Genomic DNA, 464,670 nt, shown 5'->3' with positions numbered 1-464,670 from the left:
GTTTGGGAAAGAATGCAGATAAGTTGGTAGGCTCATTAATGTGGAAAGTGGATGCCATTTTTGCCAAAAAATTGGGGTGTGGGCATAATGTGATTGTATCTTTTGTGAAGGTAACGTAAAGCATGTCTACCATAAGGGCTGCTATTTCTTCCACTCTCCAGCCAATGTGATTGCCATCCATGCTACCTTCATGGACAGGTGGAGGCGGGAGTATGAAACCCAGGATTCAAAAGGAGATCTTGTAAGGCTCTTAAGGACATGGTTAAGGTCCCATGATGTAGGGTTCTGAACTTCAGAATGTATGTTTTGGATCCCTGTGAGAAAACACTTGGTGATAAGGTGAGAAAAGATGGATGAACCATCTACCAAATTGTGGAAGATTGTGATAGCCACTAGGTCAGGGGCTATTTAAGGACTTCTTTATGGCTCCCAAAGTAATAATTGCAAAGTAAACAACAACAACAAAAAGACCCTCCTGATTATTTTCAATAAATGGTGAACGTCTAAAAGCCCCAAAATGAACAACTCATAACTAAATAGCAAATGATATATGATTTCAAAATGTTGGATAACTCCCCCTAGTGTCTTTGAGAGAGAGAAAGTGAAAGAGAAAGAGAGAAGGTGCTGGAGTGAAAGTCAGGAAGACAGTGGTGCAAACACACATAATGTGTGACGAAATAGAATATGGAAAAAGTTTGTGAATGCCCTCCAGTAATCTTGTATCACATTATAAATTATTGTGTGTGCACTGTTCTTAAAATAAGGGTTACAAAAAGTATGGTTTGATGTTATTTATTAAGGACCGTCTCGTATTCACATGCATTGCGGCTCTTGAATTATTGATTTTTTTAACCATATTGGAATAAATGGCTCCTCTTGCTATTTTGGTTGCTGCCTCCTACACAAAGTGAACTTTAAGGTAGATCAGGGACAGGGAAGATTCCTTGACATTCAGCTTGTAACTGAGTATCATACAGAAGGACACTGTGATAGGACACACTTGGTGTTAGTATGATGCAATCTTTTCCACTCATGCAGGCATGTATATCTTGTTGTAGGATGACAGCTATTTAGCTATATTTGTTTTACTCTGACACAACAGGTTTCTTCTCCATGTTGGAACAATGCAGTGGCCATGCTTTGAATCAGCATGGGTTCAGCATGTGGCCCTGATTTTGCAATAGGAGATCTGGTTGTTGGGGTAGCTTGCGTGGATCGCACAACACAAGTCCTCTTAGGTAAGGAAATCAGATCCGTCTGGGCCATGTTGGTGTGTTGAGGATAATGTATGCCTGGCCCATGCGTATCCTTGGTAACATATGTGGGATCAGAGATATGGGTGGGAAGGCACAGAAGAGTGATTGTTCTACATAATGAGAAAAGCATCCCCCAGTGACCCTGGTTTGGATCCCACTCTGGAGCAGCATTAGAAAATATTTGCAGTTCATAGTGAGCCAACTCTGCAGGCGACACGTGTGAAGTCTGTCATATTTTACCACATAGGTCACAACTGCCATGTGTCCTAAGAGGTGGAGGCAAGTTCTTGATGTAACATCATGGCTGTGTGAAACTATTTATGAGTGTTGTCAGTGTACTGAATCTGTGTAGGGTGAGTAGTGCTCTGGTTTGGGTGGCATCTGTTAGTGTTCCTATGAAATCCAGGGTTTGTGTGGACTGCAAGGTCAATTTCTCGCATGGAAGAGGCATTGGAAGAGGTCCACAGTGGTGTACTTCATATTTAGTTTCTCATGCTGTGTGGTGTCCTTGATTATGCATTAGTCAAGATAGGAAAATATTATTACACATTGTCATCCAAGGTATGCTCCCACTACTGTGTTATTGAGAAGACTCATGGGGCAGTCTTATAGGCAGAATAAATGGTTACTCACCTTGTACAGTAACTGAGGTTCTTCAAGATGATTGTCCCAGTGGGTGCTACACCTTAGTATTATGGTATCACTGTGCCACTGGTCATATAATTACAGCAGCGGTTCTCTTGGTGGGCTGTGGATGTGGAGCAGCTGGCACACGCCGAACGCAGTGGCTATGGTGCATGCACAGTTCGCCAACCCTTCGGTTCCTTTTCTGCCAGAGAGAGAAAGAGAATACAGTAGTCCCTCGAGTTATGCAAGGGTTGCATTACCATGCATCCTTGCATAACTCAAATTTCGCATAAGTTGGGGGGGGGGCAGCTTTTTTCCCCAGTGGAATGCACGTTCTGCAACCGGGGAAGCAGCAAGAGCACCTGAAGCTCCTTTTGAAAGGTAAGTCCTGGGGTTGGGGAGCAGACTGGGAGGCCCACATGGCAGCTCTACAGATGTCCAGAATAGGCACATTACAAAGAAATGCTGTTGATGTTGCCATCTCCCTAGTGGAGTGGATACATATAGGAGGTGGTGGCTCTTTGTCGAGAATTTCATAGGACAGGCAGATACAGCTGGATATCCAGTTGGAAAGTCTCTCTCTTGAAATCTCTTACCCCTTGGAGCATTCCGTAGATGATACGAAGGGTCTATTTGTATATCTGAAAGGTTTTGGCCTTTGCAATTAGAATGCTCCGTCCATGTCAGTTGCATGGGGCTTTGGGAAGAAGACTGGTGATTATAAAGGGTTCATTACAGTGGAACTAAGAAGAAATTTAGAGTGTGGTCAAAGCACCACCTTGGCCTTGTGGAATGATATATAGGGAGGCTCTGTTATCAGAGCTCCCAATTCCCAGATTCTACAAATGAAGGTGATTGCAACTGAAAATGCAGTCTTTGTTGAGAGACGTAGGAGAGAACACATTGCCATTGGTTTGAATTGCTTTCTTGTGAAGGCCATCAGAATCAGGTTTAAATCCCAGGCTGGTATAGGGTCTTTAATGGCAGGAGACATGTTCTGTAGACACTTCATGAACTTTTTGATAATTGGATGGGTAAATAATGAGGAGCCATCCACAGGTGAGTGCAGAGCTGACATAGCTGCTTTTTGTTCTCTGACTGAGCTGAGTGAGACACCCAACTTTTTAGATGAAGCAAGTACTGAAGAATGTGAGGGATGGAAGACAAAATAGGAGATACTTGTAAAGATGTGCACGAGCTGGTAAAAAAGTGACATTGCTGAAAAGTTTTCCTTGTAGATTGTCTATGGGAATTAAGAAGTGTCTGTTGCACCTGTGGCGAATATGCTCGCTCTACTAGTGTGAGCCATCTACAAGCTATGCTCTGAGGAGTTAGTTGTCAGATCGGGCATGCATGGGTTTGGGGCTGTGCTGAGTAGGAGGGCGGATACTGGAGGGGATCTCCATGGAGGAGCCCTCTTTATTTGTAGGAGGCAGGAGTACAAAAGTTGTTTCAGCCAGTTGAGAGTTATCAGTATTACTCTCGCTCTGCTTTGCCTTATTTTGATGAAAGTGTGGAGTATGACAGGAAGTGGTGGAAATGCATACATAAGTGGAGCACTCCATGGGACTGAGACTGCACCTTCCAATAAGTGAGGTCCCAAGCCTACTCTTGAGAAGTAAAATGGGCATTTGGCATTGTTACTTGAAGCAAACAAGTCTATGCTAGGATATTTCCATCTTTTGAATACTGGTTTCAAGAAGCTGGGAATGATTTCCCTTTCATAGGTGTTGATGAAGTGTCTGCTGAGATCCTCTGCCAGGGTGTTGACTTTGCTTGGCAAGTAAGTGGCAGTGAGCGTTATATATTGTGTGGGTTGCAACATTCCCACACCCAAACTGCCTCCATGCATAGTGGATATGATTGGGCTCCTTCCAGTCTGTTTAGATATAACATCGTGGTGATATTGTCCCTTAATATATGTGCTGCTCTGCTCACTTTTAGGTGTAAGCATTGTTGGCACACCGTGCAGACTGCTCTGAGTACCAGGTGATTGATATGGAACTTGGATTCCTTGAGAGGCCATAGCCTTTGGTGGTATATCTTGCCAAGTGAGCACCCCATCCAGTGAGTGATGCGTCTATTGTGATAGTTACTGTTGGGAGTGGTTTTGGAATGGTACTCCTCTGAGTACATTGTCTGGTGGTGTCCACCAAGTATTTGGTAGTGTCTGGTGGTGTCCAAACGAGTATTTGATCTAGAGTGGAACATAGAGCGTCTTGTCTATGTTGTGAAGATGAGGTTTGTATATAGCGCATAATCACATTTGAAGTGGTCTCATATGTAAACATGCATGAGGGACTATGAATATTGCCACCACCAAGCATCCAAGCAGTTGCGCTATCTTGAGCCCCCACTAGTCCATGGTGATGTTGCTCCACGCCAGGGAAAAGTGCTGGAGTCTGCTTATGAATGGATGTTGAGACTGCCCTGGAGACTTCAGGGCTGAGCTTCCCTCAGATCAGGTTTCAAAGTGTCTTCCTAAAAGTAGAAAGCTGAGACATGGTGGAATGGTCTCTTTGCTGACACCATCTATTTTGTTTCTGCCTCCGTCTCTGTTCATATTGCCTTTGTAGTTGTGTGAAGGGAGTACACTTGTATACTTCATTAAAGTAACGAACCTGTTTTCTTTTTGTTTTAGTATGTTAAAGATAGACCTGGAGTCTTTTAATGTGTGATGTATGGCATCAGTGGATTGGGTGCAGAGTTTTGACCCTCAAACAGGAGATCTTCCACTGTCACGCACATTTGCTTGGGGAAGCCTGAGAATTGCAGCCATGAGATCCTCCACAGGACAACTGCTGTTGATACGGAACAAACAGCCATGTCTGCTGAATCTAGGGAGGCCTGCAGAGCTGTCTGAGATATTAAAGCTCCCTCCATGAGGAAGTGTTTAAATTGGTCCGTCTTTGTATCTGGCAGCTGATCAATAGAGTCTGTCATTTGAACAAAAATGTTATGAGTATACTTTTCATGTGATATAGTTAACTATGCCTACCTGTAACAAAGCTGATGAACAGGCCTTCCTTCCATAAATGTCCAGCTTGTTCTACACTCTATCATAACGTGTAGTTCAGGAAAAGTGCTGGCGACCCTTCTGGTTTACCACATCCACTATGAGGGAATTTGGAGCAGGGTGGGTGAAAGGAAGTTTGTACCCTGGAGCGACACACAGTACTTCCCATCAGATCTTTTACAAGTGGGTGGTAGGGTGGCGGGGGTCTGCCATATACTGTTGTCAGGATCCATTATCGCTGGATTCCTGGGTACTGCCAGTGTAGCTGTGGGGGAGGCATGACGGGTATCTGTCAGAGTGATGTGTTTCAGGCAGATTTTGCAGTGAGATTCTGTCACCTCCTAAAAAGCTCTTGAAATGACCCACAGTCACCTGTTATTGGTGGAATTGTCATAATGGTATCATCTGGAGAGGATAATGATATATGAGAAGGAGGTGGAGATTCAGGTGCTGATTCCTCTGCTGGTTTGTCAGAGTCTTCCTCTACATCCAAACGTGGTGACATAGCTGTAAATATATTGGATCTAGGCAACAGTGGCATAGTATGCATGTTTGTGGCTGTTTTACCCTGTAAGGTAACCAGGGTTCCCAGTAAGGCCAGGTGGTAGGAAGTGGACGTGGTATCCATTGTTACGCTGGTTGTCAGTGGGGTGATTGTTGTAGCATTTTAGGAGAGAAGTGATGAGGAATGTCAGATGCTACTACACTAGCACCATCATCTTCATCACCCTTCTGACCCTGGAGGAGACGCCATGAAGTTCAGGGTGGGAGTCGGGGTAGACCATCAGTGATGAATAGAGAATGGGCATAGACATTGGCCAAATAGGTACTTAGGAGAGGCTGTTATTGCTAGTGCTGGGAAAAGGTTGTTCAGACTCAACCAAATTTTCAAAACTGTGGTTTTGAAATAGATGGCTGAGTTGTTCTGGCTTACACATGTGGTGTCTGATGCCTTTGAGAATTATGTTTGGACCTTTGGTCAAGTGGTCATTGGTGCTGCAATGTCTCTAGGAAGGTAGGTAGTGGCATCTCTTGTTTGATGTGTGTAAGTGCCCATGGTACAGAATGTGGCTTGAGAGTCCTTCATGGGATGAAAGACATCATCTGTTTTTGAAACAAACAGATATATGCTGTTGAAGGAAAGATCTTTGATGTTCATCTGTAGTTCATTAGGGATTCCAGAGCTTTGCAATCAGGACACTATGCACAAGACAACTGCTATGGCAGTGGTCCAAGCTGCTGCGTCCATGACGTCCCAGGCTGCACGGAGGGCTGTTCTTGCTATTGTTTGGCCATCTTGTATAACAGCTTGCAGCTGTGGCCATTTCTGTTCCAGCAAGTGGTTGAGAAGCTTCCTGGAATAACTGCAGTGGTCATAATTAGGCAGAAGTGCTGAGTAGTTTGCAACCCAGAACTGGAGGGTGGCTGATGAGTGTATTTTTTTGTCCGAATAGACTGAGACTTCTTGATCTTGGGGGATTTTGCCTGCATGGTGGACAGCATCAACCACAGTGTGACAAGGGGAAGTCTGTATCCTTACTTGGAAAAAAATCTTGCCCATCCACCAGTTTGTTAGTGGTGAGTGCAGAAGTGTATATTTACCAGACTGCTTCTGCAGGTTCCACGATCACCTCATCCATTGGGAGGGCAAACTTGGTGGTTCCAGGATCTGCAGGAGGTTGTTGTTTTTCCTGTAACTCTTGTTGGCAAGATCCTGCATCATGGCCGCCTTCTTGAGCAGTTCATGGAACTGTTTGAGACTGTCCAACAATGTTGGCATAGGTGAGAGGACTGCTTCATCAGGTGAAGAAGAGTTCTTGTCTGGAGAAACCTCATTGATGGTTGGCCCCAGCTTCTTTTCCTCAAGGAATTCCTCATCCCCCCATCAGAGACCATCCTGTGGGTCTGAGCTGGGGGGACCTGATTATCCATTGGTCTGGTGTGGATGGAGCCATGTAGTAGTGTCTGTAGTTTGCCATGGGATCCCATGGTGGCCAATGCATGAGATTAGGTGGTGGTGGGTATTTCCATGATTGTCCATGCCAAGGTTGCATTGGGTATCCAATAAGACTGTGAAACAGAAAAAAAAAGAGTAAGAATCAATGCCTTTCTCTCAGAGCAAGGTCAGCAGGATGATTTGGGGCAAAAGCCTGGAAAGGAGTGCAGGGGGATATTAATGCCCTAGGAGAGTTCCCAGGGGAACCAAATAGACAGAATCTAATGCCATGCATTACGCATGTCTCCTAAAGAAAAAAAGTAGCCACTTTATCACTGCCTCTGGGACTCCTAGAATCTAGGAAAGAAGAGGGTGTAGGACCACACCCCCTTACCAATAGATCAATCACTTTGCCCTGTTGGTCTCTGCTGATGGGTCCTGGTCAAATGGGGGCTGTAAGAACAGAAGCAGGAGAGAGCTGAAGCCACATAAGGAGGATGATTCGTGAGGAGGATAAGCTGCCAGAGCACCTGACACCCTTACCATTGGTTGAGACTCTTCCAGGAGATGGTCTTCTGCAGCCATCTCACCAACCTCCATATGGACTCTTCCTGCATGCCAGCTGGGAATGTGAATTTCTTCCTCTTGGTTCATTTGAATCCTTTGAATTCACTTTGCAATCTTTGGAAATAAAGGTCCAATGCCTTCAGAAGGACAGGAAATGTGTGTTCAAAATCTTGGGGTTTGGGGGCAATAGTATTGCTGGTTCCATGCCTTTAGTTCCTGTTCTGTTCTTAGTAAAGGACTCTTTCCTGTAGCCTGCTCAGTTGTCTGCAGCTGGACAATGTCCGCACAGTGGATGAGAGTTTAAACTGTTACCCTGGCAATCTAGTTCATGGGAAAAGGAAACATTTATTGCTATTTTGATTCCCTGACTGACTCTGTAGAGCATTTCAGAGATGGAAAAGGGAGGGTGCTGTACTTCAAACTTACCTCAGAAACCAAATGAAAATAGTTCTTTCAGTTTAATGGTTTTGATGGAAAAATCTGCAAAGCCTGTTCTGTCAAAAATGGAGATTGTGTACAACCATTCCTGAAGGCCTATCATAAAACCTGGCTCAGAGCCAAAGATCTAGTTTGTCTGTAGTTGCTATGGAGATAAGGAACACCCCACTGTGATTAGTGTCTGACAAATTGGGGACAGAAAAAAGAGTAGCACAATTACTGAGAGATTTTGGACAGAGCAATAAGAGACATAAAATATAAAAAAGACAGCGGAAAACAGGACAGGGAAAGAAAGCTATAACCACATGGGTAAGGAAATAGAGAGAGACAGAGGAATAAGCACTGGAAACCATGCAATAAAAATATCAAGGGGGAAAGAGCTAAATATACAAGGGGAAAGAGCATAATAAAAACAAGCAACATCTTACAACTAAAGATGGTACACAAAAATATGCTATTCAAAATTATCATGGGTATGACTTTAATAACATGACCTGTGGTGATGCAATTAGTTTGCACTTAGTCTAGCAGAGAATGGATGAACATTTCAAACAGAGTTAAAAATATAATGAGGAGCATGTCACTTCCCGTGATATAATTTGATTAAATATCTGCAATAAATTACCATGCCATAGGTGGGGAAACAGATCTTCTTTGTAAATCAGAGCATGCTTGTTATTCGTTAAATCTTGGTACCAAAAATAGTACGAAAAGGTATTTAATTTTAATATCTGGCAGTATTGCAAAATACTAATAAGGCCTTAAGATGATTACTGAACTGCTTAAGTTTTAATCAATCTATGCTAATGAAGAATGACATTTTAAACATTAGACTACCATCAGTGGATTTTCACAAAGGATTTTTCTATGTATCAAAATCCAGAGATGAAAATCTTTGAAATTAAGCATTGTCATAACTGAGAGAAACATCCTACTTGTAGTAGTAGGCATCCTTCAGTCTGCATAGACTATGGATCGCGCCCTTTAAAGTTTCAATTGAGGACGCCAAAATATTCCATACATTCTGCTCCTGATATTTGTTCGTAGTTAACAGATATCTAGTCAGTGAAAAACAGTGTATAGTACTGGTACACAATATGTTATGTGCTAATAATTTAGTAAACCGCATGCTACTATGTCTGATAAAGTTGTTTTACATAAACAAAAAACCTCCCTGACATAAACCGCTGAGTTATAAATGCTGCATATTTATTTTAAAACTACATGTTAATATGATTTTAACCGTTTAGCTTCTAAATTGTTTTAGAACTGCTGCTCTACTTTAAAAGTTTAAAAAACACAAACATGACTTCTTGGGTTTTTCCAACTATCTTTCTAAATCTGTTTTTGTTTGGAACTTCTTTTAAGTAGGCAGTGTGCATCTGTTTTCACTCACAAAACTAACTAAACTTTGACCATCTTGTGGATTTGGATTCATGGCTAATAGCAGCCTGAAAGCAACTTTGATAAACACTGCAAAAATAATTTTGTCAAACAACAAAGCTTCTTTTGTACTATTGCTTGCACACATTCCTACTGCAGTTGATATAATAGGAGAATTTCATATCTGGTGTAAGACTACTAATGTGTACATCATGCTGTATTGGAAGAATACCAGAAATAAGTCTGGTCCACTGATTAATTTCCTCTAGATTTAAGATAGAGGTTTCAGTATAATCAAGATCTAGCTAAATTTAGATGATCAAGGTATTTGGCAGTATATATGAAATTTCCCACTTCAAATTCTATTATTATAGTTCACAGAAAGATTCTACCCACCCTCTCCCAATTTAATTTGAGTTAAATGACAGTTGGCATCCTTAAAAACTTATTTCCTTGTGATTAATTCATAGTCAACATACAAATGTAATATTCCATAAAGTACCTGTGTTCCATTATAACATTTTTTCCCAAAGTGTGCTACATGTAGCACTGGTTATACTTGAAAGGATTTCAAGGGATACGTGGCAGAAAATAAATTATTAAAAATCAGGAGATAAAGACTGGGACGACACAGAGAAGGGGTACGCCCATAAGGCCAAAGTCCCGAAAAGGGGATGTGACTGTTTTAAGTTTGGGAAACATGGCATTATATTATTTCAAAACTGCAGCAAGTATACTTTCCTTGATGTAGAACAGTCACTGTTTGACTAGTTTGGTCAAGACAGTTATTTTCAAGGTTAATTTCAGAATTACTGAACTGTAACCCATATATGAAAGCTTTCTTTGAGTTAATCATCTCAAATTTATCAGTCAAAAGTTTCAAACTGTATTTTTTTTAAATTCAGCTGTTGTTACTGCTCACAGCAGCCCTATTTGTACAAGAAAAGTTATTTAAGAACTCATGCTCTTAACAGAATTCTGCTGAGACCCTGACACATGCAATTATACTATTATTTTTATACTTTTGCCAGATTTGCAGTATTATATCTTCACAAATCACAGGCTATTTGCAATGCTGCCAGATTCCTGTCATATATATATCTCTGATCAGATTACACAATTTTTGTCAAAGAATTTATTGACTGTGCAGCCTCAGTCTTTATGTGCAAGAAGCTTCAAGATCCTGCTCACAATCAGGAATTACTCTGCAGGGTTGGAGGTGTCTGAGAAACTACTTACTGGTTTAATTTCTCATAAGATTTTATTGCGGGACACTGTTTTCTCCTTGCTTCATGACTTTTACAGCAACTATAATTGCAACACAAATCTATTTATAACACATTAATATACCTATTGTAAGTACATTTGAAAAGGTAGCAAGTCTAATTCTGCTCTCAGTGCAACTATGTGCCACTGATTTCAATTGAGTTATTTCCTGCTTATCTGGTGTAACTGACAACAGCATATGGTTGTTTTCTTTTTAAAAGTTCCTAACCATAAAAGTCACAGTTAATAAAATAAATGGTGTTACTGTTCAAAAACACTTAACACTATAAATTTATGTGAGACAAACATCTAGCACGATAAATTCCCTGCCCTGTAATTCTGTTGAATGTGATAAAAAAACAGAACTAAATATTGGATTTGAAAAAAAGTTTTGCTATATAGTTGTTTAGAATTCATATATATTAACAATGCTACACATATCTGTTGGAGACCTATATGAAACATGTTATTTAATTCTAAATTTAGCTCACACGAGCAGCTTCATTTTTTTTAAATGAGGAAACACTTCTGTTCCCTTTTTATTAAGCAACTTTATTCACGGTTAATTTAACCTTTGGGTTCTTCCCTTAACTACAACAAAGTCATTATTTTTAAAGCTCATTTCACTGTTGCAGAACTATAACCACCATGTTCCTGCACTGAATCCAAGATACAATTTTAAGAAACTGTGAAGGCTTGCCATAAAACCAAACCCTCCATATTAGTAAGAGAGACAACATCTCCATTAAAGGAAGATACAATAATGACATTCCACATTTAAAATAGAGTTGGGTCACTGAAGCAGACATTGGTACACTAGGTTACACTTAAACACCACACAGATTTTATAAGTTAATACCTGCTGTCTGGGCATATTCAATGGAATAACAATTTACTCCTATGAGCTTTACATAAGGTGCAAAATCCACAGAAGAAAACCCATTAATAAAATAAGCATAGGAAGGATGTACTCTGAGATGCACTAATGTATTTTGAACAATAGGGTTATTTTTCTGAGTTAATTTTTTGCATCCAATTTAGAATTCTGGATAAGATATGTCTGGGAGATCATTCCACCAAAAATAACAGCTTAACTCTTTGTCAGTCAGAAATTCCTGGTGTTCCTTTTAGCAAAAAAAGTACTTCATAACATTAGCGAATCTCAAGCAAATGATGAGGAAACAATTTATTATAAATAGTAAAGAACTGTAATTACCAAGTAGACTACATTCATGCAGGGTAATTTCTATTTTAAATATGTCTGTCTGAAACAGCCTCCAGACACTCATGTAAATGAGTTCTAAATTACAATAGAAATACCATCAAAATTACATTTGTCTTGGCTCACTATAACCCAAAAGCTCATTTGGAAGCACCTGCAAATAGAATTTTTTGCCAAAAAGGGAAGGCAAGATTAAGTTTCATTTGACATAATAAACTTTGTAAAGTACAGAATTTAAAACTTGTGCAGAACAAAGAAGTTTTTGTAAGTATGGCTGATTATAATTATGGATAGTTCCATACTGCCGAGGTGCCTTGGAATGTTCATTGTTTAACCTGGAAACAATTTAAATTGAGATACAGTGTTAGTTTTGCTGAAGAATATACAAGGAAAAAAAGAAGCTTCATGGCTTAATCACTGGAATTTCACCTTTGGAAACCAGAAGAAGATGACCTATGTGATCAGTTTAAAAATAGAAGGTTAGGGTTATACAACAAAAAAAAATTCAGTATTCACTGTTCTTTAAAAGCACATTAATTGCTTGTCTTCAATGTAAAGAAGATGGTAGGGGGAAAACAGTGTGAAAGGCACAAATTTAGTGCATACTTCCAATAATATATTTTATCTATGATTTAATGAACTTTAGAGAACCTGTTTTTAAAAGTAAGGAAAACTGTATTTTTAAAAAGGTACCAACCACTTCTCTGAATTTTTGCAATATGTACACTGTAAGTTACCAGCAATAATTTGTTAACAATGGCTTTATCTCAACTGTGCATTATATAAACTCATCAGTACATGTACCAGTACTGTTGGTAACTTAAGAATTTTTAACCTCATTTGAGCAGCACGTGGTAGTTTAACTACTTTTATTTTAATATAGAGTAGTGATTCCAATCTTTTCAGTATCATGGCACACTTCGGTGAGATAATTCCAAGGCACACCCACTTTTTTCAGCTGAATCCATTGATCATAAACATCACATTTGCTTCCATATACTATGCTTACAGTCTTACTAGAGAGATTTGCAATGTAGTAGTGCAAACAGCAAGCTCAACAAGGATCAAATGCAATAATGTTTCAAATCCACTACAGAATGAACCATCTTAGAGAGCACAGACACATTTTCAAAATCTGCTCAATGCCAAGCTAGAAATGTTGAATAAATGAGTAATCACTGAAAGCAGCCTTTTGGAGCCAGGATGTGGCATTTGAACTGCGTCCCAGCTCCAACAGGCTCTGGCCATCCCTCCCCATCACCACAGTAGGAAATGGAGGAAGGCTCCATGCCAGCTCATTCAGGCCAGGATGCAACACTTCAGCTGCCTCCTGGTGCAGATGGGGTCCTGGGGGGGAGGGGGTTTGACATTTCCTCTCATTGTGGCTCTGCAAAGAGACACTGCAAGGAGGAAACTGACACACCACGCAACAGCTGAAACTCAGGCAGCCTTGCTGCTTGAGCCCCAGCTGGCACAGGGTCATCAGTTAACCCCACCTCCTACACTTGGACAGTTGTCACGGAACACCCACTGTTCTGGGGCGGGCACGGCCCAACCACTGTCCCAAAGCTGTCTGTGAACACCTCCCAGCTGACTCTTCCTACAGACACGGGCAACAATGAAGATGGCATTATGATAGAAGAGGAGGAAGAGGAAGAGGAAGATGCTCAGCAGGCAAGCATGGAAGCAGATCTCAAAACCTGCCAGGACCTTTGCATAACTTTGGAGCCAATCCTCTCCAAGGACATATCGCTGCCATACCTAATAGCAAGAAGGATACTTCTGGTGAGTTCACATTTGTAATCACGCTACAGTGGGTAAATTCAATCATGTGGGTCTGTTTGATCTGGCCTGGGGAGTACACTGCCTACACAGCAGGTGCTCCATGGAAAAATGTGACCATGTTTCTGGAGATGGCACAGGAATCCTCCCTGTTTGTTTCCTTAAAGCTCTTGGCCAGGTACTTTTTAATCCTCACAAGGTTTCTGGGGAGGCATGGCTTATTCCAGCTGCCATGGCAAGATCCTTCCAGTGCCACTCCAGTAGTAAGTAATCTGGCATCATTGCAGCACAAAGCATAGTGGTATATAGCCCTGGTTTCTGCTGAGATTGTCAGCATCCACTCCCTGTCGTGTTCTCTGATTCTTAGGAGACTTATGTCCTGCATTGCCACCTAGATTGATTGGGGAAGCTGTGTGAAGAGATTATTCTGCAGAAAAATTAACCTTTCCTGTCCCCCTTGTAGCAGTGCTCCGCATGTTGAGCAGCCTCAGAACATGCCCAGGTAGCATACCACAGGGGGAGAGCCCAGCATGGAAGGAGGGAAGGTGGTGATCATTATGTGGCATGGTGTTGCCATGGATGGTCCATGGCAGTAGATGGGAAGGCTGTCCAGCCTGGCTGGACCAACCCCACACCACATAAAATGCATGCCATGCAACAGGGCTGCTCTAGTCAAGACCGGACAGCTGCCCCATCCCGCTGTGGAGAAGGGCTCCTCCAGTTAAGTGGTTAAACATTAACATCCCTAGTGGCCAGGCAACACAGCACACCATATGGGGAGAAATACCTCCCTTCATGGGCAGACAGCACATGTTGTGAATATTCCCCTCCACATACCCCTCCTACAGATGTCCTTACAGGTCCCCCACAAACTTGGCCCCCTTGCAAAGTCACAGCCATGAGAGCTGTATTTTGCAAGCATCACACATGTTCTTCTTCGAGTGTCCCCGTGGGTGCTCCACAATAGGTGTCGGGTTCGCCCAGCGCTGCAGATCGGATCTTCCAAGCAGTTTCTGCCGGACCGTGCATGCGCCGGCGCACGCCGCTCCCTTGTGTGCTCCTGGCCACGTGCACGATCCGGTCCCCGCCAGTTCGTCTTAACCGCCGTCGGCTGCAGACGGAATCCGAACTAGGCTAAGGCCAAGTTAGCGTATTCAATGGTTTTAACTGTTTTTTCTTTAAAGTTTTCAAGTTCTTAGGCTACTGCAAGTTAGCCAGTTGTTATTTTTCAAAAAAAAAAAAAAACAACAAGCGGGACGGCATTCAGTCCAGTCCCAGTAACAAGCGGAACACCGGAGGCCAGGAGCCTAGGGCCATCAGCCCTCCTGCTGCGGCAGGCTATCCGAGAAGGGGAAAAACAGCACAGAGAAGGTGCTAAGTACCCATTAACAACTGAAAGACTCACCAACAATGTCCTCTTCAGGATTTAAGAAATGTGAGTCCTGCCGAGAGGCAATGCCAGCATCTGATGGGCACAGTCTCTGCATAAGGTGCCTGGGGGAGTCCCATGTCACGCAGAAATGCTCCTCCTGTGTAAAACTAACAACCAGAGCAAGGAAGGACAGGGAGATGCGGCTTAAAATGCTGCTCTTCGACAAGGCCCTCCAGCCAGATGTGCCGGAACAGCCGCAGCAGGAGGGACCCTCCAGGGCCCATAAAAGGAAAGCCGCCTCCCTCACCCCATCAGCGCAAAAACAGAGGAAAGCCTCCCCAGCCCGATCCCTGCCGGCAGCAACAGCGAGCGGGACGGGAGGAGCGCGCAGCCCCCAGCCGCAGCAACAGCTGATCGGCGGCGGCACGGAGAACCACGTGGAAGCGGCTCAGCCTCCGATAATCAAACAGCCGCCCCGCACCACAGGCAGGGCGGCGGCTAAACAAGCGCCGGTACCAGCGGCACCGACCCCCGGGGAACCGGCGGTGCAGAGCGCGCAGGCACGCAGCCTGCAGGCATTGGAGGACACCGCCCGTGCGGCACTGCCCATGAGCGTGCTGAGCACGGCACGGACGGGGCCGAGATCCCCTACACGCCAGGGGGCGGAGTTACCTCCTCAAGGGAGGGGGAAGGCTGCACACAAAATGAGGCACCACAGCCCCTCTCCAGACAGGGCTGCGGAGTTGCTTTCTTTCAGCCCTCCGCTTATGCTGCAGACTCCAACCAGAAGGCAGGGGTCCCCTCTAGCCTACCCGGAGCCCCCGTCTCCATTTTTACAACCAGCCTCGCCCTGGCTGGGACCACCTTCACCCTTCCTGGGGTTTGAGCCGCTGGAATACTATCCAAAATCGCTCTCTCCAGTGTCCCAGATCTCTCGACGATCTCGCTCCCCCAGACGCAGAGGGTATGCACCAAGGGAGTGGTCTAGGTCACCTTCCCAAGAACAGTGCCTATACTGCCATGGTCGACCCTATCACGCGAGGCATAGACACCACTGGCAATCTACCAGGGAAAGATCCCCACAGACGATCTCGTATCCCCGAGGGCAATCGCGAACGGGGACAGAGACTCAAGTATCTCAGGGGGGACTCGTTATGGAACCCCGAGATTTTCCCTCGCAAGCCTCTAGCGAGAGGGTGTACCATCACCAACAGGAACCGGAAGGGTCCAGAGAGGCGTACCCCAGTGGTTCCTCGCTCTCCTCCCCGGACGAGGCTACGGCCCCGGGGGACGTCCATCCTCCGGACGATCTCAAACAGTTTCAAGAGCTGTTTAAGAGGGTGGCCTTCACGCAAGGCATCCAGACAGCAGAGGTGCAAGAGAAACACCATAAGCCCCTCAAAAATCTGAGACCTCCGGCCTCCTCCAAAATAGCAATACCGCTTGATGAAGCAATCTTGGAGTCCGCCACTACGATATGGCAGACCCCTGCGACTATTCCGCCTGTCCACAAGAGAGCGGATAAGAAATACTTCGTGCCAGCGAAGGGCATGGAGTTCCTGTTCAGCCACCCACAACCAAATTCCTTGTTGGTGGAGTCGTCGCAACAAAGATCAAAGACATCTCAATTCAGGACAGGGGGAACAGACAAAGATGGCAAGAAGCTAGAGCTGTTCGGCAGAAAGGTCTACTTATCCTCCACTCTACTGTTGCGAATGGCAAATTACGCAGCGCATTTAGCGAACCATAATTTCGACAACTACACTAGGTTAACCTCCCTCATGGACTCGCTTCCAGAGGACAAGAAACCGGTGCTCAAGGCCATTGTGCAAGAAGGCTACGCGGCCTCGAGGATGGGAGTTCAGATCGCCCTGGATGTTGCGGACACAGCAGCACGTTCCACAGCTACGGCAGTGGTGATGCGAAGGGAGTCCTGGCTCCAGACTTCGGGTATACCGAGGGATCTGCAGGCAAAGATAGTCGATCTTCCCTTCGACTCGCAGAAGCTGTTTGCTGAATCAACTGACTCGGTCCTTCATTCCAGTAAAGATTCAAGAGCCACACTTAGGACCCTGGGGATTTACACCCCTCCATACAGAAAGAAAAAGTACTGCCCTCAACAAAGACGATACCAGTACCAGCAACAGCGTCCCCAGTACCACAGGGGTTACGAGCAAGGGCGACATCAACAGCACCAGCAGTACAGAACTCCCAGGCGACGTTCACAACAGAGCCGTGCGTCCTCGGGGCAGGGCCAAAGGCCACAAGTTTGACACACAGATCCAGGGCTGCGCCATCACTACCATCGCACAAGGTCATCTGAAGCGGCTATTCCACCATCGCCTCCGACCATTCTACGACCAGTGGCAAAGGATCACCACAGACAAATGGGTGCTGGAGATCATAGCCACGGGGCACGCCATCCCCTTCCAGTCGCTCCCACCACCACGACCTCCACCCAGGCCCCACTTCCAGGAGGCCTCCCACATAGCGAGGCTCAAGCAGGAGGTAGACCATCTCATGCTCATAGGGGCAGTGGAAAGAGTGCCGGAGCAACTGCAAGGAAAAGGGTTCTACTTGAGGTACTTCCTCATGGAGAAAAAGACAGGAGGCTGGAGGCCCATCTTAGATCTTCGAGGCCTCAACCGGTACCTGCGCAAGCAACGCTTTCGGATGATCACAATCGCCTCCATCCTTACGGCACTGGACGATGGAGATTGGTTCGCAGCCCTCGGTTTACAAGACGCGTATTTTCACATAACTATCCATCCGGCTCACCGGCGATTCCTCCGGTTCATGGTAGGCAAAGAACATTTTCAATACAAGGTCCTACCGTTTGGCCTCTCCTCGGCCCCCAGAGTCTTCACCAAGACCTTGGCAGTGGTGTCAGCCTACCTGCACAGACAGGGGGTATTTATATTCCCGTATCTGGATGACTGCCTACTCAAAGGGGCCTCGAAGGAGGAGGTACTACGCATGATACGCGTCACAGCAGGCACGTTCTCTTCGCTCGGCCTGGTTATCAATCTGGCAAAATCAAAGATAGACCCCACACAGGACATAGAGTTCATAGGGGCATGCATAAATTCTATTACAGCGAGAGTATATCTACCAGAGACTCGCTTTCGGGCCATCGGCTCCCTCGTGCAGGTCATCACCTTCAGCCCTACAGTGCCGGTCCTGACGTGCTTACAGCTGCTGGGCCACATGGCAGCGGCGACATTCGTAGTACAGAACGCCAGGTTACACATGCGCAGCATGCAGCACTGGCTGGCGAGCGTATACAAACCGGCAGCACACACCGTTCACAGGGTGGTGTTGCCCACAGCAGAGGTGCGCAAATCCCTGCAATGGTGGGTAAACCCCAAGAACTTGCTAACAGGGGTACCCTTCCACCAACCACAAATATCGGTTTTTCTTACTACAGATGCCTCCCTCATAGGGTGGGGAGCACACATGGGCGAAGAGGTGACTCAAGGGCTGTGGTCCTCCACGGAGCAGTCACTGCACATAAATATACTGGAGCTCAGAGCGGTGTTCAACGCCTGCAGACACTTTCGAGACCATATACAAGGCAAAGTCGTCGGGATCAGTACAGACAATACCTCCACCATGTTTTATATAAATCGGCAAGGAGGAGCTTGGTCCCGTGCCTTATGTGCGGAAGCAGTCCAGTTATGGAACTGGTGCATCGCCAACAATATAATCTTGAAAGCCTCGTACTTACCAGGCGCTCACAATGTGAAGGCAGCCCAGCTGAGCAGGTGTTTTGCACTCACGCACGAGTGGCAGATCCGTCCCGATCTGCTACGACTGATTTTCCACGCATGGGGTTTTCCCCAGATAGACCTGTTTGCCACTCAACACAACAAGAAGTGCCCACGATTCTGCTCCAGGGCAGGACTGGGACGGAGGTCCCTGGGGGACGCGTTCACGATCTCGTGGAGGGGCCCCCTGCTTTACGCTTTTCCTCCCACAGTGCTGATCCACAAAGTCTTGCAGAAAGCCAGGAGGGAAGGAGCCCGAATGATCCTGATAGTCCCAACATGGGATCGACAGCAATGGTTCCCCCTACTCCTGCGCATGTCGGACCGTCCACCGATGCCTCTTCCGGTGGCGCCGGATCTGCTCACGCAAGCCCAGGGGTCCATAGTGCATCCGCACCCCCAAGGCCTGCGACTACAAGCGTGGTTAATCCATGGCTCAGCTCCCTAGAGAGCACATGCACAGAGGAAGTGCAGCAAGTCCTAGAAAGTAGCAGGAGGACTTCCACCAGGAAGACCTACAAGCAGAAATGGACTCGCTTCACGGCTTGGTGTTCTACCAAACAGCTGGCCCCCCTTTCGGTGCCTATACCTGTAATATTAGAGTATTTACTGGACCTCAAGAGAGGAGGACTCTCACTATCCTCATTAAAGGTCCACCTTGCCGCCATTTCGGCGTTCAGACACGAGGAGGAAGGGCACACGGTGTTCGCCCATCCCATGGTTACCAGGTTCCTCAAAGGGTTGGTAAACCTATACCCCCCTCGGAAACTGATTCCACCTTCGTGGAACTTGGACCTGGTGCTTAACGTGCTAACAGGACCACCGTTCAAGCCCTTGGCCACGGTTTCCCTCCGCCTCCTTACGATAAAGACGACCTTTCTTCTCGCAATTATGTCAGCTCGCACGGTGAGCGAGCTGGCGGCAGTTATGGCAATGCCACCCTGCACTGTTTTTTCCAAGGAGGCGGTAACCATACGGCTGCATCCAGCCTTTGTTCCCAAGGTTTCTTCTGAGTTTCACATTAACGAACCTATTGTTTTACCCAAAGCCTCATAGCTCTAACAAAGAGGCGCGCCTACACCTCCTGGATGTGAGGAGGGCGCTAGCCTTCTATGTAGACAGGACCAAGTCCTTCCGGAAAACGGATAGACTCCTAGTCTCTCTCGCTCCCAAATCGAAAGGAGAAGGTCTCTCTTCGCGGAGAATCTCGAAGCACATCATATCCTGCATAAAAATGTGCTACGAACTCAAAAAGACTCCTTTACTGGCCACTCCCAGGGCTCATTCCACTAGGGCGGTGGTGGCATCAACAGCCTTTTTTCAAGGGCGTTGTGCTAAAAGACATTTGCAGAGCGGCGACCTGGTCATCCTATGACACCTTCGCCAAACATTACGCCCTTCACAGGGTATTCCAAGAGGATACCCATCTCTCAACAGCGGTCCTCTCGGGGACAAGCTGCACATGATCCGATTACCCACCTCCTATCTTGGGCTACTGCTGGGTAGTCACCTATTGTTGAGCACCCACGGGGACACTCGAAGAAGAAAGACAGGTTACTCACCGTAGTAACGGTGGTTCTTCGAGATGTGTCCCCGTGGGTGCTCCACTACCCACCCATCCTCCCCGCTTCGGATCTCTGTTTAGTGTTTTGCAGGAGCATCCGAGGCGGTTGGTCAAGGAACTGGCGGGGACCGGATCGCACATGTGGCCAGGAGCGCGCAAGGGAGCGGCGCGCGCCGGTGCATGCGCGGTCCGGCAGAAACTGCTTGGAAGATCCGATCTGCGGCGCCGGGCGAACCCGACACCTATTGTGGAGCACCCACGGGGACACATCTCGAAGAACCACCGTTACTACGGTGAGTAACCTGTCTTTCTCTAAGTGGAGACGAGCACAACCTGTTGCTTACCATGTCTGCTCCCTGAAACTCAGTGCAGCCACCTTGTGCTAGGCCTTCTGTCTGCCTGCCTGCTCAGAACTTACATGGCACATTTGGCCTTGTATATAACACATCTCTTCTGTTCTGAACAGTAATCCAGTCATTGTCCATGAGTTAACCTTGGTTTTACAAGTCTTATTCTCTAAAGACTACCCTTGTTTTGCTGCTGCAGACACTGTTACCCACTCCCATGGACGCTCCATCACTTTGGCTATCTCAAATCAGGTGGTGAAAGAAAACATACCTGGGACAAAACGGTCAATGAGCAGATACAGTTAGCATGAAGAGAGAGCACTCACTGGAAAGCATGGAGGAGAGTGATTCTACAGATGATATGCACATAATGAGAAAACAGCATGTACACAAGGTGTTGAGGCTCGCTGCAGAGCAAACAAAGATGGCAAAGGCACAATGAAAGCACCAGAAGCATAGCCCCCTTCCCCCACACTTTATGATGAACTACCTGGCCTCCACTCTCAGGTGCTGAAGAATGCAAGGGCAACGGTCGCATGTAGCTTTTCACTCAACTCTCCTGGATCAGAATGCTGGCATTCCCCCAACTGTGACTGGCAAACAGTGCGGAGAAACCACTGTCCTTTACAGCCGAACTCCATCCCCCCCATCATAGCACACACTATGAATTTCTTCTCTATTGCCTCAGTACCCTAAATAAAAATGCATGATGTTGGAACAGTCTTTACTTGTGCCAAATGTGTCTGGAAAGTGGGACAAAATACATACCACTACATGTACCGCAGTGGCCATCTTGTTAAGAGCAACATACATAAATGTCACTTGTCAAATGTCTGCTCATTCATGAAACTGGTTTTCAAAGCCTCTCTAATTTGCAGTGTCCTTGGATGTGCCCTCCTTATTGCATGGGTGTCTGACTGCTCATAATTAGCAGCTAGACCAACGGTGTCCCAATAGGAAATCAAAGCTTGCCACACTTGTGGATGTCTTTCCATATTTGCCACATTATATAAAACTTTATTAAATAATATAAGAATACTGGTAGCAAAATAAATGCCCTCCTGCGTCTCCAGAGCCAGGCACCCCCAGCTCCCGCTATTCTAATTCAATGCTGGCAACTCACCAGAGCTGCTGCCGGAGCCACTGCAGCTGCTGCCACATGCTTCTCCCACCAAGAAGTGGGGTGCGTGTGCGGAGCAGACAGACGGCATTCCACATGTGCAGCTCGCAGGAGGAACCGCATTTAAAGGCTCCAAGAGACGCAGGTTGGGCACCTCCATGTTATGTTAGGTGTGCATGCATTCACCACAACGCAGTGTCTTATTCATCACGGCTATGTCTACACTAGCCAAAAACTTCAAAATGGCCATGCAACTTCCTATGAGCAGATGGGAATTAGGGGACTTCGAAGTAGGCAGGGTCCTTTTGAAAAGGAGCCCCATCTGGATGAGCCATGCGGCGGCAAGCCGTGTCAATTTTGAAGTGCCGCGGCCGCCCACATGCGAATGAAGCGCTGAATATGTATTTGAGCGCTTCATTAGTAAACTTCGAACTGGCCATTTGCATGGCCATTTCGAAGTTTTTGGCTAGTGTAGACATGGCCCACGTGTGGCAAGTGACAAACATTGGACACCACGGACCTAGACAGTGGGTGTGGAAGGGCCATTAGAAAGATAGGCCTTAGAAGCTTGTCTGCCACCAGCCAAGCCTTTCTGTGAATGCTTCAAACTGTGAGGAAAGATTGTGACTCTACAAGGATTTATAAATAAACCCCACCTTTGGACTCCTTTTGGCGATGTCAGTATTTTTCCTCAGACTGGTCTCAGAAACAAGCTTTGAAATAAAGAATTGCTTCTATATAGAAAGCTCTATCAGGTGTGAGTGACATAATCTCATGTTCTTTGATCCCCACATGAGAAGACTCCTAGAAACTCCTGAGGAAAAGACCAAACTGGAAGGAATACTAGATCCAGGTTAAAGGGAATTTTAGCCTATGAATGCAATGCCCCGGGATTCCAAGCTGTAAAGCAAGTGCAGCTTGTTCCTTAAGACTCTGAAGCCTACTTTTAACATCACGTAGCTCAGAATCTGCTATTCCTATCCCATCTATTTAGTATACCAAACTTAGTTTGTGATTTTTACGTATTTGCCACATAATCTGCTTTGGTCTGTTTGCCATCACCTATAACCATTTAAAAGCAATCTTCTGCAATTCATAAACTTTTGCTTTATCTAAACTGTGAAGTGCATGATCTTCGTTTGAGCAAAAGGTTGCTGCATATTCATTTCCCACACTGAGGTAGGCAATGAACTCTATGTTTATGCTGTATAGTTCCATGTGTGGTATATGGCAGCATAATTTTGTGTTTATACTCCAAAGGGGGTGCATGCTTGAGAAGCTAGGAGCCACCCTAGCTGGAGCTTTCCTATGCAATGACTGGTCCCAGCGTTTGCAGCTGGGTATGTGTGCTGCTGAAAGTGCAGGCTAGAGGACTTGGTAGCTTGTTACAGCAAGATGATGTGATAGGGAGGCCTAGGTTGGTGAGTCCAGCACTAGGTGGCACCAAGAAGGGAGTGAGAACCCACCATAGAGAATGTATATTTTTAGGATATGCTTTAAAAATGCCACCAACATGATTTTTATCTCCTTTTCAGTTCTGCTTAGCTAGTTTCACTTCCCAACGCTCTGGAAGATCCAAGCCTAAAATGTCTCCCCTGAGCATTCCTCCACAGCCTCCCAAGGGGATGCAGCCCAGTTTGGGAATCTCTGATCTAGTTTGTCCTGTTATATAACAGATGCAACCAACACCTACCAGCATCCACACTATATAAACCACCCAAAGTTGCATGATAGATGATCTCCAGCTCTTTGAGCACAAAAAGACCTATAGATCCCTAGAATGTTTATTTCTAACCCCACACTGTTTTATGACATTGGTCACAAGGCACCCTGAGTGCAACAAATTTACGTAAAGCTATTTCTCAATATTTTACTTTTTTAAATTCAGATGGCTGATCTGATCTTCAAACCTACAAAGGCTGCATCTATACCAGTGATTTTGGTGAGCTCGATTTTACCACATGACTGTCTTCACTGTAAAAACCATTAGCTCAGTTTTGGGTGCACTAATCTCGAGATTACAAAATTGCAGTTACCTGATGGATATAGCTTCAGGCTCGAATTCAGAAGTTCAATTAAGGCCAGTGTGGAAGTGCCAAATCTTAAAATTGAATTTATTAGCCTCCAGAGGTGCTCTCTATGTAACCCAAAATGCCACTCTCACTGCTACACTCCGGCCACTGCTCTCCAGTAACAGCAAAACCCTGATTTTCCAAGAGGGAGCAGCAAGCCTTTAGCTGTGGGCTCATGTTAGTTTATGACAGCCCGAGAAATGGCTTCTTTCTTACTATGCTGTTAGTGGGGTGCATGCATCTACCCATTCAAATAGCCCCTGCAAGGAGTTTGCAACTGTCTGTAGGCTTGCTATTTTTTTCTGCACTGCCTGGTGCCAGCCCCTGCCCCGCTGTACCAACTTTCAACAAGGCTGTGCTGGGGATCATGCTTGCATAACACACTGAGAAACTTCTCAGTGGTTTACATTTTTGTGTGAACCCCCTTACCTCCCCCACAGGTGCCACACAGTCTGTGTCTTTCCCACACTCAGGCACAGCACATGGGTAGCACCCAGCCCAACTCAACCCAACCCAACAAAAGGATGTGCCTACTGTTCAGTGCTGGCAATGCTGCTAGTTGTGCGGGAAAGAGAGGGATTTGCTGCTGCCATGGGGAGGTCTCCCCTGGCAGTTAAGATACTGAGGGCTTTGCTGCTGCTGTGGGGAATTCCCCAGTGGTTAAGATACTGGGGGCTTTGGGGAAGGAACAGCTCAACTGGTCATCCAGCAACACCTCCCTCCCACCCCATACATGGGCTTGTTGCTGCTGCTGGGGAAAGCCTCCCTTGGCGGCTAAGGGGTAATGATGGAAGGTGGGATAGATGTCCAGTTGAGAATACAGTCGCTGCACCCATGTTGGCAATGTAATGCGTGGGGAAGCCAAAAATTGTTTCTTGTAATTTTGAGTGTCTTCTGCATTGTTTCCAATGGATCAACATATTTTCAGGGATTCGGAGGGGAATGATGAAAATGCAATGGGGGAAGATGACATCAAGACCAGCGAGCATACCCAGAATGCTACGGGAATGAGGGAACTGTGGGATAACTTCCCACAATGCACTACTCCAACAAGCAATGTTAGCCAATGTGTGTGTGGCAGCAATGACTCGACTTTGTGGGGAGCATGTGAAAAGTGAGGATGGTCAAAGTCGAACTTATTTATTCCAAAATTAGAAAACTGATATAAACAAACTTGAATTTATCTTGTCGTGAAGACACAGCCAAATAGAACTGAGATAGTTAAAGCCTTGACATAGCCCAAAAGAGTAGCGTAAATGTTAGAAGTAACAGAATTGGAACAACACTGTGTCTGTACTACAGATGTCACAGCAGCACAGCTGTAATGCTGCTGCTTCACTACTATAAGTCTCCCACATAGCTTCTCTAGGCCAATGGAAGAGAGCTGTCTTGCCAGCATACTGAAATCACAGATAACAAGAGATGGCAGTTATGTTGGTGGGAGAGCGTCTTCTACTGACATAGGATTGTATACACCCTTGCTTGTTGTCAATGAAACTTTTTCAGTCATGAGTGTTTTTTTCACAACCCTGACAAAAATTTTTATCAACAAAAGCATTAGTGTATACAAAGCCTGTGTGAGCGTTACCTAAGAAAACAAATACAACACACAGACAGCATTTTTAAATGAATCACCCAAAACCAAATTTAATAATCTTGTCTGCATACAATCGTCCCTTAACTTGAATTTGAGTGTTATCTAAGCAGTCTTAACATTTTCCAGAATACGAGCACTACCTAATTTCACAGCACAGTAACACCTATTATAAAGTCAACAATTAATGGGATGAATGGGTATCATTATTTGAAGTTAAAAGGAAGATTTGTCTTTTCACAAACTTCATAAGTAACTGCACTTAAAACAGGTATGGTTATCAAAAATATTCTCTGTCCAAGCAGAAAAGATTAATACCCAAAGACTTATGATAAAATATCAGAAAGTATACACACACAAGTATGAGCATTGCTTCAACATATTTCTGTTTTTTAAACAGTCACAAAAATGTCTTCACTGATGAAAGGCTTCTAAGCGTATTCTGTTTGGGTCCTCTGGATGTCTCAGTGCAATTCCATATCGCAGCAGGAGTTCAACATAAGGTGGCCAGAATGAGTCATTGATTGTCAAATATGGTTCATGTGGTGTACTTATTAACTTGTTTATAAGACGCTGGAAGATCAAGAGAATGATACTTAAAACATGTATAAAATAGATTGATTTTTCTCTATTTTAATCAAGGAAAGGGGGATAATAAGAGAGAGCTAGCCCGTGTTAGTCTGTATTCTGAGTCTGGACTGGAAATGCTATCGATTTGAAGAAGTGGGTCTGTCCCACAAAAGCTTGTAACCTAATAAATTATTTTGTTAGTCTTTAAATTTGCTACATGCTTGCTATTTTGTTTTGTAAGGAAAGGTAGACACACTGATGTCATAAGAACTGCTTACCTAATAGAAACAAATCCTGTTCCAAATCAAATTTATTCATTAAAGAATACTTAATAGATTTTTAAAGTATCAAATTGTTGAATATAAAACTGAAGTTGATTCTTTTCCCTTATTCAACAAACATTCTGATTTTTCCTACAATAACTCAAAAGCACATATAAGCTCTCTCTCCTGGTTTATTTAACTTTTATACTTATTTTTGTATAATAAACATGTTAGTTCTTTTACTTATGTTACTTCTAAAAATAATTATTAGTTTAACATGAGCGGGAATCATCACTGAAGAGATCTGACGAAGGAAAAATATACTGTGCATAGAAACATACAATATCCTTAGAATAAGAAGCAGAACAAAACTTACTGAAACAATGCTGATAAAAAGTTATAAAGGGAATTTAAGGGAAGGGGAGTTGGAAGGGGAAGATTGTGTGTTCCCACCGGGGAAGTAATGGAACATATAAGCATGAGTATATTCACAGATGCTATACAAAAATAAAAGAGTTACATTCATAAATAAAATACAATGCAACACTTTTAGGAGTATCTAAGAATGGTTACCATAGTAGATTGTGGAGTAGAACTACATTGTACTTGTGAATTATACCTATTCTTTGCCACTGTACCTTATATGGTTCCAGTCAAGTAGTTACCACTATAGGTATTGTATCTGTACAGCAGAAAATATATGTGTTGTAAGTGTGGTTCTTCGGGATGCGATGCAGAGATGGATGCAGACTGTATTCCACTTAGGCATGTGAACGCCAGCATGTCACAGCTGCAGAAATTTCCAAAATATTACCTGTTGATAGGTGGCATCCATGCCTAGTACAAGTTGAACCTCTCTCATTTGGCACCCTCAGGACCTGACCTGTGCCAGACGAGAGAATTTGCTGAATGATGGGAGGTCAGTATTTTCTATCACATTACCAACACTTCCACTGCTTACTGGGCTCGTAGAAGACATTTAGGGGTGAATTACAGCTAAATAATTGCACAGAACACAGAGCCAGGACTGGTGGTTGTAAACAAACTCTATGGGACCATGGGAAATTTGGCCACACCCATGATAAGTGGTCATCTGGCTAACAAAATAATGCTGGATTACAGAGTTTGCCAGCCAAGAGAGTTCCGGATTAGAGAGGTTCAACCTCTAGCTGTAACCCTCTTCCCTGGCTACCTGAGGGGGTCATCATCCTAACCCGCCCTTGGTTCCTTCACACCGAATGCCTAGCTAAAATCAAGACTCCGATGAAAAGATGATAGAGGATGGGTCATAGAACACACATTTGCATCACATCTCAAAGAACCACATATACAATGAGAAACTATTTCTTCTTCTTTGAGTAAATGCTGCTGTGTATTCCACTTAGTAGATTCACAAGCAGTCCCTCCGTCTCTTCAGGAGCCAGGGCTCAGAATCTACTTAACCAAGGACTACATGACCACTCTACCAGAGCTTGCCTCAAACGTGGAAGATGTGGCCTAATGGTTCGTAAATGTATGCATCAACAACCATGCAAAGACGAGCAAATATCCAATACAGAAAGGACACGCAGCAATGCTAATAAAAATTGTTTGCACTCTCATACAATGAGCTCACATCCACTGAGGAATAACAGAGGTGCTCTCATATGCAGTCTTCGTGCATGAGGTTATCCATTTGGAGATCATTTGTGAAGAGTTCACTTAATCCTTCATGCAATCTTCACATTACAAGAACAAATTAGATTAAATACACATCAGTTTAGCCCTGTTCAAATACAAGGCTAGACCTTCCCTGACATCTAGGCAGGGAGATGCTGCTCTTCTAGAGTGAATGCGGCTTAGGAAGGAATGCAGGTAAGTATACCACCTGCTCAAATGAAAATGAAAGAAACACTTCAGAGAAATATTTTGGATGCAGTTGCAAAGCCATTTGTCTTTGGAGAACTGTATTACAAAGATGGGAGGAGGGAGGGCATTATTAAGGCAACCATATTAATGTACCACAGAGGAACCAGCTCTAGGACTGGGAAATGCGGAAAAATAAGCTCTTTTAAAAATCATGCTGTCATGGTATTGGAGAAGACTGATTGTCGCTAAAGGGGGAAATGAAATGCCAACACTGCTGCCAGCTGCACTTTCAATGAACTAAATGTAAGTCCTGATGACTAAAAGATATAGCAGGTACTCCAAAATGTCTTTAGCACAGGCCAGCATTGACTGGGTTCCACAAAACCACTGAAAACTGCTTCCATTTCATCTCATAAGCCATCCTGATAGAGGATTTTCTACTGTTAAAGATGACTTACAGGACAACCAGTGAACGCCCCATTTCTTTATTCAGCAGTGCAGCAGTCATGTCAGGCGATGAAGACATAGAGCTACCACAGCCTGATTGCCTCTGTGCAAGGTAACCTGTCATGTGCTCCCTTCCAATGACATAATACAATGCTTTTCAAACTAGGATCCGTAGGCCCCTGGTAACTCCAGGGGATGCGTAGGCCCCACTGATCAACCCCTTCCTCTCCCTTTCTCCCTCTACTCCTCCCTGTCCCGGGGCTGAGTCAGACTCTCTACCTCCCCTGGTTCCACATAGCTCCCAAAAGCAGACACCAGATCTACGTGGGCCTTAGGCAACTGGATTGCCAGGGAGGCTCTGTATGCTGCCACTACCTGACTGCTGCTCCACAGAGACCAGAGAACTGAGACAAATGGGAGCTGAAGGAGTGGTTCCTGCAAGCGCAAGGACAGTCTACAGAGCCTTCTTCCTTGTTTCTGAAGTGACCCCGTGGCCACTCACAGGACCCCAAGCTCCTGCCATAGCCCAACTCCCTCCCAGAGGCAACACCCTGAATCCCGAGGCCTTCATCTCTGTCCCCACCCTAGAAGTCACACCCTCACTCACCCCAGCACCCAATCCACTGCCCCAGCTCAGAGTCTCCTCCCACACGCAATCCCTCATCCAAGCTTCACACCTACCGCTGAACCCCATGCCCCCTACCACATGCCAACTCCCTGCTCCATTTTGGTGAAAGTGAGGGTGGAGATCAGTGAGTGACAGATGGAGGGGGGACAGCATGATGAGGGGGCAGAAATTCAGTGCAGGAGGTCCCCAACATTTTTAAATCAAAATTAAGGTCTTCAGATTGATAGTTTGAAAACTGCTGCCTTAAAATTCTCCGGTATGGAAGGGGAGAATGAGAGCAGTAGCACAGGATCATTCAGAGACAAAAAGGGGGCTCTTAACTGAATCAAAGCCAGATTCTGTACCATGGCAGATGGACTGCAGCAGGATGATTCTGAAGGTTCAACAGGGAGGAGTACTACAGGTACCTGGGCCTGTGACAGTTCAATGGTCACGACCAAAGACCTAGTTGGAGATCTTGGCTTCAAACAAGATGAAGTGTAGAACCTCTATAACCAGGACCATCCCACAGATTCCATGGAGGTCTTTAGCATGGATAGGGCATTGGAAGTCAGCCTCTCCCTTGACTATATGTACAAATTCTGGTATCCGTAATTGTTCTTGTAACTGGCCTCTGTTGCAGGGCAGGTAATGATGAGTGAGATGAGGACAATCCAAACTCAGATACTGAGGAACAATGTTCCCTTTACTTTTTTTCCCTTCTACGTGCAGAAAAAAATTTTTATGCATACCAAGGCATTTGTGGATGTACACTACCAGCAGAAACAAATCCTGCTGGCTGTGGGCACTCTGCTAACCAGCTGGGTGGCTTCTCAATCTATCTTGGGTGGCTGACCAAGTGCACAGCTTACAAGGAACACTCCTGAGGAGCCTCAGGATTTGAGGGACAAGAGCAGAGCAAGACCTGAATAACTGATCTGACTCATCTGTCACCCGGCAGGAGGCAGAAAGCCGTGCTGCCACTGGAAATGGTACTGTTGGTATCGAGAATGCCAGCACCAGAAGCAAAATGTACCTTTCTTTGCATTTGTTTCTATTAAGTTATTCCTAAGAAAACTATTTTGAAATTTAACAGGCACTGAAACTAGTACTAAATAGCTCAACAAAGATATCAAACAAACATCAGTGACACCTGAAGATTAGGCTAAGATAATTCAAATAAAAAATAAGTCTGAATTTCTAAAATTAGTTTAGTCTTTCAAACAGAAATCAGTCAACTGGGTGTTTTAGTACTTTGCACATGTTTAAAATCAGTTAAGGAAATATGAAGAGTAAATTTAAGATACAACTTGTTTGAAATTGTTTTTCTACATGGTTTAGTAACATGTGGCTACTTTAATTTCAGATTAGTTTTTAAGCCCTACCTAATTTGGTACTAAAAGGCATGCTGAGACACTTGAGGCATGTAACATGAAGTTGAAAGTTAATGACATAAGTACAAAACCTCACAGCCTGCACTTTCAAGGGAAGCACAACAATGTCATAGTGACCGGATTTTAGCATCTGAACACCAGAATGTTATAATTCCTCAAGCCTTTCTTCCCTGAGAGCAACTGCTGTTCTTCAGGGAGGTCTCTCACACAGAGATTGCTATAAAAAGACTGTATTCCCAAATACTAAGTTTAGGGTGAAAAGGGTGCTGTGATCTTAAACAACCTTTTTAGCTCTATCAGATTTATGCTGTGCAAATTCTTAATTTATTTGAATTTTTAAACATTATAAAAGTAATCCACTCAATCAGAGCATTCTTGGCAATTTTTTAAAATATATATACTAAAGATTAGACCTATTAATTTCTAAAGATCAAATTAAATAACCCAACAAAATGAATATATTAGAAACTGATTTGCTGCTGTGTTATATTTCAGAACTGCGTACATGCAAATAGTACAAAATATAAAAAGTTAAAAATTTTAATTCAAGTTTAACCGAACCATTTTTAATATCCTTTTCTCCTGTAAACAATGAAGAGTCATAAAGCCTGAAAAAAAAAAGATTATAAGAAGAATTTAAATTTGTCTTAAAATTTTAAGGGCATATAATTTTCTAACTCAGATTGCATGATTGGCTTCCTAAATTATGTTTAAATGTTAAATAAGTTGTATCAGAAAGTTAGACAGGATGCCCTCAGAATTAGAAGAGGAATCCCATTAGTTTTTTTTTTTTTAAACACTGTTTCTGTTATTTTAATAACATTTTCAGACACCATTATCCATTTTGCGTATAAACAATTGCCGGTTTTGACCACTGTTAAAAAAAAAAAAAAAAATCACATCACATACAAACCACTTTACCTCTAAAATTTCATGTAACGTTACCAGTTGTACAGCTCGTTCTTCAGCTGGACTCTACAAAAGTAGCAAAAAATTATGTTCAAATTCTAATAATAGAGTCAGAAAAGAATGTTAATTAACAAAGAAAAATCTCAATTCAAACAATTCGGAAGAATGAACAGACTTTTTTTTTAATTTTAAAAATGTCATAACATTACAAAATTTATATATTTTAATCCTATATTCGGCAATAAGTTCAATGCAAATGCTAAACAAATTAACGTTTCTCTTAAATTCAGCTGAAGACAAGATATTAAATATTACATCTGTCAAGAATGGAATTCACATTTTATTCTTCAAATATCTAACGTAATCTAAACAAAAATAGGATTATAAAATACTTACTTTGTGTCTAAGATTATAAAGAAAAACCATGAGATCAATGCCTTTAAGTAAATTTTCAAAGTTCTGGGCAACAAGATGTAAACCTGATTATTGCAAAAACACTGTACAATACAAGCTTTATTATCTGGCACTGCCTGAGGAACAGGTGTTGCCTGATAATCAAATGTGCCAGTTATTGGAGCTGGGCCCTTGGTCCCAGACAGGCCACCAGCCCCAGACAGGCAGCCCCAGCTGAGCAGCCAGGCCCCCTCCACTGACTTCAGCAGACGCTAGTTAACTGACTGTGCTGGTTATTCCAGTGCCAGAAAACACAGCTTTTACTGTATTTTGTTTTAAGACTGTGGTATCCAATATGCTAGCCACTAGCCACATGTGGCTATTTGGATGGTTAAGTGTGGCTATTTGGCTTCAACAATAAATATACTATCAGAATAATATGGCTACTTCACTATAGCGAACTAGAACTGGTGGGACACATTTTAAGAGTTTGGTCCATAATGCTTTAACGTTTGCTGTTAATTTAAACTGCAATTTCACATCTTTTGTCTTGAGCCTCTAGAGATTAACCAAATATGTTTACTATACTCAAGAAACAAAATTCAGTTTTGATATAGATTTTTTTCTTCTTTTTAATGTTACTATTTTTAATCAGTATTTTTGTGACCACTTAGGTCACTGTTTCATTTGTAATATAGACCCAATCTGTGAGTCTTCCAAGTTGAAAAATGGTCAGGATTTTATTATACACCCCAATTTTGGAGTGGAGAAAGAACTAGGTGATTTATAAAAGTTCACCTAGGGCCAAATCCTGCCTCCTTCATCCATGACTGTGAAGGGTTCCCTGACAACAACACTTCTGAGGCTCAGCTGCACCAGAGACCTTGTCTACAGACATCATGTTGCATTACAAGCACCCTCCTCCATGTGATCTCTTTGCAATATGGGAGCATATGATGTGGAGACTACATGGCTCTGGGTACACTACAGCCATCTGTTGACAGAAGTCACTGTCAGAAGAAATTTCCCAACAAAACTTCTGTCAACAGTGTGCAGCCCCACATAAAAGCCAATCGGAAGAGCACTCCATTGTGTCAACAGAGCGGTCGGCCTGCCCAGCTGCTCTCTTGACAAAACAGGCACCCGAAAGCACAGCAGACAAGGCTGCCCATTGTTCTGGATGCCCCTGTCTGTCAAGAAACCATCCCCGAGAGTGTCCACGCAGCTTTTTTGTTGACAAAACCTGTCAACAAAAGACACTGTTCCTCATCTGGGAGAGGCAGAACGTGGTCAGTGGAAGTGCTGACTTGTCGACACACACATTGTGTGTGGACATTCTACCAGTATGAGAGATATTTTATGAAATAACTGTATAAAGAGAAGTTTCTATTTTGCTACTTTTAAGTACTAAGGATGTTAGTTCAAACATTACTTTTAAAGAAGTGTTGAAACTTGCAAAATTAAAAAAATAATACTTTTCATAGACCAATGGTGTTAAACGTTTTTAGTTTCTTAACTTCAGCTCCCATTCTGTAGCATGACAAAGTTAACCGGCATTTTGAATTTACTCACTTTTAAGCAAGATGGCCAACTCCACATGTAAAAAGGCATAATTTTTCTTTACCACAAGTACAATTTACATACAAAATATTTTGGGTAATCTAAAGTGTCAGACTGCTTTGTTTGAAAAAAGGTGCAACTTTACTTTAAGACTAGAGAGTCATCCTACATTTCTGATTTAATTCTTATGCCTTGTATATATTATGACCTCAATCTTTCATCACATGCTTCAATGCTAGAAGAAATGCTAACCTTGCATGTAGACTATAATGGATATTAATTAAAAAAAGTTAAGGTTTCTTGTGGTGGTGTCTCAGGTAGCACCATGACAGCTTGCAATGCATGTCAGATGCATTTCTGTTCACGTTAGAGCAATAGCAGTGATACATGCTGAAGTAAGATTTAATAACATCAACAGCCATGAGGAGGTCTGACCACAATATTGGCCAGACCTCTTCAGTCCTTTGCAAGCATTTCTGGAATCATTCAGTGGTTTATTTTGCCACATTTGGCTCATTTTGTCAGTGGAGTTGGAGGTGCTAGATTCACCACCCAAGCCACAGGCTGTATATTGCACTCCAACTGCCCCCATAAACACTGTTGGACTATGTTACTGTGCTATAGAAACCTAGAGCATGCCAGCAAGTGCACTCAGGAAGGTTACAATATAACACAGATCAGCTATATACCATTGCAAGCAGTCTCATCATACCGTCTACTCCTTAACTTACCAAGCTCATTCCTGAAACCAGTTAGGCTTTCTTGCCCCACTGATCCCTTTCGAGCTTGAATTTGTTGATGGTGAATTTATATCCATCTGCTTGCACGTCAACAGTGGCACTTAAATAACTCTTCTCCCTCCCTGGCACTTATCCCTCTGATGTATTTATAGAGAGCAACCATCTCTTCTCTCAGCCTTTAGAGAGAAGAGCCATTTGTTTCAAACTCAGTTACAAAAATCAATCCTTCATGAGCCACAATGCATGTGAATACAAGAGAGTCAATAAATAATGGCAAACTGTACTTTTTGTCACTCCTGTTTTAAAGACAGCATGCACACAATGATTTGTGTAAGTCAGAAGGTTAAGTTACCCCCATCTCCAGGCTTTACCACTCTGTCTCCAAATCCTCCCCCTATCCCCATGCTTACCCCCTTTGAGCCCCAACCTCTGCCCCTGCTATCCCCAGGATTAACTCACCTCAGTGCACACAGCTCCTCCACGGCTGCCCTACTGCTTCTTGCTGCCTTCTCAGCGTGGCTTCGGCAGGGGCAGGCTTGGATGCCCCTCTGCCCAGATCTCCTGCCGGCTTAGAATTCCACCCACATGGGGTGGCTTCCTGGCTGGGTGGCTTTGACTTCGTTGGCTCCTTGCCCTGCCACAGGTGACTGCTCAGTGGCTCTAGAGGCTGCCACCACTTAAACAACAACCTGAATTCAGTTGGTCTAACAGTGGGCAATTGAATTTAGCTTTTTTATTAAAACGGCAGCAGCCTCCGGAGCTGCAAGAAAAGTCAATGGCAGCAGTTCTTGGAGCCGGATGTTGCCGACCCGGGGTTAGGCTATACAAGACAAGCTTTTGAGTCTCCTCCAATAAGGTAGATTTTCTATTTCTCTTATCATCCTAGTAGCATTTCTCTGCACATGTTTCAGTATGAATTAATCTCTTTTAAGCATGGGGCATCAGAATTGCACAGTATTCCAGGTGAGATCTAACCAGTGCCGTACATAATGGCACTAACACTATATGGCTACATCTACACTAGCCCCAAACTTCGAAATGGCCACGCAAATAGCCATTTCAAAGTTTACTAATGAAGTGCTGAAATGGATATTCAGCGCTTCATTAGCATGCGGGCGGCCACGGCGCTTCAAAATTGATGCGCCTCGCTGCCGCGCGGCTCGTCCCAACAGGGCTCCTTTTCGAAAGGACCCCGCCTACTTCGAAGTCCCCTTATTCCCATCTGCTTATGGGAATAAGGGGACTTCGAAGTAGGCGGGGTCCTTTCGAAATGGAGCTCCATTGGGATGAGCCGCGCGGCTGCGAGGCGCATCAAATTCGAAGCGCCGTGGCCACCCGCATGGTAATGAAGCGCTGAATATGCATTTCAGCGCTTCATTAGTAAACTTCGAAGTGGCCATTTCGAAGTTTGGGGCTAGTGTAGACACGGCCTATGTGTGACTTTAATGGGGTTTCTGTTTTTCCAGCCTTGCAACTTTAATATTATATATAAAACCAAGAATATTATAAACAGCTTTCAAATTTGATCATTTTAAATAAATCTTACTTTTTTCTTCTTTTTAGCACTTTCATCTTCCCCTGGGAGAGGAAAATGTTCTTCTAGGAACTCTCCCAAAGCACTCAGGAGCTCTTCCTTAAATGCCCTTATTTTCAGCATTTTACTTTTCAATTCTTGGAATGCTCTATAAACCCAATGTAAAAAATAAAGTTTAAACTGACGTGACATGTAATCAATAAAAAGGTACTATTGCTACAAAAAAAATGGCATCAGTAATCAAACTACCACATAGTACACGTGTACTTTATAATACTAATATTTGCAACATAGATTTCTGATGCATTTTATTACTTAGTTATTTGATCTATTACCTATTAACTATTTACCAAAGTTATCAAACAGCAATACTATATTTTTAAAATCTGTTTAATTGCCATACTAATATTCACTTTTTTAACTTTTTGGCTTGGAAAAAAAGCAACAAATACCTTTTCTCAGAAAATTGTACAACGTGATTTTTCATTTCTTCATGCGTTGCATCAAGAGAATCTACCAACTGCTGCTGCTCTTCCAGCCACTGCTGTTCTCTTTAAATGTGAAAGTAGAAAAAAGTGAGATGGAATAGTGGATAATTAGAAATGTTCAGACCTACCAAAACAATGAATATCACTTGATCTGCTACCAAAACTGTAGGAAATTCGTACACTCAATTCACTTTATACCTTTTCAAATCTTCCTTCAGTTTTCTATTCTTTGATTGAATTGTAGACAGCACCATTTCAAGATCATGGTCTACTTTCTGCAACTACAAAAAGGGAAACAAATGTACATTATGGAGAAATGCAATTCTATTAGTGATATGTAAAAGCACATCTGATAATGCTGTTGTTATATCACTCAGATACCACAGTGAAGGGAGCAAAAATTATCTTGACAAACAAATCAGTAACAACCCCTATCTCACATAGTAGTATACTGAGAAACTAGCAGTTGGGAAGAACAACACTTATGGAGCTCCAAAATGAGAGCATCTCAAAGAAAGGGCGATTTACTAACCAAACTGACAACAAATGAGATATTCGCACCTTGGATATGGAAATGGTACAAGTAATAAGACACTATAGTTAGGTTCACTTCAGGCTATTTCTCAGTAAAGAAATTTAGGACTTGATTTTTGTCAGAGGCTGAGCACCCTCCACTCCACATAGGAGTGAGCAGCACCTAACACATCATTGGCTTGGGTCCTTAATGGATGCTTGGCTTACTGAAGTCTAACACTGAGATGTTCTCTGTACATTTGAGACGGATGTGGCTCCTTAGTAAGTTTGGGGCTCTCCACTATGCATTATCTTTAGATGTCTTTGTGTCCTTTTACACAAGTTCCCCAAGGTTTTTGCCCCAGATGGTGGGAGAACATGATCATGCCTAGTTTCTTAAATGGACGGTTCTGGCAGTCCCTAGTTCGTTATTTCTTACACACACCCTTACTCTTTGCAGACTTTCACTCCTTGTTGGGTAAGGGTAAACATCTCCTAGATGGGAGTTCTTCCTGTGACCCTCCAGCCTTGATCCTAGAAGTCTCCTGTTTAGCAGTCCCACTCCTTTCCCTTAGCTCACAGCAGCTGCCTTCCTTTTAAAGGCATCTAGTCCTGTTCCCATGGCCTCATCACCTTCCCGATTATGGTTCCTTTATTATGCAGTCATCTAATACAATTTAAATTTATCTCAACAAGAAATACAAACGAAATAGAGAAAATATTTCCCAGGAGAAGAAGGGTTTCATAAGCACAAGATTTATGAAAAATGTTGTATCCCTCAGATAAACTAACCACAAAATTGAGTATCAATGGAGAGGATATTCACTCAAAGGAAAATACATAGCCAATCTTTTTGTTAAAAGAGCAGTTGCACACGCATTTTGGTTCCCTGACCTGACTGATACAAGGCAGAGAAGAGTTGCTGGGAGTTAGACAAACTAAAAAGGTAGGTACAGCACAAGTTATTTTTAAACAAAAACCATATAATCTAAATGTGTCTTTTTGTGTTAGCCAAAGCATAACTACTCATTTCAATGTTACAGCCACAAGAGTATTCCCAGCTAATGTTACATACCAATGTCCAACCAATGTATTCAAAAGCTACCACTAACACATTCTTCATTTATCCTTTCTCCCTGAGTCTGGAAGAGCTCAAATAGATATTTGCATATATTATTCCTGCAAAACTCTAGAACTAGAAGTACTGCCTCTTCAGCACACCACATTACTTTTTTAAAATAGTTAAAATTATCATGTTTACTTACAACTAAAAATATTCAGTACTTACAACAAATAATGAAAAAAACAAATTAAAAAGTTCATAATGCTCAAATACATAATACATACAGACACTTTATTATGGCTACCCAATTATTTGAAAAGAAACTCTTAAAAACTTATGTGTGAGAAGTTACTTACAAGTAATGACCTACGATACTCCTATTCAAGTGATAGGAATCTGGCACAGTATTGATACAAGTAATGACCTAAGACACCTACCTCTTCTTTTCCTAATGCTACCAGAACATCTGGATTGGTGGAGATTACTGAAAAACAAGACATATTGTTTTCTGTAATTTATAAACAATGTTTAATAAATATAGTAAAATGAGCATGTCTGACTTTGAGGAAGACACACCATTAACATTACCATATGGACAAAATTAAGTCTTAAAAGGCTGGTCCTATCAAATGTCTAATCCGCATTGAGGAAAATATTACTTTAATATTGATTTTCTCTGCAGTGCAAACTGTACCTATTATTTTATCAATATCACAGACTGAATTTCAATTTTAATAAAACTTGTCTGGTGAATAGGTATGGCATAACTTCCACCAGTTTACAAGCCAAAGTTTTTGTTTTTGATTCCCCCCTCCAACTCCCCCCCCCAAAAAAAACATTCCTAAATCCAAGTTATGGAAGAAAATTGTTTGACTCAAAGTACCTTTCTCAGAATCTTGACCTTCTTAAAATAAGAGAAACTGAGGCAATTAAGAGAACATTGAAAGACACTCCCCTTTGTTAAAAAAAGAGAAATCTTCTACAAGAGATCAATCAATGTATCTTGAAGTCATTTATAACGCTCATCTCAAAATCCATTTAAACCTAGTGCTTTAGTTTATGTTTACACTAACAAAGTCACCCTTCACCCTGAAAGAGGCTCAAAACCCTCAGTTTGTTCAACAGAAAGAAAAATAATTGCACACCATTTTAAAAAATAGATTAAATTATGGTGAGAGTGGATCGTTGTAACCAGAAGTGAAATTTGATTTTAAAAGGTGAAAATGCAAGAGATCAGCAGAGATTTCTTTATTTTGGGACTTCTAGGTTATTTGACTAATCTTGTTCTTTTTTCAGAAAATATGATGAAATCATTAGGTGGATCATCAGTTGTTCTGCTTATATGTGAATAAAAACATGGATTTTGAACTTAAGCATGCATTTGTAACTTTTTATGTAATGAGAGAAAATCAAGCTTCCACAGCAGTTTCAAATCATATCACCAGAAGAGTATTAGTATGCCAAAATTTGGATATCAAGATTCATAACAACTCATTCTATCATAAAGAGTTACTGTGACAAAGCTTTCTTTTTACCAACAGATAAAGAAATTATAGCTTTCCTATGGAAGCATCAGATGTCTTCCAAAATATAGACTGGGCTTGGTAAATCTGCAAAAATAAATCTAAATTTATCAACAAAATAATCTTCTTAAAAACGAATAATAAATCTCTGATTAAACCTCTGTGAGTACAGAAGAAACAAGGAAGATTTCTGGACCAAAGTGTGTTCAATTAGAGTGTGATTTAAAAAACCAAACCAAACCAAACCAAACCAAACCAAAACACTCAGATAAAGAATTACAAGTATGCAAGACAGAAGGAAAATCACATATACCCAAAAGAAGAGAAGAGCATCCCTGAATTAAGCAGATGTGTATGAGCTACTAGACGCCCTGTACAGTTACTTTAACCATCATGGCTTGAGAATTACAGTCATACCCCAATTATGCCCATTCGAGTGATGAGAATTCGACGAGGAGTTTCATTTAATACCCCTACTTCAGCTTACAAGGCATTTCTTTGTATTTACGAGGACCAATTTGGAGGCTAGCGGCTCTGGAAGGCAAGCACCAAGGGGATGGAGCTGGCTGCATTGGTCTTGATGAAGAGCTCGTGCAGGGGGGTGGCGGTGCCCTGCGAGAGGGCAGCAGTCTGGTGCAGGAAGGTAAACTTGTCCGAGCCCCAGCAGTAGATTACACTGCTCTGCGAGACGTGGATGCTGGGCACACAGCCCAGCCCAGCCCTGCTGCTGCTCACCCCTGGGCGGCTAGGGGGCCACAGCCACCCACCCTGCTCAGCTGTGCCTCAGGCACCGCTCGTTGTCTGTGGTGCTCCCTCCCATTTAGCACCTGGCTCGCCCGCCGCTGCTGCCTCAGCTGCCGCTGGCGGGGCCTCTGTGCTGCGCAGCCCCGCACAAGAGAGGCATCACCCCTTGCCAGCCAGGGGCCCCCTGTGCCTGCCTAGCTCCCCACGTGGCCAGCCCCTGGCAGCACCCCCTCCCCACTTAACCTAAGCTGCGCTCAGGCTGGGCTGCCTCCCCATGCCCTGCTCTGCCCTTCTCACCCCCTTGCACCGGAGTTAATGGGATTTGGTGGTGTTTTAGCAGAAATGGGTGTACATTTTGGGGCTCAGGAACGCATAAAATTTTTTCCCATTGAAATTAATGGTAATTACATTTTCGACTTAAGAGAATTCACCCTAAGAGGGGTTTTTCAGGAACGAATTACCCTTGCAAGGCGGGGAAAGACTGTACATGAAAATGTATCAAATGCAGAATCTATTTAGTGTTCTGCTCTTCCTTTCAACAGGCCAAGTTACAGCTACAACTGATATGAAGAATCCAAAAACCCTACTAGTTTCTACATACTGTGCAGATCAGAAATGCTTTTATCTTTAATTATCCACTTCAATCCATTCAATTCACTGGTTTTCTGCAGCTTTCTTAAACTTTAAGCATTTCTACCTTAGTATTTATGATACTCCATCAATTGTAATATCTGAGTGTCCACCAAGTATTAAAAAAATAAAAGAAGTTATCTCCTGTAGAAAAGAATTCAATAGTCCACATACAGTAAATTCTGTCTCCTGCACTACAACTCGAGCAGGCTGTGGTTGTAGGAGTGGGAAACTCTTCAGAAGCTAGGGCCATTCCTTTGGAGGACTCTAGATAACAGGACAGAGATTTTGAATTGGTTTGTATTCAGGGGTGAGTCAGTTCACAGCATGGAACACTGGGTTAACGTGTTTAAGGCAATTTTAGCCATTAAGCATTTATCCTGATGCATCTTCTACCAATTGGAATCTTTTTCTGGTGTGTGGTTTTATTCCTACACATAAAATGTGAAGAAAAAAAAAATATCAAGCCTGGAGGTAACAAATAGAATAGCATGCCAATGTGTAGCATGATTGCACTGCAAAATACTACCAGATGTTAGCAACACAAGGAATCATTACTCTGCAAGCCTTTGTACGGAAACTCCTATTCAAGTGATAGGAATCTGGCACAATATTGGTACTATGCGCAGAAAAAAGGTACTATACATAGACCACATATGTTTTATAAACCTAAAAATGTGGTTAATTCTTATTTTGCAAAGAGAAAAATTCAAATCTATTGTAAGTGCCAACTGCTTGTTAAAAAGTTATAATTTAGCTGATTAAGCATATCTAGAGCTATACATAGAGTATCAGAAACCCAGAAAGAACAAGAGACTAAAGAGATTCAAGCCTGTGCCAAATGAAATTTGGAACTGCCAGGTTGTAGCCCCCCAAAGCAAAGTTTATAATGGAAATGCTGACAGACTTTCAATTATAGTAACTGTACTGGTTATTACTAAAATATACAGAAGGGTACAAGACATCCTGACATTATGAGTTGTGGTAACTTGACTAATATTCCTATCCCATATTTAACATCATTCAGACATTGTTTCTATTAATGTAACATCTTCTTGCTCTCTTGCAAAGATGGATAGGCAAACTGAGAAAGTTCCAGATGGACATGGAAAATTTAAAGCATGGCAGTTCTTTATTCTCATATAATGGCCATAAACTTATGACAACTCTTAAAGTTAACCCCCACCTTCCATTCTCCAATAAAGCAGCTCATAAGAGACTGATAAGTAACATAGGAAAGCCGAGACTGTAAGACAGGGGCAGGGGGGTTCAGTTAGGGGCCACTGACCCACAGAAAAATCAGACAGGGCCACTTGCAGGTGAGAACCAAAAAGCAAAACAAAACAAAAAACCTCACTGACCTAACCTCCAAGTGAAGGGGGTGGGGGGAAAATAAACACCGCCTCCCCAATACACACAGATGTGGCCTCCAACTGAGACGCAGGGAGAAAAAAAAAAGACTTTTACAACACTACCCTCAAGCTCCACCGCAGAGCCTATGGGGACCAGGGTGAATAGATTTTGTGAGGCCCTCCTTATATCTGGGTCAGGGCCAAAAATTAGGGGTTCAATGCACAGGAAGGGGGTTGCTGGGGAGTATGGTGGGGAGTCCAGGCAGGAGGTAGGGCGCAGGAATCAAATAGGATGGGAGTGAAAGTGTGGGATGTAGAGTGCAGGTACAGGCTGGGGTGAGAGGTCCAGGCAGGAAGGAGGGCACAGGAGGATGCAGGTGGTGCAAGAGCAGGGTGGGGGCAGAGTCTGGGTGGGAGGAGGTGGGCACAAGAGCAGGCTGGGGGCCCTTGGCAGGATGGGGGCATGATATAGGGCCACATATATGACACAGCTTGGAGGCTCGGGGCGCAAAGTGAGGCTGAGAAGTGCCTTCTGCTGGCACCATCCCATGCCTGTCCCATGGGCCGTGATACAGCCAATAGAAACAGCAGGTGCAGTGCATGTAAGGAGTACTTCCTTCCCCTGTCAAGGAAAGCCTACAGGCTGCATCTGACCTGGCTTGCTTGGATTGAGCCTGTGAGGCTCAGGGCTCCCCATGGTCCAACATAGAACTGGTGCTGGGACTCAAGCCATGGCACCTCCTGAATGACTGGAGAGCCAGCGCTGGTTCGCACCACTTCAAGGGGAATGGGGGCAGGGCGTTGAGCCCCAAACCTTGCCAGCCAGATCCACCCCACGGACCGTAAGTTCCCTACCCCCACTTTAAAAAGATAAGCTATTTTTATGTGGCATGCAATATAGTTATAGCTGTGTTGTTCCTGGATACTAAAGAGACAAAGTGGGTGAAAATGTTATCTATTATCTCACCCACCTTGTCTAAGGTGTTTATATATTATATACACCAAAGATTATACTGTAATTATACTATAAAATCAATGCATGTAATAAGACACCTAACCATATGCAAATAAATTAGAACATTATGAGCCAAATGTAATGCTAAAATATTTAATACAACGGAAATCTATTTTTGTTAACACAAATAGTTTAAAGTTTTAAAAAGCATTGAATATTTACAGAAACAAAAACATCAGCAGCAGTTACCTTAGCTAGAACAAACACTGAAAGTGCTTGCAATCCATGTTACAAGATGTGCTGATCATAAACTGGGGTCAACAAGAAATATCGCCCCTGCTGCACAATATGGAGTTTTCTGCCAGAATGCTCATGCAGTTTCGGTAACTGAAGGCCATGATTCCTGATGAAGGCCATTCAAAAATTGCTAAAGAGGCCTATTGTTAACCTCGTGGAATATTACTCACATATTTGATGTCTGTTATTTTAGGAATGCTGAACACCTACAAATCCTAATCTAATGAAAGGGAGTGTTAGGCTATGTTTACAGTAGAGAGCTTACAATGGCAGAGCTGTACTAACGCAGCCACTGTACGAGCTCTCATTTAACTGCTCTGTGCTCATGGGAGAAAGTGATTTTGCCAGCATAGCACTATGAAACTTTACCACTTATACCAATGAAACTTTTATCACCCAGAGGTTTGTTTTTTTCACTTTGCTGACCTAAGTGGTAGTGTACATCTGGCCTTAGATAAACAGTTGCTCTAAGTTGTGTACTGCCTCCTTCATTTCAACAGATACTAACTCAGATATCAGTTCCACAAGGAAGAAAGCACAGAGACAAAAATAGAAGTATGCTATTGAAGGCAGTAGTTCATTGCAAGCTACCTAAGTGTGACAATGTACACAATATAAACATTGTATGTATGGACACTCAGATGCTTGGATGAATAGCATGTTGAAAATCCAAGATAACCATATAAATTGAGGTTTTGAACAAAATCTATAAATGTGTTAATACAAATCCTTACTCTCAGGACTTCGTTTCTGCCACTGATTATACTCTGCTGTTAGAGCCTTCAGTCGCAACATTAACAATGAAAGCTGTCAAACGAAAAGAAAAATAGTAGTTAAAAACTAATTCCTGAAACGTGCCAAATGGTACTTGAGTAAGATGAGACAGAACATTGTAACCTAGTGTTACATGAGGAAGAATCTGGAAGATCCAATGGAGTACATTTCACTAGTTTTTAGAATCACCATTGCTTACATTTTATTTGTTAATATACCAAACCTAATTAGAAGTTAAATATTCAGATTTGCACAGAATCAATATCATATCCAGTGCTCTGGGCGCCCTTGACAACATTTAAAGAACATTCTGAAACACAGATCTGTCAATTCCACAGATCAACTCAAACAGTGACAACATGAGAATAACTGAAATTGATCAACACCCCTCTCTCCGAAGTCCCACACCTACTTATAGATAACTTCCATTTCCTCAAGAACTGGGAAGAAAAGTAAGGTCTTCATGTCCTGAAAAGGGACGAATTTCGGCTGCTACGCTCTAGACAAGAAAAGCCCAGAATCTACCATCAACTGCCTATTCAGACTGATAGAGTTTAAGGTCAGAAGGCAGCACAGAATCCTCTAATCTGACCTCCTGTGCATCACAGACTGTAACAACTTGTGTTTGACTAAGCTTAACCTGTGGTTGACTAAAGCACGTTTCAGAAATATACCCAGTTTGGATTGGATTACAACAGTGGAGAGTTCACCACTTCCTTTGGTAGTTGGTTCCTAAGAATTATCACTCATTGTCAATATTTGAATTTGTCTGGCTTTAGTTTCCGGCCATTCTCTGCTAGATTTAAGTATTTATAACACCTGATATTTTCTTCCTATGATGATATTTGTGAACTATAATTAAGTCCCCTTCCAATCTTCTGTTTGATAAACTAAACTGATTGACTTCTTTATACCTGTCACTGTAAAGCACTTTCGATAACCATGAATGATTTCTATGGCTATGCTCTGTACCCTCTTCAATTAGTCAATATTCCTTTTAAAATTTGGACAACCAGAACTGTATACAGTACTCTAATCACCAGTTTCACCAAGGCCATATACAGCTGAGCTTTGCATTTGGCTGTATTAAGGTGCATTTTATCTGAATGTGCCTAGATTGTTCTATATGACCCCTTTGTTCTTATTATTTACCTCTCCAATCATGTCATATGCAAATTTTATCAGCAGGGATTTAATAAAGTAAAAGATTTAGTTCCAGATCACTGACAACAAGTCTTCAATTCATACCTTTGCTGAGCGCAAGTTTGACAGTAATGTCATAGGAAAGTGAAGTCTTTAGCAGATAGCCTTTTATAAGTGAAAACTAGCAACTTAAAAAAAATCATCTGGAAATGAATGGGCAGCCAATGCAGGTCACAGAACAAAGATTAGCAGCATCCATGACAACTTTTATAATATGTAAGTACACTCTCTCTTATGTTATAGCCATTCAAAATCGAACATTTTAAGTCTTCACTTTACATGCAAGGCCATGTATAATAGTACATATGTAAAAACACGATACTAAAGCTCTGCTAAATCAGATGGGTAGCGTTTGGCTTCTGCAAAAATGTCTATCAGCCCTTTTTTGTACTACTTCTGTTGAAATACACAGAAAAAAATGCAGTGGGAAAAACACAACATGTGATTTCAGTATAGCATATAAAAACAAAGTTAACCAATCTTCGCTTCTATTTATCAAAATATTTGCAGTTCCCTACAGCAGAAGAGATAAAACAGTAATACTTTTCTCTGTTTCCAGAGCATTTAAAGACACTAAAGTAGGTACAGACTCTTGCATTTTTAAAAACAATATAGTAAGAAATGAAATGTACATTTAAGTACAAAGCTATTGTCATGATCATGAATGCCATAAAAGGTAGTGCAGATTCAATTTGGCTTTTGCTCAGCTAAAATATTCAAGATCAAGACACTATGAATCAGCCAAGTTCACATAATAAAAGTATCAAGAATTGACAAATGAATGCCGGGTTTTCACTGCTTCAGATAACCCATTATAGTAATTTTAACCAAAGGAAAATAGTAGAAAAGGTAACTACCATACACATATCCCACCTAGAAAGTTACTTTTATAGGACAATGCCCATTCTTCTGCAATACTATGGTACTGTCTCAGCCCACAGAATTAGCCGGTTTCTTTATCAGGTTTTTGTTTATATTGGACATGAAAAATGCTCATGCACAAATCTGAGTGCTAATATACAAATAAACTCTGCCAATCAGTAATCTTAATCACAGAGATAATTTACTTCAGCAACAGACAATAAAAATTTCAGAAACCCCTTAAACCATATTGTACTAAGAAACACAACCTTTTATACTTCCCCTCAAGCCTCCTCAGACAATTGGCTCTCTCAGTGTGCCCATGTGGTCATCGAATTTATTGTGGATGGGGAGCAAATTCCATACTCCCAGGACCCTTACAGAGAATGCCCTGCTGACAACCTCTTTTCTTTTATAAATAGAGGCTTATAGGTGAATGCTCCAATGACTGAAGTTCAGTCAGCACATTGCAGGGTAAGTGGCAATCACTCAGGTAGGCAGGTTACAAGCAAAAAAGGTGTTAATACATTTGGGCAGAAAGTCTAGCAGATCCCAGGGCACTGCTGTCACAGTGCCTTACTTAAAGGGTTTGTCTACACTACCACCTTCCTTCGAAGGAAGGATGGTAATTAGGGTGTTGGGATTTTACTAATGAAGTGCTGCGGTGCATATGCAGCACTTCATTAAGCAAATTCCCCCCCACAGCAACTTCAAAGTTTTAAACTTAGAAGTACCAGCGTGTGGCTAGCTGCAGCTCATCCGCTGGTATTTCAAAGTGCTGGGGCAACTTCGGAGACCCCTTACTCCTCAAAAGCCAATGTAGACTGATTTAAATCACAGCAATTTAAAATCACACACACACACACACACACACACACACACACACTGATTTAAATCATGTTTCCCACTGATAATACTTCACATATTTCTTAAACAATGGTGCAAATCTGATCATTAAAGCATGTTAATTTAAAACGCAGTACAGCAATTTACATCTAAAAGGGTATTCTTCATGTAATTATTTTAGATAACTTGATTTATTAATTTAGGAACTAGTCCTTAATACTCACTACTTGTGTCAAGCTGCAGATGCAGCAGCAGTGCATTAGGAATGGTAAGATCTAAATCACGCACACACGCAAAATAGCTCCTATATTTTGTTATACTGAGTCTATGTCTATATTGCCACAGAAGAACAACCTGCTCAGGGTTGATCTTCTGGGGGGTCTTGTTTCACGCGTGAGTGAAACAGCGCTTTCCAGAATCAAAGTCTATCCTAGAACTCCTCGCGAGTGGCTGGGATTAAGGAAAGTCAATGGCAGAAATGCTCCCGTCAACCTTCTTCTTTATAGAAAGCCACTGAAGTCGACCACTGATAAGTCGATTTTAGCTATGCAATTGGCATACCTAAATTGTGTATCAGCAGTTGACTGCTATGTCTGGTGTAGACTTAGCCTAAATCTTAAGTGTTACCTAAATGTTTCACCTGTCTAAATGCAGCAGTCTCCTGAGTTGCTGTCAGACTGCTGAATTTGAAAATTCAAAAAAAAGTAAAGACTGTTAATTCTAACAGGCAAGTCATCAGAATACTAAATATACAGCATCCTTAAAGCTTCTATAATCACCTTTTATCTTACCCATTCCTGCTGTCATTTTGATTCACAGGCAAACAGAAATACAAGTTTTCCTGCTTTTTTAACTCTCAGTCCATTTTTTCGATTACTGTGAACACCAAATGATGACAATTCTTTCTGTGCCTGCAGAGGGACCTACTGCTGTGAAAAGTTGGCATAGCAACTTTTTGAGGAGTAAGGGGATTTCGAAGTTGCCCCTGCACTTTGAAGTAACGGTGGGTGCGCCACGGCTAGATGCATGCCAGTACTTCGAAGTTTAAAACTTTGAAGTTGCCGCAGTGGGGAATTTGCTTAATGATGTGCTGCCTATGCACTGCAGCACTTCATTAGTAAACCCCAACACCCTAATTACCACCCCTCTTTTGAAGGAAGGTGGTAGTGTAGACAGCCTTAGAGCACTCTTAATTTTGGAGTAAACCCCATTGAACTCACTGGTACTTCTGTTTTTTGAGACAACAAGCATACCACGGGGTTCTCTTCGAAAAGGAGAGTTACGCTTAAGGTAAAGTAGAGAATAGATTTATGGCATCATTATTGTTGTCTGTGGCCATGATGTTCCAAAATAAGGGGCATGTATTATGTCATACAAAATAAGAAAATGACACTCTGTTGCAACTGGCAACTCTAGATTTCTCCTACTGAAATTGTCTGTATTGAATACTTGGACGATAGATTCTAAACCTAGTTAACTAATTACACAAGCCATAAGGATTAGATAAGCAAAATCTTCTTTCTAACAATATCCAACACAGAAAAATAGCTTGAGAATTTACTTGTCAAATCATACTCATGCTAAAAAGCATTGGAAGAGTCTTGTAAAAATTATGCATTTCAAAGTGAATGACTGAACTCATTAACCAGTTGATCCACCCAAACATAACCACATCTTCAGCCATATCATTTTCTCCCAATAATGAATTTTCCTTATTAAGTTTCATTCTTGAAACAAGGCCCTCTACCTCCTTGCACTGCTTACACTTGTCGTGTTTTCCTTTTTTACCCTATTTTCGAAAGGGGGCTCTGTCAATAGATCTCAAGGAGCGTCTACACATCAAAAGTGTTCTTTCGAAAGTAAAATGAAAGAATGTGGTTCTCCTTTCAAAACTGCTCTTCCTTTCCAATTTCAGGAGAAGCGACCCCTTTTGAAAACGTCTTTCAAAAGAAAGCGTGTGTAGATGCTCTGCAGGCCCTTTTTTCTGAAAGAGCAGTCCTCATGGAGCCTGATTTTTCAATCCCTGGCTTGTTCTTTCGAAAAAGTGGGGCCTGCATAGATGCACGCTTTCCAAAGAAGTTCTTTGAGACGAGATCTTCTGGAAGGGCTTCTTTCAGAAGATCTCTGTAGCGTAGATGTAATCAGGAAGTGGGTGTGCTGAATAATGTCTTCCCTTTTTCTTTCCAGTGTATTTTGTTTCAGAAAAGATTCTTTCGAAAATGGGGTTTGTTTTTGAAGGAACACCATCTACAGGGCTGTTTTTGCTTCTGGAAAAGCCTCTTCCTGAAGTGCAATTGCACAAGAATATACAAATGAGATGTGAGATATGTAAATCCATGCTTCGTCTGCATTTTCGAGCTTGTTCCCTTGCTATACAAGGACCAGTACTGTTCAACATATTCATAAATTATCTGGAAAAGAGAATAAACTTTGAGGTGGCAAAATTTGCAGACAATACAAAATTACTCAAAGTTAAACCTAAAGCAAACTGCAACGAGCTACAAAGGAAGCTCACAAAGGTGATTAGGCAAGAAAATGGCAGATGAAATTCAATGCTGATAAATGCAAAGTATTGCACATTGAAAAAACAATCTCAACTATACACATAAAATTATGAGGTCTAACTTCACTGTTACCACTCAAGAGATCTTGGAATCATTGTGGCTAGTTCTCTGAAAACACCCATTCTATGTGCAGTAGAAGTCAAAAACAAAATAAAATGTTAGGAACCATTAGGAAAGAACAGATAATAAAACAGAAATGACTGTAATGCCACTTTATAAATCTATGCTACCCCCACATCTTGACTACTATTTGCAGTTCTGGTCACCCCAGCTCAAAAAGATATATTAGAATTGGAGAGGGCACAGACAGCACAACAAAAATTATTGAGAGTATGGAACAGCTTCAACAGGAGATTTGAAAGTTGTCTTTTTTCTAGTCTGAAAAGTGCTAGTCTGAGAGAGAATATGATTGAGGTCCATGAAGCAAGTAACACTTCCTTGATATAACACAAGAGACAGGGACCACTAAATCAAACCAATAGACAGTCGGTTCAAAAAAAAAAAAAAGAGAAGAAAAGCAGAGTTAACCTGTGGAACTCATTGTAAGGAGATGTTGTAAAACCCACAGTTAAAAAAAGAAATAGACAATTTCAGCAGCCCCCAGCCAGTAGCACTCTCAGGGAGGCTTCGGGGCCTGCCAGCAGTCCCAGCCCACTGGCTATTCAATGCGGCTCTCTGCTCGGGGGTGGGGAGAGGGTGGAGGGGGAAGAGGGCTTCACATGCTGCCACCATCCGCAGCAAAATATTTCAGATACTACTGTTTGGAAACCAGTCAATACGAGCTGAGAAACTGTGCTACCCCCACTCTGAGCAAAATCTCTCAGCTCCTATTGGGTAGTTTGCAGCACAAAGAGCCACAGGGATACGTGAACTGCTTTGAGTGGTGCTATTCCTTGCCACAGGGGCAGGCCATGGGTGGATTAAAAGGCCTGGCAGGCTGTATGTAACCCAGAAGCCATATCTTTCCTGCCCTTGTCGTAGGCTTCTTCAAGCTTCTAGAACTGAAGACTTCACTTTTGTTTTCAGTCCTACAATTAATTTTTATTTGTACTAGAGAGATTATTTCCCCCCAGATGTCTACAGTGGGACAGCATATTTTAAACATTTGTCTCAAGCAGCAAAATTTCCTGAAACTATTTTGTATAAATGTATGAACTTTGCACTGAACCATTATTTTATTTCTCTAAAGAGACTGATAGAAGAAAGTAAAAACAAATTTTAATTATCTATATTGAGCTTTATTTAACAGATACAGATGCTATTTGTCCCCAAATCATTTTTGTACCATGTTCAATTTTGATTGACAAATCAAATAGTCCAACTACATATTTTTATATCCACTTTATATTATTACATCCTTAAATAACATACACATGGGGAATTGCTAAAGAGAAATATTTCCATTTAGTCAAATACTTGTTCTCTTTATAAAACTGTTCCCTTCCAGAGCTCTGGATGTATGTATTCAGTTTATAAAAACATACAACATCCACCACTCAAGGCTTAACCTTCCCTCGCAAACACTGCAGAAATCCATTCTCACATGCTCCAATTTGATCTTTTTATCTCCAGTTTTCTTTTTTTTGGCAGCATTACCAAACTATTTCTGCTTCCTTAAAACAGCCATGAACAGGGAACAGATGATCAGCAGAGTTCCCAAGTAAAGATTTCCAGAGCAGACAGTAAAATATATGTACACAATCTCTCTTGTCCCACCCTTCCCAACCTCTCCCTAAAAAGTACAAACAAACTTCCCCCCCACAAACAGGCCCATTATAGCTTTCTTCTGTTCCCAACAACCAACAAGCCTAAATGGCTGTTATAAGACCTGTTTGTCCCTGTATTTTGCTAGGGGCAACATTAAACAGTCGGTGTGGTTGGAACTGCTTTGCCCACGATCACTTTGATAAATTTAAATGCAACTTACATGCAATTACTGGATATGAACATACTTCGAGAGTAAAACATTTACACATTACTAATAGACGCTAAAAAAGGATACACAACTCGGTATAGGGAAAGTGAAGAATGTTAGCCTGTTTCCTAAAAAGCAAGAGAACTGATATTTGTCTGATAGGAAACTAAAAGTTGTTCACTAAGTACATAAAATACAAACTTACCTGAGCATCTGATTCTGGAAGTGTTTCTGTTCCTTGCAGTGTTAGCTTGTTCTGACACTTAGAAGAAAGAAAAAAAAGTGACTATTAATCAGTCCTTTCCTTTTTATGCCAGACAAATAATGATTTAAAATTCCCCCAAAATAATAATGTTGTTTTATAGCTAGAAGATTTAATGTGGCTCCCACCACGTTGCTGAAGACCATACCTGACAGGATAGTGACAGAATGTTTCAAAAGCAGATCCTAACAAAAGGGGGGTCTTCACTAAGGCTATGTCTAGATTGCAGGGATTTGTCAACAAAACCTGGGGAGCAGCCAGATTACAAAGCACTTTCTGTCAAAAGTAACTTGACAGAATGGAGCACTTTTGTCGACAGCTGTACCAAGCTTGCCATGAGGAAGAACGCCATTGTTGAGAGCAATTGGTCTACAAATCGCCAGTCTGAATGTCCCAGGGGGCCTTTTCCCAACAGAAAAAGCTGCTGAGAAGCTGCACAGGTGTCACAGCAGACGCCCCATCCACAGCAATCCTCTGGCCTTTCTTAAAGCCACAGAGAGCCCAGGGAAACCCATGGCAGGAAGCTGAGAGCATGGGAGAAGAGAGGCATCATGCTACACATGCCCTCACCATCTGCTAGCTGAAAGACATGGCAGAACCACAGGCTCCACAACAACCAGCACACACAGGTACCCAAGGGAGCAGCCTCAGGGGTCCCAGAACCCTCTCCGGGGCTCCAAGAGCTGTGTGAGGGAGGGACAGTACAGTCCCCCAGGGATGGGCTTTCTCCTCAACCCTCACACCCCAACCCCACTTCCTGAGTGTCCCCGTTTGGCAGGACACCCCCGCCCCCCAGGCAGGGACTACAGTCCAAAGGTTACCTCCATGAGGAGAGCCTGAATGGTGGACTTCCCCATGCTGAACTGGTTGCCCACCAACTAGTAGCTGTCAGGGGTTGAAAGCTTCCAGAGGGCAATTGATACCCGCTTCTCCATGGTGATGGCGGGCTGCAGCTCGGTGTCATGTGTCTGGAGGGCAGTGGCAATCCAGGCACAGAGCTTCAAGAAGGTGCCCTTCTGCATGTGAAAGTTCTGGAGCCACTGCTGGTCATCCCACTGCTCCATGACCAGCCGGTCCTGCCAGTCTAAACTGGTGCAGAGTCTCCAGAGCTGCCTGTGCACCTGGGGGTGGAGGGTGTGCAGCTGTGACAGTCCTGCAGCCAGGATGACATTCCCGATGGTGCACTTGGGGTTGCCCTCAGGGAGGAACAGGAAGACGGCTGCCAGAAAGTTCAGCACCAGCTGTAGCGTGTCTGTGTGAGGCCATTGCAAGCCCGGGACAGTTCTGACAGCATGGCACCCAGGGACAGGCTGTCTCCCCTCCAAACGCAGGGCAAGCACAGTGGGTGTTTGGAGAGCTCTGCTTCCCTTGCAGAGCCAGGCAACCCTGCAGCAGGGTCAGGGAATGACTGTGTGGAAGAGTCCCTTTAAGCCCCCATTTCTGCAGGGTTCTGGCACCAGCTCCTGGAAGGAGCGGGTGACCTGTAACGCTGGCTGACAGTGTTCCAGGTGGAGGTTTTGTCGAGAGAGCGGCCGGGCTGTCTGGCCACCCTCTGTCAAGAGTGGATCGCTCTTTCAATGCACCTTGTTGTCTGGATGCACTCTGGACAGAAGTTTTGTTGCAAGGTATCTTCGGACACAAACTTCTGCTGACAAATCCCTGCAATCTAGTCATAACCTAAATGAATAAATGGAAGTAGAGGCACTAGAAAAAGAGGATTTGACCACCTGGAAAGAGATACAATAACTGGAAAATATCTGTGAGTAGGAGGAAGACAGCGTTCTGAATATATGAGGCAAAGATGCAAAAGGAGACTCAGGAACAGTATTAAAGGGGAAACTAAGAGGAAAAAGTTGGGAACAAGACTGATTTGGAAAGGAACAGAGAGGGAAGTTAGTTAATCAGTGATGGCTCTCACTTTAAACCAGCACTTCCCTAAGTTTTGAATACTGAGACCCTTTGGGAAGACAAAGCCATTCATGTCCTCTTTCAATCACAATATGGCCGTTGCTCTACATTCCATTTTCTCTGAAAATTTTCAGGAACAAGGGGCTTTCCTTCCGGGAGATCCCCCAGGGACTGTGCCTCTACATGCAGTTTTGGAGTCCAGAAGAGCTTCTTCCAGACTTCAAATCATGTGACCATATGCTAATGAGGCACCGGGAATTTACATTCACACCTCATTAGCATTTTTCAGGCCGTTTATTAGCATGCCACTTTCAGAGAAATTGGCATGTGTAGTAACAGCCTATGAGTTGTTCAAGCTCTATCCATATCTTAAATCTATACGCTATGACACATCCTATCCTTTCTCAACTGCTAAGTCATGAAATTAATGATGCTAGCATACAAAATATCATCAGTGGTATCTTGAGTTTGCAGCCACTGAAATAAAAAGGACAATTATTGCAGTTACTGTTTCTACTTCTTTGTAAACTTGGATAGATATTGCTGCTTCAGTTCCATTGGAGTCATATTTCAAAGTTGTACTGACTAGCATAATAGCTAAAGACTTTTTAGTTTTCATAAAAGCACTGGAGAACAACTGAAAACATCTGTCCACATCCTCTGTAGATTTCTACACTACCACCAGGGTAACATGTCTCATACACAAGGAAAAACATATGAACACAAATAGTCCAATTTCTAAGGTGCATATATAAGCAGGAAAGGGCTTACCAGCTACATTTTAAAGTTGACATCTAACAACTAGATTTGCCAATATATATAACAATCCAGTAGGCTGACTCCTTTTATTGAATTCAGGGAGATTTAGCTTACTAGTATTAACAGGGTTTGTTTTTTTTTTTTTTCAATCATATCAACTTTTAACTAGAACAGTATTTTTCAAATCAACACTTACTTATTGTTAACCAACCAACAATTCACCCAGGACTACACTAACGTATAATCAAGAGTCACATACAGACAATGCAAATTATCAATTTATTTGATCATAAATTCTCATCTCCTCACACATTTATTGTACTTCCAAAAATGTACTTGTCTTTAAGGACTATGCTTAGAATATTTAAAGCAAGTACTTAACAATTATTTTCAATATCTTTTAAGTAAATTTGCATAGACTTATAAAGAACTACAATCTATAATTATGGTTACTTGAGGTTTCACTACAGAGTGAATACTCAGCAAGATAAGCTACAGGCATTCATATTAAAGAACATTTGGGGAAATACAGTCTTCGAAATTAAATTACGGCATTTCTTTTTGTCCTCTTAACCATGGGATGGGGAAGGGTCCTTTCCAGCCAGCTGGTTCAGGTGTCAGTTGCACTTTGTATTCTGCAGCTACTTTTGTCAGGTTCAACATGGTAACTTCAGTTTTATAGATTCTAATTTTAGGGATGGTTAGATCAGCCCATTTTCAGATTCCTTTTGGACATACTTATAAATTCAGGCTCATCCCATTTTCCTGGCACAACAAAACCTTAATCTTGCTTTAAATTTTGATAAGAGGAAGCTGTACACCCAATATGGTGGTCCTAGCTCTTATCACTTAGGAGCAGTTCTTAACTAGACAGGCAAAAACTCTGTAAAAATATAAGATTATTTTCTCCCACAGTCTTCTCCTTGAGAGCATATACACTTTTGAAGATCAAATACAAGAAACAACATGGTCCATAACTAATGACATGAATACCTCTTCCATCTGCCTCCATATCTCCTCACATTCATCCAACAGTTCTTCTTTGGCGTCTGCAGAACACATTATATTACTGGTGATTGCTGGGGCCAGATCATGTTGGTATGAAGACATATGTTTTGCCAATTTTTCAGCCTATGGACAAGCAGGAAATTATAGTCATCGTATGGAAATGAAATTAGAAAATGATAATCATATCCACCAAAAAACAGGAAAAAAGTATGATTTTTCTTAACCGACTTAATCTCTTAACAGAAATTCTGAGCAGTGCACAAACTTTCATTAAAAGCTGCTAGATCTATTAGTGAACTAGTATTTTAGAAAAACAAAGCACCAATATGTTGATGGTCCCCCAGAGACCTTTTTCACTTGGCTTGGTCAGAACACTTTGTCAGTTGTGGGAGAATACTTCATCCAGTTCTGAGATACAATAAGCTCAGTTCAACTATAAATTTCACCATTTGGGTCCCTTTATTTGGCATTCTGCAAAACTACACAGAATTGATTAGATTTAACAGTATACTACACCTCCAAAGTTGCACAGAAATATCTCTTCCTTTTTACCCATTTAGACATTATATTGCATACTACATACTGCATCACATGTGCAGCATACTATATCTGTGCATTGTCCAAACTTGACCTCATTTCCATATTCCAAATTCATCTTGTCCATGAAATCATTTCCTAACAATGTGTGTTCTCCCTCTTGTCTGGCCCCAATATTATGTTTTTAGGATGATCTTAACTTATCAAATGCTCTGTTTTCAGTTTAATGATCTGCTTACCTCCTTAATTCTATCCTTCAAGGGATAATACTTCCCTTCATGTAAAATACAGTAAACCCTTGATTTTATGGACTTACGTGGGAAGGGGAGTCCATTAAACCAGAATGTCCATTAAATACAACGGTCTACTACTCACCCAACCCTCCAAGGCTCCCCCTGCCCCAGTTCCCTAATCTGCACCAGAAAAAAAACAAAAAAACCCAAAACAAATTGCCGGGGACTCACCAGACCATGGCTGCTGGCACTGCCAGAGACTGCCACGTGGTCAGAGCTGCACTCACCAGACTGCAACTGGAGGGGCCACCGGAGCCACCACACACTCGTCCCACCAGGGGTAGGGTGTGTATGTCAGCAGACAGCACTTGAGTACACAGCCCAACCCTGGTGAGAGGAGTGCATGACACCTCCAGCGGAGGAAATGGTGGCTCATCCAGGCCACGGCAGCGGTAAATCCCTTAATTTTTTGAGGGACGGGGAGGAGGGGATTTAGGATTTTACAGACCCCTGTGGACGTTGGGAAGAACGGGATTGTCAGTTGTTCCCAAAGTCTGCTAAATCAGAGTCCGTAAAATCGAGGGTTTACTGTATTCATGTTGAGCCAAACTTCTGATATATAATACAGCTATCATATTCTAACACAAAATTCCCATTTTTCAAAGTTGTTTTACATAATCTGTCCTCAAGTCTTCTACTGGGACATTTTATTAATGAAACAATGAGATGTATACAAAAAGGTGTACATCTACAAAATGACATTTTTTTCTTCCTCAGGACTGAAACAAACACACACCTCCAAGTGCCATAGTATTACAGAAAACAATGGTACTTGAACTCTGGATTCTCATAAAATCTGCATATTTCACCGTTTTGTAATATTAAGCATAGACACCACATAATCTTCACTGTCAATAACTACCACAAAAGTGCAAAGTCACCATATTAGCAAGTAATGTAATAGTCATGTATTCCCTAACACTCAAGAGACTGAAAACTACACTCTTCTGGTTCAGCAATACATGAAACCAGAACTGTTTCAGCCTGATAAATGTTAGAAGGATAAAACCAGACTAAGTCTTGGACTTCGGTTTGACATTCAATGTCAACATAAAAATACATGAGTTTACAACAAATTTTAAACTTGTGATTTATAAGAACATTTATATTATAATTTTCTATAATAAAGCCATCCCTTGTTTAACCTGAATTACCTGATAAATATTGCCTCTAATTTCTTCAAGAAACATTTCTTTAAAATGTAGAATAACGAGAATTTATTAAATTTAATAAATTACTCAAAGGTGTACATACCTCTTTTAAAAGTTCAGCTTGTTTATCCTGTAACCACAAAAAAAAAAAATACAAAATACTCAAGTTTTGTAACATCTATTTCTTTTACAATATATAGCTTGTAACAAAGCTAACAATTTCTATGCTGCTTCATAATTCAGTTCAAGTCTACAGCCACACTACTTTTATAATTTTTGAGGCCTAGGTCCTCTTTATATTCCATGAAGGAAGACTCCTGTACCCAAGAACCACCACATCAGCTTCAGTTAAGCTCCTTAAGCTACGTCTACACTACAGCATGAAGTTGATTTTAAGACACTTTGCTCAATTTTACAACGTGACTGTCTTCACTGCAAATACCAATTTTAAGGGGAGCTAAGGTCAACTTCCTCGCATTGACCCTCCGAGGCAGCGAAACACCAAGTTGGAATTTAAAAGGCCGAATGAATGCTAGTGTGGAAACAGCATTACTTTAAATCGATTTTACTGGCCTCTAAAAGTGGACCCACAGGTATCCCACAATGCCCCACAGTGTCCATTCTGTCCACTTTCGCCTCTGCTGCTCTCCAGGTGTGCAGGAAGTAGGTAACAGGAGGCCTGGGGAATTTGAATTCATTTTCTTTCTGATCAGACTGGATAGTACACTTCAGGAGCCATCCATCACATCTAGCCATCACCTCAAGTCATCTAACCCTCATGACTACTCAAGGTTTTTCTCAGGATTTGAGTTCTCTGGGTCGCAAAAGAGCTCCAGCGTGGAGCCACAACAGGATCCTGGATCTCATTTCTGTGTAGGGTGAAGAATGAGTCATGAGCAGTCTGCAAGTCAGCAAGCAAAATGCAGACATTTGTGAGAAGATTTTGCAGGACATGATCACAAAAGGGTATGCCTGGGATGCTCAGCAATGTCGGGTCAAAATAAAGGAGCTCAGGCAGAAGTATCACAAAGTGAGAGAAGTCAACCTCAGGTGATCTGGGTCATCTCCCAAGATGGGTCGGTGCTACGAGCAGTTGAATGCCATTCTTGGGAGGGACTCAACCATGATCCCTGAAGCTAACAAGGACACTTCAGGAGACAATGCTCAAGAGTCTGGTGGGAGCAGAAAATGGGAGCAGGAGGCCAATGAAGAGCAGGAAGCTGACCCTGGCAGCCTGGTGATCTTCACCCTCAACCTTGAGTGCAGAGTGCTCTTCTGTAGAGTATGTTTTTAGAATGCTACGGGCAGGTTGTAGCTGACTGAGGTATAGGTTTACTTCTGGGGATCACATTATTTAAACTGCTACAGATGGGTTGCAGCTCAGGTGCAGTGGATCTGTACCCCATAGAACAGCTTGTTAATATTTCTGGGGATGGTTCGCTTATCCTTTTTGAGATGTCCATAAAGGTCTCAGCCAGGTACTCATATTTGTCACACAAGGTTTTTGGGGAGGCCTGACTTCTTGCGACTTCCACAATGGACACTTCACCACAGCAAGCAACCAGTAAGTAATCTGGTTTCATGGTGCCACACAGCATTCTAGCAAATTTTCCAACTCTGTGTTCACACAGTATGAGTGTATTTTCTTTTGCACTGTTATTCTGAGGAGGCTGATGTCTCTTTCTGCAACCTAGCAGCAGCATGACAATTTCGGATAAAGTTTTTTGCTCCCTGGCCATTTAAATTTCTAAGGATCACACTGTCATACCATGTGGCTGGTGGGCTCCATCTCTCTGCTCAATGCGGCTGGCAGGCTCTCCTGGCCTTCTCCCCTCCCACCATGCTGCTGGCTTCTCTGCTGCAAAGGATTGATTAGGAGCTGCCAAAAAACTTTTTTTTCATGCTTTCCAGTTTACAGGGACGATCTCCCCCAGGCTGCCATGTGGCCAGGGGGATCAACCCTCCCTGCCAGCCAGGTGGCTGCCAGGCTCTATGGACCCTGCTTCCAGACACTTACGTCCAGCATGGGCTTTCCCTGCTTTAAATGGCTCTTTTCCTGCACAGGATTGATGAGAGCCACTGAGAAACATTTCTTCCACGCTTTACAGCTTACAGGGATAACCCCGCCAGCCTGCGCAGCTACTAGGCTGTGACGACCCTGCCCCCACAATCTGTAAGCCGACAAGACCTTACGCTTGCAATGAAATGGTTTGGATAACTAATTGCTTCTGTTTTCCACAGACTGATTCATTGTCATCTTAAGAAGCCAAAATTGGCCTTGAAGAACAGGTTGCAATGATTGTCAAACAGAGACCCATTCATTCAACTGGTAAGCACTCTGTGTCACATTTAAGAATTGTACCTAATTTTGACCTTCATTGTCTTCAACAGGCAGCATGTGTAGCGGAAGACATGGTTGCAATGAGGCAAAAAAAAAAGAGATCCAAAGAGGACACCTTTCTGCAGCAACTTGAACAAGCTGACAGAGAGCGAGCCAGAGCCATTGGTAACCAGAAGTGGACACAGCAGTGGCAACAAACCATGCTCCAGTGCAGGAACAAGGACTGGGCAGAGCTCCTGATGTCTGTGAGGGAGCAAACTGAGACCCTGAATTCCATACTGGAGCTGCAGAGGGATGTCTACCACAGGACTCAGCATGCAGCCTCAACATCCTGTTTCTCGGCCTCCCCTTCCTATGGTTTTGGGGTCCCTGAATGTGAGGGGGGGCGGGGCAAGGACAGTCTCTTGTGCCACGTCCAGGACCTCTCCACACTGCAAAAGGCTCACATTCCACCACACATGATGCCAGGATTCCCTTTTTTGTCCTATTTTATCCCTTCATCCCCCCACCTGTAAATAAAAAGAATGTTTTTGTGAAAACCACAGTGTCATTTATTGGTTCACATGGGGTGGGGTGCAGCTGGAGGTGGTTTCAAAAAGACCAAGCACAGATCATTGTGAGGGATGGGGGTGGTGTGACAATAGTTAAATGCAGCAGAATTGTGTGGCTGTCTGCTCATTCATAAAGCTATTTTTCAAAGCTTCCCTGATTGCTGTTGCTTCTGCATGTGCGTTGGTGAATGCCCTTGTGTCTGGCTGTGCATAAGCCCTGCTCATGTCATCTGCCTCCGCAACCCAGCCCAGCATGAAATTTTCCCCCTTTACTTTGCAAACATAATGGAGAATACAACATGCTGCAACCATGGTGGGGATATTGGTTTGACAAAGGCCCCAAATGGGTCAAAAGGCACCTGAACCTGGCTTTTAAATGGCCAAAGGCACATTCCACCGTCATTCTGTACTGGCTTAGTCTGTAGCTGAAGAGCTCTCGGCTACAGTCTAGAGTGCCTACATATAGTTTCATGAGCCAAGGGAGCAGAGAGTAAGCAGGGTCACCCAGTATCAACTATGGGCATCTCCACACTGCCAATCTTGATTTTCTGGTCTGGAAAGAGAGTCCCATCCTGAAGTTTTCTGTGCAGACAGGAATTTCTACAGATGTGCATCTTGTGCACCTTCTCAACCATCCCACATAGATGTTGGAGAAACAACATTTGTGATCCACCAATGCCTTCAACACCATGGAGAAGTACCCCTTGCAGTTTATGTACTCTAAGGCCAAGCCATGATGATGTGCGTTTCATCTATCATCTGCCCCCCCACCTCCTGCAACCCCCCTGGAGCTGACATGGTCAAACCTAGCTAAGGCAATGGAGACAAACCATGTTGACTTTCTGGATATTTGTGGTCACTCATCGTCGACTTTATAAAATCTAGCAGTAAAAAGTCAACTTCAATACATTGCACTTAATTTTGTAGAGTAGATGTAGCCTTAGAGACATAGGGAGATCCCATGGCAGCAAAGCCGTCCACTATGTGCTACACATTTCCCAGAGTCAAGGTCTTTGGCATCAGACAGTCACAGATTGCACTGGCTACCTGGATCACCGCAGCTCCCACTTTAGAGCTGACCACACTGAATTGACTTCCCACTGACTGGTAGCTGTCTGATGTTGCAAACTTCCACAGAACAATTGCCACTCGCTTGTGAACTGTCAAAGCTGATGTCATTCTGGTATTGCTGTGCTGCAGGGTGGGAGACAGCAAATCACAAAGTTCTATGAGAGTAGCCTTGCGCATGCGGAAGTTAGGAAGAACGGTGCTTTCGAAAGAGGGGTTTCCTTTCAAAGGGGCCCTGTCCACATGACTGCTTTGGCTTCCAGAAATGGCTCTTCCGCAAGCCAGATCACATGGGAATATGCAAATGAGGCATGAGATATTTATATCCACATAATTTGCATTTCCGATCAGCCACACTTGCACGCCCCTACCGAAAGGGAAGGGCCATGTAAACGCAGCTTCAACGTATTACGCTAAACTGGCATGTTTTGTTTATTTTAGCTCAGTAACTTACTTTGATTCAGCTGTCATTACTTACAACCACTTTAAGCCCACTTTTTATACTTAATAAAATTACTTTTATTTATCACCAAACCCAGTGTAAATAACTGTTACACATAGGAGTGAACAATTGCTGTGCATAACTCTCTTTCATTGAGAACATGGGCAAACTTTATAAGCTTTCTTGGTGCCACTCTTTATGCGTTCACTTTGTTACCTTTTCTGACTTAAGTGAGCAGATTCTCATCCAACTACCAGAGCCCTCTAGTTCCTTTTTAAGGTTGATAGTTTATTGATGTGGTGAAGCCTTCACTGATAAGGTGAAATAGTTAAAATTTTCTCTCCTATGTGCAATACTTTTCAAAGTTCACATTAAATTTCATTTCCCATCAAGTTGCTGTTTTACTTAGTTTGTTTAGATCTCTAAAATTCCTCACAGTCCTTTCTGGTCCTGACCAAACAGGAGTTTTGTGTCTTCTGCAAATTTTGCTGCCTCAGTACAGTCTTCCCCTGCCTTACAAGGGTAATTCGTTCCTGCAAAACTCCTCTTAGGGCGAATTCTTGTAAGTCGAAAATGTAATTACCATTAATTTCACCGGGAAAAAATTTTATGCATTTCTGAGCCCCCAAATTTACACCCACTTACACTAAAACACCAAATCCCATTAAAATGAACACAATTACTTCAATAATTAACATTAGTTATCATAACAGAACCTAACAAGGCATTTTCCCTCCATTAATTACTCTACAATATGTCTGTTTAACTGCAGAGACAGGAACAGAAATTGAAGAGCGCCTGGGAGAGGGGCGCAAAGTTGGGTAGCTGCCCGCGGCTGCAGAAGCAGGGCCAGTGCAAGGGGGCGGGCAGGGCAGAGCAGGGCACGGGGAGGCAGCCCAGCCTGAGCACAGCTTAGGTTAAGTGGGGAGGGAGCAGTGTCAGGGGCTGGCCACGCAGGGAGCTAGGCAGGACAGGAGGCCCCCAGTTGGCAAGGGGTGATGCCTTGCTCATGTGGGGCTGCGCGGCAGAGAGGCCCCACCAGCAGCGGCGGAGGCGCTAAATGCAAAGAAACGCCACAGGCAGCAAGTGGTGTCTGAGGCACAGCTGCGCAGGGCGGGCAGCAGCGGCCCCCTAGCCACCCGGGGGGCGAGCAGCAGGGGCAGGGTCGGGATGGGCTGCACACCCAGCAGCCACGTCTCGCGGGAGCACCTGGGAGCCCATGGCTGCCGGCTGGGCCAGGGCACGCTGCTGCTGCAGAGCCGAGGCAGAGACCCAGACCAGCCACAGGTAAAGGCTGGGCCGGGGGCTCCGGGAAACCACCGCCAGGCGCTGTGGAGAGACGCGCTGGGCAGAATGCAGCTGCAGGCAGCCGTTGCCTGGAGCTGCAGCCTTTCTCCCGCTGCAGGGCGTTCGCGTCCCGCTGAGGCGCAAAAAATTGAAATTGGTTCTCATAAATTCGAGGAAATGCCTCATAAGACGAGGTAGGGGTTTTAAATCAAACTCCTCGTATACCTGAATTCTCATAACCCGAATGGGTGTATCTTGGGGTATGACTGTATTCATCCCCCTTTCAAGATCATCAGGAAATATATTAAATTTATACATAATCTTGGGGCACCCTGATGTTAACCCTTTGCCATGTTGCAAATTGACCATTTAGTCCCATCTTTGTTTTATGCTTCCTAATTGATTTTTGATTCTAGCAGTATCAGTTTAAGCCAATGGAGAATTTGAGAACATTTTATCATTGTGGCCAGCTTTACTATTTTGTCTAAATGAGGGAAATGTGACAAATATCGAATTCTTACTCAATACAAACAAAGACATGGGGTCCTCAAAAGAGGTTGCGAGAAAATTTTATGGTTGGCGATCAAAAAGGCACATGACTTGGAAGCTGCAGAAAGCTCCTGGCATTAAAACGCAAACTGAAAAGTCACCAAGCACTCACGCTGGAGTTTGGATAAGGATAAGGAAGCAGGAGTCCTCCACATAGCTCAATATCCACTCGGCATTACTGCATAAAGGGGGCCTGCAATTCTTGTTTTGAACGCTAGGAACCCAACGCTTTGTCCGTCCAAAACAGGCTAGCTCAATGCGCAAGTAATTTACTCTGAAAAAGGCAGAACTGAGCTATAAAACCCAAGGCCTCCTTGGCTATTCATGGCCACTGGAGCCAGCGCGTGCCTTTTCCCCGGGGCGTTTAACCACCCCAGGAGCGGGCGAGGGACGGGGCGGAAGCGGCTACAGAGACGGAAAGGAACCCGAGGCGCCGCGGAACGGTGAGTAGAGACCTCCCCATAACGACGGACACAGGCAGGCGGCGAGCAGCGGGATCGGCCCTCGCAGCAGGGCTAGTGAGCGGTTGCCGGCTGTCCCGGAGAGCGGCTCTCTGAGGCATAGTCCCCGCCTGCGGGCTCTGGGGGAAGCTCACGGGAACGCCTCGCGGCCTGCTCCACCGCCGGCAGCTGAGGCGCTAACCCTAAGGGTGGGGGGAACGGCCCGTTACCATGATGAGCTCCCCGCGACCCGGGCTGGTTCCAACGCGTCTCAATCCTGCGCGCGCTCTGCTCTTACTGGCTGTGTCCGGCAGCCGCCGAAAAGCTCTATCGCGTCACTGTCGGGCGCCCGGCGGGCAGCCCGTGTCTCAGGGGAGTGACGCACGCTAACATGGCTTCCGCAGACTCGGAGCGCAAGAGGAGGAAGCTGGAGGAAGGATCGGTGACTGCCGTTGCCGGGGACGAAGATGAGGGAGCGGAGGAAGAGGAGCGCTGGGTCGGGCCCCTCCCGGGCGAGGCTGCTCAGCCGAAAAAGAGGAGAGGTAACGCGGGGAGCCGCACTGTGGTCCGGGAATCGGAGGAGGGAGGCGGTCTGGGTAGGCGCAGGGACACGGTTGTGCCTGGAGGCTCGGATCGTGCAGGGTGCTGCGGGTAATCGCCGTCGAGACCTTTGCCTCGATGGCATTTCTGAGGGAACTGCACCCCCCAAACGCGTCTGTGATCCAGTTCCGCGTGACCAGCTCCTTCTCCCCGTGAAAAATAACAAAAATACCTTTGTTCTCTCGTTGTAAGAGGCAATCGGGAAAACTTTGTGCCCCAGCTGAGGACTTTTCATGTTCGTGGTGCTGTCTGAAGTGTGGAATTAACTGCTAGCAGTACGTGAATGAGTTTTGTCCAAAAGTAGTTCCTCCTTCATTAATGCAACAAGGACATATGCATGAGATACTGTTTTTTCTGTCTAGTTTTGAAGGTCGTATAGCATGAGAACTTTAGAACTTTTCCTTGTTCCAAATCTCCCATGCATCTCTTGCCCTTAAGTAGGGTTAGGAACAGACATTACAAGATGTCACTTGTTATGGCTGTGATTGGTGAAAATGGGTACAGTCTTAACTTTACTACTCAGAGTAACTGTTATTCATGGTATAGAAGTAAGACGTGCATTGAAACCTACAGTCTGAAATGACAACAAGAAGTCCTGTGGCCCCTTATAGACAGATATTTTGGAGCATAAGTTTTCCTGGGCAAAGACCTGCTTTGTCAAATGCATGAGTGGGGGTGGTTTCAGAGGAGAATTTAAAGGAGTCTCAGTGAATGGGAGGGCCAGAGCTGACAAGGTCTGTTCAGTCAGGGTGGATGTGGCCCATTGCTGGCAGTTAATGTGAAGTTGTGAACATCGAGGGTGCGTCTGCACTTGCATTCCTCTTTCAAAAGAGATATACAAATGAGGTAAATAAAAAATGCAAATGAGGTTTAAATTTGCATATTTGAAACTTCATTTGGATATTCTGATTTCAAAAGAGCTTCTTTCAAAAGAAGAAAGCCAGTGCAGACACTGCTCTTTCAAAAGTAAACCCCATCTTCAAAAGAATCCTTCTTCCCATTAAATAAAGGGAAGAAGGATTCTTTCAAAGGTGGGTTTACTTTCAAAAGAGCAGCGTCTACACTGGCTTTCTTTTAAAATAAACTCTTTCAAAATTAGAATATGCAAACGAGGTAGCAAATATGCAAATTTACACCTCATTTGCATTTTTATTTACCTCATTTGTGTCCCTCTTTCAAAAGAGGAATGCAAGCGTAGATGCACCCTGAGAAAGGAGATGTTTTCACTTATGAAGATTAATTATTACTCCACAAAAAAGGAAATACATAATCCATGCCACGAAAGATATACTTTAAGGAGAATACCTGGAAGAACACATTCTTGAAATCTTAGCAAAAGAACATGTATTGGCAATCAGCTGCTTGTAACTTTGTTGTTACAATTCAGTTACCTAATTGACATTCCCATTGGCTGTGTCTACACGAGCCCCTTACTTTCAAAAGGGGCATGTTAATGAGGAGGTTTGAAAGATGCTATTAGGCATTGCAATGAATATGCAGTGCCTCATTAGCATAATGTAGACACAGTGATTCGAAAGTGCAGCTTTTCAACTCGTGCGCCGCCCATGGTGCCAGGACCTTCCAAAAGGACCCTCCCAGTTTTCAAAAGCCTTTCTTCCTAATACTAGGTAGGTTACCAGATAGCCATTGCAGCGCCTCATTAGCATCTTTTGAACCTGCTCATTAACATTCCCCTTTCGAAAGGAAGGGGCTCATGTAGACACAACCATTGTGAATTTTGCTTAACACAAACATGGGTTTGACTCTTTGTGGAGAACAGCCCTACTAAATTAGACAGCAATGAGTGCAGTAGCCTTCAGCTAGATAAATAGCTATGCTTGTGATGTAAGGAACTAGACCAGAAAGAATCTGCTTCGTCTGACAGTCTATTAATGAAATAGGTAGCGATGCCAATTGTTACATTTGAAATGGGGACACGCAAATCATAAAAGAAAAAGGTGATACAATAAAAGAACTTTCAAAATATCTACTTGCCCTCAAAATTGTGCAATATCTTCACATTTTTCTCTTTAGTTTATTTATCAATCCCACATTTTTGTCATGTCAAACTTTGATTGCAAAGTCTTCAAGACAGTAACTATGTTTTCACAACTTTTCTGAGATACCAGATGTGTTTTTGAATGTTCAAAAATAGCAAAATTACATCTGTCTTATCAGTGAACACAACTCTTATTTGTCAGATTTTGTCATCCTGGAACTGAAGATTCAGGATTTGTTTGTTTGTTATATGAGTTCTTTCATGACTTTAGTTTATAGGTCACCTTTTCTAATATGAGTTATTTCTTCAGCAGGCTGTGCTGACCTTAGATCAGAAAACTTCATCTGTTTGCTACTGGGCATCGTTGTCCTTTGTTTGTTATATTAACTGTAAAAGGTCCACTTTTATAGGTATCTGAAGTTATGGCTTGCTATGGTGCTATGTATCAACTATCATATGTGAACAGCTATTTTGATACCGGGTCTGTCAGTTCCCAGTCCCAGGTGCTTCAGAGGGAACTACACATGAAATAAGTTGTTTTCTATATCCAGCCTTTAAATAATGGCATATGCCCTGAGGCTTGAAGGTTTATGCCCTTTCTAACCATTATTTTTCTTTTAATCCTTACCAATATGTGACTAAATGTTCTTATTATCCTTAATGCCCAAACTAGTTTGAATCTTGCAAAGTAGTGTGTGTTCCCAACACTAACACTTTTGTCAGTTTTCTTAAATTTACGGCTTTTTAACTTAATTGAAATACGCTTGCTTTTTTTCTGCCAAGAATGTATAAAAATGCCTGACTTACCTTCTATGCATCCTTTATGAATTTGTAAACCTTTACCATGTCTCATCTTCTTTGTCCTCTTTCTAAATTAGCCTTTTTAACTTCTCTTCATGTGCAAGTTTTTCATATGTCAGATAATTTTCTCTGCCGGTCTCAGAAACCCCGGTATTTCTGCTATATTTTTTCTTAGATGGGATAGTTAGAACTGAATATATTCATCCAAAAGAGGATGTACTGTCAATTTATAGAATGATGTTGTATTTATAGTATTTTTACATCCCATTACTGATGCATCCCAGATTTTTGTTTGCCTTTTTAATCTCTGCTGTACATTCAGACACCTTCATCATTTGCTCATCTCTATTGCTCTTTAACCCAGTCATAAGATTTATTAAGTAAGAGGGACTTGTAGCGAATTTTCTTCATAATGGTGTCTCTTGTTACCACTCCTACAGGAACAGTAATCAAAAATGATGAAGTTGTAGCACCTAGCCAAAGGAGCCTTATGCTTGCATTGCAGTCCAATGCACTTGTTCTATGTGCATTGCAGTGCACTGTCTGCCATCATTGTTTATATACTGCACAAAATTTTGCACAGGTTGAACCTTTTCAATCCAGCACTCTCTTGTCTGGCGACATGCATAATCTGGCATTTTAGTTAGTCAGACAAACACTTATCATGGGTGTGGACAAGTTTTCCCGAGTCCCATTAAATTTGTTTACAGCCATCGGTCCTGGCTCTCAGTGTTCTGTGCTGTTACTTGTCTGTAATTTACCTCTGAATCGCTTCAAAGAGCTCAGAAAGCAGTGTTGATAATGTTGCTATGCAATATTGACTTCCCATGGTCCTGCAATTCTCTCTTTCAACACTGGTCTGGCAAGGGTGCCAAACTATAGAGGTTCAACTTGCAGTTGCCTTATCTCCTCTCTATAAAAAGTAACATGAAATCTAAATATTATGCTTTCGACATTCATCTCTTGTCTTGCCAAGTTTGGCTACATCTACACGTGCACGCTACGTCGAAATAGTCTATTTCGATGAATAACATCTACGCGTCCTCCAGGGCTGGCAGTGTCGACGTTCAACTTCGACGTTGGGCAGCACCACATCGAAATAGGTGCTGCGAGGGAACGTCTACACGCCAAAGTAGCACACATCGAAATAAGGGTGCCAGGAACAGCTGTAGACAGGGTCACAGGGCAGACTCAACAGCAAGCCACTCCCTTAAAGGGCCCCTCCCAGACACAGTTGCACTAAACAACACAAGATCCACAGAGCCGACAACTGGTTGCAGACCCTGTGCATGCAGCATGGATCCCCAGCTGCGGCAGCAGCAGCCAGAAGCCCTGGGCTAAGGGCTGCTGCACACAATGACCATAGAGCCCCGCAGGGGCTGGAGAGAGAGCGTCTCTCAACCCCTCAGCTGATGGCCGCCATGGTGGACCCTGCTATTTCGATGGTGCAGGATGCAGATTGTCTACACGTGCCCTACTTCGACGTTCAACTTCGAAGTAGGGCGCTATTCCCATCCCCTCATGGGGTTAGCGACTTCGACGTCTCGCCACCTAACGTCGATTTCAACTTTGAAATAGCGCCCAACACGTGTAGCCGTGACGGGCGCTATTTCGAAGTTGGCGCCGCTACTTCGAAGTAGCGTGCACGTGTAGACACGGCCTTTGGGTCATCAGGGAAAGGTGCAACCATTTCTCTAATAGTATCAATCACTGGCTATGCTTTCCCCACCAATGGGGATGATTTACTAGGGTACAGTTGTTTGTGTGCAACTGGTTAGACCCACAAGTGGAAGTCTAACAAATCCTAGAGGGCTAGGATTGTAAAATTTATTAAACTGAATGCCACTGCTTTTATCATTAAGTTCTCCCTCTTAGACTTGAGGTCCCATGATTATACTCTTATGTCTAGCTAACATTATAAATATTTTTATGATGACTATCAAGAAGTGGGTCATGACTAACCATCTCTTTTCTTTGAATAAATTTGACACCTCAGCCTGAGATGCATCGACACATGTGTCCCCAAACTTCTGAAAATTATAGGTATTCTTTAACAAGACAATTTTTCTATAGCGACTCTGTTTTCAAAGTTTTGTGAAAGACATCCTTTAAATGAGAACCAGTGTACTTTAAAGACGTATTTGCATAAAGCCAAATTCTAAGTTTGGATGCTTAAGCTAACTTCATTAGTGCTGGGCAGTAGGAGGGAGACAGCATCTTTTTAGGGACAGACTTTGGGCCTTTGGCATTAATGTTTTATTACTTCAGAAAATAGATGTAATTGTTTAAAAGGGTGTACTTATTTATGTATTAATAGAAATAGATATTAGATGTTTATAGTTAGCAGTTGGGAGATCTGGGTTAAAAGATAGTAGTAGAAATTTCATTCATTATGTTAGCGTGATGCATTGATATCTCAGCTTTCTAACTAAAACTTAAGCAGGTAAGCTAAACCAAGTGTAAATAATAGAGAGCCAAAGATGGGATATAATATTTATTAAAAGGAAATAATTTCTACTTTTCTCTTATTTTGTTCAGTCCTTGAATTTGAACATGTCTACCTTGAAAATCTTCCGAGTGCTTCAATGTATGAACGCAGTTACATGCACAGAGATGTCATTACACATGTAGTGTGTACTAAGTGAGTCCTTTGTTTTACACAGTGTCTTGCAGTTCCAAAACTTTTATGTGTAAATGATAGTCTCCTTTTTTTTTCCACAAGTGCTTTTCTAAGAGAATATGATGATTCTGGAGAAGGGGTTTTAAATTTCTCAGAGCTAATTCAAATAAATTTGGTTTGGTTAAAGAGACACAAATTTGAAATTTAGTCCATTTTGTTGTTGTTGTTTTTTAAATAAAAGAAGTACTGTGTATCCCCAAACCAAGTTTTGTGGATTTAAAACCCCATTTTCCAATCTTAAACTACTTTTTCCCATCCTTATTTCTGTGTGAAATGACACTAATATGAGAAGCTATATATTAAATGCAGCCATATGGATTAGGTAAACAACAGCAGAGACAGAAGAAATATCTGAAACTCCATATGATTGCATGTTACTTCTAACAATAGTGGGATTAAAAAAATTAGGCTGAAATGTGATGTTTAAATTGTTGTAGTCTTTACAGAGGAAGTTGTACAGTTCAGGAAGGCAATATTTTTTTAAATGATTAATACTGAAATTGAACTGCTACTGTACACTTTGACAGACTGTCATGGTAGATTGCTTACAGTAAGAAATGAAGAAAATTTTACTGATATTCACAGTCTTGATACTATCTGTTCCCCACTAGCTGCAAATAAATTATATATTCATGTTGTACTTTTTCTGAGTGAAGAAAAAGGAGAAAATGCATATGTGTCTCCATAGTTATTCTGTAGTAGTAAATTGATCTTGTGCACCATTATTGTTTTCCTTCTAAGTTCTAACTTTGAGTTTCAGTTGATGTGTTTATCACTGCAGGACTGATTTTATCATAACTGCCAGCCATGATGGGCATGTAAAATTCTGGAAGAAAGTAGAAGAAGGGATTGAATTTGTTAAACATTTTCGTAGCCATTTAGGTAAGAAATTATGTTTTATTTGACCTGTATGTAATAGAACACATTCTTTCTTGAACTCTACCATCTATGTTATGTTTGTAATATGTAATAGTAATTAAATATTTGTATCATCAGGCGTTCTCCAAAGCTGAAGAATTTGGTTCTAGTCTATTATGCAATAAGGTTCTGAGGGCATAGGACTTACCGTGGAAATGAACTTTTAATGTTTGTTAGGTGTATCATTTACAGGATTATTAACAATTTATTTTATAATTTTCTGTGCTTTATGTATACAGTAGGGTCTCAACATTTGCAGCGGTTCCGTGTTGGGAACCCTCACGAATGTTGAATTTTGTGAATATGGCAGTCCCTGCATGCCAGTGCTGCTGCCCAGGGCCTGGAGGGAAGTGGCAGCTGCCGGCTCTCCTGCCTGGGGCCCCGGGGGAAGCTGCTGCTCCAGATGCTCGTGAATAATTAAATTTGCGAGCTGTAGGTTTGCAAATATTGAGACTTTACTGTACCTTCAGAACTTAAACAATACTGAATATTAATGGTAACAGTAAACCTTGTAAATTGCTATTTTTAATTAGATGTACTTCAGTCAATGTTTTAAAAAAATATCATTTATATTAATTCTAAAAGTTTAATTGCTACCATTGACTTCAAAAGGTATGTTTACACACAAAAGTTTGATCCTTTCTGAGCCAAAAAAAAACACACATTATTTTCTAAAGTGGGATTAGTGGACCAATTTAAAATATAACTGCTTTCATGTTGAGTCACTAATTCTCTGTACTATGACTGACTACTCCAAGGCAAGGCACACATGCCCTGTGTCTACATGTGCTCCTTCCTTTCGAGAGGGGCATGTTAATGAGCGGGTACAAAAGATGCTAATGAGGCTCTGCAATGAATATGCAGCGCCTTATTAGCATAATGGCAGCCGTGGCAATTCAAAAGTGTGGCTTTTTGAAACACGTGCCGCCCATGGAGTTGGGACCTTCCGAAAGGAACCCCCCCCCAGTTTTCGAAAGCCCTTCTTCCGATCACCAGATAAGAAGAAGGGGCTTTCGAAAACTGGAGGGGTCCTTTCGGAAGGTCCCGTCTCCATGAGCGGTGCGTGATTCGAAAAGCTGCACTTTCGAATCGCCGTGGCCGCCATTATGGTAATAAGGCGCTGCGTATTCATTGCAGAGCCTCATTAACATCTTTTGAACCCGCTCATTAACATACCCCTTTCGAAAGAAAGGGGCACGTGTAGACCCAGCCATGAAGAATGCAATGTAGAGCTTTTTTTTTAATTTGTGTATTACAGTTTTAAAATAGAGATGCTATATACAGCAATTACAGTTCTAAAACAGGGGTGGGGGAATTATTTTTAGTGGGGAGCTGCTCCCAAGTTTTTGGTAAGTGGTTAAGAACCATACTTTTCTATGGATGAGATATGGGGCCTGGGACAGAGATTAGGTGCAGAAGGGAGCTCAGAGTAAGAGACTGGGGTGCAGAAATGTGCATGAGGTCTGTGTGAGAGAGAGAGAGTTTGGTTGAAGGAAGGAGGTGTGACTTGGAGTGGGGGGATTGGGGTGGAGGGCCTGGGAGGGCATATGTGTGCAGGAAAGGATTCTGGCCTGCAGAAGGAATGTTGGAGGAGTATGTGTGCAGAGGGTTTGGGTGGGGACCTAGGGCAGGAAGGATTAGTGACCCGAGAAGGGAGTTGGACTGTGGGAAGTGGTGGAGTACCAGAGGCAGACTGTGGCTGGGAGGTGCTTGCCTAAGCAGCTCCTGACCATCAGCCTAGAGGGACACTCAGGCAGGATCCCTGCCAGGTCCTTCAAAGCGTGTGGCTGCTCCATGTACCCCTCTGGGGTTGTGAGGGGTGGAAGGAAGGCTTCGAATGCTGCCCCCACCTCCAGTACAATCTGTTAGCTCCCATTAGCTGCTTTTGGCAAATGGGAGCTAAGAGAATCATAGAATAACAAAACACTAGAACTGAAATGGGCCTCGAGGGCATCAGGTCCAGTTCTCTGCCCATGCATCAGGACTAAGCTCCATCTGTACCATCCCTGTTAGATATTTATTTAACCGACTCCTAAATATCTCCAGTGACAGAGATTCAGCCACCACTCTAGGCAATTTATTTCAGTAATAACCACCCTGATAATTAGGAAATTTTTCCTAATGTCCAGTCTAAACCTTCTTTGCTGGTATTGAAACCCATTGCTTCTTGTCCTATTTTCAGAAGCTAAGGAGATTAATTTTTCTCCCTCCTCCTTGTAACACAGTTTTAGGTGCTTGAATACTGCTATCATGTCCCCTCTCAGACTTCTCAGTTCCAAACTATACACACCCAGTTATTTTAATCTTCTCTCACAGGTCATATTTTTTAATCCAGACCTTTAATCATTTTAGATGCTCTTCTCTGGCCCCTTTCCAGTTTCCTCACAGATTATGCTGTAGGAGGGGGCAGCCAATGGAAACTGGCTAGGGTGCAGTGAGAAATTGTGCTGAAGGTGGAAGCAGCAGGTGAAGCCTCCCAACATGGGGTGCAGAGAGGCACATAGAGCAGCTAGCAGCTTGGAGTTTCTCCCTGTCTGAGGATCTTTGTGGGGTCGGCCAGATTCAAAGGCTTAGTGGGCCATATTTGCCCTTCCTTGCTCTAAAATGTTAATCAGATAGTTTGATCCTCTCTACTTTAAAGTGGTAAATAGAGTTTTCAAGCAACGCATGAAGAGTATCTGTCTTTTCCATGTTTTAATATTATATTGGGTTTATTGTAACAGGGGTCATTGAGAGTATTGCAGTTAGTTCAGAAGGGGCATTATTCTGTTCTGTTGGGGATGACAAAGCAATGAAGGTATTTGATGTAGTGAACTTTGATATGATCAACATGCTGAAACTTGGGTAAGTTCATTATTCTGTAAAATCATTTTTGGTGATTGTGTTTTGAGTACTTTGAATAAGAGTTAATACAACCAAATTCTGTTTGATCATTTTATGTTAAAATAAATTCACTCAGCTTTAACTTAACCGACTTATGGGAGTGTGTGCTATTAGAAATGTGCCCAGCAGTTGAGAGATTTTCTGATACATACTGAGTTGTAATATATGTCTCTCTTACCACCTGCCATAAAAGTGTGCAGGTAAAGTTTTCATACTTTTCGGTATGTCTTGCATCTGGTGGTTCGGAACTCTACTGTTTAGCACAAATTTAACTTGTAAACATGAAAAATGGCAGAGCATTGTGCTGTACAGTTGGTGGATTTCTTTTTAATTTCCTACCTCTAATAAAAATAAAATAGAAGTTTAAACACAGTGCATTAAGGATTTATTTTATGGTGTTACACAGGTACAGTACTCCACAGTGGTTTGTACATACAAAAGCTGTAGTAATAGACATTGTTTATCCTTCATTATGATGGCCTGGACAATTCCATAATCTACCATAGATAGCTTATTTCCCAAGGTTGCTGGATTAAAGAGGTACTGAAGTGTACTAAAATAAGGCTTATTGGTCTAATTCCCAGGATCTCTATGAGCACCCTTTTTAAAGATAGGCATATCGTTGGTTATTCTCCAATCTTCAGGTTCATTTTTAATTATAGAGTACCTATGTTTTCTAGCAATCAAACCATTTCATTTTAAATTCCTTAAGTATTCTTCATAGATAAAATCTGGTACTGGTGGTTTATTATAGGCTATTTGATCTCTGTGTTAGTCAGTTTGTAATATAATTTGCAATTATAGTCTATTTGATCTCTTTATTAGTGAGTTTGTAATATAGCCCTTGTGATTTATTGCAGGACGAGATCCTGCTCCTGTTGAATTTGATGGCAAAACTGTCTTTGTCTTCAGTTGCATTAGAATCTGATTTGCAATTATCAGTTTCAGGACAGAGGAAAAAATACCATTGAGTCATAAAAGTGCAGTGGTAATAGAGATGTTTTAGTACATCACAAACATTTCTGATTTTTCTCCACCTACCTTTCATACCCTCACTTCTTGTCACAACTGTTTTGTGAAGCAGTTTGGCTAACTGGCCTACCTAAATATTTAGGGTGTAGGCTCCTCAAAGGCACTTTCCTTTGGTAACATGACTGAATTTTCATAGACCTCATATCATCAAAGCTCGTAAATAACAATTCTTTCCCTCTACATTTTGGTTTCAAATTGAAAGTCCACTTGACTTCAAAAAGTTGAGGAGGTAACTTGGTACATATGCCCTCGACTGTCACATTACTTATCTCTCCATGTATGAAAAATAATACTGAACAGAAATGTAGGTCTTAGACTAATGTGTAGCAAAATGTTATTTGCAATATTGGTGTAGCCATGTTGCTCCCAGAATGCTAGCAAAACAAGATGGCTGAAGTAGTATCTATTATTTTTTAGATAAATCAAGACCTGCTTATTTGATTTTTTTTCCCCTCCACTTTGCATTTCAGCTACTACCCTGGCCAGTGTGAATGGATATACTGCCCTGGAGATGCCATATCTTCTGTTGCATCTTCGGAGAAGAGCACAGGAAAGATATTCATATATGATGGTCGAGGAAATAACCAGCCTCTTCATGTTTTTGATAAACTCCATACCTCCCCTCTTACTCAGATACGACTGAACCCCACATACAAAGTAGTAGTGTCTTCAGACAAGTCTGGAATGATTGAATACTGGACTGGGCCTCCTCATGAATATAAATTCCCCAAAAATGTGAACTGGGAGTATAAAACAGATACAGATTTATATGAATTTGCTAAATGTAAAGCCTATCTATCCAGTATATGTTTCTCACCTGATGGCAAGAAAATGGCTACTATTGGTTCCGATAGAAAAGTTAGAATTTTCCGGTTCTTGACTGGGAAGCTTATGAGAATTTTTGATGAGTCTCTGAGTGTGAGTTAAGTTTTACTTCTGTCTTCTGGCTTATTTTTTTGTGTATTAAATTACTTGCCAGTACCTTTTATTTAATTTGTCACTAATTTTTATAAAGATGGGTTTTATTACTTACCTTATCTCACAAAGACGTTTCTCCATCCGCCCACCCCCGCAAATTAACATCTTTAATCTTACACTTCAAGGGTCTCTAATTTCTACATGTTAATCTGTGCTAAACATACTTTGAAATTTAATTGCTATTTTTCATCTGGGAAATTTTATAATTTTTGGGCAACTTCACTGACCATTTGCTAGAAGCATTTGAAAAAAATGTTTGCTTTAATCAAAATCAGGGAAAAAATAATCTTTTTACACTTTGATTTGTTGAGTAAACATTTTTTTTTCTTCGCCCATGGTTTTGGATGCTAACTAGAAATCAGGTTTTGATAGTCAAAATAAAAATAATTCTAATTGTGTATATTTCAGTTCCTGCTTTAGCTAAAGGAAATACTTGAATGATTGACTCAAATATTTAAGCATATGAGTAATTGAGTAATCCTACTAAAGTTAAAGTTAAGCAAGTATTTCAGTGTTTTGCTAGATCACAGCATTATTTTACATCCATGATCGATTATTTTGTTTCTGTAGATGTTTACTGAGCTGCAGCAGATGAGACAACAGCTGCCAGACATGGAGTTTGGCCGACGTATGGCTGTTGAGCGTGAGTTAGAGAAGGTGGATGCAGTCAGGTTAATTAACATAATTTTTGATGAAACTGGACACTTCGTGCTGTATGGAACAATGCTGGGTATTAAAGTCATAAATGTAGAAACTAACCGGTAAGTATTATTCCAACTGTGTTTATGCACTTACCTATAAAGTCTGAGAGGTATAGCTATGTTAGTCTGTAACTTCAACAGCAATAAGCAGTCCTAAACAATGTATTGGGTCATAAGCTTTTATAGGTAAAACCCACTTCATGCAATGATTACTCTCAAAAAGTCTCATTTCAGCCAATTTTTTTTTCAGTATTGTTGTTCCATTTTAAATTTTGCATGTTAATCTATTTCTTAAGGCAGTCATAAATTTAATTAGTCTGAAAATAAAACATTCATGTGCCAAATATTAAATTTTGTGGCTCACAACATATAAAATGTAAGAAGGGTATGCATAAAAATCTTTGGAATAAGTATTTTGCACAGACAATTCGTTTGGTCTGATATTGAATACAATCATATACACATGGAAAGTTAGTGACCATCTTGTTTATAATTCTGCACTGCAGAATAAATGAGGATCAATGGGTTTGGGTTTTTTAGGGTACAGAAGGCTGAGTAGTAATTTCCTTAGCAGTTTTGAAAGGGAAATGCGTTGTTTTTAAAAAGAAAAAAAAAAGCTGTCATAGCATTCCAACCTAACCCCTTCCTTTCTCTACATAGATACACAAATGAGTAAATATTTGTTAAAATGAGGTGCAGTATTTCCTGAATCGTGCTAAGAGTCTAGTTATGGCTGGAGTGGTGTGTATGACATGGAAGTTTAACAGTTGTATTTTTTTTTTTTTTTAACATCATGTACCACAGGTGTGTTCGTATCTTAGGCAAACAGGAAAATATCAGGGTAATGCAACTGGCTTTGTTCCAAGGTGTAGCAAAGAAACATCGTGCTGCAACCACTATAGAGATGAAAGCATCTGAAAACCCTGTTCTGCAGAATGTCCAGGCAGATCCAACAATTGTCTGCACAGCTTTCAAAAAGAACAGGTTTTACATGGTATGTGTGGTTTCTGTTTGGAGGATTTAAATCTTGGATTCATCTATTTTGTGTGTTTATTTTGTTTCTTAAATCTTTTATTCCATACTTTCTAATGTGTGTTTGTCTTGAATTCTGTCAGAGAAACAACTTTCCCAGACAAGTTTCCTTAAATTACAACAATATTTCAGAATTTTTAGTCTGGAGATATTTATGAGTAACTTTATGGACCTTCTGTTTTTACTAAGTTGGTCAGGCATTTGTGAATCTTGGTCTCCTTTATATCTGAAAGTTTTTGTTCTGGTGTTTGGCAATTAAGATTTTGAAGCTATATTTATATTCAGCTTTGTAATTATTTTACAGAGTCTGGAAATTCCAATGAAAGATCAGGGTCGTTTGTGCTAAGCACTGTATAGACAAGTAACAAACTTTCATTGCAGAAGTCCAACTGTCAGTTGCTTAACTAGTACTTGTGCTTAACCTTGATTGTTACCATTCAGTTCCAAGTGTGTGTACTCCAAACTGTCAGAAGGCACCTATAGTAACTGAACCATGACTTTCAAAAGTACAGACCAGAAAGAAAAGTTTGACAGGATCTGGGACCTTTCTGTTTATCAGACTTACAGGAAATGCACAGTGTATTTCAGTGACTGTAATTGGCACCTGAAACTTTATTATATGCACAATTGTTGCTGTATTCAGACACACCTCTGCCTTTTGATCATTTTTCTGTCTTTTCTAACTAGTTTTGTCTTCTGCCTTTTATGGACTAGTCTACAGATCATATTGCTGTAGCTAGAAGCATTTCTTTGAATTAATGTATTTCTGTAGAGTGTTATATTAGTATGAAGAAAGAATAAGCATACTTACCATTCCTGTGTAGTTAAACCCAGAGAGGCTTGCAACTTCACCTGATCCTAGTGAAAAAGGGCATTGCATGAGCATGAATGCATTTCACCTTTGCACATTTTACATTCTCCCTCCGCCCCTCCCTAAAAAGAAGTGTGTGTTAAAGGTATGGAGGAGGTCTAGAGGAGAGATCTCACAAAGGACTACTTGGATTTTCAAATATCTATACAAGTTGAACCCTTTCAAGTCCAGCTCCCTTGGGGCCTGACTGGTGCTGAATGAGAGAATTTGCTGGAACGAGGGAGGTCAATATTGTTTAGCAGCATTATCAACAATTCCACTGCTTACTGGGCACTTAGAAGACAGTTAGGGGTAAACTAGAACTAAATAGCAGGAAAAAATTCTGAGAGCCAGGACAGGTGACTGTAAACAAATTTGGCTATATCCATAATAAGTGGTCTTCCAGCTAACTAAAATCAAGCCAGACTACAGATGATGTTGGGCGAGAGTGTGCCGGACTACAGAGGTTCAAGCTGTATTGCTGGTTGTGACCCTTTAATCTGCAGATGGAAGGAGTGCCAGCATTTGTATGGCCCTCCAAATTTAAAGTAAATAAATAAATAGCAATCTTTGTCTTTTGTTCTTCAGTTTACCAAACGTGAACCAGAAGATACAAAGAGTGCAGATTCTGACAGAGATGTATTTAATGAGAAACCATCTAAAGAAGAGGTCATGGCAGCTACTCAAGCTGAAGGTCCCAAAAGAGTTTCTGATAGTGCCATTATCCACACAAGCATGGGAGATATTCATGTCAAGCTTTTCCCTGTTGAGTATGTATTTGGTACCTTTTTTGAAATAGTTCTGCTTTCTAGTGTTCCTTTCTTTGAGTCTGTTTTTTGTCAGTTACCAAGTCAGGATAATTTGACTTCCGCTCCTCCATTCCCCTTACTACATAACATAATTGTTTGCCTAATTGATTAATTAATTATACACATCCAACCCCTGGGATGTTAAGAAACACGTCAGGGCAAATAAGAGCTGAAAGCAGCAGTAAGGGTAGTGGTTCTCTATATATGTATTGTTATCGGAGTCTTCTTTTGAACCTATAAATCTCCATGTCTGCTTGTGCAATGGCTGACTCAGTTGTTAAGTCTCACCTACTATTTTCCTTTCTTCTGTGTTCTTGGTTTACTTTTCATTTTCTGATTTATGGATTTTGCTTTACCTTGTGTTCTTTCTCTGACTCTCCTCTGTTCCTCCCCTTTGCCCCACTCCCAATGTTGCTGTGATACAGCACAGTTGTGTGAAAATTAAGTGTAACCAGAGAGATAGCAGAGATGTGTTATTTTATGCAATCTAGGGAAAAGGAGAAAAGCTTGTAGCTGGCAGCAGCAGATCTAGGAACAGCTTTCTAAACCAGAGGGATGGTTCATCCTGCAACTCCTGAGGGAATTGCTTTATGCATAAATTGTGTGCCATTGGAAACCTGAAGCCTCTTGAGAGCTACCCTTCTCTGTCAAAATTTTATCCTATTATGGAGAAAGATGGTTCCTGGGAGTTTTTTGTGCAACTGTGAATGAACTTTAAGCCTCCTTTAAGCTGGCATGCAACTGGGAAGAGTTCTGTATACAAATGTATGTCTCCTCTGTCCACATCGGTACTTGCATATTCCAACATCTGCTTCTTCTCAGCTTTCCAAGCCCACTTAAGGATAAAAAAATCCCTAGGAAATTAATACACAAAATCTTTTTGTTGTGAAGCACTTAGGGTTTCTTGCATGTGTAGCAGTTGTGACATAGTTTCACAAACACATGGACATGAATAGGAAAACCACTTAACTCTATGTACCCTATGCTCCTCCTCTGATCGGCACATATATGCCTTACCATTACCATAGCCACTGCCATGCACCACAACCTCCCAATCATGCTAGTTTTGCATCAGTCCCTTCAAACCAACCTATCCGTATATAATGAACTATCACACCACATTTCCACAACTAATAGTACTACAAGTGTGTAGTTTTGTAAAAGAGTTTGTTGAAGAGGACAGAGTTAAGATTCAGAATGCATGGTTTGTAGTATACAGCATTTGTGATAAATGGTTTGTTGCATGCTTCTGAGTGGATAAGCCAGATATGTATAGATAAGTGACATAACTTTTCCGATACGTGTATAGCAGCCCTACCTGCTTTACAACAATGTTTTTTTTGTGAAGATTAAGTGTAATGTTGTTACATTTTTCTGTACCTGTATTACTGTAACTCTCTGTCAGAGAACCTTTCACCATCATTTCTAAAGTTTATTTTATTAGCAGTAATAATAATTAGCAGTAATGGGGAATTTAGCCCCTCTGTGATCCAAACAATATTTTTATGTTGACGACCCTCATTTTCAGTGTTAAAGGAGGAGAACCTGTGTAGCTCTGTGCTGATCAAGAAGTTTCTTTTAGCACTAGCGATCTTAATCCTTAAATGTCTTACCTCCATTAGATGGCATTGAGCATGTCCCTTGCTGTATTCACTCACACTGCAGTGTGAGAAAATTACCTGGGTAAAGGGATACAAATCATTTTTCTACTTGGGAGTTGCATGCTACTGCTGTGGCGAACATTGGTTCCAGTTTGTTAATATATTGGTGTTTTATATACAGGGTCGTGAGTGGAACATTGGGAAGAAATACAGTAAACTCTTTCATATCCAGCAGCCCCACGACCAGGAGGTTGCCAGATAGTTAAATATTCTGGATAATAGACAGGTATACCTACCAATGCATAACACTAAAGAAAACCAAAATTAGATATTTAGAAACAAACAAAAATGTATGCTGAGTACTTTATTTACCACAACAGTAGTACTGTACACTGTAAATTTACTCTGTATTTGCTGTATTTACTTGCTGTATTCATTATACTGTACTTACAGAAAACATAACTAAAATTTACTTATGGTTAAAGTGCCAGGTATTTGAGAGTTCTGGATGATAGAATGCCGGGTATGAAAGAGTTTACTGTAATGTCTAGTGGTTGAAGCACTGGACTAGGATTTGGGAAAACTGCCTTTTTTTGACCTGACTGTGCTGTTGATCACATGTGTGACCTTAGGCGAGTTATTGCACCCATCTTTGCTTCCTGTTCCTCCCCCCCGCCCTCCCCCCCCCCCCGCCTTTTTTTTTTTTCGGTCTGGTACTTGTTAAGCTTATAAACTGTGTGGGACAGAGAGGCTGGGTCTACACTAGCCAGTTCTTTTGGAAAACCAGGCCCTTTTTCAAAAGAACATGCAGAGCGCGTCCACACAAAAAATGTGCTCTTTCAATCTGAAATCAAAAACATGGCTCTTCTTCCAGAAGCCCTCTTCTGCTCACGGATTAAGAAGAGCACCTTCTTTCAAAAGCTTCTTCTGAAAAACACGTCTGTGGAACGCTTTGCACGCTTTTTCCAAAGTTCAGTTCTCGTGGTGGATTTTTTGATCCTTAACCCATTCTGTTGAATGAGTGAGGGGTTCTGTGGATGCTCTCTATTGAAAAAGTGATTTAACCTTTGTTTTTTGTGTGTGGACACACCCTTTCAAAGTAAGTTTTTTTTTTTTTTGGAAGAGATCTTCCAGAAGAACTTCTTTCGAAAGATCACTGTATTGTAGATGTAGCCAGACTGTATAATTATGTGTTTTTGTGTAGTGCCTAGTACAATAGATCCCCATCTCAGGTGATGCATCTAAAGGCACTACCATAATACAAGTAGTAAGTATCATTTAGTCTTGCCTTAAACTTGTTTTGCACCTGCAGGTGCCCCAAAACAGTAGAGAATTTCTGTGTACACAGCAGGAATGGTTACTACAATGGCCACACATTTCACCGTATTATCAAGGTAATTTACAAAAGACTAATGCTTTTCTTGTTGGTTTGTCTGAGACAAAATACAGAGGATAAGACATTTGCGACAGTTCTGTCTAAACTTGTACGTTATATTGCTTTCTGTGTTATAATTAAGCATGCTGAATTATTGTCCTTAAATCAGTTAAACTGTCTTTTTTGGAATTGTTTCATAGAGACCATCAGGCTTTACAGGGAACTGTTAGATTTTGAAAATAGTTAACCTTAATAAATTGTATGGTTCAGTTTAAAAGTAATAGTCTTGCTGGTAAACTGCAGAGCAAACCTGAAAAGTGAGATTTTTAAGTGCAGATTGCAGTAGAACATCAAAGTTACTGGTACCCAGGGGACAGAGGTAACTAAGGGAAAGTATAAATGGAAAGGTGAAAGGTAAGCCAGCCCCTGTTTCAAAAGTTGTAGGAACCCCTCTCTTCCTGTATCCATCACCGGTATTGGATAATCCCAGGGTGTTCCGCTCCCAGTGTAGCATAAATAATGAGGGAAACTCATTAAGTAAATTCACAAAATATATTACAATGTTAAATTACAGTAACTGGAAAATGTGAATGAGAATAACCAACCAATCAAGCAATAACAAGCATCTGATCATAAACATCTAACTAAATAGAATTGCTGGGATTGTATACAAAAGGAATGAAGCCTAGGCCCAAATACCCATTTAATAGCATTAGGAAGAACTCTAGAAAGTTCCTCGAAAATAAAGAAAGGAAAATAAAGAAAGTTTAACTTTGGGGGTTGTGTAGCCAAAGCCTGGGACCTATAACCCTTAAGTTAATTTTAAGCTCTTGGGGAGGAACTCTAGGGAGATCCCAAAGAAGATGCTCTGTCTCCTCTTTTGGAGGTACAGCTATGATGGCCCAGTGCAGATAGAAGTGCAGATGGGAGCACTTGCATCTCTCTTAGATGGAACAGCTACACCCAAATGCTTCTCAGATGGAATAGAGAGCTCTGGCCCACACTTGAGAGCCAGGTAGTCTCTGGGCCATGTGCAACAGTATTTGTGCTGTGGGCACAAATTAGAGTCATGCAGAGTTATGCACCTTCCTGAGGTAATGGAATTCTCAGTCAGGTTTTGACAGGAAAATCCAGTCAAGACCAGCTTAGTCCCCAGCCCTGAGTTCCAGCATGGACTCCTTTTTAAAATGGAGTGTCTTCCTCATGATAGGCACAAATGTCCAGATACCTCATATTTATTGTTGTATTATTAATATTAGTATCTTTAACACAACTAGTAATTACATTACCCCTCAACAATTACAAACACCAGAGTTATGAGCTGATCAGTTAACTACATACCTCCATTTGGAATCGGAAACACACATACAGGCAGCAGGAGAAACCAAAAAAAAAGCAAAAACATTACAGCACTGTGTTAAATATGAACTACTTAAAAAAAGGGGAGGAAGCAGCATTCTTTTTCTGCATAATAATGTTTCAAAGCTGTATTAAATCAACATTCAGTTGTAAACTTTTGAAAGAATAACCATAACATATGGTTCAGAGTTACAAACAACATGCATTTCCAGGGCATTTGTAACTCTGAGGTTCTGACGTACTATACTTGAATATCCTTGCTCACTAGGACAAAAACAAAACAAAGACGGAAACAAACCCTCTGCAAAACTTTTATTGTGCTTGGTTCACTGAAGATATCATAGAACACATTATTATGTCATACCAGTAAAAGTAAGTTGCAATGAGGCTGATGTTTGCGATGCTACATTTTGAGATCTTTTGTGAACTAAGCTGTATCAGGAAGATTTTGCAAGAGAATTTTTTTTTTCTTGATCCTGATACTTACCCTAGTCGAAATCATTTGGACTACATCACTTTTTCTGCAAATCCATAAACTCTGACTTGGCATTGGAAGCTCCAATGTCACCCATCCAGTTCTCTTGTAAAAAAGGAAATATTTTCAGACATCATTCCCTGAATGTAAGAACCCTGACATTCTCTGGGATGTTCCCATTGTGTTTATTTTCTACCTATATTGGACAGTGAGAAGCAGGTGCTTGGTTCCTTGCTGCAGAAGAAGTGCCAGAAGACAACATGATCAAGGGAGAGGGGTAGAGCTCTAGTTGGGAACCAAAAAACCAACAACAAATAAACCCTGCTTCCAGAAGGTAGAAGAAAAGCAAAGAAAAAAAAATACGAAAGTGGCCAGACTGTGTAAGTGAAAAGCAAGGAGGCAATGTAGTGGCTCATTGTATTCTAGAAGCTTTGGCTTGCAGAGTCCTATAAGACATCATTTAGAACTCAAAGTGGACACATAGGGGTTAGATAAATCTCTGCTTCAGGAATGGACAGCTTTTAAACCTTAAACTCTGAGGCTACGTCTACCTAGCCCCTTGTTTTCGAGAGGGGCATGGTAATGAGCAAGGTTGGAAGATGCTAATGAGCCTTTTCCATGAAGATGCAGTGCCTCATTAGCATAATGGCGGCTGTGGCAATGCAAAAGTGCCTCCTGTTTTGACTAGGGCTTTTCGAAAGGACCCCCCAGTCTTTGATAGCCTCTTATTCCTATTTGGCTTTAGGAATAAGGGGCTTCAAAGACTGGGAGTTCCTTTCAAAAGGCCCCCCATCTACATGGGAAGTGTGTGATTCGAAAGTGGCACTTTCAAATTGCTGCAGCTGGCATTATGCTAATGAGTCTCTACGTATTCATAGCAGCACCTCATTAGCATCTGACGAAGTGTCTCATTAGCATTTAGCATCCCGCTATCGAAAGGTGGGGGCTAGTGTAGACATAGCCTTGTTGTATGGGATAACAAAATAAGCTGATACTTTTGCAGAAATTACTGAATTGCAGGTATATAACCCTTTCAGGCTTTATATGTTGCCAGCAAGACACACTAGAAGATCTCATATTGATGATGAACTGGACATCACTTAAAAAAAGTTGAGGCACTCTGGATTTTATTTTAACACTTGCATATCTTATGTAAATGTCAGTTTTAAAATCAAATCTTCTGTAGAGTTTCACAGCCTTGCAGATATGTATATTCTGCAGCAAGATGTGGTGATGTGTGGTATTCCTATGCAGGGTTTTATGATTCAAACTGGTGACCCAACTGGTACAGGAATGGGAGGTGAAAGCATCTGGGGAGGAGAATTTGAAGATGAGTTTCATTCAACGTTACGACATGATAGACCCTATACACTTAGTATGGCTAATGCAGGATCAAACACCAATGGCTCCCAGTTCTTCATAACAGTGGTACCAACTGTAAGTAATATTTAAAACTCTGTTTAGGGTCTAATTTGAAGACGCGCCATATTCATACTACATAAAGAAGCAGTTCTGTAGTGAAAAAGGAGGATGCCATTGTGTAACTAATTTTATGTAGTTATTGATGTGATAAAATGACTTTGCTGAAGTTTGACTGAAAAACGTTTGAGTAATTAAACTTATGACAATGAAAGGCTTTTGACTTGAGAAAAAGCCGCGTTGATTTTTTTGTACCTTATCGTAGATTATGGAATTATTCATTATCAGGTGTTACATCTGTTTTCATTTTTGTGTATTAAAAAAATACCCTTTTTTCTAAGGCTGGTCAGAACTTCTGTATGGAGATATAGCAGGCATGGAAACTACTGTTACTTGTGGCCTGCTATGGTCAGGCTTTGCACAGGTGGTTGAGATTTGGGCCCAAAATCTCTCCGTTAATACTTTCATTTCTGTGTGATATAGTTCACTATATAATAGGAGTAGGAAAGTTTCGTGTGTAAGTGCTTTGCTTCCTTAAAAAAATCTGTCTGTGAACTATCTTTTACTATTGTAGAGTTTTGTTATATTTTTAATGAGAGAGCTATTTTAAGGGGCATTTGTAAACAATAGCTGATGTTGAGAGAGCTATGGGCTACGTCTACACGTGCCGCAAACTTCGAAATGGCCACGCAAATGGCCATTTCGAAGTTTACTAATGAAGCGCTGAAATGCATATTCAGCGCTTCATTAGCATGCGGGCGGCAGCGGCGCTTCGAAATTGACGTGCCTCCTTTTCAAAAGGACCCTGCCTACTTCGAAGTCCCCTTATTCCCATCAGCTCATGGGAATAAGGGGACTTTGAAGTAGGTGGCGTCCTTTCGAAAAGGAGCCCCATCTGGACAAGGCATGTGGCGGCAAGCCACGTCAATTTCGAAGCGCCGCTGCCACCCACATGCTAATGAAGCGCTGAATATGCATTTCAGCGCTTCGTTAGTAAACTTCGAAATGGCCATTTCGAAGTTTGGGGCACGTGTAGACATGGCCATGGTGCCAATCTATAAGCAGGGAAATGGTATGAACTTAGGATCTACTGCCTAATTACTCATAAATTTTAACTTTAACCATTTTCTGGTGGTGGTAAAACAGTAGATAATATTATCACAATTGAGTGTCCAGTATGTGAAATCTTTACGCTTCATTTATAAATAGGGTGGAATGGAATTTATACAAATTGATATTCCAGTTAGAAAAGTTTTTTTCATTATTGAAATTCTGAATTAAAATGACTACATTTTTGCTTTGTGTGGTATTTTATTAATGCTTAGGTGTAAACAAATGATAAATGATTTAATGTATAAAAAGTACCTAGCTTCAGAGACTTACATGCTTCCACTGTATATTTTCAGAATAATTAACAGTGAATACATATTAAAGTGCAAAGCTTAAAATTTAATAATCTTGGTATACCAACACATTTGTGTTCACTTACTCTGGAACTAAATCTCTTCCTGTGTTACAATTTAACCTGCAGAATGCTTACTGTTTTAACAAACATTCTGTTTCCTCCCTTCATCTCACCCTCTGAACAGCCATGGCTGGATAACAAGCACAGTGTGTTTGGACGAGTAACTAAAGGAATGGAAGTTGTTCAGAGAATCTCAAATGTGAAAGTAAATCCCAAAACTGACAAACCATATGAAGATGTCAGCATCATTAATATCACTGTGAAGTAAAACAGAATATGAAAAATCCTACTTTAAAAAATAATGTTCTGGGACATAAAACCAACAAAACCATTTTTTTTTACTAGTTTTCTGTTCTGAAAAGCCACACGAATGAGCAAATACCATTTCCTTTCATTAATCATTGACGTGAAATGCCCTTAATTGTATTTTTAATAACTATATTTTTAAAATAAAAAGTAACCATGTTTACTAAACTTTGTGTTTCTTGCATCTTTTCTATGTTAAATTACATGAAAGTTTACGTTCAGAATGTTTGGAGGGTACTGCTTTTGGCATATTCATAAGTATAAATATTAATCTAACTTTGCATTATTCTTGATAATGTCTTCTTTACTGAGTTTTTCTATATGTTTGCATTTCTGTCTTGAATTTATAATTCATGCCAAAAATTGGTTCTTTCCCCGTCAAGATTGATATTTTTGGCAGCACAAATATGAGCATTTCATGTTGTCTGCCAATAAATACAGCCTTTCAACACAGCTGCTTCTGTCACATGCATGCACGTATATCCCAACATTAGAAAAAAAGTTGTGACCATAGTACAGGTTGTACCTCCCTCGTCTGGCATCCTCAGGACTTGAGTGGTGCCAGAAGAGCAGATGTGCCAGACAAGGGGAGGTCCCGCGGCTGCAGGGCTCCTGGCAGGGCTGGCTCCCTACCATGGGGCTCCTGGCAGGGCTTCTGACTGGGGCTCAGCTCCCTGACCTAGGGCTCCCCCAAGCAGACTGCTAGCAGGGCTGCTCTGGCCCCATACAGTTGTAGCTCTAAGGTCCAGCAAAATTCATAGTCCTGCTGGATGAGGGATGATACCAGACAAGAGAGTTTCAATCTGTACATGGGATTTGTCTCTGTTCTTTGGAGCTTGTGTATGTATCGCTAGCTAAGTACCATTAAGCTGGAAAACTAAGGGTCAGTTGCTGAAATACTAATGCATACAATTTTGTTTAGGTTGGTGTGTGTTGCTTGATTTTGGACTGCAGTTAAGCCCTCAGACTTTTCATTATTTTTTGACTTTTAAAGCTTGTTTCTTAATTGCTAACAGTAGACTCAATGGAATAATAAACTTCTAGTTCTCCCTATAATTTCCACACAAATATTTCTTCCCACTAAAATATGTGGTTGATTGAGGTGTCTTCACTGTTAATTTCAACTCGGCATGCTGCCATTCTAGATGTTCCAGTAATGTCTGTTTTACTTAAATGAAGAGCAGATAACTGAGATCACCTTTCTGGACTTCTAGTGAATTTGTGCCAAACATGATCATATCACTGATGCTCTTCTTACACAATAATTTTAACACTATCAAAAATTGTTAGTTGGGTTCATGTAATCATAGGCCATAGCATAAGACTTAAATGGGTTAGTGTTTAGGATACGTTGTTCATGAAACCTGCTATAGAATGCCAGACCTATATTTCTTCTCTTCAACTGAAATTTTCTCTTCATTCTAGACTGGCATAATTTTTTCTCAGAGAATTTCAGGGGATCTTTACAAGTAAGTGCTGCATGTAATCTGATCTTGCACTCCTTATCAAGATTTGTACTTTTCCGATTTATTTTGGGTTGCTGAATTTCTGTTGCTGGTCAGCCACTTTTCGATGGCTTCTGGCCGTTGGACTAATAATTGCTGCTAAAAGTTTATACTTAAGAATGGCATGTAAGGAGAGTCAGGCAGAATATGGAGTATTGGTGATTTGATTTAGCTTTTTACAAAACTTGCACGATGGATATGTGTTTTTTGCAAAGTTCTGATTTCTGTCAATTCAGATAAAGAGAATTCAGGTTGTAGGTTTAGGCAACATTGAATTATTGTGAGATGTGGCAAAACATGTGCATTCAATGTTTAAAACTGTTATTTTTAATATATAGAGAGTTAAATGTAAAATCTCTAGCATTTTACTACCTGACCACCTAAGTGAAGCACATTTTTGTACCACAGTGTAAAAGTTGGGGACTGATTTACATGACTTACACGTGGGGTATATGCACAAGTTTAAAAATCACCCTTTACAGTTTCACAATCCTTGCATGTGGGTCTCCTTTCTTAGGTTAGAGCAGCCTGAATCTGTCACCTTCCACCAACAGCAACTGACCCCAGGAATATGAAAAATTCCATGATGTAAGGTGTAGGTGGGCAACAGCCAGCCTGCCAAGTCACTGGATCTTGCCCATAAACCAGCCCACTGGGACCTTCAGGCATGCTGCAGGAAGCTGCTTAAAGCAGCGTGGGGATGGCTGAGATTTAAGCAGCTTTCTGGACCGCAGGGGGCAGGGTGTGGCTTCACATGTAGTCTCAGCAAAAATCCCTCAGCTGCTATTGGCCTGTTTCAGGTTGCAGGGAGGCAGGAGTAGTGCACAAAGCCTCCGCCTCCCCTTGCCATGGGAGCAGAGAGCCCCCTGAAGCAGCTTTGACCAGTCTGGTGCTGCAGCAGTCAGGGAGCCTACCCCCGAGGGCTGCTGGCCAGCAGCAGCGTAGATAAGTGCTTCCCAGCCAAAGCCTGCATTTGGCACTCCAGCTTCTCCCTCCCCAAACTGACCAACCCCAGGTCACCACTCAGACTCTCTGAACCCCACCTCCTACAGGTCATCACTCCCTCTTCAATCTTCCAGTCCCTCCTACAACTCTTCACCAGGCCAGAGTCCTTTCCTGCACCCATACCCCCTCTCAGATCCAGCCTCCACACCCCTGCCCCAGGTCACTGCCCCCTCCCGCCCACTCTCTTCTGCATTCTAATCCCCTACCCTGAGCTACCTTCACCCAACCTCTGTCCCAGACCTTGCATCCACTCTATAGCAAAGTACAGCCCTTGACTACTTACAAAATCTTGGAGTGGTTCCCCACCTCAAAAATTACTGCCCATCCCTGGTGTAAAGTCATCCTACTCACTTTTTTTTCCTTGCAGGGCTGCCACCTCATGCATACTTTTAGTAAGAGCCCTATGCTGCTTCATGCATACCGTTTCATCCTCTTTGGGACTCACAACATGGGCTAAAATAGTCATACCACAAGATTTTCTTTGTATTCTCCACAACATTAAATAGGTCTCATTTCCTCCACCTTCTACAAGAACACAAGGCTTATAGTGGCATTAGTATTCCCAGAGTTAGCTTAATTTAAGTACCACATTTTGGTTTAAATTTTCCTTAGTGTCTTGCTGGGTTCTGTGTCAAAGAAAATTTTATGGGATCTGTAGCGAACCAGTTCAGCTCCATGTGAGACTTTCATTCAGATACTGAACCGGTCTTAATAAAGTGTTTGAACTTGAAGTGTTACCAGGACAGATGAAGTATGTTTCTGCTGGATATGGTCAGAAAATGGTATATTAATTTCCAGAGGAATAACTTTTGTATGTTGCATTCATGAGACAATCAATGCATATTTGCCTATCTTTTCTTCGTCCTCTGCTGCACAAATGAGAGAATGCATATGTTCACAAAATGCCACTTCTGAGTAAAGTTTCACTTTAAACCTGCAAAGTGCATTTACCTCAGGGTCTTCTAAATATTGATATTTGTATCTGATACTCATAATAGCCTTAGATGTAATATATGGATAGTTCAATAGCACCTTAAAGACTGACAATTTTGGCATAAGCTTTCATGAGTTTCAACTCATTTCATCAGACATGAAGGGAAAGAAAAAAAATTGTAGGGATACAGAGATGGGAACATTACATCAAAGCTACTTCAGTCAAGGTAAGAAAGTGAGCTTACTTAAAGTAGAAAATTACTTAGGGTAATAAATGTGCCATTCCCAATTCCTGTGCAGACCCATCTGATGGAATTCATATGCAAATTTGACACTATCTCAGGGCTTTCTCATTGCAGCATGCTTTTGACGTTTCTTTGCTTGAGGACGACAGCTATCCAACCTGTTTGTTTTTTTTTCCTTCCAGCATCTGATGAAGTGAGTTGCAGCTGACAAAAACTTATGCCATAATATAACTGTCAGTCTTTAAGGTGCCACCGGCTTTGTTGTTGTTTTTGCTGGAAAAGACTAACATGGCTATCTCTGAAAACTGCCATCTGGGTTATTGTTTCTCTGCTAGTATTAAAAGTGAAGTCCCTCAAGCCTATATTCAATTAAATGCTCTTATTTTATACCAGTTATCTGAAGATAGCTATTGAAATAATCCAGTTCTTCAGAATTTTGGATACCAGTGCCAATATGACTAGCACTTTGCAATTACACTCTTCAGAGCATAACATTTTCACTGTGAACAAATTGTAGCAATAGATTCAACACAAACACCCATACTCCTAGTCTTAGCTTAATTTGCAAAAAGAGAGGTTTAAATAAAAGTGCTCAAAAGAAAGAATTCCCCAAACCACAAGGCTAAAGTATTTTCTTTATTGGGAAAATTCAAGGCAGTTCAGAAACTCCATTTGCTACATCATTCTTGCATTACATAAGAACTGTTCCTTTCTGAAGTACCATCATGTCTAACCCTGCTCCAGTAGCCCAGAACGAGACTTATGTTTATGAATATATTCTTGCAGATGAAACCTGTCATCATTCAGTCCACAAACAGAATTAGAAAAAGTTCAATAACATACAACAAGACAATATTTAAGATGTCAGGCATTACTGCATGAAGACCTTAGCTATTTACTATGTTGAATCAAGATTAGTTTAAAAATGCTTTTCTTCAGTCACTGCATGTTATGCTTATTCAGCTTCACAATTAAGCCAAAAATCTAGATCTGATAGCTAAATGCTATAGTTAACTTTTTAAACAATTCAGTCTGTAGTCTTAGCCAGACAGTTCTCTGCAATATGTAATATTTTATTCCCACTCAAAGCAAGAAATGCATTTCAATCACTGCATATGTTAGTAAACTAAAAGCTGAATTAAAGTTCAAGACATTTAAAGTTTACAGTTGAAGCAGTTTACATACAATATTAACTTACAAATAAATCTAAGTTTACCTGATAACACCAGAAAAGTTCACAGACAAATGCAACACCTACGTTCACATTTTTCAATCAGTCACAGATTAGTTTCAATTTGCAAATAATACTCGAATGCAAGTATACTACATTTGCAGCAGAATGTTCTTTTGTACTGAAAGTAAAAGATAAGTATTCTCCTCCCCCAAACATTGTTCCCTACAAGCCCTTACAAAGTGGTGACTGGTTTTGTTGAGTGCTTTAAAAATAATCATGGAAAACAAAAGTAAAAACAGCAGAGTGAGAGACCACATAATTGGATCCATGGAAAATACAGAATGTACAACCTAAAATGACAAATTTCACAGAAAATCTTCCCACCAATGCATATTAATTCATTAACAGACACTTCAGCTGGAAGATTTTATTTATTTTTGACACTTGGGACTTTTATACAACTATGAATAGAACAGTCATAAAATTAAGAAGATCTATGCCTGATCCACAATATATGCTGAGCAGGTAGGTAGGGCCAGAAAATATGTATAAGGCTGAAAGGGAAGAATAATTTTCTGTTTGAGGGCAGTAAAATCTCTTCAGTCCATGTAAACTAAGTACAATATTATCAGGTTATTCGGAAGCAGAACACAGCTTTCAAACAGGCTGAACATAGTGTCTGTAAAATCCTCCCAGCATTCTAGTAGGGATGCAAGGATTTCTGAGATCACTTATAAATGTAAAGACAAGCTTTATTTGTACCCACATTTTTTAAAAATAGTGATACTTATTGTTGCTTGGGCTACAGTGTAAATGGTTCAATTTCAGCCAGCTCAATATACATAAAAACATCATTAGTGTGAAATGTAACAAATAGAAGAGATTATAAACCAGTGTCATTAGGGGGGAGCAGTTACCACAAATCCTTCCGCCTGGATTGCAAATGTATTAACCATTTGTTGCTGAATTATTTGCTTTAACTACTGTATGTAGTGAGGGGAAAATGCTACAAATATCTACTACTGCCATAAGACATCCATTGGAGAGGCCTACAGCCTTATTTCCCAGGGATCACACACTTAAGCCATTTCTATACAGGCCTCTTCCGAAGGAGAAATGGCCTTAGAGAACAGAACAGAGGAGCCACAGTAGGCATGTTCACTGCACAGGCTTACCGTCTACGCAACAAAAAAAAGGAGAAATCAATGAGTAATTCCAATCTTCTCTAAAGACTGAGATATGACCCCCAGATTGTGAATTTGAGAATGAATCATCTTTGAAAACAGGCACTGGTAATAGTTCCAATTACGTAAAGAATCTGAACCAGACACAAAGTCTACATCAGATTTTACGATCTGCTGTTGTATTTGAGTTGTGTGTGCAGTGTTTTCACAGGAGGTTATTTAATATTTTAAGACAGCTACCTTTTTCTGGATGCATAACTCACAAAAATACAGTGGTCTGATATTTTCACTGTTTTCTTCAGGAAGTTCTCAGCTTCACTTGATTGCTTGCGGATGAGGTTTAATATCTAAAGACATGTCCTTAGGCATGCCCACGTAATTTATATCTGTAATCAATGTATTTTGTATTATTCATGAAAATGACATTTCGATATGCACAATTTTGCTTTGCTTTATCTGAATCTTTAAGTGTTACTAATAGCAGTCAATGCCAACAACCATTAAATCTGCAAAGTCCTGCAAGATTACTAGGTTCTCATCTCTGTCTAGCCCTCTAGAGACCTCATGGCATGCAATAAGGTTACTAAATGATTGGTGAATAACTTTGCTTCTTGTAGTGTATCTGAGGCATTTTCAATGCCAAGTTTAAGCTAATCCTTTTTTTTAAATGTACTACAAATACCAGGTCTTATCCAAGAGCAGCTAGACTATTGCCTTCTTTCTAAATACTCAAGAATTTCTTGTTTTAAGTTGTTTTTTGGATAAATATTTCTAAGTCATTAAGAACCTTATTCTAATAGCAAGTAATTTCTATGACCTTATGAGATCAATTCAGATGAACAGTGTTTTAGCAGAATGTTTGTTTAAATTGGAAATAACCCAGTTTCATGGAAAAAAGTCAAGGCACCTTAGCAGTGAGCCCACCTTAGTTTGTTTCATTACCAAATTTAAAAAAACTGAAGCAAATGCATGAAGTGTTTACTGCACCAATTTCACAATCTTTGATAAACAGACACCATGTATGTTTTCTTCTGTAACAAGAGTTCTAGATAAATCTCCATCTTCACAATGCAGACCTTATTACAGTATCTTCACTCATGCAAATAAATGCACTACAAATTTAATTTGCATCTGTTGTGAAATTATGCCACATCCAGTACACCTGCAGCCACCAGTTGCCTTGAAAGCCAGTCCAATCCTTCATATAATCCCATGCCACTTCGTGCATCACAGCCCTGAATATACCAGCTACGGCCACAGCAGAGTTTATGGAGACTCAGCATTTCTGTGATTTCTTCTACTGAAAGAGCCCCCGCTACATCCTGTGAGAAAACCAGGTATTATATTAAACACCCATGTATTCACCATAGTAAGATTTCTAGAGCTTTCACTTTTATTGTAAGACTACAGATTATTTAGAACTGTTAGAAAACCTCCCACATCTTTAAAACTACAAATCAAACGAATAATCTTAATGCCCATAAGGTTTTACTGTCCTTGTCACACAAATTTAAATAGCTGCTAGATTCATTAAATAAGTTCTTATAATGAGGAAAAACTTGTGAATTTAATTCCTTTCCCATACCCACTATTTAATTATGGTTGACACTTTACAAACTTTGTTTTAATTACAGTTTTAAAAAGAAAACGAGGGGAAAAAAATCAGTACCTGCTTATTGGCAAAGATCAGTAGCAAGGCATCTCGCAATTCTTTCTCTGTTAATAACTTTGCAAGTTCACTGTGTGCTTCACTAACCCTGTCTCTGTGACTGCTATCAACAACAAATACCACTGCTATAGAAAAGAAACAAAACATTACACACATTCATTCAAACATGCACTCTCAAAAGTAACTCAGATATAATACCCAAATGAACACTGAATTGTCTACTCCATAAACTCTCCTTTATTTCCAAAAAAGGAACCTAAAATGCACAGTGTTTCTCAAAATTGCAAATTAATCTAAGCCTCAGCATTAAGATACTGTACAGACATACTTACTTGAAAAAAATCTAGAAAAAATTCTTCAAAAGCCAGTAGCTTAGACCCTGCCTACAAAAGGAAATTGAAATGGTTTATCTTGAGTCTGTTTTAAAACCCATTTAGTTAAGCTGATTAAAAGCAGTGTATGGACACTTATTACAGTTTAGCTTAAAGCAATTCCTAATCAATCAATCAAAATAAGACTGTCCACAGGGCTTTGCAAATGGTTAAATCAGTCTAAAGTCACATATTTCGTTAATTCAGTGCAATTTTCTTATGTAGGCAAGCCTTATGATAAGGTTATGTACATTTGTGAGAGGATTTTACATGTCAAAAGAGCTTTAAGATTACAAGAATGGATGGGTGACACAGTCAACTGAACTCTTAGGAACTCATGAAGGTTGTAGACAAGAAGGAAGGAAAATTAATGGGAGACAGAACTGGAGAACATAAATTCTCTGTATAAATTCCAGTGCTTTTCAGCTATTACAGTAGAAATATACAACCATTACAGCAAAGAAGAAAAATGACTTTGTATTTTCAGTTCTCACCCTAGCCCTGAACCTCTTCTCTCATTGGAGAAAACATCCTATATGCTAGAGACTTCTACAGTCTTAAATTCTGAGATAATGTTAATCTTTGGAAAATATTGTTTAAAAAGGAGTGATTTAAAATGTCACAAAATTCCGCAAAAGGAAAGAAAGCACCCAATAAATTCAAGTTTGTTGTCCTTAAAAGAATCTGTGTTTAAGAATGATTTCATAAAATATTTAAATCAGGAATCTGAACCCCATTTTCAATGTAAAAATAAACAACTCTATAGTACTTAGGGCATCTCCATAATTCAATGCTCTAAAATATAGTAGGCACTTACACGCCATAACATGCAAAGAATGTTTTACCATGGCAACAGTAATGCTGTTCTGATAGATCTGGTTTTATCCTTATTACTGTAACTATGACTGGACATTATGTAGCAGTACTGAAACAGAAGCTGTGGCAATTTGTAGAACTACTTGCAAGAGGCTCCAAAAGGCTAAGTATTTTAATTTCAAATGTTATCTAATCTTTATACATCTCATGCTACTTATCACCCTGTGAATTTCTGGAATGCCCCATCTTTGTCTGCTGTCAGCTAAAACCAATTTAACATAGTTCATGGAGCCATAACAGAAATTAGAACATCTGATGAATTTAAGAAGAATGCAGCTTTTTCTAGCAGACATCAAGATGAACTGGGCCATAATATTTTCTTAGGCCATGAACATAAGCACCCCTGCTATAATTTTACACACAATTACTTATTTTACGTCAATTTCCTTGGTTAAATGATTCCTAATCATATTATTTTTGGCATTACCAAAACCACAAACTACAAAATCAATCAGTCTAAATGTTATAGCAATCCTACCTTGTGTATTGAGGTAATAATGCTTCCACAAAGGCCTCAACTTGTGCTTGCCTCCTACATCCCAAATAGTAAACTTCAGATTTTTATATTCTACAGTTTCAACATTAAAACCTAAAAAAGAAAAGTTCACTTTTATACACTTATTCACAGTGCCTCCCCCCCCAACAAAAGAGGGGCCGATACTCAGTACTAGCAAGTACTGGCGCAAAAAAACCACTGCTTATTCCTATTAATGAAGCAACCAACCTTTAAATCATTTTGTTACATACCTATTGTGGGAATAGGTTGCATGAATTCATCTTGCTTTAACTTAAACAAAATAGTTGTTTTGCCAGCTCCATCTAATCCTAGGGTTACAACTCGAATCTCCATTTTTGGTCCAATATGTACCCTATTGTCCTGGAGAAAAATATATACAAACACTGAAAACATGCAAGCTCCATCTCCAACATCTTTGTAGGAAACTCCAAGATCTCTGTGGCAGGCAACATGTCTCACTATTTATAAAGTCTCAGAGAGGTTGCCATGTTAGTCTGTAGCTTCACAAATAAAAAGCATTCCTGTCGGACTTTAGAAACTCACAAATGTATTAGGTTTCACCCAGGAAACATCATGACCTAATAAGTTTGTTAGTCTCTAAGGTGCTACAGGACTGCTTTTCATTTGTAAAGTGCCAAATCAGAATCGGTCACAGTCAGAAAATATTCTAAAAAGATCCATTTTTACAAAAGAAATACTTTTGCAGTATCTGTGAAAAGTCTGGTGATAATCATTCCAGTTTTCCTTCAATATACGCTTCACATTTCAGAAGAGAGTTCTATTTTCATTAGAATTTTGAAGACATAAAAAAGGGGTTTTTGAAGACTATACCTTTGTAAATGTGACAGGAATGCTAGCATCCAGCTGTATATGATCTGCAAGTTCTGTAAACTGATGCTGCTGTTTTTGTAATGTTTCTAGTAGCCTTGTAATCTCCTGTTTGGCCAACACTACTCTGCAGTCATCCTAAATAAGACAAAAAGAAAGAAGCACTCTTTTTACTAGTAAACCATTTAATGCAAAAAAGAAGATATTTATAACAATAAAACTTTTTTTCTGCTAATCTAATCAAAGCCAATTTATATTTACAAAAAATGTATTTAAACTATAATTTTTTATGCTGCAAATCTAATTCTAATACAGATCCAAAAGCTTTGCAAAAATGCAAATCTCACTCTTTCCTTCCCCTATTCCCCTCGTTCATGTGAAAGAAAAATATCGATACCATTCTCAGAAGTGTAGCTTCCTCAGGCTTAGAGTATAGCAGGAGTGTTCAACCTGTGGCCTGAGGGCCAGAATCCAGCCTGCTGAGACTTTTCATCCAGTCCCCAATGCCTGCAGTGACCATATCTCCCTGTCTCATATACGGAACAGGGAGATATGGGGAGAGGGGAGGCTCCTCCCAACTCTGGAAAGCCCTGGGGAGCTGGGAAGCAGGTGGCAGCTGCTGGCCCTCCCCCAGAGCCCAGGGAAGCAGCAGCTGCCCATGGTCCTCCCGATTCCCCAAGTCTCAGGGAAGTGATTGGAAAAGGTAAGGGCCCAAAATGTTAGAATTCATCCCTTTTAAAAAATAAATAGGGATGCCTTTTTGGCATCCCAAATACAGGACCGTCCCACCCAATACAGGACAGATGGTCACCCTGATGATGCCGGCAGTGGCGCCATTTTGAAAGCCGGCTGTGGGGCTTGGGGTCAGCAATCTGCAGCACTGAGCCACATGTGGCTCTTTAAGGAGCCATTTGTGGCTCAGGATACTGCCACTGGTGACTCCTCCTTCAGCTCCCTGCTCCAGTCAAGTGGCGCAGGGCAGAGGCAACCAGAGATGGTGAACTGCAGCTCCTGCAAAGGGCTCACACCCAGCACATGGGCTGTGGGTCACCAATGCCGCCCTGTGTCTGAATGACAAGGAGGGACTGGAAGCACTGCATGCAGCTGTCCAAGGCTGGCCCCACTCCAAGTGCCTAAAGCTGCCACCTGTTCTGCTCCACTGGACAGAAGCTGGCTTCCTCCAAAATGTAGGAGCGCCCAGGGCCTGGATCCCATCCTGGCTCACGGACCAGTGCCATTGCAGCATCCCCCTGCAGGGTGGGAACCACCCGGGGCAGCGCCCCTCACTCCCCATGGAGCTGCCTGGACCATCTCAAGCCACTCCCCAAGCTCGCTGCAGCCCTAGGCCACCAGTCACAGTCTCTCCAGTCCTGCAGCATGTGGCCAGGCAGTGCCAGGAGGCCATTCTCCCTCGTGTCAGCTCTGCTGTACTGCACAGACTGAGGAAGCCTTAGAGAAAGTGAGATATCTGGCAAGGGACTGGGGGAACTCTTCCTTTGGCTTGAAGCCAGCTTGGGGCTGCAGGGAGAGGCTTTAAGCCTGGGGGTGGCTTGGGGCTGCGAGGGATCTAAGGCTGGGGGCAGGGGGCAGTTTAGAGTTGTGAGGGGCTTAAGCTTGGGGGTAGGGTGGTGGGGGTGATTTGAGGTTATTTTGTATTTGGAACATGTAAAAAATTGCTGTGTGGCCCTCCGGTGAAAAAAGGTTGGACGCCCCCTGGATTAGAGCAACTGGTTAACAACATACAGCAATAATGTAGAAAAACTGTACCAGTTGTTATAACTCGGAAATTCAGTAGGTAGAATGTCAGCATTTAAGGTGAAATGTGACCAGAGTTATTTCCCAACAGCTTAAAGGACAAAGGCGATTTAAAATTGTATTTAAAAAATAAAAAGCTGTCTCACAGTAACAGCATATTACATTTATAAACTCAAAGATTTGTTTAAAAAAAGGTTAATTTTCACTAAATATATGTACTTTTTTCTCTCAAATATTCTTGGACAATTAAAATGGACTAGTCAGTTTTATGATTTGTATCATCACTTCCTTATTCTCATACTTAGCAAAAAGCTGTGATGGTTGGGTTTCAAATCCTTCAGAGAACCACTTAACGCCAAGCAAACATTTTTCTACCCTCACTTTATTTCTAAGAAAGCATTCATTTTAGTATCAGCAACTGTAAAACCTTTTCCCTTAAAAAAACCTGTATTTTCCATCCTCACATAACGAATAACTTATATTTTCAATCTGATGTTATAGCTGTGTGCTTCTAACATGAAAATTTAAAAGCACAGTATTGTGTAATTTAGTGGTCTATAACCTGGCTTCATTTACAGATCCAATTATGCACTTGTTCCATGTTAAAGCTCATTTAATCACCTACCTGCTGTAACGTCTTTTCACAGTGAAGGCAAGCAGTTGAAACCTGTGACAACAGGATAGTCATGTCTTCTTGCTGTTGTCGGAGCCAGATCAATTTCTCCCGCACATGTGCGTCAACCACACTAAGTGCCATTTCTTCTTGGCGACAAAGGGTTTCATGAAGATCAGAAAAATAGGCTCGAACACATGAACGGGCATTTTCTGCAGTACCTGGCACCTGCAGTGTAAAGGCACAAAATCAGAGACAAAACTGACAGTTTATCCAAATAGTATAATACTTAATGCTCTGTTATACCCCAACTCCTAATTTTAAAATGAGCTTGACTGGCAGAGTCAGATCCGACAGGCACAGTTCTGATGAGGGTTGTAGATCTGCTCCTTGCACCAAGGCCCTTGCATATAGGTTATACAATAAACATTTTCTTATTATGTGTATAGAGTGTATGAAAATAAATACTATCAGGGAGAAATAACCTGAAAACGATACAGCAGCATATGCAGGCACGTGGACAAACTGCTTATGATACTACTACCGTGCTGTAGTACGCTGGTGGGAAATCCGTATGACTGTGAACCTGCAGGCAACAGTGCCTCCACACTCCCCTAACCAGGAGAGAAACAAAGAGAAGCCGTGCGAAGGTTGGGAGTGGTGGGTGAGGTGAGGCATGGGGAGGCACGCAGGTCCTCATTTATTCAAAATCAGAGTTGCCCAGCTGATGGAGGGTATGTCAGCTCTGCTGACTCTGCAGCTGAATGCCACCTCCTGGGCCCTCACAACAGTCAGTCATTCTACCTGTGTGTGCAGGAACCTTCCTGTTTCTGTACAACAGGTGCCCACAGTAGGGCTGTGTAAGGAGTGGAATGAGAAAAGGGGGGCAGGGAGGAAGGAATAAGGGTGGAACATGGCAGGGGGAGGGAAATGTGGGAGTGAGGGGATGGGGTTGGGGTTGGGGCACGGTGTGTGGGGAATGAGATGGGGAAGAAAGGATGACAGAGGAATCATCATGGAAACCAAGACCCCAGCATTTGGCATCCGCTCAGCATCTTTTGGGACTCCTGTTAAGCAGGCCCATCAAACCCTCACCTGATACGTCCTACTGTCCGACACCTGGACCTCTACACTGAGCCCCCCATACTGCTGATCTCCATGTTGCTGTACCTGGACCTCCTCCATCAAGCCCCATTCACCCAACACCCAGACCACCCACAATATGTCCCACATACCCAGTATCCTTTGCTCAATGCCATGCTTCCATACCCAGACCCCACTGCTGAGCCCCAACCATCATCACCTGGATCCCATGCCAAGTCCCACTGCCTCTGCACCCAGAACACTGCAACGAGCCCCAGTGGATTCACATCTCCTACTGAGCTGCCCCTACCCAGACTGTCCCAAACAGAAACATCTCATCCCGAACCTAGATCTCTCCACACTGGATCCCACTGGGCTCAGCCTGCCCACCCACACCTGATGCATCTGGCAAGGGGCCTTTGTATTTCTAGGGCAGACATAGCCGTTGCACAATGCCAGGATCTCACAAAACTGAGTGACTTTGCAACAAAATAGCAGATTAAATTTAAATATTGATAAATGCAAAGTAATGCGTCCTGGGAGGAGTTGGGGGAGCAAGCAGCTAGGCTATGAGGTGGGCAGCCACACAGCCCCTGGCTTCTCCCAGCTGGCAGCTGCATTTCTGCTGGGCTCCCCAGCTGGGGAGCCTGGTGAATGCAGACAGAGGTTTACAGCATGGTTCTCTAAAAGCATCCCACTCAATGTACAGCAGCAGTCAAAAAAGCAAACAATGTTGGTAGTCATTAGGAACAGGATACATAGTAAGACAGAAAATACCTTATTTCTGCTTTATAAATCTGTGGTATACTCATGTCTTGAATAACTGCACAAATGATTGCCTCATTTCACAAAAGAGATATTGGGATTGGAAAAGGTTCAGAAAAGGGCAACAAAAATGACTGGGGTAAGCAACAGCTGTATCATCGCTAACTGAATAAGGGTGTGAGTGGAAAAATAATGAAACATAGCAAGGTGAACATGGAACTGGCTGGTGTGACTGACCAAGCCATAAAATGAACAACCAATAGCAGTAAAGAATGCCAAATAAGGAAGATAATGCCTATGTGGCTGGAGCAACAAGGTGCAGTTGGTGTTGCACTGGCTGGAGGAACAAGGTGCAGTTTGATGAGGCATTATAGCAAGGATGAGATAATTCGGAATGAGGAATTTGTGTAAGTACGTGACCAGACAGAGACAAAAGGCCCAACCACCAGGGATACTGTGGAGACAAACCAGTAAACATCACCTGAGGCAGCATGTGCACCACCAGAGCTCCAGATTCCAAGCTTCACTCACACATTGGGCTGGCTAGCCAAGGATGAGTATGAGGCATGAATGAGCATGTGAAAATTCTGCCAGTATTTTGGGAAGTAAACCAATTGTATTGAAAAATACTCACATGGTGTGACTCCCTCTCTGTAAGGCCCTGGTATGAGGGCTTGATCAGCCTTCATTGCCACTACGGCAGTTTAACACTGCCATATGAGGAGAGATGAATAAAACTGGGAATATTCAGCTTCAAAAAGAAATGAGTTGGGGGGTTATGATAGAGGTCTATAAAATTGTGACTTATATGGAAAAAATAAAGAAGCAAAAGTTATTTACTCCTTCCCATGACACAGTAACTAGGGGTCACCAAATCAAATTAAAAGGCAGCATTTTTAAACCAAACAAAAGGAAGTATTTCTTCATGCAATGCACAGTCACAACCGTAGAACTTCCTGCCAGAGGATGTTGTGAAGTCCAAGACTAAAATGGGGTTCAAAAAAGAACTAGATACATTCAGGGAGGTTAGGTCTATCAATGGCTACGAGCCAGGTGGGGCAGGGATGATGTCCTTAGCCTCTGTTTTGTCAGGGCTGGGAACGTGCACAAGGGAATGGATCACTTGGTAAGTACCTGTTCTTGTACCTGTTCTGTTCATTGCCCCGGAGCACCTGGAATTAGCCACTGTTGGAAGACAGGATACTAGGCTATGAAGACCTTTGTCTGACCCACTGTAGCCATTCTTATAATCAGATGCAGCCTCACTGTTGAATCTCTGCACCAGGGAAGGTGGAAGCATCCGGGTGATTTCTCACCTCAACGTAGCTAGTGGTGAGTGCTCCCTGCACTGCCATTCTGGAGCCACACTGATTTACTGCAAAATTCTGCAAATGGTATAATTTTAAAGTACTGTGTGCATAATTTTTAATTTTTTGCACAGAGTTCCCTCAAGAGTACGTATAAACATACAGCTCTCCCCATAGCTGCTCTTATTTTTAGCTTAATCAAGGAGATCATCAATGTGATTCAGGTTGAATCGCTCTAGTCCAACACCCTAGGGACCTGACTTGTGCTGAAGGAGAGAATGTGTCAGACCACGGGATATTAATCTTGTCTAGCAGCCTCACCAACACATCCACTTCTTGCTGGGCTCTTAGAAGACATTTAGGGGTAAATTACAGCTAAATAACAGCACAGAACACTAAGGGCTTGTCTACACTACCACCTTCCTTCAAAGCAAAGATGGTAATTAGGGTGTTGGGAGTTTACTAATGAAGTGCTGCAGTGCATACGCAGCACTTCATTAAGCAAATTTCCCCCCACCCCCGTGTCAACTTCGAAGTACCAGCACCCGTCTAGCTGCGGCTCACCTGCCAGTACTTCAAAGTTCCGGGGCAACTTCGAAGTCCCTTTACTCCTCAAAATTTTAAAAGTTTAAAACTTTGAAGTAGCCACAGGTCGGGGGGTGGAATTTGCTTAATGAAGCACTGCGCATGCACTGCAACATTTCGTTAGTAAACTCCCAACACTCTAATTACCATCCTTCCTTCGAAGGAAGGTGGAAGTGCAGACAAGCCCTAAGAGTCAGGACTGGTGGCTGTAAACAAACTTTATGGGATCACAGGAAACTTGGCCACACCCATGATAAGTGGTCATCCAGCTAACTAAAATAATGCTGGATTATGGAGAACATAAGAATGGCTATACAGAGTGAGACCAAAGATCCCATCTATACCAATATCCTGACTGCCAAATATGGCCAATACCAGATGCCCCAGAGGGAGTGAACTGAACAGGAAACAATCTCTCTCCTGCCATCCATCTCCACCTTCTGACAAACAGAGGCTAGGGACACCATTCATTACCCATCCTGGCTAACAGCCTTTAATGGACCAAACCTCCATGAATTTATCTAGCTCTTTTTAAAACCTGTTATAGTCCTACGCTTCACAGCCTCCTCTGGCAAGAAGTTCCCCATTTTGACTGTGTATTGTGTGAAAAAGAATTTCCTTTTATTTGTTTTAAACCTGCTGCCCATTAATTTCATTTGGTGTCCCCACGTTCTCATCTTATGGGAACAAGTAAATAATTTTTCCTTGTTCACCTTCTCCACACCACGCATAATTTTATGTCTCTCTATCATATCCCCTCCTTAGTCTCCTCTTTTCTAAGATGAAAAATCTTATTCTCTTTAATATCTCTTCATATGAGACCTGTTACAAACCCCTAATAATTTTAGTTGCCATTTTCTGAACCTTTCTAATGCTAATATATCTTTTCTGAGATGAGGTGACCACATCTATATGGAGTATTCAAGATGTGGGCATACCATGGTTTTATACAAGGACAATTAGATATTTTCTGTCTTAATCTCTGTCCCCTTTTTAATGATTCCTAACATCCTATTGGCTTTTTTGACTGCCGCTGCACACTGTCTGGAAGTTTTCAGAGAACTATCCATAATGACTCCAAGATCTCTTTCCTGATTAGTTGTAGTTAAATTAGCCCCCATCATATTGTATGTATAGCTGGGGCTATTTTTTCCAATGTACATTACTTTACATTTATCTACATTTAATTTCATTTGCTATTTTGTTGCCCAATCATCAGCAAACTTTGCCACCTCACAGTTTACCCCTTTCTCCAGATCTTTTATGAATAAGTTGAATAGGACTGATCCTAGGACTGACCCACTAGTTACTCCTCTCTATTCTGAAAATTTCCTACCCTTTGTTTCCTGTCTTTTAGCAAATTCTCAGTCCATGAAAGAATCTTCCCTCATATCCCATGACAACTTACATAAAAGGCTTTGGTGAAGGACCTTGTCAAAAGATTTCTGGAAATCTAAGTACATTATATATCTATGGGACCCCCTTTGTCCACATGTTTGTTGGCCCTTCAGAGGACTCTAATACATTAGCAAGACATGATTTCCCTTTGCAGAAACCATGTTGACTTTTGCCCAACAAATTATGTTCTTTTATGCGTCCGACAATTTTATTCTATACTATGGTTTCAGCTAGTTTGCCTGATACCGACAGACTTACTTGTCTGTAATTGCCAGGATTGCCTCTTGAGCCCTTTTTAAATATTGGTGTTATGTTAGCTATCTTCCAGTCATGAAGTACATAAGCTGATTTAAATGATAGGTTACAAACCATTGTTAATAGTTCTGCAATTTCACATCTGAGTTCTTTCAGAAGTCTTGGGTGATTGCCATCTGGTCCCGGGGACTTGTTACTGTTAAGTTTGTTCATTAGTTCCAAAACCTCCTCTAAGGACACCTCAGTCTTGGACAATTCCTCAGATTTGTCACCTACAAAGGACAGCTCAGGTTTTGGAATCTTCCTAAGATCCTCAGCCCTCAAGACTGAAGCAAAGAATTCATTTAGTTTTTCTGCAGTGACTTCATCATCTTTCAGCGCTCCTTTTTTTAACTCTATCATCTAGGGGGCTCACTGGCTGTTTATCAGGCTTCCTGCTTCTGATGAACTTAACATTTTGTTATTGTGTTTTGATTTTTTGCTAGCTGATCTTCAAACTCCTTTTTAACTTTTCTTATTACATTTTTATACTTAATTTGGCACTGTTTATGCTCCTTTCTATTTTCCTCACTAGGATAAGACTTCCACTTTTAAAAAGATGCCTTTTTATTGCTCACTGATTCTTTTACATGATTGTTAAGCCACGGTGGCTCTTTTTTGGGTCTCTTACTGTGTTTTTTAATTTGGGGTATACATTTAATCTGGGCCTCTATTATGGGGTCTTTGAAAAGTTTCCACGCAGCTTCCAGGGATTCTACTTTAGTCACTGTGGCCATGTCTACACTAGCCAAAAACTTCGAAATGGCCATGCAAATGGCCATTTCGAAGTTTACTAATGAAGCGCTGAAATGCATGTTCAGAGCTTCATTAGCATACAGGCGGCCGTGGCACTTCGAAATTGACGCAGCTCGTCGCCGTGTGGCTCGTCCAAACGGGGCTCCTTTTCGAAAAGGACCCCCCCTATTTCAAAGTCCCCTTATTCCCATCTGCTCATAGGAATAAGGGGACTTCAAAATTGACGCAGCTTGCCCACACGGGACTCCTTTTCGAAAGGACCCCGCCTACTTCAAAGTGCCACGGCCGCCCATATGCTAATGAAGCACTGAATATGTATTTCAGCGCTTCATTAGTAAACTTCGAAACATGGCCATTTCGAAGTTTTTGGCTAGTGTAGACATAGCCTGTACCTTTTAATTTCTGTTTAACTAACCTCCTAATTTTTGCATAGTTCCCCTTTCTGAAATTAAATGTCACAGTCTTGGACTGCTGAGACGTTCTTCCCACCACAGGAATGTTAAATGTTTTTATATTATGGTCACTATTTCCAAGTTGTCCTGTTAGTTACCTCTTGGACCAGATCCTGCACTTCACTCAGAACTAAATCAAGAATTGCCTCTCCCCTTGTGCGTTCCTATACCAGCTGCTCCAAAAAGTAGTTATTTAAGGTATTGAGAAATTTTATCTCCACATCTCATCCTGAGGTGACACGTACCATCAGTATGGGGATAACTGAAATCCTCTACTACTATTGAGTTTCTTTATTTTAATTGCTTCTCTAATCTCCCTTACCATTTCATAGTGACTATCACTGTCCTGGTCAGGTGGTCAATAATATATCCCTACCGTTATATTTTCATTTCAGCATGGAATTTCCATCCATAGAGATTATATGGAACATTACGATTTGTTTGAGATTTTTACTTCCTTTGATTCTACATTTTCTTTCACATAAAGTGCTATTCCCCAACCTGTACGACCTGTTCTGTCCTTCCAATATATTTTGTACTTGGTATGATTGTGTCCCACTGATTATCCTCATTCCACTAGATTTCTGCAATACCTATTATATCAATATCGTCTTCTAATACAAGGCACTCTAGTTCACTCTTCTTATTATTTAGACTTCTAGCATTTGCGTATAGCACTTTAAAAACTTGTCACTATTTATTTGTCTGCCCTTTCCTTATGCGTTGCTGGATGAAAGAGTGCCAGACTAGAGAGGTTCAAACAGTACAAGCTCTTCTGCCATCATTGTTCTCGTGAGTCAGTCTTTTCAAGCTTGAGCACTGTGTAATGTCTACTGACTCCGCAGAACTCAGGGTGTTCAGTAGCTTGCAAAACCCAATTCTGAGTAAACTCATAGATAATTCTCCTACAACACTCTTAAAAGATATGGTTACTAAAAAAAAGTATGCTGTATTTGAGAAAAATAATTTCTTACATGTTCTGTATGGGCCATTCCAACACCATCTTCCATTATTTGTTCTCCTCCTTCAATCTGTTGAACAATTCCAACTAGTTTTCGGGAATAATCTGATATTTCTTCTGTGAATGTTCTTATACAGTGTGCCATGTCCAAAATGGATGCACGGATCTGGTTTGCTTCTGGTTCCAAAACAGAATGCTACAATCAAAAGTAACATAACAAATGTCATCTCTAAGTTTCTCATTCATTACCCTCAGCCCACTTACACTAAGATTTTTTTACCCGTATTATGCAAAAGAGTTAGGGGCAGAAAAAAAACAAAAAATTCTGCTCAAGTTAACGTTTGATGCATAAAAATTATCAGATATTTTTAATTTTGTTATGAGACTGAAACAGGGATCTAGCAATCATACATTTAAGTACATGTGTACATTTGTTTTTTTCCCCCCTAGCTTTCGTAAAATGAAAAGAGAAAAAGGAAAAACCATTTGGAAAACCTTAAGTTGGCTGGGTGATGCTGCAACCTGTACATCATGAACAGCTGACAATTATCAAAGCAAGTGGCTTGCACAAATGATGAGCCATTCTGACTTAATAAACTGGTGAAGAACAGCTCTGTGGTTTTACAGATCACAATGTCTTTGACCAGATCTATAGTAGGAGGTAGAACGGATTCTAGACATGCAAATACAGCTACAAGACTTGCACAGCTGGAGTTGACCTATCTAAAATTGATTTTTGTCACCAACCACACAGCAGGAGGTTGACAAGAGGAACTCTTCTATTGATTTCCCTTACTCCTCACAACTGCCAGGAGTACCAGAGTCAACACTGGCAGCATTATAGTTTGATTTCGCATGTCCCCACGAGGCACAGTAAATGGAACTCCAGAAGATCAACTGCTAGCAAGCTGATCTTCCCATAGTGGAGACATACCCTTTTGTTGTTGTTGCACTGTCCCCAGAGTAGTTGCCAAAAGTGAAGGACAGGAACAAAAAGGCAGTCATGTTCTTGAAAAAAGGCTGACAGACAAGGCAAAGCCTCCCTCTCTCAAGTAGCTTTGTGTGTTTAACAAGAGGAAAAAATATTTTCTTAAACAACCCAATAGCATGAGTGTAACAAAACCCCCCCAGTACCTTATGACCTTGATGCTTTCCGTATTCTTTGCAGACACAACACATAAGAGGACTGGTCTGACAACCTTCTTCTAAACAAACAAATTCAATGGCATGCACCTGGTGCTGGCAACACATTGTCTTCTCATGAGGTTTTTCAGCAAGAGGTACACGCCTATGTTTTGCTAGTGTTTTTGTAGAGTGAGTAAGCTGTGAACACTCTGCACACAAATGAGTGGCACAAACAGTGCAGTATACAGATGCAACATGAGCTTCATCTTCATCACAACGAATGATGCTCTGTAACAAAAAAAATTTAACACATTAATATTTGATTCCAATACCTGAAAATAGATTAGATACTTTTAATGTGTTTGAAACTAAAAATTTTACTCCCCTTAAAATCAGTAACTGCTTATCAACATTCACCTTACCTTAAATTGGTGATTTTAAATTCTGCACTCTCTCAGCAAGCTATTCTTTAAATATAAATACGTTAAAAATTCACCATTTGAGTCAACCACACAATACTGATTTTCAGAGGTACTGAATATCCACAACTCAAATTGAATTCAATAGGTGCTGAAAACACTCAAAACCAATGAAACTCAGATCCCAGACCTTCTGTCAATGTCTCTTTATACTGTTTCTAGGACTAATTATATAATACTGCCTCAGTCATGCTCATAACACATCTGATGTACAAGCAGCCATCAGGAAATACTCAAAACAGCTAATCAATGCATTTACCAAATTAAAATAAAAGGATGAAATTTGGGGTGGCAGTGTTTACAGATTTTTAGAAGATATTGCAGCTTGTTTCCCCCTTTTTTGGGGTGGTGGTGGTGGGTGGGTAGTACTGCAGCTTAAACAATTCTAAAGAGGGACATCCTCCAAAAGGGTTTAATGACCCCTTCCAATGAACATAAATGTGGAGGTTAAGGGGTAATTTTGGTTTTGCCTCTCCTTGAGCCTGTACATATTGGAACATAATGAATGCATAAATATTCAAATTTTAATGCTTTTTTTGAGGGAAAATGAAAATTATTAACACAGCAATTTGTTTATTAGCTGGGTGAGATCTAGGATTTGGAAAGCTAAAATACATATACTTTGCAACCATAAAAACTTTTAATTTGGTAAATGTATGGTTTTAAAATTTCTTTAAGCTAAAAATTAACTCTCTCTTCAGAGTCCTAAACAAAGATAAACATTCTTGAATCAATACCTCTCCAGACAGGCCAATATTTTCTTCAGTTGTTCCACACTGACCAGCAGGACCATTCTGTAATCGTTCCAAAAGCTCCAGCAAAGCAAAGTTTTTTTTCAAGCCCCAGACACCCGAATCTCCTATTTTTGAAAGATTTGAAAGTTTTAAAAGACATCACCACAAACTGCACTTGAGTTTCTACCAGCTAGAGATTAAAATGGTTAAACACACCTGCACAATTCTTAGAACCAGAGAGTCAGTTATGAAAACACATCTGCGTAGTTTCTGCTGCATGGAAGCTGGCAAGATTACAGTAAGCATTTATGGTATTTTAGCAAAAACCAGCTGGTAAGGACCTGCAATATTTAAAGCAAAAAAGAACAGCCCCTCTTTACTTCTACTAAAATCTGTACAACACAAAGCTTTTTCTCTGATCACCCACTTCATATTACAGGTTGAACCGCTCTTGTCTGGGACTCTCTAGTCTGACGACATCCAGAGTTCAGCAGGACCACAAATGTTGCTGGAACAGAGCCCTGATGGCTGGAAGCTGCGGCTGGCTGGTAGAAGGGCCACGTTTGGAGGGATGGTGAATTAGGTGACCTACGGCAAAGGCATCTGGAAGCAGGGTCTGGGTTGGCAGTGGAGGGGAGCTGGGCCAGTGAGACCAGTGGCTGGGAGCAGAGGCTGATGGCTGGAACCAATAGCGGGGTTGAGGGCTGGGAGCCGGAGACCACACAGGAGAAGCCAGAGACCAGCAGCAGAGGGGTTGGCATTGGCTTCCCCTGGTCCAGCACACTCTGTCATTCACAACTCGTTGGGTCCCGAGGGTGCTGGAGCATGGAGATAAAACCTGTAGTAATGTGTTCAACTTTAATTAATTAAGGGAGATTTAGGTTAGACATTACAAAAAATTTCTGAACTGTAAGGGTAGTTAAGTACTGGAACAAATTAACCAGGGAAGTTTTGGAATCTCTGTCAAAGATTTTTAAAAACAGAATACAGCAAAACTTCAGCATTACGAACACCAAACAAAGTTTGTTGATAACACTGAAATGTTTGTAATTCTGAAAATGTTATGGTTGTTCTTTTAAAAGTTTACAACTGAACACTGACTCCATACAGCTTTGCAACTTTACTAGGCAAAAGGAAAAATGCTGCTTTTAACCATCTTAACTGAAATTAAACAAGTACAGAAATAGGTTCCTTCCCAGGTCAACTTTAAGTTTCCGGTTTTTCAATAAATAGTTTATGTTTACCAGTAATTGCACTGTATTTGTTTTTCCCCACTCTCTGATGTCCTCTGATTGCACACTTCTGGTTCCAAACGAGATATGTTATTGACTGATCAGTTTGTAATTCTGGCATTCGTAACTGTGAGGCTGTACTTTAATGCTTAGTTCTGTGTCAGTGCAAGGGATTGAACTAGATAATCTATTGAGGTCACTTCCAGTTCTACATTTCATGATGTGCACTGCCATATGGGTAGGTTAACTCAGGCCTGCTGCATTTAGAGCAATTTTCTCATCATACTGTGGGATATTTCTACAAGGGAATCATCAAGTGTCTGTAAGTACCTTGACTGTAAACTGGAACTCACACAGTATCATTCCTAAATTGATTTTCTGGAGTACTGTGATCCTGACCATTGTTAAGCCAAACGCAATTCTGAGAACCTATGAGTATGGCAGGAAGTGACAGGAGTTTTTGCACTCATTTGGGCAGAGCTACAGGGAAGCAAGAAAGAGACTTGCATTTGTCAGAGATCCAGTTTACATGATTTGATACTATCTTGAGTTTCCAAGAGTTTCTGTGAACCATTCCATGAACAACTGTGACAGAGGCCACCTTTGGGCCAAGCCAGCAAGCAACAGTGAAGACAGGACGGGTTTGGGGATCTAGGACAAGCCCCTGCCACAAAACTTCAGAATACAGCTGACAATTTCTTTAACTCTGTGCAGAACTCACCCCAGCCCTACAGCACCAAATGCCTAAAGGAGTGTTCCCCTGAGCATGAAGGAGAAAGTGGTGTTACTGTTTGTAAGCTCACCGCTCCCCAAGGGAAGTCAGTCAGGAATGAGTTCAGAGTTAATAAATGAGAGTTGATGCTATTTTTACTAATATCACATATGATTGGTGGGATATCTTTACTGATTATGAAGTGTTAGGGATCTCCAGCTTTTCAGAACCACCTATTAAGACCTATATGCCCATTCTACAACACCCCCCTCCCACCAATTCTCAGCCTATCAGCCAAAAAAGGTTAGATACTACTGCCCTCGGTTATACAGCCCTCTAGTTAGTATTCTGGCTCCAGGAACTACAGTAAACTCTTCCATATCTGGCAGCCTTGGGCCTGTGAAATTGCTGGATATTCAAATATTATGGATAATCAAGAGGATCCCTTTGCTGTTTGGGGTCTGCACTATAGCAGTGCTCCCCTCCCTGAAGCCCTCGGCAGCCTGGCCCCAGAGCACAGCCTCCACCAGCTCAGCCTGCTTTGTCCTCCCAGCAGCTCAGCTTCTGTCTTGCACTGCTGTGCAGCAGGGTGGGGGCTGGTTCCCCATGAACTGGCTGCCCCTCTTTGCCAGAGTTAAGCAGTCCCCAGCCTGTGCTGGGTGCGGGGGGGAGACGGACGACAGGGACTGGCTCCCTGTGCTCTGACCACCCATCTTGGTGCTCTCTGTCAGGAGTTCAGCAACCCGAGTGGCTCAGGCCCCAGGCTGTGTTGCCGCTCTCTCCTTCACTATCCCCACCCACCAGTGGCAGTTGCCGAGCAACCCTGGTGGCAGTGCCAGTTATCTGAGAGTACCAGTTAACTGAATACTGGTTAAAAGAGAGTTTACTGTACTTAACTGCACTCTGAGTACTGTACAGTATCAGTGAGATGCACATTTACTACTCCGAAGGACAAGAAAAATGTGCCATATATCTCCTCTTCCACTCATTTCTGCTTACTGTATTTTATGTATTGGTGAAAGCAAGGGGTAACTGTTTAAGGAACTTTAAACAGGGGCTCATTACCAGCTCTGAACAACCTGATAGAAGACTTACTCTGGGCAATGTTGCCAACAGAAGTAATGCTCTGGGCACATACAGGTTGAACCTCTCTGATCCAGAACTCCCTCTTCCAGCAAACTCTGTAATCTGGTATGATTTTGGTTAGCTGGATGACCATTTATCATGGGTGTGGCCAACTTACCTGTGGTCCAATAAACTTTGTTTTTAGCCACCAGTTCTGGCTCTCAGTGTTCTGTGCTGTTATTTAACTGTACTTCACCCGCAAAATGTCTAAGAGCCCAGTAAGTGGTGGAAGTGTTAGTAATGTGCTAGAAAATACTGATCTCCCATCATTGAGCAGATTCTCTCATGTGGCACTGGCCAGGTTCTGGCAGTGCTGGACAAGAAAGGTTCAAATGTATTTTGAGAAGGCTGCATTGTAGCACCTTACTAACATTTTAGCAGAATGTGTTCTATTGGAAAAAATTACTACCTACACTGATATCCTCTTCACTGCACTTTTCTGTCACAACCCCATAAAGGCAGGATGAGGTAGCTTGAGAGGCACAGCTACTTCCTGACAAGCAGTCTTCAGCTCTGAAGAAGTGCATTTGCCCCATGAAAGTTCATAAAAAATTGTTTTGTCAGTCTTTAAAGTGCTACATGACAGCTTTTTTGTTTTACAGAACACTTATTTTTAAATTTCTATCTGTAAACCACATTTAGTTGTATCTTTAATGCTTTTCAATAGAGCCATGCAAATCCATGGATATCCGTGGGAGTCCACATCCTCAGATGTAGATGCAGATATCCACAGCTAATCTTGCAGATGCAAATTTTGTATCTAGAACTTGCAAATTTGTGGCTATCCACAGGTATCCACATCTGTGGAATGAGGATATCTGCAGATCATATTTGCAGATGAAGATGTGGTTGTGGATATCTCTAAATCTATTTGCAAATGAGGATGTGGGTGTAGATGCCAACTATGTATCTGTGCAATCCTCTACTTTTCAGTAGATGTGTGAAACAAAACGTAACCTTACTTTACTCCACACAAGAAACTTTACTTCAAGCAGGCACTATGAAGCACTGAATATTTTAAAAACCAAGTCCTTGACATACAGTCACAGCAAAGGGTTGTGTCATCTTTGTATTCTGCAACACCAGATAAAAAGTGTTGTAAATACAGTGGAGTGTGGTTTCCTGGGGCACAAGTTCTCCCTAGTAGATAGGCACACCATAATACTGCTAACAGGCTCTCCAGACTGTCTTCGTTTTCTCTGTTCTGCTTCTCCTTCCAGGAACTGCTCTCTTCTGCCACCTCAGCTCTCTCCCTCTGGCCTGGCTGTTCTTCTGACATGTGTAAGCGGTCCTCATACCTCATTGGAACTCAGTGGTCAATTCAGTGAATATACCCAGGTCTTTCATTTTTTCATTTTGAAATCTTATGTTTTTCTGTCTCTAAGCAGGTTTCAGTGAGATCAGGAAGGCCAAAAGACTTGTCAGGCACGTGGCCAAGGCAGGAGGTGGGGGCTGAGAGGGAATGTTGGAGAAAGTGGTGGCTCCATGCTCCCTGAAGGGAGCCAGCCCCCAGCACCTCCAGGAACATAGAGCATTCCTCCCTTCGCTAGCCCTTTGTGCTGCCTAGAGCATGCCACATGGTGCTCCAGCAGAGATTTAAAGGGGCTGGAGCTCTGGACACTACTGTGCAAGCAGCAGCGAGGCACCCCAGATGCTTTTGAATCACTGGGCTCCAGAGCAGTTGTCCCCTTTGCCCTGCCATCAGTGAGCATGGTGGGACCTCTCAGTACAGGTGCTGTCCAAAAGAATATCAAGAGATCAGTCAACAGAGATAGCAGACAGTAGCTAAAGCACCATGTACTTTCCAAAATACAAAGGCTATGTCTACACTTGCCCACTACTTCTAAGGGGGCGCGGTAATCAGGCTGATTGGAGAACACTGATGAAGTGCTGTGATGAATATGGATCACTTCATTAGGCTAATTCTCCCTGTGGCACCTTTGAAGTGTCAAACTTCAATGTGCCCATGGCTACATGGCATTCCGACACTCTGAAACTGCCACGGGGAGAATTAGCCTAATGAAGTGCTGCATATGCACTGCACCACTTCATCAGTATTCTCCAGTCATTCTGATTACCATGCCCCCTTTGAAGTAGAGGGCAAGTGTAGATACAGCCAAAGTGTATCTTTGCTTAATTTTGTTCATATTTACACATTCTATTCCCACAGTTCCCCACAACTCTGGCAACCACAGCAACATATTCAGTTTTGTTTTTTTGGTTTTTTTTTCATAAAAGTGACATCCAGTTCCATGCCAAACATCCCACTTTATGGTTGTTAGGCTGGCAGTGTGAAGAGACACTGCACTTTATTAGAAAGGTCACATTTTGTCAGGCCATTTACAGACCGTTCTAACCCTGAAAGATAAATAAAGGTGAACACTCAAAATTCAGAAAAGAATACTGTTCAAGGGGACTGCAGATATGATGCAATTCTGTTTGTATGGAACAGACCATAAAAGCTACTGATGGATTGTCAAGGAAAGATTTCCTACCAAGGAGCTCAAGGAAATATACCTTCCCCTGTAATTTGTGTGTTAAATTAAAATACCACTTGCACCAGCTACAACAGAATGCCAGGAGACATGAGGAAAATCAGACAAAACTAATGGGCTTTCATTTCTGGACTGCATTATACTAATTCTTATTAAATGACTTAAGGTTGTGAACAACACACATGATGCCTCTCACTCACTGAATGCCCTCTCAAAAGAGGTAACCTATACTCTAATGTTATGCACGGTAAACCATTTATGCCACAGATGCCAATATAATGCTGTGAATGCTTTTGCTTGACATGCTGCACAATAATTTAAATTTAATTAATTTAATTTTGGTTTAAAGCAAAAATACGCCAAAGTACTTCGAAGCATTTGGTACTTGTTTTAGGGTTCAATGTGGTTAACAGACAAGTGATGTAGCTGTTATGATCACAAGCTTATGCTTTTTGTTCTAAAATTAAAGTATTTTCATACTTTAATACACTGCAGTCTATTTACACAGTTTTACAAAAAGTTGATGCTCATCTACCATTTTGAGTCTGGACACAAAAAACACAACAGAGAAGAGATGGTAGTGACTGTACTGGGAGAAAAGTATGGATTTTAACAGCAGGCACTGGACCGGAAATGGGATTCAGCTCAGACAACTGGAATATACTGCACTTGAAGGAGGAGGAGGAGGAGGAAGTATAGCTGAGACGTAAACATGAGAAATAGGGATGGATGCTTCTGGCCTTGGGCAGATACAGCTACATCCAACGGCAAACTGGACGATGGCAGCTGTGAAAGCCAGTTGCAAATTCTCTAACTCGTACAAAAAGGCTGCAATGACTGCAGTAAAAAAAAGTGCTTACCTGATGAGGTCCCTTCATTTTATCAAGTCCATTGCTTCTCCCAAAGCTAAGGAATGCCATTCAGTCTGGGACTGGGTCAGGTATGGGTTGGTAGCCTCCTATCATTCTAAGTATTAGGTGAGAATCGAATTCCTGAGGAGGATATACTTTATATTTTTATAATTCTGCCTCACCTACTTGCCCTTTTGTCCGAATATATTTTGGTCATAGAGTTTATCCAGTTATGCAGATAACATTCCCTGTTATATTTGGATGTGCTTCTCATTACACAGAACAATTAAGGGAAGAATTTCCCCTCATAGATCAGGCAAAAATGCAAGGCTTAAGATGCATTAACATCCAAAAAGAGCAAAAGCTGTTTGCTTTGAAAATGGCATGCCAATGAAACCAATCCACTTGCCATCACTATTAATGCTGATAAAGTCCCTTCTGGCTATGTTGAAACACATGTAGTGTTGTGGAGAAAGGTTACCAGCCAGTTCTCTCCTACAGCGACTAGAACAAAGTGGGGAAATAGCTTCAATTACTTCAGAAGGAAGAGACATTTGCACTGGCAATGCATCAATGTAACTCCTACCGATGGGACTTACTTCAGACTGGAATAAGAGTTACTTGTCTCAGTGGATATTTGGAGAGCCATTGAAGGAAAATGTGCGGATGCATAGCACTTAACACCACAGGAGGGCAGAGTGACTTGTGAAACCAAGTTTTAGGTGCATACTGAGAGTTCAAATACCCTTTAACTGAGGAGTGCAGGTGGTAAATCCTTAAAAGAACATTTTCCTCTGAAATGTTTTAATTAATCCACGTATAATGACTATTCCACTTAGTATGAATACAAATCCCTTCTGTCTCAGTTTAATTTTTTGGAGTTAGATGCCAGTCCTAATGGTTTACCAGTTGTCCGCTGTCTGCTAGAGAAGAGAAGACCAGGATTTCTTAAGTTAAAAGATTGTCAAAAAAGATTATAAAGCCCCATTTTCAGAATTTTGTTACGTATTGAAGTGGTGGTGGTGGTGGTGGGAAATCGCACAACTGTTTTGGTTTTTCCTTTGCAGTAAATTTAGGCTTTTCAATGGTTAAAAAAAGCGTGCTGGCTTTTCTACATCCCATTATTGTATGTGCTGAGATCTAGTACACACATTTGCAACATAACATATGTCAAAATTCTTCTGACACTTCAGTTTCATAAGCAACAGAACACAAGGGAATGATGTAGCCTGCATCATGTCCAGCCACTTTTGACTAAGCAAAGCTCATGGATACCCATTTTGCAACTGGGTGAACTAGAGGTAACCTTTCAACAATGAGACAGATTCAAACCTCATTACCTCTAAGAGTGTAGGCAAGCACTTTCACCACTCAATCACTGCACCTCAGAGGTGGAAGTAATTCTATTTGAGAGTTCACAGAATCAGACCCTAGTCACAATCTTGAGTCATATATCTAAAACACAAACTAGAATTAACAGGAAGTAAGCCTCTCATTGAATTTTTAGTCTGATAAAGTTTAAGTAGGTAGTTGGAGAAGTGTGACTTCGTGCAAGGAGAAAAGTTATGTAATTTCACAGTGTAACTTTGTCAAGTAAATCAAGATGTTTCAAGCCAGACAGTTATCTTCACACTGTAACTTCATTACAAAATTATTCTGTAATATATATAGACTTACAAGAACACAAATCAAGGGTCTCTTGTGTATTTAAAAATGTTGAAAGGATTACATCATTGGTCTATAGATTCTACTTTAAATTTTGGTAACACCTCACTTCAAATCGTGCTTGGATGACAAGCATAAAAGTTTACTGATCTCATCCTTGTGCCAGTGGGAATGTTTGTACATCACAAAAATCATTAAAGGATCTGGCAGTCTCCTCTCAGAGGAGGCAGAAGACACGAATACCAGAGAGTACACAGATCAGGAATGAGACACTGTAGCAGAGCAGTGTGAGGAAGTCTGGACTGATTCTAATCCAGTGACATCAATCTGTCACTTTCAAGAGCACAAACATTTTAAAAACTCTGGTTCATGCATATTTTTAGACATAAAACTACCTGAAGATGACAAATAATATGGCACACAAAACTTAGAATATATAAGTCAATATTTTTATAACACACAAAATTTTAGAACTATATGTGAGTGTTCAAATAGTATTAATGGAAACTTTAGGATGGGAATACCTTCCATGAAGGACCTTCTGCATGGTCCAGGGATCTGCGTGTGGAGATAGGTCAAGTCCTGGCAATGGCATCTAACTTTTTTGCCTGTAACTACCTCCATCATCTGGAACACAATTACTTTTGATGGTGAGGAGATACCCGGGAGCAGCCATTGACAGAAGCTGCCTTAACAAGGCTAAGGTAAAGCATTGACTAATGGGAGATGGCAAGGGCAGGTGAAAAGACAAGGACTCTAGACGTGGAACAAAGACTTTCAACAAATCCCTAGTGAGCTACCAGTTCTGTGTGATAGAACTCATGCTAACTACATGAGCGGGAGAAAATAACTTCTCTTTACCCTCAACCTTTTGGAGGGCAAGAATTCTGTTACAGAACCTTAAAAGTTCCCTTCCAATGGGCCAAATTTTTTCCAAAAGTAGGGGATAAGCATGAAATCACCTACAGCAATATTTAATAAGGAACTTCAAAATGTAATGCTTCTCTCTAATGGTGAGCCTCTGACATGCATTTAGTCATTAAGAAGCTGCCTCAAACTACTTCTCTGAAAGGGCAGAAAGCCCCAGTTGCCATATAAAACAAACACTGCCCTGGAACTAGGGACTCACTGAGCTGAGTTCCTCACTGGCTGACGGACATTCAGTGTACATTTCACAATGTAACTTTAGAACGAGCCACAGAACCCAGAGAAATGTCTCTTCACCATTCGTGGTTTATTTGCCCCTCTTTGCCTTCAAAAGTTTCACACCTAGCAGCCTCCTGGCCTTGCCTCCTCAAACCCAAAATAAGCTTCCTCCACTCTTTCACAGCTTAACATCCAAGGCAGAAATCTGTCAGTGTTACAAGGTAACTGCATCTGTACTGTGCCCTGCATAATCCCTTAAGAACACTCATTTAAGATTTCTGGATCCCAGACACCACTTCTCTTGAGTGCAGACCTGTCCCCCTTCACTGTGGGATTTAAGGCCTTGCACTACAATTTCCCCTGGCAATGGTATCTAAAAGCCAGTCTGCTGTCTCTTTGAGCATTACAAACAGCAAACTGCCAGCAATTACAAGTTACTATATTGCTCTTGATTAGCAAGCCCTTCTATTCTTAGGACAAAAACATTACAAAGACAAAAACAATAGAAGCCCTTACATGAACATTCAAACCACATTACCAGAGGGCATCCATCATTCTTATGTGGCCTTGGTAGACCAAATATTTTCACCGTCCTTTTGCAAAGGTTGGAGCCTTTGGACAGAAGATCTCGTCATCCAGTGGGTCAAAAAGTAGGCCCTGAGTCAGTGCAAGCGCAGCCTTCTTAAGCCAAAAGCCTTCTCTTTATCTTTCCAACGTTTGCAAATCTTCCCCCGAGATCTGGGGCCCCAAGCTATCATCTGTGCTCCAACACCTGCCTTAAGCCTTCTAAACACCCCTCAACAACATTAAATTCCCTCCCAGAATCCATCCTCCCTCACTGCACTCCAAACCCTTTATGGATATTTCTCCACTTAAAAGAAGCAGTGATAGATCACCACTTCCAGGGAGCTACATAGAGCCAGATAGGGAGACTGCTAGCTTTGCATCAAACAGACTACAAACTGGACTTCCTGTGAAGATTAAAAACATTGATTTATAGAAATGCATGGCTGCTACAGGGCCAGATAAAACATCTTGTACTGAACCTCTCTGGAGATATTTACATTATTTACCTTAACAACTCACACTATTTTGCAGATAAAAGTTTACAAAATATTCTAAAAATCTGTAACAAACATTGGTAGTAAAAGATGCAAATTGGAAACACTAGCTCCAAACAAAAAAGTGCCACCACAAAAATCAACTCCCCCCACCCACCCACACACTTAGTAATAGAACAAGGACTGCATTAAGATCAGACCTGATGAACAAGGGAAGTGTGAAACTGGGAATTAGTGTGTGTTGGAAACCAGACCTAACAGGTGGACAAAATAATGAGAACACAAGCTAGTTTGCCCATCATTCTCTTTCTTTAGCTCCTCAAAAAGAGACTCTAGGTGTAAAATTGACCATTGTGGATGGTGGCTGGCTGAAAGTGAACAGAACAGAATGGAGTGAACATTGCCATCATGACTCATGACATTGCCTAAGTCAGGGAGGGGGCAGGAGGGTTAACCCTGGGGTGGGTTAGGGCGGCTGGGTGATGGGAGGGTGCAGCTGAGCTGGGGCTTGCAGGGGGTTAGATCCAGGAGGCTGGGGTAGGGGCTGAGCCTGGCCAGGGGGTTGGAGCCATGGGGGTAGTGGGTGGAGGGGGTTGGAGCTGGAGCCCAGTGCACCAGTGGTTTGGAGCCCCAGGCGCAGGTTGAAGATGGAGCCCCACATGCTGGGGAGTGTGGGCTGGGGCCGTGGAGAACTGGGGGCGTTGAAAGGGGTGAACCAGGGCGGCGGGGGTTTGCTGGTGGAGTAGAGCCTCATGCACCTGCAGAGGCTGACAGCTGGAGCCCCACACGCGCTGGTGGCTGACAGCCCAGCACATGTTGCGGGGGCGGGTCAGCTGTGGATTGGGGGGTTGAGCTGGGTGGAGGAGGGATTGAACGGGGAGGGGGTGGGTTGAGCTGTCAGTGGGGATAGAGCCCCTGTTCACTGGTGGTGGCTGACAGCTGGAGCCCCAAGCACAGGGTGAGGGGTGAGAGCTGGAGCCACAGGAGGGATGGGGTTGAGCTGGGCAGGCGTGTTGAACAGGGGGTACACCAGGGTAGGGTGGTTGAGTGGAGGGGGGTTGGAGCACTGCCAGGGGCTAGGAGCTGGAACCCTAGGCACAGGTTGAAGTCGGAGTCCCATGCATGGGGGGGGGGGCTGGGGCCATGGGGGAGAGGGATTGAATGGGGGTGCAATGGGGTTGGGTGGGGTGCTTGAGCAGGGAGCAAGTTGGAGTCCCACACGTGCTGAGCCAGCCACGTGGGGAGGTGATCTGGGGCCACATGGTGGTTGGGCCTGGGTCAGCAGGGGCTGGGTCCGGATGGTGAGGGTTGAGGACTGGGTGTGCAGTGGGGTTGGGTTTGGGCCTGCGGGGGTTGAAGGGGAGCCCCAGATGCGCAGCTGGAGCCCGCCTCTGGGGGAAGTGAGCTGGGGCATGCGTCGGGGGCGGGGGTGTGAACCAGAGGTTGGTCAGAAGTACAAATGGTCATAAGTCGATGTGTTCGTAAGTCAGGGACTGCTTGTATTCAGCATGTCATACTCCAAACTTTGCCACCATTTAATGCTGGACAGTGACAGAGTCATGTTAACAACTTTGACTCTGCGTGTCCACATAATACATTTAACATAACACTCCTCAAGATGCATATTCTCAAGGCAAAAGTACGTTACCATGTTAACTAACATGTGTAAGTAATGCAAAGTAAAAACCAAAGTATGAAAATGAGGCAGTGTTCACATTAACTAGTCAAGATAAAGGTTGGAAGAGAGCCAACCTAATATAGGGTAGAAACAAGGCCTCACAATTACTATTTTATTGTATCATCTTCCATTGCCTTTGTTCCCAATCTTTGCCATCTATTAGTCTACCTCTCCTACCATTCCAGTATAGAATACCTACCCCACCTCCCACAAAAAAAGATTGTAAAAACACTCTTATTCTTCTTGAGTCATACTTCTGACATGATGCCCACACACAGCAATGCTGACCAATGATAGCTAGGTAAGCGCAAGCCCGTTGAGATAAATTTTGGGACCGGTACATTATTTGCCATGGCCCCATCCATTCCCATTTCACTTAATTTACATGCTTGTTTTGGCAGCCACCCTGCGCTCAGGCCCCCAGGACAACTGTTGCGACTTTTCCTCTCGTCAGACCTGTGTACGTGATCAACTACATCCTGCACACTAGTGTAAATTAAAATAAACGCAGTTACTTCTTCTTACTCCCTACTATTTCTACCAAATGGTTCTATCCATGAGTTGCACAGATTAAGAACAGGACTCTTTATTTACCAGCATGATTTGCAGAGTATCTAGTACAATGGGAAACCATATTTCTGTAAGGACATAAATATAAAGTAATTTACATTATGCAAGACTTTTTTTTTTTTGATAAACTAAAGTGTGAATTTGATTTTGTTTTTAAGTTTTGGTCGTGTATGTGCAGACACATGTGCAGCATGAGGGCCAAAGGGAGTACAATGAAATGGACTACCTTATAGCACTGTATGGATGAAAACTTTCATTAGCAAAAGAACCTAGATTTCGAGCTGTTGCAATTTGATTCAAAGACACTTTCAAAATTACCTGCTTTCCCCTTTTTGAAATGTAAATTACTATGAAAATAATATTTAAAAGGAGGGTCCCACAAAGCGATTTTGTCATACCCATCACAATATTAATGCTTTTCCTATGCTATCAGCATATACATCAGCATATTAAGTGTTTGGGAATTATTTAACTATGCAATCATCTAAATATCCTCTTTGTTTTTAACACCTCTCGTTACTTCTTCTAGGACTTTTAATCAGCTAGATTTATCCCGTCATTTACAAAAGAGGTCATGCATGCAATAGAGCCTACCAGCCTAACAGAAATAACAAAGTCTTTGGTAAGTTATTAGTCATATTCTTTGAGAACAACAATAAGCTTTCGTGGGCTTATGCTCCAACATATCAGTTAGTCTATAAGGTGCCACAAGACTTCTTGTTGTTCTCGAAGCTACAGACTAACACGGCTACCTCTCTGATACTAGTCATATTCTTGTCATTGTTAAGTGACACTAATCTAATTAAAGACATATACTATCATTTTTATATATGCACACATATACATGTAATTTTCACCCTTACCTAGTTCAGTAACTTGTCTATCAAAAGGACAGCGAACTGCTCTGCCGTGGAGAGGAAGCCGGGTAAGACAGTCATGGCAGACAGTATGACCACACAAAAGCAGCCTGGGAACTTTATCACCTTGTAAAGAAAATACATCTTCACAGACTCCACACTCAAGAACCTGTAAATCAAGACAACAATTTGAACTGATCAGAAGCAGTCACATATTAAAAGGTAAGGTAAGAGGCACGTTACATTAGCAAAACAAAAAGCGGTCAAGCAGCACTTTAAAGACTAGCAAAATGGTTTATTAGGTGAGCTTTCGTGGGACAGACCCACTTCTTGAGACCATAGCCAGACCAGAAAAGACTCAATATTTAAGACACAGAGAACCAAAAACAGTAAGCAAGGATCTCGCCTCCGAAGACAGGGAAGGCGGCTGCTGCTGCAGCACAGGGTCGGTTTCGTGCCGCTGGCCCCCAGCAGGTCACCAGCTCAGCTCAGCTCAGCTCAGCCCAGCCTCCTCCCCGGGGCAGAAACTCCCGTTAGCCGGCAAAGCAGCGCCACACTTCGGCGGGAGCTCTGCACGGACCAGGCGGGCCGGCGCTCGCACGAGTGCAGCGCCTCTCACCTTGACAGCAGCCCCAGCCGGCCCCCGGCTGCCGCTGTGCCGGGGGCCGGTATCCAGCCCCACTCCAGCGCCGGCCTTGTTTACACCCATGGCCGCCATCCTGGAAGAGGAAGGAGGAACATGCCACCTACACACCGACAAGCCAATGAGCCAGCAAGGAGAGGGCGGGCCACACGCGGACGCTGCCAGCTTTGCGCTGTGATGTCACCACACGTAGCGACCGCGCAGACATAAAAAATAACGGATCCTGTCCCACCAGCCGCCGTCATCACCACTGCGCATGCGTCTCATTCCAGGCCCGCAGCCCCTCCGTTCTCACGCCCTCCGCAACAAATAAGGGACGCACAAAGACTACAGTTCCCATCATTCCATGGGTCACATTAATTCGCTGTGGCTCGCGAGAAGTCCGGAGTGCAGCGTTAGCTTTTCAACTCGGTCACCCCGCGAAGACTTCAACTCTTCAGCTCTGCAACACGATTACTTCAGCCCTCCTTCCCACGGCGCAGAAAACATCTGCCGCCACACGGCGTTCCCAGCTTCATCTTTCTTCGTCTGTGACGCTCGGGGATCAGTGCATGCTGGGGCGTGTAGTTTCTTCCGGGTCCTGCTCTCTCCCAAATGGCGCGTTGCATGCCGGGAAGCGCACTGCCGGGTTCTCAGGGACCGGGTGAGCTCGGCTCAGGCTGTAGAGCTCTGTCGTGTTTCTGTTGCCATTAGTAGGCGCCCCGGCTGGCGGAATCCCGTAGGCGGTGAAGGCCCGGGCAGGGGCGGCTGAGACAATGGATGTGAATCAACCGAAACAGGAGCATCTGCTGGCTCTGAAAGGTACCGAGAGGGCATCTCCCTGACTCCGCCCTTGGCCCCTGCCCGCTCCCGGGCTGTGTAGGGAAGCACCAGGAGGCCTCAGGCTGAGCACCTCCGCCGGGGGAGGAAGTGAGGCGAGCCCCGGGCGCGTATGACGGGGGAACTATCGGCTAGCGGGTGGAGCACGGAGCCTGGGCGGGCTGGCGCGGTAAGGAAGGGGAGGCCCGGTTGCGGTCCGGGTGGTGGTTATTGAAGAGTCTCCTCCCCTCCTTCCATAAACACACACTCCTTGGCCCTGGCCGTGGCAGAGGTGCTCAAGTGCAGCTGCCCTTCCCAGCGCAGGGTGGGACGAGAAGCTGGCGGCGCGATTAGCGCTTTTGGAGGGGCAACTGGCTGGGGGAGGAAGTGGTTCACAGGTCACTTTCTCGGTAAGAACTGGGCAGTGCTTGGGGCACCAGTTAGCACTATCTAATCAGGAGACGTGGGTTCTGGTTTTTTAGCGTGACCATAGTTCCCTATGATGAAGAGATCAATGGGAACCATATAGCACAAACCTTCAGATTAACGTCAGGATGACTGGGTCCTTGTTAAGAAAGAAATACTATGTAGTTGGATTGTTTCAGTTTACCTTCCTATCTTTAAAGTTTTAGAGTTCAGCCAGGGAGAGGACTCATGCACACTCCCCTGCTCTTGTACACCTTACCACCCACCTGTGTACTGTGTGAGAAACTAACTGACTCTCCACTCCTTGCTTGGTAGTCTCTGCTTTCTATGTGTGGCTGGGCTCCCAAGATAAATCCTTCTCTACTGATAACTGTGGCTGCATCTTCCTGAGGTAGCAGGTGTGTATGTTGCGGGGGGGGGGGGGTCACATGGCCCTCCTCCCCAGTGTTCTGCCAGGGTTTACCCCAAAATGTGGGGCTAGCAACAGCTTTTCACCACTGTGTGGGAGAAAAAGGGATAGGAGCTGCTTCTAGCTGTTGGAATGGGAGGAGAGGAAGGGATGACCTGGCCCATGTCTTTGCAGAGCTCATCTCTTTTCTTTTCCCACTCCACCTTCTTCTCCTGGCTGGAAGCAGTTTGTCCCTGCTTGCCTGTACATTGTCAAAAAGTAGTCAGCACCTCCAGGCTGCTGCAGGCCTCTGACATAACCTGGGCACCTGCTGTCCCCTGGTTACAGCATGGGCGAGAGGGGGTTAAGCCCTATGGATGCTTTGTGCTCTAGGGCCCAGGAAACCTGACTGCAGGGGCTTCAGCAAACCCAGCCAGACGGATAACTCAGCTGAAGAGGGTGCCTAGAGGAGGAGCACTCCTGTGCTCTCTGGGGCAGCACCCTAGTGTGGGGAGAGACAGGATAAAGAGAGTACTATGCTCCTGTTTAGGGGACTGCTGCAGAGCCTGCAGGGTGGTGCAAGTGCAAGTGGACTGGACAGACACACACACACACAGTTTGGTGCATGCAGGGCTTGGCTTGTCCAGGCCAGTTCCCTGAGCTGGTGGATCTGGGATTTTCCTGAGGCACTTACCCAGACAGAGGCAGTAGGGGGAAGGAAGGAACACGCTGGCCGTTCTGTTCTTGACCTGAGAGGTCTGGTCAGGGTCTGTTTCTCTGCATAGCCCTGGGAGTAAGACATGCACTGCCAGGGGTGGGTGATGGTGGTGAAGGGCAAATCCGGGAGAGGGGAGGCAGTAGGTGGGCAGGAGAAGTGACAGGTAATGGACCACTGCCTGCCCATACTCAACAGCTAGAAACAGGATGGAGGGCAGGGCCCTACAGGCATGCTGCAGGGGGAATAGCCTGACCTTTGTACTGCAGTTTTGCCCTGCCACCAGGCTTGCTCAGCCAACCCCATCATTAGTCACTGGTTCTTCCTCTGACCTCCAACTCACTGCTGGTAGGCCGGTGGCTGGACAGCTGGGATCCAACCAGCAGAATGACCCACTGGTACTGATTGGGAGAGCAGAAAATACAGGACAATTTCTGTTGTTAAGAAAAAGCTGGGATACCTGCAGGAAGCCCTACATACAGGGCTGTCCCCTTAAAAACATGACATCTGGTTACCCTGGTTCTGTTCATGGCATTGTCAAAGAATCTCTCTGTAGTCTTAGGTAAGTCCCTTAGTCTTCTGAGCGTCTCTCCTTCAGGTGTAAAATAGGAATAATCTGTCTATAGTACTGGATGTTGCTGGGGGAATTTTTCATCCCTTCATGGTACAGAATTCATGTCCTCCGCAGATTTCCTTGCTTCCTGCAGAAAAAAGACTTGCATATGGGGAAGCAAAGCAAAGCTGCAAGAGTCGTCTCATGCACCTCAGCAGCAGCATGGATGCATTGACGGATGTTAGAACTAACACTGCAGAGAGTGCTAGCACACCCTATGGCTTGAAGGAATAATAATGACCCAAATACACGGTTTCTGTCTTAAGCACCACCATTTCAGGGACCTACAGCTTTTGTCAGAGAGGAGAATCAGAGTCGGGGAAATGCCCTACATAGTGGCTCCTACCCTGCTTAGGGCTCAGCTGCTATTTCTGTCTGGGTCGGTGCTGAGGGAGGATGGGACTTCCTGTTCTCCAGTAAAGAGTGACCAGGGCTGGGTCTGCCCACCCCCAGAAGCTTTCCTCACCTACCGGATGCTTTGCACTTTCTGACTGTACTGCTCCTCACCTTCGAGGGAGTGGTCAGTATATGTGAAGCTGTTCCTCCATCAGCCCAATATTTGTGTATCAAGACTCCCTGGACCCCCAGATAAGTTAGCCTGGAGAAGCCAAGCCCTGCATGCACTAAAGTGTGTGTGTGTGTCTGTCTGTCTGTCTATCCAGTCCATTTGCACCACCTGCTGGCTCTACAGCAGTACCTTGAACAGGGGCATAGTATTCTCTTTATCATGTCTCTCCCTACCCTATGGTGCTGCTATGAAGAGCACAGGACTGCTCCTCCTCTAGGCACCCTCTTCTGCTGAGTTATCGCTCTGGCTGGGTTTTTTGAATCCCCTGCAGCCACAGAGCTAAATTCCACACCCCCATCTTCCTAAGCCTCCCTAACCCTACTCCAAAGATTCCCATTCACTTGGACCATTCCAATGAGCCTGCTACCTCTATAAGTCCCAGACAGCTGCGTCAGCACACTTAATTGATTCTTGACCTCCATGCCCCAGAAATTTGAGTCCAGCTCCACACTGAAGGGCATTTTTGTCAGTCATGAACTGGGATTTGCAACAATGAGAAAGCAGGGTTCTAAATAATCTCTGCTTTTCTCAGTCAGTAAAGATGATATTGCTTCTGGCATTGTCTGTCTACCATTGTGCTTGTGTGTTCATATTCAATAACAGTAATGAGTAACTTAAGATGAGTCCACAATCCTGTAAACAGTTAAACTCAATGGGGCTGCATAAGTACATAAGTAGGGCCGCACCCACTTCATAGCCATGGAAACCATGTCATGTACCGGGAAATAAGCTTTTCCCTCTGAAATGTGATCTCCCAAAAATCATCTGTGCTGTCAAGGGACAGGACTTGGCCATCCCCTGCATGGCTATTGCCAGAGAGAGGAGATTCATTTCCACAGGTAGTGCAGAAGTGAGCCTGAACCACCTTCACTTCTGCATTGCAGCATCCCTAGAGTTAGGCTGTGGGCTTTTGCTTCATCCTACTCTTGCTGAGGCTCAGGACAACAAGGCTGGGGGCTGGTACCTCTAGCAGTGCCTACCAGTGCTTGGGATACCTGGATTAGAGCTGTCATGCCCTGTGGCTCATGCCCAGGCTTAGGGCATCTGTTATGGGGAATGTTGTCACTCAAGTCCTGCCATAGCTCCTGACCACTTCTGTCCCCTCCCGCTTCAGCTCCTGCTGTGTCTGGAGGTGCTGTGCAGGCTCCAGTGGGGGCTGGGAGCTTTCACTCCCAGCAGCTTCTGCCCATCTCAGGCCTAACCACCAACACCACCTTGTGGCTCTAGCTCCAAGCTCTGGGTGCTTGAGCTCTGGGACTTCTGCTCCCTTTTTTTTCCCCCTCCTGCCTCTTCCATGGCTTCAGCCTGAGCTGGGGGTGCCTGGTCTCCAGCTGGAGCATAGGATTCAGGCTCCAGCTTCTGCCCAGATTAAGGGACCTAGGATGGGTGTTGCCACCACTGTGGCTCCTATCTTGGCTCAGGGACCTGGCCATGAGACTGCCACCACCTGTAGTTCCTGCCAGACTGATGGCTGTGCCTCCCCCTCCCTCTTCTTTGCAGGTCCAGGTGGGACTTGGGGCTTTCACCTCCCACATCTCCTAGCTGAGCTCCAAGCTTTTGTCCTCTTCTTTCCATGGCTACAGATGGGGCTTGGGGTACCCAGGCTCACTGCTGCTGCCCCCGCATGGCTTTTCCCAGCTCTGGGACACCCAGGCTTGGGGCTTCTGCCCCTACCTCCAAGACTTCAGCCCTTGCAGCCATTCAAATTCAGTGCTGGCACATCTTCCTCTGGCTCTGGCCAGGCTTAGGGTCCTAGGCTGGAAGCAGCTAAGCCCTGATCTCCAACTAATACTCAGAGCTTTCATTCCCTGTAGCTCCTGTCTGGGACCCGTGCAAGGGGCTGTGACCCCCTGTAGCTGCAGTACCCACAGCTCCCATCACACTCAGGGCTGTGCCTTCTTCTCCCCCTTCTGTGGGAGTCCTGCCTGGCTCCCCTCTCCTTCCCTGCCCCAACCCCCTGCAATTCTAACAGGCCTTGGGGCTTTTGTCCCCCATTGCTCCTATCAGAGCTCCAGGCTTCTGTCCTACTTCCTCCATGACTATAGACAGGGCTTGCGATATCTGGACTCAATGCTGCTGTACCTGATAGCTCCTGCCCAGGCATCAGGCCACCCAGACCTGTGCTTTCTGCTCCTTCCCCTTCCTCTCCTGGCTTTAGCCCTTACAGTTTCAGCAAAAGTTCAGGACACTCAGCCTCAAGGCTTCAGGCCACAGCATCTGCTGTGGTTCAGGACTTCCACGCCATGATTTCCTGCCAGAGCTGGATCCCTTGCATTAATCCGCTGCTAGTCCTAACTAGCAGCTAGAAGCTCGCAGATGGGGTGCTCCCAGCAGCCATCAGGAGATCACACTGCATTCCAACTTGAGCTCTGAAGGCAGTACAGAAGTGAACATGGCAGTCCTGCTATAACGGTTTAGGGACCCCCCTCCCCCTGATCTCTTTGTTTTAGGACCCCTGTGATTACAACTCCATGAAATTTCAGTTATAAACAGTTTAAATTGTGAAACTGACCTGTTTTTAAACCTCTGCAGCTGTGAAATTGACCAGAGTGAACCATGAATTTGGTAGGATCATATACATAAGTTATTTATCTGCATAAGTGATTGCAGAATTGAGGATGTAGGACACGTCATTACATTAGCGAGCTTATAGTAAAACAGCTGTATTCATGCAACTGCTGATGACAGAGCTTTTCTGTGCTGATGAGAGAGCTCTTCTGTTAACATAATAAAACAAGCTCAGTAAGCAGTGATAGCTCTGTCAGCGACAGACTCTCCTGCCAACATAGCACTGTGCACGCTACTATTTATGCCAGCAAAATTTACATTGGTTAAGAGTGGTTTTTTTTCACATCCCTGAGTGGCCTCAAGTTTTGCTCAAATGCAAGACTGAAAGTGAAGGCTGGTAGTGAAGACATGGTCTTAGGTGAGTCCACCTCATGTTAATACTCACTTCTAAAGCACTCTAGAAGACAGTATATTGTTTTAATGATGTTCTTATTGCTGTCTAAAGCAATTAATGAGGTTTCAAATTATAACATCAAGTTGCTTTTCCATAAGAACAACAACAGTTCTGCTGTTATAACAAGTGATTCAGAGAAAAACCTTTTTCTTAAGACATCCTTGTTTGAGGCTTAGAGCACTGGTTAAAAGGTGTAAGTAGATCCCCTGGGCCTGCACCGAAATCAGTCGCAATTAAAAAGAACAGAGGAACTTTGTTTTTAATTCTTTCTGTATTAGGTGTTTATCACTTTCAACTTCCAGAATTTAGTTACTGTAACTAAATGATCAGAGTCTAGTGTTAGTAGTATTAGTCTTTTATCAGTTGGAACACACATGGGTGACAGAAAATTTTGAAGAAATTTGAAAATAAAGGATAGTATAAATTTATTCCATTATTGGTAGTGCTATTTATACCCATTACCTAATGTGTAATTTAACCTTCATCTGAAAGACAGAAATGTTGAATTTTGGAAATTATGGAGTATCAAATTTAAAGATTTCATAATAGCCTAGCTGTGATGTGTAGCTCTGAACCTTGGAGACAGTACTAGGTGATATATAGTTAGGCTATAGAATGGAAATATTTATTATATATTGTCTGGAATCTAGAATATCTTCCGAGTTAATCTTCACTTTAAATTATGTGTTTCCGTCAGCCCTATTTCAGAAAGTATTTTTTTCAATACCAGTAACTGTAATCTGCAGTAAATTATTGAGTTTCTTGCATGGGAGTGGTAGGAAGATACTGGATATGTTTTGGGTTGTTTGGCCTGACGAGGATATAATAGGGTGTAACATCAAGGTGTTGGCAATTTTGTGATAATATTTTAGATGAAATCCTGGAGCTTTTAGTGGATAGCATTCGTTGTGTTTATTAAAAACATAGTGCCATAGATGCATGGTAATTGGTGGTGGTTAAATACAGTGGCATACAAGCTGAGGGTTTCAAAGAAGAATGCTTAATTGAGCAAAATTTTTTCACATCAGCTTTATATGACAACAAAAATGAGTGGTTGATAATGCAAGTGGGTGGGGCAGTGCAGGTTTTTTCACAAAGACCCAGTCCCACGCTTGTGTGTTTTTGTTAGTTTAAAATGTACATATCTAGTGTTTTAAAAACAGTAGCAATGATAAAATACCAGCAAGTAATCACTGTGGTAAAGTATAGAGTATTCTGATACATACAAATATTGCTAGTTTATTTTTACAGCACTTTGTTTTTCTGCAAAATATTCTAGCAGTATATGGCTAAATATGGTAGTGTCTTATTCTTTAAAATACTTCTGCTTTAGGTGCTGTTTTCTTCTGATCTGTGCATCACATGCAAGAAAAGATTTCTGTAAATAAGATGTGTTACACTTTAGATGTGAGGATCCTAATCAAGAGACTGTTCCTTTTACTAAGAATAACTGGATTCCTACAGTATCAACATGGAAATAGTTTTGCACTATCGACCACTTCACAATGACCTCACAAAATTGCAGAAACTTGCAGAAGAAACACTGAAGGAGTTTCCTGTTCGGCAGCTACCAAGATTTGTTCCCTGGTTTCCTAATGATTCACGCAAACTCCCCCTCAAGCCTAAAAGACAGCCACCTGTTATTTCTGGTGAGAAAGCAGAAGTAGTAAAACAACTTGTTAGAGCTTCAGAGCCTCTTATCGGGTCTCGGTTTTATGACTGTACAGTAGGCCTTCTAGAGTTTCAGTCTAATTTGAAAACAGGTCAAAGTTTAATCCAGGCACAAATTAATTCAAGTGATCTGGAAATATGGTCAGCAAGAGCAAAACCAAAACTGAGACGGTCTTGGAGTATCTCAGTCCCTAGTCCTGCACTTAAAGAAAAAATTCTTCCTTTATCTAGAGAACTGCAAAATAACTTAGAAAGACTGAAACTAAATGCATTCTATAGAGCAAAGTGGACAATTGAGCAATCTATCTGTAATAATCAAACTTTAGAAGACATTTGGACAAAAGTGAACATAATGATCAAACACAATGAATTGCCATCTTGCAATGCTACAATCCAGAGATGTGTGGACCAGATATGGGTTTTCTGTGACATATTATACAGTGAATATGTTGGCAATCTTCTTAGAGAAAGATTAAATCTTACAGGGAGAATGAACTTGCTTGTACATAAATATGGAATTATATTTAGTTTGTAACTTTTAAAACCAAAGGAAACAATATCTGTCTGGGTTACTAGGAGATCTTTTCTAATGGATTGCAAATATGCAATATATTCAGAAGGGTTTGAAAACAACTGATGAATTCAGCACACTTGAACTGCCTTAGGCTGGGTGTCACTGATATGGCAACAGCTGGTGGAAGGAAGAAGTGACTCTGCGCACTGCTGGACCCCAGCTGGGGGGATGGCAGCATAGCAACACACTGTTTATGGAGGTTTTTTCCCCACTGGTCCCATAGCAGCAGGGGATGCAGAACCACGTATGTCTCTGGGAGCAGGACACCAGGTTAACTGTCTGTTTTCCTTTCCCTTCTCATGCACTCTCCCACCCTTCCATGGTCTGAAAAAACTGCCTGTTTCTCAGGGTTGCTGGATTAAAGCGTTTCAAGTGTATTAGGAAACTTTGTTAATACTACTTTGAGATTTGTTGATGTATAATTTTGTTTGACAGTGAATTATATCAATGTGTTTTGATAGTTATTGTGAACGTTAGAATAGCCTCTATGTAACATTTTCCCCTTCCTTCCTGTACTGACTGAAGTTAAATTAAGAAGGGAGAAAAAGAATAATGTATTTTTGGAAGTGACTCATTGTTACTGTGGCAGATTTTGGTTTGTTATAGATGCTGATTATCTTCAGAAAACAACACTCTCATAAGGATGAACAGTCTGTATTTAAAATGTAAATTGACCTACATTCCACACACGTCTCATCTCATGCTTATTATGAATTATTTGCTCTAAAATACCAAACAATAAACATTAGTAGGGAAAGCTGTTGGTCTTATCGTAATAAATCCTTTCATCTCCATTATTTAATACCTCCTCAATTTATATTTTTCTGGTGTTCCTCCTTTTGAATTTCAGTCTTACATTTGAGCCTCAGCAGCTTAAATTATAGTGGTGATTAACGGAGTGCAAGGCTAATAGTTATTGAACCATAAGCATCTTGGAGAATTACTCTCACTGGCTTGCGAAATTTGGCATATATTGATAATATAGTGGTCCCACAGGATGCATTGATAGACTAAACTGTTTGAATGTAGCATGACTTACATTAAAATGAGAAGAGACCCATATTCAGTATGCATGTTGATTATGCTCCTGCTGTCTTCAGAGGGTCTGTTATAAACTGTAGAGTAGGGATGTAGAATTCCATTTAATTGGTTACGTGGTTAAATGGTGGATTTAACTGGTTCAGCAATTAAAGGGGGGAAGTGTGGCCTCCAGCATGCTGGAACTGGGGCTCCTTTGCCCAGGCCAGAGCATCCCTGTCCCATTTATTGCTCAGGAGACCCAACTGATTGAAAAGTTAATAATTTTTAACTATTGGCAAATGTTTCCCAGTTGAGAGGTTCAAGTATTAATTTTACATTGCAAAACCCATTAGAAAACATATTTCCACAACTTAGTTTCTGACCTTATTTATTTTCAATAAATGAACAAGGGGCTATCTAAAGCAAAAATCTGAAAATCAATGTTGTTTTGATTTCATTTGTAAATTAACAGTCTGCATGGAAAATGCCTGCATTTGGCATACTACTTCCATTCTACCTCCACTTCTAATCTTTGTTGTGACTACTACTGATTTTAATCTCACTGCAGTTCTTTTGGTGCTTCTAACCTCTGTAAACAAGTCAGTTAGTTGTCAAATGTTACCATTTGCCATGATGCTGGCAGGACTGATGTCTAACTCAGCAGTATAACATCTTCCTTCTGATTCCCAGCACATACTAAATACTTTTGTCTGAATACTAAGTCTTTTCTATTGAGATTTGGAAGTTTTTTTAATATTTCAGTTTAGTATAGCTTCATTCAGAGTTTCATAGGATAATCTCAGGTCTTTATTAATTTAAAAACGGGCATAGTTTCAAATTAGTAATAGAGATGGAAGTAGCTCTTGTCAGAATTTAAAATACTGCATAGAAAAGAAACTTTGCAGTAAAAGGCAATATAGGAAAAGCTTAAGTACGCCAAACATCACACTTCTTTTATCTTGGGCTATACCAGGAAAATCCAGTTTGGGGCCCTGATCCTGCAGAGACTTCACATAACGTAGACAGTACAGGTTGGACCTAGTCCAGCACACTCGCCTCCAGAAACATTCAAAAAATGGCATGATTTCAGTTAGCCAGACAACCACTTACGGGTGTGGCCAAGTTACCCATGGTCCCATAAAGTTTGTTTACAGTCACCTGTCTAGGTTCTCACTGTTCTGTGCTCTTACTTCACTGTAATTTACCCCTAAATGTCTTCTAAGAGCCCAGTAAGAAGTGGAAGTGTTGGTAATGTTGCTAGACTATATTGATCTGTGGCTGGCAAATTCTCTCATTTGACACTGACACTGGTCACGTCCCAAGGGTGCTGAACTTGAGAGGTTCAGCCTGTAGCTTCATTTAAGTGAGGTGTTCCTCTGAAGTTGGATCCTGACTCCGCAAAGATTTATGTGTGTAACTTAACTCAGATGAGGAGACCCACTGAGTAAAGTTACACACATGCATAAATCTTTTCAAGATCAGGAGCATAATTTGTGCTTGGAATAGGATTTCACAATAATACAAGTTATATCGCTGTAATATGGATCTCTTTAATGTATGTAATTAAACTTGAACTTTTTTCTGTAGTTATACGTGATTGGTGTCTGTTTCCTGACTTTAAATTCTTGATAAGAACTAACTGTGAAGATCAAATAATTTTAGGTAATCATCAAATGATGCACATTTAATATATGGCCATTTTCTTGATTGCATATTGTTTTCTGGATAATTGCTATCAAATGGGTTGTGAACTCACAATACTGTTTTGAAGATTATTTCACTTAAGATGGATATATATATAGTCTTAATGGTTTACAATAAATAACACTATCTACTTTCTCTATATCACTCGTAATTTTATAGACCTCTATCACATCACCACCCCTTAGTTGTCTCTTCAGAACTGAGAAGTCCCAGTCTTATTAACTTCACCTCATAGAGAAGGTGTTTCACACCTGTAATCATCTGTGTTGCTTTCTTCTGAACCTTTTTGAATTCTAGTATATCTTCTTTTGAAATGGTGTATGACACCTGCAAGTTTTCAATAAGTGGGAATATCATGGATTTATATAGTGGTGACGTATTTGCTGTTTTACAAGCTATCCTTCCTTAATGATTCCCAACATTTGTTCACTTTTTTGACTGTTACTGCAATTAGTGAAATATCCACAATGACTCCAAGGTCTCTCTTGAGTGGTAACAGTTAATTTAGATCCCATAATTTTACCCATACAGTTGGGATTACTTTTTTAAAAATTTCATTACTTTGCATTTGTCAAACTTCATCTGCTACTTTGTTGCCCAGACATCCAGTTTTGAAAGATCCTTTTGTAGGTCTCACACTCTACTTAGGGCTTAAATATCTTGAGTAGCTTTATATTATCTGCAAATTTTACCACCTCATCATTTAGCCCGTTTTCTAGACTATTTATGAACATATTGAATAGGACTAGTCCTAGAACAGACCTCTCGAGGACACCACTATTTACCTTTCTACATTCTGAAAACTGATGATTTATACCTACACTTTGTTTCCTGTCTTTTAAGCAGTCGGAAGTCCATAAGAGGACCTTCTCTTTAGTCCCATGGCAGCTTACTTTGGTTAAGAGCCTTTGGTAAGAAACTTTTCAAAGGCTTTCTAGAAACAAATACGTTGATTCTTCCCCAACAAATTATTATGCTCATTTATGGGTGTGTCTACACTAGGAATTAACTTTGAAGTTAGGCCATCAGAGAGTCTACACACATTTTCTCCTTATGTCAAAGTTAACTTCAAAGTAGGGAGCCCAACTTTTGAAGTCCTTACTCCATTCCTGGGAATGGAGTAGTGCCCTGCTTTGAAGTAGGTTGTGTGTAGACACTCAACTTTGAAGTTATTTTTGTAGTGTAGAGACAGCCCAAATGTCTGAAAATATTGTTCTTTGCTAAAGTTTCATCCAGTTTGACCAGTACTGAAGTCAGGTTTACCAGCCTATAATTGCCAGGATCACCTCGGGAGCCCTTTTTGAAAACTGATGTTACATTAGCTTTCTTCCTGACATTTGATATGGAAGCTGATTTAATCATAAATTAGCAGTTCTGCCGTTTTACATGTGAGTTCCTTCAGAACTCTTGGGTGAATGCTATCTGGTCCTGGGGATTTAAATTAAACGGTAATATCAGTTTGTTCCTAAGCCGCTTCTAATGACACCTCCATCTGGGACAGTTCCTCAGATTTGTCACCTAAAAAGATTGGCTCAGGTTTGAGAATCGTTCTCGCATCCTCAGCCACAAAGAGCAATGCAAAGAATTAATTTAGTTTCTCTGCAATGACCTTATCCTCAAGTGTTCCTTTTTAAGCATCTTGATCCTCTAATGGTCCCATTGGTTGTTTATTAGGCTTCCTGCTTCTGGTGTACCTAACAAAACAAACAAACTTTTTTTTCCCAGTTTTTGGCTAGCTGTTCTTCACATTCTGTCTTGGCCTTCTAAATTATATTTTTACAGTTCATTTGACAGCATTTATTCTCCTGCCTATTTTCTTTACTAGGATTTAACTTCCACTTTCTAAACAATACCTTTTTTTGCTTCTCACTGCCTTTTACTTTGTCTCTTGCCTACATTGTCACTTTTTTTTTCTTTTTTTAAATTTGGGATATCTATTTAAGTTGATTTTTTTTTTTTTTTTTTTTTTATTTTGGTGTCTTTAAAGAGCTTCTATCCAGCTTGCTGGGATTTTACTTTCAGTACTGTGCCTTTTAATTTCTGTTTAACTAAAACTCCTAATTTTTGTGTGGTTCCCCTTTTTGAAATTGAATATTACAATATTGTGCTACTGTGATGTTTTTTCTGTCACAAGAATGTTAAATTTCATTATAGTCACTATTACCAAGTGGTACAGCCATATTCATCTCTTGGACCATACACGTCTTGTGTTTTACTTAGGGCTAAATCAGCAGCTACCTCTCCTTTTGTGGGTTCCAGAAGCAACTGCTTCAGTGGCAACAATCCATTATCTATAATGGATTCAGTAAAAATTCCCATATAATTTTTGGAAGAAACCTTAAAACAACCACATGTAACCTGTTCATCAGGAATGACATGATGTCCTATTCTAGTTTTTCAAAAGCACACTCTGTGAACAGGTCTATCTGTTGCAGAACAGATCTGCAAGTTTTTAGAAGCTTGATGGAAAAGTTGGGTTTTGTGGTATAACTAATAATACTTTTATGAGTATTGTGTGAAAAGTGTCTGTGATTTCACATTAGAGACTCATTGCAGCATTATGGTGTGAATAAATTACTCATCCGAGTTCAATTAAAAATGTTGGCATCAACAGAATGTAATTTCACTTCCATAGGAAGTTTAACAGTTTCGTAAGCAAATACAATGCTAATATAACTGCAGCAGTGGTTGTGGAAGGAGTGATTACTAAACTAGATGTTCCTCTTCTCAGATGGATGTATCTTCATTTGGATTCTGTATTTGTCGTAAAGTTTGAAATGGTTCATTTTCAGTACACTGCTCCAGGTGTCTGAGCAACTTTTTTTACATGTGACAGTAACTGCCAGCTACTAAATATTTCACCTTTAATACTTACTATGTTTTTGTATGTGGTGTTTGCCTAATATTGTACTGTTCTCAGTGGAATGTTGGTAGTTGTGAACAGAGCAATAAAAGAAGTGGAAGGTAAAATAATTGTTGTTTCTTCACTTGGATAAAGAGGCATCCAGTGCCTCTTTGAAGCTGATCTTGGGGAATTTGCCTTTAAATTCTTATTTATCTCTGATACTACTTGAGACAACAATCTTACTGAATAAAGTAAGAAGTTTTCACACTTCTCTTCATTTCATGCCATTATGCTTCAGCTAAAATCTCCAATTTACACTTTTTGATTAAAAAGCCTCATGCATGGCTGACTTTATATAATGAATCCCTTAGAAATCTGACACTGCCTTCACTAACCATCCGATGTAGCCATCTTGTATTGTAGCATGAACTACCACATGAACAGGTGCACTGTACCCAAATTCATACTCAAAATAAGCAGTTATTTTTTACCAAGCTCTCTCAAATGAATGCTAAGTAGACTAGTGATTACGAAATGAAACAAAATTACAGTAGAAATGAAAATTCAGTCTTCCAAGTAGCAATCTTTCAATGCAAACTTGTCCAGTTTTTTTTCTATAGCCTGAAGAGATCCTGAACTGAATGTTACCTTTGTCTGTTGCATAAAACTTGTTTCCTTTTCAGATTGTAAATAATACACTCTATATTTTAAAAAAAAAAAAAAAAAAAAGGGAATAATTGAATTTGGGGAACTCATGTATTAGATTACTTTGCCTGAAAAGCTGTGACCTACTGATAACAGTACTGGTGAATTTTACATTGTATTTGTTTAATCTTTTAAGTCAGATAGCATATAATATGAGAGAGAAAGCTTAACCAAAAAATTAGAAATGAGGGGAACACTGATTTACACAGGACATATGTTAGTCCTAGCAAATAATTCTATGCATATGCATTTAAAAAAATACTGAGCATTTGCCTAGAATTTTATATCTTCAGAGTAGTTTGTAGACAAGAGTACTAATCTTGCAAACAGGGCTAACAGGTCAGGCAGTGTGAGCACCATGGCTGTGGTGGGCTGAAGAGCATGCCTGGTGTTGAAATAGTTAAATTACCACTTCAACATATCTACAACAAGAAACCAATTGTATGAAAAGACATAGCTCACTATTAAACTTCAGCTCCCTGGTGTCAATATGACGTAGGGGTAATGTAATTCCTTATCTCCCCCTTTTAATTAGACTTTAAAACAAAAGACTGAAAAATGTGCTACTCACCCATAAAGCTGTTACATATTTTTGGATCTTTTAAATGTTTGCCTTAACTTTTCCTTTCCATTTTGAACGTTTCCTTTCAATTTTGAATTCACAGTGATGAGGTTGACCAAGCCTACATTATTCACCAATGTTCCAGTGACTTGTGAAGAGAGAGACTTGCCAGGTATATAATGATCTCTTGATAATTAATTATTGTGTGTATATATATCAATCACCAGGAGAGTTCAGTGTGCTCTACCCAACATATTTGTAAAAAGAAAAGTAGGTTCATTCCCTGAGGAGTTACAATCTAATGCATACATAACGCAAGAAGAAAAGAACTGGATGGTCCTTGAAAGGCAAGAATATGTGAGATTACTAATTTAGTCAGCAACACAATGCTGAGGGAGGCTCTCTAGCAGTACTGCAAATTTGACAGCAATGCTAGGCCTTCCTCGGGTGGCAAGAGGACACAACAAAGCAACCCCTTACCACCTTTTAGGTCCCAGGTCCCACCTTCGGAGTTACGACGGGGTGCACACTCGGTTGACCCGGACCCCACCGAACCCCCCCCTTGGGCAGGCAGGAGCTAGGAGGAGCAATGAGACAGACAACCGGATTTTTTTCCAAACACTTACAATAAATGTATTAATTCTTAAGGAGGGAATGGAATATTATTGCACGTTCTTATTTTAGCAACAGTACACACTTACTTGAGTTAAAAACAAGGTGTTCATGTTAACACTAAAGTGACGTGGTTTTGAATAAATTTGTATAGAGGTAGGTTGTTGTTGAGGTAGGTGTGAAGGAAGTTGTATAGAGAAGTTGTATAGCGGTAGGTTGTTGTATAGAGGTAAGTTTGAAGGAAAGTAATAAATATAATAAATATATAAATATTAATAACTATATAAATATATATGTGTCTTTTCTAAAATAAAGGAGGGGGAGGGCGCTACCCCTCTTACCCTTACCGGGATTGGGTTGCTACTCCGGTCCAAATATTAATTATGGCAAATGGAGGATTTCCCTCTCTGTTGAGCCAGAGAAGAAAATAGGAAAGAAGGGAGGCCACGCCTTCACCTTAGTATTTTCGTAATAAGTTGCTAGCAAGTGACTACCAATTCCTCTGTAAGTGAATATTAACTAACAACTAATATCTAGAATTAATATACTAAAATAATTTAACAAATTTATCTTATTTACTACTAACAATTCTAATAATTTAACTAAATAACATTAAAAAACCCTGTCTATAAATGTCTATAAATACCAATTAATTATAATAATAATAATAATAATAATTAATAATAACAGTTCTAGATTGAACAAGCTTGTTAAGTGTCTTTTTTAAATTAGAGTCCAGCCAGAGGCCAGCAAGGCCCAGGCTTGGGGTCAGGCCCCCGGGTACTGCCCCTACCCTGCCAGGCAGGGACACAGCAAGGGGATCAACCTTGCTCCCCCACTGGGGGTCCCATTGCTACTGACTGGAGTGGGGATGTGGTGTCTGTGGCTCCATGCAAAGCTCAGGCCTGTCAGTGAGGATACTTCTATCAATCGGTGTGTCACGTCCGGCAAATGAGTCAGGTCCGGTGAGTGTGATGGCAGGCCCTGGGTTTCACTGAGCCAGCCGCACAGTACTTGCACAAGTGCAGGCCAGTTCAACAGCTGGTAGCTTCCCCACAGGGACACTGCTTGCTGCTGATACCGCTGTTGCTGCTTGCCACAGGAGTGTGGGTGATGGGCAGTCTTGCGTTTCCGGGCGAGTGGTGTGCAATCTTGCGCCTCGGGTAGGTGGCAGTGTTCAGCTCTTCACTCTTCACCTTTTCAGGCTAGCCTAGGGACTGGCAGACATTCTGTGGAACCACATCTTCCCATCAAGGGCTGCAGAATGGGCTGCGAGCCCTGCTTTTATAGAATGTTCTCATGAATATGTATGAGAGTATTAGCATGCAGGCAAAGTCTTCAAACAGGTCCTCACTTTGGTGGAAGGTTCTGGAAGTTCTCCAGACCCACCCAATCAGAGCACTGCATGCAAATCTAGGGTACCCATGATTCATGAATATGGATGATCTGATAGAACCTTTTCAAGTTGCCGGGGGAGCTAACGGTCAAAAGTAACCGTTGGAGTGCTGCTAACTGGCAGGCTATGACAATTGGAAGCTTCATGTGTCTGAGGGGATTTTTCCTCACAGAGCCCTTTCCCACCAAAAGCATGCTGTCCCTGACTCACGGGGGCGATATGTCCACAGTGATGTTTAAACACGACACACAAGTTAGAATTTAGCCATGGTACACACAAGCAAAAAGGAGTAAAGCAACCCATGAATGTATGAGACTTCTACTCCACAAAATTTCCATGATGTTGTAGGCTCTGCAGCTACAGAGGCAACAATCTATTATGTGAAGTAAACATCCCTTCTCTAATGGCCATGCAAAGTTACCAAAATTCACCCCCAGGCTTTGGAAGCTTGATGGTTAACCTTTAAATGCAAGCCCTAAAAATCTGAGGAGTTAGAAAAATCATCATACCCAGTCAAAACTGTTGGTTGTTTTGGGATGGTTGTATGTGGGGGGGAAGGTTTCAGAGGACCAACTGCACACTGGAGAGAAAATAGAAGAATGGAATTGCTGTCCCTATCTAGAGACATGGCTTTCTATATTATTGCCTTATTACAGTACCACCATTAGTTTACCCTGCACCTTAATTCAATACGCAAGTGAAAATGATTTTGAGGAATTTGCTGCCTGAGGAATTCTCTTGTCTTTTGGCACCAGCACAGCCTTCAGAGTTCTTCCCTTGAAACTTCTGGGTTCTCCTGAGGTAATGATTACATTCCAGTGGACAGACAAAGTGAAGAAAGGGGTGCTGTGCAGCCTGAAGATTTTTCCTCCTTCCCACTTCAGGAACTGGCATTTCCTTTCCCTCTATCTCATTTCAGTGCATTGGCAACGTATCTTCAAAAAACACATTGCGATAACAAAGCAAAGCAAAGGATATAGGAGGCGAATAGCATAAATAAAAGGATTAAAGGGACAACTATTTGACAGGCTGTGCCGTGGGTCTTCTGCAGGCAGAACTGAAGTTGAGGTTAATGGTTATCATGTGCTATGTCTTCAGGATCGAGTCCTTCTGTGTGTCTATTGACTGAATTATTAAACACAACGTGGAATTTTCTGAAATCCTCACTGTTGCTCTGTAGCTATTCAACAAATCCAGTTTTGTTTGTTTTTCATTTTCTAAGAAAGCAAGATCTGTTACGTAAGATTGAAAGATTATCTTTTTGCTCAGTTACATATACTCCACCAGAAAAACTGTTGCTTATGTCTAATATGAATGACTAAGCACTATTCAGTTCACCATGTAATGAATATGATAGCTTTTGGAACAACAAAAGCTGTAGTTCAGTTTTCTTTGTATGGTGGTGCCCTTTTATTTGTAACTTTACAAAATCACAGAGTTCCTGATCTGCACACCATGTTCAAGAACTAAACAAAAGTCCACTAATGCTTAGAATTTAGTATGAATGTAATTCAGGAAACAGCATTGTGTGTAACATTTAAACTATTCAGTCTGGCTATGTCTACACTACCCCTCCCTTTCGGAAGGGGCACGTAAATGCAGCAGATTGAAAATGCTAGTCATAGCTAATGAGGTGCTGTATGAATATTCAGTGCCTCATTTGCATAATGGCAGCCACTCGCTGCATTGAAAGTACTGCTTTTGAAATGCAAGCTAGCTGTGTAGACGGGGTTCCTTCGAAAGGAAGTCCAGCTTTCAAAAGCACCCTTCTTCCTGAAATAAATTAGGAAGAAGCGTGCTTTCAAAAGTGGGGCTTTCTTTTGAAGGAACCCCGTCTACACAGCTAGTTTGCATTTCGAAAGCAGTACTTTTGACACTGAGTGACTCCTTAGGCAAATTAGATGTTGAATATTTATATACTTCATTAGCATTTTCAATCTGCTGCATTTACATGCCCCTTCCGAAAGGGAGGAGAAGTGTAAATGTAGCCTCTGTCCTCTATTTTTAAGTTATAGCAGAAAAAGTAATTATGATGTCAGTCACATCCAAAAAGCTGCACAGTACTCTTCACTCACAAGTACGTGAAAGGTAAATGTCATTTGTATGAATACAGGGATCTATTTATGCAAATGTTTTCAACCTACCCCATTGTTTATTATTACAGGAGAGCTGTTTAATCAACTCATGAAAGATGACCCTTCCACTGTAAAAGGAGCAGAAACTTTAATGCTAGGAGAAATGTTGACTTTGCCTCAGAACTTTGGGTAAGCATGAAATATGCAATTGTAAGTTATGAAGATTATTGCTACATGAATCCTAAAACTTTATTTGTGCTTATTACCTCCCTTTCCATGACCAGTTGCAATATTTCAGTAATGACTAAGGATAACTTGTTTGTTTCATTAACAAGAAGTTATTTATGATGTATAAACACACAGTAGTGATACTGCTGTGATGTAGCTTGAATGTGTTCAGTGCATGTCTCTACAATATTTACCTGCCTCTGTGCCTAATAAGATCTAGGGGTGAGAGCGGAGAGCACGACACTGCATAATGTCCTGCAATATGTACAGCCATTTTTACCTGGAAGTTCCAAGTTAAAATGTCTGCACATACTGCAGAGTCCCTAAGCAATGTGCCTGTACTTGAGAAACTTACACTCAAGTCGTCCCTGTCGTCATCAGTAACCATGGGCTTAGTGCCCATTGGTGTCTGATGCCCCTCTCACTATTCCTTTCCAACTTTCCCTGTCCAGTGCGGAGTGGCTTAGTTTCTGTAGCTTAGCTCTGTACCAATCTACATCATATACCCATTCTCTGTGGGGTCTGCTTCTCCTATTTGAACCATCCATTATGCTGAATACCAGGGTCTTGATTTTTCATTCATTCTGCAAATATGCCCAAATAGCTTTAGCTTCTGTTTTATAACCTTCTGCAGCAGGTTCACTTTTGGCTGTATCTTCCTGTATAATTCATCATTGGTGACCTTCTGCATCCATCCTATTCTCGGAATCTTTCTATAACAACTCCCTTTTGAATGCCAATATTCTTCTTTTCAAATCTTTTGTAATCACCCATGTCTCACATCCATACAACATGCTGCTGAATATACACGTTTCCAAGACACTCAGCTTCATTCCTTAGCGAATAGCTTTGCTTTTCCAGATCTTATCCAGTGCCTTCAAACTCGCTCTTGCTTTCGCTATTCTAGTTGCTATTTTCTTCTTACAGTCTAGATCATATGTTGTGTTGCTCCCCAGCTATGTGAACTTCTCTACATTTTCTAGTTCAATACCATCTGCACTGATCTTCCTTCCTATTTCCTTATCGCCAAATACCATTTTTTGTTTTATCAATGTGCATAATCAGTCGATACCACTTCCCTTCTTCATTTAGCACCTGCACGTTTTCGCTAGCTTCTTCTCATCTTCCTTAATGATAACTATACCATCCGCAAACCTCAAGTTTTTAATTGTTTTCCCATGCACAGATATCCCTCCTATCTCTTCCTTGATCTTGTCCATCACTCTCTCCAGATGCATGATGAAGATACTTGGCAATATGGATCTCCTTTGCACTCAAGTATAGAATGATAACGCAGATATGTTGCACTAATGAAAAATGGAATTTATGCCAACACAGTTTACTCCCATGATTTATTATGTGAAGTTGCACAGGTGTAAACCCGCTTTGCACTGGTGTAGCGCACATACATTTAGGGTTTTAAGGACCCACTGCTGTATATTTCATTGCAGGATTGGTAATTTAGTCAGTGAAATTGTCATTTTCCTTGTAGGTATCTAACTTGATCATGAAATTTAAAACAAAAATGTATAGAACAGGAAATTGCTAGGGTATATTTAGGGCCTAATTTTCTCTAGATACTTACACATCTGAGTAACTTTATTCATATGTACTATCCCATTGATCTTCACTGCAATAGGCACTGCAAAATTTCTTACTATTACTATGTTTGGTTCGGCTTTGCCAGTGATGACAACTTTGGGATTTCTAGGGTAGAGGGGAGTTGCTGCCAGTACCTAGAGCACTGTGTGAATTAGACATGCTCTGAACGTTACATGAAATAGTTTTTAAAATGTCAGTGAATCTATCTGTGATCACACTGTTTATATTGCTAGCACTGATGGAACTGAACTGGTCACAGCATAGATCATTGTTGAATATAAGAATTACTATAATTAAATGTGGACTCTAATAAATTAAGGTTGATTGCTTTGAGAATTACATTGTTAAAAAGTCCTATTTTCTTTGAACAGAAATATATTTCTGGGAGAGACCTTTTCCAGTTACATTAGCGTACATAATGACAGTAACCAAGTTGTCAAAGACATATTGGTAAAGGTATGTGAAAAGATACCTCTTTTTGGATTTATAATGTGTATCAAATCACTAGTACCAGGTGCTTTATTAACATAATACAACCACTAGGTTTTCCAGCACGGATGATAATGCTCAGGTGTTTGGAATGAAATCATGAAGAGAGAATTTAAGACAAAATCAATAGTTAGGATTGCATCCAGAAGCAAGAAAGGCGCTTCAGTGCTAGCGTAGCATGATTTTGACAACTGAGGTGAGCAGGAACTATATTCAGCACTAGCTTGAGCTTTCAGATGGTCTTCAAAGACTATACTAATTACAGCATACATATCTCTGAAATTATTTACATAGCAAGAGAGTAGTGTGCCACTGACTGAAATCTAAATTGTGTCTATTTGTAACTATAGCAATTATGTTAAAACTGAAATGGAAGTATTGCAAGTGCATTATTTTGTTAAGTACAAATGAAAACATGAAAATGGTTCAGAATTATTAAAATGCCTGTCTTTCATGTTGTCTTGTGTAATAATTAACTAAATGAAACTTTGATTGGGGTTGAATTAAAACCTCTATTCAGATTGACAGGTGTGAACTCCCCTTTCAGTTGACAAATCTATAAACATAAGCCCCCATCAGAGACACGAGGAGTACATGAATCCCACCCAGGAACTTTTGCTGTGCATTGTTTTCAGGAGTGGTCATCGGGGAGGCAGAACAGGGGGGGAAAAAAAAGGGAGGACAACTGGAAGGAGCAAATGAAAGCACAACCTCACGCCCTGGAAGCAAACCTGGGTTGAGATCTTTTGGGTCAGAGTTGTAAGCCGAAAAGAGTGCTTTTGGCGGTCTGAGCAAAGAAGCTGTTTCCTTCTGTGTGATCACTTCTGCATTCAGAAACCTATGACTTTGTATGCTCTTTGTTGATAAACAAAAGTGCATCGAAGAAATACTTGACTGTCACCAATTTCTCTTCAAAACAAAAAGCAGTCAAGTAGCACTTTAAAGACTAGCAAAATAGTTTATTAGGTGAGCTTTCGTGGGACAGACCCACTTCTGGTCTGAAGAAGTGGGTCTGTCCCGTGAAAGCTCACCTAATAAACTATTTTGCTAGTCTTTAAAGTGCTACTTGACTGCTTTTTGTTTTGGTAGTGTATAGATTAGCACGGCTTCCGCTCTGTTACAATTTCTCTTCCTAACTGAAACAGTGTACTAGATCCTAAAAATACTTGGCCAGCTGCTCTGGTCAATAGGGGCAACAACATATACTTGACACTTAGCAAGGGTTGTGGTGATTCTTTATTATTAGCAATTTTTAAACAAAATTGAATATTTATTTTTCTGAAAGACATGCTCTGGGAATTACTTTGTGAAACTTCTGTGGCCTGTACTATACCTGGAGGTCAGTTCAGATGATCACAGTGGTCCCTCCCAGGCCTTGGAATCTAAGAAAAAAATATATATATACACACTCAAATGAGTGTAACCTCAGCAACCAACAGCTGTTCTAGCATTGAACAAAAATGGGCTAAAATCTAGATCCTGGAACTCTTTATGGAGTCCGTGGTAGTGCTGTGAGCCAAGGCCATACAGGCGCAGAAGTTATGTGTATGTACTGAATATTATACTTGGCTCTGACCAGATATATGTGTGTCCTATTGCAGGTACAAATACATTTAGTTAATCTGTAGTGGGGCTGGGTGATAAGCAGCCATGGGCCACATGGCAGTTCACTAGAGTTAGCCCTTCGTGGGCCACCAGACACTTTATGTACCTGCTTGTGTGCAGGTACAGCAGCTTGCAATTCCTGTGGGTGACATTTTGCCATTCCAGACCAATGGGAGCTGTAGAAGGTGGCATGGGCCAGGTCACTACTTCCTACAGCTTTCCATTAGCCGGGAACAGTGAACCATAGCCAGTGGGACCTGGTAACGGCCATACATGTGGACACACAGGTAAATAAAGTGTCTGGTGGCACGCCAGGGGCCAACACTGGTGAACTGCATGTGGCCTGTGGGATGCTTATGCTCACCCTGATCTATAAACAAATAAAAGGTATTTTTTGATAATCACATGTTCCTAACCTTATTATTTATCAGCATTCAAGGGAAAAAAAAATTTTAAAAATCCGGTACTATAACACTACCCATACCATGGATCTAATTATGCTACAAAGCAAAAATTGTTGGGCCATAAATAAAAATGCTGATGAAGATCTCTCTCTCCTCTGCATCTATTATTACCGATATGTAACATGAGATTTATATGCTGGGGGTTGAATAAGTCACTCTTAACAATACTGCATGGGCTTGCTCTTCTAATTCAAATATTCATGAGCTATCTCTTACAGTACAGTTACATATTCAAAAATGTAATATATAGCCTATGTCTGTAGACAGGTTTTTTTAAGGTTTTAAAAATATTTGCATTTCTGATCATCTAGCTTTCATAGTCTCCTGTAAATTATTTGAATTAAATGTAGTGCCTCACAAGGTTGCTTCCCCACCTCCACCACCAGTGCTTTGCTCTTTAGACAGTGCTGACTGGAAAGCAATCTAGCGTGGATGGGTTGGTTGTGGGGTTTTGTTTCCCCCCAATTCACATTGTTGTTTGTTTGTTTTTTTTATTTTTTTTTTTTTTATTTTTATTCCCAGGCTGATCTTCAGACAAGCTCTCAGCGATTAAATCTTTCAGCTTCCAGTGCTGCAGTGGCAGAACTTAAGTCTGATTGTTGCATTGATGATGTAATTCACCATGAAGTAAAGGAAATAGGAACACACATGTAAGGTTTCAGATCTCCTGACTTACGCATTTTCTTACACATGTCCTTGAAATTATTTAAATAGTAAAAGGCCAGTATGCCACTGACATAAATCTAAATTGCCTCCATTTTTAACAAGAGCAACTATGTTAAAGTTGACATGGAAGCATTGCGAGCATGCATTGTTGTAGTTTTTCTTAAGTACAATCCAAAGATTGAAATTTGTTCAAAACTATTAAAATTCCTGTTTTCTTTCAGCTTAGTGTGTGCAGTAAGCTATACTACACAGACAGGAGAGAAGATGTACTTCAGAAAGTTCTTCAAATTCCAGGTATTATATATAGGAATATGAACTGTAGCTAATAGGTGATCTTTTTTTCTTTAGTTGCAACACTTAAACTTAAGAAGAATGCAATTTTTAAAATTGAAAATAGATTTATATTTTGTTATACTGACTATTCTGTGTCTTTAGGGCTGGTAAACAGTGTTGTAGGACTTGCTTTTTATAACACATGTAACAAATCCAGAAAATACTAAGTGCTATGAGATTTTTTTTTTAAAATGAGTGATGGAGTTCAGTTATTTCTCTCTCCTTTTGGGATTTGTTCAGTTCTGTGCAATGTAACTTCCTTTTTTTTAAAAAAAGAAAAAGATGGTGTCAAAAGACCCTTGATAAGGTTGCAAAGTCAAGCACTCAGTAGTTAAGAAATGCCAAAATGAAGGTTGCCTGTATAATTTTATGCTGTTTGTGCTGTGCTAATGTGCTGGGATGTCTTTTAACTACAACATACCATACATGATTTTTCACAAAGGACCCCTACCTAATTTAGTGTGCAGAATTAACAGTACTCTTTTTGTTGAGCACCTATTAAATATTTTGTTTTCTCATTGTTCAGTTTGTGGCCCTGTGTCCTACTTAGCGGCACACTATTCAGACCTTCTAAGAGAAGAAGTATATTGATTGCCACGTTTTCTCCCCCCCCCCCCCCCCGTGACACTCATCAGCATAATATCCGAGTGCTTCTCACACATTAATTTATTTCACATTATCCCTATCAGATGAATGGCTATTATCACCTTTTTACAGTTTGAGAGCTAAGCTACAAAGCTTTGTTTTTATTTAATACACAATTTTTTAAACTATGCTCAAAAGAATTAAAACTTTTCCTTGCTTTTTTTGGCCTCCAGTTGAAGAGCAAATATAAATTCTAGGCGTGAATATGTTGACTGATGTGAACTAGGATGAAATAAAACTTCACAAGCAAACTGCATGGCTTGACATGAAAGACAACGTTTGTATGTTTTTGGTGCAGTAGGGTCTCAACATTCACAAACTTAATGTTTGCAAATTCAGTTATTCACAAGCGGCCGCTTTCCCCTGAGGCTCTGGGTTACAGAGCACTGGTGGCTGCTGCTTTCCCGGGGCTCTGGGCAGCCGGGCTTCAGGCAGGAGCCATATTTGCAAAATTCAGCATTTGCAACGGTTTTCAATATGGAACCTTTGTGAAAGTTGAGACCCTACGGTACTAGTAACCTGTATCTTTTTTGTATTATTGAGGAGCGTGTCTTCTAATTTGTATGTAATAGCTAATCTTATGTGATTTTTAAAGTGCTCATTACATAGTCTCTAATAATCTCTACTGCAGATGTAACTAGTGTGTTTAAGAAGGCTGAGCCAGAAATTGTTTGATTAGTTAATGAAATATCAACTGTATGTAATTGTTTTGTTATTTAAGTCTTTAGGCAAGCTGCATTTGCTGTTAAAACTCTAGGGGAAATTTGATTAAAATCTTTCCTCCCTTACCTTCCTTTCTTGTTCCTTCTTAAAAGCAAAGAAGGAACTTTTTGATCACTGGAGGAATGTATTATTATTTTAATGAGGCTGATAAACTTTTATCTTGATTTTTCTCCCAGCGTAACAGGACTTTCTTGTATGAAATCATTTGCCAACACCTTGTTAAAATTTTCATGCATTTACTTCGCTGCTTTGCTATACAACTCAGAGGAAGCAATTGTACACAGTGGTGGTGGTGCACCTTTACTGAAAGAATCCTGGGAGCTAGCTATTATGTATTACATTAACATATGTTGCTTTACTGCTAAATCAGAAAGAAAAGCACTTGTATGATTTGACTACATTATCTCAATGTTGAAGAATCTAAGTCATAATAGTTGAAATCAATATCTTTTTTTTTTTTTTAAATACTGGCAGAGAAATCTCTATTTAATGTGTGCTTTTTTCAATCAGGTTCTCAAACCACTGGATGTGAAAACAAAGTTTTATAATGCTGAGGCAAGTGTGAATTTCTGTAACTTACTGCATAGTGTTGAAGTTTAAACATGAAAATTTTCTTTTAAATAAATGTAGTACTTTGTGGTGCTAGTTGTAGTAGCCTTGTTTATATCTTATATGAAAAAAGATTCATTTATTTTCATTTCCCCTTTTGTTCAAACAAACTAGATACGAAATGTCCATTTCATCATCCATCTTCAATGTTGGGGGTGAGCATGGGAGACATAAGGTCACATTTAAGGAATATGTTTTTGATCCAGTAAAAGTGTGCTTATGTACTGCTTTCTTCTTATGAAGTTTAGTAACTGCAATCACAGTTGCCCATACTTCCATTTTGTAATACATATTTTGAGGCTGACTGGAAGAATACAAGTAAACTGCCATGAAGAAGATTAATTGTGCTCAGTATCAAAGTACTATTTTGACTGGTTTCAGGAAAATATTGTATCGTTTGTGAACATGGTTCTTCTAGAAAGTAAATGTCTTATGTTATTTACATAAGTATGTACAAAAGCACTTTAAAAATACAAGACATTATATAAAGTACTACATATTTATATGTACTTATTTTATCCATCTTCTGGATTTTTATGCTTTAAAATAGACCTATAGACCATTTTACTTTTTTATTATTTATGGCTTTATGGGCCCTGGAAACTTTTTTTGAAAATGGAATTTGAGTATATTTTGTACATCTATGGGTTTCCCTTTGTATTTTTATGTTTTTCTTTATTTTCTCCAGATTTTAGTCTTTCACAGTTTCCTTCTGGAATATAATACAAGATATGTAGCCAGGAAATCTGAATTCTGTTCCCAGCTTTAGCATTTACTTGCTGTGTGGCATTGAGCATGTCACTTAATCACTTCTTAATATGCCCAACCTGCGATATGAATTTACTACTGTCCTAAAGCAGTGTTGTACAGATGCTTGTAAGGTGGTCCTTTGGCAAGATAGGCATTACTTTATTTTTTAATTAGTAAATAAGGTAATTCTTTCTTTGTTTCTAATGAAATGATCAGCATTCTAATGTGCTTTACTGGTGCAGTAGTTTTCAACCTTTCCAGACTACTGCACCTCTTTCAGGAGTTGAAGTGGTCTTGTGTGCCTCCAATTTACACTTAAAAACTATTTGCTCACAAAATCACATATAAAAATACAAGTGTCATAGCCCACTATTACTGAAAAATTGCTTACTTTCCCATTTTTACCATATTATTGTAAATTAAATGGATGATAAATATTGTGTTTGCATTCCAGTGTATAATAAGTAAAGCGTATATAGAAGGCATTGTCTGTATGAAATTTGAAATTCCACTGATTTCACTAGTGTTTTTATGTAGCCTGCTGTAAAACAAGTCCGATAGGTAGATGAGTTGATGTACCTCATGGAAGACCTCTGCTTATCCTGATGAGCATGTGTCCCTGGTTGAGAACCACTGCTCTAGTTTGAAGGAAGTTATTTGAAAGGTAATTCTACGTGACTAAAGTTGAAGATACTTCATTTGTTTTAGGACCTCAGCATAGGATGAAGAAAGAGGGTGAGAGTAACTGAAATACAGAGCTGGAAAGGATTTACACATGCCTTCTCTCCCCTTCCCACCAAAAAGAAAAATAATAAACCTCTCTGCATGAAACTTACTTTAAACTGTTTTGCTAACATAAAGTCTTGAATGTATTTGTTCATATGTGCTGTGGGAGGATTTGATTATAGAAAATTATAGATTTTCTAAAGGTTTAATCATGAAGGCTATGGCTATGCTCCCCCCTCCCCCTTTTGTAAGGGGCAAGTAAATGCAGCTGTTTGAAAATGCTAATGTTCCCCCAGGATCTTGCTTTTGAGAGGGGCTGCTTTTGAAATCAGGGTTTCCTTTCAAGGGAACCCTGGAAACATGACTGTTTGCATTTCAAAAGCAGCCCCTTTTGCAAGTGAGATCCCACAGGAGTATGCTAATGAGCTGTGAGATATTTAAATCCGTGCCTCATTAGCATTTTTGAATGGCTGCTTTTACATGTCCCTACATGTAGCCACAGCCAAACTTCCCTGAGCCTGGTAGCTAAAAGCTGCAAACAAGATCAGGACTTCATTGTGCTGGGCACTGTACATACAAATGGTAAGAGACAGTTCTTGTCCCTAAGAACTGACATTTGAAATAAACAGTGGCAGAGAAAGGGGAGAATAAGTACTCCTGTTTCCCAGATGGACACCTGAGATTGTCATCTTGCCAAGGTAACAGAGGAAGTGTGTGTGTTCCTGTGAGCTCCCAATAAATAGCACAGTAGTTACAAGATTTTGAATTCAGTTTCACTTGTTATACCTCCTTTTCTGAATTTTAATTTGAATAAAGTTTTAAAAGTCTTCCTAAAGTATATGGTTAAATTTAATCTAATCTTGCAAGACTGAGTTCTTCTCACTAAGCTCTGTAGGAGCGAGGTATTTAAACAATATCAGAATTTGAGTGGATAAAATGGATTGTTTCAGAAAACTGGAATTGTCATCTTTTAATTTTCTATGTTAGGAGCACGTTAATAGAGCATTCTTGCAAGGCAAATATTTGTGCAATTACTAAAGCTTAATTTCAAGATGATAGGCAGTTTTCAAGGGGCAAAAATGCTTCTGTGTTGTATCACGGATATATTGCTTCATTATGTCCTTTTTGTCTTGAGATAACCTCATGAAGAATGGAAAACAATCTTCTACAGTAAATTTTTAAAGAGTGGACATTTTTTCTGAACTACTCGAGAATATAAAAAAAAAACTTCTTAATCTGAACTCTATCAAGCGTTAGATGAGACCAGTTATTTTTAAGGCTTGCTAACAAATCACTGAAAATATGGGTCTGCAATAAAAATACTGATTACTGCATTCCAAAGTTGTTTGCTCACTTGCCTGGGGTAGTGGGAAATATTAACAGGTGAGTGCAATATCTTACTTTCCCTTCATTCCACTATTATCTATTTACAGAGCCTGATAATTCATGGCTGTCCACTTTATATCTGTAGGTATCCACATTTGCAGATATGGGTGCAGATTTCTGTGGGTCACTTTTGTGGATATGGATACAGATTTTGTATCTGTGCAAGTCTCTATCCATCTATCCATATAACCCTGTAAAAAGTGGCCAAGCAGATTTAATGCTTGAGCTGGTAAATTTTGTCAGGCTGATATAATGTGTTCTGTTCTTTCTCACAGTGAGCGCAAACTTTGGTTATCTGTACACCTTCAATCCATCTGATTAAACAATCATTTCAATCAGAAAACTTTTGTTAATAAATAGTCCACATTTAGTATGAATCTGTTTGCATTGTAAATACAATTAATGAATTTGTCTGTCTGGTTTGTAATGTAATTTATTAAAGTATGATTAGCACTGGTGGTTGTAATAATGGGAAAGTCAAAACAAAATTAAGAGATACCAAAGCCAGTTATTTGACTGGAAGTTCCACGTACTCTCACATTAATAGTAACATTATTGCAAGGTTAAAATCTGAAATCTTGTTATCATAAAGAAAGGAAAGTCATCTTTGAGTATAAGAGGAAGCTACAAATAGGGTATTTTACGTTTATAAATCTGTAGTATCTGTTATAAAGTTTTAGTAACCAAAAGGTTTTAAAGGGTGACTAACCTGCTAAATTATTGTGAGTACTGCAAAGGGGATATTATTTATTAATAAGGTCTTACACCAGAGAAAATGAATTGTCACTCTCCAATAAAAAGTTACACAAGTTGAACTTCTCTAGTCTGGCACACTCACGTGGCAACATCCATAATCTAGCATGATTTTAGTTAGATATGTATTTATCATGGGTGTGGCCAAGTTTACCATGGCCCTATAAAGTTCGTTTACAGACACCACTCTTGGCTGTCAGGCTATGGCTAGATTACAGGGATTTGTCAATAGAAATTTTTGTTGGAAATTATCTTCCAACAAAACTTCTGTCAACGGATAGCAGCCAAACTGCCAAGCAGATCTCAAGACCGATTTGCTCTGTCAACAGAGCATCTGGACTGCTCAGGCACTCTATCAGCAAAATGGCCAGCCAGAAGCACAACAGACAGGGCTGCCCAGTGTCTCGGAAGCCCTGTCTGTTGATAGACGGCCCCCCTGGAAAGTCCAGGCCAGTTTTCTGTCCACGGATCTCTGTCAACAGTCATTATATCTCATGGGGGCTGTGTCTACACTAGCCCCAAACTTCGAAATGGCCACGCAAATGGCCATTTCGAAGTTTACTAATGAAGAACTGCAATGCATATTCAGCGCTTCATTAGCATGCGGGTGGCCGCAGCACTTCGAAATTGATGCGGCTCGCCGCTGCGCAGCTCGTCCCGACGGGGCTCCTTTTTGAAAGGACCCCACCTACTTCGAAGTCCCCTTATTCCCATCTGCTCATGGGAATAAGGGGACTTCGAAGTAGGTGGGGTCCTTTCGAAAAGGAGCCCCATTGGGACGAGCCGTGAGACGTCAATTTCAAAGGGCTGCGGCCACCTGCATGCTAATGAAGTGCTGAATATGCATTTCAGCGCTTCATTAGTAAACTTCAAAATGGCATTTGCATGGCCATTTCAAAGTTTGTGGCTAGTGTAGACATAGCCGGGGAGTGGGGTACAGCTGTCCACAAAAGTGCTGCTTGACAGAATGCCTTGGGAATCTGGATGATCTGTAGGTTTTGTCACCAAAACACCTAATTTGCAAACAAATCTCTCTAGTGTAGACATACCCTCAGTGTTCTATGCTGTTGTTTAGCTCTGATTTACCCCTTAATGTCTTCTAAGAGCCTACTAAGCAGTGGAAGCGTTGGGTAATGCTGCTAGACAATACTGATGTCCTGTGGTCTGGCAAATTACCTCATTCAGCACTGGTCAGGTACTGAGGGTGCTGAACTAGAGATTCTCAATCTGTAACATTGCCTATTGGGAAAAGAGGAAAGTTCAAATGTGAGGTATTTGTTTATATAGCAGTAGCACCAAGAGTCCCAAATCAGGATCCAAAACAGTATTTTTTACATGCTGTGTAAATTAATTGAAAGACCATATCCCTTGGAATTTGAGAGGCTGACCCAGCACCCAGTGAAATCAGTGGAAAGGTTTTCTTTGGTTTTGAGTCAAGCCCAAAGAATTCTGGTCCTGCAAACACTGCAGTCCCATATGAGTAAAAGTATTCTCTTGTCTAAGGAATTGCTGCAGTAGACTTCTAATAGTGGGAATGAGTATATTGCTTGTATGTATCACTTTTTTTCTGGCTTTCTATATGAACAGTTCTTTTCTCCTGGAAAGATGACGGAGATAATCATCTAACTCAGAAGAAAAATTGTAATGTGGATTTACATTCGGGATAAATTTGGCCAATTCAGCCTTGCCCAAAGACAAGGCCTTCTGATTTTTGTTAGTTTGGCCCACCATATCATATCGGTAGCTTACTCCCCTTATACTCAGTATTCATCTCATATGGTTTTGTATTTCAGCATTTGGAAAAATCAAGAGCCATGACTATAAGCATTGCTAGTTAACTATTTAACAACCCTACTTGTTAAAAATATAGTTGTCATATGTTTGTATCCGTTTTTGTTTACATTTCTTTCTTACTAATGCTATCTTGTTTAGAAGGAACAAAAAATGCAAAAATGCATTTTGTTTGAAAGTTAGCATCCTTTTTCTTTAACATTTAACCCTATTTCTCTAATGCTGTCTTTTTTATTTTCCCATTAGAGTGACCTCAGTTCTGTGGTAATTTTTATTTATTTTTTATAAATATGAATGCTTTTTAAAATAGTCTTCTCACTGTCTCTGTGCCTGTTAAGGTTATTTGCTTTTCCATTACATTGTAAAAATAATCTGCATAAAATTAACTGATACTTTCACATTCATTCTTCTTTAATATATGCAGCTATGTATAATCTCTTTAAAACGTTAGCTCTTTCTTTAATACCCATTGTTGAAGCTAAAAGTTGAGACTTTTTGTGATAGTCATTCTACGTATTGTCATAATTTTAGCAGTCATATTTTTATCCCATTTTCTTTCATTTTATTTAACTAGACAAAGGGATTTATTATGGTTTCTTGCATGTTTGTGGAAACTGATTTTAATCCCTTTTTACATTTTCTCTTTGGGAGAATGTGGAACTGTAGTAATCAATGGTTTCCAATATGTAGAGTCATCTCTAAGATTATCTGCTTGTTTAAGCTGTAATATATCCTTTCCTATTTGCAGCACATGGAGACAGTGGGTTTGAGGAGAGAGCACCAAATGTGTCTTACATCTTCCTTCATGCTAGTTAGAACTATGCTTTCAAACTTTTGATTGCATGCAGTGATGATTTAGTATGGTGTTTCTGCTGTATTATTTGACTTCAGGGGGTTAACATGTGCACTGTGTTTAAAATGAACCGAATTCTTTATAAGCACTTGAATTTAACCCTATTATTAAAACTAATCAGCGTTGGCCTTATTAAACTAACTTGCTTTTTCATTATGCTGCTTTTTTCCCCTTCAATTTAGCTCTTTCTAAATTCTTGCCGGTGGTTGCTGCATTAAAAAATAACTGTGAAATTTGGGTAAATGGAGATTTTAAGCAATGGATTTCTGAGATTTTTAATAGTTGGAGCAATTCTGTAGAGAGACTTGGATAGCTTTAACTATTATATTGGAAACACATTATATCAATTAAGAAATGTTAGCTACTAGGACAGCATTTTACTTGAATCTCTCCTGACCTTCTCCTACACATTTAGGGCCTGTTGGTAATGTGGATTGGGTGGGCTTTCATTACTGTATGAGTGCTCTTATATGACTCAGTTGGCCTTTTCTTTTCTTCTTGTTTTTTTTTAAATATTTTTAGAACATAATGGAGGTCTTCAATACCCTTCCATGCTTCTGCTTTTAATGTAGAATTTTTGAGGGTAAATCATAGTAGAACATTATCCCATTTTCTCTGCTTTAATTTACATGTAAGACTCTATATGTGTAAAATAAAACGAGACTTATTTTCAGACAACAGAACATGAAAAAACCCCAAAATCTCTATAAACACATGAGAGAGAAAATAGCTATTTCCTCAAATATTACCAGATTAATTCCTATTTAAATCAACAAGTCTCAACTTCAGTTGGGGCAGGTTCAAAAGGAATTTCTTTTCAGTTCTCCAATGCTTTTTGCTTGTGACTTAACTGGACTTTACATCAGTTATTCTAGTCTTAAGATTTTAGAACTCCAGGGCTCTGTCACCTACATCTAAAGGACCCATAATATACACACACTCCCAGTTTCTTGCTTTCTATACTGATGGGTAAATCCAGCCTTCTGTGGTTACAGGCAACCTTGTTGTTACTGGTGAACTTGCACAGTTGAAACAGAGTGCAGCCTGATTACCATTTTAGAACACCTTACATGTACCATTCTTGGACACAAACCTTAAAGGAGACCTGATGTTTCTCACAGATATGTTGCAGCTACAGTGCCAATGAAATGATGTACTTACATAATGTTAATAACTGTTGAATGATGTAGCTCAACAAGGGAATAGATTGGATTGCTTTGGAGCTAGTACATTTCAATGTCCTTTTAAAATAATACTAGAAGCTCAGAGCATATAGCTAGTCTGTTGTGTTTCAGTTCAGTAAATAAACTGTTTTTTTAAATATTCTTACAATACTCATTTTTCTTGTACTTAGCTTGATTCATCAGTAATCTGGCATGGCATGTCTTTAACATGCAGTGCAATTCCCTAACTTTTGTTCTATTATTTCAAAAATTATCTTAAATCTAAGTTGTTGCTGACTTGAAGAAAGCCTTGAGACATTATAGTTCAAATTCTTTTGAAAGAACAGGTGATAGACTGTAGGACAGCTATCCCACATCCATTGTTTGGCAAGATAAATTAACTAATGCTTTGCTCCCATTAATTATATTGGGATGGAGGTTTTTTTTTCTTGCATTAATTACTGTAGCTTTGATTTGCAGGCATGAACTAATGGCATTTATGATTTTTTTTCAAACAATAAAATACTGCACTTGATTTTCTATCTTGTAAACGTCTTTATGAACTTGGTCCTCTGCTTTTTCAGACAGATGAAGTATTTCTGGAAGCTCAGATTCAGAATATAACAACCTCGCCAATGTTCATGGAAAAGGTTTCGTTAGAGCCTTCTATTATGTACAACGTAGCAGAACTAAATACTGCCAACAAAGCTGGGGAAAGGTAAGGAAAAATTCAGAAAACAGATCCTTTTTGACTCAAGTTACTATATTCATATAGTTTTCTTATGATAAAAGTATTAGCCCAATGTTAGTAGCTTATAGCTCATTTGGCAGCACTCCAACTTTCCTTTGGGGAACTAAAGAATTGTGCTTCTGCTCTGACATGTAGAGCATGGAGTGGAAAAGTGTGCAACATTTTTAATATCATATTGTATTCAGACATGGAAAACAGATAGTATTGCTAACCTGGTCATTACATGATAAATAGGTTGAAAAATCTATTTACTTCTTCCATTGGCTTCTTCTACAGTAGACTCTGACTTTCCTGTTGGAAGTGGCGTTGTAATGAGGCAATTAGAAGCAGGCTGAGGCACTAATGTGCACATTCAGTGTCTCATTAGCATAATGGCAGCTGTGCAAATTTCAAAGTGAGGATTCTGAATTGCAGATTGACAGTGAAGATGGGGGCAGCTTCGAAATAAGCACCCCACTTTGACATTTCCTTACTTCAACAGAGTTTTGTGGGAATAAGGGAATGTGGAAATGGGGAGCTTACTTTGAAGCTGCCCCCATCTTCACAGTTAATCTACATTTTGAAGTGTGCACTTTGAAATTTGTGCATCTGCCATTATGCTAATGAGGTTTTGAATATGCACGTTAGCACCTCATTACCATGCCTCCCTCTGATGGGGGAGAGAATGTAAAAGCAGCCTTTGAATTTTTACCTGCAGGACCCCTTTGACCTTGCCCCTGCTGCGTTGTCCTTTTGAGAAAGCTTTAACCCTTGCATTCTTCTCAGGTGGAATTAATAAGTACCACTAGAAGCACCTGCCAAATTAGGTCCTGCAAGATCCTAGAATGTGTAGTATTTATTTTGCGATACTTGATTGCAGGCATTCTCAACCTTTCTGATCCATGGACCACAAAATGACTGGAAAAAAAAAAATCAGCCTGTGACTCGTCATATCCCACAGTCCCTTGGGTGCAAAAGACACAGGGTTTGAGTAATAGATAACTTGTGTCACTATCAAAACAAAAAAGCAGTCCAGTAGCACTTTAAAGACTAACAAAATAATTTATTAGGTGGTGAGCTTTTGTGGGACAGACCCACTTCTTCAGACCATAGCCGTACCTGAACAGAATCAATATTCTGTTGATATTGATTGATATTATCATCATCAAAAATTATCATCAAGGTTGACAAATCAGAAAAATTTTAATCAAGGTGGGCAAATCAGAAGAGTAGAGGGGCACTAGGAGGTGGGGGGAGACAAGAGTCAGATAAAGCAAAGTATATAAAAGTCCTTATAATGGGCTCTGGGATTGCGTGGGAGGGGACAGTCTGTAGCAGAAGAAGAGAGAATGGTAAGGATTGAGCTGCTGTTGCATTTTAAATAGTTGTCAGGAAACATGATGTATCCCACCACGTGTACTCTTGCACTGCACTTCTTAATCAAAAACCTTTAGCTGAGCAGTGCCACATCTAAATGGTACAGCAGACCAGCTCAGGAAGGGCATTAGTGGGTAGGTAAAGCATGAAGAGCTGAATAATGGGTTATCAAGGCTGGTGATGTTGTCAGAGCAGAGGGCACTAAGGATCAATGCAAAAAAAAAATAATAATAATGATAATAGGAGATACACATCTCCTGGAACTGGAAGGGACCTCTGGAGGTCGTCTAGTCTAGTCCCCTTCGCTCTTGGCAGGACCAAGCACCATCCCTGATATGTATTTGTCCCAATCCCAAAAAGGCCTCCTCCAGGACTGAGCTCACAACCCCAGGTTTAGCAGGCCAGTGCTCAAACCACGGAGCTATCCCTCCCCGCAGGGGTCATCTGAGATTTTGTGGGGAGAGGAGAGTGAGGATGGTGTTCAGGTCTAAACTTGGTACAGTGGAGAAAGTGAGCGAGAGAGATGAGACGTGCACTGCTTTGAAAAATAATTTTGAAATGCGTCAAAAATATTTGCCTTTTCAAAGTAAATTTCATTCAGTGTTGTTTGTTCTCATAGTAAGGGAACAGCATCATTTTTCTTAATGAGCAGAATGAACTGGTGATAGTAAAAGGTGGGGAAGAATTGCCAGTGTTAGTTTTTTTTTTTTTAGAACGTAATCCTTAAGACCATCTGTTCTTGGACTGTGTGGAAAGCAATCAGCTTTTACCAGCCTGAATAACTAAAACACCTAATTGCTTCTGTTTGGAAGATAGTGGAGCAACAAGTTTCAGTAACATCTTGAGCACCGTTTGAGAAAGGGAGTGCCATTGTGCTGTTATCAGTTCAATTTTTAATGCTACTGGATGGTGGTTGCCTAATTTGCTCTTGGATTTATTAATATTATTACAGTAGATGATATTGCTGTAGGCTAAAGAATTGGACTGTTAAGTTCTTAGCTCTGTAAAGTTATCAGATGTGTGGATTATAACATTATCAGTACTGTGTTAAGTAGGTTGTAATTAGTGAATCCAGTTTTCTAAAGTAGATATTATCTTTTTCCCTTTCACTGTAAAACCTCTTTCAATAGACCTTAGAATTCATAGAATCATAAGCCTGGAAGGGACCTCAGGAGGTCTAGTCCAGCCCCTTGCTTCAAGCAGTGTTCACCTCCCTTCCAGAAGAGGAGTGAACAAAGCCTCATTAAACTTTCTTAGCATAAATGTTTTGCCTAGAACTACCACTGTTGTTTAGAATATTTATTCACATTCCACTTCTGTTGGTTTATGCTAACTTTTAAAAATATTTGAAGACTAAGGCGGCCACCCCACTGCTCTTTCTTCAAATAACACCATTCTCGTGAGCACATACTTAGTTAAGGTTTTGAGGTCTGCTCCATTACTGTATGCAGAATGCCTTTTTCAGATTATTAGGACAAATATTATTGGATGAGACACAGACGCTTATATTTTTGTACATCATGTTGCCGAGTTCTTACTTGCCTCTTTCCCACCCGCCCTGAACCCAGACTGAATGCAGCACAAATTATATCTCTTACTTGATATCTGTAATAAATGGAGCAGTGACAGGTAATGGATAATACAAGCTGTAATTTATCAAGACCAATTTCCCAAAACAGCTTTTTTCTTACATGTGTAAATACTCGTTGTTATACTTCCAGTATTTTAAATTAGTTCCTTGATCCTGATCTTCTCTGTATGCTTTGTGTTTCCTTGTTTGGCATGGTCACCATCTCTGCTTGGTTATTTTCCATGTTTTTGTAAGAACTGTTTTCTGTAGGCACCTTGCAATTTTGAATAAGAAACCACACACAAAGTAAAGAGGATTTTATTGGATTACTGCTAAGGCTAAAAATCAAGACTCCTAAACTGAGGAACAACAATGTTCTTTATTCTAGTGTCTCTACATTTGGTTCAAGGACATATTTGCAACCTATGGATACTCGTCAGTACTTATATTGCCTAAAACCCAAGCAGGAATTTGCAGAGAAAGCTGGAGTGATTAAGGGTGTAACAGTAATTGGAAAATTAGACATTGTATGGAAGACAAACTTAGGTGAACGGGGAAGATTGCAGACCAGCCAGCTCCAAAGAATGGTAAGTCTTTTACAATCCAAGTCCATTTTCAAAAGACTGGTTGCTAAATCAAACCCTTAAATTGTGTCAGGAAAGAGAAGGGTTCACAGAGCTTGCTTGCTAACTGAACTTATTTTGAATTCAACATGTCTTTATACTTCACACGCATTCTGGAAAACTAGTGTGAATTTTCAGGAAAGGTTTGCTCAGTGAAATGTGAAAAACCATGTTCCCTGAGGTAAAGTTGGCTGAAGAAAAATGGTTTTCCTGACTTTTGTTGGTGTATGAGGAGCAAAATTCTTTTCAACTTGCTTTGTTTTACATTGCGTAGCATAGAACATGCCCATTTTTGAGACATTGAACCACATAACTTAATAGATCAGAAATTTGCAAGAGTAAAACATTGAACTTACCAAAGTACTAGAGTGTGGAGAAAAAATTATTCCTTGATTGGAATTGACCAATGTATTGAAGAACGGTTCTTGTCTCATAAAGGAGTGACTTCAAATCCTGTTTTATCCCACATATCTGCTCACTGTGTACCTGGACTCTTCTGATTTCTTTAGCAGAAAATAATGACGAGTTTGAATGAAAATAGTTTTTATATTTTACTCCTCTTGGCCTTGCAAAACCAACACTGCAAAAAGGAATGAATTCTGTTCTTCTTCTGTCTTGTAGTTCATCATTTGCTTACAAGTTCTTTTCACAGGGCCAGCCAGCTGAGCAACCCCACTGTCTTTACGAGGCATCACAGAGTTGAATTTGGCTTACAGCAGCACCTTTATTGATGGTGATGGGGTCTTCCTTTCCCACATACCAACTTGACAGTTGCATCCCAGGCTGCACTTGCAAAACTAGCAATGAGGAAAAAGTTTCTTTGTAGTCCAAGGATGTCCAACCCTTTTTCATCAGGAGCCACATGGCAATTTTTTACATGTTCCGGGGACCAAACAAAAAATAGCCACAAACCGCCCCCTGCCAGGTTTAACACCCCTTGCAGCCACAAACTGCCCCCACCCGCCCCCAGGCTTAGTCCTTCTTGCAGCCACAGACTGCCCCCTGCCAACGCAGGATTAACTTACTCAGGAGCTGGGTGCGCTGCCAACCCCCACTGCTCCTTTGACAGACCATCTGTTCATAGCAGCTGTGCGGCTCCCTGCAGCCCTCCTACTCCTCCCATGAACATCACTGCAGGGACAGCTCCCAGTGCCTGACCGCACTGAACGAATAGGACTCAATTTAATTGGTTTAACAGCTGGATCCCTCCTGCTGGCCATCAAACCAAATAAATTGAGTTCTGCTCCAGTGTTTCTCAACCTTTTTTTTTTTCCCCCCACCCATAAAATACCCCTTTAAAAAAATTATAAGTACCCCCACTTTTCAGACACACACAGCCCCCAATCTCCCCATCCCGTCTCCAGAGCCAGGTGTCCACAGCTCCCCACTTTAACCCAATCCTCCCTTCCCCAGAGTCAGGCATCTCCAACCCCACCCCCACTTTAACCCAGTCCTTCACCCAGAGCCAAGCACCCCCAGCCCTCTGCTTTAACCTAACCCCATAAGAACAGCCATACTGGGTCAGACCCAAGGTCCATCTATCCCAGTGTCCTGTCTGCCAACTGTGGCCAATACCAGGTGCTCCAGAGAGAATGAACCAAACAGGTAATGATCTCTCTCCTGCCATCCATCTCCAGCGTTTGACAAACAATCAGAGGCTAGGGACACCATTCCTTACCCATGCTGGCTAATAGCCATTAATGGACCTAACCTCCATTAATTTATATAGTTCTTTTTAAAATCCTATTATAGCCCTAGCCTTCACAGCTTCTTCTGGCAAGAAATTCCACAGGTTGAATGTGTGCTGTGTGAAGAATGTCCTTGTATTTGTTTTAAACCTGCTGCCAATTAATTTCAGTTGGTGTGCCCTAGTTCTTATATTATGGGAACAAGTAAATGATTTTTCCTTGTTCACTTTCTCCACACCATGCATAATTTTGTATACCTCTATCAAATCCCCCCCCTTTAGTCTCCTCTTTTCTAAGCTGAAAAGTCCTAGTCTCTTCAGTCTCTCTTTATCAGGGGACCCATTCCAAGCCTCTAATCATTTTAGTTTCCCTTTTCTGAACCTTTTCTAATGCTAAATATATCTTTTTTTTTTGAATGAGGTGACCACATCTATACACAGTATTCAAGATGTGGGCATACCATTGTCTTATATAAGGGCAATAAGATATTCTCCATCTCATTCTCTATATCCCTTTTTAATGATTTCCTAACATCCTGTTCCCCTTTTTTACTGCCACTGCACACTGTGTGAATGTTTTCAGATAACTATCCGCAGTGACTCCAAAATCTCTCTTCTGATGAATTGTGGTTAAATTAGCCTCCATCATATTGACTGTGTCTACACTTGCCCCAACTTCGAAGGGGGCATGGTAAGCAGGGCCACGGGAGATTACTAATGAAGTGCTGCGGTGAATACGCAGCACTTCATTAGGCTAATTTTCCCCCACGGCAACTTTGAACTGCTGGCAGGTGTGGAAGTGCCCGCGCTACTTCGAAGTCGCTTTATTCCTCAAAATTTTGAGGACAGGCTGGAGAGAAAAGGAGGAGGAGTTGGGCTCTATGTGAGGGAGCATTTTGATTGCTCAGAGCTCCAGTATAAGGAGGCAGTAAAACCAGTTGAATGTCTTTGGGTTAAGCTTAGAGGTGGAAGCAATAGAGGTGATGTTTTATTTGGTGTCTGCTAGAGACTGCCAGATCAGGGAGATGAGGTAGATGAGGATTTCTTCATACAGCTAAGAGTAGCTTTCAAATCACAGGCCTTGGTTCTCATTGGAGACTTTAATTATCCAGACATTTGCTGGGAGACCAACACAGCAGCATGCAGACAATCCAGAAAGTTTTTAGAGAAAGTCAGGGATAACTTCCTGGTACAAGTGCTGATGGAACCAACCAGGGGCCATGCACAACTTGACTTGCTGCTTCCAAACAGGGAAGAGCTAGTAGAAGAAATAGAAGTGGGTGGCAACCTGGGCTGCAGCGATCATGAGATGGTAGATTTCAGGATCCTTACAAAAGGAAAGAAGGTGAGCAGTAATATACAGACCCTTGATTTCAAAAGAGCAGACTTTGACTACATGAAGCATCTCTTTTCTCCTCCATCCAACTGGAAATTGTCCCATCTGTAAGCAGGTTTCATCTAGCAACTGTGCACCAGGATTTCATAGATATTATTCTCATTGCTAGGCTGTCATAGGTATACTGATGAACTTCTAGCTTGCTAACTTACAACTTCCTATCCTTTGTAAACCAACTCTCCCTCTCTCAGGCTGTGTCTAGACTGTAGGCTTCTGTTGACAAAACTTCTCTCTTGACTGTTGGAAGAGATCAGGAGCATTCTGTTGACATCCCTGTACACCCAACTGTTCTTGGCAATCTAGACATAGCCTCGGACTACCCAGTCAGTTAATTCATATTTAAGATAGACTCTTTCACCTTTGAAGCAGACTTTTCCCACCTGAAATCAGAATTGTTTCATTGTGTCCTCTTCCTCATTGAACATTTACTTGGGTGATTTATCTACAACAGCTTAACTCTAGGTGCTAGTGCTCAAAAAGCCAGTGGTACTGCTCACTTTCCTCTTCATTGAGCATGTGGAAACTGAAGCTGACTATATAATCTCCAGATTTCAGAGACTGGCTCACTTCTAGTTCATCACTGTTACAAGTCAGTGGTTCATAGTATCGCTCTTGCTATCAAGAGCTGTGAGGTATTTTCTGCACTTATTTCAAAGATGCATGCTGCATGTCTCATTTTTCTCTATCTCCAATTAGAAACCTGACTCTCTCAGTTCTTTCCTCTGACTTTTCAGTCCTATCAAACTACTACTTTGTAGATTCCTCTTCAATCATTGGTGTTCTCCTGATAACTTATTTTTACTGTTTATCACTCCTGTCATCACTTAATGGGATTTTTGCTATTGATGCCAGTGGGTCCAAGATTTCAACTAATATCTAGTGGTTATCACATTAACTCTGATCCACTGTTTGTCATCCTGTCTGTAATTAGTTACTTGACCTTTTTTGCTTGCTGAATAGCCTTACTCAGTATGATGGAGTGGGGATTTTATTTGCCTTGTTGTGGTGCATGTAATTTCTATTATCCTATAGTAACCATGTACGTGGCTCAACTTCCCAGCGCACCATACTAATGGGAATTTCAGGTGTGACAGCTTCCCACGCATACTGATGCACTTCGTAACCTGATCCAGGGATGGGGTTGTGACCACGTGACACGTTTTTCCCTAGGAAGCAGGACAAGGACCAGAGGAGGGGCCTGACTGAGGCACTTACACCAGGCTGCTGGAAGTGGAGCAGTGTCAGCCTGCTTCGGTTGCAGGGGGAAAGGGCCAGGGACGTGGCTCTGGCCCCTTCTCCTGGAATAGATTGTACTGACTGATGACAAATCTGTTGTATGCTGTATCCATGACAACTAATAAACCTTCTGTTGCACATGCTGGCTGAGAGTCACCTCTGACTGAAAAAGGCATGCAGGGCCCAGTGACTTCCCCACACCTCAGTAACAGCCGGTCAAATGATTCTCCAAATAAGGATCTAGAAAACCTAGAGTTCTCACATCTCTGTGATGTCTTCTAGGACAGTCTGGCTTTTCTAATTTCTTTATATGGCTTTGCAGAATACATTCTTAAGTGCCACAAGCAGAAAATGTGCATCTGATGGAATTCACACATTTACTGGTACTTGTTCATTTCTGATGAACACTTCCTATGTTCCCTTCCATTATCTTGTATCCAAATACGTCACTTTTGGGCTCGTCTCATTCTGGAATGTCTCATTTTTAGCTTCAACTGCTAAATGTGTTCATGTCCACAGCTGCCCCAGATCTGCTTCTTATCTAACCCTTTCTCTACCCCTTTCCTGCTCCACTTCATCATTAGACTGTTTTGTCAACCCTTCATCCCTAACTTCTGGCTCTGACCACTGGCTTGTCTCCTGACCACAGTTCTAGCTTTGCCCTCTGATTTTGCTGTGGCCACTAGGTCACACTACGTACTGCTTGGTTTATCACAAATACTATGGCCCAGCTACCCTCTTATTTATGAAATAAGATCAGATCCTTTCGATTCTTCCTCACCTTCACTGGATTCCTATCTTCCACTTCAACTGAAAACATTTGGTGGCCCATTTCAGCCTGCTTCTCCTGTGTTTACCCCTTAGGTCTCTTCCCTCAAATCCAGCAAATCAGAGGTTGTCCTTTTTTGTAGGTGCTCCATTGATCTCGAATTTTCCCTTAAGCAACTGTTTCAGCTCTTCAAATGAGTTCAACACTTCTCTGCTTGCTTTAATATTCAAAACTGGTTTCCTTGCACATGTACTCTTCTTAAAATTAATCATACGTGTCTGTTTCAGCTTGCCAAAAAGTGTGCGTTCCCTACTTTCAGTCATCTTTTTGCATCACTTCTTTGTAAAATGTTCCGATACTTTATGAAAAATGTGATTTGGAAAGTTACATTTCATACAGGAAAACTTACAATACATATGCCGCTGCTGCCACCATACTATTTAAGTTCTTCATCTTGCTGAGATTGGGGAAAGGGAAGAAAGAAAAAAGGGAGGTATGAATGGACAGTTAAGGCATTTGGAAATTGAACACAGAGTTCTTCATCTTGAGTTTGCTGGATCAAATTCAGCCCAACCTGGTAGTACCAAAGCCTCTGCCATATAATGGCAGAGTGAGTGATGTAAAATGTCTTAGGTCTCCATCCAAATTGTAATGGACAGTTGTCCACATCAAATGCCACTCTCGCTGGTGGTTCCTGCCAATATTTTTATCAGCCTTGGTGGAGTGCCTACAGACTGAAAGGATATAGAGATGCATTTATCTTTTCACCCATAGAACTGATGCCCCTTTCAAAGATAAGGTGTATTAATGGGATTAATGTGAGTGTGTTTCTATTGTCCACACTTTCCCTTGCTTGCTTTTGATCACAACTAAGTCTTTTGGCCTCTTAAAGTGAAATTTGACTCCTTTCCAAAATCTTATGTTGACTTGCAAAACTTAAATGTAGAAAATGGATAAGTTAATCATAAGGCGTGTGCACTTAAGATCTTGTTGCATATGCTATTAATCTTTCCCCATGCTAACTTGTAATACATTTCTTAGGCTGTATCTGCACTCACACTTATGTTGCCAACACTTTTGTTGTTCAGAGGTGTGGGGGAAAACAACCGCCCCCCAGTGATGTTTTTTTGCCAGCATAGGCGTTTTTATGCTATATTGGTGGGAGACGCTCTTCCACTCACATAACTATTAGCACTCATAGAACTGGTCTTATGTTGACATAAAAGCTCTCACTGGTCAGCCTAACATGGCTACACAATAAGTTACAGCTGTGCAAACTTTGAGCAATTCATACAGCTGTAAATGTAGACATGGCGTTAGTCTAAATTTGTTACACCAAGTTTTCATTTAGTCTAATACTTCTGCTTTGTTGCCAATCACTTGAAATGCTAACTGTTCTTGTACCTCTACAGGCCCCCGGATATGGTGATGTAAGGCTTTCTTTGGAGACAATACCAGATACTGTAAATCTGGAAGAGCCTTTTGACATTACATGTAAAATAACAAATTGCAGGTAATATCAATTGGCTTTTGAGCTTTTCTTGATAGGTAAAGTTTGGTTTAGCTTGCTGCTAAAGTATATCTTAAACAGGGATCTTTGTAGACAGACATCTGTATAGATCTACAGTAATGCCACACATTGCTACCCTTAGTTATTTGAAACACATTTACAGTAGAGTAAATTAAAGTGTTCATAAAGCTGTAATTCCATCAAAGGGTGCTGGTGATTAGTACTGAAATGGCACCAGAAGTCTGTGCATCTGTAGCTTTTTAATATGGAGCCAAATGTTAAGTTGCAAAATATTTTACACAACTAGCATAAATATAAACACTAAGTTAAACTATTTTGCCTAATTTCCATAAGAATAAAGTATATCTTAAGTGCAGCTGAACTCTCACTTACACTGCAACCTCCCAGAAGCATGGTCCAAATGATTATTTTAATTAAATTTATCTAAGTGTTGACTATTGAGTTGTCACTTGCTGACTTGTAGCATAACTATTACAGTAGGATTGTAAAAGTACCATTTTAAAATTACATAATTTTGAGCAGTACCTCAGGCCAAGAAATAAAGGAAATCTGCCATTTTGCATTTTCTTTCTTGGGTGTCATCTTGTTCCATGTGTAAATGATATTAAGCTATCCCAGCATGGTTACAGATTCACTGTACAATTCTTATGGGTGGTTGAAAATGTTTGATTTTTTTTTTTTTTAAATAGCTCACCTTAACATTAGTAATACCATTCATATCAGGAGTTTTTAATGAGACAATCATCAAACTATTGTACTTATACAATCTTTACTGAATTCCAAAGAATTAGGTGTATTCCTTATTGGGTTTTTTTCATCTAGCAGTGAAAGAACTATGGATCTGGTTTTGGAAATGTGCAATACTAATTCAATCCACTGGTGTGGAGTTTCAGGACGGCAGCTTGGAAAGCTACACCCTAGTTCATCTCTCCACCTTGCACTTACACTATTGTCTTCAGTACAAGGACTACAAGTAAGAGACAGTTTAATCACATAACTAGGATATATAGCAGCTACAGTAAACTTTCATATCCAGCATTCTCAAATAACGGGCATTTTAACTAAGTAAATTTTAGTTACATTTTCTATAAGTACAGTATCATGAAAGTAAATAGAACAAATACAGTATAAATTTACCATATACACTACTACTGTTCGTAAATAAAGTACTCTGCATACATTTTTGTTTACTGTCTAATCTTGTTTTTCTTTCGTGTTATGCATTGCTAGGAATACCTCCCTATTATCCAGAATATTTGAATATCTGGCAACCGCCCAGTCCTGGGGCTGCTGGATATGGAAGAGTTTACTGTACTTGATAATCCCAAAGATTATCTACTTACTAAAATTTGTACCAATATTTTTCCTTTTAGAGTGTCTCTGGTTTAAGACTAACGGACACATTTTTGAAGAGAACGTATGAATACGATGATATTGCACAAGTCTGTGTAATTTCTTCAAAAATTAATGAAGAACATTGAAGGAAAATCCTTTTAACATTTTTTTTCCTGGGGTTTCCATGGACCAACTTCCTAAATTTTACATCTGAATGATGGCAAAATCATGTTTAAAACATCTGCAATCAAATAAGTATGTTTATTTATTTCAGTTTCTTTTGAGAGTGTATTTGGAATGTTTTTATGTGTTTTAAGAGAACTATACATATTTTATTGAAAATAAAATCTTCAAAGTTAAACTGCAATTGTCAATATTTCTTGCAGTATTGTATTGACTATGCAACCACCTTCAGAATTAAGTTACAATCCATTTCCTCATTAGCTTTAAATGGGTGTCCATTTTGATGCTGACTGCAGAACTTCCAGGCCATGGTAAATCACTGTGCTGCAGCCAAGGAACTTCAGTATGTCTTTATACCCGTAGGTGCAGGGGTGGGCAGACAGGAAGCTTCACGTGCTTCAGGATGTGGGAGGTGGCTCTAGGCTGGGGCAGGAGGTAGGGGTGCACACAGGGGTGAGGAGTGCAGGCTCTAGAGTGGGGGTGAAGGTTTCAAGATGCAGGATGGGGCTCTGGGCTGGGCCCAAGAAGTTTGGAGTGAGGGAGTGGGGATGCAGGGTGTGAGGAGTCAGTGTGTAGTACTGTCTTCACCATTTCCATTGGCTAGGAAACAAGCAGAGCTGCTGGTCCCTCCACCTTGATCTGACAGCCAGGGCAGTTATGGAGCTGTTGAGCAGGAATCACTTCAGGTAAGTGCCACTAGGCCAGAGTCTGAACTCCCAACCTCTTGCTCCATGCCAGCACTCTTTTACTACACACTCACTCCTCACACCCTGCATCTCAAAGCTTGGCATAGAGGGAGTGATGTGACTCTGCAGAGTGAGGGGCTAAAACATACCTCAACTTCACCAAAAAATCATCAATTTAATCAATGGAAAACCAAAAGGATTTCACCTTCTTACAAGATAATCAGCCAGATCAATACTGGTCCTGTGCTTCCCCTTTTAGCCCCATTTTAAGTATCTTCTCTGAATAAAGTACAGAGGGACCAGTCTGAGCCTTTAATCCTTAGAAATTACTCAGCTTTCTCACTCCCCCAAAAATAACCAACATGAATTTCTCACTTGAGCAAAACCTTAAGTAGCAGCTGTAAAAATCCTATTCTGTGGCTTTTTTTCTAAATTTCAGCTAGTTAACAGAGGGTAACATGCACTCATGTAGTCCACCAAAGCTACTTCATACACATACCCCCTCCACCCCCGAATTAGATCAATTTAAAGGTATTTAGATTCTGACACACATTTAAAGAACTGTAACCATATGGTAACATGTAATTTAAGGCAGGAAATAGAAAAGTAAAGGGGTTTGTCAACACAGTACGTTACTGTAGCGCAAGCCAGGATATGACTGTGATAAGCTATAGTGATACGGCACTGTAAGTGCCCATATGGCCAGTTACAATCCCATAAATGTGTTTGAGTCATATGCCTGAATTCCCACAGACAAGTCAAATTGTAGATGTGTGGTGGTAATTACATGGTACACTCCAACCGTGACAAGTTTTCTTAAGTTGCAGTCACAATTCTTTGCTTTCAGCAGGAATGTGCAATTATGGGGCCAAAATCAGAGGAGAGTGGAACTAGTTCACTAAGAGGAGCGAGTTGCAATCTCAACAATGGAGAGGCTACCCTCCCAATGCAATACAAACCCAAAATTGTACTTTAGCAAAAGAAAATGCTTGGTTGCTGTGTGCTGAAGTGCAACTTCAGCTGTATTTTTGTTAGGGAAATCAGATGAAAATAAACCATTTCCATGCAAACCTGCCTTTTGGACATTGTATTTTTTCCAAATGTGAATAAAGTCACCTGTTCATTTTGGAAGAGATTTTCCTTTTTCTACAGTTTACCACATGAATTTGCTTCTACACCAGTAGGGACACAAACCAAGTTTAACGCATAATTATTTATTTATTTCACTGAAACTGCAGTTGGTGTAAAATGAAACCATGTTTAGGTCATGTTTTTTCCACCCCAAAGTACACAAGCTCTCTTCAGCCACTGATTAAAACAAGTCATGACATGGGGAACAATGTAGTCTGCAGAGTGACAAAACTTTAGCATGAAGGAAAACTCTTCCTGGATGCAAATGGAAAGATTATTTAATGATAGATACTGTACGCTAAGGAATCTGAGTTGTACTTTTTAATAAGATATGAAGTCCCAGCTGCTCATATGCAAAACATAAATCACGGCCAGTTTTGTATTAACTATATGTTCCTGCATGGCAATGCCATCAAAACTGTAAAAACATTGGTAGATGCTGGAATATTTATATTCTTAACAGTGTGGTATGTGAAATGGAACTTATGACTCCTAATAATAAGCAGTTTCAAGAGTACAATTTATAGCATTAGTGATAGCTACTCCAGAGCAGTATATGACATGGCTGGCTCTACCAGAACACAGAATCTGCGGAATACGTAGTAACTGCATGTACATTAACTACAGTCAGATTGGCTATTTCGAACCCCACCCAACCAACCTTTGTTTGCAGAATAGTTATGTAGAAGAATGTAGTTCATGATTGCCATACTTAATCACATTAAAGAAACACCTACAGAAGACAAAGTAAGAGAAAAATCAAATATTAAACAAAGGTTGTCAGATAAATACATTAGGGCTTATCCTTCCTGTGCGTGTTTGGTTTTATTTCCTTTATTAAATTTAGTGCAAAAAAAGATGGATGTGACTATGGAGTTGTTGAAAATCTGAAAGGGTGAAATTTAGTAGAGAATACATGGTGTGGGTACAGTGACTGTTTGAGGTGTGCATTATGGAAAAGATGCCTACCAAATGACTCAACTACATTTGGGGCTTAATTTTCAAAGTTTTTATAAAAGCAATACTTATCTTTTTCAATACAATCAATCCACATTAAGGGCATTTATTAGTTACCTAAACTGCAACTGAAAAAAGTTAACATAGTTCCCCTCAATTTACACTGCTGGTGTAAACACCTCTTTTCATGGTGTTAGCCAAACCAGATTTACAATTATTCAAGTTAGAGCTCAGGTATGTTTGCATAATGCTTCCAGTTCACTCCAAACATCAGTAAGCATGTAATGCAATTATAAATATTCTTTTAGGGAAAAAATAAAGCTAATATCTGATGCCATGCAGCTATTATTCAATTAATAAAATATGAAGTGTCTTATGCAATGGATATTAATGTGAGAACTTTCCCTCCTCCCATCACCAAACTCAGAAAGGAGCTCCTGCTTTAGTTCCAAATTCTGTGTATGCTTACATTCTGTGCAATATCTGAGTAGCTCTAAGAGAAGACACCCTGTATGCCAATGAGAGAGCTTCCCCTGTTGGCATAGGTACTCTAATCTTTGAGAGACAGCAACTATGTCAATGGAAGAAACCCGCCTGTTCAGACAGCGCTGTGTGCATCACAGGCTACAGCTACTTCACAGAGGTATCTGAGCAATGTAGTTACACTGACAGAAGTTAATAGTATAGGCCAGTGTGTCTCAGCCTACTTGATACCAGGGACCATCTTACTGCCTACCTGAAGTGCATAATAGAGGTCACAGAGATGGGTATCAGTGAAGGAACCAGTCACTGAGAAACACTGAATTAGACCATGCTTAAGTGTATCCACCAGGAGCAAATGACATGAACAGCACACTGACAAGAAATAGGTTACAAAAATATTTAAAAATGAAAAAAAATACAGGAAACCTATTTGTTGTTGTTCAAAAGGGTAAACTTATGAGAATTGGGAAAGGAATGCTGTAGACTGGAACTATTTTATGGCCCTTTCACCATTAAATCACTCATTGAAAATACATATATCACAGCATAAGTTCAAAAATCCTTAACTGTGTTTTTTCCTCCTAAGTCAGTCATTTAGCACACTGTGGTACATAGTGATTTATTTGTTCTAAGGCATTTTCCTAAATTTTCAGTGCTAAGGACTTGTGCCAGTTAGCTAATCACCATTAAGGATTTTTACAATCAGGTTGTATACTGTATGCACACAAGAATGAAGCACAACTTTCCATGCCTACGCTAGTAATGGCATAATAGAGACCTCTGGGGCTATTAATATGATTGTGGGGAATATGTGGCAGTAGAAATGCCCCTTCTTCTTTGTCTTGGTCTCTCTCTAATTTCTGCAGATCTTCCTCCTAGCTCAGTTTTATCATCTGTGTACTCACAGCTCTTAATCCTCCCTAGTCTCCACCACACTTCATCTTCCCACCAGGTAAAGTTGAAAGGCATATGATGCTGATAGCAGAAGCCTCCCAACAAGTGCTATGGAGTCACTGGGCTGACCCCCTGACACTCCCCGCTACTCTCCATAAGCCACACAGGCTCTTCACAAAAAGCTAGTTGCCACTCAGATGTATTGTTTCATAGCCAGCCTGGCAAGAAGCAGAGCCATGCAACTCTTTGCTACTGAACAAGCTTATTTTTAAAACTCAGTTTCTTGGGAGGCATGTGAGCACCCATAAAGGCATGAGACTCACTTCCTCTCTCAGCAGCCATCAGGATCACTCTGGTGCACAGTAAATAGCCTCTCTTTAAAAGAGATAAATTTTAACATCCGTTAACAGACAGTGTTCATAAATTTGAAAAGAATAAAGATAACCTATGTTTGAGATTTTTAGTAAGTCAATGAATCTATCTGATATCTATAAATTTACAAAAGATTCACTAGCATACATATGTTCACATCTGTTTAACAGATTATTCTTGTTAATAAACAGACACAAAGGATTTTCATTCTCCTGTACAAGCAGAGTAGTTACAATGATACTTTTACTACTAGCTATGGTATGCATTTGGGGATTATACACCATTCAAATAGCCAGCTCTACAAACATGTATCCTTTAAGTCAGGAATGCTCCTCAGTGCTGCCACTGAAAGATCTGCTCCGGACATGATTTCTCAGCTGTTCTATGAGCTCTGGATTCTGCTGCTGTATCTGTTGGGCAAACTGCTGTCCCCTGTATTGAACAATTTTTTGTAAATCCAAAAGTGTAAAGTAGTTGACATGTAGCTCCCATAAGAAAATAGGAAATTTTATGGCAGATGAAAGCTACGTTATATAAAGACAGGCAAAATCAAGCATGACTGCGATGGTATGTTTGAAAATGACAATCATGGTGTTCTGGCTTTTACAGTTTGAATTCTGTTCTGATGACGTGTCCATGCTGATTCTTTAGAACTATCAGATGCCTCTGATGAGAACTACTACTGACTTACCTGCAGATACTAAGGGTATGCCTTCACTCTGCAGCTTTTAGTGACAAGGCTGTGTTGGCACTCCATGAAGAACCAAGCAGCAGCAGTAGTTACTAATACTGCTTTAATGAGCAGGAAGGCTGCCATTTTGAGAGTAGGGAGGGAATACGGGCCCTTGTCAGAGTGACCCCCATTTCTGTTGCCAATAATGTGAACTATTAAAATGGACTCTTTGTAAGGGCTACATCTAAAAACTGTTTGGAAATTTCTGAAATTGCATAATCCCCTTGCACACTTAACGTAAGTACATTACATGTGTGCTGTGTTGGACACTGGTTTCCATTTGGTTTGGGTCCTAGCTACTGTAGATACCACTTCCCTCCTCATGATATTGCAACCGAGTTACTTGAAGCAGCACCCCCTTCCAGTTTAGAAAGAACAAAAGTGGCATAGCAGCATATTTACCCTTAGGTCTGACAGAAACTGTGTTTGCTGCATTTCGTATTACCCCATAAGACCTACTTATTCTCACAGCTTTTGCTCAAGCTGAATGTGGCTGGAAGGAACAAAAGTTTAGCTGAAGGGAACAAGAAAATATTTGGAGGAGGCTGGTCCAATGCAATTTGAAAGAAAAACATACAAGCACCTAAAAATTTAAACATGCACTTTCAATAGGCAAAAAGTCTAAAAAGTAACTAATGCACAAGAAGAAGAAAGAGAAATTGAGTTGTCAGTTTCTTGTTCAAACTAAAAGAAGTGTGCACAATAAGTAAACATAAAATAATGAAGAGTAAGATGTAAAGTTTAATCATCTACAGTGATTAGGAATACACAGGCTAAAAAATCCATTTGACACCATCTCTTTTAAACAGAAGCTGGGTGCTGCTTTTACAAAGGATAAGCAGTTAATATATAAATCTTTGCAATACTTACGCATGTATGAGACTTGACAGGTCACTTAGGCCACCAACACCAGCTGCAGGGCCACCAATGGCATTAGACATCATCCCTGACATTCTAGAATAGTAAATATAGCATGATGGCAAGTGGTAAGTGACAAACTGCAGTTCTTTGATGGGTTACTAGGAACAGTACTGATTATTGTATCAGCTGTAGGTACACTAAACTGTTGCAACTCTAGTTACAAAAAGCACAGCTGTAAAGTCAATAATAAGAACACAATACGAATGTTAGTAGTCCATTGCCATATGCTTTTGTTTTACTAGCCCACTCAGACACCACTGGCATCTCTTCTCACTCTTACTTCCTGTTAATACTTACAGTTGTTGAACTTGAGGATTCTGCATTAAACTTGCTGCCTGGAATAGATAAGATGTACTGCAAGTCAAAACAGTCAAATATTTAGTTATCGCTGTTGGGAGTCAAGAGATGCACAGTATCTATCTGCTTGTATTACAATACACAAACTAAATGAATGACTCGAGACATATGATCCTCTACAGAATGACTCATTATAGAAATGTTTTTCAAGGACATGAAGATAATATAATTCATTATAGGATACACCAAGCATATCAGTTACCATGCACTATTGCTGTAGGACAGTGGTCTGAAACCAGAATAGTGAATAAAACCATTTTTTTCAAATTCAGTTACAAAACGAATACTTCAGGAGCCACAGTGCATGTGAATATGAGACAGTCCTTAGTAAATAACATCAAACCATACTTTTTGTAAACCCTATTTTAACAACAGCGCGCATACAATGATCTGTACCAGTTAGAAAGTTTAAGTTACTTTCATCCCTGGATTGGAGAGCAAACGAGGCCAAGGAAAACACTGCGCCTGGGGATAGACTCTTAAGCAGGAAGGAGCAATGTTCTCATCAGCCCTCCTCACCCCGCCCCCCCGCCCCATTCCCAGGTTCTACATATCTTAGTCTCCGAACCCGCCCCCACATCTCTAGGCTTTAACCCCCATCCCGCAAACCATCCCCAGGCTTAAACCCTCTCAGCTTCAAACCTGCCCACCCATCCCCAGGCTTAAACTGCCCCAGCCCCAAACTGGCCCCCAGGACTAACTCATCTGTGGCGCTGGCTTTCTTTATTGTCAGCAAGATGGGTGCGGTGGCATGGCTGGACGGCGAGTGGGTGGGGTGGCAGAGCCCCCCAGGGAGTGAGGGCCTCTGACTCCAGACCCTGCTACACCTAGTGGGATGGGAGCAGGGTTTCACAATGTGCATAGGGTAGAGCTAGGGGGTGGAGCCTGCTCCCTGAGGCTGAGAGCATCCATGCAGCCAGCTTGAAAACAGCCCCTTGCCCAAGTTACAGCTGGGAAGGGGCACAATGCAGCTTGCACCAACCCTTCTGATGTGGTCGTGGGGACAGGAGCACTCAGATGGTGGGAAGCCTATGCTTGGCGGCCATGTGCACCCAGCAAATGGAAGGCTCCCTGCCCTGCCAATACTGAGATAGTGAAACTGGATTTGATTTATCCTGGGGCACCAAAGGCTGGTTGGAGAGACTTCCCCATTAGGAAGTGTTTCAGCCTCAGGTCCTGGTCTCTGCATGCCCTGGATCTTGTTTTGGCACAAGGGGCAAATTTTGGGGGGATATGCCCCTTGCCCAAACAGTGGACACACTGGCTGTAATCATCAGAGATGGGCATAGCCATCCTGCAGAAGCACACCTCTTTAAGCCCAGGGAGCCAGACACCCCAGGAACCCCAGGAGCTGTAAAGTTCTATTGAAGCAGAGGTTTTTCTTCACCTTATTTTTGTTTGTTTTGTTTTCCTTCTAGCAACACTAGATACCTCCCTACGAGAAACTACCCTAACTCTAATTCTAATTCTCCCGCTCTACTCTGCGCTGGTTAGGCCTCAGCTGGAGTATTGTGTCCGGTTCTGGGCACTGCAGTTCAGGGAGGATGTGGAGAAATTGGAGAGGGTCCAGAGGAGAGTGACGAGAATGATCAAAGGTCTTGAGAACATGACCTATGAAGAAAGGCTGAAAGAACTGGGCTTGCTTAGTTTGGAAAAGAGAAGATTGAGGGGGGACATGATAGCAGTTTTCAGGTATCTAAAAGGGTGTCATAAGGCAGAGGGAGGGAACTTTGTTCTTCCTTGCCTCGGAGGATAGAACGAGGCAATGGACTGAAATTGCAGCAGGGGAGGTTCAGGTTGGACATTAGGAAAAAGTTCCTAACTGTCAGGGTGATCAAACACTGGAACGAATTGCCAAGGGAGGTGGTAGAATCTCCATCACTGGAGATATTTAAGAAGAGGTTAGATAGGTGGCTTTCAGGGATGGTCTAGAAAGTGCTTGATCCTGCCATGAGGGCAGGGGGCTGAACTCAATGGCCTCTCGAGGTCCCTTCCAGTCCTACTCTTCTATGATTCTATGATTCTAATACAAATCATGTGAGGAGAGCGCTGATAGCACAACTCCGGCGCTCCGTCTCCGGTCTGGGACTGGAACTGAAGGCTCTGGATCCCACACTCAGCTCTTTAAATGAAGGAAACTGTGAGACAGGCTCTCCGTGTGTGCACAACCTGGATGGACATGGCTGCAAAAATCTCTGTGTGAAGGCACAGGGACATACCAATACCTAGAGTGGAGCACCCATGGGGACAGCTCTCCAGGAACAAATGAAAGATATTTGAGTAATTATCTTAATGGTTTAAAAAAGCAGCTTTGAATTATGTGTTTCTTAATATTAAGCTTCCATCTTTCTGTTCTTTGGATGAATACACAAGTTATGCTAAGCATTAAAACCATATTCCTTTCTTAAAGCAGGAGCAATGTTTAAAACATTTTACATTCTGTTTCTTAACTAAAAAAGACATCGAGCTGGACAACTGGGAAGAACTAGCAGATGACCGCAGCAGATGGAGGCAGGGGTTACACAAGGGCCTTCAGAAGGGCGAGATGAAGATTAGACAGCTAGCAGAGGAGAAATGAGCGCACAGAAAGCACAATAAGGACTTGCCAGACACTCACGACATCTGCAAGAGATGTAGCAAGGACTGTCACTCTCGTGTGGGTCTTCATAGTCACAATAGACGCTGCAAATGAAGTCCTCAATTGAAACTTTAAAGGGCGCGATCCATAGTCTGTGCAGACTGAAGGATGCCTACTACTACTACTACTCTTAACTAAAAGCAACAACATATACTTAATATACTCACCATACTAATGAATGCTGGGTTGTTTATCAAGCTTGCCATGTCAAAACTCAGTCCTGTCCCGGTCTGAAAATAAACAGTATCTGAAGATTACTATATCTAGTAAATTCCATTTTGAGTTATTAAAAAACCTAATGAAAAGAAAAAACTAATTAAGCTAACTTACAGGACTGGAGGGGTCTCTTAGTTTCTGTTCAGCTATTTTCATATTTGACTTGTAAGAGTCATTTTCTGGATCAAGAACCAGTGCTTTTTGGTAACTGGTAATTGCTTCTTGGTATTTATTCATAGATGTCAGGGCCAACCTAGTTTGAAATAAAGCTAGCATGAGCACCTCAAAGAAGCAGTGATACCAGCAGTTTCAGATCTGATTAGGAATAAGTGAGGGAATGTCACATCTAACTAAGATCTTGATCACACTGAATATATGCAAGTTTACTACAGAATTTAAGTACTAATGCATATTGGCTGGTGCTGAAATTTAATTTTGTCACACCATTTTCTGCAGCACAGGTGATCCCCAAGAATTCAGGCTTGCATGTTTCACATTCAAGTAAGCCTTATCAAGAACTCTTTGCCACCTAGGAAAATGCCAAATGCTTCTATCTCTTTCTAGGCCATGCCTTCCCAAGGTATCAGCTAGTGAAATATGCAAAGGTACTTCTTGGAGCTCTGTACGCACCTCTACTCAGCGTTGTTCTCTCAACTAAAGCTCTAAATCTGAATTCATGACAACAGTGATGCAATCATTTTTCCATTAACAGGCCCCAAACCCACCCGTTAATCTTCCAGGAGTTGAAAGTTAGACCTTGTATGGGAAAATCCCCAAAGGAAAAACAATTTACTTATCACAGTTCTTACTCCAGTTCTCTGAGGTGACTGTTCATATATTGGGATTCCTACATTATGGTATAAACTAAAAGACATTTGGGACAACAAAACCTCTTTGGAACCCAGGATGGGAAGGAGGAAGAGGAGCAAGCAGCCCCAATGTACATGTCTTACGCAATGCTTCTAAGCTCCCAAACTGGTGACCATGCTGCTCCCAAGAGTTATGTGTACAGGCAATCATCTTGACACAGCACGATTACTGTACCCATTTCGTATCATTGTCCAATACGGTCATCCTATGTTTATTACAATTTGTCCTTCTTGCATAATTTAGTTGGGTTTCATTGTTATGTACAATAGCACTCCTACTATAACAAGGGTTTCCTACTTTGTTCATAGCTACTATTCATGGAGCTGTACTGTAGTAAGATACTGAACAAGCATCAGATATACATCTGAATAGGTAGCTACAGGGCAGAAACTTCAGTGGTTATTCTGATATCTTGATTTTATTCTCAATAATCTGTTAATATCAGAATCCCATCAGTAAGAAACTGAAGTCATCTGGTTTTTTTTTCTACCTGCTTAGTTATGATTAAGCTACATATGAGGGTCATTAGAGAGACCATTCTTGAGAATGCCAAAAGGCATCTCCTTAGTTATTTACTGTTTTTAGATTTCCTACATACTATGCCGAACTGTGTTAAATTATGTTAATTTAAGTGACAGGGAATCCTCATTATCACCACAGTTGAAAAAGTCATTGTCCAGTGCACATCAGATCACAGACTTTGGCACAAACACATTTACAGAAGTTGGTACTATGCTTGCCATAATTCTCCTTCCAGATAAGGGACCGAGAGCCCTTTCAAACATGGGGATGTTCATAAAACTTCAGGCAGTAAAGATGCATGATCCTTTGTGATCCTTCCAGACAGCTCTCACTGTGAGTCTTCATAATTTTTCACTAAATTAATTAAAATTAATGTTTTGCAAGTGAAACTGAAAACACTAAGGACCAAAGTCAGCCTTTATAGGAATCTATACAGACCTTGTGGACTTCAGTGAGAGCCATGTATGTGCCCCGGGAGAAGAATTTGGCATTAGATATGTTTTCTTATTAAAAAAAATGTAAAGAGATTTGCCAGGTGAACTTCATTTTTATTGCTCACGGGATCCACTTTTCAATAGGCATATGTTTGCATGGAACATCAGACCCACTTTAGCATTTATAGCTCAATATAATCACAGTGTCTTGCCTACCACATACTACTATTACATCATCAGCCAGAGAGGCTTGTAACTCAAGCAGTAAAGGCCTATACTGCTGATGTTAAGGGTCCTAGCTTCTAACTCCCACACTAAATGTGCAGTGATGGATTGCCCTGTCCAGCTGTAATAACACAAAAGTCATAAGGCAACTGCATGTGTAGTCTGGGGAAATATCCCCAGCACAAAAGTCCCTTTGCAAAGGGAATGCTGAAAAAAGTCAGAAGGATGAATTCCCCTATGTGCGCAGATGAGAATTCATAATAATATGTACTTTACATTGCCATGTTATAGTCCAAAATATTACTAAATAAACAAAACACTTCCCCATCAATAGATCTGCTTGCAGGGTGTATGTAACTGAGAAGATAAATCTGTACTCCTGTTAGCTCTGCAGATCCAACACTTTTGAGAGAGGAAAGTGGGTTCTATTCTGTATTAATTAGTGCTAACAGAGTAGTAGTTGTTCCAGTTACAGAATTATTCCTGGTGATTATGTAGGAGTGAGAGACTAGACTGCATTTGTGGTGCTGATAAACTGGGAAAAAAAGAAAAGAGAAAAAAACAAAACAAAAAACAAAACAAACCCTATAGTGTAAACTGAGTTGAGAGGGCATCACTTGGAGCAATCATGTATATAGAACCTCATGCCAGCTTTAGTCACAGAAAACAACTGCACTTTTAGCACCAGATCTTCAGTCAACATGAACTGGAATTACCCCACTGATTTAAATAGAGCTACACTAATTTACACTTTCCAAAGATCTATCCCTTAATGCTTACATTAATCTGGATTATCTTACCCCATTCTCCCATATGCTTTGCTGTATTTTGGATCTATTGCTATTGCTCTCTCGCAGTCTTTTATTGCTTCATTGTAGTTGCTGAGCTTACTTTGAGCAGCAGCCCTAAAATAGGGGGAAAACACGCTTGTTTAAGAGAAGTCTAAGAATCCAGATTTAGGCCCCAATTCAACCACATTCCACTTACGAACACATTTGATCATATTGACTGCACAGTTCAACTATGAAAAATTTGCTCAGCTGGCTTTACTTCAGTGGACTGGTCAAGTGCTTCAAGTTAAACGTGTAAGTGCCTTACCAAGTATCAAGAATATAGACTCAGATTTTATGAAAGTGTAACAGAGTAATAGAAAACCAGAATATGGATATAAACAAAATACATCATTAAATCAGTTACAACAAAGCTGCCATAAGGTAGATTTGGTGATCTATAATGACAGTCTAGTAAAACAAGTATTTTGCACAGTTAATAGAAATAGAATAATAAATAATTTTTATATCCACTCCTCACAGCTCAAACTATCCCACCCCTACCTTTACTACTCTACTTATCAGTCTTATATCACACTGACAATCCTTCTGTCAAGGGCATCTATCCTTCAGGTACCTGGCTCCAGGAGAACTGAGAATTGTTAGAAGAGCTAGAAGCTCTACACTTACCAAGTATTGGATCTATATTGATTTTTTTTTTCAAAATCTCTGTAGAAAGACAGTTGTGTGTGTGATGTCACTCACGATAGTAGGTAAGTCTTGATAAAACAGCCCAATGATTTCTGATTCAAATACTAAAAGACTCTTATCCTAACCCATAAATCATAACTAAAAATATAAGAGTGACCAAATCAAAGAGTTCAGATCAGTATTCAAATTCAATCTTTCCCACAGTCTGAAAGTACTCAGAAAAAACACATTCCAGTTTTAAGTTTTTCCATAATAAAGATGCTACTTTACAGAAGAAGGAATATTTAATTCTGTAATGCATTTTATGTAGTTTTCCATGAACAACTGTATGTGTGGGTTTTTTTTTTTGTTTTTGTTTTTTATTTAAACCTTTCAGCTACTCTGAATTCTAAATTATATTATTTGTCTAGCTTGATGGCGTACATTACTTCTCTTCCTACTGGGTTGTGTTCATTGTCTTTAATCACATGGACTGCTTCATACCTGTGGAAACCCACTCAGGTCAAAGCAGTTGCACGAGTGTAATCAAAGATAGTATTTCACATTTTGATACAAACTCAATAAACTAAATAAGGAATCAGCTTGATTCTGCTCTCCCTTTTACTTAACATAAAGCAACCCCTCCCTCGTCTGCTTCAACTTATGTCTGCATCATCCCCAAAACTCCTAGTCCAAAATTCAATCCTAGTTTTAAATGACTTCAACTGACAGTGTACGTACTTATGCAAGGGCTGAATTTGGTTTGTTTACAGTATCAAGTCATTGCAGGTTGCACGTTTTGCATAATTCCTGACTATCAAAGTTTACATCTAGAGAGAATTTATGGCACTGCTGTCTTATCTGAGAAAAGAAATGGTTCAAACTCTGAACAGCCAGAAAGATGTAGTGCCATCTTCATAAATGTTTACGGTTTCTCTGCCTCTTTGTGCATGTTTCTATTGAAACCAGAAACCACATGTAACCTATCAGGCAACAGCAGAGATTATTTTTTTAAAAATTTACTGTATTGCGCCTGCATCGCATCTTTAAGGTAGGCACTCACGGCTGCCTTCCCCATCCCAATGTGCAGGGCATCCATCAATCCACCACCCACCCATCCCCTCCCTCCCTCCCTGTAAACTCAAGCTGGCACTGAGTATGAAGGCTCAGACTGACCTGGAGTGTCACCTGCTGGATTTGGAGCTGAAACTGCACTTTGTTCAGCGTTACGAACATTTCAGAGCTATGGACAACTTCCATTCCCACAGGAGCTGTACCTTTGAGGTTCTACTCTACTATATAATTCTCTTTAGTAATTGAGGAGTAACCTCTGTGTTAGAAGTGCATTATGTAGAACGGTTAGTTTTGCAATGACCCTGGCATAAAGATATTTAGCTCCTATATAATGTTTTACATCCTTAAATCATTCTACAAGCACATTTTCTCTGGAAAATTAATGCATATCAGGCTTGCCCCATTAGAATGCCACAGAAAGGCTGCCACTAGCTTAAATGTGCTTTAAATCAGGCTCTTACTAATTTCTTGTGTAGAAGTTTTTTCAGGTTGCCAAAATCAGTCAACGATACAGTCTGGAAACAAAGTTAAAATCTACACCACAAGTATAATGAAGACAGCCATCTGAGTATAGTTCAAATAATACATTTTAAAATTTGCATAACAAAACTGGCATAAATCGAATGTAGCTACCCGCTGAAAACGAGGGCTTTTCGCTTCACCTTGTTTTGATCTATTTCAGTTTTTTTCTTTTTAAAATTATCTCTGTGAAGGTTAAGGGATTTTTGTTTTTACCTGTTACAATAATACACTGCATTATTTGGATCCAGCTCTATAGCATGAGAATAACAATCCACTGCAGCAATGTAATTTTCTTCCTTCATGTGATTGTTACCTGAAATAAATTGTTTTAAAAGTTTATTTTTATAAAGCTGTAATTTTATATCTGAAAGATAAACACAAAGCACTACACTACAGTACCTCACAAAGCAACTGGGAATGTGTTGCCTTTTGTGATTAATTTTTCAGAAGAAGATTTTGTATTTCGGTTGAACATACAACATACTTTTTTCATGCAAGCTTGTTATCTATAAAGCAGCACAACACTTATTGTTTTCCACCCTTTCGATACTCTACATACCAGGCAGTTTCCCGCTGCTAAGCAAAGAACCAGTATGTTGTGAACTTGCCCAATGGGCTCGTCAACCACAACAGCTTAGCTGCAGTTTGGTCATGATGTATATCCCAGCAGGTCTCATAACTTAATGAGCTGTGTATGTAGGCTCTTTCTGATTTGCCTGCAACTACAACCCTAACCCGAGGACTCTAAAAATAAGGACAACAAAGATGGGCAAGTAAACAAACAATCCCATGCAGCTACTAACAGCTCTTTCATGAAGATGCTGAGAACACATATAGCACAGGTGCTATAAGATGACTCAGACACAGAAGTACTCATCACCAGTACAACAGATGTGTCACTAGTCAACTCTTAGAAGACTAAAGATGTTATGCTGCCAGGAAACAAAAAGCACCAAGCAACACCAGGACAGTAAAATGGAAAAAGGGCACTGCCTTCTCTTTCTCCCCAACTCTTGCACCAGGTATGTGCAGTACAGGCACAAGCCATGAGCCTAATCAGGCAGGGAAAAAGCTCAGATTCAACAGGAAGAGATTAACAAAACACTAAGTCCTGGCAAAAGGATGAAGGTAACAGAAGGAACAAGTGTATCCTGCAAGAGTACAGGGAGTACGGGCATCTGATACACTTCCAGAAGGCACCAAGTGCTGTCCATGCAGGACATATGGCTGAATGAAGAAGACAGCCTTCAATTTCAGCCACTGGCCGTGAAGGAATCAATATTCCAAACTAACAAAACCATACAGATTTTTAAATTGTTATAACTAATACTATATGCCATTAGTAACCACATGATGTGGAAGAAGGTAAATGATAGATATTTCACATATTAGCAAAGTCTCCTCCAACTGGAATGAATGCATGATCTTTACAGAGCCGGGTAAGTGTAAAACAGGGAGTAGAGTCTAGTAATGTAGCTAGTGGATCACAAATTAATTTCAACAATATTGTAGTTTGCAATGAATGACAGGCCTAGGGGAGAGGTCATTAATGGATCAGCTAGTCAGGTAAATTATCTCTTTAGCATTGGAACTAAGTCAACAGATGCTGTGAATGCATGGACTGGGCAGGTCCATCCAGTGTCTATTGCAGTAACCAAAGGATCCTGCCGAGGCGCAATTCTCAACACAGACATTGAGTGAAAACAGCTGAGTCTGCTTCTGTGTTTCACAGATTATAGAAACAGAGGAGATCACTATGATGAGCTTATCTGCCCTCCTACATAATATACAGCACATCCCCAAAATAACCTCTCAAGCAGAGTTTTTGAAAATCCTGATTTAAAAATTGTCTGCTACGGACAGTCCACCATGACACCCGGCAAATTGGTCCAGTGGTTAAATACTCTTACTTTTAAATTCACACCTTTTTTTTTTTTCCAGTCTACATTTGTCTAACTTCATCTTCCAGCCACTGCATCACATTATAGCTCTCTGCTAAAGAGAAAAGCTCATTATTAAATATGTGTACCTTATGTAGATATATATATATAAACTGTAACCAAGTCACTCATTAACCTACTCTCCCTAAACTAAATAGATAGATTCAAAGGGCTCAGTCATTGCAAAGCAAGTTTTCTAATCCTTGATTTTTTCTTGTGGCACTTCTCTGAACCTTCTAAAATGTATCAACATTCTTCTTGAATTGTGGGCACCAGAACTGGACAAAGTATCCCAGTGCCAAATACAGAGATAAAATAACCTCCCTACTCCTTCTTCAGATTGTCCTTTTTATGCATCCCACAATCACATTAGGTCTTTTGGCCACAATATCACACTGAGAACTCATGTTCACCTGATTATTCATCCCCTCCCCCAAACTCTTTCTCAGAATCACTGCGTGCCAGGATGGAGATCCCCATTTTGCAAGCATAATTTACATAATTTATACTTAGCTGTATTATAATGCATATGGTTTGCTTGAATCCAGTTCACCAACTAATCCAGATCACTCTGAATCAGTGACCACTGTTCCTCAACATTTATCATGCCCACAATTTTTGTGTCATTTGCAAACTATCTATTATTGTTATATTTTATTTCAGGTTATAAATAAAAATATTAAACAGCATAGAGCTAAAAAAATAATCAGTTCAGGACCCCACTGGAAATATGCCCACTCAATGATTCTTCTGTGATTAAAATTACCTTTAGAAATTTGTCAGACAGACAGTTTTTAATCCATTTAGTGCATGCTATGTTAATTTTCTTTCTATTTTTCTTTTAATCAAAATGTCAGGGTGCTACCCTGTATTTGAGAAGTACGTGTACTCCAGAATGTGTTCAAACCAACTGCAACCATATCATGTGTACCCAGCCACCACGAATGAATTAATTAACTAGAACACTACATACTTAAATGTTAATTTGGAGACATGCTTTCAGAAGCCAGGTCAAAAGTCTAGCCGTCAGTTTCTGCTCATCACAAGGGAATAAGGGAAACAGTGTAAACAAATGAGACTGAAAACCTTAATAGTTGGAAGATGTTGAGTCTGAGCTCCTCTGATATTAGACATTTATTAAAATTCATGAAAAGTGATGACCCAGGAGGGGTCATTATGACCTACGTGTTTTGTAGAAGTTAGTTATAAAAGACAAGCTAATATAGCATTCTTCAGAACACACCTCAGAAGCCATCTTCAGAGATATTTTTCCCCCCAATATCTTTTCTCCCCAGTGCAAACCTGCTGCTTTAATTTGGCCCCATGTCAAACATCAATACCATTTCAGATGTTCGGTAAATGTGTGATCTTTTAAACTTATTGCTTATGTCCATGCATGCTTAAATCTGCTAAACTGGAATGTTAGAAAAGAGTACACTTACTTGATTGGAGGAGACAGAATTGCCGTGTTCCAACTGATTTATTCCTAACAATTAAGTTACCATTGTTAGTGGGCTTGAAAACCTCAGGTAATAATGAGGTAACCAATCAAATGCCTTAGTGAAGTCTATTACAGCAACACTGAGGTCAAGTCTACTTGGGGGGAGGGGGAAATCAATGTAAGAGACAACTCCAGCTTTGCGAACTGCAGATTTTCTGTGCCATCCCCACAGCAGGAGGTCAAATGGATAAAATCCCCCCATCAACTTTCCTTACTATTTGCTACTGCAATAAGTATAAACAACTTGACTCTTTGGTAAGGCTAAACAAGCCTTAAGGCTTTGAAATCTCTGCTACTACTCTGAAAAAATACTGCTTATTATAGTATCAAGGGGAAAAAAAAGAATTTGACTTTAGGGAGCTATAAATCCCTAAAGTTAAACAATTTATTATTCCTTTTTTCTACATATGTAGCATATGTATAAAATAATACTTTTTTAAAAAATAGTAATGTAAAGAGTCATCTCTTCAGTTTTCTCCTGATTAGTTAATGGGCTGACTCCTACTTAAAGGCCTCATAACAGAGATGGGTATTAAGGAGAGGGTTGGTGTCTTATGAATGAGTTCAGGGAAGATGTTCCATTGAACTGGATTAAATGCTGCTACATCACATTTTCCTAGCAGGTGCCAAATACCACTAAAACCCAACTACTAGACTGGATTTTGAGGGCATTCTGCATTGTCCATAAGGCGCTCAACACCACAGAGAAGCAGGAAGTTAATGAAGTGAAAAGCCATTCCATAGCAACTATATCAACATTCTCCAATTAATTTTCACTTCTGACCTAAACAGGTTTGAACTTATAGCTCCAGAAATGAAAGGTGAATGACCTCCTTCATTGCCTAGCTAAGCTTTTGTTAAGTGTACTTCATAAAGCCAAAGTGGAATATATCATTTGCAACAGCAGCAGCTGATCATTTAAAATGAGAGGGACGTTGTCCTCATTGTGAAATCCAGCCAATTTTTTTTTTTCAGTTTAACTTCATTAAAACTTTTCCTAGGGGGCTTCTTTCACCTTTCAAATGTAAACATAGTAATCTGTGTTTTATGGATAATATCTGCAAATCTGCGTTCATAACCAAAATATAGTATTAATAAGCATTAATCTATTCAATAACTCTGCATATCTATAACCAGTGCTACGCTACACTTACTTTCATTAACGTGAAAACCTACTTACCATGTGCACTCCACATATTTTAAATTAGGCCAATGCAAAAGAATCTGGAAATGTATTTTTAAATTAGAAATTTAACAAATCATTTTACTGTCATTTTACATGATGCAAAACTGTTTTTATATAATGGGTCAAATCAAAGGTTAAAAAGAAGTCAGTGTGAGCTTTCCATTGATTTCAGTGGGACCTTGACTTGAACGTTAAAATCTAGTCTAGACAAATGAGGCACTGTGTGTCACCAAAGTACAGACACCTTGACTCAATTTCTAACTCCATCCTGGAAGGGGAAACCAATACATGAATTCACCCCATCAGCTCTAAATCTGGGTTAACGGGAAGACAAAAAAAAACCCTGACAAGGAGAAAGTTATATTTTTATGCTGTTTGATTTCTTAAGGCAAAAATTCCTAGTGTAAGCAAGTGAAACCCATGCTACCTGGCATGGATCAGCCCTAAAGGTCATACAGAGCTGCTTGTTTCAGAAAATTATGCTGCCTTTTTAAATCTAAGACTAATTCACTTGTGAATGTATGTTTCCTGTTTTAACTTTGTAAACAACATATGGAATAGCTCATTTTGAAATAATGCTGCTTCACACAAAATGCATTTCTAAATAGCATTTAGGTATTTTGAAATACAGCATCTGCACACATAGAGTTTGTTTTGAAATAGAGCCATTGGAAGCACTATAGCTTACTTCGAAACAGGCTCTATTCCCTGTCTGAACAGCACTTATTTTCAAAATAGGTTTACCAATTTTGAAATGAACCAATCACTATTTCAAAATTATATGGAAATAGCAGTTGCGCTGTGTAGATGTTAGGATAGTTATTTTGAAATAACTTTGCTGTGTAGACGTTCTTTCTTAATAAATCTTTTGTTAGTTGTTTTTTTTTTTATAGGACTGGCTACAGGTACTGTCTTTGGTTCTGATCTGAGAATACATGACCTGGGGTAACTGACTGGTACGTCTGGATTGCGAATAACCTGAACATCATTGTGCTTTTTGGTGTAAAGTAACCATCTATCACATAGTCCAGATTGTCTAGACTGGAATGCCCAAGGAGACTGTCTGTGATTCCATGGTAAAACAATTAGAGTGCTTCAGAGTCCAAACTTGTTACTGGGTTGATGAAATCTAATTATACACGACACAACCAGTTTGGGGCTTCTGCTCTGGTTTTTGATAAGTCTGTCCTGTGTTTGACACTCATAGTCATGGGACACTCCAGACAGCATAACATTTGATACAAGTTGCAAGATTCTCATTCACGAGTCAACTGGATTTACAGAGCATAATCCAGAGCTGTTAAAAGTTTAAACTTGATACTGACAGTTATTAAAAGTTAAAGAATAGACACAGTAAGTGGACCAAGGTCATTTTATGGTACTGTGACAAAAGACTTTGAAACATTATGTAAGGAGCAGCGGATATCACATAAACACAAAATCCCAGTTCAGGAGCTGAAAGCTTTGCTCATAAGTTCGGACAAGGCAACCAAGCACCCTCATGCCCCAGATGATTGCTGCAGAGGAACTGGCTTGACTGCTTATACCAGGCAGCTCAGAAAGAATGTGAGCCCCAGAGACTGATTGTGGAATTCCAGATCAAGGAGATCAAAGACACAGAAGAGGCAGAGGACATAGCCCACCACAGATGCATGGAGCATATAGCAGCAGTCAAAGCCCACACTGAAACTGAGCAAACAGACCACAAAAGTGCATGGAACAACTGAAAGCTGAATGAGCTCACACACAGCCTCTCAAAGTACTGGAGCAATAAAATGAGTTTCCTCAATCAGTCCAGGGCTTCTGCTCTGGTTTTTGACAGTCTCACCCAAGGTTGGCACTCACGGTCATGAGCTACCGCTGACAGTGTGACACATCCGTATCAACTACACACCTTCATCCTTCAGCTGGTCAGCCTTTTCAATATCTTCTGGCAACGAATCGGAGAGAGGCAACATGTCATTCTACATTAAAAAAAAACAAAACAAAACAAAACAAAACAAAACAAAAAAAAGGCCAGAAGTATAGTCTGATTCAGGTGTAGGCCCTGGCTACATTACTGGTTGCTTTCACAACTTTCATCTTAAAAGTTGTCGTGTAAACACAGATACTGTTTAGTAATTGCACAATTGTCTTAAGTCAGAAAGTGATCATATCATTTATGTAATACACACTAGACTAAGACAGTTCTGTTCCCACTTAAAACCTTGCAACATTTTATTGCTCTTGCTGCAGTAAAGTGGGGTAGGATTTTTTTTTTTTTTAGTATGAACTCTGATATCCCCATTTTGTTTCTCTTGACTTTTCTTTCTGCTTTCCTGTTGTCAACAGTATTCTTCCTATGTTGGACACCTCTGAATTTTAAAATTATAGCTTTTGGTTTTATATAAATGGATGATACAGAATGGATACGGAAGACATTACATTTGCTCTATAGGAAGGGAGAGATAGTGATGCTGGGGGCAGCCAACTACACCTGGAATTGCAAAATGCTTAAGTGTCACTAGGGCAAGTATCTTTCATGTTAGAAAGAGGCTCATTCTTTTTAGTAACATAGTTCACATGTGTTATTACTGCCTTGACTAAATTTACGTCCTTTCAGGGTACAAAACATATCCTGTTCTCCTACCGATTAAAGGAATTCCACATGAATGTCATTTTTATCAAGTTTCCACAGTTTTGATGTATAAAACACTTGAAGATTCAACATCATAGTCACAATCTTAACTGATTAATGATAAAAGGCTAAAATCAATTCTTACCTTAAAAGAATTTGAGAACATTTCTGTCAAGTGCTGTGGCACTGCAAGATGTGTATCTTCTAGGCTTATCTTAAAAACTGTCTCCAAACACTGAATTGCAACTTCAAAGAAATGAAATCATGATTTAAAAAATTACCATTTACTCAACAGAAATGTGTAAATAAAACCTAATAACAAAACTGCAAAATAAATTAGGCAAATGGGATATTTTGTGATATATTAGTTGGCTAGTTAAGTATAAAACCAAAAAGCTGTTCTTTAGAGAAGATCCCTTAATGGAAAGAAAAAAAAAGAATTAATCTCTGTTAGCCAACTTTGCAAGGCAATATAGCAGAAGATCTTCAGTGTTTATATATACAGCTCAGATACTAAACTCAGTTCCTGATGTAGGCACACTTTTAATACTTCTTTTTGTATTTCAATTTTGATCGACAATGACTAAAAACAGTATATTATACACACACACATATAAATATAAAATTCAGACAAGCAGCACATTTAAAAACTGCTTTTTATGTGCGTCTTCTACATGCAATTGGCATGAAAGCACCACATTTATGAAGTTATGTATAACAAAAAAGATAGGCCAATCTAGGATGAAGTACCTAAGTAATAATTTGTGTTTTTAAAAGTGTACATTATACTTTGCAAACCAAAGATTTTTAATAAAATTTCTTTCATTAATCATAGGTTCTCACCCTGCAAAGGCATCTACCTGCAAAAGCCCTGGCATTCACTAAAAAACCCACTGATGTCCAAACCTAAGAAGCCAAATGAGCAGAACCCTTCCCAGGATCAAAGGGCCCTAATCCCCCGAACATTTAAGCAAGTTCATAACTCATGTAAGCAGTTCCAATGAAGTGTATAAGACTGCACATGAGTGACATGGGTAAATTTTGTCTGAATGGTCATGGACTGTAATCTTCATCTTCCACAGATTCTTTCTTAACTGCACAGCAGATCCAGACCCTGAAAACAATGGTGTGTGTGGATGTGTGTTGCCTAGCCAGTCCACCCTCTGATTTCTATTTATGCGGGAGAGTGAATTTCGCAAATGAAACATTTAAATGGTCAGTCCTTTTATGCTGGGGTGAATGTCACCTATAGTCAGTGTTCCCTCTAATTTTTCCCACCTCTAAGCAGAGTTACTTTTGTTATGTGCACCCATATTAAAATTGGGGGGAGGGGGAGCTCAGTGATTTGAGCATTGGCCTGCAAAACCCAGGTTTGTGAGCTCAATCCTTGAGGATGCCATTAAGGGATTGGGGCAAACAGATGTCAGGGATGGTGCTGGGTCCTGCTGAAAAGGCAGGGGACTGGACTAGATGACCTCCCAAGGTCCCTTCCAGTTCTAGGAGACATATACCTCCAATAACTTTTTAGGGAGGGAGGGAGGGATAGCTCAGTGGTTTGAGCATTGGCCTGCTAAACCCAGGGGTGTGCGCTTAATCCTCGAGGAGGCCATTTAGGGATTGGGGCAAATAGATGTCAGGGATGGTGCTTGTTCCTGCCAAGAGGGCAGGGGACTGGACTAGACGACCTCCTGAGTTCCCTTCCAGTTCTAGGAGATGTGTATCTCCAATTAATTTTTTTTAAAATATGAAGGTGTACATAAAATTCATGTGGTGGCAGGGTAGAATCAAGGGATTCTGAGTGCAGGAGGAGGCTCAGACTTGGGGCACAAAGCTGTGGTGCAGGAATATGAGGACTCCACCTAGTGGTGTTGGCTCTGGAGTAGGCTGGGTTTGAGGTGCTCAGGGCAGAATCAGAGGATTGGGGTACAGGCTTATCAGGGCTCTGGCTAGGGTGCAGACTCTGTGGTGAGGCTAGTGCAGAGGATGGCATACACAAGTGCAAGGAGGACTTTTGGGGCCAGACGACAAATGTGTTTAGGCCACGGGAAAGATGCCAAGTTCAGGCCATTCCCTCCCCTGGCCATAGCAGGCTGGCCGCCAAGCTATGTTGGGGATGGGGCAGCCCTCTTTCCTGCCCTGGGTGGATGCCTTGAGCAATTGCATGGCGCTAATCAAGCAGCTGTGCATTGTGCAGGTTAGAGAACTTAATTTATAGTTTGATAAACTTGTATGCTTCAGCCAATCAGAGTATATTTTATCCGTAAATGATGACTTTGAATAGTATGCTATACTTATATTTTGATGAAGTTTTCAACTGGTTGATTTTTTGTGGAGTTTGTTTGATATTTGATAATTAATTCTGCAGTGCTTTACAACCCTGAAGCACATTGTAAGCAACACAAAATACCCACGTACTTCATCGACCAAATTCTTCCCTCATAGCATTAATGGGAGCTGTTTTCAGATATTCATGGTCAAGATTTGGCCAGCCATCTTTTTCACAAAGAATAAAGTTAACTTCTATAGTTAAAAAAAGATTATCTATGCAGATTGGTTGGAACAGATGCTGTATATTGTATAATGCAGCATATGGTATCATATTTTTGGCAACATGAAACTCTAAAATTAGGACAATTTCTCTGTTGAAACATATTCAACTATGGAAATGTTGCATTTTATCTCTGAGCATTTACATGCCATTAAAATATTATAACTCACTTTTATTTAGAAAATAAATCTCTGTTAAAATTATATTTCATTTGCCTTAGAGCCACTGTAGTCAACATCTGTGTCAAACTGGTGACTGGTTAACCCTTCTTAGTTCCAATCAACATTTAACAGTATTTTATTAAAAACATGAATAAAAATGCTTCCTACTTCATAATTTTATTTCTAAAAGCGTTGCATTTTTATCAACTGGAAAAAATTTCTTAACAGATATTGGGATATTATAAATAAACATAGCTGTTCATCACATAGCAAATGCAGTGGCCTTTTTAGCTTTTGTTGTAAAACTGAATCTTTAAAATATGTTTTGAAAACAAGTTATTCTCTTTCCTGCCCACACGAGTGAACGACCATGTCACATACATATAGCCTAACAGAAACCATATTTGAAACCACATTTACACAAAAAGGGAATCTGTGATTTAACAATGTATTTAAATGTGGCTCAAGAAGAATGTCCACTAAACCACTGGCAGGGAAGTAATAAACCATGTTCAAAACTTGGGTAAAAACATGTCTGCATAGGGGCACTCAGAAAAATTATGGTGAATCAACTAAAGGTGTAATGTGAATGCATATAAATTAAACCATATTAAAATTCCAATTGGAAGTTTGTGCTCAGAAGTAAAGTGGTCTTAGTTTGCTTTAACTTAATCTTTCTTTGCCAATACAAAAATATTCCTGTAAAGAATTTTTAGTGCTATGTGATATTTGAAATAACTAATAATAACAGCACTCTTCAGCATCACAGCTCTTACAGTAAAATACAGTCACAAAGTAGTAGCCATGTTAGTCTAGCTTCAAAAAACAAAAAAGCAGTCCTGTATCACTTTAAAGACTAACAATATAATTTATTTATAGTTATATATTAATATACTCTGTTCATCACGTAATAAATTATATTGCTAGTCTTTAAAGTGATATAGAACTGCATTTTTGTTTTACAATAAAGCATATTTGTCAGTAAATATAATTAGTGCACTCTCTGTGCTTTTCACCCTCAGGGACACTAATATGCCCGCAAGTAGCAAATGATACCCCTATCAATATTAACAAGAGCTCTTCATGTGCAGCATCAAAGTAGAATATGGCTTTTCATGATTTAATCCCCACCTTGTTTGCCAATACAGAGGCAGTTGACAGTTTTGTTCTTCAGTATATTATTCATAGATTATCACACATACAAAAGTTGGGGGAAACTAGGCATGAAAACTGATAAAGACAAGAGCTAGTAAAAAGGTCAGGGAAACATGTTCACTTCATCTTCCTCAGTGGTTGGGACTATGGCATTACCTAATTGAAGTCCTTAGCATAACTGAAAGTGCCAGTTGCTTAGAAATAAGACAAAGCAAAGCCAATAACTTTAGGTCCTCTTCAAAGGTACACAGTTATTACAATTAAGATTCTTGTGGAAATTTAATATCTCAATCTATTTCAGGCATAAAATTGTCCTTTAATTACAAAAATTTTTTAAATTTTCACAAAATTGTTCATGTTTTGTGAAACTTCAAAGTTCTCCCATTCCTAGTCCAAAATTGGTATCTTTCTTTGGTAACAGATAAGCCGATAGAGAGCATATTGGAATCTACAGGATAAAGATATACACCGTTCAAATACCTTCCTAACATACAAGAAACAAAATACAACAATTTTATCCTAAAATAACTAATAAATATAATTCTTGGTTTTTAGGTCATGATGTACATATATCAACCAGCTTAGCAAACAGATATGTGGCCTTCCTTGCCTTTGGCACGTACCTTCCAAGCTTTCTTGTTCATCTGAAGTGAAAGTATCCAGCTGACTCTGTTCTCTCAGGAAATGGATGACAGCATATACTAAGCGTTTGACTGATGACATTTTAGAAGCTTCAGTCTTCACCTATGTTATAAAAATAAAATATTCCAAGCATTGTAGAGACATTTTAAAATTGACAAGAATGGTACTTTAGGTCCAATTCCTGAATACTTTGCACACCCCTTAGTCCATTAACTTCACAAAGAATTTTGGGTGCCTAAGATATGCAGCTATAGATCTTCATCAAAAAGCAAATCAAGAATGTTATCATTGGACATTTCTTTATTTTGATAAGCTTCATAAATTACAAGGCCAGAAAGGACCATTGTTAACAGCCAGTTGGACCACCTGCATAAAACAGATCATAGGAATTAATTGAATTCATTCCTGAAGGAGTTCATAAAAGATCATTACGGAGAATTTAGTAAAATGACCTTGCTCAGAAATGCAGTTTTGATTTAATTTCTAAAGCACATGCAGCTGAATGCAGAAATGCTCCTTCAAATCAAAAGTAATTTAAAAGTACAGTAAAAACTGTTTTATCTGGCACTTCACCAACCAGAAAACTCTATAAAATGGCATTTCTGATCCTTTTGGACAGTTCAGTTTACAGTCGGGTTGGTGCAGAGCTGGTAGGCTCTTCTACCTGGCTCTGCCTGGCTTCCTAGAAGAGGTAACATTTCTATTGCTTCTAGGTGGAGGAACAGCCATGGCGGCTCTGTGTACTACCCTTGCCCAGTTCCAAATGTGGGCTTTGCAGATCGGTTTGGCTGGGAACCACAGCCAATGGGAGCTGCAGGGGCACTGCCCATGAACAGAGGCACTGCCTAGAGCCACCAAGCAGTGCCTCCACCTAGGAGCTGCAAGGACATGTGGCCACTTGCAGAGAGCCACCTGAGGTAAGTGCTGCACAAATCCAGCACCCCAAAAGGCCCTCTGCTAGTACAGAGGCTCTTCCTGCACCTCAAACACCTCACCCAGATCCCACACACTCAGCACCCCATAATTATTTCAGTTAACTGGAATACTTGGCTAACTGGCACTCCCCATTCTTCCAACATGATGGATAACAAAGTTTTTACTGTACATGGATAGATGTCTCACTATGGGCATAATTAAACACTTCAATTTTCTGACACTGCTACAAAATGGCTATTTTCTCATTAAAATGAAAACTAAAACACTGTGACCTCAGTGCAAACTTGTGATTAGTATCATGCTGCTGACTTGGCCTGATTTGCATTCAGCAGCTACTAGGAGTTATATAACTCCCCTTTGAGAGGAACATTAATTCCAACTTTCTCTGAGTTTTTCCCCCCATTACTAAACACAATTTATTTTTTAAACAAAGCAGTGTTTAACTATGCTCTAGAAAAAGCAGATCTTACATTTAACACATAGATGAAAAGTCTACACCCGTGAAAGGCCTCTTTGTATAAAGAATACTGATTATACTATAAATGTGGTTCAACCATCTTCAGCAGCCACTAAAGGCCAGTAGCAGAAGTCGGTGACGGGTAGGTAGTAATCTTACCGGATATTTGGACCCAAAGGGATCGTTCAAAGAAAAGGTATGCAGTACACCCTGTTTCACTGCATGAGGGATAGCAAAGATCACAATGATATACAGTATCCAGATATCTGTAGGTAGCCAAATAACTGAAGATATTTATACACACTTGCTAAATATCACGCCCTGTTCATTCATTAGCTTCTCTATGATTCAGTGGGTGCACTGACACTCTTGTACTGCGCCAGATTGGACAAGCTCTAGCCCAAGGCACGGCAACAAGCTCAGCACAGCAGTCAGGCACCAGCCAAGGCGGTCCGTGTCCAGCCCCAGGGCTCCTCAGCAGCCCGCTCAAGCGGCGAGCTACCCAATCTGGCTGAAATAGCCTTTCTCACCCGTTTGCTCTGCCAGCCCCAGCTCAGGGCCCGGCCAGGGTGTGGTATCCGCCCCCGAAGCACACGGGCAGCTCCCCCCCCGCGGGACGAGAGAGGAGGAAGGCACAAATGATGCGCCGCTGCATCCTCCCGTCGTCCAGAGGCAAGGGTGAGAGCCCCGTTCCCCCAGGCCGCTGCACTATCCCTGCTGCGGCACAGGAGCCGCGGCGGCAGCACCCTTACCGTACAAGGGGCAAGGAGCCCGGCCGGAGCAGGGCTGGGGGCGGCTAGATTCCCCTGTGCGACTGCTCCCTCCCCGCGGCGCGGCGCGGCGCTGGTAGAGGAGCTCGGTGCTCGCCACGCCAGGGCGGAGGGGGCGGCGGGAGGCGCGGCCAGCGGAAGTGAATGCGCAGCTCAGCGGGGCCGCCACTTGCCCGCGGGCACATGGCAGCGGAGCGCGCGCCTGGGCCCAGCCGCCGCTATGTTCTCCCTGTGCAGGGTTGCGGGACGAGCCGTTAGCAGGTACCCTCGCGGGGGGTGTCGGGCGGGACTGGGGCGGCTGTAGCAGGGGTGAGGTGGTGTCTGAGGGGGCCTCTGGAGATGTCAGACTGGACAAGGGAGGCTGCGCTGCGCTGTGGCGGGCGCGGGGGCGGTGTCTGCGGGGCCGGTGGGGGGTTGGGCTCGATAAGCGCGGTGCGGTCGGGCGGCAAGGGCGGTGTCTGAGGGGCCGTGGGGCGGGGTGGGCTGGTGGCCAGCCCCCCCACCTACGACCCTTTCTCGCTGATCCCGTTCCCTCTCCCTCTATGCGGGACATCCCTTTCGTGCTCTTCCCCGCCCGCGCCCCCGCTCCAGACCCCTCCCCGAGGAGGCGGGGGAGTCTCTCGCCTGTCCCACAGTTTAGCTAGGTTGAGGGTGGCCGGCTCCCAGTCAGCTCAGGAGTGGGAACGTCTGGTTCTCTCCGACGGTTAGATTTGCCTGGGATCATTTTCCCCAGGGCAGGGTCAGAGGTCCCAAGTGAGAGAGCAGGAACATAACCCATGCGGGATTGCTTCCTGCACTCTGTCGGACTGTCTGCCACCTGCAGGGTACTGGGCTCCCATGTAGTCATTGTCAGCCGCTGCTGAGCATGGTATGTGCTGCCATACTCAGCCCTGGTTTTTGTCGTTGAGCCATACATACAGTAATGCCGAGGTGTGTGATCAAAATGAAAAATGGCCATATGGGTAGCACTGGCACACCATTCTCATGCTATGTCTGCAATAGGAGCGAGTAGTATGCTTCCCACGTTGCATACCTATGCTAGCTTTCATCAGGAGAGCATGAGTGTAAATAATGTAGCTGTAGTTGCAGCCTGGCTTGGCCATACTGATTGTATATCCAGTATTTTCAGGAGAGTTTGACTAAGCAATGATGCTGGTACCCATGCGTGCACAGCTACATTACTATTTATAGTTTCACTAGCTCCATGAGCTCTAGCATGGTTATGTGTGTGAGAGCTGGGAATAATAGCCCTAACTTGCAGTATAGACAAAGCTTCAATTAGTAGAAAATGTGTGAATAATGGCTGTGACATTCTTCTCAGAACACCAGAATTCTCACTGTACTAGTCCTCCGCCTCAGCAAAAGTCAGCTTTCTGGAGATAGGTGATGTGTAAATTATAGTTTGTCAAAGATGCCACAGTACAATCCATCTCACTGGACACTCAGAAAAATCTCCATCCCTAGAAGTTTGTAAGTCTCGGCCAGACAAAGTCCTGACTGGGATGATTTTGTTGGGGTTGATCCTGCTTGAGACTGGGGGCTGGACTCAATGACCTCCTGAGGTCCCTTCCAGCCTTGAGATTCTGTGGTTGCTCTCTCCAAAGACACAGAACACACCAGACTGATAGCCTTTTGCTGAATATCCACACTTGACTTCAGTGTAACAGCATTGAAATTATTTGCAATAAAATAAGAATAAGTTTATTAACAAAGAACGGAGATCTAAGACAGAGATGCACATTGTGGGAGGTAACATTTCATAAGGGGAACACAGCGCATTTGGCTTCTGGGTCTCAGGCTTATCCATCTAATAAAAAAAGGTTGAAGTATGTTACTGTTTCAGTGTTTGTGTGTTGAAGGGGAGGTCGGTATCTTGCAAGCTTAGTCTCTTTTCTGGGCAGGTATGAGGAACTTCATTTTATTTCTTTTTGTCTCTTCCCTATGTACTGTCTATTTTTTTAAGAGTAGCCAACAGATTTCTTTTTTGATGCTATTTTGTATTAATTTTGTCTGGTTGTTTTGTGGTGGCTTCACTGGGTTAAACTGTAGGGTTTATGTCCAGGGTTCATTTAAACATGCTGCTCGTTCAAAATTGGCTAGTACATGGGTGTCCAACCTTTTGGCTTGCCTGGGCCGCATTGGGTGAAAAGGAATTGTCTTGGGCCGCATGTAAAATATATAATATAGTTAATGTATATCAATCACATAATAATATTAAAAGTTTACGATCTTGTGGGGGCGCATTACTAGCTGTCCAGGGCCGCATGGGGTTGGACACGCCTGAGCTAGTAGGTTCTGCACAGTTACCCTGGAATACGAGATTCAGATGGCTGGTAAATCTTTTTTATCTTCTCTTCACCTCTGGTTAAATTTTATATTGTTTGTTTTTGCTTTATGCTTTTTAAATGGCTTGTAAGGAAGCTTTTCTGATAAGAAATATAATTGTAATTGTAATTTCACAAGAGTTTTAAACCCCTGAGAAATTAAGATAAGCCAAAATCTTTGATTCTACATATAGTTTTAGATTAATTCTTCTGTTGTTTTGTCTCTTTCATTAACTGTTAGCTTTCTAGAAAGATAATACAATAAACCCTCAAAATGCGTGACTTCGAAGTGCACTTAACTTGCATTAAGGTCAGTTAAGCGCAACCCAATCCCGCTTAACCCTCCACCAGCCCCATGTGGCCCTGGTTCAACCCCCACCCAGCCCCGTTCACCATCTGTGCCCGGCTCCAGCTTATTCCCCATCCCTTTGCCCAGCTCTGGCTGTAGCTCACCACCCCTCACATGTGGCTCCGGCTCAGCTCCCCTGCCCCCGTTCAAAGCTCCCCCCACAACCCCATGTGCCACCCTCGTTCAAAGTCCCTTCGGTCACAGTTCAAACACCCTCTACATGTGGCTCCGGCTCAACCCCCCAGCCCCACTTCAAATGCCCATTGGCCCTGTTCAACTCTCCTGCCCCCACAGCCCAGCTCACCACCTGAGCACAGCTCCAGCTCACCACCCTCCTGCATGGCTCTAGCTCAACCCCCTCCACCCTGGTACAACCCCCCCCTCCATGTGGCTCTGGCTCAACTCCACCCCACTGCAGACCTAACCCACCCCCTCCCATGATCCCAATCCACCGCCAGGCTTATCCCTCACGAACTGCGCCCCCACCTTAGGACTTACCTTTCAAAAGGAGCTCCAGGAACTCCTGCTGCTCCCTGGTTGCAGACCATGCGTTCCACCAGGGAATAAAGCCCCCCCAGCTTATGCAAAAGTCAAGTTGCACAAAGGTGCATGGGAACACAACCCTCGCATAAATAGAGGTACTACTTATATGTATTTAGGTTGTCTTTGTGTCACCTCTTTATTTTATGAATTATTGTCCAATTCTATTATCCTTAAATCTAAACACACAAAAATCCAATTTAAATTATGTAATTTATTTTTTTATCTGGTCATTTCAACAACTCTAATAAATTGGTTTTAAGTGAAAGGAACCACAAAGAGTGTCAAGGTGCAATCACTAATAACAGCTAAAGATGACCTCCTTCAGCTCAGATGACAAAAAACCATGCATTTATGGAGCTCAGGGCTCAGTGTTTTAGTCTCAGCATTGTGTGTATATGAAATATATATGTGACCTACAGCCTATTGATTCTTTCTTTATGCCATATGATTTATTTTATAATTTGGGTACTAGAGTTTGAAAATTTATATTTACAGTTTTATGTAGCCACCTGGGATGACATCAGGTGCCTTTTTTGGAGCAGCCCTCATTGACTTCAATGGAACCAGGATTTCACCCGTAATGCATTTTTATTAATATTTTACATATACTCTTTGTGATAAAAGTTGGCATAACATATGCTTTGGTTGACAGAGATCTAAGGAAGGGCAGTTATAAGACTTTTTTAAAAAGTTCTTTGAGATGAAATCTTTAATGACTGTGTCACTTTAGAAGCTATAGTACAGATCTTTGGCAGGAAACTTAAAAAAAATTCTTCTTCCATATTGTTGTTAGAAAGACACACTGATCAGTTTATCTTTCTGAACCATTACCCTTTTTACCCATATGAATGATTGCTTTCTACACCTTGGCCTTTTTCATGGACTACAGAAAGCATAGTTTCATCTGAAGATGTTAATTTCACATGCTGGTCTCTTGTTTACTTGTGAGCTCTTATGTTTGTGCATGTTGCTTGGTTTTCTCCCTTGCGCTTCATTGCTGGATGAGAGAGTTCCAGATTAGAGAGGTTCAACCCGTACTTTATCCACACCTTGTCTCTTAATATCTTGGAACCAACCCAGATACAACATTGCATACAGATAAATTGTGACAGTCCGGGCTCTGTAGTGGGGTCACTCCCCATAAGCATGGGCAGCTGTTGATAATAGTAGCAGGTCTGTGGAGCTGCCCCTGTCCACTGGTTGGCCTCCCAGACTTTTTGATAGGCCTGATGGAGTTCTTTAACTTTCGCCCAGCATTGCATAGAGTCCTGGGAGTAACCTTGGGCGGACATCTTGCGTGCCATCTGATGATAGATGGCCACGTTTCTCTTGGCCACCCAAAGTCTCTCTGCCACTGACTGGTCTCCCAAAATGGCAATGAGATCAAGAATCTCCTGATGAGTCCAAGAAGGGGCTCTCTGGTGAGCCTGAGAAGAGCTAGTCAGATTACTGCCCTGAGCTCTCATGATTGCAGTACAGGGGTACTGATAATTGCTACCGATGCAGTGCGATGGCTACCAATGTGGTGCAACACAATGGGCAAAGGGATTTTTTCATAATCGATGCTCTTTATATTTGCAGGGCTGGGCTGCTAAATTCCAATTTAAAGTTTAATTCAAATTTAATTTCCATCAAAATTTTGTGGACTTACTTTGACAGTCTTGCACAATGAGGCAGCCATACTTGGAGGGTCACTGTGTAGCTTTGTGGAATACATACGGGACACGGCTGGAGGCTAACACGTGTGCCTTGATCTGAGATTTTAAATTCACAATTGATGCTATACCTGTCCTGTAATATCAATTTTTTAAATCAGCATTACAGCTCAATAGATCAAGTTAACAGTATTACATGTGAAGACAGCCACTTTTTAATATCGAACTAATGCCTTGAAATTCGAATTTATCTCATAGTGTAGATGCAGCCCAATGAGATACGATTTACTGTCAACAAAAGAGCTGAAAGTGAAACACATCTGTTCTACCACCATGTTTATTCTGTGAACACAAGTAGAAATTAAGCAGCAGTAACTGAAAGAGATAACTGAAAGAAATTCAAAGCCAGTTTGCCCTTGAGAAGCAATATTTGCCTTATACTGAAGACTAGCCTGGTAGGACTAAAAACTCATATCTTCAGGTAATTGTGATCATAAAGCAAATAGGAGATTTAAAACTTTTCCATTTACTAAGCTGATTACTCTATGGCACAGCTTTGTAATTAATTATTTTAACTCCTACTAATAAAGCAAAATAAATTATGATATGAAAAAAGGGACTATGTTTTGATAAGTTAACTGTGCAAACTAATACCCATACATAATTAAAGTTTTTAAAAAATGAAAAGTGGTCATTATTACAAGATGACTGCAGTAACAGATATCTTTACATGATAAATGTTAATTACTTAAGAACATCACCCCAACTGTGTTACCAGTTATTTGGGAGTAACAAATTAGTGTGGTATACATATAAGAACTCATATCTGGCATAATAATGTAGTGTTTATGTGGCCGAGATGAAAAATGGTGACTCTGCAAGCAGTTTGAAAAGGACATAGTTGTGTGGCTTTCATTTCAAGTTATGTCTTTGTAGCTGAAATGTTCTACTGTTCTGTGAAAGGAGTTTTCTACAAGTAATTAAAGCCAATTATTTTGTACACCTATAAAGAAACATCATCAGTCTTACCCAAATGTATTAATGAAACATTATTTGATCTTCGTGTAAATGGTGTATTCTAGTCCTTCAACACAGCTCAGACAAGAGATTTATAGATTGCCTCTCAACTGCAGAAGTTGGTACAATAAAATTTATTACTTCACACATATTGTCTCTATCATTTGTTTGGTTTAGCTAATTTTTTTCACTCCAAGTCAATTCCCTGTCAAACTTTGGCTGTAGTTCTCGGCTCCAGAATATGGTTTCTGTCAAATCATTGTCTCTCATTTTTCCATACTTGTGGCTTAGTGCTTGCTGTAATATGCATACTTCATTGTCACCCACTATTGCAAGGGTGAGCAAACTTTTTACATCAGGCCCCACTTTTCGCCCCTGCAATTAGCCAGGTCCCCCCCCCCCCCCAACCTGTGGGAGGACCACAGGAAGGGATGCAATAGGGGAGGCACTCAGGAAGGGATGGCATGCTCAGGAAGGTGGTGGTGGGGGGCTCTAGGGGGTGCCCTGAAGGGGGAAGGTTGCTCAAAGGGAGGACCCCAGGAACGTATGTGGGGGACTCAAGGGGTGCCCCGAGGGGGACATGGTGCTCAGAGGGATGTCTCACAGGGAACACCTTGGGGGATGAGCTGCTTCACTACCTCCATCTCATAGGCATTGCCCTTGCTGCATTTCTGGCCACTGAGCTTAGCACTGTTGTAGAGCAGGGAGGTGGTGACCCAGGGCTGTGCTGTGAAAATGGGTGGTAATAGCACCAGGCTGAAGGCAAGCCTGCACTTCTACCGGCAGCAACACTCCACACCATCATCACAGTGGGGGGACTTCAGGGGGTCCAGCATGACACAGGCTGCAGGGACAAATGCGACCACCTTATCAAGCTGGGAACTTGCCAACTGCTTCTCTGTTTGGCTCAGGGCCTCTGTACGTTCCAATTGGCCCAGCGTCAGTGGGTCATTCCCCTGGTGAGAGCAGTGGTGGAGTCCATGGTGAAGAAAGCGGAGAGTCTAGTGAGGCAGCGAAAGCTGCAGGGAGGATGAGGAGGAGCCAATCACACTGGACTCCCCCCTTACAAAATGTTGCACCCCCAACTTTGTGCACCTCTGCTCTATTGGATGCTAATGTTTTGGTTCTTGCAAAATATATTTTCATATTATCTATGTATCTATAGACAGATATTAACTCTAGGTTTAAGTTGGACATGAGAATTCTGAGTTTTCCTATTAATACACTGCTGTGAATTTTCAGATTACTCCTGTAAAGAATCCTACAGAGTATGATCAAATCTTTGTTCACAGACAGGAACCTCTCCCATGGAGCTGGAAGCAGCTGCATAATTAAACATATGAGATTTATTCACCTCCTAGTTAGTTTCACTCATATTCTGAGGCAGCTGGATGTACGTAGGTGTTACCCTCCACTGAGAAAAGGAGAGAAATGAGACAAAAACAGGAGGGTCAAAGAAAGGAAGGAAAATGGGGTGGTGGGGGGAAAATTGACAGAACAGCTAAAGGAAAGTAAGAGAAATGAACAAAAAGGGAAAGGACCTGTCTTTGAAAACAACAGAAAAAATGGGGAGGAGGTGAAGAGGGAGGAGACAAACAAAAACAGAAAAAGCCATACCACCAGCCAACAGGGCCAAAAATAAAAACAAGGCCCATGATGACTGCTCTGCTGACACCACCCTTTGATGGACTCTTCCATTACATCTTTCCCAGCCAAATGGGATAGTGCTATCTCTGCAGATCATAGGTATCTACTCTCTAACTAGAAGAGGACCCTCTTCAGCTAGAACAGGGTCTCCTCAGGTGGTCTCGTCTTCAAGATAGGGATTGCCACAACCCCATTTGGACGTGAAAATGTCTACATACGGAAGAAAAAGATCATAAGTAACATTGATGCAGTGGTGCAGGGAAAATCAGATGTATGCAAAGTCCCCTCAGTCCTGCTTCTTGTTCAGTCAATCACTCATATGAACTGGTTTGTTTGCATTTGTAAGAGACAGTGTTCTTGTTTACGATGTCATCTGAAAGTGAGAACAGACATCTAGCCAGTTTTGCAAGATATCTGGCTGCCAGATATGCTGAAGATTCATATGTCCATGTTTCAGTCATCATTTCAGGCAACATGAGTTCAGGATGTTGACTGGTTCCACGTGATAACGATCCAAATCAGTACCAAACAATGCATACTCATTTTTAATATCTGAGTCAGATGCCCCAGCTGGTTGGTATGCATTTTTGGTTGTTCAGGTTCTGTCTTTTCCACATCAGAGTTTTGCTCTTTTTAAAGTTCTGAGAGCATGCCCCATTCCTCATTACTCTGAGATTTTGGAAGGCACTTCAGGTTCTTAAACCATGGGGCGAGTGCTGGAGCTATCTTTAGAAATTTTACATTGGTACCTTTTTGTGTTTTGTGAAAGCTACAGCGATCGTGTTCTTAAAATGAGCAACATGGGTTGGGACATCATCTGAGAATGTTATACTATGATATATGTCAGAATGTGGGTAAACAGGAGACATGCAATTCTCCTTCTACAAGGAGCTCAATCACAAATTTAATTAACACTTTATTTTTGAATGTCATCCACATGGAAGGATGTTCTCTGGAATGGTGGCCAAAGCATTAAGGGGCATGGGAATGTTTAGCATATCTGGCGTGTAGGTACTTTGCTATGCCAGCTACAAAAGTGCCATGCAAACACCTGTTCTCACTTTGTTGTGTGACACTGTAAGTAACAAGATGGAGCATTGTCTGCTGTAAATGTAAACCAACTTGTCTTAGTGGTTGGCTAAACAAGAAGTAGGACTGAGTGACTTGTAGGTTCTGAGGCTTTACATTGCTTTGGTTTTGAATGTAGTTATGTAACAAAACAAAATCTACATTTGTAAGTTGCACTTTCAGAATGGGGAGATTGTACTATAGTACTTGTATGGGGTGAATTGAAGAATATTATTTAATTTGTTTTATCTTTTTACAGTGCAAATATTTGTAATATTATATACAGTTTGATTTTAGTTACAATTCAGAATACATATGAGAAAAATATCCAAAATATTTAATACATTTCTATTGATATTTTAGTATTTAACAGTGCAATTAAGATTGATGAATTGTGATTTTTAAAATTGTGATTAATTTTATTGAATTAATTGTGTGAGTTGTGTGATTAAATGACAGCCCTCCCTGACGGCTGCTCTAAAGAGAAGGGTGAGAAACTGTTTTCAGTGGTGTCAGATGGCAGAAGAAAGAGTAATGGTCTGAAGTTGAAGAGGGAGAGATGTAGGTTAGATATTAGGAAAAGCTACTTCACCAGGAGGGTGGTGAAGCATTGGAATGTGTTGCCTAGGGAGTGGTGGATTCTCCATCCCTTGAGGTTTTAAGTCCCAACTTGACAAGGTCCTGGCTGGGATGACTTAGTGGGAGGTTGATCCTGCTTGAAGCAGGGGGCTGGACTAGATGACCTCCTGAGGTCCCTTCCAGCCCTATGATTTTATGCTAAGATACAGATAAGTGAATGAGTAGATTAAAACAGAAAGATTGGGGCCTGGAAAAATAACACCTCCAACTGAAATTTTGAAATTGTTCCCTTCTTCATGAACCCCTGCAAAATGCTGACTCATAACTATGTATGTGCGTTGTCTTAATGGTTAGTAGTGCAAATGTAGCTGTTGATCACAGTACTGGAGATGTTCCTTATACATTTTTCTGCCTAACCAAGTCTGAAATATGGTTGACTAAATTAATCAAAGTTATTAACTGAACGAGGTTTTATAGATATGAGAAACCTTCAGACCTTTTCCAACATCAGAGGAAAACAGTATTAAATCCTTATACACAATCTGGAACAGTTAAAATAGTAAATTTTGAAGCAAGATGCTAGGAGGTAATTTGCTTTCATGAGCTGGAAAACAGCAGACATTCAACTTAAGTATAAAACTATCCATTTTAATTTATACTTCCAAATTCTTTTTTTTTTTCCTTCTGGCATTTTGTTTAGGTTACATGCAACTTACTATCCTTCATAGCCTAGATTTCATTGCATATTCTCTTTTACTTGTCTCAAAATACAAAACACTATAGTCTTTTTCCATGGGGTTCCATTACATGGTATTCTGAATAACTCAGTCTTCTAAGAAAAAAAACTTTTATTTATTTTTGCTTAACTGAAAGATTATTCTCTCTTTTTTGCATACATATTTGATGGCACTTGTCATCTAATGGGATGGAGGGCAGATATCTGAATTATTTTAAAATACATATTTATTTAATAAAAATACGTGTCTAGGGTCCTACAGAGGTAAAAAATAGACCTAAAAAGGAATGTGCTGTTATATATAAAAATAGTTTTAAAAGTAATTTCATTTTAAAAAATAATTCACAATCGAGGGTTTGCTTCAATTATATTCTTACTCTTCTAAATTCATTTTTAAAATTTCAGAGCTGGTGGCCAAAGGCTTTTACTGAGAATGACATTGGGAACAGAAATGTCTGCCCATCTTAAGGCCTCTTCGTATGCAGCATCAGGCCGAAACTTTTTGAAATGGGACCTGTCACCAGAGCAAATCAGAACAAGAACAGAAGATCTGATCACGAAAACAAAGCAAGTGTATGACAATGTTGGAATGCTTGATTTTGAAAATGTAACGTATGAGAACACTATTCAGGCTCTGGCCAATATAGAAGTGGAGTATACAGGTGAGTAAGTGGAGTTTAATACTCTACTTCTCTGAATTCATTCTATACAGAAAACAGAGTTCTGGAAGCAATGCAGAAAAAGCAGTTACCACTTGTAAGTCTAATATGTGTCCTTTTGGGCTAGAGAAAGTAGAGATCTCAGAAATGATATTTATTTATTCATATTCATGTTTGGCCTTTCCACAGCTTTTGTTGTGATCAGCCATGAAGTTCTGCTGCCCTGCCTTACGTACATGACAAGGGGTAGCAAGACCATGCTGGTATTGCTTCTCTCATTTCTCTGAGTGCATTGAGAGAGTTGTAGTAAGATAAGGTCCTGAAACATAAGCCTATATACACAGGCCTGGTGTAAGGCCTAAAGCCTTCATGACAATAGAGAAGACATTAATAAGTAATGCTAAGCTGTGAGCAAGAGGCAGGTCCCTGCTCACCAACCTTGGCATTAACAAGGTTGGTAATGTAAAACGCTGAGTTATAATAGGCCCACATGCAGAACAATAATTGGAACTACATACCAGCTGTAACACGGTAATTGGTACTGGTCATAAGTTGAAAGTGCATTTCAAAAGCATGGTAACAGCTCATTAAAAAGGACCTTGATAATCACACTCCCCAAATGTATTGACCCATGTTCAGGAAAAAGTCTGAAATGACAATATGATGGATAGAGATGGGTGGTATCTAACTGATGTTAGAGAAAGGCAACCTGATACATCAGGAGTGATACTTAACTTGTTTGTACCTGTATGTCAGGTGGTGTCTTGGGGTGACTGTTTAGCGGACCTAAGGGATAGTGGGGGAATCTCCCACTGATTGAGTCAGTCCCTTGCAGGGAGTACATATGCATAGTGGTTTGATAGTGTCTATTCATAACTGTGACTCTACTTCATATGACAATAAATCTGGCCTGGCGCCTGAGAGTCTTATCAGATTCTGTTGTCTTTGGAGGTTCTCTTGGAGTCTGCTGTGTTGACTGCTTGTCCAAGTCAACAAAACACACGAGATTGAGCACACACACACACGCTGCCAAAAGGTTATTCACTGCAGTGAATCCTGACTACTACAAGAGTAATGAGGGGCATATGCTCTTCCACTTTCCGATTCCTCACCTGTGAGGTCTCAGAGGGCCTTATATTGAGATTCATTCTTGCCAGCAACTGCATGGAGCCACTAGGGGGCACTGTGCAACAGCATGGACTAAAGAGTCTGTAATTCTCAGATTTACAGATTTATAAATCCTTTATGATATAAACAGAAGCAAAACTTTCAGTCATTTGAGGGCCTTTTTGAGACTAGTATCTGAAGTCAGGTGACTGAGGTGATACTAGTAGGGGGATGGGAGCATTTCAGAGATCTCCCCTCCTCCACTTGTGAGGGCATCTACTCTTCTGTTAGACTTTTCTGTTTTATTCTTCTGTTAGACTCTTCACAGCTTCTTTGTGTCATATAACAATGCCATTACAAATAGCAAGAAGAGTGCTGTGACCATGCTTAATCCAAACAGTCTCCTTTCAGATTTAGCCACAGTGATGACCAATGAGCCGTTCATTCATGACCTTCACCCTGAATTATTGTAGCTCTCTGGATGCAGGAGAAAAAACTACCAGGCTCAAGTTAAAAATAAAATAAATAAAACATAAAGCTACTGTAGGTTCATAACACAGCAGTTATCTACACAAGCAGTTGTAGAGGACATGAAGAATACATATTACTCCAGTGCTCTTCTTTTTTTCTCTGGGTCCTCTCCAAATACTAGTTCTCACTTAATTATTGGGTCCCTCTTTTCAAAGCTCTAGGGTGGGACTGGTGTCTTTCCTGAGGCACCATGGTTTGTGATGCTAACCTCCCACAACAGCAACATTCCATTACATATTTAACCTCTCAAATCCAGCACTCCTTAGTCCAGACCATGGATATTCGAGGACAAGAGAGTATGAGGCTGGGGCTGTGTCCTGTACAGGAGCCCTACCTGCCCCACAGCAGCAGGGCCTAGAGCAGAGTCCCTCCTGCTCCTGTCCCACAGCAGCAGAGCCAGAGCCTTCCCATGGCAGCTCAGAGTTGTGGAGCCGGAGACCCCATCTGCCCCATGACAACACGGGGCCAGGAGCAGGAGCCTCCTGCCTGCCCCATGGCAACACAGGGCTGGGAACTGGAGCCTCAGCCTGCCCCACGGCACAGTGGGCCAGGATCTGGAGCCCTGGCCTGCCCCGTAGCAGAGCTGGCCAAGAGCAGGAGTCCCACAACAGCCTGAGAGGAGCAGGAGCCCTGTACCTGCCCTGTGGGCTCAAGGTATAGAGCCAGAGTACCCTAGCTGGCCCACAGGGAGCCTGGGCAAACTTTCTTGTTTGGGACCTATCAGGTCCCAACCATGTCAAACAAGGGAAATGTAACCTATAGAATCTGGCAGCCTTGAACATTAGACTCCAGTGAGCAGGGGAGAGAGCTTTCCCTGTGACTGGCCCATGCACCTGGAACTAATTCTTAGAAAACACCCTGATGACCACAAACCTCAGCAGCTTCAGAGTGAAATATAAAACTCTCTTATTTGTTTTATAACATGAACAAAACAAATTAATTTCAATCCCTAAAGATTGGAGAGAGAGCAAACCGTGGTTTTATATGCATCCCATAATTTTGAGAGAGAGACAGGATACCACAATGTTTGGTCATGTATAGTACCTTAATTTTTCACAAAGCTTTTTCAGTTAACTTTAAAATCTGTAACCAACTAATCTTTAGAACCTTCAGCTGCTAGCAAACTGTATCCCATGAAAAAAGCATTTGTTACACTTCTGTGTAAAATGTAGGAACAACGTGTAACTTGTAGGATATTAGCACTTTTCAAAAGGGAAAACTATAATTAGTTTTAATCAGGTCCTAATCAATTCATCCAGCTAGTCATTTAAAGTATGTATTTTATTATAGAACCCATGTTCATGTTTGTCCTTTGTATAGGGGCATGACAGTGCTGCTGAGAATTTAGTTTATTTTTCATCTCTAATCAAATTTATGTTACTAAGTTTGTGATCCCTGATAGTCTAAAATGTAAGCACACATCATCTCCCCCAGTTTTCATACTGATAGCTTTTACTAGTAATAAAAATATCTGTATATTCTCCTGCCCATTTTTGAATTATTTGAAGGAGAATTGTAAAGATTCAAAACTTGCTACTTCCAGTATTCTAGAGTCAGGGAATGTGTGATGTCCATTACAAATAATTTATTTTAAATGTCTACTTCCTGTACTTTTAAAAGTTTCATACCATTTCAAAACATAACATTACTTCAGTGCTGTAAATATATTTGTATTAAACCTTTACTAACTCAATACTGATCTTGTGGAACAATTAAAATGGGGACATCGTCAGGGTGGTTAGATTGATCATGTATAATACCCACAAAATAAGCATTTGTTCAAATTGTAATTGCTGCTATGTATATCGTTATATTAGTTCATTTTTATGTAACCTGCAATCAATTTATCTGTATATTCTAATCAGTGGTTGCTTCACATACCTATTTATATTTGTTAATTTTTGAAGGCTTGTGTGAAAACAAAAAATACGGAACATTTACTAAAATAACTTGTCTGTTCCTAGAATGTTCCTCATCCTGAAAAAAAAAATTGACATGAACTGATTGTACTGTAAGTACTTGGTGCATATTATAAAATATATATATGTATATTTTAATAGTGGAAAGAAGCATGTTGGACTTCCCACAGCATGTGTCATCCAACAAAGATGTGTGCTCTGCAAGCACACAAGCTGACAAAAGGCTTTCATGTTTTGATGTGGAGATGAGCATGAGAGAAGATGTGTTTCATAGGATTGTTTATTTACAGGTAAATGATAAAGAAGATAAGTAAAGATAACCTGTGGTGGAATATGTAAGATGCTAGCAGTGAAACTTATTGGCTTGCAGATGAGCTAGAGCACACACTAGTTCACTGTTTTTCACTTTATTAGCGTTAGGAATGTCCACATTTTTTGTTGTTTAAGTTATTCTAGAAGTCAGTAATGCCGATACAAACAAAATTCTATGGGTTTACCATTAGGCTGTTAACTTATTTTCAAGTGTTTTCATAATGTGCCTCATCCTCCAAGTGAGCACCATCATAAATATAACAGTTTAATCAAGTGTATATTATTAATTTAATAATTCAATCTAAATAAAAATAGTTAAAATTTACCATGGTGGCCTCACTTTTCTTATCCAAATGTATGAAATAGTATTTATCATTCTTCAATTTAGTAATTTTAAAATATTAAGCAAATAATCAGATTTAAATAATTTTAACATATTTGTCTGTCCCTGTTCCAGGTATGAATCCCGTTATGCTTATTGTTCCACATAGCTTGTAAAGCACTGGGACCACTGACTGCAGGAATCATTTCTCTGCTATCCCTTTCAGTACTGTTGCTTTTTTAAATACTAACTAGAACTCTTGATATTATTTGCTGAGAGAGCTGAATAGAGAATTTTATTCCCCCATCATCTTTTATTGCTATGCTTTCTAATCATGTGTTGCACCATTTGCTTTCCTATTTGCTATTTCCATACAGTTTGTGTGAGACTCTCTGAATATTTTAGGCTACATCTACACGTGCACGCTACATTGAAATAGCTTATTTCAATGTAGCGACATCGAAATAGTCTATTTCGATGAATAACATCTACACGTCCTCCAGGGCTGGCAACGTCGACGTTCAACTTCGACGTTGGGTAGCACCACATCGAAATAGGCGCTGCGAGGGAACATCTACACGCCAAAGTAGCACACATCGAAATAAGGGTGCCAGGAACAGCTGCAGACAGGGTCACAGGGCGGACTCAACAGCAAGCCGCTCCCTTAAAGGGCCCCTCCCAGACACAGTTGCACTAAACAACACAAGATCCACAGAGCCGACAACTGGTTGCAGACCCTGTGCATGCAGCATGGATCCCCAGCTGCCGCAGCAGCAGCCAAAAGCCCTGGGCGAAGCGCTGCTGCACACGGTGACCATAGAGCCCCGCAGGGGCTGGAGAGAGAGCATCTCTCAACCCCTTAGCTGATGGCCGCCATGGCAGACCCCGCTATTTCGATGTTGCGGGACGCGGATCGTCTACACGTGCCCTACTTTGACGTTCAACTTTGAAGTAGGGCGCTATTCCCGTCCCCTCATGGGGTTAGCGACTTCGACGTCTTGCCACCTAACGTCGATTTCAACTTCAAAATAGCACCCAACACGTGTAGCCGTGACGGGCGCTATTTCGAAGTTGGCGCCGCTACTTCGAAGTAGCGTGCACATGTAGACACGGCCTTACAGTCCCAGTGTACAATAATTTGTTGTTTTATTTGTGTGTGTTGGCAATAGTATGTTTTCATATATTTCCCTTTTTTACATAACTGATAATCTGAATTAAATAATGTGATTTTTATGTTATATACATTGTGTTTATGGGATCCTCATGGGTTCAGCTGTAATTGAAATTATTTTTTTTCAAATTATGGGCATGTGTAGCAGTCACTTGTGAAAACCGAATATAAATATCTACCGTAATTACCATTGTTCAATAGAATCCTTTCCTACTCACCTTGGTATTCATTTTATTTAAACTTCTACTTGGTATACTTATTTCAGAATACTATAATGCTTAATTTCTCTTTTTGTTAATTCTTTAAATTAGTTGAGGGGTTTTCCATTTCATTTAAACATTACAACAATATGCAGATATTTATTAATTATATATTTATCACTTGTATATGACTTGGGCCAAGATCTTAGATCTGACTATTCCTACAATTCACAGTGTCTGGGAGAAGAACACTTTTGGGAGAGGACATGCATCTGTGTAATTTCCTTCATCAAGACCAGGTTGAATCTTGCTACGTTGATTATGATGTGTGACTCCTCTGTTCTTGCAAGTTGTTTCCTCAGTTGTATCTGTAGACTAACTTTTCCAAGTAGAGTTTCTAGCAGAAGAGGAGAGAATGAAATAAAAACATTACAAACATTGTAGCCATTATAAGAAGATACCCTTGTTTATTTCAGTGCAGTATTTCTATCAAATTGGGGTTTACTTGGAATTTTCAGAGCTAAAGCATGGATTCTTAATTTAAACAGTATGGCTAGGGCTACACTGAGCTGTAGTACCAGCAGCTTGATGCAAATAGATGGTCATTTGCATATTTGCAGAGCTAATTTGCATATTCACATGAGATCACCCTTTTGGCTGAGGTTGGTGCTGGCAGAAAACAAGCAGTGTAGAAATGGTTCTGCCGGCAAAAACCCCCTTTGTTGGCAGCCTCTTATCCCTGATTTTTCCCAGACATAAGAAGCTGCCAGCAAAAGGGTGTTTTGCCAGCAGAACCACGTCTGCACTGCTTGTTTTCTGCCAGGAGCAGCCTCTGCCAGCAGGGCGATATGGTGTGAATATACAAGTTAACTTCACAAATAAGCAAATGATCAGCCATTTGCATCAAGCTGCTGACACTACTATTTCATTTAGCCCTAGCCTATGAGCCTTCTTAGGACCAAGTTAACAGCACAGTGGAAAAAGGGCCCCTCAGACGCTCATTATTTATTATGGTTGTATCCCAAGAAAAGTTATATGTTAAATCCTAACGTCTTAGATGTCCCTGACCCTAGTCCATTTTTACTCATTTAATTAAGCTCTGAATCTGTTAGTTATTTATCATACTTATGCTACATCCTAAATCAATTTTATTAAAAAAAAAAATTGATAGAGGAAGATACGTGAGTGTTTTTATGTCTAATCAAATCAAAACGTTTTTTCTAAATTTAAAGGAAAAACTTCCATCCTAGACTTATGCAGTAGATGTATATTCCAGATCATCTTCTATAGGAAATTTTTACTTCTGTGATCTAAACCTTTGAATATTGGTGTTTATAATAGATTCTTAATGGTAATGTGTGTGATGAAGCAATAATACTAAGCCTAGTCACTTTTAACAACTGCACACAGTGGCTAGCATGGGCATGCTTAAGAATGTTACCAAACCTCCCCACCCACACATCCTTAAAAAACTCTGCGTGTTTTAAACAGTTGCTTTTATCCAAGCATCCAGTATTCCACATTGTCTCCTTTGCTCAGTTTTCCTTAAAGACTTATTCACACAATATGTGGAATAGTATGATTATTCAAAAATGAAATATAAAATTATAGTATGTAAATGTCAGCAAAGAGACAAAAAACACTTCTTACCTGTAATTTTGAAAAAATCAGAAAAATTATATGAAGTACTCCAAGTTAGAACCTCTCACAAAACTTGTACATCAGATGCACATTGAGGGAGCTGAAATATCTTTAATAATTAGAAGCTTAAAATACTCACCATAATGTATTAAGGCCATTATTGTTATAAACTTTTACACAATTGTTCATCTTTAAACACAACTAGCTTACATAAGGTGAGTGAGATGTTTGTGAAGTTAGGCGTGAGCAAAATGTTTTCAGGATGGTACATCTTCAAACAGCCATAATGATATTTCTGTTAAAGGGTATATTTTATCAGGTGGCTGATAGGTTGAAAGTGAGGTTAAAAATCTTGGCCTAAAAAATGTAACAAGTTATTTGGTAACTTTGATTCTTACTTTTAATTATAGTAGGAAAACCGTATTCCTTTACACCTTGGAATACTTTTCTTTTTTCTGCTCATCATTTTCTATTTAATATAATTTCAGCAAAAGTGTGATCTTGGACATTTAAAGCCTGAAGCTAAGAGATACTTAGCAAAGTCAATTAAAATGGGAAGAAGAAATGGACTTCATCTTCCCAAAGAAGTACAGAGTGTGAGTATGGGTTTACTATATTTATAATATGAAGAAAGTATGGTTTTACTGCTGTGAAGAGTTTTCTAAGTATATGTTGGTGTTTCCATGCTCAAGTCTCAGTTAAGTGTTTTTGAGGCTACTCTTATGGAGACTGTAATGATGATAATTTGTACAAGACAAAGAAATACAATCTAAAAGATTTTAAAATAAACCCAGGTTTTTTGAAAGTGGGTAATGATTTTGAATTTATGAATTTTTGAGTGACTAACTAGAGACAGCTTAAAAGGTGCCTGATCATGAGAAAGTGAAGGGAAGAATTCCCTAAAATCAGGCCACTTTAGGCAGGCCCACCTCATAGGCCCAATGATATTTGGAGCCCCAGGCCTTTTAAATCACTTCTGGAGTCCTGTGCTGCATACTGTGTATGGTTCTGTAGGTGGGGGCTGGTATGGTGCACACCAACATTGCAGAGGACTAGCAGCCCCAGCCCTTCCCTTTCCAATCAAAGCTACACTCCTGCAAGGATGGAGTCAGCCTCTCCCCCACACATTGCCCAGGAGTTCAGCACGTCTGCTGTTCCCCCTACCTTTAAGACACTTCCTATTGGGCACTGAAAAATCAAACAGTTCTATGTAAACTGGAAAGCTTTTATCTTTTACCAACAGAAATTGAGCCAGTAAAAGATATTCTCTCACCCCCCTTGTCTCACTAACAGCACAGACTTGTGAATGTGAAGTAGCCCTCTGCCTTTCCCTGATAATTGTTCCCAATTGTTCTTCAATTGACTGGAGCTTAAATCTCTATTGTGCATATTTATATTATGGTAAGGTTCCTGATGCCTCCAGAAGGTAATTAGAAACTATCCCTGCGTCCACACGAGCCCCTTCCTTTCGAAAGGGGCATGTTAATGAGCGGGTTTGAAAGATGCTAATGAGGCACTACAATGAATATGCAGTGCCTTATTAGTATAATGGTGCCCACGACGATTCGAAAGTGCAGCTTTTCGAATCGCGCGCCTCCTGTGGAGACAGAACCTTCTGAAAGGAACCCCCAGTTTTCAAAAGCCCTTCTTCCTAACTTTCGAATTGCTGCGGCCGCTATTATGCTAAGGAGGCTCTGCATATTCACTGCAGCGCCTCATTAGCATCTTTTGAACCCACTCATTAACATGCCCCTTTCCAAATGAAGGGGCTCGTGTAGACCCAGCCTATATGTTTGGAGGCTGTGTTGGTGGCTTAGAGTGATGTAAAATCTTGACTATTTTTAAAATCTCAGAAACAGCAGAAATAAATTAATCACAATGTATGCAAACTATATGTAGGTAAATTTTGTAGTAAGGAGCAAGAACACCCCAGAAGCCAGCCTGATATGTCAAAAATATCTTCCTTATCCAATTTCTTGGGTTTAGGAAAATTTTTGGAATGCTGTTCTCTTTTATATATGTTATTTTCTTTCTGCTGTATTTTTAAAAGGTCCCAAACTAATCTAGGAGCTCTTTTTCAACAGCTTGTTCACACACCTTTGTTGTCTCTCTGCTCCTTTTGGGGCCATCTGCCATTTATCTTTAGGAAAACAATTCCTACTGAAATACAACAGCAAATTGTACATAAAATTTTAGACTTTTCAAACAAAAGAGAGAGAGGGGAACTGAGTGTTAATGCATTAAAAGCCACCTAAGAGCATTATTTTAATACATTGGTAGTTCTCAACCTGTGGCCTTGAACCCTACAGTGTCTACAGACTATGACTCAGGAGCCCACAAAAGACATAGACTGAAAACTGACTGAATGGAATTCAGCTATAAATACAGTCACTGGTATCCAAAAGGGGCTGCACTGCCCTTCAAAAAATTTTAGAGGTCTGCAAACGAAAAATGGTTGAGAACCACTGATTAACATGACCAAACCCTTGTGAGTTAACAAAATGTACTTCTAACGTTTGAGTCTGGGGTAAAAGAAACTTAGAGAAAGTTAAATTATTTTCACATGTAGCGCACCAATAGGTCATTACAGTTTTGTTTACTGATAGCCAGTTCAATTTATATTCAATTTAGGAAATAAAGACCATGAAGAAACAATTGAGTGAGCTGTGCATAGATTTCAACAAAAACCTTAATGAGGAAAACACATTCCTTACATTTTCTAAGAATGAACTTCGTGAGTACTGTATTTCTGTTTCTTTATAGCAGTAAAATTTCAGGAATCCCTTAAATAAGGATAAATAATCATATATAGAAAATAAAATTGTAACACTGTTACCCTGGGTGGTAGATTTCTTAGGTTGGGGGAGCCGGAGTCGACTGCCCTGCCCAGGCCCCCTGTCCTATGCTTGTCTGGCACCCCTCTCTGGTCCCCCTGTGCTCCAGCCAGGGCTGGGCTGCCCTCCCTGTGCTCGAGAGCTGGAGAGAGGGCAGCTGCACACTGCCCACCTTTCTCATGCTCTTTGGAAGTTGGGGGCTATTCTGAGGTGAGGTTTGGGGCTGGTGATTGTGTTGAGGAGGGGGTCTCTGTGTTCTGGTGGGGAGGCAGAAATAGTGGGCTTAGGGCAGAAGGGGCAGGGGTGGGGGCTAGCCTTCCCTAGTTGGGGGTTCATCTGTCACCCGTGAGTGTTGTAGCCTGTACTGGCTTCCTGACCTTCTCCAAATCCAACTTCATGTACTTAAAAATTCTTCATAACTTGCTTCTCCTAATCTCTCAGGTCTCATACTACTTATTGTCTTGCCAGCCCACTCTACTCCTCCCATTTTTAACTTACTTTAGCCTCTCTCTTGTCCACTACTGGGCAACACACTGTGATATTCGATCCATCTAAAACACTTCTCTGCTGTTCAGGAAGTTAAGCTACTTCTTTGTTTTAAGAATTACTTTATGGTCTTCATTTTTCATATGATTCGCTGTCTCTGTAAAGGATGTGGTGATCCTAGGTCTGGAGGTCACTATCAAATATATTTTTTGAGGTTATAGTTTTAAAAATATCTAATTTTATTAATATGCCTTAAAATGGGATTATCTTGTTAAATATATTTCTGATACTCATAAGTGAGGTGTTCATAATGTTCATTTTGTTTGATTTAGTTAAAAAAGAGCATTATTAGCCATAACATTTAGGCTGTATTTAGGAAGGGCATTTTTAAACTAAGATCTGTAGGAAAGCCAAAAGGTACAGAAGAGCATGTGGTTTGGCAGACATCCCTCAGAAGTGGATTTATTAAAGGGGATTCTTTACATCTTAATAGAGAGGAGAGGATAGAAATTGATAACCTGTATGTAGGAGCTGAAGAGAGAGAGTCCAAAAAAAAAAAAAAGAGTCCCAATCAACAACACCACATAAAGACACTCATATAAATATTGACAAGTTTTATAAGTGATTGAGTGCAAATGCACGGAGTGTAAATAGTAAGATGGGTGAATTTAAGTGTCTCATATTACATAAGGATATTATATAATTTGATTGAACAATGGTAATCAATGGGACATAGTAATAACATGTTATATAGGGGTGCCAGAGTCGGTCTTTGTTTGGGGGAAGTGCCACTATAAGTGAGAGAGAGCAGAAATGCTTAAAGTAAAAATCAAAAATGAATGAAATAGTACCATAAAATCTCTGTAGATAAAAATACTCGAATAACAAAAAGATTGCAGAAATATGCTACTTGACCACCTGATCCAGACAGTGAATGGTGACTGAATTTGTCTGGGAGACTAGGGATGCTCCAAAAACAGAAAACTGATACTAAAGGGATGTTTCAACCATCACCATCTTGAGTGGGTACATGTCACCTTAGGATGGGATGCAGAATTAGATTGCTTCTTGGAACAGCTAGTCCTAGAACCCACAAAAGGAGAGGTAGTTTATGATATTGTCTAAAGTAGAGAATAGATTCTGGTCCAAGATGTGAATACTGCTGAAGCACTCAGTAATAGTGACCCTAGTGTGATTAAATTTATCACCTTTATATTGGGGCAAAATACTAAAGAAGCTCCCCACTGTCACATTTCACTTCAAAAAGGGGAACTACGCAAAAATGAGGAAGCTAGTTAAAAGGAAATTGAAAGGAACACAGATAAGAGTGGAAGGCCAACAAGATTCATGGAAGCTATTTACAAACAGCACAATAGGGTCAGATTAAATTTAGATGACCCCCCCCCTTTTTTTTTTTAAACAAAAGCAGCAAGAGGACTAGAAATGTGCTGTTTCTAAGCAGCAGAGTGTAAACGGGTTAAAATTAACCCTTTAACCCTTTAAAATTGAAAGTTAAACTGTACTGAGGAAACTAGAAGGGAGCATAAACTTTTGCAAGTCAAGGGTAAAGTATAGTTTGGTAGGCCAAAAAAAGAATTTCAATAACATCTATCAAAAGACACAAAAACTAACAGCAATGCTTTTTAAAAGTACATCAGAAGCAGCAAGCCTGCCAGAGAGTGCTGGGGCCACTGAGTGCTCAAGTTGCTAATTGGGCACATGAGAATACAGGTTGTTGCACAGAAGTTAACTAAATTCTTCTTGTTGTCTTCACTGCAATGGATGGAGAGTGGGGGAGATTCCCACACCAGTCACTCTTTTTAGGTGACAAATCTAGGAGCTGTTCCAGAGGTGTCAATAGAGGAGGTTTTGTAATACATTGATAATTTAAACAGTAACAAGTCACCAGCACCAAATGGCATTCACTAAAGAGTTCTGAGGGATCTCAAACATGAAACTGTAGAACTAATAATAACTGTATGTTACCTATCAGTCTCAGTACCAGATTACTGCATGATAGTTAATGTAACATTGATTCCTTTAGTCTTTCTTAAGAAACTTTCAGAGGCAATCTTGGTAATTACAGGCGAGTAAGCCTAACTTTAGTAACAGGCAAACTGATTGAAACTATTGTAATGAACAGAATTATCAGAGGTATATGTCACTCCAGTGCTATTCAACACATTCATAAATGATTTGTAAAAAAAGACGTGAGCAGCAAGGTGGAAGAGTTTGCAGGTAATGTAAAATTATTCAAGATAGTCCAAAGCTGACGGTGAAGAATTACAGAGGCATCTCACAAAACGGGGCAACAAAATGGCAGATTAAATTTACTTCTGATAAGTGCAAAGTTGTGCACATTGGGCTCGTCAACACTAGGCCACACCTTCGAACGGGGTATGTAAATGAGCCGGATCGGTGAACAGCAATGAGGTGCTGTGCTGCACATGCAGCACCTCATTAGCGTAATTCTTGCCACGCGAACTTCAAAGTTGCTAACTTCAAACTGCCAGCAAGCTGTGTAGCTGCAGGCACTTCGAAGTACCCATGCAACTTTGAAGTTTCCTTACTCCCAAAACATGCCCATTGTAAAGCATAATCCAAATAATTTATATAAAAGGATGGGGCCTAAATTAACTGTTACCATCTAGGATAGAAATCTTAGAAGCATGGTGGCTAGTTCATCTGCACAGCAGCAGTCCAACAAGCTAACAACCTTAGGCACCATTAGGAAAAGGATACATAATCCAACAGAAAATACCGTAATGAAACTGTAAATCTGTGGTGCATGGTGATTACTGTATTCAGTTCCAGTCACCCCATATGAAAAAAATGTAATAAAGCTGGAAAAGGCACAGAGAAACACAACAAAAATTATTAGGGGTGCAGAACAGCTTCCAGATGAGTGACTGGTATGGAAAAAGTGAATAAATTTACCTGTTCAGATAAGACAAGAACTAGGAGTCACCCAATGAAAATAGTAGGTGGTAAGTTTAAAACAAACATAGGTACATATGTCTTCATGTAATGTACCCGCAACCTTATTGACTGGGGATGTTGTGATGGCCAACAGTATAATTGTGCAAACGAGAATTAGATAAGTTAAATGAGGATCAATCCATCAATGGCTATTAGCCAAGATGGTCATGGAGGCAACCCCTAATCTGTTTCATTAAACCTGACTTCCAGAAGCTTGGGACTGTGTGACCAGGGATGGACAACTTAATTAATTGCCTTGTTCTGTTCAATTCTGCTTAGCCTCTGCACTGGTCATTTCTAGGCTAGATGGACTGTTCCTATATTTAACTGATCTTTGGTAAAACAAATGAAAAGCACTAAATGTTGTTATGATATTTCTTTTTAAAAATTTGTACTTAAATATCCTTTATTGAGTGTTGTCATTAATTTATATTCCACAGAAGCCCTTTCTGATGAATTCATTAATAGTTTAGAAAAGACTGAGAAGAACAAATATAAAGTTACCTTAAAATATCCCCACTATTTTTCTGTCATGAAAAAGTGCTGTGTTCCAGAAACAAGAAGAAAAATGGAAACTGCTTTTAATGCAAGATGCAAGGAGGTACATGAGATATTTAATTTATGAAATTTTAAGTGTGGCTAGTAATGGTAGCATATAAAAATGTATTAATCAATAAGTACTTTATTACAAATTCTAACATAGTTTAATACAATTTAAAAAATACCATAATTGGCTATTTGGGATAGTATCATTTCTACACAAAAATCAGTCCAGGTCTGTCAGTGATTCCATTCACTTCTTATCTGAAGAATCTTGGACAACATTGGTAAGGGTTCATTTCTACCCACTTACATTTTACTAACTTTTCTTCTTTTCAAACAATTATGTGTTTAAGCAATTACTTAACATAATTACTGTGCTTGTTGCAAAGTGTGTAAAATGTGTCCCAAGGTTTTAAAATAGGACACTTATTTAAATGAGATGATCTCCTACTTAGGTTTAGCCAAGTACTTGCCCACAAAATAGACTCTAATACATTCATCCTAATTTTAGTAATCCAGAAAAAAATTAGTTTTTTATAAATATGTCAGCATTTCCAACAAAAAGATATTTCTGTAAGTAATCTTTCTAAATCTTAGTTTTTAATCAGAGTAATGGCAAACTCTTGAGATAAAAGTGCAGAAATGTATAACCACCCATCTCATTTTTACCTAGTGTTTTAGAAAACATAGCTAGGAGATTTGTTTATAATTACTGCTTCTTCAAGTACTTGCATGTCCATTCCAGGTTAGGTATGTGTGCACACTACATGCACGAATTCTGGAAAATTTTCCCCTAACAGTATCTGAAAGACACTGTCTCCAGTTCTCCATGGAGTGGCACCAGTATAGTGTGGCATACAGGGCAGTACGGATCCTTCCCACCCTCAGTTACTCCTTTCCACCAGTGATAGTGCTAGAATGCTCCTTTGTTCTTGAAAAGCTATATCTTCAGATTGGTTCTGTCTGAAATTTCAGCTGCAAAAAGTTTAATAGTTAATAGTTCCCTCAGTGTGTTATAGATTGGAATTAGTATGCCAGATAGGATTTAGCCTCAGCGGCCCTGATCCCTGGGGTTTAAGAACTGCAACCACTGTAAAAAAAACAAACCTATGCCAGTTAGTGACTCCCATGGCAGTTGTGTATGGCTCTTAGGGGACTCTCATGCCAGCAATAGGTATCATATTTATAAGATCTTTAAACCTGGCACTAAAAAAGAGTTGGACGTTAAGCTTAAAGCCCTCCTACTGGAAGCATTTATACCAACACCAGAGTGGCTGCAATCAAACTCAGAGCACAGTATCATGACTTCAGTCTGAAACACCCGACAACTACTATCATTGGACGAACATCTACCTCCCCAGTACCAGCTAGAAAGAAGATAAAGGCTGGTAAAGGCAGATCTCCTCCCAGCAAGGAAAGGTCTGAAGGCAATCTTAGACCCATGTAGGGTGGCTCATCGCCTCCAAGTGGGAGTCAAGCCCCAGCTTCAGTAGAGCAGTATAACGCTCCCAGAGACATGCCTGCCACCCCAGACAATGGCACTGGAGTTCTGCATCTGGAGATGCTGTCAAGTTGGAAGGCCTGCAGCCTGTGTGTTTTGTCTCTCTCTCGGTGTCACCCATACCAATGCTGACAACATCCAAGTTGAGGGATAAACTTGCCCTTAGACTATCTCCTTAATCTCTATCAGTGTGGCTCCACTTGCTTCCTCAGGGAGCGTCCTTCCAATGCTTGCCCATTGAAAGTCACTGTACCATGGATGTTGGGCTGCTGGCAACTCAGAGCTCTCAGCACTGGTCTCCAGATTCCAGGCATCGCTCCACCAGTCCAAAATGACAGTCACCAGTGAGGGGATGCAGACCTGCCACTTCGGCACCAATGGAAGTCTCTATTGGGATGCCATGTACTCGTTCCCAACTTAATTTTGGTTGATGCTTTGGTGTCAGTGCTTGGAATTGAGACATGCAGTGCTCACACACATTTTGGAATGGACATGAGCAGCACATCTCAAAAAACCACAGTTACAAATGGTAGGTAACCAGTTTTATTCCGATCACGGCTTGTCTACACTTGCCCCCAACTTCGAAAGGGGCATGGTAATGAGGGTGATGGGAGATTACTAATGCAGTGCTGCAGTCAATATGCAAAGTTTGACACTTTGAAGTTGCCCAGGGGGAGAATTAACCTAATGAAGTGCTGCATATACACTGCAGCCCTTCGTTAGTAATCTCTCATTACGCTGATTACCGTGCCCACTTCGAAGTTGGGGGCAAGTGTAGACCCACCGTCAGTGACCTGACCACTTTTAATAAATGCTGGGAATGGTTTGTTTGCATTAGGACTGCACACCCACTACTGCATTTTTATAAATTTTACTCCATTTTTAATTGACCAGAAAATCCAATAATGCTTTTCCCAGTACTCAGGTTAGTAACCTTAAAGAGAAACAGTTGACATTTGATTTCAGTGATATGTAATTCATGAATGACAGCGTTTTACAAAAATCAGGACTCTGACTATTGTTCACCAAATTGTAGGTAATGTGCTCTGAAAAATTTAAGGAATCCTACCAAAATATATTTTTACTTAAAACATTTTGAGTAATAATCTCAATATGCCTCATTTTAAATGTCTGCTATTCCTTATTATTTTAGTTCAAGTTTTAGTCAAATTATTGTTTTGATCATATTGACTGAGTTGTTTTTAGTTTATTATAACTTTGTCTTCTTTTTCCTAGGAAAATGCTAAAATTCTTCAGCAATTGGTTCCCTTAAGAGCAAAAATAGCAGAGCTCCTTGGGCACAATACACATGCCAACTTTGTGCTGGAGGTGAACACTGCAAAGAGCACAGATAATGTAACAACCTTTTTAGGTTTGTTATATTTATATAATTTATATATTTAGATCTGCAACATGACTCTACCCAAAGGAAACTTAAATATGAAACTGGAGCACAGAGGTTCATCTGGAATAGGAGCTCTTTGCCCCACTCCTTTTATTATTTTTAAGAGTCTGTTCTTCAAGTACAGGATTGACTGTGTTAAATGTAATGGGAGTTCTGGTGTGCATAGGGAGAGGATAAGAGAGCCCGTAAGTTATAAGTGTTTCCAGTGGAATAATTTAAAACTGCACAATGCAACAAGTGGTTGCTCTTCCTGGTAACCTGTTTCCCATGTCAGTGTATTCTTGCTTCAATAACTTCAGTGGAAAAACTTGTGTTAAGCAGCTATGTGGGAATTGCTGTCCTGAAACAAGCCACTGAGCTATCTAGGAGACTGTCCTGTCCTTATCAATTTCTTCTGTCTGGTGCTTTAGAGAAAAGGGAAAGAGAAAGCTCTTATATTCTCCTTGCTTCTATTATTTAACATTTAACATGGCCCTTATAATGTTTATCTTGACTCAGGTAACTGATGGTGGTATGTTTATTCATACAAGTCAGGCTTATTGTGACTGTCACAAGAGTCATGGATTTCATTATTTTTCAAAAATATGCATAAGTTTTAGACATTTTGAGATTTTTTTTCCATGTGGGCAAGTAGATATGATGGTAACAACTGAACAGATTTCACTGAATAATTTGAGGTCTGCCCACTGAAAGCCTGGGCTGCCTTGAAAGTTAAGATAGAACAGGAGCTAAGCATCAATGTTGTGGGTAATGCAAAGTGCTAAATTCAATTTCTACCTTTGGTCAAGGCACTACAGATTCCTAAAATAAAATACCTGGAGTTAATCTAGCATCTACTGTGCTTTAAATATTTTCTGTGTTATCACAATTTAGACAGAATTTAAGTTAGTTGGATTAGCATTCAGAAAATAAAGGCTCTGTGTGTTATACAAAAGAATGCCTGTTGTGTGACATTGTAGAAACTGTATTTTTGTCTACATTTTTTCAAAATAATCCTTCTTCATCGAGTGTCCCTGTGGGTGCTCCACAATAGGTGTCGGGCTTGCCCGGCGCCGCAGATGGGAATTCTTCCAGCAGTTTCTCCTGGATCGCGCATGCACTGGCGCGCACCACTCCCTTGCACATCCCTGGCCACGTGCGTGATCCGGTCCCCGCCAGTTCCTTCTCAGCCGCCATCGGCTGCAGATGGAATCCGCTCAGGCTACGGCCAGAGTCAGATTAGACAGTGTTTCTACATGTAAATTGTTGTTTCTTTTTTTTTTTTCAAAAAAAAAAAAAAAAAAAGAGAGGACAAAAAGAATATTAAAAAAAAAAAAGGAGAGAGAGGAGCGGAGAAGAAGAGTGGACGTGAAGGCCAGTAGGCCGCCCACTGCCCTGCAGGCCAGGGTCTGCGATTTGGGTAAACAGGCACGGATAAGGTGCTAAGTACCCTATTAACAGTAAAAGACTCACCGCGATGGCTTCTTCAGGCTTTAAAAAGTGTGAGTCCTGCTGTGAAGCTATGCCGGCCTCCGATGGGCATAGTGAATGCATCCGATGCCTGCGGGAATCACACGTTACCCAGAAGTGTTCCCACTGTGCGAAGCTCACAGCCAGGGCAAGGAAAGACAGAGAAATGCGTCTTGAAATGCTCTTGTTTGATAAGGCCCTCCAGCCAGACGTGCCAGAGAGGCAAACAGAAGGGCCCTCTGGGTTCCACAAAAGGAAGGCAGCTTCTCTGACCCCCTCGGTGCAAAAACGGAGGAAGCTCTCCCCAGCTTGATCCCTGCTGGCGGTCTCAGCGAGTGGGACGGGCGGAGCACACAGCCCCCAGCCGCATACTCAGGCAAGTGGCACCGCGGCAACACACGTGGCAGAGGCTGAGCCTCCGATTACAAAACAGCCGGCACGCGCAGCACCTAGAGTGGTGGCCAGGCCAGCGCAGGAACCGGCGGCACCGACCCCTGCGGCACCAACAGTGCAGGGCCAGTCGGCACGGAGCCCGCAGGCACCAGAGGACGTTATCCGTGCGGCACCGCAGCTGAGCGGGCAGAGCGCAGTGCCGACAGTGGGGCCGAAATCCCCGGCACGGAAGGGGGCGGTGCCAGCCCCACAGGGGAGGGGAAAGGCAAGAGCAAAAACCCGGCACCGCAGCCCTTCTCCGGACAGGGCTGCGCTGCTGCTAACAACAAGCTTTCCCCCTGTGCTACACACGCCGCCCAGAAGGCCTGGGTCTCCACCGGCCTATCCAGAACCTCCTTCTCCGTTCCTCCAACCAATGTCACCATGGCTTGGGCCACCTTCACCCTTTCTGGGATTGGATCCACTGGAGTACTATCACAAACCAGTGTCACCACTATCTGTGTCATCGCGGAGGTCTCGCTCTCCCGGACATCGGGGGTACACACCCCGAGAGTGGTCCAGGTCTCTGTCCCCAGACCTGTGCCCGTGCTGCCATGGTTGTTCCTATCATGCTGGACACAGACACCCCAGGCCTATGCCCAGGGGCAGGTACCCCCCGGCCAGCCAATAACCCCGTGGTCACTCCCGGGCGGGGATGGAAACTCAGTTATCTCAAGGGGAGTTAATTTTAGAACCTCGAGACTTTCCTTCGCAATCCTCCAGCGAGCAGGTATACCATTGGCCGCAGAAACCTGAGAGTTCGAGGGAGGTTTACCCTAGTGGTTCCTCCTCATCCTCCCCAGATGAGGCCATGGCCCCCGAGGATGTTGCTCCCCCGGATGACCTTAAACAGTTTCAGGAGCTGTTTGAAAGCATGGCTTTCACGCAAGACATTCAAACGGCAGAAGTGCAGGAGAAACATCACAAACTCCTGAAAAATTTGAGACCCCCGGCTTCATCCAAAATTGCTATCCCGCTGGACGAAGCCATTATGGAGTCAGCCACTATCATATGGCAGACTCCAGCCTCTGTTCCGCCTATGAACAAAAGAGCAGATAAGAAGTACTTCGTCCCAGCAAAAGGCATAGAGTTCCTCTTCAGTCACCCACAACCGAACTCACTGGTGGTCGAATCGTCCCAGCAGAGGTCAAAGACTTCTCAGTACAAATCGGGGGGATCGGACAAAGATGCCAAGAAGCTAGAGCTGTTTGGCAGGAAGGTATATTCCTCTTCCACCCTGCTATTGAGAATGGCAAATTATGCGCCACACCTAGCGAACCATAACTTCGATAATTACGCCAGGCTTACTTCTCTCATGGATTCACTTCCGGAAGATAAGAAGCCGGTGTTAAAGGCAATTGTGCAAGAGGGCTACGCAGCTTCGAGGACGGGAGTCCAGATCACCCTGGATGTGGCAGATACGGCGGCACGCTCAACGGCTACAGCAGTGGTCATGCGTAGAGAATCTTGGCTCCAGACGTCGGGCATCCCGAGGGATCTACAGGCGAAGATCGTGGATCTTCCCTTTGACACGCAAAAGTTGTTTGCAGACTCAACCTACTCGGTCCTCCACTCCAGTAAGGACTCGAGAGCTACACTTAGAACCCTGGGTATTTATACCCCTCCATATAGGAAGAAAAAATATTACCCTCAGCAAAGACACTACCCGTACCAACCACAGCGTGTGCAGTATCAACGGGGCTACGACCAACAGCGACATCAACAGCAGCAACAGTACAGAACTCCCAGGCGACGTTCCCAACAAAGCCGTACACCCTTGGGACAGGCCCAAAGGCAACAAGTTTGATGGGCATGTCGAGGGCTGCACTATCACTACCATCGCGCAATGCCACTCTCATCTCATGTTCCATCATCACCTCAGACCGTTTCACTCCCAATGGCAAAAGATCACCGCAGACAAATGGGTGCTGGAGATCATAGCCACGGGTTACGCGATCCCCTTCCAGTCGCTCCCACCGACGAAGCCTCCCTCCAGGCCCCACCTCCGAGATGCTGCCCACGAGGCAAGGCTCAAACAGGAGGGTGGACCACCTTATGTTCATAGGGGCAGTGGAAAGAGTGCTGGAACAATTCCAGGGGAAAGGGTTTTATTCACGCTACTTCCTCACAGAGAAGAAAACAGGAGGCTGGAGGCCCATCTTAGATCTTCGGGGCTTCAACTGCTACTTGCGCAAGCAGCGGTTTCGGATGATTACAGTCGCCTCCATACTCACGGAACTGGACGATGGAGGTTGGTTTGCAGCCGTCGACTTACAAGATGCTTACTTTCATATAACGATCCACCCGGCACACAGGCGCTTCTTCCGCTTCATGGTCGGCAAGGAACACTTCCAGTACAGGGTTCTTCCGTTCGGCCTCTCCTCGGCCCCCAGAGTCTTTACCAAAACCTTGGCAGTGGTGTCAGCCTACCTGCACAGACAGGGGGTATTCATATTTCCATACCTGGACAACTGCCTACTGAAAGGGGCCTCGAAGGCAGAGGTCCTATGCGTGATACACGTCACAGTGGACACGTTTTCGTTGCTGGGCCTAGTCATCAACCTCGCGAAGTCAAAGACCGACCCCACACAGGACATAGAGTTCATAGGGGCACGCATAAACTCTATCACAGCAAGGGTGTACCTACCCGATCCCCGCTTTTGCACCATCAGTTCGCTGGTGCAGGTCCTTACATACAGCCCCACGGTGCCGGTCTTAACGTGCTTACAGCTGCTGGGCCATATGGCGGCAGCAACATTTGTGGTACAGAATGCCAGATTGCACATGCGAAGCCTGCAGCATTGGCTGGCGAGCGTCTACAAACCGGCATCCCACACTGTTCACAGGGTAGTGTCGCCCATGACAGAGGTGCGCAGATCCCTTGCGTGGTGGGTAAACCCCAAGAACTTGTTAGCAGGGGTGCCCTTTCACCAACCACAAATTTCTATTTTTCTTACTACCGAGGCCTGCCACATAGGATGGGGAGCGCACATCGGCGACAAGGTGATGCAAGGGCTATGGTCCCCTGCGGAACAGTCACTGCACATAAACATACTGGAGCTCAGAGCAGTGTTCAATGCCTGCAAGCATTTCCGAGACCACATATGTGGCAAAGTAGTCGGGATCAATACAGACAATACCTCCACTATGTTTTACATAAATTGGCAAGGAGGAGCCCGATCCCGTGCCCTATGTGCGGAAGCAGTCCGACTGTGGAACTGGTGCATCGCCAACAACATTATGTTGAAAGCCTCGTACTTGCCCGGCACTCACAACGTGAAAGCAGATCAGCTGAGCAGGCGCTTCACACTCACGCACGAATGGCAGATCCGCGCCGATATGCTGCGACTGATCTTTCATAGATGGGGGTTTCCTGAGATCGATCTGTTTGCCACACAGCACAACAAGAAGTGTCCCCAGTACTGCTCCAGGGCAGGAGTGGGGCGGGGGTCCCTGGGGGACGCATTCATGATTCCATGGAAGGGCCCCCTACTTTACGCGTTCCCCCCCCCACAGTGCTTATCCACAAGGTCTTGCAGAAAGCCAGAAGGGAGAGAGCTTGCATGATACTAGTAGTCCCAACGTGGGATCGGCAGCAATGGTTTCCCTTGCTTTTGCGCATGTCGAACCGCCCACCGCTTCCCCTACCGGTGGTGCCGGACCTACTCACGCAGGCCCAGGGGTCCATAGTGCACCCGAACTCTCAGAGCCTGCGCCTACAAGCATGGCTAATCCATGGCTCAGCTCCTTAGAAAATACATGCACGGAGGGAGTACAACAAGTCCTGGAAAGTAGCCGAAGGACCTCCACCAGGAAGACTTATAAGCAGAAATGGACTTGATTCACAGCCTGGTGTTCCGCCAAGCAGTTAGCTCCCCTTGAGGTTCCTATACCGGTAATACTTGAATACTTATTGGACCTCAAGAGGGGCGGACTTTCCTTATCCTCGCTAAAAGTCCACCTCACCGCTATATCACCCTTTCGGCATATAGAGGAGGGGCCCATGGTATTTGCCCATTCTATCGTTACCAGGTTCTTGAAGGGGTTGGTAAACCTGTACTCCCCTCGGAAACCGCTTCCGCCATCGTGGAACCTGGACCTGGTGCTCAGCACGCTCATGGGTCCACCTTTTGAACCATTAGCCATGGTTCCCCTACGTCTCCTTCCGATAAAAACAACCTTCCTCCTTGCAATTACGTCAGCTCGCAGGGTGAGTGAGCTTGCAGCAGTTATGGCAACGCCGCCCTGCACAGTATTCTCAAAGGAGGCGGTAACCTTACGGCTGCACCCAGCCTTTGTTCCAAAAGTTTCTTCAGAATTCCATCTTAACGAACCAATAGTTTTACCCTCGTTTTACCCAAAGCCTCACAGCTCCAGCAAGGAGGCACACCTGCATCTCCTGGATGTGAGGAGGGCGTTGGCCTTCTACATAGACAGAACTAAGTCCTTCCGGAAAACGGACAGGCTTCTAGTCTCTCTCGCTCCCAGGTCAAAAGGAGAAGGTCTCTCTTCACAGAGAATCTCAAAGCACATTGTGTCCTGTATAAAAATGTGCTACAAGCTTCGAAAGACTCCTTTGCTGGCCCCGCCCAGGGCTCACTCTACCAGGGCATTGGCGGTGTCAACAGCCTTCTTTAAGGGCATTGCATTGAAGGGCATCTGTAGAGCGGCGACCTGGTCATCCTATGACACCTTCGCCAAGCATTATGCCCTACATCGAGTATTCCAAGAGGTTACCTGCCTCTCGACAGCTGTCCTTTCGGGGGCAAGCTGCACATAAACCGATTACCCACCTCCTTTCTTGGGTTACTGCTGGGTAGTCGCCTATTGTGGAGCACCCACGGGGACACTCGATGAAGAAAGAGAAGTTACTCACCGTAGTAACGATGGTTCTTCGAGATGTGTCCCTGTGGGTGCTCCACCACCCGCCCATCCTCCCCGCTGCGGATCTCTGTCCAGTGTCTTTCAGGAGCATCTGAGGCGGTTGGTCAAGGAACTGGCGGGGACCGGATCGCGCACATGGCCGGGGACGCGCAAGGGAGCGGTGCGTGCCGGCGCATGCGTGATCCAGGAGAAACTGCTGGAAGAATTCTGATCTGCGATGCCGGGCGAGCCCAACACCTATTGTGGAGCACCCACAGGGACACATCTTGAAGAACCATCATTACTACGGTGAGTAACTTCTCTATCCCATGCCCATCCCTAAAAAACACTGAGACAAAACAGCCCTTTATCTATGCATTTATGCATCTAATTTTTATAGATATTTATTAAGTTAAATTGTTTTCTGCCTCTTATAGTGTCCATGTATTTTTTAATGTGCATCTGTTCAGAATAGTTTAAAATTATTAAAATTATTAACACCACAAATTGAAATTTGCCGTGGCTTGACTCTTCAATTAGGAGGAGATTCTTTTCACACATGAAGAAATTTTGTCCTGAGGTAATCATGTTTGAAAAACTGAACTGCGCCGTACATGATTTGCTGATAATGCCAAAATCCTGCAAATGGTTATGCAAGTCATCATGTTGATTTAAATGGGGCAACCGTTGTACTGAAACGTTAGAATTTTAAAAAATTTGAAATGTTAGAATTTTATGGAACTTTGAAATTCTAAAAAGACTCAAGTATAAATATTACAGTAAGAACAGAATGTGCTTTCTAGAAATTTCACTAAGATAAAATATTTTACTCTAAAACTGCTGCTTTCATAACTTTCTGATCCTTTATATCTCCATAGAAGAATAATGTAAAAATTAGTTGAATTATAGGGAGTAGTGTTCCCTGATTTAGCAAATAACACTGTGGCTGCTATTGAAAAGATCCAGTGTTGGTAAACAATATGGATCTATTCCATCTTCAGCTAACTGGCTTGAGCTGGGAGCAGGACAGCCCTATAAAGATCTACAGAAGAGCTATGATACGAATCACTGTGTCACACCTCCAATGGCTATTTTAAGAAAAAAAGCAGTTGAAGGATTGGTGCTGTAATTGTAGCTATTACTGAATCACAACAAAGACAAATTGGAATTATATGGGGTGGCACCAGAGGTTTAAAGTACATGAGCAGAATGTAATTTACCTGGGAGAATTATTTTCCAGGTGTCTGGCTGTGGGTTTTGCCCGCATGCTCGCAGTTCTAACTGCCATATGTGGGGTTAGGAAAGAATTGTCCAAAAGGTCCGATGAGCTGAAACGCTACGATTTTTCACCTGCCTCTACTGCCCGTAGAACAAGTCTCTCTTGAAGTTTGTAAAACTACTGTATATATTGGATTCTGTGTAGTTTCTGAAGTGTTTTAAATCATGATTTGAGGACTTCAGTAACTTAGCCAAAGGTTATGGATCTACAACAAGAGTGGGTGGGCAATTTTCTTTTCCCTTCAGTGTGCAGGACTCAGACAGGAGGTGGTCATGATGTTCCCTTTTGATCTTAAAGTGCATGAGTCTGCTTCCCTTCTGGATGTCTTCAAAAGAGAATGAAAGACATTATGACACTTAACTCTTGCCAGTGAGGATGGTGCAGGAATGCACATGGTCATATCTCAGACAGCCATGTGACTAAAACAGGAAGGCAAGCAATATAAAAGTCATTAATCGAGAAAGGGAAAATTGTGGTGACTAGTATTGGGTAAAAAAGTAGTCCAGTAGCACTTTAAAGACTAAAGACTAACAAAATAATTCATTAGGTGGTAGAGTTTTTGTTAGTCTTTAAAGTGCTACTGAACTGCTTTTTTGTTTTGACAGACTATAGACTAACATGGCTATCTCTCTGTTAGTATTGGATAAATAGACTTTTTTAGTATTCGTATAAATCTAAATTAAATTAATAAATTAGTTCTCTCATACTACTAGTAGTAATATAGTACAATATGGAACAGACAAGTTGACTCAAAGATAAATCTTTGGTTGCTTTTCCAGATGATTTAAGTAAGAAGCTAAAACCTCTGGGTGATGAGGAGAGAGAATATATTCTGGGCTTGAAGAAAAAAGAGTGTGAAGAAAGAGGCTTTGACTATGATGGAAAAATCAATGCATGGGATTTACATTATTATATGAACAAGACAGAAGAACTTAAATATTCTGTAGATCAGGAGAAGCTGAAGGAATACTTTCCAGTTCAGGCAGTTACACAAGGCTTATTGAACATTTACCAGGAGCTGCTAGGACTTGTATTTGAGCAGGTAGAAAATGCTCATGTTTGGCATGAAAGTGTTACTCTTTATACAGTAAAAGATGATTCAACAAAAGAAGTTTTAGGTCAGTTCTACTTAGACCTCTATCCCAGGTAATTCTATAATTTATAGAATTCTATAATTTATTGTTTATAATTTATTTTTAACGGGTTAAGGTGGAGGTAATCTTACCTAGGAATGGAGTTATATGAATCTCAAAGTAACTTTTTTTTTTATGTTGCCTAAATTGTAGAGTGTTTCTGGGAGGGCTCCTTGCATTCTACCTGCATATACTTTCAAAAAGTTTCAGACACTGTTCCTTTTAACATCTGTTTTTGCTGAGTCTATTTATATTCTAATCAAAAGCTCTGACCCAAATGAAGTGGGACTGCTGGCTAATATCACAGATGATTTTTATTTTTCTCTTTTGTTTGTAACATGCTTTTCACATGGCATTTCAACACTGGTCGAGATGGATGTGTTCCTGTCTTCTGTCCATAAAGCAGGAGATTCCAATCAGGATTAAGCAATTTTTGTACCCTGCTCTGCCCCTCTTTGTAACTCACAGCAATCAAACTTCTACGGAACTAGCAGCCCAGATAGTGCCTTTTGTTGAAACACTGTCTTGGGCCTCGTTCAGCATCAGTCTTCTGGGTGGACAGAGCAGAGAGTGCCAGAAAATTAAAATTTTACTCTAACCACAATGTGGAACTTTAGTCCTCTGTTGTGGGCAATGAATGCACCACCTCTCCACAGGTAATTTATAGAAGCAGGGTCAAATTCAGTGGCTTCAGATCCTGTCCCTTCCCAATCAGGCTACTTTCTTTAGTCTACTAAGGCAGCAGTAGGAAGAAGAGAAAATTAATTGCCTGTGGGGGGACCAGATAGAGTTAATGGAGTCTTTTCCCCTGTGAAACTCTCTCCAAGGTTACTCTAACTACACAAGCCATTGCCTTCAACAACCAGTCTGTGTAGCCTTCCTGTCCACTATCAGTGATCTGGATGTGTCTCTTCTTTACAGAACCTTGCTTTTATTTCTTTAAACTTATGGCCCTTGCCAGCATATTATCTAGAAACTTCTCTAGTTGATAGAGGAGACGTTGTTTTGCCTCCATGCCTCCTTGAGGAGAATTTTGTCTTGGGACAGCCATCATCACCATGTAAAGGAAAAGTCTTTCCCTCTTTGGAAAGAATCCCAAAACTCAACTCTTCCTGTCCTGTCCCATCCTCCTGATAACAGTTGTCTATTGCCAGCACCTGATTCCATTGTCACATTTTGATTCCAGAATCGTCTGGGAGTTTGTGATGAGTTATCCACATTGTAGGGGAAAACTTGGAGATACTCATCTAATAGTCTCTTCTTCTTTAATAGATGCGTCAGTCTCACATGTAAAGTTATTCCCTCTGCAGGCCCCATCTTGCCTAAATGTCTCAAGTTTCTTGGGAGACTACGTTTTCTCAAAGTGCCTGTCTTGCAGGATCTGCTTTTCAGTGCCCAAGAAGATCTACTTCATCAGGACTCCATCTTTCACACCAACTCTGCAGCCCTACATTTAAGGGCTTGGCCCATGAGCAGTGCCATCTAAAGTGCCTGAGCATCTCAGACAAGTTGTTGATCATTTTTTCGAATTTGTGTGCATCCTTCACATAATATGGGGCTTCAGCTGCAGTCTCAGTGATGGAAATCCTATAGTCTTTCAGTGGTCTCTTACCTCAGGCTTTCAGTTAAATTTCCAGTGCCTCTGTGGAGATTTTCTTATTTTTAGCTTCCTTTAAACCACTGAGAGCTCGCCCTCTCTCTCTCTATCTCTCTCTCTCTGAGTTCTGGAAATTGTTTTTTGCTGGGCATAGAATGCTGCAGTTCATGCAATACCTCATACAATATCACTGTGCGGGTCCACTAATCAAGGTACTTCACTAAAGAAACAGAAGTGAGAGCCTGATATTAGTAATGTAAAGGGGGAAATTACATTACCTTTTTGTATCATGAAGCAGAAATAAGGAAGGGGCACTTGATTATTTGGACTTCATGTTTAGTGACTCATTTTTAACTATGACAGTTTTTAATGATTAACTAACAGTTTGAGAGACTCGTTTTGTTTTAAAATCACACTGATAAATCAGCAAATCCAGTTCTTTATTCTTTAAATCTGCTCAAATGTTGGTAATAAAAGCTAATGTTTTAGACACAGGATTTGTTTTTATATTATAATTGTCATGTCTAAAATTAAGTAAAATTGACTATTAGAAGTGTCAGAGTTATCGCTTTGGAGTTCCATAATATACTATGTAAATAAAAGAGAGGGTTGCAAATGCTGCTCCAAATATGAAACTGATGGGATTTCTAAGTCTTTTTCTTTGTGCTCTAAATAATATCCTAAGCACTGTGAGTTTTATTAAGGTCATTAGATAGTATATTATTGTGGTTTTTTCCTAATAAAATAAACAGATCTCTTCCCCGGGTTGCTTGTGGAGGACAGGCCTGTTGTGTAAGCATGGCTTTTGATATATTTTCTTGCTTAGAGAAGGGAAGTATGGACATGCAGCCTGCTTTGGTCTTCAGCCTGGCTGCCTATGCTCTGATGGCAGCAGAATGATGTCTGTCACTGCTCTGGTCACCAACTTCACAAAACCAACATCAGATCGCCCATCATTGCTGCGACATGATGAAGTGAAGACATACTTCCATGAGTTTGGTCATGTAATGCACCAGATATGCGCACAGGTAAGTAATATTTCTACTTCATCAAAATATCTATTTTTCTCAAAATGTGTGTGTGTGTGTGTGTGAGAGAGAGAGAGAGAGAGAGTGTGAGTGTGGAGAGTCAAATCTGGTAGATGGGTGTATGTTTTTCTTAAGGTAAGTTAGTATATAAGAGCTTCACAACAACTTTTCATAGCTGATGCTTGTTTTGAGTTTGAGGAACAGAAGTTTGACATTTGGGTAGATTCAAGCACAAGGCCTTTATTACACAGAGCTGGTGGAGTGTTACTTCATGTGTTAGCCTCAGTGAACCTGACAAATAGCTGATTACGTGAATTATGCAAGGTGCCAATGTGTGGAGGGAAACTGTAGGGTGGGTGATCCCAGTCCCCCTGGACAGATCCTAGCAGCAAGGCATAATGAGCACAGTAAACTAATCATCTAAAGTGCTCTGTCCATGGCTCAGGTTTACATGTGAATACAAAGGTATTATCCCTTAAGTTTTCTCTTGTAGAAAGTAGGTTAAATTCCAATTCCTGGTCTTTAGGAATGTCAGATGGCACCTTCCAATAGGTGTTTTCCATAGGTACATTTCTATGTGGTTTTGAGACATAAGGGAACAATAAGCAAAACGTATATTGTCACAAATATAAATGGTAACCTGCCCCCAACTTTCTGGGCTCAGAATGGCATCTGTGAAAGGTAGACACCATCACTCACAGGGGTTTTCTGTAAAAGATTTTATGTTAAAGATTTTGAACAAAGACTGTGACCAAAATCTGACATAATTTATTAACAGGATCTTGGCCCTTCAGTATTTTTGTGTACAAACTAAGAAGTAAATACAACTTCTGGAAAATGTTCACGTAACAGAAAATCCTTTTTTCTCTGCACAGCCCAAGCAACTGGGCTAAACAATAAGAAGCTCAAAAAGAAACCAGCTAAGCTTCTTTGGGACTGGCACTACAACTGAGGCTTTTGATAGTATGACAGTTTTTAATCTGCTCTATCCTTTGGGACAGGAACTCAATTTTTTTAATGTCTGTTCAGTTCCAAACACACTGAAAATGAGAACATACCACTGTTGTAGACACAGTTGCTATGTGCTGAATGTTTGTATGCCCCTTCAAGCTTCAACTTGTAGATTCTAAAGTCTGCAGTGTTTTGGTTTTGAGTACAGTTATGGTAAATAAATAAACTAAATAAAATCTATATTTGATTTTCTTGATAGAAATTACACTACAGTGGATGTATAAGGTGAACTGAAAATACTATTTCTTATGGGTTTTTACAGCACAGATATTTGTAGTAAATTTCAAGTAAGCATTGTACATTTTATATTCTGTATTTTAATGGAACTAAAATATTTTAAAATGTAGAAAAACATCCAAAATATTTATAATAAATTTATATTTGTACTCTTACAGGACAGTTAAAACTGTGACTGTGATTGTGACTGTTTTTTTAAGCTCATGATTGACTGTAATTTTTAAAATCTTTTGTTGGCCATAGTTATTTTGTGATGTCATGCAGAAATGATTAAATTTATTCATATTGCTATAATATGCCATGTAAGAGAGGAGTAAAAAAACTATACCTGTTTCTGTGTTCCTGTGACTAAGAATCACTACATGATGCATTGTTTTGGTTTGTTTTGTCATTGCTTATAATTTAACTTTTCATGTTCCCTTTCGCTTTTTATAAAGTTTGAGGCTATTTTAACATTGATCTTTCTTGTAATATAACTATGTATATTTTTCATGTGTTTTTACATCATTACAATTTTGGCCCCCATATGTAGGCTGATCTAATGTCATTTGTATTTTAATTCAGTGTTAATGGAGGGTTTTTTGTTGTTTTTGTTTTTGTGCTTGTTTTTTGTTTTTTTTTGTTTTTGTTTGTTTGTTTCTGATTTTGTTAGACTGATTTTGCTAGATTTAGTGGAACTAATGTGGAAACAGACTTTGTAGAAGTTCCCTCACAAATGTTTGAGAACTGGGTTTGGGAAAAAGAACCTCTACGCCAAATGTCAAGACATTATAAAGATGGGAGCCATGTTGCGGATGCTCTTCTTGAGAAACTTGTTGCTTCTAGAATGGCCAATACAGGTACCTTTTTTGATTTTGACACAAAATGCAATCATGAACTGTAGGAAGGATGTAGGGCAATATCTTGTGTAATAGAGAACAGGCATATGCCCTGAAGAGTGATCTCCACTTCCTTCACTCTGTAGCCACCTGCCCCAGGATGGCTACTGAGAGGTAAGCACACAGCTAGAGAAGAAAGGTGTATAAGATTATACCTTGGAAGTGAATTCAAAAACTACTTAAATGCTGAAATTTACTGTAAAAATGTCTTAATACCTTAATTGCATTCATACTGTGAGGAAAAATATAATTTGAAGAGATGGAGCTTGTAACAGCAACTCCTTTCAACAGCTTTTACAATCTCTTTAACTGTTCTTTTCAACTAAGTGAAAGAATAACTAATGCACCAGACTGGGAGCTGGCAAACTTTCCTGACTGCTACCATTGCTTCCTGATTATGATTATCTGTGCTTTGTTGACTACCCAAAATCACTACTGGGAGTATCTTTGCTGTTGAATAGATACATAGAAGGACACAATTCCTGCTCTCCAATAAGTGTATATTAAAAAAAAAAACAATAAGAGAAGCAGGATAGAGTGTAAAGGAAACGGTAATGAGAACACGTATTTCCAGAGGCCCTCCTATGTGGCTACCTTGAAAGTTCCAAATGACTTAAAATTATTTTTTGTCAAATAAAGATTGATAACCCCCGCAAGTCCTCTTTCTAGCTATTGTGACTTGGTAGCTTCCTGTGTCACATACTTGCTGTGTGTATATTGGTAAGTCTCCAGTTTTGATTTTCTGTTTTTAAAATTAAAATTATATAATAGATGGCTGATACCACACAAACTTAGCATGTTGTTATAACATTTATAAACTAAATATACTTCTTCTTCGAGTGTCCCCGTGGGTGCTCCACAATAGGTGACGGGCTTGCCCGGCGCCGCAGATCGGATCTTCCAAGCAGTTTCTGCCGGACCGCGCATGCGCCGGCGCGCGCCGCTCCCTTGCGCGCTCCTGGCCATGTGCACGATCCGGTCCCCACCAGTTCCTCTTAACCGCCGTCGGCTGCAGACGGAATCCGACTAGGCTAAGGCCAAATAGCGTATTCAACGACTTTATCTGTTTTTCTTTGAAGTTTTTTCAGGTACTTAGGCTACTACAAGTTAGCTGGTTGTTATTTTGCAAAAAAAAAAAACAAAAACAACAACAACAAACAAACTACGAGCGGGACAGCTTCAGTCCAGTCCCAGTAACAAGCGCCGGAGGCCAGGAGCTAGGGCCATCAGCCCTCCTGTTGAGGCAGGCCATCGGACGGGGAAAACGGCACAAAGAAGGTGCTAAGTACCCGCTTAAAAACTCAAAGACTCACCAACAATGTCCTCTTCAGGCTTTAAAAAATGTGAGTCCTGCCGAGAGGCGATGCCAGCGTCCGATGGGCACAGTCTATGCATAAGTTGCCTGGGGGAGTCCCATGTGGCACAGAAATGCGCCTTCTGTGCTAAATTAACAACCAGAGCACGGAGAGACAGGGAGATGCGGATTAAAATGCTGCTTCTTGATAAGGCCCTCCAGCCAGACGTGCCGGAGCGGCCGCAGCAGGAGGGACCCTCCGGGGCCCTTAAAAGGAAAGCTGCCTCCCTCACTCCATCAGCGCAAAAACGGAGGAAAGTCTCTCCAGCCCGATCCCTGCTGGCAGCAACAGTGAGCGGGACGGGAGGAGCAAGCAGCCCCCAGCCGCAGCAACAGCTGATCGGCGGCGGCACGGAGAGCCACGTGGAAGCAGCTCAGCCTCCGAAAATCAGCCAGCCGCCCCGCACCGCAGGCAGGGCGGCGGCTAAACAAGTGCCGGTACTGGCGGCACCGCAGGCAGCGGCACCGACCCACAGGGAACCGGTGGTGCAGAGCGCGCAGGCACGTAGCCTGCAGGCGCAGAAGGACACCGCACGTGCGGCACCGCCTTCGAGCGTGCCTAGCACGGTGCCGACGGGGCCGGGATCCCCCGTGCGTCAGGGGGTGGAGTTACCTCCTCCAGGGAGGGGGAAGGCTGCACACAAGAGGAGGCATTGCAGCCCCTCTCCGCACAGGGCTGTGGAGCTGCTTTCTCACAGCCCTCCGCTCGTGTTGCAGACTCCAACCAGAAGGCAGGGGTCCCCCCTAGCCTACCCGGAGCCCCCTTCTCCATTTTTACAACCAGCCTCACCATGGCTGGCACCACCTTCACCCTTCCTGGGGTTTGAACCGCTGGACTATTATGCGAAATCGCTCTCTCCAGTGTCTCGACGATCTCCCTCCCCCAGACGCAGAGGGTACGCACCAAGGGAGTGGTCTAGGTCACCTTCCCAAGAACAGTGCCTATACTGCCATGGTCGCCCCTACCACGCGGGGCATAGACACCATCGGCAATCTACTAGGGAAAGATCCCCACAGACTATCTCGTACCCCCGAGGGCAATTGCGACCGGGGACAGAGACTCAAGCATCTCAGGGGGGACTGGTCATGGAACCCCGAGATTTTCCCTCGCAAACCTCCAGCGAGAGCGTGTACCATCACCAGCAGGAACCGGAAGGGTCCAGAGAGACGTACCCCAGCGGTTCCTCGCTCTCCTCCCCGGACGAGGCTATGGCCCTGGGGGACGTCCATCCTACGGACGATCTCAAACAGTTTCAGGAGCTGTTTAAGAGGGTGGCCTTCACGCAAGGCATCCAGACAGCAGAGGTGCAAGAGAAACACCATAAGCTCCTCAAAAATTTGAGACCTCCGGCCTCCTCCAGAGTAGCAATACCTCTTGATGAAGCGATCTTAGAGTCCGCCACTACGATATGGCAGACCCCTGCAACTATTCCGCCTGTCCAAAAGAGAGCGGATAAGAAATACTTCGTGCCGGCGAAGGGCATGGAGTTCCTGTTTAGCCACTCACAGCCAAACTCCTTGGTGGTGGAGTCCTCGCAACAAAGATCAAAAACATCTCAATTTAAAACAGGGGGAACAGACAAAGATGCCAAGAAGCTAGAGCTGTTCGGCAGAAAGGTCTACTCCTCCTCCACTTTAACGTTGTGAATGGCAAATTACGCAGCGCACTTAGCGAACCATAATTTTGACAACTATTCCAGGTTAACCTCCCTCATGGACTCGCTTCCAGAGGACAAAAAGCCGGTCCTCAAGGCCATAGTGCAAGAAGGCTACGCGGCTGCGAGGACGGGAGTTCAGATTGCTTTGGACGTTGCGGACACAGCAGCACGTTCCACAGCAACCGCAGTGGTGATGCGAAGGGAGTCCTGGCTCCAGACCTCGGGTATACCGAGGGATCTGCAGGCGAAGATAGTTGACCTTCCCTTCGACTCGCAGAAGCTGTTTGCTGAATCAACTGACTCGGTCCTTCATTCCAGTAAAGATTCAAGAGCCACACTCAGGACCCTGAGGATTTACACCCCTCCATACACAAAGAAAAGGTACTACCCTCAGCAAAGGCGGTACCAGTACCAGCAACAGCGCCCCCAGTATCACAGGGGTTACGAGCAAGGGCGACATCAACAGCACCAGCAGTACAGAACTCCCAGGCGACGCTCACAACAGAGCCGCGCGTCCTCGGGGCGGGGCCAAAGGCCACAAGTTTGACATACAGATCCAGGGCTGCGCCATCACTACCATCACACAAGGTCATCCGAAGCGGCTATTCCACCATCGCCTCCGACCATTCTACGACCAGTGGCAAAGGATCACCACAGACAAATGGGTGCTGGAGATCATAGCCACGGGGTACGCCATCCCCTTCCAGTCGCTCCCACCATCGAGACCTCCACCCAAGCCCCACCTCCAGGAGGCCTCCCATGTAGCCAGGCTCAGGCAGGAGGTGGCCCATCTCGTGCTCATAGGGGCGGTGGAAAGGGTGCCGGAGCAACTGCAAGGAAAAGGGTTCTACTCCTGGTATTTCCTCACGGAGAAAAAGACAGGAGGCTGGAGGCCCATCTTAGACCTTCGCGGCCTCAACAGGTACCTGCGCAAGCAACGTTTTCGGATGACCACGATCGCCTCCATCCTTACAGCACTGGACGATGGAGACTGGTTCGCAGCCCTCGATTTACAAGACGCGTACTTCCCAGCTCACCGGCGATTCCTCCGGTTCATGGTAGGCAACGAACACTTCCAATACAAGGTCCTACCGTTTGGCCTCTCCTCGGCCCCCAGAGTCTTCACCAAGACCTTGGCAGTGGTGTCAGCCTACCTGCACAGACAGGGGGTATTTATTTTCCCGTATCTGGACGACTGCCTGCTCAAAGGGGCCTCGAGAGGGGAGGTTCTGCGCATGATACGCGTCACAGCAAACACGTTCTCCTCACTTGGCCTGGTTATCAATCTGGCAAAATCACAAATAGACCCCACACAGGACATAGAGTTCATAGGGGCTCGCATAAACTCGGTTACAGCGAGAGTATACCTACCAGAGGCTCGCTTTCGAGCCATCGGTTCCCTCGTGCAAGTCATCACCTTCAGCCCTACGGTGCCGGTCTTGACGTGCTTGCAGCTGCTGGGCCACATGGCAGCGGCGACGTTTGTAGTGCAGAACGCCAGGTTACACATGCGCAGCATGCAGCACTGGCTGGCGAGTGTATACAAACCGGCAGTACACACCGTTCACAGGGTGGTGTCGCCCACAGCCGGGGTGCGCAAATCCCTGCAATGGTGGGTAAACCCCAGGAACTTGCTAACAGGGGTACCCTTCCAGCAGCCGCAAATATCGGTTTTTCTCACTACAGATGCCTCCCTCATAGGGTGGGGAGCGCACATGGGCGAAGAGGTGACTCAAGGACTGTGGTCACCCACGGAACAGTCACTACACATCAATGTACTGGAGCTCAGAGCAGTGTTCAACGCCTGCAAACACTTTCGAGACCACATACAAGGCAAAGTCGTCGGGATCAGTACAGACAATACCTCCACCATGTTTTATATAAACAGGCAAGGAGGAGCTCGATCCCGTGCCTTATGCGCGGAAGCAATCCGCTTATGGAACTGGTGCATCGCCCACGATATAATCTTGAAAGCCTCATACTTGCCGGGTGCGCACAACGTGGAGGCAGACCAGCTGAGCAGGCGTTTTGCGCTCACACAGGAGTGGCAGATCCGTCCCGATCTGCTACGGCCGATTTTCCACGCATGGGGTTTTCCCCAAATAGATCTGTTTGCCACTCAGCACAACAAGCAGTGCCCACGATTCTGCTCCAGGGCAGGACTGGGATGGGGGTCCCTGGGGGACGCGTTCGCGATCTAGTGGGGGGGCCCCCTGCTTTATGCGTTTCCTCCCACAGTGCTGATCCACAAAGTTTTGCAAAAAGCCAGGAGGGAAAGGGCCCGGATGATCCTGATAGTCCCAACGTGGGATCGCCAACAATGGTTCCCCCTACTCCTGCGCATGTCGGACCGTCCACCGATGCCTCTTCCGGTGGCGCCGGATCTGCTCACGCAAGCCCAAGGGTCCATAGTGCATCCGCACCCCCAAAGCCTGCGACTGCAAGCGTGGTTAATCCATGGCTCAGCTCCCTAGAGAGCACATGCACAGTGGGAGTACAGCAAGTCCTAGAAAGTAGCAGGAGGACTTCCACTAGGAAGACCTACAAACAAAAATGGACTCGCTTCACGGCTTGGTGTTCTACCCAACAGCTGGCCCCCCTTTCGGTGCCTATACCTACAATTCTAGAGTATTTACTGGACCTCAAGAGAGGAGGACTCTCGCTATCCTCGTTAAAGGTCCACCTTGCCGCCATCTCGGCGTTCAGACATGAGGAGGAAGGGCACACGGTGTTCGCCCACCTTATGGTTACCAGGTTCCTCAAAGGGTTGGTAAACCTCTACCCCCCTCGGAAACCGATTCCACCTTCGTGGAACTTGGACCTGGTGCTTACCACACTGATGGGACCACCGTTCGAGCCCTTGGCCACGGTTCCCCTCCGCCTCCTTACAATAAAGACGACCTTTCTTCTTGCAATTACGTCAGCTCGTAGGGTGAGCGAGCTCGCGGCAGTCATGGCAACGCCACCCTGCACTGTTTTTTCCAAGGAGGCGGTAACCATACGGCTGCATCCAGCCTTTGTTCCCAAAGTTTCTTCCGAGTTTCACATCAACGAACCTATTGTTCTACCCTCGTTTTATCCAAAGCCTCATAACTCCAACGAAGAGGCGCGCCTACACCTCCTGGACGTGAGGAGGGCGCTAGCCTTCTACGTAGACAGGACCAAGTCCTTCCGGAAAACGGATAGACTCCTAGTCTCCCTCGCTCCCAAATCGAAAGGAGAAGGTCTCTCCTCGCAGAGAATCTCGAAGCACATTGTATCCTGCATAAAAATGTGCTACGAGCTCAAAAAGACTCCTTTATCGGCCACTCCCAGGGCTCATTCCACCAGGGCAGTGGTGGCATCAACAGCCTTTTTCAAGGGCGTTGCGTTAAAAGACATTTGCAGAGCGGCGACCTGGTCATCCTACGACACCTTCGCCAAACATTACGCCCTTCACAGGGTATTCCAAGAGGATACCCGTCTCTCTGCAGCGGTCCTCTCGGGGACAAGCTGCACATAATCCGATTACCCACCTCCTATCTTGGGTTACTGCTGGGTAGTCACCTATTGTGGAGCACCCACGGGGACACTCGAAGAAGAAAGAGAAGTTACTCACCGTAGTAATGGTGGTTCTTCGAGATGTGTCCCCGTGGGTGCTCCACTACCCGCCCATCCTCCCCGCTTCGGATCTCTGTTAGTGTTTTGCAGGGGCACCCGAGGCGGTTGGTCGAGGAACTGGCGGGGACCCGATCGCGCACATGGCCAGGAGCGCGCAAGGGAGCGGCGCGCACCGGCGCATGCGCGGTCCGGCAGAAACTGCTTGGAAGATCCGATCTGCGGCGCCGGGCAAGCCCGTCACCTATAGTGGAGCACCCACGGGGACACATCTCGAAGAACCACCGTTACTACGGTGAGTAACTTCTCTTTCTAGGTCTTTTGACTCTTCGTCAGATTGTTTTGAGCAAGGTTGACCAGTCCATTCATATGAAATCATCTGCTGACCCTGCAGATGAATATGCCAAGTACTCTGAGGAGATTTTGGGAATTTCTGCAACCCCAGGTATGGAAAAATGTTTTTTTCGTGCAGCATATACAACTGCTTAAGATAGGTCTAAGTACCTTCACAATAGATCTTACAGCAAACCATGTGAATGTTGTTTGTAAAAGAAATCTGATTTATGAAACTGAAGTAATTAATTTGAAATAAAACAGAAGAAGTCATTAATGTATTTTCCATCAAAAATATCCATTTGTAGCTAGCCTATATTCTATATTGATGCATTAATGCCCTTCTAAATCTGAAGCACTCTTTTAATTAAAGGGCCGACTGCATTTCATATGAGCAGATAGGAATAAGGGGACTTCAAAGTAGGTGGGGTCCTTTCGAAAAGGAGCCCCATCGGGACGAGCCGCGCGGCGGAGAGCCGTGTCAATTTCAAAGCACAGCGGCCGTCCACGTGCTAATGAGGCACTGAATATGTATTTCAGCACTTCATTAGTAAACTTCGAAATGGCCATGCAAATGGCCATTTCGAAGTTTTTGGCTAGTGTAGACACGGCCGAAGGCTTCTTTCTTCTTCAAGAGCTTGCTCAAATCTATTCCATTCTATGTCTGTATGGACCTCATGCATTGTTTCCAGAAAGTTTTCCCTTAGTGTTATTTGTAGGACCCATTCTTTCATACTCATGTGCCGTTATAAAGAGTACCGCTACCCTGGGACTTTGTCAGGTCCTTCTTACTGGCCATGACAATTGCCTGAACAGCCCTTCTTGCTTTGGCAAGGTTTCTTCTCTGTGGTTTTTGATCTCAAACTCCCCATACTTATTTATCATCATTTAGTTTATATAGCTTTTGTAATTAGTATATGTAGGGTTAATAGTTCCTGTTGTCAAGGGACTCCTTTGCCCGAAGGGCCTGGCATGCCCCAGAGGGCAAAGCTTTGGCAAACCTCTGACCAAGGGTGACCCATCCTCCAACTTTTTGAAGGACTTGGGGGAACTCACATGAAGGATGGAGATCAGATCTATCTAGACTTTACACCCTGTACTAAAAATGACAGACATTAGGCTGAAGCTTAGCCTCATGGAAGCAACCCTCACACAACTTTAGAGCAGGGCAGCTCTGTTTCCCTGCTGACCACTTAAATGTCAGTGTGAAATGCCCCTCTCTCACTGAATTTTTCTTGATACCATTCACTATTTCTAGTGCTGAGGAAGAAGCACAAAAAGCAGCACACTGACAGAGGGCCAAGCATGAGAAAGGCAGCACAGTGAGATCCTTGCCAGGCCACACTTCCACTCCCGGGCCTACAGTGTCATCATTGACTCTACCTAGCATGTTGTCTGGTTTAGGATGCTCGGACATCCAGAGGTCACCATGGCACTAGCAGTCTGACTGTTCCATCCATCCCAGAGGCTTTTCAAGCAGCAGGGAACCTACTTTCTCTCCTGGGCCCTCATCTCCTTTGGGACACCCAACCACTCCAATGTCCAAAAGCAGGAAAGAACAAGGAACTCCTTCCCAGCACCCTTTAGAGGAAAGCCAACCATGATTCCAGCATTCACACCATCTATGGTTTGCGTCTGGTCTCTGGACCTGTGGCACCAAATGCAGGTCAGATACTGCTCCACCAGGGTCTCCAAGAGGACACTCCTCTTCTGAGTTTAAAGAGAAACTGAATGTGAAATGTGAGTCTCACCACCAGTACCAGCCTATGTGCCACTGGACTTTGGTATTGGTCCCTCTGCTGGCACCTGGCCAGCAGGTCTTACTGGAATCTCTGGGAGTTTCCTCCCAGCATTAGGTCCTTCCTCCCATAGTTCTTACGTGGTGGTTTTGGAGAGATGGTTCAGGTTGCCAGCACTTGGCACTGGCCCTTGACTCTGGTAAAAACCCTAGTAATGATGTTCAGGGAATGACTGGTGGATGTCACTGAAGCTAAGGAAGAAGAGGGCTCCCCTCTTCTACTGCAAGCCTTGTCTTCCTCTCCAGACAAGGCTGTTGTAAGACCCTGTAGGAATGGTAGCTTCACTCAGTGGGTGTTAGGTGCCCCCTGGCCTTTTGTGTGGAGAGCAGTAAACCCTTCCGCAAATTCATGCAGCTCTGTCTAACAGAAGATGAATGGGCTACCTATGTCAGTCCAAAGGATCTCTTTCTGGATAACCACTTGCAGCCAGGCTTGCTATAAGCAGGGAAATGTCCCAACTTCAGCCATGTTTATTGTTCACTCCATAAGAGTCCAAGCTTTTTCAGCAGTGTTCTTTGCACAGACACCAATACAGGATATCTGTCAGGACACACCCTGATCATCAGTATATACCTTCACATCTCAGTATGACATCAACCAATAGGCCAGGCATAATGCTAGTTTTTGGAAACTGGTGTTGCTGCCAGCGTGTCTGTGAACTCTGAGCCCATAGCCTGCTGTACTACTTTTGAGTCACCGAACATGAAATGACCATGAGCACGCATTTAAAGAAAGGAAAAAACTGTTAATATTTTTTCTGTAACTGTTGTTCTTAGAGCTGTGTTACTTATGTCCTTCTTACAACCCACCCTCCTATCTCTCTGTCAGCATTAAAAGTAAGATAGAACAGATAAGATTCATGCCTGGCTGCACCCCTTATACCATTGCATGAGCACACAGCTCCAAAGAGCATGAGAACCAGTCTGATGGATAATACTAAGGGAAATATATTCAGCAACAGTCCTTGTAGTGCAAACACACCTAACATGGAGTGAACATGAGCAACATCTCAAAGAACAGCTCGTATGGAAAAGTTAGTAACCTTTTTTATCTGCTTTTCAAGGAACAAACATGCCAGCTACTTTTGGACATTTGGCAGGTGGATATGATGGCCAGTACTATGGATATCTGTGGAGTGAAGTTTTTTCCATGGATATTTTTTATAACTGTTTTAAACAAGAAGGAATAATGAATCCAAAGGTAAGATGTTTTCATGTATACCATTAGTGAATGTTTTAAATTCCAGAAATAGCTATCATATGCGTTCCAAAACTAGATGTGTTATAATAAGCATAATCAGTAGTTTTTAACATTTTAGGCCTCTCTATAAATGTATCAAATCAACTACATCAATAAAAAGCTTGTAAATGATTAATTCTATACTATGAAATCTGTATTTTAAGGACATTTGTGTTTTACACAACACCTGACTAAAAAGTTAAATATTTAAACTTGTATGGCTCCTGTACATTGTTAGGGTAGGATTTCCACTTCCCTTCTATTTTACATGGTATAGGTTAGGAGAGCATACTATCTCTAAAGATTTATGAATGTTCTGCTTCTGTGAAAGTTGTTCACTATTGCCCTCTCTCCATTAATAGCATCTCACATACACGTTTTGTTATGCAGTTACCATTCAGACTATGGAAATCTAAATCTGTTCTGTGTCTCTCCTTTTGCAGCACTGAATAACTAACTACTCAGATCAGATGAAGCATTTTGTGTTTTGATTTGTTTGCTTTTGGCAGGTTTAGACATACATTCCCTCAGAAGGCTTTGTATCTTAAAATATTGGTTCATTCTAGAGTTGCTGTTTTACTTTTTTGTAGGCCTTGGCTGCTTCTCTTTACAGTACAAAAGAAGGAATAATAGCTGTTGTAGGGAAAGGTGCTAGCCTGGGACTTCAGAGACCTGTGTGCAATTTTTTACTCTGACACAGATTTCCTCTGTCACCTTGGGCTAAATCCACACAGTGGACTACTACCATTCATATTCCTAAATACAAAATTTAGGTTCTTATATCCTTGTTCAGCTGCCACCTAAGTTGTCACTGGTAAAGCTACCTAGGAGCCTACGTTTCTATCAGTGGGTATACATCCATCTCATGCGTATCTTCCCAAAGGTCTTCAAACTATTCATTCCTTCCCCCTCTTAGCTGTAAGGCCTGATCTAATAGATCTACTCCAAGCATATCAGTTAGACTGAGCCTCACAAAAATGGTGGAAGATGGGGTAATGGAGCAAGCCTCCCGCCCCATGTAATCTGTATCATACTGGTTAGAGCAGTCTGGATGTGAAAGGCTGAGGTTCAAATCTTCCCCCTCTGCTTCAAGAGTGCAGGGATTGGAAACCATGGGTTCCACTTGTCAGGTCTGACTATTGGGCTCTGTGATGAGTCTTGGTCTATCCTGGTGAAGCTATTGCGTTTTTTTGTATGTATATATAAAGAGCCAGCCAGAGAGAGATGGAGAATGATCGTATAGCACAGTGGTTAGGGCATTTACATGGAAGGGGAAAGATTCAAATCCCTGTTCCACTCAACTAAAGTTGTAAGGGCATTGCCACAGTGCTTAACTCCAGGAGAGGGTTTGTGGCTGTGATTACTAAGAGGAGCAAGGCGTTTCACTCTGGCTTGGAATTAGGTGACTAACCCCCTTTGAGGAGTGGGGCTTAGGCTTCCTGCAGCTCCCATTGGCCAGGAACAGTCAAGTACAGTGACTTTTACTGTGATTTTTATTTAGTTTTTTTTCCTTATATGAGAAAATTAAAAATTGTTTGTCTTTAATTCTCTTGACACTGCCAAGTAGATATTCACTGTGCTTTACATATTCACTGGTGTCTTTCGCAAGTGTGAGGTCGTCTTACTACAAAAGCAAGGACAAAAATAGTTATTTCACTACTATCCAGGACTTAACATCTTTGTTCAGCTGCTCATATAGCTTTGTAAGAGGGATTAACTATGGGTGAGCTATACAGGAAAGGTTAGTGTTTTGTTTTGGGTTTTTTGCCTTACAATAACTTCTCCAAATCAAATTTGTTCAATCTATTGTCCCTTCTGGTTGCGTTCTCCAGAAGAATAATAGAGTTTCCCATGGTGTGACCAACATCCCTTTGTAAACAAATATCAGATGATGTTGTCTTTCTCACATAACACCTGCATCTAGATTTAGATTAAGTCTTTATTTCAAACAAAGACAGTCATCCCAACGTACCCAGATAGGTTTCTTTCTTTAGTAGCAATTTCAAATAAGGCCTCAAATAATTTCAGTTTCAGAAATTCATGAAAGGAAGGGAGTTACTTGCATATCACAAGACAGAGGTTTTTAGAACCCCAGTGTACCTCTTCCTGTCTGAATGAAACTGAGGTTTCTCTTTGTGCATAAGCAACTATCATATTAAGCTCTTGAACATTAGAAATTTTATCTTTAACAATCACTCATGTTATTCCTAACTGTAGCTTTATTATTGCCAGACTGCTCAGTCCTTCCAAATTTTAATGAGGAATCTCTCCTTTCTCAAGTACTAGGCGATCTGATTAACTGTATGATACAGTGAAAGATTTGTTCCACTGATATTACAGACTTTTTTTTCAAATTATTTTTTACTCTCAGAAGAGCAAAGGCTCCATTTTGTATTAGACTTTCCAGAGACAAATGCAGTAAAATATGAGCAACACTTAAGCACTGTCATTCTTCATTAAGTCATTCAGACAGTGCACCTGGTAAGTCAGGACAGCTTCAATACATTTCCCAGAATTTTTAAAGAGAGATGTCAAAGATACAGAGGTAAATTATTCCCCTCTTCTCCCTCCATTGAAATAGAACTCAAAAAACAAAGTAAAATTGCTGTTGTTCTTTTGCATGGGGGAAAGCTGTGCAGGAGCTTCCAGACATATCTGGATCCCCAATTAAAGGTAAACGTGGCTGCGCTGAGTCAAGCCATAAGATGTTTAAAAATATTTTTTTAATCCTGATGCCCCAACCTTTCTTGGAATCCCTGTGGAAAGACCATTTACTCAATATTTTCTCAGGAAATGACCTCGAAAGATGGTAGAGAAACAGCAGTATTTACCATAGTTGTCCAACTGTTACAATCAATTTTTAAGTGCATTAGAGACCATGTCAAGAGAAACCAAACTAAGTGATGAAACAACAGAAAAGAGGCCTGTACAGTTTCCAAAAGATACTCATCAAGCCTTAGAATTCAAACAGAAAATAGTACTTTAACTTAGTCCTTCAGCACAGCTATCATGAAGTCGTGTAGTCTTATAAACAGACAGCCTGTTAGTGATGTATTATCTCTGACAAAAAAGGAAGCATCTTGTTCTAATTCTTACTCAGTCAGGAAGCAAATAGATATGGGAAGCCTGCATATAGAGAAGAATCTTCCCTTTGGCATTCATATCTTAGAGGCCCAAAATGCTATAAGAAGATTCTTTAACTGTGAATGACAACCAGTACTGAAGATGACTTCAGATGTTATCACACACCTCTCACCTTTATTGTTCTGGTAGTCTGGGTAATTAATGATTGCCTTAGGACAGGGGTCGGCAATCTGTGTCTCTTCAAGGAGTCAGTTGCGTCTCTGAGTGCTGCCATTGCTGACTCCTCTTGCAGCTCCCTGCTCTGCCACAACCCGGCCAACACCTCAGCCTCCTCTGTGCCAGTGAGGTACGGCTCCCCCAGCACCAGGTACAGGCAAAAGACCAGAGCCCCTGCTCAGCTGGCAGGAAGGGCCCTTCCCTGAGCTGCGGTGCTCCAGTTGGCAACAGCCAGGAGGGCGGCACAGCCAGCAGCACAGCAAGGGGTGTACAGCCCCTGTGGCAGGATGGCACCTGGCTCCTTCCTAACTGGAAGCAGGGCCATGAGTGCCTGCTGCACCCCCGGTAGAGCCCAGCTGGAACCTACCAGGTCACTGCCTCCAGTACAGAGTCCAGAGCTGCTCTCTCTTGATGTCTTGGGCAGCCAGCATCTCCACTGTGCTGGCAGCTGGTGTGTGCAGCCAGCCTGGTCAGACCCATGCCCCATCGCAGGACAGCTCAGCCCTGCCAGCTCCTGAAGATGCAGCTGCCCCTGCCCAGGCTAGCTTGGAGATCTCCTGTGGTAGGGTTCCCAGTGCTAACACCTCCAAAAGTGTGGGATGGAGCTCATGCTGATCCTCACCCCACATCTCTAGGGCAGGGGCCAGCAGTTCTGCCTGCTGGCCTTTTGGGAAGGTTAACTCACCCTGGGGTGAGAGGGTCTAACCCTGGGGATGGGGGCTCAGGTTTGGGGCTGAGAGGATTTAAGCCAGGAGAAGTGGGGGCAGGTTTGTGGGATGGGGGGTAAAGCTTAGGGATGGAGGGGATGGATTTTCAGGATGGGGGTAAATCTTGGGGATGGGGTGTGGACTTGGGGGCTGAAGCAGGTAAAAGGCTGGAGATGGGTGGCGGGTTTGGGAGTGGAGGGAGATAGGGCCTGGGAATGGGGGTGGTGGTGGTCATAGATGGTTGATGTGAACATTGCTCCTCTATGCTTAAGAGCCTATCCCCAGGTGTAGCAGTTCTCCTTGTCCTCATTTGCTGTCCAATCCAGGAGTGAAAGTAACTTACGCTTTCTAACTAATACAAATCATTGTGTGTTCTTAAAACAGGGGTTACAAAAAGTACAGTTTGATGTTATTTATTAAAGACTGTCTCATATTCACATGCACTGCTGCTCTTGAAGTATTGATTTTGTAACTGAATTTGCTATTTTGGTTGCAGACCCCTGCCTTATGAGTTACAGGGTAATTCTGTTAAAGGTGAGCCCTTAAATGAAACCAGCGTTGGTGCTTGCTTGTCATTGCATTCAAACAAAAATTCTTCTCATGCCTAACACATCTAAGAGATGGCATAATAGGTATTATAAATAGAAACAAGGTACCTGAAAACCTAAAATCTGTCAGCGCAGTACGTTATGATATTTTCACTAAATTATTAAGTCCATATGAATAAATGTAGGAGAATGTACAGGTTTTTTAAAATAAGAAAAGTCTATTAATTGCTACTCTAGCATCTTGTTTCAGCTATTAGCTAGCCCCTCAATTCAGGGACAAGCTAAAGTCCATGTTGGTGACTGAAGTGAAGCTAGGTGCGGTACAAGGGTGAAAAGGAGGGACTCAGAACCGCCCATTTCTCTTGAGTCTGGACCTTCTAGTGGCAGCCTTGTCCTGCCCTCCTCTCTCTCCCCTTTACTGCCTTACTACCTGGGCCACTTCCCCTTTGACCCCCTTGCAGTTTTTTGATCCTTGGCAGACATCAGACTGGAGCCTTTCCCAAGCTCCCCTTGGCCTGCCCAGTACTGCTCTAGATAAGGTGCTGGCAGGTACTGGAAGCTGGTCCTGTACCTTCCCTGGCCAGGCCACGGCTGTTGCATCTTATTGGCCCAGGGCTCAAGGCCACCAGTGTGGCAGGTGTCTAGCTGAAGCTTTTCCCTTGCTCCCCTCCGCATGTCCAGCACTGCTGTGTGTAAGGTGCGAGCACATACTGGGAGCTGGATCTGCACCTTCTCTGACCAGGACCTAACTGACCCAGCTCCACTGGAGCAGCTCGTTATATGCAGAGCTGTTTCAGCAAGCTGCTCTCTGATTGGCTCCCTCCAGGAGCCCTTCATTCATTAACTGGGGCTGTTGTGCAGACCCCCTTCAGCCTGCCTTAACCCCTTCCTTGCAAGAAGGGGACACTTGCCCTACTACGAGTCTATGTATTTGTGTTTTTCCAGTGATTTAGGATAATTCAGATGCTTATTATTCCCCAGTATTGGAGAGAGGAATTCCTTCAGTTTGGAGCTGATAGACAAAGATTTTGAATTAGGGGAGTGTGGACTTGATGTTCCCTTGGCCTGTCCAGCAGTCTTCTGAAATGATCCATCCATGCCAGATTTTAGCAACGCACTCTATGAATGTTGCCTCTTGGAGAATATCTTGCAGAACATTAGCAAATGAAAGAATTGTGGCTACATAAACATCATAAGACAACATAAGAGGTTTCTTCAGGAATTGATGGTGGCCTCTGCAGATGTGAGCCCATTCTAGTCTTCTATTCTTAATTGTCTGTAAGATACACCCCAGGCTTTTAGCCCATAATATTAAGGGAGAATCAGAAAAGAAGCAGCTCTTTCCACAATCAGCAAGCTGTCTGTTATTGATTTTGAGAATTCCACAAACATTAAATGTTTAAACATTCTGATCTGCTTTTTTTCTGTCAGGCTGGAATGAAATACAGAAACCTTATCTTGAAACCTGGAGGCTCTTTGGATGGGATGGATATACTCCAAAATTTCTTACAACGTAAACCAAACCAGAAAGCTTTCCTATTGAGTAAGGGATTGAATACTCAATGAAGCAGCAGATCCTTTCAAATAGTATGTTAGCAAGGTGGACAACTTGAAATATCAGCGTATTTCGTGCCTCGCTTAGACAGTATCTCACAGTCACTTTTCGGGTTTTTTTCCCAAAATATTATTGTATAAATAATTTTATTTTAAGTCACATGCAGCTACAAAATTTAACACATTGGAAGAACACATTTTAAGATATTATGTATTGGTTTTAAATTGTCCGTTGGGATTTAAGAATAATGTGCTCATTTGAAGATCACAGACTTTTCCAGAGGAAGGTGACAATTCCCACTAAATGACCTTTAATGTGGCAATTTTGTAGGCAAAAGCTAGAAACTATCGTACAGTGAGTAACTAATCTGTGAGGTTTGAATCAAACTTTTTGTTTTACCGTAAATACTAATATGAACTTTCACAGCCAGTTAGCTTTATGCCTCAGTCCCATACACGTGCATAATTTCATATGTGTGAAACAGTCACTTAGAAGTTGGGGCACCCTGAGAAGATTAATACTTCTCTGGAAATTAAGGCAAGGCTATTTTATAAATCTTGAATTTTGTCTGGATTAATGTCTGTTAAATTCTAAATGAGCTTCTAATAAAATACTTTGAAAATATGCACTGTAGAACTTTAAATTCTTAGGAATAGAAGGTACAAAATAAACCAGCTGAGGAATTTTGTTCTAAAATCAATCTATAGGTCTCTGAACAATTGAAGATTTAGTAGGAAACAAAATGTAGTGTTCCTCTTCACTTTGTTAGAGATTTCCACATGAGGGAGACCTGTCTCTGTATTAAATACAGAGATTTCAGCATTAAGAGGTTTGTGAATAAAATGCTTATAAAACAAAAGCATCCTTATGATTAAATAGTAAGAGAGATGTAGCCTGATTTTTAAACATTAATATAATCTGTTGAAGATACAATGTGCTATTGCAGTTTAACTGGCTTGCGGGCTTTTCTGCTGTTCCCAAAAATCTCCACCATATACACTTAAGAACATAAGACCAGCCATATTTAGTTCTGCCTGTGGTCTGTATAATCCAGTATCCTGTCTTTTGACAGTGACCAATGCCAGGTGCTTCAGAGGGAATGAACAGGATCATCAAGTGATCCATTCCCTATCTCCCACTCCCAGCTTTTGGCAAACAGAAGCTTAGAGACACTCGGAAGATGGTGTTACATCCCTTCTCATCATGGCTAATAGTCATTAATGGACCATATGAACATACGTTGTTCTTTTTTTTTAAACCCTGTTACAATTTTGGCTTCACAGCCTGACCTGTCAGTTCCCTGAGCATTGTGTGGGTAAATGCTGCCTATTAATTCATTGGGTGACCCCCTAGTTCTTTTGTTCTGAACTTATAATAATAACGTAAATAATAACTCTTATCCTCCCTTAGTTGTCTATCTTCCAAGCTGAAAATTCCCACTCTTTATAATCTCTCCTCAGGTAGGTGTTCCACACGCCTGTTCATTTTTGTGCCCTTCTCTGTACCTTTTCCAAGTCTATTATATCTTTTTATAGAGAGACTGTCCAAATCTTCATGTTGTATTTAAGATATAGTATACCATACATTTATATGGAGCAGTGTTTCTTAAACTTTTTTACACCACAGAACACCAAACAATAATATCTTTTGTGCAGAACACCTATGAAAATAAATTATCACACACCACACACATGCATGTTGGCTGACAACAAGCAGCTGTCTGACAGTGAAGTCCCCACATTCGTGTAGCACATGCACAATAGATCACTGCTAGTTGCTATGCTGCCATATAGATAGGAGAAAAAATTAGAGGACAGGAGAGACTAGCACAATGTTAGTCAGCCTTGCTGCATTGCCAGACCACTACCGTTCTTGCAAGATGTAGAAATAAAATTATGCTCAGTATTTTCCATTACTTGTTATCATCATAAAATGGTTTTTTATAATAAAACTTTGAATTATTTTTCCAAACACCTGTGGCAAACCTGCCAGTTGTTCCTGGCACACCAGCATTCCATCCAACATAGTTTAAGAAACACTTTAAATTTTTTAGCTTTATTACCTATCCCTTTCCTATTTGATTCCTTACATTCTGTTAGCATTTTTGACTACCAATACACATTGAGCAGATGATTTGAGAAAACTATCCACAGAGACTCCATGATCTCTTTCTTGAGTGGTTACATCTAAATTAGACCCATCATTTTTGTATAGATAAATGATATTATGTTTTCCAGTGTGCATTATTTTGCATTTATGAACACTAACTGGTTAACATGTGAAATTACCCAGTTTTGTGAGATTTCTTGGCAATGCTTTGCAGTCTGTTTGGGTCTTAGCTATCTTAAGTACTTCTGTATCATTTGCAAAATTTGCCACTTCTCAGTCTACCCCTTTTTCCAGATCATTTATGAATACGCTGAACAGCACTGGTCCCAGTACAGACCCTTGGGGGACCACACTGTTTACCTCTCTGTATTAAAAATTGACCATTTATTCCTATCTTTGTTTCTTATTTTTAATTAGGTACAGATCAATGAGAGAATCTTCTTTGCTACTCCATAATGTCAACCTTTTGCCAGGTACTGAAGTTAAGTTTACTGGTCTGAAATTGTTGGGATTGTCTCTGGAGCCTTTTTTAAATGAGGTCACATTGCCCATCATCCAGTAATCTGACACAGAAGCTGATTTAATTGATATATTACGTACCACAGTTAATAGTTTTTGTAATTTCATTAGTTCTTTCAGAACTCTTTAGTGAAGACCATTTTGTCCTGGTGACTTATTACTATTTAATTTATTGTTTTGTTCCAAAATCACATCTAGTGACTCCTCAGTCTGGGGCGGTTACTCAGATTTTTCACCTAAAAAGAATGGCTCGGGTGTGGGAATCTCCCTCACAGCCTCTGCTCTGAAGACTGATGCACAGAATTTAGTTTCTCTGTGGTGTCTCTTTTTTCCTTGAGTGTTTCTTCAGCACTTTGATCAGATGCTGGCCCCAGTGATTGTTTAGCAGGCTTCCTGCTTCTGAGGTACTTAATTTTTTTTTCAGTAACTTTTTGAATCTTTGGCTAGTTGTTCTTCAAGTTCTTTTATTGCCTCACCATATTTTTACATTTAACTTACTAGAGTTTATGCTCTTTTCTGTTTTCCTCAGTTAGGATTTAGCTTTCAATTTTTAAAGAATGCCTTTTTTCCCCTCTGATCACTTCTTTAGTTTGTTGTTTAGCCACAGTGGTCCTTTTTCATTTTTCTTACTATGTTTAAGGTAAATGTACAAACAAGGGAGAGAAAAGGGGTAATTGTAAACAACATAAAATCATAAAAGGAATATAGTAGTCAGTCCCTGTGGTATAAAACTAAGACCTTCATGACCACCCTCACTCAGGACTTTAGATCTCTTAGCTCACATGAAGCCTTCAGAAAGGAATGCTGAGTGGTCCCTTGATGCCTGATGGAATATGTCAGGAGTGACAAGCTGCTGGCTGGAATGGAGTCTTCTGGTGACAAGCAGCTGTCTGGTTTGTTGACTGGAGTCTGTATGATGTTCTGGAGTGAAGACCTGCACCACTCCGACACTGGGATGTGCGGCATTGTACTGATTCCATGGTCTCCTTTTAAACATGCTAAGGCAGGAAAATGCCTTCCAGAAACCCCATGTATTTTGCCTCAACGGGGGAAACTCCATAGGATTTCTGACTGCAATCTGGTTTTGTCTGGAATTTGTTTACCACAACTAAAAGGCAGGAAGATCTAATGGTCAACCAGAAGATCACCTGACCAAATGACCATTTTGTGAAACAAAATGGATTCTCTGCTGCTAACATCTATCCAACTTACATTAACTGAAAAGCCTAAGATTTTAGCCTTAAGAGCTCAGAGAACTCTCTCCCACAGCTACCTGCTGAATTTGTACTTCCTCAACAGAATGTTATAATACCTCTCTTTGAAAGTTCTTTATGATATCATTGGATGCTCATTTCAGAGAGTTTGTTTGTCTTCACATAATTGTGAAAATGTCGCTGTCTTTTCTACCATGATTTGGCAATTATGATAAGGACTGGTGATTCCACTGAGCATGGTGCTACCACACAAACATTGGTGTCTGCCAGCTTGCAGCACATGGCTAATTTTCCAATAGGAGATGATATGGTTGGTTGTTCTTTTTAGAGGAATAAAAGAAATATCTGTTTGTCTGCTACAAGACAATGTATCTCCTGCCCTTCTTACCTTTTAGTAACAGAGAGAAAGCCATGCTAATCTATATACTATCAAAACAAAAAAGCAGTAAAGTAGCACTATAAAGACTAACAAAATAATTTGTTAGGTGAGCTTTCGTGGGACAGATCCACTTCTTCAGACCATAGCCATAGCAGAAAAGACTCAATATTTAAGGGAAAGAGAACCAAAAATAGTAATCAAGGTTGACAAATCAGAAAAACATTATCCAGGTGAGAAAATCAGAGCGCGGGGGGAGGAGGTGTTTGAGTTAATGGGCACAAAACAGACATCAAAACACTCCTGATCCACAAACCAGTTAGTCTACATTTTAGTGGAGTGGGTCATTCTGTTAATGACTTAAGAGTTTGCTTCTTATTGAAGAAGAATTTTCACTCTGCTTTGGAAAGAGAGACTGCTGACACTCTTTCATATTCACATTCAGCACATTAAGATGTGGTTTGAACTGGCATGCAACTTTTCAGGGACACTGTAGGGGCTCTTTTGCATACTTGGCTTCATCTAATTCTATACACGCGTGCGCGCGCGCTCTCTGATTTGTCAATCTTGATTACTATTTTTGGTTCGCTATGCCTTAAATATTGAGTCTGTTCTGGTCTGGCTATGGTCTGAAGAAGTGGGTCTGTCCCACGAAAGCTCACCTAATAAATTGTTTCGTTAGTCTTTAAAGTGCTACTTTACTGCTTTTTTGTTTACTTACCTCTTGTTTCTCTCATCAGGGCTGCATGCTGTTTTTACCAGCATACCATTTAAACTTCATTTCCTACCAATACTTTTTTTCCATGCTCTTTTGGTACACTTAAAAAAATTATTCCAAAGCTGGTGACACCACCTCATAATCATCTGTAATAATCTATACCTCCTTAATACAATTAAATATCATTGCCTGACATGTACAGTTGCTACAGAAGCAATTTCATGTTTTTCTGAGATGTGCTCCCACCTGAAGGCTATGGCTACACCAGCAGCGTCTGTTGACAGACGTTTCTGTCGTAAGAGAGTTTCCAACAAAATATCTGTCAAGAGAGTGCAGCCATACACTAAAGCGGATCAAACGAACGACCCACTCTGTTGACAGAGTGGCCGGACTGCCCAGCCACGCTGTCAGCAAAACAGCCAACTGGAGGAACAGAAGACAGGGCTGCCTAATGTCCTGGAAGCCCTGTCCATTGACAGAATGCCCCACAGAGCATCCACACAGTTTTTTTGTCTACAGAATCTGTAGACAAAGGTGCTATTCCTCATCTGGGAGCGGCAGAAGGTTGTTGGCAGAAGTGCTGAGTTTTGTTGACAGACTGTTGACAAAGAGCATTTTGTGTGTAGACATGTGGTGAGTTTGTTGACAAAAACTCACTAGAGTAGCCATAGCCGATAGAAAACCCTGCAGGATAAAAGTATAAGCGATCACAGAATAGGGAGGATCTATCTGTAAGTGATCTGCAGTTCAACAAGATATTAAATGGAGGGGCACAGTTAAGATGACTGATGCATACTGGACCTTCTACCCCTTCATAGCAAGGAACTACAGTAACGTTAAGTAATTTCTGAAACTGTAGCTGAAGACTTCAAAGTCCATTTTCATAATCAGTTCATTGACCTACCAATAATGAAAGTTGACTCACAATCCATTTTTATAGTGTGTTACTGAAAAAACACTTGTCACTTGCATATATGTAACTGCTCTTGCTATCATCATTTGTTCTAGAAAGTAAAGCTTCCTATTGTGTATTCATTATGACTTTGTCTACATGGCTCACTGCTGCTGGCAGGGTTATGCAAGTGAGGGCACTCACCAATGCAAATGGCAGCTCATTTGCATAGTCACATGAGATCACTGTCCTGACAGTCTTCTGTCATCACAAAATAAACTGTGTAGACGGGATTCTGTTGACCAAAACCCCTCTTGTTGACAGCCCTTTATTCCTGAAAAAAATTAGGAATAAGGGGCTGTTGACAAGGGGGGTTTTCATCGACAGAACCCCATCTACATGGATTGTTTTGTGACAACAGAAGCCTCTGCTGGGACAGTGATCTTGTGCAACTATGCAAATAATGTGCACAGCTGTGCAAATGAGTGCCCATTTGCATTGTCTAGCACCCTCATTTACATGACCCTGCCTGCAGCATAGTGCCATGGAGATGTGTCTATGTAATGTGACATTTTCCTAAATGAGATGTTACCATTTACTAGGTTTTTATATAAACACTGATGTTTGTATCATCACAAGTTACCTACTCGTTATCGAATGACCGCCAAGAAAAAGAGAGAAAGATATACTTAGTGATTTCTCAATTAAAATACAAACTTTCAAATGAGCAGTTTGCGTTTGTGATATTTGTTACCCATTGGCTCTCTTCTCCCTATCCTTCCTGATCTCCAGCATCTCAGAAAAACTCTGTGTAGCTCAAGAGCAGGAAAATTCTGATTAATTTTGCCAGCCAGTTCTCTTCTGGATCATTTTTCTGGATGCAGGTGTAAAATGCCTACTGCTTTAATGATCTTGATTGTTGTTTTGTGGCTAATAAATGGAATTGGAGCTGTAACTAACACTATATTCCTTCATTATAAAAAAGCACATGGGATATTGTCAATTGAGTTAATATATACCTAGTTAGCTTGCAAGTAAACATTAGTTTTTTGTCTGGGGGAGCCATTTTGAGCCCGTAAAAATAACACCTCAGAACTAATTCAGTGTTCGAGAGCTCCAAGAGGGGAATGACAGAAAGAAGTACAAAGAGTGTGAAGGACAGTTTGCTGCTCACAGCCAAGATGTCCCATTTGGAAGTTATATAAGCCGTGTCTACACGTGCACGCTACTTCGAACTAGCGGCACTAACTTCGAAATAGCACCCGTCACGGCTACACGTGTTGGGTGCTATTTCGATGTTAACATCGACGTTAGGCGGCGAGACGTCGAAGCCGCTAACCCCATGAGGGGATGGCAATAGCGCCCTACTTCGAAGTTGAACGTCGAAGTAGGGCACGTGTAGACGATCCGCGTCCTGCAACATCGAAATAGCGGGGTCCGCCATGGTGGCCATCAGCTAAGGGGTTGAGAGACGCGCTCTCTCCAGCCCCTGCAGGGCTCTATGGTCACCGTGTGCAGCAGCCCTTCGCCCAGGGCTTCTGGCTGCTGCTGTGGCAGCTGGGGGTCCAGGCTGCATGCACAGGGTCTGCAACCAGTTGTCGGCTCTGTGGATCTTGTGTTGTTTAGTGCAACTGTGTCTGGGAGGGGCCCTTTAAGGGAGCGGCTTGCTGTTGAGTCCGCCCTGTGACCGTGTCTGCAGCTGTGCCTGGCACCCTTATTTCGATATGTGCTACTTTGGCGTGTAGACGTTCCCTCGCAGCGCCTATTTTGATGTGGTGCTGCGCAATGTCGATGTTGAACATCGACGTTGCCAGCCCTGGAGGACGTGTAGACGTTATTCATCGAAATAGCCTATTTCGATGTCGCCACATCGAAATAGGCTACTTCGATGTAGGCTTCACGTGTAGATGTAGCCAGTGTGATATAGCAGTATTAATGGAGACATTAATTTATAACCACCCACACTTTACCTATTTATTTTTTTACAAGTAAAATGTATGCCTACCCTTCAAGCTGTGTCTGTATTTCACACGTTAGGGAGACATACCCAGACAGGCTATGATCATGCTAAAATACAAGTGTAGGTATAATGGTGTAAGGAGCAGGAGGGGTTAAGCTCCCTCAGGATGTGCCTACATCCAGAAAGCCCTGTCAGCCCCATCGTCACCATGACTAGGCTGTGTACTAGCTTCCGCAGAGTTAACATGCACATGATATTCTCATGGTTCTGGGCCAAAGGGGTGCAGTGTTTTAGCCATATAATTCTTACTAGAATCTGTCAGCACCGTATGCTTCCATCCCTTACCCCTCCAGTTTTGGGTAGCAAGATCAGACTTCTTTCCTCTCTCTCTTTCTCCTCTTGGCAGTTCCTTTTTTTACTCCCTTTCTGGGTGGAGAGAACTATTTCATCCCACATGATGAAGAGGGCTGTCTGCCACTAAAACAAAATGTAATGGCATCATGCAGATGAAGTCAAGCCTTGATTCATCATATTTTCAGCTTCTCATCCCCTCAAAGCATCCACTTTGATTTGCCAAGAGTCTAATAAATATGAACCCGTTTAAAAAATGCCACTGGAAAATGTAACACATGCTCTTTGATATAAACCAGATTGCTAATTGTAATAAGTAAATAGGGTCAGCCAATCACTAATCTTGGTTCTTGCATAATTCTCTTTAATAAAATCTAGTGTATCAATACCCATTAGACAAAAAAAATTGATGGGTATAATCTTTAGTAAGATCAGTCATGGTAATGAATGAATGTGTAGCTTTCACTCTTAGAACACTAAGTACTTTTTAGGGAACGGTGATCTCGGCTGAGAAGGAAGTCAAGTGGGAAGTGTTGAAGGGGCTTTCCAGAAGTTGAGAGGATGGTAATGGTGAGAACAGAGGGAAAGCTGTGAGACAAGGATGTGGTGGGTGGGCATCAGATTTCTGGAGGTGTTGGGTGTTGGGGGATGAACCAACTACTGGGAGGGGTTAAAGGGTGATAAATGTCAGGGACAGAAAAGTTTGAAATGAGAGGGAGGAAACAAAAGAGCTTGGAGGAAGAAGTTTTTATGAGGGTCGTGGAAAGGTTGTGAAACAGGATGAATGTTAAGGTGAAGACAGCAAAAAGGAATAAGAGGTAGGGGTAACTATACATACCCAGTACCTCAGTGCACTTCACTGACCATGTTTGAGTGTTCTAAGAAGAATATACAATGCAGCTGTGTCGTGTGTAAACACAGGCTTACTGATGGGGGGGAAGTGGCTAGAGGTGCAGTTGTACAAGGGCCCAGTGTTTCAAAGCGGCCTGGAGCTCCTGGCTGCCACCGCTGCTACTGCAGCATCGGCCGGAGCCCTTTTGAAATGCAGTGGAAGTGCTGCTTCTCTATGGCTCTGAGGGCTGGGGGATAACCCAAAGTCAGCATGTTGCAGTGGGAATTCCCACTGAACTGGTGCCTGGGGCCACGTGCCCACTACCAACAGGGCTCTGGGCTGGACATTGGTGGAGCAGAAGGGCCCAAGCTCCCCTACCCCCACCCCTGTGACCCCAAGTAAGGGGGAAGCCTGGACCTGCAAACCCTGACTAGACTGCTGGGTCTGCAGACACCAAGTAGGCCACAGGGACCCGACTAGGCTGCAGAAGCCTGAATTTCACCTAATTTCAAACTGTTGTGGCAAGTATTATGAGCCTAAGCAGCCTTCAGAGCAATGAGGAAGGCATGGATGTACACAAATGTAAAACACTGCAGAGGAGGAATGGGGAGATGTTGGAATGTATAAGGCCATTTTCATGGAACTTTGTGAATTGCTTTCCTCTGCCATGAAGTGCTGCAATACCAAAGTGAGACCTGCTCTGACAGTTCAGAAGCAAGTGGTAGTAACTCTGTGGAAGCTTGCAGTGCCAAACAGCTACCAGTCAGTGGGCAATCAGTTTGGAGTGGGCAAATCTACAATGAGGGCTACTGTCATCCAGGTAGCTGAGGCAATCAATACCTTTTTGCTGTGGAAGACAGTGACTGGGAAATGTACAGGGCATAGTAGACTTGTTTTGCCACGATGGGGTTCCCTAACTGTGGTGGGGACACACCCTTAGTCCTGTAAAACATTGTGATTTAATATTAGCATTAAATATTAATAGACCACATTAAATGGATTAAGAACTGGCTAGTGGACAGGTATCAAAAAGTAATTGTCAGTGATGAATGATCATCAACTCAATGATTCTAAAACAACAAGTCCTGTGGCAGCTTATATACTAACAGATAATTTGGAGCATAAGCTTTTGTGGGCAAAGACCCACTTTGTCAGATGCCACGGGACTTCTTGTTGTTTTTGAAGATGCAGACTAACTCAGCTACCCCCCAGTACTTGTCAAGGATTCTAAAGGGTTTCTGCAATCAACATTTTCATCAATGATCTGGAAGTAAATATATCATCTGCTGATTTTACGCGATCCAAAACTGAAAGAGTGGTTAAATAATGCCAAGGACAGGACAGCCATACCTAATGATACAACTTGCTTGGTAAACTGAAACCATTAAAATGCATTTTTATACAACCAAATGTAAATTTAGACATCTAGGAACAATGAGTACAAGCCATACTTACAGAATAATGAAAGCAATGACTCTGGAAGGGATAGTGGAGAAGTAACTCAACAAGAATTACCTCTGCAATGCTGTGATAACAAGGACCAGTGCATTCCTTAGGTGGATGAAGAGGAGAGCAAGAATTGGAGGTGATTTATCTCTCTGTATACAGCATTCCTGAGGCTGATATTGTAATAGTGTGTACAGTTGTGGGTGTCCACATTTTAAAAAAAGGTTGAAAAATTGAAGATGGTACATAAAATAGAAAAATTATTCACTGGAGAAAGTGCCTTGCAATGAGAGACTTAAAAGAGATCAATCTGTTTAGTTTATCAAAAAAACCCTGAAAGTGATATGTATAATATACCAGGTACTAAAAAGCAGGAGGTATAGTAAGCAATGGCTGGAAGTTAAAGCCAAAGAACTTCACACTAGATACGATTTTTAACAATGAACTGTTTAATCACTGAAGTGAATTACTAGGGAAGTGGGAGTGTCTCCAACTCTTGATATCTTGAGACCCAAACTGAGTGCTTTTGTGGAAAATACATTTTAGATGGACAAAAATTATTGGGCTCAACAGAGGGGTGAGTAGTGAAGTTTAATTACTTGAGACACATAGAAGGTCAGACTAGATGATGTAGTGGTCCATTTTAGCTTTAAAGTCTATGATTCTGTTATTTGAGCTAAACATATTTTCCTATGATTTACCTGCATGTTTCCACAAACATATTTATAATTGTAACCAGTCCAGTTGAGTACGGTGGAGTTATACTATGCTAGTTATTGAAAATAAATCAGATAGTGGAAAAATCTGGGTCCTGTCAGCAGAAAGGCCCCGGAAATCTTAGCTGCTGGAGGATACTTCCCCACCTGGCATCAGCTAACCACCTGGGTCCTTGTTGCAGTGGGAGATGGGGGGATTTCAGTGGGAGGGCCAGTTGGAATAGTCCCCCCAGGAGGCTGCAAGCCCCTGAAAATCTAAGCTGCCTGGGGGGAGACTTCCCCCAGTGACAGAAAAGCCCTGAAAATATTTTTGGTGGGGGACCAGTTGAATAATTGTCACTGGATGGCAGCAAGCCCCCAAAAATGTTAGTTACTGGGGGAGACTTATGCCGGGGTGGCTGCAAGCCCCTGAAAATCTTTCCCGCTCTTGGAGCCCTAACCGCACACAAGTCAGGGCACAGCATGGTCGCCACTGAATGGCAGGTTGTCCTTTTATTGGGTTGGGAGCTAGCCACGTGATGTGGTTGGACGCGGGAAAGACTGACTGCATTGCATCTATGGGGGAGATATATGGAGTTGTGCACAAATGTAAATAACTGAGAAGAAGCATGACCCCCACAACAGCCTTGCTGCCAAATGGTGTGATGGAGCAACGGCTGGCGCCAGGCAGCGCAGAAAAAAATGCCAAGTGTAGAGACAGAACCATGAACTCTGTGCTGGGGCTATTTGTAATGGGTAAATGTGCTCACAGCAGTAATAGCAAAGAAAGGAAGACATTTCTCAGCCTCTCATACAAACATGACCCCACAGCCACAGGCTTCCTGGCCCAATTTGAAATTCACGGTCTTCCTGTTATCTAATTCCTGCACACACCTGGAGAGTAGCGGCCAGAGCGGAGCACTGTGGGGCATAGTTGGTTACATACAGGACACCTTTGGAGGTTAATACATTTGATCTTAAGAGGTGGCACTGCCACACTGCCCTTTATTTGAACTTTTAAATTCAAACTTGATACTACACCCAGCAAATTCCAATGATATTATGATACCGATATTAGTGCTCTCTAAATTGAGCTAATGGTATTTACATGAAGACAGTCATGGTAATATCAAGCTAACTGCCTTCAATTCAAATTTATCTCATAGTGTAGACGTAGCCTAACACCTGTTGAAGGGTATATACCAGCAAACTGTAAAATACTAATGAACCTAACTCAATGCCACTTCATAGGTACCATTGCCCTTTGAAATAAATATTTGATTATGGAAGTGAGTCAGAAATAGCAGTTTGAAGCTATAAAAATATACTGTATTTCCCAACCTGAATCATCTACGGGAGTTTTATTTCATTAGGCTTAGATGATAGAATATATAAAAAGAGCACAGCTTTTATAATAAATGAAATTACAAGAAACTTTCTATTTTCTTGTAATATGGTCCTGACAACTAACAGATGCATTTTGGGCAACACAGTAAACCCCTGTCTTGGGTTATCACAACTGCCATCCCCGACTCTCAGCTGCCGCCACTGATGGGAGAAGGGAAGCCCTCCCTTCCACTCACTGGTGCCTTCGTCAGTTTCCTGGCTATTCTAAGTTGTGCAGGAAATTTGACTTATGCAGGGGTTGTGAGAACATAACCCCCACACAAGTCAGGGGTCTGCTGTACAAACAATGAAGAACATGTTGCAAATTGTCATTTCTCAAATACCACAGATGTGTATCTGTGGTGTTAATGACATTAACATTTTGTAAAAACTATTATAAGAGTTCTATTGCTATTGTTTATGCTATATCAAATGGCAATCCTAAGAACATGGATGAATCCAGCAGGACAAAAACAATCTATATGGCTTAACCTGTTCTTAATAAACATCATCATAGGGCAGATCACTAATTTCATTGGTTAATTTTAGTTTTAATTGAAGAGTTCGAGGTGGCTTTTATTATCTGTCTATCTGAGTGACACATAAGTCAAACAACACTGGTATGCATCCCTTGATACAGAATATAAGACATTTTCTTTAGTGAGCAAAATGTGTTTTTTAACAGGAAAGGCTCTAACTTTAACTTTCTTTAATCTGCTAGCAGTGATGTAGCCTACGTTAGTTAATAGTAGATTGAATGTCTCATTATTTTAATATTCGCTCAGGTAATTATTAACATCACTTTTTTTACTTCTTTTGTCTTATCCAGTCTTCTTAATGTTTTCCACCATAGTGCTGAAAGGCAGTGTTAGCTACATCTGACTCTTCTGGTGCTGCTGTTAATGGACTGCATAAGCAATTAATCTTGTCATCTTTATGGCATGCCCCCCCATCCATATACACCTTTATTATTAGTCTTTTAAAATAACAATTACTAAGGGCAATGCCTTCCCTCCACCCAGTGCTGCAGAATATAAAAGGGATAAAAAGAGCAAAGATCCTGATGAGAGTCCATATCCAATAGGCATCTGTTGTGCCTAGAATCCTTCTTTGGCAACCCCAAGGAAAATTCCTCTGGAAATGAAGGATGAGTTTAGTACAGGAGTCCGCATTTTAAGAACTTCTTTGTGGCTTCCAATGCTTAATTGCAAGGATTAAAAAAAAAACGCATTATTTTTGATAAACGGTGAACATCGAAAGCCCAAAAAATGAACAACTCATGTCTAAATCACAAACGATATGTGATTTCGAAATGTCAGCTATCTCCCCCTAGGATCCTCCAGAGAGAAAAGGTTCAGGAGTGAAAATCAAGAAGACAATGCTACAAATGCACATGTAAAGCATGAGGAAATAGAATATATAAAAAGCTTGTGACTATCCTACAGTAAATATGTATCACGTTACAAATCATTATGCATGCGCTGTTCTGAAAACAGGGGTTTCAAAAATATGGTTTAACGTTTATTAAGGACCATTTCGTGTTCACATGCAATGTGGCTCTTTTGAGTTTTTTACGAAATTGGAAAAAATGGCTGTTCTTGTAATTTTGATTGTTGATCCCTGGTTTAGTAGTATGATCACACTGTACCATCAAGATAACTATTTCTACATCAAATATTGTATAATCATTTCTTTATTATTTTTAAGACTAGGTAAACCTGCTACTTTCACTTGAGTGATCAATAGAGCCCTTTGCAGATACAAAATCTGTATGTGAATCCAGATCTGGAGCTGCAAAAATGAGCCACAGATACCTGCAGATAGCCGTGGATGTGGACTGCTATGGATATCCACAAATTTGCAGGGTTCCAGATACAAAATTTGTATCCACATTCATAGTCACACAAATGAGCCATGGATATCTGCACTGACATCTGCAGATGCACTGACATACAGAAAGCAGATATCGACAGGAGCTCAGCATTTAATTTAGAAAAAATGCCCATTGTTGGTAAACACATTTCTTTTAAAAAGGTTGATTTAGATTTGTAGTAACTGGCATTTACAGAGAGCAGGTTTTTAAGCACTATGGTCCCAATTCTGCCACTTAGGCACACATCCTCAAAGTAAGTTAGGCTCTGAAGTTTTATAATTCCTTTGAGGATCTGGCCCTTAATAAACTACATTTTCAAGCTGCATTTGCACAATCTTTAAAGGAATAGGTAAGTACTATCTACAATACCTCTGTTAGCCTAGGAAGTGATTAATTATCAGGAAACCATCCTAAAATATTGAAAATGGATGCTGATTTTATATTTATTAATTTTAGCAACTTTTAGTAAGAAGCAAAGACCATTAACACTGATCAGTGCACATTGTGGAAAATGAAGACGTTCCAGTTTACCACCTCCTGATGGTTAAGGACGTTTTAGAAGTTGTTTAATTTTGTGATACATTTCACAAAAAGGGAAGGCTGATGTAAATGTAAATAACTTTTTCATGCTGTATTGTTCTCCATGCTGATCCAAGATTCATTACACAAGAGGTTTGTGAACTGTAGCTATTTACATTTCTCATAAAACTGCCATGGCATTATTCTTCATGTTATGGGAAAGTTTCTGAGGATCACAATAGGAAACATCCCATCTTGCTATTTCTGTTTAATAGAGCTGTTTTAACTTGGAAGAGAACACGCTGCAAGAGTGTAGTCTTGTCTGCACTTTTAATTAGATTTTATCCTAGAATGTGGTTTTATCAATAATTGGATAATTACACAAGTTCTTCCTGAGCTGAAGAGTTCTCTTTGTGCACTTTCTGCAAATAGACTTTTATTATTAGCAAGAACACACCTTTGAACAACATACTTCCTTTAGTCTGTCATTAGTCTGATCTGCAGAAGGACTGCCTTCTATTTAAAGAATATTTAAAGTGCAGTTTAACATTTCCAAATTCACATTTAATTTAGATTGCAAAGCACACCCTATATACATTTGGATCCTGCCCGGTAAGTTGTATGTTTGTAAAGATGCTGCTTAATTCTGTTGGCAGTGGGGAAAGAAGGATTTTAAACTAACCTCTCTAGAACTGAATAACTTTCTTTTTCTAAGGCATAACATATAACAATTCTTGCCTGTACAGCTGGGTTTATTAATAATACTTTGCAGCTACAAACATAGCCAATCTCTGGGCACCCTGTTGCCTAGTGGAATTCAGTGCTAAGGCACCTTGTTCATGGTATGAAGAAAGTAAAGGGATTCTCAGAAGCAGCAAACCAAGTAGAGAGACACCTAAACTAGTCAGGAGAGAAATGCAAAGGAAATGGATGGGGCTTGGACCCACAGTCACAAGGTATGTAGGTGCCTAAATTCAATGAGCTGGGCCTTAGGCACCTGACTGACAGGCTGGAGAGTGGCACTTATCTCTACTAAGGATTCTCAGCTGTGAATTGTCTCCCACTAATTGCCTTCAGACTAGCCTTTACTTGCAAAAATTAAGAGACCTCAATATCCTTACTTATATCTAAAAGACCTACCTTCAAATTCCATATGCCACTTGATTTACTGTGGGGACTTAAACCTAGATCTCACACATCCAAGGAGAGGGCCCTAACCACTATTGCTGAAATTGGGCAGAGATAATCTGGCCTGTCATGGTACTTTAACTCTATTCTCTTGTTTTCAGAAGTTAAAGTTTTCTGAACTTGATATTCTGTAAGGGCTCAAGATGTTGCTAGGCAAAACTAGTTCAGTACTAAGTCTTTAACTTCCTCGGGGGTAGTTTTTGGTTTGTTTTTAACACAGATAATTATTTGTTTCTTTAGGAGTTAGTGATTATTTGCATGTGAGTGTAAGGTTTGAGCCTAACCAGTGACCCATCTGTAGAGCTTTATCCTTTGATGAGTAACATTTTCAGTAATTCTTCCTAAAAGACATAGTGGCTGTGTCTACACTACACATAAATATCGAAAGCTGGAATTTCGAAAAGCCACATTGAAAGAAAGGATTTAGAAAGAATGTGACTACACACACAAAGCAGATCCTCATACCCATCTGCTCTTTTGAAGGAGGTCCCCGGTCTTCCGAAAGGGAGGATCCACACAGCAATGTGGGGGCAGTGGTGTGGGGGGGCCAGCAGGGTGCTCTCGCAAGACACTGAAGTACCATGGCTGCCTTGCTCCAGACCTCCTACCACCAGGCCCTGTCCTCCTGTTCCATCTGGAGCCACTGGTAGAGGATGGCTGTTTGCTCCCGTATTGCAGCGGTGTGGGAGGCTGTGGCCTTGTCCAGGTAATGCCGGTGGTGGCGATGCACCCTCTGGGGCTGGGTGCTTGCTGGTCTGGGTGGCAGAGGTGGGGGTTCCCCAGCTCTGTCAAAGGGTGGAGCTGGACTGCTGATGCCTGGGACAGGACTGCCCTGGCCCTCGGAGAATGACACTGAGGAGACACGAGAGAGAGAGAGGTGATCTGGGGAGGGCAAGTGACCCTGCATGCCCCTCCATGTGTTGCCTCAGGAAAACAATGTGCTAGGTACCAGAAGAGAGAGGTCTGTCCTTGGCACCTAGCCAGGCATGAAAAGCTCTGGCAAGGAAGATTCAGATCAACTCTCCTGTGTGAGAAAGATATACGAGAGCATGTGTAGCCTCTCCCTCTGCAAACCCTAAAGCCTTAAATATAAGGTAAATAAAAATAAAATAAATAAATAAAATAAAAAGAATCCAACTACGCAGTATTTCTTTTTAACAGGGACTCACTCAATGTGATGTTACTTTGATCATTTGTACTGCATAGTTCAAATTGATTGGTGTTGAACTTGCCTGAATGTGAGTCATTTTACCAGGTGTTCCATATTCAGCAAAAAGGAAAATATGGTCACTCTAGCTTAAGGCTTAGGCTTTTGTTCAAAAGAAATCGGCAATGTTTTCATTTCATGTTGTACCTAAGAGTTAACTGTATCATAGCAACCTTAATTGTAAATAAGCCAGGTTTATTTGTATTACAACAGCACCTGGGACTCCCAAACCATGAACCCAGACTCAATTGTGCTAGCTGCTGTATAGTTACAGAACAAGAAGGTAAGCAGGTATTAATTCCTCACTAAGAAAGTTAAAAATGCACTTGTCTCAAACAAAGTAATTTCCCAGCAGCTGAATGGAGAAGTAGCCAAAACTACCCTCTTACCCTGTACAAGCAGCCCCATGAGGTCAGAATTTAAATTCGCTGACGGGGCTGCCTCTACTGCTACTTGTAAACTATGTACAATGTGGTTCAGCCTTATGTAAAATAACTAAGTGATAGTTTTCCTAGATATGCTTTAGGTAATATAGTTAAAAGAATAGAAAGCAATTCTTAAGCATCTAAACCAGATTCTAATGGGCCTGACAATAAGAAAATACCCTTTATGGGCAAGGGTAGGAAGATAAACTAGAAAATGATCTCTATATACATCCCACAATTTGAGCAAGTGCTGTAACTAAAAGCATGATGGTACTATGGATGCCCAGTAGTTACAAGTGAGACCAGGAAGCAGATTGTGGAAAGCTTGTAATATGTAATTATAGAAATCAGCATTTCCTGTATTAACTATAAAATCAGATCAACTGAATGTGACTCATGTTCAGTTATTAAAGATATTCAGTTATTAAATTTGGCAATATGGAGAGAGATACCTCTGACAAGAAGCAGTGCACATGAGTGGTTAAGATATTAGCTTCAAAAACTTGTAATTTTGCATGTGTGCATATTGAGGATTATAAATATGGATGAAGGTTAAAAATATTCATTTTCTGTTTGGAGGGAGAGTGTGAAGGGAATATAGCCTCATTAGAACACTTGTTTGTGTCCAAAGATATAATAAGATCTCTAATCTTATTTATCCTGGTGTAATATAATATGTCAGATAACCTTCTTGGGTTGTTCCAGGGCCACTGAGTCATAGTAGATCTGGTTTGTCCTGTGCGATTAAATGAGGGTAGAAATAGTTCCATTCTTGCTGCCAACTCTGCTAAGATTTTACATTTGTTATTCATGGTATTGAATAAGGCCATGCTGAATGGTCTTCGGGCTACAAACACATGACTCCCTTGGTGCAGGGAACTAAGTGTCCTCACTGAATAATTTTAGATAACAGCTGTTGAAGTTGATTCCTCCACATTAAAAATACATTAGAAAGTGAGTAGAATTCTTTTGATTGGACTCATAGTAACCTTGTGACTCTCCCTCATATATTGTAGACCTGGTTTAATATGCCAAGCAGGCTTTGGTAATTTTAGAGCCAGCAGGACTGACCAAATGTTAGGGACTTAGAATTTGTGTTCTGTTAAGGAATCTTGTAATACCACATAGCATTAGTCCTAAGGTTACCATCTTTTTCTGTGTTGCATATGGAAAACCTCATGACATTACTCTTGTTCAAGTGAGTTCAATCAGAACTATGAAGTACAAACATTCAAATTAATATCAGATTGACTGAGCCCCTGTTAAAAGGAAGTATTATGTAGTTTGAGTCTTTTTTATATACCTTTTTTTCTTTAAGGTTTGCATGTGGAGAGGTCACAAACACACACACATGGACATCCCACTCACATAGGGAAGAGGGTGACTGACCTGACCCAACCCACCAGGTGTAGTGCTCTCCACCCTCCATGCCTGGGCCCTCAGGAAGGACCTGCCTCTCCTGGTACCTGATTCCTTGTCTGCTTGAGGTAATGTCATGGAACACACAAGGACAGAGGTGCCCTCTTCCGAATTCTGTCAGGGTTCACACCAAAGCATGGCCAACAGCAGGGACCTCTTTCCAGCTGCAGGGGATAGGGATGACATGGCTTGTTTATTGGAGAGGTCATCTCTTCCTGCTTTCCCCCTCTGCTCTGTGGCTGGAAGCAGCTTTTCCTTTTCTGCTTGCACAGTGCCAAAAGGCAGCTAAAATATCTAAGCTGTTGTTGGCCACTGACGTGACCCAGCTACCTCGTGTGCTGGCTGAAGTACAGGCAGGAAACGTATGGTGCACTAGAGCCCAGGGAACCTGACTGCAGGGGCTTCAGCAAACCCCGCCAGAGATGACTCAGCAGCGAGGGTCCCTAGAGGACAGAGCACCTCCACACACCCTGAGGCCAGGACCTAGTGCAGGGGCAATGTGTGAAAAGGGTGCTGTGCTATTGCTCAGGGAGTTGCTGTGGAGTTTGCAGGGTTGGGGTGCAAACAGGCTAGAAATAGCTTTGCCTACAGCACTGCAGAACTTATATCAGCAGTGGAGAAGTTTCTCTGTGCCATTGCTACATAGAGCTTTGTCATATGCAGGGCTTAGCTCCTCCTGGGGAGTGCCCTAGACCACAGGTTCTTGAGTTTTCCCGGGATACCAGCCCACCTGGGGCAGTGTGGGGAGGAAGGAGTCTGCCAGTCAGGCTGATGGTGAGCTGAATGATCAGACCGGGGTGGATTTTCTGCGCAGCGCAGGGAGTGGGACACACTCCACGGGGGCGTGGGGGGGGGGGTATATGGAGGAACACCGGAGCTTGAGGCAGGGAAAACGTGGGAGGGGAAGCATATAAAAGCTGCGTCTACACGTGCACGCTACTTCGAAGTAGCGGCACCAACTTCGAAATAGTGCCCGTCACGTCTACACGCGTCGGGCTCTATTTCGAAGTTAACTTCGACGTTAGGCGGTGAGACGTCGAAGTTGCTAACCTCATGAGGAGATAGGAATAGCGCCCTACTTCGACGTTCAACATCGAAGTAGGGACCGTGTAGACGATCCGCGTCCTGCAACGTCGAAATTGCTGGGTCCTCCATGGCGGCCATCAGCTGGGGGGTTGAGAGATGCTCTCTCTCCAGCCCCTGCGGGGCTCTATGGTCACCGTGGGCAGCAGCCCTTAGCCCAGGGCTTCTGGCTGCTTCTGCGGCAGCTGGGGATCTATGCTGCAGGCACAGGGTCTGCAACCAGTTGTCAGCTCTGTGTATCTTGTGTTGTTTAGTGCAACTATGTCTGGGAGGGGCCCTTTAAGGGAGCGGCTGGCTGTTGAGTCCGCCCTGTGACCCTGTCTGCAGCTGTGCCTGGCATCCCTATTTCGATGTGTGCTACTTTGACGTGTAGACGTTCCCTTGCTGCGCCTATTTCGATGTTGGGCTGAGCAACGTCGAAGTTGAACATCGACGTTGCCGGCCCTGGAGGACGTGTAGACGTTATTCATCGAAATAGACTATTTTGATGTCGCAACATCGAAATAAGCTATTTCGATGTTGGCTGCACGTGTAGACGTAGCCAAAGAGGCCAATGGATGGGCAGTAGCGGCAATGTGTAACCAGACATGGCCAGCACACACTCACCAGCTACTGCAGCCAGCAGTCAGTGCTAGTTGGAAATGGAGTGTGTGTATATATGTGTGAGCAATCCGCTTCTGCTCCACCCCACCTCACCCCTACTCTACCCCCACCCTCCTTTTCCTCCATTGTGGCCCAAGAGCTCTGCTGTGGTGCTGACAGGAAGTGCACGGGCGCACATGACCACTTGTGGACCCCATGCGCTAGTCCTGGGTGAGAGTCTGCTGGCCAAGATTTGGCATGCAGTAGGGACTGCAATCACAGACCAGCAGCAGGTGTGGCTGGTCCCATATGATGCAGCTTTGCCCAATCACCAGCCTTGCATTCCCACCTCCATTGCTAGCCACTGGAGCCCCCCCCGCGCTTTCATTATTGGTGGGTGGACAGCTGATGAGCAAGGATCTGGACAGCAGAAGGACCCACCAGTACTGACGGGAGGGGAGAGACAGAATATGTATTTGACAACTGGCCCAGGTTTTTTTAAAGCAGGGGGACTTGCAGGAGAGCATAAATATGGAAGTGTTCCTTCAAAAATGAGATATCTGGTTACCCTCATTAGTGCAGCTCACACACAGTGACCTTCACACCAGTATTTATCTTAGAAGTCATATATATATCTTCAAACAGCTTATGCTTTCTAAGGTACCGAGTTAATTTCTCTGACCAAATAAAATCAAGCTATAAATATTAACCTGCCATTTGAGGTTGTGTTCCATGTATTGGCAATGTTTTTTCTGCAAAGGTCATTTACTTTCCTCCTAAAAGAAGTTACATTCCAGGGTTGCACTAGATTAAAATTGCTGTAACAGTGATGTGTTTATGAATGACTATAATGCTAATAAAAATTTGGTGACATTAATAAGTAGCACTTGAAACACTACCACTGGTTGCTCACAATGTGAATATTGTTACTCCATGATCGCTGATGTAAGAATGCCATTGCAAAAGCAGATGAAACACAAAGGCTTCATCTACACTTACTAAAAATTTTGAAATGGCCAAGCTAATGGCCAAACTGAAGAATACTAATGAGGCGCTGAAATGCATACTCAGCACCTCATTAGCATGCTGCCGGCTGCGGCACTTTGAAAGTGCCATGGTTCGCCTACACGACGGCCCTTTTCAAAAGGACCCCGCCAACATTGAAATCCTGATAAGAATAAGGGGATTTGGACATTGGTGGGCTCCTTTTGAAAAGGACCCCCATGTAGACGAGCCATGGGCGAGCAAACCATAGCACTTTTGAAGTGCCACAGCTGGTGGCATGCTAATGAGACACTGAATATACATTTCAGTGCCTCATTAGTATTCTTCGATTTGGCCATTAGCGTGGCCATTTCGAAGATTTTAGTAAGTGTAGACATGGCCAAAGTGAGGCGTTTATTCTGCACTTCAATATACAGGCAAGGATTTGCCTACCCTTGCAGTTTATACTTGAAAGGTTAAAAGATCCTTCTTTTAAAGGAAGGCTTTACTAAGTGCTAAAAAATCCACATGGCTACTCAAATTGCATTAAAATTTGGAGTACCTCAATAAGATACAGGGCCAAATTAGGATCCAAATGCAGAGCCATTTCGTATAGAACCTCACCAAAAACAGCATTTTTAAGACTGCCAGAGTCTACAAATTTTCCCTGCCATTCAAACCATAGCTCTGATTGAGCTCCAAAGGGTCTAGATCACTCAGAACATGCCACTGGTTTTGCATGATACACACTGGGTGCATCTACTTTAGCTCCTTCTTTTGAAATCAATTTAGAAAGGGGGCCTAATTTTAAAAGAGGCCACGGGGCGTCCACACACCTAATGGCCTGTTTTGAAATGTTTTTGGTGGAAAGGGGTACACATTTCAAAATTGCTCTTCCCATCCGATTTCAGGAAGAGCGGCCCCTTTCAAAATGGAATTTCGAAAGAGAGCATGTGCAGACCTCTGGGGTTGCTCTTTTGAAAGAGCAGGTCCGCCATGACAGCAGCCACAAGGAGCGTGGAGATGCTCTTGCCAGACCCAGCAGGGCTCTATGATCTCTGGGGCCAGCTGCTTAAAGCTGCAAGTACCCAGAAACCCTGTGCAGGAAGTCAAGTGTGCGTGCTGAGAGCCTTAGGCGCATGAGCTATGACAGGCACACCCTCCAGATGCTATGAACCCCTAGCCAAATAGACCACCAGCGGGATGGTGAGTCCCCAACACCCGCCAGGGCTCCCAGGAGGCCCTCTTCTCCCAGCCTGAGGGGTCACTGGAAGCCAGCCAGGGCCAGAAAAGGAGGAGCCGCTCCTGAATGGAGGCTGAGATTAAAGACCTCCTCAGCCTCTGGGCTAAAGATGTGTTGCAGCACAGCACTGGCCAGCCCCAGAATGCTGTGGCCTTTCATTGGCTGTTGCAGGGGCTGCGGAAGTGGGGCCACCCCCAGCACACAGCTGATCAAGTGCGCTCAAAAGTAAAGGAACTTAGCAGGCCTATAGCCAGGCCAGGGATTCTGACAGATGATCGGGGGCAGGGGCCACGCCGAGGTGCCCACATTATCAGGAGCTACACCAGCTCCTGGGCCCGAAAGACACTTCTAACCCGGTGGCTGTGATAGACACCAGCCCTGAGGTGGACCCCAAAGTGGAGGCGCACAACCAGCCAAGACCATCAGGCTAGCCAGGGTGGAGGAGCTGGAGCGTACCTTGGAAGAGGAAGGCCCCCAGTGATAGCTATCACCTCCATCTCCCCAGCTGTGCCCCCTTGAGGCAGCTGTCCTCGGATCTGTTCTCCAGAGCCCCAGGTAGGTAACGGGTGAATTGGGAACCCCGGGCGGGGGGGGTGCCCTTCCCTGTATCCCCCGGCCTTGTCCCTGGCGGGACGGCACCCATCATCCGCGGACAGTACCACAACCCTCACGACTGGGAAGGGAGGTGGACCACATCCAGCGGGCACCCCACAGATAGGGCTCCACCAGCCACATGGGACCCCCTGGGGGTGTTGGGCAAGTGGATCGTGTGTCAGGGGATGGTCAGGGGGCTGGGGGTGGGGGGGAGCCCCTTGGGCTGGGCAGCTCCACTGACGGGTTTCTGCCATGGTGTAGATCAGAAGATTGCCAGCAGCTACCTTTGGGCACTGTGCAGGAGGCAAGGGGCTGGAGCTGCTTCCAACCAGAGTGGATGTGGGGGAAGGATGACCTGACTCCCATCTTTGCGGAGCTCATTTCTTCCTCCCCATCCCTCCCTGAGACTGGAAGCAGCTGTCCCTCCCTGCTTACAGAAAGTCAAAAGGCAGTTAACACTGCCAGGCTGCTGGGGCTACTGACATATCCCAGCCATCTCCTTCCCCCTACCCTCAGCTACGGTGCAAACAGGAAGGGGTTAAGCCCAAAAGCTGCACTGTGCACCAAGGCTCAGGGAACCTGACTGCAGTGGCTTCAACAGATGGGGCCCAAGAAGTGTCTCAGCTGAGGCAGGTGCCTCAGGGATAGACAGGTGCCTCCCTGAAACCAGGATACAGAGCAGGTTGAGAGTGTGCTAAGAGACTGCTAAGCCTGCCCCAGGGCTTCTGTGGAGCCTTCAGTTTGGGGTGTGAACCAACAAGAAATCGCCCCCTGCCCACCTCCACTATAGAGTTTAGCAGACAGGTGGGGAATCTTTCTCACAACAGCACTAAATAGGGCATTGGCACATGCAGGGCTCCGCTCTTCTTGGCCAGCACCCTGGGTCTTAGAGGGGAGTGAAGGAACAAAGCAGGGAGCGAACAATGAGTAGGGGAGCACATAAAGGATTGATGGGAGAGTAGCAGAGGTGACTCATAACTGGCTACTTTCTGGCACCTGCCCACACTCACCAGCCACCGCAGTGCACAGCCAGGACAGGATGATAGGGCCCTGCTGGCCAATAGCTGGTGCATAGTGACAGGATGGTAGGATGCTGTTGCCAATAGCTGGTACATAGTGACGGCTGCTTTGCTTGACCAGCAATGAGAGCAGCCCACTTCACATGCTGCATTTTTGCCCCACCATCAGCTTTGCACACCTACTCCCTTTATGGGACACTGGCCAACCCCCAGTGCTGGTGGGCAGGCAGCAGGCAAGCATGGATCCAGCCAGCACCAGGACCCACCAGCACTAATGGGGGGAGACAGAAAATATGGAACAAATTGCCCAGTTTTAAGAAAAAGGATACCTGTAAGAGGGCTTAAATATGGTACTGTCTCTTTAAAAATGGGATGTCTGGTCACCCTATGTTAAACAACATTAATGGGTACTTCAGAATTCCTATATTTTGTTAATAGAGATTGGCTAGACCTCAGCTGATGTAAAATAGCATCGATATGTTAGTTTTCAGTGGAGCAACACCAATTTGCCCCAGCTAAGCATCTGGACATACTACAGCTGTTTGAAAATTCCCCTTATACAATTCAGTAATTGTCTTAATTCTGATTAGAGCTGGTTTAAACAAATGGACGTATCCTTTGTGTATGCTTTCATGAAAATCAGATTCTTTTTGCTTTCCAAGCAACTCTTCAGTGAAAAGTCTCATTGAGAAGTTTTCACCATGGCCAAAAAATTAGATGAACCTTTCACAAACATTTGATCAGAGAAATTACCGGGTACATTAGAAAGAGTATTCTGTTAGAAAACACATCAAAATCTTAAGTATGTTTTATTGCGATTGAAATTCAAAAGAGCAATGAAACATGTTTTAAAAGTTGAGATTTCCAGGAAGTTTTGACCAGCTGTAATTCAGACCTTCACAGCACATTGAAAAACTCTTCCAATGCTGACATTTATAAATTATACACTAGACATAGCCAAATATATACATAAATTAATGGGAAAATAAGACAAAAGAGTTCATCCATGTCTCTTGTGAATCAAAGTTAAGGTCTGGCTACTTTGGTAAAGCTTCTTTAGGGCATGAGACCTATTTAGTGGAGTGGCTGAAAGTGGCAACTCCAAGTGGCACTAGAAGCCAGGAATAGCCCTTTTGATCTTGTTTACTTCTTTAGAATTGTAGTAGCAAAAGGTAATCTCCAGTATTCACTACACCCCCTTTTGAAAGGTGACACACACAGACACCCACCCACCTCACAGAACTGGGAAAGACCTCGGGAGGTCATCAAGTCCAGTCCCCTGCCCTCTTGGCAGGACCAAGCACCATTCCCCCCTTTATAAAAAAAACAAACAAAAAAACCTATTTGCCCTAGATGATCCCCTCAAGGCTTGAGCTCACAACTCTGGGTTTAGCAGGCCAATGCACAAACCACTGAGCTAAAGGTGCATCAAGACAATACCTCTGCTCCACTTGTACTTGTGCCCCCAACATAGTTCAGTCCCCAGTTGTGGCACAGCACTAACAAATGCACTGGCTTGTCTTTCCATTTAGGTCGGGGAATATTGGGCAGCATTTTTTCCAGATTTCACAGGGGTCAAAGGCTTTGAGAGGCAATCTCTTTCCTCCTCTCCCCCACAGGAAGGGCCACAACATGAATTTTTAAATGTGTAAGTGGCATCAGACAGGTTTTTGATGTCACTGTTTGTGTGACTGAAATTTGGCATGAAAATAAACTAAAATCTTGAGTCCGTACAAAGAATTTGTTGTTAGAATGGCCAGTTAGTGCATAATACTCCAAAGGTAACAAGGAGGGAGCCCATGATCCACTACCTAGTCAGTGGGCAGTATAGCTGCCATGTGTATGGGGGAAAGCATGTTGCTACAAACAGCACACAAGTGTGGTGGGATCCAGGAAGACTTTGGTTTCTCTGTGGTACAATTTCTCCTGTGGCTTTGCCCTGCCGCTGCACCAATGCAGGCCAATTGTCATGAGGCTACAGGTAACCCCAAATGAGTAGCCATTACTGTAGAGAGTGGAGGAAATAAATGTGGGTTAGTTTAAAAAATAGCTAGTCAGGAGTGTGGTGCAGTATGTGACTACAGGTGGTAATTGCTATATCCAATTTAGTACACCACCTTATCCTGATTTATGAAATGCCATCTCCATTCTGCTGAACAACTGTAATAACCTGTCAGAGTTGTCTCCACAACATTTTAATGTTATAAGTAACAACTATTACTATGCAGCCAAAACTTGCCAATCAGGGCAGGTGAACTCCACTTCATTAGTGAATTCATGTTGGCTATTGTCTTTTGACTTGATATTTTTAAACAGATGGGATGCGTTCAAGATAGCTTCCCTCCTGAAAAGCTAAATCCCAAAGGGTACAGTTAAAAAGAGAAAGGTGGCACAGGATTTCTGTCACTGGTAAAATGGAGGAGAATTGGCTGATTTTTTTGTGATTATATTTTTAAGGGAAATAAGAGTGGACATGATTTCTCATTTTAATGAAGATATCCTCAAAAAGATAGGGTACATTTTATAGCATCTTTTACTCTGAAACAAAACCTTCCGGTCTTTTCTTGGGCAGGAACTTAAGACATCAGTGTGACTATGGAAAATTAAAACTCCTTTCAAGTCATCCATATGGAAGTTTGCTGGAGAATGCAGAGGACTTTCACATCTTTTAAGATACTGCAATTGTATAAAATCGTCCTGATTTTAGTTAATGTGTGACATTACTGTTTAATAGTAACAGAGAGAAAGCCGTGCTAGTTTATATACTATGAAAACAAAAAAGCAGTCAAGTAGCACTTTAAAGACTAACAAAATAATTTATTAGGTGAACTTTCATGAGACAGACCCACTTCTTCAGACCATAGCCACTGTTCTGGTCTGGCTGTGGTCTGAAGAAGTGGGTCTGTCCCACGAAAGCTCACCTAATAAATTATTTGTAAGTCTTTAAAGTGCTACTTGACTGCTTTTTTTGTTTTGATTACTGTTTAATGTATATGTTGCATGTGTCAAATATATTCTCAAAACATAGCTATCAAGCTGTGATTCGATATGAATGCTATTATGGATACATCAACCAATTACAACATAAGCAAAATACTGTCGCTTTTAAAACATTGACTTCTTTCATGGATGTTGGAGAGAGAGTGAGTCAGGGCTTCTTTCTCCCTGTTACCTTCAGATTTGCTATTGAAATGGCATCCATTGACGTCTTTTCTTTTCTCCAAACTTTCCTTTTCTCCAAAGTTCCTTCTCCAAACTTTACTGAGTCATCATTGGGAATTTCCTTGATGGCAGTGCTCTTTCTCTTGACTCTGCATAAATTAAGGGTGAAACTGGAACAGTGACTCATCACTGCAAAGGAGAAGAGCATCTTATTGGTAATAAGTAGGGTAGGTAAAGGAAGTCACAGGGTTCTGCTGTTTCACAATTCTAACAATGCTTTCCTTTCTTGTGTCTTTTTTCACATTGATATGGTAAACTGATGCCTCTTTATATACTAATGGCTGTACTGATGAGTCTGAATTAGCTGGCTGTGCTGGTTACATGAAAAGAAATTGTAAGAGGAAAAAATGTTAATTGTATGAGTAATTACTTTAAAGCATTTATCTTTTAGCCACTGTCCATATCCATGGAAATAGGAGCAGATACATCAGAATTCAGAAGAGCTACTCTGAATTCTTGGCAACGTCAGCCTTGGGCTGTCGCAGAAAGGACAATTACGCAAATTGCACTTACAGATTGCATGATTACTGAATATTTTAGTGTTTTCACTTAGAAATCTAGAAAGGTATTCATGTTAGGAGTGTGACTCCACCTTCATAGGCAGTTTCACTTTTGTCCTCAGCTGCACTGGAGGGTGGACTGAGGGTTGCTTGACAATCAGACTCCTCAGGAGAAATTCTACCTGACTCAACAATGACTTTTTTGGGGAGGGGCTCTAGGCCTGACTACAGCAGCTATTAACCTTGAAGTCTTGTCTTCTAGGAACTTGCTAGCAAAATTTCCCACCACGGCTGCCAGTTCATCTGAAATTATAGGAAGACTGATTATGTCTTAGGTCATGAGCTTTCATGGGCAAAACCCACTTCTCATGAAACCTCATGACCTCATAAAGTTGTTAGTCTCCAAGGTGTTACAGGACTGCTTGTTATTTGTAAAGCTGCAGATGAGCACGTCCACCCCTCTGTGATTATAGTTGTAGTTTAATCTGTTCAGATAATTTGCTCTTTTCTATCACACAGGCTACATCTACACTTACTAAAATCTTTGAAATGGCCATGCTAATGGCCAAATCGAAGAATACTAATGAGATGCTGAAATGCTGGCAGCGTGGTAATGAGGTGCTGAATATGCATTTCAGCATCTCATTAGTATTCTTCGATTTGGCCATTAGCATGGCTATTTCAAAGATTTTAGTAAGTGTAGACACAGCCTAGTGATACAAACAATTTAAGGTGTCATCAGTGTAATTGTAAAAGCTTCCTAAATACCAAATACCTTTTAGTATTCTGACCTATGTATGTTTTTCTTTCATACCCTGCAAAGGTTATACATATTTCCATGTATTTCCTTGCACTTGTTTTATGAATAGGGATTACTTTGGATTCTTGTGACTAACTATTCAATAGATGATGTTATTTTTTTTTTTGAAGTTCCTATGTTTTTTGAAGGAGATTTAGCTAATGAATTATGATTTAAGTAAACCATGGATAAGGGGCAGGGAAGGAGAACCATAGTACAACTTAACATCTGTCAAGGTGAGCATCATTTAAATAAGAGTACTCTACTGGAACAAATACAGCAAGTTGGCTGCTATTTGTGATTAATTCAATTAGCATTTGTTCTTTGCAGCTGTTCTCCACTTCTGAGCAGATAAAAAGGAAGAGAAGCTTGATAAACTTGATGTCAATAAGCCAGCATCTCTGTAAGCCAATCTTAATGACAGGTTCATCAGAAGGTCAAATGAGTCAGTTTGCAGTGTCATTGGGTGGCTGGTTCCTGTAAATACACTATGCCCAGTTCCCCTGGATAAGAGTAGATGAGCCCAATTCATGGTGACTGCCGTACCTATATAAAGCAAGGGTGGGGTAACTCTAGTCCCTGGCTCCATTTGATCTGGCACATGGCAAGGCTCCAGGATGCAGGCCGGAAGCCCTGAGTCTTGGCTACTCTTGTGGAGCTGGAGTACAAGTGTTGGCTCACATGCTGTAGGGGAAACCCTGAGCCACCGTGCCTTGCTCCCCTACCTCCTGTCAAAAGTTTGGAGAGCAAGCAATGACTGGCCAGACAAGGGCAAGAACCAGTGCCCCCAGAGGAGTGTGAGTGAAGTGGGTTTTTTTGTTTGTTTGTTTCTCCCTTGAGAGCAGGTGAGTAAAGGATTTTTGCTGTTTGTATGTGGCCCTGACTGATTTTTCTGTTGGTCAGTGGCCCCCTCACTGAAAGAACGTTCCCCCTTTCCCTGTGCCCATGGAAGATTGAAAAAAGAGAAAAATATCTAAATATGTCGGAGCCAATGTGAAGGTTTACGTGTGTCTTAATTAAATGAACATGTCTGATGTAGCATAAAAAAGTACTTGAATGCTGGCATGTTTTGTTTGTTTTGGAAATACCTTCTCCATTGTATAGATATAATCAAATGTCAGTTTGTTTGAAAGTTATAACTAATGACATGTTTTCTTTCAAAAGCTACTGTGTCACAAGGACTGCTTCTGTAATTAAAATAACTTGTTCCACAAGAGAGCACAGATCCCACTGCTTAAAAACACTGCAGTGCTACACTCTAAATTGTTCTGCTTAACAGTATTAAAATCACTACTTAGTCCTAATCGACAGTCCTGCTAACATCCTGGATGCCAACTGAGAGCCAGAATGGGTGGATCTTCCATAAACAACCGTTTTAATGGGAAATGTTAGGCCATGTAAATGCTGTACCACAGCATTTCTATTACACAACCTGTTTTCCTGAGGTTTATAACCTGCCTATATGCAGAATTATCTGACACACAACCATTAACACTGAGCTGAAGCAGGGCCAGAAAAATGGAACTGCCTCAGGGAAATAGAAATTCATCATCAAACACTGTGTTGAAATTGTGGCTTAGGCACAGCGGTTCAGAACTGCCCTGAGTCTTTGGTTCTCCTTTGAGTGCTCCGCTCAGGTCTCAGTGCTGCCCAGCGCCACAGATCAGAAAGCTTTCCAGAGCAGTAACTCCCACTCCCCTCTGCCTGCGCACTCAGCATCTCAAGCTGCTGCCGCTCTGTTGCAATGCACATGTGGGTGCAGCCCTCATCCCAGGCTGAAGATGGAATTCAGAACAGCTCTTCTTGTCACTCAAAAAGAATTAGAAATTCATAGTTAACTTTACCCTTTACCTCGTAGGTTTAATAGTTCTACCTTTTTGTGCTATTTATGGAAAAAAAAAAGTGGTGGCTGCTGTGGTGCCACAGCAGCAGCTTTTTTTCTTCTTCCGAGATGCCGGGTTCTCCCAGAGTGAAGAACTGCGGCTCATGTAGAGACTGTATGGCCGTTACTGATGAGCTTGCCTCCTGTTTAAAATGCCTCAGAGAGAGTCTCGCTCAACAAACAAGTGTCCTCATTGCCAGAACATGTTGGCAAAGGTAAAAAAGGACCGCAAAGTGCAGCTCAAGGTGCTGTTCTGGGAAAAGTCTCTATTATGCAGGGACAAACCAGGGGAGAGGTGGGTGCAGCTAAAGCCCTCCCTATCACCCCCACAAAGGCTCTTGAGCCCCAAGGGCTTCCTGCAACGTGCAGCTCAAGGCTGAACTCTGGGTAAAGTCTCTGCTGCCAATGGACAAATCAGAGGAGATGCAGGTGCCCCAAAAGCCCTCTGATAGGACAGCTATATCACCCTGCAAAGGCTCTCAAGCCACAAGGGCTTCACTGGCACACTCTCCATTAGTGCTGCCCAGCGCCTCGTGTTCCCCACTGCCATCAGTATTTGTTGCCATGAGGAAACGCAGGTCCACCTCAGCCAGAAGAACTGAGGCAGAGACCAAGTGAGCCACATCAGTTGGTGTTATTGAGGCAACAGTTTCGGGAAAGCTGCATATGCCTCCACTAGCAGCTGCTACCAGCTCCGCCTCTGTACCAGCACAACACAGAAAAGCACTGTGTGTGATGTGGCACCTACAGAAATCTCCCCAGCGTGACACAGGAGTACTAGCTGTTTGCCACACTCCACAGCACAGATGCACATTAACATCCCCCCTCCATTTCTTTCAGCCATTTTTTTTCTTTTCTATTTTTTTTTTAACCTCAGGGGACCCCTTCACACCTGTTCCCTCAAACCCTCCCCTCCCCTGCTCTTTCTGTTTTACCTCAGACTTACAGCTGCTCCTGTTGCACATATTTTACAGCTCTTGCCTGCCTATTTTACCAGGCTAGAATCTTTTTATTCGCCTGAAGGGAGAATCACTGAGCACAAGGGGTGTTTTTAAGTGAGCCCTATTTTGTCTCAGCATTTTACACAGTGAAGCACTTTTATCCCTTCAAATGCTGTTTTTCTTCAAGTCTGTCAACTCTTCAGACGTGTTCTCTCCCTGCTTGTAGTGTCAGGCAAGTGCGGTGCAGTTTACTGTCACTAGGTGACTGACAGCTGAGGCTAGGAGAACCCGGGGGGTGGGGGCGTTTCTTTCCATCAAACTGTTTTCCCCCAAGTGCTCCCTCAGCCCAGCATCAGATCCTGCTCAACCTGCATCCCCACTGCCACTATCACCAGTGGCTATGTCAGCCAAGGCAGCGCTCCCTGCCTCAGCTGCCTGCTCTGTCTCCTCCAAACAGAGGAGAGCACATTAGCAGCTATCAGGGAATCCCCTTCAAATACATAAAGGGTGATCCCTGAATTCTAAGCCAGCTCTGTTGCCCTGCTGGGGTTCTGGACAAGCACTTACCGGGGCAGTGTTCGGTACCTCCCTGAGGGCCTAAGGGCCTGACCAGCATGCCTAAGTATTCTGAGAAGCCCAAGCCTACAACGGCTGATCAGAGGGCTGCTGTACCGCTGCCTGCTACTCCAACACCAAGCAGTGCTGTATAGAAGTTTTTTTCCCTCCATTTCATTTTCCGTTTTCTTTCCTTTACCTGAGGAGACTGCCTCAGGCTCATCGCCTCCATCCCTATGCCCCTGTTTAATTCAGGCTTATTGTAGCTGCTGCTGCATATACTTTACTGCTCTCATCTGCCTCTCTTTACAAGACTAGAGTCTTTTCTTTGCCTAAAGGGGACTGGGGAGGTGGGGTCACTGATTATGTGGTTATAGGAATAAGGGGATTTCAAAGTGTGTGGGGTCCTTTTGAAAAGGACCCGTGTAGACGAGCCACGCATGATCACAAGTGGCACTTTCAAAGTGCCACAGCCACCACGATGCTAATCAGGTGCTGCATATTCATTGCAGAGCCTCATTAGCATATCCCAAAGTGTCTCATTAGCATCCCCCTTTTGAAAGGCGGGTGCTAGTGTAGACATAGCCTATGTTTCAATAGTCAGTAAACCCTTGATTTAACAGACTAAGAGAAGGCAGGAGTGTCCATTAATGCCAAAAGTCTGTTAAATCAATCTGCATGATTAGCGGCATCTTGCAAGGCACGCTAGGGAATGCTCCAGCCAAGACCTGGGAGGAATGCAGCAGGCTTGGGAGAGAGAGCTCAGCAGCAGGCTCTCTGCACTGTTTACAGAGGAGGGCCTCTGGGCCTGCCTGCCACGAACCGCTCATCACCCACCCAAGGCTGGGTATGTCCATGGAAACTAAGTTTCCCTGGAGCGGGCATACCTCTGCCCAGGGCTCCGGCTGGCAGAACACCCACCAGCCATCAGCCCACCCACCCTGATGGGAGGTGGCTGAGTGGTGGCTCCGTCCACCCAGCGGCTCTTCCCGCCCCAGTGGCTCCTCTAGTCCCAACGGCTCCGGCAGCTCTGGCATTTGGGGGAGGGGTTAGCAGACAGCATCCGTTATTTCTGAAGTCTGTTAAATCAGGGTTCGTTAAATTGAGGGTTTACTGTACTCTTGGTGTGATGGCGAAAGAGTAGGTAATGTCTGCTACTTTCCTTACCATATGACATGAAGGATTCTGAATGTTAAAGTGCAGTGACTCATTAACTCTGTTCAGTGATGAAACTAATCAGCAGCTTGGACTGGGTTTCATCCTGAATACCAAAAATCCTGACTGAGAAGCTCTCTGTGACTGCACAATTATACAGCAGTGTTCCTTTGGGATTAAAATGAGAAGACTCCTACTCCTTCCCAGTGTTGCTCTGCTCTATTTGCCTAAGTTTGCCCAGGAGCAGATAGCAAAGTGCAGGACATTGTAATGATGAAAAATAATTGAGAATACAAAGTATATGCTCTACCTTGCTATTCAAACACGGTTCGCCACATTCTTTAACACAGTATATATAATTTAGAAGCTTGCATCATTATCCTCATTACTGGAGTGACTTGCAAGTACAGATGATTCTGCATGACAGGATAAAGTGCTGGCATGAAATTTCATTTCTCCTCTTTCAGGCTATTGCTGTGTATAGTGTTAACTTAAATTACTCTGCATATTTGTATGGGGTTCCTGTAATCTAGCTTTGTCTAAATATTTCCTAATGGTAATCCCTGGAAGCTGCATTTTGTTAAATTTGTCTCTGTTTGGAAAAATTAAATGTAGACATTGGGAGAAATATAACCAACAAATTTAAAAGCTAGAAATGGTTTAAAAATGAACTTCTAAAAATAATTTTCAGAGCTCTTAAGTATAAGGAAGTAAGAGTATTGTGTAAGTAATGCTGTCTTTGTATTTCCTTTTAAACATAAACTATACTACCCCCTAAACTATAAGTGATTGCTTAATACCTTACAAACACCATGTACCACATAGAAGCAGTCAAGCCTTATTTTAATTTACTTAAAATTGATGTGTGGGAGTGTGAGAGGGAGGCCAGGCAAGGCAGGGGTTAAACAAGGCCTGTTGGCCCAATCAGCCCCACCCCAGTTTACCTGCAGCCAGTGTCAGGCCTGGAGGGGTATAAAGGGAGGGAAGCCAGGCCAGTGTGGGGCTGACCAGCCAAGAGGCAGGAGCTGGTTCTTAGGTAGCAGGCCCCAGGCCACAGCTACCACCCAGTTAGTAACTGGAGGGTGCAGCCCAGGACCCTCCCCCCAGGTACTGAGGAGTGTGGGGGAGCCCCTGCTACCACAGAGACATCCTCTCCTGCTAAAGTGGGAACTAGATTCTTGGGGCCATGCCCCAAACTTAACTCACAGACTCTTGGGTGGGGTTGAAGCCCCACTTAACAGGCCCTGGCCAGGGGGCCTGGCCAGTAGGCCATCCGGTCCCAGGTGTGAACCACTCACATGATGTTTCTTTATTAAACTCTCATACTATGAGATTTTTCATCAATGAGTAGTAGCATTCACAAAATTACAACATATCTCTTTATTAAAGAGTCTATGCACCCTCTTTCAGTAAGGGTGCATCTACACTAGGCACTAACTTTGAAGTTAGGCACTATATCAAAGTAGCCAGAAAGTCTACACACATTTTCCCTTACTTTGAAGTTAACTATGAAGTAGGGAGCCCAACTTCGAAGTCCTTACTGCACTCCTGGGGAATGGAGTAGTGCCCTACTTCAAAGTTTAACTGCAAAGTAGATGAGAAACTTACAAGTACCACTGTAGTGACATGCTGACTAGTCAAGAGGTAATCTGAGTCAGTATCTGTTTTTAATTATGAGTCCTGAAGTTTGGCATACTGGATTCTAGCCCAAAGGTGAGCTGCTTTGAAGCAAATGACTTAAGAACACAAGAATAGTCATACTGGGTCAAACCAAAAGTCCTGTCTTTTGACAATTGCCAGCGACTAGTTGTCCAGCGAGAATGAACATGTAATCATCAAGTTATCCATGAGACCTACATGAACATAAGAAAATGACAGTGGTTTCATGGTTTTGAAAAAATATGTAAGAGCTCTTCCTGCTCACATAGATACAATGATTTTATTTAAAAGTTTAAAATTTGGCATAGTCCTTGTTCTCAGTTAGGTGTGCATTCTTTATTAAATGGAAAATATAAACAAGCAATAAATGAATGAAAGCAGCCTATGTGTACGTCCTAATAAAGCTCCAGAAGTTCCTATATGTGGATAATTGAGCCTCCATCAGTAAAATATGTAATTCCCATATACATATGAAAATATTCAAATAATCAGTTGAAGACAAACTTAAGAGCATTTATTTAAATATGATCAAATGCACTTCATTTCAACTAAACTACTCTCACCCACACTGCTGCATTGAACTGAACAGTAATACTCCGAACTGGCACGTTAATTGTAATTATCAGTTTCAGAGGCTTGGCTATGATACGTAGAACTTGTCACTTGTAGCCGCTTGTCTTCACATACAGTGCTATAGGGGCACGGCCATAGCACTTTAGTGGAGATGCTACCATGCTGGTGGAAAAGATTTTTCCCATTTGGCATAGTTAAACCACCCTCAAGGAGAGGGAGAGCTATATTCACATGAGAAGGAAGCTCTCCAATCAGCATAGCGCTGTCTACACGGGAGCAAACTCGGTATAACTGCATTGCCTAGGGTGTGTGAATTTTTCCCCACACATCTGAGCAACGTAATTATACTGATGTAGGTCTGTCGTCACGTAGATGTTGGCTTGGGTTGTGTGCTGAAACCTGGTGCAGGCTAGTAGTGACCACAAGCCATTATTATCTGAGGACTGTTCAGTAGCCTACATAAAAAAAAGAGTTTGGATTTTGTTCAGTTTTTAATGGGCGTTTATCAATGCAAAGCCACCCTTCTTACTGGCATATTTGTTCACAGTCCCATTAGAGCGGCCAAAGATTAAATGAGCATAAAAACTACATCCTTAGATGTGGTCCCTTCAGAACATGATTAAGGAACATAAGGTGACCAGCATGTGGAACTCTACCCTGCTGTTACCACTGCCTATCCTGTGGCTCAGGAGAACTTCAGAACTGCCAATCTGGCATCTTGCATAAACAACAGATTCACTAAAATATTTAAAATCAACTAAGGATTTAAAAAAGCAAAAATAACAGTTACTAACACATATTGTTGAGGTTAACACGCACAGATGAATAAATCACGTGACACAAAACAAATCTGCTAGCTACATTTCACACACACTTGCATGTTATGAAACATTTAATAGCATATTCAGTAAAAGACTGCGTACGTATAAAAGGATCAAACTTTTCAGTAGGAAATACAACTTTGAATTTCTTACTTTTGTGTCCAACATCGCAACTATAACACGATAGTATTATTAGCATTTAAGTAGTTTAATAGAACACTATTTTATTTACTGGAAACTCCACATGGGGCACCGTGCCTTTTCCCCTTACTCCCCAGTAAACATATTGGCGATAAATGACACATTGGCGCGACAACTAAACAAGGCTGTTATGCGTGCAAGAGAACAAAAGCCTGGCACAAGACTGACTGACTGACTGACTGTAATATGTGCAATTAAGAAATTAGGATGCTGAGCTGCTTACACCCAAGGAAACAAGCGTCATTCCAGACTCCCGACTGAGTGTCTAAACAAGTGACACCTCTTACAAAGGAAAACGAGCCGCCGCGCCCTGCACTGCTTTAACTCTGCCAAAGAGCAGCCGAGTGAAACAGTTACACCTTTACCCTACAGAGAAACAGGCGGCGAAACCACGTGGCGATGGCTTCCTGAGGTAAAAAGGGGCTCACAGGCGCGGCACTGGGGGGTGTAAGAACGAAACGGCCAAGTACCGTTCCGCTGACCTAGGCCAAGCCTCTCCTGCGCTGCCTTAGTCCCTGTGCATCCCGCATTTCCCTCCCCCACACGCTAGCTCCGTCCTGCTCCCCTCCCCCTCCGCTCTTCCGCCGCTACCTTTTCGATCAACTCCGGCCGCTTCCCACGCCCTTCCCCTACCTCCTCCCTCGCGCTTCCCCGCCCACCAGCACGCAATCGTCCCTTCCCCCTCCCAGCTTTTTCGCTCCACCACTTCCCAGTCTCACGCAACGCGACTTGCTGAGGCCTTGCTCGCGGAGCAGCGTGATTGGCTGGGGTTGGCCGCCCCTGGCTCCGGATTGGCTGTGTCCTGCCGCCGCTCGCACTGGATCCAGACTTGTCTGACTCTGGGGTGAGGCAGGAAGGTTCGCTCTCCCCTAGCGGCTGGTGGGAGGGAGTGTGAGAGACCCGCCTGCCCCTCCCTCGCGGCGGCGGTGCAGTGTCTCCCTCTGCCTGGGTGGCGGTGTTGCCGCCTGCCTCGCGTGTCGCAGGCGCCCCTTACCCCGGTGTACCCGGCGCGGGCGGCGGCGTCTCGGTACTCGCGGCTCACTCAACGGCCCTCGGGGCAACGTGCAGAGGGAGGGGCAAGCGAGGAGGAAGCTGCGCGTTTTTCGCCTGGCGCCCCTGGCGACGGTTGGCGGCACAGTGCGGGCGGGGCCGGGCTGCATGCGGCAGTCGCTATAGGTCAGTGAAGTAGGCGGGGCGGGAGCAGGCCTAGTGCGGGGAGGAGGCAGCCTGGGCCGGGCGGTAGGGGGCGGTGGCGGAGCGGGTCGGGTGTGGAGGGGGGCTTCCCGGTGGGCGCTGCGGACTCGCCCTCTGTGCCTGTGCCTGTGCCTGTGCCTGTGGCCGGGGCCGGGGTAGGGGCAGGAAGTGACTCCGACTTGAGCACCGCGGCGGAGGGAATGTGACTCGGCCGGGATCGGCAAGCTCTGGAAACCGGATCGGGAGTGCCGAGAAGCCGCTGCTGTTTCGCTTCTGCTCTAGTCCTGCTTCCCGCTGCGTCCGCTCGGTTCCCGGGAAGAGAACTTGGTTGGATTTAAAATTCCCTTGGGGTGGAAAGGCGCCCAGCTGCCGTGGGGTGAAGCTGATCGAGACAGCCGCGATCAAAGGTAAACGTTGCGGAGGAGGTTTGGGTAAGAAACCTTGCGCCGAGGGGAGGGGAAGGAAAGGAGCTGTCGCTTCATTCTGATATCCTGTTTTTGGCCTTTAGTCTTCTTGTGGGGTTGTCTTGTCTGCCTGAAAAAAGCCTGAGTCTCCTTTTGTCTCTTCCAATGCTGTTTGTGTGTGTGGGATCGTAATTTCTATGGAGGTTGCAAGAAGAATCTGGTGAGATGGAAAGTTTTTAAGCTTCTCAAACACAGAAGTTTCTTTGTTTAGCAGAAGGAGGTATTGAAATGAAACCGCCTGGTTATGCATGTGGACTTTAAAAAAATAGTTTCTTTCAGAAATAGTTACTAAGCCTGGCAGTTCAGTTCCTTTCTCTGCAAATACATTCTTCCAAAGGGTGCTGTTCTTAATTGTTTTATTTGAAAGAGGGCCAGAGGTTTTGGAGAGATCACCCTGTTTTGCTTTTCTTCCCTTACTTTTTCAGGGGGGTTAGCTACAGGAAGGGAACCATCTGATATGCGCGCCCTTTAAAAAGAACGTCTGCTCTTTATTTGTAAACGTTTGTTCACTTAGTTCTCTGTAAATAAGGTTGCATTACCTCTATTTTTCAAGATGAAGAGTTTGGTTGCCTAGTTCATCATTGGAGAAGAGTTAGTTTGTTTAATTATTCTTTAATTATAATTTAATTATGCTTGGGGCAGGATAGCCTGCCACTTTTTGTAGTGCTTTTCCTTATAATAGAAATAGAATGATTTTTTCTAATGCAAGACCTGTGCCCTGAAGTTAGAACCCGTAGAAATTTATCTTGATAGAAAGAATGGAAGGTACCATATTTTAATATGAGTTACTGTAAGAACAGTTTCTCAGATTTAATATGGTATAATTTTGGGTTTAAAAAAGTTTTTAAGGTTTCGTTGCTTCAGATGGGACTTATTGAAATCTGTTGGAGAGATAACAAAATGCATAGACTCAATGCAGTGGAATAGTCTTATCAAGATGTTTGTAGTATTGCATAATTGTGACTACTACTGTGTTACTTTGTGTTTTGACTAACTGCATTGAACAAAACACATATTTTACAAAGTTTCTACATGCAGTCTCACAACTCAGTTTCAAGATGCTTCAGAGGGTAATGGAGCTTTTGATGACAATGGGGTTCCTGTGCTGAGCCTCCCCCTCACTTCATTATGTAAAAAAAATCATTCATGTGTTGTGTAGATTTAAAACGGAAGTGTTAAAGGCCATAGCTTGGGACTAGTTTGTGTTTCCCTTTGTTAGAAGATAGCCTAAATAATTGTCCTTTTTATAACAAATTGAATAGCAGTGTGTTTTCAGTTATGCTGATTGGATATGGTGTGTGATCAGCATGGTACAGGAATGTGGAACTGGCATCTGTGAGAAGTGTGTATACCTGAGAATCAAATAGGTTCATTTTTCTTTGAACCTTTTATACTTCACATTTTTTCAAGAAGGTAAAATATCTAAAGGTGACCCAATAAATAAAAATAGGCCATTTTGTATAGATACAAAATGATTATTCATCTAGTACAGGCTGGTTTAGTCATTTGGTTGTTAGTGGAAAAAGAACAAATTTTGTGTTGATACAAAGAGCTGTTTCACATGATAATGCACAACTGATGTGGTTACAATATATAGATTTGTCTTCACAGGCAACAGAAAAGGTTATTCTTGGACATATGAAAGAACTAAACAAAATAGATAACATTGAACTTCATCTTCCTTGTATGGCTTACACTTGGCAGTAAAGCAAAGAAGTCTAAATAGAGTAACCCTTTTACAAAGAATGATCACTTTCTAAAGCAGTACTTCATTCCCAATAGTGACTAGTGTCTAAAGTGGGAAAAATGTAGTAATGCATGATAAATTTTAGTTATAAACCCCTGTATTCCTAATGGATGTGATTTATTTCTTTTCAGATGATGCACTAGATATTTTTCAGAGCTATGTAGGAGAATAGTTCCTTGTATTTGGGGCAGCAACTTTCTGAAGTACATTTTTGTCATTATGTCAGCTACAAATGAGGCCTTTCTTTTAAGTGGTGACAGCGCAGTTCACTGCTGCTTACAGCTAGTGGTTGTGCCATAAAATGGTATTAATTTAATTAATAAAGTTTAGTATTAATCAGCTAATTTATTCTTTCTTGTATGCAGTGGTTTTTCTAAGATTAAAAAATAACATGGTGGTAAAGTCTTTAAAAATGTTTCATATTTAGTCAGTTCATTTTATAAAGTGTTAAACCTACTGGTGGATTGTGTGATTCTGTATATTAACTTGTGCTGTTTCAACCAATGTTTTCAAACAGGTCTTAGTATCTGATTGAAATATTTTAACTTCATGTGATCCTCCCACTGCCCCCACCTCAGTTGAGTTAAATATACATAAATATTATATAACAGTCACTTAAAATTAAAATATCAAAAGTACAGTATCAAGTGTGCACAAAATACAGCGGTGGTTAGCAGAATAGCCACAAGAATGTCAGCGTTCATGTATGTGAAGACTTGAGTGATTTAAGTAGATAACTTAGCTCTTCATTCCTAAAATTCCCCATTAGTAATTTTCATTCAAAATGTGGTGGTGTGTGAAAGCAAATGTTTGGGTTATTTAGACCTGCCAAAATCTAAAAACTAATCTGCATTTTAGAAATAACACAATTATACAATACCATTGATTTTTAATACTTTTCGTGTTTTCTATACTTTAAATTATATTTGATTTAAATTACAATATGGAATACAAAGGGTACAGTGCTCACTTAATATTACAAGTATTTTCACTGTGAAAACCGAAAGACTTTGTATTTTTCAATTTCCCCATTACAAGTGCTGTAGTGCAATCTCTGTGTCATGAAAGTTGATTTACAAATTTAGAATTATGTACAAACATGATGGCATTCAAAAATAAAACAAGGCAAATCTTTAGAGCCTAAAAGACCACTCAGTCCTACTTCTTGTTTAGCCAGTTGCTCAGAGAAACAAGTTTATTTACATTTGCAAGAGATAGTGCTTCCCTTTTCTTGTTTGATATCACATAACAGTGAGAACATATGTTCACATGATACTGTCATAGCCAGCATCACAAGTTACATATGTCCCAGGGGTGTTCAAGATTCATATGCCCGTTCATGCTTCACCCCCTATTGCAGAGGACATGTGCCAGTGCTAATGAAAGAGTTCTCATTGATAATGATCCAAAGCAAAGGAGACTGATACACATCAATCACGAACTGCAAGGGACCTCAGAAGGTGGTCCAATTTAGTTTCCTGTGCTAATGGCAGGACAAAGTATTATCTAGACGGTTCATGAGAAGAGTTTTGTCTTACCTGAATTTAAAATCTCCAACGGTGGAGATTCTAGAAATTCCCTAAGCACTTTATTCCAATGCTTAACTACCCTGTCAGGAAGTTTTTCCTAATATACATCTAAAACTCCCTTGGTGCTATTTAAGCCTATTGTTTCTTGTCCTATCATACAAAGTTAATAAGAAAAATTCTTCTTCTTTCCACCTTTTGTGTACTTGTAAAATATTATGCCTCTTCTCAGCTTTCTCCTTTCCAGATGAAGAAGCCTGGAAATCCAGTTTTTTCCCTTGTCTTCCCTCTTAGGTTATGTCTTCTATGTCTTTAAAAATTTTTGTTACTCTTTTCTGGACTTTGATACATATGTTCCCTGAAATGTGGCATCCAGAACTGGGCACAATGGTCCAGTTGAGGCCTAATCAGTGCAGATTAACACAGACCTTTTCTGTCTTGCTTGTATCTTCATTTTCATCATCTGAGTCAGATGTCAAAAACAGAACGTTGATTTTCTTTTTGGTCGTTCAGTTCTGTAGTTTCCGCATCAGCGTGTTGCTGTTTGAAGACTTCTAAAAGCATGTGCCACACCTCATCCCTCTCACGTTTTGAAAGACACTTCAGACTCTTAAACATTGGGTTGAGTGCTGTAGCTATCTTTAGAAATCTCATGCTGGAGCCTTCTTTACATTTTTGTCGGCTCTTCAGTGAAAGCATTCTTAAAACAGATATGTGCAGGCTCATCATCCCAGACTGCTATCACATGAAATATATGTCTGAATGTGGATAAAACAGAGGAGGAGACATACAGTTTTCCCCAAGGAGTTCAGTCACAAATTTAATTAACAAATTATTTTAATGAACATCATCAGCACTGTTATGGTTTTGATTGCAGTTATTTAACAAAAAAAAAGTAAATTTTACGTTCACAATAGAGATTACATTACAGTTACTTGGGTGAGATGAATTGAGACATACTGTTTCGTTTACCATTTTTACAATACAAATATTTGTAATAAAAATATTAAGTGAGCATTATTCATTTGGTTGTAACTGATGTGAATATATTGGAAAATTTGGAAAAATATCTAAAAAAAACTAATACTGTTCTGTTGGTCTTCTACTCTTTAATGATGTGGTTTAAACTGTGATTAATGGTGATTTTGTTTTTTGAGCTAATTGTGATTAATTGACAACCATAGGTGTTTTTCCTTTAATGGCATTAGTGAATGATGTATGGTTTTAAGATAAATGGTAATATTGAATTTTTCCCATGGGTCTAGAATATACTTCATATTTTTAAGCAAAGTTGGGTATGATTACTTCCATTTGAATGTAAAAGTATTTTTTCACATTTACAACTTTATACCATTATTAGTTTAGGCTATTCAGAAAAGTTCTCTCTACTCAGCTTGAATCGTAGGCTTCTGTTGTTTTTAGGGTTTCTTATAAATGTTTATATTTCAAATACCAACAAGAGATTTCTAAGAATATTAAGTATAGGCTTTTCAGTGAGTCTTCTTTCTAGAATAATCTAATACTTTTGAAGGAAGGCTTGACAAATTTTTGGGAAGTATAACTTCTTTTACTGACCCGAAAGTAGCTCTTTTCCCAAGAGGGCATACTGTTGTTGATACTGACACCTAAACTTATGTGCTTATAGATGACCCCTTTGATTAAAATGTGGTCTGTGTAGAAATTGCTATGAATACAGAGGTACAGGTGGTATAATGTTGGTGTTTTTGTGAGGTAAAAACAGTTGAATACTTGCCACAATAGAATGTAGGTATTCAAGCACAAGCAGTGTTTTTGTCAGTTTTTTTAAATGTATTCTAAATGATTCTTAATTTGTGTAGTATTTATGGGATGTTCTTTATCTGTGTTTTTGAGTAATATTTTACTTAGCAGTTACCTACTTTTCAATTATATAAACTATTCAGTTTGTTTTATGATCCTTGAGCTTCTAATACTGCTGGTTTTAGCACTGTTTCTCTGTATAATATCTTACGTATTTATATATTTTCTGGAAATAGTGCAGAGGAATGATATTTCGGCACTGAGTTGGTGTTTGCATTTTATGCATTTATAGGATGTGTCCAAGGGTTTTGTACAATTGAGAGAGAGTTCCAAATAGAACCAGCCCTTGTTTTAACCCCAACAGAAGTGTACTTCAGTTATGTTGGGAGGGGTCAGTACTATGACTGGTTCTCAAATAAGTAAACTGGGGAAATGTCTAGATTAACCACTTGTGGGTGCACAACTTGTTGAAAGACCATGCTGAAACAGTAGTTAGCAATGGTTTTACTCAAACTCGGAGGAAATATCCTAATGAGGTTCTGCAAAATACAGGCCTTGGACTGATACTATTCAATATTTTCATTAATAACTTGGGTAATGGAGTGGAGAGTATGTACATAAATTTGTGGATAACACTGAGCTGGGAGGGGTTGAAAGTACTTTGAAGGATAAGATTAAAATTCAAAACAACCTTTGAAAATTGTATCAAGGGGGTAGCTGTGTTTAGTCTGTAGCTGCAAAAACAATGAGAAGTCCTGTGACACCTTAAACCTGTGTTTCCCAATTTTAATTGGCCATGGAACCCTTTCAAACTCAAAAGAATCCTATGGAATTCCTAATAACACTTTTATATATGGAGCTGAAAAAGTAGACCACAAATAAGGATCGTAATAAACAAATGCTAAGCAAGGTCATGAGATCAACATTTAATTTAAATGCATATCCTTTAAAATAAATAAAGCTCAAAACCGAATATGCATTATATTAGCAGTTTTCAACATGAAGAATGTTTTTTCTTGGCAGCTTCTTTTTATATTTAGTTTTAATACTGAAAAGATGGATTCACAAGTGGGGTGTGGCAGTCAATTGATTTCTGTGTTTCGTTTTTGTTGCTGCCTAATTTGAGAAAACAGTTTTGCACAAGTATGTGCTGCTGAAGGGTGACACCTGACGAATTGCACATCTGATAAAGGTGAATATTCTTGACATAAGCTGTCCCAAGATCCACACTCCCTGAAAGCGAGTATGGAGATTTACAGTGGTATATAGCAGGTGATCACACCACTGGCTGACTGCGTGCACAGCACTATGTCGTGATATCATCGTCCCCACTCACTGGCTACGCTAACATTATACAAGGACACTTATCATGGCAAATACAAATGAAAATTGTTTTTAATAAAATTTGTAAATGCTTGAATATTATTTTTTAAATCACAAAATGTTACTGTAATGGAATTTTCTCACGGAACCCTTATATTCACTTCACGGAACCCTGCGGTTCAATGGAACATGATTTGGGAAACACTGTTACAGGCTAACAGATTTATTAGGTGCATCTGACTGAGTGGGTCTTTGCCTACAAAAGTTTATGTTCCAATAAATCTGTTTCTTGGAAAACTGGTCTGAATTTAAGTCAGATGAAATTTAGCGAAGACAGGTGGAAGATAAAATACTTAGGAAGGAAAAAATCAAATGCACAACCACACAATGGGGAACAACAGATCGGGCAGTAGTACTGCAGGCAAAGATATTGGAGTTATATTAGATCACAAATTGAATGAGCCAACAGTGTCAAGCAATACCTAAAAGGCTAATGGTGTACTCTGGTTTATTAACAAGTGCTGTCCAGAAGATATCAAAAGTAGTCCTGCATTGGTGAGCTCTGTTGCAGTTCTGTGTGCCACATTTTAGACCAGTGTTTCCCAGAGTGTGGTCCATGGCCCAGTACTGATTCTTGGCGGGGGGGCGGAAATAACAGTCCTTAGAAAATATACAGATTATTGCTATGTACGATTATTGTTGTGAATAAAAAACAGTGAAAATGTATTTATTTTTCATTTTTTATATGCATTTATATTTTTGGGCTGCGAAAAAGAGTACTGGGGGAAAAAAAGGGTCCCAACTATATAAAGTTTGGGAAACCCTGCTTTAGACTGATGTGGACAGATGGGGGGCGGAGGGAGAACCAGAAGAGAGTGCCAGAAACTGACCTATAAGGAAGAGGTAAAGAAACTGGACATGTTTAAGGTATCTGCAGTGTTCCTTATAAGGCAGCTGAGTGCTTGAGTGGCCACCCAGGAGAGATTCAGGTGCCACCCAGTTGATTAGCAGAGTGCCTGCAGTTTTTCAGGGTTGGGAGCATGTGTTTCTACTGTTTGGCCCACCTGTATATGTTGGTGCACAGAACAAAATTTCTGTGCCTGGTTGAAAAAAATTAGACCAAAGATTGTACCTGATAATTCTGCAGGTATGTTTAAGATTATTATAAAGAGGGTGGTGATCGATGAGCTCTCCATGCCTACTGAAGGTAGGCCTGCTTAATCTGCCGCATGAGAGATGTAGGTTAGGTATCAGGAAATGCTCTAACTGGAAGGGTTGGTAAATACTGGATTTTGCTTCCAAGGAAGGTTGTGGAATCCCCATTACTGAAGACTTCTTATCTAACCTGTTCAAATTTCTGTGAGGGATAGGATTTTTAACTTTCTAATTACACACAATGGAACATCCTACACTGCCCCTTCTCCAAAGCCTGCAACCCACTCACCCCATCCTCCTTCTGTTGCTTGCTTTCTCCCACCATTAAACCAGGGATCAGGGCTTTGGAGTAGAGGAGGGAGCTCAGGGCTGGGATAGAGCTTTGGGGTGTAGAAGGAGGCTTGGAGTGCAAGCTTTTAGTTGTTTTACTGCATATCTCAAGAAGCATCCCTGCAGTCCTCTAACTACGTGGACAGTTAGGGAGGCTATACAAGTTGCCCTTGTACACACAGATGTTGCCCCTGCAGCCAGACACCAGGAGTTGTGGAGCCTCCATATGGGATGCAGGTAGTGTGCACAGTCTCCATGGCTGATCATATGTCCAGGGCAGAAGAGGCCTGCTGGCAGTTTCTGGAAGCTGCGTGGAATCAGGGTGTGCAAGGAGACTCCCTGAGCCATGTGGCCCTGCTGTGCTAGCAACCACATTTCTAATGGCCCAGTCAGCAATGCAGTATATTCCAGCTACATCTGACAAGCCCAGTTGAAAACAGTGCATCTGGCAGCCCTTGTTCTGGATGGTTTAGGTATACTTAATCTGTTTCAGTGCAGATTCTGCATCAAACAATCTCTTGAGGTTTCTCCTAGCTAAGGCTGACAGGTGATTTAAAAAAAAAACAAAAAACCACAATCACAGTTTTAATTGCAGAGTATTATTTATTTGAAAATGTAGAAAAAAATCCACAAATATTTAAATATATTTCAGCTACATCACAGAAAACAAATTGTATGGTGTTTAGTTTACCTTTTTGATTGCAAGAATTTGCAATATAAAAATATATCTTAAGTTTGCCTATCCAAGTATTGTAGTTCAATCTCTCTGTAATGAAAGTACAACTTACGAATCTATACTTTCTTTACGTAATTGTGCTAAAAATAAGTGTCAAACTTTAGTGCTTACAGATGCACTCAGTGATGCTACTTTAGCCAGTTTAGACAAATAAGATTGTTTACCTTTGCAAGAGATAATATTGCCTGCATTTTGTTTAATGTCACCTGAAAGTGAGAACAGTTGTGGCACTATTATAGCTGTTTGTTTTTCTATTCCCCCCTTTCCCCCCTCCAGTGTATTTATGGCTAGATACACTTAATATTTGTATGCACTTTCATGCTTTGACTATCGTTTCAGAGGATCTGCTTTTATGATTATGATGATGAGTGTAAGATGCTCCTAAAAGAAGGTTGATTTCCCCCCCCCCCCCCAGGTAATTTGGGTTCTGCAGTTTAAGTATCAAAGTATTGCTTTTTTAAGAAAGCATACACCACAACTTCTCCCCCTCAGAATTTGGAAGGCACTTCAGCTTTCTAAAACTTGATTTGAGTGCTGTAGGGTAACTATCTTTAGGAATCTCATATTGATACTTTCTTTGCATTTTGTCAGATTTGCAAAGAAAGTATTCTTAAATTGAGTACTATAGGCTGGGTCAGCATTCAAGTCTGCTATAACACAAAATATCTGGCAGAATGCAGGTGAAACTACAGAGCTAGAGATCAACAATTCTCCCTCAAGGAATTCAATCACAATTTAATTAAAGCATTATTTATTTAACAAGTGTCATGGGAATAATAGTAACAGAGAGGGAGCTGTGCTAGTCTATACACTATCAAAACAAAAAGCAGTAAAGTAGCACTTTAAAGACTAGCAAAAAATTTATTAGGTGAGCTTTCGTGGGACAGACCCACTTCTTCATACCATAGCCAGACCAGAACAGACTCAATATTTAAGGCGCAGAGACTGTTCTGTTCTGGCTATGGTCTGAAGAAGTGGGTCTGTCCCAGGAAAGCTCACCTAATAAACTATTTTGCTAGTCTTTAAAGTGCTACTTGACTGCTTTTTGTTTTGATGATCATGAGTGTGTGTCTTCTGGAATGATGGCTGAAGTGTGAAGGGACATAGAGATGTTTAACATATCTGTCACGTTAATACCTTGTAATGGTACAAAAATGCAACGAGAGCTTGTTCTCACTTTCAGGTGGTTTTTATAAATACAGTAAGAAGGCAGCAGCCTTATTGCACATAACTGTAAACAAATTTGTTTTTCTTAGTGATTAGGTAAACAAGAAATAGGACAGAATGGACTTATAAGCTCTAAAGTTTTATCTTGTTTTGTTTTGAGTAGAGTGATATAACCGTATACATTTGCATGTTCATAATAGAGATTGCATGACAGTACTTGGGTGAGGAGTCTTGATTTTTTTAATCCAATTTCTTTTATCTTTTCATCAATGCAAATATTCATAATCAAAGATATAAAGTGAGCAATGTAAAAGCTTCTGTGTGGTGATCAAAATCATTATAATTGAAAATGTAGAAAACCCTCCAAATATATTTGATAAATGTCATTTGGTGCTCTATTAGTAAATAGTGTGATTTAATCACGTTTTAATTGAGCTAATTTGTTGCATTAACTACCATTAACTTATAGCCATACTTTCAGCCCTGCACTCATATGCTTCTATCATTAACAAGAATCTTCTCTTATCTTTTGCAGACAGGTTCCACTGTCAGTGCTGGCCTCCAAAAACAATTTGGTTTTTGAGAAATAAAGATGTATAATTTTGAACATCTAAAAAGTTAGAAATCCTAGCATTTTTTAAAGGGTGCAACTCTTGCTTCAGCATTCTTGTCAAGTTTTATGGTTTTATAATCACACTTACATGGTCACTGATGGTGTATGAAAGATTGTTGTAAGTAGCAAACATCAATATTGGCTTTACAGAGTTGTGTCAAATGTACAAAGGAAGTGTGGGGCGAGGGAAGAGAATTTATTCTTTAATTCCAATCTGTTTTGTTAGGTGTGTTGTGTAACAGTAGAAGATAAAAGCTACTCTTAAACAGCAGGTGCTGAGTCTGGGATGTGGCCTTAAATGGGCTTCCTTTCCCCTCCATGGCCAGAAATTCCTTCAGCCTGGAATATTCCCCTTCCTTGTTGATGTAGAGCTAGCATAATGGAGCTATGCCACCACATCTTGTAGTCCCTCTCAGAGTTTTTTCTGAGCGATGAGGGTGGGAGGGAGGAAATTTATCCAAATTGCTATGTACTTTGGTTATTCTGGAATGCCTGACTGCACTATAGGGAGCAGTTGCGGACAGCACAAGTAAAATTTAGCTGCTGGAAACAGCCAGAAAGGAAATATATTAAAAACATCTCTGCTGAGTTAACTATTTTTTTTCTTCCCATTTTAGATCAAGTTGACTGTTTGAAGCAGGTATTCAGACTACATTTGTCTTCATGTAAGATGCTAGGTGAACTTTTTATACACACACACACACTGATTGCTCGCATCATTTTTAGTGGTGCTGAAGTGGTGCTTGCTCTCACTAAGCCTTGCATTGCAATAAAAAAATATCCTTTATTACTCCTACCAAATAGTTCTGTTTTTAATTTGAAGATGTCATCACCAGAATTCATGCTCTGGGAGATCAGCTCTCTCATGTTAAGTAGGTTGTAATCTAAGATCATGAAGTTTTTTTGATTCTTGCACAGAGCCATAGAAGATTGGCACAAAGGTCATGCTTTCTCTCGGTTATTGTGTGCTTGCTTCTAGAACTCTCCGGTCAGTTATTTCTTGACAATGGTCAGTGTTTGGAGCTTCCAGTGGGAGCTGTGTGTCTGTAATCTCTTCTCTAGCATCCTCTGATGTAGTTTACTGCTCTGCCCATTCCTAGCCAGGGAAAATTTTATTAATAAAATTGCTGAGTGCTTTGTCGTGGTGCTTTAACCCACTTTTTTGGGGTAACATTTTTAGTGCCGATTTTTCAGCACTTTTGTGTGTTGTTTCTTTTGAGTGCACACAATAGCAATTTTATGGTGCTTTGATGATTAAACCAAGCAAGTGAGAGAGAGCATCATAGGTATAACTTATTTTCAGGATCAGTTTCTTAGCTGCTAAGAAGGAAGGACTGCCTTGTTGCTTCAGACTTTGTCTATACAGCAAAAGGTGGTCCTAAGGTTATGTCTACACAGCAGCCTTATTTTGAAATCAGCTCTTCCGAAATAGCTGTTTCACAATAGGGCAGTTACACACAAAAAACGTATCTCGAAATACCACTTAGCTATTTCAAAATACATAGTTTGTGCACAAAATAGCTATTTCAAAGTAAGCATTGTCCCATGTCTAACAGCATCTATTCTGAAATTACTATTTTGAAATAGGTGCTATTTCTTCTTCAGTGAGGCTTAATGATTCCAAAATAATGCACCTGCTTTTTCGAGTTTATTTATTTCAAAATAGCAGGTGCAGACAGCAAAGTTATTTTGAAATAATTGCTGTTTCTTGAAATAACTTAGGCTATGACCACACAGCCAACAGACTAACAAAGATTGCACTGTTTGCTTCAGTGTCAGATTTGACTACTGCTATGTGACTTCTGAGAAGAAGTGGGAAATGCCTCCAAAACTCTCTTTTGAGGCACTTCAAGGGAATTCTCATGAAGCTTCTTGGAGCTATTTATAGGGCTTACCCTTGGAAGCACAGATAGAGTTGCTAGTTGCTTGAACTTTGAGTCTGTACAAATCTACCTTCCCTTGGTGGACCTGGAGGGGCAAACTAATTACTCAAGTATTTTACATGGCTCCCATCTAAGGCAGATGCTGTGCCAAGCTTTATCACTTCAAATTTGTGGTGCTGTGCTTCAGCACATCTTGGCATCTGGTCTAGTGCCAGTTGGTTAGTGAATAAACTCCTGCTGTACTGGAGTTGCTATCAGACCCTACAACTTCAGGAAGTTTTGCAGCTGTTCCTGATCTTGTATGAGATTTCTTTGAAGACATCGGTAATCTCTGATTAGGGAGTGCTAGGAGCCCTTGTTGCAGTTAGAACATTTTTTTTTTTTTAATGCCTAGTTCAGTGCACATGCACATCCCCATTCACACTTGTAAATGCAATTACAGACAGATTTTTACAAGGTAATGCTTAAGCTGTGAACGTAGCGTTTACATTATAAGATTACTGCAAAGTTTCTGTAAGACATTATAAGACCAATATGAAAGTTTCTCTATGATGGAATATTACAAAGCTCAAAGGTTATACAGACAATAATTGCTACAAAGGTTACAGAAATCTACAGAACTTAGAAAGCTATATCAGTAATGGCTGGGAGTTGCAAACTTATAATAAATGGAGATACACATCTCATAGAGCTGGAGGGGACCATAGAGTTCAGTCCCCTGCCCTCCTGACAGGACCAAGCACCATCCCTGACAGATTGAATTTAAAAAAAAAAAAAACTGTTTGCCCTGGATCCCTAAATGGCCTCCTCAAGAATTTAACTTCCAACCTTGGGTTTAATAAGGTAATACCCAAACCACTGAGCTATCCCTCCCCCTTAGGGTCATGTTATATTGGATTGGATGGAGGCTTTGCTCAATACATACTGTTTTCTTTCCCCTGTCTTTCAGTTATTTTGGGGATTCTACATAGTTGCTGAGAGAAAGCTGGTTGAAGGTAAGAGGAAAGGGTTGCTGCCTGGAACCACAGGAGCTCCAGTGTCCAAATATGTGGAAGTTTAGAGTTTTGGTTGTCTTCTGATACTCTGGCCTGAGAATACATGTGGAATTGATATCTTTTAATCAGCTATAGTACAGATCAGTATCTTTCCTCCTTTACATGGTAAATTGATGTAGAAGAGAAACTGTATTTCTCTAAATTTGCACAGAGGCTGGGAGGTGAGCTTTGACTTTGAACTTAATGTCATTACACACTTATATCCAAACTGATATGATTTATGTTGATGGAAATTATAGGCATTTATTTTCCTTTTAAAGCATCGATGCTAATTGTGGTTCTGACCCTGCAAGTAGTTAACACCTGTATTTTAAACTCCTCATATGCATAAATGTTTGCAGGATGAAGGCCTGTATTTTAACTAATGATAGCAATAATACATAGTTCTTGAAATGTAGTGCTGTAGCTGTGTTGATGGCATGATAGACAAAGTGGACAGAAGTTGGTCATGCACTTTTGTGGCTCTTAATAGTAAATCACAATGGGCTTTCAAAAATGCTTTACTGCAGGATATATATGCAGATATAAATTTTCCATTGTCCTCTTTCTTACTTCAGGGTACATGATTGCAAATATAAGTGAGTGTAGCTGCAATAAACAAGTGATGATGCAAAATGCTGGCCTGCCATTTAGCCTTGGATGCTTATGGGAGGATATAACCGCGTACTTCTGATCACATGGTTAACGTAGAGTTGTTCAAATTCAGGGTGTCATGTCTTGAATTGTTTCTTTTGCACTGAATATAGGACACTTCTGAGATGTGGAGCATCCAGCCATTAAATAGTCATGTTGGAATGGTGGTTCATCAGCTGTCTATAAATGAGAGGTTGACTCCAAAGGACTTGCTTTATACTAGGTTTCACCTTCCTCTTCCCTAAACAATTATGTGAGAAGGGCCGTACTGATTCAGGCAAAAGAAGGGCCATACTGATTCAGGTACATCTAGCTCAGTAGTCTCTCTTCCAACAGTAACCAATGTAAGGTGTCCCATTGGAATGAACAGTGCAGGTAAACATCAGGCAATCCCTTCTCTGTCACCCATTCACAACTTTTGATGAACAGAGGCTAGGGACACCATTCCTCCCAGTCCTGATGGACACTATCTTTCATGTTAAAGTCCATGTCTTCACAATATCCTCTGGTAAGGAGTTCCACAGGTTGACTGTGTATTGTGTGAAGAAATATTTCCTTTTGTTTTTAAACCCACTACTGATTGATTATAGTTGCTGATCCCTAGTTCTTGTATTGTGGGAACAAGTAAATAATTTTTCCTTATTTACTTTCTCCACACTAGTCATTCCATTTGTTCCTTTTATTGGGTAGAATATTAAAAAAAAGATTCTTTTCAGATGTCTTTTTTTTTTCCCCATCCATTCATTTGACAGTCTGGGGGAATAACTGTAGAATACATTGTTCTGTAGGATGTTGATAGGAAGGACTATTCCTTGAAAACTGTATGATCCCTCTTCAGATTGTCACTTCTTGAGGGTTTCACTTTTAAAAAGGCAATACATAAACCAAGGAACATTGAACTTGATTTCTAATAGACAAGATAGAAATATAAAGACAGGAAATGTAGCTAAAGGCTTGTTTGTTTGTTTGTTTGTTTGTTTGTTTGTTTGTTAACTTTCAGGGAATCATACTGTTAAAATTATTTTATGTTAGAAAGTTTTTCCTCAGATTGTTCCTAACAGACTTTTTCATTTTACAAGCAGATAGTTCCAAACTCTATTCTGAAACAGGAGACTATAAAAAAAATGGAAAATTCAAATATATCTAGAAACTGCAGAGAAGCTATCCGATTCCTCCCTTCCACAATTTGTCCCAACAAAGCTGAGCTGTAATATTCCCAGCAACCTGAATAATGGCCCCAGCTTTATCCTGAATTTAAGCTCATTGGCGTAAGAGGACTCAGCGAGCTCGTCCTCATTCCTGTTTTTCTATTACCCTCCCATATCTGTGTATCTTGTTTAACTCCTACTACTTCTAAGGAAAATTGCATTTTTGTATTGTATATATTTGCCTTAGCAGTGTGAAAGTGCTGAAACTGATGTAATTCCTACACTTTTGTTGGAAATGTGGGGTGCAACAGGAATATTATGCTGTAGGATTTGTCCTCCTCTAATCTTGAAAAGGAGAGGAGAAATAAGGAGTTCCTGGGATGCTGTGCCAAATCCTCTACCTTATGTTTGACCTTATTCTTAAGTAGTGATAATGAGGGTGGGTGATACTGTGGTAGCAGTTAGTAACATCCTAAGTGAAGGAGTATGTAGAGGTCTGCAAATCCACAGATAGCTGCTTTATAACTACAGGTATCTGCAAAAATGAGCTGCAGATAGCTGGATGTGGATGCAGATACAAATTTTGTGTCTAGAATCTTGTACATTTCCACCAGTATCTGCGGCTCACTTTTTGCGGATATAGAGGCAGATAGAAATTTGGTATCCACACAACACTCTAGGCCAAGTCCCTCATCAATGATGTAGGGAAGATTTTGCAATACTTCCTACCCTGCGTGAGGTCCAAGCTGCCATCAGAGCGATGAAGGTGCAACAAGGCGACTGGCGTAGGTGGAATGCCCACAGAAGCCTTCAAAGAAGGCAGGCCAGAGCTCCACAAACAGCTCCACCTCCTGATTCTCAAAATCTGGGATAGGGAACAGATGCTGTGAGATTTCAGAGATATGCTGATCATTAGTCTCTTCAAGAAGGGCAACAAGTCAGTTTGTGGAAACTGTTGTGGCTTCTACCTCCTGGCAATGGCAGGGGAAATGTTAGCTTGAATCTCCTGCGAACCAACTCCTGCCACTCTCAAAAGAAATTCTCCCAGAATCCAAGTGTGGCTTCGGCCCAGCAACTGCAAGAAGGATGTCATGAACAAAACCAAGCATTATACACGAGTTTCATCTGCCTGATCAAAGCATTCAGCTCAGTTACTCGTAGCACCTTGTGACCCATTCTCTCAAAGATTGCCTACCCCCAAAAATTCATTAGCATCTAGAGGCTGCTTCATGGCAGCATGACTTGTTGTGGTGTTGAGCAACGACGAATCTCAAAGTGACCCCCTTTGAGGGCAGAACAGGAGTCATACAAGGCTGCATCATTGCCCCATCCCTATTCTGCGTTTTCATTGCCATGACCCTTCACCTCATTGATGGCAAGCTTCCAGATGGAATGAAGATTGTCCGTAGAATGAAGGGGAAGCTAGTTAATCTCAGGAAGTTTCAGGCTAAAAACAAGACCTCCATGACCTCGATCATGGATCTCCAGAACGTGGATGACAACGTGGTTTCTGCTCTGTCTCCTGCAGCCCATCAGACCATCTTAAGTGCCTTCACTGAAGCATATGAGAATTTTGGCCTCGCACTGAACATCAAAAAGACCAAGGTGCTCCACCAAACCTTGCTGATGGGACAATCTCATATACCGTCTATTGAAGTCAGTGGAGATCTGCTGGAAAATGTGGAGCACTTCCCATACCTTGGAAGTCATCTTGCCATTAAAGTTGACATTGATGCAGAAATCCAGCAAAGTCTGAGCTGGGAAAGCTCTGTTTCACAGGCCTGAGACAAAGAGCTTTCAAAAACCGGGATGTCTATTCCAAGACAAAGCTCCTTGTATACCCTGAAGTGGATGTTCCAATGCTTCTGTATGCATGTAAACCAGGACAACATAAAAGCATCATTTGAAGCACTTGAACAGGATAATCTCTGCCTCAGGAGAATCCTAAATATCTCTTGGAAGGATAGGCTCATGAACACTAGTGTCCTGGAAGAGTCGAACATGACCAGCATTGAAGCCGTTATCATTCATCAGTGACTTCATTGGTTTGGTTACATGGTTCGAATGTCTGATCAGCACCTCCCAAAACAGATTGTTTTCTGGGTTGGAGGAAGGACAAAAAAATGTTGGGAGCCAGTGGAAGCGATATAAGGACATGCTGAAGGCACACGTGGGAAAAGTGCAGCATCGGTGTCCACACTTGGGAGAATCTTGCCCAAGACTGTCTCTAGTGGAGAATGGTAATCTGTGAGGGGGTGACACAGTTTGAGAGTTCACGCCACAGTGCAGATTAGGAGAGGTGGAGAAGAAGAAAAGTGTGTCAGAAACTTTCCCATGCCCCTCCAATAGCAACCAGCACCTTCACCTTCTGTGGTAAGATCTGTGGTTGCAGAATTGGGCTGATCAGCCACCAACAGACTCGCAAATAGGAGAGTGACCTGAAGACGTCCTACTCATTATCAAGTGACTGCCAAGAGAGACTAGTGTATGAATCACACTGTAGAGTATTAGAGTCTGTGATTCAAGTGTTGAGATTGGACCCTTTCTAAGAAATACTTAACCATGTGAGGTCCTGCAGATGCTACTGACTTCCTTTTGCAGAAGATTTTCAACCATACTTATTTTTAAAATAGAAATTGTGTCAAATAGAGCCTCTTTGAATTTGTTGTAGCTCACTGTTTGATTCTGATCAGCAATTCTCTCTCAATACCCTCTTCTTGTCCCATATTATTTATTCTATTTCCTCTTTTCAATTTATTGTTGTTATGGTACCTTACCCCATTTCTAGACCCCTTCAACATTCAGCAGCCCATGAGAAGTTGTGGAGTAAACTTAAAATTAGATAGCTCCTAACCCAGAGACTGATGTGAAAGTTTGAAGATCCTGCATTCTTCTTCCTTTTTGGAGAGTGAAAGTTAGGCTTCTCATCAGAATATTTTTTTTATATTTGCTTTTTTGTAGTAGATATGTAGCCATATTATACAAGCTCTGCATAGAATATAATATAATAATGGAACTCTGAGTTCTACAGTAAAAATTGAAAGAGAGATGAATTTTAGATTTCTAATAAACAGTGGTAGTGGTGCTAGACACCTGAAACTTGCTGAAGACTGCTGTTTTAAATTCTTTTTTCCATTATTTTCTCTCCCTCTACTCTGCCACTTGCAAAAAAGGAGGAATAGACGTGATCATGGTTGCAAAGGCGTCTATGTAACTGACTCTCAGTTTCAGATAGTCTCACTGAATGAAAAAATATATTTTGATGTTAAAAGACTAAAAATACCAGTACTATTTAAATTCTGCTGCTTGTGTTTGAAACCTTTGTGATCAAAACTTTTAAAAATGGATTTTTATTAGATTCAAAAAAATGTCCTATTTTTGCTCCTAAACAAGTGGACTGACTTTAAAAAGCACTCAGTATCTAGTAGTGACCAATGACTTGCAGGCACAAGATAGCCCACCCTCGTTGTAGATGCCTTATTTTTTTTAAGAAAACCAAACAAGGAAAATGAAAAACTTTGTGTGGATTAAAAGTGTCCATAACTATTCGTCAGTGAAAACAGAAGAGAGGAAAGATCAATATTAATATAGAATTTGGGAAGGTAAGCTAGACCAGGCCCTTTTGGAAGTAAGGTGAGTTCTTCTGTAAATCATGTATATGAAATCTTCAGAAGCTTAAAAATGCTACATGTTGCAGTTTTATCATCATTGTTCTGAGATGGAAGCTCTCTTCAGTTGGGTGGGGGCTGATGTGATAACGGTATTGTGCTTGTTAGCTGGTTTCTACTTGGCTAACATCAAAGTAGGACTGAAGGATTTTTCTCTCCCCCTAGAAAACATTCAATGTCAGGAAGCTAAATATTCAGAACAACTCATAACTTGCTCAAAAGTTAAACAGAAACATTGAATTTTACAGCAGTTTTGCAACTCTGTTTTCAGGAGGGAGAAATTTTAATCCTATTTAGATATCATCATGCTGTCAGGATCATACTTTTTTGTTTTTATTTTTCTTATTTGACACTTAGGTGCCTCTTTTTTAAAGGGACTTATAATAGTTTTGTTCACAAGACAAATTTTTGTATTGCTGTGCAGTTTTTCGGTCTAGTTTAGTTTAGTGCCAAAACTGCCTATATACATTGCAGCAGAAATAGTGATTTCTGTCACTCTTTCTTCCAGACCTAAGGGGTGCAAAAGTAACCGAAGAAAAAAAAAAATTTTGCATGTAGGTAGTCCATTGTGTCCGATGATGAGAATTGCGCAAAGAACCTGTGCGGGAGAATGTTTGAAGTGGAAAAGCCATTGCACAGGGGGCAGTTCCCCTCTCTCGACCTCAGAAGCCTGGTTCCAGTGGTACGAAAAGTCGTCACGGCTGGGACTTCCTAGGGTGCAGTGGATGGCCGTGCTGTCTTTGGTGCTTTGTCATGCCCTTCACTTTCCACAGAGTGTTGCAGAAGTGCCTTCCTGGTTGTTGGATCTTGCTATTGATCTCATTCGTCCAATCCGCCGGGGCCAGCTTTGCGTGCTGGCATAGGCAATTTCCTATCTCACTGCAGGTTTCAGACCCGCCAGCTACCCTCACCTGGTTTAGCCTGCCTGTCGAAATGGTTTATCAGGATGTGGCTGCTGCGTGCTACAGCTTCTTGGAGCCACAGGTGAGAGGTGGGGACCAAAGGTGCACAAACTGCCCCGAAGAGACACGACAAGTCCCCACACCAGAGGTGCTACCCCTTTCTGGACCCCATCATACACCCCTAACTTTGCATAATGGTGTCAAATATAACTCATAATAATGACTATGTTCTACCACACTTCTTCCCTCCCTTCCTTCAAAAGTGAGAGAGAGCATAGGTAGCTAAACATTTAAGCAAATTTAGTGACAGTAAAGCTGACTGAACACGGGGAAAGCAACTACTTTGCACAAATGGTAATTCACAATATTCATATCCAAACAAATGTATGTGAAGAGGCCACATTACAACCTGCCTTCAAAACAGACAGATGCTAATCCTTCATAAGCTGCTATAAAGGTTGTGATATGGAACAGGAGTTATGTATCAAATAGAATAGAGGAAACAAAAGAGATAAGATGTATGTTTTCTTCCATTTTATCTGTAAATTGTAGCTGCTGCTTTGTTTGTTGAAGATTAATATTTATTTAATTTCCCAAAATTATAGTATTGAATTGGCATGGGACATGATCATGAAACCAGATATATAACATTTTATTGATGTGACTATCATGTAATTATACATAGACTTCTTAAAACTTGCTTCCTTCATGTAGTCTATATATACTTCACTGAGGGTCTCCAACTGCTTTCCAGTGGACACGACTCCTGATAGTCTCAGCTTAGTATTTAATAACTGAATGCCAGTTATGAAGCTGTAAAAAGGCTGAAGTGAATTCCCATTCCAATGTAAAATGGATCTCATTTCTTGTTTTCCATTTTTGTACTGAATCACTTAAAAGAAGATAAAATGTACTTTTGTGTGGATAACATATTCTTTCACCATTTTCCTTTGATAAGGAAGAACTTGTAGTTAGGAAGGAATGTTGAAAATTACAATAGTAATGATAAAATAACAAAGGATCTCTGCTATGCAAGGCTGAAACAAACAAATTGAAACTACGTTGCCTAGATAAACTGGTCTGTTATCAGGGGGCCCACCTATATAATATACAAATAAATACTGTAGGTTGTGATACTAATATGCTCTAGTCTAGGTCCAAGGATGGTATCCTGTCAAACAGCTTAGCCATAAAAGTTCTTTCTCTTATACATGGTAAAGTGTTTTGCTGTATCTTATTTTGATAGATTTGCTTTTTGGCATTGTCATCTTGTTATTGTATTCTTTCTCTGACCCTGGTTGCCAAAAGGAGGAAGAGCTTTTCTCCTTCCTTACCCCCCTCCCCATCCCCACCTTGACCTTTTTGATCATTTTAAGGAAAGGTGTCTGCTAGTATATACTTCCTCTTGGCTGAGCCCACGTTGTGCCTAGTCATCCCTCCTCTAGATTAGGGATTGCCAACCTATGGGTTGGGACCCAAACATGGGTAGCTATTAGATTTTTCTAAGGGTTGCTGGCTGGGCAGCTCCAAACCACATGTGGCTGTTTAAGGAGCCATTTGCGGCTGTCTCCATTCACTCCTCTGGCTCCCAGTCCCTGCTAAGCAGCGCTGAGATGGAACACAATTTAATTGTTTTAATGGTCAGCAGGAGGGATCTGGCCATTACACCAATTAAATTGAGTTCCATTTTAGTGCAGCAGGGCAGGGAACTGCCCACGCTGCAGGTGGTGGAAGGGAGTAGGAGGGCTGGTGGGGAGCCTCACAGAAGAGGTGGAAGAAGCAGCCTGGCGAAGGAACAGCAGTGACAGTGTGCAGAGCTTGTGTGAGGTAGGTTGGGGGGGGCAGTTTAGGGCTGAGAAGGGTTTCAGCCAGGGGGCAGGGAGGCGCATTTTTCTCAGCGGAGAACCTCTCCCCCCCACCGCTGTTTTGAATTGTCTTGGGTCACAAAGTCTTACTGAATTGTCAGAATGGATCCTTGTCTTGAAAAGTTTGGGAACCGCTGCTCTAGATTCAATACAGTGGCTTTTACGGGAACCTATTTCATATATTCTGGATTCATCCTTTCTGTTTTCTACCATACTGTTGACCATACTGGCCATGTCTACACTAGCCCAAAACTTCAAAATGGCCATGCAAATGGCCATTTCAAAGTTTACTAATGAAGCGCTGAAATATATATTCAGCGCCTTGTTAGAATGTCGGCAGCCGCAGCACTTCAAAATTGTTGTGGCTTGCCGCTTCGTGGCTCTTCCAGAGGGGGCTCCCTTTTGAAAGGACCCCACCACCTTCGAAATCCCCTTATTCCTATCTGCAGTTAGGAATAAGGGGATTTTGAAGTTGCTGGGGTCCTTTCAAAAAGGAGCCCTGTCTGGATGAGCCATGCAGCGGCGAGCCACGGCAATTTTGAAGTGCTGCGGCTGCCGGCATTCTAACGAGGCGCTGAATATGTATTTCAGTGCTTCATTATGGCCATTTCGAAGTTTTGGGCTAGTGTAGACGTGGCCACTGTTTCTCTTTCTGTGCATCGTAGAGATGCAATATGACTTAGAGGTTTTGGGCGATGGGTTCACTACCCACAACTCCATTTATTTGACTTGATTTACTGAACTGCCTTTTTTTATACTTGTAGCTAGGAATTATTGGACTTTTTTTAAAAACTGTAATCCAAGATATTTTCTTTCCCACACATCCTCCAGATAGACCTTTGTCCTCATTCTCTTTTAGCTTCATGTGAATCTGGGAGATAAGCAGGGAAGTGCTTGCACTTGGCTTTTTGTTTGGTTATTTTTGTCACTCCAAATGACATGGCAAGAATTAGATATTGCAGATGACTATGACATTTATGGGAGGGTGTGGTAGGGAACAGAGCAAAACCTCTGACAGGCAGCATCTTTTGTAATTTTGTGTTACCTGCAGCTACTACTAATTATCTTTTAAATTTTGATAAGCAGAGGGTTTTTTTGGGGGGGAGGGGAATACGAGATTGTAACCTGCACAAAACATTCTTAAACATGAATAACAGAAAATAAGTAACCAAGGCACTTACTTAATCCTTTTTGATATGGAATGTTGATTGTTACTAAAATTTTATGCTATACTGATGCATTGCAAATTAAACTCATGTTCAGATAATGTTGATTTACGTGGAAAATCTACTTAGCGAGAAGCTTTCTTTGAAGTATTGATTTACAAGTACGGTTTTAAGGATACATCTTACTTGTTTGAATATCTTCTGTAGATCACGTCTTCATCGTTTGAGTGGCTTTTTGGTTGTACCATAACACGGGGTATCAAATATTAACGTAATTCTTTTCTGCAATGTCAAAAAATACGTTAAATTGAAAAAGCAACTCATACAGAAAGATAATAAAAATGGTACAGGTTGAACCCCTAGTCCAACACGCTCTTGTCCAGCAACATCTGCAATATGGTATGATTTTAGTTCTCCAGATGGCCATTTATCGTGGGTGTGGCCAATTTTCCTGTGGTCCCATCAGGTTTGTTTGTGTATAGCCCCCATTTCTGACTCTGTCTCCTGTGATGTTACCTAGCCGTAATTTACCACTAAATATCTGAGCCCAGTAAGCAGTGAAAGCATTGGTACTGCTGCTCGACAGCATTGACCACCTGTGGTCCAGCAGTTTCTCTCGTTCATCATTAATAAGGTCCCCAGGGTGCTGGATTAGAGAGGTTCAACCTATACATTCCTATACAAAACAGAGTAGTTTCTTTCCCCTAATTCTAAAGAATTGCATTAAATGAAGGTTTTGTTGAGCAGCATTTTCTTCACCTAGTACTTATAGACATATGCTTTTTAGCAGTCTCCTTTTTTATGTTTTTTCCTTTGTTTTAACCTCTGTGGTCAGATTAACTTAATTTTTATAGGTAACTGATGAAACCTTCATGGTTATCTCTAAGCTGTATCACAGTGGTTATTCTATTTAGATTAGTGTTTCCCTCCTAAGTGAAATGTAACTTGATGCTAGTGTGTGTTTATGGGGAGAGTAAATACCTCAATATTTGAGGTACATCTATAGCTGAATATTATTAAGGGACATGTAACAGTGATACAATTAATTAAAAGTTTTGAACCTATGTTGTCGTCTTTTAACAGTGTAACATGGAAAATGCTTTTTTCCTTTCTCTAGTGCATAAATCCCAAGCCAAAAATCCAGTTATTACAAATAGGAATTTGCAGAAAAGGACACTGCTCTCTGACCAGCAAACTCTTTGAAATTCTTAACAGGATGTCAAGGCAGTAAGTAGTAACCAGTTGTGACTAATATCCCCTAGTAAGGTATAGTAAGATTTTTATTATAATAGAGCAGGGCTTCTCAAACTTCATTGTGCTGTGACCTCCTTCTGACAATCAAAATAACTACAGAACCCTGGGAAGAGGGATCGAAGTCTCAACCCCACGATCCTGGGCAGTGGAACCAGAACACAAGCCCTATTGCTGTGAGGGTGTGCAAAGCTTGAGGTCCTGAGCAGTGGAATTTGGACATTGGCTTCAGCCCTGAGCCTCAGCAAGCCTAACACCAACTTGCCCACCCCATTAAAATTGAGTCCCACCCAACAGTTTGAGACCAATTTTAATAGAGAAACAATCCCAAGGCATGCTTGCGTATTATATTTCCAAGTGATGTTGTATTTGAGTCAAGGGATAGTTGTTATTTTATTCCCCTTAAGTGGAAGGTGATCCTAATAATACATGGACAGGAGAAAACAAGTTTCTTTTTGGAAACTGTAATTTTGGCATTTTTTGAGTTAGTCATTTTGCCATAGAACTTGTACAGCTTTAAAATCTTTTTTTTTTTTTTAAAAGAACTGTAACAGTAGCCAGAAAACTTTTTGCTTTGCCAGTTTCACCTTCTCCACCTCTCTGACCATTCAGACGAGGAATATGAAGGTGTGTTTGATATGCAGTGCAAGTTTACTCACCAAAAGTGAGTAGAATGTCCCACAATGACAGTTTTCACTTGTGCAAGTAGTGTGACTGTGTGAAAGAAGATACAGTTGGAAGGGTCAGTTCTGCTACACAAGGATCAGTGGGTGTCTTCATGATGGTTCTAGCTAGATAAACACAGTGATTTGAAGCTGGTCAGGGCAGAAACCATAGGGATCAGTGTTTCCACATTTGGTAAAAGTGGTACATAGGGACTGGAATAGCAACTGTAGGAGAAAGGGAAGCAGCACTGCACTGCCAGTGTTTGAGGCGGTGGTGGGGTTGGTATTTTTACAATATCTTTAACTGTTGTTTGTTCCATGAGTTACACCAGTGCAGACTCTGGATGTGTCCCACCTGAAAACAAATCTGCTCTCAATTCCTTATGTCCTGGTTCTCTGACCAGATGGCTTCTCAATTAACTTCTGGAATTTCCGCAGTCATCCTTGACTGAGACCTTTTGTTTTGTCTGGTCTTGGTGTATTTAAGATGAGTCCTTGAAGGAACAATGCTTTAGACTTACTTGCATAAAGAGGAGGAGTTGTGCTCATTATGGCTTTTTGCACCAACTCATCAATATTGGTGCTTTATGGAGCAGGTGTTCCTGCATTAGTTGAATGCGTAAATGTTACAGGGCTGCTGTTAATTGGAAGCACAGTTCAATTTCCTGACTGTACAATGCTTCAGACATGCTTGCCTTTTCTGATTGGGCACTGAAAACTGTTTTTATTTGATATCAGAGAGGAATTGTAGGAAGAACCAGAGGAGAAAGGAGGTAGGAGATTTCTGCTTTAACAACAGAAACACTTCCTGTGCTGCTTGATATTCTGCCTCCGCATCATCATAAAAATATCTCTAGGTGCACCCTGCCAAGAATCTGTGCTCTCCCTTGTGCCTTTCCTCACATTATCCATATATGCTTGTGGGAGAAGCTTCAAACTTCTCTGCGGAAGAGATCAGGGTATGCCAGGGACCGGACCCAGACCATGGACTGTAGGTTCTCCACCCCTCACCTATAATATGCCAAGATTCATAGACCATTGTGATATCAGAGGTAGCTCAACATAACCACTCTTAGTCTAGAATATGCATACATATTAGTATTAATATGGTTGTATGAGGAAGAGTGCATAAGTGGTGAATTACTTTGTCCAACTGCCACACCATGTGAAAACCACAGGTTTTGGCTGTTGGTATATAGATGTGTGGCTTGTTAGATTGTAAGTTTCAAGAGCCAAGAAGTGTGCAGCCAGTTTGTGGGTGATGTCTAAAATTTTGTGGTTACTACAGAAAACCTGGGCTTCTGTTTTTGTCTCTTTCCTTTGGAACCCTCAGAAGGGATGATGTGATGCAGACCCTAAAATATCTTTTTCACGTTGGGGTGATCATTTCAAATTTGCAGGAGCAAACCAGGGGATCAGAAGTTTATTGAAGAAACAAGCTAGGCCAAGACCTCTGGGATGTGTGGGGTGGGGAGCATATGGCCTTTTTAAACGTAAGGTGGCTGAATCAATTTGAAATATCAAACGTTCATGAGGTAGCCTCTCCATTCAGTTATAGTAACCATGAGTGACAGGAATTTATAGCATTAGTTAGCTTGAAGGCATTATTTTTTAAACATGTTTGCCTTCTGTAGGCATACTAGGATCTTCTCTTGACCTGTTTTTGTGCCAAACTTTCAGATCCCTCCAGTGACAGGAGGAACTACTAATAGGGGAGAACTGAGGTATTCATATACAACAGGAGTGGGGAACCCCATCTGATACAGCCCGTGGCTTGCCTGGATCCAGCCCCTGAGGCTTGGAGCTCTCCTCTCCAGCATCTGGCCCATGCAGGGAAAGGGGTGTGGAAATCTAAGCTGTGCAGGCTGGTGTCAGGCAAGTGATGGTTAGATCTAGCCCCATAGCTCTGCCGGGTGGGAGTAGGAAGTGGCTCTGCATTGCTGGCATTGCTTCCCCTGGCTGCGGGAATGGCAGTGCAATGTTGTCTGGGGAGGCTTTTCCCCTGCTGCTCTGATTGGCCAGAATTGTGGCCATTCAGAGCAGCAGGGGCTGGTGCCTGGAAGTGGCAAAGGTGTTGTGCCAGGTAAGCATATCCCCTAGCCTGTTCTTGCACCCCCAAACCATACTCTCCACCCCACTCCTGCACCCACTTCCGTTCACTCTTCCCCTTCCTCCTGCACCCCATTCCAGTCTAGATCACCCACTCCCAGCCTGCTACTTCACTCTACCACCCTCCTACATCCTTCAATCCCCAGCCTACTCCTGCACCCTCCCTCCTACCCAGAACCCCAGCCTGCCTCCTGGCAGCTACCTCCCACAATGGGCTTGTCATTTTTGACCCCACCCCAGAATCTAGAGGGGCCCACAAAATCTACTAGCCCTGGCCCCCTTGGTTCTGGGGCTGGTGTATGAGGGGAATGAGGAGAGTGTCTGTCTCTTTTTTGATAGCTTTTTTTCATTCGGGGACCCCGTCATTAAGGGGTTGGGTTTTTTCCTTCCACTTCTCACTTGTATGACCCCCAACCTGATTTTTTGCTATGGGTCAGTGACCCCTGACACAAAAAAGGTTCTCCATCCCTGCTGTACAACAACTCCAAGATCTATCCTTTTCTCTCTGTACAGGTGGCTAACCATCTGATCCAAACCTTCACCATTCCATGTCTGAACTAGTGCAACTGCTTCCTTTCTAACTCTCTCTTCACTTCCGCATTAAGTGTAGAATTGTTCTTTTTATAGCCCTTTGTTACTTAGCCCCAGTATGTGTAAATTGAGCTAATTGACAGTAATTAGGGTGTAATATTTTGATTTCATAGTCAATGCCTTTTTGATTTGGCTGGGTACAGTTCATGCCTTTATGCCATCATCTCTGTCTCTTGATTCTGGTATTGGGTTTTCTCTCTTACGTTTCCAGCACGTTGCTGATCTAACCTAGAATCTGCACTAGCAGACAAGTATGCCATGAGAAAACAGTTCACCTGTTATTTTTTACATGGACATCAAGGATGTCCAAGGACAGCACATCAGGTGTGTGTAAATCAATTTTTAGGTGGAAGCTGTAGGCATCGTGATATTTTTAACTTAAAATTTCAGCTGTGGTCAGCTGATGGGAGGTTTAGAAGAGATTGGATATCTAAAAGATTGGAACCTTTTCATTCAGGTGAGAGGTCTGCCTACGTGGCAGGGAAGCTGGCATTAGATCTGCCACACTGCAGAAAAGAAAATGGATTAAACACCTGGATGTTAAGCTGCAAACTCCCATAAATATCAGGGATTCACTCCTGTACAGCATCTGCTTCCCACCACCTTCGAATTGCTGTTTCACAGTTTGCCATTTACTCGTTACAGTTGCACTAAATGTTAGTGTTTAAAGAAGAAAAAAATCCTTCTCTTTCAGTTAAGTGGTTGTGTGTGTGTCAGCGCTTTGTATAAAGTCAGTTAAATTTTCTTCCCTTCATAGTCAGTAAGCTAGTCAGTTCCCCAGCTTTACAAAAAAAGAGACAGAAGTTTTAAAGAAAGAAAGAAAAGGGAACTGTGAGTCTGCAAAAGAACCCCAGGTGCACACAGTAACTTATATGTCTTTTAACCTTTCAAAAAAGATGGTCTAGTTGAGATTTCTGTGACAAAATTTAATCTTTGCTGTAATTGTCTATTAATAGAAATTTTTAAGAAAAAACAAGCCTGCCTGAGATGGTGCTTACAATAAACTATTTTTAGTAGTTTTATCTTAACGTGTTTGCTTTTTGTTATAGTTATATGTTTTTAGAGTATTTCTTTGTACCTATAGCACAATTAGCAGAAATGTTGTCCTTATGATAATTTTAAAATATCTCATTACTCCCTCCATTCCTCCTAAAGTGTGTCAAAGACTTTTTTGACCCTATAGTCTACTGTATGTTTAAAAAACATGAACATCTTTTTCTTAGCCTGGGTGTCTTCCAGTTAAGAAGACCACATCCTGTAAATAGCACTCTACAGTTCTGAACCTGCACTGCATATTACAGCAATTAACATTTGAACTGCTGGCACATCACTATCATAATCATAATTTTTTTAACTCTGTTGAATGTCATTCCCTTTTCTGGATGTCTGACATAGTTGTGAGTCGGAACATGTCAGAAAGTACTCAGCAATGTAGGGTGTGTGTGTGTGTTATTCCATAGTGTCCAAGAGCCTTCCATTGGTACACTAAGCAGTGGTGTGTGGTATCTCATCTTCTGCCCATGGGAAGAAGTTTGTGATATGCATTGTTTTGTTTTGTAGAGTTTTTGTTTTTATTTAAATATATAGGTTGCCGTGTGTTGGAGTGCAAGGTTAAAGAAACGCACCTTCCACTTGCAGAGGATAGTGGTGCATTTTAGTGATGATCCTTCCGTAGTCTTTGTCTGCCCTGGAGAAAGTTCTTTCCTGTGCAGATGAGTATGTCTGTTCACAGGGAGAGTTCCATTATTCCAGAATGTAGTTGTTAGTCATGGTCTCACCTCAGAGCTTTTAGATGCTGTTTAAGATAACTGGAGTGATGGAGCATGGTTCCCAAAATCATTTAACATTTGTTTTTATAGTCAATCACTATTTCAAAAAAAGATACAAATCAGTTTGACATATTAATTATATTAAATTGTATAATGTAGCCTCATACCACATTAAATCACACTCTAGGATTGTATTTGACCATGCATGCTGTCACAGGTAGTAAAATATCTGTGCTGATATGTGACAGAGTGGTAGTTGTATTATCCTGATGGCTGAGGATGCTGCAGCACAGAGAAGGCTGCAGGCTTGGTGGTAATCAGTTAATGTCTTACTGGTTGACAGTTGTTGGGTTAAAGAGGTGATTGGTTTAGTAATGGTGAGGAAATATAATTGGAAGGAAGCAGAAGTAAGGGGACTTCAAAGGTAAGCTGGGGAGAAGAGTAAGTATGCAAGAAAGGCTCTTGCTGCTTGTACTAATGTTATATTCTGTCCGGTTTTGGAAACAGAGGATTAAAACTACATGGAATGAAAAAGAAACAGATCATGTGTGGTTTTTGACTGGAGGAACCGTGAAAACAGACTAAGCAGGACTGCTCACTGGGTAGCCAGAAAAGCCACCTATCACGTCGGAGTGCCATTTCTTAGTCAAAATTAAAAGTAAATGTACAAAATAATGAAATTGCATCTTTTATTTTAAAGGAGGCTGAATGGAGAAATCACGTGACTGACTTGGTATTTCAGTAGAGCTCCATTTTTAGGAGTAGTTTTTTTAATTTTTTTTTTCCTCTTCAATCTCACTGGCACTCCAGTAATCCAGACTGATCAGCTGGAATGCTTCTTGGCTAGGGTGAATGAAATTCAGCTTCATTTTAGATGTCTAGATTAGATCAGAGATCTGCAAGTCACCAGTGCCTGATGAAATGCATCCTAGAATACTCAAGGAGCTGACAGAGGAGGAATCTGAGCCTTTAGCTATCATCTTTGGAAAATCTTGGGATACAGGAGAGGTTCCAGAAGACTGGAAAAAGGCAAGTACAGTACCCATCTATAAAAAGGAGGATAAGAATAACTCAGGAAACTACAGACCAATCAATTTAACTTCTATGCCAGGAAGGGTAATGGAGCAAGTAATTAAGGAAATCATCTGCAAATACTTGGTAAGGTGATAGAGAACAGCCAGCATGTCATGTCAAACCAATTTGATAGCTTTCTTTGTTAGGATAACGAGCCTTGTGGATAACGGAGAAGCGGTGGATGTGGAAAACCCAGACTTTAGTAAGGCATTTGATATGGTCTCGCATGATACTCTTATCAATAAACTAGGCAAATATAACTTAGATGGGGCTACTATGAAGTGGGTGCAAAACTGGCTGAATAACCGTACTCAGAGAGTAGTTTTTAATGATTCTCAATCTTTCTGGAAAGGTATAACAAGTGGGGTTCTACAGGGGTCTGTATTGGGACCGGTTCTGTTAAATATCTTCATCAACATTTTAGATATTGGCATAGAAAGTACACTTATTAAGTTTGCAGGTGATACCAAGCTGGGAGGGGTTGCAAATGCTTCGGAGGATAGGGTGAAAATTCATAATGATCTGGACACATTGGAGAAATGGTCCGAGGTAAACAAGATGAAGTTTAATAAAGACAAATGCAAAGTGCTCCACTTGGGAAGGAACAATCAGTTTCACACATACAGAATGGGAAGCGACTGTCTAGGAAGGAGTATGGCAGAATGGGATCTCGGGGTTATAGTGGACCACAAGCTAAATATGAGTCAACAGTGTGATGCTGTTGCAAAAAAAGCGAATGTGATTCTGGGATGCATTAACAGGTGTGTTGTGAACAAGGCATGAGAAGTCATTCTGCTCTACTCTGCGCTGGTTAGGCTTCAGTTCAAGAAAGATGTGGAGAAATTGGAAAGGGTCCAGAAAAGAACAACAAGAAAGATCAAAGGTCTAGAAAACATGACCTATGAAGAAAGGCTGAAAGAAATGGGCTTGTTTAGTTTGGAAAAAAGAAGATTGAGGGGGGACATGATAGAGGTTTTCAGATATCTAAAAGGGTGTCATAAAGAGGAGGGAGAAAACTTGTTCTTCTTGGCCTCTGAGGATAGAACGAGAAGCAATGGGCTTAAACTGCAGCAAGGGAAGTTTAGGTTGGACATTAGGAACTTTTTCCTAACTGTCAGGGTGGTCAAACACTGGAATAAATTGCCTAGGGAGGTTGTGGAATCTCCAACTCTGGAGATATTTAAGAACAAGTTAAATAAATGTCTGTCAGGGATGGTCTAGACAGTACTTGGTCCTCCCATGAGGGCAGAAGGCTGGACTTGATGACCTCTCAAAGTCCCTTCCAGTCCTAGTATTCTGTGGTTCTATGATCTTAAAGTTCTCCATCTCCACTTTGTGCATTTCTAAATATCCAGTAATATGCAGAGCTGTTGTAACTTGAGTTAATTAGCATTTAACAGGAAAATATTAATTGAAAACATAGCATGCTTTAGCTTTCCTCGCTGTGCACCAGGGACATTTTTCTCCACTCTTACCTTCAAGGACATCATTTCCACTTGTTCTGGGTTCTGAAAACCTCAGGAAACAGTGGTGACTTAGCCAGTTTTGGCTCCAGGTTGCATTTGGACTGGGTTCAGTCTGTCTTTCCCTCAGATGTGACAGGTTAGGGGTTAGTCAAGGTTGCTACTGGGGAGGGCTATGATTAGGGTTAACTCTCCCTACCCCTCCCTATTCACAGCAGGTCCCCAGGTGAGTTCCTTGGGCTTCTGTGTGCTTCTAAATAAGCATGGGGCTGTGCAGTTTACAGGCATCTTGGGTGGCTGAATGCACAAAATGAGTGCAGTTAAAGTTCATTTGTTTTGTAACACACACACCTTCTATTTAGATCTCTCTGAGGCTTGCACTCTTACACCTGTGTATGCCAGGCATATATAACATTCTAGGTGCTCTAATTTCATCTTCCAACCTTCAGATGTGCCCTTCTAGTGCTGTTTGAGACTCAGTTTTCACAAATTCCGGTGAGGATCTGAATTGGTAGGATAGCAGATGCTTGGACAATATTTACTCCTTGTTGGAAGTGGTGTAGCTGTAATGAGCCTTAATAGATGGTTCTTGAATTAGGAAGTAATGGTTGTATGTTTTGTTAGTGGAGAGTAACAATCCCTCCTTCCCTCTTCCTCCTTCCACCCCCCCGCCCCCCCCCCCCGCACACACCTTGCCCTGCAAGTAACAAAAGTTTTGTTACGGAAAGTACAAATGCTGAACACTGCTTTCTTGGTAGAGCGCTCTCCACCAACAGAGTGAGTGCCACTGGTGGGGGCTAGAGGTATTGTGTTGGCAAATGTGCTGACAAACAGTGTTCACATGTGTCAACTTCTAGTGACCAGGGCTGTGTCAACATGGCCTTATCACTAAAAACTGCAGAGTGTAGACACAGCCTAAGTCCTATTTCTTGACTGCACTGACCACACAGGTAATAGAAATGTCCAGGCTGAAGTGTGGAATACTTTGTCACCTTTCAGTGAGAAGTGACAGACTGGTTGGTCATAAAAGATCTAAATGGAATGTGTCCATTTCTCAGTAGATGGCATCCTGTGTGTTTGGTCAGGCATATAGTCCAACACTGGGAATATTCCCACACTAGGTACTTGTCAATGTTTTCCTGAATTTTTTCCACCCATGTGCAGATTTATTTCTATTTGTGTACAGAATATATCTATCTTTTATTTGTAGTGAGGCACATGCACCGCCGGTAGAAAGGAAAAATCCTAGATTTGGGCACTCTGCTAATCTTCTTTCCTGAGTGACTACATAAGCACACAGTTTACAGGGGACTTGTACATTTTTGTTTCTTACCCAGTTCTAGTTCTTGTGTCGTAGTTTTCCCCAATGTTTCATGTATCTTGTACTATCTTGGGTCTGTGAGTAAAAACTAGAAATATTCGATTGTCCCGTTTAAAGAAGTAAGTGACTACAATTATAGCTGATACTTTTTTCACCCCCATGTTTAATTACATTCTTGTGTCCTGTGGAAATCCTGATCTTTTTCCAAAGAAAGATAGGAAGACTATAATGCAAATTTGGGGAGAAGGGTGTGTGGGGGAGGGGGAGCAATTAAAGCTTTAAGAGGCATGATGCTATTTAAGTTATCATTGGAGACAAATGGACATTAAAGATAATTTATTGCAAAATGTAAAAGATAATTCAGCAGTACAGTGGGAGCTATCCAGTTTATTGCACTGAATGCAGTATGTACTACTACCCGCTTTGTGGCAGATGGCAAAAGTGTACCTTTGATGTAAGCTACTCATGGCCCTCGAGGGCAGCCTGTAGTTACTTGAGACAAGTATGGCTGAACTGGATGAGCTAAGGGACACAGGTATACATAGATGTAACTTTCAGGGACATAGTAAAGGAGCCTGCCCCCCTCCCCCTCATTTTGATACTCTCTGATTTATAGAGGAGGCCAAAAGACTCGAAGGAGACGACAAGCTGAATTGGAGCGAAATGATCCTGTAATTAGGACCCTCCTTTCAGATGAAGATACGGTATTTTCTTGCACTAAGCAGGTTGGTAAAATAATTTTCATGACTTTTACATCCCTTCTGCTGAAATTTCCTCAGCCCGCTGCACTCCTTGTCCCACACTGTGTATCTTAATAATCCACCTCTTCCCTATTTGAATCTGTGACAGATTCCTTTGTCAGCCACCTGAGGGTCCCTGCACTTTCTGGCATTTCCTTGTTATACCTCAGAGACTTATGGTGACCCCTTAACTACCCAGGGCTTTGCAGAGGCAGGGGTCTCCACTTAGCGAGCCATTTTCATCACAGGCAAGTCCTGCATGGGGGTAGAACAGGCCCTCTTGCAGGTTTTTACGTGCTTCAGCAGGTGGCTCTCTGGGGAGGGGTGAGGAAAGTCCAGACCCACCCACTACCCTGGACTCTGGCCCAGGGTCCCTAAGAGGGCAAGAGGTAGTTAGCGGGGCTCTTGCCCCTGCCCCAACATGGTGACCTCACCCTGGGCCACTTCCCCATGGTACCTGTTTGTGCTGCTCTGCTCTGTCCTGCCGTGCTCTGCAGTGCGCCTTCCATCTCCTTCCCCACTGCTGTACGAGCAGGTGGGGAATTGTTATAGAAAGTCCAGAGGCCTCAGCTGTAGCTGACTCCTAGTAAGGCCCCAGATGTCTGCCCTGATTCAGTTTACTTAGGGAATGGAAAGGCATTAGCCCACCATCCAGAATATCTGCCTTCTATCAGGTCCCTGCAGCCTACAGGCTGCAGTCTCCCACATATCCACTTCCCATGCAGCGGCAGCTTCCCTTGCAGGAGTCAAGAAGAGAGGGACCAGGGGCAATCTGAATACATTGTGCTCTTGAGCTGTGAATGCTGGCTTCTGGGCAAGGACCCTGGCCAGGCATCTCTCTCCTGCACAGACACGGGCCTCCTAACTGGGGAGCCGTCATTGCCCCCTACTGTTCTGGCCCCTCGTGAGACCCTTTTTCATTAACATAAAAATGGCCATACTGGGTCAGACCAAAGGTCCATCCAGCCCAGTATCCTATCTGCCGACAGTGGCCAATGCCAGGTGCCCCAGAGAAGGAGAACAGAAGACACTGATCAAGTGATTTATCTCCTGCCATCCATCTTCTGCCCTTGTACTGAAGGCTAGGGCACCAGACTTTACCCCTGGCTAATAGCCATTTATGGACCTCACCTCCAAAAATTTATCGAGCTCTTTTTTTAAACCCTAATAGAGTCCTGGCCTTCACAGCCTCCTCCGGCAAGGAGTTCCACAGGTTGACTGTGCGCTGTGTGAAGAAAAATTTCCTTTTATTAGTTTTGAACCTACTACCCATCAATGTCATTTGGTGTCCCCTAGTTCTTGCATTATGGGAAAAGGTAAATAATTTTTCTATATTCACTTTCTCCACACCATTCATGATTTTATATACATCTATCATATCGCCCCTCAATCGCCTCTTTTCCAGACTGAAAAGTCCCAGTCTCTCTAGCCTCTCCCCATATGGGACCTGTTCCAGACCCCTAATCATCTGTCGCCCTTTTCTGAACCTTTTCTAATGCCAATATATCTTTTTTGAGGTGAGGAGACCACATCTGCACGCAGTACTCAAGATATGGGGGCGTACCATAGTTTTATATAGGGGAAGTATGATATCTTTTGTCTTATAATCTATCACTTTTTTAATAATTCCTAACATCCTATTTGCTTTACTAACTGCTGCTGCACACTGCGTGGATGTCTTCAGAGAACTATCCACTATAACTCCAAGATCCCTTTCCTGATCTGTCGTAGCTAAACTTGACCCCATCATGTTGTACGTGTAATTTGGGTAGTTTTTTCCAATGTGCATTACCTTACACTTACCCACATTAAATTTCATTTGCCATTTTGCTGCCCAGTCACTCAGTTTGCTGAGATCTTTTTGTAGTTCTTCACAATCCCTTTTGGTTTTGACTGTCCTGAACAACTTGGTGTCATCTGCAAACTTTGCCACCTCACTGCTTACCTCATTTTCTAGATCATTGATGAACAAGTTGAACAGTATCGGTCCCAGGACTGACTCCTGGGGAACACCACTAGTTACCCCCCTCCATTGTGAAAATTTACCATTTATGCCAGCCCTTTGTTTTCTGTCTTTTAACCAATTCCCGATCCATGAAAGGATCTTTCCTCCTATCCCATGACCGCCTAATTTACATAAAAGCCTTTGGTGTGGGACCGTGTCAAAGGCTTTCTGGAAATCTAGGTATATTATGTCCACTGGGTGCCCCTTGTCCGCATGTTTATTAACCCCTTCAAAGAATTCTAATAGATTAGTTAGACACGACTTCCCTCTGCAGAAACCATGCTGACTTTTGCCCAACAATTCGTGCTCTTCTACATGCCTTGCAATTTTATTCTTTACTATTGTTTCTACTAATTTGCCTGGTACTGATGTTAGACTTATCGGTCTATAATTGCCAGGGTCTCCTCTGAAGCCTTTTTTAAATATTGGTGTTATATTGCCATCTTCCAGTCATTGGGTACCGAAGTGGATTTAAGGGATAGGTTACAAACCACTGTTAATAACTCCGCAATTTCACATTTGAGTTCTTTCAGAACCCTTGGGTGAATACCGTCTGGTCCTGGAGACTTGTTACTATTCAGCTTATCAGTTAACTCCAAAACCTCCTCTAATGTCACTTCAATCTGGGAGAGTTCCTCAGATTTGTCACCTAAAAAGGCTGGCTCAGATTTAGGAACCTCTGTAACATCCTCAGCCAGGAAGACTGAAGCAAAGAAATCATTTAATCGCTCCGCAATGGCACTGTCTTTCTTGATCGCTCCTTTTATATCTTTATTGTCCAAGGGCCCCACTGCTTTTTTAGCAGGCTTCCTGCTTCTAATGTATTTTAAAAAAAACATTTTACTATCATTTTTTGAATTTTTGGCTAGCTGTTCCTCAAAATCTTTTTTGACTTTTCTTACTACATTATGACACTTAATTTGGGAGTGTTTGGGAGTGTTCATCCCTCCCTGTGCGATTTCACCAAGCTCCTGGGCATCATCCAGACTCCTGCCATGCAGGTGTCAACTGGGAGTCTAGACAGCTGCTGTCACTGGGCGCAGGCATGGCGGGCAGAGGGGGTAGCTAGAATTGGACACTAAGTGCAGTTACTTCCAGTGCTGCTACTGGAGGCCTTGTCAGAAGATAGGATAGTGAGCTAGATGGGACTTTGGTCTGATCCAGTATGGCCATTCTGAAGTTCATGGCAGTGTGCAGGACTGGTTTGTGACAGGTTACTAACTAAAGATATAAGATATTCAACAGTCAAAAGGTGAACAGAGATAATTTTAGTAGTGTAAATGGGTACTTAAAAAGTTACATCCCTAATCTTGAGGCATCTAGATAGACTTATATATAGTCCTAGGGAGGATGTGGTGGTGGTGGTGGTACAGGCAAGTACCATTACACAGGGTGAGGTAAGAGCTAGGTCCTGGAGGCCAAATTTAAGTTGCTAGGCAAGAGATTAAAATCCATAACCTCCATGGTGACATTCTCTGGAATATTTACACTTAGGTAGAATTGCAAGGTCCAAATTTATGGCTCAGAAGATGATGTGAAAGGAAGAATATAGGTTTATTAGGAACGGGGGAACTTTCTGGGAAAGGAAGAACCTTTGCAGGAAGGACAGGCTCCACTGTGAGCAAAAAGGATCAGGTCACAGAGAGATTTTAAACTGAAGGCTTAGTGAAGCTGAGAGGTGTGGAGGAGCACAAGTTTGGAACAAAGACATCCATAAGAATTTATTAAAGATGATAGTTCAGTAAACAGGTGGTAGAGTAAGAATTGCAGAGAAACAATCAAATGAAAGAGTTCTATTCAATTCCATTGCATGAAGGTAGAGAACTAAATATTGACAAATTGTGTAAGTGCTTGTAAACAAATGCAGGTACTCTAAATGCCAAGGGAAGTGACTTGAGTTTGTGATATTTAAATAAGGATTATAATGTAGTGGGCAGCACAATACTTGATGGAATGTTAATCAATGGGACGTGATAATATGGGTATAAAATATATAGGAACAAGAGAGTAGGTTTAACTTGTGGGGACGAGGCACTGTATTTGAAAGAGAGCATAGAGTCAAGTATATTAAAAATCTTAAATGAATCAAGTTATATTATAGAACCTTTTATGGAAAGAAATTCCATACTTGAATAAGAGTTACATGAGTATGGGTATCCCTGCTGATGGCGATTGAATTCTGGGTGTGTGCACAGAGTGGAATGGATATGTACACTACGTGTTAAAGACCAACCGTTACAGAACGTCTGCAACTATTTCTGTCATCTGAAACTGTGTCTGTGCATGGTTTCACAAGCAAAGTTAACGTGAATGGATGGAAGTGCAAGTGTGGTCTGTCTACCTCTCTTACAAAAATCACATAGCATAAGAGCTTCTGCTTAAGGACTTAGGGCTTGCAGACATCCGTCCTTGATTTTTTATGAACTGCAACAACTGAACTTGCATTTTTCCTTTTCAGAGGGGGAAAAAGGTCCTACTCTATATTATTCCCAGTCTCTCTTCTCACTTCTCCTCCCCACCCCCAAAAAAGCTGCACAGCCCTTCTTTACATCTAGTATCTCAAAAATAATTGTTCAAGATGGAGATCTTTAAAATCTAGACTGGCTACCACTAATGGAGGAGACCATTGACATTTATAGATATGAAAGATGCCTATCTGCATATCCCCATTCAGCAGTCTCTCAAATGCTTCTTGAAGCTTTGCGTTCTGGTCATAAAATTACCAATATAGGTCCTTGACCTTGGGCTTAGTAATATCACTGCAAGACTATTTTCAGCACTGTAAAAGTGCTGGTAATGAATGATCGGACATGGAACAAGTCCATCTCTGACCCTTCCTGGATAACCTCTTTGAGCAATGGTTTTGAGACTCAGGTAATAGTCTTTGAATATTCCCAGTCAAAAGTGGTAACAGTCACTGTCCTCTACCAACTTGCTTTTTCAAAGAAAGACTAGAGAAGTGGAGATATTTTATCAAAACAGTCAAATTCAAAATACAGTTTCATATGCTTTAGCAATCTCTAGTGTGAATAGTTTCAATTGGCTGGTACTAACAGGAGAACACTACAAGGCTTCCTCCTTACCCTTTCTTAAACTAACTTTTATCCACTCCAGAAGGATTCTTGGATCACTCAAACAGGATCGAAGACTGTCCAAAGGGTATAGACATAAGCAAGAAAAAAAGCACAGCATAAAGTGCTGAGAGCTTGAAGCAATCAAATATGGTCTCAACCCTTTGCTTCCATTTCTGGATTTACAGCACCGCTCCCATGTCATATATTCCCAGAGAAAATAACTCTTCAGATTAAAGCAGAAAGAAACTGTATAGCAGTATCTCAGATTTATTAGCAGTAGTCAGACTTTGGAATATAAATTTTAGTGTGATTCATATGTTAGCATTATATCCTCCAATAATATACCTCTCCTTGGTATACTATTTCCATTTCAATCAAATTGAAATTCAGTAGTCTTAGTCTTACACTATGGGGCACTATCAACTATGCTATTTGTGTAGCTGAATTCAACATACTTACTGCCACGTCCTGCATGCAATAAGGTCAGTGGGGGCTGCTCTCCTTTGGATGCCAGCTACTCTTCTCATTTTGGTGGAGTACTGCCATCGATGGGAGCAAGGAGATTGATTTATCATGTCTACATCAAATGCAATAAATCAATTGCAGCAGCATAGATCCGGGCTTAGTGTAGATGCACTCTTAGTGGAAGACCAAGGCTTTGTCTGTAGTGTAGACCAGTGGCTCTCAACTAGTGGTACAAGTATACCCCTGGGGGTACTCAGAGCTCTTCTAGAAGGTACACTAAGTCAGTGTTTCTCAACCTTTATTCACAAAAATTTGGACTTATGTTCATCTAAATGTTGTGTGTCTGAAAATTGTAGGTACGGGGGGGCACAATTAGTGTCAAAGGCCCTGAGTTAACTTATTAAATCAGTGAAGATTTCAGAAGCAAAATAGTTATGCAATGTCAAACTTAAATGGACCTACATTCTTTTCAGTTTCTTATTTTCATTATTACTAATGTTTTTGAAGGTAGTTGGCAGCTGAATTTGGATTTTTTTTGGCATAATGACTCTTCTAAACCAGAGTGTTCTAAATCTGATTTTTGTTGGTCCTAGGGGGAATTCTGCATGGCTGCATAAACAGATTTTGTAGAAATTAATGTTGAGTTGGAGAATTTACTCTTATTCTTCACAGAAATGAGCTGCATAGATATTGGCTACCAGTAGAGCCTGGCCTGCAAATAGAAGTCAAGGCTCTATGGCGAGTGGAGGGAGCTAGAGGGTTCTCAGCAGCACTGCAATTCCTTGTGTGTCCTAAAGGAAGCAACAGCATGCATCAGGCTGTTTCTGTCTCTGGATCCTTGGTCTTTGGGGTGTGTGTATGTGACTATCTGGGCTAAGGAGGGTGTTTCATGCTGGGCGCTGGGGAGGAGGGGGAATGTGAGTATCTGGGTTGGTGTGGTGGGCTGCGGCTGGGACATAGAGGATGACTGTGCTAAAAAGGGCCTGTGGCTGGGCTCTGGTGGTGAGCAGCAGGGAAGGAGGTATGAAAGTCTGGACTGGAAAGAGCCTGCAGCTGGGCTCTGGGAGAGAATGAGGTGCAAGTACCTGGGCTGGAAATGGCCTGTGTGTGCGCTCTGAAGAGGGAGGTGACAGAGAACTGAAACTGGGTTGTTGTAGGGGTTTCTTGAATGCTTATACCCCTAGGGAAAATGCTTGTGTATCTGTATTGTTAGTTGTACATATCAATGGTTATTTTGAAATAAATTCCCAAAATAAATGACACTGGTGTGATTGATATCCTATTATTTTGACACATATTCCAAATTTTTAATTTTTTTGGTGTACAATTGTCCCAGGTGGAGATCATGATGAATCTTGTCCTCATTTGAATCAAGGGTTCGCTAGTGTTTTTTCTAAGTAGGGTGCTTGCTTTTCTGAAACTGGATGGTAAAACCATGCATCAGTTATACTTCCTCCTCCATTCTTTGACATTTTTTGAAGGTTATTGGAGTTGGCCTCAATGAATGTCATGAAGGTAAGGTTATGGCTATGTTCTGTTTTAGGTATTGCTTCTGCTGTTCTGTATAGTTGCCATATTAAAAATATGTCCTCAGCATACATAATATGCAATAAACCTCCAAAAGCGAGTTCTCTGTGCAGAACAGAGCTTCCAGGTAGAAATGGATCAAAACATTCAAGAGAAACTCCGTCCCTTCCTATCAGTGACAACAAACTTCATGTAGAACAGCGGTGTCCAGTAGGAATTCAAAAATCACCACACTTGTGATTGTCATCCTTTCATATTTGCCACAGCCCCCCCCCCCCCGGCCTCTAAATAAATGCCCCCTCCCCAAGCCAGGCACCTCCAGCCCCCTGTTCTAAGTTGATACTGGCGATTGACGAGAGCCACTGCTGGATCTGCAGATGGGTCGCCGCCGCCATGCACTTCTCCCACCAAGCAGTGGGGTGTGTGCATGGAGTGGGCGGACAGCACACTCCATATGCAGCTCTAGAAGGAGCTGCATTTCAAGAACTGGATTCATCACACCATGGTGTCCTGTTTGTCACATGTGGCAATGGCAAATGTATCTGACACCATGGATGTGGAACCTTACTTTAGACTAAAATGAAGGGCAGCTGACAGGGCTCCCAAATAATTATGGGTTCTATCCTAGTTTATTGCTAGTAGGGGTCAGTGGGGAAGCATCAGACTACAGTGCTTTCAACATACAGGTTCTCTGTGTGGCTGTATGCTTGAAAGCTCTCAGATTGTATCCTTAAATGGGTACTGCCTTCTGGTTTAGGCTCAACATCTAATTTTTTTATAAATATTGTTTTTCATTTGTTTTGTTTGCTTACCTGTTACCTATGTTCTAGAAGCCAAAACATATTTTCTCCCACTAGTTTGTACATGTGGATTTTTGGTTTGTTTGATTGAGAACTCTTCTCTGCAACCCATATATTTTGATTGATGCATGAGAATCGTAAAGATTAATCAGTTTCACTGGTTTTTGTTCTGTTTTTGCATTCCAATCATGTTTGCCCTTCAGCAAAAGCTGAGTCACATGAATATTCAACAGTCAGCAAGAATAATTGATATAGAACTTAGATGCTACAGTGACAAGTAACAATATGAAACAAGGCAATCTTAGGTGGTTTTTTTTTTCATTTTGACTGATTACATTTTCATTAAGCACTGTTAGTGGGGAAAAATCTGTGTTGTACTCATTCAAAATATGAATTTTAACTTTTACAGTTCCATGGGGATGGTTATATTGAGCTCTTTGCTTGTATCCTATGGAACTTGAGATCCAAGTCCATAAACTATTCAGGCTGCAGTGGTGCGAATTGGAAGTGATTCGGGTAGGTCGCCGTCTGAAAGGACAGGTTGGAAAGAAATACAAGATAGATCTCCTTGGTCCAGCACCCTTGAGACCTGACCAGTTGTAAATGAGGGAGCTTGCTGGAATAGGGGAGGTCAGTTCAAACTCCCCTGCCACTGCCCCTTTTCTCTCTCTCTCTAACCCCAGCCCTGCTCTGACTCCAGTCCTGGACACCACTGCTGGCTTTGCCAGTCTTCCTGCTGCTGGCCCTCCCTGCTGCTGTCCTGGCTGGACTCCCAGCTGCTGTCCCACTGGTCCAGGAACATCTGTGGTCCAGCATGTTGCCAGGCCAGAATGTCCCACTTCAGAAAGGTTCCACCTGTACAGTGCAAAAGTGTATGTTTATGTTATTGAGGACAAAGTTATGTACACTAGTGACTGTTCCTTCCTCTGTTCTTTGTTCTTCATCCTACCTAAAATCAACAACAAAAATGTTCCTTTTGAGTCTGCATTGATAGCAGTGTCTACGGAAGCTATGGAAGAACCATTCCTTTTCGCTGAAGGGAGCCTTTCGTCTCAACCCCGGCATGGCCAGAGTAACTGAGGGTGGAGTCATTCCCCCCACCTTGCATCTCCACTCATGTGGCCCCAAGCTGCCCCATGGGAAAAGCTCTTGTCTCTTCCTGAAGAATCTGAGATTTTTAGATGTACCATGCATGTTCTGGGGTGGCTGAGGAGGTGGTATCTGTTACTCAGCTTTCTGAATTCATCAGTAATCTCCTTGGGGTCTCCCCTTTTATATGTGCTGCTTATGGAAGAACTGTTCAGACAAGTGATTTTTTTTGCAGTCTGGCAAAGAATGGTCAAGATGACCATTGCTGCTTTAAATATTTATAAATACATATCACGTTATCCCTTGAACTGCACATTTAAGCATATTGTGAACATGCCGCTATAGGGTTATTTTAAAGTTGTTTTCTTATCTTTTGAGTGATACTGTAGAGAAGAGGCGGGTTAGATATGTGCTGCAGGACCCACTTCTGTTGGTGAGAGAGAGAATCTCTGGAGCCACCCAGAGCTGCTTTTTGAGTTTGGAAAAGGTACTCCTATTATCCTAGCAAATTACAGGATGGAAGAATGTGTCTTGTGTAAGTACTTAGCACATATTGCAAGGGACAATTCAAGATACATTGGCCTGTTCGCATCTTTGCAGTCATAGAACAAAAACAGGGGATTTTAGTGGGTTACTAATTGTAATAAGCCATAAATCTAATGCCTCTATTCATTTAATGATTGTCTCTAAAAGAGGAATTGATATAAGTCCCCGCCCCCCCCTAGTCTTTTGAAGGTGGTGTACAGATTTGAGTATGGAGACTGAAAGGTTATCTACAGAATGATCGCTTTTTGGAAGGTGTACATCCACAGGTGAAAGATGTTTTTGTCTTTACGTTTTTTCATCAGGGCTCATTCAAGAACCTGTGATTCTCATTTTACCCTTGTAGTTGTTACTGGGATATTTAGTGCTCTGGACATTGTACACCCATAAGTTGTGACAGGCATGTGTGGGTGTGTGGGTGGGTGTAATCTAAAAAAAATGTATTGAATGGTGTATTGTGGGCATTGATTATCATAATGCTGGAAATATGCAGAACCTGTAGTGTAGACATTTGTTCTGGCCAGATTAAATGCCTCTGACTTGGTGGGTCCTGAGCTGGGGGGACTTGGCTTTTGATGATCTTGGTGAGTTTGGAGGGGGAGTTCTTCATGGTCAGAAGTGGGGGTTCAGAAAACATTTCTCAGGATGTAGTCCCTGTTGAGTAAGGATTGTAATTGTCTGATGCTCCATGTTGGTGCAGTGGTCTGTTCAGTGGTAGGACATTTGGATGGACTTTGTCAGTAATGAAATAGGTTTGCTTGGGGGCTTTGGGTGGCCCATTCCACGATGCAATCTACTTCTCTGGTGGAATGTCCTTGTTTTGCTAAGTCATTTTAAATGTGTTAAATTGTGTATCTTGGACTTTGTCCTTAGTAGCATATTCTGTGGAATTTGAGCGCCTGGCTTTATCTATGAGATTTCTTTGTGGGTTTGGGATGATGACTGGGTCTGTGAGGATAGGTGTGGTGATGCCTGGGTTTCTTGTGCACAGCCAAAGCTGATTGTGGTGTTTGAGGAATTTGGTGCTCATGTGTAGCATTCTAGCAAAAGCTGAATGAGTGGATGGTGGTGGTTGACACTGTGGTACTCTGTAAGGGTGGTTGCAATCTATTCAGAGGATGCAGCTACCAGTATACCACAAAATGATGTATGTGAGGTGTCTTTGTTCAAAAATTCTTGTTCAGGGTAGCCTGTGCAAAGGTCAGTATATTGGGGAGCCCTCTTTCTACTATCCATAGTTATTCCCATGGTTTCGATGAAGAGTTTGTGTGTTCAATATAAAATTGTTCAGAGATCCAGTAATCAGCCCAGCCATACCAAGAGATTTGGTATCCTGCAGAAGAATAGTATCCACTTAATGACTGAAATTTTGGTTGTTCCTTGAGTGGTGTCCCCTGGGTGCTCCGCTTGTGTTGGTGCAGTCATGTTCAGTACCCCAGGGAGATATGTAGCCACCAGAGTGATGTGGTGCTGAAGGTACCAAGTCCGCAGTTTTATGGTTTCTGCACACAGGGGTGGGCACCGAACCTCGCTCTGATGGTTGATATAATATATAGTTGCCTTTGTCATTTTCTTATATTACGTAACATATGTCCCGTATTTGGAACATTGTCAGTGCCCTTTGTCTATTCATTATTTTACTTCGTCATAACTTAACTTTTCCAAGGGAATCTCATTCCATACTTTTCTCAAAAAAACAAAAGTGTGAATGAGTTGAGTGGCTCTCATGCCAAAATTAAGTGCACTCTAAATCCAATTTTTACTTTTTTTGTAAGTTGATTTGATTTAAATCAATTATTTTTCAGTGATTTTTAGATTGTGACTTAAATCAGTGATTTACATCACCTTGATTTAAATCAACCCTTGCTGAACTAGATAGTGGGGATAGATTGGTCAAGACTTAAATTAATAGAAAGCACAGTTAAACCTTCTCATGGAGGCTAGAGTTACTTCCATGGAAGGCAAATTTTGGTCAAAGTACTCTTCAGACAAAGAAATGCACTCCTCAACAGGGAGAAACATTTCAATGACTCTGGCAGTACAAGTGTTTCAGCAGCTTTCAAGTATTTTTCTAGTGTTATGTTCTGAATGATTTCCTTGTGAAACCTCATATTGCTGAAGGTGGCTTATCCTTGTTGATGGGGTGTATCCCTGAAGAAAATACCCCTGGGAGTGTTAATTGTCACTGCGTCTCTAAAGACTGTGTTCTCTCAGTAATCCTATTGTTTAAGTAGGTCCAAAGACAGTTTGTTCAAAATAATTTATTTTTCCCAGTAAAAATGGCTTCAGACTGTTCCTATGCAGTTAATTTTGTCAGATTAGACATGGTAAAATAATTTTTAGTAAATCACAAGGAATTTAAAATCTCAATTAAACCTTCCTTTGGGTAAGATGATAGCTGCAAGAAATAACACATCTTTCAAATATAAATAGCTCCCAAATAGAAAAATCTTCATTGCTATAATAAATAGCTTGCACTTCAGCTCACACTACTTGTGGCCCCATATAGCTTTTACAGTTCAAAATAGGAATAATGTCTGTGTTCTCTTGTATTATAAAAATCCAAAGAGAAAGTACAGTTTTAGCTCAGCCATATAACAAGTCATTTATGTAGAATTTGCATTTTGTAGAAAATATGAGTCGTGTCAAAGTAGCTCTAAGTTATATGATAAAAAAGACAATTCACACATTTTACAATTATAGGGCAGGAACTGAGGAGTCCTGAAATCAAGCCATGAGTTAGTGTTTATAAATTGTCACCTTGAAATTAAATGACATTGTTAGTCTTCCCAAGTGTAATGTGATTATGTCCTCATAGAGATGATACCTGAATGACAAACAGTATATATATCTGTTTGAAACACAATGGAATGAAAAATATTTCTTGTAATGGTGTAAACTCAAGCAAAATCAAGTAGCTATTGCAGTAAGATAAGAACCTAGTATCGGTCACCATCATTATGACGTGCCAACAGGAACTCGTACTTCCTGAAACTTGACTTTTTTTTTTTTAATTAATACCTTGACTCTTGGCAGTGTCTGTGGTATCTTCCTTTTGGGAGGATTCTTGAGGTTTTGAAGAGTCTGGTCATATTTGGAATCGAAAAACATGCAGTCTTGTAGCTGTAACACCATGCTTCTGGAACGTTAAACAATTTTTAAGAAAAGGAACTATAATAGAATGACACATTCAATTTTAAGTTCAGGAATAAGTCTACAGAATGACATAAATGCAGTATATATTATTAAGCTTAGTTTAAGTGACTATTTTAAAATATTGCTATTTAAACAAAATTAAGATTTGTGAAGTCAGGTACTCGAAAACTAGGAAACTCCATCATTGACTGACTGTTTTAATTTGGTTCTCTTTTGCATATGCATTGTGATATTGAATGCCATTTTTCAGATTTTTCCACATGACCCGTGTCTCTTTCCAAATAGATATTGCTCATTGGGTGGATAGATATTAAATATTATTTTTAAATCTACTCACTCACTGTGTGACTCGTTGCTTTTTTGGTGCATGTAATGATCAGTTTCCTTGGCTGTGTCTACACTAGTTCAAAACTTCGAAATTGCCATTTCGAAGTTTACTAATGAAGCACTGAAATACATATTCAGCACCTCATTAGAATGCCAGCAACTGCGGCACTTCGAAATTGATGTGGCTCGCCGTTACGTGGTTCGTCCAGACGGGGCTTCTTTTCAAAAGGACCCCGGCAACTTTGAAATCCCCTTATTCCTATCTGCTGTTGGGAATAAGGGGATTTTGAAGTTGCCAGGGTCCTTTTGTAAAGAAGCCCCGTCTGGACGAGTTGCGCCAATTTCGAAGAATGCTGGCGGCTGCGGCACTAATGAGGCACTGAATAGGTATTTCAACGCTTCATTAGTAAACTTCGAAATGGCTATTTGCATGGCCATTTTGAAGTTTTGGGCTAGTGTACATATAGCCCTTTTGTGCTTTCTTATAGTACTCATCACGGTAGTGTGTTAATGTTTCACAGATTTTTTTTTTTTTTTTTTTCCTGAACGCGTGGGAGGTAAGGTGATAGTATATGCTTTTTACAGGTAAAGTTCTGAGGCCTGGAGAGAATGAGGGTCAAATTGTGAAAAGTAACTTTGAGGGGTCTGTAGCACTTCATATGTTCACAGCAAGGCTCCATTCAACTTCAGATGGATATGTTTCTGTTCAGCACTCATGTAAATAAAAGTTCTCAGATGTTTCAGATTTGCAACCAGTGGAAATCTTGGAATCAGTGACTTTCCCAGCATCGGATAGGAGCTGTAGCAGAAGGAGAATCTTCTCCTTGCCATTGTCTTCATTATGAGTCCATCCTCTTCTGGTGCAGCCCTTTGCTTCTGATTACACATTTTCCAATTTCTGCAACAAATATGGCTGGGGTGCTGTGCCAGTCTCATAAATTCCATAGATTTTAAGTTCTTGATCTTTTTGTCTCACCTTCTGCAAGTTTCAGTCCATAGACAATCCCCCATCCTGTAATACAGGGGTGAGCAAAGTGGGGGGCAGGCCCCCTTTGTGGAGGCATGAAATTTCAAATGGGGGGCGGGTGCAGAATGATTGACTGCTAGCTGTCCAGCTCATTCATCTCTTTGGAAATGTTGAAATATGTTTTTTGATGTATTTGTATTCACTTTTATATACCGATTAGTACAGTTTTTATGTTTTACATATTTATTTCCTTACATATGCCAGAAGGATGTTTTGTTTTGTTTTTTGTTTTGTTTTTTTTTAAATATAAACACCATTGACATTTCTGTCAGTTCGGATTACATGGGACAGGTTGCGGAGTGGGGTTCTGCTAACTGCAAGGACAAAAAGCGGGGCCCAGCATAAAAAGTTTGCTCACCCCTGCTGTAGTAATCCTTTACACACTGGCTGAGTTACTGAAGTCATCAAGTATTGTTTTAAAAACTTCAGATTACAGACAACCCATCATTTAGTCTAGTTCAGCCCAGCGAGAGGAAGGTGAAACTCCCTGGGGCCTCTGTCTATCTGTCCTTGGGGAAAATTCTTTCCTGAGCTCAAATGTGGGAACCATTTAGACCCTGAGTATGAGAGGGAGATTGCTCAGCCAGATGGCTGAGAAATAATTCTGTGTAGTAATTCTGCCCTTCTCATTTTATGTGCCATATCCAGCCATTGTAGATATTTGCTAATAGCAGTCACAAATGGGCCATATGCTGTTGCAGGCAACCTCACTATACCATCACCTTTGTAAATGTACTAAGCTCAGTCCTGAAACCAGTTAAAGTTTTTGGTTTTTGTTCTGTTTTGTGTTTTTCCCCTACTACTGCATTTGAAAGGAGATTCTACAACTTTACTCCTCTGACCGGTAGAAATATTGGTCTTATTTCAGGTCTAAACTTCTTGATGACCAGTTTATAACATATTGTTGTTTTGCCAACATTGGCCTCAACTGAAACAAATCCTCTCCCTACTGGTGGTTTATCCCTTAGAAATGTTTACAAAGGTGATCACGTCTCCCTCAGGCTTTGTCTTGTTAGGTTAAACAAGCCAAGCTCCTTAGGTCCCCTCTCTCTACCCTACAGTATCCATCCTCTAATCAGTCTAGCAGCCCTTCTCTTCACTCGTTTGTTTTATTTGATCTTTCTTTAACATAGAAGTTGCACTTGGACAGTGATAACACTTTTGTGTCTCTGTTGGAAATACCTTGTCTGAGGTAATGCTGTACAACCCTGATTTATTATAATAATAATAATAATAATAATAATGTATGCAGATGCACGTCTAACAGAACTGGAAAGGAGCTTAGGAAGTCATCGAGTCCAGTCCCCTGCATGACTAAGCACCATCCTTGACAGATTTTTTTAAATGTATTTGCCCCAGGCCCCTAAATGACCCCCTCAAGGATTGAGCTCACAACCCTGGGTTAAGCAGGCTAATACTCAAACCACTGCGTATAGGCAAACCTCTCCTTCATGGCTACTTACCATTTTGTGTAGTGGATGATGTAGGAATCCAGTGGTGGGAGGAATATATGGTACTGCACAAGAGGTTGATTGGCATATGCATTGGCAATTTTAATTCTGAGGTTTTCAAATGTTTACATATTGGACTTGGCAAGTTTAATGTTTTTAATGTATTTTTGTATGAAAATACCTAGATTATTTTTGAAAGAGTTAATTGGAGCACACACATCTACCATATGCAAGATATTGATCCCTACTGGAGTCATTTGTAGTCCAGAAAATAGATATCCAACATTTGAATGAATGGAAAGTAGTAAGCTATTATTGTCTATATGGACCAGATACTAAAGGGGGATCAGACATATTTTTCTAATGGGTTTCATGCACGTTTTCTGGCAGCAGGCAAGTCCTGGGTATCATTTCTGTGATCTGGAGGGGAGTGTGCTCTTTTGTTTCAGTCCTTCCAGACCTCTTTTTCACCATTCTGCTGCTTTCTTCCTTTGTCCAGTACTGGACCCTCTACCTCACACTATCACAATCTCTGTACTACTTATCACATTCCCCCTACTCTCATCCCTGCCTGCTCTTTCTTCACTTCTGTGTAGCAGCTCTCTCCTCCTCCTCTTTCTGTGTACTGTCTGGATGGCAGTATGACAAACATTTAAAAGAACAGGAAAGACAGAGGCTATGTGTACAGTACCCTACAAGTCATACTACAGGGGGTGTGAATAGCAGTGTATGTCCAAGTTCTGTAACTCCCCCATGTGGACGCTGCAGCTGTGAATGAAAAGATTCCTAGATTGCATTAATGTAGCTCTCTTCTAACAGTTACCCATCTTTGGTGTATGTCCAACTGCACGTTGGCTTTCAAGGTCTTTTGTAAAGATTCAACAGTGAAGTGTATTGCATTAGAAAACAAATTAGAGTACACTAGAACCCCCGCCCCCCGACTTAGGTGGAAGTTGCTTTCTTGTGCAACCCCTGCTTAAGTCAAATTTTGTGTTACTTGGGGGAGCCAGGAAACTGACCAGTGTAGCAGCACTGGTCACTTTCCCCATGCATGTGAACAGAGGGGAGCTGGAGCCTGGCTTCAGGCTGCCTGCTTCACCCAGGAGACAGGAAATTGACCAGTGCTGCCATGCAGGTCAGTTTCCTGCTCCCCTGAGTGATGGGCAGCCCAGAGCCAGGTGCCAGCTCCCCACCACCCTGAGTTGTGTTAAACCAAAATACGCATAATTTGAGTGCATATTTCAGAGTTCTACTGTATCTGGTCTTTATATATTTGCACAGTTAGCACTTTTGTGGTGAGCACTTTTTTAAAAAAAAAATCAAGTTGAAGAACTATTATTGTGGTAATGTCTTGTACGAAAATACTACTTTCCCAGCTTACTTCAAACAGTTCTTGCTTTTCAGTCTGGTTTAATGATTGTAGAGCAGTTAGTCTCCAACAAAATAACCCTTCTTAGGCTGAATAGTAACAGAGAGGAAGCTGTGCTAGTCTATACACTATCAAAACAAAAAGCAGTCAAGTAGTACTTTAAAGACTAGCAAAATAGTTTATTAGGTGAACTTTTGTGGGACAGACCCACTTCTTCAGACCATAGCCATACCAGAACAGACTCACTATTTAAGGCACAGAGCACCAAAAACAGTAGGCAAGGAGGACATCTTCTTAGGTTGGAGTTTAATCAAGTTTTTCACGGATCAGTTTGTGTAGGAAACTGTTGTGCCCAAAGCTTTCTCCTCAGGGCATTTCACTGTACGAACATGTTCCACAAGCTCTTAGCCTTGGCTCACTGTCTTGTTTTCCCAATCTTTCCTTACCCCTCCTATCTAAGAGGTAGCTGAAGATCCACGTGCTTGGCTACATGTTAGGGCGCTGCAGTGGAGCAGCTGCAACTAGTCTCCCATTGGTCTAATTAAACCACCCTCAAGGAACTGTGGTAGCTATGCCAACAAAGAGCTTCTCCCACTGACATAGCTCTGTCAGTGTTGTTTATACCACTTGGGAGTGTGAACCTTGCTTTTTCACCCAGGTAACATAAGTTACACTCACAGAAGCACCAGTGTGGACAACTGCTATGTCAGCTAGAATAGCTCTCCTGTTGTCATAGACAGGCTAAATGGGAGATCTAACCATGGCATAGCTGCATTGGTATCAGTGTCCTGCTGTAAGTTCTCTAATATAGATAGGGGCTAATTTAAGATAATGAGCAAGGAGTGGGTGTAATAGAACACATGAGAAAGGGGAAGAGGGTAATAATGATGATAATAATATTTCAAAAATTAATTCTGACCTTGATTCAGGGGTGGGTATGGTGTGTGTGAGAGAGAAATGAGGCCCACATTCAATTCATTTTTATTGTTTGGTTTTTTTATGTCTAATTTACAGGTTTTTAAACCTCTCTTTTCAGTTTGTTATTTTTCCTTGATTACTTCCATTTTCTCCAAGCCTTTTCCTTACCACTTTCTATTTGTCTTCTCTTCCATCCACCGGTGTGGATGAAAATCAACGTATTGTATGAGTGTGTTTGAGTTAATTTTTATTTAAATCAGATTTTTTTTATTTAATTTGAATTTGGTAGTGTAAATCAGTTTTTTCTTTTTTTCTTTTTTTTTTAAATCCTGAAATCTCTATTTAATATGTAGTATATTAGGGCCTGTATTTATAATAGTAGAAGATGAGGGTTGGAAGAGACCTCTGGAGGTAGAAGCTGGGCGCCTGACTCCCTTAGGCTCTACTGAAAATTTGAGTCTCCAATCTCTTGGCACCAAGTGGATTCAAAGCTGTCACTCTATGCATTTGCCTCTGTGCGTGCAGGGAAGAGGTGTCCTACTTGCTTTGGGTGCTCAATATGATAAAAACATAAGGGGCATGGGAACTGCAGTGATGAGATTTATAGATTGTGGTCATATTGCAGCCGGTCTCTCCTGCTTCTTTCCTCTGTTGTTCTCATTTAATTTTGTTAAAAGTGACTCCTGAATTCCTTGATGTAAGTTACTTCTGCTGAAGTCAACACAAGAAAAAATGGGGAAGTGAAAGGTGAATTGTGACAGTTGAGTGCTGTTTCCATGCATGAATATCTAGGCTAGGCAGAGATCATTTACTCTATGCCACTGAGCATGTGTTGGGTCAGTAGCTTGGGATCAAGTTCTGCTGCCTGCATTTCCTGGCATTGAGCTGAGCAGGGTTAACTTGAGAGCTGGCATGAGTCTTCCTCCTTTCCCACCTTTTCAGTATGCTTGTTAACTGCTCCTGAAGCAGGCTTCTTTCTCTTCCAGTGACACATATGTTCAGTTCTCCCAATGCAGACTGCACCCAGGGGGAGCCGATGTGGTCAGGGTTTTGTATTGGCAGGAGACCACCAAGGTGAGGCTTTCAGCTCTATGAAGGGTTGCTGCATTATCTTGTTGTGATCACTGTGGCCTTCACCCATGTTCCAAATCCACCTGAGCATCCACAGAGTTGGTGCCAATCCTAGTGCCAGACCACAGATATTGCTGGACAGCGATTTAAAGACTGAAATAGTAAAGCTCTAATCTTTAATTGAGCTGTTGTAAATAGGATTATTAGCAACTTTAAAAAGTATCACTGGTACTCAGACCATACATAGAGGTCATAAGGACAAATTTTGGCATTCCGCCTCAGAAAGGTTGCTGACTCTTGGTGTAAGAGGCGGGAGATGGTTTTGCAGTAATGGGACAATAGATGGCGCATACGTACAGGTTGGACCTCCCTGCTCTGGCACCTTGGGGACCTGACTGTTGTTTCAGTACTGGGCAGCTGGGTTGCTGGCATCCGCTACTCTCCCTTCACCACAGCCAGGCCACTGGCCATTGTGCCACTTGACCACCCTTGCCAGCCAGCTGCCACCTGATTTGAGGCAGCTGGGGCTGTCTTGTCCAGGAACATCTGTGGTTCTGCTGGACCACACGGATGTTGCTGGACCAGAGAGTCCCAGTTTTTAGAAGTTCAGCCTGTACGTATTTGGCACCAGACCACAATGCCACAGAGTGTATCAAAGAAAGGGCTACTTTTCTATGGTAATGCAAATGCTGATAGATCCAGGACACTTCACTGACGTCAGTATGGGCTGATCAGGGAAGGTGCATGATGTATGCATGTTTAAGAATACAGGAGTATTCAGAAAGCTGGAAGCAGAGATTTCATTTACAAACTGGAAGATTAGCCTTGGGATGATGAAATGGCAATAATAGTGATCCTGGGAGACCCAGCCTACATGTCACTCCCCAGGCTCATGAAGCTCTGCACTAGTCACTTCTGGAGTATGAAGGAGTACTTCAACTACAATCTGAGCAGATGCAGAATGACAGAAAAATGTGCTTTTGCTTACACATAAAATTGGACCACGGTGTAGGGCGGAAAAATCCCAGTGATTAAATCTGTCTGTCTTGCTTAACAGCTGTGAAGCAAAAGGGAAAAAGTTTGTAAGTGAAGCAGATGTCTGCTGAATTTGAGCAGCCAGCTACAAGGGCTGTAAAGAGTGGAGCAGAGCTATATGGCTCAGGGAGGCTTTGAAAGACCATTTGACTGGTGAGCTACAGAAATGCGTATTGTAGAGTGCACTACTGAACCTGCTCTTCTGCGTGCCAATATGAACCTTATATTGAATGCTGTGTCTGTTCTGACAGCTCCAGACTGGAGCCACATGCTGCTAGCCTACGTGCTGCAGTGGTGCCTGTTTGTGAGTCATGTGAGAGTTTCCTACTGTGGTGCAAGAAATAAGGCAGCCCTCCCCAGAAATATTTGGCAGAGAATTGCAGACTACCTCAAGGAAAGTTTACTCTCTACCTCTACAAAGGATTTACAGCACTTACCCTGTGCACACAAACTGCTCCCTCTTCCCAACTCTACAGGGGAATGAAAAGCAGAGATATCTTAGTAACAAAGGTAGAGTATCCCCATATTTTTAGTAACAGAGAGGGAGCCGTGCTAGTCTATATACCATCAAAACAAAAACACAGTCAAGTAGCACTTTAAAGACTAACAAAATACTTCATTAGGTGAGCTTTTGTGGGACAGACCCACTTCTTCAGACCATAGCCATACCAAAACAGACTCAATATTTAAGGCACAGAGAACCAAAAACAGTAATCAAAGTTGACAAATCAGAAAAAAATTACCAAGGCGAGTAAATCAGAGAGCAGCGGGGCAGGGGTGGGGGGATGGGTAGTCAAGGTTTAGATTAAGCCAAGTATGTCAAAGAGTCCCTATAATGTCCCAGAAAATTTGCATCCTGGTTCAAACCACATGTTAATGTGTCGAATTTGAATATGAAAGAGTTCTGCAGCTTCTCTTTCTAAAGAAGACTGAAAATTCTTCTTCAATAAGAAGCAAACTCTTAAGTCATTAACAGAATGGCCCACTCCATTTAAATGTAGACTAACTGGTTTGTGGATCTGGAGTGTTTTGTTGTCTGTTTTGTACCCATTAACTCTTTGTCTGAGAGAGTTTGAAGTCTGTCCAATATACAAAGCATCTGGGCATTGTTGGCACATGATGGCGTATATGATGTTAGTTGAGGAACGTGAGAATGTGCCCGTGATTACGTGAATAACCTGGTTTGGTCCAGTGATGGTATCGCCAGAATAGATATGTGGACAAAGCTGGCAGCGGGCTTCGTTGGAAGGAAAGGTCCCAGGACTGGTATTCCTGCAGTATAGACTGTGGCTATTGGTTAGAATCCTCATAAGATTGGGAGGTTGTCTGTAGGACAGAACAGGCCTGTCACCTAGGGCCTTCTGGAGTGTGGCATCCTGATTAAGGACAGGTTGTAGGTCTTTAATAATATGTTGCAGTGGTCTGAGTTGGGGGCTGTAGGTGATGACCAGTGGTGTTCTGTTCTTGGCTTTTTTGGGCCTACCTTGGAGTAGCTGGTCTCTGGGTATTCTTCTGGCCCTGTCAATTTTGTTTTTTTATTTCTCCTGGTGGGTAATTCAAGTTTATGAATATTTTGGTAGAGATCTTGTAGTTTTTGGTCTCTGTCAGTTGGATCAGAGCAAATGTGATTGTACCTCCAAGGCTTGACTGTAAAGAATGGATCTAGTTATGTGTGCAGGATGAAAGCTAGAAGGGTGTGGGAAAGTATAGCAATCACTCACTGGACATTATAGGGACTCTTTGGCGTACTTGGCTTAATCTAAATCTAAATGTGTGGATCTAACTGCGTGGATTTTTCAAGTCCTGCAATTCCACAGTTATTTTCTGCCTGTCTAGTGGCTTGTATGAAAGCAGTAGCAGAACAAGGACTGACCATTAATGTATGTATAAAGAAGGAATATTCCATCTCTTATGTTTCCATCTTACTGTCATGATCAAAGGAGTAAACAAAAAGCTACTGCTTCTTAAAAGCTGGAGTATTTACTGTTGGAATTGGGATCGGCAGGGATGGTCACCTTTGGAATAAAAGAGAGAGATCTGTTAGTGGAGTGGTCACAATGAAAGTGAGGTTCCTTTGGAATTCTTTCTTTTCTCTCCCTGTTCTGATTTTTTTTTTTTTTTTTTTTTAATTTTTTGCCCTTGTGAGGAGTGCTTAATGCTCATGTGCTTGAGTTGGTATTGGTGAAGGGCTCCAGTGAATGAAGAGGGTGTGACATGACTGCAGTGAGGAGGGTGTTATACTTAAAATAGTTATGCAGGATCTTTTTTCAGGGGGAAAAGGCAAAACATCACATTTACTATGAAGACATATGTCAATCAACACTGTATCATATGCCTATGACATATTGCACTCCAGCACACTCCATCTTGTTGTTACCAACTAGTTGCTGCTTCCCCTAACTTCACTAGTCAGGTCAGTTAGATGGTGAAGGGCTGTAGCTTGGCTTCTGGCCTCTCCCTGCCCTTTTATTTTTATTCTCCTCCTCCTCTTCCTCCTACTTCCTCCCATCACATCCCTCCACCCACTGTATAAACCCTGAATTCTTATTTCTGATCCAGATCTAATTAAATGGATTTTACCCATGGAAGCTCATTAGCTAATAAATAAAATTTAGTTTTTAAAGTTTTACGGGAATGCTTGAGTTTTGTGAGTAAAATTTGAAACTGTAAATCACAAAGGTTCAAAAGCAAGACAAAAGAATCTAAAAACATTGAAAATGTCATGAGTTCTAAGGTAATATTACGGTTTTATGGTATCTTGGAATTATTTAGATACTTAAATATTTCAGCAATATCCCCTATTGTATTGTTTTCAAATATATGCCAAGGGTGCCCAGGCTCCAGGTAGGTACACTTTGATGTGTAATGTTATAGACCGAAATTGCAATAAGGAACAAATTATTACTCTATATCAACACATAGCAAAGTTGCTGCCTGGTTTGAAATATACACTCTTATCTACATACTGTATGTTTCCTGCAAAGGATACGGAAATGAATTTGAACTCCTTTGTATGCAAGTGTTGTCAATTGCAAAAAAAAAAAAAAAAAAAAAGTTTTTAGCTGATGATACTGGTTTAAGGGGAAAAAGTGGACAAGGTAGATTGAGCATTGGAGGCAATTGTACCACACTCATGTCCACTTATCTTGTGGATAAAATGGACCCATTTATTGGAGCAGAAAATAATTTAAAATATTAAAATATTTAAAACATGCACAAAAGTAGCTCAAAAAGAGATGTCACTCACCTGAGGGACTTTTTTTAGTTCAGCAGCTTACTTATTACAAATTATTTTCTCATCCAGTAAAAGAAATTATCTAATGTGCTTTGTGCAGCAGTTGCTGAAAAGGGATCTGGTTTAAAAAAAAAAACCTTGAATTATTGAATGCAGGAGTGAAGTACGCTGTTGTCAAGCTCCATTAATGTTTTATCATCATGTTTGGCTTCTCCAGTAGAAGTCTACAGGATCATATAGAGAGAATATTGCTGATATAAATTAGTTTTTTAGGATCAAAGTCTTTCAACATCATTGTAATGAATTCTCAACTTTTTTATATTAGGATTGGTACTTGCTAACAATTCTAAAAGTGATGGGCAAGAGTTATAAAATAAACAGTGTAGATATAATCTCAAATCAAAATTAAAGTAGAGGAGAATGTAGTTTCTCTTTACAATAGGTACTCTTTGGCTATCACTTCTGATAAACATTTCAAGTTCCCTCAGTTCATTGGACCACTTCTGTTTAAATAAAGCTGATTTTTAACTGACCTGAATGCAAAGTAAAATATGTAATATGAACACTTTATAAGTAACTCTGCAGAACATTAACTAAATTTTCTCACTCTTCCATTCACAGAATGTTGGCTTTGAAAGCTCAGGGAAGAAGCAGTAGGGGAAACAACATAATACAGTGGTAAGAATTCTTTTTTTTTCCTTTTGAACCATCAGCATGTTTATTTAAAATATACAAAACCACTTTCAATTCTCATGCAGAATTGACCAAATTAATGTATTTTAAGTCTTTATGCTACATCAATCCCACGTTGTTGTTCTGAAATATTTTCCACTGAGAAATGATGTCAAATTTTAAGGTTAAAAATATCTACTGTGAAAGCCAATGGAAAGATGCATGTTATCAAGCTAGTTTAGGCAGATTTATGAGTTACTGTCTATGTGACGGGAATATACAGAAAACTAAGGGGAAAAAACTCTTGCCTTAGAATTTAAGTGTCCATTGTAAAACTCACAATATTTTTATAAGTGTTTGAAAGAAGGCATCTGGATCATAAAAACATTTTGAGTCTATTAAAAATAAACCCTTTTGTTTAGTTTTTAGGGAAGACAAATAAGGTCTTTTTAAGTATGGGCAGTTGATACAGGGAGGATATATGACAATTAGCAGGGCTTTTCTTTAGCTTTGTCACCAAATCTGCAAATCTTTTCCATCTAGGAAGTAGGATTCAGTGCTGCCTTATTAATGTAGTACTGTGTAAAATAACAGTAGGATCCCTGAAATTATCTAAAATGTGTGTGTGTGTAGTTTTTGTTGCTTCAGATTTTTGTTGCTTCAAATTTTATAGGAAAGCTGCAGTATAGGAGACTGTTATCTTCAGGCTGTTGTCAGTGGAAATACTAATTTCCACTGAAGTTGTAAAGGTATAAAAAGAGAAGAGAATAGTAGCAGTAATTTATAGTAGTGACTACCTGGCAGGAGGAAGATGATGACTGTGAAATGTTCAGGAACATTAGAGAGCCTTCAAAAGTGGATAACCTAATAATGGTGGGGCATTTCGACTGCCTTCATGTTGATTGTGCATGTATCACCTCAGAAGGGTGACAATTTTTTTTACATGATAAATGGCTGCTGTTTGGAGGAGCTAGTCCTGAGACCTACAAGGGCAGAGACCATTCTTGATTTAGTCCTAAATGGAAAATAGGACTAAATGATGAATATAGCTGAATTGCTCAGTAATAAGGGCTCTAATATTATGATATTTAAAATCTCTGTAAAGAGCAGGAATACCAAGGAAATCCACCACAATTCTGTTTAACTTCAGAAAGGGAGAATTATGTAAGAATGTGGAAGCTAGTTAAACAGAAATTAAAAGTAACAAGTCTGAAGGATAAAATGCTTGAAAATTGCATCGTGATTATTTAACACCACCGCAGATACTCATACCAAATATGTCCTCCGAGTAGCAAAATGCAGCGTAAGAGGAAGAACAACAACAAAATCACCTCTAAACAGTTGGGTAAAAGAGGTAGCTGGTAGCAAAAAGGCATCCTTTTAAACTTGGAGGTCAAGTACCAGCAAGGGAGATAGAAAGGAGCATAAAGTCTGGCAACTTAAGTATAAAGGATAAGATAGACTAGGCAAGACTTGAAAAGGCAAATAGTTAAAGACACAAAAACTAATCACAGAAAAATTAAGTGCATCAGAAGCAGGAAGCCTGGCAAACAATTACTAGGACCACTGGATGATAGAGTGATAAATGGGTGCTATAGGAAGACATGACCATGGTAGAGAAGCTAATTGGGTTCTTTGTGCTGGTGTTCACTGCAGACGATTTGGGAGAGATTCTCACATGAGAATCATTTTTTTTTAGTAAAAGAGAGAAAGCCATGCTAGTCTATAGACTATAAAAACAAAAAAGCAGTCAAGTAGCACTTTAAAGACTAACAAAATAATTTATTAGGTGAGCTTTCATGGGACAGACCCACTTCTCTGTTCTGGTTATGGCTATGGTCTGAAGAAGTGGGTCTATCCCACAAAAGGTCACCTAATAAATTATTTTGTTAGTTTTTAAAGTGCTACTTGACTGCCTTTTAAAAAAAAAAAAAAAAGGTGACATATGAGGAACTGTCGCAGATTGAGTTGTCAGTAAAATAAGTTGCATGGTAGTAAGTCACCAGCACCCATATGGCATTCACTCAGGAGTTTTGAAGAAACTCAAATGAAATTGTAGAATTTGTAGTTGTGTCTGTATCTTTGATTCAGCTCCTGTATCAGATGACTGGAGGGTACCTGATGTAAAGCTGATCTTTTTTTAAAAAGACTTCACAGAGGCAATCTTGGCAGTTACAAGCTGGTACACTTAACTATCTGACAGATTGAAACTATTAGGAAAGAAAAGAATTATCAGACACATGGATGAACATGGTATGTTCGGAAAAAGTCGACATGTCTTTTGTTAAGCAAAATCATGCCTGACCAATGGATTAGAATTCTTCATGAATGCCAACAAGAATGTGGACAAGGGTGATCTACTGGGTGTACTGTTGTTGGACTTTGGGACACCCTTTGGTGGTCCTTCACCAAAAGCTCTTAAACAAAATATGCAATCATGGGATAAGAAATAAGGTCTAATAACTGGCCAAGAGATGGAAACAACAGATTAGAATCAATGATTAGTTTTCACAACAAGAATTAGATTGAGCCAGTCTAATTCTTGACCTCCCCCCCCCCACCCCTCCACTCTCTGATTTGCTCACCTTGATTATCTTTTTCTGATTTGTCCTCCTTGCTTACTGTTTTTGGCTCTGTGCCTTAAATATTGAGTCTGTTCTGATCTGGCTGTGGTCTGAAGAAGTGGGTCTGTCCCACGAAACTCACCTAATAAACCATTTTGCTAGTCTTTAAAGTGCTACTTGACTGCTTTTTGTTTTGATAGTGTATAGACTAGCACGGCTTCCTCTTTGTTACTATTCTACATGGCAACTATGTATATGTACATAGGCATAAGAATGGGGAAGAAACATTAAATTACTTATAAGGATAGTGTCATGAGAGTGCATATAGATTACTTGCCAATAAACTATGTGGAGCTTAAGCACAGCAAAAACTGTAAGATAAGCCTAGAAGAATTACTGCAACTCCACATAGAAGATTGGTTCTTGACTATAGATACATATTGTATGTAAAAAAGAAAATGGTTGAAAGCAGGACAGAAAACCCAAGTGGTGAAATCTTAAACAAGTTAGCATGGAATTTAAGATAAAAGAATTGGAGAAGATGTCTTTAGAATAATGGAAATGCAGGGTTCAAAGGGTGTGTCTACACTTGGCATCCCTTTTTCAAAAGAGGTATGCAAATAAGGTAAATCAGAAATGCAAATAGGTATAAATGTGCATGTTCAGCACCTTGTTTGCATATTCTAATTTCAAATGAGCTTCTTTCGAAAGAAGAAAGCCACTGTAGACGCTGCTCTTTCGAAAGTAAACCCCATCTTCGAAAGACTCCTTCTTCCCATTAAATAAAGGGAAGAAGGATTCTTTTGAAAATGGGCTTACTTTCGAAAGAGCAGTGTCTACGCTGGCTTTCTTCTTTCGAAAGAAGCTCTTTTGAAATTAGAATATGCAAACAAGGCACCAAGTATGCAAATTTATACCTCATTTGCATTTTCGATTTACCTCACTTGCATACCTCTTTTGAAAGAGGTATGCAAGGGTAGACACACGCAAAAGGAAAAGCTCTCTGTAAATTGAAAGCTTGTCTCTCACCAACAGAAGATGCTCCAATTAAAAAAAAAAAAAAAAAAACCCAGCCACACTGTGTAATAAACACAGTTTTCACAATCAAGCTAAAGTTTTTTTAATTACATAAAAAAAGTATGTGTAATTAGCTGACCTTTTAACCATATACTACTTTATTGATTTTTTTTTTTACTTTATTAATATTTTAAAATGTATTTTGTTGTGAGTATATTATTTACTAATTTGTGTGCTAAAATTGTCCCATCACTACTGTTTGAGGCTCACCCAAGTATCTTACAGTTGTGGGTTGCACTAGCAAATGGTCCCTTTAAAAATCAGCTAGTTGTGTATGTCTGAAACCTGCCCATGCTCTGCCCAATCCATTCTGTCTGATATGCTCCCTTGCTGAGGTATGTGGGACTGAAGAAACAACCATTCCTAAAGCTGACTGTGTTTCTGTTGGCATGGTCTTCATGCTGTTGGAAACCCCACAAGTGAATTTACATGCAGTCTCCAGTACAAACTCAGTGTTCACGTTGGTCTGACTTCTTGATCAGACTTCTTACCAAAAAGTTTCTCTTGCAATCAAAGATAATAAAAGATGATAGTACAATGGTCTTCTTTGAAGGTAGTGATAGAGTAAAGGGAAGGAATGGTGGTAAGTCATTTTAGTGGGGATGATCAGCAAGGAAATGGGTAGATGGTGTACAGTAGATCACTGATGGTCACGGGCAGAGTGCTTGTAGGCAGCAATGGATTAAGAAGGCATTTGAGAATTCTGCTATGATGTTGTCACTGTGAATAAACTGATTTTCACTTCACTTTACTCCAAGCTTTGTGTACTCACTAGGCAAAGGGATTTGTCTTTATTTTGATTTAATGAATAAATAGATGACTACACAAAGCCCTATGTTAATGCTGCTGGAGTTTTGTTGTAATATCAATTATTCTGTTAGGAACTCTGACAGTCTCCCATCTATGAAAGGCTGCTTTTCTTCCTTTTTCTAATAGGTGGAAAATCAAGCACTATAATAGTAGTAACACTCATCCGTAATTTAAATAAAATTTGCAAGGTATGGTGTTCCCCCCCGCCCCCAACAAAATGGGTTTCAGATGAGTGAAATATAATTTTGGAATAGGTAGCAGACCTAAATAAAATTTTGTGACTGCATAAATTCAAAGCTGGTCAGAGATTACACTTATCCTTTTCACCTACAAGAAAAAATCAGGTTTATTGTTTACCATCAAACTCTTTTGCCTGTGGTGTTGGCAATTTATTTATTTTTAAGAAGTAGAACAAATGTTTAATGACTTTTTTTGACAAAATACGTAATTTTGACGTTTTTACTACTCTATAAGTAGAATTGTAGAAAATGAATAGAATTCCTGTGCCTGAGCATCTTTTAAAAGTGTGTTATTTCAGTTTTTAGTGGCAGTCATGTTTGTAGTTGGATCAATTTACAGGAACCTTAGTGGTTTGTTAGTCTATAGCCTACTTTTTGAATGAGGGTGTAGAGTCATAGAGGTGTATCATTGGAAGGCATCTAAAGGTCATCTTGTCATCCCCAACAGATATTTATCTAACCTGTTTTTTCAAACCTCCTGTGATGAAGATTCCATAATTTCTTTAAGGAAGCCCAATCCAGCTGTCCTTAGTTAGAAAGGTTTTCCTAATATGAAATATAAAAGCATGTCTTATGAGAAATGTCTACTTAATTTTCTAGGAACTGAAGCATAATGCTCCGGAGAAAATGCAACTTTGCTGTAAAAAGCAGAGGTATTAGTTTGATGTTCTTTTTCTCTAAAAAAAATTAAAAATTCAGATCCTGATTATTTTCCCCTGCATAAGCATCCAAAGGATCTTTTTCCCTCAGTGAAGTTGCAGGTGCTCTACAATCCTTAATGTAAACATTTTTAACTTTTATGCTGTGCACAAGATTTACATATATTTAATGAAAACTGATTTTATTAATGTTCTGTAAGTTGTTGAGGTAACAAAAATTAGTTTCTCAAAGTTTCAAGGTATTTCAGAAACCTACTTTTTGTTTCCAGTGCCTGAAAATGACGACAAAGCGGAACTTGTTTGTGCGATTGGTGCCATGCCGCTGTCTGCGTGGAGAGGAAGAAACGGTCACTGCACTTGATTATTCTCACTGTAGCCTAGAACAAGTGCCAAAAGAGATATTTACCTTTGAAAAGACCTTGGAAGAACTCTATTTAGATGCAAATCAGATTGAAGAGCTTCCGAAGGTATGGTTGGGGGTGGGGAGGGGGCTGTTCTTTTTGGCTATGTCTGCACTAGCCCCAGACTTTGAAATGGCCATGTAAATGGCCATTTTGAAGTTTACTAATGAAGCGCTGAAATACAGATTCAGCACCTCATTAGCATGCGGGTGGCTGCGGCACTTTGAAATTGATGCGGCTCGCCGCCACGTGGCTCGTCCCAACGGGGCTCCTTTTTGAAAGGACTTATTCCCAGGACTTAGAAGTAGGAGGGGTTCTTTCGAAAAGGAGCCCCATCAGGACGAGCCGCACAGTGGCGAGCCGCGTCAATTTCGAAGTGCCGCGGCCGCCTGCATGCTAATGAGGCGCTGAATGTGTATTTCAGTGCTTCATTAGTAAACTTCAAAATGGCCATTTATATGGCCATTTCGAAGTTTGGGGCTAGTGTAGACACGGTCTTTGTGTCTTGGGTTTTTTTGAGATGTTAACTGAGATTGTGTACTATAGATGTAGTAAAGTAACAGCAGTAGAGCAATTATTCTTCTTTGAGTGTCCCCGTGGGTGCTCCACGTTAGGTGTCGGGCTCGCCCCGGCGCCGCAGGTCGGATCTTCCAAGCAGTTTCTGCCGGACCGCGCATGCGCCGGTGCGCGCCACTCCCTTGCGCACTCCTGGCCACGTGCGCGATCTGGTCCCTGCCAGTTCCTCTTTAACTGCCATTGGCTGCAGACGGAATCCGCTCAGGCTACGGCCAGAGTTAGTGTATTTAACGTTTTTAATTGTTTTAAAGTTTCTTCAGTCTTAGATTAAGTTAGTCGGTTGTTGTTTTCAACAAAAAAAAAAACAAAAACAAAGAAAGGAAAGGAATTCACAGCTTCCAATCCTAGTTAGAAGCGGAGCACCAGAGGCCAGGAGCCTAGGGCCATTAGCCCACCTGCTGCGGCAGGCTTTATCCGAGAGGGGAACAAGCACAGAGAAGGTGCTAAGTACCCTATTAACAACTCAAAGACTCACCACAATGTCCTCTTCAGGATTCAAGAAGTGTGAGTTGTGCCGCGAGGCGATGCCAGCGTCTGATGGGCACAGTCAGTGTATAAGGTGCTTGGGGGAATCCCATGTCACTCAGAAATGTTCCTTCTGCACCAAGTTAACAGCCAGAGCAAGGAAGGACAGGGAAATGCGGCTGAAAATGCTGCTGTTCGACAAGGCCCTCCAGCCAGATGTGCCGGAGTGGCCGTAGCAGGAGGGACCCTCCGGGGCTCATAAAAGGAAAACCGCGTCCCTAACCCCATCAGCGCGAAAACGGAGGAAAATCTCCCCAACCCGATCCCTGCCGGCAGCAACAGCGAGCAGGACGGGTGGAGCACACAGCCCCCAGCTGCAGCTACAGCTGATCGGCGGCGGCATGGAGACGCACGTGGCGGAGGTTCGGCCTCCGATGATCAAACAGCCGCCCCGCACCGCGGGCAGGGCGGCGGCCAAGCAAGTGCCGGAACTAGCGGCACTGCAAACAGCGGCACCGACCCCCGGGGAACCGGCGACGCAGAGCACGCAGGCACGCGACCTGCAGGCACTGGGGGAGACTGCCCGCGCGGCACCGCTCAGAAAGGTCTACTCCTCCTCCACTCTACTATTGAGAATGGCGAATTACGCAGCGCATCTAGCGAACCACAATTTCGACAACTACTCTAGGTTAACCTCCCTCATGGACTCGCTTCCAGAGGACAAGAAGCCGGTGCTCAAGGCTATTGTGCAAGAAGGCTACGCGGCCTCGAGGACGGGAGTTCAGATCGCCCTGGATGTTGCGGACACAGCAGCACGCTCAACAGCTACGGCAGTGGTAATGCGAAGGGATCTGCAGGCGACATCAACAGCATCAACAATATAGAACTCCCAGGCGATGTTCCCAACAGAGCCGTGCGTCCTCGGGGCAGGGCCAAAGGCCACAAGTTTGACACACAGATCCAGGGCTGTGCCATCACTACCAGTTTAAATTTCATAATATGCAGATGAAGACTTTTGGGTTTTTTCAACTTTTTCATTAATATTCAAACAACCATTTTCTGTATGCACACATACATAACTGCCATTCAAAACACAGGTCAAGTCCCCACACTTGTTTTGGTACGTGGCTGCTTTATATAACATCGCTCTTTCCCTAGTAAGCTTTGGCACATTAGCTGTATTCACTTGATTCAAAATGGAGTTGTCTAGCTAACAGTAAACGCTACTGCTTCATACAGCTGCAAAAGAGCCCAGTTACTAGTACAGCTTCCTGGAGGTAAAGCTATTAGATCAAAAGAAAGGGGAGAGCATCTCTGCATAATTGTAATTGGCTTCTTCCTTTCCATTTTCCTTGTAACTCAGGACAGTGAGCCATATATGTTACATACTTGCTAGCCATATTGGGCTTCACACTTCCAGTGATGAACCAGTGTATCAGAATACAGCAGATAAAAAAACTGTTCTTTTCACATGAAAAGTTTGATACATTTAGTGTGATTTTATAAGTCTTGTATAGCTGTTTTGCATGCTGGGATAAGCTTTCAGTATACAGTAAATCCTTGCTAGAGTGGACCTTGTTTTACTGGACAACAGTAATAATGGATGTCTGCTAGCCCTACCCCCCCACCCAAGAAAGTAGAGTACAGTACTGTACTCTATATTACTGTAAATGGCAGTTCACCAGAGACACCCATCACTCTCTCTGTGGCTGGAACCACCACAGCTGTGGAGTTCCTGGCTGCGGCTGAGATTGCCATAGCCATGGCTGGAACGGAGACCACTGTGGCAGTGGCTGGAATTGCTGCAGCCACGCATTCCCTGGCCAGAGCTGGATCTGCCATGGCAGCAGCTGGAAGGAACTGCTGCAGTCATGGGGTCCCTGGCCGTGGTTTGGAGAGCTGCTGCTGCCATGTTCCCCTCCCCAGCTGGGATCCATGGAGGTTATCCCGACTGCGGAAGGGAGGGAGGAGGACAGCAGCAGCGGCGGCTCAGACCCGGAGTCCCCGCACTCTGCCCTGCGTGCAGACGGCTTGGAGCCTAAGAAACCACCATACTCAGGGCAGAGCGCAGGCTACTGGGAGCTGGAGGAGCAAACCCTTGGAGTAAACCCTCAGATGTATTAGACTTTCAGTGTTACCAGACACCCCTCCACGCCATTAGTCTGTTATAGTGAGGACTTACTGTGTTGCCTTGCTGGAAATAGTAAGGAAAAAGGTATGGCTCCAAAAGATGTATGCTTGCCAAAGTACCTATCCAGTGCATTATCCCAGGAAATCTAATTCAGGAAACCACTGGTGTATAAGCTAGTTGATTTGTAATAGGTCCACAGTTCTGATGGAAAGGAACAGTAAAAAGATACAGGCTACATATCATCCCTTGCATAATTCATCATCCAGACTTACAGACCTGTGTTTGGTTTGCATGTTGTGACCATCAACTTTCTGGGCCTTGTTTCATGGTGTGTAGTTGAAATGATGATTTATTGTCTGAGCAGTGCAATGTAGTCTAGTCACTTCTCACTCATACTCATACAGGAAGATACATAATTTAGATTTACAGTAGACCCTTGAGTTACGTGAGGGTTCTGTTCCACGCACCCTCGCATAACCTGAATTTCGCATAAGTGGGGGTCCAGTTTTTTCCCCAGTGGAACACATGTTTTGCAGCTGGGGAAGTCGCAGATAGGTAAGTCCTGGGGTGGCGTGAGGGGCAGTTGGGGAGGGTTAAGCCTGGCAGTGGGGTGGCGCTGTGGGAGTTGGAACTATGCCTGGGGTGTGTTAGGGCTGCAAGGGGGAGAAGGGTGGAGTTGAAGTGGAGCCCTGCTCAGGTGGTGAGCCAGAGCCCTGCACGCAGGGGGTTTGAACCAGGGTGGGGGTGGGGGGGTTGAGCCAAAGTCGGGCATGGGAGGTAAGCCGGAGCCACAAGCGGGTGGTGAGCCGGCAGGGGGGTTGAACCAGGGCCAGGGAGGTTGAACCGGAGTCTCACCTGAGGGGTGGTGAGCTAGAGCCAGAGGTAGGGGTGGGGGCTGAGCAGGAGCTATGTGCGGGTGTTGAGCAGAGCTGGGGGGGTGTCAGGGGATGGCGCTGGGCCGGGACCATGCGGAGCTGGGGGCATTGAGCCAGGGCCAGGGGGAAGTGAGTTAAGTGCAACTGGAAGTCACTTATATCCAGGGTTTACTGTAGGAATCGGGGTCGGCTGTGTAAGAATGGGGTTGCGTACTCTGGGTTTGTGTACCCTGAATCCTTACTGTATTTTAAATATACTTAATTTAGGTGAAACCTCATCCCTTTTTTAAAACTAATAACCCACTTGTGTGGGTATTAAAGCTTTGTCTTCCAAAATTGATTGATTGATTGGTTTTAAATGGAGACTAGAGCTGTATTTATTTGTTCTAAGCAAGTATAATTGCTGTAGAAGGGTGAATGTTGTTAGTGCTGCCAGTTATTATGGCTGCTGATTGGCTTGTGTGTGTGTGTGAGTCACATGTTACTAACACTAGTAGAGGTGCAGCCTGTTTGTTTAGCAAACCTTGCTGTTACTTGGGGAGAGAGAGACCACAGGCACAGTTTGGTGAGAGAGGCCAGATTTATTGCCTTTAAGGCACAATTTTGATGAGGTGCACAACTTATCAAATTCATTAATACATGGCAAGGAGTGGCTTAGTGGGAATTTTTGCTGTCCTCTCAACAACGCAAAGGGATCACATAAGGTACCCTGTCAATTAGAGAGACAACTGGGATAAACAATTTATGGACCCTCTTACGTGTTTATCTCCCTTTGTTTCTGATACCTTGGGCAAAGCCCTTCTCTTAGTGTCATAAAGCACTTTTACTTTGTACAAGATTGGGGTATTTTTGTTCCAGTCTTCTGAAATATGTTTAAGTAAATATTTAATGCCTAGTATACTGGCAACAACTTTGCCAAGTGTATGCAACAGTGAACTGGTAAGCATTTAGTTTAACACATAGCCTGACGTTGATTTACAGCCTCCAGTGCAGGCCTCAAATTTTGCATTGGGCCAGTGCTCCAGGCTCTTGCCTTGTCCCTTATAATTCCTTCTGCTTTTATATTTATATGTTTTGAGAAATGTCTGGTGTTCTGACTGTGAAAAACCAATTTGTGTTCCTCATTATTACTTATTAGCTCTATTTAAAGATTTCTGTGATTTCCAGAGCATTGAAAGACGTTTGAAGCAAGCCTCTGATGTAGCTTCTTGCCATGCTTCGCTGTCTCTGGACATTTACAGCCTTCCACTAACTCACATTTTATAATTCAGTAATTCACTAAATTGAAAACAAATTGTTCCATGAAAATCCTGTCTTTCTAGTGAGAGAGTCACAAATTAAAATGGATTGCAAGCAAAAGATGTTTAAGGAAAACTGAAAGATGCTCAGTCTTTTTTTTTCTTTGTTTCAATAGCAACTTTTTAACTGTCAATCCCTGCACAAACTGAGTTTGCCAGACAACGATCTAACAACATTGCCAGCATCCATTGCAAATCTTATTAATCTCAGGGAACTGGATGTCAGCAAGAATGGTAAGTTATTTATCCTTTTAGAAGAATGAATGGGCAAAACACATGAACATATAGAATTGCAGAGGCAGCTATTACTACAGAAAATACTGATTTAATATTGAATGTAAATCACCAGCCTTGGCGACCGTCAGGCATGCTGTATGGAAAAAGATGTTGATAGTAGTGTGTCCAGGTGGCATTTATTATTTTTATTCTTTATGCTCCTGAAAATAAGGTGTGACGTTTTGAACTTTGAAGTTCAGAGTCAAAGTCCTGCAAACTTGCACATACACACATTGAACGGCATTACCATAAGTTGACGAATTTATTTTGAGACGTTATCACAAAGTATGTGCATAATTAAGGCCCTATCAAATTCACAGCCATGCAGAATGCATCACAGACCATGAAATCTGGTGACCTCCCATGAAATCTGGATTTGTGTGTTTCCCTGTACTACACAGATATCATGGAGGGGGAGATCAGCATTTCTCAGATTGGAGGTTCTGACTCAAAAGGGAGTTGCAAGGGGATCAAGGTTATTTTAGGAGGCTCACGTTAGTGCCATACCTACTTCTGCACTGCCTTCAGAGCTGCAAACTGGAGAACAGCAGTTGTAGTGTTGGCTCAATGCCAAGCTCTGAGGGTAGCATCCAGTCAGTACCAGCACATATGTAAAAGTGGCGTTACCACACTCATACTGCCCTCTCTGCTTTACTTTCTGCTTTTAGTGCTGGGCACCAGAGAGTGGCAGATGTTGACTAAGCTCCCAGCTCTGCAGGCAGCAGTGCAGAACTAAGGGTAACAATATCATTCCATTGTATGCTTCATTTCAGTGGTGCTGCTTGACAGTAGCTCTGTCTTTGAAGCTGGGCTCCCTGCCACTGCTCTTCAGCTGCCCAGCTCTGCAAACAACGCCACCACCACCAACAGTGCAGTAGTGAGGGTAGCAGTGCCACAACCACTCCTGCAATAACTTTGTGATCAGTGATCCCTCTAATATTTTCCATTCTCTGCATTTTTTTTTCCATCCACGTGAAGACCAAATCTTTCTGTGTGTACTGAGGCATGTGCAAATATGAACCATCAGCAGAAACTAAAATTTAGTGTGGGCACGCCATTAATCAGCTGGGTGACCTTTGACTGTCTCCTGGGCAGCCACACAAGTGCATAATGAGCATCACACAACTCCTTTTTGGGTCAAGATCAGTACAATTACATCATCATGGAATTTCAGATTTAAATATCTGAAATCATTATGTTTACTATTGGGGGAAAAAAAACTGACTGTGAAATTGACTAGAATGGACCATGAATCTGTTAGGTCCCTATTCATAATAGTTTATCAGATCAGGGGGCTGTAAGTAGCAGTCTGAACTCTGAGATTCTGAGATACAAGTTTCGGGGCTGGTTACAGGCAGAGAATAATCACTAGCTTGTAATTATCATTATTGTTTTACAGCATATTGTTTTAGCAGCGGATTCCATATGCTGAGTCCAGATATAAATGGTTGATTTTGATTATTCCTAAAAAAAAAATAAATGCTGTAGGCAGTTAATTCTTACTGTAAAATAAAAGTCTCGAAATCTGAAAATTCGTTTTGGATTTTAATTTTTTTTAAAAAATAGTATAAGGGTATTTTAAATGGCAAATTCATGGTTTTATGGTAATGGGTGCAAATTTAAACATTTCATATTATTTTTCTTAGTTTATAAGAAAAAGTGGAATGCTACATCAGAGACAGTTTGCTGTAGAATACAGTATAGTACCACCTTATTAATTCAACTTAATGATAGAAGACCTATAGCAGATTAACATATTTTTCCTTAGTAGCCTACTTTACAGTGCACAGCTATTTAAAAATTAAAAATAACAGAAAGTTGAACTTACCACAATTATAGTGAAGTTTTCTGAGCTTGGATTAATGGTTCTTTTCAAAAATTGTTATCAAAAATATTTAAAACTTGAACAAACAAAATTGTTGCCTTTTCAGAGAATGAAGAAAATAATTTTTGTTATCTAAGAGGTATTATATGCAAAGAGCTCTTCTTTACAAGATTTGTTTGAAATTTGGAGGCCTCCTAATATTGTTTAGTGGTGTATTCCTGCTGTTGTCTACAATTTATGCTATTCAGTAAAATTTACAGTTGATCTCGAATCCATACTGCAGGTTCCATTCATATAATTTAATCTGAAGCTTAGCATTCCAAAAGCGTAAAACTGTAGGGCAAAGAAAATGTATTATAATGGCAAATAAGCCAATAAACTAAAACTGAGGCATAAAATTAAGATGAAATATGGGCATGTTGTGCATATATAGCTTGTTGTGGAAACTGTAGATACTGGTTTTGTATGTAATATCTCCTTCTTGAATGTCTCTAATAAAACCTGCAGCTGTAAAGAAAGGAGAAATCCAAGTGTCAGATTAGTCATGTTAAACTGTATTATGTACATTAAGGTAGTTATTTCTTCACAATTTCATAATGCAGTTATCAAATTTATTGTTTCATTGGACAATGGGCTTGTCTACACTAGCTCCCAACTTTGAAGGAAGGATGATAAGTAGGGTGTTGGGAGTTTATTAATGAAGTTCTGCACTGCATATGCAGCACTTCATTAAGCAAATTCCCTTCCACGGCAGCTTTGAAGTGGTAAACTTCGAAGTGCTGGCTCGCGTCTAGCCGCGGCTCACTCGCTGGTACCTCAAAGTATCAAAGTACAATAAACCCTCAAGATAAGTGCAATCAAATTGCTCATTTCTCGGGTTAACATGACTGCCGCCCCGACAGGAGTGGGAAACCGCTCCTGTCAAGGGTGGTAGCCGTGAGCCTGACTTTTGCTGCCCCTGACGGGAGCAGTTTCCTGTGCTTCAGTCAGGGGCAGCAGTTGTGAGTCAGGCTGCTGCCCCTGACACAGGAGCAGTTTCCCCACTACTGTCAGGGACGGCAGACTGACTCGCAGCTGCTGCCCTTGACAGGAGAGGTTTCCCACTCCTATCAGGGCAGCAGTCATGTTAACCCAAGACATGAGCAATTTGATTGTGCTTATCTTGAGGGTTTCTTGTATTTTGTTTAGTCAGCATCAAGGCTTTCTTGGGCTAGGTGCTGTATAAATAGTCAACTATTACCAAAATATAAAATAGTAAATAAAACTAAAGACTTGATAACTGTATTTAATTTAAACTACTCGTAAGACTCATTTTATGAATGTGGTGCCTTACCTAAATTTTCTGGAGCAGAGGCCATGAGTAGGTTAGTCCCTGTTGGGCTGCAGCAGCAGTGGTCAGCCCTACTCACTGGAGTAGTTGCAAGCCTGAATAGTGGTCTGTTTGTGTGTATATATCATCTACACAGTCCCAATATTTTTAGTTAATTCGGTGACCATTTGTGTGCTTCTGTAAATTTTTGTTTATTGCCTACAACCTATCACTGACTTTTGCTAAAAATATTTGAGAGAATCTTAGCCTTATCTGTAATCCTACTGAATTCAGTGCCAGTTAGTGTTTGTATTTTTCTGACCACCACAACACCATGTAATGTTTTTTACTTTGTTAGCTAGATCTTTGGCTTCTGTCTTCCGATTTTTTTTTCCTGCCTGCTGAAACTTTTTTTTCCTTTGGAAATGAAATTACTATTCCTACCATTTGCGTCTGGAGAGGTGAAGAATATTGGCCATCTATTTCAGTGATTGTACTAGTTGTAGAGTTACCAGTGATGGGTGCCTGTAGCTGGTACATTATTTACTAAATTTCAGTTTATACCAAATGATAGCTCTAGCCATTTGAATTGTTCTTTTTGATACAAGTGGTGTTCTTCCATAGCTTTCAAGGCACAGGTGTTTTTTCCTGAGATGCACGCAAAGGCACCTATTTTGTGACCATATATAAACAGCGAGGATCCAAATTGCTGGGACTCTTACCTGGAAGGCAACTGTATCAATTGGCAGTATCACTTTAGCGCTAAGATTATCAATTTATGGACATACAGCAGGCGTTGAAGACTTGTGTTCTAGGGCTAAAGGTAGAGTTAGCTTAAGGCATAAATACTATGGATCTGCTCGTGGAATTAGGTGATTACATTACATTGGTTTTCTTTTAAAAAAAAATTGTAACTCTTAAGATTGTTAAATAAATCATGAAGACATGATCAGAGTGTAACTAGTGCAGTGCAACCTATCTGAGTCTGCAGTAAGCCTGGAATGATAGCTCTGAGTCCTCTTGAGTATTGTACTTTGAGATAATCCACACTATCTGGATGAAGTGCACCACTACCTGGATGGAGTGCATGACTATATCCTGCAGACAGTGCATACACAGCTGCACAGTGACAGGGTAGGATGCATAATTTTGGTCTTGTTCAAATGCTCCACCTTCTATCTCATATGTCCCTAAGCAAAGTGTCCTCATCGTGCCATTTGCTCCCTCTTTAAATCTACCATGCTACCTTACTGCTTGACGAAGGCTGGAGCAGTAATAAAAATAATTTTTTAAAAAATTTCTTGGATGAACAAATAACAAGAACAGCAGACTTATTAAAATGTTAGTTTGTAAGTTCTGGCCTTAATTTGGAATTTGCAGATGATATTCTTGGGAGGGAAGTGAGAGAAAAGAAGTTTAATAATTCATTTGTGTTTTCAAAAACAGTGATAAATACTAGTAGTGGCCTTATTCACAACCACTAGAAGCTTTCTACATTAATTGAAGACTAAAATACTGGGCATACTATGTTGATATTTTTGAAAACTTTATTGAATTGATTTTTAAGTCTTAAACAATGCAAAGTCTGTGCTTCTGTTTGCATTAAAAACCAATTACTTGCTTCCTTCTAATGTCTTTCACTGCCTTCTTCCCAAGGGAATCTATTTTAGATAGTCCCACTTTGTTTAAAAGCTTGTTACTTGTTCACCCTTTATATTAAGACATTGGATGTGCGTAATACATAAAAGCATTGAAAGCTTTTAATTTTCTTTGGTTGTTTAAGATAGCAATGGTATGCAGGAGTCTGTTGGTATGTACATTTCAATAATCTGACTAATGTTCTTCCAAATGTATTCCACTGTTCAAGTAGGTAGAACCAATCAAACTCTTCCACTTGCCAGAAGAGATGCCAACTGAGATTTAGCCTGATGTGTTTTTGACTTGTGCCATTTCAGATTTGAGTTCTTAATAGTTTTCAAATTTTTATTGTATACTGTAAATCCTGGACTAATTTTTTTGGATTAAGGGTTTCTAAAACCACCATGATAGTAGAAGTGGGAGGTTCCTACCTTTTACAGAGTCTGCTTTGGCATTTTTTGCCTAGCCTAAAAAATATATTGCCACCAATCACTTGGTGCCTCCCTGGCCATCTTTTATTTTACTGAATATTATTACATGTTGTCAAAAAAAAAAAAAAGTCTCTTTTCCATCATGCTCATTTTGTACTGCTCATTTGAGTAGTCCGTTAAATTGGGACTGCCCACATTGTTAATGTTTTAAGCACATGTTTAAGAGTTTTCAAGATTGCAGCCTTGGTTTTATATGTACAAAATACATCAAAATAAAATTGTCTGACACTTTCCACATTGAAAAAACAAAACCTTTCTTTATTAGAAAGCATTGCATAGCTTGTAGTAGGGATTCTGAAATTTTGCAGGGGTACAGTTAGGTTTGTGGAAATTCATTCACTTTTTGCTGAGTTATATACTGTAGAAAATCACCATTTCCTGTTTGAGGCTTTCATAACAAGACACACATACATTCTTTCTCTAATTAAAAATTAAATGGATGATGTCACAGCAGCATATCCACAGCAGTGGCTTTTGAGCAAGAAATTACCACCAGAAAAAAAAAAACTTTAAATGTATTTTATAACTCTGTCAACACCTGATATTTTCAGTGACAATATTGAAATATCTATTTATCTAATTGAAAACAATAAAAGTGCAAATCCCACCTGCCAGCCAATCTGTTCTTCTCTTCTCCTGGGCCAGTTCTCATCCTCTGTGTCTACTCACCAGATGTACTTCAGGTTTTAGAGCAAAAGGTGAGAGTTATTAGTATATGTGTAACACTTCTGTGAAGGGAAAGCTCATTTACACTTGGCTTACATGCATCAAAATAAATGTACAAACTCTTGTCTGTTTTGTGAATGTCATTTGGATTGCAAACTGCTAGTTGCCATTTGGGTGCAAGAAGAAAGGGGGCGTGGAAATTCAGCAAAAGAGTACCTGACAGGTTTTGAAACTATCTGAAGGTCACCTGACAGTGTGGGGCCAGAATTTTATTTTAGGGATCACATTTGTGTGAACTGGGGTGCTCTTCTCACTGTCAATCTGCTGACAAATAAAAGATTGAACAAAAGGAGTGAGGTGCGGGAGGGTACTGGGACCCTGAAAAGAAACTAACTAAAATCCAAAAGACTTTCAGAGTGGTAAGGACACTGGAGAGCAAGGGGTTTTGCGAGCAGTGTTGTTTATTTTTACCTAAATCTGTACCTCTTGTGTTTTGTTTATCTGTTTAGAAGTTCCTTTGTCAAGTCTGTTCCCTTTGTTGTAACTATTCTTATGGCCCCATAGGGTTAAACACTAAATCACAAACCCCTCAAGAATGGAGTTCTAGGGAAGGGATACATAAATTGTTGGGGAGAATTATGGGTTTAACGTAGGTCTTGAAGCCTAGGATAGCTGGATCACTGGATCCCACCTGACAATAAGGTGGTACAGTGTGTCTGTAAACTCGGTTTGTGCCAAAGAGGCTAGAATAAGTAAGTGTGTAGATGCTGCTCAGACCCACTAAATTTAAAGACATGTGACTTCCAAAGGTTGAGTCCAGTAGTGCAGCCTGGTGTCTAACTACAAGCGGGAGCTCGTCCAGGGTTGCAACAGAAGTTCTTCCCAATACCATTCCTTCATTTTAAAGAGAAAAATCATACCCTTGCTTAATGTATAAAATCGTAACATATGCTCTCAGTTAATGAAAGATGAGTTCAAGAGGACTCTGTAATTCTGTCTGGAAAATTAGTCAAGCTACACATACTGTGAAGAGTAGCAGAGAGAGAGCCTTGTTAGTCTATATTCTAGCCAAACAAAAAAGCCGTTCAGTAGCACTTTGAAGACTAACAACATAATTTATTAGGTGATGAGCTTTCATTGGACAGACCCACTTCTTCAGATCACAGCCATACCAGAACAGACTCAATATTAAAGGCACAGAGAATGAAAAATAGTTATCAAGGTGGACAAATCAGAAAAAATTGTATTCAAGATGAGCAAATCAAAGAACAGAGGGACGGTAGGAAGCAGGGAAATCAAGATTTGTTTCCGAAATCTGCAAGCTCTAATAGAAATATTAGGAGAGGCTGTTGAAATTAGACTTTGCTGTGTAATATGTGGGGTTTATGCAGGTTTCCTTGGAATTTAGGAGGAGTTGCAAATTAGCCACATTTGATCCTTAGCCACACACAAAAATCTTTATTATTATTTTAGTAGCCATATTAATTGTTACTAATAGCAATAACTGGGGACAAATTGTGAGGCTGGAAAAAGGGTAACTTCACTGAGGTCTATCAGTGGCTGTTAGCCATCATAGCCAGGGATGCTCTTTGTGCTCTAGATGTTGCTTGTCTCTGACTGCCAGAAGCTGGGAGTGGACAACAGGGAGCTGGATCAGTTGATAATTGCCAGTTCTGTTCATTCCGTTTTAAGCATCTGGTATTGGTCACTGTTGAAAAGAGGAAGCTGGGCTAGGTGGGACCATTGCTCTGACCCAGAATGACCATTCTTGTGTTCTGCTGTGGTTATAGGTAACAGTCCCTTCATTAAGAAAAATAAGTCATATTGTTGAAAGTTTATTTATATACGTAGATCATGGAAATTATACACCTTTTGATTTGCTGATACACAAACTAGTTTTGAGTACTAAGTCAGTATTTTAATATTGGAATTTGTTCATCTCTCTGCTGTTGGATTACAGCATAGATCAGTTGACAAAATAAAGAGAATATCTTCTGTTTACCAGAAGAAAAGTTTAATGAAAATAGAAATAAAACTTCTGTAGTTCTGTTTTCAGTTCCTTTCCTCCAACTCCATTTGCTATCCTAAATTTTATTTTCTAGCCATTTGTTATTTTAAACACCATATATAGTTTTTTCTGGGGAGCTACCTTTTTAAAAAGTTAAGCAGTGGTAATCATGAGATTACAATTTATATAGTCTTTACATAACTACATATTAAGTATAAATACATTTTTCTTCTTCAGAAGTGGCTTCACTCATTTGGAAGACAGACAGCTTCTCTTTTTAATTAAGCTCAGTGGGAATAGAATAAACTTAGTTCTGTATTTGTGTCAGCCACATGATTTGTAATGTTTTTGTGAAGCCTGTGTGTGTCTGTTTCCCCCATGTGTTGCACTGTTGCCTAGGTGGTGAAAAGAGACTGTTGTTCCTGGGGCAGGCTAAGACACAGATATGATCAGTCCCTAGTTGTCTGGGGGCTTAGTTCCTATATCAGTAGAGCTCTTGAGACTAAAATGGCAGGTCCAATTGCGTGGACATGGATACCTAGTAACCAGTGCCTGAGAGAGATCTAGACTCCCTGACTCTCATCAGGGAGGCAGAGCCACACTTCCCCAGCTTAAAAATGAAGCAGTGCAGAGGTATACAGTACTACCTAATTAAGAGACAGAGCTTTGGGCTCTGGCTAACCAGACTGTACTCTGCTTTAATCTTAATTTCTCTGTGTTAAACGAGATCTTCCATGTTTTCTTCCCGTTGACTAATAAACTGTCTTGTTTGACATCGATGATTGAGTGTCCTTGCAGATGTTTATGGAGATGCAGTGCTTGCTGAGGTTGTGCAAGTTTCCCTCAGGTTTGTCTCAGTGTACTAGGAGAATGGAGCTCATAGTGTATAACAGGAGTGCTAAAGCACCAGAGGACCAGTCTCAGGAGGTGGTGAAACCTCATGATTTACCCTGGAGGAAGAGCAGGACCCCCCACTTCTCTGTGGAGTCTGTCACACTGAAGGGGTCCTTCCAGAGACTGTTCCAAAGCTGGGGCCCCAGCAACATTCCTGTGGATCTGTGACAGTATTACCCTGACTCAACAGCTGGACTACCACTTATATGGATGAGAGGTTCGCCCAGTATTTTATATTGTTGCATTCACAGGCCCTCAGTGAGAAAATGTTTACTTTTAGACCACCACAAAGGTTGCACTTTGTTTCTTTTCTTTCTCTCCCTAATTTTCTTCTCTATTCTATTCACACCGGAGCATTTCCTGCCTTGCAGCCGTTACCAATTCCAATTGACCTATGCTCTTCACTCCTACTCCTTCCATGTTGCATTTGCTAATGTGATTAACATTTAGATAGCTCATAGTGATATGACCCTTGAAGGAGTCTGTTCTTTCAAGATGATACTGCAACTTGATTATCCTTCTTACTGCATGATGTATGCTTAACCCAAAATGCGTGAGAGGGAACAGAAGAGATTGTCACAGACCAGAGAGACTGACAGATCCTGGTAGAGAGGATTGTCTGGATGCTGGTGGCTGTGTCCAGTTGGGCAGTTGCATATGTGTCATATAATTAATTTACTTATATTTGTGATTCTCAATATTGTGTTATGTTTACTTAAAAAAATTTGGTCCAGACAACAAATGCTACATCTTGTCTCACTGATAAAATTAGTTTGAGGCAAAGGATTGTGTGAATGAGGAATAGTAACCCTCTTCTCTGAACCTGTGGTTGACAGACAGGACTGTTAATCTTGTTTTAGGGTGAGCAAGAGCTCATTGGCACAGATGAGTCATTGGGCTTTAGTGTTACCATCCCAGTGAAATTAATAAGAAGTAGGAAACTTTCCACCACAGAGGCTACTTGACTGCAAAAGATGTTTGTTTGTTTGTTTGTTTGGTTTAAGAGTGGAATAAGCTGCATTAGCCGTCCCATTCTGAAATCGTAGCTAGAGGAGGTCAGTGCTTTGCCCCGCCTGTGATTGACTTTGCCTAATTTACCTCATAGTAAAACTAAGCCTTGTCTCTGTTAGGATTTTAGGGTGGTTAGTTAGTTCTTGTTGTCTTGTGATAAAAATAAATTTTTCTGGGCAATGAAAAGAGAGCCTGTCATTCTTTCAGTCTATTTGCAAAGTTAGAAAGATAACATCATCAATCACTCTTAACTAACATTTGGAAGTTCTCATTACAAGCACAAGGGCTAAAAACTTAGGCCAGGTCTATGCTATGGGGAAAAATCAATTTAAGATATGCAACTCCAGCTACGTGAATTGCATGTCTGGAATCAGTGTGTCCTAAATCGCTTTTTCCTTTAATCTCCGGAACTGCACATCAGTAGGAGAAGCTCTCCCGTTGACTTCCCTTACCTATGAGGGGTACTAGGAGCCATGATGGTTCAATTTTGCACAGCCCCACTAGGCATGCTCAGTCGAACCCCAGAAGATCAAGCACCACTGCATTGATCTTCTGGTAAGTTTTAGATCAATGGTTCCCAAACTTTTTGGCATTACACCCCCATTTGATTTCTGAGAAACCCTTGTGCCCCTCCACCTCTTCTTTACCATCATCCAACCCCCTTTTTAACAAAAAATTTGATTTGTAATTTAAAATGAACACAAAAACTTGATATAAAAATGTTATTTGAAATTAAAAATAAGCACAAAGTTTTTCTTGGCCCCTTGCGGGTGCCTGGTTCAGCTCAAGCTGCCTGCGCCCTGTGCCAGCCGCCAGAGCTGCCTGTGCCAGCCTCCTGAGCCCTGCGCTGTCAGAGCCATCTGCCCAAGCCAACCGAGCCTTGTGCTGCAGGGGCCAGATACTTACCTGCCCTCCAAGGCCGGCCAGCCACCCACCCACCTGTCAGGCACCAGAGCCTGCTGCCTGCCCACTTATCAGCCACCTGAGCCCCCCGAACCCCACTCTACTGGGGCCAGCTGCTCGCCTGCCAGCCCAACCCTGCACTGCTGGGGCCAGCCACCTGAGCCCAGCAAGCTGCCTGCTTGAGCCCCTCCTCTCCCCCAAAGCCAGGCACCACCAGCCCTCCATCTAACCCCATCCTTCTCCTCCACCTCTCCTCCCCTCAAACCACATGCACTCACCTTTGCAGGAAGCAGCTAGCTCCATATGGGTCTTCACCAGCTGTCCACTTTTTATAGCGGCTGCACTGGGTCGCCCACGGAAAATGGTTGAGGCTGAGAACTAGAAGAAAAGGCGAGCTCTTTCTTAGGGTGGGGGGAATGACGGGGGACTGGGTTGCCTTCTGTCGCCCCTTCCCCCCCCCCCCAAATTTCTTCATGACCGTGTAACACGTCCCGAGACGCCCAGCCCCTTGGCCTAGGGCGGGCGGCAGCAAAAAGGGGTTAGAGCACCAGCCCGTATTCAGTTCGGGTGGTCAGCGGCTCACCGCTACAACACCATACAGGCCCCAGCCCTCAACCTAGGGCGGGGTCACAGTTCACAAGAGTAGTATAGTACTGGGCCCAGCCCTCAGTCCAGGGCAGGGCAGCAGTTCATAGGTAATAGTACCGTTCTAGGCCCGGCCCTCAGTTCAGGGTAGGGCAGCAGTCCCCAAGTACTAGCACAGTTCTGGGCCCAGCCCTCAGTTTGGGGCGGGGCAGCAACACAAGGGTTTAAACACAAGCCCAGCCCTCAGTTTGGGGTGGGGCAGCAGCACAAGGGGTTTAAACGCAGGCCCAGCACAGGCTGACCCTGTCAAGGAGCAGGGTAGGGGGTCGCAGGCCCTCCCACTCCACTGCGACCCGGCCCGGGGCCCTGGGGGTCGCTCACACGCCACCCCGGCAGTGGGGATCCAGACCGCAACACACTGCCATTGGTTCGTGAGCGTCGTTCCCCGGGCCACTTCCTACCTCACCCTCTGCTGGCGGAAGGTCCCAGTCCATCTGGTTGAGGGGTCCCCCTAGGTCGGTCTCCTCCGGGTCATCCATCTTCGGGGTCTCCGGCCAATCGTCCATAACAATGTCGTTAGGGTAGTCAGGCGGCGGCAATACAGGAGACGCAGGGCGGTCCTGGGTCTGAGTGCGGTAAGGATCCGCCGGGACTCTGGGGCAGCTCGCTCCCGGGGCCTCTTCCAAGGCGGGGGGTCTCCGCCGGCGGGAAGGTCCTGGTAGGTCTGGGAAGTCCGGGTAGTCTCCTTGGGGCATGTGGACCCAGGATTGCTTGGAGCCTCTGGGGGCCTGCTCCTCCGGCCTGGCCGGGCGGCCGCAGGCCCTCTCCCTTTGGTTCTGAGGAGCTCGGACAGGCACGTTCTCCCTGCCCGGAGGCCCAGGCCCGAATGGGTCCTGGGTCCTGCCTTTGGCTCTTCTAGCCCTTGGCCCCGCCCTCTGAGGGGCGGGCCTCTGGTCTCCTGACTCCGGCCCCACCCACCAGGGCCTCTGCATAGCCTCCCCTGCCTCCGGGTCTGCAGGAGGCCATACTGACTCACTACAGACCCCCAGTTTGGGAAACCATGTTTTAGATGTACCCTTACCTTTTTAAGGAATGAAGTTTGTATTCTGCATAATCTCAACATGTCTTGTAGGTCACATAAACACATCAAGTGGGTTTGATGTGTAATCTGTCTGGATGTGATAGGGAAGAGAGGGAGCAAAATTTATTGCTGGAAATAGATACCAGCGTAAATGATGACTGGCTGACCCAAAGGCTGCCATGGACTTCAGTGGGCATTTGATTGGACCTTTCATCTTCCTTTCTGATATATTAAAATCACTGTTGCAGTGGTTCTCTGGAGGATAGGTGCGAGCTTTCCTGGTGGACCACAAAAGGAAATATTTTGAGAAGCAAGTAGAGTAGTGGATATCTACTGGGTACTGAGAGAGCAGGTAATGCATAAAAAAGTATATTTCTTGTCAAGTGGTCCTCCAAATGAATAATTGGAGAACCACTGCATAAGTTGTAAAATGGATGGGTTTTTTTTCTTAAGTTTATTTTAAAGTAAACATTTTTGTTCTTATAGTTGAGTTTAATAACATGGTTTGTTTATTTAACAGGCATACAGGAGTTTCCAGAAAACATCAAAAACTGTAAAGTTTTGGCAATTGTTGAGGCCAGTGTAAATCCAATTTCAAAGTAAGTTTTTTTTGTTTTTTTTTTTCTGATGAAAACAACCTAACCTTTCTTACAACTTGTGTTGTATGTTTCTATAGTTGTATGTGGAATTGTTAGTGCCACCTCTTGTTAAAGCTGCAAAGAAGTTCCCAGTATGAGGTGATTTTCTTCAGTTGCTTACTTCTTTACCAAATTTTAACTGTCTAGGCTGAATTTTTTTCTCATGGGTGTTTGCTTCAGATGGAGTTTGCTATGGAGTTGTCTACTTTCCAGGGTTGTCCTGGGGTTTACAGAAATTAAAGACTTGAAATTTAAAAGGGGGATAGAGCATGTCCCTGTGTTTGTATGAAAATTTGGCCAAGTTATAAATCTTTGACAAATTGCTTTTGTCACAGTAAATAATATAATAATTATTATTGTATAGCAGTAACTTTTTAAAGTTTGGCAGGTAAGGTCTCCAGAGAGTCAATTTGCATTAGGCGGGCCCAGCCCCAGAGCTTGTAAGCACTGAACAGGATTTCCACTGTAATTGTGGCTCCTGACTGCTACAGGTGTCTGTGGCATTGGCCAATAGAACTAAGAACAAGGAGACTTGTCTGTGTTATCCAGTCAGGGAGGAGGAAGCGGGCTGACTGAAATGAAAATGGTACAAGAACTGAGCCAGGGTGGGGAGATAGGGAAATGAGTCTGGGAAAAGGAGATTGAGGGGATTGTTAAGAGAGAGACTGGACTAGCACAGGGACAAGATGGAGCACGCAATGGCAGAAATTCAGATTTTGAGGGGAATGAGGCAGAAGAGTTGCTCACATGAACATACTTCCCTCCAGAATCTGAGATTGAACCCAAGTTCCCTGAGCTCCACTTCCACCAAATAGCTGTGAATCTAAAATTAGGGATATTTTGTCATTCACAAAGGCCTGAATGTTTCAGCTGTTGGTACAGATCCTTTTGGAATCCTTAGACATAATCTGTAAACTTCCAGGGGTCCACAGACCACTAGTTGAAAATAAATGATCTAGAAAATGATCCACAGACCCTCTGGCTGCTCCTCTCTCTTATGTGTGTCTCACGCACCGGGGCACCAGAGTCCTAAACTTCCTACTCCCTACAATCCCTCTGGTGAAAAGTGGACCATCACCCCACTTCCCTTCCCCACCCTACCCCTAAAAAAAAAAAAAAACTCCAGGAATTTTGAACAGTAACACAGCGGAAGCCGTGCTAGTCTATACACTACCAAAACAAAAAGCAGTCAAGTAGCACTTTAAAGACTAGCAAAATAGTTTTAGATGAGCTGTCGTGGGACAGACCCACTTCTTCAGACCATAGCCAGACCAGAATAGACTCCATATTTAAGGCACAGAGAACCAAAAACAGTAAGCAAGGAGGACAAATCAGAAAAAGATAATCAAGGTGAGCAAATCAGAGTGTGGAGGGGTGGGGGGAAAGGTCAAGAATTAGATTGAGCCAAGTATGCAGACGAGTCCCTATAGTGACTCAGAAAGTTCCCATCACGATTTAAACCATGTGTTAATGTGCCAAATTTAAATATAAAAGCCAACTCCAATAAAAGCTGTTTCGCTTTCCAGAACAGTGCAATAATTCTTTTTCAATAACACACATACCTTTAGGTCATTGAAAGTGCTACTTGACTGCTTTTTGTTTTGATAAGGACTTTTGAGCTTTTCCTCAGCCTCAGTGTATCCACTGAGTGCATCCCCCTCAGGGGGATGCAGTGTGAAAGCAAGCCTGTTGGATGTTTAAACCATAACCTGTTCATAACATTGAAAAACAGGGTCTTGAAACTATTCCTGAAATGAAAAGGTATAGCCAGTGCAGGCCAAGACAGGCATGTGAAAATATTGATAAACCTTATTTTTAACATTTATACAGACAATTTGTACTGTATTGTAAGAGAGTTTGACATAATGACCTATGCTTTATTGAAATAAAAACATTACCTAATTATTTTTTGTTTATCTAGGCTTCCAGATGGATTTTCTCAACTACTAAACCTAACCCAGCTATACCTGAATGATGCTTTCCTTGAGTTTTTGCCAGCCAATTTTGGCAGGTAAAGTTAAAGTTGAGTCTGAAAAAAAAAATTTTTTTTTACTACTTAGCTATTCAGAAAAGCTTTTGCTGCTCTTGAGTAGGAGGTAAATCTCCACATATCACATATCTTAAAGTAAAACAGAAAACCCCATCATCCACTTTGGTAGATCTTCTTGCGTGTCCTTTTTCTGCCCTTCAGAAACTTCACCCAATATCACTAAGTGGAAAATAAGAATTAGATGCTTGTCTAACTTTCTGAGGAGAGTCTGCCTGGTTTTAAGTCTGAGAAAGTAATCTTGCTGAAATGCAGGTTGATCACCATTTGGTTGTTTGGAGTAGAGCAAAATGGTGATTTCATCTTCAGCAGTCTACTTATCAACATTCCGTTAATTTCTTATAGACGTGTGGTTTTACACATCAGTCAAATTCTGTAAGCCAGTGATTCCTGAGTCTTAGAAATCCATAGCACAGTCACTGTCAGTTATTTGCACAACCTTGTATGATGGGTTCTCTCCAAGGTGTTACAGGAACTGAGTTACCTCTGACCCACCAACCTGTTCTTTCTCTCACGCTGTGCTGCTGTGACAAGCTGCCAAGTCTTAAAGTCTGCACAATCTGCACCTGCCCCAGCATTCACAGGGGAAGCGACACACTCAGCTGCAGTTATGTGCAGGCTCTCTGAATGGCATGTGCATGAACGACAATAGAGAGGTCATCGCCAAAATAACCACCAGCTTGCCAGCCCCTTCACCCTGCGTATAAATCCAAAATGATAGTGTTGTGCTGCACATGGAACAGTACATAGTTTTCACCCACTCAAGATAGAGAGGAAAGACAACAGTCCTCTAAACTAAGATTCCTAAGCATTTCACTGCAAACTTATGTGTTTAGAGCGAAACATAAAATACATTTACGAACTACAAAAGGGTTCAAGTGATTGTAAGTGATAACAAGCAGATCAAATCAGATTACCTAGTAAATAAACAAACTAAGCTTAATGTATCTGAAAGATAAGTTTTGAGTTACCATTGTCTCACTTGGGCTACGTCTGCACTAGCGCAAATCTTTGTGGCCATTTTGAAGATTACTAATGAGGTGCTGAAATGCATATTCAGCACCTCATTAGCATGCCGCTGGCTGCAGCTCTTCGGAATTGCTGCATTTCGCTCCCGTGCGGCTCGTCCAGATGGGGGTCCTTTTTGAAAGGACCCCGCCAACTTCGAAGTCCCTTTTATCCCTATCAGCAGAATAAGGGGATTTCGAAGTTGGCAGGGTCCTTTCAAAAAGGATGGATGAACCATACGGGAGCAAAATGCGAAAATTTCAAAGAGCCACGGCCGGCGGCATGCTAATGAGGCACTGAATATGCATTCAGCGCCTCATTAGTAATCTTCGAAATGGCCATTTCAAAGATTTGTGCTCATGTAGACACGGCCTTGGACTGATTTTACAAACAGGTTGCAGGCTTTTAAGGCACAAGCTACACTAGCTTTTCAGCTTGGAATTCCCAGTTTTTTCTTCTAAGCTGTGTCTACACTTGCATTCCTTTTTCAAAAGAGGCATGCAAGTGAAGGAAATCAAAAATACAGACAAGGCACTGAGTTACATATCTGGTGCCTGAGTTGCATAATCTCTTTTCAAAAGCACTTCTTTCAATAGAAAGCAAGCAGTGTAGATGGAGCTTGTTCGAAAATAAACCCCATCTTCGAAAGGACTCTTCTTCCTGAAATAAGATAGGAAGAAGGGTTCTCTTGCAGATGAGATTTACTTTTGAAAGAGCCCCGTCTACACTGCTTGCTTGCTTTCTTTGGAAAGAAGCTCTTTTGAAAAGAGATTATGCAAATGAGGTGCAAGATATGTTAATCATTGCCTCATTTGCATTTTCAATTTCCTTCATTTGCATGCCTCTTACAAATGAGGAATGTAAGTGTAGACACAGCTATATAGGCTAGAAATCCTTCTAGCCATGGTTCAGAACTTTTTCTAGTTTTGTCTTTCTTTCCTTAGATGTTTCCAGTTTTCTTTTGTGGGGAGTGAGGAGCAACAGATGATGTCATTCCCTTCATTATATACCTATTTCATGTGGCTGGGAACCCTTTGTCCCAAACTCAGTTTAAGGAAAAACATGTGTATCAAAGATGGAGTCCAGAGCGATGTGGCTTGATCAAATGGTCCTTACATACCATACTGAGTCATAGCAGCCATTGGTTATAGGATGGGCAAAACATTCACAGTAAAGTTAAGTTCTTCTAGGGTCCATTGTATTTGCTGATAGGTTGTCAGGCTTCTCCATTGTTGTACCAGAAGTGCCTACTCTGGGAGACACCCACAAATAGCCTACTTTAAAATATATGTGTATTTTAAATATTCTTAACTTTAGGTACAAAAATGATACATGCATCCAAACAAAATATTCAGAGAATCATAATTTTTTCCAGTGACATTTTGCATGACCTCTCTGGTACATAATGCATCATTCTTCCTCGAGTGTCCCCGTGGGTGCTCCACGATAGGTGTCGGGCTTGCCGCGGCGCCGCAGGTCGGATCTTTTCAGCAGTTTCTGCCGGACCGTGCATGCGCCGGCGCGCGCCGCTCCCTTGCGCGCTCGCAGCCGTGTGCGCGATCCAGTCCCCGCCAGTTCCTCTTTAACCGCCATCAGCTGCAGACAGAATCCGCTCAGGCTACAGCCAGAGTTAGCGTATTTAATGTTTTTAAAGTGTTCAGAGCTTCTTTTTCAGTCTTTAGCTTAAGTTAGCTTGTTGTTGTTTTCAAAAAAAAAAAAAAAAAAGAAGAGAGAGTAAAAAGTAAAGTTTTACAGCCTTAGTAGCGAGCGGAGCAGCGGAGGCCCGGGGACGTAAGGCCATTAGGCCTCCTGCGGTGGCAGGCTGAGTCCAAGAGGGGAACAGGCACAGAGAAGGTGCTAAGTATCCTATTAACAACTCAAAGACTCACCACAATGTCCTTTTCAGGATTCAAAAGTGTGAGTCATGCCGCAAAGCGATGCCGGCCTCCGATGGGCACAGAAATGCTCCTTCTGCGCAAAGCTCACAGCCAGAGCAAGGAAGGACAGAGAGATGCGGCTGAAAATGCTGCTCTTTGACAAGGCCCTCCAGCCAGACGCCCTGGAGCGGCCTCAGCAGCAGGAACCCGCAGTGGCCCATAAAAGGAAAGCTGCTTCCCTAACCCCATCAGCGCAAAAACAGAGGAAGCTTTCACCAACCCGATCCCTGCCGGCAGCCACAGCGAGCAGGACGGGTGGAGCTCATAGCCCCCAGCCGCAGTCACAGATGAGCGGCGGTGGCGCGGAGACGCACGTGGCAGAGGCTGAGCCTCCAATAATCAAACAGCCGCCCCGCACTGCGGGGAGGGCGGTGGCCAGGCAAGCACCGGAACCGGCGGCACTGACCCCCGGGGCACCGGCGGTGCAGAGCTCGCAGGTACGCGGCCTACAGGCACCGGGGGAGACCACCCGTGCGGCACCACAGCGGAGCGTGCCGAGCGCGGCGCAGACAGCAGGGCCGAGATCCCCGACGCGGAAAGGGGCGGAGCCAGCCCCACAGGGGAGGGGAAAGGCAGCACAGAAAACCCGGCACCGCAGCCCTTCTCCAGACAGGGCTGCAGGGCTACTCGCTCTAAGCCCTCCACTTATGCTGCAGACTCCAACGAGGCGGCAGGGGTCACCTCCAGTATACCCTGAGCCCCCATCCCCGTTCCTACAGCCAGCATCACCATGGCTCGGACCACCATCGCCCTTCCTGGGCTTTGAACCCCTGGAGTACTGCCACAAATCAGTCTCTCCATTATCTCAATCACTCAGATGATCTGGCTCCCCCAGACACAGGGGGTATGCGCCTCCAGAGTGGTCCAGGTCTCCATCTCCGGAACAGTGCCCGTGTTGCCATGGTCGCCCCATCACGCGGGGCATCGACACCATAGGCATACTCCCAGGGACAGATCCCCCCAGACGGTTCAATATCCCCAAGGGCAATCGCGGATGGGGACGGAAATGCAGATATCTCAGGGGGAGTTGATTCTGGAACCCCGAGATTTTCCCTTGCAAGTATCTAGCGAGAGGATGTATCACCGTCAACAGGACCCAGAGGGATCCAGAGAGGCTTACCCTAGCGGGTCCTCGCTATCTTCCCCTGACGAGGCCACGGCCCCAGGGGACGTCCATCCTCCGGACGATCTCAAACAGTTCCAAGAGCTGTTTAAAAGGGTGGCCTTCACGCAAGGCATCCAAACAGCAGAGGTGCAGGAGAAGCACCATAAGCTCCTTAAAAACCTGAGACCTCCGGCCTCTTCCAAAATAGCTATTCCGCTGATGAAGCAATCATGGAGTCCGCCACCACAATATGGCAGACGCCTGCGTCCACTCCGCCTATAAACAAGAGAGCGGATAAGAAGTACTTCGTCCCGACGAAGGGCATGGAGTTCCTGTTCAGCCACCTGCAACCAAATTCTCTGGTGGTGGAATCGTCTCAACAGAGGTCGAAAACTTCTCAGTACAAGACAGGGGGAACGGACAAGATGCCAAGAAACTAGAGTTGTTCGGCAGAAAGGTCTACTCCTCCTGTACCCTGCTGTTGAGAATGGCGAATTACGCAGCACATCTAGCGAACCATAATTTCGACAACTACTCCAGGCTGACTTCCCTCATGGACTCACTTCCAGAGGACAAGAAGCCGGTGCTCAAGGCCACCATGCAGGAAGGCTACGCAGCCTCGAGGACGGGAGTTCAGATCGCCCTAGTCGTAGCGGATACGGCAGCACGCTCAACAGCTACGGCAGTAGTCATGAGCAGGGAGTCCTGGCTCCAGACATCGGGTATCCCGAGGGATCTGCAGGCGAAGATCGTTGATCTCCCCTTTGACACGCAGAAGCTGTTTGCAGTATCAACCACAGCGTCCCCAGTACCACAGGGGCTACAAGCAAGGGCGACATCAACAGCACCAACAGTACAGAACTCCCAGGCGACGTTCTCAACAGAGCCGTGCGTCCTTGGGGCAGGGCCAAAGGCCACAAGTTTGACACACAGATCGAGGGCTGCACTATGACTACCATCGCGCAATGTCATCTGAAGCTACTGTTCCACCATCGCCTCCGACCATTCTACGACCAGTGGCAAAAGATCACCACAGACAAATGGGTACTGGAGATCATAGCCACGGGTTACGCGATTCCCTTCCAGTTGCTCCCACCGCCACGACCTCCACCCAGACCCCACCTAAAGGACGCCTCCCACGAAGCGATACTCAAGCAGGAGGTAGGCCATCTTATGCTTATTAGGGACAGTGGAAAGAGTGCCGGAGCAACTCCGAGGGAAAGGGTTCTACTCAAGATACTTGCTCATGGAGAAAAAGACAGGAGGCTGGAGGCCCAGCCTAGATCTTCGAGGCCTCAACCGGTACTCGCGCAAGCAACACTTTCGAATGATCACAGTCGTCTCTATACTTACGGCACTGGACGATGGAGATTGGTTCGCAGCCCTCGACTTACAAGACGCGTATTCCCACATAACTATTCACCTGGCTCACAGGCGTTTTCTCTGGGTTATGGTAGGCAAAGAACATTTTCAGTACAAGGTTCTGCTGTTTGGCCTCTCCTCGGCCCCTAGAGTCTTCACCAAGACCTTGGCAGTGGTGTCAGCCTACCTTCGAGGAGGAGGTACTTCGCATGATACGCATCACAGCAGACACGTTCTCTTCGCTGGGCCTTGTCATCAATTTGGCAAAATCAAAGATAGACCCCACACAGGACATAGAGTTCATAGGGGCACATATAAATTCCATCACAGCAAGGGTTTATCTACCAGATGCCCGCTTTCGTGCCATTCGTTCCCTCGTGCAAGTCATCACCTTCAGCCCTACGGTGCTGGTTCTGACGTGCTTGCAGCTGTTGGGCCACATGGCAGCAGCAACGTTTGTAGTACAGAATGCCCGATTGCATAGGCGCAGCATGCAGCACCGGCTGGCGAGCGTCTACAGACCGGCAGCACACACTGTCCACAGGGTGGTGTCGCCCATGACAGAGGTGCGCAGATCCCTGCAATGGTGGGTGAACCCCAAGAACATGCTAACAGGGGTGCCCTTTCACCAACCACAGGTATCTGTTTTTCTCACTACCGACGCCTCCCACATAGGGTGGGGAGCACACATGGGCGAAAAGGTGACGCAAAGACTGTGGTCCTCCACGGAACAGTCACTGCACATAAATATACTGGAGCTCAGAGCAGTGTTCAATGCCTGCAAACGCTTTCGAGACCATATGCAAGGCAAGTAGTCGGGATCAGTACAGACAATACCTCCACCATGTTTTATATAAATCGGCAAGGAGGAGCTCAGTCCCGTGCCTTATGTGCGGAAGCAGTCCAATTGTGGAACTGGTGCATCGCCAACAATATAACCTTGAAAACCTCGTATTTACCAGGCGCACACAATGTGAAGGCAGGCCAGCTGAGCAGGCACTTCGCACTCACACACGAGTGGCAGATCCGTTCCGATCTGCTACGACCGATTTTTCGTGCATGGGGATTTCCCCAGGTCGACCTGTTTGCCACTCAACACAACAAGAAGCACCCACAATACTGCTCCAGGGCAGGACTGGGACGGGGGTCCCTGGGAGACGCATTCGCGATCTTGTGGAGGGGCCCTCTGCTCTATGCCTTTACTCCCACAGTGCTTATCCACAAAGTCTTACAGAAAGCCAGGAGAGAGAGAGCCCGAATGATCCTAGTAGTCCCAACGTGGGATCGACAGCAATGGTTCCCCTTACTCCTGCGCATGTCAGACTGTCCACCGATGCCCCTCCCGGTGGCGCCGGATCTGCTAACACAAGCCCAGGGGTCCATAGTGCATCCACACCCCCGAGGCCTGCGACTGCAAGCATGGTTAATCCATGGCTCAGCTCCCTTGAGAGCACGTGTATTGAGGGAGTGCAACAAGTCCTAGAAAGTAGCAGGAGGACTTCCACCAGGAAGCCCTATAAGCAAAAATGGACTCGATTCACTGCATGGTGTTCTACCAAGCAATTAGCCCCCCTTGCTGCACATATACCTGCAATACTAGAGTATTTACTGGACCTCAAGAGAGGCGGACTCTCCCTATCCTCGTTGAGGGTCCACCTTGCCGCTATATCGGCTTTCAGACATGAAGAGGAAGGGCACACGGTGTTTGCCCATCCCATGGTTACCAGGTTCCTCAAAGGGCTGGTAAACCTATACCCCCCTCGGAAACCGCTTCCACCTTCGTGGAGCTTGGACCTGGTGCTTAATGCACTAACGGGACCACCATTTGAACCCTTAACCACGGTTTCCCTCCGCCTCCTTATGATAAAGACGACCTTCCTTCTTGCAATCACGTCAGCTCGCGGGGTGAGCGAGCTTGCAGCAGTTATGGCAACGCCACCCTGCACAGTAATTTCCAAGGAGGCGGTAACCTTATGGTTGCATCCAGCCTTTGTTCCCAAAGTTTCTTCAGAGTTTCATATTAACGAACCTATAGTTTTACCCTCGTTTATCCAAAGCCTGATAACTCCAACAAAGAGGCGTGCCTACACCTCCTGGACGTGAGGAGGGCGCTGGCTTTCTATATAGACAGGACTAAGTCCTTCCGGAAAATGGATAGACTCCTAGTCTCTCTCGCTCCCAAATCGAAAGGAGAAGGTCTCTCTTCGCAGAGAATCTTGAAGCACATCGTATCCTGCATAAAAATGTGCTACGAACTCAAAAGGACTCCTTTACTGGCCATGTCCAGGGCTCACTCCACTAGGGCGGTGGCGGCATCAACAGCCTTTTTCAAGGGCATTGCGCTAAAAGACATTTGCAGAGCGGCAACCTGGTCATCCTATGACACCTTCACCAAGCACTATGCCCTTCACAGGGTATTCCAAGAGGATACCCTTCTCTCGACAGCAGTCCTCTCGGGGACAAGCTGCACATAAACCGATTACCCACTATCTTGTGTTACTGCTGGGTAGTCACCTATCGTGGAGCACCCACAGGGACACTCGAGGAAGAAAGAGAAGTTACTCACCGTAGTAACGATGGTTCTTTGAGATGTGTCCCCGTGGGTGCTCCACCACCCGCCCATCCTTCCCGTTTCGGATCTCTGTTAGTATTTTTCAGGAGCATCCGAGGTGGTTGGTCAAGGAACTGGCGGGGACCGGATCGCGCACGCGGCCGGGAGCACGCAAAGGAGCCGTGCGCGCCGGCACATGCGCAGTCTGGCAGAAACTGCTGAAAAGATTCAACCTGCGGCGCCGGGGCGAGCCCGACACCGATCGTGGAGCACCCACGGGGACACATCTCGAAGAACCATCGTTACTACGGTGAGTAACTTCTCTTAATTATGCCATAATCATATGGTATCTTCAAAGAATATGAGATATTGTGTCATACTCTGTACTAAGCAAATTTTGTGCTCTAAATCAGAGTTAGCTTGAGGAAAATATTTATGCCTCACCATTTAAACTATGTTTTGATTCCTTGATGCAAAAATGATAGCATGGTATAACTAAGAGAGAAGTTGTCTTTAAGTTAGTATTGTCTGTCCTTTCTTCCTTGGTCTTTGGTTTGGACAGTGTTGCTTTGTGGCTGTCTTCTAGAGCTGCTGAATTAGTTTGGCAGGCCGATAGACACTCAGTGAAAAGAAAGGGCAAAAGCAGTATGTTAGCAATGAGTTTAGTGTGAGATACACTTTTAGTGTTGTTGGTGAAGATTTCTTATGTTTTGTTTTTCATTTCCTAAAATCATTATTTTAAAAATCATCATACATTAAACATTTGAGTGCAAATAAATTTTGAGGGATTTGAGTTTTCTTCATGTCACTTTGCTTTTAGAACTGAACCATGAAGTGTTTGCTCCTTTGAACTGGAGGTATAAATTCCAGCTTGAAGACATAGCTGTGCTAATTCTGATTGAGCTAACATCCATCTTCCAGTCTGCTTATTGGCTGTGGACATGATCTTTCGGGGGAATAAACGTTTTTCTGAAAGATTTGTTCTGGAAAATCTTCATCTGGAAGATTACTGTAGTGTAGACATAGCCCCAGTGAGGTGGTTGGAATTGGAGTTGAGTAACGTTTCCATAAAGACATAATGCAGCTATTACAGTATTATAGGGTGTGGCAGTTCACTTTTCTGTTCACTTCACTCAGATGTGATGTGTGACATGTTGGGTCACAGAGATCCCCTTGAGACTTTCACATGATGGTCTGATTATTCCACTAAGTCCCCTTACCTGCCCTCTGGTGTAACCCCAACCAGCCCTGCTGAGCGAGAAGCTCTGGTCTCCTCCAAAACAGCCACAGAACTGAAATCACAGCCCACAGCAGAGCCACGTGGACACAGAGAGCATCTCAACTCTGAGAAGGCTCGGTCAGAGGAACTTGACATAGTACCCCGGTGCACAGCCCTTGTAGCACCAGAAGCCTAGATAAATCTGTCTTACACTACATAAAAGTTTTTTAGAAAGTAAGCTTGTAAGTTGTGTGCTTCCTTTATCAATGAAAGAGAGAGCTGCACCGTGGTTTTCCCCCCACAAAAACAATTATTTACATTGGGTTTATTTTAATATACAAAAATGATTTTATTAAGGATTTAAGAAAATTTAAGTGGTTAAAAATTATGACAGAAATCAAAGAAAATGACTACACAAAATAAAAGAAAACATGCCTACTAAGCTTAATATTCTAAGAAACTTGTTACTTGCAGTGTCTACCCTAACAATAAGTTTTAAACATTTTTCTCACAATCTAGACAGCCTTCTAGTTTGGGCCTGATCCTTCCCCCCATTCATCCTTAGATGTTTCTAGCAGGCATTTTGGTGTTTAAGCAAGGGGACGTCTTGGTGTGTCACTGCTACGAATTCCCCTATTATTTGGTTTCCTGCCTGTACTTAGAATTGCCAAACAGGGGAATCCTCTGTGTTTTAACTTCAGCTATTTTGCCAGTCCCACCCACAAAAAGTACTACGTTAAAAATGGGTTCCAGCATCAGATGGCTTGACTGTACGTCTTAGGAGGACCAACCCTGGTCCAGGCTTACAGGAAGCACAAGAATATTCACAGATCATGATCTTGAGCATCAGACCATTACGTTCCTTAAGTACCACTAATTGCTTTCACTAGCACACTTAGATAGGTTTTCAAAACAAAAAGCAGTCAAGTAGCACTTTAAAGACTAGCAAAATAGTTTATTGGGTGAGCTTTCGTGGACAGACCTACTTCTTCAGACCACAGCCAGACCAGAACAGACTCAATATTTAAGGCACAGAGAACCAAAAACAGTAAGCAAGGAGGACAAATCAGAAAAAGATAATCAAGGTGAGCAAATCAGAGAGTGCAGGGGTTGTGGGGGGAGGTCAAGAATTAGATTAAGCCAGGTATTAAGCTAGATAGGTTTTATACTTCAAATTTCTAACTTAAAGTACAGCAATGGTACATGCACCCAAATAGAATACACATATTCAGGGGATTACAGGATCTTCAGTGATAGTTTACTTGTTCCATTTGCATGTAGCATATTTGAGTTAGGCATATTCATATTCAAAACATTTTCATAAAAATATTGAGGTGCAATGTCACTTGACCAAAAGCATGAGAGAGTTTTAGAGAAAAAAATAGTGTTGATAAGCACTTCAGTTCTAATGTACAGTGAATATTCAGCTACTATTCAGTGAAACTTAAATTTATTTCCCTTGTTCTCACACCAACGTTCTTTTGAGTCCTTTAACTGTTTGTTACATATCATGAGCTTTAATTATTTTGCCATTATTTCTGCTAGACTCAGGGAATTTTATTGTCTTATTCTATAATGTAGAAGGACTGCCAGCAGGTAATACGAAGGACTCTTTTCCTTTTGACCCGGCCTGAATTTATACCTATGGCAGTTTCTACATTTCATCTAGCCTTGTTACTTCTGTCTTAATCCACAGAATTCCAGAGAGTATGCTACATTGTTTGGATGTCAGGGCCCCTTGCAAATGATCTTGGCCAAGCAGACTGAGAGGTTATGTAACTTGCAAAAAGGCTTTACTGTAAGAAGGTCAGGTAGCTTCCAATGAAAAATTATAAATGGATTAAGGCACTGGCTAGAAAGGAAACTTAGGCTATGTCTAAACTACAGCATAAAGTTGGTTTTAAGGCACTTAGCTCAATTTTACAATGTGACTGTCTTCACTGCAAATACCTTTAGGTCAATTTTAAGGGGTGCTGAGTTTGATTTTTCTCAGCTCAGCCCTCCAGTGTGATGTAACACCAAGTTCAAACTTGAAAAGTCAACTTAATGCTAGCATGGAAACAGTGTTAATTCAATTCGATTTTATTGGTTTCCCTGACGTATCCCACGATGCCCAGAATGTGTCCATTCTGGCTGCTTTCACCTCCACTTCTCTCCAGGTGTACAGGAAGTAGGAAACAGAAAGCCTGACAATTTGAATTCATTTTCTTTGTGGCCAGTGTGGTGATTGTATCTAGCCATGAAACAGAGCCATGAGGAGAGCCAGGACCTCATTTCGGCTGGCAATCTAGCCTCCGCCCCACCAACGACGTGCCAGCTCTGCAGTGTGGACCATGCTTACAGACAGCAGCATATCCTACGAGAAACTAGTTTTCTCCTTGTCACACTTTCTGAGTGGGACTCACCAAGCACTAGGGGACTGATCCCCATGTCAAATTTTTTCGAGGGCTGGCCCCTGAGAGACAACACGCACTGGGCAGCTGGCCCCCAGCAGCAAATATTTTGGGGGGACTGGCCCCTCAGAGGGCAGCAGATGTTTTTGGTGCTGCCCCTCCCCTCCACCAATGTACACAACTGATTAAGCACTGTCAACAGGTTACTCAGCTGGCGGGCCCCTCAGAGGCAACATGCACTAGTATTCTCCTTTCCCAACGTGTGTGGCTTGGGGAGCCATAGTTCAAGCGGTGATCTGTTTGGTGTGTTTTCACCAGGGAAAAAGTAGTTGAGGGACCTGTTGACATGACACAGTCAGCTGTGTGCTCCCTGAACTCCTTTAGTTCTAGAGAAACATTTGGTAAGGCTATTTTTGAAAGTCACTGTTCTTTTAAAAAAAAGGTACAGAATGCACCACCCATCAGTGACCAGTTTTGGTGTGTTTTCACCAGGGAAAAGTAGTTGAGTAGCCTGTTGACATGGCACAGTCAGCTGTGTGCTCCTAGAGTTCATTTGCTAAGGATGTTTCAGCTTCTGAACCCCATCAATTGTTTTGGTTTTCTTTCCCCTACTTTTGCCTCTTTCCTTGAGAATAATACAAAGTCTTTCCCTAGTCAAATCGAGCCTGTTTTCCACTTGGTCATCATGGGTACATGGTAGAGTCATCTAGGTGTTTTTTGACAGGGCAAGAGTAACTAAGCAATCTGTTGATATGGTACAGTCAGCTGGGTGCTTCCAGAGCTCGTTTGGGTGCTTCACCTTCTGAAGTCCACCTGTTTGATGTATTTTTCCCCTGGGATTCTCTGCTTTTCCTTCTTTGCTTGAGAATAATATGAAGTATTTTCCTGTTGCATGGAGCCAGTTTGTTCCACTTGGGCATCACGGGCTTCAGCTTTTGAAGCCCACGTGTTTGATTTATTTTCACTGTAGAAAAGTAATTGAGCAGCCTGTTGACATGGTATAGTCAGGTTATCTTTTCAAGTCACTGCTCTTTAAAAAGAGACAGAGTGAAGAACAGTGCCAGCAATGGATGCTTAGAAACGGCTTGAGGGCTGTGTGAATAATACTGGCGAATCAATTTCCCTCATTGGGGAAAGACTTCAGAAAAATGGCCGTTTGTTTTCAGTGGAAGGGGAATGAGGGCAGTGCATTCTGGGTAGATGACCTCACACATCCACACCTACTTTCAGGGCATTTTTCCCATAATGCACCTGCACAAAAACCCAGAAGGTCATGGGGCTGAGGGAACTGTGGGATAAGTTCTTACAATACATGGCAGCAGCAGTCAAACTTCGACAATTTTGTTGGGGCTGCAGTGAGTCTACTTTATGGGCAGTTGTGGAAACTCAACTTCGATTTTATAAAACCTAGTGTTAAAGTCAACTTTAATAAATTTGACTTGATTTTGCAGTGTAGATGTAGCCTTAGCAAGGGAAACCCAAGATGGATACAAAGGTCACTTTGCTCAGATCACTGAAGTAGGCTTGATATAGCTTGATATTGAAGGCACTTTGGACATAGGAGTAGAATTCAAAATGAGTTTGCCAAATGGGACAGCTCGTTTGAATTAAACAAGGTAAATTCAATAAAGACGGTGGAAAGTACTTCACTTAGGAAGGAAAAATCAAATACATAAAGTGGAGTGTAACTGACTGAGTGATACTACTGTTGAAGAGGATGTGAACATTTTGGTGGATCACAAACTTAATGAGTGCAGTTTTAAAAAAAAACTCATGTTCTGATACATTAAACAGGAGTGTTGTGTGCTCTGTTCAGCATGGGGGGAGTGTTCAACTAGGGTACTTTGTCCATTGCTGTGTGGCACATTTTAGGAAAGATGGACAAATTGGACAGAGTCCAGAAGAGAGCAACAAAAATTACAGAAGTTTTAAGAAATCTGGCTTATGAGGAGAGATTTTAAAAAAACTGGGCAACATTAGTCTTGAGTAAAGGAGACTGAGAGGGCACATGATACCAGTCTCTAAATATGTTAAGGCCCGTTCAAAAAAAAACATATTCAGTGGTTCTTCACGTCCTTGGAAGTAGAATAAGACATCATGGGCATAATTTGCAGCAAAGAAGATTTAGTTTAGATATTAGGGAAAAGTTTCTAAGTAAGGATAGTAAAACGTTGCAAGAGAATTCCAAGAACAAATTAGACAAACATCTGCCAGGGATGGCTTAGGTGTATGTGATTGTGCCTCAGTGGAGAGGACTGAACTTAATGATTTCTTAATGTCCCTTCCAGCCCTACGTTTTTATGATTCCGTGATGAGTATTTGTGGGAGTACAGACCAGAGGTATTTTTTTTAACCTAGCTTTGTGTAGAACATAAGAACAGCCAGACTGTCCCATTATTCTGTCTTCCAACAGTGGCCAGTGCCAGGTGTCCCAGATGAGTGAACAGACCAGGTAATCCTCAAGTGATCACACATTCTCAGCTTGTGACAGACATGGGCTAGGGCACCATTCCTACCCATCCTGGCTAATGGCAATTGATGGACCTATCCTCCGTGAATTTACCTCGCACTTTTCTTGAACCCTGTTGAAGTCCTGGCCTTCATAACATCCTCTATCAAGGAGTTCCACAGGTTGACTGTGCGTTATGTGAAGGAATACTTCCTTTTGTTTAAACTTGTTACCTATTAATTTCATTTGGAGACCCGCCATTCTTATGGGAACAAGCAAATAACTTTTCCTTATTTACTTTCTCAACACGATTCGTGATTTTTATACACCTCTATCATTTCTACCCGCCCTTACTCTCCTTTTTTCTAAACTGAAAAGTCAGTCTTTTTAATTTCTCTTCATATGGCAGCTGTTGCAAATCATTTTTGTTTCTCTTTTCTGAATTTTTTCCATGTCAAGATATATTTTTTGAGATGAGGCAACCACTGCTGTACTCCATATTCAAGAAGTGGGCATATTATCAATTTTGTATAAAATCGATATGTTGTTCTGTTTGATTTCTACCCCTTTTTAAATGATACCTAACATTTTTATTTCCTTTTCTGACTGCTTCTGCACATTGAGTGGATGATTTTAGAGAACTATCCACAATTACTCCCAAGATCTCTCTGTTGTGTGATAATAGCCAATTTAGTCCCCATCGTTTTATACATCTATTTGGGATTATGCATTTATCAACATTAAAATTCATCTGCCATTTTGTTGCTCAGTCGCCTAGTTTTGTGAGAATACAGAATATATGGTGTGGTTAACATAGTCCCTATCTCAGAGTGTTTTGTAATTGGTTTTCCTTAATCCTGCCCTTCCCCCATCAAATGACCTTTTTTGTTTTGACATCTTTGGAGAATTTATATAAACTAAAAGTTGACTGAAACATGTAAAAATCTTTGGGTAGAGGAGAACAACTGTATTCGAGCAAGTACAAGTTATCGGAAGAGATTTGATTTAAAAAAAAAAAAAAAAAACTAATGAAAAGTAAGATTACCGAAATGTGGCTTCATACAGACTGTTTGAAATCTTAAGTAAAAAAAACATTCCTGGTCTTTAAATGATTTTTAGTACAGCTGTCTTTTAATAAAATTTATATTTCTTTCACAAAGTTTCTCTTTTGACAGAAAATAGAAATGTTTCACTTTTTAATACTCTGTCATTCTATCATGTATTTATATTACAGGCTAACTAAACTCCAGATTTTGGAACTTAGAGAAAACCAGTTAAAAATGTTGCCAAAGTAAGTACAGATGGAATATTTAAGGAGCATGCCTGCTTTGTTTTCAGTTTCAGTAAATTCTTCTTCTCTCTCATACTCAGTCCCTTCCTTACGTTCCAAATTAACTCTTGTTTTCTCTTCTCTAACCCCATGGACTGCTTGATCATCTGCCTTATATAATTAAATTTATTATTGGCTCAGTACCGTGTAAATTTTCCCCTTTTCCCCTCAGTCACTGGAACTGTTTCCCATGAATTGTGCTGTCAATCTTAATGTTATGATTCCAGCTAAAAATGTCTTAAATTGTAACCTATCAATTTCCCTTTCGAGAAATCTTGCAAAATTTTATTGTATTCTTACTCTCTGTATGTGCATGCATAAACTTATTTTAGTGGCACAAACCCTTTTTGAGTTTACTGTTGAAATATTTTGTAGATATTATTCAAGTTCTAATATTAGATTCTACCTGTGTGGGATTAATTGATGCTTATTGCTCAGAGTGACTGAGTGTGATTATCTCGTTTATGAACAATGTTGGTCGTGGATAAATTTATTGTTGATAAACTGCACCATACAAATCTGTGTTCTGTAAAATCTCTTATGCAAGATGTAATCCAAAACACTTCAAGTTGTTTAACAAAGCATGCATATTCCCTAATTTAGGTTTCCACAGCTGTAAAATGCTAGTTAAAGTATTAATCTGTGGCTGTCTTCATAGTAAAATTCAATGACATGTTTTATTCTTTAATTGTGTATTGCTTGTATTCCCTGTTTTCACCTCTTAATTTCAGGCAGGGGTTATTAGTTGTTGTCCTTATTGCGTCATGAGAAAAACTAACCCAGGAAGCTGCTAATGTTGTTACCTCTGTGGTCTGGCAGTGCCCCGAATGATTTAATTTTCCACCTAATATATATGGTGATCTTACTTGTATTTGTTTTCATTTGAGATACATGCAACTAATGTCATACAGCTGAAATCTGTTATTGGACAGAAATGATTGTGGCTTATATTGCACATTGTGTCTAGATACTCCTCTGTTAGCGGCAGGCCTGCCAACAGGAGACGGCAAAAGGGGCCCTTGGGCCTGGCAATTCAAAAGCACCTGGGGCTCCCACCCACCACGACTGCCATTATGGCAGTGCCTGGCGCCTTGGACCCTTTAAATTGCTTCTGGAACCCCTACACAGCATGCTCCGGGCAGTGTTGACACTGCCTGGGGAAGGCTAGCCCCAGCCCTGCCCCTTCCAGAAATACAGCGTTTCCCTCTCTGCCTTTCCCAAGGGTCCAATGAATTTTTAAGCCCTACTGATCAGAGTGGTTAAATTTACTTGATGGTCCAAGCCACCTATGACAGCCTTTAGTAATTTGAGAGCAAGCATGCCTGTCGGGGCTTGGGGCCTCAGCTGCACAGGGTATGCCTGTGTGAAGTTCAGGGGGTCATCCCCCCTCACTGCAGATTTTTGCCACCAGGGTTTGCTGCCTCTGCTTTGTCACTTGATGTGGCCAGGCCCCCTGCCTGCAGAGCAGCTGCTAGAGCCAGGAGAGTTGACCGACTCACTGGGCTCCTATACAAGATCAGAGGGGCCTGGCTCCTTGCTCCTGGAGGGTCTGGAGCCTCAGGTGGAAGCTATGGAGCCTGGAGGGCAGCTAGCCCTGAGGGCTGCCTGGAATATGCCATGCTGCCACTGCACCTCCCCTGCTCCCCCACTGCACTGTTTGGAGCACACAGCCTGGGGGACTGGAGCATGCCATGTGGCACTCCAGCAGTGATTTAAAGTGCCAATGGCTCCAGCCACCTCTGCTGCCACAGAAGCAACGGTAGCTGATAGCCCTGAGCCCTTTAGAATTGCTCATCCTGGAGCCCCGTCCCCCAGTGTGAACTCTTAGCCAAAATATTTGACTAATAGCACCCACCATTCTGCTGACATTCAGATAACAAAGTTTTTACTTTATATCACTAATTTTCAGACAAAAACTACATGCAACTGGAGCTAAGTTTATGAGACTATATCAGTAATTTGTGTGTGGTCCTCTTACAGATAAAAATGATGGCAGGAATAATGTAATGCTTCATAGGTGAAATCCTGGTTCCATTAAAGTCAATGGGCATTTCTGTTAGTGACTTCAGTGGGATCAGGATTTCATTCTGTATGCACAAAAAATAAATTGAGCTCTAACTGCGCAAACATATAAATTAAAATATTTTTAAAAGCCCATATGCGGGCTTATTAAAAGGACACTTTTTATAAATGCGGCGAATGCGTTGGATGAAAACAATCAATATAAAATTAATAATTCTCATTAACTAGGAAAAGAGATAGTAGTAAGTAGATACAAAAGTGAAAATATTTTTTTTGGTGCTAATAAGATATACTAGCCTGAATTAATTAATAGTTTACTATAGAGCCTAAACATTTTGGTCTTGTTTTCATGTTTATATTTCTATATTTTTACTTTAATTTCCTCACAGTTATTGATACTTGTTGACTTTTATTTTTAGTCATAGAGGTAATTGGGGAAACTTACCGTAACATTCAGCTAGCACTCCTACTAAATTAGGTTTGAGTAAAGTATTGAACACTGAAGCAAAAAAACACTAGTTAAAGCTGTTAATAAAAGTGGGCAATTAATGCCAAGGAACTAAATTAACCTGAGTTTATGCCAATATGTTATTTAGCTTTAAGTTGATCCACTGTTTAGAGATTGAAGGATTGGAATTTTTGCAATGCTTATTAAAAATAGGTCTTCTATTTAAAAGGGAAGCAAGAGTGCTGTGAACATTTTATAGGCAGTTTATCGGATAAGTGAAAGTATAAGGTTACGGGTGCGTGTGCGCGCTTTTCATGGAGTTTTTAAATGTATTTCTGATTGGGGCAGCAGACTTGAGCTTGGTCTGCAGGACTATAAAATTGCTGTGTGAACATTCCCGCTCAGGAGTGAGGGTCTCCGACTAGCTTTACTGAATGACTTGGAATGAGTGAAATGACCGTATTGGTCGTAATTTAATTTACAAAAATTAAATTGTCTGACACTAAATTTCTTAAAGGTCTGACTTATTTTATCTGATTTAGTCAGCAGGATCATTAAAGTGTAGTTATTCAATTGAACAGTGTATGAAAATCTGACTCTAAGTATTAGTCTACTTACAGGAATGCATCACTATTTAATGCTGATTAAATAGATGTATTAGTCTGAATACAGGAAGATGGGATGTAGCTGGTATTTTTTCAAATCTGATTCCTTATTAATTCCTTCCGTGTGCAGAACCATGAACAGACTGACTCAGCTGGAGAGACTGGACTTAGGAAGTAATGAATTCACAGAAGTGGTGAGTTTTAGCTAAGTAGCAGAGCTTTGAATCATTTCCTAAATCTTTATCCTTAAATCTATTTTTAATCAACATCAAAATGTAAAACTCAGCTTACCAGTGACGCTACTGAACAAACGGTGCATACATTTCTTACGGCTTTATGGGATCTACTTTAAATTCTAACTGCATGTTTATTTTCCCTTTCCTTTAAAAAAAAAAAATCTAGTGATGTGATAGGACTCAGACATTTGGCAGAAGGTGTATTTTAATAGGCAGACATTAGGGATTCCTTTAGTTTGTGACAAGATAATTAAATGGTTGAAGTCTTTCATTTGTTTCTGCACAACAGGTAAACATAATATGTGAATCGAAACCATGTATCAATCAGTATTGGGAACTGTTTGGGCTCAAGGAAAACTGATGTACTTGCTGTTTGAGTAGTGCTCACCATAGTGTTGGCTTGGGGTTCTCAGCTGTTGTTACAGGGATGATTACTTCCTCTCCCATTGAGGATTCTGCAGACATTTACAGTAGCATAATGTTTCCATTGCAACTACAGAAATTGCTTATACAGAAAAGTAATGTTAGGAAAGTATTCAGTGTATTTTTAGCTATCTTGTAATAGGAGGGAGAACAAAGGCACAGAGAGTGTGGAATTTAATAACTGGAAACATGATGAAGATCCAACACTGTATGATCAACCAATTCTATGTGGACCACTATTAAATGCAGTATGGAACACAGTTTGAGGAGTCCTGTTATACCAGACACTTCCTTATTTGCTACTAGGCCATGTACTAAGAAAGGATACTAAGAAGCCTATTCTTACACTGCATATACGCAAGTCTTGTCAGAGGCTTAGAATATGTAAAGTTAGTTATCTGTTTGTGTCCTGTGGGTACACACAAAGCAAGTATAAATTAAAACCTGGATTTAAAAAGTCTTATTTAATAAGACTGTTCAAATGGCTGAATTGATTGTTCTTATATCAGATTTTTTTTTTTTTGACAGCCTGAAGTACTCGAACAACTGAGTGGGTTAAAGGAATTTTGGATGGATGGTAATAGGCTAACTCTTATCCCTGGGGTATGTGTCTTTTTGATGGTTTAAATGCATTGTATTATCTTTGTAGTAGTACTTGCCTTGCTGTTATCATCTTAAATGTATATTTTAGAGAGTTTGTCAGATGAATTAAGATTTTCTCATAAACAGTAAGAGCTAGGTCCACCAAGTTTGGTATAGAGCTTCCTTTTATCATAATTTAAAGCACCATAATGGTTTGGTTGTGCCAGGAAAATGGGATATGCCTGAAATGGGATTGTTTCACATAAAACCAAGTGTAAAAGAGCCAGATTCACCAAATCAGGTATGGTCCTGAAAGCTGACCTGAGTGAAAGTTGAAAGACTGAACCAACATGAGCTAGAAAAATTGGATGCATCTGGAATAGGATTACTTCTCAAATCTTACAGAAGAGAGATTAAAATATAGAACTTATGAGTAGTCCTCTGTTTTGGCCCAGCTAAATCAATGCTTTCAGGTTTTGAATAGTGGGAGAAAATGTTATTGGAAACCCAATGGACTATCGCCCTTTTTTTGTTAAAGCATAGTGAATTATAAAAGTTTATAGGGATGATGAAAATATACACTTGAAGGAATTCCCATTTTAAAAAATTTACTGAAAAAAATTAAACAAAATTTCATCTCCCTTTTTAAAGAAATCCGAAATAAAAATAAGCTTCATAAAAATAAAGTGTTTTTCAAAAATACAATAATTTAAATAAAGCATGTATATTTGTCCTTTTATTTTCTTAAAGAAAATTGAGTCAAGGATCCAAGCAACACTGGTAAATCTGCTATTTAAGAATATTTGCCACAAGAACGTGGTTAAGATTTTTATGTAAGCCTCAGTTCTGTAAAGGCTTTGATCCAAATCGTAGTTTTAATATAAGGATATTTGCATTTCCTCCTATAATTCACAACATATATTTTGGTAAATTCTAGTGATTACGGTAGATGTAGAACATGACCAATTATTATTCAACAAGTTGAGTATCTCCCTTTGGTGTATTTAAGAATTTTGTTTTGGGTCTGACCAAAAGCCCGTTGAAGCCAATGCAAACGTTCCCATTGGTTGTAATAGGTTTAGGGTCAGGTTCCATCTTCTGAATCTCAGTTACAGTTATGAATGGTCCATCCTGACATCTTATTTTTGTTCTAATGATCCTTAAAATAAATAGTATATACTAGGAGTCTCCAACAGGAAAATAAGAAGCATCAGGTTTAATAGAAAAGTATTTCTTTCACATAATGCATAGTTAAATTCAAACTCTTATTTGCCAGAGGATGTTGTGAAGGCCAAGACTATCACAGGGTTCAAAAAAGAACTAGAGACATTCCTGGAGGGATACGCCCATCAATGGCTATTAGACAGGATGGATAGGCATGGTGTCCTTAGCTTCTGGAAAATACAAGCTAGGAATAAACAACAGGGGATGATGGTTCCCTGTTTTTGTTCATTCCTTCTGAAGCACTGCCATTGACCATTGCTTTAAGACAGAATTCTGGCTAGCTGGAACTTTGGTGTGGCCCAATGTTGCCATTCTTATGTTCTGGCAATTAGAGCAAATTGATTGTTTTGGAACTTCACAGCTTATTTTATATTTTGTTGTAAATTGTACTGCAAATTATGGTCAATATATATTTTAGTTTCAGACTTACAAAGCAATAGTGCCTTTCTGACATGTGAGGCTTATAGTCCATCTACTTTTGTTTGCATAGCTTTTCTAGGAACTGAGCTATAGCCATCCTTAGTCTCTCTTCCCATTTCAATGTATTATTGTTGGATACATATTTGAAAAAAAAAAACAAAACTTTCTGTTGTACAGCCCAAGTTTAGTGGAACTGTCCATAAGTGACATATAATGATCTCAGCTGGTTTTAGAGTTGATCAACATTTGTGTGTGCAGGAAAATAAGAGGGCTGAAGAGTTTCAGTTTTGCTTGTTTAATTCCTCAGCCAAGCCTGATTGCCATTGGAGTTGCTTTTTAGGGAAAGGTAGGGTATGAGCAGTTCTTTCAGAAGATCTATGTAGGATGCCTATGCTAAAAGGGGAGCAGATGTAGGTTCAGACCACCATTTGGTCATGGTAAAACTCAAGTTCAGGCTCAAGAGGTGCACCACAAAAGTGACCAAGCTGAGATTGAGATTCAGCACGGAGCAGCTGAAGGATTTAGAGATGAGAGCCAGTTTCCAAGTGGAGCTGTCCAACAGATATGCACTTACGGTAAACCTCATCCCAAAAGATAGAGAGAGAGAAAATTTGGGAACACATCAAAACAGCCTGGAAAGAAACCTGCGATAAATCATTGGGAAAGAGGACAAGGCATCACAAAGAATGGATCACAGCAGAAAATCTGAGAAAAATGAAGGAACAGAAGGGCAGAAAAGCAGCAGTCAACAACAGCAAAACAAGACCAGCCAAGATGGAAGCTCAGAGACTGTACTCAGAAGCCAATAAAAGTTAAAAAGGCTGTAAAACGAGACAAGAACAACTTTGTGGAAAACCTTACACAACAAGCTGAACAAGCTTCAGGACAGAGAAACTTGAAAGAGCTCTATAACCTAACATGGAAGCTGGCTGGGTCACAGTGTACAGTGGATCAGCCAGTGCAGGATAAGGAGAGGCGTGTGCTAACAAACCCAAGTGAGCAGCTCAATAGATGGAAGGAACACTTTGAAGAGCTACTGAACCACCCTGCCATGGGACCTCCCAAGTTACCACCTGGAAATATACTGCTACAAATTAACAGTAACAGACCTACCAAAGAAAAAATCAGAAAAGTCATTGCCCATCTGAAAAGCGGAAAAGCACCTGGTCCAGATAAGATCACTGCAGAAGCAAGAAAGGCAGGTAGTGAGACATCAGTCAACATGATGTATAATCTGTCTGGGAAAATTTGGGACACTGAAGAGATCCCATAAGACTGGAAACATGGCTACCTTATCCAGCTTCCACAGAGAGGCAACCTGAAGGAATGCAAGAACCGGAGGGGCATCATGCTACTATCTATTCCAGGAAAAGTGTTCAATGGGATTCTTTTGGAGAGAATTAAGACAGAAATTGATAGACAGCTCAGGGAAGAACAGGCCAGCTTCTGAAGCGAGTGATCCTGTACTGACCAATTGGCAACTCTCAGAGTTATCATAGAACAGTCACTTGAGTGACTCTCCCTCTGTACATAACCTTCATAGACTTTGAAAAAGCCTTTGACAGTGATGATAGACACTTTGTAGAAACTGCTGCAACACCATGATATCCCATCCAGAATTATTAACTTGATTCATTCAATGTAGGAACCCTCAACGTGCCAACTTGTTCACAATGGTGTCTTGACAGAATCCTTCAGCATACTGTCAGGGAGTGTGACAAGGGTGCCTATTGTCACCTTTCCTGTTAATCACAGTGGACTGGATTATGAACAGGACAGCAGATGGTCATCAATGGGGCATTCAGTGGGCATTTTTCAAACACCTAGAGGACATTGATTTTGCTGATGTCACTCTCCTTTCACACCAATGTGAAAGAAAATGTCACAACGCTAGACAAAACTGCCTCATTGCTTGGACTGAGCATTAACAAGGAAAAGACCAAGACAATGAGGATCAACCAGTCCAATACCACCACCACACCAGGAGAGGATGACCTGGAAGATGTGGAGCAGTTTACCTATTTGGGGAGTATTATGGGCATAGATGGAGGAACAGATAAGGATATCAATGCCAGGATAGGGAAAGCAACAGCTTCATTCAAGATTCTCTGTCCCATATGGAGTTCACAAATAATATATGTGAAGATGAAACTGTGGCTCTTCAACATAAATGTGAAGAGTGTGCTGTTGTATGGATGTGAGACGTGGCATACTAAAAAGTCTTCAAATCACAAGCCAGAGACATTCATAAACAGATGCCCAAGGTACATCCTTTACATCAAATGGCAAGACTTCCATCACAAATGAGGAGCTTTGGTACGGAGCAGGACAAGAACCAATTGACATTGAAATCAAGAGCAGTGGGGATGGCTAGGCCACACTTTCAGAAAACCATCATCCAGCATAGTCCATCAAGCTCTCACATGCATCCCACAAGGAAAACACAAACGAGGAAGACCTCAGAGAATATGGAGAAGGTCTACTGAGATTGAAGGACAACTGGGGTACTCTTGGAGCCAGCTAAAAGTTTTGTCCCAAAACAGAGTGAAGTGGAGGCAACTTGTAGATGACCTATGCTCCATGCAGAATATAAGAGTTAAGTACTAGTAGTAGTAGCAGTAGTAGTAGTAGAGTTCAGTTCTACAAAACTGTATGCATCAGGGAGAACGTTGAGTGTTTGAAGAAAAATAATGATGTTTTACTTGTGATAAATTATGACATTTCCATGTTACGTTATGTACAGTCTGTGCTTGTGCTAAATTAAAGAGTGTTCCTGAACCTAAGTCTTCAGAGTACTTGTTGGTCCAGAGAACGAATTGTAAAATTAATTAAACTTAAGTAGAAACCCTAATAACTGGATTTTTTTACATTTAGACTTTGTACAAGCAAGCATGGAACAATATACTGCATTCTGATATATTTAAAAATAAATTTAGTAATGTGATATAGTTTGTCTATTTAATATCAAAATCTGCCAATGCTAATGATGCTCTAAAGTGGACGGGTGAACAAACATTTTATGTCAGGCCCCACTTTTCCTCCTTGCAATCAGCAGCACCTCCCCAGGCTGTCTAGTATAATCCAAACTGAGGGAAATTTTGGCTATGTTCATATGAAAAATAACCTTTCAGCATATGTAAGAAAATAAGTATGTAGAATATAAAAACATCACTAATTGGTATATAAATGTGACTATACTTACATAAAGCAGTGACATATTTCAGCATTTGTAATTAGATGGATGTGCCCAAGACCTAGCAGCTGATGGTGCTGCAGCCGCCTTTTGAAATTACATGCCCCCCACTTTGCTAACCCACCCTCTAAAGAGTTATGGGGCAAGAAAAGAGAGATCAGGGATTCTCAGTCTTTTTAATGTATGTTTGTTTGTTTGTTTGGACTCTTTTTGAAGAAGTAGTCATGCTGTGACAACCCTCTTCAATATTTTCTTCTGCCCTGATGGCAGTGCCAATGCTGTCTTCTGAGCTGGGTGCCTGGACAGCAGCCACCACTTTCATACCCTCTGTACAATAGTATAGCAAACCCCTTTTGGATCAGGACTGCCAGTTTGAAAAATGCAGCTTTAGGGTCATTAGGGTGTCAGAAATAATGGCTTTCTTTATTGCTTAAAGTTTCAGCGTTAACTAGTTAGTGGATTTTTTTTTTAAGTTAATAGGCAGTTTGAAACAGCTGACCTACTTGGATGTTTCTAAAAACAACATTGAAGTGGTTGAAGAAGGTATTTCAGGCTGTGAGAGCCTACAAGACTTGCTGTTATCCAGTAATTCACTTCAGCAACTTCCAGAGTCCATTGGTATGTATTATCTAATTTATATGCTTTTTTTTTTTTGTTTTAAAATAAATAAAGTAGCTCTTGGTCAAAACTTTATGGATTACAACTTGGAATATCCTGTGGCCCCTAAATCAAAACAATAATCTTAAACTGCTCTATTTATAAATAATGTATGATTGAGTAACATTCTGGGACTGCACCTTTATCACAAATTTTGAAAAAAAAAATTGTAAATGAATGGCAATGTAGTAATTTAAATTGGAGATGAGGAATTTATCTTTACTGCGCCATTGATGATGATCTGAAAAGGAAACTCTGCACCTTAATCTTATTTCCACATGAGTGGTCTATGATATATGTTTCCTAAGATTTCAGGTAATATGGAAGACTACATAACGAGCTAGTATTCTTAACTGGAGCTTTCTTTATTTGATGCTAATTACACTTTTTCTCATTTGAATACTCTTTTTGATTAGATTTTCATTTTACAACAGGTTCACTAAAGAAAGTAACAACCCTTAAAATTGATGAAAACCAGTTGTTATATCTGCCGGACTCCATAGGAGGGTAAGTATTTTACCTGTATAAAACTTTGCCTTGTTTTTCTGCAAGTTCTTCATTAACAATTATCTACTTTCTATGGTTGTCTTATATCTTTCGCTTAGCTTGGTATGACTGGTTACACTAATCTCTCTTCACACTGTCTTATATTTATGGTAGCTTTCACATCCATCCTCTAGTTGGCTGTATGTAACTGCTTTTGTTGTTTTCAAGGAGGTAAAACTGGTATTCGGGCATCAATATGTACAAGTGTGGGAGGGAAAAAAAAACGTGCAGTAAAATATGCAGTTAACTTAAAATGTAGATGGACATAGTGTTTTCAAAAGGTCCCAGCTTCATATTTGTTGCTGCATGAGTTAGATACTGTAAACATTTCAAATACACTGAAATAACAGATATGTATATATTCTTTCTTGAACAATTTCTTCTCCAATTGAAGAGACTCAGCAAATCAGATTTGGGTCAAACCATTCATCTTTTATTGTTATTAGGTATTCATAATTTTTATTAAAAAGTAAACCAATTTATGTAAATTTTAAAATTAGTTGGTTCAGAATGCAAATACTATAGAGAAATTAGCCTTATTTAAAATTGTAGATGTATTAAAAACTGTAGGCATTTATTTATTCTGTTATTTTTGTCCTGCCTGCACTAAATTACTTAAAATATATTTGGTCATCAGAATTTACACTTAGGATGGTTAGCTACCAATTGCAGTTTATTTATTGTGAAACATAAATGAAGCAGTTCATATAGAACAAGTTAAATTTGCACCTCAGCCTTGTTTTGTCACTTTTTAGAATAGTTGGCTTAAAGAGGTCATCATCACACCTACACTTCTCCACGTACAATATTTCTACTTCGTAAGCCTAAAAGAAGTCTTTATACCTTCATTGCCACCCCAACTTGATATTCACGTGATTCGTATGATTCTTGCAGGTCCACTTTGAATGTTTCCGTTACTTGGTGGGCTTCAAACAGTATTGTATGATTCAGTGAGTAAAAATTCTAAGTGGAGATACTGTGCCTGTGATAGAGGCAGCTAGGTCATCTGCCGTTTACAGTTAAATACGGTGCTCGGATAGCCGAGAGTGAAAAATGGGCTGCAGGTGATTGAGAGAAGTTCACTTTGGCCTGAATACATGAGGAGAGTGCGTTAGCAGAGTTCAATTTCAAAACATATTTTTAATGATTAGTTAGGTCTTGGAAGCATTTGAGTTTCAACCATATATTCAATTGCAAATCAACTTACTCTAATTATAATGAAAATTAATTGTGTAAAGAATTATGTTGTTAAAGTGAGTAAGTTTTTGTGTATGTAGCAGGTTGATGCTTTCAATTTCTTCACCTTTGTTCAGGCTAATATCAGTAGAAGAACTGGATTGTAGCTTCAATGAGATTGAAGTTTTGCCTTCATCTATTGGGCAGCTCATTAACATAAGGACCTTTGCTTCAGATCATAATTTTTTAACACAACTGCCAGCAGAGGTATGTTTTTGTACAGAGACAATATTGATCCACATATTACCTGGATATTAGACTATATTTTATGTTTACTTAGTCTGTTCACTTCAAATACAAAGTTACAGATTTTTTGTGTGTATTTTCTGAAGATGTTTTAAAAATTTATAGATTTACAGGTAGTGGCTTTCAAACAGTTGCAATCCAAGTATTCAAATATTCTGAGGCAAGCTTGGCTCTGCAAAAGTAATGTCTGAATTTTTAGTTCATAAACAAAATACACAAAATGAAGGAGAGTATTATTGCTTAATATTATAATGGAATACAGTAGGGACTCAGCATTCGGAAAGGCTCTGTGTTGATAGCCCTCATGAATGTTGAGTTTTGTGAATGGGGGGCTTGGAGCCCCAGGGAAGCCACGGCTGCTGGTGCTTCTCCCTGGGGCCCCAGGGAATCTGCGGCTGGGGGTGCTCCTTGCCCAGGGCCCTGGGAGCTGTGGTTGCCAGCTCTCTCCACCCCAGAGCACCTGGAAGCAGCTGTTCACAAATACTTGAATTCACGAACCTTAGGTTCGTGAATGTTGTAACCCTACTGTATTCACTTTCATATTTAAGAAAAAAGCAAATAGGGTGCACAAAATAATTTAATATTAGATTTGCTCTTTATCATATTGGAAATCAGTGTAAGTAGAGTTGTACTGCTGAATGATCATATTTATTTTTTTCAGATTGGAAACTGGAAAAATGTAACAGTGCTATTTCTGCATTCCAACAAGCTTGAATTTCTCCCTGAAGAAATGGGTGATATGCAGAAATTAAAAGTCATCAATCTAAGTGACAATAGGTTTGTGAATTGCATTCATGTTTAGTTAATTATGGCATAAAATGAAGAAGTATTGCAGGGAATGAAATCTGTATGCATTGCATCTTCAAGACATTTTGTACAGAATATAGTCCTTTTCACTTGATCTTTCTTTTGTCATTCTTTCACATCTTAAAGTTAAAATGACATCTGTAATTGGTATTTTATTGTCATAATAATTGTCTTACTGCATTTTTGATGCTTCTACATTTTGTAACAGCATCTTTATTCCTTTGCAATGGTGGTGGCTGGAGAAGCAGAAGCGCACCATTGCACATTTTTATTGTTGTACTCTTCCAGCTGTATGTGTATCCAGTAGATAGGCAGTAGTAAATCTTAAGTAATTTTAATGTATCTTTTCCCTTATGCAGCAGAGCTTCATTTCGTAATCATTGGCATTTATTCTTTTGGAATTAAATGTATAAAACTATATAAATCAGTATGTCAAGGAAGACTCGAATGGTGTATATGTATAAACAGTAAAAGGCAAGATACACAATACTATCCCAGTACACTTTGTAGTATGATGTGTGTACCTCTGCATTTAATAGACCTGGTCATTGAAATTGTGATAAAAGCTTTCTTTGCTGGAATTTGAAATTCCTTGACGTAGAAACATTTCACAGCTATAGATTGAGTTCAGCAACGTTTCTTTGGAATTGAGGCAGGATTCCAGTAGAACAGAGCCTGGTTTCTTGACTGCTTGCTTACTTGGCTCCTTGGCAGTCCACCTAGTGGACTGCCCAAGAGTTTGGGACCACAGAAGTTCTAGGATCTGTAGTTCTCAGAAAGCCCATTTGTTTTAGTGATAGTTTAGAAAGTGTTGGGGAGAATTGGGGGTAATCAGAACAATACCAAACTTCAAAACACTGAAATGTTTCCACAAAATGGAATTATCTTTCTCAACACAGTTGAGGCATTTACTGGAAAGTAAATGGGTTTCCCCTCAAATTATTACCCGTCTGTCTATCAGTATTTCTTGAACTGTTTTGCAAGCCTTTTAGAGGCAACAGATATAGTTTCTGACTAGACCATTAGTCTTGACAACCATAAGTACATTAATTTTTTGTTTTGTGTATTGTGATTTTTCTTTCGTAGACTGAAGAATTTGCCTTATAGCTTTACAAAGCTGCAACAGCTCACTGCGATGTGGTTATCGGACAATCAGGTGAACAGTATTTTTAATATGCTTGTATAATTGACATTTGTCCAACTTATTCTTAATATAGATAGTTAATTTTATGGAGTAACAAGTTGGATAAAAAGTAATAATCTAATGATACACAAAGACTACCTTAGATTGCAATTTTCTCAATTCTTCACACTAAAAAGCAATCAGTGGGACATGAATGACAAACCAACAATATTACAAGTGCAGGTAGTTTAGTAGATAACATTCTCTCTTCTCCTTGAGTCAGTACTGAACCAGTGCTCATAATGGTGTTAAGGGATACTGCGCTGCTAGAAATACATTCTTTCAGATGTGATATAAAACAGTATATAAACCACCGTAGTAATTTCAAGATGGTTTACATTTTCTGTAAGTCAGGGCACTGAATCTACAGACCTGGTCAAATTTTAGTTTAGAAAACTTCTCTGTTCTATGAACCTTCCTGTAGTTTAAATGAATAATGTACACTCCAGATGTACAATATTTTTGGACCATAAAGTGTCCTAGAAAGCAGCGGTTCTTAAACTGTGGGTTTGGGCCCCCAAGTGGGTCATGACTCCCTTTTGAAGGAAGTCGCCGGGGCTGACTTAGACATGCTGGATCCAGGACTTCAGCAGCTTGGTGTTGAGGCTCAGGTTAAAGGACCCATGTTCCTAAGGTTTTGGCCTCCTTCCTAGCGTGGTGGGCTCAGGTAGACTCGTGCGAAGGTCCCCCCTCCTGGGTTTGTATAGTAATTGTGTTGTCAGAAGTCACAATGCAATGAAATTTAAGAACCCCTAGTTTATAGATTTTTGCCATGCTGTTTTTCTAAATTTGTACTACTTTTATATGACTTTGTTTTGTGTAACTTGCAAAAATCCTTCAGAGGAGAATGCACAGGAATTAATATCAGACAGATTAGTTTTTAAAATCTAATCTGCCTTGTGTACATAAGGAGCAGAGATTTAAATGTTTAGCTCTTATTTGCATGTTGCACATGCTTATTCTCACAGTATTTTTTCCTTTCTCAGTCTAAACCGCTCATCCCCCTTCAAAAAGAAGTTGACCCTGAAACTCAGAAAACAGTGCTTACCAATTACATGTTTCCCCAGCAACCAAGGAGTGAGGATGGTAGGAATTTTTGCATGATTCTTTATGTCAAAAATGTTGACCAATGACAGTAATAATGGAAAGAGTTCAGAAAACATGACTTTTGGTATACAAAACTTTTTAGATCTATAACCAAGAAATTTGAAAATTTGTTTGAAGAATCTTAACAGTAACTTCTCAAAGGTAGAACTAAGAGGAGGTCTACACTACAGCACAAGGTCAAATTAAGATATGCAATTTCAGCAATGTTAATTACCTTACTAAAGATGTACCTTAATTGGGGTTTCTGCACCATCTCCACTAAGGAAGGTGAACAGGTGCATGTGGTCTCATGGACTTCTCTTACTCTTAATGGTGGGGACGTTTAACTTTGAAGTAAGGGAAAATGTTAAGTTAACTTCGAAGCAAGGGAATATGTTTGTAGACTCCCTCCTGGCTACTTCAATGTATTGCCTAACTTTGAAGTTAGTTCCTAGTGTAGACACACCCATAGATTAGTCAACTGGCATTTCTCTTCAAATATATGTTTTGCAGAAATGTCAACATTTGTCTTATTCAATACACATAATTTTATTCATCTTGATAATGGGGGCGATACATTTGTGGTTCATGTAATCTGTAAGTTATTTTCCTTGCAAGTATACGAAAGTTGAAAAGCAGCTGTTTATGTGAGCAGCTCTTCATTGCTAATGCAATTTATAGGAATGCAGGGGATTTTTGTTGTAAAGTTTGACAGAACCAGTACAGAACCAGCGTTCAAGAATCTAGGATTCTTCCATTTCTTAAAAATATGAAATAGTTTATAAAGCTGTCAGTAATACAGTAAACCCTTGAGTTACGTGGGGGTTGCATTCCTGCAATCCTTGCATAACTCCGATTTTCACAGAAGTTGCAGGGAGCCTGGGGCAGCCTGGTTCCCATCTCCCTGCCGCTTGTGGGACCCAGGAAGCTGACTAGCTTGGTTCACAGCTTCCCACTGCTTTAGGGGACCTGGGAAACAGGCTGGTCAGTGTCCTAGATCCTGCAAATGGCAGGGAGCTGGGAACCAGGGAGCTGCCTGGTTCCTGGCTGCCCTCCGCTCCTTGGAGCAAGGAAACTAACCAGGGCTGCTATCCTGTTCAGTTTCCCTGGCTCTGCAAACAGAGGGGAGACAGGAGCCAGGCTGCCGCCTGGTTCCCAGCTACCCACCACTACAGAGACTGAGAAGCCACTCCTGTCAGGGACAGCAGCCTGATTTGCAGCTGCTTCTTGACAGGAAACCGCTTCTGTCAGGGGCACAGCTGAGAGTCAGGTTTCCTGTCAGGGGTAGCAGCCATGAGTCAGGGGTGGCAAGAGTCAGGCAGCTGTCCCAGCAGGAGAGGTTTCCCCACTCCTGTTGGGGACTGCAGCCTCATTCAGTCACATTAACCTGTGACAGTTGCGTGTATCTCGAGGGTTTACTGCGTTCAGAAGTCTTGCTTAACCACATGCTTACTTTTATGTTTTGAGAGGGGTTATTTCTATTGTTACATTTTAAGACTCTAGTAGTAGTACAGTAAAAGCCCATTCAAATAACCAGCACATTCAGTCAGACAGTGTCCCAGATGAGGTTGGCTGTTGCGTGGAGCAGTGTCCCAGGCGGGGCCAGCTGCCCACTGCCTGACTGGACGTTGGGAAGGGGGGCTGACCAGGGCTGGCTCCTGCTTAAATAACTGGCACAATTGTATTATGTGGTATCCCCAGGGAGCTGGGGATGCCAGATAATAAAGCTTGTACTGTAAATGGATTTTTGGAATTCTGGCATATTTGTTGGTAAGTCTTTCTTTAATGGAATTACATACATCTTAGTGAAATCAAATTGAGTATTTACATATCCGTTATTAGACATCTCAGAAAAGCAGCCTCCCTAATTTATTGCATTTGGCAGGCTCAGCTCAGGATGGTTCCTTTGAGAATACTTGTAAACTCAGATACAGAGTTGCAGAGGATTTTTTTCCTCTAGATTTCAGATGAAGTCAGTATTACTAGAAAGCAGGCTCAGTTCAGTGAGCTGCAGTATTGCTGGTCAGAGGATAAAAGGTCTTTAGCTTCTGGTACTGCTGGTTCTTTACCTTTTGAAGCACAGATATAAATACATACTACACCTTACAAGAGCAATGAAACGACTTGATTTCTAATATCTTGTGTTTATTAGAGTTCTCTTTCTTTATTTAGTACTGTTTATATCTGATAATGAAAGTTTCAATCCCTCATTGTGGGAGGAGCAGCGAAAACAGCGTGCTCAGGTGGCATTTGAATGTGATGAAGACAAAGATGAAAGGGAGGCACCCCCCAGGGTCAGTATTGCCAACTCCATTTTGAATGCCTAATTCTTCACTTTACTCTTGCTAATGGCTGTCAACCTCTATCTACACTGATGAGTATCTACGGGCTGAAGAACTAAAAAGTTTTAAAACTTGTTTTCTTTTCATACCTCTTTTTGTTAAATTACCCAAGGGAGAAGTCTCTTTGATCAGAGGGTTTCTCCTCTCCCTGTCCCATTAGGATCAGGCCTGCTGATGGGGGAGAGAGGGGAGGAAGTGAGAGAGGACGAAGTGTTGTGGCTCTCTGCTTGCAGGGGGAGGTAGTGCCGTGGTCTGGCTGGTGCTGACAGCTAACTGCTGTTGGCCCTGCCCCTTCCCTCCCATCGTACCCCAACGTCCGTGGCCACTGTTGATACCACTGAGTGTAGGGTATATCATTAAAATGGAACACATGTTGTTAAACTGTGAGTTGGTTTAAGGCAATACTGCTTACTTCTGGAATAAACCTGAACTTGGAAAAAAAATTCAGGACAGTAATTGTGAAGAATTCTCGGGATCTCATAGCTATTATGTAACTGTCTCTTGAGTCTTGTCTCTTGAGACATAACTGTCTCTTGAGTCTTCCATAAATGTAGGATCAGGAGAAACTGCAGCCACTTTAATGCTATCGGATGCAATAGGGTTCTGTGCATTAGACAATAAAGTAAAACTGTTGTCTGGGACTAACTAATTTATCTTTAGCACTCCTGGATTTATTCAATAGAATTCAAATGGCAAAACAGATATTCAGGTGTATTAGTTCCTTCCTGTCAAATTCACATTTGATTGAATATTCATGTTTTAAGTTGTTTTGTTGCTCTTTTTTTCACAGGAGGGTAATCTGAAGAGATATCCAACACCATATCCTGATGAACTAAAGAATATGGTCAAAACTGTTCAAACGATAGTACACAGACTAAAAGATGAAGAAACCATTGAAGATGGTAGCAAAGAATCAAAGAAAGAAGGCCATCAAGTTTCAGTAAAAGATGTGGGTGTGAAGGTTAGACTCAATATCCTCTTGCAGTTTTGATAGCTGTTTCAAAGATCTGGAAAATAGTGTTACGTAATAATATATTGATATTCTAATTCAGTCTTTTTTGTGAAATAATTCAGAGAGGAAAAAGGGCAAATGAAAGAACATAACGTATGTATTCAGTGTTTTAAAAGATGCAGTAATAAATGGCTGCTTTGTGTTCGTAGTAGTTGCTGCCCGCTAAATGACTCTGTTTAGGAAGCAACTACAGTGATTCACTCCTGAAGCTCATATAAATTAGACATAGCACAAAAGTAACTTGTTTTATCTTTGAAAGATGCATCTCCATGGCCTTTAAGCATGCCTTGTTGTTGACTTTCAAATTGGAAATCAAAATGATCACAGAGGGCTCTGCCTTTCCCCTGTCAGACTAGAGATTTTATAGGAATGGCTGAAAAAGGCAGCAGTGGTGAAGTAGGGGATCTTTCTCTAGCTGCAACATGATGATTTCCATTTGGAATTAAGGTGGGGGAACTGTGCTAACAGCTATTCATCTCCCTCACTGTCAGTCCACCTGTGTGTGGTGGTGTTTCTGATTAATGTGTTCAGTTGTCTGCCATTGTGATCGATAAATAGTTATAGAGAGGTAGCCATGTTAGTCTGTATCTTCACAAAACAAAAGAAAACAAGCTGTCCTGTAGCACTTTAAAGACGAAAAAAATAATTTATTAGGTGGTGATCTTTCTTGGGACAGACCCACTTCTTCAAATCTGGAAATACTGAGATTTCCAAATCGAAAGAAGTGGGCCTGTCCCATGAAAGCTCATCACCTAATGAATTATTTTGTTAGCCTTTAAAGTACTACAAGACAGCTTTTTTGTTTTCTGATTCTAATTGGTAGTGTATTATTATGTACTGCGCCACCAAGGAGGGTCATAAAACAGGTCTGTAGGGGGAGAAAAGATTTTATAAACAAGTGTCTTAAAAGTTTTTTCCTGTCATATTTGCTTCACAGTTGAATTTATTTTTGAACTTGGGTCTGTGTTAGGACATTGCATGGTTTCTCCAAAATATAAAATTTTAGCTCTAATTATAAACCAATAATGTTTTAAATTACTCTAGACTTCAGAAATTGCTTCATCAAACAGCAAAACAGAAGACAGAGAGAACTATGTAATGGAAAATTGTGTGCAGGATCCCATTGAACCAGAAGCTGAGCACAGCACTGGAAATTCGCAGGTGACTGCACATGTTAAAACCTTAGAGAACACGAAAATAATTGTCAATCATGAAGATATGCTTGAGGTATGGCAGTGTGATAAATACCATGGCAGTAAAAGAATTGTGTTCATGTCTGATTGAATCTATTACTGTAAAAGATAGCAGTGAAAAATTATGTTGACGAGCAGAAAATGACCATCTTCTTAGCATTGTGACCATTTGGGACATAACTATGGTTTTTTACAAAGTAATGAAATTTTTTTTGTTTTTGTTTTTTTTCAGTTCAGATTATTTTGAAATAAGCTTTTATGAGCATTTATTAGGTGATACAGACTGAAATATACTTGAACTTAAAAAAAAAAAATTAAAAACAAAAACAAAAACCAAACACGATTACATAAATGTGTGGTAAAAGCCCTGTGAGAGGAGGATGGTCACTGTGGTACTGAATTTCTGCTTCCATTTAATTGTCTCCCTTTTTGTTACATAGGCAATTGTGGCAGCAGCTGTCATTTAGATACCAAAGTATCTGATTTGTTGGAGCAATCCAACTTTCAAATGACTTAAACTGTCCCACGCATTTTAAATATAAAAAAGAGGCTTACTAAAATCTGTTCCCCTATGATTAATAGATTCATTATATTAAATGAGATTTGAATTTAATTTAGCTATTGTGAACTTATAAACTTCGAGACTTTTGGTTAAGATTTAATTGGAGATCTTGAATTTGTGATCTTCGTATAGGTGTGCTATAAATATATACCAAGTAGTCCCTCATTTCTTTCTACCAGTGATTCCCTAGAGAGACATAAGCCAGTGATACTCACCAGAGAAAAAATTATCTCAAATCACAATTTTAAAATTCGATTTTTGCATCATTTAAATACAATTATGTGTGTTGTTTAAATAATGAACAATAGTCTCACATTTGCAGAAGCTACCCTTTGAAATCATGGACAGCTGTATCTCCTTTCCCAGTAACATGTTCTTAGTTCTGACGTGCCATTAAAAGTTGTTTTTCATGTTTAAGAAATGATTTGGTAGCAGAAAAACAGTTTGTGTGTTTGTTTAAAATCTGCACAGCAACTCCCCAAAGTCAGCAGTACACCAATAAATGAAGCAGATAGCAGGATCCAGTTGATCAAACACAGGGGCAAAATTTCTTTACTTTTGGTTGATGACCAGAGTTAGAGTAATATTAGCTGAATTCCAACTGAATCCAGATAAGTAAACTTTGAATTTAAAGAAGTTCTCCGTTTCAACACTGAAAAGTTGTTCTGTGAGTGTATTCTATTCAGCTATGTGTGTGCCCAGTGCACCAGTACTGGAGAACTTTGCTGAGTGTTATCTGTAGGGATGGTGCTCATGCCCAGTGGATCTCAGCTTTCCTTGGATGCTATTTATGGGCAGTTCCACCTTCAGCCTCCTCTGCTGCTTCTCACCATCCACAGCTAGAGTTAGAACATTTTATGTGCTATTTATCTCACCCTTGTATTTTTCATTCGTTAGGAGGTTTGTTGACACAGCAGTTAATTTAGTAGTATGTTTGTTTTTAGTTTATAGTAGTGATTTAGGGGTAGCTGTCTTGGTAGGATGCCCTTACTAATGTTTGTTTCTCATGTGGGGAGACTATTCTCAATTGTAATCGCCACACACAGTGCTTATTGTGCCTTGGAGAAGGGCGCATTAAAGAAAGGTGCTTCATCTGCAAATTGTTCAAGGAAAAAAAACAAATTGCTAAAGGGTTTGTGACTCAAACTAGCTATCAGGACTGTTTTAGCACCTTTATACTGCTACAAATAATCCAGTCCCTCAGACACCTTCAGAGCTGCAGCAGGCCAAATGTTCCTTAGGCCAGACTGATGGTCTTCTTCCTGGGGGTAAGCTTGTGTCCAAGAAAATGGTGTTGCAAAACACACCATCGCCACTCTAGAGTGCTGGAAGATTAATCTTCCTCTTCCAAGAGGAGTGAAAACCATCACAACAGGGAGCTGAGCTGTCTACCCACTCTCTGAGATGGCGTGTTGGCCATTGTACTTCTGACTCCAGTACTAGACATGGTAAACCCTTTGAATTCAGTACCAGTGGTATTGGCACTAACAGTTTTTGCATATGATTTGATACGCTATACGGTATAATAACTGCTTTGCCTCCCAATCCTGATTCCCCAGTTATTCAGGAGTATTCTGCTGCTCTTTTATGGTCCTCAGTTTGACCTGCATTGATTGCAGATTTGTCTCAGCCATGAATAGAAGAGCCTTTGTTGCAGAGCTGTGGCCTAGTTCTGCAGTTGCAGCAGAACTCGGAAGACCTACCTTTGAATGGTCAATTCTTGTTCTCTGGTTAAATGGTAGAGACTTTACATTCATTGAAGTACCCAAAAGTAGCTGTGTTCATTGGTACTACATCCATTTATACATAAGACTCAGAAGTTATAATTTTTTCAGTTTAGCAGCAGACGTACCACCCCAGCAGTATTTCCAGTAGACACCTTACCAGTCGAAGCAATAGCACTACTCTAAGAAGGCACATAAGTTGCACAGAAGAAGTCTCTGAGTCCAGGTTTAATCAGCCAGCCTTTCCTCCCCCAGACTCAGTCCAGACAAGGGGTGAGACCTGTTCTCAGTCTGAGGTCTTGACAGGCACATCAAGTAAATAAGATTCCACACGGTTACCCTAGCTATTATTTCCTCTGCTTTCAATCATGACACCTAACATAAGAATAGCCATACTGGGTCAGATCAATAGTCAGTCTAGCCCAATAAGTTGTCTTTTGATAGTAGCCAGTGTCAGGTGATTCAGAAAATAAATAGAACTGCCAGTCATTGAATGATCCACACCCTGTCATCCACTCATAGCTTCTGGCAAATAAAGATTACAGACACGTGACCAGGGATGCAGTCCCATGATCTGTTTTGACTAATAGCAGTTGATGGACCTATCTTACGTGAATCATAGAACACTAGGACTGGAAGGGACCTCGAGAGGCCATTGAGTCCAGCCCCCTGCCCCAACGGCAGGTCCAAGTACCATCTAAACCATCCCTGATAGACATCTGTCTAACCTGTTCTTAAATATCTCCAGCGCTGGAGATTCCACAACCTCCCTTGGCAATTTATTCCACTGTTTGACCGCCCTGACAGTTAGGAACTTTTTCCTAATGTCCAATCTGAACCTCCCTTCCTGCAGTTTAAGCCCGTTGCCTCTTGTTCTGTCCTCAGGGGCCAAGAAGAACAAGTTCTCTCCTTCCTCCTTATGACTCCCTTTTAGATACCTGAAAACCACTATCACGTCTCCCCTCAATCTTCTCTTTTCCAAACTAAACAAGCCCAGTTCTTTCAACCTTTTTTCATAGGTCACATTCTCTAGACCTTTAATCATTCTTGTCGCTCTTTTCTGGACCCTCTCTAGTTTCTCCACATCTTTTTTGAACTGTGGTGCCCAGAACTGGACACAATACTCCAGCTGAGGCCTAACCAGCGCAGAGTAGAGCGGAAGAATGATTTCTCGTGTCTTGTTCACAACACACCTGTTAATGCATCCCAGAATCATGTTTGCTTTTTTGCAACAGCATCACACTGTTGACTCATATTTAGCTTGTGGTCTACTATAATCCCTAGATCCCTTTCTGCTATAGTTGTTCCTAGACAATCTCTCCCTTTAGCTAGTTCTTTTTTTAACCCAGTTTTGGCCTTCACGTCCCCTGACAATGAGTTCCGCTGGTTGGCCGTGTTGTGTGAGGAAATACTTCTGTTATTTTTATTTCAAACCTGCTGCCTGTTAATTTCCTGCTGCCTGGTTCTTGTGTTTGGGAAATAGTAAATAAAACTTCCTTATTTACTTTCTCCACCCCAGATGTCGTTATATCTTTTTGTAGTCATCTGTTTTCCAAACTGAAAAGTTCTGTCTTTTCAGTTTCTCCTCATGCAGAAGCTCTTACATATTTTTAATGCCTCCTATTTTGCTAGTCTTTAAAGTGCTACTTGACTGCTTTTTGTTTTGATATTTTTAATCATTTTGTTGTCAATATTTTTTGCTAGAATATATTTTTCAAATAGGGAGATCAAAACCATACATAGTATTCAAGATGTAGGCATACCATGGATTTATATGGCTGCATTATGATATGTTTTTTTCTTAATATATGTCCCTTTCCTAATTTTTCTTAATATACCTTTAGTTTTTTTTGACTGTCACTGCACATTTGAGTAGATGTTTTCAGAGAGCTATCTACAATTAGTGGTAACAGCTAATTTAAAACGCATCATTTTGTGTGCATAACTGAGATAAAGTTTTCCAGCATGCTTCAATTGAATTTCATCTGACATTTAGTTGCCCATTCATCAACTTTTGTGAGATCCCTTTGTAACCCTTCACAGTCTGTTTAGGGCTTACTATGTTGAGTAATATTTTTTTGTCTGCAAATTTTGCCACCTCTCTGTTTTCCCTCTTTTCCCTCTTTGCTGTTCTTAATCTTGAAGACATTTATTTACATGTGGTGGTTTTGCTAATCATTGGGGCTATGGCTACACTACATTTCCCTGTCGGAGGAGGAGTGTAAATGAGGGAGATTGAAAATGCAAATAAAGCTCTGATTTACAAATCTTGTGCTTCATTTGCATAATCTCTTCCAGTTGCATTTCCAGAAGAGATTTTTCCAAAAGCAAAAAGCAGCCATGTAGATGGGGTTTCTTTGGGGGAAAAACCCCATTTTCAAAAGAACCGTACTTCCTGAAACAAAATAGCAAGGAAGGTTCTTTCGAAAATGGGCTTATTTTCTGAAGGAACCCCTTCTAAATGACTGTTTTTTTGCTTTCAGTAAAGTCTCTTCCAGAAACAGGATTGTGTGAGATTATGCAAATGAGGTATGAGATTTGTAAATCAGCACTTCATTTGCATTTTTGATCTCCCTCATTTGCATTCCTCCTCTGAAAGGGGAATGTAGTGGAGCTGTAGCCTGGAAGTTTCTGAGATTTGTAATCACATGATAGCATTGTTAGTACACAGTGCTCCCCTTTGGCCTCTCCCCAGTTCCTCAGGTTTTCACCAAATCCACGGCTGTGGTAACTGCACATCCAAGGAAGGGGGAATATATGTTTATTTCTGTCTGAACAATTGGTTGGTGAGAAACATGTCCAGAGATTAACTACTTCACCGTATCAGGTTCACGCTGCATCTTTTTGATCACCAAAATCTGATTTTAAACAAAGCAAAATCAACTTTAACACACGCACGAAAAATAAAGTTGAAGTGAGGCTCCACTACTTTGTACAAGTTTGAGGGTATGCCTGCTAAGCAAACAATTTCAGATAACACATTGTATCTGTGGCTGTCATATATGTGCCACATATAATGGCCAGCATACAAGGTTATCTTCATCGTCTTGAAGCCTGGTTCAAGCTCATGTATTTGCAAAGTTGTGAGACGTTGGAAACGCCACCACATATCCTGCAGTTGCTTTAAGTGGTGGATGGATCAGATCAGTGTTTGCAAAGATGTACCCTTCAGTTGTCCTTCTCAGACCATAACAATAATTCCTCCAGAGCAGGTAGAAGAGCATGTCTTGGGATTTAGAAAATTCAGGGACTTTGGACAGACCAGGAAGCTTCTCTTCGTCTCAGTATCCTGGAGCTTCAAGTTATTTATAGTGTGTGGCAGGTCTTTCAGTTGCACAGCACAGACACAATGGTTCACATACTTCCCTTTAACAGTACTGCAGTGTGTTATGTGAACAAACAGGATGGAGCCTATTACAAGAAGCTTTGTCAGGAGGCCATGAAGTTTTGGCATTTCTGTTTCAGGCAGACTTTATCAAGGCTACACAGTTCCAGAGGTGTGGAATTTCTTAGCCAATCACTTTAGCAAGATTTTCTCTCAAAAGTATGAATGACTGATTTTTGAAGAATTGTGTTGAGGTCCATCTTCAGAGAATCAGGAATTCTAATTACTTACCTGTTGTCTTTCAGAGCAAACAAGAAATGCGATCAGATTTGCTCCCAAACAGACCTCAGTCCAGGTTCTTGACCAATCCCTTCTACTTGAGTTCGGGATTGTGTTCTTATATGTCATCTTCCTACTCCATCTCACTGGTTGTTGTCATTCTGAAGTTGGATTGTGCCAGACTGATTCTTTGTGCATCAGCTTGGCTGAGACAGGGCTAGTTCTCCTCAATCTACTGGTTTGACCTCCCCATATCTCTTCCTCTTTGTCCTGACCTATTGATCTGGTATCGGGGTCAGTTTTGGCATCCAACACTGAGCAGTCTGGACCTCATGGAATGGCTGCATGGCTAAATGAAGAGAAATGATGTTTGGAAGCTCTTTGACAAGTGTTACTTGTTAGTACAGTAAACGCTTTCATATCCAGCATTCTATCATCCAGAACTCCCAAATAACCAGCATTTTAACTATAAGTAAATTTTAGTTATGTTTTCCATAAGTACAGTATAATGAAAGTGAATGCAAATAAATGCAGTATGTTCATAGCATACAGTACTACTGTTTTTGGTAAATAAAGTACTCTGCATGTGTTTTTTATTTGTTAATATCCTATCTTGTTTTTCTTTAGCGTTAAGCATTGCTAGGTATACCTCTCTATTATCCAGAATATTTGATTATCCGGGAACATACTGGTCCCAGGGCTGCTGAATATGAAAGAGTTTACTCTATGAGGCCCTCTGCTACCGTTAATTACTTGGCCTTGTGGAAGCAATTTTCATTCTGGTCATTAGCTTAGGGAATTCAGCTGACTCTGGCGAACATTCAGAGCATTTTGGAAAACAACTTATACTTTCCATCTTCTAGTCTGTTGTGTTCTAAGTTGTGTTTACTGGCCATCAAAATAAGGCTTTGTCCTTCTTTACTGCAGCCAAAGGTATTATGCAATAAAGTTTTCAGTCTGCATCGTGGAAAAAGAGCCCCTGGTGGCTTCTACCAGAAGTCCTTCTGATGAAATTACCTGAAACTCCTAGCAGGGACAAAGCTAAATAAAAATGTTAAACTTTCAGGTTTGTTTCCATTCTCCCCTACTGTAAGGATTTTGCAGTATTTTTAAGAGGAAACTCTCTCCCCTGAAAGAACCATTTTCTTCATGCAAGGAGTTTTTTTTCTTAAAGATCAAACTGATAGCAAAAAGAAGTGACTAAAAGAATTATGATGCTCAGCTGCATCTTGGAAAGCTGCTATGACTTTTAATACCTTCACTGGAGCTCTTTTAGCTTGGATTATTTAAATGAAAGACAAGCTGACATCTGTCTTGCTCAAGTCTGGTCAAGCTTGAATTTTATTTTTTTATACCTCCTTGGGTAAGATTGAGTGTTTTTATGCATCTGTGGAAAATGGATGCTTGTGCAACTGATATTGCTCCCTCAAAGTTTAGCAGCAACAATCAAGCTGTTCAAAGACAGGCTAGAGAATAAAGTAGTAGTAGTAGTAGCATCCTTCAGTCTACGTAGATTATGGATCGCGCCTTTCATGATTCCATTTGGGATCATCATTTGCAGTGTCGACTGTGACTGTGAAGGCCCACGCGAGAGTGACAGTCCTTGCTGCATCTGTTGCATGTGTAATGGGTGTCTGGCAGATCCTTAGTGTGCTTTCTGTGAGCTTGCTTCTCCTCTGCTAGCTGTCTGATCCTCATGTCACCCTTCTGAAGGCCCTTGTGTAGTTCCTGCCTCCATCTACTGCGATCATCTGCCAGCTCCTCCCAGCTGTCTAGCTCGATGTCTGCCTCCCTGAGATCCCTCTCGCAAACATCTTTGTAGCGCAGATGGGGGCGTCCGGGAGGTCTTTTGCCAGAGGCTAGCTTGCCATACAGGATGTCTTTTGGGATCCTTCCGTCATTCATCCTGTGGATGTGGCCAGGCCAGCGGAGCCGCCGCTGCCTGAGAAGGGTGTGCATGGTTGGGATTCCAGCTTGCTCAAGGATGGCGGTGTTGGACACTCTGTCCTTCCACGATATTCCAAGGATGCGCCTGAGGCAGTGCAAGTGGAAGACATTCAGCCTCTTTTCCTGGCGGGCGTACAGGCTCCAAGACTCGCTGCCGTAAAGGAGAGTGCTGAGGATGCAGGCTCTGTAGACTTGCATTTTGGTGTGGGTGTACAACTTGATGTTATTCCACACACTCTAGCTGAGTCAGGACAGAGATGTGGCTGCTTTTCCGATCCTTCTATTTAGCTCAGTGTCCAATGACAGGGTGTCAGTGATGGTGGACCCAAGGTAAACGAACTTGTGGACGATCTCTAACATATAGTTGTCAATGCTGAGTGATGGAGGTTCAGCAACGTCCTGAGCAAGTACATTTGTCGTCTTTAGGCTGATGGAAAGCGCGAAGTCCTTGCATGCTTTGGAGAACCAATCCAGCAGTTTCTGAAGCTGGTCTTCTGTGTGTGACACTACAGCAGCGTCATCTGTGAACAGCATATCTCTGATGAGGACTTCCCGCACCTTAGATTTAGCTTTCAGCCTTGCAAGATTAAACAGTTTCCCATCAGATCTTGTGTGCAAAAAGATGCCCTCTGCTGAAGATCCAAAGGCGTGCTTCAGGAGGAGCATGAAGAAGATCCCGAACAATATCAGAGCAAGGATGCATCCTTGTTTGACGCCGCTCTTGATGCTCAAAACATCCGATAATGTACCATCATATTGGATGGTTCCTCTCATGTCTTCGTGGAAAGACTGGATCATCTTGAGTAACCGTGGTGGACAGCCTATCTTGTGGAGCAGTTTGAACAGTCCATCCCTGCTGACCAAGACAAAGGCCTTGGTGAGGTCGATGAAGGCATTATAGAGTGGCTTCCTCTGCTCCCTGCATTTCTCCTGCAGCTGCCTCAGAGAGAAGACCACGTCGACGGTAGATCTCTCTGCGCAGAATCCGCACTGTGATTCAGGATACACCCTCTCAGCAATCTTCTGGAGTCTGCCGAGGATGACGCAAGCGAACAGTTTACCAGTGATGCTTAGGAGGGGGATTCCACGGTAATTGTTGCAGTCGCTTCTGTCTCCTTTGTTCTTATACAAGGTTACGATGTTAGCGTCGCACATATCCTGTGGAACCTCTCTCTCTCCCCAGCACAGGCACAGTAGCTCATGTAGGGGTTCCAGGGGTGTGTCCAAAGCACACTTGATTACCTCTGGTGGTATACCATCCTGGTCTGGGGCTTTTCGTACCGCAGTGCTGTCAATGGCTTTCTTCAGTTCATCCACAGTTGGTTCCTGGTCCAGTTCGTCCATTACTGGTAGGCGCTCGATGGCATTGAGGGCTGTATCAACCACAATGTTCTCGCGTGAGTACAACTCAGAGTAGTGCTCGACCCAGCGCTCCATCTGTTCGGCTTTGTCAGTGATGACTTCACCAGATTTGGATTTCAGAGGTGTCATCTTGTTCTGGGTGGCTCCTGATGCCTTCTTGATGCCCTTGTACGTTCCCCTGAGATTACCAAAGTCAGCACTGGTCCGGATGCTGCTGCATAGCTCGAGGCAGTAGTTGTTGGCACAGCACCTGGCCGTCTGCTGTACTGTTTTTCTGGCTGCTCTGAGTGCTTGCAGGGTACTCTGGCTCAGCGAGCGTTTGTACTCCAGGAGTGCAGCGCGCTTCTTTTCGATGGCTGGAATCAGCTCATTGGAGTTAGCTTCGAACCAGTCATTTGTGTTTCTAGCTCTTCTTCCAAACACCGACAAGGCGCTGTTGTAAATTGTATCCCTCAGATGCTGCCATCTGGATGTCACATCGGCATGCCCAGGGCTCCTCGAGGGTCTCTCTGAACATTTTGGCTCTCTCTGAGTTTGCTGTCTTTCTGGCATCAGTGCGGGGCCTTTCAGTTGGTTTAGAGTGGTACAGGTTCTTGGGAATCATCTTGAGTTTGGAGCAAACTAGCGAGTGATCTGTATTGCAGTTGGCACTATGATAGCTGCGTGTCAGACGGACGTTTTTGAGGTTATCATGTCTAGCAATGACCATGTCTAATTGATGCCAGTGTTTCGCACGTGGGTGTCTCCATGACACTGTGTGCTGTGGCGTGGTTTGGAAAAATGTGTTTGTGATGCACAGATTGTGGTACATGCAAAATTTAAGAAGACGCTGTCCATTTTCATTCATTTTTCCCACACCGAAGTAGCCTAAGCAGGAAGTCCATGAGTCACGATCAGCTCCAACTCTCGCATTGAAGTCACCCAAAATGTAAAGTTGTTTGCGAGCAGGTATTTGCGCTATGGCAGCACTAAGCATGTCATAGAACTTGTCTTTTACTTCCAGTGCGGCGTACAGGGTTGGAGCATAAACGCTGATCAGGTGGACAAGACTGGCGCAAGTTTGAAGTATACTTGAAGGAGTCTTTCTGATCCGCCTGTGACTAATTCCACCATTTGTAGAAGGGTGTTTCTGATGGCGAAGGCAACACCATGCTCCTTGGGTTCTTCTTGGGCTTTACCCTGCCAGAAAAAGGTGTAGCCCTTGTCCTTTAGAGATCCAGAATCTGAGAGTCGCGTCTCTTGCAGAGCAGCAATGTCAACTGGGAGCCTCTTCCATTCCTCATTGATGACATCAGTCTTTCGGGTGTCACTGATGTCCTGAAGATCTTCAGTAAACCTGGTCAGCATGGTCTGCACATTCCAGCAAGCAAGCTTTAAACTTTGATGGTTTCCTTTTCTTGTTGATTTTCGTATTGGTTTCCCTGGTGCTCAAATTTCAGTCAGTTGTCAGGTTTGGTAACCTTAAGCCTCACGCACCCAGTGAGGCAGGTGAACTGTGGTGGGACAGTACCCTACTGGCTGGGGGCTCCCCAGCTTGAGGCGGGCAGTGACTATCCAGTGAGATGTGATAATGTCTCGCACCGTCAAAGGCAACTCCTGGCGCTTGTTCTCTACGCCAATCGAGCAAGAGCTTATAACCGGTATCTGTTACCTCCCATGTTGGTTCAACGCTGTTAAGCGGTGCTGGAGTACCTCTCCAGGCACGAGGCTGGGCAATTTTTTTGGGACCCTGGGCTGCCCAGACACCAGTGTTCCCCTCTTGGCTTTACTGATATAGTCCAAAGGAGAGGATAACATCTACGTCTGGTACCAGCTCAGCTGCAGGAGTTGCCAGGTCAATGCCAGAAGTTGGCACAGAACCACCTTAGGACTCCCGTCCGAATTTTCGTTCGGGTTTACTCCCTTAGCCTTGCTCCTTCCCAGGATAACCCACAAGGCAGTGGGGCATAAGGTAGCCAAACAACACAAAAGAAAAACAATTTTCTTTCTGATCATTTCACCCTGCTCTCTTTGTGTTCCATATCTTCACCTCAAAAAGGGTTGAATTTTCAGCTTATGAGACTGAACCGTGACCAAAAGAAGCAGGCAACATTTCTCTAGAGCAGTGTTCCCCGAAGTGTGGTCCATGGCCCAGTACCAGTCCTTGGAGGGAAAAAAATACCAGTCCTTAAAAAATGTACAAATTGTCACATACGATTCTGTTAATTGGGTATGTTTCATATTTTCCCACGTAATTAAGGTAATAACAAGTTAGGCATTTAAGTATTTGATATCAAGATTTATATTATGTATTATTATTATTGTGAATAAATAATAAACAGTGAAAATTTATTCATTTTCATTCTTTTTTTTTATATGAGTTTATATATTTGGGCCGCAAAAAAAAGTACTAAAAAAAATGGGTTTCAACTATATAAAGTTTGGGAAACCCTGCCCTAGAATATTCAGTCTTAAAAACTAGACTGAGATCTCAGAATTCCTAGTAAATACCTGCTTTCTTAATATCATGCTTTACTGCTCCTCCACACTTTGAGTATAATGTTAGATTATAATGAAAGTGCCCAGAAAAAGTGGAGAGACTAAGATATCAGACTCTGAAATTCTGCAAAATATTCAAAGGCTTATCTAGTTTCTGTTCCTGAAAGTGAACGGCAACTAGCTAAGTATCACTTTTTGCATCAGGATTAGATCAGATGCTGCTGCAGCCCACCTATGGGCTTTCCTTACCATATTTACCATACTGTGTTCCTCTAGAGCACTGACTTAGATATTCCAGCATCACATGATTTTGGATACCTTTGTTTTTGGGTACCAGATTGAGACATCTCAAGTGGCCTGATTTTTTTAGGAAGGGCTGAACATCTGCCCTGTTGTCTGAAGTTCAGCAAACAAAAGTGAAAATATCTGAATTCTTAGTAACATTTTGAAAATTAATTCTGATGTAGAAGCATTTATTAGCGTTTATGTATCTTGGTTTGTCATAGCATTTCACAGCAATCACTTAACTTTTTTAAACAACCCACTTCAGATTTACAGCATAAAATCTGTTTTTTCCTTTGGCAGGAATCAGAAGAACTCTCTTCTGATGAAGAGATGAAAATGGCAGAAATGCACCCACCGCTGATAGAAACATCCATTAACCAACCAAAAGTGGTAGCACTTAGCAATAATAAAAAAGGTTAGATAACAAACCACACAAAACAAGAGTACTTTGTATGGTTGTGAGGATTGTTCATTTCTCTGTTACTGAGTAAATAAATTTGGTAACTAATAGTGATTTATGTTTAAGTCCTCTCCGCCTGGCTCCTACAATTTGTGTAGATTTTTCCTCTTCTTTTAAATACATTTGTTTCAGAGCAAGGGGGTGTACCCTGTATTGTAGACTGTCAGCAGGCTGCAGAGGGTTGTATGTGATTGGAATCCTGAGTCCTTCTGGGTGTAAGGTGTGGGAGAAGGCGCACTTACTGATAGTTATCAAGGGATATTTTTTTCCCCACTGATGTTTGCGTGTCAGGTAAAAATCAATGTTTATTGGTGACTACCAGTTTAAACTGAATCCTACCAGCCTATAAATGTCCCATTGTTGTGGAATAAATGTAGATTTAAACTGGAAAAATGGAGTTTGCCAAGTCCCTCTGTGCCATCCCAGACTGCTGCTTGGAAGTCCAACAGCATTTATTCACTTGCTCTTTCAAGGGGAAACTTCCTATTATGAGATTTGTTAGAATAATCAGATTTGGTTCTCTGAAGGATAATTATTCCAACCAGGGGTTCTGTTTTATCATCAGAGTAAGAACTACTCCAGGTTTTTGGGACACAACGTTTTAAAGGTTGTGAAGGAGATAGCTCTTTGCCTATTTAGTATATTCTCTGATGTTACCCAGTACAGCTCCTTCCAGAGCAAGAAGTACGCTATAATTTTAAAAAAAAGTGGGTTAATGAGACCGTAGGTGTCATTAGGGCTTTGTCCTGCTTTGGACCCACATAATATGCATTTTCTCACATGCTGAAGAAATGTGAAGAAGGGACATGAGCTTGATAGCAAAGCTTCCTCTGGGCTCCGCTATCTGATGGTTAAAATGAACCAAAAGCTCTTTCTTTATCCCAGGAGTTAGAGGATAGGTTGCAAATTAATTCTTCTTGGAGCCAGAGTTTTGAATTTCAGCAAGGTGAATTGTATAAGTACATTTGCCTAGGTCTAATTTGTATAACCTAATATGTTCCTGCACATGGTGAGTTTGTGCCTAGTAAGCCAGGCATTTATGTAATTTGTACTTGCTCATCAGGTATTTGAAAGCATGGGTTATTCAAGAACAAATGTGTTCAGGAATGCTTGCCTTCTTTAGGTCTCTGTAAAAGCATTACAGAGTTGTGTTTGTGAATTATAGTTAGGCATTAATATATTGTTGATCTTCTCTTGCTATATTTATAGAATATATTCTGCAGAAAATAAGTGGTTTTTCAAAAGTTTTCATTTTCTTCCAGAACATTTTGTATAATCAGATGGCTGGGGACATTTTGTATAATCAGATGGCTGGGGAAACATAAACTGAAATGCTAGTTTGAGCTGGAATTTTATTGATACAGAAGTATGGGGAATGAAGGGAGTAATGCAGATGTTTGCGTAATAAAAAAGTTGCGGGGGTGGGGATGGGGAACTTTACTGAGTTTATTAAAACTCCAGATTTTATTAAAACCATTGTTGGGCATAATTTAATAAAAGTATATGTTTTAGTCAGTATTAAAAACAATGATGAAAGTTATTGAGAAGTTATTAGCAGGTGATTAACATAGGGCTACAAGAAGGACACATGGATTCAGATAGATGGAATTATATGGTAACATTATCAAGCAGCAACTTTGTGTACCATTACCATTTTTCTCACATATGAAGCTGAACACTTCACTTGGGAAAAAAAAAGCTAACAAGGTTTGTGCAAATATAAGCACTTGTGGAGGGTGAAAAAGCAGAAACGTGAAACATTGATTTATGGCCTTTGAAAAAAATTATGTAATGTAACATTTATACCTGGCCAATACACTTCACAAAGAGCAACAAGTTAAATTTCAGTACTAGGCAAGTACTAACTTGCACTTAAGCCAGCTTCTTGTTGAAAAACAGGAACCATTGCTGACAAAAGTAGAAAATCTGTCAAATTATATGAAGCAAAACTGAACTTTGCAAAAGCTATGTACTAATGTTTATTAGAATAATAAGTTAGCAATGTTTGAAGATGTGAAGAAATTATACTTTTTTAATAGTAAGCAGTGTGTGTGAACATTTGACTTCATTAGAAGTTCAATATGTGCATGACTAAACAGACAAATTTTGTTTCAGATAATAAAGATGCAGATTCCTTGTCAGATGAAGCTACCCACAACAGCAATCAGAATAACAGCAATTGTTCCTCTCCTTCTCGAATGTCAGATTCAGTTTCTCTAAATACTGACAGTAGCAATGATATTTCACCATGCTCTCCAAACAAAGAAACCCGCAGTGCTGCTATTTCTACTAAAATCAGGTTTGTGAAACAATTTATAGCAAGACCATTAGGATACCTGAGAAACTAGAATAGAGGAACTTGTTGCTTATCTTTTACTGTAAAGTTAAGTCCTGTCTGACACCTTAATTATCACTCATTAAATAATTAGCTTATGTACCTTCATATTCTAAAAATATTTTAAATAAGAAAATAGAACTTTTTGTCTTAAAGTGTAAAACAAAATAACTTTGATTTTTTTAAATGAAAAACAAAAGAATCCCAGCAAGTTGTAGTATTCAAGAAATATATCCTGTTTTCTCAAGGTACAATAAATGGATCTCTTTGAACTTTTATTTTTCTACTATTTCTACAGAAAAGCCCCATCGCATCATTTAAGATTATTCAGAGCATTTTAAACAGCAATGTGGCTAGCTGCTCTTAAATATTGTAACCTCTGAGTTTAATGGGTAGCAGTCTATAGTGTGTAGTATAATGCACTACAGTCAAGGCATTTTTCTCATGATGATCGTAATTTTGGAAGTATCCAGTTAAAAATATAATTGTATTTGTAGCAATAATAACAATGGAAGTACAATATTGGAAAAAGTAATACTGAACTTTTAAATGGAATTCTGAAATTAGGGCCTGATTTTGCAATCTGTTACAAATTGAAGAATTCTTGCTCACATGAATAGTCCATTAATTTCAGTGCAACTTGTTCTTCAAGAAAAACTTGAAGGGTTAGGCTGGTTAGTACACAATGTTTTTGCTAATGGGAATGTAATGAGTTGTACATTAGGTCAGCATTTGGCCTTTTGTCTCATAATACATCCATGTGGGATTTTTGCATGATAATACATAATTTATCTGAACCAATATTTAAAAATAGACCTATGTTATTTGCAGCCTCTTAGGTGTTCCTTTAACAACTATCTTTTTTCAGGCAAGAAGATGAAAATTTTAATAGCCTTTTGCAAAATGGAGGTGAATTAACTATCATAACGAAAGAAGAAATTGGTGCACAAGAGAGAGTTACAAAATTGCCTGAATATGAATTAACCATTGAACAGAGATTAGCTTTAATAGAAAAAGCTGTTGATCTAAACACGGCTACTGAGAAATGTCATGAATTAGACCAAATTAACATGAACATCAGTAAACCGGCTAGTGAAGACACAGCAATGCAGCCAAGTGTTATGGAAAGAGTAAAGACACAGGAAATGGTATCAGTAAAGGGCAGTTTAAATTATAATGTGAAGGAAGAAACTGAGCACTTGGAAAACAGAAATCAATATTCTAATGTCAGTTCTTTAAATAAAGTGAATGGACATTCTGAAGAAGCATCGCAGTCTCCAAGGAAGCCTGAATTAAAGAAAAGTGTTACAGCTGACACTGGTTCTTCTGTGGATATGACTATTTCAAAGAGCACTGAAGATCTGTCCCCACAGCGAAGTGGCCCTGTAGTGAAATCTCACAGTATCACCAACATGGAGACTGGTGCACTAAAAATTGTTGATATTGTTAATGACAATGGATCCCAGGAGCCAAACTCAGTGGTAAAATCTGCATCTGCTTGTCCAGATGGAAAAAACATTGTCCGAAGCAAGTCTGCTACTCTTCTATATGACCAGCCTTTGCAGATATTTCCTGGGTCATCTTCATCTTCTGATTTAGTAACTTGTACAAAAACTTTGTTCAAGTTTGATTCCAATCACAATCCTGAAGGTGCTAATGTAATTAGAGGACAAGTGACAAGTGGGGTGCAGATGTTTGGTGCGCCTCAGTATAATATACAATATAGCAGTAGTACAACAGCCAAAGACACCTTGTGGCCCCCAAAACAAAATGCCCAAATAGAGCAAGGAAGCTTACCACCTGAGCGCCTACCTAGGTCAGATAGCTCAGAAAGTTCTAATTATGTAAAATATTCTGCCAACATGAATTTCTCCAATCATAACAATGTTCGTGCCAGTGCTGTATATAACATGCATCAAAGGATGGGTGGAAGACATTTGGAAATGTGGGCTGTTCCACCGAATGATAGACTTGTTCCTGGAGCAGCCAGAAATACTCTTCAGAGACAGAGCAGCATATCCTCTACAGCATCCGTAAATGTTGGTGACACTGGACCCCCAAGGCGTGCCCAGGTTCCTGAAGGGGACTATTTAATGTATAGAGATTTACATTCAATGGAAAGAGCTCCACCAATAATGTCTGGGCAACAGAGACCTCTTTCTGCAAGAACATATAGCATTGATGGTCCAAATGTACCCAGGCCTCAGAGTGCTCGCCCATCAGTGAATGAAATACCGGAAAGAACTATGTCAGTTAGTGACTTTAATTATTCACGGACTAGTCCCACAAAAAGACCAAATCCAAGGGTTAATTCTGAACATTCTTTGTTAGACCCTCCAGGAAAAAGTAAAGTTCCTCATGATTGGCGGGAACAGGTGCTACGACACATTGAAGCTAAGAAGCTGGAGAAGGTAAAGCTTGTTAATTATTTTTATCTTTCTGTCATCTTGTATAATAAAAAAGGCTACATAATCTGTATTTTGATTAATTTTTCAATTTTGAAGGAAACTGTGCTCTGAAAAATTCTAAATGGGACTGGTAAACATTTTAAAAAAAAAAATAGGTCCTTTATAAGAACAGCCATACTGGGTCAGACCATCGGTCCATCAAACCCAGTATCCTGTCTTCTGACAGTGGCCAATGCCAGGTGCTGCAGAGAAAATGAACAGAACAGGTAATCATCAAGTGATCAATTCCCTGTTGCCCATTTCCATCCTCTTCCAGACAGATGATAGGGACACCGTACATGCCCATCCTGGCTTATAGCCATTGATGGACCTATCCCCCATGAATTTATCTAGTTCTTTTTTAAACTCTATGATAGTCTTGGTCTTCACAACGTTCTCTGGCAAGGAGTTCCACAGGTTAACTGTGCATTGTGTGAAAAAATATTTCATATTGTTTCTTTTAAACCTGCTACCTATTAATTTCAGTTGGTGACCCCTAGTTCTTGTGTTGTGACAAGGAGTAAATAACAATTCCTTATTTATTTTTTCCACACTAGTCATGATTTTATATACGTCTATCATATCCCCCCTTAATCATCTTTTTCCAATCTAAACAGTCCCAGTCTTATTAATCTCTCCTCATATGGCAGACATTCCATACCCTTAGTCATTTTTGTTGCCCTTTTCTGAACCTTTTCCAATTCCAATGTATCTTTTTTGAGATGGGGCGACCACATCTGTACACGCTATTTCAGATGTGGACGTAGGATGGATTTATATAAAGGTAATATGACATTTTCTGTCTTATTATCTATTCCTTTCTTAATGATTCCCAACATTTTGTTACCTTTTTTGACTGCTGCTGCACACTGAGTGGATGTCTTCAGAGAACTATCGACAATGACTCCAAAATCTTTCTTGACTGGTAACAGCTATGTGAGACCCCATCATTTTATACATATAGTTAGGATTATATTTTCCAAAGTGCATTACTTTGCATTTATCAACAATGAATTTCATCTGCCATTTTGTTGCCCAGTCACCCAATTTATTAAGATTCTTTTGTAGCTCTTCACAGTCTGCTTGGAACTTAACTATTTGGAGTGGTTTTGTGTCATCTGTAAATTTTGCCACCTCACTGTTTATTCCTGTTTGCAGATCATTTATAAATATGTTGAATAGGACTGGCCCCAGTACAGACCCCTGAGGGGGCACCAGTATTTACCTCTCTCCATTCTGAAAACTGACCATTTATTCCCACCCTTTGTTTCTGATCTTTTAATCAGTTATCAATCCAAGAGAGGACCTTCCCTCTTATCCCATGACAGTTAACTTTGCTTAAGAATCTTTGGTGAGGGACCTTGTCAAAGGCTTTCCGAAAATCTAAGTACACTATATCCACAGGATCCCCCTTGTCGACATACTTGTTGACCCTTTCAAAAAATTCTAATAGATTGGTGAGCCACAACTTCCCTTTACAAAAGCCATGTTGACTCTCCCCTAACAAATTAAGTTCATCAGCGCGTCTGACAAATCTGCTCTTTACTAGAGTTTCAACCAGTTTGTCCAGTACTGAAGTCAGACTGTCTGGCCTGTAGTTGCCAGGATCACCTCTGTGGCCCTTTTTAAAGATTGGCATCACATTAGCTATCCTCCACTTATCTGGAACAGAAGCTGATTTAAATGACAGGTTAAAAACTACAGTTAGTAGTTCTTCAGTTACACTTCTGAGTTCCTTCAGAACTCTTGGGTGAATACCATCTGGTCCTGGTGACTTATTACTGTTTAGTTTATCAATTTGTTCCAAACCCTCTTCTAATGACACCTCAGTTTGAGACAGTTCATCATATATGTTTCCTGAAAAGCATTGCTCAGGTTTGGGAATGTCCCTCATATTATAAATATAAGTGTTAAACCCCTGTGAAAAAAATATTTAAATAATTGATTATAAGCTTATCATTCCTGAAAAAGGAAAAAAAAATTTTTTTCACATTATACTTGGCTCAGTTAGCTACCATAGAATGAACCAGTAGGTACATCATGGCCTCCACCAAGGAGCCTTGCTAGACTAGCTCAGCCCTTAGAGGCTCAGGTAAATGTTGCTTTTATTGTAGTGTGGTTTTAAAAATATATATCTTGAAATAAAACATATTTTTCAAGTTGATTAAAAACTTGCATGTAAACCTCACAGCCATGCTAAGTGGATATTAATCTGGAATCTAGTCTTTTCAGGTTCATGTTTGTCAGAATCTTAAATGATCTTTTGATGCTTTGAGGGCACTTAGCTGTCCTGATCATGTAGTAGATCTTTGAAGGTTTTTGATATGACAGAGCATTGGTGAGCTGCTCTCACATGGTTTGTTATGCCTAGAAGATAAAGTTTTATTGGCAGTGTTCAATAATTACATGTAATCAAGGAACTTGAAATGAGGATAGCATCTTTCAGTATTTTAGTCATCCATGTTGTCCAAAGTATACGCACAGCTTCTTGGGAAGGTATCTTCTAAATCTAGAGCAGAGTGTCGTTGCTATGTTGATGATACATATTCCTTGTCCTTGAAAATATGTTGCCCTGGATGGCATTGTCAGCTAAATGCATCAAATTTCTTTATCCTTCCCTCGAGAAGAACTCTTTCTGTTGGGTGATGATCACTGTGTTAATACTTTCCTCATCTCGGTGTCCTGCTTGTTAAGGGGATTTATTTAAGGATGATGAGCAAAGCTAAGCATGACTTTTCTATGGACATGGAACAAAAGTGGTGTTCTGAATCTGCACAGTTTTTTCAAGCAATAATATTTCTTTGTGATAAAATCTGAACAGCAACATTAGCCTTAACTATAATAATTCCCTCCTTACAGGAATAAGTTGTAGATTCTGGTCTCAAGCCTTATCTGGGTACGTATGTGAGCTGTGATGTCACATACATTTTAAGGGTCTCACAATAGTGCTTTTATTATGGTGGATTTTTGATACCCACAGAAACTAAGGACCATCACTAGAGTCCTACCAAATTCACGGTCCATTTTGGTCAATTTCACAGTTGTAGGATTTAAGAAAAACTTACATTTCATGATTTCAGCTATTTAAATCTGAAATTTCCAAGTGTTGTAGAAGGAGCTGTAGGATGGTTCACAAGGTTATTTTGGGGTGTGTGGTTGCGGTACCGCTACCCCTTTGCTGCTGCTGTTGGCAGCAGCACTGCCTTCAGAGCTGGTCTGCTTGGAGAGTGGCAGCTGCTGGCCAGGATCCCAGCTCTAAAAGCACCACCAGCAGCACAGAAGTGAGGATTGTTGCCACTTATACACTGCTGCCTGCAGACCTGGGCCCTCAGTCATCAGCTGCCACACTGGCTGCCCAACTCTGAAGGCAGCACAGCAGAAGTGAGGATGGTAAGATATGGTATTGCCCCTTATTTCTGTGCTGCTGCTGGTGGGATGCTGTGTTCAGAGCTGGACACCTGGCCAACAGCCACTGCTCTGCAGTCACCCAGCCCTGAAGGCAGCACAGAAGGGGTGACAATACCATGACCATTGGCTGATTGTGCTTTTTTGGGGCCCTGGGACAAAGCAAGTCGGGTGGTGGGGGAGGGGGCTTTTCTGGCCATCTGGTGATACTGCCAGGTAGCCAGGGCTTCCTTGCTCCATGAAAGGAGAGCTGGGGGAGTGGAGTAAACCCTGCACTCTGACTCCACTCACCAGGAGGAACACCAGGAAGGCAGAGTAGGGCTTGGGTGCACCCACTTTCCTGGGGGCCCTGGACATTGGCTCTGTTGGTCCAGTGGTTAATCTTCCACTGATCATGATCCTCTAAAATAACCTTATGACTCTTCCTTGCAACTCTACTTTGGGTCAGTACCCCCAGTGTGAGAAACATTTGTCTCCCTCTGCATTAAATCATTATAATATAGGATAAAAGCACACAAAAGCCCAGATTTCATGTGAGGGAGGCCAGATTCCACAGACTGATGTTTTTTCATGGCTGTGAATTAGGTACGGCACTAACCATCACAGACCTCACCACTGTCCTTTCCCAGTGTAAGTTGCACATCTTCAACCCTCCTTCTCTTGTATAAATACATAGAAACATTGACATAAAGTGAAAAAAACAACCCTACCAGAAGAAAACACGCCTTATATACTATGATCCTTTTGGGAATAAAATGGGAGAATACAAGGAGCACTGCAAATGATGTTGGGGAACAGAGGCTTATTTCTGCCAGAGCCTACAGCACTCATGATCCAAGTATACCCAAACCGCAAAGAGCTTCCGTGTCGGTGAATGAAGTACCATGGGAACTATGTGAATTAATGACTTTATAAGTGTTAGGCAGGGCACCTAATACATTAGTGAAAGATATCAAATACTAAGTGATGAGGGTAATATAAGAACCAAAGTGTGACATTTTCTGCCCTCACGGCTCTAATTTTTCCTCCACTTGTTTAAATAACACCTTATTTTTGTTCTGTTAGGATGGAATTATGTAACAAATATTGTATTCTTAATTCTTCTCTTTCCCTTCCACCAGTTTAGTTTCCGCTGGAACCACTAAATTTATTTCTCTGTTTACCATTTAAGCATGTGGTTTTGTTCCTATAAATAATGCTGTTACTTTTATCCAGTGGTTTTTCATTTAGCTGTCTGAACATACTTTGAAGAGGTGTCTGTGTAAGAGACAGATTCATTCATTCTCTGTGTGGTTGCACTTTCAGAGATAATTATTTTTATATTTAGTACATAATAAATATCTGAAAACTATGCCATGAATGTCAGAAGAACCACAAATACATTTCTCTGTGCTCAAGAGATGAATGGCTAGTGAAGAATGTGAAAATTCAAGTATTTGCTGCATGTTTTGCTTTCCCTGTCTAAGGAACTGTTTCTCAACCTTTTTTTTTTTTTTAATAAAGTACCCCTTTTTTCAGGAAAAAAGGGGAAAAAAGTACCCCCATTCTTCTGTCATGCAGTTGGGCAAAACCTCCTTCTCTTCTTCAGGTCCTTTCAACAGAGGAAACATACAAAGCACTGTTGCATGATATTCTCCCTGGTCCTGAGCATATACACCTAGGAGGCCATCCAGGGCCTGGATCAGATACCAATGATACCACTGAACCAATTTGGACAAATTCTCTCAAGAGTCATTAATATGCCTGCAATTGGATCAAAACACTTAGCACTGGAGTCAGCAGTGCAAGTGCACCAGACTCTGACCTTGCCTCTGCGTTTGCTACTGAAAATCTCAACACAAACTGCTTCAAGTCCACGTGTGAAAATAGCAGCCCTCCTTTTCCTCAGTATTCTGCTCAGGAGCCTATCTTCATGGTACCTACATGATTCACCGGGACTCAGAGACTTGACAGTTTCAGATCCACGTGAGTCTCTGTTGCTGTCCTCTGCCAAGAAATTTTCTCCACTGTTTGCATACCTTGTACTGCAACTACAGGTGCTGCCCAGGCCCTCTCAAGCATCTAAGATATTTGTTCCACTTATGGGGAGATGTATTCCTTCTCCTCCTTGATGTCAGAGAATTAGGTGATGTTACTTATCTGCCTGCATCACTCCCCAGAACAATCTAACTCTAGTGTGTCTGAAAGGACAGAGACCACTCCCTCAACAGAGACCATAGATATGTCTATGTCCAGTGTATCCAGTATCCAGAATGGTATGGATCTTGGCCTGTACCCCCTTTTCAAAGTCCTATGTATTTGTGGGCCTTGTAGGGGATTCTCTTGACTCTAAGTTCCAGCAGTTCCTCAGGAGACAAAGGCAAGGTCACCCTCATTTTTCAGACTTCCAGAAAGCCACACCAGTCAGTTGCTTCCTGATTCATAGAATGAGCAAGAGAATTTACAGGAAACCAGCTGAAAATTTCTTCCTCTTTGCTAGACAAGAATCCAGCCAAAGTTGTTCACTCCAGTCTGACAATTAACAGTTTTTCCCATTAACTCCTCAGGAGAATACTTGAGACCCTTGCAGTTCTGGTCAGTGTGCTGCAACAGTAATGATATAAACATCTTTTCAGCCTGCACTCATTGGACCCCACTATATTAGCAGACCTGTAAACAATGGCCAGAAAAGCGTGGCTACACATTTTCCATTGACATCATAACAGTAGGTTTGATGATGTGGTTAAGAGTTGTGCAGAGCCATCAGATCAAATTTTCTCATCTTTGGAAATGTTCAGTTTTGTGGCAGACCACAGGCTGTATAGCTGTATGCTATAAAAGCCAGGTAGAAGCCAAGTATACTGGGAAGTTGGGTCAATGCCTTTTTATTCCCCACCCAGGCTCGTAGAGTGTGGCCCTGCAGCTGGGGCTCATTAAGAATCAGCCTGTAGCAAAAAGGCTAATCAGACACCTGTTGCCAGTTAAAGCCTTCTGGCTTGCTGTAAAAGGTTTTCCCCCCATGCAGAAGGAGAGAAGGAAAAAAGGAGCAGACCAGGAAGAGAGAGACTGGAGAATTGAAGTGTTTGAAGAGAGAAGCGGCTCAGCTAGATACAGGGGGGAAAGTGCTAGAGGGAAATGGTGGGAGAAGTGGCCCAGGGAAGAGCTGCTGTGTTTGGCGCAGAGGACAAGCCCCATCTACAGCCTCCCATCTAGGGTCCCTGGACCAGAGCCCGGACTAGTGAGAGGGCCTGGGCTCCTCCTACCTTTCTCCTGGAGAGCTGTCGTAGTGGAAGAATAGGGGCAACAGGACCTTCTGAAGGAGGTCTTGCCTCTTTTCCCCCCTGCTGCTACTCCTGCCCACCGAGCACTGTGACTTGCCTATAATGAGGATGGCTTGGTAAACAGAGATTCTTGCCTCTGGAAAGACCCAAGGTAGTGGAAGGGCCACCATGAGTCTGAGGCACGCAATAAAAATTCACCGAAAAGCACTGAACCCCTACGGGACCAACAAGGCAGTTGTCACAGTTTGTATCAGGAGACACATAACTTAACTATCTGAATCAGTGGATCCTGGAGATTTTGGAGAAGGGATACTCTATCCTACTCTTGTCCCTCCCTCTATCCAGTGCTTCCATCTGGAACCCTCGTCACAAGATTCTGCTCAGGAAGGAAATGGTTTCCCTCCTACACCTCATAGCAGGTATTGTGTCCTTGGAATTCTAAAGCAGGATGGTGTCATTTTTTTTTCCTTGATATTTCCTGGTCCCAAAGAAGAAAGGGGGATGGTGCACTATCCTGGATCACCACCAATTTCAACAAGTTCAGGAGGGTGACTACAGCATATCTGTAACCCCAAAGTCTCTCTAGACTGGTTAACTGCACTCATATTACAAGACACACTTTCATGCTGCAAATACTCCTGCCCCACAGGAAATACCTCAGGTTTTTTTTGGTATTTTTGTTTGGTAGGAAAAGTCTCACCATCATTATAGACTGCTTCCTTTTGGCCTCCATGTGGCAAAGGGTCTTCATCAAATGTTGGTCATGGCTGTGCACATCTCTGAAGGGATGGAATTTAGATTTATATTTATCTCTGTGACTGATGGGAGATCAGTCATTCAGTATATGAACAATTCCATTTGAGCAGTCCTGGCTTTTTTTGCTACCTGAGCTCTGAGTCAGGTCAGACTGAACAGTTCATAAGGAGTAGTGTTGAACTCCTCATTGGTGAAGGCTTGCCTGCCCACAGGACAGATTTCTTACCGTTCTAAATCTCAGATGTGATAGTGTCAGTGTCACCGGACAATCTGAAACTCATTGAATCCATAGTTTCTTGGATCTGCTCAGTACAGTTTGCCAGATATCATCTGCATTCCATGCAAGACTGCTTAAGGTCACAGTATCAACCTGGCAGATACCAGTCAGGTATGTTGCTCACTATTCTCCAAGAAAACTTCTTGATTGGTGGAAAGACCTTTTTCATGTATACCACAGGATGCCCATCTCTTCCCAGCTTAACTAGTGACCATTGACTCCTTCAGATGCAAGATTTCCATTCCACCCAAGAGACCAGCCTTCACATAAATAATCCTGGAATGGAGATGTGGTGTACATAATCTTTTCCCCAGTGCTTTAAGGTGACACAGAACAGATGCTCACTGACGGCACCACAGCAATATAGTATATCAACCAGCAGGCATGAGTTCACTTATTATGGTTATACCAGGAGGCAAATCACCTTTTGAGATTGATATATCCATCACCATGTCAGATCAGCAGCATTACACTATCCTTATCTACAAAACACCTTAATGGAACAACTCAGCCATTGGTACTCAATCATGAATGATCATTCAGGGACTCCATCCTGCGAGATATTTTTGCAGCTATGATCTTCTCATTTGGGAAAAGTTTGGGACCTGTTTTGCCATCTGATCAAACCATTTTGGATAAAAACTTCAGATGTTTTAATTTTCATCTCAACCGGATGATCCATTTACCTGTCTTGTTTCCCAAATTCCATGCCACCCAGGGAAAGTCAAAATGCCACATGTTCAGCATTGTCAGCTTTCTTGCCTACAGTCTGGAAGGACTCTTAGAAGGCTTTGTTGTATCTAGGTTTTTCCTAGCATTTGCTGACAGAATGCAGGGTCAACGTGTCTTTACCCAAATACTGTCAAAATGGATCTTTGATCTTATGCTACATGGTGGCTCATTTGGGCCCATTCCACCAGAACTCAGGCAGCCTCTGCAGTTTTTCTGTGAGATGTCCCAGTGTTAGAGATTTGATGAGCTTAAGCCTGCTTTGACAGAGCTGTCATGCAGTCATTTTTTCCAGCAAACTGTGTAGTAGTGCTTACTGTCTCCATTACAAGTTATCACGTGAGTAATCCAAAATGGAATACATGTGGATGGTCACTTGAAGGAAAGAGGTTACTTGCCCCACAGTAAGTGTGGCTTTTCCGATGTGTTTGGCCCATGTTTCCTGTGTTTTGGGGAATCCTTGCTTAATTACTTTTGGTGAAAATGAAGAAGCTGGAAATGTAAAAGTGGCCGCCTCACCCATTGTGCTCTGTGCTAAGGAATGGTGGAGGGTACAAAGGCAACAACAGACATTGCTACTCAAAAAGATTCTGCTTTCTTTCTCTCTCTCACTAACATGCACACAAGTGGAACATGTCAATACATTACAGAGAGTCAGCTACTGTATCTATGGAAGCCATTCTTTTTCCTTAAAATGTAAAGTTGCTCTCTGCTACTAACAATCTGACAAACTGTTTGAGCACCCATACCTTGTGGTGGTGGTGGTGTTTGTTGTTTATTTGTAGCTGCTTGCACAGATTGAACTTTATTCTATTTTAAAAGCCTTTAGTCTTTTTACCAGGTTGTCTTTAAAGATATGGATTATTAAATGTAGCATACATAGGGGCTGTGTAATTTAGCGTTTTTGCATTTCTTTGCTGAAAGTTCTCATAAGTATTTAATGGACATCTATTTTAGTTATGAGACAGTACACTATGCCAGGTGGAGGGCAGAATTTAAGGGAAAGAGGAAAGCTAGGCAGTGCTCTAGTCTAGCTGGAGCAGTCCTCATCTGTAGCAGCCCGGCCCAGGAGTGCCGTGGACAGCAATGCTCCAGTGTGACCAGAGCAGTCCGGGTCCTAAGCATCCCCACCTGGGAGCATTGCGGGCAGGGGTCTTGCATCTGTGGTTGGAGGGCAACCCCCATTTAATCACTTAAACTTAATGTTTAACTGGTTAATTACTTTAATGGGATTTTAAACCCCTAATCAGAAGTGGAAGGAGCAGGATGATGTCAATTAAATCTTTTTTTTCTGTGTGTGCGCGTGCGCACGTGTGTTTGTGAGCTATGATGTGTGTCTTAAGGCTTTCTTCATTAGCCAGACAACATTAATTGCCTGAATCTGAAATGTTTTCATGATAGAAATCTTTGAGGCTGCCACATGGAGTTTTCCTACACATTTACACAGCACTGTTCTTTTTAAATTATTATTATTATTGCTATTGATATTGATTATTTGTTGTTTAGAGCTCATCATCTCTTTGGAAGGGCAATACTGCAATCCTTGTTTGTTTAGGACTCTCTCTCCCTTCTAATTTTGTTAATTGGAATGCTTAGCTAGATTCCTACAAATGTGAATATGTAGAGGCCATCTTAAATAAGATTATATGAAGAAAGATATAAAATGAGTCTCTTAATGCTGCATCAGCAGATTCAAATTACTCGCATGTCTTCCTCTTTGCCTTGGTATTATATTCCCAGGCATAGCACAACAAAGTGAGACAGGTAGAGACTGCAAGATAGCCTGTTACGTCCTGGGTCCCAAACAGAGCTATAAGAGGAACCATGTAGTCCCAATGGGCACTGCTGATTTAGAAGGCTCTCAATGGTAATTGGCACCCCAAAAGTATGATGTAGTCAGTGTAGTCTCTGGTGACTAGTATGCATTTCAAAAATCAGTACTGCATGTGTATTTTAAAAACAAAACAAAATGAGTATACACCCAAGAGTGGTTATAATATCTTAGTCAAATAATAAATTATAAGTATGAAACATTGTATAAGATCTTTTTAAACTGAAAACAATACCACAAGAATTTCATAGAAACACACAAAACTGCATTTCCTAGCTTTGTTTGTTTGTCATATCCTCAACATTATGAATGTAATTTTTTGTACATGACTATTGTATAGTATATTCAGTGTCAGTGTTTAAATAGGTCTAGTTCATTTGTCAGTTTGGTTAAATTTGGAACTTTCCCCTTTTTATGTTGGATGTCTCTGTTCCTTCATTTGTTTTGTCTTGCCAAAACTGGCAATGCCCTTGCTGCTTTTCTTTCTGAAACCACTGCTAATACTGTAAAGGTCAATGTTTCACGGTACTGTGGATTGAAAAAATAAAACATCCACAAATATTCTTGACCTTATATTCACTATTGGGTTAATCTCTGGTCAATAAATTTGTCAGAGGGCATGTTTGTTTCACGTTAATTTTTTGTTGGTGGGAAAAAAAACCCCACATTTCTTTGGCTGAAGACATGTTCATTGTTGGACAAGTAATCTTGAAAACTATTGAAACAAAATAATGGCTATGCTGAGAATGAGATAGTTTCAGCTCAACTGCATCTTGGCTGTTAGTTTTTCCTTTCTGTCAATATACCTATAGGATATGTTGGAAATATTGAAGTGTGACAATTTAGATGAGTTAAACACCTTTATTGTTTTCCTGAGCACATATACATCTGAATGGTCTTATTTACACAGTGTTAGGTTGCATGTTGATTTATTGTAAATTAATGTAAGTGGAGTGTCACTGTTTTTTGTATTTCTCAATGCCAAAGATAATTCAATTGCATGACATTTATTTTTGCATGTTATTGAATCTGTTTGTATAAGTCTGTGTATAACGTGTCCTGTGGTTTATGCATGCTGCACTAATCTCTATGTTAAATCTGTCCCTTCTTTATTCAGAGCATGCTGTCTAGGTCCTTTAATTCCAATTATGCTGCAGTTAGCAGTTTTCACTATGGCAGCTCTAGGGATCTGCATGGCAGCCAGGGTAGTGTTGCCTTGAGTGCTGCAGACAGAAGAAGTTCTGGTGTGCACATTGTTCGTGTGAGTACCAACAGTAGGCTATTGCAATATATAAAGGGGGAAAAAGAAACTTGAAGTATGTTTTTATATTAGTAATTAGGGTTGTTCCTTTATAAATGGAATGCACTGTCATAAAAATAGTTTAAAGTTGTATTACAAGTTCTTGGGCACTGAAACCATACACTTCAATTACTTTGAGTTCATATGCTCTACTTTCTTCACAAGGTGATACAACTTATAAAAGAAATTATTTTTCTAATTGGCTTCCACATATGGATACTTGTGAAGATCTAAGACTGTTTTCTGTTTTACCCTTCTCTGTAAACAAAACTATAGATGATGATCCTTTTGTGTCTGAATTTGATACAGATCTAAAGACACCCCAGCTGGAATTTATCCATTTCTGTTTCAATATTTGGTAAAACAAACCTTATTTAAAATGCTTAGAGGCAGTCAAATTAAGTTGATACATAGGTTGGCAAGAAGAATGAAGAAAGCCTCAACATTGAATAACCTGAATCTTTTGTTTAAATCTAACAGTTAAGTCAACAAGAGGTTTTATGAACCTACAAGTCCATTCATTGTTCATCTTTCTTGTGAACCATCTGTGATATGTGGCTCTAAGACTTTCAACAGTTGTGATTTTCTTTTGAAAGTTGAGGTGAAATTTGATGGCTCTCTGGATGTTGATAAGCAGGATTACATTCTCCATGCAAACTCAAGTGATTAACATTCTTCAGAAATAAATTACAAAATTGAGCAATTTATTCTAATCTTTAAGAAGTTGTGAGACACTTTGATCAGTTGAAGAAATATGTGCTCACTTATTTCTATCCTGTTTAAAGCATCCCCAGACATTCACCCCAGGAGAACCAGGCCAAGAGGATGTATTCATTTCAGGACAGCAGAACTACTCATGTGGCACACTTAGTGTCAAAGATGTTCCTCCAGAGAGCATGAAGAAAGTAGCTGCACAGGTAATGGCTTATATGCTGTAAAAGTCATCCTTCACAAAAATGTATATCTGAAACATAGTGGAGTAGGTAAACTTGGAATTATCCATTTGTTTTAAAATCTAAAATGCTAGTTTATTTTCACCCAAGTATTTGTATTGAAATAATAAATCAGATGGTCTTAAAAGATCGTTCTTGGTATAAGAAATCATTTCATTGGAATAACAGAATGATTTGTTTGTTTTATTTTCTTGTGTTCAGGGAAAGTTAATGGGGAGGGGTTTTAATAATAGATTTCCCAATAACAGAGAGTGTGCATATTGCAGGCAGAACCCTGCATATGGTACACAAGTTTAGCATTCCTTTTTTATTTTTTTTTAGTCATCATTCATTTATATATAATCGGAAAATTGGACTGGTAAACTGCAGGCTCTGGGGAGTAAAATTCTGTATTTGCTTCTAAGAGGCATAGTACAGAATTTGTGGCTGGGGATGAAAGAGTAAGGAAGCTTTAAGACATCTTTCCACCTTTCTGTTTTGGAGTTACTCTAAGAGTTTTTGAAATGTTTTCAGAAACATAAGATTACCTGAGAACTGAGGTTACGACAGCTTCCCTGGGTTGCCCCATAGGTTGTAGCCAGCGTTCCCTCTAATTTTTTTCCATCCATGGGCGGAATAGATTTTGCATGCACCAAGGCATGAGTAGATGGGCACCACCAATGCTGCCAGCTGCAGGTTGCTGTTGGCATTATGCTTATCAGCTGGGCGGCATCTGAATCTCACCTGGGCAGTTGCCCAAGAGCTCAGCTTACAGGGAACACTGATTGTAGCACTGTCCAGAATCTCCTCAGTGTGGCTCTGACTCTGACATGCCCCTGTAGTCTTGCCTCCAAGAACCTCTCCCTAAGCCCCAGTTTGTGAAGGGGTCCTTCCTGGACTGCGTTATGGGGGAAATCCTCCTCCAACCAGATGTGAAACTTGTATGTCTGCTTTATTCTATTCCATCCCCTTTTTTTGCAGTATAAAGAGATCAGAATTGGGGATGCAGATTTCATCTGAGAACTGTAATGATATGCAGAATCATACAGACAAAAAAAAATTATATCATATAGTTAGAAGTTACAAAATAATTGAACAACTGATTTTCCCCAGATGTTAAATAGTGCCCTCTTTAATTAGTTTGAGAAATTGTATACTGTATTAAGAATAAATTTTTAATTAGAAAAATGATATAACAGTCACTGTCTAAGAATCTGTTAGTACACCCTAAGGACTCTTACTTGAAAGTATCCTGGTTTGGAATCCTGTGAATCTTTCCTTTTAGACCTGGTTCCCAGCTGCAGCAGTCTGTGTGCCAACTCAGGTATTTTGCAGGCCCGGCCGAGATTGGTCCTGGCCAGGCTTACTTTCCAAAACAGATAACACAGCAATCCAAACAGCCTTTTCAAAACAAAGTATTGTTTAATCTTAACAATGGAAACAAACCAAAACAGAAAAAGGGTTTGTTAATCTAGTGATGGGTCTACTTGCATCTGTCTCACTTCTAGTGTTAGGTAGGCCTATCTTACTGCAGACACCTCAGCCCCTGCAATCTGAGTTCACCCTATCTCAAAATGTCATCTTATCCCTTCTCTTCCTGTACCTTTCAAGTAGGCTATGGTTACATTACAGCAATCTATTAACAGAAGTCACTGTTGGAAGAGATTTCCCAACAAAAGTTCTGTTGACAGAGTGCAGTTACACACAAAAGCCAAGCGGAATAGCGCTCCACTATGTCGATGGAGCAGCTAGACTGCCTGGCAACTCTCTCAACAAAACAGGAACCCAGAAGCACAGCAGACAGGGCTGCCGATTGTTGTGGATGCCATGTCTGTCAAGAGAAGAGCATCCACACAGCTTTTTTGTTGATAGAAACTGTCGACAGCAGCGTTATGCCTCATGGCTGGGAGGCAAAACGCTGCCAGTGAAAGTGCTGAGTTTTATTGACAACATACATTTTGTGTGTGGACATTCCAGCAGTTTTGTTGACAAAATCAGGGTTTTGTTGGCTAAACTCACTAGTGTAACAGTAGACTTAGGGTATCGGGGTATCAAACGGAGCCCTCAAAGTGATTGATTGTGGGGTGGGGGTTTTTTTCTCCCCCATAGGCTATGTCTACACTAGCCAAAAACTAGTTCGAAGTTTACTAATGAAGCGCTGAAATACATATTCAGTGCCTCATTAGCATGCGGGTGGCCGCGGCACTTTGAAATTGACGTGGCTCGCCGCCATGCAGCTCGTCCAGACGGGGCTCCTTTTCGAAAGGACCCCAGCTACTTCGAAGTCCCCTTATTCCAATGAGCAGATGGGAATAAGGGGACTTCGAAGGAGGCGGGGTCCTTTCAAAAAGGAGCCCCGTCTGGATGAGCCGTGCAGCGGCAAGCTGCGTCAATTTCGAAGTGCTGTGGCCACCTGCATGCTAATGAGGCGCTGAATATGTGTTTCAGCGCTTCATTAGTAAACTTCGAAATGGCCATTTGCATGGCCATTTCGAAGTTTTTGGCTAGTGTAGACACAGCCATAGTGTCAAGAACTGGCATAAAAGCATTAACGGGTCACTATCTACTCTTTTTGCATATTGTAGCTAACCCATCTTGAATTAACTCTTTGTATACATACAGTAAACATCACAGTAACAAACAGGAGACAATCATAAAATATTGCAGACAGCTCCCACTTCCTTCATGGTAACACTAGCACCACCTGATGCAAAACACATGTTGCTTGTGTGTTCAGCCAGTTGCATCTTAATATGGACAAAAATAACTTTCTGATCCTGTTAAATACTATACAATTGAGCTAAAAGGAAGTGAGCTGGTTAAGCACTGGAATAAATTGCATAGGGAGGTTGTGGAATCTCCATTCTTAGAGATATTTAAGAGGACATTAAATAAACTTTTCTCATGGATGATCTAGATGGTGTTTGGTCCTGCCATGAAAACAAGGGACTGGACTTGATGACCTCTGGAGGTCACTTCCAGTTCTAGCATTCTATGGCTCAATATTTTATTCACTTCCAGTCAACTATATTTGTGCAAACCTGTTGAAAGCAGCTGGGCAAATTTTGGCTTGTATAACCTCACTCAGGAGAGGGTCTGTGAGACAGAAGACGGTAGACACAACATGAATTTTCTTATCTACTTCAGTTATTTGCAATTTTGAGAGAGTAAAACTTCTAGTATTTGGACATCCTAGTATGATATATCTGACACATTAACTCAGCATAGCAGAGGTGATCAGTAGACAAATTGAAGATTATAGTGGTTTTGGAATGGGAGAGTGCGAGACAGGAAGTACCAGGGTATTCGGATCCTGAGTAAAGGTAGTAGGTTGCTTTTGTTTTGGAGGGTCTGGTGTTCTCATCCACAGGCACTGTCCTCCAGTACAAAATAAGCACTTAAAAGTTCTTCAATTTAAAAAAATTGCTGTGTAAACCAGGCAACATTATCACAATTATTTTAATTAATTAAATACTTAAAGATACTCTATGGCACAAGCTACTTCAGTGTCTGTCAAATCAAATCAACAGATAGTCAAACCAGAGAGCAGCGGTGGAAAGATTCTCACTGTAGTTTTGAAATTAAGATTCTATAAAGTCTTCAGTTTTAAAGGCTTTAGTGGAAGAAGTTTTCCATGCTAAGGCAGGGGAAAACATACCCAACAGTAACGTAATTGTAGTTTATTTAATAAACATTTTGACATAATGTTTACACCTCTGTGATTAGTACACTTCTTGTGTAAAGAATATTTCAGAACTGGAGCTGATATGCAAATTATATGAAAAAGTCTACACAATTTAGCAATATAAACCAAATGTGATACTGTTAGGAGCATCACCAAAAAACACCGGTTAGAATGAATTATGGGAAACAAGTGTTTAAAAAGTAACAGAAACCAGCCTACTCTGTTAGCCAATAACAGGTCAAAGTTAGCTTTGCTTTTCAGGCTTGTCTGCATAAGTTATTACTGATAATTGTAATGACAGTATAGTTTAGTGGCAAGTCATTTAAAACTGAGGTTTAGTAATGCTCATGAAAATTCTGTGACCAGTCAAGCATGAGAAGTGTTGAAGCAATTGAATAAAAATTGAGGATTCTTGTTCTAAAATGTTCTGATATAAAGATGATTCATGTTTTATTCAGATACCTTTGACAAATGGGCAGATGTGCCAGCCTCCCAGGCCTCAGCCAAACTATAGTCAAGTCCATCACCCTCTTCCCCAGGGTTCTGTGGCAAGACATCCTTCAAGAGAGCAATTAATTGATTATCTGATGCTGAAAGTTGCCCATCAACCTCCCTATACCCAGTCACATTATTCTACCAGGCAAGGTCATGATATGGGAAAGCAAGAGGTAAGGATAAAAAATATGTTATAGTCAAGAGGAAAGGCTTTTAATACGTTTCAGTATATTATTTCTGTCTTATTGGGTAGCCAGAAGTGCAAGAAGGTATTATTTTATTTGCTACTGCTATTACTACTAAATGGGTAATGACTGAAATAGTTTAGGAATTTAACTGCAGCAAGAGAGAACTGTAGCTTACTGGAGTTCTGTTATCCTACTCCTAAAGAAGAAATGGTTGCCTGAAATCCTACCTTCAATTTGACTTTAATCTGTTTTGTCTCCTTTCTTGTGATGGGTATATTGTAAAGAGAACTAAACCTTTTTATCAGACATTAGTTAGGATTTTAGGTAGTGCATAGTAGTAGTAAAACTCAAAATATCTGTGGTCAATTTCACAGCTACCTAGACTATTAATACTCACCAACATGGTAAAATGACCAACATATTTGACATACTTAAGAAGCCTGGGGTAGAAGAAGGTGACTTTCACAGCAGCCCAGAAAACTTAATAAAATTTTGTTTGTGACAGACCACAACAGGGAAGTAAGTCTCAAGCCAAGGACTGGACCAATCATGAAGGGCATCTTTCCACCAGACATCTTTTGAAACAAGAGCTGTTAATTAAATTGTCTTGAGTGATCACAACTACAGTTGTATTATAATATTCACTCTTGAACCTGTGATACCTCAAAGATTACTGCAAGATTTGCACTTGAACAAATTGATTAGGGCAAGCACAGAGATGTGGCTTTTTGACATGAATTAAAACAGGAAAACCAAGCTTTTGTCTAAAGCACTGAAGTGACTGGCTATTTTGTTGGCCAAGGCTGTGGAGTGGTTTGTTATCAAGCACAACCCAGTGCAGATGGAATCACAAACTCTCCAAATATATACTTATAGTTTGCCATAAGCTATGAAAGCAAAATATGGTTTTGGCTTCATTCAGCCAGGCGAGGGCAGTGAATAGATTAAGACTGGTGAGGACATGTTGCAAGAACAGTCTAAGTCCCCTGAATTACTTCTAGTGCACCAACATACATATCAAAAGATATCCAGACTGGGGAGGTTCAGTACAGTTCAGGAATGTTTATCTATTAATTTGCTGATAAATAGCTGGTATAAGGATAATAGGATTGTCCTGCCAGCATGCTTCCAGGGAAGAGTAATGGAGTGTCTTCATGGTAATGTTTTGGTTGAGTTTGGCTGTAGAATGTTAAAAGTAGCCGTGTTAGTCTGGATCTGTAGCAGCAACGAAGGGTCCTGTGGCACCTTATAGACTAACAGAAAAGTTTAGAGCATGAGCTTTCGTGAGTAAACTCACTTCTTCAGATGCTGGTCCAGAAGTGAGTTTACTCACGAAAGCTCATGCTCTAAACTTTTCTGTTAGTCTATAAGGTGCCACAGGACCCTTCGTTAATGTTAAAAGTGGGTACCTAACTGTGAAGAAAGGGAAGGCACCAGCAAGTAGAGGCAAAACTCCTTTAGAAGAAAGGTCTTGATCTAGCAAGCCTTGAGAGTTAATACAGATTTATTTGAAAGGCCAGTTACCAGAGACATCAGCTGCAAGTAGATATTTCCTGCCAACACATGACACCATCTCAGAGTATGAGAATGGCACAGCCACTGGGGGAAAAAAAGGAGTGACACACTTAAGGCTGCCCTAATAAAATAAACAGTGTTGCAGATTGGCCCAGCAAGCTCCATCTACAGTGATCAGGGAAAGAATTTTTGAGTCATGGTTACTACATAAATTTTGCAGACAACTACAGATAATCAATGTGGGGACTGGTATTGCCCGCCCTACAATGGCAAAGTATGGCTTTTTTTTTCCCCACTCATGGGGAAATTTCAGCACAAGTGCGGAATGCCCCTTGTAGATTCCTCACCCCCTTACTCTAAATAATTAATTCAGGCGGGGAGGTGAGAGGAAACCACAAGAGATCTTGCCTGTGGTTATACATTTCACCAACTGGATGCTGGTCGTTCAGACTAGAGCAGCTAGCTGCAGAGAAGGAAGAGGGCATAGGCTGCCTTCCCAAGAGTGACCCACTCTAAGGGTCAGAGAAGAAGGTATAGGAGATGGGTGGTGGGGAAGAAATAAACATAGCAGAGCACACAAGGCTGCTCAGGATCACACAGACCAGATTACGGAAGGGCAACAGACTGGGGTGGGGGCACAGAAGCTTTTGAGGTGACATTGAGCTTAGTGGGAGTAGGGTTGCAGGGCTGCAAGAGAACAGAAGGAAGAGCGGGTGCAGAAACACCTGGGGACAGGGACAGACGTGCCTGACTGAATGGGAGAAGATAGGGATCAGCCAGGGTGTGCATGGGGAGGTGCCCTAATTTCTTAACAGTTCTTTTCCCCCTCACCATCAGAAAAACCAAGCATGTTCCATACTTCTCCCCCACACCCACAGTCCTCCAGCTTCACTCACAGATTCATTCTCAGCAATTACTTCCTTCTCCTTCAACTCCTCTATTACGTGGGACTTCCCAAAGCCTTAGCACTGCTTCTATTTGGGAGAGTCCAGTTTGCGTGAGCAAGAGACAGAAAAGGGAGTAACTTTATGTAGAAGAGGGAGTGCTTATTTACCAGGTGCACAGATTAGTTAAATCATTTGAGGGGTATATCTCTATATTTCTAGATTTACAGCCTTAGTTGGTGTGCTTTAAATCTACCATAAAATGTGTGTATTATGGCTGTTTTTATGTTTTAGTATACTCTTACTGGAAATCATATTTGATATACAATTATAAGTAAACTGCAGAGTGGGCTCCTAAATACTGTTGTGTATTTTGTTAGTTTAAAGGCTGTTTAGTACTAATTGTATCATGGCATCTGTGTGAACATTAATCAGTGCTCTAAGAGGAAAGTTTGCTTTTTTTATAGTTGATATTTTGGGTATATGGTATGCCTGTTTCCATATTCAAAACTTTCTTGTAATAATATTAAAAATGGTAAAAGGAGAACCCTGAGATGGTGGCCATAAGTTGTTTTTTTGGTTACAATTCCAAATAAAGCATTTAGACCATACGATATAAGTAATTCAGCATTTTATAGTGCTTTGTTTCTGTGGCTTTGAGCTTTCAGTGTAGTTTGTTTTATTTTGTTAGATTCGAGTGAGAATTGAAAAAGATCCAGAGCTAGGATTTAGTATATCAGGAGGAGTTGGCGGTAGAGGAAACCCATTCAGACCTGATGACGATGTGAGTATTTCATAAATATGTAACTGTTTGACATCTTTTGCCTTTAAAACTACTCTTCAAATCGATTTATGTGCTGTACTTTAAATTATGATAACCTGTCAAGTTTCACTTCCTTGGTTCACAAAACACTATTTCATATGCACTTGTAAGGCTTTTAATTGGAACTTGAGCATTTATATCGTACTTCTAGTGCTCAAAACACTAAGAGGTTTATTAAATGACTAAACTAAAGCTGAAAGGTTAAGTAAGTTGCCTAATACAGCTATGTGAGTCAGTGTTGGGTAAGATAAGAGCTCAAGCGCTCAATCTGTTCCAGTTCTCGAGACCACACTGCCTTTCCAAATAGTATTGGTGGGAACTAAGAGATTATCTCCAATATTTCTTCCTCTCCAACAGCAGCACCAACAGCTGCCATGGACCCTGAGGCAAGATGAGAGAGGAGCTTGGCTTCATACCCCAGAAGGGGTGGGGCCAGAAGCAGTCAGCCCTCAATGTTGCCCAGACCAAGGCACTGGCCCCAACCCCACTCCCTGACAGCCACGCACAGCCAGAGCAGCGCTGCTGCAAGGTTTCAGAGGAGCCCAGAGCTGCAGCTGCCATTGCTGCCAAAGTGGCAGTGGTGGTGGCCAAAATTCTGGGATCTGCCCTTTAAGTATTGTTACTGTCCGTCGACATAACAGATGGAAAGAGCAATGGCATTAACCTCTCCATGACCATGGATTTTTTTTTTTTTGTTTTCAACTACTAGTAACTATGGAAAATCCAAATGTGCTATTGCTGATTACTTTAGGTGCTATAGAATAAAGTGCGCTAATCACTTCACAGGCATGTAAGAGAATCCCCTACTTAGAAGAGCTTAGAATACAAACCTACCAAAAAAAAAAAAAAGGAAGTGTTAAAAATTTGTTCTGTTGCCAGATTCTTGCAGGGTGTGTTTTACATTTAGGAGATGGTTAATTGCCTTCTGCTATTAATTCCATTGTTTTCTCTCTCTGCCCATTTGCTCACTATCTAGCTTCAGCCCTGCCATCTCACTTCCACTATTTTAATACTTACAAATATTCAGTCCTTGCCTGTTAGCTAACTCCTACCCAATCACACACAAGGTACCCCACCTCTTCCCATATCTTTCTCCCAAATCAATCTCATAATGCCACAAGAAATACTTTGCCTGTGAATGCATCTTATACGGTAGGTTCTGTGGGACTTGGAGGGTTTTTTGTAAATAATTACAAGCTAAAAGTTGATTGTGATTACTGTAGGGTTGAGGGGAAGACTGGCTTACACAAGTGAGGGAAATGAAGAGGAAAAATGGGAGGGAGGCCATGAAAATTCAGATAGTAAGGGATGGGGGATGAGAGTAGTTTGGCCAAGTGACAGTGGAGAAAGTTGGTTGTGGGGATAGTCTAGGTTGGGTGAATTGTATTGATGTTAGAAACATAGTGTATTATAGACAAGTGACTTATGGGCTTTAAAATTGTGATGTATCTTAAAGGGAAAATTATTTATCCTAGAGCACTTACATCCACCATTGGTAATACTTTTTGACACATAATACACACATGGCAATAGAAACAAAGTGGTTAAATTAAAATTCAGAAGGAGAAATGTTTTCCCTTCAGTGTGCAAGGTAATGCAGTTCTACTGGTGTTTAATCTGTGAAAAGATTTAATCATAAAAGCCAGTTAATGTGTTATTTTCCAGTCTTTCACATTCTCTTATGTTTAATATGGAAAAATCAAAGACTGTCTTAAGTTGCGGTGACTTAAAATTGTTCCAGTATCTGTGAAATCAGCTCAGTCGGAATTCTTGCCCTTGATCTTCCATTTGTTTTACAGGGTATATTTGTAACCAGAGTTCAGCCTGAAGGACCAGCATCTAAACTATTGCAGCCTGGAGATAAAATAATTCAGGTAACGTAATTGTAATAGTTCTGTTTAAAATTTCATGGTCATTGTTTGTATGTTTGTTCTGTCACTTGGTGCTGTTCGTTTCCCTGGCTACTATTGGCAGACTACATTCACCTTTAGTACTTACATTTTTACATAGTTTTAGCAATATCTTTTCCAAAAAAAGTCTTAGAAAACCAGTTTAATTCTGTTACATTTGAGTATTTTACAGGGCAACCTAAAAACAGTTTGCAAAAGTAAAAGCATTTTGGTAGACAACATAACATAATAAAAATAAAACCACCCAGAATAAAAACCTGGACATGAGATTTAGCAGCTTCAGCTAAAAGATTGGCTGAATGTACATGATGCTTAACTAGTTCTGTTGAAATTGGTTCCTCTGATCAGTGCTGGGAAATGCATCTGCCTTTGGATCATAAAGGATGGAAGTAATCCTCCATTTTCAGTGGAGAGAACTTCATAGTTATTATTCACACAGTTGGTTTTAGGTGGGTGGAGAGGGTTTGTTGGCAAAATACACATATCCATTGATTAAGACAGTTGGGAGATTTGTGAATTACTGTTCTGTATTTTGTAAAATGGAGTATATGCACAAGGTAGCCTTTTGTTGGAATGGATTGTTATTCCTGATATTTGTTTGATGTCAGAAGTTATTGTGCTGGCTACATGTTGGGTTCATTTTATGAAGGAATTCAGTATCTGAAAAAGAGCCAAGAGAAAGTGTATGTGCTGAGGCAGTTCTTTTTTCAGAGCTAGAAAGCCATTTTTTTCTCTTTGTGATGATTCTCTATTTTTCATGTAAAATATAAAGAAGTATGTGGCAGCGGCAAAATGGAAAACCTGTCCTATATTAACACAATGCCAGTTACACAACTTACATATTCGTATGTCATAGTGAAATCCCTGAAGTTGTTAAATAGAGAATGGGCCCTGTATAGCTGTAGTTCTCCACCAGGCGTATGTATACCCCTGAGGTACTTACTCATAGATCTTCCAGGAGCTACATCAGATCATCTGGATATTTGCCTAGGTGTACAACATGCTTCATAAAAAGTACTAGTGAAGTCAGTACAAAGTAAAATTTCATAGACAATAATGTGTTTATATTGCTCTGTATATTACACACTAAAATGCAAGTATAATATTGCAATTTATTTTACAATATGTGGTAAAAATGATAAAACCAGAAATTTCTCAGTAATAGTGTGCTGTGACATTTTTGTATTTTGTATGATTTTGAATTGTATGCTTTTAAGTGAGGTAAACTTGGGGGTATGCAAGATAAATTAGACTCTTGAAAGGGAGTATAGTAGTCTGGAAAGGTTGAGAGCCGCTACTCTACAGTTCTTCGCTTATGAGTAGTTACCCTAGTAATGCTCTTCAGAATGGCAGTTCTTGCTTCAGACCCCACTAACCTAAGGAGTTATTGTAGGAGTGAGATTTGGAGTAGCATTTTAAAAACAATATAGCTAATATGCATCTTTCTTACATGACTCTCATTTAATTTTCTAACGTTTGCCCCATCCAGCTTTGCCTCAGTTTCACCCATTTGGAATGCTTCACAGTTCTCCTTATTTGGCTGTAGTAAAAGAAGCAAGCAGTCATGTAGCACTTTAAAGACTGATGAGTTTTTGTGGGGCAGACCCACTTCTTCGGATCTGAAGATAGTAGCAAGAAGTAGCAAGCTTTGATCAGCTCAAACCTACAAATCTGTGTGGACTGTTAACTTTGATCAAAGGTTAACCTAAAATCTAGGTGTAAGACTGACAAAGAAGCAGTCAAAAATTGGTTTGAATTCTCCACTTTAACAGCTGCATTATACCAGTAACATAGCAGTAATGTTTTCTGAAGCTGTCTATGGTGACTTGTCTTTATGATTATCATCTTTTGGTGATGTCATGATGAAGTTCCTCTGTTACTGAGTAAGTCACTACTTTATTAATAATGAATGATATGGTAGAAGAAAATGGGAAGTACGAGTAATAGCTCTGCAACTAGCTGGTCATATCCTTACAAGAGTTGCTTACTTGCATGATTCTGATCTCACTGCTAAGAGGTGGTCTCTCATTTTGTGATCACTGCTCTGCTATACTGATGAGGACCAAGTTCCCCTTGATTTGGAAAAGGAGTCAGTAACTGAATTTGTTGAGAAGGCAGAGCCCACAGAATAATAGATGTTGATGTCCTCCCACCCTCTGAAAAAATATAAGTGCTGGAAATGAAGGAAAAATCTCAAAGAAGTAAGTAGATGGCTCCTGAAATATTGCAAAAGTCAGAGCTCTGAGGTGGAGATAGACCTAATTTGCTTGCCTGAAAAATTTATATGGGCTGACTCCTGTTAAAAAAACAATTCATATCTGGAGCATCAGAGTTGCACAGTAGGTTGAAAAGTGTCCCTCGTCTTTTAAAAATCAGTCTTCAATAGACTTACTCACATTTCCAGATTACAGACTGTGGTGCATAATAATCATCAAATGCAGTTCACAATATATACTATACTCTCTTTTATATGGGTCAGGGCATCTGTATTCTAATTATTAGCTTTGTCTAGTGCTGTCACACAAAATCAGTTGGAGATGCGATTTCTATGCTTTTTTGGTTCTGCTTCCTCCATTCTGGATAGCTGCAAATGCCAAACTTCAGAGCAAAATTCTTCTACAAACATTTAAACATTCAGATCACTTCACTTCCCTATCTTATAATACAGCATGTTTCTGCCAAACCATGAACAGTATAGACTAACAGATATTTTGGCGCATAAGCTTTCGTGCGCAAAGACCTGTTAGTCTATAAGGTGCCACAGGACTTCTTGTTCTCCAAGATAAAGATTAACACAGCTACCGCTCTGACATGTGAACAGAGTAAGAATCTGAAAGCCTATAGCATTTTATTGCTAAAATTAAAGCCAGCTTGCTATTAGTTAAAACTTAAGACATAAATAACATGTCATGGTGACATTATTAATGATGTTATTTCCTTCTCAGGCTAATGGATATAGCTTCATCAACATTGATCATGGACAAGCAGTGTCCTTGCTAAAGACTTTTCAAAACACAGTGGAACTCATTATTGTACGAGAGGTTTCTTCATAAATACTGTGGACAAGGGGGAAAAGCCAACAAGATTCATCGAAGGACTTGTTGAAACTGAACATTTTGATTATTTTTATATGTGCCAGGAACTTGAAAAAATTATGATCAAAATTTGTACATTAATGAAATATTGAACTTGTGGTTATGGGGAAAGAACCACTGTATAAAACATACAGGAAACCATTTTTGAAATGCATATGGTGAATACCCTGGTTACATTTTAAGCATTATAACAATCAAGGATCACTCCTCCAAGAACAAACCTGTGTTGGTTTTGTACAGATGGTAGGTTTATTTTTGGATAATTCATACACATTACTAAACTTCGTGCAAGGCTGCGAGAAGCCTTGGTTGTAGCCAGTGGACAGACGGCAGGGCTGTCTGTCCTGTAGCTCTTTATTGCCTTTATTTTTATTTACTGGGTATTAATGTGTTTTGCTGAAACAACTTCTCTAGTTGTGGGCAAGAGATTTGAGATGTTGGCTTTGCTATGTGCACATTGTATAGATGAATGGGTAGATGGAAGTTGGTGCTTGTTGGTTTAATTTAAAGGCCCAGTGAACAACCGTTTGCTGTCAATACCTGGAATCAAGAAAGAAGGAAACATTTGGTTACTCTGGGAGTGTACGTCTACCAATAGAATAATGCAATAAAAGTGTAATGTCTTTTTTAGGAAGACTAAAATTACATTTTTATGAGAGCTTCAGGATTTGTTCTTATCAGCATCATCGACTACCCATTTGCTATGCGTGATTCAAGTTCTACTTTTTTAGTTTCATACACATTTTCTTTACTTGTACTGTGGAGATGTGCCCAGCAGTTTTTTCTCTGTCATGGAAGTCCCCAATTTTGTGCAAATGGTGATACTTTTATCTTCTTTATAATAACTACTCCATTTAAAACTTATTTATAGTTTGTTTTTAAATTAAACCAAAATGGCCAGTTTCTGAGATCATGTTGCCTGTAAAACAAACAAAACAAACACAGAGTAAATGGGATAGGAGAGGATTCGGAAAGTCATCTTGATTGTTTGGTTTTGCATTGCCTTGTTAAAGAAAAAGGTAACAATAGGCATGTAGCTAGGTAACCAAAGCAAGTTGGTGAAACTGTTCAACAGTGATGGATAATTGCAGTGGGTAACTGTAGAGCAAAAGCATGAGGTGCTTGGAACCCACCAGTTTGTAATGATATTTCTTAAAGGGCTGTTCCTACAGGTAACATTAAATGTGAAATAGACACTTCAGAGTCATTAAAGGGTTTCTAACTATATTAATGTAATAGTGATTTACCACAGGCTGCCTTTGTTCTTTATTACTGTGTAAAGTATTTGATCATACTTTTGTTTGCCAGAAACATTAACTTTTTCTTTTTTTTTTAACCCAATGTAATTGAATAGAGATTGCATAATCTGCAGTGGTAATTAAAACATGGTTGTTAGGACCTGGGAAAAGTGCCATAGAAGACCATTAGCTGTTTTTAATCAGGGCTAATTATTAGCCTGTCATTGGAGCAATATTCATGTGTTGCAATTCATTTTTAATTAACGTTTAAATATAAGGTAATAGTTTTAAACTCATAGAAAGTGCTTTTTCAACCCATATGTAATAAAATGTTTTTAATGAAACTAGCTTAAACACCAGCCCACTTGAGTTTTTGGAAGAATGAGCTGGAACATAAATGAATTCTACATAACTAGCTATTATAAACAGGCAGTACTTTTTTGAATACGTGAATTCCAATATTATTGCACTTCTTTCAAAACTGTTATCTAATGCTTCCTGTACTTTGTATAGTTTTAATAATTTTAACTGAAACCCTTTAACAACTCTTTGTATATTATAATTTTTAGTTGATTTTTCAATAATATTTACATAGGAATTGATTTTTTAATAGCACAAGTGTGCTGTATTTTGATAAAATTCACTTACGTTGTGTGCTTTAATCTTTACAGAAAAGAACAAAAACATAGCTGTATAATGGCAAGCTTCAGTGTTCCTCTTTTTTTTCCCCCCAAGAGTTTTTAATTTCTCTATTTTTTTATTGACAATGCAAAATGATCACATCCCATAGTCATTGCTTTTAATCATGCTATTTTAATCACCCTCTGCCTTTTAAAGGGAATACATAAGGATGAGTCATAATTTAACTTGTTCTGATATATCAACTTTAAGGAGGGAAAAGTCCAAAAATTAGAACTGATTCTTTACTGACCTTGGACTTATTTTAACTTTTTGCACATTATACAGTAGGTTTAAATAGTTCAGTGAGGAGTTCCACTGTTGCAAATGCTGTAATATTTTTCTTCAATGTTAACAGATTTTAAAGTATATTGAGTCAATTAATTTTAAGTTATAAGTTTGTGTATTGCAAAAATTCTGTTACTATTACATTTAAACAGCTGTGGAATAACTGTAGGGGGTTAGTACTCCTTGTGGTAGTACTTGAACAAAGTCTGTCTGCAAGAAATTAGCAAATTAACCATGAAATAATAATAATGGTATTGATTTTACAAAGAAAATATTGGAGGGTATTTTTTTAAACAAAATTGTTAGGAGGTAAAAAAGGATACTTATTTTTGGAGAATGGAAAGAGAGAGGTTAATTAGTCCTTCCAAAGTTTAGGAAAAGGAGAAACCATATCAAGTTATTTAGCCTATATTTTCAAACAAAAGAAGATCAAATTCATCAGCATAAGAGTGTAATTAATAAAGTTTACATCAACTTGGTGTTTTCTCATCATAACATTTCATTAAAGAATCAGTTCAACTGACAATGAGATTTCCCACATATTTATTATGTAAATATTTTTCTGACTCTTTTGGACTGGAGTTTAAGAAGTGTGTATATACTTGAAAGCATTCTATGAACACAAACAGCAATAAGCAACACAGAATCAAGCCTTTGATTGATTTGTTGTATTACTTTTATTTTTAGAATTACTTCCTTGTCAGTGGCTATGAAACAATGTTTTTATTGATCAGCATTTATCCAACATTCCAAATTTTGTATATAATTAGATTGTTTCTGAGCTAACACATGGAGAATAGATAATAAACTAATGCTCTTTAAAGCTGTGTATTTGACTTAATTTTTTGAAAGTTCTTCAGAATATATTTTTCTATAGTTTTATATCACCATCGTTTTCATAATTAAGACCTCTTTAATCACAATGTATTAGTAAAGATTCACTTGTGCCCAGTGGGACTCTGTGTGATGGTTTAAGGGTCTGCTTAAGTGGATCTTACTGCAGGGCTGTATCAAAATATGTGAGGACACTTAAAGGTAAATTCTTCTTAGATATTTGTACAAAAAAAATTTGTAGTTAAAACTATCATAAAACTCTGGCTATGTCCATTGTTGTTCCATTTCCCTTTGACAGACACACAAAGAGCAAGTTTTCATCAATCTTAATTTCTCTGTCTTGAAACCAGTGGGGAAAATACTGTATTTTTTAATAGAAATGTGAGGGTTAATATTTTTTTTTTTAAATGCAGCTGAGTAAATGAGGTCTTGTTTCCATGTCGGTTTGTTTTATTGCTAGAGAATGTCCAGGAATCGCAGAAGAACTTGGATAACTGCCCCTATCACTGAGTTAGGGGCTCTTTCACATCTGCCTAGTCTAGCTTCAGCACGGTGGGTGAGGTCAGGCAGTCAGCCAGAGGATGTTTGTCTGATTGAGTGTACTGGGCTGAAAGGGCTGAGAAGATAGGAAGCAGGGCTCACCATTTCTTAGAAGAAGGGGAACACTGTCTTACCTGTTTTTGTTTGGTATTCTTGGATATCACTTGTTTACAAAAAACATAGTATAACTGAGGTTGAAATAAAATTAAACTGTATTTAGCCATTTTTTCTCTTTCATGGGTCTCTCATCAATTCAAATACCTTACTGCAGGGTTGTCTTGCCTCCTATTCAATATAAGTAACCAGTTCTGATTTTTGGCAGTCTCTAATCATGCTACTCTAAATGGCATTTGAGGCTCTTCCTTTAAGCTCTTCTGCAATTGCACTCTGCTCCTTTCTGACAATTGTTTTGAGAGAATTTCTTCTCTCCCTCATACTCAGAGCCCTCACAGGATTCCAGACGAGTACCCAAAAAAGTGCCCCTTTTTGGACAGAGCCAGAGTTCAGGGACCTCCTGGGCCTCTGGAAGGAGGAAGAGGTGTTGAGGGAGATGGGAGCAAGCGGCACAACACATTTGCATTAGGGTGCCTGGCCACCGGACTGGCCACCCAGGGACACCCTGGACCAAGTCCAAAGCAAAGTTAAACAGCTCCAGCAGGGCTATGCTCAGGCCTGTGATGAAACCAGCCACTCAGGAGCAGGTCCTGCAACCTGCCTCTACTACAAGGAGCTCCAGAGCCTCCCGAGTCCCCAGGACAGCTCCCTGCCACCCTCTACATGTCAGGGTACCACCTGCAGCCAGAGGCCCAGGAGGAGCCAGGACCCAAAGGACACCTCACCCCCCAGGAGCCAGAACCAATGGGAGTGGTCCAGTGAGGAGGGGACCTTATTATAGATGTGCTCTCATGGTCATCGAGCTGGGCCACAGCCAGTCAGGCATTGCTGGACCTTGATGAGGGACCATCTGGTAAGTACCTGGAGGAACACACACCCCATCTTGTGTGGCAGCTAGATTCCATATGGTGATGGTGACTTGCTTTGAGGGGGAGAGCGGGCTGCAGGGGCGAGGCAGTGGTAGATCTCATGGAAGTTCTGGAGCCATCTGGCATCATCCCACTCCCCCTATCACCAGCTGCTGTCACCAACTGGAGCTTCCAGTGGCTTTGGAGGCACTGGGGGTACCTGGGGAGGGGAGCTCCACAGCCTCATGAGAGCAGCTCACCCACTGGAGGAGGTTGAGGGCGCCTGTGGCCAGCATGGCGACCATATTGTCCAGGATAGAGAGTTGTAAGAGCAGGAGTAGCTGCTGGAGCTTCCTTTGGCTGCACACTAGCCATCGGGTCCTTGCATGGCTGTGCTTTGCTTGGGGCAGCTTGTCCGGCCTCAGCACGTGCAGACTGTGAGTGTCGGGGAAGGACCCTTTAAGGAAGGGGCTGGCTGTGGCCCCCAGAAGGGTTGACAGCTATGGGCCCCTGTCCATGGCATTTCCTGCTCCAGTCTTTCAAGAGTGCCTGCCTATAGCTGTGAGGATGCTCTCTTTTGAAAGAGTAGATTGAAAGTTCCATCTGCTTTTTGTATGTAGGCATGCTATTTTGAAAGGTGATCTTTCGAATGGTATCATTCAAATGTTTGTCTTTTTGAGAGAGTCATAGTGCAGACACAACTATAACATTTACACCTTTTTTCCAGATAAGTATGTGTTCCTTTATTGGCAATTTTATAGCTTGCCCTTTATTACTATTTTTCCTGAAGGTCCTAGACTAGGCCATCTGAAATGCAATTCTCCAGTCAGTTACTGAAGCTAGATGCTGTCACAAATCAGACCCAGCTGCCTTTGCAGCACAGGGGGTAAGACTTTCCACACCAATAAGCCCTCTGCCTAGAGAAGGGGAAACAATAAGATGAAAGTTATGAAATTTTTTTTTACGTACATATAGTTTCAAGAACCTAAAATTGCTGTAAATCAAGTGAGGTGTTTTGTTTGTGTAATGAATTGGATGCAGAAAGGCTGATGAGTTGTCCTAATGACAAGGCATGACACTTCGGTAAGTGAACAAATCATGGGGTGTCAGGTATGGCACATGTTGGGGAGGTTTGGTGACCAGGCTCACGAAACCCTCATTCATAATCTGAAGGCAGAATATGCTAGCATCCATACTTTATTGTCCACAATATTTTACAGACTGGGTAGGCTACTTTGAGTTAATAAAGAAGAAATTCTCACATTAATTTTACATTATTTACACTAAAGACCATCAGAGGGTTATGTTCATGTGTGTTTTTATTAAATGCGACTTTTGGATTACAGGGAAAAAAATTCAAGCTAGTTCATTGAAGCATACTGAGTACAAGGGAGGAACCAGTTTTTTTGGCTTGTCCCAAGATTCCTGCAGAGTGGTGATGGTAAGGAAAACTGAACTTTATAGCTTTGCACCCATTTTTTTAGATGTTTTAGTTCATAGCTCTTGTCCTGCCCCAGGATTCTGTATAACCGTGAGTCCTCAGCTAACAGCAGATAGGACTTTCTCTCTTGTTGGGGCTGCTTTCTTGAGTGGATTCTTTTGCAGGGCTCAACTCCTGTTATTCTCTGGTGGTGAAGGTGTTGCTAGCAGCTGGTTGTCTAGGTTTTGGGGACTGATTCCATTGCATGCACACACCCACATTCACACTTCTAAATGAAATTACAGGCACACCCAACTTTTTAAAATTGCGTTAATTGTAACAACAAATTTTGCAAGGTAACTCTTAAAGCTACTAATGAATCATTACATTATAAAAGAGTAATAACTCTTTCTATGATATATGTTACAAAGCTTAAAAAAATACAGGGACAAAAAGGGTTACAAAAAACTTACAGAAAGTTACAGAACTTAAATCCAACAATAACAAAGTTACATAACTTCTTCTTCGAGTGTCCCCGTGGGTGCTCCACATTAGGTGTCGGGCTCGCCCGGCGCCGCAGATCGGATCTTCCAAGCAGTTTCTGCTGGACTGCGCATGCGCCGGTGCGCACCACTCCCCCGCGCGCTCCCGGCCACGTGCACGATCCGGTCCCCGCCAGTTCCTCTTAACCGCCGTCGGCTGCAGACAGAATCCGAACTAGGCTAAGGCCAAGTAGCGTATTCAACGACTTTATCTGTTTTTCTTTAAAGTTCTTCAAGTACTTAGGCTACTGCAAGTTAGCCGGTTGTTATTTTTGCAAAAAAAACAAAAAAAAAAAAAACAAAAGCAACAAACAAACTACAAGCGGGACAGCTTCAATCCAGTCCCAGTAACAAGCGCCGGAGGCCAGGAGCATCGGGCCATCAGCCCTCCTGCTGAGGCAGGCCATCGGACGGAGAAAACAGCACAGGGAAGGTGCTAAGTACCCGCTTAACAACTGAAAGACTCACCAGCAATGTCCTCTTCAGGCTTTAAAAAAATGTGAGTCCTGCCGAGAGGCGATTAAGGAGAGACAGGGAGATGCGGCTTAAAATGCTGCTTTTGATAAGGCCCTCCAGCCAGACATGCCGGAGCGGCTGCAGCAGGAGGGACCCTCCAGGGCCCATAAAAGGAAAGCTGCCTCCCTCACTCCATCAGCGCAGAAACGGAGGAAAGTCTCCCCAACCCGATCCCTGCCGGCAGCAACAGCGAGCGGGACGGGAGGAGCGCACAGCCCCCAGCCGCAGCAACAGCTGATCGGCGGCGGCAGGGAGAGCCACGTGGAAGCGGCTCAGCCTCCGATCAGCCAGCCGCCCCGCACCGCAAGCAGGGCAGCGGCTTAAAACTGCTTTTCATAAGGCCCTCCAGCCAGAGGTGCCGGAGCGGCCGCAGCAGGAGGGACCCTGCGGGGCCCATAAAAGGAAAGCTGCCAAAAACGGAGGAAAGCCTCCCCAGCCCGATCCCTGCCGGCAACAATAGCGAGCGGGACGGGAGGAGCGAGCAGCCCCCAGCCGCAGCAACAGCTGATCGGCGGCAGCACGGAGAGCCACGTGGAAGCGGCTCAGCCTCCGATAATCAGCCAGCCGCCCCGCACCGCAGGCAGGGCGGTGGCTAAACAAGCGCTGGTACCGGCGGCACCGCAGGCAGCGGCACCGACCCCCGGGGAACCGGCGGTGCAGAGTGCGCAGGCACGCAGCCTGCGGGCACTGGAGCACACCGCACCTGCAGCACCGCCCTCGAGCGTGCCGAGCTCGGTGCGCACGGGGCCGGGATCCCCTGTACCTCAGGGGGCGGAGTTACCTCCTCAAGGGAGGGGGAAGGCTGCACACAAGAGGAGGCATTGCAGCCCCTCTCCGCACAGGGCTGTGGAGTTGCTTTCTCACAGCCCTCCGCTTATGTTACAGACTCCAACCAGAAGGCAGGGGTCCCCCCTAGCCTACCCGGAGCCCCCTTCTCCATTTTTTGCAACCAGCCTCACCCTGGCTGGGACCACCTTCACCCTTCCTGGGGTTTGAACCGCTGGACTATTATGCAAAATCGCTCTCTCCAGCCCTCCCCCAGACGCAGAGGGTACGCACCAAGGGAGTGGTCTAGGTCACCTTCCCAAGAACAGTGCCTATACTGCCATGGTTGCCCCTACCACGCGGGGCATAGACACCATCGGCTATCTACCAGGGAAAGATCCCCACAAACGATCTTGTACCCCCGAGGGCAATTGCGACCGGGGACAGAGACTCAAGCATCTCAGGGGGGACTGGTTATGGAACCCCGAGATTTTCCCTCGCAAACCTCTAGCGAGAGGGTGTACCATCACCAGCAGGAACCGGAAGGGTCCACAGAGACGTATCCCAGTGGTTCCTCGCTCTCCTCCCCGGATGAGGCTACGGCCCCGGGGGGCGTCCATCCTCCGGACGATC

The 464,670-nt window shown here is 41.6% G+C and overlaps 7 protein-coding genes and 1 long non-coding RNA gene across 27 annotated transcripts; 4 read left to right on the top strand and 4 right to left on the bottom strand.

The window, feature by feature from the left end:
* Window positions 1-25,314: 25,314 nt before the first annotated feature.
* Window positions 25,315-55,376, bottom strand: CENPK (centromere protein K). Its single transcript, XM_074994266.1, has 9 exons — window positions 55,245-55,376; window positions 51,528-51,584; window positions 43,894-43,966; window positions 38,096-38,142; window positions 36,281-36,363; window positions 36,047-36,145; window positions 35,607-35,742; window positions 31,380-31,433; window positions 25,315-25,902 (listed from the first exon to the last, which is right to left on the bottom strand). The coding sequence occupies exons 1-9, from the start codon at window positions 55,359-55,361 to the stop codon at window positions 25,744-25,746; spliced, it is 825 nt and encodes a 274-aa protein (XP_074850367.1). The 5' UTR covers window positions 55,362-55,376; the 3' UTR covers window positions 25,315-25,743.
* Window positions 55,377-64,308: 8,932 nt separating this feature from the next.
* PPWD1 (peptidylprolyl isomerase domain and WD repeat containing 1) lies at window positions 64,309-87,332 on the top strand. Its single transcript, XM_074995513.1, has 11 exons — window positions 64,309-64,460; window positions 69,857-69,959; window positions 70,780-70,880; window positions 73,640-73,760; window positions 75,302-75,749; window positions 76,380-76,570; window positions 77,315-77,504; window positions 78,981-79,162; window positions 82,115-82,196; window positions 85,266-85,448; window positions 87,020-87,332. The coding sequence occupies exons 1-11, from the start codon at window positions 64,310-64,312 to the stop codon at window positions 87,161-87,163; spliced, it is 1,896 nt and encodes a 631-aa protein (XP_074851614.1). The 5' UTR covers window position 64,309; the 3' UTR covers window positions 87,164-87,332.
* Window positions 87,333-91,504: 4,172 nt separating this feature from the next.
* Window positions 91,505-123,958, bottom strand: TRIM23 (tripartite motif containing 23). The gene is made up of 11 exons (XM_074995512.1): window positions 123,827-123,958; window positions 123,214-123,376; window positions 109,819-109,940; window positions 108,612-108,890; window positions 107,491-107,673; window positions 99,889-100,104; window positions 97,512-97,646; window positions 96,911-97,040; window positions 96,642-96,752; window positions 94,917-95,041; window positions 91,505-94,569 (listed from the first exon to the last, which is right to left on the bottom strand). Exons 1-11 carry the CDS (start codon window positions 123,923-123,925, stop codon window positions 94,390-94,392), a joined length of 1,743 nt encoding a protein of 580 aa, XP_074851613.1. The 5' UTR covers window positions 123,926-123,958; the 3' UTR covers window positions 91,505-94,389.
* Window positions 123,959-124,474: 516 nt separating this feature from the next.
* LOC142013735 (trafficking protein particle complex subunit 13) lies at window positions 124,475-170,892 on the top strand. 5 transcript variants are annotated; one of them, XM_074995504.1, is made up of 15 exons: window positions 124,588-124,651; window positions 125,390-125,472; window positions 131,654-131,969; window positions 139,505-139,573; window positions 143,574-143,673; window positions 145,686-145,770; window positions 148,395-148,522; window positions 148,760-148,832; window positions 150,750-150,794; window positions 156,501-156,518; window positions 158,855-158,988; window positions 162,336-162,534; window positions 169,071-169,171; window positions 170,012-170,162; window positions 170,563-170,892. In XM_074995504.1, exons 3-15 carry the CDS (start codon window positions 131,792-131,794, stop codon window positions 170,668-170,670), a joined length of 1,389 nt encoding a protein of 462 aa, XP_074851605.1. In that variant the 5' UTR covers window positions 124,588-124,651; window positions 125,390-125,472; window positions 131,654-131,791; the 3' UTR covers window positions 170,671-170,892. The 5 variants fall into 5 exon arrangements, with proteins under 5 accessions (XP_074851607.1, XP_074851604.1, XP_074851606.1 ...); XM_074995503.1 differs by lacking the exon at window positions 125,390-125,472 and having other exon boundaries at window positions 124,517-124,651; XM_074995505.1 differs by lacking the exon at window positions 125,390-125,472 and having other exon boundaries at window positions 124,517-124,651; window positions 170,015-170,162; window positions 170,563-170,890.
* SGTB (small glutamine rich tetratricopeptide repeat co-chaperone beta) lies at window positions 147,098-199,228 on the bottom strand. 3 transcript variants are annotated; one of them, XM_074995510.1, is made up of 11 exons: window positions 199,098-199,228; window positions 196,934-197,054; window positions 192,592-192,692; window positions 191,724-191,793; window positions 185,416-185,515; window positions 182,947-183,051; window positions 180,210-180,348; window positions 180,047-180,109; window positions 177,182-177,219; window positions 176,834-176,917; window positions 147,098-147,185 (listed from the first exon to the last, which is right to left on the bottom strand). In XM_074995510.1, the coding sequence occupies exons 2-11, from the start codon at window positions 197,031-197,033 to the stop codon at window positions 147,149-147,151; spliced, it is 837 nt and encodes a 278-aa protein (XP_074851611.1). In that variant the 5' UTR covers window positions 197,034-197,054; window positions 199,098-199,228; the 3' UTR covers window positions 147,098-147,148. The 3 variants fall into 3 exon arrangements, with proteins under 3 accessions (XP_074851611.1, XP_074851609.1, XP_074851610.1); XM_074995508.1 differs by lacking the exon at window positions 147,098-147,185 and adding an exon at window positions 172,616-175,662 and having other exon boundaries at window positions 199,098-199,227; XM_074995509.1 differs by lacking the exons at window positions 147,098-147,185; window positions 199,098-199,228 and adding exons at window positions 172,616-175,662; window positions 198,876-198,989.
* Window positions 199,007-260,946, top strand: NLN (neurolysin). 5 transcript variants are annotated; one of them, XM_074995499.1, is made up of 14 exons: window positions 199,185-199,376; window positions 209,439-209,695; window positions 213,391-213,539; window positions 217,384-217,491; window positions 219,527-219,629; window positions 223,635-223,795; window positions 226,475-226,610; window positions 235,446-235,812; window positions 238,223-238,424; window positions 240,325-240,511; window positions 247,476-247,604; window positions 250,355-250,491; window positions 255,034-255,071; window positions 256,517-256,650. In XM_074995499.1, the coding sequence occupies exons 1-13, from the start codon at window positions 199,336-199,338 to the stop codon at window positions 255,046-255,048; spliced, it is 1,992 nt and encodes a 663-aa protein (XP_074851600.1). In that variant the 5' UTR covers window positions 199,185-199,335; the 3' UTR covers window positions 255,049-255,071; window positions 256,517-256,650. The 5 variants fall into 5 exon arrangements, 4 of the variants coding, with proteins under 4 accessions (XP_074851598.1, XP_074851600.1, XP_074851599.1 ...); XR_012645778.1 differs by lacking the exon at window positions 255,034-255,071 and adding an exon at window positions 259,167-260,946 and having other exon boundaries at window positions 199,236-199,376; window positions 256,517-258,100; XM_074995497.1 differs by lacking the exons at window positions 199,185-199,376; window positions 255,034-255,071 and adding an exon at window positions 199,007-199,023 and having other exon boundaries at window positions 256,517-259,148.
* LOC142013738 (uncharacterized) lies at window positions 213,577-294,814 on the bottom strand. Of its 4 annotated transcripts, none has more exons than XR_012645780.1 (4): window positions 294,577-294,814; window positions 284,447-284,625; window positions 273,165-273,570; window positions 213,577-215,651 (listed from the first exon to the last, which is right to left on the bottom strand). It is a non-coding gene; the product is annotated as an uncharacterized LOC142013738 (long non-coding RNA). The 4 variants fall into 4 exon arrangements; XR_012645779.1 differs by having other exon boundaries at window positions 273,184-273,570; window positions 294,577-294,811; XR_012645782.1 differs by lacking the exon at window positions 294,577-294,814 and adding an exon at window positions 294,174-294,196 and having other exon boundaries at window positions 273,184-273,570.
* A 62-nt stretch (window positions 294,815-294,876) lies between these two features.
* ERBIN (erbb2 interacting protein) lies at window positions 294,877-456,237 on the top strand. 7 transcript variants are annotated; one of them, XM_074995490.1, is made up of 28 exons: window positions 294,878-295,183; window positions 328,796-328,904; window positions 352,633-352,689; window positions 358,302-358,499; window positions 363,895-364,012; window positions 376,986-377,064; window positions 379,025-379,114; window positions 394,409-394,465; window positions 397,710-397,773; window positions 398,767-398,841; window positions 404,131-404,275; window positions 404,749-404,821; window positions 406,174-406,303; window positions 407,004-407,119; window positions 408,236-408,305; window positions 409,319-409,418; window positions 411,591-411,712; window positions 412,551-412,721; window positions 413,817-413,999; window positions 426,228-426,342; window positions 428,503-428,686; window positions 429,591-431,133; window positions 442,545-442,688; window positions 443,513-443,644; window positions 447,803-448,012; window positions 451,118-451,210; window positions 453,049-453,123; window positions 456,105-456,237. In XM_074995490.1, exons 4-28 carry the CDS (start codon window positions 358,311-358,313, stop codon window positions 456,210-456,212), a joined length of 4,386 nt encoding a protein of 1,461 aa, XP_074851591.1. In that variant the 5' UTR covers window positions 294,878-295,183; window positions 328,796-328,904; window positions 352,633-352,689; window positions 358,302-358,310; the 3' UTR covers window positions 456,213-456,237. The 7 variants fall into 7 exon arrangements, with proteins under 7 accessions (XP_074851596.1, XP_074851591.1, XP_074851590.1 ...); XM_074995489.1 differs by lacking the exon at window positions 328,796-328,904; XM_074995493.1 differs by lacking the exon at window positions 328,796-328,904 and having other exon boundaries at window positions 294,879-295,183; window positions 413,817-413,933.
* The last annotated feature ends 8,433 nt before the right edge of the window (window positions 456,238-464,670 follow it).

Source organism: Carettochelys insculpta, chromosome 5 (genome assembly GCF_033958435.1).
Source record: "Carettochelys insculpta isolate YL-2023 chromosome 5, ASM3395843v1, whole genome shotgun sequence".
NCBI classification, from domain to species: Eukaryota; Metazoa; Chordata; order Testudines; family Carettochelyidae; genus Carettochelys; species Carettochelys insculpta.
The sequence above is the reverse complement of the archived record's forward strand: the minus strand, read 5'-3'. Positions and strand labels throughout refer to the sequence as shown.

Bases quoted from the DNA above. Each gene is read 5' to 3' on its own strand.
- LOC142013735 (XM_074995503.1), top strand. From the start codon at position 131,792: ATGGAAATAGTTTTGCACTATCGACCACTTCACAATGACCTCACAAAA. The intron at 162,535-169,070 runs GTAAGTCTTTTA...GTACCTCTACAG, and splicing joins CCAGCCAGCTCCAAAGAATG to GCCCCCGGATATGGTGATGT. The intron at 169,172-170,011 runs GTAATATCAATT...TTTTTCATCTAG, and splicing joins TGTAAAATAACAAATTGCAG to CAGTGAAAGAACTATGGATC.
- SGTB (XM_074995508.1), bottom strand. From the start codon at position 197,033: ATGTCATCAGTCAAACGCTTAGTATATGCTGTCATCCATTTCCTGAGA. The intron at 191,794-192,591 runs GTAAGAATTGAT...TTTTTAATGTAG, and splicing joins TGTTCTCAAATTCTTTTAAG to AATGACATGTTGCCTCTCTC. The intron at 175,663-176,833 runs GTAAGTATTGCA...TGTTCAATACAG, and splicing joins CTGTCAAGTCTCATACATGC to GGGACAGCAGTTTGCCCAAC.
- ERBIN (XM_074995489.1), top strand. From the start codon at position 358,311: ATGACGACAAAGCGGAACTTGTTTGTGCGATTGGTGCCATGCCGCTGT. The intron at 428,687-429,590 runs GTTTGTGAAACA...ATCTTTTTTCAG, and splicing joins GCTATTTCTACTAAAATCAG to GCAAGAAGATGAAAATTTTA. The intron at 431,134-442,544 runs GTAAAGCTTGTT...TTCTTTATTCAG, and splicing joins AAGCTAAGAAGCTGGAGAAG to AGCATGCTGTCTAGGTCCTT.
- PPWD1 (XM_074995513.1), top strand. From the start codon at position 64,310: ATGGCTTCCGCAGACTCGGAGCGCAAGAGGAGGAAGCTGGAGGAAGGA. The intron at 75,750-76,379 runs GTGAGTTAAGTT...TTGTTTCTGTAG, and splicing joins TTTTTGATGAGTCTCTGAGT to ATGTTTACTGAGCTGCAGCA. The intron at 77,505-78,980 runs GTATGTGTGGTT...TTTGTTCTTCAG, and splicing joins AAAAGAACAGGTTTTACATG to TTTACCAAACGTGAACCAGA.
- NLN (XM_074995496.1), top strand. From the start codon at position 199,336: ATGTTCTCCCTGTGCAGGGTTGCGGGACGAGCCGTTAGCAG. The intron at 209,696-213,390 runs GTGAGTAAGTGG...ATATTTTAATAG, and splicing joins TATAGAAGTGGAGTATACAG to TGGAAAGAAGCATGTTGGAC. The intron at 247,605-250,354 runs GTATGGAAAAAT...CTGCTTTTCAAG, and splicing joins GGGAATTTCTGCAACCCCAG to GAACAAACATGCCAGCTACT.
- CENPK (XM_074994266.1), bottom strand. From the start codon at position 55,361: ATGTCTTCATACCAACATGATCTGGCCCCAGCAATCACCAGTAATATA. The intron at 51,585-55,244 runs GTATTCATGTCA...CTTTCTTCTAAG, and splicing joins TATGGAGGCAGATGGAAGAG to TGTCAGAACAAGCTAACACT. The intron at 31,434-35,606 runs GTAAGATTTATT...CTACTTTTGTAG, and splicing joins GTGCTAAAAAGAAGAAAAAA to AGTCCAGCTGAAGAACGAGC.
- TRIM23 (XM_074995512.1), bottom strand. From the start codon at position 123,925: ATGGCGGCCATGGGTGTAAACAAGGCCGGCGCTGGAGTGGGGCTGGAT. The intron at 109,941-123,213 runs GTAAGGGTGAAA...TTTCAAAAATAG, and splicing joins TAGACAAGTTACTGAACTAG to GAGATTCGGGTGTCTGGGGC. The intron at 100,105-107,490 runs GTAAGAAATTAT...TTTACACTGCAG, and splicing joins GAATGGCCCATACAGAACAT to GTGCCAGGTACTGCAGAAAA.